The following is a 569,696-nucleotide window of genomic DNA, read 5'->3' as shown; positions in this document are numbered from 1 at the left end:
CATCCATGCCCGAGGCAGGATTCGAGCCTGCGACCGTAGCGGTCGCCCGGTTCCAAACTGTAGCGCCTAGAACCGCTTGCCCATCATGGACGGCAAACAGAAGCAGGGGTGCAATGGCTGGTTTCACGGCTTCACACTTTTGTGGCCGGTGTTCGAAACACGATTATTATTTTTATTTTTGTTTTTGATTTATATGCCCATGTCCACAGAAGATTATTACAAGAATATTTTCCATTGTATGCTGAAATTACTTTCTCCCCATTCGTCTATTAATTGTGCCTCTTATGAATAAATTCCAGAGAACCAACAATGGGAGAACTGTTTGGAATTGATTTCAGTGAAAATCTTGTAATATATCTTGATTCATAATCAATTGTAAGCGCGTGTTACCGGGAAAATGAACACTTTTACGTGGTTTGTTAGAAATTATTATCCACGTGTGAGATCTTCAGTTGCCTTTAACGACGTTTCTTTCCCGAATGAGATTCATATGAAGAAATGTCAGTGTGGTAAATCTGCCTTTTCACCACACTCGTGGTATTCTTAATCTTTATACGATTGGTATAATCCAAGAGAATGCACCAAATTTTTTCTGAAGCATAAGTTCACTACTGGCCATTAAAATTGCTACACCACGAAGATGACATGCTACAGACGTGAAATTTAACCGACAGGAAGGCGATGCTGTGATATGCAAATGATTAGCTTTTCAGAGCATTCACACAAGGCTGGTGCCGGTGACGGCACCTACAACTTGCTGAAATTAGGAAAGTTTACAACCGATTTCTCATACACAAACAGCAGTTGACCGGCGTTGCCTAGTGAAACGTTGTTGTGATGCCTCGTGTAAGCAGAAGAAATGCGTAACATCACGTTTCCGGCTTTGATAAAGGTCGGATTGTAGCCTATCGCGATTGCGGTGTATTGTATCGCGATATTGCTGCTTGCGTTGGAAGAGATCCAATGACCGTTAGCACAATCAGTGGGTTAGGAAGGTAACACGGAACGCCGTGCTGGATCTCAACGGCCTCGTATCGCTACCAGTCGAGATGACAGGCATCTTATCCGCATGGCTGTAACGGATCGTGCAGCCACGTCTCGATCCCTGAGTCAACAAATGGGGACGTTTGCAAGACAACAACCATCTGCACGAACAGTTCGACGACGTTTGCAGCAGCATGGACTATCGGCTCGGAGACCATGGCTGCGGTTACCCTTGACGCTGCATCACAGACAGGAGCGCCTGCGATGGTGTCCTCAAAGACGAACCTGAGTGCACGAATGGCAAATCGTCATTTTTTCGGATGAATCCAGGTGCTGTTTACAGCATCATGGTGGTCGCATTCGTGTTTGGCGACGTCGCGGTGAACGCACGTTGGAAGCGTGTATTCGTCATCGCCATACTGGTGTATCACCCGGCGTAATGGTATGGGGTGCCATTGCTTACACGTCTCGGTCACCTCTTGTTCGCATTGACGGCACTTTGAAGAGTGGACGTTACATTTCAGATGTGTTACGACCCGTGGCTCTACCCGTCATTCGATCCCTGCGAAACACTACATTTCTGCAGGGTAATGCACGACCGCATGTTTCAGGTCCTGTACAGGCCTTTCTGGATACAGAATATGTTCGATTGCTGCCCTGACCAGCACATTCTCTAGATCTCTCACCAATTGAAAACGTCTGGTCAATGGTGGCCGAGCAATTGGCTCGTCACAATACGCCAGTCACTACTCTTGATGAACTGTGGTATCGTTATTACGGCCAGAGGTGATTGTTCTGGGTACTGATTTCTCAGGATCTATGCACCCAAATTGCGTGAAAATGTAATCACATGTCAGTTCTAGTATAATATATTCGGCCAATGACTACCCGTTTATCGTCTGTATTTCTTCTTGGTGTAGCAATTTTAATGGCCAGTAGTGTATAAGAATAAAATATAGTTTTTTTCCCGTCTTTGATCACAATATAAAGTCCTTCGATAATGACCGGTTTCAGTGAGTAATGACCATCTACAATATAAAAAATATACAACTACTGGGCTGTCAATCTTTAAAAACAATACAGTATTTCATATCACTATATACTCTCATACAAACTGGGAAATGTACGGATAAAATAAGGTAAAGCGTACCTGTTCTACTCCGTGCCCTAATGTGATAAAGCCATAATGGCATCATCAAAATATATAAATACACTCAGCAAAGCATCGTCACGTAGAACTAAAATATGGTATAAAATATTTTACACCATATTTTAGTTCTACGTGACAATGCTTTTCTTTTTTCATATTCGAAGGAAGTTACCTTGCAATGTCTAAGTGTGAGTAGTGTGCAGTCAAGTCCACTTAAAATACGAAGTCGTCATTCCACTCCAGTTGTTCTAATTTTTATTTCTGCACTCCTGTTTCCTTCATAAATTCAACAATAGCGAGATTTAAACCGAAAAATCGTTCAGGACTTGTAGTAATATATGACGTCCACATGCTTTTCATTCATTTCCTTTGAAAACTGTTGAAAATTAAAATGGAATAATGTGTGCAACTTCATAAATTTTACTATTCATACCGCCAATTTCCACAAGTGCTCCATGCCTGCAAATCTGGCACAACGTGGTTATTGATGTACAGAACAGTGAATCCCATCTGCCGATCGCTGGAATTCTTAGCTCTTGAATGGTATTATAACGTCATTTTGAAGTGAGTAAGCAGTACCCACCGCTTATGCCAATCGAGAATTCTCATCGGTCTCTTCTTTCTTTCCCATTTATTTTAAAGGACTGCCACGTTTGGTGCAAACAGGCACTGGACCTGTGAACGTCCTTCATATCACGAACAAACAGGCTAAACAGCGCTGATACCACGGTTCTGCCGAACTGAGAGAGTTGCGCCAACAACAAAATGCCACAACGCAGTGCTGAATCAAATGTCGCGTTGTTCCGGATAGTTCCGGGTAGGGCCGAGCAAAGCCTTGGCCCGAAAGTGGCCCGCACGCATTCCACGTGTGAAGTTCACCAAGTCGTGACCGGCCCTGGTCTTGGAGATGTGCTGCGTAAACACATCTAAACCTTTTTCAAACACAAGTTAGATTGATGGAGGAACGGAGAATCGTATCCACAGAACATCTGAACAGCCTCGTGGAGCGTCTAAAAATAGATGCACATCGCATGCTGCTGTTTGCAGTGAACATACTACTTACTGGTAAGTTAGCACGAATGTGATAATTGACATCATAAAATTAACGTTCATTCATTACCTCTTTCGGTCAAGTGATCACAATCAGGTAAAATAAAATTAATTATATCATCATGTGTAGTATCATTCTGCCTGTGGCCACCAAAAAATTAAGAATAAAAAACCAACGTGCATTAATGAAACACTAGACAAAATTGAAATGCATTACAACTAAGACTTCGGCAGAAGATGATGGTTACTAAACTCATCGAGACGTTGCGACAAGACGACGCCACCACTCGGCTGATAACCCGAGAAGAATTCATCATTGGAATACGCCGAGAACGACTGAAATCGCATGTGTAGACAATTCTATACAGGAGTACCTCCTGAATTTCAAAAGTCAACTGTTCTGAAACTACAAGTCACACAGAAAGACGACACATGTCTCCAAGTCTTGACGCACTTCACATGTTTCCAATATGCTGGAAGAGCATGTACATGGGATTCACTGAAGTCTGTACGACAGTATCCCGCTTCGAAAATCTGTTCACTGGGTTGCCTATCTGCAGGAGTGAGCTAATTCGATGTGACAGTGCGGAGCGGATGATTTATCAACATTTTGAGATTGGCTTGCCCTCTAGCGGAGCGCTCAGCAAATACGCCACGGCCCATATACGAGTCGTAAATTGGAAAAATTGCCTATCCACTGACGTGTGTCAATTTTCGGTATGTGTTGCAGTTTTCATATAGTCGCCTTTTGAAAGTTTAGTAGTACTTATGAATAAACCTGTATTTAGGTTCCACGTTACTGATATACAGATACCAGAGAGAAAAATGCTCTTATTACAACACAAAAAAGTCGAAAGTTCCTGGCCACAATTAGGGATGTAATAGAAGGGAAATAGCTCTTCGACTTATCTGGCAGCTTCAAAGATATTTAAATAAAAACATCTTCATATGTTCGCTCTTTTTTACTTGTTAGTACACAATTCATGTAATGTAACGGATCGTGTCAAGTAAAGTAATATGATACATCATCCCATGTTACCCAACATCGCATTTGTCACGTTGTGCAATATGACACAATGTGTCATTAAAGTTCCTTGTGATTTTATATATTGTGTACTATGGTTGGTGGATCTTCTGGATTTTGGGCACAGGATCAGGAATCGTAGCTTATAAATTGCGATATGCCGGAGTGACAATACCTCGCAGATAAGAGAGGTCACTCCGCTGAGGAAGTAGGGTTAACACGTTAAAAAGCGCGAGAATATTAAGATGGTTTGATTCAAATGTCTTTGAAGCTGACAGATAAGTCGAAAAGCTAGTTCACATCTTGTATATCCCTAATTGTATCCAGGACATATTCGCCTTTAATTGAGCTATGATAGAACCATTTTTCCTTCTGGTTCCCAACTTTTACTCTGCCGTAATTTTGACAATATACCGCCATAGCTTGGCGACCGATCTAGATTTTCGTTGACTCGTACAACGATATAGTTATAATTTCGACAGAATTAAAGTATTTTGCAAAATGAATTAATCGATTGGCACAATTTGCCTGGACACCAGCTCCGGTTCGTCGTTCAAGCCTTGCTTAATATACTGCAACATAGCTAAAATAAAACAGATGTTCCAATGGCTATACAAATGGCTGCTGTTCTGGACTAGACCAAAAATTTTCACCCCGTGTTGATAGCTCAAACAGGAACCGAGCATTAAGACCCCAGCCCCAAACCCCGACTCTGCGCGCTGCCATTTCATGCGAAAGCGTTAAGGAATAGTTGTTTACCTCAGCCGCAGCTCTTATTGCTTCCTAAACATAACCTTTCAAATCAAACATTACAGTACTCGCTGTGCAACCCTCAATTTTTTAAGTTGCTTTCGCACTGCATCCAAGAGAGCTGGGAAAGTGTGACGCTGTAGATCATGTGTGTAAACTATGGTTGGAGGTTACCTTACAGTTAATACCAAAAGCAGTCCTACATTCACAGTGCTCTTTACTGGTTCACACATGAGCGTGGCACTCTTTACTGGGGCCATGTTTACAGTTTATGAGCATGGTCTTCCTCTGCGCTGCTGCGACCCACATCACACGAGATAGCGTGATGTCCTATCTGGGGAAACGCGTCGTTTTTCAACCAGTAAAGACCATTGCGCTACATAGAACCTTTTCTTTAATATTAATTGCAATACAAAGCTGCTGTATTGCCGCGCCATAATGGAGTGGAATAAATGTTATCTTTCAGACCGGCTAAGGTCAATGCTGTTGTCTGTGAACAGGGTACTCTACTGGGCACTAGAGGTTCCATACAATTACGGAATGATTCCATTGATATGTTATCGTTGCACTAATGCTCCCAAAGAATATCCGGTGACTGTCATGGCAGGCAGTTTGAAGACCACATTCAAGTTTCTGCCACTACAAAACATTGTAATCTCAACAGCTTAATGAGGTGACTAGCGATGTACGAAAATAACACGGACTTAACATTCACCTGACAGAAATGCAGTTCGAATTACCTACCCGGGATATCTCTAACTTCAAGACATTCGGTTTCGTAGTGCAAGGTCGGCGACGGAAAGGAGATGGCGAAGTATTTATAATTTAGTGTTTTACGTAGTGTATATGAAATTTCATCAGAATGCATAGGCTTCGAACATTACTCGAATCTTAGTTTAGGAGTCTGGTCTTCTCAAAAAAGTTTTCCATAATCTGTACGAGACGAAGATTGTTACACCTGCCAGTACGGATAATTTTAACCAGATCATAACGAAGACCAATCATGGGGTAAGTAAATTAAAATCTGATAGTATCTCTGTCATTTGTCAGGTGCGTTGGTAGCGTCTTTTGCTTCATGTCAGGGGTGCAGAGACTGCGCGACCCACGACACACCACAGAAGATGCTGCTCCCCCCCACCATTCACGTTTCTTTCTTTGTTTACAGATGTTGCATTCAATCCCAGAAAAGTGAAGGCGGCCCGTTCTAGAAGTAATTTCTTATGATAAGACGCTATTTTTTTTAAAATAAAGTGAATAATGGTGAAGCAAATGATACACAGTAATTATGTAACTCTCTTCTTTTCCTTTTTGCAGCCCTTTCGTATTCACAGCGAGGCGTCTGCGGCCAGCGGTGCTATCATGTTAGAACTCTGCTACTCTATATGATACGCTTCTCGAAATAGAGACCATGTGAACGGTCTCCTCGTTTTGTTTGTGATATTTGTTTCAAGAGGAAATGGGATTTTGCATTGTATACTCGTACACGGGAATGGAAATACACTTGTATCTGCACCCAGCATTTATCAGATCACGATGGTTAATCCATGGCGCGAGTTTAGTTTGTTTCTCGTTAACAATTGTTTTGTCTTTTAGATAAAATTATATTAACAGGAACCACTATTAAAACGCCACATTGGCCTCCATACATAAAAATCCAAACCGGCATAGCAAATATTTTTGGTAGACATTACAGTATTTTGCACTCTAGTGACCTATTTGGAGACTTCTAATAAATTTAAGACATCCATATATCGCCGCTGGCACAGTTGCAAGAGGCAATCAATAATTGAAAGATAAAAAGAGACCTCCCATAAACCGATAAATCAGATCTAAAAATTGTAGAAACCAGATTAAGCAGATAAATTCAACAAAGGTTAGAAGCATGAATAACATAAATCTGTGTGTGATTAAAAGTAATAACTACTGATAAATCTACAATGTATAAAATAAAGGTTTTTCAGCCCATAACATCACTAGGCTTGCATCACCTAACTAAAAGTCACATTTCCAAGATGAACTTTGAAATATTGTCTTTTTACTGTTTGCTTCTCCCTACCGAAAATGAATTTTGTGTGTTGAACTCAGTATAAAAAGCCTTCTGAGGCCGTTCTGTGGCTTAATCGTCTACAAACCTTCTAATCGTGGCTCAGACGTCAACTTTTGCAGGACGATTTTATACTAATGCTACCCCAAAACTTGCTTACGATTATATTCTGTGACGTGTTCAACTTTCGGAACGTTTACTACAAACTGGCATCAGCGGTACGACGCGACAGAGGTCGTCAGCCACCACGAGAAATGATATTTATAGTTGATACGACTTTAGACACACTATGTATGGCTACGGCAGGTGAAAATATATTTCGCACAAGTAGTAATTTCTGGTCATATTACAGGAAAACCCGTCATTCGCGTCCAAATGGTAATCTTTACCAAGGACGAATGGATGACATAACGTCCTCAAGCGACTCAATGCACTATATACGAAATAGTTAAATTAGCTAAGGTAATTGGTAAAAATTATAGGGTGAAAATTATAGTTATTCCAACAATCTACTCTTAGAATCCCGTTTTTTTTTTTTCAAAAGCCAAATCACTTTTATAGCGAGGTAAATTTTCTTGAAATTTTTCTTTACGATTCCCTATCTTTTATCAGTTATTTCTTGTGAAGTCGGTACAGGAGACTCACGTAATATTCTAAAGTAATTATTTTTTATTTTCCACTATAACTAGAAAGATGAAACTCCTTGCACCCTACATAGTGCAACTCACAGCAATTTGAGCAATTTAAATCGACTTCGCCCTCTGTGATCTGTGATGAAGAGTTAACCGATCTCTCGCATCTCCATCTCACGGCCACCTTACTTGGACTGCCCTTTCTTTGTTGGCGAATGTAAGACAACTTTTACACTGGCGGTTTTTTTTTTTTTTAATCAACCAAATGCTGATGAGAAATTTGTATCCGCATTTTGCACAAAACTTGTTTGCTGCACTTTTGCTTCTGATATGCCAATGAAGCCTTTTCAATAACCCTTTCATCTCCCATGAGACAGTGCTTCACGGTGACTACCATCAAGAGCAATTTCGCTTTTTTAATTATATTGTCCATTTCGCTCCATGCTGAGCTGAAATGAGCAAATTGATTATAAACCTCTGATGGTTATACGGTCGTAACAAACCATTCCAAAGGCAAGAATTTTGTGACATAATGGCATTCAAGTTCAATCTCTTGTAGACACAGAACAGACATAATACAAAACGCAATTATGCCGTACATAGGGTTGGTACTCGAATTATATAACTGTCCTATGTACGGTAATACAACCATACACCATTTCAGTTACATCGGGGTATTCTCTGTCACAGGTTAAATCGGCCCTTCTGTCCTCGCACGTAGTTTTGGAAGTCATGTCAGAGTCCAATTAAATTGTGGCTGAAAGTCATGAGAATGGATGACCTTTTCGGAGAAGTGGCGTGTACAATATCTGAATTTCGCGTCCAGATGTGACGCTTGGCGCGAGTGTAACAACGTTATTTGAGCAGTCTGTTACAGGTATGCGTGTGGTGAACAAGGCAGCGCATCGCTGATTAATCGACTGTGAACATGGGTTGACAATCACTGCTAGGAGCTTGGGTGTTACATACCGGGGATTAGTCAAGAGGCCGGTCGGTGTGGCCGTGCGGCTAAAGGCGCTTCAGTCTGGAACCGCGTGACCACTACGGTCGCAGGTTCGAATCCTGCCTCGGGCATGGATGTGTGTGATGTCCTTAGGTTAGTTAGGTTTAAGTAGTTCTAAGTTCTAGGGGACTGATGATCACAGATGTTAAGTCCCATAGTGCTCAGAGCCATTTGAACCATTTTGAACGACAAGGTTCCCGCTTCATCAGGTCCAAAACGTGTTCAATTAGCGAAAGATCTAGAAGGGGAAAAACATGTGTCAGAAGAAAAAAAAAGTGTGAAAATTGATCAATAGATGGCGCTGTATGTGTCAGAAGAAGGTAAATGAAAACACCTGTCATGCGCACGACCCATTGAAGTTGGTATAAACACGCCGGGTGCATGGCTTTTCCTCCTTTCGCTTCTGCGAAGTTCACTATGACTGTCTCAATGCAGGATCGCGCTCTGCTTGTTATGCTGTACTACATGAATGATGACTGCACACGTCGCTCTGCAGAAGCTCCGGGAACTGTAGGGTCTGAAAAAAGGCGTTGGTCCGATGACTGCCGTGATTAGGAAATTCGAAAAGACGGGTTCTTTTGGTGTGCAACCTGGTAGAGGGAGGGAACGAATTGATTCGACATCAGTGGAAGCAATGGCCACAGCAGTGCAGGAGTAGACGAATGGTGGTGTGCAAAGGCGTAGTGCACCGAGAAGTGCCCGAACATTTCACATACTCGTGAGAACCATGCGTAAAATCCTACGAAATATCGTTCTTTGGTATCCATTCAAAATTTGCCGTGTGAACGAGTTGCTTCCTGTTGACCTGCCAGCAAGAGAGACCTTTGCTTTAGAATTTCTTGCTCACATGGAAGTGGACAATGACTGGCCGCGGAAGGTTTTGTGGACCGATGTAGGTCACTTCCATCTGACAGGATACATCAATACAGAGAATTGTCGAATACGGGCAACGGAAAATCCTTACTCAAATCAACGACTACCACTTCATCCTAAAAATGTCATGTGTGGTGCGGATTTCCGGTATCATTTACCAGAGGACTATATTTTTTAGAAGAGACAGGTGATTCCAGTCCTGCTACGTGTACCGTCACTGGTAAGCGCAACGAGTATTTTTTGCGCAACCACGTCATTCCAGCACTCCAACAGCGTGGATGTGTGGATGGGATCACTTTTATGCATTATTGCGCAACTCCGCACAAAGCAAATCCACTTAAGCAGCCGCTGAAGCGGCATTTCGGAAATGCTAGAGTAATCGGCCGTCATTTCCCTACAGCCTGGCCGTCCCGATCACCTGATCTTAATCCGTGTGGTTTCTGGCTGTGGGGCTATCTGAAAGATGTTGCGTTCAGTGTTCCGACTGCGAACGTAGCTACACGGAAGGCACGCATTGCGCAACACATTCTGAACGTGACGCCGGAACGCTTTGATCAGTTATGAAACATGCTGTTTCTCGATTTCAACTTATTGCAGAAAATAGTGGACAGCAAACTGAACAAATTTTGCGTCAGTCACACGGAAATTAATAATCCGATTTGATTTTGATTGATAGTTTTTATGCGGCTTTTGCCTCAGGACAATTAAAAACCGAGGTTTCCCATCCAATATGATACGACCTTGCCGTGTTGGATGGGCTTACGTAAATATCAGTATCACACCTGTACAACCATGCACACTGAGTAGTACAGTTTGTTTAACGTCAGACGTATACCTTAGGCATTGTTGTATGACTCACTTGTCATTTGTAGTCGACCACTAAATTATGATGCTTACAGCTCCATCTATTGCTACATTTTGTAACTAATTATTTTTTTCTGCCATACGTTTTTCCCTTCTCCGGTAATATTCCGTTGCAATTGGACTTCATTCTGACCAGTGCTGATATTTCTACAGGGGTTTGAAACTTTAATCTTATTTATAAGCACCCTATACATTGTTGCCACATATGCAAACCGCCGCATAGGTCAACACCGAGAGAGGTGGAGCAATGGTTTGCACTCTGCACTCGCATTCGGGAGGACGACCGTTAAAATCCGCACCCGGCCCTCCAGATTTAAGTTTTCCTTACTTTCCCAAAATCGCTCCAGGCAAGCCCGGGAAAGTTCATATGAAAGGGCGCGGCCGATTTCCTTCCCCATGCATGAAACAATTCCAGCTTGTACTATGTCTCCAATGACCTCGATATCGACGGTGCGTTAAACTCTAATGCTCCTTCGTTCCTACTTTCAAACGACAAGTGTAGTGTAAGTCAGGGTGATATGGTGAATCGGGTGAAATGGTGAATTGCTTTAATTCTTTACTGGTTAAATAGATGTCTCTGTATGTCTGCATGCCAACAGTCTCTGATCAGCTGTGTAGTGTGCACGTGTTGAAAACCAAAAAATGGTTCAAATGGCTCTGAGCACTATGGGACTTAACTGCTGAGGTCATCAGTACCCTAGAACTTAGAACTACTTAAACCTAACTAACCTAAGGACATCACACACATCCATGCCCGAGGCAGGATTCGAACCTGCAACCGTAGCGGTCGCGCGGTTCCAGACTGTAGCGCCTAGAACCGCTCGGCCACTTCGACCGGCGTTGAAAACCAGCTCCGTTTTAAAAACCTTAAGAACTTTGTACAAAGTTGTTTTCAAGCTAAATAATTTTTATATGCTGCATGCATTTGTAGATGTAACTTCAGGTAGCGTAGTCTGCGGGGTACATTTTTGACATATTCTGCCTTCCTATACTGCTTATGTACTATATAACCTAGAAATCGTAGCGTCTAGTGTTTTGAACTTCTTGTCGTGCTATTCACCGTTTCACCTATAGCAAATGGCAGAAATGGTGAACTCGAGCAGGGGTGATACGGTGAAGGACTTTTCTTATGTGTAAAGTGTAAAGCTTTTATTTAGGTACATCCCAACCAGGGTTTTTGACAAGTCATGAAATGCGAGAGTTATATGCTGTTTTATCCGACGTCTCAATACAATCGTTAATTTAAAAATTTGCGAGTACAGTTTGGTTTGTCAGGGATTAAAAAAGTAAATGTTCTAACTACCGCCATTGTTCTAGGCAAAGATGCCTACATTTTACAAAATAAAAAAAGGATTCAGCTGTGCTGCTGTGCTGATTGGACAGAGAAGCAACTTAACGATGCCGTAAAAGCGGTGCAAAATGGAATGAGCCTGAATAAAGCCTCAAAGGAGTTTCACGTTCCATGGTCAACGCTGAAGAAACGATTAGCAAACAGATGCTTTACGAAAAACCATTGCGTGTGCCGCCTGTACTAGCACATGAATGTGAGAAAAAGTTGGCAAAACATATCATAAAATTACAAAACTTCGGATTTGCATATACAAGGACAGAAGTACGTACCATGGCATATAAGCTAGCTGAGAAATATAACCAACGTCACAAATTTAACCGAGAAAAGGAAATTGCTGTAATGGACTGGCTACATTTATGCTTAAAAAGAAATCCGGAACTCACAATCCGCAAAGCGGAAGGAGTTCACAAGCACGGTCAAGGGGTTTAGGTACGAAAAACGTTTCAGGCTATTTTTCAGTGCTGCAGAACATCTTGGTAGAGCATAACCTCCTTGATATGACCGGAAATATATTCAACGTAGATGAAGCTGAATAACAGACCAAGTTACGTGTTGGCAGCAAAGGGGTCTAAGAGCGTTCCAGCGATAACATCCGGTGAAAAGGGTGAAACCATATCTTTAATCGCTTGCTGCAATGGAGAGGGCATGTTTTTGCCCCCAGCTTGTGTTCTGAATGGAAAAAATGAAAAGGCCGAGTACAAGAACGGTATGCCGCCGGGTTCCACGATTTCCATGTCACAAAAGTCACCGTAGGTAACAACTGATATTTTTCTTCTGCGGCTAAGGAACCACTTTGCACCGAGGAAGCCTGAAGGAACAGTCGTGCTTATTTTGGATGGACATAGCTCTCATTGCAGCAGCGTGGATACATTAGAGTTTGCAGAAGAGAAAAAACATAATTTTGCTCTGTCTACCCAGCTACACCACATACTTATCTGCAGCCGCTAGACAGAGCATTTTTTAAAGCTCTGTAATCCTATTATTAAAATACTTGCAATTCGTACATTAAAATGAATCCAAATAGAAAAATTTCCAGACGAGTGTTCGGAGGACTGCTTACAAATGCATGGGTACAAGCAGCTACGACAGAGAATGAAATATCGAGGTTCAGAAGCACAGGAATCATCCCGCTTAATCCTGATGTCATCCCCGAATACGCGTTTTTAATATCAGCTTCAGCGCAACATCAGGAAAACAACGAACGACATGAAAACAGACCTACTTCATCTCGACCAAGTTGTTCGCACTGGCAGGAGATACCTAATCCATCGGAAAAAGCAACAGCAGACGTAGATAACGATCAGGGACTTTAACACATACAAGCGTTACCACAACTGGGCTGTTCGCAACAGGCGTATAATCCACAGGAAAACATGCAGTCTTCATCAGAAGCAACAGATATGACCTCGACAGTGCCAACAGAAGAATCTCAAATAACCCCTGGCAAACTCTTGGACCCTATTTCGCCAATACCTAACCTAGATAAAGTTGCATCTGCAAGGAAGAAGTCCAGAGCTTTAGCTGAGGTTTTGACTTCTCCAGAAAACATCGACAACCTGCGAAACAGAAAACGACAAAATGAGTCAATGAAGAGTAGAGCAAATGCTAAAGAGAGGACGAAAGGAAAAACCGTAACCAAAGGAAAAACCATAACCAAAGAGACTACCAAAGGAGTTATCAAAAAGAAGCAGCCTAAGAAACGAAAAGCGTCTACCACTGACATCACATCCCACTCGTCGCTGGATATCCAATTGCAAGACGATGATAACGACGCGGATGATGAAGAGTGTTGTTGTGTAGGATGCTGTGAACTGTAGAGTTTCACTAAAAAGGATGTGGATTGGATCAAATGTATTTGCTGCCAATGTTGGCTGCATGAAGACTGTTCTAAATATGAATCTATGTGTGACGTATGCGGCAAAAAGCAATGGGAAATAAGTTCACCATTTCACTCAAAGGGCATTCGCCATTCCACCCACATACATGGATAAAAATAAGTATCGTTTTCTTTCTAATTTTGTAGTGCCTTAAAGACGATGTGTTACTTATGTATTTTGTGAAAGGAGAGTGTTTTTATTTTGTTTAAATAAACAGTTTCTTGTCTTCTACGAGGCCCAAAATTTTTGTTCAGCATTTCACCCAGATTTACCCTATCAGTCCACGTTGCCCCTGCAGACCCACGACGGACGATTTATGGTCTCTGTGAAACAGACGTCGGTGTGAATGTGGGGCGTTAGGGGACCACTTCTGCCGGGACTGTACGAAGACAAACATAGACGCCACATCCGGTGCTTTCTCTAGCCTTTTATGCAGTCTTTATACCAAGCCATATTGACTGAGGAAGCTGGAACAGGTCACATTATACAAAGGCTGAACGTTAATAAAACCGACAAACTGCAGGGATGGATTACTGACTGTAGATGGAGGAAAGGAGTCCTATGGTCATGTGTCCGAAGTGCATAGCTACCACGGTAGATGGCGCTGAAGAATGAACATGTGTCCGCAGTGCATCGCTACCACGGTAGATGGCGGTGAAGAATGACAGTTCCTCTGACCACTTGCCGTGTGCTCCTTGTATGTTACAGGCTGTGTGATTGAAGTGGCGTGCTGTAAGCAGCAGAATGGTCCGGTACTCGCGTCGGCAACCAAACAAATGTTCAAATGTGTGTGAAATCTTATGGGACTTAACTGCTAAGGTCATCAGTCCCTAAGCTTACACACTACTTAACCTAAATTATCCTAAGGACAAACATACACACCCGTGCCCGAGGGAGGACTCCAACCTCCGCCGCGACCAGCCGCACAGTCCATGACTGCAGCGCCCCAGACCACTCGGCTAATCCCGCGCGGCGTCGGCAGCCGAGATGCTGTTTTGTACGACCAGGCAGATGGAAACCGTCGAGAGGCAGTAAAGGCATAAGGCTACACCAAAACACCTACCCACACAGACACCAACCACAGTACACTACGATTCAAGCCATTTTTGAGCGTTTGTATGATCATGGGTCATTTCAGACAATTGAACGTGCAGGGAGGAGCCGGACTATGCGTACACAAGATCTGGTGACTAGGTGCTACAGGATATTGAGAAGAACCCTGGTACTAGCTCGAGACAAGTGGTGCGCCAAGATGGTGTGAGCCAAATTACGATTATGTGCATCCCGCATGACAACTACTACTATCCCTCTCACCAGCAGTACCCATTGACCTGTCATTCGTCAGGGCCTCTTAACGTGGCAACGATGCATTTCCAGGTACATATTCCAGACACATGTTCCTCCATTTCCAGTCTTGAATACGTCCCTGCCTTTTGTCGGTTTTTTAGCGTCCATCCAGACCTTACAGGGTGGTGGTAAGCAATCTGAAATTCATGTAATGGTCATTCAGGGGAAGCCGTTGAAAAAATTCGATACTTTGACCCGTTTCCGAGTTATCCAGCACTGAAGTAAGCCAATTACTTCTTTGCGAGTGTAAATTCAAACATTTGCACGGGCTAAATTCCGGTAATGCACAGACATGTTTGGGCCCGTTAGTTACCAATTGTTGAAATGATCGTTACCAGTGAAAATGTGGTTTTTTCGGAAATGAGAAATTAAAGCTATGTGAGCAAAAGCTATGTTAGTTCGAAGTGCCAAAGAAACTGGTATAGGCATGCGTATTCAATACAGTGATACGCAAACAGGCAGAATATGAAGCTACGGTCGGCAACGCCTATGTAAGACAACAAGTGTCTGGCGCTGTTGGGAGACAGGTTACTGCTGCTACAATGGTAGCTTATCAATACTTAAGTGAGTTTGAACGTGGTGCTACAGTCGGCGCACGAGCGATGGGACACGGCATCTCCGAGGTAGCGACGAGGTGGGGATTCTCCGGTACGACCATTTCACGAGTGTGACGTGAATATCTGGAATCCGGTAAAACATCAAATCTCCGACATCGCTGCGGCTGATGAGAATCGTTCAACGTGGCTGAAGTGCGGCCCTTCTGCAATTTGCTGCAGATTTCAATGCTGATCCATCAACAAGCGTCAGTGTGCGAACCATTGTAGGAAACATCATGGACATGGACCTTCGGAGCCGAAGGCCAACTCGTGTTCCGTCGATGACTGCACAACACAAAGCTTTACTCTTCGCCTGGGCCCGTCAACACCGACAATTGACCGTTGATGAGTGGAAACATGTTGCTTTGTCGGACGGGTCTCGTTTTAAATTGTATCCAGGTAGAATGTACAATGTACAATGTACGGGTATAGAGATACCCTCACAAATCCATGGAACACGCATTTCAGCATGGGACTGTTCTAGCTGGTGGAGGCTCTGCAATGGTGTGGGGCGTGCGCAGTGGGAGTGACATGATACCCCTGATACGTCTAGGAACGGCTCTGACGTGTGAAACGTACGTAAGCGTACGTAAGCATCCATTATGTCCATTGTGCATTCCGACGGACTTGGCTACTCCAGCAGGATAATGCGACACCCTACACGTCCAGAATTGCTACAGAGTGGCTCCAGGTACAGTCTTCTAGGCTTAAACGCTTCCGCTGGCCACCAATCTCCCCAGATATGAACATAATTTATCATATTTGGCATGCCTTGTAACGTACTGTTCAGAAGAGGCCTCCGCACCCCTGTACTCTTACAGATTTATGGACAGCCCTGCAGTATTCACGCTGTCAAATGCCTCCAGCAGTATTTCATACATTAATCAAGCCCATGCCACGCCGTGTTACGGCACTTCTGCGTGCTCGCAGGAGCCCTACACGATATTAGGCAGGGGTACCAGGCGTGCATATTCCCTGATGTTTCAGCAGATATTCAGATACTTGCAGTTTCGCTTTTGCCTAACTGGCATTAACTTAAACAGATGCTGCTCTTCATGTCCGACAACCAATGCCGACAGAAACCGTCTGTTTGTTTCCCGTAAGGAGCAAAATGATTATTAAAGCGGAATTTTACGTCACCCTTCGATTGAGCGTGGGCTGACTCCAGCTACACATAACAAGAACGAGATTGCAAATAAATGTCGCCAACTCCAGAGATAATCCCCCGATGACTCTTAAGAGACACGCCCTGTACACATCGAGACACCATTTTCGTTAAGCTTTAGCAGAAAATGTAGTAACTTATCTAACGTACCGGAACAATTTTAAAGTTCACGGCGCCGAATTAGACACTTTAATTTTTTACAACGAACTTATTTCTGTGGCAGTGGAAAAGCCATCAGAAGACGGCTTCAGCGACATGAATTGTGAGGGACTTGATCAAATAAGAGCAACATAACAGCTCTGCGCTTCTCACTGCAACAGATACGTAGCTCAGACACTTTTCGTATATTTATTATTGTAATAACTGTCACGTCAAATTCTCAATTTGCTGATCGTGAGCACTGACCCATGCTGAAAAGGGATTTCGGACAGACGATATGGCACATTGACTTTCATCAGGACTTAACGCAGCACAGGCTTGTGTTATATTTGTATCTTCATGATTACTCTGTGTTTCTTTGTAGACCTCTTCTCTTCATGTTCCTCACGGATAAATGTCCGGAATTGCTAGGTCTGGGGAGTGTATCCTAAACGACCTATCAACTGAACACCAAGTGTTGTGTTCAAAAGGTCTGTAATTATCTGTGCAGAGTAGGCGAAACACTTGTGATACTGATACCATTACATACCATTTCGATAGCTGTGGCTGCATCTGTGATAGGAACTGCAGATTTCTGTAGCTATAGTCCCATCGTAAGCCAGGGACCAATAGAAAGTTGGCACTTAATTCACCTTTCATAAACCTCGTGGTTCTAAACAAGATCTGCTGTGACTTTTTGCTGTCTGTGTTTTCTCAGGGAGAAATATCGTGCTGGGAATGCAAACTGAGAGTGCTCAATTCTTTATTATTTATTAGATTTGATATTCAAGACAGCATGTCTTAAACCACACTTTTAGACATGGGTGATCACTAGATTGAATAAAAGTTGTTGGAATTGCCAGAAAATGCAACGTGGTGAACTCTGGTGGACTTTGTTGGTTCAGCTTTGCAGCAGAGGCCTGAGAACGGCAGCTGAGTTAATTTTCGAAGCTGCCTTGAGGCGCCACTCAGGCGGGACGTTATCTGCGACGGTTTTCTTAAGCGGCTTCGCGATTGCTTCCTTCAGACCCAAGCACAAGGGATGCCTCGTTTTCAGATTTCAGACGTTCACCTGATCTATAATTTTGAGCAAGTCGAAAGAGTTGTCTCTCCTGTCTTCTCACTGCAGTAGTCGCAGTCTTGCTGATGGGTTAGTTTACCCCGTCCTCTTTTTTCGGTCTCTGGGCATGGAGGCGAGGAGGATAGGATTTTGTAAAGTGTTAGTGGCAGAGTAGTGTCTGAGCCATTTATTATGAGCATGATGCGCTGCTTCTGTGTGGACATAGACAGTAATTATGGGTGGGAGCTACTTCAGGCTTCTCGGATTAGAAACCTGTTATTTGAAAGTAATTTATTAGAAGCATTATGGGGCATACTTTTATTAATATGTAACTACATTCAGATCGGATAGGGAATAATTTTTTTCTCATCCGATCATGATTCACAACATGCACTGTGATCCCGAGTGAGTTTCGTATTTCTTTCAGCTGTGAGTCTCAAGGCAGTTTTGACGATTCAGCTTTCACTAGAAAATGGTAAATATAATCCTTGGTTATTCTGTGGATGTTTGAGTCTTTGTGTGTGAACAAATAAGCATTCATGTAGCGTCCCTGAGCCAATCTACACATACATGAATAATGACACAGTGGTAGTATTCTACAAATGTCAGTACAGTTCAGGAACAGTCACCAATTTAGTTCGTTAAACTTTTCGTCAGTGTGCATACCATCACGCCTTTCCTTATCTGTTAATCTCGTGTATCCTGTAAGAAAAAATTAATAGAAGTCATTTTGTGAAGTTCGATCCCTAATTGGTCCATCTGAAGTCCGGTAGCTAAGTTTCCGTTGCACCTTTTCCTTGTGATTCAAAAATGGTTCAAAAGGCTCTGAGCACTATGGGACTTAACATCTTAGGTCATCAGTCCCCTAGAACTTAGAACTACTTAAACCTAACCAACCTAAGGACATCACACACATTCATGCCCGAGGCCGGATTCGAACCTGCAACCGTAGCAGTCCCGCGGTTCCGGACAGCAGCGCCTAGAACCGCACGGCCACCGCGGCCGGCCCTTGTGATTGACCCTAAGGCTAATCTAGTACTTCTCGGACTTCAGACAGCTTGGCATCCAGGGAATCTGGAGGATGTTAAGCACTGTATTCTTCTATAAGAAGTTCGTGGCTACAAAAACTCCGTCTTATACTGTGAAGACCATCCCACTGAAAAACCAGTTATCAACATTCAAACGTTGTGGATAGTCGATAAACAGTGGACGTATTTACAGTGATGTGATATTTGAAAAGCCCGCACATACGTTACCAGTCCAAGGTCATTGTTTATCCAATTCTCCACTAATAACAACAACAATAATAATAATACTAATAGTAGTAATAATAATAATAATAAGAAGAAATCATACAAGATGCTCCGTATCGTCACTTCTAGGTATATAAAAGGTGTGACTCCAGCGATAGATCAGTAATATTGCACTAAAAAATTACCAGATACTGCTTCTGTCGATGCATATTATCTTGCACTGATCCATTTTAGGTAGGCAGTTGTCTATAACATAAAGCATGGGACTTTTGTCCGTCATTCTAAATGCTTCTATATATATTCGAAGCGGATATTTATTCCACACACTCGTCGTGGCCTAGACTGTATGAATGTATACATCAGGAAATTTCAAATCAGTTTCTATTTACAGTATTTTAATTTACTCAAAGAAATATTTGTCAATGATAGATTAATAACGGAGGGTTTTAAATAAGATAGGCTGTAACTTGTTGCCGGCCGCGGTGGTCTAGCGGTTCTAGGCGCTCAGTCCGGAACCGCGCGACTGCTACGGTCGCAGGTTCGAATCCTGCCTCTGGCATGGATGTGTGTGATGTCCTTAGGTTAGTTAGGTGTAAGTAGTTCTAAGTTCTAGGGGACTGATGACCACAGATGTTAAGTCCCATAGTGCTCAGAGACATTTGTAATTTGTTGGATCAGAAGGAATTTTAAAGATAATAGGTAAGGTTAAAGACGAGAATGGAAGCACCCAGGGCGATCGTTCGAGACATGTCGTAAATAACTTGTGACTAGCGATAAGGAACCAAGAAAACTATTAATAAACTAAGAAGGTGGGAGATTCATGTTGAGTATGACTTTATACCAGTGTCGAGAGAGAACTTTGTGGCCGGAGAAACGCGAAAACGATTCGTATCTAATCCATACTGGTCGACAAATAGCTTGCTCGCGTGTGCTACCGCCTCCCTAATTCCCCAACATTAGGGAACACATTTGTAAATTGGCTCTTCGTATGAGAAGTCAAGGAAAATAGAATAATTGGAAGGGAAGAGGAAATACATCTGGGTGAAAGGAGAAATATTATACTACTAGAAAAATTCGGCAGAGCACAGACAGACCTAGGTCATAACAAGGCAGACGAGATTCTCTCATAAATATTGACATCCCTGCGCGAACATAAAGGGACAAAGCCACCCCACAGGCGAAATAACCTCAGTTCTCAAGAAAAATTAAATAGCTCCAATCCCAACGAACGTAGGTACCGTCAGGTGTGAAAGTTGTAGAAATATCTGTTTAATAAGTCATAGTTGCAAAATACGGACACCAGTTACATCCATAAGAGTGGAAAGACTGGTAGAAGCGAACCTCGGGAACGATTACTTTGCATTTCCTAGTTATACAGGGAGTTACAAAAAGGTACGGCCAAACTTTCAGGAAACATTCCTCACACAGAAAGAAAGAAAATATGTTATGTGGACATGGGACCGGAAACGCTTACTTTCCATGTTAGAGCTCATTTTATTACTTCTCTTCAAATCACATTAATCATGGAATGGATACACACAGAAACAGAACGTACCAGCGTAACTTCAAACACTTTGTCACAGGAAATGATCAAAATGTCCTCCGTTAGCGAGGACACATGCATCCACAATCCGTCGCATGGAATCCCTGATGCGCTGATGCAGCCCTGGAGAATGTGCGTATTGTATCACAGCCGTCCACAATACGAGCACGAAGAGTCTCTACATTTCGTACCGGGGTTGCGTAGACAAGAGCTTTCAAATTACCCCATAAATGAAAGTCAAGAGGGTTGAGGTCAGGAGAGCGTGGAGGCCATGGAATTGGTCCGCCTCTAGCAATCCATCGGTCACCGAATCTGTTGTTGAGAAGCGTACGAACACTTCGACCGAAATGTGCAGGAGCTCCATCGTGCATGAACCACATGTTGTGTCGTACCTGTAAAGGCACATGTTCTACCAGCACAGGTAGAGTATCCCGTATGAAATCATGATAATGTGCTCCATTGAGCGTAGGTGGAAGAACATGGGGCCCAATCAAGACATCACCAACAATGCCTGCCCAAACGTTCACAGAAAATCTGTGTTGATGACGTGATGGCCCAATTGTGTGCGGATTCTCGTCAGCCCACACATGTTGGTTGTGAAAATTTACAATTTGATCACGTTGGAATGAAGCCTCATCCGTAAAGAGAACATTTGCACTGAAATGAGGATTGACACATTGTCGGATGAACCATTCGCAGGAGTGTACCCGTGGAGGCCAATCAGCTGCTAATGGTGCCTGCACACGCTGTACATGGTACGGAAACAACTGGTTCTCCCGTAGCACTCTCCATACAGTGACGTGGCCAACGTTACCTTGTACAGCAGCAACTTCTTTGACGCTGACATTAGGGTTATCGTCAACTGCACGAAGAATTGCCTCGTCCATTGCAGGTGTCCTCGTCGTTCTAGGTCTTCCCCAGTTGCGAGTCATAGGCTGGAATGTTCCGTGCTCCTAAGCCGCCGATCAATTGCTTCGAACGTCTTCCTGTCGGGACACCTCCGTTCTGGAAATCTGTCTCGATACAAACGTACCGCGCCACGGCTATTGCCCCGTGCTGATCCATACATCAAATGGGCATCTGCCAACTACGCATTTGTAAACATTGCACTGACTGCAAAACCACGTTCGTGATGAACACTAACCTGTTGATGCTACGTAATGATGTGCTTGATGCTAGTACTGTAGAGCAATGAGTCGCATGTCAACACAAGCACCGAACTCAACATTACCTTCCCTCTATTGGTCCAACTGGCGGTGAATCGAGGAAGTACAGTACATACTGACGAAACTAAAATGAGCTCTAGCTTGGAAATTAAGCGTGTCCGGGCACGTGTCCACATAACATCTTTTCTTTATTTGTGTGTGAGGAATGTTTCCTGAAAGTTTGGCCGTACCTTTTTGTAACACCCTGTATAGCACCACAGAAGGCAATACTGACTTTGAGACTTATCTTGGGAGATAAACTGATGAAGTTTAGAAAATTTGTAGAGTTATAGAATGCCTTTCCCAACGTTGGGTTTAATAAACTCTATGAAATTCTTTGGGTCGCAAGGGAAAAAAGAGATACCTACAAACTTCACAGAAATCATAATGCTGTAATGAGAGCCAAGGATATGAAAGGGAAGCAGTAGCTGAGAATCGTGTGGGAGAGGGCTGTAGCTTATTCCTCACGTTATTGGATTAGTAGACGGAGCAAGCAGTAAAGGGAACTCGGAGAGAAATTTTAAATTAACATTCATTATGAAGATTTATAATATTCAAGGTTTGCTGATGACATTCTAACTCTTAGAAAGTCTATAAAATAGAATAGATAACTCATTAAAAATATCAACATAAGGAAGACAAGGCTATGGAATGCAGTCCATTAAATTAGGTAGTGGTAAGAAAAACCGAATAGGAAATGAGATGCTTAGTGTCTAAAGTGAACTTTGCTATTTCGTTAGCAATGTAACTGATAATAGCGTAAGTAGAGAAGATCTAGAATGCTTACTGGTAACACCAAGATAACCGTTTCTGAATAAGAGAACCTTGTTAACACTGACTTCAGATTTCTGTTAGGAGAACTTTTCTGATGGTATAAACGTATGTTCATGTAACATACCCTTGTACAAATTACTCTTGACGATAACGGTTCAGACAAGAAGTGAAAGGAAGATTTTGATATTTAATATTACCGGAAACAGATAAAGATTAGCTGCTTGATGAAGCAGGAATGAATGCAATAGGGGAGAAATCTATAGTACAACCTCACTACAAGAAGGGATCAACTGATAATTTACATGCTGAAAATACACGGACTGTAGGGAAGTACAGAGTTCAAATTCTAGAAGGAGATCGAAGCTTAACTGCACTAGATGAATAGCTCCGTACAGAACACATGAACGGGGAGAGTAACGTCAAAACAATGCTCGGACTAAAGACCACAACAATTAAATAAAGATGTAAACTGTTGCAAGTGCTCCATGAAAACTGTTTCGAGCCGTGTGTTTACAAATGCCTCTGGTCAACCATCTCCGTCCGTCCAATGGAAGTCCTTTAACATGTACTGTTTATCTCAATGCACTCAAAATACAAATTACACGGTACTGTTAATAAATCTTGACAATGAATTACTCGAAGCTCTATTCAGTTTTCCCTTGCAGTGAAAATGTCTTTCGATAATAATTATAAGATAATAACAAACAGGAAAATCAGGAAAAGAATTTCTAAGAGATGTGCAATATGCCTTCACAAGTTCTTACTGTGGATTTACTGTGGAACAAGACCTGCGCTTCATGCTTCATCGACAGAAAGGAAACCGTTTGCAATTTAATGTTATACATTCATATTGTTCCGTAGTTAGATACTAAAATTTTAACTTACTTTTCATTTGAAAATAAGATCATCTTTTCAGGTGGCAGTCTTGATATAACTATTGTGTAATTATTCTCTTCTCCTCAGACAGGTCTAACAAGTGACAGTAACACTGTGTGAAGGTCCAAAACCGCTACATAATTCTAAAGAGCGCAATTCCAGTTCGTGAAATAATGCCGCCAATAATGATGAAGGTACTGTTAATCTATGCAGCTGACTCGACAAAGATACCCAAAATATTTGTGAGCGCAACTAAATATTCACAGTCAGCTGGGAAGGATTGGTGAAGATGTAATTAGTCAACTCGGAACTCAAAGCGTATTGTACAGGAGGCTATAAAAATATTCGTGGTCTAGACTGAACTTCACTAAAAAAGGATCAAACAATACTGCTGCCGCTTCAAACACGGCTCGCCAGGGTAACATCTAACAAGGTACAAATGGGATTTTTGTAAGTTATCTTACGGCGTTGTATTCATAGCTGAAGATTATTAACTAACGACCTATTTAAAAACTACAACGGTGCCGCGAGTAATAAATAAAGATTTTTGTGGGGGCTACGAGGTTTTTCTCGTATTTTACCAGATTTGTATACGGCCAAGAACGTAGACACCACGAATATGTTTACGTGCCTATATAAATTACTACTTCTACTTAACGTTCAGGCCATTATAGCCACAGAAGTATTTGTGAAAGGGCACGGGAGGAATTCACAATCCAAGGATTCGCCAGAAATGATTTAGCCGTAAACCAAGGACGCCTAGATGAATGTTCGAAATTCCGTTTCTCTCTTATAAAGGCCAACTGCTTTAAAATTAGACCCCCTTGACTGGCAAAATTTGCTTTTTTCCTTATTTTACGAATATTGTACAACTGTCCGATTTATATGACACTATCTTAGTGTCCGCTGCTTCTCTCACGAAGACTATATGGCCTGCAGAAATTATTCTCTTAAAACAAATTTTTATGGTGTCCATAAATTGCAACACTTTCTAAACGTTTCAGGCTGATTCAAGCCACAGAAGCATTGTCTTTTTCGAATGAACTTCCGACCAAAAAGCGAATCTGGTATTTCAGTTCTCGGTCAGATATAATGAAATATGTGTTAGGGGATAAAAGTTTATATGAACTCGAAAGGCATGATTAACAAATATTTGTTAATCATGCCTTTCGAGTTCATTTTGTTAATCATGCCTTTCAGTTCATATAAACTTTCATCCACTAACACATATTTCATTATATCTGACCGAGAACTGAAATACCAGTGTTCTTAAATTCGGCTTTAAATGTTTTTTTAACCCAACGAAAAATTTTCATCCCCTCTTTCACCCCATTAGGATTGAATTTCCTAAAATAGTGATACACGTAATTTTTTTTATTTCCAACAGAGCCGGCAAATTCCAGTTTTCATAGCTGTAGCTTTAAAAATGCATCATTAGCTCTTTAATAATGATTTATTTTCAAAACAACTTCACTTCTATACGCCGTTAGTGTTTCAGTTTGCAATAATGCCCAGGAACTGTTTTCTTACATCTGACTGAGAAACAAAACATCAATTTTTGTAGATCGAGCTTCAATATTTTCTTGATAACGACATACTTTCAAAAAGCTTTTCATGCCACATTCTCCCCAAATTTGAAATTATTATTCTTATTGGTTATGGCTGAGCTATAATGAATCAGTGTATCAGAATGGTCCCATTTCATCCCCTTATGTGTTGAATTTCCAAAAATAATGAAACACGTATTTTCATTTCTAACCAAGGAGCCATACACCAGTTTTCAAGGATATAGCTCCAAAAAAGCTTCTGAAATGGAATATTTACATGGAACAGTGCACACTTTATTTCACCCCATCAGGAGTTGAATTTAGAAAAACGCTACATTCGTATTTTTAGTTCTGACAGGGAAGCTAAATACAAAAGTTCATAGATTTAGTTTTAAAAATGATTTCATAATAAATATTTTCATAAAATGTTTCATCGCCTATTTGACCCAAATTTACAAATATGCTATTTAAACTTACTTCTTTACTTCTGACCTGGAAACCAAGCACCATAAGAAATACGGTAGTACCTAAAATGCCTTAATAGTGGCGTGTTTTCAGAAAAATATGTCGTCCCCTAGTTACCCCCTTAAGGAGGGAATATTTAAAAATACCCTCTTAAACCACATCAACACTATAAGGCCGACACTCACGGCAAATTTAAAGTTTCTGCCAATAGTGGTTTCAGATGGGCGACGATGAATCGGTGAGTAGGTCAGTCGGGGCATAGCCTTTTATATACAAGGTGATTCACGAAAATATGCAAATTTTAATACGTTATTCTACAAGTAAATCTAAAGAAAAATGTTCATAAGAAACATAGGTCCACAAATGTTTGGTTACTGAGTTACGGCTAGTAAAACATTATGCCAGAAATTCATCAACTTTGCTAATATGCTGCCATCGCAAAACTGTACGATGTTAAAGTACAGCACGATTTCCATTTATTTTGATGTTATTGGTGTGGTGAATTTAATAAAACGTGTCCCAGACGTATATATGCAGTAGCTTTTCCATAACAGAGAAGCAAAGATTATTATACAAGTAAATTTGTTAACTTTCCATGAAGAATGTAGAAACGTTTACGTGATTGTTGGCAACCGTTAGTGAAGTATTTGAGTTGTTTTCTAATTTTGAATCAAATTAGTTTTCTGTATTGTTCAGGGAAATAACATAAAAAACAGTGTGTTTAAGTGAAACCACAAAGTAACTGTTGTAGTTTTTTAGATTATTTATGAAAAAGGGATGCCTTTAAAATTTACGGCAGAGGAATACGCCGATTCTCTCCAACCTCTGTTGATAACTTTGTGCAATTGTCTGGAACTTAAAAAAACAAGTTTGGCCAAGTAGTTAATAAATTAAATTTTTTATCAAATAATAATCTTTGCTTCTCTGGATGTTCTAGAGATCTTCTGCAGATACATTTCTGGGGAATGTTTTATTAGATTCTGTTTTATTAGATTCACCAGACCAATAACAGCAAAATCGTGCCTTACATTAACCACGTACAGTTTTGCGATGGCTTCATATTAGCGAAGTTGCTAGATTTCAGGCATAATCTTTTATTAGCCTTTATTAGCCGTAACTCCGTAACTAAACATTTGCGGGCCCATGTTTATGAACTTTTGTCTTTAGTTTTATTTGTGGATAAACATAATAAAATATTTGCATATCTTCGTGAATAACCAAGTATAGAGATTCTGCCCGGAGGAAAGAACTTTCAGTGCTGCTTTGCTGGTATTCACTCTATGAATAAACCGGAAAAGGCAAATTTGAACGACGACAACCTCTGGGAACAAGGGAAGAAAATAAAGAACAATTTGGATGATCGAGATCGGCAAATGTGATAGCAGTGGTATCCAGGTACTAAAATATTTAACAACGCGGCGAGTAGAAGTGCTTCATATATTTGAGGAAATGTTTGCTTTTAATTGGAGAGCGTCCTCACGGCACGTATTGGCGCTGACCCTGGTCTGTTATTTGCCAGCACCCCGTGCCCGTTTATTGCTCATACTTTTATCATTCGTTCTGTCCCAGATAGGTCGTGGAAGCGCCGGACAAGTACTGAACTCGCTTTGTTTATAGCCACCGCGACAGCGGGCGGAGTCGGGTGTCACTTAAACAAGAGTCTTAAAAGCTGCACGGTGGCTAGGGGGCCATTAGCTAGCAGGGCAGGGCACCTATCAAAATAAATAGCGGGCCGCCGCTAACTGCGTGCCGGGACAAACCCATTAGAGAAATTTTACTGCAGTTGCAGCAGCTACGGACCCCTTGCCGGTCGTCGAGCAGGGTTCAGCCAATTCCTGGCTACCAGAGGTCTTTGTATCTCCATTACATCAGTCTGCTAAACCCAACACGCCTGACTACAGACGCGACAAAGCCTGCAGGCGGCAGACTTCGGGACTGAAAGAGGATTGCGGACATCGTCAGCGTGTGTCAAACAGTAACGCAGAAGAAATAAAATTGTCTGGAAAAGCCCATAAGCCTTATTTTGTAACAACAGTGGAAACATACTAATAATGAATATAACAATAACAATAATAATAATAATAATAATATAATAAGCACTCCGTCGTCAGGCCACGAGTGGCCTACCGGGACCATCCGACCGCCGTGTCATCCTCAGTCGAGGATGCGGATAGGAGGGGCGTGGGGTCAGCACACCGCTCTCCCGGTCGTTATGATGGTATTCTTGAACGAAGCCGCTACTATTAGGTCGAGTAGCTCCTCAAGTGGCATCAAGAAAAATGGCAACAGCGCATGGCGGCCGGAATGGTCACCCATCGAAGTGCCGACAACGCCCGACAGCGCAACTTCGGCGATCTCATGGGAACCAGTGTATCCACTGCGGCAAGGCCGTTGCCCAATAATAATAATATGCGTCTTCACAAAAAACCAAAACACCCTTTGTTGGAATCAAGAATACGAGACCGCACAAGAAGAAAGAAGAAAGACATTTCAAAATTACAATTGCAACAAATCAGAAGATACACACGAGAAATTTTTCGAACTGCGCAAACAGGCTTCCAAGATTTTAGGACAAATTAAACTAAAATACGTCCGTGAGCAACTGCAGTCAATCTAAGGAAACTTCAAAAACTACAATACACACGATTTCTATAAGAGTTTCGCAAATCGGATTAAAGGGTACTCATCATAAAACCTTTGCTTTCGAAAACAAGATGGTAAATTGGTCCTGACAAATAAAGAAAATTGCCAAGTAGTAGCCACACATTTTTCACAGCTTCTAAAATGGGCAGAACCCAAAGAGAGATTCCCAAAAGTGCAACCAGAAATCTCACCACAGAACTCGTCACCACCAACACAAGAAAAAATTTATGCGCACACCAAGAAACTTAAAAGCAATAAATTATCAAGGGAGAACGGAACTGTATCAAAATACTTGAAAAATTTAGGCCCAAATTCACTCAAAGAAATTCTCAAATAATCCAAAATATCAGGCAAACCGAAAAAATCACGGATGACTTGATGATTGCTCTGATTCATCCACTACATAAAAAAGGTAATAAATCAGATGTAAACAATATAGGGGGATCTCTCTATTACCAGGCACCTACAAAATTCTGTCAGCTTGTCTACTGAACAGAACATACTAGCAATTAGAACCCAAAGTATCAGAATATCAAGCAGGATTCAGACAGAACAGATCATGTCCGGAGGAAACTTTCAACCTCAAAACCATACTCAAAATGCGACCTCTGAGACAAAAACCTGTAGTATGCACATTTGTAGATTTCAAAAAAGCATACTATTCAATAGACAGGCCCTCACCATTCCAAATTTTAGAAGAGAGGGGAGTAGATCCCAAAATACAAGAAATCAAAAAACAAACAGAAACTGGCACGAAATCTAAAGTAAAATTTATGGGAGAGGTCTCTGAACCCTTGAACATTCAAATAGGTTTGAGACAATGTGATTGACGCTTTCCTATTCTGTTCAACGTAGTTCTAGACAAGGTTATGGAAGAATGGGAAGAATAACTCAAGAAATGTGACGTTTGGAAGCCAATATGACTAGGCGTTGCCAAAAACAACCTCTAAATACCACATCTTGCATTTACGGACGACCTAGCGATACTAACAAGGGTGAGCAGACTGCAGTCAAACAGCTGGAAATACTCAAGGAATGTGCAGAAAAGTAGGTTTACAAATTTCAGTTGAAAAAACTGGATTCCCTTCTCAAAACTAGAAACAGCTGGCTTGAATGGTAAAATTAACAGGGTCCCATATTTTAAATATCTTGTAGAAGTAATCGAACCGACAGGAATTGAAAAAAATCTCACAACAACATCGCCTCCAGAAAACTAAAAAAGATTAAGGTTAACGCAAAATCTCGACAACAAAAAATCACTGTCAAAAGGGGCATAAATTCAACACTAAAATACTGTCATACCACCAGTAATCCTCTACGTAAGTGAAACAGTAACACTTAACATAAAGCATCGCGGAGTAGCCGCGCTGTCTATGGCGCCTTATCACGGCCGGCGCCGCTGCCCCCCGTCGGAGGTTCGAGTCCTCCCTCGGGCATGGGTGTGTGTGTTGTCCTTGCGTAAATTACTTTAAGTTAGATTAAGCAGTGCGTAAGCTTAGGGACCGATGACCTCAGCAGTTTGGTCAATTTGGTCCCATAATACCTTACCTAAAATTTATTTTCCTTAACACAAAACAACAACTTGAAGACATCAATAAAGAAGAAAGATAATCAAGAAAATTCTAGGAGGAAGACGTACTCAAGACGATTATAGGCTACAATCAATTAAAACAAGAGAAAAGTTTTCAAACATCGAAATTCTTTGGTCATCTCAGCCGACTACCTGAAAATCTTTTGACGAAGAGAATAATAGATTACGTTACCTCACTTAAGAATTCCACAACTTGACTGAATGAAATTCAGAAGGACCTAAATAATGCAAACAAAAGATTAGCGGACATTCTAGTAAGAGACACCTTCAGACACAAAGTAGACAAATGAGAAGTTATATCAGAGCAACCAAAAGATGAACAACAGTCCAGAAGTGTTTGGATGAGCGTAAACAAGCATTTTCGGAAAGAATTAAAGCATATTGGAAGAACAAGAAGTACTCAAAGAAAAATTTATTATTTGCTTAACGTCTTCTATTTCTGGGGTGAATTCGCCAGTAATAACAATAATAATGATAATAATAATAAAACGGAGCAAGTCTTTGTAATGGACACAATTTCCTCGACTATGTATATGTGGTGTCTGTTATAATTGAGGCGAGACACTCACCAATATCTTCAGTGCAGATGAGCACCACATTCGAACTACACTCCTGGAAATGGAAAAAAGAACACATTGACACCGGTGTGTCAGACCCACCATACTTGCTCCGGACACTGCGAGAGGGCTGTACAAGCAATGATCACACGCACGGCACAGCGGACACACCAGGAACCGCGAATGGCGCTAGATGCGCAGCATTTGTGCACCGCCGCCGTCAGTGTCAGCCAGTTTGCCGTGGCATACGGAGCTCCATCGCAGTCTTTAACACTGGTAGCATGCCGCGACAGCGTGGACGTGAACCGTATGTGCAGTTGACGGACTTTGAGCGAGGGCGTATAGTGGGCATGCGGGAGGCCGGGTGGACGTACCGCCGAATTGCTCGACACGTGGGGCGTGAAGTCTCCACAGTACATCGATGTTGTCGCCAGTGGTCGGCGGAAGGTGCACGTGCCCGTCGACCTGGGACCGGACCGCAGCGACGCACGGATGCACGCCAAGACCGTAGGATCCTACGCAGTGCCGTAGGGGACCGCACCGCCACTTCCCAGCAAATTAGGGACACTGTTGCTCCGGGGTATCGGCGAGGACCATTCGCAACCGTCTCCATGAAGCTGGGCTACGGTCCCGCACACCGTTAGGCCGTCTTCCGCTCACGCCCCAACATCGTGCAGCCCGCCTCCAGTGGTGTCGCGACAGGCGTGAATGGAGGGACGAATGGAGACGTGTCGTCTTCAGCGATGAGAGTCGCTTCTGCCTTGGTGCCAATGATGGTCGTATGCGTGTTTGGCGCCGTGCAGGTGAGCGCCACAATCAGGACTGCGTACGACCGAGGCACACAGGGCCAACACCCGGCATCATGGTGTGAGGAGCGATCTCCTACACTGGCCGTACAACACTGGTGATCGTCGAGGGGACACTGAATAGTGCACGGTACATCCAAACCGTCATCGAACCCATCGTTCTACCATTCCTAGACCGGCAAGGGAACTTGCTGTTCCAACAGGACAATGCACGTCCGCATGTATCCCGTGCCACCCAACGTGCTCTAGAAGGTGTAAGTCAACTACCCTGGCCAGCAAGATCTCTGAATCTGTCCCCCATTGAGCATGTTTGGGACTGGATGAAGCGTCGTCTCACGCGGTCTGCACGTCCAGCACGAACGCTGGTCCAACTGAGGCGCCAGGTGGAAATGGCATGGCAAGCCGTTCCACAGGACTACATCCAGCATCTCTACGATCGTCTCCATGGGAGAATAGCAGCCTGCATTGCTGCGAAAGGTGGATATACACTGTACTAGTGCCGACATTGTGCATGCTCTGTTGCCTGTGTCTATGTGCCTGTGGTTCTGTCAGTGTGATCATGTGATGTATCTGACCCCAGGAATGTGTCAATAAAGTTTCCCCTTCCTGGGACAATGAATTCACGGTGTTCTTATTTCAATTTCCAGGAGTGTATTACGGGGATCGGTGAAGTGGCGCGAGCAATGTGGATAATGGGCAGGTGTTATTACTTTAATAATGCGTGGATAAGTTGAGAATTTGGGAGTGATGGGAGGCCTGATAGGGTATCCTGTGCTGTTGCAATGACCACTGTGCCTGGTTGTCTTAGTGGTCAGAGCATTTGCCTCGTAAGCAGGAGACCCGGGTACGAATCCCGGTCTGGCACAGAATTTTAACTTTCCCCACTGGTTTCAATCAGTGCCCACTTCCTGCCCGTATCTGTAGTTCGTTTGTGTCTTAGCAGTAATCCTAGTCGGGAAAGGGGACCTATAGCTTAAAGTGGGATCCCAAATACATGCAGTTAATGGCTAATCTTAACAACATTGAGAAGTGAAGTCTAGATTAGATGAAGACTGAAAATTTCGGTTTCCGACCGATATTCCACCCAGCAACGCCTAGTTTTCAAATCCCTACAATTGAGGACTTAAAAATATCGTATCCATCATAAGAAAAACGTAATTTTCAAGTAATCATAAAGATCTCTTGTGTGACACGAGTGTCATCAAGACAGTACAGTACCTCTGTTCTGGCCAAGTATTCTTGTGTTATTCATGTAAGATTTGCACGATGGCCACGATAGTGGACCTCCTCAGTTTTGACAGCCTCGTTCGAAGTAAGTGGGTATTTAACTTTGTACTAGTATTAAGTGGATGGTATAGTTTACTAAGGGATGTCAGCCCACAGCGGATCGTGCAAATTACAGAAAACTTACATCGTACCGACGATATACGCGGGAAATTCATAGTGACACTGTACTGATGACATTGCATCTATTATGTAAGCAAAAAAAACTGTAACTAATATATAAGTCGTGAATCCTAATCCTAGACTGTACGATTCAATTGAACTTCGTCTATTCAGTGAGCAAATATTATCTGTAAATAAAATAAACTATGAAATGAAAAGTTAAAAACTTTATTATTTACGTTTATTATTTACGTTATTTGTTAATATACAGGAATGGACTAATCTGTTTTGTAACGTCAAAACATATCAACAGAACTTTTATATTAAATATACTGCAATTCAAAATGTTTGTGAGTCATTACAATTACGATATTCAACAAAACTAAATCTATAAAAACCGAACGATGAATTTACGTCGTAAAAGAAAAGATAATAATTAATTAAGAAATGCTTTCTTAAAACTACTTAGCAAACTGTGGTGAAAATTTATGTATTTTGCAGGTATATATACTGTACGATATTGAACTGCCGTCGTCTCCAATCGGCTCTCAAAACAGTTTTGTACCGGCCGCCGTAGCTGAGTGGCTCTAGGCGCTGCTGCTACGGTCGACGGTTAGATTCCTGCCTCGGGCACATTATTTCGTGCACCACTACACAAAAAAACAACGAGAATAAACGGAAGATAAACGAAACTTGAATTTTGATTTACAAGAATGTTACAAAAACATCCTAACACAATATTTGAGGGATTTGGATTAAAATTTCCCCATCAGAAGTAGTCGTTAATTTACTATTTTTTGGTTTAAGAGACTTCACACTACGAAGGAATTATCCGAATGGGATTGAAATCAGCAGATGTGATGACAAACAAATGATTACAATTCCGGAAAAATTGGATAATTCATTCAAGAGAAAGAGCTTCACAAACTGAGCAAGTCAGTAACGCGTTGGTTCACCTCTGGCCCTTATAAAGCAGTTATTCGCCTTAGCATTGATAGATACTGTTGGATGTCGTGCCGGATTCTGTCCAACTGATGCGTTAGATGGTCAAATTCCCGACTTGTTTGTAGGTCCCTGCCCATAATGCTCTAAAGTTATCAGTTGTATCAGTTGTTCGGAGACCCGACGATCTTGTTGGCTAAGTTAGGTTTAGGCAAGCATGAAGACAAAGCTGTAGACACTCTTACCGTGTGCAGGCGGGCATTATCTTGCTGAAATGTAAGTCCAGAATGGCTTGCCATGAAGGGCAACAAACGGGGCGTACAGTATCGTCGACGGATCGCTGCTCTGTAAGGGTCTACGAATGACAAACAAAGAGGCCATGCTATGAAACTAAATGGCATCCCAGGCCACCACTCCTGGCTGTATGGGCGACAGTCAGATAGGTATCCGACCGCTGTCTATGGCGCTTCCAGACACGTCTTTAGTCTGGAATCTGACGTGTCTTTTGCTTGTAATCTCACTGACTGAACTAGAATAGTCTTCAGTGATTGTGATCGCTTCGAAATTAGCCCAGATGACGAGCGAAGACGTGTCTGGAATCGACCTAGAAAGCGATGGCATATAAACCTGCATGTCACTGGCTATACGGCCTCAACATAGAAGAAACTGTCTGAGGTGTGACCTCTTTTCTTTGAAATGACTTTATCACTTTGTGAAGCTGTTTAACTTGAATAAATCATCCATTTTTTTTTTCGAGACTGAACTTATTTTTTTATCTTTACACGTGTGTACATCTGCTACTTCACATATACCGATTTCATTCCCATTTGGATAACTCCTTCGTGGAGCGTCGTTTTTTATGTCACAAATGTACTTCTCAGTATCTTTAGATAAATTTGGAAACATACGTTTAGCGCGTAAGCAGCTGTAGAAAGATCGTGTTGGAAAGTTGTAACTTCAACGTTGAAGGATGTCTTGATTTCTAAGAATTCTGCTGCGTGACTGACTGGTCGCACTTTCTCGCGTTTGCAGTAGACTTGTTGAATTGCTTATTGCGCTAAACACTTGCATCGATTACCCAGTCACCTTCGTAGGTGCAGCGAGTTTTGGTAATCGTGTGAGGTAGCAGTATAGACTCCAACTAGACTGAGCACACACGTTGTAGTGGACGAACGAAATATTCAAGACAAACTACGGAATTACAGGTTGTCACAGTCGGGATATATTTTGTCTCCCCTCCGAATAGCTGAGCAGATAACGATACCTTATAAATGATCAGACCTATTGGCACTCAATACAGTATTTCCGTTTGGAGAAGAAGATTATTAGGTATCGATATTCTGTTATCGACGGAATCATTACTAAAGGATATCAGGGAAGCTTTGTCACGAGATCCCAGATCATCTGTCTGATACCACATCATCTGGTGTCTCGCCTGAGGCACTCAGTATCAAAGTGTTAGATGTAGTGGGCATCTTTGCAAGTTGCGAGTAAATAGTACGGGTAACTTTGTTGTTCCGACAGTCAACTGACACTTGAAAGAAATTTTAGGCCGCAAGTTTTATTATGAATTATCTTAGATTGTGACAGCAGGCAGATGGGTCACAGTGGTTCAACCACTTGCTCATATAGTGCTGGACAACAAACGTATTATGTGGAACCATCTCTTTATTCTCAACATAAACCCTCGTCCTACCTCCTATTGCTCTCCACAACTCACGACCTTTCAGAATAAAGGAGCGCACTCCAACTGAATTTCAGGTATGTAAGAAAAACTGAATGTTTCTGAAAAATTAGGCGGTATCGGGACTTGAACTCGAAACCTTGTCTTACACGATCAGTGCTCTTATCCACTGAGCTATGTGACCACGAATCCCACTGCCCCTACTCTTCTCTCCCTCTTTCTCGTACAGGTGCACTTTCACCATTCTTTCTCCCACATATCTTAAGAGAGCAGCGCTCCTTGAAGATAGGATACTTCGAACAAATGGTTTAGCCACAACTTAGGGGAATGTTTTCAGAATGGACTTCTCAGTTTTAATTTGGCACGTGGTTTCGAAACAGAGCACACTTCGCTGCAGAGTAATGGACTTGTTTTGAGTGATAGGTAGCAGCACATGTTGCTAGGCACCGACGAAAGCGAGTCCATCGGTGATGAACGGTTCTTGGATAAAGGGTACATCAAAGGTTATTGTTAATACTGCTGTAAGGTGAGTGGTTGAACCACCGTGACGCATCTGCATGCTGCCACGGCCAAAAAGTTCTTTCAAATGTCAATTGACTGTCGGAACAACAACAAAGTTACGCCGGCAGCTGTGGCCGAGCGGTTCTAGGCGATTCAGTCCGGAAACGCTCTGTTTGCTACGGTCGCAGGTTCGAATTCTGCCTCGGGCATGGATGTGTGTGATGTCCTTAGGTAAGTTAGGTTTAAGTAGTTCTAAGTCTAGGGGACTGATGACCTAAGATGTTAAGTCCCATAGTGCTTAGAGACATTTGAACCATTTTTTGAACAAAGTTAACCGTACTATTTACTCAAGTTGCTTACATGGCACAAGTTGCAAAGATGCCCAGTACATCCAACACTTTGGTACTGAGCGCCTCAGGCGAGAAACCAGATGATGCCTCATCACACAGAAGATCTGGGATCTCGTGACATAGCTGCCCTGAAATCCTTTAGTAATCCTTTCGTCGATATCAGGATATCAATCCCTAATAATCTTCTTTTCCGAACGGAAATATCGCCTTGAGTGCCAGTAGGTCTGATAATTTGTAAGGTATCGTTCGTTATCTGCTCATCTGTTTGGAGGGGCGAAAAAATATATCCCGATTGTGACAACCTGTAAGTCCGTAGCTTGTCTTGAACATATCGTTAATCCATTACAACTTTTGTGCTCTGTCAGAAGCGTGAAGTCGTCTAGTTGGAGTGTATACTGCAACCTCACACGATTACCAAAACTCGCGGCACCTACGAAGGTGACAGGGTAATCGATGCAAGTGTTTAGCGCAACAATTAATTCAACAAGTCTGCTGCAAACGTCAGAAAATGCGATCACTCAATCACGCAACAGAGTTCTCAGAAATCAAGACATCCTTCACCGGTGAAGTTATAACTTTCCACCATAATCTTTCTACATCTGCTTACGTGCTAAACAAATGTCTGCAAATTTATCAAAAAATATTGAGAGGTATACTTCTGACACTACAAAACGAAGCCCCCCGAAGGAATTACCCAAATAGGAATGAAATCAGTATATGTGAAGTAGTAGATGTGAAACACGTGATAAAAAAAATGATTTCAGTCTCGAGAAAAATTGGATGATTTATTTAAGGTTAAAAAGCTTCACAAAGTGAGCAAGTCATTTCTAAGAAAGGAAGCGATACCTCAGTTTTTTCTCTTTTGGGACGTATAGGCAGCGACAGTCAGGTTTGTATGGTACCGCTTTCCAGGGCGACTCCCGGCCCGTATTCGCACGATCTTGATCACACCCCGAAGGCCCACCTGAACGTGGAGAGCCACTGACATGAAAACGATCCTCCTCAAAACGAGAAAACCAGTATGTTGCCATGTTCTGTCAGATGGCCTTATCCCATACACGGCGCAAATGTTTCTAGCTACCTCCACTGCTGTCACCCCTCTACTGAATTCAAACACAGGAACACGTCGGAAATGTTGCGATTTCTCCACGTGACACTCCGTATTCTAGCGTCCACAGCTCACTTCACTATCTCCAAATGACAAAATGACAATACGTAATCTGAAATTAGAAATGAAAAATAAAAGTTGATAAATAAAACCATTGCAAACGGAATACCAACATGCAAAACAAAAACATTACGAACTAATGCACGGACCTAATACATTGATGGCAGTTTGCTATCACCCACAGGTACATGACGATCGTCCTGGACAGTGACGAGCATTGCCTTACAAAGGATGCTAATTATTCTATCTGGAGGTGGCTATGTGATACGTACCGCTGGTCGGAGTGGCCGAGCGGTTCTAGGCGCTATAATCTGGAAGCGCGCGACCGCTACGGTCGCATGTTCGAATCCTGCCTCGGGCATGGATGTGTGTGATGTCCTTATGTTAGTTAGGTTTAAGTAGTTCTAAGTTCTAGGGGACTTATGACCTCAGCAGTTGAGTCCCATAGTGCTCAGAGCCATCTGAACCATTTGATACGTGCCCACGTAAAAACTCGTCGGATCCTTACTGGCTTTTACTTTTCTGGTCGAGAGCATTTGGATAGAGAAGGCTGCTTCTAATTCCACCGCTAAAGTACTTCACTAAGGTGTATTGCTGCGAGATCATTTTGGGGGTTATCATACAAAGGAAGTTATTGTTGAACTACCGTCTACCAGGCTACATCTTCTTATTGGGGAACAAAGTGAGTGAACTTAATTTTGCTATGAATCAACGTTGATAGTGCTCGCAGGAATTCGGCTGCCTTAGCATTTAAGTGTTCCTTTGTTTAAAATTTGTAAACGGAGGGCCCGTAGTTGCTTGTGCGTACTGTGGGTGTTTCTTGTAATTGTAGTTACGCACCGTCTTGGCGGCACCTTTCATTATGTTGCTTTGGTGCTTAACGCCTGAGGCTGCACACTGTTAAGTGTGGGCAACTCAGCGTGTAATAGCTGATGGTCCATTTGGTGAATTCATTCGCGTTCTTTAAAAGTAAAACGGAATGGGGTCAGACCTGAAACGATATCTAAAGTTATATGTATTTAAGATGCTATTGTGTGACATTAACGTTGTTGCTTTCTTCTTTGTTTTGTTTCGGAGCTCTAAACTCTAACGGTATTCTGCCTAGGTAAAATCAGTGGGACGGTATCTAGCCGAATGTAAATAGCGGCTACTGAACATATTTTCTAGCCCAAGTCCTTGTCTTTATTCGCCAGTCAACTAATGGTTATAATTTAAACTATTTTGCATTACTCTTGCAGTTAAAACAATTTTTGATAAGTAGTCTAATAGGCGTTTAGCACTCATTTAAACAATTCTCGATGGTGTTTCTTATTGGCGCCACTGAGCTGTAAGGTGCAGTCAAATGGAAACCGAATACCCATCACAACAGGATGGGCATGGATGTGTGTGCTGTCCTTAGGTTAGTTAGGTTTAAGTAGTTCTAAGTTCTAGGGGACTGATGACCTCAGATGTTAAGTCCCATAGTGCTCAGAGCCATTTGAACCATTTGTTCCATTCAAAAGTAATCACCTTAGGCGATTAGACATATATCCCACAGGGAGACGAGACGATCAATTCCTGTTTTATAGAAGAAGCAACAACAGAAATAGGTGACAGCTTCAAGAGTCGAATGAAAAATTCACCGTCAAAGGATACCAATGATAGGTTTAGCTGATGTCATTGCTATCCTCACTAAGAGTGATGAAGAATTAGAGGATCTGCTAAATGGAATGAACAGTCTAATCAGTGCAGAATATGGACTGAGAGTAAATCGAAGAGAGACAAAAGTAATGAGAATTAGCAGAAACGAGAACAGAGAAAACATACCGTCAGCATTGGTGATAACTAAGTGAAAGTAGTTAAGGACTTCTAATACCGGCCGGAGAAAGGAGGACATAAAAATGAGACTATGCCTAAAAGGCCTTCCAGGCCACGAGAAATCTACTACTATCAAACATAGAGCTTAATTTCAGGAAGAAATTTTTGAAGTTGTACGTTTGGAGCACATCATTGTATGGCAATGAACATGGACTGTGGGAAAACGGGAAGAGATGAGAATCGAAGCATTTGAGGTATGGTGCTACAGGTAAATGTTGAAAATCATGTCGACTGATGAGGTAAACAATGTGGACATTCTCTGCAGGATCGGCGAAGAAAGGAATACACGGAAAACACTGACAGGAAAGGGGACAGCATGGTAGGACATCTGTTAAGATATCACAGAATAACTTCAGTGATACTAGAGGGAGTTGTAGAGGGTAAAATCTGTAGAGGAAGACAGAGACTCGGTTACATCCATCAAGTAAGTGAGGACGTAGGTTGTAAGTGCTACAGGAGAGGAATTCGTGGCCGCCGCATCAAACCAGTTGGAAGACAGATGGCTCAAAAATTATCAGCCCTCTTCTTCGATTGCGTGGGCCCTCTGATCATCGAGTTCTTCGGACGTGGAACCACAATCAATGCGCAGCGCTGTGAAGACACCTTGCAGAATCTCCAACGTGCCATAAAGCCCATACGTCCTGAAATGCTGAAGTATGATACTGTTGCACGATAACGCTGCTCCCAAACTGCCAATCGCAAGCAGGCTACGCTTCAGCGAATTGGTTGGGAAACACTGTAACACCGTCCGTACCACCCGGATCTATCACGGTGTAATATTTATATGTGTGGCGACCTGAAGAGAGACAGGCGTGGACGTCGGACCAGCAAATGCAAGAGGGGTGCGGCTGTGGATCCGTCAGCTGCCGACCGCGTTCTACGAAACAGGAATTAATCGTTTTGTCTCCCAGTGGGGTAAATGTCTTAATGTGTGTGGCGATTAATTTCGAATGGAACGATTGGATTTCATTACAGGTTCTTTTAAAATAATTTTTATAGTGGTCTCATCTGATTTTGGGTGCATTTAAATAATTCTTGATATTGGTTTTCATTGGAGCCTCTCAAGAATTTTGCATTACTGGGGTTTTTAAAATTATCTTCGGTATATGGTCTAATCTGCTTTTGGGCGGATTTAAACAATTCCTTGATTCTGTTTCTTGTTGTCACCTATGTAATATTTTGATTTTTGATGCGTTGCAGTGTAACGCGTTACAGTGTAGTAATCGTATTACGAGTGCACGCTGAAAATTTTTGATGCAAAACCTCTTAAGGATTTTTAAATAAAACAAACGTTAACGACACTCTTCATCTTGTAATTAACGTAAGGTTTTCTGAATAACTTTGCCGGTTGTTTGAAAAGAGGTTTAGGTCCATCTAAATTATAGGGAACATCCCCTTCACAGATTACGTTTATAAAGGTCGCGACGGATAAATCAGTGAATAAATATGGAGCAGTCAGAGAAAACTACGTCCCGTTGGCTACACTTGTGCCAAGAACTCCGTATTTTAGTAGCATAATCATCAATGAAACAAATGTGACTCTATTTCCAGACGTATAGAAAAGTGATAAAATAACGAGCACAGAAATAGCATTAAATGATGAGGTATTTATTTTGGCTAAGACTTCGCATGATAACAGTAGTCTTTTGTATTTAATAGATAGTCAAAACATTCTTGATACATTTATACAAACGAATCTATGGCCTCACGTTCACCTTAATCTGGCGATTCCTGTGGGGTGGGGGAGATCTGGAGAGCACGTGGTCACTGCTCAGTTTCGCAACACAAATGCTCACGTGTACTAAATCCACATGCCGAACAAACTGTTGATAGCATTTTCGTAAGAAGTGTTGTATGTAACTCGTGGTTTCCATCGAGCATGATTTTGGGTGGCTGCATAACTTTGCGTGAAGCGCTTCGAATCAAATCGATTCATTCTTTACCAAATGTACGCTCGATACACTTTTACTGATAATTTAAAAATCCACCACTAATAAAATAATATGGCAAGCCGAAACTGTTAAGGCTTGGGCTACGATTTGAATCTAGGGACCGCGTGGCCGCTACTAACGCAAATCATCTTATTACGCAACTTATTAACTCAAACAAAATTGTAACCAGAACCTAAATGGTAATTCAAAATAGCTAGGAGAAGCCACTGTTGAGATTAAAAATGATTAACACATTCAAATACCTTTTTTTCCTCCGTTCGACGCAAACGTTCTGAAGGAACGTCTGGTGCTTTCCTGTCTTCCGAACAACTCTCTGTAACCGTCGTGCGGAGCCCTATCCGAACCGCCCAAGGTGGTGGGGGAGGCCCATTACCAACTTCTGCTACGAAAAACGTTTTTGCTTTACTCATCTTTGGCCAAGCCCTTCTGTTCCTGCTCTCTGCCTTCCACCTACACCGTTTAAGTAGTTGGTAGAAGATTAGGAAACCCACCACTTCTCTGATCCGTCTGCTACTTCAGTTAATTCATTCACACTTGACTACACACTTTCAGGAAGGGTGAGAAATGGAAATCAGGACACAGGACGTGCTCATAAGACTGAAAAGAAATGTGTCGACCCATATTGTTTTAACATGCATGCAGTTGTCGGAGCAGAGATTAATTAGTTGCATAAAGATTGATTTACTTTTACAATATTATATGTCAGGTAGCAGATTTGTTTTTTGCACTCATTTTTAGTCATGTAAAGACACCTATTGTGGTGTTACAAACTTTATTCTTTATGTATATACATTTGCAGCTCTCTGCCGCTAGAGGGCTACAAATTTTAGTGAGTAACATGACCGTGTGTAACGCAGCTATGTCGGTGTGTGAGAAATAGGGCGCTGTAATCAAGTTTCGAATCCGAAGAGTTTGGCCAAACAAGGAGCACCCTCTCCTGCAGCATAACAGTGCCAGCCTAAACATGAGCGCTACGACATCTGCAGCAAGCCGATGGATGCACTGGGTCCACTGTCATCGATCACACTCCACCCAGTCCTGAATTGGCACCATTTGCTTTCCTTCTGTTTCCAAAAGTTAAAGACCTCCTTCGGGGACTTCACTTTCGTAGTGATGAAGCGGTGAAAGGAAATGTGACGTTGTGGCTCCATGAACAATGGCAAACATACTACAGTTACGTCATCAATAAACTGGTCTCTCGCTCGTCGCCAGGGTGTTGAGGAAAAAATATGTCGTCATGAAGGGTAAAGATGTAGAATATTAATAACATTTGTTTTGTTTAGGAAGCTTTACGAGTTTTTATGCAGAGAATTCGGAAGCATTACTTTTCAGCACAGTTCCGTACTTTAATAAAGATGGTCAGGTTACCAGTGAGTGCTTGAAGTGAACTGATGGTATTATAAGGATATTGCTTAATTTTTGTGCTGAGCCTGGGCTCAGTCATTTACCATGACCCGATCTCCGCAGTCTTTACCGTTTCCGTACAGCGGAAAATTTACGTTTTACTTTTTAATAGCAGAAATCGTGTGTTAATATTCGTATAGTTTGAATGGTCGAACCCTAAGACCATATATTATAGATTGCGTCCTGGACCACTTCCGCCACCAGTACATCAATAAGAGCCTGTCATTAGCGGCAGCCATTGGGTTTCCACTTACACTCTCCAAAGCATTCTACCTGTCACTTTTTAGTGAACCACTGCAGTAGGAGATCCGTATAACGTTTAGTTTCGTACATATACGTTGTGCTATGAAATCGAAAGAAGGGCCTAAGTGTATACTTGAATTCCTAAAGTTTATTGTGACTTTCGACGGAAATACAGACTTTAAACGTCCTACGGAAGTATTGATAAAATTACGGGAAAAAGCACTCTTTGGAAGGTTATATATATCAAATATTTTGCAATACGCCACTTTGGATGGATCTAGTGTCGACCTCGTTATTTTGGTAATCACGGATAAAAAAAGGCCCGCATCTCGTGGTCGTGCGGTAGCGTTCTCGCTTCCCACGGCTGGGTTCCCGGGTTCGATTCCCGGCGGGGTCAGGGATTTTCTCTGCCTCGTGATGGCTGGGTGTTGTGTGCTGTCCTTGGGTTAGTTAGGTTTAAGTAGTTCTAAGTTCTAGGGGACTGATGACCATAGATGTTAAGTCCCATAGTGCTCAGAGCCATTTGAACCATTTTTGATAAAAAAAGGATTATATTGAGTTCAACAGTTTTCAATTTATGACTTGGTGAGTTTGAAGCTGTAATTCACACTGGGAAATTTCAATTTCAGAGTAGTTGACATGAGTCCTTTTCAATTTAAAATTAAGAACAGGTTTTTGACCCGCTTAGAGACATAAGTTTTTGACACACTTAGTGACCTATACCTAAAGAGAATTTCAGCTTGTTTTGCTTGATGTATGTGAGCGCTACTAACTTGAAAGTGATTTTTTTTATCGCTGTAGACAGCCGAGGGCAATAGCAGCTGCATGCAGACAGTACCTACAGTACAAGGTGCCAACTTTTCGTTAGTGTCTTTAGAGAATACGTGACTGTCTAGGCTGAACAAATATGAACTGAAGCCGTGTCTTTTTGATGCAGCGGGAACAAACGTGGTACAGCGTTAAAAGAAATAGAGTGTGAAACAGGTGTAAGTACACATATTTTTATTGGTTGTTGAGAACAGTGCACCGAACAGCGTTACATCAGATTTACGTTACCTGTAGACTAATAATTATAGCTACTAGGAGGAGTTGTTTGGTGGGCGTATGAGTACATGAGGGAAGAGAAAGCCATCAACGTTTATTTTTCCACTGGATAGCTGGTCAGGTATTGCAGTGTGGACACATGGATACAAAATGGTTAGCATATGTTGACAGGGTAGTCCATGTAATGGTATAGTTACGACAAAGAATAAATCATCGTGTAGTAAATTATTTGATGTTAGGGTGGAGTGGTCTCCTGACCTTCATTTCTTACATATTCTGTCCTCACAATCGTATTCTGCACATCAAGACGCTTCATTCGAAACCAAACACGATAAGGTATAGTCAATTATGTATGAATTCATGTAAGCAATATGCAAATCTAATAAGTAAATCGCAAGTGCGCACCGAGGTTGGAAAAGTCGAGGCTGGCGTACACAACATGATGGCCACAGGGATTTTCGTTCTAATGAGGCACCCAGCCCACATCACAGTGGACTGGTTATCTGACCGGTGTACCACGCCAATAGTTAGACTAGGGGCGTAGGGAGAGTTTGATTGGCGAAGGTCAATCCAGGCAGAAAGAGATAGTTGTGTTATTCGTCAGCTGTGAGCGACGCAGGCAGTAGTCGTTGCAGCTCACGGTATTGTGCACTACAGCGTATGCAAACCTTAACAGTAAATTCCATTGCATTTCTCATGCAACAGCATTGACCGTACCTATAAATGTTATTCAAGTTGTGTAGGCGTGGCTCTCAGCCGAGTAAATAACATTCTTAAAGAAAAGGGAGAAAATAACCTTTCCGTACCTTGTAAAATAATAGCATTCCTACCCATAATAGGCAACCTACTGTTCCGAAAACAACCCGGAAATTTATTATTTTATAGGAAAATGTTTCACTCGATTTCTAAGAATTTTTTGCAATAAATAACACTTTTCGTTCGTTAAATGTTTTTCTTATACTAACTAGCAATACTCCAGTACCCAAGTATTCCACTAGCCACGTAAGAATATAGAATATTTTTGTGTCTTTTCCCTACAGCGGACGACTCCAGAAGATATATGTTGCTGAATGTTTTCCAAGCATTTCTTGTTGGTACATTAGGAGCGTCTGTCTGACTTCTGTAGTAGTGTGAGGTGGAAATTGTTTCTTGCAGGAGCCAAAGGGTACTTGTTGGATCAATCGATTGCGCATTTTGACAAATTAAAACCCACACACTCACAAGGTGTTTGTTGGAAGACTGTTTGAAACACAGAAAAAACAGCCAACACAATTATGTCGGATATATTAAGACACCACGCATAAAAATATCTGCACTTATACCTGTTGCATCGGCCTCAGAAAATAATGCAGGAATCCAAGATAAAGCAGGAATTGCCGATTTTCTTTTAGCACTCGACACCACGATACCGTGCTCTCTATGTGCGCAGTAGTTATGTGCGTTTTGTTGGCCACCTTTTACAGTTCACAGTTGGCTTCAGCGGACGCTTTTATGCACCTCTTAACCTGTAAATGACTACTGGGGCAGCTGCTAATATAGGAGTGGTTACGGAGTCTGGACGGCAGGCAGCGCGTGTGAGTACCTCGCTCAGCCGCTGCGCCATGGAGCGCCCCCCGGCGTCATCTGGCGGCAGGCGTCGCGGCGCCGCTCATGTCGCTGTCTCAGGGGCGAAGACGACCTGCAACCCGCCCCCTGCCGCCCTCGGTCGAGCTGCAACAAGGAACAAAGGAGGCGTGCTGCATTAATCACAGCGCGGAGGGGACATTCAGGGATGTGGATAATGCACAGTAAACATTGGTACTAAGAAAGAGTTAGTACACACGGACTTCCACGTGCATGTGTTGGCGAAAAGCAGCATAGTTTTCTTATTCGTTAGTCAATATGTTTTACGAAAATTTCCTCCCGAATCTGATAATATTTTTGTTAACCACTAGCCACTAGGATTACAACACCGTTGAGAGGCGTCGACATCGGCTTGGCCTTTTGCTCACATTTTTAATCAACGTAGAATTGTAACATGTGTAAACAATCAAATCCTGTTGTTATTGTTGTGGTATTCACTCGAGAGACTGGTTTGATGCACCTCTCCATGCTACTCTATCCTGTGCAAGCTTTTTCATCTCCCAGTACCTACTGCAACCTACATCCTTCTGAATCTGTTTAGTGTATTCATCTCTTGCTCTCCCTCTACGATTTTTACTCTCCACACTGCCCTCCAATATTAAATTGGTGATCCCATGATGCCTCAGAGTCTGTCCTACCAAACGATCCCTTCGTCTAGCCAAGTTGTGCCACAAATTTCTCTTCTCCCCAATTCCATTCAATACCTCCTCACTAGTTATGTGATCTACCCATCTAATCTTCAGCATTCTTCTGTAGCAACACATTTCGAAAGCTTCTATTCTCTTCTTGTCTAAACTACTTATCGTCCACGTTTCCCTTCCGTACATAGCTACACTCAATACAAACACTTTCAGAAACGAGTTCCTGACACTTAAATGTATACTCGTTGTTAAGAAATTTCTCTTCTTCAGAAACGCTTTCCTTGCCATTGCCAGTCTACATTTTATATCCTCTCTACTTCGACCATCATCAGTTATTTTGCTCCCCATATAGCAAAACTCCTTTACTACTTTAAGCGTCTCATTTCTTAATCTAATACCCCCACCGTCACCCGATTTAATCCTGTATGCTTAATTAATGAGAACACGAAAAACGAGTGGTTACAAGATTCGGTAAATGCTCTAGCTAATTTCATCCTGTTTACAACCATCTTTAACCTATGAGAAGTTGAAAATACCGCTTCAGTTGTAAATTAATTGACAGGACTCTCTGTTCTGCGCTCATAGGCAGCACACCGCGTCTGGTACACGCGGCGCTCGGGGACCACACAATTGCAGCGATACCTGAAGACGGACTTATAACAGTCCGAAACCGGGCGTGCGAAAATAAAGTAAATTACAACTGAAGCGGTATATTCAACCTGTGCTATAATGCTCAGCTGCGGATGTTCTACCAACAGGATTGTTTGCATCTTTAACCTGTTTTCAGTACTAATTTTTCTGTCTAATACATCTGCATGTGAGAGCTGTTCCTGGAACTACCTATAGAGTCCTCTGAACTTGCGACTCTCACGGATCTGACACCAGTGGGCCATCATAACTTCCTTTCAGCAGGCGACCATGCGGCGTGACCAGAAGAATCTGGCACTCACCGGACCGTGGCTAAGCCGCTTACAGCGGGAACAAAAGTGGACCTGTGGCCGCAGTTTCGACGAAACGTGCTCCGCTCAATAGTGTACGCATGCATGACATCAGGGCGAAGCGAGCTGTCTCCATTAGCCATAGCGAAAGCAGTGTCGGTGGCTACTATCCTAAAGAGCAGACATTCCGCTGGAAGGCAGCGGGATACCTAAGTCAAATAATGTTTCGAGAATACTAAATGTTCAAAAGTGTGTGAATATCTAAGGGAGCTCAGATAGAAACCCAGTTCTAAGCAAAGAAGGATAGCAGAAAGGTGCAAGGAGTATATAGAGGGTCCATACAAGGGCGATGTTCTTGAGGACTGTATTATGGAAATGAAAGAGGATAAAGATGAAGTTGAAATAGGAGATATAATACTGCGTGAAGAGTTTTATAGAGCACTGAAAGACCTAAGTCGAAACAAGGCCTCGGGAGTAGACAACATCCCATTTCGACTACTGACAGCCTTGGGAGAGCCAGGCCTAACAAAACTCAACCATCTAGTGAGCAAGATGTATGAGACAGGCGAAATACCCTCAGACTTCAAGAAGAATATAATAATTCCTCTCCCAAAGAAAGCAGGTGTTGACAGCTGTGAAAATTATGGAATTATCAGTTTAATAAGCCACGGCTGCAAATTACTAAAACGAATTATTTACAGACGAAAGGAAAAACTGGTAGAAGCTGACCTCGGGGAAGATCAGTTTCCATTCCATAGAAATGTTGGAACACGTGCGGCAATACTGACCATAAGAAGTATCTTAGAAAATACACTCCTGGAAATTGAAATAAGAACACCGTGAATTCATTGTCCCAGGAAGGGGAAACTTTATTGACACATTCCTGGGGTCAGATACATCACATGATCACACTGACAGAACCACAGGCACATAGACACAGGCAACAGAGCATGCACAATGTCGGCACTAGTACAGTGTATATCCACCTTTCGCAGCAATGCAGGCTGCTATTCTCCCATGGAGACGATCGTAGAGATGCTGGATGTAGTCCTGTGGAACGGCTTGCCATGCCATTTCCACCTGGCGCCTCAGTTGGACCAGCGTTCGTGCTGGACGTGCAGACCGCGTGAGACGACGCTTCATCCAGTCCCAAACATGCTCAATGGGGGACAGATCCGGAGATCTTGCTGGCCAGGGTAGTTGACTTACACCTTCTAGAGCACGTTGGGTGGCACGGGATACATGCGGACGTGCATTGTCCTGTTGGAACAGCAAGTTCCCTTGCCGGTCTAGGAATGGTAGAACGATGGGTTCGATGACGGTTTGGATGTACCGTGCACTATTCAGTGTCCCCTCGACGATCACCAGTGGTGTACGGCCAGTGTAGGAGATCGCTCCCCACACCATGATGCCGGGTGTTGGCCCTGTGTGCCTCGGTCGTATGCAGTCCTGATTGTGGCGCTCACCTGCACGGCGCCAAACACGCATACGACCATCATTGGCACCAAGGCAGAAGCGACTCTCATCGCTGTAGACGACACGTCTCCATTTGTCCCTCCATTCACGCCTGTCGCGACACCACTGGAGGCGGGCTGCACGATGTTGGGGCGTGAGCGGAAGACGGCCTAACGGTGTGCGGGACCGTAGCCCAGCTTCATGGAGACGGTTGCGAATGGTCCTCGCCGATACCTCAGGAGCAACGGTGTCCCTAATTTGCTGGGAAGTGGCGGTGCGGTCCTCCACGGCACTGCGTAGGATCCTACGGTCTTGGCGTGCATCCGTGCGTCGCTGCGGTCCGGTCCCAGGTCGACGGGCACGTGCACCTTCCGCCGACCACTGGCGACAACATCGATGTACTGTGGAGACCTCACGCCCCACGTGTTGAGCAATTCGGCGGTACGTCTACCCGGCCTCCCGCATGCCCACTATACGCCCTCGCTCAAAGTCCGTCAACTGCACATACGGTTCACGTCCACGCTGTCGCGGCATGCTACCAGTGTTAAAGACTGCGATGGAGCTCCGTATGCCACGGCAAACTGGCTGACACTGACGGCGGCGGTGCACAAATGCTGCGCAGCTAGCGCCATTCGACGGCCAACACCGCGGTTCCTGGTGTGTCCGCTGTGCCGTGCGTGTGATCATTGCTTGTACAGCCCTCTCGCAGTGTCCGGAGCAAGTATGGTGGGTCTGACACACCGGTGTCAATGTGTTCTTTTTTCCATTTCCAGGAGTGTATATTAAGGAAAGCCAAACGTACGTTTGTAGCATTTGTAGACTTAGAGAAAGCTTTTGACAATGTTGGCTGGAATACTCTCTTTCAAATTCTGAAGGTGGCGGGGGAAAATACAGGTAGCGAAAGGCTGTTTACAATTTGTACAGAGACTAGATGGCATTTGTAAAAGCCGAGGGGCATGAATGGGAAGCAGTTATTGGGAAGCGAGTGAGACAGGATTATAGCCTATTTCCGATTTTCTTTAATCTGTATATTGAACAACCAGTAAAGTAAGCAAAAAAAATTCAGAGTGGGAATTAGAATCCATGGAGATGAATAAAACTTTGAGGTTCGCCAATGACATTGTAATTCGGTCAGAGACAGCAAAGGACCTGAAAGAGCAGGTGAACGGAATCAACAGTGTCTTGAAAGGAGGATATAAGATGAACATCAACAAAAGCAAAACGATGATACTGGAATGTAGCCTAATTAAATCGGGTGATGCTGCGGGTAGTAGATTAGGAAATGAGGCGCTTAAAGTAGTACATGAGTTTTGCTGTTTTTGCTATTTGGGGAGAAAAGTAACTGATGATGGTCGAACTAGAGAGGATATAAAATGTAGACTGGCACTGGAAAGGAAAGCGTTTGTGAAGAAGAGAAATTTGTTGACATCGAGTACAGATTTAAGTGTCAGGAAGTCGAAATGGTTCAAATGGCTCTGAGCACTATGGGACTTAATATCTGAGGTCATCAGTCCACCAGAACTACTTAAACCTAACTAATCTAAGGACATCACACACATCCATGACCGAGGCAGGATTAGAACCTGCGATCTTAGCGGTCGCCTGGTTCCAGACTGAAGCGTCTAGAACCGCTCGTCCACAGCGGTCGGCTGTCAGGAGGTCGTTTCTGAAAGTATTTGTATGGAGTGTAGCCACATATGGAAGTGAAACGTGGACGGTAAATAGTTTATACAAGAAGAGAATTGAAGCTTTCGAAATGTGGTGCTACAGAAGAATGCTGAAGATTACATGGGTAGATCACATAACTAATGACGAGGTATTGAAAAGAATCGGGGAGAAGAGGAGTTTGTGGCACAACTTGACTAGATGAAGTGATCGGTTGGTAGGACATGTTCTGAGGCATCAATGGACGCCAATTTAGTGTTGGAGGGCAGCGTGGTGTGTAAAAATCGTAGAAGGAGACCAAGAATACACAAAGCACATTCAGAAGGATGTAGGTTGCAGTAGGTACTGGGAGATGAAGAAGCTTGCACAGGATATAGTAGCATGGAGTGCTGCATCAAACCAGTCTCTGGACTGAAGACCACCACAACAACAATCTAAGGGGCCCAACTGCTGAGGTCATTGGTCTCTAGACTTACACACTACTTAAACCAACTTATGCTAAGAACAGCACACACACACACGCCCTAGGGACGACTCGAACCCCTGGCAGGAGGGGCTGTCGAGAATACTCCGCGGAGTACGACCTCGGAGTTCTTCTGTTTCCAGAGATCCTACGAGCAGGACTCGAACCCCCGGTGGGAGGGACCGTCGAGAATACTGCGCGGAGTACGACCTCGGAGTTCTTCTGTTTCCAGAGATATTACGAGCAGGACGAATTACCGCCACACCGAGGGAATCGGGCCAGCCGGCCGCCGCTTCGTGCAGAAGCTGCTGATTGGTTGGTCCACAGTTAACTCTCCAGCCGTTGAAAGGACGTTTTGGCGGTGCCCTGATACTGGCCGGAGAGACGTGAACGCTGCTCCAAGTCTAGATAGGAAGCCAGAGAGGCAACAGCTCCCCAGTCTTATTCCGGGACGACAAGTGACTTGGCCATTCGTCTTTTCAGTCCTTAAGTTTTGCTTTCAGAACGGCATCCGCTACAATGGAGCGCGGATCTTAAAGCACAGCCGCTGTGTGGGCAATTCTTCCCACGCGTAATGCGATCCCCGACGGAACTCAGAGCCGCAACGTCGGCCGTCACGCACGCTAAACCAACGGTGATAAGACGGCACTGTAATGCGAGAGACTGTCACAGAAGCGTGAAATTGTTTGAAGAGGGCTAAATTCACGTGGATTCCCAGTACCTGTGCAGTGTGCAAGCATGCTTGTCTCATTTCTATTCCTGTGAGCGTCATGGGTCGAACAATCACTCATGTTATTAATGGCGGAGATAGCCACAAAGTTACTGACGCTAAACGTACGTGATCTTCTTTTCCATAACATACCGATTATGGGTTTTGTCCTCCACTGATTTTGTTTTTTTACCCAACTGTCAGTTTATGAACTTTAAGTTAGTACCATTTTGTAGGTGACTGACATTTGGATATTAATAATCCAGCGACTTGCGCTGGTGGATGAATCTGTATTATTCTGCATTAATTCACTTTTGCTTCACTGTCAAATCATCAATTTAACTTTTTGTCTTACTGAATAAGTAGCAGTGCTTGAAGAGTTTCTCAACAGAATAAATCTCAATCGTTCTGATAGGAGCTAAGCAGACGTTTAGTAACCGTTGATTCTAAAGATACCACTTACATGTCAGCGAGAATAAGCCTATGAAAAGAAACGGTCTAAAATTATTCACTCACACATGACAGGAAAACGTTGATTATTGATTTTATTAAAACTAATTTTGCCTGTAATATTTGTAAGCATGAACTAGTATTGGAAATCAGCTACCTATAATATATTTGAAGTATTCCATTTTCATGTGCTGCGTGTTTGAAGAAAGTACTCTGCCATTGTGAAAAACAGATGGTAGCAGAAAGTTCGACCTTGAATCCTGTGTAAAACAGTCTACCCTCAAAAAGTGGTTGATATTGCAGAGAGACGGTGAACATTTAAGCCAGGCAACACCCTCTCTTACGGACAACTAAAGTTAGTGTCACGCCAGGCTCACCCTGTGTGGAGCGAACGAAATGCAAGCATGAAAGCAAATGCAAGTGTCTATTATGGACGTCTGATGCAGGAGGGTCAGCGTATAAGTGAGTTTCAACTTGTCAGAATAATCTATTTCCGGGAAATTGGCTTGTGTAGTAGGCCATTTAGGCTTGCACATGCTGTTTTGCTACACTCAAAGTGTGTGTGTGTGTGTGTGTGTGTGTGTGTGTGTGTGTGTGTGTGTGTGCGTGCGTGTGTCTGTGTGTGTGTAACAAATCGATGGCAGAGATTCCTACATACAACGGTACCACACAATGTGGTAACACCGTGAGAAATGACAACAGGTGTTTCTCTACGATTCAAAATGAATTTATTGAAACTGACATTAGCCATTAAACCCTATGAACTTGCACACGGTAATTGATTACCGGTGTCGTTCCATACAACGCGTAATCGTTTATCAGGACTTGAAGAACAAACTATGCACCAACTATGAGTCCTTCAGAGAAAATGAATGGGGCCTTATTGTAGGAAATTTAATGTAGCTAAATTTTGTACTCGAATGAGGTTTCGCTAAAACCAGGTGTATTCGGGTTACTGTATATAAGATCAAGATTTCGGGATAATGGCATTCCCTCTTTCCACAAAAATTTTAGACTCCACGAGTTATTTTCTACATTCGACAATTTTTGGTATTCATTGACTGGCCTTATTGCACCACTGGCTGAGCCAAGCACTTAAAAACTGTAAAACTAACGTTTGCGTAAATCTTACCTACAATTTTCTGAATTTTAAAAGCATTAAATAACTAATTAGATCGCTGTATTCGTCAGGCCTTCTGCCTACGAAATTACTGACGTTGTAAGGATTAAGTTTGGATCGAAGTGTCAGCATATTAGTTTTAGCCTAACGTGTACAAAAATTCTTTTTTCTTCCAGTTCTGTCACGGCCCCGCGTAAATTAATAATGTTAATGAAATAGCCGACTACGTTGGTGGCGTAACAGCCTAATTAATAGAGACTGAAAATGATCGTAAACTGGGAATTGTTGGCGTAGTCGCAAATTTTTGTACAGTGGTAAGAGGACTGCCAAGATCAACTTGCTAGAAAACGTGACTGTTGAAGGATGAGTGGTGGGGGCTGGGGTGGGGTGAAGACTAGTTTGAAGGTCACTTTTGTACTACTTTCTTGAATAACTCGAACACCGCGGCCACGTATGTAAACGGTTTATACAAAATTTAGCTCCATTAAATCCTACAAATGCTTACTGTTCATTTTTGTCTGTAGGATTGCGTGTAGTAAGCAAGGGGAAATCAAAATGCTGTTGTGGTTTTTGAAAGCCAGATACAGAATTGCATAAAATTATATCGGTAGGAGTAGCTGAATCGCCCTGTAGAGAGGTGGACCTGTTTAAGTCGAATGATCAACGGCGACTCCTGTGGGCTGGTTTGACCACTTTCGCGCTGTTGTTAAGAAACACAAAACGTCTGAGACTGCAGTCATCACATAAAAATTTTCGTTTCATGTTAAGTGAGAAAATGTAATGTTTCAGACGTGTCCAACTTAACAATTTGACTGCGGACGTCTGCTGAGTTTCGTCCGTGGACACCGACTATGGTTTTAGCTGGTCAAGATGTTAGAGCATTTGCTTGTTCGTAGCTGGATAACTTGATGAAAGCTGTTCAGGAACACTTTAGTTTATAATTCCGGCCAAAGTGCCGTCTTCCAACCTAGACCTTCTCTCTCTTTCCTACGGTTTAACTCGTAAGGCGTCCGCTGTATTCATGATTTCGCAAATTAATTTTTTTTTAATTTTGTTGCCGGATGCTCTTCCCGTCGCCACAGTTGTCAGTTAGCCTGAGAAGCGAATTCTTGTCCGCAACCTGTCTGTGAATAGTGTAAATTTTGTTCTGCACGTTACTTATTTTAACTGTATTTATATCGTTTTTTCTCTGACAAATTGGGGAAAAGGTATCATTTGCTTAAAAGAGCGCGGAAAACTACCAGACAACCACACTGGAATCTGGTCGGTGAATCAGACGAACGTTCGTCAATCCGCCGCGTGAGTTGGATGCGCATCTAGTTCAACTCTCTGTTTCGCAAGCTGATGGCAGAATAGACAGACAGCTGGAAATTGATCACCATTTATGGGGTCCGCAAACTCATATATTCCTAGAAACCGAGGAAAGAAATTGTTATTACTGCCTCTTATATATCCATAAGCTAAGCGCCGTAGTACATAAGCTGCGTTGGCGTAGCGACCAAGGTATCTGACTGGGTAGCATTGAAACAGTATTACATTCCCCATTGCACCCTACAGTTTTTTTTCCATTTTTATTCTTTCTGTTCGGAAATTTGTAGTAATTGGAGGCCTAGTAAGATAAGTAAATCAATAACAGCAAGAGAGGCAAATACATTTCTCAAACGATTTGGATTGGTAAAGAATTATAATTTAATCCTGGGTACTTCACAACCGCTGTTTCACTTATTACGTTACATGTCCTCAGTTTCCTTCGAACAATTATTTCGATGATACTCGGCACACAAACATTCGAAGCAAATACATTCGCAGCACGAAGAACATCAGACGAATGATGTCTTCCCGCACCTACATCGCTCCTTCCAAATATTCGGCGGAAAACAGACTTTATATACAATTAAATATATTTCTTTTTCGAGAATTAATTTTGATGCAGACCACACTTACAATTAGATTGTCTGAAAAATCGGTATTGAAAGCTGATCATGAATTATGCTGTGAATCGTTATTGCATCGGTGCGGCTGTTCATTTCGCGTTGGGTTTCCGGCAGATAGCAATTTTGAAGCCTGGAAATAAAGTTTTAAATTGATGATAAAAATAAACGTCAAGTGGCTGGCACACATGTGCGCAGTTTTGCGATATTACTTCTACCGAGCAATTCGTTCAACCCTCATCATCTATAAACATTCTATTATACATGATTATATTCGTTTGTCCACTTCAGGAAGCCAATATCAGAGAAAAAATGTTATCAGTAACGAATGGTTTTGCAACGTTCAAAAGATATGTTTTGTAAATAGACTTTGTCAATTTTCCAGATGTAGGCCAAGTGATGAGTACATATTTAACGAGTAGGGTATACAAATGACCACTTCTACACGCCCTGGACCAAAATAATTAGTTTCTTGTAACCACAGGAAACGTTTAGGCAGTTATTTTCCTATCCGCTTTGATGAAATATTGCGCCTTTTAAGAATGTGTTATTTTATTTACAATACCAACTGCTACAAGGGTTCGTTTCTCTTCCTTATGTGATAATTGTAATTCTGTAGTAGCTCCTATTCGCAGCAGTTCTTCGTTGGAACCGTTTTCACACAACGAGGCTTATAATTTTAGTTCTTTACTAATTCAAATCATTTGAGAACATTATTTGTCTTCTTTGTTATCATTGCATATTGATATATGCACTTTATTGAACCTCCTACTGCTATCAGTTTCGATGTGGAAAACACAAATGGAAAAAAATGCTGAATACATCTGGGAATCTCTATCCAGCTGCCTTGGTCGCTAGGCTAACGGCGCTGTCGTTGAATAGTGACAGTTGTGATATTCTCTTTTCTCGATTTCAAGAAAAGTATCCGTTTTTGAATCTCTTATATGATGCGAAATACTCAGTTTTTGGTTATCTGTTGACTCCGTCAGGTTTGAGTCCATTACACGTCATGAACTTTAGGTTGCTTTTCTACAAACGGGGGTGGGTTGGAGAGATGTTGATCGAAAACATCTTAGCGTCTATCATTACACAATTGTACACAAGCGACCTGCCTACAGAATACGAGCCGTATTGGTTGGACGTGGCTGAGGCCCTCCCGTTGTCATCACGTTTTTAATTACATGACATCTCTCAGTCTCTCTGGATCACCTTCAGATCAAAGTGGTTGCTTCAGACGTCCGCCATATCTGTATCAGAACTTCCACACTGGTAACCAGTATTGTTGGAGATGTTGCCAAGCCTTCGAAGGCTATACTCGAACACATATTCACGGTATTCAGACACTGATGGCCCAATATGCAAGTTATCGATGTATCTGATTGTCTTTACTTGAAGTGGGTGTGGAATCTGATCTACATCTACATCTACATCCATACTCCGCAAGCCACCTGACGGTGTGTGGCGGAGGGTACCTTGAGTACCTCTATCGGTTCTCCCTTCTATTCCAGTCTCGTATTGTTCGTGGAAAGAAGGATTGTCGGTATGCCTCTGTGTGGGATCTAATCTCTCTGATTTTATCCTCATGGTCTCTTCGCGAGATATACGTAGGAGGGAGCAATATACTGCTTGACTCTTCGGTGAAGGTATGTTCTCGAAACTTTGACAAAAGCCCGTACCGAGCTACTGAGCGTCTCTCCTGCAGAGTCTTCCACTGGAGTTTATCTATCATCTCCATAACGCTTTCGCGATTACTAAATGATCCTGTAACGAAGCGCGCTGCTCTCCGTTGGATCTTCTCTATATCTTCTATCAACCCTATCTGGTACGGATCCCACACTGCTGAGCAGTATTCAAGCAGTGGGCGAACAAGCGTACTGTAACCTACTTCCTTTGTTTTCGGATTGCATTTCCTTAGGATTCTTCCAACGAATCTCAGTCTGGCATCTGCTTTACCGACAATCAACATTATCTGATTATTCCATTTTAAATCATTCCTAATGCGTACTCCCAGATAATTTATGGTATTAACTGCTTCCAGTTGCTGACCTGCTATTTTGTAGCTAAATGATAAAGGATCTATCTTTCTGTGTATTCGCAGCACATTACACTTGTCTACATTGAGATTCAATTGCCATTCCCTTCACCATGCGTCAATTCGCTGCAGATCCTCCTGCATTTCAGTACAATTTTCCATTGTTACAACCTCTCGATACACCACAGCATCATCTGCAAAAAGCCTCAGTGAATTCCGATGTCATCCACCAGGTCATTTATGTATATTGTGAATAGCAACGGTCCTATGACACTCCCCTGCGGCACACCTGAAATCACTCTCACTTCGGAAGACTTCTCTCCATTATTGACATGCTGCGTCCTGTTATCTAGTAACTCCTCAATCCAATCACACAATTGGTCTGATAGTCCATATGCTCTTACTTTGTTCATTAAACGACTGTGGGGAACTGTATCGAACGCCATGCGGAAGTCAAGAAACCCGGCATTTACCTGTGAACCCGTGTCAATGGCCCTCTGAGTCTCGTGGACGAATAGCGCGAGCTGGGTTTCACATGACCGTCTTTTTCGAAACCCACGCTGATTCCTACAGAGTAGATTTCTAGTCTCCAGAAAAGTCATTATACTCGAACACAATACGGGTTCCAAAATTCTACAACTGATCGACGTTAGAGATATTGGTCTATAGTTCTGCACATCTGTTCGACGTCCCTTCTTGAGAACGGGGATGACCTGTGCCCTTTTCCATTCCTTTGGAACGCTACGCTCTTCTAGCGACCTACGGTACACCGCTGCAAGAAGGGGGGCAAGTTCCTTCGCGTACTCTGTGTAAAATGGAACTGGTAACCTATCGGGTCCAGCGGCCTTTCCTCTTTTGAGCGATTTTAATTGTTTCTCTATCCCTCTGTCGTCTATTTCGATATCTACCATTTTGTCATCTGTGCGACAATCTAGAGAAGGAACTACAGTGCAGTCTTCCTCTGTGAAACAGCTTTGGAAAAAGACATTTATTATTTCGGCCTTTAGTCTGTCATCCTCTGTTTCAGTACCATTTTGGTCACAGAGTGTCTGGACATTTTGTTTTGATCCACCTACCGCTTTGACGTAAGACCAAAATTTCTTAGGATTTTCTGCCAAGTCAGTACATAGAACTTTACTTTCGAATTCATTGAACGCCTCTCGCCTCCGTCTCTCTGGCGGAGATGCCGAAACTGGCTGTCTATATAAAGTAACTTTCAAAAATGCACGGCTGTTTGGAGATTTTCGTTGGCAAGTATTTGACGAGGCGCTGTCCCGCATCCACAGTTCATCAGCAGAGTACCCTATGTAGTTCTGAAACAGACGAGATGTTGCTGACGCAACTACCGAGATCAGAAGGTGCCGCAGAATATCGAATTTTATCATGTAGTTAAAAATGTGCAACTGAACTGAAGAATAAATTAGAATTGTTTTAAGTATGTCTTTTATTTACTCTTGAACGCTCACCGCCACTGTCTACATTTACTGTCGGCCGTTGTGACCGAGTGGTTCTAGGCGCTTCAGTCCGGAACCGCGCTGCTGCTACGGTTGTCTCTCAACAGTGCTGACGAGCAACAGCCATCAATCAAAGCCGACCTAGTCTCACAATTCAAAGAGTGCCTCAATACGCCACCGTGTTTGTGGACGCACTCCGGTCTCAATTGTCGGCAGTCATCTTGTTAAACTAGTCCTGAGTAGTGACGGCATGTCAGTTAACCGCTGCAATAGTGATCGCAATCTGGCATCCTACATTGGTGAGCAGAGTTCAAAATAAACGCCGTATGCGATGGGTTGTGGGCCACTGGATACAACATACCAAGTTACAACTATCCTGCAGTAATAGCTAGCTAATCATTCTTTATGAGCATACGAATAACGTAGAGAAAGATTCCAACGGACGTATCACATCTTTCCTTGATTTCATATAACGCCTCAGTATTTAACAGCAGCTCGTGGGTGCTCCACTCTACATTGAATTCTCATAGTAAAGTACCTTTAAATATTTGTGATCATTGTCATTTTTGAACTAACGTCATTTCTCATGTGTCAGTTTTCACAGACGTTACTTACACTTCAGCATATGCACTGGTCGCCAATACGACTAATTACTACTACTATGATGCCACCAGACTCGAGTTACCATTTCATATCTTGTCGGGGAGTATGTTTACAAAACTGACTTGCTCGATGCTCTCCGTCACTAATTCCTCTCCTGCGCCAACCTTTTTATCTGAAAGTAGCACTTGCTACCGCAATATATCTCTTCCGCTACATTTTTTACCCTCTGCAACTCCCTTTGGTACCACGGACGTTAGTTCCTGATGTCTTAACGTATGTCCTGGCATCCTGATGCTTCTTCGTGTCAGTTTTTTCTTAGACCCTTAACATAAGATCTCTGTTAAAGGTCTAAGAACTTTTAGCACTGTACTTGAAAAGGACGTAAAAGCCGAAATCTAGATAGTACAGAAGATTAATACATTAATACACTGTCAAATGGTGGTTTATTCTTTCAAAAAATATTGCACGCCTGTCACTAAACACCATCGAAAACTTTTTATACAAAGTGTTAGGAATATATATTTAGATGCGAAACGCGAGAAATGTTATTCTTCCTGCGGGGTTACGAATGTACTTTATTTAGTTATCTTTCAGAGAGCCACAGCAAAGAGTTATATTTCCTTTAAATAGAGCTTTGTTTCCTTGTACCAAATAGCAGTTGTGAAGGCAGTAAAGGACCGAATAAATAAAAGCGCAAGGCCTAGTAGAAATCCTTGTATAATATAGGAGATATTGAACTTAATTTATGCACGGAAAAACTATAAAAATGCTGAAAATGAAGCAGGCCAGAGGGAATACAAATGTCTAAAAGATCAGACTGACATGATGCAGAAAATGGCTAAGCAACAAAGGACAGACGGCAAATGTACTGATCTACAAGCATAGTTCACTAGGGGAAAGAAGGATACCGCCTGCGGGAAAATTAAAGAGGTTTTCGGAGATAAAGGAAGCACCCGTGTGAATATGAAGAGTTCAGATGAGAAACAAGTCCTAAGCAGAGAACGTAAAGCTGAAAGATGCAAGAGCTTTGTAGAGGGTGTATACCAGGGAGGTAATTTTTAAGGCAATATTATAGAAATGGAAGAGGACGGAGATGAGGTGGGTGATATAATACCTCGAGAAGAATTTGACAGAGCAGTGAAAGACCTAAGGTGAAACAAGACCCCGAGATAGACAATATTCCGTCAGAGCTTATGATAGCCTTTGGAGGCAGGTCATGACAAGACACTTCGACCTGGTGTGCAAGATGTATGAGACGAACTAAATGCCCTCTGACTTCAAGAAGAAAGTAAATACTGCAATTTCTTCGAAAGCAGTTCGTAACAGGTATGAACATTACCGAAATGTCAGCTTAACAAGTCATGGTTGCAAAATACAAACATGAACTCTTTATGGAAGAATGGAAAGCCTGGTAGAAGCCGACCTCTTGGAAAATCGGTTTGGATTCCAAAGAAATGTAGGAACACGCGAGGCAATAATGACCCTAAGATTTGTCTTAGAAGACAAGTTAAAGGAAGGCAAGCCTACGTTTATAACATTTATAGACTTAGATAAGGCTTTTGAATATCTTGACTGTAAAACCCTCTTTGAAATTATGAAAGTAGCAGTGGCAAAACTACAGGGAGAGAAAGGCTATTTACAACTTGTATACAAACCAGCCGGACGTTACCTGAGTCGAGTGGTGTCACAGGGAAGCAGCGGCTGACAAGGAAGTGAGGTACGTTTGTAGCTTACTCCCGACGTCATTCAACCTGTACATCGAGCAAGCAGTAAAGGGAAAACAAAGAAATAACTGCAGTACAAATTAAAGTTCAGGAAGAAGAAATGAATGGAATGTAGTCGAATTAAATCAAGATATTCTGAGAGAAGTGGATTAGGGAACAGAGCATTTAAAGTAGTAGATGAGTTTTGCTATTTGCGAAGCTACATAAATGATGATGACCGAAGTAGAGAAAATATAAAATGTAGACTGGCAATGACAAGAAAAGCGTTTCTGAAGAAGAGAAATTTGTTAACGTCGAAAATAGATTAAGTGTTAAGAAGTCTTTCCTAAAAGTATTTGTATAAAGCGTAGCCGTGCATGGAAGTGAACCGTAGATGATACAAAATTTAAACAGGAAGAGAAAAAACCTTTTGATATGCGGTGACACAGAAAAATGGTGAATATGTGACTAGTAGGAGGTTGTTTTTGTTGTTGTTGTTGTGGTCTTCAGTCCTCAGACTGCTTTGATGCAGCTCTCCATGCTACCCTATCCTGTGAAAGTTTCTTCATCTCCCAGTACCTACTGCAACCTACATCCTTCTGAATCTGCTTAGTGTATTCATCTCTTGGTCTCCCTCTACGATTTTTACCCTTCACGCTGCCCTCCAATGCTAAGTTTGTGATCCCTTGATGCCTCAGAACTTGTCCTACCAACCGGTCCCTTCTTCTCGTCAAGTTGTGCCACAAACTCCTCTTCTCCCCAATTCTATTCAATACCTCCTCATTAGTTACGTGATCTACCCATCTAATCTTCAGCATTCTTCTGTAGCAACACATTTCGAAAGCTTCTATTCTCTTCCTGTCCAAACTATTTATTGTCCATGTTTCACTTCCATACATGACTACACTCCATACAAATACAGGGTTATTACAAATGACTGAAGCGATTTCACAGCTCTCCAATAAATTTATTATTTGAGATATTTTCACAATGCTTTGCACTCACATACAAAAACTCAAAAAGTTTTTTTAGGCATTCACAAATGTTCGATATGTGCCCCTTTAGTGATTCGGCAGACATCAAGCCAATAATCAAGTTCCTCTCACACTCGGTGCAGCATGTCCCCATGAATAAGTTCGAAAGCATTGTTGATGCGAGCTCGCAGTTCTGGCACGTTTCTTGGTAGAGGAGGTTTAAACACTGAATCTTTCACATCACTATGCGTGAAACTTGCCCGCACGCCTTCAACCGTTTCTTCGCTCACTGTTGGCCGACCCGTTGATTTCCCCTTACAGAGGCATCCAGAAGCTTTAACCTGCGCATACCATCGCCGAATGGAGTTAGCAGTTGGTGGATCTTTGTTGAACTTCGTCCTGAAGTGTCGTTGCACTGTTATGACTGACTGATGTGAGTGCATTACAAGCACGACATACGCTTTCTCGGCTCCTGTCGCCATTTTGTCTCACTGTGCTCTCGAGCGCTCTGGCGGCAGAAACCTGAATTGCGGCTTCAGTCGAACAAAACTTTATGAGTTTTTCTACGTATCTGTAGTGTGCCGTGACCATACGTCAATGAATGGAGCTACAGTGAATTTATGAAATCGCTTCAATCATTTGTAATAGCCCTGTACTTTCAGAAACGACTTCCTGACACTTAAATCTATACTCGATGTTAGCAAATTCCTCTTCTTCAGAAACTCTTTCCTTGCCATTGCCAGTCTACATTTTATATCTTCTCTACTTCGACGATCATCAGTTATTATGCTCCCCAAATAGCAAAACTCCTTTACTACTTTAAGTGTCTCATTTCCTAATCTAATTCCCTCGGCATCACCCGATTTAATTCAACTACATTCCATTATCCTCGTTTTGGTTTTGTTGATGTTCATCTCATATCCTCCTTTCAAGACACTGTCCATTCCGTTCAACTGCTCTTCCAAGTCCTTTGCTGTCCCAGACAGAATCACAATGTCATCGGCGAACCTAAAAGTTTTTATTTATTCTCCATGGATTTTAATACCTACTCCAAATTTTTCTTTTGTTTCCTTCACTGCTTGCTCAATATACAGATTGAATAACATCGGGGATAGGCTACAAGCCTGTCTCACTCCCTTCCCAACCATTGCTTCCCTTTCGTGCCCCTAGACTCTTATAACTGAAATCTGGTTTCTGTACAAATTGTAAATAGCCCTTCGCTCCCTGTATTTTACCCCTGCCACCTTTATAATTTGAAAGATAGTATTCCATCAACATTGTCAAAAGCTTTCTCTAAGTCTACAAATGCTAGAAATCTTAATCTTTCTTCTAAGATAAGTCGTAGGGTCAGTATTGCCTCACGTGTTCCAATATTTCTACGGAATCCAAACTGATCTTCCTCGAGGTCAGCTTCTACCAGTTTTTCCATTCGTCTGTAAAGAATTTGCGTTAGTATTTTGCAGCTGTGACTTATTAAACTGATAGTTCAATAATTTTCACATCTGTCAACACCTGCTTTCTTTGGAATTGGAATTATTATATTCTTCTTGAAGTCTGAGGGTACATCGCCTGTATCATACATCTTGCTGACCAGATGGTAGAGTTTTGTCAGGACTGGCTCTCTCAAGGCCGTCAGTAGTTCTAATGGAATGTTGTCTACTCCTGGGGCCTTGTTTCGACTCAGGTCTTTCAGAGCTGTGTCAAACTCTTAACGCAGTAACGTATCTTCCATTTCATCTTCATCTACATTCTCTTCCATTTCTATAATATTGTCCTCAAGAGCATCACCCTTGTATAGACCCTGTATATACTCCTTCCACCTTTCTGCTTTCCCTTCTTTGGTTAGGACTGCGTTTCCATCTGTGCTCTAGATATTCATACAAGTGGTTCTCTATTCTCCAAAGGTCTCTTTAATTTTCCTGTAGGTAGTATCTATCTCACCCCTAGAGAAATAAGCCTCTACAGTACAGGAGGTAGTGAACAGAATTGGAGAGACAAAAAAAATGTGGCATGTCCTGACTAGAAGGGATTGGTTCGTAGAACACATTCTGAGACATGAAGCGATCACCAATTTGGTATTAGAGGAAAGCGTGAGGCAGTAAAAATTGTAGAGGGAGATCAAGAGATAAATAGAGTGAGCAGATTCAGAAGAATGTAATTTTCAGTACTCAGTCGGACATGGAGAGACTCGCAGAGGATAGAACAGCATAGAGAGCTCCATCAAAGCAGTCTTCGGATTGAACACCACAACAACAAAAATAACAACAAGCTAAACCAACTCTTGGCAAATCAATAAGTCGTAGCACATAGCTGTGCACAGATGGATGTTAAGGCGGTGGAATGTTCGTTCAAATGAAGTGTTTAAACTAGTTCCCATTTTCCTGAATGCTCAACTCAAAGCGCCTTCTACGTGACCGTGGACGAGATTTTAAGTTGCTGGCAAAAAAAGGGGAAGGGAGATAGTGTTAAATGTCCCGGCGACATCGAAGTCATTAGAGACGGCGCACAAGCTCGAACTGTATCAAGGGTGGAAATCGGCTGGCCTTTTCGAAGGAAGCATGTCGGCACTGGTCTGGAGCAATTTAGGCAAAGTACTGAAAAATCTGGATGTCTGTATAACACTAACGTACCGTGGAACACGCTAGTGTTACCCTGTGAAAGGATTGGAAAGCGGTATCGGACTATAATTTCGAATTTTGTGAAGTTAAGAGTAAAACCAAACGGGCCTTAACTTTGAGTGGTAAAATAATAAGTGAATGAAAAAAGATGAACGGTGGCCAGCCTAATTAGGCACATTAATTTACAAATATCTATTTGAGAACATTGGATATTAGTTATTCAAGTTCCTTTTGTTGAGATTTCCATTTGAATAGCAAACAGGATACAAACTGACCCTGAGCATTCTGTACTGTGTGTAGCAGCAGTTACCAATAACACACGCACCAATATATTATGGGGAGCTAAATTTTACTAATGAAGGCCACAGCCATTAGCACTACTTAATCAAAATACTTGAACATCGCTCCATGAAGAACAGAACTAGTTTTGGACATGAGGGGCTTCTATCTTGATTGACTTGAATAACAAGAATAAAGATAAATATCATCTTAAATACACTGTTTAAGCTCCTCTGCATGCAGCAGTTTTCCTTAGTAATAGTTATAGTTCATTTTTTTCCTCTTAGGAGGACAGTATGATGGGGACCCATAAAGTGGTATAGTTTCACTAGCCAAGGTTCTCTGATTATTGTGAAACAAAGCATCCAAATTTTATTCTTACTTTAACTTTTGGTACTCCTTTTTCTTTAGACAAAAAGTCACTTTTAAACACATGAATGCCAGAGTTATTCATTTACATCGGGACACCCAGTTTTTGTAGCACTTAGGTGAGGACCCTGCGTAGGTTCCTGATCAGGATTGAAGTTATAGTTTCGAACACGAATTGACGTTTTATGTGATTATTATTGAAACAACAAACAAATTAACTGCTCCATACCAATATACATTACATAACTGAATATATGAAGTCTGTGAAGCAGTGGCGAAGATTCGAGGCAGGCGAAATGGCGGCTAGCTGTACTCACGTCTCTTGATGTGCGAATGCTCTATAAAATCTCTTCTTGCAGCAGGATTTTCAACATATTAGAATTATTCCATTATTCCGTGAATACAAAATAATAGCCAGATCCACATCGGAGGCAAATCCCTTCTAATGCAGGTTTATATTGCCTCTCTTAGCACCGTCGAGGTGAATCGTGCTAAGACTAGCCACACAGTGCGTGCCGTTCACACAAAGAGCCGCTCAGTTCGACCGCCAAACCCACCTTTTACATTACGCCATGCCATTTTCGTTGCTGAGGGACTCCCCTATAGCGTTTACATGTTACAAACACAAGTGCCCTAAATATGAACCATCTTTTATCAACTTCTTTCATTAACATATGCATATTATAATAATTTAAAATTTCAACATATTCTTTTGCTTCTTCAATATATACGTTACAAAACTCTAATTTTCTTGCCATATATCAAGGAGTTCACACAACACAGAATGCACACTTCATAGATTTCAGATACACAGTTACTTACAATAAACCTACTCCTAATCGATAGAGGTGTTACACCTGGACACGGCTTTGAACCGTCGTCCTGCCGAATGAGAGTTCAGTGTGTTGACCACTGTGCCAACTCTCTGGGTAAAACTTGCTGGTGTCATATAGCGAAAATTATCTTCAATGTATTTTTTTAAGTTATCTGGGATTGCGGTTTCGATGAAATAAACATGAGTCATTGGATGTACCCATCAAAAGAAATCAGATCATTGTAAGTCGGGGCATTTTTGTGGACTACGCTGTTCCAACCTTTTTTTAGGACATATACTGTTGAGTTCTTGAGCAACATCACGCGCAGTCTGAGTTGCGTGACCATCGCGCTGCATTCACATACACCCTGTAGTTCCTAGGCTGGCATATTCACGGAGATGACCTAAACTATTGATGATGATAACCTCTATACTGTTACATCTCAATCTACGAAAAAGTGTGAACCGATGACCTTATCTGGAAGGATTCCATTTATTAATCGGCCACCTTGATTTGATATACCTTGAATTGATATACCTACCTAGATTTACTGTAACCCAGCAATGCATATTATAACTGTTAATTGCACCATAATATCTGAACGGGTTTTCATCACAGAACATCTTCATAAGGCGTCCCAAGTGAAGCGTTTCACGCCACATTCACAGAAAGTAGTCCTCAGATTGAAACTGATCTCATGTAGCTTCTGTGTTGGTGAGAAAGAGAAGGGACGGAACTTGTGATCGTGTACTGTTGGCCTCACAGATGTAAGGTTGATGCCCAAGAGTGACTTTCTGTTCCCCATTCGTGACATTCTTAAGGGGACCACACCGTGGTTCAGGTCAAAAAAAGAAACGATTTTCGTTTTTCATCATTTTTCGATACATTAAGGTTTTATTTAAGTACTCTGAAAGGGATTTTTCTGAAAAACATTTTCGAGCATTTAAAGAGCATTTTCCTACCACGTGTGCTTATGTGCCACGCCTACTTTTCTGTCACCCACTTTTCTGCATATATTTTAGATCTTTATATACCTTACATTCCACGATAGAGATTTTTTTTTTTTTACTCCAGAGTGTGTTGGCCATCCTTGGAACACAACGATCGGTATTCTTTTGTTTCTGCTGTTTCTAAACAACAAGCTTTCAAACACGCGATTAGTTTTGTTCAAATGTGATTGCGAGTAATTATTATACTTACGTTTTCAGTGCTTGTTTACGTGTGTTTTGTTGTGTTTATTGAAGATGACGAAACGTAAAGGCATTTTCAAGAAACGATAATTTAGATGAAAGAAGTTTAGAAAGCTTTCTGTACAAGAGGTAATGTCGTCTGGCAACAATGTTTCTAATTGTAATTCTTCAACAAGTGCATCATCAAAGAAGCTCGCACCATTTCAAGAGAGTTACAACGAATTTACTGTAAGTGACAAGGGGTGCAGTAACATTATTATAAATTTGAGAATATTATCAGATTTAATTTCTAAAGTTGTACAAGGTAGACAGTGTGATGAGTCACAGAGTGTGAAAATTTGTGAGAGTGCCAGTGGGAGAAAAGGCCTAGCAATTGCTTTGGATTTAATTTGCACTAAATGTTCAGCTGTGATTTCATTTATGAGTTCTTCAAAACCAGATGCAAATGGGTCTTATGAAGTCAATACTAGATTACTTTATGCCTTACGATCGATTGGCATGGCTGCAGGAAGAACATTTTGTTGAGTGATGAACTTACATCAACCACCAAATAAATTTGAAAAACTGACTGCAGTATTAGAGAAAGCTGTATATGAGGCCAGTGAGGAAAGCATGAAACTGGCTGCTAGGGAATCAGTGGAAGAAAATGATGGATGTTCGGGTATTGCAGTTGCACTTGATGGAAGATTGCAGAAAATAGGACATACTTCTCTGAATGGAGTAGTGACTGCCACGAGTGTAGACACCGGCAAAGTATTAGATGTGGAGATAATGTCTTAATATTGCAAATTTTGTAAAGTCAATGAACATAAAGAACACAACTGTGTGGCTAATTTTACAGGAACAAATGGTGGTATGGAAGTTCATGAAGTACAACAAATATTTCATCGCCACATAGAAACAAGAGACACATGGACACGAAATATTTTGGCGATGGTGAACACTAAGCCATATGGAGATACCATTATTAGAAAAATAGAATGTGTGGGCCATGTTCAAAAACGTTTGCGAACAAGGCTGAGAAAACTAATTGTTGATATGAGATGAAAAAAGTCAGAAATGGATAGTTGTTGACCGGATAGGTTTGGTTAACTAAAACTGAAATAGAAAACTTGCAGGTATGCTATGGGTAGGCAATTAGGACAGATAAAGAAAACCTGGAGGCAATGAAGAGAGATGTTTGGGCCATATTCTTCCATAGATCCTCTACTGATGATAAGCCATGTCATGGATTGTGACCACGAGGAGAAAATTCGTGGTGCAAATACATTAGGGCTCAGGCAACTGGAGAATCTTATTCTCACCGGCATTCTCTTCGTCTCTGCTGTTATTACTGCAATTAACCCTATTTTCAGAGACTTGGCTCATCCTGACCTTCTTAGAAAATGTCTGCATGGGCAGATACAGGACCCAAATAAATGTTTGAACAGCGTACTTTGGAACCGCCTTTCTAAAACTGCATTTGTAGGCATGCATACAATGAAACTAGGAGTTCATGATGCTGTTATTACATTCAGTTGTGATAATATTGGAAAGTGTTGAGTACTGAAAAAGCTGTGAATTAATCCTGGTAAAAATATCATCACTGGGCTGCAACATTGCGATAGAATGAGGATAGCCGAAGAAGACAGGTCTGCATCTAATATGGCCAAGAAAGCAAGACAAACATCCAGGAATGTGAAACAGAAGCAGGAAGACCTGCTAAAGGCCAAAGGAGGGCCACCATATGCAGCAGGACAGTTTTAATTAACTGTAAGTAACAAATTTCAAAAGTTTTTTCTTTAAAGTCAATTTCCCACAAACTAAAATTTTCAGTACATATGCCCCATTATATCAGAAACTATGATAGATAAATGAATAAAATTTTCAGACACTCTGCATAACATAAAAAGCCACCTCTGGTACTACATTTATTAATATTCTCCATTTAGAAAGTTCACAAGAAATATTTTCTGCAGAAAAACTTAATATTTTTTGTTAATAAATTTAAAAAAAGTATTTCTTAAAAACTATAAAATGGATAAAGTAGATTCAAGTACAGTTTACTCTATTAGCATCATGTAACATACAGTAACAATATTAAGGTCCTGCATCAAATAGTTTTTTCAGAAATGGATCAAATACTTGCCTACATTAATATGCGTTAGGTAGGCAGGGTGTGGTCCCCTTCACAAAGACGCTCAAAACTAAAACTTTTGGTTTAATAGAATTATATCATCTCATAATCTCTCATAATTTTGTTCAGTCTATTGTGTTAATTGAAATGTGTTACTCTGACTTCGTTTAACGTCGCAGTCCGTAATACAGATAGTATCTACAGAATATGATCCAAGCTTGAACCATAAAATAAGCTAGAACGCTTGGTGAAGGTCTGAAGCAGCATCGTTGACGTGACGAACGGTACGGCTTAGAAACTGCCGGAAGATGCTGGAAGGCTGCACTTGAGTGCAGAGAGGAAGGGCCACAACTGACAGAGCGATAATGCTCGTACCATCGCGCGGCGGATTGCTTTCAAAAGTTCTGGAAACTGCGAAGCTGCGAGACTTTGTAGTGCAATGAATATAAATATTTCTGCTGCTGAGCTGCGATATATAGTGTGTGTGTGTTGCTTGCGCTTCGATGCCTCAGTTTCTAGTCCCTTGCAGTTCGTCACGGTCGCAACTTTATGTACGTTTTATTACCAAGTGGTAATTTTTAAACCAGAGTGTTTAATTAATCGAGACGTCATAATCCACACCTGATTTCCACCCTCCAACCAAACTGTGCTTTGTTAATAACAGGCGTTTTTGAAACACTGCGTTTAATTAATTAACGCAGGCGTCATAATCCGTGCATGATTTTCGACCTCCTACAAACGTTACGGATTACGAGGGAGAGGGAGCCCCCACCTCTCTCTCGCTCTTTCTCTCTCATACATCCACACACAAACTTACCGGCATATCAGTTCACACGGAAAATGTAATAAGTCTGTATTTTTTACTTCTTGCGGTGTAATGAATAATCCATTAAATTTCCGACATACAGCAGCACAAATGTTATTTCTTCAGCTGATACTTCGGCCGCCTACCGTACAGCCATCCTCAGAGTGAGTCATAAGAAGAAGTAATATTTGCGTGGCTGAATTCCCGAAATATAATGGAGAGGTCATCGTCTATTCCAGGGGCGGGCAAACGCTGCACGCGGCTCATGAGCACACAGCGCTGCACGTGTGCTGCTCGCGTGCAATCGTCGAACGGGACAGTGCCGACAGCCTGCAGGTTGCGGCAGTGTAGTACCAGGCTAAGCTGCGAACGCTGAAGCGAAGCGACCACTACGTAGTGAACGTTGTATTTCAATAACCGGAAAATGCAGAGTGAATCAAGGAAACGGAGAATTGGTGATTTGCTATCTTTTAAAAAGGAATGGGAGAATCATTTGTTCTCTGTGGAAAAACGTGAAAATTGGAAATGTATAATATGTGACAGTATGGTCGCTGGTGAGCGAAAGTTTAATATTGAACGCCATTATAATAAATTTCAGTATGTTGTCGTTTTTACTGCAATAAAAGAGGAATTTCTCAAGCGATTTGGGGATATATCTTACTTATCCCAAGGTTTTCAATAGTTCTCGGGAGAATCTGGTTTCTGTAGATGATATTCATCTCAGTTTGCAAATGGAATTAATAGATCTACAGTGTAATTCTCGTCTGAGAGACAAGTTCCTTTTGGCAAGACGTGTAATAGTTTTTTATCACGACTTTCCACAGCAAGAGTTTCCTCGTCCCCATCGTGAAGCCATGAAGATAGTCAATGTTGGGCTTGACACACTTTTGTGAGAGATTTTTTTCTGCTACGAAAATTAATAAGTCTCGGTTAAGATCAAACATCAGTAATGAAAATTTACGTAACTGTTTGCGTTTGTCTGTATGTAGAAATTTTGTTCCAGACATAAAACGTATTGTAAACTCCACCTGTGATAATAAAATAAAACGTATCGTAGGTAATAGGTACTCTTTCAAACCATGATTTCTGTCAAGTACTCCTACTAAACTTATTCCTTCATTTACTAAAGCAGGCCAGGAAACAAAACGCATTACAGAGGAAGAAGCGGAGAGACGGTATGGTGGGGAGGGGTGAGAAGCGGGTGGCCAGCTTGCCCCTGTGTGCACACAGAACACATGTTAACTGCACACGTGCATGTGCACCGCACACGTGCAGAATTCCTGCCCGCCCCTGGTCTATTCTATCGTAATACTCTAGGAAATTCAAATCGTCATGATGCATTTACAATGTTTTACACTCGGATTTAAATAATATCAATCAACGTTTTGTTTATATCTGTTGATACCCAGTGATGCTTTTCAAACATATAGCAGCTACTTTTAGGGCTTCCAAGGGGTGACAACAACAATAACGGATCTTCGTCGGGATTTCTTCGTCCCTGCTGTTTTATGGCGTTCAGACCTCGTAGTCACTCCTCCGGTTCATCTCCGTATTTTTTTTTTAGTATTCAATCTCGATTTGTTGTCTTCCTGACACGATACACGGAGTGCAACTCTTATGGGTTTCTAGAAAGCTAAGGCAGTCTATCAGTATGCATATAATTTTGAAGTCCCGCTACTTTCAACGAAGGAGAATCATAGAGCATCCATACCTTAATTCTCAAATACCTATCTTTGTATCTCTCTATGATGGTCACGACGCATCATTAATCAACATTTACCAATACTGTGTGTTTCACTGCGTTGTTTTGATGCGTCATTAATCGTCATTTATCAATACTTGTTTATTTTTATTTATCTTTTTTTATCCAACGATCAGCTCACAATGATATACGATTTGTCAAGGTAATACAATGTCAATCAACAGCCCGAGATACGACGCGCAGCATACATAACATACCTTAAGAGGATAGGACTGGTCGGCTAAGGGCATAGCACAGGTGTTCGGCCGTGGCCAAGATTAAGGATCCATTCCAGAACTTTCCCTAGCAATCCAGGAAAACTACGGAAAACATGGTGGCCGGACAGAGCAGCTCCACCCTCCCGAATATTAGGTCACCGTGCTAACATACGCACTGCCTCTTTCGGTAGTTCTCCACTGTATGACGTTCCTTCATTTACGCACAATTTGCATCAGGTAGCCTCATAAATAAAACACAGTTTCCTTCTTCACTGCCCACGCACTGAGGATACCCGCATGACTCCAGGACTCCTTCCGATCACTTGATTTGGAAAACGTAGTTCCACTCTTCACTGCAGCCCACCGATGACTCCTGAACTGGGAAGATACTGCTTTGCCTCTTGTCTCATTTCAATGTTTCGCTAGTCTCAAATATACTTTCTTCTGAAATTGGCAATTATTCCACTGTGGTCAATGTTCACTATGTGAATGTAATTCGGTAACATAAGTGCTGCCATCCGGCGAGTGTTCCACTAACGATTAGGGCTCAAAAGATGGCTCGTGGCTATCGTCGTTACTTTCAGTTACTAAGTTTTCTTGCTTTCTTGAAGTGTGTTTAGAAATTAATAAAAATTTTGATCTCTCTTCCTGAGCTGCATATTAACGGTTTCTGCAACGTGTTCATTAGATAGAAATGCCAAAACACGTGTTTTGAGACATAAGTGGACGGGAAGAAAACTGATAGAAATCTACAACTTTATCTTGGCACTCTTCCATTTGGTCCGTGTTTGCGTAAAGAGACAACAATACGGGATTTGTGAGTCCGCCTTGATGCAAAACACTTTCTTGTTTGTTTACTTATTTTGGCCGAGCGGTTCTAGGCACTACAGTCGTGAACCGCGCGACCGCTACGGTAGCAGTTTCGAATCCTGCCTCGGGCATAGATGTGTGTGATGTCCTTAGGTTAGTTAGGTTTAAGTAGCTCTAAGTTCTAGGGGACTGATGACCTCAGACGTTAAGTCCCATAGTGCTCAGAGCCATTTGAACGATTTTGTTTACTTATTTATTCCTCAAACTAGTTTCGGCGACTATTGTCGCCATCATCAGTGCGTTCTTTAAATCCAATTTACTGTAAGTTATGGCATATTTTAAAGAATTGTTGTAGCTTTTTGCAGAATTTTTCTGTGTTTTTTCTGTCAACGTTTTTCTCAGGGTACACCATGTTATCTGCAGGTTCGTAAGACGGTATGTAGCCAATTCAATACAAAGAAAAGAGAATTAGAGTCATGCCGTGCAAGGAACTTGCAGATGACTTGATGTACGCTGAGGAAAACAGCAACAGAAAAAGCACAGATAATATGCCGCAAAAAGTGACAACCATTTTTTAAAACGTGCCGTAATATAAAATAAATAAGATATAAAGAACGCACTGATGATGCAATATTTGTTGCCGAAACTAGTTTGGGGGATAAATAAGTAAACAAATGGGAAAGTCTTTGCATCAGTTTTCATCGTTGACAGAAAACCGCCACATTCGAGAAATTGGCCGCGCTGTTAACACGTTAGCTGCATTCCCGCAAATAGTCTTGTTTACGATCAACAGCTTTTGGAAAGTAATGTCTTACTTGTAGAGAATTTTTCGAATTAAAAACCCTATAACGGAGCAATTAAGGATCATTATCGTAGCTCAATGGTCAGCCTGTTAGGCGCCAAGGGAGTCGATCCGGGTTTGATTCCCGGCAACACTAGGGATTTTTCGCTTGTGGGAGAAATGGAAGGGAGTGCACTCAGCCACGTTATGCCAGCTGAGGAGCAACCTGAACGAGAAGTCAAGGCAAGAAAGCCAACAACGGCAGGGCGAGTGGTGTGTTGACTCCGGGACCCTCCATACTGCATCCAGTTATGCCATTAGCAGAGGATGACAAGGCGGTCGATCAGTACCGATTGGCCAGAACGCGGAGTTTTGATTTTTTTCTAATTTTCTAAAATCATTCAACGGAAAGCATCACAAAAATAGTTCCTTATTAAAAAAAAAAAAAAAAAAAAAAAGACGGGCTCGACAGACATTCCTGTCTTCTTCAGGTCTGGTAATATACGAGCGTTGAAACTTTAATAGTGACAACTATTTATTTAAAGCTCGTACAAAATATATATTTGTTTCAAAGTTTTACTGACCTTCAACGTAGTCACCAGCATTGTGTGTAACCCATTGCCAGCAATGTGGAAGTCGTAGGATACTCTTAGCAGTGCCAGTAGTGTTGACAGTTCGAGTGGCGCGGTCTATTGCCCGACGAATTTCTAGCTGTTCTGAAGCGAATGCCGTGATGTGTTTCCTTCAGTTTAGGAATATAGTTGAACTTACGAGGGCGTAAGTCAGGGGGGGGGGGGGGGGGTGCAGTAGGTGGTATAGCACTTAGCAGCCCATCAGCCAAACAAATCAATGACATCTTGCACAGTACGTGCTTGAGCATTGTCCTGAAATATGATGGTCAGGTCCTGCAGAGAGTGTCATCACTTCTGTCTCTATGCTGGTCGTAGATTGTGTTAAAAAAGTGAACAGCATAGAGATAGAAGTGATGACACTCTCTGCAGGACCTGACCATCATTTTACAGGACAATGCTCAATCACATACAGTGCAAGCTGTTACTGATTTGTTTGACTGATGGGGCTGCTAAGTGCTATACCACCTGCTGCACTCCCCTGACCTAAGGCTTCGTAAGCTCAAATCGATTTCTAAACTGAAGGAAACACTCCAGAACTTCAGAACTGCTACAGATTTGTCGGGCAATAGATCGCGTCGCTAGAGCTGTCAACACAATCGGCACTGCTAAGAGTATCCTACGACTTCCACATCGCTGACAATGGGTTATACACAATGCTGGTGTCTACTTTGCAGGTCAATAAAACTTTGAAACACGTATCTATTTTGTACGAGTTGTAAATATAGCCACTATTAATGTTCCAGTTTGCACAAATTGTTTAATTTTTTAAATATTTTAGTTTTGACAAACCTTTTATAATGTGCTCATTTTTATCCGCGTGACAAACTGGCGTGAGGTCTAGCGTAAAACGATCACTTTTCACAACAAAAAACTTTTTCAAGACTTGAAGATGACAGCAAAATTTGTAGAAACAGGTAATTTTATATAAAGCAATATTTATGCAGTCTTGGCCGTTGAATGATTTTAGCAAGTAAAACATATCTCTCCTTCGATCTTCACAAAATGAGAAAATTTAAGCTTTTCTTTCAATTTTTAAAATGGCATGTTGCATCCTGAAAGGAGAACGTGTTTGTTGAGATAACGGCAGATAACAAAAGGAATGTACCAAAAAAAAAGAAAGGGTATCGTTTCATACACGACAGTGCACTGTACCAGTACGTTCCAGTAAGCCTCCCAAGAAAAACGTAATTTTTCAGGAGCTCATATCTCGGGATCTAGTGATCAGAAAGGTAAGGGGGTCAAGTGTTTTGGGTAGCGCTTGACCTGGTGACCATTTGTATACCTTTAAGAATAACGGGCATATTGTAGCTATAACACAGTTCAGGGTCAGAATATAACATTAAACACACCCTTTAGCCCAGAAAAATTGAGTAAATCGGTTGACTAGGTGTGGTCTAGGTTGAAATGGCTCTGAGCAGAATGGGACTTAACATCTGAGGTCATCAATCCCCTTGAACGTAGAACTACTTAAACCTAACTAACCTAAGGACATGACACACATCCATGCCCGATGCAAGATTCGAACCTGCGACCATAACGGTTGCGCGATTCCAGACTGAAGCGCCTAGAACCGCTCGGCCACACCGGCCGGTGTGGTCTAGAGTAGGCCCCAGGCAGCTTATAAAAGCATTATTTGTTCATTGATGGTTTCTGAGAAAAACCCGAAAACTTATGATTTTTCTATAGGGAAAGTGCCAAATGTGAGCAAATAGACGAAATTTAAATTGATATTCTCGCAGAACTTCTAAGGTGTTTTCGGTATCATTTTGCGTTAGCGAGATTCTGAGGTTCAGAGATACTGCACCTACGCAATAAAATATGCACTTAACATCCGGTCTGAGGCGTAAATGTATACATCTACATCTACTTCTACAAACCGCAAGCCACCTTATGGTGTGTGGTGGAGGTTTCACTTCACCCTTTTCCTGTTCTGGTCGTGAATTTTTCGCGGGAAGAATTAAGGTAAGTCTCTGAGCTCGAATCAGGTTTTACCTTCTTCGTCTTTTCTCGAAGTATATGTAGGAGCAAATGATATAGTGGTTGACTCTTCTGCAAACGTACGTTCTCGTAACTTTAAACCAAATCGCAGTGCACAACCACTGAGTATCTCTGTCGCGCTTTCGGCGCTCACTATATAAACTAGAACGAAACGTGCTGCTCTTCTTTGCGTCTTGTTTATTTGCTCTGTCAGTCCCATCTTCTTCTTATCCCAGACTGGCGACGAATATTCAAGTACTGGTCGATCGAAAATTTGTGGGTTCCCTTCTTTCTAGGTAGACAATATTTCTGAGAATTCAAGCACCTTAGTGTGGCATCTGTCTTAACAACTGTGATTTGTTTTACATGGTCGTTCCACTTTCATTGGCACTAATGTTTACCTCTACTGCTTCGTAACACCAGAAACAAAGCAGCAGTTCATAAGTCTCGCAATAGGGAACTCGTGTTTTTGATCTACAGATAATATGTTAAAAAAATGGTTCAAATGGCTCTGAACACTATGGGACTCAACTTATGAGGTCATCAGTCCCCTAGAACTTAGAACTACTTAAACCTCAATAACCTAAGGACATCATACCGTATGCGACCGTATGGGTCGCGCGGTTCCAGACTGTAGCGCCTAGAACCGCTCGGCCACTCTGGCCGGCAGATGATATGTTCTTAGGACGTTTCTGCTTAATATCTCGTAGACAACTGCACGGAGGGAGGGCATAAAGCAAAGCAACTGCGCGAAAGATGTGAGAGAGAGATGCTAGTCCAGTGAAATTTGAAAGGTAAAGGAGTGTATTACGATTTCTGCAGACTACTGGAGATGAAATAACGCCATTATTTATACGCTTAACACCTGAACAGTGTAAGGGGCCATATAGCAGGATGGGTAGGCAGAATTTCGCCGCTGCGGCAGTTTTACTTCTCGCGATGACCCCAGGCGCCCGGCGCGGCCGTCCTGAGCTGGCAGCTCTCCCCAGTGCTTCCTTCTGCAGGCGCCTAATAACATGCGTGAAACCACGACCCCGGGTCGTGGCTCCACCCCAACCCAAATTGCGGCCTAACAGCGGCCCAGACGAGACGAGACGAGAAGAAGAAGTCAGCCGGGCGGACGTGGTTTTATTACTGCAGAGCCGCGCCTTCTCCCTTCACGGCCCTTCTTAAGTCGGTGGGTGGCCGCGAGACTGAAAGAACCCGCTGCTCCGGCTGGCTCCTTCAGTGCAACACCTCGCAGCACGAAGTGCATGGTACAGAACACATTTATTTAAGCGTTCATTTCACGTGGAAAGATTGGGGTCTTCATGCCCTCTTCTACGTCTAACCCAGTAGTTCCCACCCTGGAAGTAACTCCCTCTATTAGCTGTAAAATGAAATTTTCTGAGGCGTAAAATAATCAAACGGCGTTCAAACATGTTTCGGTCACTTAACTAAGTTATTTTTAAACACTCATTACTGTTATCACAGTTACGCAAGAGCTATTTTTTTCCAAAGAGAAGCATTAACGCGCGACACAATATAGTGAAGGCTGATTTCACTCAATATGGTGGAGGCTACACTTACTTTGTACCTCGTATCATGCATCTATCACAGTGAAATTGAGACAGAGACAGGGTGAATCACCTGAAACCTGCACAGCACATATTTCGGAAATAAAAATTGCTGTTGATACGGTTTTCACAGAACAGAGTGGTAGTCAGGGACCCGAATTGTTAGCCAATACACAGTTAGTAATAATACCTAGAGAGTGTACTAATTGTGCAAACATATTCTTTTTTAATTGGAAGAAACTAAAAGTAGGGTAAATCAGACTGACCGTGGTGCTTGTTGCAGGACTGTAGGGCGAGACATGAAGAGTTCCCACACCAACTCTTGTTTGTGTCTTTCAACATGCGTAGTTGCTAGGTAAAATATTGTTATCTTTACTCACAGTATGCTTGTGTGTCCCTTGAATGAACTGCGACATGATAGTCATTTGGTGCGTGAGAGTCTAAGCAGCAAATCGTGAGTGGACGATGGGATTTACCAGTGCAAGAAAAATCCGACATTCTCATGGTGCAGAGACAATGCAAGAAGAATGCAGTTCGTTCTTCTACAGTTTATGCGGCAAGATATTCCAACAGATGTCAACCATCCCGGCAATTATTTATCAACTTATTCACCCAGTTACGTGAAAGTCGTAGTGTAATAACTAGGCAACGTAAGGAGAAGGAAACAAGTGGCGACAGAGAAGAGGGAAACTAATGCTCTTGTTGTTGCCACAGTTGATTCACACATTAGTTCTCGTGCATTCCTCCGAGGAAGTGGCGTGAGTCAGGCAAGTGTCCTATGATTTATCCGTCGACATGGGTTCATTCCCATCGCATCTCTATCCATCAAAGGCTGCATGGAAACAATTACGAGAATCATGTTAACTCCTGTGCACGAGTTCAAGACGTATTATGTACCTTGTTTAATGATGAAACAACATTTACCAATAATGGCCAGGTAAACCTCCGAAAGCCGGCCAGTGCGGCCGAGTGGTTCTAGGCGCTTCAGTTGGAACCACGCGACCACTACGGTCGCAGGTTTGACTCCTGCCTCGGGCATGGATGTGTGTGATGTCCTTAGGTTAGTTGGGTTGAGGTAGTTCTAAGTTCTAGGAGACTGATGACCTAAGATGTTACGTCCCATAGTGCTCAGAGCCATTTGAACGATTTTGAAACCTCCGAAAAGTACAATATTGGTTTGTTAATAATCCCCGTTGACTTCGTCAGTGGAACGTCAGCGTCTGTGAAGTGTAAACGTGTGATATGTGATGGTTGACCATCAACCCATTTGCTGTTACTCCTAGATGGAACACTGAAGGCTCACAGATATCACAGCCTCCTAATAGATCATCTTCCACGGATCCTAGAAGACATTCCTCAGTAGACTACAAGGAGCCTATGGTACCAACACAGTTGCTGTCCAACCCATAGTGCATGTTATCGCGAATTTTTTCCAAATCATTCGTTAGACGCACAGGATGTTTACCTTGGCCATCCCGTTCACCGGATTTCTCACCTGTATACGTTTCTCTGTGGGGAAGGTGAAACGCGCTGTCTACAAGGACATACCAACTAAACGCCATGATATGGAACGACGTATTACTGTATACTGCTCGGTCATCTCTGCTGAAATGCTAGCACGTGTGCAGCATACGTTCCATACCAGACTGGAAGCGTGTGTTGCTGCTGCCAGTGGACATTTTGAACACAACCTGTGATTGTCAGTTGTCTCGTTACTAGCCAGAATCGACGAAACTAATGTATGAACGTTTGTTGTTCTTTAGTGTGTGCTATCACAGGTTTGTAGAAGTGTCGGTGTGGGAACTTTCCAAAATAAGATATCGCGTAAACGACTCGCACTAGAATCCAGCGATAAACACAGCTGGTACTCTGATTTACCCTACTTTTAGTTTGTTAATATCAATAGGCACTTTTCCGTTTAAAAGTGTACGTTTGCTTAAGAAACACTCTTTTTGAGTATTATTACAATCTGTTGATTTACTAACAATACGAGCCCCTGATTACCAATGCATTCTGTGAAAACTACATATCAACAGCACTGTCCATTTCCGCAACAGTTACGCTGCTAGTTTTAGGTGATTCACCGTGTATTCGTCAGAAGAAAACCATCGATAATGCTTTGTCACTGAAAAAATTCATAACATGAATGTCGTTGTGAATAAGCCTGTCTTATGATGTTCAAATGCTCCACATAAATAAGGTACGAGAAGCTCTTTTCAACGTTGCGGCAGTGAACAGCTCACCGAGTGGAAATAACTGGCGGTGTAGGTACATCTACATCTACATCTACATCCATACTCCGCAAGCCACCTGACGGTGTGTGGCGGAGGGTACCTTCAGTACCTCTATCGGTTTTCCCTTCTATTCCAGTCTCGTATTGTTCGTGGAAAGAAGGATTGTCGGTATGCCTCTGTGTGGGCTCTAATCTCTCTGATTTTATCCTCATGGTCTCTTCGCGAGATATACGTAGGAGGGAGCAATATACTGCTTGACTCTTCGGTGAAGGTATGTTCTCGAAACTTTGACAAAAGCCCGTACCGAGCTACTGAGCGTCTCTCCTGCAGAGTCTTCCACTGGAGTTTATCTATCATCTCCGTAACGCTTTCGCGATTACTAAATGATCCTGTAACGAAGCGCGCTGCTCTCCGTTGGATCTTCTTTATGTCTTATATCAACCCTATCTGGTACGGATCCCACACTGCTGAGCAGTATTCAAGCAGTGGGCGAACAAGCGTACTGTAACCTACTTCCTTTGTTTTCGGATTGCATTTCCTTAGGATTCTTCTAATGAATCTCAGTCTGGCATCTGCTTTACCGACAATCAACATTATATGATCATTCCATTTTAAATCACTCCTAATGCGTACTCCCAGATAATTTATGGTATTAACTGCTTCCAGTTGCTGACCTGCTATTTTGTAGCTAAATGATAAATGATCTATCTTTCTGTGTATTCGCAGCACATTACACTTGTCTACATTGAGATTCAGTTGCCATTCCCTGCACCATGCGTCAATTCGCTGCAGATCCTCCTGCATTTCAGTACAATTTTCCATTGTTACAACCTCTCGATACACCACAGCGTCATCCGCAAAAAGCCTCAGTGAACTTCCGATGTCATCCACCAGGTCATTTATGTATATTGTGAATAGCAACGGTCCTATGACACTCCCCTGCGGCACACCTGAAATTACTCTTACTTCGGAAGACTTCTCTCCATTGAGAATAACATGCTGTGTCCTGTTATCTAGGAACTCCTCAATCCAATCACACAATTGGTCTGATAGTCCATATGCTCTTACTTTGTTCATTAAACGACTGTGGGGAACTGTATCGAACGCCTTGCGGAAGTCAAGAAACACGGCATCTACCTGTGAACCCGTGTCTATGGCCCTCTGAGTCTCGTGGACGAATAGCGCGAGCTGGGTTTCACATGACCGTCTTTTTCGAAACCCATGCTGATTCCTACAGAGTAGATTTCTAGTCTCCAGAAAAGTCATTATACTCGAACACAATACGTGTTCCAAAATTCTACAACTGATCGACGTTAGAGATATAGGTCTATAGTTCTGCACATCTGTTCGACGTCCCTTCTTGAAAACGGGGATGACCTGTGCCCTTTTCCAATCCTTTGGAACGCTACGCTCTTCTAGAGACCTACGGTACACCGCTGCAAGAAGGGGGGCAAGTTCCTTCGCGTACTCTGTGTAAAATTGAACTGGTATCCCATCAGGTACAGAGGCCTTTCCTCTTTTGAGCGATTTTAATTGTTTCTCTATCCCTCTGTCGTCTATTTCGATATCTACCATTTTGTCATCTGTGCGACAATCTAGAGAAGGAACTACAGTGCAATCTTCCTCTGTGAAACAACTTTGGAAAAAGACATTTAGTATTTCGGCCTTTAGTCTGTCATCCTCTTTTTCAGTACCATTTTGGTCACAGAGTGTCTGGACATTTTGTTTTGATCCACCTACCGTTTTGACATAAGACCAAAATTTCTTAGGATTTTCTGCCAAGTCAGTACATAAAACTTTACATGTACACGAAATAGGAACTTACAGATATCTGTGGGCGTGACGAACTTTCCAGAATGGTCCATCCAGAAAATAAAGAGACTGTTACTGACTGTAAAGGAACTTCGTTACTGAATAAAAGTGCTTGTAGAAACGACATTCGAACCCAGACCTTCGTCTGCAGCATGTAAGCTCTCTCATAATGAGTTATTCAGTCTAATTTTAGCTCCTTTTAATTTGCAAATCGCGCAGACATTCTCGCACACATCTTGCTAGAGCCATGAGAGAAACGATACAGTGGCACTTCATTATAGCTTTCATCTATCAGAAACTTTCACCAAGACGTGTAGTACGTTGATAAGTAGGCGATATTTTGGAATCTGGCGGAAACGCCTCTACACAGAACACGTGAACTCAAACATATAGTCATATCCCCATATCCCATCCCAAAGATAACTACAGACACAGTAAAGTAACATATAGTTAGTTAGTGCATGGGTTCTTAACGGGATAGTGTAAGTTATGCAAAATGCTGAAGTGAACACTTGTCATCGATAGAAAAAAAAAGACTTATATGACAGACTGTAAACCGTGTACACGCATTCAGCTCAACCGCCTCCGGTTTTGCAAAGGAATGGAAACTTGATCGAACTGCCACAGTACAAATACAGAAAAATATCGACTGTTAATGAAAAAATTGTAGATAGAGGCCATGGGATGAATACAGCGAGCAGGTTCAAATTGATGTAGGGTGCAGTCGTTATTAAGAGGCACACCGTAGACTGTGTTGGAGAGCTGTATCAAACCAGTCTTTGGACTGAAGACCAAAACACTAACAAAAGCATTAATAAAATTTCACTCTGATGAATCACCATAGCTTCATTTATCATACAGTATCAAACAATATCATTACCTACATCTGGAATTACAATTTACAGCAATATATATAAACCACTAGCTACCCTAAAATATAAGGTAGATTGTACGTAGTATATATTATTATCGGAATGCCCAGTTTTTCTATTCGTGGAATGGAATGGAAAGAACAAATATCGGCAAATCTCTGCGGAAGTCTAAATTTTTCAAGCTTTGCCACATGGTCAATACGCGATTCTTCGAACATATCATCGAAATTTTAAGAGTAATCCTTTCAATTTGACTCAACTCCTGTATCACATCGGTGCACTTTACACTGTGTTGAATATTCTGTGAAGTTTTCACGCTGTCCATATCGGTGATCGCCTAAAATCTGATTCCATCAATCCTGGGGTATTCGAGACATACACTACCGTTAAAATTTGCAGCACGACATTATGACGGTAAATTAGAAAACAAATAATCTGTATTTAATGTAGACCTAACGGCTTTCTCAAGTCAATCGGTTATTATGTTTAACACAAACGTAGATTGCGCTAATTAGTCACTCTTAAAATTAATTCGAAATTCCAAAAGGGAACTCGAACTTCCAATTTCAGATGAAAGTAAAGTATATAGAACAACGCAAAGTGGAAAAATATACAAAATTCGATAGTCACATAACAAGCCTAGTGAAAGAGACCAGTGTTAAAGATAGAGGACTTGCATTTGGCAGGAGAAGCATTCTAATCTACTCGTAATCACAGCTTAGCTTCCAGGTCGTATGTTCAAGATAGCAATAGCAATTTACGCTGCATATGTGTGCCCTTTCAGTACACATGTCTGATGCAGCAGAAATTCGAACTGTCCATTATGTATTCACGGCGGAGTTACTCCCACAGCGTCGTATGTAGCTTAGTGCAGAGATAAACTGTGACGTGGTGACACAGCACAATTCATAGTGCACTCCACGCGAGAGAGAATAACTCAGTTCGAATCTCAACCGCACACACCACTTGAACGTACCACATATTTTCGTTTTGAAGGAAGATTGACCACCTCGGAACTACATCTGGTAACACCACATAACTTGAGGTATCTTACCCACTGATTAGACAAAACATAATGAAAAATAGCCATTTTAGATCGAAGCTCCACTAAAGTGAGGAGTGATGGGACATACCGTTACTTGTGGAAACAGCACTGTGCTAAAAAAAATTTGTATAATAATAATCACATAGCATGTGAAATGTTGTCCAGAAAAAGTGTTAAAAACTAAGTGGACCGATAAAATACAAAAGAAAGCGATACTACAAAGAAAAGAAAATGACAAATCTACGTGAAAAATGCGAACAAATTATGAAGTGGCAATGTACGAAACTAAAAACATTGTTCAAATGGCTCTGAGCACTATGGGACTTAGCTTATGAGGTAATTAGTCCCCTAGAACTTTGAACTACTTAAACCTAACTAACCTAAGGACATCACACACATCCATGCCCGAGGCAGGATTCGAAACTGCGACCGTAGCGGCCGCGCGGTTACAGACTGTAGCGCCTAGAACCGAACGGCCACTCCGGCCGGCACGAAACTAAAGGATACTACAATGCGTAGGAGTGGACAGATGTTCATGGAACACGCTCACTATAGGAAGGTGCAGGTGACCTTTCCGATGGCAGAGACGATACGCGAGAATTTAGTTATAGATCGTCACTGAGAGCAGGAAGACATTTTTGTAATCATGTCCGCCATTATCTGGTATTCGCGGTCACGTTCGGCATATTTTATAGGCAAGATGTCTAATGAATTTAACGAACTGTATACTCGCATCGGCTTAAAGGATAATAAATGAGCTATAAACTAACATTAAAAGTAGTTGTGTGTCTCTGTACGTTATTAATGAACAAAGGGTCTTAAATTCTCACAAACCCATCCAAAAAGTCTCTAAGTATTAATATTATATTTATAGTATTCCTTGTCCGGAATAGCATGCTGCACGATGTTTCTTTTTTCTTTATTGTTATTTTAAAACGTGTACAACAGGCAGGCTGTCAGCAGCACTCTACGCTGCTCTTCAGCCATAGAATACACAATGAGAAAAAACAGTGAGAAGACACATAAGTTACAGAACGGTGGGCAATAAAACAGTAGACATATAAAGACAAACACGGAGCCATTCACACTCGACGATAATCCACACTGCAAACTGTTGACACGACGCACAAACACTGAAGATGGCGATGGCACAGGTGAACGATGGAGTGCGACGGTGAACTCTAAACACTAAACACGACGACACACACGAGACACTGATGGCGATGATCTCCAGCGCGCGAAAATCCACGGAGCGTGTGCGAGTCCATTCTGCACGATGCGTGATTGCGTAACTTTATATGGGACAAAAGCAAGTATAAAAAGAGGAAAGAAATCGGTAAAACAGAATTTAACTTATTTTAATGAGAACTCTATAAACCACTAAGGTGTCAGATGACTACTGCATGAAAAATACAATATACAGGGTGGTCCATTGATAGTGACCGGGCCAAATATCTCACGAAATAATCATGTAAAGAATAAACTACAAAGAACTAAACTCGTCTAGCTTCAAGGGGGAAACCAGATGGCGCTATGGTTGGCCCGCTACATGGCGCTGCCTAATGTCAAACGGATGTTAACTGCGTTTTTTTAAATAGGAACCCCCATTTTTATTACATATTCGTGTATACGTAAAGAAATATGGATGTTCTAGTTGGACCACTTTTTTCGCTAGTCACAAACATATGGCTCACAATTTTAGACGAACAGTTGGTAACAGGTAGGTTTTTTAAATTAAAATACAGAACATAGGTACATTTCAACTTTATTTCGGTTCTTCCAATGTTAAACATGTACCTTTGAGAACTTATCATTTCTGAGAACGCATGCTGTTACAACGTGATTACCTGTAAATACCACATTAATGCAATAACTGCTCAAAATGATGTCCGTCAACCTCAATGCATTTGGCAATACGCGTAACGACATTACCTTCAACAGCGAGTAATTTGCCTTCCCTAATGTTCGCCATTGCATTGAAAATGCGCTGACGTATGTTGGCAGACGTTGTCGGTGGATCACGACAGCAATTATCCTTCAACTTTCCCCACAGAAAGAAATCGGGGACGTCAGATCCGGTGAACGTGCGGGCAAGGGTATGGTGCTTCGACGACCAATCCAACTGTCATGAAATATGTTATTCAGTACAACTTCAATCGCACGCGAGCTGTGTGCCGGACATCCATCATGTTAGAAGTACATCGCCATTCTGTCATGCAGTGAAACATCTTATATTAACATCGGTACAACATTACGTAGAAAATCAGCATACATTGCAACATTTAGATTGTCATCGATAAAATGGGGGCCAATTATCCTTCCTCCCATAATGCTGCACTATACATTAACCCGCCAAGGTCGCTGATGTTCCACTTGACGCAGCCATCGTGAATTTTCCGTCGCTCAATAGTGCATATTATGCCAGTTTACGCTAGCGTTGTTGGTGAAAGACGCTTCGTCGCTGAACAGAAAGTGTGCAAAAAATCTGTCATCGTCCCGTAATTTCTCTTGTGCCCAGTAGCAGAACCGTACACGACTTTCAAAGCCATCGCCATGCAATTCCTGGTGCAAAGAAATATGGTACGGGTGCAATCGATGTTGATGTAGCATTCTCAACACCGACGTTTTTGAGATTCCCGATTCTCGCGCAATTTGGCTGCTACTGCTGTGCGGATTAGCCGCGACAGCAGCTGAAAAACCTCCTTGGGCGTCATCATTTGTTGCAGGTCGTGGTTGACGTTTCACATGTGGCTGAACACTTCCTATTTCCTTACATAACGTAACTATCCGGCGAACGTTCCGGACACTTGGATGATGTCGTCCAGGATACCGAGCGGCATGGCTCTGAGCAGGATGCGACTTAACTTCTGAGGTCATCAGTCGCCTAGAACTTAGAACTAATTAAACCTAACTAACCTAAGGACATCACACACATTCATGCCCGAGGCAGGATTCGAACCTGCGACCGTAGCGGTCGCTCGGTTCCAGACTGTAGCGCCTAGAACCGCATGGCCACTCCGGCCGGCTACCGAGCGGCATACATAGTACACGCCCATTGGGCATTTTGATCACAATAACCATACATCAACACGATATCGACCTTTTCCGCAATTGGTGAACGGTTCATTTTAACACGGGTAATGTATCACGAAGCAAATACCGTCCACACTGGCGGAATGTTACGTAATACCACGAACTTACACGTTTGTGACTATTACAGCGCCATCTATCACAAAGCGAAAAAAGTGGTCCAACTTAAACATTCATATTTCTTTACGTACTACACGAATATGTAATAAAAATTTGAGTTCCTATTTAAAAAAAACGCAGTTGATATCCGTTTTACCGATGGCAACGCCATCTAGCGGGCAACGATAGCGCCATCTGGTTTCCGTCCTGCAAGCTAGACGAGTTTCGTTCTTTGTAGTTTTTCGTTTGATGCTTATTTCGTGAGATATTTGGTCCGGTCACTGTCAATGGACCACCCTGTATATATACACAAAACAGACAGATATATCAAAAAGAGGAACTCTCCAAGTTAGTTAGTCACTCGGTCATGTGAACTAGCAAAAGCCAGTACATGCATGCAATTCACTGAGATCGTTCATATGAATTTCCCGGGGAGACGTGACGGGTGCCCATTTGCGAAATTTCTTCATACGATTGAGAAAGTATGTAGAGGATGGTTTTTCTACATGTTCTGATACGAATCGAAACGTGGAGAAATACTCTGTCCACTGTTATGTGCCACTTGTCTGTACGGCTTGCAGTTTTCCTGCAATTGCCTTCTGAATCCCTGGAGACAGTTACGAATTCAACCGCCTCTGCCTTTAGGATTTATGCAACCTGCTACGCCTTCAAATACCACAAGTAAGTTTTTCGTATTCTCTCACTCCCTGTGAGGAGACTGTTAGTAATACGGAAAAAAACGAACACGACCTTTTGGAGGTCATTAATATAGTTAAATTTTGTATCGGTGTGCGTTTTTCGCTAGAGGCCGTAGTTCTGGAATTATTCAAGTAGAACGTACGAAACTGACCTTCAAAAGCGTTTTTCGTTAATATCTCGAAAATTGTGACCTCTAGCAAAAACGTATCCCCATGGAAAAGTTTGCTACATGAAAATTTCTTACAAAAAGGACCTGTTCATTTTCTCTGTAGGACCAATACATTGCGTGTAGTGAGCGAGAAAAAGTGGGAATCTCGCGTGTGGTTTTCGATGGGTTGCGGGTTGCATAAAATCAGTAGTCAGAGGCAGCTGAATCACCCTTCATGTTGTAAATGTGTTACTAGCTACGGTGTAGCTTTGCCTTTAACCATCTGTAACTACACAGTTACACGTGACGAGATATTGCAGTAAGAGGTTAGTATCGGTAACAGCCAATATAGCGCCAGGGGAGAGCGGTGTGTGTATGCACAATCACGGGCGGGGAGTTGCGGTTGCAATATACTTGCCGCGCGGCGCTCGCAAGTTGGCGCTGTCTCCCTGTGCCGCGGTTAGCGAGTTACGCGCCAGAATTCACGCCGGCCTTTTGTGCGCCTGCGGCCGGAGTTGGTGAAACTGAACTGGGAGCGAGGCAGCGACGGCCGTACACCACCCTGGCGCTGGGTAGTCCTCAGGATTAAGCCACACATTGTTCCAGCGGCCGGGACCGCGGGTGGCTGAGCCCACTGTCGTCACACGTGGGCAGGCGCGGCCGAGGTCGCCTGTAATATCTGTCCCCTGACCGTAGTGTCTGCGCTTTCATTGCACTTCGGCGCATCAAGTAAATGAACTAAATCACCGCCGTTTCACGAACCAGGTGTCTCTGGGTCCTAGCCTAACGGAGATCTCCACACGCTCCAGATTTTCCCATTTTCTGTAAACTATAAATAGTGTAATACCAAATGTGATAGTTGCATATTATGGTATCACAAACACACTAAGCTAAAATAAATAAACAAATCACGATAGAGGATGACAGCCAAAACAGATGCAGGATAAATTTTTTTTATTAAAATTCTTAATTGGGAAAACGTACATAAGTCCACGTTTGCCGAACATCTATGGCTCTTACAGCATACGCCACGTGCACTGGATGACTTAGAATTGCTTCAGGAAGCGAATAAGGGTTACAAACTGGACTTGCTCGAAGAATTAGAGATTTTCGATTATCTGTCTCTAAAAGATGGTTTCGTTCTTAAATAACAGGTCCAGCTAAGAAACAAATTTTTTTTAGACAGTTACAAACCCCTCCTTGCCTTAATGTAATATAGTTTGGTTGACTTGAAGGTAGTTTTCTTGTTTGTTGATGACGGTGAAATGCGCTTTTCCTGTCTTGTTGGGATTTTACGTATTTTTTGATGTTTGCTGTTTGTGATTTTAGATGTGCATGTGTGGTTAATTGACTAGTATGTTTTTATTCACAACGACAGATGGTTTCGTTTTACTGTAACATTTTGGTTGTTTTCGCTAGTATGTATTTCATCGCCTATGTTACGCGAGATTCTCGCGCATTACACTAGTGCCCTCTCTCGTTAGATGTGTTCCATAGTGCAAGCTTCATCTGTTTGACACTAGGACACAGGTAAATTATTTCCATATTTTCTATTTTACATAAATGTTTTTAAATGGTCAGATATATTTTATTTAATAAGACAGAAGATTTTAATTAGCACAACTTTTAATAATTTTGATGCGCTTATGTATGTATCCATTGATTTTAATGTGCACGAGTGTCTGGCACACACCATAAGTGCCCTCTCTCGGCGAAACCATCTGGCCTAGTGCTTTCACACTCTTGTCTTGACAGTTCATAGGCGAAGTACCGGTGCTAAACTGTTGGCACTGACCCTGTGCCTACAGTCATGTTGCACAAATGGTGATGTCTTCATTATTGACGACGCCTTTGGCACAATTGTTTTATTAATCTCCATTGCATGATGTAATTTTAGTAAGTAACTAAAAGATTTCGTGCCTGTATTACTTTGATAATTTCACTGTTACTTAAGCTCTAGTGTCTCCCATTTACGATATCCCTCCAAAACCCAGGCGATCATTGTAGGCCCAACCACCCCTTCCCTCCGCCTCCTTGATTTCTATCTCACCGTCTATGGCCGTCCTATCGCCCTCACTCCCACCCTTAAGTACCTTGGCGTCACCCTCGACCGTCGCCTCTCCTGGACTCCCCATCTCCAGACGATCCAAGCCAAGGCACGTTCCCGACTCCGTCTCCTCAAGCTCCTTTCCGGCCGCACGTGGGGTCTGGACCCCTCCACAATCCTCCACACCAATAAATCCCTCATCCGCCCTATCCTTTGTTACGCCCATCCAGCCTGGATCTCCGCCCCCCCTACCTTCTATAAATCCCTCCAAATCCTTGAACGCCATGCTCTCCTCCTTGCCTATCGCATCCGTCTCCCCTCCCCCACGCGGATCCTGTATGATCTCATCCCCTTCCCCCACCTCCTCCTTTTCCTTGAAAGGATACAGATCCTGTACACCTCCCATAAACTTGATCCTCCTCACCCGCTCGTGTCCCCGATCCTCTCCCACCCCCGCCCGCTGCCGCGCCCGTATTCCCACGTCACACCCGGTCTCCATCTCTCCACCCTCCTTACCCTCTCCCAAGGTGGCTTCCGCCAGCTCCCCCTCCCTGATGATGTCCTCCTCCCCTGCATCTACCCCTCCTATCAACTTTGATCCTCCCCCCCCACCTCCTGTGTCCTTTCCTTTAGGCACCCTCCCTCCCCCCCTTTCCCTTCCCTTCTCTTTCCTTTCCCCCCTCCTTCCTACCCTCTCCTCCGGGCTTCCCCTCCCCCTTCCTCCCTCCCCCTCTCTCCTTTGCCAATGGCATCTCTGCTCTCCCCTCTCCCATCTCCCCTTCCTCCTCCTCCACCTCCTCTCTTGGCAGGTCCCCGGACTCGTACATGCTGAGTGAACATTCGCGCGCCGGAGATCATCGCCATCAGTGTATCGTGTGTGCCGTCATGTTTAGTGTTCAGTTTCGCCGTTACACTCCATTGTTCACCAGTGCCATTGTCTTCTTCAGTGTTTGTGCGTCGTGTCAACACTTCGTAGTGTGGATTGTCATCGAGTGTGAACGGCTTCTTGTGTTTTTATGCTCATGAGTCTACTGTTTTTTCCCGCCGTTTTTCTAAGTGATGTCTCTTCTCTGTTTATTTCCTTGTACTCTCTTCGGCTGAAGAGCGGCGTATTGTGCTGCTGCCAGACTACCTGCTTGCTCAGGTGTCAAAATAACAATAAAGTAAAAAAAAAAAAACCATTTACGATGCTAAGGTTTTGCTAATGAAAGTGTTTTCCTGTTCAGGATTTTTTACTTCGGTGAAGGTATATTTATATATACTGAAACCTCGGTCAAGAATTTTAATAAAAAAAATTTTATCCTGCAACTTTTTTGGCTGTCATCCTGTAGCGTGAAGAATTTCAGCAGTTGCTGTTCTAGCCATGTTTAAAATCTTGAAATAAATAAAAACACTACGAGTTATGCTAATTGGTCCAAAGTGATACTTATGAAGGTACTGACGGAAAATGAAAAATTGTAATATGATAATTGTAATCTTTGGCGGCTGGTGGATCAATGTGTGACGTTGCAGCCCAATTTCACAGCCGAGCTCGCAATAGCAAACAGGGGTCGTGTCGATACCAGGGCACAAAATCTTAGCCAATTTGATGCCGTCTACTCAGTTGGTCGGTAATATGCTTCACAGTCAGGCGTGTGAATAATTTACGCAGATGTCTCGTAGAATCCGGTTGGAGTAATCGGCGAATTGCTCGAAATTCGAATAGGAGCGATAACACTATTCGACGACGTTGGCAGGAGTTGTTGAACCACAGCGGAACACTGCGTTCAAAAGGATATGGTCGACCTGGAGACATTACATAACGTGAGGACGGAGCATTCGTCAGAGGGGCACCCAGAGCCCCGGAGTCATCGTTACTGTCTGTTTGACGTGCAGCTATTTCTTCAGTGACCACAAGAGCCATTAACAGGCCGCTCATGGAAAAGGGGTTGAGGTCACGGTACCCCTTGCGCTGACTGCCTCTGTACACTAACTAGCAATGTTGTCGTGGATATTTGTCCTGGAATCTCATTGACTGGAGCTGGATTGTCTTCACTGATGAGTCGCGCTTCGCACTGATCCCCGATAACCAGCGAAGAAGTGTCTGGAGATGCTACGGACTGTGGTGGGTTACCAGAATGACTGTCGCCAGCGATAAAGGCCTACAACTAGGATGGCTCTGAGCACTATGGGACTTAACATCTGAGGTCGACAGTCCCCTATAACTTACAACTACTTAAACCTAACTAACGTAAGGACATCACACACATGCATGCCTGAAGCAGGATTCGAACCTTGGACCGTGCGCGGTTCCGAACTGAAGCGCCTAGAATCGCTCGGCCACCGCGGCTGGCCTCCAACCAGGAATGATGGTCTGCGGTGTCATTTCACATCAGTACTCCTTTTGTTGTTACCCGCGGTACCCTTACAACACAGCGGTACATCGACCACATTCTACGCCCCGTTCTGTGTCCTTTCATTCAAGCCACCCTGGAATTACATTTCAGAAAGATAATGCCTACCCGCACACGGACGAAAGTATCTACTGCTTTATCTTCGTGCTTACCAACCCTAACTTTGGCTCACAAGGTCGTCGGGTGTCTCCAAAACTGAAATCTTTAGAGCATTATGGGTAGCGTATTCCAACCTACTCGGCATTTTGACCATTTAATGCATCAGTTGGATCGCCCTTAGGAAGATTTCCAACAACTTTATCAATGAATGTCGAGCCTAAAAACTGGTTGCCTAAAGGCCAGAGGTGGACCAGTGCATTATTGACTTACTCGACATGTGAAGGTTCAAATGGTTCAAATGGCTCTGAGCCCTATGGAACTGAACTTCTGAGATCATCAGTCCCTTAGAACTTAGAATTACTTAAACCTAACTAACCTAATGACATCACACACATCCATGCCCGAGGAAGGATTCGAACCTGCCACCGCAGCGGTCGCGCGGTTCCAGACTGTGGCGCCTAGAACCGCTCGGCCACCCAGGCCGGCACTTGTGAAGGTCTTTGTCTTCAATAAATAATGCAGTTTTCTCTGAAACTGTACTCTCTCTCCCTCTCTCTTTTGCCTTAGAGTGCATGTTACTAGCAAGAAGTTTTCATCGTATATACCTAAAAGAATGCAGAGTGTCGCACGAAGAAATCTAGAAAGTGGATAAAGAGAAACAGTATCTTCTCAGTGGATAACAATAACTTCAGGTGTATATCAGTGGTCGATATTGTGTCGATCCTAATTCTTCTTGTATGTGAATTATTTGCCATCACAAAATGTGGAGAGAGAGAAACTGATAATGAAGTCGTCACTGGATTATTGTCATACGTCTGAAGCTTCGCAACGATCATTTCCTACAAATGGTTATTTGGAAAATTTAGCTCGACTCGACGTCCACTACCTGCTGTAGCCCTGTAAATAGGTTTCTTTCCGTCACAGATATCCAAATACTGCAAACGGTTCCCTTTGCTGAAGATTATTGTAATCAAGCCTAATAGACAGACTTCAACACTTGAAAACGAAATTTTTTAAATTAATAACTGGTTCTCTTTCAATCATAGTAGATGAAACACAGAGATACAGTTCTCCACAGCAAAAAAGCCTGTATAACATCATTTGAAATAATATACGAATATAAATTAATAAATAAAACAGAATGTTCTAAACTCTTATTGTTTTATATTGGTAACAACCTCAACTGGAAGTAATTATTATACATCGTCTTAGACGTCCAAGCTCTGCACCATTTAAGTTGTGGATAAGATCAATTTTTCTGACGAAAATCAAAAATTTTTCGTACTTTTCCTGTTCTGAGTTGCTAATGTCATAGTGCATCTTCGTCAGGGGAACTTTAAGAGAAAAGTGTTTACGTTCAGATGTAATAAACACAGAATGTGATGCCGGCTCTAGGATCTCTTGTAAACATCTCTTTACACACTTGGGCATGCTGACAACAGCCTCACCGTAGATTTACTTGCTCATGAAGTTTGTTGTCGACAGTCAATCACAATTTCAAAGTGTTGTCATAAACATAACAGTGGGAGGAGAAATAACTTGTAATGTGCTTCACTCAGGATTAGCGTGGAATGATAATGAGTAAGGTACTCAGTTATAAATAAAAGTTTTTCACTACCCAATAAGTGTTGTTAAAAATTTAATAGAGAATAAAATTGATTTCAAACAAAAACTGAAATCACATCTGCTTGATAATGCCTTCTACTCAGTATAAGCATTTCTGAATATGTAATTAAAAGGCGTGTGTGTGTGTGTGCGAGTGTGTGTGTGTGTGTGTGTGTGTGTGTGTGTGTGTGTGTGTGTGTGTGTGTGTGTGTGTGTGTTTCATAGATAGTGACTGAGCACAGTATAAACCACTGTATGCAAAAAATAGTGGGTTAGGACTATTATGTAAGTGGTCAGGATGGTGATATATTTTTAACTGACAGAGAGTATTGTAACTTTAAATCTGACTGGCTTCACATCATAGTGGAAGGTCGCAAGTACGTTCCATTGTATTTACAAATAAGGAAACTAAATGTATGGGTGTTGTAAGTTACTATCTCTCCAGCTGAAACACCCACGATAACAGAAAGCGTATTCCCACTGTAGTTTTAATTGAGATGGCACTATGACCGTTAGTATTATCTGCAGCACGTCGCAAAAAAGCATCAACAACGCTTAGTACGTTGTTTGGGAAGGCAAACTGATCGGTTTTCAACAAGGAACCCATTTCCAGGAACGTACGCCTTGGCCGCTGTAGAGTGTCGAATCTGAGAAAGACAGTTTTGACGATTTGTTCCGATTCGTTTTGGTGTATGAATACGGAAGGTATGCAATCCTTTAATCATCTGTATACTGCGGGTGGACGAACTAAGCCTACTAACATTCCACCACGCTGCGCTGCACTGCTCCACACAGCACTTGCGGGCATCCTACAGCGGACCTTGTGTGGACTGCTAGTGCAGTAACGTTGTTGACAGCTGTGCGATATGTAGCAGTACACATCTGCAAAATTGATCGATATGGTAGGAGAGCTGCTGCAAAATTGTATGCTGGATGTCATTCCACGTTCGTGGCTCTCGAGAAGCCGAGAAGCCGAGAAATTGCGTCCAGGTATTTCCTGTCTGAGGCTCGTTCGCAGAGCAGTAAAGTAGTAACACAGTGCTTCATTCTTACAAATACTACACCAGTCTGCTCTTCGTCCACTGGTAGGTGTCGTAACGCGATGCGGGTCCACAATCGGCTCGAATACTGGAGTTGTAGGAGGACATGATGACAATGTTCTAAGAGGACACAGCCACCAGCACTGGCAGGTGCAACAGGCACTGCACACAGGTAAAACCGCCATTTGGCATTTAGTCCATACGATCAGCACCATCCGTACCATCTACTGAAAGTCCAGTCTTTGCGGGAGTGGGACTACCCACGACTGATACATTTGTGCAACGGTATTACAACAATGCATATTCCTGTCACAAGTCACGAACTTAGTGCTATTCACCAAACTTGTGGAACATGCATCTCTGGGCGGACGCAAATACGTCTGCGCATGTAAGTCAAAATTACCAACACAGGGCTGTTGTTAATATCTGGACCAGGGTAACTGGTGACCATATCATTGGTTGTATTTATTAGAGGTCTTTTCCGTATCATATTGTATGTAGAGCCAGTAATTGTTCGGATGAACAAATGGCTGCAATACGACAAAGTTTCAGCACACTTTGATATCGATGTGCAGAATCACCTTAATGTCGCATATCCCATTCGATGGATTGGTAGGTGTTGACCAGTTCCACGGGCAACACAGTCGCTATATCTGAAATCTATCGAATCTATCGACTATTTTCTGTGGGATATCATGAGGGGTACGGTGTATGGTATATTTTTCAAATCAGCGGAGGATGTTATTGCTAAAGTCCACGGAGCGACTGAAATACGTATAGATAATCGCACGTGCGTCAGGCGCAACACCGCCGACGTAGACTCTGCATTGACGTAGGAGTTACAGGTTGAAGCCTTTCTGTAATGCAGACGGCGCTATGTGCTACTCATGTTAGGCTGATTGACGTAATGTGAAACGCTCGCCCATTTCACACTTCGACATTCCCCAACACTCAGTCCGTGCCTTTCCGGATATTGTTTCCTGTTTGAAAAGCGATCGGTGTGCCTTTTCGCGCAACATACTAAGCATTGTCGGTGTTTTTGGGACACCCTACTTGCCTAATAAGGCGGCACTAGAACAGAACTATGGTAACAGAATAAGAAATAACCAATAATATTTATGATACGCCCCACTAATCCCGCAGGACAGGACAGATATTATAAATTGTGGAAAGAGGCTAAAATAAGGGGCTGTCAGTTACACTCGAACATACAACTTTATTATTTGATCAAACATTACAAGAGCCCAAAACATTTTTTTTAAACACACAGCTTTAATCTTTGGGACTTAATCACCGGCTGAAGGCCACTTTAATTTAAAAACTGCTGAAGGCCAATAACTTAGCATAATCAGAAATTTAAAAGACAAGACTTATCTTAAAACAGTTCTTTAGTTAAGCTGAAGTAAAGAAGTTAAATTCAAATCGCCTGAAGGCGTAACACTCCATAACATTAATTTTTTAATACCAAAGACCTTACGTGAAACAGTTTAGGGTGAAGGCCTTAAGAGCAACAACTCAAACTCAAAACTGGCTAAAGGCCCAAGACTTAAAAATTTAACAACATAAAAAATTGTAAAATGCCAAAGCGCTTAAGTGAAACAGTACTTCAAGCTAGGCTGAAGGACTTAAGAGCAAAACAACTCTAATTTTAAAAAATCGACTAGAAGCAAAACAAGCACAAACAAAAAGAATATTTTTTTAAAGATATAGGGCAGTACACCCATGGGCGCTCAGATGTTCGAGGGTCGGCCTGGCATTCAAACACTAACGCTCGCTTAGGTGAGACAGGCAGTCGGGCAAACCATTCACGACCCGACGCCAACCCAACCGACCGACAGTCAACGGACCCACCAACAAGATAACTTCCACTTCACCCGACCAGGACACAGCAGTAAGTTCAACAGAAGAACGTAGAAGGTATTGGTGCCCACAACCAATCATACATGAAGCTGTCAAACTACACACCTCGCTGGACAGCAACAACATGATGAGGAAACTACACTACCTGAAATTTAGGTCAACGGCCAGGGCAGGTACGTTAACGGCCACATGGAGAAGATTCCGCTGGTGCACTTCAGTTCAAATAACCGAATACCGTGAAACTCCACCGGAGGGTGGCTAGAATTTTCCAGCTTGAAAACCACGTTGTTTTTCGCGGGAATATCCCAACAGCCGACAACAAACTCCAAAGGACACAATAGCAACAGTCTTCACTTGCTGGTAGGTTAAATCAGAACTCAACTTTCGTGTCCAGGGTCGGTGAGCCACGGACATCGTAGCAATGGGAACAGCGCCACACACTCCGACACCACGTAGAGACAGCCAGCGGGCCCAGACAAACTATGTCCTGCGGAGAATTCCTCGCTGCTCCACGCCAACCGACCGAATGCCCAGGCCGGGCAAGGGTGAAACGACCAAGTATACGTCGACAGATGAGACGACCAACCGAACGACCAACCAACGGTCGTCCCGCTGGAATCTCCCTTCGTCGGACAGTTCATGTGTGTTAGAGTGCTGCAACGCTCAGTGTTTGACCGGTCACGGCTCGCCTGTTGACGGGAGGACCGAGCCGCTCGTGTCCGGCCCCACACGACTCGGCTCGGCCACGTACTCGCCCCATGTCTGATGTCCGGATTCCGGACTCGCGGATAACCGAGCTTGACCGGTCACCGCTGACGTCTCACCTCGCCTCGCCCCGGCTCGCTGCACTGTACTTTACTGTACAAATCCAACGCCTCTCTCTCTCTCTATCTCTCTCTCTCTCTTTTAATACAAAAGTAACATTTCCAAGAACGGGACGTGACACAGCTAAATTCATAAAGCACTTGGAAAGTAAAATGATATTTCAATACAATCGCCGATAGAAGACGAGTCTCATTTCCAAACAAAAGAGATATTTTTCCTTTCATTTATAGGAAACATTAAATAAGTGCTGTCCCTGTAATCTAGAAGACAACCATCTCCATAAAGAAAGCATACAAAGAACATTAAACATTTGCAGACGTAACTTGTCATACGTTTCAATTGTTTGCAACATAAACGAAATTATAGTTATTGTTGATCAGCAGGAAATCACTAACGTGTTCCGGATTTAATTGGCTGTGGCAATTTGTTAGTAACATGCCAGCTTTACTAAAGCACGTTTCACTAGGTGCGCTTGTTGCTGGGATACATAAAATACGTCTTGCAACTGCAGCCAAACCTGGCAGATCTGCTTCAGTCTGCTCCACCACTTTAAGATGTCATCATCTCCGGGGTGCATTAAAATGTACAGATCTACTTCATCTGCTGCGGATGATCTGTTGTTCCTCCATTCCTTGAAACGAGCTCTCGTTCTGGGAGGTGATGACACAGTACTTAAAGGATCTATGATAATAAACAAAAGAGACAAGTAATACAGAACTGATATGGAAATCTCGAAACATTCCCGTAAGAGACCGATGACCTCGCTATTTGGTCTCTCCCCCCAAACAACCCGACCCCCGTTCCCATAAAAACGAGATGTTTTACGTTAATGAAATATTATACGAGTCACAACATTCCCGTTTCTCTATAATACACTTTCCACTAACTATGCAAAAACGATTATGTTAATGATTGAATGTTGCACCTGTGTACGTAGCACACATTTGTCGCACATTGTTAAGAATTTCCTGTTTTTCACTTATTTCAAGCATATTAAGATAACGGAAGGACGGCCCAAGAAACGATCTTTGTGAGGTTTCTTGCAACCGTGTTTCTTTAAATGAGTGGTTCCCGACTGGAAAAACAATAAAGTGCAGCAGTTTGTGCACGATACGTACCCAGTAGACGCAATGTTTTCATCTACAACCAACAGAAATATACTCCATACTTGGCTTTTTAGACCTTCCCGTTTCTTTAATGTGTAAACATTGGTTTCAATCTTACGTCTTACTACGCTGGCTTCCTCGCGCTAAATGATTACAGAAAGAGACACACCACAAATAAGAAGCCCGTACCGGCTGCAGTGTCACACGGATAATAACACGTGTAATGTGTTTGAAGTTATGTGCTACGTATTCGGTCACGGATTCTATGCTCGGTCACAAGAACTAGTGCGGGTAGCCTATCCAGTTAGGGTGTGCTCGCCCCACCTCGTATTTTGTGCTCGCTTACTCGGTCATGCAGGACTCTATTGTGTGTCGCCAGAGGTCGGCGAATACTGGCTGTCGACGTCTCACCGGCGCTCCGTCCCCCGACTTCACTGCTGACCTAATGGGATGTCTCGAACTGGCTAATCAGACACACGACGACCCGGAAATACTATCGGTCGCTCCAGAGATGGTACGACAGTGCACTTATCGATACGCGCTGCTCCGACCACTCATGGGCAAGTAAGGCAGGAAGTTTGTGACGCCAGTAAATGGAATAAGAAAACGAGGCGGCAGTACAGTAATAGAAGGTGACAAAAAGTAAATGTCATGAACACGAGCCGTGCACGGCTCAATTAATTGATAGTGATGATACAATATTTTACTTAACTTTGGCGACAGTTTGATGTGTCTCATTTGAGGTCCGGTATCTATTACCATGAAATCTTAAATAACTTTGCCGACTCTTGGCAGTCTATGATTTAGTCATGACTGAAAGTATTACTCAGACACTTGTAGTAACTGATAAGAATGCTCCGTAAATAGTGGCGACTATGACGGAGATTTACTTTGCTGAACGATTCCTGGAACTAGCGGAACTTGGTAAATGCAGGAACTGTAGAAATTGAGCGAGAATTGGTGGTGCGTCTTCTTTTGTGCCCGCTGGTGGAAGGATCACTATCCATGAATACTAGGTGGAAGCAAAGTAGTACCCGGTTGACAGCGCTCTCTCTGGCCACCGGTATCACTGTCGGTGGATGAATTTCCCGCGCCAGCGGATGTGGAACGTAAGCAGAAGGAAGTCTCGATCAGCGAACGTCTGAATGCGGGTGCTCGGAACTGAGAAGACACAGGCAAGTGGCTGCACCTGCATCCCGTAGGGAGCTCGTGGTATTGCAGTGTACCTCAGAGCTCCGTAGCAGCATTAAAAAATTTAATGTTGACTGATTCTTCCGTCGTTCTGTTAACATGAGAAAATGTGTCATAATAGCCGTATGTCCCATCTTTTACAGTGTTTTACAAAAATTAAAGTAAACGCAACACTTTTGACATAACAAACAGTGTCAGACCACACCCTTCAGTAAAGAGGAACATCTGCTGCTGCAAATAAACCAGTTGAGGTCGCAACATGTTCGTTGATAAGTGAAGACAAGAAGAGGTGATATAATGTTCATGACAAAGTGATTATTCATCTAAATTTGTTACACCTGACCATCACATCAAAGTTACCCCACTGTGAGTGTGTGGTTCACGATGGTGAAGTTTGTCGCTGTATAATTGTTCTTATTCACCATGTTTTCCTTCGATAATGAGGCCGTACATTTAGTACGCTGCATTTAAATCATTTGCATACCATTGACTTCAGAGTGTCACTAGTCTGACTGTCGTGGTACTCTGTGACATAAGAAAACTTTGATATTTATCTACTCATGAAATATGGCCTGTGGATATGAGAATGAAACCACAGATGTTTCATTTTAATGGGTAACACTTCCCATTTCCAGTCTGTGCCCTTCCACAAGTGCGTGATTGCATTAAGTTTGAATGCGATGGGATATAGAAATGGGACGAACTAGCCAAAGTTAGAGAACAGTGGGCTCTATCATACAATAACCTGTGGGAAAGCTAAGCAGAGAGATTTCCTGTAGGCTTCCGAAAAGATGGAAAAACTCGAGAACGGAGGGTTACAGGTGACTATAGCCAGTAGGAGAGGTTCACCTCCACGCAGTTCAAATAGGGAGACATCGACCCCGGAAGTCAGAGAGCTGGCCTAAGGTGCGGACGCTGCTATGAAGCTCTTGCTCATATAGTGAATAACAGGTATAAACATTTGTTATATAATCGTGGTACCATTCGACATATGTCGTTTAGTGTCAGTTTAGTCGGGGAGGTGAAAATCTAATTATCGTAATTCTCTTGGGGTAAGGAAATTCGTTAACAGTGTTCGTCAGTAATGACTATGAATATTGACTATGAGCTCAGCACGTTGTATGATGGGGAATGACTGAGTAAAATCTGTTGTTGAATGATCACTAAAATTCTGTGGATTAATGATGAATGTTATAAAAGTTTGTTTGTAATATGGTCCTGATCACAGGTTCACGCTAATTCTGTCAGTGTGGATTACCGTTTATAAATCTGAAGTTTAGTGGGTGGTTAATTACCTTAAATGTTTCCTAAAGGAAATGGAAGCCGGGCCCGGGTATTTCCATTCAACTGTTTTATAAATTTTTGGGCACTTCCTTTGTGACTTGTACTGGAGCCACAGTTCTCGCTATAAGGATCCATAGAATCTGTTCTGAGTCCACGTAAGATATCAGACTGTGCTACAGCGTTTTCATGTTTTCTGATAGTGATTCTGTGAAATTTGATATCCCTTTTGTGAGAGTTTTTGTCCAGTTTTATCTCGTACCTTGGCAAGTGATGTCTGGCGACATGTGCCGCAGTAGTTCAAGTGGTACCTAAAGCGAGAGAGATTCAGGCGATGTTTAATTTCTTCAGTGCGATATAATGATCTTAATGGCCCTCATCCAAGTCTTAAGCAATAACTTAACAGTTTTCGGTGAGACGCTTTGTGAATACCAGCGGACTCCATGTGTTACAGGTATTGCGTGTGAGTTACCGATGTTCAACTCAGCTGTTTATTTCAACCCCTTAGTGTGGAATAAGTTCAACAGTTTTCATCACATCACAACGCGTAGGCTTCCACAGATGGTTCAAATGGCTCTAAGCACTATGGGACTTAACATCTGAGGTCACCAGTCCCCTAGACTAAACCTAACTAACCTAAGGTCATCATATACATCCATGTCCGAGGCAAGATTACAACCTGCGACAGTAGCAGCAGCACGGTTCCAGACTGAAGCGCCTAGAACCGCTCGGCCACAGCTTCAGGCTTACCCTTTCACAGAAGGCGTCTCCATCAGATAAAACTTCCGGGCTGAGAGGCCGTGGTCGATCCATAAAACTTCTTCTTCCTGACGATTCGTCGCCAACTGCGGGCAACATCTTCCGAGATGTGTCAACGGCTGGCTCCCAGGCCATAGAGGTCCCATTTATATAGGCCGCATAGAGGGCGCCACCATACGTCACGTGGCGCCGACTCTATATCTGACTAACGTCGTTACTCTCGATTGAAGCTAATCGATTGTCTCATCGTTGGTACAAATTCGACCGCCATACCTTGTCTAGCTTTAAGCCTTCCTCTTTCCATTAAAATTATTGTGATGTTTCTGAATCTCTATAGCTTCCCAATTCATACTTGCATAATAATGCGATGTTCTGACTAGCATGCTCGTCTCATTAAATTTTATGTCGTGATCACCGTCTTTAAAAACATGTTCCGCTACAGCTGATTTATCGGTATGTCCTAGTCGACAGTTTCTTTTGTGTTCGGTTAAGCGCTTATTGACACTTCTTTTCGTTTTTGCAATATAAACCTTCCCAACACTACACGGAATTTTATTCACCCCAGGAATTGCTAAGGGGTGTCGTGTGTCTTTCACCGATCTTAAACACTCACTAACCTTCTTGGTGGGTCTAATGATCGTTTCAACTTGAAACTTGACCAGAACCTTACCAGCACTGTCCGTAATATTGGGAATAATTCGAAGAAAAACTTTTCCAGCTGACAGTTGTTGTCGCTGAATGTTGTCAGACACTTTTCTTCTGGGATGAAATGCTCAATCTATTTCGTTGTCAGAGTATCCATTTTTCTTAAAAGCCGTTCGTAGATGATTTAGTTCATCTTGCAAATAAACTGGCTCACAGATCTTATTAGCTCTATCAAGGTTTTAATAGCACCTCTCTCCTGCCTGGGATGGTGGTTCGAATCCTTATGGCGGCAACGTTCGGTTTGTGTATCTTTCCTATACACTTTGTGCCCTAGACTCCTATCTGCCCGTTTAGTTACTGATACATCCAAAAAATTTAGTTGTCCATTGCTCTCTTTCTCCATAGTAAATAGTATCTTTGGATTAATACTATTTAGGTAAACCAAGAAACCACACAATTCCTATACCACGAAAGTTTCGTCCACATGCCGATAACACTTTCAACGGGCTTTTAGTGGCAGACTGCAGCGCCTGCTGTTCAAGAAATTCCATGAATAGTTTAGCAACAGCTGGACCCAGAGGGTTGACAGCCGGCGCCCCGTGACGTTCGGTGGCGTCCTCTATGCGCTCTATTTAAACGGGACCTCAACGGCTTGGCAGCCAGTAGTTGACTCACCTCGGAAGATGTTGCCTGCAGTTGGCAACGAATCGTCAGGAAGAAGAAGTATTGCAGATCGACCACAGCCTCTCAGCTCGGAAGTTTTAAGTAATGAATGTATATCACACTTTTTAACTTCGCGATTTTATTTTTTGAATTAATTCATAATCGCTTGGATAGCTGAACGATATCAAATACGGTAGCCATCTTGATAGCGTACAAAATAATTTCTTTACTCGTCAGTGTTCAGTTACGCAAAACCCCTTAGAAATCTCGGTTCTGCTTCGCTTTGCTACAGTGCATGCTGGCGTATTTAGCTGAAATACTTACTGTGCAACACCTCCCCCCCCCCTCCCCATTCCCATGTCCTGTAGTTTTTACGTGCACATGTACGAAGTTACAGGCTGCTACGTGGAACAACACTGAATTAAGTTCATAGCCCTACTCAAGTGTAAGAGATCTACTGTCAACATCGTGGAATTGCATGACCTGAAACAGGTCACTAAGCCACGCTTAGAACAAAGTTAGTCCAGTTGAAAGGAACTCTGTACAACCAGATGGCCTAACTATGCGGTCATATCTTAGGCCATTTCTGATTAAAATAATCCTGGGCAATTTTGAACTACATTTCTTGAATAAAGAACCATTACATGCGTATATTAATTACTGACTCAGATGTGTGGATGATATACTGTGTACGTAAACAGGCACTACAAGAGAGCACAGTACATTTTTTCGCAGCTTAAACTGTCTACATAAGAACATTCAGTTCACAAGGGAAATTGTAAAGAATTTCATAATCTTCCTAGATCCAGCTGTTGACATCACTACAAAAATACATTTTCTATTTGTAGTATTACTAAAACAGTTATAGTAATGTATTATAGCTCACAGCACGCAGTAACAGATAAAAATGAAACTTTACACTCAGTAGTGCACCCTCTCTATTCGTTCCCGTGTACAAAGAAGATTTCAAAGCACAGTTAAACAAATTGAAATTTATTGCCCCAACAAGTGGCTATAAACCTTTCCTGACTGACCATAATCTGAATACGAAATAAACACTGAAAATTGCACCTATCTACTGCGCTCCCAGAGATGTAGCTTTCAATGTTTAATGAAGTTGTGTACAATCCAAAACCAAGGACAGGTATCACAGAGTGCAGCTAAAACACTGAAATCCGACAACTAATGAATTCCCTTCATCACAGCCCAGCGTATTTTCAACATTGTAGATTTTCTTTTTTTTTTTCTTTTTTGGTCATCAGTCTACCAGTCTACTGCCTGGTTTGATGCGGCCCGCCACGAATTCCTTTCCTGTGCTAACCTCTTTAACCTCTTCATCTCAGAGTAGCACTTGCAACCTACGTCCTCAATTATTTGCTTGACGTATTCCAATCTCTGCCTTCCTCTACAGTTTTTGCCCTCCACAGCTCCCTCTAGTACCATGGAAGTCATTCCCTCATGCCTTAGCAGATGTCCTATCATCCTGTCCCTTCTCCTTATCAGTGTTTTCCACATATTCCATTCTTCTCCGATTCTCGTAGAACCTTCTCATTCCTTACCTTATCAGTCCACCTAATTTTCAACATTCGTCTATAGCACCACATCTCAAATGCTTCGATTCTCTTCTGTTCCGGTCTTCCCACAGTCCATGTTTCACTACCATACAATGCTGTACTCCAGACGTACATCCTCAGAAATTTCTTCCTCAAATTAAGGTCGGTATTTGATATTAGTAGACTTCTCTTGGCCAGAAATGCCTTTCTTGCCATAGCGAGTCTGCATTTGATGCCCTCCTTGCTCCGTCCGTCATTGGTTATTTTACTGCCTAGGTAGCAGAATTCCTTAACTTCATTGACTTCTTGACCATCAATCCTGATGTTAAGTTTCTCGCTGTTCTCATTTCTACTACTTCTCATTACCTTCGTCTTTCTCCGATTTACTGTGTATTCATTAGACTGTTCATTCCGTTCAGCAGATCATTTAATTCTTCTTCACTTTCAGCAAGGATAGCAATGTCATCAGCGAATCGTATCATTGACATCCTTTCACCTGGTATTTTAATCCACTCCTGAACCTTTCTTTTATTTCCATCATCGCTTCCTCGATGTACAGATCGAAGAGTAGGGGCGAAAGGCTACAGCCTTGTCTTACACCCTTCTTAATACGAGCACTAAGTTCTTGATCGTCCACTCTTATTATTCCCTCTTTGTTGTTGTACATATTGTATACGACCCGTCTCTCCCTATAGCTTACCCCCGACTTTTTGCAGAATCTCAAACAGCTTGCTCCATTTTATATTGTCGAACGCTTTTTCCAGGTCGACAAATCCTATGAAAGTGTCTTGATTTTTCTTTAGCCTTGCTTCCATTATTAGCCGTAACGTCAGAATTGCCTGTCTCGTCCCTGTACTTTTCCTAAAGCCAAACTGATCGTCACCTAGCGCATTCTGTTTTCTTTTCCATTCTTCTGTATATTATTCTTGTAAGCAGCTTCGATGCATGAGCTGTTAAGCTGATTGTGCGATAATTCTCGCACTTGTCAGCTCTTGCCTACTTCGGAATTGTGTGGATGATGCTTTTCCGAAAGTCAGATGGTATATAGCCAGACTCATATATTCTACACACCAACATGAATAGTCGTTTTGTTGCCACTTCCCCCAATGATTTTAGAAATTCTGATGGAATGTTATCTATCCCTTCTGCCTTATTTGACAGTAAGTCCTCCAAAGCTCTTTTAAATTCCGATTCTAATACTGGATCCCCCATCTCTTCTAAATCGACTCCTGTTTCTTCTTATATCACATCAGACAAATCTTCACCCTCATAGAGGCTTTCAATGTATTCTTTCCACCTATCTGCTCTCTCCTCTGCATTTAACAGTGGAATTCCCGTTGCACTCTTAATGTTACCACCTTTGCTTTTAATGTCACCAAAGGTTGTTTTGGCTTTCCTGTATGTTGAGTCTGTCCTTCCGACAATCATATCTTTTTCGATGTCTTCACATTTTTCCTGGAGCCATTTCGTCTTAGCTTCCCTGCACTTCCTATTTGTTTCATTCCTCAGCGACTTGTATTTCTGTATTCCTGATTTTCCCGGAACATGTTAGTGCTTCCTCCTTTCATCAATCAACTGAAATATTTCTTCTGTTACCCATGGTTTCTTCGCAGCTACCTTCTTTGTACCTATGTTTTCCTTCCCAACTTCTGTGCTGGCCCTTTTTAGAGATGTCCATTCCTCTTCAACTGTACTGCCTACTGCGCTATTCCTTTTTGCTGTATCTATAGCGTTAGAGAACTTCAAACGTATCTCGACATTCCTTAGTACTTCCGTATCCAACTTCTTTGCGTATTGATTCTTCCTGACTAATGTCTTGAACCTCAGCCTACTCTTCATCACTACTATATTGTGATCTGAGTCTATATCTGCTCCTGGGTACGCCTTACAATCCAGTATCTGATTTCGGAATCTCTGTCTGACCATGATGTAATCTAATTGAAATCTTCCCGTATCTCCCGGCCTTTTCCAAGTATACCTCCCCCTCTTGTGATTGTTGAACAGGGTATTCGCTATTACTAGCTGAAACTTGTTACAGAACTCAATTAGTCTTTCTCCTCTTTCATTCCTTGTCCCAAGCCCATATTCTCCTGTAATCTTTTCTTCTACTCCTTCTCCTACAACTGACAAGAGAGTGCCCTGAACCTCTATCCGTTCCTCCGCCGTCTTTGACAAGGCCGTTGGCAGAATGAGGGTGACTTCTTATGCCAGAAGTCTTCGGCCGCCAATGCTGATTATTTATCAAAATGTAGGCAGTGGCGGCGATCGAACCCGGGACCGAAGACGTTTTGATTATGAATCAAAGACGCTACCCCTAGACCACATTGTAGTTAAGAATCAACAATTATCCAATAGTGTGGCACACAAAATTAATTGTTCTGATTGTGATAATTTTTATAGTGGTCAGTCAGAGATAGAAAAAGCAACTGGTCTGGATGATCATGAAATCAGCTTGAGGTTGCAAAATACTATGAAACAACATTTGCTGAGCATGGTCTTAGTGAGGAGAACAAAAAAAAATGGCTCTGACCACTATGCGACTTAATTTCTGAGGTCATCAGTCGCCTTGAACTTAGAACTAATTAAACCTAACTAACCTAAGGACATCACACACATCCATGCCCGAGGCAGGATTCGAACCTGCGACCGTAGCGGTCGCTCGGTTCCAGACTGTAGCGCCTAGAACCGCACGGCCACTCCGGCCGGCTGAGGAGAACAGCTAGCAGCCATAGTCCCGTGTCCTCCACATAGTAAACAAAGCCCGAAACCTTGGAATCCCTGGCAGTCAACAAACCTGTGGGTCACAAACGCAATTTAATATCAAATGAACGATTGGAGCTCCATATTTGCCCGCTTCTAAACTTCACTAAATCCTCAGCGTTTCCCAATCCTTCCCAAACTGTTTTTTCCACGGTTTTCTTCCATTTTTCCGGTATTTGGAATTTTATGGTGACTATCTTTTCCTTAAATTCTGTTGTTTTGAATGTTTGCATCCTCTCTACTGTACTCTGATATATAAATTAGCTTATTTACTTTCTGTTGCCGTTGCCAGTTTTGTATTTTGTACTGTTTCTCTATCACCTTCCACACATAAAACTTCTTCAAGGTATTCTTCAGTCCTCTAGTCCTGTATGTACTTGACCGCTTCGGTCGCAGGTTTGAATCCTGCCTCGGGCATGGATGTGTGTGATGTCCTTAGGTTAGTTAGGGATAAGTAGTTTTAATTTCTAGGGGACTGATGGCCTCAGAAGTTAAGTCCCATAGTGCTCAGAACCATTTGAACTATTTTTTGGTATTTACTCTCTTGTGACTGCAAATATAATCTAAATATTTTTCGAGATATAGAGTCAATGTTTCTCTTGTTTCGTCCCTTTATATTTATTTACTGTTTAACTTTAACGTTTTAGTAGCTTTACCAGTGCAGTGTCCAAACTGAAATTTACTCTTTGTTCGTACTGCAGTCTCGCATTATAACGTCTCTCAAATTTTGTACATGAATACTGTACCTATTTGACACCGATAGTCAGTTGAAATCTGAATATTGTCTTGTAATCTGAAAACCGATCAACAAAATAAATTAATATTGTAGAACATACAAGATATTGTAGTCCATGAAATTAATCAGCCCACTGTTGTAGCCGAGAATTATAGCACTCAAACATGGAACAAGCATCATCGAATACTAGTGATCGCACAAATACAGGGCGTCCCAAAATAATGTATACACTTTTTGAAATTGAATATCTCTTTAATTAATGGAGATAGAAATGCAGTTTTTGTGGGTAATGATTCAGAAGGCAATGAAAAACGTAACAACACTTACTTTTGTTCCAGGATTTTAAGCATAGTGTTTTTACTGGGTCAACGGAAATGCGTGCTGAAGTGTTACTGGAAAACTAAGAATGTTAGTGACGTATGGTGATGTTGGAGGGCTGAACAATTGCAAGAATATGAGATAAGTTTGACATCAGAGGAACAGTACAAGATTTGAAGAAGGGACATTGTGGAAGAAAGAGATGTTCAGCAAACAATGAAAGGGTTGATGCTGTGACCGAGGCATACACACAAACCCGAATAAATTTGCAAGGCAGTGCTCTCGTGAGATTGTGACCTGCAAATGCAGTTTTCATAGATTTCAGTGAGTTCAGAAATTGAAGCCTTACATACCAAGACTTTTCCATGCCCTTAATGAGAATGATCCCAATAGGTAAAGTGAATTTTGTGAGTGACTTGTAAACAGGTGCGAAGAAGAGCAACATTTCCACGATTTAATTCTTCGGTCAGATGACGTGACCTATAAACATAATGGAACAGTTAACTACCATAATTGCGTGTACTGGGCCAGTGAGAACCCATACATAACAGAGGAAAGACCTGTTAATATATCAGGAGCATGAGTCTAGTGTGATCTGTCTTCTGGAAGGTTAACTGGGATATACTACCTTGAAAACACTGTCACAGGTGAGTCTTACCTAGAAATGCTACATATGATAACTCCTCGTCTTAATGACTTTTTTGAAAATGACGATTATGGCTTTCAGCAGGGTGGTGCGCCACATACTTTCACATTGATGTGGGGGTATTCGTCAGTTTTACATTCCTTGCAAGGTGGATAGGACAAAGAGGGAATGTGGAATTTCCAGGTTGTTCCCTTAACTCATCTAGACTTCTGCCAGTGGGGTGCTCTCAAGAACACAGTTTACACTGCAAGACCTCAAACACTGTATGATCTTAGAAAGCAAATTAAGGAGGCCCGTGATGCTACTCCATTAGGAACATCAGAGTTGGCATGTCACTCTGTTTTATGTCGTTTTCGATGTTGTGTTGCGGCTGAAGGCGGCCATTTTGAATATTTACCACCTTTAGTTGGACCTTCAAGTACGTCACAAGCGTTGTACTGAATTTCTATTTCCTTTAATTAAAGACATTCAGTTTCAAAAAGTGTATACATTATTTTGGGGCACCCTGTATTATTCGCCAGCGTTTATTGGCCTCGGATAGCCTAGAAAGGAAATTCGGTGTCATTTATTGCCTAAACAGTCATTTTTATCTTATCACGTTCCAATATCTGGGGCTAAAACCCTGTCCGTCCGTGGTGTTTCATTGGGTGACAGCATGTGACACTTTGGATGATGATTTTTGCACCACATGGTACGTTAAGGCCGGCAGCACCTCCTGTTATTCGAGAGGAACAGTCTGTCCGCGTGTACTGGGCTTCACCTTCATCTATTCCTCTCTAACCATCATAAAAGCCTCTAACATAGCTACTATTTACACACTCAACACAACCACCTCCACTAAACAGTCTTATGTGTTAGCACTCACTACTGATGAAGGGCATGTTACACTATAAGAGAAAAAACTTAAGTTTTCGTGTAGGCGGCTTAACATACTCCACCCGCTGCCACATCTAATAAAATACTGTCTCCTTCGTAGGCTCAAATCTCTTCATGGTTATTTTAAGAAACTAACGGTTTCGACTGCCAAAAAGTTTCAACCAGCAAATCATGAACAGTTTTTTCACAGGTCTCTTGCTTGTTGCAACTGTTCTTATTTCAGTTTGCCTGTGTCATTAACTAAATGTCCATCCAACGTCAGTATGAAGCGTACTAACACTGATTAACGTTAAAATTCTTTAGGTAACGCAGGGTAACGAGAAGTTACGTTTGTCCAGTTTTTATGTACACAAATTCATTCTAAATTTTTGATAAATTTTGTCTTGACATTTTCACGTATAGCTCTCACCACCAAGCGTCTATGAAATTTATTTTTCATCAGATATTTTTTACTACTTCAGCATCATCTCGTAGACTTTGGAGGCAGGATGGTGTCGTGACATGTAGCAGCCCAACTTGTTTCCATATGCATATATATTATGAAAACGGATGTATGCATGTATATATCTACGTGTATATGCGTGTATGTACCATGTCTCCTCCTAAACCAGTGGACCGATTTCAACCATGCTAGGTGAACATAGCTCTTACTGTCTGCAAACAATTGCTGTGGGGATAAGAAGTGCGGTAAGTAGTGTGGGGAGGGGATGGATAAGGAATACACAAACTTTATGCATCCAGTATTTGAGAATGAGAGTACTTAGTGACTTTCAACAAACTTTACACATAAATTACAAGTCTTAACGTAACTTTTTCTTTCTGATATTCCGCTCAAAATGCTAAAAGAAAAAAACTTCGTCCTTATTATATTTTGGCTGCTGATGCTGAGATGCATGTCTGACGTTTAACTTTATTACGTCCTTGCTACCAACTCTACTCGCAAGGGATATATATATATATATATATATATATATATATATATATATATATATATATATATATATATATAAAGTATGTGTGAAATAGAAAATGTTAAATCTATATGAAATACAATGTGACATCCACATGAAAACCTGACGTGAGATCCAACGTAAAATGAACAAGTTTCATAAAAAAAAGATTTTAAAGACCTGAAGACGACAAGAAGGTACCTCGAAACCGGTTGTCTCAAGCAAGGAAATATTTCCTGCGATGTAGGCTGCTGAATGTTTTTGGAAGTAAAAAAGATTGCTCCCCTAGTATTCTAAAAACGAGAAAATTTAATCATATGTGTAACATATGTGACACGCGTATGTATGGGCAAAGCCACAGGTAAAAGACCTCTTCTTAAACCCCAGAGGTAAGAAGAACTAGCAACCTTGTTGTAGGGGAGGAGCGATAACTTCCAGTGATAAGAGTAAGTAATGGACAGAGGCGGAAGGAGGACCACACAACAGCAGACTGCATGGTTTAGGCAATCAACAGAGGGGGGGGGGGGGGCGAGAAGGAGTTGTACAGAGGAAGAAAAGAGAAGGAGACAGTGAGGGGAGCGTAGACAAAAATGAGGAGAAGATGTACTGAGGGGAAGGAGGACATGTACAGAGGAGGGGGAGAAGGAGATGAAAGAAGTGTGGAGGACATTGACTAAGAGTGGGAGCCGAGGGGGAAGAGCAGATGGGCAATGAGAATGGGGAGTAGCAGATGGAAAGAGGAGGGCAGCAGGAGATAGCCAGACACTGGGGAGTGGAAGACGTGGACAGACGGCGGCCGGGGGGGGGGGGGAGAAGGAGATAGAAATAAGGGCGGAGATAGACAGAGAGGATGAAGGAGGAGACTGATGAACAGAATTGGAATAAATTCTTACCTAGGCAATGCCAGGTGCTCATCTACTTTAACATAACTTGCTCTAGCGTAAATACCTGAAAATGTCTGTTGTCGATACTGTGGAGCATAACTTACAATATAATATAGCTGATAATTATTTTCTCTAGCCTGTCCTGCTCTAGAGCTCTCTGTTAGCTGAATGTAACTTTGATGTTAGACTTCTTTGAGGTGCCAATGCAAAAAAAAAGAGGGAAAAATATTAAATGCTTCATGTCTGGCCTACTTGCGCAGTAGAATATTCACTGCTAGTCATGTCTATGGCTGCAACTCGCCAGAAGAAGTCGATGATATGCAAGACTGAAGGCGTTCCACCGTTTGTCGCAGAGCAGAACTTCAGACCGGATGAGCGCCTACAACTCCCATCGAATTGCTCTTTGACGACGCTAATAGTGAGCATCAAAGTCAACCATCTCAGTAGCTAAACAAGTTATTACAGTTCCACATCTCGTGAAAACAGAAATTCCGGAATTGTTTCCTCTGTACAAAAAGTAAAATACATATGAAATCAAAGGGTAGCTGAAACTTCTCTGTTTTCTATTGATATAAATACTTCTTAAAATAACAGTATACCGTTCTATATTTAAACAAATTATATTTCATGCTTTCTGAAAAAAACTTGAAAACAGACAATTCTGAAGAAAAACGGTCAAATTTCTTGTGAATCTATTTGTCCGAAAACAAGAAAGAAACATATTATGAGAACACATGTAGTGCCTTTGAGTGATGTTCGAAACAATGAGGTGCTGATTGAGAATTTAAAGTTCAATGTGTACCTTCGAATTTTAAAGACAAGTAGATAAATTTATGTCAAGGCCACACAGCAGCAGACTGCATGCTTTATGCAATCAACCACAGAAATGTCCTTTAGTACTCATTAACATTCTTAATTCTAAGTTATACACTGAACTTTAAATTCTCAATCGGCATCTATTTCTTATATTTAGATAAATCATTTCACAAAACATTTGACCATGTTGTTTTTCAAAAGTTGCTTATGTTCAAAACTTTTTTTAGGACGTCCACAGGTGTTGGTCCCACTTTTACAGAATGGCAACGCTAATTCTACCAAAAACACAGGATAATGACCTAACGGCCGGAATTATGCAAAGTCACCATTCAATAAAACCTTAACAGCACTTCCCTGAAACTATGATTATGAGAATACGCATAGCCTCAACAAGTACACTGGTTACTAAATCAAAGAAAACATCCATTTTCTGAAGTATGGCATATTTATGAGATGGATAGAAGGACAACTACTAAGCTACCGTTTCGATTTTGCGTTGTACTACCCTTTTACGTATCCGTCCGCGAAACTGTGACGTTGTATAGATACTTTCTGGGAAAGGAAGGGCCAACTGAAGGGCCCTATCAGTAGTTCAAGCACACGGAAGTTTGCCATCGTGCTAAGTGTATAGGAAACGGGGACTGAACGTCACGAAGTCACGCGATGCTCGTGCCAGGACGAGAACAGCAAAGAGTAACGCTGAAGGAGAATCAACGCTCAGTTATCTGATTCGCTGAAATTTAAGCGCCATTCTATGAAGAACGTTGAAACTGTTACGCTAAAAACACAATCAAGCTTCACGTAACGTGCTGCTACTTTCATATTCTATTCTACAGCTATGAAAACTTCAAGTAAAAAAATAAAGAAGCAATCAGGGGAAGTGGAATTCAAGCTATGTATTCTGGAAACGTAAGGCGAGAAAATATTCATCCGGATCGTATTTTGGAGAGACCTTTACCACGAGTGTTCATGGCGGTCACTGATCACAGCTCATATTGGAGGAGAAATAAATCAATACAAACTGAGTGTAGAAACTGTAAATAATTTCTACAGTACATTATGATTGGGAAAAATGACGTTTGACGAAGACCTATGCAGAGAAATTTGTCTTGAAAATAAGGCATCAGTTAATGGTTTCGCAACACTGACATTATTTTCACAGCCTAGCGTAACGGACGCTCATGTTCGTTGGAGGGACATCTGCTGTAAAACACGCCTCTTGAAACATATTTCCGACGACTCTTGGCAGCAGCTCGTGGTTAGCGTCCCTGCTTGTTTCGGTTTCCGGCCAGGTCGCGAGAGGCCTTGATGTTTGTGTTATCCTAATCATTTTGTCTTACCTGGGAAGTGGTATCAGATAGAAAGACTTCCATAAGGCGTCAGAACAACTCCCATGGAGTCTCCCAGCCATAAACGCCATGATACCATTTCACTTAGCAGTCGTTCCATACCAGACTGGAAGCGTGTATTGCTGCTGCCGTTATTCCGAATACATCCTGTGGTGGTCATTTGTCTCGTTACTGGTCAGAATCCAAGTAACTAATGTATGCACTTTTGTTGTTCTTCAGTGTGTGCAGCCACAGGTATCGTACCAGAGTCGCTGTGCGAACTTACCAAAATACGAATCCTGCAATAACCACCAATAATATTCTAATTTACCCAATTTATAGTTTGTTAATGTCAATAGGGATTGATACATTTGAAAAAGTGTGTGTTTGCACATAAAACACACTTTATACACTCCTGGAAATGGAAAAAAGAACACATTGACACCGGTGTGTCAGACCCACCATACTTGCTCCGGACACTGCGAGAGGGCTGTACAAGCAATGATCACACGCACGGCACAGCGGACACACCAGGAACCGCGGTGTTGGCCGTCGAATGGCGCTAGCTGCGCAGCATTTGTGCACCGCCGCCGTCGGTGTCAGCCAGTTTGCCGTGGCATACGGAGCTCCATCGCAGTCTTTAACACTGGTAGCATGCCGCGACAGCGTGGACGTGAACCGTATGTGCAGTTGACGGACTTTGAGCGAGGGCGTATAGTGGGCATGCGGGAGGCCGGGTGGACGTACCGCCGAATTGCTCAACACGCGGGGCGTGAGGTCTCCACAGTACATCGGTGTTTTCGCCAGTGGTCGCCGGAAGGTGCACGTGCCCGTCGACCTGGGACCGGACCGCAGCGACGCACGGATGCACGCCAAGACCGTAGGATCCTACGCAGTGCCGTAGGGGACCGCACCGCCACTTCCCAGCAAATTAGGGACACTGTTGCTCCTGGGGTATCGGCGAGGACCATTCGCAACCGTCTCCATGAAGCTGGGCTACGGTCCCGCACACCGTTAGGCCGTCTTCCGCTCACGCCCCAACATCGTGCAGCCCGCCTCCAGTGGTGTCGCGACAGGCGTGAATGGAGGGACGAATGGAGACGTGTCGTCTTCAGCGATGAGAGTCGCTTCTGCCTTGGTGCCAATGATGGTCGTATGCGTGTTTGCCGCCGTGCAGGTGAGCGCCACAATCAGGACTGCATACGACCGAGGCACACAGGGCCAACACCCGGCATCATGGTGTGGGGAGCGATCTCCTACACTGGCCGTACACCACTGGTGATCGTCGAGGGGACACTGAATAGTGCACGGTACATCCAAACCGTCATCGAACCCATCGTTCTACCATTCCTAGACCGGCAAGGGAACTTGCTGTTCCAACAGGACAATGCACGTCCGCATGTATCCCGTGCCACCCAACGTGCTCGAGAAGGTGTAAGTCAACTACCCTGGCCAGCAAGATCTCCGGATCTGTCCCCCGTCCCCCATTGAGCATGTTTGGGACTGGATGAAGCGTCGTCTCACGCGGTCTGCACGTCCAGCACGAACGCTGGTCCAACTGAGGCGCCAGGTGGAAATGGCATGGCAAGCCGTTCCACAGGACTACATCCAGCATCTCTACGATCGTCTCCATGGGAGAATATCAGCCTGCATTGCTGCGAATGGTGGATATACACTGTACTAGTGCCGACATTGTGCATGCTCTGTTGCCTGTGTCTATGTGCCTGTGGTTCTGTCAGTGTGATCATGTGATGTATCTGACCCCAGGAATGTGTCAATAAAGTTTCCCCTTCCTGGGACAATGAATTCACGGTGTTCTTATTTCAATTTCCAGGAGTGTAAGTATTATTACAATTTGTCGGTTGGCTAACAATACGAGACGCTGACTGCACACCAATTCTGTGAAAACCGCACATCAATAGCACTTTCTATTTCCGCAATATTTACGGTGCAAGTTTCGGGTGATTCGCGCTGTATGTATTGTTGTCCGTTCCATAATTAACTGACGTTTGGAGTGACATCTAGTGGCAATGATGGGAGCTACGACCTGGTCAGTTACATAGCTGGTGATATCTAGTGGCAAAATCGGTAAACGTCTACCGTAAATTTCAGAGAGCAGCGAAGCCTGACCAGAATTTATGCTTATTGTATACTAAAGTCCCTCGCTGTATGTAAAGGCGAATCTCAGGAATTCCTGCAGGTAATTTCAGCAACCCTTCAGTGGAATTTGATATGTAATTTCACTAACAGAGGGACTGACGGTCGAGCAAGGTTTGTGTATATAATTTATTACTACTGCGCTTGGCAAGCCGTCCTGCCGTAGCGACTCAGGGCAGCCCTTGCGAAGCTAGGGCAGGTCAGGTAGCAAACATTTATCTCGTGTCCTGGCTCAGCGAATTTAGAGTCCACAAGGGGGGCATGGAACTCGATGACAGCCACAAGACGGCACAGCTACATCTGCAAGCGCTGGGGTCGCCACTGCAGCTCACATATCGTCGGCATACCAGTGATTGCAGTCGCCCAGTACAGCTAGCTGTGCAGCGGCTCTGTCTTTCATCGTGATCTCCATGAGCTCTTATACTGTTATCACAAAGCATCAGTGTTTCTGTCACATGGTTCACTACGCCTGAGGTTTTCGTTAGTGGATTACTTGTTAGACATGTTATTCTGCCCTGCCGCCTCTGTTGTCGGTCCTTCTCTTGTTGTTGTCCACTTGTTTACTATCGGAGACTGCCTGTGGACAATCTTGTCCTGTTGCCCAGCTTCTACTAGTTCTCGAGCTGTCCCCGGTCTTGTCAGAGTCTGGTCACTATAATTTAGGGAAACGATAACTTTTGGAATGGTATTCCAACCCGCAACTTTGCCATATGCGGGCAATATCCATACAGACTGAGCTATCCATGCATGAATCATGACCCTCTTCTCTCCTATATTCCAACAGTCACAGAAGCTCTCCTCCATACCATACTGGGTGAGTACTCCTGAAAGAAAGGACAGCGCGGAGAAAACTCTTCGCTCCAGCGCAGGTGATTTTTTCCAGAGTGGATCTAACACATTGTCTGCGGCGAAGTGTGCACTGTTTCGAAATTTACTGGTTGATTAAAACTGAAGTACTGGATCCGGAATCGAACATGGGACGTTGACTTTTGTAAGGAATGATGTCAACCGTTATATGCACAGCTTTACTTCGCAAGTACCTCAACCCTACCACCCAAATTAAAAGACTGTTAGGGCGGGTCGTGAGTAGGCTGTGGATTGGTCAGTCAGTGAGAGCACCGCCTGTAAAAGCCAAGGTTCAATGGTCGAGTCCGAATCCAGTACCCACGTTTTAATTTAGCAAAAAGTTTCCGAACGCTGCCTACTCAAAAATTCTTTCAACAGTTTACCTAAATCTTAATGAGTATTTATCATCTTAACAGTTTTCAATACACCGTATTTCTAAAATTAGAAAAACAATTAATCTAAATTTTAGTATTCACTATTCACCTCGATACAAGTTTTTTGCACGTTGTACATTCAGAATCCGAAGATGATGAATTTTTCTCAGCTATTTGACCAAACATTTTTGTAAATTCACTACTGTTTGTTTCAGAGACGTCAGAAAAGTAAATAAAAGCCGGAGGAGTCTCATTTTTCAGCTTTTACAGTTTTTGTTATCATTGAAAATCAAATCTAATAATAAACATAATAGAGGCATTGCCAGTACTTGAAATTTCTCACCTCAAACCACTTTTCCAAATTTAACAGTAAAGCATTTCGGATAGAACGCAACATTCCGCAATTTTTATTTCCCCAAGAAAACACGCCAAGCAGGAAAACACACGACGACAGAAACCAGTAACACTAAAAAGGGAGGAATCTAATGACGAACTAATGCTCGTAAGAACCACCACTGCTGCGATTAAAGTGCGTTTGTTATGTCACAACCTTTTCGTTCCACTGAAATTTTGTAAACACTGTTCTTGGGTAATTTTCACAGAACTCAGTTGACATTAAAAATCAAGAAGACTGCTGTCACAGTCCTGTGGAAACACTCACGAAGACTGCTGGCGAATTTTCAATGCCACCTGCCGATAATTATTTGCAGGAAACCGGTTCTGACGTAACAAATGTATCTCAAATACAGTTGTGGTGGTTCTCATAAACATTAAATGAAAGAGTTGGAGCCGTGCGTGGCTCATGTTCCCGCCATCATGTATTTTACACCCTGTTTTTAACGTACTTCCACCTCACTACGTTAATTTAAATTATTGGTGTCACTGAGTTGCTGCTTTCCCCATACCGTAAGCGTCGCTAGCAGCGCGTATAAATATATCCCCTTTCGTAGTATCTTTGCTTGACTGCTATTACTTCCCGGTCGTTGTTTGACGTAAGCCAGTTCGGGTCACGAGTTCGGACTGCCAGTCAGTCGGAACGTGTCCGGAGCGCAGTGCGGACTTGCCAGTCGAGGAGTTGCAGTGTTGTAATAGTGCAGTCGGATTGGAGCAGTGAGGTCTGCGTGGACATGGCTCGCCCAACCATTGCCGATACGCATCACTTGAGCCGAGCCACGGTATTGGTGGATCATCCTACCGGACGATGCGTTTTGGCTCGCCGATCGTACATGAGTCGGCTGTGTGTGTGTGCATCGACTCCGTAATTGTCTTCGTGCGTGCTTAGTTACTGTTGGGTATCGTTCAGGTCTACGTGCAAGAGTTTGTCAGCTTGTGTGTGTAGTTGGCGTTATTTCCACTGACGACTATTTTAGCTGTTGCCGGCATTCTGAGGGCAGTCGGTCTGTTGGTGCGGACCAGGGAGGATATCTCCGTGCGTTGCAGGCGGCTGGGTCCGCTGCCGGCCCCTGCGCAGTGTCGGAGCGTGTGTGGCGCTGTCAAATCGCTACGAGCTTCGTGGCTCACCCACCCAGGACGTCAAAGTTGAGTGATGTGTTAAGTACCCAAGACACGTCCGTTCATGTTGTGTCGTTCGTTTGCTGTTGGGGAGCTTTTCCCCTGAGCAACAACGAGTGTTTGTAGTGGTTAAATAGAGTCGCCGTTCGGTGGAATTAACTATATTAGTTCACTACAATGCAAGTACACCAGCATAATGTTCTGCCTTGTCTCCGTTAGTGTTCTGGTTACCTCCCCTGGCCACTAACGTAATTTCAGGCAGTGCCCTTTCCTGACCTGTTCTCGCTGAGTAGTTTTGACAGCTTAATATATAAACATATTTGATTGTGGAAATTACGTCCGTAACATTTTGTGTTTGAGTTCTCATGTACCGATTGGTGGCAAGCAAATAGTTTTGTCGGTCGGTCCGTCGCTGTCCCTTGGTGGATTACCGACGGATCAAGTGTAGTTCGGCTCACTACCTGTCTCACCTAAGTGAACGAGGGCAGACCGACCCCCTGGATGCTTCTGAGTGCCGTTGTCTTTACTGTCTTTCTCACTGGTGTTTGTCTGTTTATAATGTATCATAGCCAATGATTTAAGCAATTCTGGGTTTTTACTGTGTTTTATGTAAATTAAAGGCCTTCAGCGGAGTATGAGGATGTTTGAATTCAGGCAAGTGGATATTTGCTGAAAGGTTATTGTCGTTGTGTTGTATTTTCTTTTAGTGCGCTTTTAGCCACTAAAGGTTATTTTTTTTTTCTAAATTTTGGAAAATTAATTGCTGTCCTTCAGTCGCTTGCAACCTTATTCTCAAAACTACCTTTCAAGCTTAAACATTGCGGCCTTCTGCCCTTAAAGGCTGATGATATTTTTAAATTTTGGAAAATAAATTGTGGGCCTTCAGCTGATTAAAACCTTACTCTTAAAATTACCCCTTAAGCCAAACATTCTGGCTTGCTGCCTGAAAAGATTATGATAATGAGGCTTTCCACCTAGCTGTGATATATATACAATTAAAATGTGTTTCTATTTTAACTGCATTTTTATCTTGTTGATCTTTATTATTTCTTGTTCGGAGGCATTCAGCCTTGAAAGAATTGCATTTTTAAACTCGTAGTTGTAAAGGTTAGGTTCTGTGCCATTTTGGTTTAAAGGTGTTATTAAATTACAATTTTGAGTGAAACTGACCGACACCTGACTTGGCCCTTTCCACAGTCCTAATCACCTTTTCTGCACAGCGGGTTTAGCGGGTGTATCAGAGTTGTGGAGCATAATTTCATGAAGATTATTTCCAATAAGTAATAAAAGTCCCACTGACAATCTTCAAAAGTCCTGTTTTATAGAAAATTAGAAAGGTTGTATTTTGGGTGGGGGGATTAACAAAATGAGGAAGGTTGTGTGAAATATTCTGATGTTTGAGTATTAATACCATACAGAAAATTAATCTGTAACCTCCACAACCTCATTAGTTAGAATTCTCCGAAAACCGAACGTCAGCGAACATGTCATGGAAAAATTGCCATTCTCAAAGAAATTAGCAAACAGCCGTGTAACTTAAGATGTTATTTCATTTTGAAAGCTACCAATTTCAGAATTTCATTATGCCATATTCAGGCACCATAAGCACCTCTGGTAGCCTTCAAAATAAAATAAAATAACATTTTAAATTACGCGGCTGTTGGTGAATTTCATTGACATCGACAATCACTTAATCAGCCAATGTCCCCTGTCCATAATGGACCAAAGGTCCTGTGGAAATGGAAACAACTTTATGATAGAGTATTTCTTATTGTTCAGTTACTGAAGTGTATATAGCCATAGAAGCTATTATTAGGCAACACAGAACACTTCTTGTTTTCTGTATAACGTGTAAAACGTCGTTGGAGATCACATGCTTGAGAATTAGTTGCCTTAACGTAAAGGGAGTTGCACATTCCTCTGGACATTAACATTTGAGTATATACACGATAAGAGAAAAATGCGTGATTGGGCAGAACGTATGTCACAAAATAAAAAGATACACTAATGCAGAAGCCCAATAAGGACGGAAGACAATTAGGACTCTATTAACATACACCCGTATTCACAAATATGGAATAAAATAAATTTAAAAAATGCCACTGCATACTAATTATCTAATTCTTACTTCGGAATGAAAATTAGATCTCTAATTTTTCAGTTAATTGAAACTCTAATTATCTCATTATTAGTACAGTGTCTGTTACAAGATAGCAGAGAAAATGGTCCAACACCGTAATATATTTAAAAAAATTCCAATTTTATAAATGTTTAAATTTGCCTTCATTAATTATTTATGAGCTTAGTAAACGTAAGTATTACGACTTAGAGAAACTATCTCATCTAAAAATTTTTTTTTCATATGTGCCAGGTGGATTACGATGGATAAAAAGCGCATGTAATCAGTGTAGTCTTTGATAGAAACTGTATAAAAAAATTACTATCTTTGTTATTTGATGCTCGCTAATTTACATAGCCGTAATTATATTTATTGGTAGGGATACATTATACGTAATCATATGTCATTTTTCTGAGTTAACCGCGAAGTCTTCACTTTATTTTCAGTCGGGGACAGTACTCATCATGCAGAGAATATTGATAATATTGATAAGAACACAATCGCTTGAATGAACTCAAAACAATATAATCATTTTTAAAGACTTAAAAGTGAGAAAGCTTATGTCTCAGAAGGGTAGCTTAAATTCAAATGCAAATGTAATGGTAACGTAAATGTTGGAAAAAGTTCTCTTACTTATGGGAAATGCCATTACCGACGTGTAACGGGATTTTAGGAGATAAAAAGGACAAGAGTGTCACTTTATTACGGGAATTCAGAAAACAAAAGCGAAAGAGGCAAGAGTCCTTTATTTACTGACAGCTTATTCTAATGTTCATCGCGTGAGCATTGTGCGCCAAAAGAAGTTTCATGGCCGACTCCGGTGAACTCTGAGAGGAGCTTATTCCCACAGAAGAAAGAGTTCTCTGTGGATGTGTCGGTGCAGGGTAACGCTGAGGTCGTCGTTATTTCTTACGATCCACCGAAAGCCCGTTAAACTAGCACGGCCACGGCCACGGCGAGGTGCTGACGGCTGGAACTTCTTTGCCTCCATTAAGCGGACGGCTCTTCAGTTTCTGTAATCTGCATAACTACGTTTCGCAAACTCCGGGAAGAGGTGTTTTAAAGTACAAACTTCTCTGAGGCTTCTGAAAGCCTTGAGGGCACTAATAGCACTCATGCACCTTCCCGGAATGTCTTAATGAAGACATAGTACGTGGCAAATGACAATTCTTCAAGTCCTTGCGGTTCACAGGTGCTACATTAAAAGTAACAGCTCCACTGAAAGCATTCGAAGGGATAGTAAAAGTGGCAACTGTTGTCTGATTTTTGTGGAAACAACATTTCGATTCTATATGTCTTCAGCTCTCAATTATCCAGTAAACGTGACTAACACAGGGATAGTAACCTCTGACAAACTATTATAATTTGTCACTCTAGTTTATGCGTGAAGTAAATTTAAAGTTGCGTTGTTTCAAATTACAATTTCAGAAAGGTAATTTCTCTAAAATTTTTCATATGCGATAGAATGCAGACGTCTTTATGCAACCTGTCAATTATTTATTTTGCATTGCAACAGGTATTGTAAAGCGCAACGTCACTGAACAGTGGACGACTGGAAACGGGTAATTTGGAGTAACGTTATCTGCAGTTATATGTAGTGCTAACAATGACAAACGGTGGAGCTGGTATTACGGCATTGGGGGCGTTTTTCTTTGTTGTTGTATGGTCATCTTACTGAGCTTCAGAAAACACAAAATGTGGACACATTTTGTGGCATTCTGCTCTGCGTGAGTAGAGGAATAGATCGGAGACAATGACTGCATCAGCAAGGCAATACACTCTGTCATGAAACAACAAACAGCGTCCGTGAGGTAATGGTTTGTGGATAACAATATTTCTCATATGGACTATCCTGCCCAGAGTCTCAACCTGAACCCAATGGACCATCCTTGCCGTTAGGTAGAATGTCGACGTCGCTCCGGGCCCAAGCATCCAACATCATTACCTTCTCTATTTTTTGAGTCTAGAGGAAGAACGTCTGCCATTCTCCGACAGATATCCAGACACTTCTTTGAAGCGTCACCAGCAGAGTTCAAGCTGCAATAAAGACTAAGTCTTGACAATATCGCATTTTAATGTCTGCTATTAGGTGTCCAGATGCTATTGAACAGTGTTTATTTTCACCTAGAGGACATCACAGGGCACCTGTAGCGTGAGTGTGACAACGTATCACTCCATCACTGTCGACAGAGTCAACGGTTTTTCGGCGAACAACGGGGGTGCATCGGTGGACCCACGTCCCTCATCTCGTACAGGGTGTTTCAAAAATGACCGGTATATTTGAAACGGGAATAAAAACTAAACGAGCAGCGATAGAAATACACCGTTTGTTGCAATATGCTTGGGACAACAGTACATTTTCAGGCAGACAAAGTTTCGAAATTACGGTAGTTACAATTTTCAACAACAGATGGCGCTGCGGTCTGGGAAACTCTATAGTACGATATTTTCCACATATCCACCATGCGTAGCAATAATATGGCGTAGTCTCTGAATGAAATTACCCGAAACCTTTGACAACGTGTCTGGCGGAATGGCTTCACATGCAGATGAGATGTACTGCTTCAGCTGTTCAATTGTTTCTGGATTCTGGCGGTACACCTGGTCTTTCAAGTGTCCCCACAGAAAGAAGTCACAGGGGTTCATGTCTGGCGAATAGGGAGGCCAATCCACGCCGCCTCCTGTATGTTTCGGATAGCCCAAAGCAATCACACGATCATCGAAATATTCATTCAGGAAATTAAAGACGTCGGCCGTACGATGTGGCCGGGCACCATCTTGCATAAACCACGAGGTGTTCGCAGTGTCGTCTAAGGCAGTTTGTACCGCCACAAATTCACGAAGAATGTCCAGATAGCGTGATGCAGTAATCGTTTCGGATCTGAAAAATGGGCCAATGATTCCTTTGGAAGAAATGGCGGCCCAGACCAGTACTTTTTGAGGATGCAGGGACGATGGGACTGCAACATGGGGCTTTTCGGTTCCCCATATGCGCCAGTTCTGTTTATTGACGAAGCCGTCCAGGTAAAAATAAGCTTCGTCAGTAAACCAAATGCTGCCCACATGCATATCGCCGTAATCAATCCTGTGCACTATATCGCTAGAGAATGTCTCTCGTGCAGCAATGGTAGCGGCGCTGAGGGGTTGCCGCGTTTGAATTTTGTATGGATAGAGGTGTAAACTCTGGCGCATGAGACGATACGTGGACGTTGGCGTCATTTGGACCGCAGCTGCAACACGGCGAACGGAAACCCGAGGCCGCTGTTGGATCACCTGCTGCACTAGCTGCGTGTTGCCCTCTGTGGTTGCCGTACGCGGTCGCCCTACCTTTCCAGCACGTTCATCCGTCACGTTCCCAGTCCGTTGAAATTTTTCAAACAGATCCTTTATTGTATCGCTTTTCGGTCCTTTGGTTACATTAAACCTCCGTTGAAAACTTCGTCTTGTTGCAACAACACTGTGTTATAGGCGGTGGAATTCCAACACCAGAAAAATCCTCTGTTCTAAGGAATAAACCATGTTGTCTACAGCACACTTGCACGTTGTGAACAGCACACGCTTACAGCAGAAAGACGACGTACAGAATGGCGCACCCACAGACTGCGTTGTCTTCTATATCTTTCACATCACTTGCAGCGCCATCTGTTGTTGAAAATTGTAACTACTGTAATTTCGAACGTTTGTCCGCCTGAAAATGTACTGTTGTCCCAAGCATATTGCAACAAACGGTGTATTTCTATCGCTCCTCGTTTAGTTTTTATTGCCGTTTCAAATATACCGGTCATTTTTGAAACGCCCTGTATGAACATTAGTGGGGCGCAGTCAGGCAAAATGCGACACACTTTGATCCACCCCAGATCAGTCACCGTGGCTGGTGACCCCTGTTTCTCGGTAATGTATCAGAATTGTCTCTCAATGTCTTCCGTGTCTCGAGGAGACCCAACACGCCATAGGGCTACACGCTACCTGCTAAGCGTGTATTATGTGTACAATAACTTGATAGTTTTTGGTCGGAGGGCAAGTGTAGGGCTTGAAAACAGGAAGAGCCCAACTGTAATAACTCTTTTCCTGACTGAAAAATCACAAAAAATGGCCAAAATATGACGGGGTAGTTTCTTTTACAAAACAATGGTTTACAATTATCTTTGACGTCACCAATAAATTTCCAACAAACTGGGAAACTAAAATTAATAACAGTCTAAAAATTGCATTCGTTGCTTTGGAACTCAATTAATGTAGATTTGTTATAAAATATCATGAAGTTAAACTATTCTGAGGTATGAAAATCATTAGGGCTTTCTCTATCTAGAAAAATAACCATTAATCATTAGATTATAGACCCTTTATAAATGGAATAACTACAATAAAAATTCATCCTCCGAGAGAGCTTTCTTTTTTACTTGGCGTTTTGCCACTACTAGGAAACTTAAGAACCCACTGACGCCATAAACCTTACGTAACATGCTCGCCTTTTTTCTTCTGCGTGAAATGTTTAATGTGTTATCTCTATTGTACGTCCTTAGTAGCTTCTCTTAAGACTCTTGTAATAGGTTGACCAAATTCAGGTTGACCTCAGTTGCCAGAGATGATGCAAAATAAGTTTAAAAGTAATGTCTAAACATTATCGTAGAAGCACCAAAGTAGAGGAAGGAGTCTTAGCTATGGAAGACTGCGGCACAAATCAGAATCTGTTCTATCCATATAGGAAATGAGTATGTTTTTCTTGGAACAGGTATGTTATTCAAAGAATCGCAATGTCTCAGTGATGTTCAAACTTTCTTCATCACCACGGCATGGTGTCATAAGAGATTCTCCTAACATATTATGTTATGATCTGTCCGTTCGTTCATTGACGTCTCTGTTCACTGTAATAAGTTTAGTGTCTGTGTTTTGCGACCGCACCGCAAAACCGTGCGATTAGTAGACGAAAGGACGTGCCTCTCCAATGGGAACCGAAAACATTTGGTCGCAAGGTCATAGGTCAACCGATTCCTCCACAGGAAAACACGACTGATATATTCTATACGACACTGGTGACGGCATGTGCTTCAGATGAAAGGAATATATTGTCGACCCACCTAACTTCTACACTTGGCGAATGTGTAAAAAGATTCTTCTACCTTGCCCGATTTAGGTTTTCTTGTGGATGTGATAATCACTCCCAAAAAAGTGATGAAAACATAAGAGTTTGTCACATAAACTGTAACAAATGAATGCAACAGTTTCACAGTCGCACAGTTTTCCCTGTGCTCTGTCAAAACATATTTTTTAACGTTTTCAAATATTTCCTTGTGTAGACCGTCAAATCCTGCATATGTCCAAGCAAATCTGAACATGTCCTGGAATTTTGGAGAGCGAAGTTGATTATGTGTGAGTGCCTGAACTCTGATAATTGTCTGAAAACAAAAAATTAAACTTTTCACTCGAGGATAGACTTGGACCAAAGACCTCTCATTCCGCAGGTGCTCACGCTAACCACGGGACCACGGCGCTTCTGAGCTCACATTATCCTTGATGTTGCCTATCGTGTGCATGGACTACTCAGTTTGTACATTTTGCTTATTTTTTTCATAGTTCCACACAACGTCTTCCAGTTTTCTCGATTGATCTGAGTTCAGTTTTTCAAGGCATATCCACTGTGCCAACTTATAACTAAATCTGAGGGGGGTGCGATGGGAGGTTCCCTTGTAAGCACTATGGGTCTTAACATCTGAGGTCATCAGTCCCCTGGACGTAGAACTACTTTAACCTAAATAACCTAAGGATATCACACAAATCCATGCCCGAGGCAGGATTCGAACCTGCGACCGTAGCAACCGCGCAGTTCCGGACTGAAACGCCTAGTACCGATCGATCACAGCGGCCGGCTGCATGTAAAAAAAGTATAATATTCTATTAAATGGGGCCTGCTGGCATAATTAAACGTGCAGCTGCCTAACTTCTTAGAGACAGAAGAGAGTCAGACCCGAATGGAATCAATCTCGTGCATTAACGACCGTCGGTCTGGAACCAATCAACTGGAGTGTGTCTTTTATGCAGTTTTCCGCACTCGTTTAATGAAATGCTGACATCTTCACCAATTGAAACCTCAGAAATTACGATACACATACATTTAAAGTACGATCACACACAACACAAAGTTTCACCACTCACTAACATACGTCAGGCACACGTCCCTCCCTTACGCTGACAAGTGTAGCGATAGGAAGGGCGTCTCCTAGCAAAGTCAAATAAAAGTAATTTGTCTAATCATGAAAGCAGCAGACCCCGTGAGAGATAAACTCTAATGAAGAAATTACAATGTACAATATGTAAAGGCTATAAGAGCAGTTTTTTTATGTGCGGTGCCTTAATAAATATACACATCAATGTGATGGTTTCTTTTCCCTGCATGGAACAGTCTTCAAACAAACACGTCACAAACTTTCTGAGCTCCTGTTTTCTGCGTTGTCGTAACTGCACCACTTAGTAGAATACACCTGGCAATACAGGCTAACCATTTTGCGTCCACTTGTCCACACTTCAACACCTAACTTGCCGCCCAGCGGAAAGTAAGCATTAATGGCTTGCTCTTGATGCACATACTTATTCTGCGTGATCAGCCATGTATCCTTTGTGGGACAAAGAAAGAAACGTTATTCGCATGAGAGATGACATGAAAAAGTTTTTGTGACCCCTTCCGCAAATTTTCGTCCGCGTCCGCAGGGCGGGCTGTACTAATGGAACGGGCTTTCGGCAATGCCGGGGCTGCCACCTCGGCCCGCCGCTGCTTAGCGTGGCCTCATTATGTACAGGAAGCTGGTGCGAAGTCCCCTTTCACCGATTCAAACGGTCGTTCCGCGTGGAAATTTACAATTACCGGAGGGAAATTGTCGCTCCGAGAAAGCGCGGTCCCCTTCTGCAGCTGAAACGCCGCCGCTACAATAACTCAGGAAGCGTCAGATGATTAAGCTTGCTTTCGGAAAAGTTGTGCCTATAGGTCAAAGCTTTAGGAACAGCTACATCTTCCCTTAAGGCTTTCAGTTGTCACAAAAAAGAGAGACTCGGAAGAGTTTTTTTTTTTTCCATACTCCGCAAGCCACCTGACGGTGTGTGGCGGAGTGTACCTTGAGTACCTCTATCGGTTCTCCCTTCTATTCCAGTCTCGTATTGTTCGTGGAAAGAATGATTGTCGGTATGCCTCTGTGTGGGTTCTAATCTCTCTGATTTTATCCTCATGGTCTCTTCGCGAGATATACGTAGGAGGGAGCAATATACTGCTTGACTCTTCGGTGAAGGTATGTTCTCGAAACTTTGACAAAAGTCCGTACCGAGCTACTGAGCGTCTCTCCTGCAGAGTCTTCCACTGGAGTGTATCTATCATCTCCGTAACGCTTTCGCGATTACTAAATGACCCTGTAACGAAGCGCGCTGCTCTCCGTTGGATCTTCTCTATATCTTCTATCAACCCTATCTGGTACGGATCCCACACTGCTGAGCAGTATTCAAGCAGTGGGTGAACAAGCGTACTGTAACCTCCTTCCTTTGTTTTTGGATTGCATTTCCTTAGGATTCTTCCAATGAATCTCAGTCTGGCATCTGCTTTACCGACGATCAACGTTATATGATCATTCCATTTTAAATCATTCCTAATGCGTACTCCCAGATAATTTATGGTATTAACTGCTTCCAGTTGCCCACCTGCTATTTTGTAGCTAATTGATAAGGGATCTATCTTTCTATGTATTCGCAGCACATTACACTTGTCTACATTGAGATTCAATTGCCATTCCCTGCACCATGCGTCAATTCGCTGCAGATCCTCCTGCATTTCAGTACAATTTTCCATTGTTACAACCTCTCGATACACCACAGCATCATCTGCAAAAAGCCTCAGTGAACTTCCGATGTCATCCACCAGGTCATTTATGTATATTGTGAATAGCAACGGTCCTATGACACTCCCCTACGGCACACCTGAAATCACTCTTACTTCGGAGGACTTCTCTTCATTAAGAATGACACGCTGCGTCCTGTTATCTAGGAACTCCTCAATCCAATCACACAATTGGTCTGATAGTCCATATGCTCTTACTTTGTTCATTAAACAACTGTGGGGAACTGTATCGAACGCCCTGCGGAAGTCAAGAAACACGGCATCTACCTGTGAACCCGTGTCTATGGCCCTCTGACTCTCGTGGACGAATAGCGCGAGCTGGGTTTCACATGACCGTCTTTTTCGAAACCCATGCTGATTCCTACAGAGTAGATTTCTAGTCTCCAGAAAAGTCATTATACTCGAACACAATACGTGTTCCAAAATTCTACAACTGATCGACGTTAGAGGTATAGGTCTATAGTTCTGCACATCTGTTCGACGTCCCTTCTTGAAAACGGGGATGACCTGTGCCCTTTTCCAATCCTTTGGAACGCTACGCTCTTCTAGAGACCTACGGTACACCGCTGCGAGAAGGGGGGCAAGTTCCTTCGCGTACTCTGTGTAAAATTGAACTGGTATCCCATCAGGTCCAGAGGCCTTTCCTCTTTTGAGCGAGTTTAATTGTTTCTCTATCCCTCTGTCGTCTATTTCGATATCTACCATTTTGTCATCTGTGCGACAATCTAGAGAAGGAACTACCGTGCAGTCTTCCTTTGTGAAATAACTTTGGAAAAAGACATTTAGTATTTCGGCCTTTAGTCTGTCATCCTCTGTTTCAGTACCATTTTGGTCACAGAGTGTCTGGACATTTTGTTTTGACCCACCTACCGCTTTGACATAAGACCAAAATTTCTTAGGATTTTCTGCCAAGTCAGTACATAGAACTTTACTTTCGAATTCATTGAACGCCTCTCGCATAGCCCTCGTCACAGTACATTTCGCTTCGCGTAAATTTTGTTTGTCTGCAAGGCCTTGGCTATGTTTATGTTTGCTGTGAAGTTCCCTTTGCTTCCGCAGCAGTTTTCTAACTCGGTTGTTATACCATGGTGGCTCTTTTCCATCTCTTACGATCATGCTTGGCACATACTCATCTAACGCATTCTGTTCGACGGTTTTGAACTTTGTCCACTGATCCTCGACACTATCTGTACTTGAGACAAAACTTTTGTGTTGAGCCAACAGGTACTCTGAAATCTGCTTTTTGTCACTTTTTCTAAACAGAAAAATCTTCCTACCCTTTTTAATATTCCTATTTACGGCTGAAATCATCGATCGCTGATTCCCTGTTCTGCGTTAACTTTTTCAAATAGTTCGGGTCTGTTTGTCACCAGAAGGTCTAATATGTTATCGCCACGAGTCGGTTCTCTGTTTGACTGCTCAAGATAGTTTTCAGATAAAGCACTTAAAAAAATTTCACTGGATTCTTTGTCCCTGCCACCCGTTATGAACGTCTGAGTCTCCCAGTCTATATCCGGCAAATTAAAATCTCCACCCAGAACTATAACGTGATGGGGAAATCTACTCGAAATATTTTCCAAATTATCCTTCAGGTGCTCAGCCACAACAGCTGCTGAGCCAGGGGGCCTATAGAGACATCCAATTACCATGTCTGAGCCTGCTTTAACCGTGACCTTCACCCAAATCATTTCACATTTCGGATCTCCGTCAATTTCCTTCGATACTATTGCACTTCTTATCGCTATAAACACGCCTCCTCCTTCACTGTTCAGCCTGTCTCTGCGGTATACATTCCAATCTGAGTTTAGGATTTCATTACTGTTTACGTCTGGTTTCAGCCAACTTTCTGTCCCTAGTACTATATGGGCGTTGTGACCGTTTATTAATGAGAGCAGTTCTGTAGACGCTCCTGCAGTTTACTATTAGCACATTAATATTGTTATTCCCTGTTGCATTTTGCCTACTCCCACCTTGCCGCGTCTCAGGAGGCGTCTTGTCGGGCCTAGGGAGGGGATTCTCTAACCTAAAAAGCCCCCATGTGCACTCCACACGTTATCCGCTACCCTTGTAGCCGGTTCCGGCGTGTAGTGCACGCCTGACCTATTCAGGGGGACCCTACATTTCTCCACCCGATAGCGGAGGTCGAGAAATTTGCACCCCAGATCTCCGCAGAATCGTCTGAGCCTCTGGTTTAAGCCTTCCACTCGGCTCCAAACCAGAGGACCGCGATCGGTTCTGGGAACGATACCACAAATAGTTAGCTCTGATTTCATCCCGCGAGCGAGGCTTTCCGCCTTCACCGATTCCGCCAACCGCCTGTATGAACTGAGGATGACCTCTGAAACCAGATGGCAGGAGTCATTGGTGCCGACATGAGCAACAATTTGCAGTCGGGTGCACCCAGTGCTCTCTATCGCCGCCGGTAGGGCCTCCTCCACATCTCGGATGAGACCCCCCGGCAAGCAGACAGAGTGAACACTGGCCTTCTTCCCCGACCTTCCCGCTATTTCCCTAAGGGGCTCCATCACCCGTCTAACGTTGGAGCTCCCAATAACTAATAAACCCCTCCCCCCGTGTGCCTGCTCGGACCTTGCTGAAGGAACAGCCACATGTCCACTCACAGGCAGAGCGGGCAATGCCACACGGCCAGCGTCCACATTGACCCTCCGCTCGTGCGCCGCGAACGCCGCTGAACCCGCCACTCCCCTTGGGGAGAGGGTGGCCCAACCGCGCCCAGTACCCGCGAAGACGTCTCGACAGCAGGGACAGTGGGTGAAGCATGTAACACCTGGGGTGTACCTTGCGACGCACCAGACTCCTCACTGCCGCTACACTCCGAGGCAGCAGCCTGAGGACAGCTGACCGCGGCCATCAACACGTTCAGCTGTTCGCGAACAGTGGCCAGCTCCTCCTGCGTCCGTACACAGATGTCACACATCCTATCCATCCTAAGGAATCAATTTACTCAAGAGAGTTAATCAACCTTTAACTAGACTGCTAATTCACTAAAGGGGGCTGTTTATTCACTAAACTGTGGTTGCTAGCCACTTCTTGTAGAAAACAATGAAAATAGCACTACCTGTCTCTGGACTGTATTGAAAACAAACACTAGCACTACTGGCACTGTGGCTGACTAAAGGGACTCTCTCTGACTGTATTCAAAACAAACATGAAATCTATGGAATTATTAATAGCACTCGACAATTAAAGCTTCCTAAAAGCAAAAACACACGGAAGAATAAGTGACAAGTAAAAAAAAATACAGTTAATACTTAAATTAAGGTAGCTCGCTGCACAGCAGACGTGAAGCAGACTGCAGTTACGACGACATTGCTTGATGGATGGGAAACTGCAAATAAGAACCCATCATATTGCCTTGTTCATAGTACCTTTGTTTAGAGAGACCATGACGTTAGTACTTGTATAACAATACTGGCATTAAAATTGCTACACCAAGAAGAAATGCAGATGATAAACGGGTATTCATTGGACAAACATATTATACTAGAACTGACATGTGATTACATTTTCACGCAATTTGGGTGCATAGATCCTGAGAAATCAGTACCCAGAACAACCACCTCTGGCCGTAATAACGGCCTTGATACGCCTGGCCACTGAGTCAAACAGAACTTGGATGGCGTGAACAGGTACAGTTGCCCATGCAACTTCAACACGATACCACAGTTCATCAAGAGTAGTGACTGGCGTATTGTGACGAGCTAGTTGCTCGGCCACCATTGATCAGACGTTTTCAGTTGGTGAGAGATCTGGAGAATGTGCTGGCCAGGGCAGCAGTCGAACATTTCCTGTATCCAGATAGGCCCGTACAGGACCTGTAACATGCGGTCGTGCATTATCCTGCTGAAATGTATGGTTTCGCAGGGATCGAATGAAGGGTAGAGCCATGGGTCGTAACACATCTGAAATGTACCGTTCACTGTTCAAAGTGTCGTCAATGCGAACAAGAGGTGGCCGAGACGTGTAACCGATGGCACCCCATACCATCATGCCGTGTGATACCCCAGTATGGTGACGACGAATACACGCTTCCAATGTGCGTTCACCGCTATGTCGCCAAACACGGATGCGACCATCATGATGCTGTAAACAGAACTTGAATTTATCCGAAAAAATGACGTCGTGGCATTCGTGCACCCAGGTTCGTCGTTGAGTACACGAACGCAGGTTCTCCTGTCTGTGATGCGGCGTCAAGGGTAACCGCAGCCACGGTCTCCAAGCTGATACTCCATGCTGCTGCTAACGTCGTCGAACTGTTCGTGCAGATGGTTGTTGTCTTGCAAACGTCCCCATCTGCTGACTCAGGGATCGAGACGTGGCTGCACAATCCGTTACAGCCACGCGGATAAGATGCCTGTCATCTCGTCTGCTAGTGATACGAGGTCGTTGGGATCCAGCACGGCGTTCCGTATTACCCTCCTGAACCCACCGATTCCATATTCTGCTAACAGTCATTGGATCTCGACCAACGCGAGCAGCAATGTCGCGATACGATAAACCGCAATCGCGTTAGGCTACAATCCGACCTTTATCGAAGTAGGAAACATGATGGTACGCATTTCTCCTGCTTGCACGAGGCATCACAAAAACGTTTCACCAGGCAACGCCGGTCAACTGCTGTTTGTGTATGAGAAATCGGTTGGACACTTTTCTCATGTCAGCACATTGTAGGTGTCACCACCGGCGCCAACCTTGTGTGAATGCTCTGAAAAGCTAATCATTTGCATATCACAGCATCTTCTTCCTGCCGGTTAAATTTCGTGCTTGTAGCACGTAATCTTGTGGTGTAGCAATTTTAATGGCAGGCAGTGTAGAAAAAAACTCCAGAATGTGTTATGGGTGAGCACAAGAGACTTGAAAGCTTTCAAGAATGACAGAACTGGTACCAGGATGTTAGTTTAAGTGATTATCTTATTATGTTCTGCCAGCAACTTTCTAGAGCGAGTGCTAATCTAAGATGAATATTGACACATCATCGTCCCAAGTAGATAATAAAAACCATGTGCCACGCACATTTGCAAATGTTTTGATCATCAACAGATAAGAACTGATATCCACAAATCACACGTAAACAAGTGTTTCCTTTCCACTTATACCTGATGAAGCTGAGAATTAAGTGTGTGGTTCATGGATACTTATTCCGAGGTTGTGTCCAGGCGCACCGTTATTGGAATGTGTGACAAAACTGGTGGATTCATTCCAACTGTTATGTTTCCCTGATCCAAAAAGTGTGGAGTGTATGCGATTTTTGTTATATAATTATGAGGATGTTTCCACTTCCCTCCGCCACACTCCGTAAGATGGCTTATCGGTATAGATGTAAATGCAAACGTAGATGTAGATAGATACAGTCAGCCTTGAGATGTTCTGGGACACAGCAACCACGCCCTCTCAGTATTTTTCTTACATCTGTAACATCTTGTTCCTCCCACTCAGCATTCAATTCTTTAATACTCATCATCATTACAGGCCTTCCACGCCACAACACCCTTTGTGCAGTTTAAGTGTTATGAAGTTCGAAACATTCTGCGTATTAGCTTGTAATTTTGTGGATCGCCGTGACACAGATATTTCTCAAATTCTCATTCTGTTTTTAAGCTGGTTTACGGGCTTTTCCTGCTACACTCTGCAACGCTTTTTAAATATTCCCTTCTCAAAGGTACCGTTTTTGATGAGTGACTAAATTTTTCGCCTTATTTTCAGTACATTTACCTGGTGCCATACACCTAAAAATCTTCGAAACGTATCTAGAGTTTATTTTCCTTAAATTTATTATTCATGGCTCAAATGGCTCTGAGCACTATGGTCATCAGTCCCCTAGAACTTAGAACTACTGAAACCTAACTAACCTAAGGACATCACACAACACCCAGTCATCACGAGGCAGAGAAAATCCCTGACTCCGCCGGGAATTGAACCCGGGAACCCGGGCGCGGGAAGCGAGAACGCTACCGCACGACCACGAGCTGCGGACTTTATTATTCTTATTCTAATTTCATGTGATTTGATTACGTTTGGTGGTTAGTATCTTTTAGGGTAGAGTAACAGTTAAGTCAAGTTATCATTACTGTTCATTTCATGCAAAAACCTTTGAATTAATCAGTATAATTCCATACAGTTACATACATCATTCGAAAATTGAGCATTCCGACTTTACTGAGAAGTATTTTATATTACCGAAGACTGTTCATTTTGCGCAGTAATTAACATCAAAGTGTCTGTCTATTGCCAAGTTCCATCGTAAATTTCATCACAATCACTGTCAGATTCCTGACTTCGAATACTTACTTTTGTTACCTTAATTTTTCCGTATCATGTGCCGTACAGGTACTGCATTAACTAACTGTTTCACTGATTAACAATTTCATGGAATTCACTACGTCCTGCAATATGGCGCACATTCATATAAACAAGGAGATCCACATTGGTGGAAGTACAAAAGCTCTGCGTGTTTTCCAAAATTTATGACAAACAATATTTTCTATAAATAAAAATCATACTAGTTTGTATTGTAAAAAAAAAAAACAGTAAATTCCAATCTAACCAATTTTAAAAATGTTATGCACTTTTGAAAACAACATTTTGTCTTGTGCATTTCTATATAAGACCATATCAGTCATGAAACAGTCAGTCCATGATTTGAGAGGTAACTATGGTGTGCTCTCAGTGTCTTAGATACATTTCTGTTTTGAATGTTCTGTACGCGACAATGCGCACTCCAGTCATCGCGACGGCAATGCGCACTCCAATCACCGCAAAAATCACGAATCTTAATTACTCTTCAGTGACTTTAGTATGTAAAAATATTTAATATTCTGTCTCACTGTGTTGCGACTGTCAAACATACATAACATTATTAGCACTTTAACAAATTACGGAAGGGCTGTACTAAATGTAAACTGTGTCGATGTCTAAGAAACGTGAAATGTTTAGTCTATGTCACGATGGAAAAAAATCTGTGATTGCTTGCGTTGTCCTGAAAACTTGCGCTAAAAATTTTTCGTCGTGTAAAAACTGATGACCGTAATTGATAACTGGATTTCGCATGAATAAATTGTGCGTGTAACCATCACAAAAGTATGGCGTCGTGTATATCAACGAAAGGTCACGAGAGTGATACCAGCGAGAAGAGACTTAGAAATTAATGTCAGTTCAGTGGCAAATGCGACTCACCAACACATTTTATTGGTTGGTTGGTTGTTATGGCTCCCTGATGATTTACCAGTATCAACAGGAGTCTTTTTGACTAATGATTTAGGAATTACTCAGAGCCCACGAGTCTGTAGCGATATGCAGAATCCCACATACCAGTGCCTGCTTAATACTGTACTAATGAGGTGCGCAAGTCCACAAAGCTTACGTGCTATTCACTGTTTCACCTCAACAGACATCCATCCTACCGTCACATCGTGCACCTTAACGTTGTAAATATTTTTCTTTCTTTTTTTATAACAAAATCTGTTGCCATACTTGGGTTCGAGACATTAAGCAAAGACTCCCACTCACTATGACTAGCACTCTACCGCTGCCGCCGAACAATTTTAACTCGGTAAAGCACGTTCAGAACCGATAGGATCGTTATGAGGGAATGGCGATACAAACTAGGCCACAGATCATGATACCGTTTTTGCCAAACCTATATCCAGCGAAGACTGGGAACATTCTTGAACAGCTGCCCTCTTGGCACGGCCAGGGTGTAGCATGTGATCTTTTGAACGTTGTGTCAGCGTCGACGTAGCCCGTCTCCTGCATGTTTAAAGTTTTACTTTAGCAGCTTCTCACAACAGCGAATATTACATCGATAATTGACATCCTTTCACAATAAAGAAGTTTTCATTACTTACAGAAAGTAGGGACAATAGGTCACGAGTGACCAGTTTGTAGAAATATTATCCTTAACAAACCTAATCTTAGTGCTGTTTTGAGTTTTCCCGGCGGATCAAATTTGTTTGCCAGACCTGGGCCTCGAACCTGGAACCATGCGTGAGATGCCATTGCCAACGAAGCTACCTTTATTCTCATTGTGTAGAATGAATACCAATTTTTAGAAAATGAAGGAAATTAATTATGCATATGTGATTTGTCTGTAAACAAGTTCAAAATGGCACTGAACACTATGGGATTTAACTTCTGAGGTCATCAGTCCCCTAGAACTTAGAACTACTTAAACCTAACAAACCCAAGGACATCAAACACATCCATGCGACCATAGCGGTCACATTTTGGACACGTAGGCCATACTGTGGTTCGATGTGTGAGCGGTAGCTCTATCTTTCTGGAATGCTTCATACAGCTTCTCTGCATCTGTCAATTGTGAATGAAAAGAGTCAAAGATCCTAATACATCCGGCACTATTTAAGCAGTAATTGAAAAATATCGGGCTAATAACGCGTACGCCGGGTAACGCACACATAACACCTGTCTTCTCTGAGTGGAGAGGTTCTTCATCCAGAACGTGTGGGTTGCCCTGCCACCATCATCTGCAGTTTTGGGAGTTTAAATAATCTGACAAATGAAATCATGATTCATCTGGCGTGAAGGAAAGCAAAGGGTCCTAGTGACAGTTCGAAATTGATGTTAACAGCCAATTACAATAACGAACTCCATTTATCCTGACCCTCAAATTTCAATTCTTGCACGAAACTCACACGATAGGCTTTTAATGCCATTGCTTTTAATACTATGTGAGAGATACATCAACCTGCTGCAATAACCTTCTTATCGACTTGCGGGGACTTCTCGTAACGTCCATGCGAATTCTAGCTACAGTTAGAGGGGTCCTCACTGTCGACTGACTTTTCCTCGGCACATTCTGAACGGATCCTACAGCCCTCCATTTGCTGTATAAATCTTGAGTAGTACTGATCGTGGGGAGTTTCCTGCCAGGATACTTCGCTTGAAACGTTTTTTTACGGGTTGGATCAAATGAACAGTGTAAAATAACACTCTGTAACTATCTATAACAGAAGAGAAACCGTTCCAGTAAACATAGGTCCGCAAACGTTTCCCAGGTAACTGCGAATGTATGATCACGAGTCGCCACTGACTTCATTACGAAGTACAGTCCTATCTATTACAAATGCATTTGAGATGTAAGGTTTTCAGTTAAATCCCCATCTAATTGGCCTCAAATTTGGTCCAAGGGCTTCCTTAACATGCGCAACGTTTTCGAATGTGGTAATTTGATGAAGGGGCACGGGCTTATTTTGCTGCTGATGTAAGACAGAACGCGGCAATGTGGTCCAAGATGGATAGGTCCACCTGGACCTGTAGCCTGGCCTCTACGAGCAATCCTCTGGATATACGAAGCAAAAGACTGATCCTGTTGAAGAACTGGAGCAGCTAGTTGTACAGTCTTCTCATATTCAGGACTTTTTTCATAGAATTTCTATTTTAGTACGGGCACGAGTGGACTATTGCGTAGAAATCCTCGGACAAGGTATGGAAAGGCACATGTACAGTAAACTGTAACATGTAACTTGTTGTCGCAGTGTTGTAGGCTACTGGCGAAATTAGAGTCCAATTAGGTGGAGACTTTATCCGAATGTATACTTATGAAACATACTTGTACTACCCAGGACAGTTTCCCACAATGACTTCAGTAGGAGCTAGTAACCTCACATTCGCAAATATCTCTGAAACAGCTAGTTTGCGGCCCCATCTTTACCGGAACTTTGTTGGTCTACGAGTATTATCATACACTTTCACCCACGCCAGATTCCGCTACTCTGTCGAAGATGTCACTGCGCGTGGAAGGCAGGAGTGCAGGTTAGAGTCGAGTTCGGGCAACAAGTTTTACTCTGCTAGGATCTTTCAAAAGAGCCCCCACTCTGTTGCATAGTGAAACATTCGTTCACGAAACAGTTTCCTACCCTGTAGATAACCCATTTCTCTGGTATACGCTTCCTTCCAAGGGTGCAGGAGCCAAAAAGTACGCAAGAAAATATCTGTTAAATTTTGAAGGATAGGGAGAGGTACCAGTGAAAGTAAAGCAATGATTGTTGCTTGAATAGCACAGTTGGTAAGAGAACTGTTCGTGAGAGAGAAGCGTCCATGCTAGAGATCCTGTCCAGTACACAATATAGCATGCCAAGAGGTTTGATAACTCTTCTTAATCCATTGTTCATGCATTAAGAGAAACCTGCAGTGACCCGAGAATTAGTAACGACAGCACAGTGCAATGAAGAGATGTTCAACTAAATTTGCAACGGATGTTCAAAAAAGGCACCTTGTGTTTGAGTACACGATTGTTAGCTTCACAGCTTTCCAAGTACGCCGAGTATGACTGGATTCTGTTTCATGTCGTGCAGCAACGTACACCTCACTCGTGAAGTACCCTCAAAGGGAAAAGTCAATGAACGTTAAATAAGACAAACAGGATGGCCTCGTAACTCGTCCAGGTCGACCTATCAAATAATCATTAGTCGTCGGCTGACTATGCTCGTTCAACAACTCTGAAATGTGTTCAGCATTTATCAAAATGGAACGCGACCTTGCTTCGTATAAGTAGCGATACTTTTTCCAGCAGTTCCGTAAGTATTGGTGGCAAGTTTATGGTGAACTGCTCCATTAAAAATATAGGTCTTAGAAAAAACAATCCGCATCTTGTGGTCGTGCGGTAGCGTTCTCGCTTCCCACGCCCGGGTTCCCGGGTTCGATTCCCGGCGGGGTCAGGGATTTTCTCTGCCTCGTGATGGCTGGGTGTTGTGTACTGTCCTTAGGTTAGTTAGGTTTAAGTAGTTCTAAGTTCTAGGGGACTGATGACCATAGATGTTAAGTCCCATAGTGCTCAGAGCCATTTGAAACATTTTAGAAAAAACAACCAGCAAATCCTACCTAAATGTTCATGGGAACTCTTTAAACTTAAATTCAAACACAGATTCACGTGTGAGTTCTGACAATCACAAATGCCACCAAACGGTGAAGTAGGGTGGACAGGTCACCATAAATATGAGGGCAGCAAATAATGTAGAGGCAAAATTGATACAACGCAGTATTTAATGAACTAACGAGTAGAGCTGTATTACATTCCTTCAGTGTAGTCGATTACATTTTGTCAATCATAGGGAAGCCGTTCTCTGTTGACGGAAGCGACGGAGCGACCTACTGTGCGGAGAACACATCTCACGTCAGGCAATCGGCAATCTCGAAAATAGATCGAAGTCCGGAGGTCTCATGTCTGGTGATTAAGGAGGGGTTCCAGAACTTTCCAATGACATTTGCAGTAGGAGATTTACACTGTGTCCGACAAGACAACGTGCGCTGCCATGCAGTCACATAGGGCGATCTTGTCGCAATAAACGTATTCGTTTGCGCCGCATAGCCGGACTCAGACGTCGCTGGAGAGGCCGGCAATAGCAGTCATTGTCCCTCAGGTACAGTACGCGTACGAATAACACACTCGTAGTCCTATGCCACAATCAGCAGAAACGTCACCCGACTGGGTTCCTGTCAAGATTTCTGCGGTCTTGGCGAACGTGGGTGACACCTTTCATTCGATTGACGCTTTAATTCAGGCTCACTGGCTCGTGTAAACATCTTATAACTGACGACAATACGCACTAGAAATGAGTCTCCGCCTTTGCGGTATGTGTCAAGGTGGTTGTCAGCCGGTGCATATCGGTGCCACTACTATAAGTCCGTGAGTCGATGTGGAGTTCAACGGGGCGCAGTTTTACTCGTGTTAAGACATTTCGTCAGTATGTGCCACACCGTTTGATGATGGAGACCAAAGTTTACGGATAATTGTCACACACTTCATCGATGGTCTAAGAATTCGAGGCTATTCACGATGCCAGTGAGATCTTGAGGAATGAACGACCTACTGTGTGGTCTTCATCACAGTCTCATTTCGGATCGTACAGAATGCCTTGACCCATCATGCAGTGGACCTACAAAGTAATGCAATCTCGCCACAGGCTTCACGTAATCCCAGATAACATACTGATTCATTTTTGCAACGGGCTACCTCAATTTTAGTCCATGAAGGCTGATCACCTTTTGGAAACATGCTTTAGAACGGTGAAATCGACACTCTTTACTTCGATGCCACACTGCAACAACACTCGAAACTGTATTGTCCTCAAATACACATTACACAACAACCTCCTATTTGAGCATCCCCGATGTCTGTGAATATCTGCCACTATTGTTTTACGGCTCTAGAATACATAAAACAAGTAAATAATTTAATGTGTGGTTTTCGCTGAGTTGCAGCGCACAGTGTTCTGACTATTCTGATGTACGCAAATAATGATAGAGTTTATGGGTGCAGGACTACGACTCCGATATTTTTAAGGCACTATTTGCCTTTTATCAGTAGCATTGGAAAGGTCTTTCGGTGGAGGCTTCTGACATTTGTGGAACCTAACCGAATAATAACAAGCTAGTAGTGCTGCAAACCACAGTCCCCCGACAGAGGAACACAGAAAGCGCACTGCAGAACTCTGCCGTAGTGAATCGAATGTGAGGCAACAACTCACCCTTCTTTTGGTTACCTTACTGTGCTGTTGTACCGATCCGACAATTTTTTCTTGAAGCAATTCAGAGTCATAATGTGTACAACATTAGAAAATTGTTACGATTTTTGTTTGTGGTGAACCTCGCCAAACTGTAGGTGCAGCATTGCGATTGAGTGCTGGAAGGTATCCAGAATGTGGCAAGTTCTCACAATCTGCCTATGCAAACATCTCAAACAATTTCTCAAGAACGATAGTTTGCAGAACAAAGCGCGCTAACAAAATAGAAAAGCAACTGTTGCATGAAATGCAACAAATATTGAAGCAGCCGCAAGACACAACTCACGTCTGATGCTCCTATAGCGGTAGCGTCAATGAAGTATTTACGCTGCGCGGAGTGGCCGCACGATTTGAGGCGCCATGTCACGGATTGCGCGGCCCCTCACGCCGGAGGTTCGAGTCCTCTCTAGGGCAGGGTGTGTGTGTGTTGTTGTTAGCATAAGTTAGTTTAAGCAGTGTGTAAGTCTAGGGACCGATGATCTCAGCAGTTTGGTCCCTTAGGAATTCAAACACACACGATGAAGTATTTACTGTAAAAACTAGTAGTAAGGCAATATATATTTCTGGGACGATTTTAGACCCATTGTACTTGCATTGCATTACATTTAGTCGTTAGTTGTTAATGTTATTTGTGTCAGTTTCAAGATAACTGTGAAATACTGGACGACCAGGATGAGATGCTGTAATTTCGGAGCCGGCCGAAGTGGCCGCGCGGTTCTGGCCCTGCAGGCTGGAACCGCAAGACCGCTACGGTCGCAGGTTCGAATCCTGCCTCGGGCATGGATGTGTGCGATGTCCTTAGGTTAGTTAGGTTTAACTAGTTCTAAGTTCTGGGGGACTAATGACCTCAGCAGTTGAGTCCCATAGTGCTCAGAGCCATTTTTTTGTAATTTCGGCAAAGAAAGCCGCAATAGTCTCAATAATTTTTAAGTAATCCAGCAACAGGCAACATTCAAGGTACTACGAATACCCTTGAAGCTCAAAACTGCGTTGAAAGAGCACCTCAGGCACTTCATTAACGGTAGGAAATAATGTCCACTGTAAAGAACCCTCCAGCCATAGACAATTTTGGTCTTTTATCGCTAATTATTCTGCTTACATAAGCATAATATAGCTTCCATTTAATGAGAGAGACAAGAGTAGTATAACTGGTAAAACAGGCTGTTCGTTTACAGTAGTGGTTTTTCTTCTCATTATGGAGGAGTATAAGTTCCAGCCGTAAAATATGAATACAGTACAGCAAGTTTCTTTAGAGACGTAAAGTACACTCCACATCATTAACCATAGTTGATTCATAATCAAGTCTGCAAAATCTGTGCGCGATAACGTGTTTGTCCAGTAACATGTAGCGTAAATATTTCTCCCTTCTGAGGACTCTCAATCACAATGCGATTTGAAGAACACAAGGTATAAGTGTGTTTGTGTGTGTGTGTGTGGGGGGGGGGGGGGGGAGGAAATTACACATGCCTTATGTTCGTTGTTTTTGTTGTGGAGTATAATTTTCTTGGCTTGATTTTTTTTTAGGTTAGGCAATAAATTTGTAATGATAATACTTGTGGTGGTTCACAGGTTCTGCAGTAATTGAAATGGAATATCTCTTTCTTTCTACATTCGACTCCAAGGAACCCGTAGTTTATTCCACTGTTCGGAACGGAAAACGTTCATTTTTTATCTAGAGCGTGCATTTTTCTATTTTTTATATTTGTAACGCTTTGATATCTGGCAAAAGGAGGAGTAAAGTACCTCGGACAAACCCTGTTGTACGATGAGATACGTAGTATAGTTCGGAAAAATTATGTTTACAAGAATCTTACAATTGCCAATTTAGAAAGTTTTGAGGAAAGTAGTACCTCAATATGATTACCGAAGAATTACGCAGTAAATTATTAATGGATTCCATTTGACATTTTAATGGCAACCATAAACTGGCAACATGAGTCTTAGCGTCGATATAGTTTCAACACGAAGCAAACAAGGGCTGGCTGATTTCGTTATGGCTTAGCGGCCGGGGCTTCGACAGATATCAGTTACCGCGCACGCTATTAGCTGACATGCAACCATAAAACTCATACAGTTCGTGTGACTCGTAACTAGGTAGATCCTACGGCAACAAGGACTGCCCTGAATTATTAGTGACGAAAATAGATAACCAAGTGGCGGTTGTCGACGAGCAAACTCGGCACTTGCCGTTAGTGCACGACATGCCCTCCATCAACGCAAACATTGTTTTATTGCACGTTGCTTTTTCTCTCCAAATTTTTATTTTTTATCTCATTCGATTGAGAGAGGGTGGAGTCACCGATTTTATCAGTATACTAAGTGCTGAAATTTAATGCATGGGTCCAACCATGTTGCTGTTTTCATTATACAAAGAATTTGAGAATCAGCACTTCGTTCGTCTTAGGACTAGTAATCCCAGTAGAAACTGATTACGTATTTTATAACTTCCGTCACAGTTTTAATTGTATTCTTCTAATAACATCAGCCCATAATCATAAATTTAATTGTTGCCATCAGCCTACGAAAAAGAAATCCCACTCTAAAAGGGGACAATAGTTATCTATGCTACTGTAATTCCAATTAATTCTCCATTAACAGCGAATAATTTTATATATGTTGAGTCTACTCTTTCGAACACTTCAGAAAGCACAGACAGCGCATATATAAATAAGGCGAGGACGGTGAATGATGACTTCAGTGCGCAGTCACACCAAGCTCGAACTCTTATGGGAATCGGCGAAATGCCGTGAGTAATGAGGATAATGGGCAGAGGGCACTACAGCAGTAGTGTGTGGAGAAGGTGAGAATATGTGTCTGACGTGAGGAGTGCTGGGGTAGACCGTGCAGATGCGATGACGACTGTGTCCGTATGGCGCAATGGTTCAAATGGCTCTGAGCTTTATGGGATTTAACATCTGAGGTCATCAGTCCTCTAGAACTTAGAACTACTTAAACCTAACTAACCTAAAGACATGAAACACATCCATGCCCGAGGCAGGATACGAACCTGCGACCGCAGCGGTCGCGCGGTTCCAGACTGAATCGCCTAGAACCGCTCGGTCACAACGGCCTGCGATGGCGCTGTGGTCAGCGTCTCTGCCCACTAAGCAGGAGACCCAGATCTGAATCCCAATCCGTTATAAATTTTCAGTTTTCCCCAGTGATTGAAATCAGTGCCCACTGGCATCTAATATCATTAATTCTTTCGTATCTTGAATAATTTTATGTAAATCGATTATTCTGCTTACTAGAACAATTTCATATTTATCAATGAAAACAACAAATCGTGAATTTCCTTTTTAGAGATGTCGAAACGCGATTTCATCGGAAAGTACTTAAATATCTTCCCCTTTGTCCCCGGCCACTTCGACGCGCCACTTCGAAACGTCAAGCGAGCTGTCTCTTCCACTGTTGGCATGTTTTACCTGGCTGAGTACTGACCCTGTATTACGAGTACATACAGGGTATTCCAGCAGAGTCATTAAATATTTTCAAAGGCGATCGAGCGCATCTACACTGATGGGAAAAAAATCCAAACACCAGAAAATAATTAATGTAGAGTAATTAAATTCGTGAACATATTTGTCTAGATAACTTATTTAAGAGATTACCAAATGTGCATGCATTTTCGGCTGGAAGAAAATGGTTGAAATGGCTCTAAGCACTATGAGACTTAACATCTGAGGTCATCAGTCCCCTAGATTTAGAGCTACTTAAACGTAACCAAGCTAAGGACATTACATACATACATGCCCAAGGCAGGACTCGAACCTGCAACCGCAGCAGGAGCGCGGTTCCGGAATGATGCGCCTAGAACCGCTCAGCCACAGCGGCCGCCCTGTCAGTTTGAGTTCCATAGCTGTTGCACTTGGTCGCTCAATCCGGGGACGGTTAATGCTGTTTGGGGATGATGCTGGAATTATCGTCTGACGATGTCCTATGTGTGCTCAATTAGAGACAGATCTGGTGATCGAGCAGGCTAAGGCAACATGTCGACACACTGCGGAGCATGCTAGGCTACAATTGCTGTATGTGAGCAAGCGTTATCCTACTGGAAAACACCCCTTGGAATGCTGCTTATCAATGGCAGCTCAGTAGGTCGTATCACCAGATTGACGCACAGTCTCGCATTTAGGGCGGTTGCAATACGCACTAGAGTGCTGCCGCTGTCATACAAAATCACACACTTGATTATAACTCCAGGTGAAGATCCAGTGTGTCTAGCACGCAGACTCGTTGATTGCAGGCTCTCATCTGCCGTCTTTCTAACCAAGGCACAGCCATCACTGACACTGAGACAGAAACAGCTTTCATCAGCAAACACAACAGACCCTCACCCTGACCTCTAGTGGGCTCTCGCTTGACACTACTGAAGTCGCAAATAGCGGCGGTTTGCGGTCGATTGAATGCACACAACAGGGCGTCTGGCTCAGAGCTGCCCTTAAGTACCCGATTTGTAACAGTTTGATGTGCCACTGTAGTGCCAACTGGTGCTGAAATTGCTGCTGCAGATGCACGGTGCCCCAGAGCCATACGCCAAACACGATTGTCTTCCATCTCAGTAGTGCCACCTGGCTGCCCAAAACTCTGTCTTCATGAGACGGTACATTGTCGTGAAAAGCGCTGCCAGTTGTCATACACAGTGCCTCCATTCCTGCCACGTCTTTCTGCAATATCGCAGAGGGAACAACCAGCTCGCCGTAGCCCTGTTACACGACTTCGTTCACTCTCAGTGAGATATTGATAATGTCATCTTTGTCTTCTTAAAGGCATTCTTGACTTACAGCAACTCACCTAGTCCAATCTCAAAGGTAACTAACGCTCACGACAGTTACAGAGCGTATTTAAATCAAACCTCATTTGCGGCATCGTAGTGGCGCTATTAGCGCCGCCCTTATGAGACTGGCGCGAAATTTGTGTTGACAGCTGCTGCACTGGAAATACGCCTACCAATTTTCGTTTATGTCGCACAACTCTTTCTTGTTGTTGCGATTTTTCTCCTGTGGTATAGACGATGGAATATCACATAGCAATGCATTGTCAAAAACGCTTTTCGGGCTCGGTAGTGACGGTACAAAACACAAGAAAGGTATAACAAAACAGGTTGGGGAAACATGTTTATTATGGTTAGTACAGAAGAAACCCTGAAATAAGAACAAATTTTGACGTCGACCACAGTCAAAAAGTGTTAGAGTTTCGACCCCGAGCCGTGATGCAGGCCTCACATTCCGGCGCACTGGTCACCGAGATCGTCAGATATCACTTGCTTCACTATTTCTGCAGGGATTACATCAAGACGCTGGTGTACGAAACCCCTGTTAGCAGTGCTGAGGAACTTATACACATCGTTACAGCTCCTGGGGAATCCCGGGACACGCCTGGTATTTTCCAGAGCATCATATCTGTCATGCGCTGGAGATGTAAGGCCTACCACATTATCCGGAGTCGTAATTTCGAACACCTTCTCTTATGATGATCGGTAGCTGTTATCGTTCCTATTTCTTAGTTTTTGCTGTTCTAAGCATAATAAACATGCTTTTCCAACTTGCTTGCGTCCTTCCTCTCGTATGTTCTGTTTCGTCACTACCGTGCCAGAAAAGCATTTCCGACCATTGCATTGATGTGATTTTCCATCATCTAGATATATGCGGTCTCTCCTGAAAGTTTGTAACCACTGTGTTGAAACACCCTGAATATGGCTGAAATTTCACTTCATATAGTCTCGCTTATAAAGGCTGTCTGCATTAGTAGGTAAGTGGTCTAATTGCTTTTTATTTCACGAGCCGTTTTCACAGCCAGAAATCGTACTCATAGGACCCAAAGTCGAAAAATTTCCTATACCTACCACCGTGGCATATATATTTCTCTTATTACTACTTCCATATGTGAGATGAGATGGAAGCCTATTGTAATATACACGATTTCCCACCGAGAATGTTCGACTACTTGCATATCTAAGATGAGAGGGAAGTGTATTGTAACATACACATTTTCCCACCGAGAATGTTCGACATCCATTTTACCGTCTCCGCATGGTGCAGATGTCCGCGTAATGCAGTTTTGAATTCATCTGTTTTAAGAAGTGTCTTTAGGAATTCATGATCACCAGCATTTCGAAGGGCCTGTCAAACAGCTTACAACAGAAACACCAACCAACAGCACTTCATATGTTAGACTGAGGTCATGGAAGATCTACAAGACGACGTGTAACATGGAAATTTCACAAACGTTACATCAGCTGCAATACATATGACAGAAACGAACTTAAGACGACGGATTAGCATTATTTCGTATATACTATATATGGATTTTCGACGAGCTGTGGGGGATATGTAGATTTAAGAATGTCATGCTGCTTGGGGCCCCTAGGCGACGCAATAAGAGCTTCTATTGCTGTTAGGACGTCGTTGTATGTGTACATGGAGAATTCCCACGTCTCGTTTTCCATATCCATCAGCATTCTGCCTGGTTTTATAAGACCGACCGCATGTTCCTCTGCATGTCAAACTCACGTGCATCCTATGTTCTAAATTACTAGTTTGGTGTATTCCAGTCTCTGTCTTCCCCTACAATTTTTATCTTCTCTCAAGCACCGCGGACATCATTCCCTAGTGTCCAAACTAAAGTCTTAACACCATGTCTCTTCTTATTGTCCGTGTTTTCCACATGTTCCTTTTATTCGCGATTCCACGGAGGACGTCCTCATTCTTTCTCATGCCCAGATGATTTTCAACATTCTTGTATAACACCACATCTTAAACATTTCTCCTTTTCTGCTCCGGTTTTTCCACAGTTCATGATTTACTACCATACAATGCTTCTGAGCATTCTCAGAAATGTTTTCCTCTAATTAAAGCTTATATTTGATACTAGTTGACATTTCTGGCTTTGAATGGCCTCTTCTTCTCTGCTCGTTCTCTTTTTACGTCCTCCTTCCTTCATTTGTCTCGGGTTATTTTTCTACCAAAGTAGCATAATTCAACTTCGTGATCACCATCACTGACGTTACCTTCTCGCTATTCTCTTTGCTGCTACTTCTTAATACTTCCGTGTTTCTTCAATTTACTTTCAATCGATATTCTGTATTCATCAGACTGTTCATTCCATTCGAGAGGTCCCCAGTTCTTCACTTTTACTGAGAATAGCAATGTCATCAGCGAATCTTATCACTGACGTCCTTTGACCCTGAATTCTAATCTCACTCTTGGACCCCTCTTAAGCTGGTATGACCAAGAAGTACTAGCAATGCTTACTGAAGATACTTGACGGACAGTTAGGTAATTAGCCTTCATGTTCGATTGTAGTTGAAGATCAGGACAAGAAAGCAATTGTGTAAAAAAGAAGCTGATACATCAGACGTAGCAGATCGTAATTTTTAAAATGCATAACATGAAATAAAGTCTCATAAAGGGCACATCCATTGTACATGAATTAACTGGAGCAGGATTTGACGGAACTATCATCAGAAGTTACTGCGCGAAGATTACAAATAGTCTCGGCTAGTTTCCATCGATTGATGGTTGCAACAAGATTAAAGTTAAATAGTATGGGACAAAGACTGGATCCCTGCAATTGATCTTAGCTACCAGAACGAGCCCCACTACCATAGACTTAACTGTCATTTCTGCGGCCAGTAAGGTACATTTCCGCTGGTGTCAAACTCTGGTCGAATACTTTGTACATGCCTCGTTTCGCTCACTGCTTGATAGACATAGCCACTGAGGGCACTTTGGACTGTCATACTTACCTTCACCAGTAACTTGGAACTAAAATGCGGCATATAGTTCACTAAATTATCCCAAACATTATTAATTATGTCTCTTGATTTGATTTAATGGGAAATGCCATGTGATTTCAATTCGGATCAACTACGTCTCTGGAGTGCCTCTGTCCTTTGTTAGACAAAATAAAATACTTTAATCCTGAATAGGTTGTTTAGTTTTTCAATATCAGGACTTTTGTTTTAAGAATTATAGTAATTTCAGTTCGTTCATGCCATGGTGTACCAACGGTGGCTCGCGCTAGATCCTCCCATCGCACGGCGTGTGCTACCGGTGGATCGGGCTCGACTCTACAAGTTATTATACCAGCAGAACACCAACGTATGATGTATTACCCATCAGCCAGGCGTAACGAACAGCTTTGAATAAAATCTTCTTTGAGCAGAGAGTGAACATTCTGAACAAATATGATACCATATATTCTGTGATTACTGTAGTGTAAAATATTTAATGTGACCGCTCGTTTTTTGTAACCCATTCCCAGGCGATTTTTGACACCACATTTGTCACAGGAATAAGATAATTTTTGCTGCATAATTTTGTTTTAACATGTTCATGGTTATTTAGGAACCATAAAGAAATTTACTTGCTTTAAGGATTTGTAACACCACAGGCGTTCATGAATAGTTCCATTGTTCCATTGGGAATCATTTTTCATAAATACTCACACACATTAACATATTAACAGAATCTTCCGTCGGTTCTTGGTAGAACAACATTATAATAAATGAAAAACATTGCAGAACAAAAGCAAACTGGTGCGTTTCATTTATTATTCACACACAGTTAAGTTCTGTGAGGTATACTCTGAAATATTTCTGCATATGAAGAGCAACTACACATAATGTTACATTCAAAACAGATTTTCCCACGACATACTGGATTATAAGAAACTTAACACCTAATATGAGTTGGCATTATTTTCGCTGGATAATGTCCCTTGCTTCTGGACTGAAGCATTAGTGGCTTTTCTGCTTGGTTTCGCCATCCCTTAGAAGTGTACATTGGGAAATCAACACTGTTCAAGAGCTGCGCTGCCGCGTTTAGCTGTAGCATTGTTGACATCACGCTTTTGAATGCTGGGCTCAGTATTTTTTAAATTATGCTCGCATTTAGAACTGATTTTGAAACTTCCTGGCACAGTAAAACTGTGTGCCGGACCGAGACTCGAACTCGGGACCTTCGCCTTTCGCGGGCAAGTGCTCTACCAACTGAGCTACCCAATCACGACTCACGTCCCGTCCTCACAGCTTTAGTACCTCGTCTCCTACTTTCCAAACTTCACAGAAGCTCTCCTGCGAACCTTGCAGATGGCTCTGAGCACTATGGGACTTAACATCTGTGGTCATCAGTCCCCTAGAACTTAGAACTACATAAACCTAACTAACCTAAGGACATCACACACATCCATGCCCGAGGCAGGATTCGAACCTGCAACCGTAGCGGTCGTGCGGCTCCGGACTGAGCGCCTAGAACCGCTAGACCACCGCGGCCGGCGAACTTTGCAGAACTAGCACTCCTGTGAGAAAGGATATTCCGGAGACATGGCTTAGCCACAGCCTGGGGGATGTTTCCAGAATGAGATTTTCACTCTGAAGCGGAGTGTTCGCTGATATGAAACTTCCTGGCAGAGTTAAACTGTGTTCCGGCACACAGTTCTACTGTGCCAGGAAGTTTCATATCAGCGAACACTCCACTGCAGAGTGAAAGTCTGATTCTGAGAATTGATTTTATTTACAGTTTCCTTGTTTCCCTTGACAAATGTCCGCAGCACGCTTCATTTCATCGGAAGACATTTTTTGTGTCACCACGCTCTGTTGCATGCTTCTAGTTTCCCTACGTTCAAAGCTCTACCGTTTCCATCACTTGTTAATTTATCGCTTCCAGTGTCATAAGCTTAATCATTGCTCAAATTTCTACAATCACTTTCTTTCAAAAAGCGCCGATTTCCTCATTGCTCCTGGTTCGTAGGAGTGAGGCATATCACTCACTCGGCTCGCAGATCAAATACATGCATATATGCTTGTATTAATTCCTAAACCACATCTAACGGTGTGGCTGCTAAGCTTTAACAGACAGCAACGAGCTATAGGAAAGTTGCGGGTTGCTTCTAACGGACTGTGACGAGTGTAACCGTCATTGTGGTCGAATGGGTTAAAGATTGGACTAACGCCGTTTGCAGAATAAACGGTCAATAGTTTAAAGTAATAGCGCAGGGATTCTGAAAACTACTGCCGCCCCAGAGCAAGAAACAGTGAAATCAACGCCGTCAGGCGAAGGGAAGCATGAGCATACGCGCGCGCCGCCCCACATCGCGATGCACAGTTCTCAGCGCTGGCGCGAATCTGTTAACGAATGATCGTCCATTATGTTTAGGAGAGAGCAAAAAATGATTCTGTTTTCAGGAACCCACAAATTCTCTTTGAAAATAGTATCAGGACAGTAGCACTTGCTGTTTTCCGGGACAAATTCATTACAGGCTAGAGAAAACAATGCTAATTTCCTGACTGTTAATCAAGGGGCCGAGTCCTTGGCGCGACATCAGCCACAACTTATAATTTGAATAAAGACGGCAGACAACGGCGAACGAAGGGTTGCAGTGTAAGTATTAACGCTCATTATAACTTGCAAAAGAGCACAGACGAGCGAATAGTGATTGAGCTAATAGCACTACATCAACAAAGCATATTTCAGCCTACAACGGACAATACGTTCTTTCATTAAAGACTTAGACGCTGTGGATCCCCACAGAAGCAGAATCTACAGGAAAATGGTTCCGTAATGCAACAGAAACTGTGTGAGATGGGTGACACGATTTAGTTTTGCTAACAAATTTGGCAATACTCCATTTCCATTGACTCGCTGGGCAGAGACGGTGTTAGCTCAGTCTGGCGAAAATGGTGATACCCCGATGCTCGAGGCGGTTTAGCAGGACATCGGTGTGAGCCGTGCAGTCTTCTGTTGACTGCAGACTGGGACCACCAACGGCTGAGTCCTATCGTTCGGAGAATGGACAGGGCGTTTCCGAATGTGTTGCTCGCTCCTGTTGTGCGGGCAGCCCTGGCTGTGTATCCCGACTTGTTTGGCAAGCATACTCATTGCTACTGTATATCCGTAAGAACATGTGTTAAGCAGCGCCTGAAGAGTAGTCCTTCGATCAGGTAGTTTAAGCTAATTGGTTGCAAATTCTGTCCTCGCTTAAGCGCAGTAACTCGATATTTTAGTTTCATGGAAGGAGGCGTAACTGGTGTTTTGATGTAAGCCTTGCATCCTAATTGATGCAACATTTCACACTCAGTCATCATTTAAATCTTGTTTCAACTTATATTCCAACATGTTATGGTGTCTTATTGCTAATACTGATTTCAAATTTGTGGACTAAAATCTTAGCTCAAGCTCGCTAAAATTCATGTATTGATTATTAGTTTTAGTTCGTTGAGAGCCATCTTAAGATCAATAAGAATTATTACTTAATTCAGTGTGTATGAGCCATCAGGCATTACCCCAGGTCATAACCTATTGTGCTGTATCGCTCATCGCTCTTGTTGTCATGTACACACAAAAGTAGGTAGTCATGGTTACATAATTTACAGCGTTAAGCCAAATACATCTCCAGTGCCCATGTTATCATATTTGTGTTTAAATGCAGGGCGGCTGACTGTCTCAGTGGCTAAAAGAGAAGTTCAGCGGAATCGTGAGAATTCACTTCTATATGTGAATCAGTAAAACATATGTATTCCGTATTCCAAAAATGGTTAAAATGGCTCTGAGCACTGTGGGACTACGTCTGAGGTCATCAGTTCCCTAGAACTTAGAACTACTTAAACTTAACTAACCTAAGGACATCACACACATCCATGCCCGAGGCAGGATTCGAACCTGCGACCGTACCGACCGTATCGTTCTAGCTATAAATATTTAAAAGTTTCCACATAGAAGGTGTTGGTAACCTACCTACATCGTAGGAGATGGGCTTATTCGTCGTACGTGTACACCTACCGCTCATTAATTTCAATACACCCTGGTATTTCAGATTTACAACACAACACAAACGTTATTCGTCACATTATATTAACTTCCACATGTATAAGACAATCACAATCATTATATATTACATAAAAGTATCCTCCTTTGGATTTAATGACTACCTCACAAATCGAGGCATGCGGCCAATCAGTAGATCGTGGATCTATATGATTCCACACATCCTTAACAATATTCCAGAGGTGTTCCTTGCTGGATATATTAACTTACCTGATACGTCTGTCCACTTCTTCCCAGACCATTTCAATGGGATTACAATCGGGGCTCCTGGACGGCCATACCATATCATTCAGTACTTTCCGTTTTTCCTTTGATGCAATGTAGTTCGTACAGTATACCGACCGATGTTTTGGGTCATTACCCTGTTTTACGGTGATCCCTTTCCCTATTAAGCACAATCCACTTCCTATTGCATGATATTGAAGTATGCGGTAGTACTGCTTCTGATCCATACATCCTTCTATTTTCACAATGTCGGGAACTCTATCTCCAGCAAAACATCCCCAAACCATAAGAGAACCTCCGCCGTTTCTGACTGTAGGTACAACACACTGCTGGGCTACCCTTTCCCATATAAATCGGCGAACATATAGTCTCCTTCTGGTTTCAAAAATCTCGAACTTCGTCCACTCTTCCGATGTCCATTGCGATGTTTTCTAGCTCATTCGCGTCTCCTCTGTTTATTTATGGGGCTTAGAAGGGTTTTTCTTGATGTGACACATCCTTTCAAGCCTGCTTCGGTCAGTTTCCTTTTTTACTTTTGCAACATATATTGTTGTCGTGTTCATTTCTATCAACTCTGCACGAATTTGGGGCGCTGTTCTCAATCTATTTATTTATGCATTTATTTTACCTGGCAAGGTTAGGGCCTTCAGGCCCTCTCTTACACCTAACCAGGCATACTCAGATCGAGCGAATTACAGTTTCTACAGAACATTAAGGACATATAACGTGTTATACAGTATTAATGTTAAAGAAAAAAATAGAAATTATAACAGTAGTACAATGATAATTATAACAATCAAAAAATAATTATAACAATCAATAATAATAATAATAATAATAATAATGACTAAGTATATGAAAGTAAACAAATTTTTCTTTTATGAATGTCAGTCCTATTGCTAGTTGGGAATTTTCTCGTTATGTTCTTGCAGCTTGTGAGTTATTCTCATCGAGCAAAGACATAAGACGATAGAATGGGGTGAAAGAGATGTAGAAGAGGTAGATTAGGTTAGAGGAAAATTCGAAGCTATGATGGAGAGGAGAAAGAAAGAGATGAGAGGGGCACAACAATGGTGGCTATACCGTCCCTAATATCTAAGTTTTGAGTTCCCTCTTGAATGTTGAGTGGTTCTGGATAAGACGCAGATCACAGGGGAGCGCGTTCCATAGTCGTATGGCTCAGATGGAGAATGACACGGAGAGAGATTTTCTATGTAAAGGTACAGCCAAGATGCTAGACGTATCCGATCTCGTATTGCGTTTGTGGAATGATGATAGGTGTTTAATGTGAGAAGATAAGTATTGGGGGCTACAGTGGCTAAGAAATCGATGAAGTAAGCACATCGTGTGGAGATCGCGTGCCTTATGTCGGCGTATCCAACGTAGCTGGGAGTATGAAGGACTGATATGATCATACAACCGTATGTTGCACGCGTATCTAACGCAATCATTCGTCACTAGCTCGAGGCATCTCGAATTTTCACTATTTGTGCCGTGTTGATCTACATCACAGTAGTAAAGATTAGGCAAGACGAGTGTTTGGACTAATTTTTGTTTAACATGAGTTGGAAATATTTTTCTAAATTTTTGAATTGCATGTAGGGAGGAGAGCGATTTCCGGCAAGCTGTGACTGTTCCCTTACTGGTAATTCTGATATATTTATTATCAATTTCAGTTGTTTTACGAGGTCGTCTGCTCGAGGTATGTCCTTATTGCTACCCCTTGTCTTTTGGTGGTGAAGAGCGTATTGCACCCCCCCTACAGACACACTTCACTGTTTCGCAATTTGGCGAATAGATAAATCTGATTGGCTAAGTGCTTCAATTGCAGCACGTTTTTCTATGGATACCTCCACTCGTGGAGCCATACTAGCGATGTGCACACTTCAATGTTACGAAGGAACTGACTTGCAGGAACCACATGTTATGTGTCGTAGCAATTCATACCGTTTGCAGCGGGCATTACATCACCACAGGTGCACCAAATGCGGCGTCCATCGGCAAATAGGTAAACAAACATATCAGGCAGGTGCATAACGTTCATGTACACAACGTTTTTTGTTGGATACTATTGTATCTCGATGACCACAAACAAAAATCATGACATGAGTACAACTCTTGTACTATTCCTTAACTTCGTCAACCGTACTCACAGTATTAGACCTTATCTACAGAGAACTAGATAGGACTTATTCGGTGTATTGAAATTAATGAGCGGTATCGTAGATTTAATGGAACCCGCCGCGTTAGCCGAGAGCGCTAATGCGCTGCTTCCTGGACTCGGGTAGGCGCGCCGGCCCCGGATCGAATCCTCCCGGCGGATTACCGACGGCGGCCGGTGTGTCGGCCAGCCTGGATGTGGATTTTAGGCGGTTTTCCACATCCCGATAGGTGAATACCGGGCTGGTACCCACGTTCCGCCTCAGATGACTCGCAGACATCGGAGCGCGTTCGCACTATTCCATGGATTACATTAGACAGCTGGGTTACACTAATTCCGTCCTGGAGGGGAAGGGGGGGGGGTACGGGGTGGCGGCAGGAAGGGCATCCGGCCACCCCTTCCAACTAACCTTGCCAAATCCGTTCCTAACCTTGCCGACCCTGCGAAACCGCGGGACAAGGCACCACCAAAAGAAACAAAAGAAAGAAAGTGTAAATTTAATAGAGGGTGCAATTGTGTTTTAAAACGGCAAGAGTAAATGAAATGAAACTTCACAGGTGGGAAGGATATGTGGCGTTATTTCTGAGCTTACAAACTCAGGAAGAACTCGTCAGCATAAGTCCACTCACCAGTACGACGTTGGAAGCCGTCTAGTACGGATGTATGCACTGAATCGATTGCGAGGGGTGTAATGAAGCCTTTCTGCTCAGGCACGCCGGCCCACAACTGTTTCAACTGCTCTTGATATGCTGGACACTGGAGCTAGAACATAGTCGACGTCCGATCTAACCCCAAACATGTCCTCTCCCAGACAGATCCGAGGATCTTTCCGGCCTCAGAAGTACCTCAGCATCAAGCAGATAATTTATAGCGACACTAAAGTTGAACTAAATAAGCTCTTGGTCACAATTTTGTCTTTTTGACCAGGTTTCAACACTTCAAAGAGTGTCTCCACCAGAATTTAAATATTTAAAGTGGCCTTTAACGTAATTACAAATTTATGGGAAAGGAAAATTTTTGTATAAAAGTATGAGTACTGACTAACAGTACAAGAAAGAGACAGTACTTAAATGTCACGTATAAAATAAATAACAAGAAAGGGAGGACTTTAGTCACAAAAATTTTAAAAAGTGTACATGAAAGGCGTGCCACTGTGGGCTGCTCATACCTATAAAGCCACAGGTAGCAACTGACAGCGGCGCCCGCGTTAGCAAGTGCGGGATGATGAACATTGCACCTAGAGTGCTATCTAGTAGCCGTAAATATAAGTAGGCTACTTAACATTTAAAATACAGACAGCAAAATGTTAGGATGAAGAGTATTTAGTACATGAACTCACACGCAAAGTTTTATATGACAACAGCAGACATGGTAACTTTTTGCTTGTCTAAAAGCACAGAAATATAGTTTGAAAACTGAAAACTGATTAACAGTACTAAAACAAGCTGTACTTACATGTCATGCATAAAATAAATATCAAGCGAAAAAACTTTAGTTTCAATTTTAAAATAAAATGCGTGGAAAGCGAGCCACTACGGCCCGCTCGCAAATGTCGAGCTACAGGTAGTAGCAGACTGAGGCGCCCGCGATAGCAACTGCGGGCAGGTGAACATTGCACCTAGAGTACCATCTTGTAGCCACAACTACAACTCGGCTACTTAACATTCAAGTATAGATAGACGAATATTATGAAGAACATTATTCAGTATATGATGCAAAAGACAATATTTTGTTTAACAGCAGCAGATAAAGTAACATTTTGTCTACATCAGAGCTTTGAAGTACAGTTTAAAGTATGAAAACATCATTATACAAAATACAAAAAGAGCTGAATGACACAACCTGTAGAAAAGGATATAACTTGAAATACAGCCAATAAACAATTTAATAACAGAAAAATTATGAGTTGACGTAGAGGGAAAAACATTTCGGTAACTGCATGAGGCGACCCGAAATTAAATGTCGAATAATGGGTTTATACAGTTGAAGAAATTTTTATTACGCAACTGCAGCTGCTCACTGAGAATGAAGCTATCATTTCGAGAAAGATGTTTAAACATTTCTACTTCTTCAAGAATATCTAGTCTACGCCCTTTCTTCTCGGTGTGCAAAATGTTGATATCGTGAATAACTTTAGGCGCGTGACCTGTAATCAGAAGGTGGTCGGCAAAAGACGAATTTTGGGTACTAGTGCCATTTTTTCTTAAGTGATGTTCTTCATATGTGGTTGTAAAGGCACGCCCAGTTTGTCGTATGTAGTAAGAAGAGCAGGTGTGGCAAAAAATCTTATAGACGCTAGAACTTTCTAAAGGGGAATGAGTAGATTTTAAATTATGAATTTTTTAAAATTATTATTGGTAGAATGAAACTCTGAAAATACCATTCTTTTTCGAGATCAATTTGTGTGTCACACTACTTACTGTCTGCCATCCATGTGGAGCACATGTTTGTCTCACCGCGGAATTCTAGACTGAGCCACACACAAGTGATTTCATCAAAGTGTACAGGCCTGAAGATGGCGTTGACGCAACGTCGAAACTAGTAGCGAAGTAAATAAAAAGACTGAAGATGGCATCGATGCAACGTTGAAACTAGTAGAGAAGTAAATAAAAAATCTTAAGTTCAAATGGAGGAATTTCATTTTTACTAAAAATTATACCAGCTGTATCTCACCTTCACCCAGTTTAAATATGGATGTACGAAGACTTTTTAGCTGTGTTTTGATGCAGGGGGAGACAGTTTTGAATAAAAACAGTGGTTTTATGAACGTAATGCGTGACTTCCATTTTTCATAGCCATAGTCCTAAGGAAACTTCGACTCACTGTGTACTCGCCTATCGTACTAAGAGTTCACAGCTACATTCATGTACAACAACATATTCGGCGTGCTTCCCTTTTTCTGTCAGACAGTTAGTAATGGAGTTATAGTTGCGTCACTTGTCGCTGATTACTTTTCTATCAGTCATCATTAAGCTCTATGACATAGCGAATGGTTGTCGATTCAGATATCTATCTATGAGATTTAAATCTTTCCTACCCATACCAGTATGTGAAAACTACCCTTCTTTATAACCATGACCTGCCTTACACATCCCACATGAAGTCTCGAGTCCACACATGCCGTACCCAGTTGCTATTTCCTATCGATTACATCCAACCTACAGGTTCCTTCCCATACAGACATTGCTCATATTTCCTTTGCAACACTTCTTACAGCTAACAGGGACCTCCATACATCAACCAAATGGTAAAGATAATGTACATTATCTTCATAACGTTGTCTCTATCAGTTATTGTATCTCCCTCAATATCTGTTTTTTATATTCAAAATGTAATTTACACAATCCAATGGCCAAAGAGCGTCAGTTTCGTCACTGTCAGCCTAATCCCAGTAAGGTAATTGTAAATATCAGGTAAATAAAACAAAGTTTCAATGCTAAATATATTTATCCAGTCTTCAAGAGTGGAGTTCAGTTCTCCATCCAGCGATGTTGCTTTTAACGTTGTATGCTGCCCTAAATAATCTCGCAAACGTGGGCGACAAACTTCTTCGAAAGCAACCCGTTTACAATCTTCAGCCTCCCTTGTTGATGTGAGCTAATGCTGTGTCGCTAATGAGTTTTTTACGGAGTGTTAAACCGAAAACAACGAAAGCTGTGAAATTTTCTTCTGACAGTAACGCGTAAATAAATGGTCCTCAAAAGCCAACCAGTTCCCTCTATTATTCGAGTAAGTTAAGAGCGTAAATATCGAGGACGAAGACCAAGATGAACAGCCTCAGATGCCAATGGAACATTACACCATACCCTACAAAACATTAATTTAACCGAAGCAAGTTTTTGTCGCTCTGTTTCTCACGATGTGCGCGTGTTGCATAAATCTCTTACCTACACAATGGACTCACGGTTCATTCATTGGATTTTAGCGTTATCAGTCTATAGAGTATATCAGTTTTATCGAATATCACAATCTGAAACTCGCAATTATTCTCTGGGTGTATTGAGTACATCAATATCGATTACAAACACAGACATTGCTCGAAAACTGCACAGCAGTTTGTAATGATATCGTGCGTTATCTTCTGCTTCGATTTAGTGGATGATTTATCCACGTGCTTATTCTCAGGTTTCGCGTATATCGTTATTTACCTGATAACCGTCGTACAGGAGGCGTTCATTTAAATTGTTTTCATAATCTCAGGCTGACATTCTGTAACCTCATACAACGAAATAAATTACGTTGTTATCGCTGCTGTACTGGACACTCCTCTGGTATTGTGACGTAATATGTAGGGAGGTGCACCGTATCTCAGCTTCTGTACCCAACAAATGGAAATTTTCTTTTTAGAGCATGCGTCACGTTGGACTCCCCGCTTTAAATAATTACCACTTATCGTACGGGAACGCGCTGAAAAGTAATGTCTCCGAATTTTTATGTGACAATGCTTAAATATTTTTAAATATAGTGCACGTTTCCAGAATGAGATTTTCACTCTGCAGCGGAGTGTGCGCTGATATGAAAATTCCTGGCAGATTAAAACTGTGTGCCGGATCGAGACTCGAACTCGGGACCTTTGCCTTTCGCAGGCAATTGCTCTACCAACTGAGCTACCGAAGCACAACTCACGACCCCTCCTCACAGCCCCACTTCTGCCAGTACAATGTCTCGTACCTTCCAAACTTTACAGAAGCTTTCCTGCGAACCTTGCAGAACTAGCAGTCCTGAAAGAAAGGATATAGAATACACATGACTTAGCCACAGCCTAGGAGGTGTTTCCAGAAAGAGATTTTCACTCTGCAGCGGAGTGTGCACTGATATGAAAATTCCTGGCAGATAAAAACTGTGAGCCGGACCGAGACTCGAACTCGGGACGTTTGCCTTTCGCGGGCAAGTGCTCTACCAACTGAGCTACCCAAGCACAACTCACTCCCCTTCCTCACAGCTTTACTTCTGGTCCTTTCTACTTTCTACTTTCAAAGGCCCCGAGTTGGAGTCTCGATCCGGCACACAGTTTTAATCTGCCAGAAAGTTTCATAACAGCGCACACTCCGCTGTAGGGTGAAAATCTCATTCAGGTACCACAGAGCTCACAAATTGCGAGGATTTTGACAGTTATGGTTCAGACATAAAACATTCGGAGGCATCACTTTTCAGCGTGCTATCGTACTTCTACATAGACGTTAAAATATTTAATACTCCGTCAGTTACTGTAAAGTGACTGGACGAAGGTACTTCGTATTAATATTTGTGATCCCTGAAGCAAAGGAAAAACCCACGATATGAGGTGGACGCAGTAGACTTGCGGCACACTCTCTCTCGATTACTGGCTGTCTAATTAATCCAGGAGCGATAAAACAATTACCTCAAATTTCTTTCAAATGTTCCTGTTTATAACATCTTCAGCAGCACTGAAACACGTTCGTATGAATTCTAGCGATTTGTCACGATCCTGGTGGCATGTTTCATTCATTACATCAAATGATAAGGCCAATTAACGCTACATCATTAATAAGTTGTAAGCGGCTTCTGTTGGATAAGCTCTGAACTTTCTATGAGCTTTTCCAAGCAGTCTAAATCTTCAGTTCACCTGCCTTGATAATGATTTCACGTGTCCATTACGACTCATATTAGATCGCAGTATTATTACTAGATACTCAAATGTTGTAACGGAATCAAGAAAGGAACAAATAGTATTTTAATTTGCTGCTTTAGGGTTCTTTATCTCTGATATGGGTATCATCTTGCACTTGCCCATGTACAAAATGTCTTACTACATTCTATTAAATTCAACGTGTAACCTTCCTGTAGACTAAAACGTCCCCTGCGAATGCAGTTGACGTTATCTGATAAATTGTTTATTTCTATTGGGAATGTTACCGGTGTTAGACATGACTCATTTGTGCATTATTCATTTGTTTTGAGAATTTTACCAGTGTTAAGTACGCCTAATTGGAGTATGTTAGTTTCTTCTAGTTTAAACATATCCCTTTCAGTTTAACCCAGAAAGTTTTATTATTCAAAAAGAGTTCAAATCAAATCCTGTCTGCTAAGAATCGTGAAATCGTATCCGAGTAAAGTTTTTCTTTATAGATAATTTGTTTTCACAAACGGTTTCCATGCATTTCCATTCTGCAACAGACCTGGACTAATTCCTGCTTAAACACTGGAGGCAGTTGGAAGATACACAGCTCTATATGGTATACTAGCCGGATGTCGTCGTACAGTCGAGCAGTACATAGTATGCTTTCATGCCCAGCTACTAAACTCGCTTCAAAAATATGATTGTACTGCAAAATCATTAATTTATCCTACCATTAGCAAGTAAAGCGAGTTCAAATTAGTACAGGTTTTAAAACAAGAAAATATAAGTAAATGATCAAACGGGTTATATTCTTCTGAATAAATTATGTAGCCAAAACCAAAACGGTTATAATGCAATGAACGTATGATGTATCCCTTCAGTTAATGAAGTCAGAAATTAAAGTTGTGGTCCTACAAATGTTGTTTAACCACGAAATAAAATTACAAAAATTACCAAATACAGTATAGATTGCATATTTAAAGTGGTTGCAAATTCCCAAAGCACGACTTAAACAGCACTTGGTCTGCGAAAAACAGAGCCCTGTTTCTTTAAACTAAACACCAAATATTCGCCAGCTCATAAATATACTAACTTCACTATGACAATCAACATATCAAAAATTGCCTGATCGTGAGAAAATTCCAAAAAATCGCTCTTACGTTATTCTGTGATTTTGCAATGTTTATCATTTTATTTATGTATGATAATATTAAACTTTCTGTATTGAGGGATGCTCTCATTGCCTTTCATGGGTTTTTTTAACCTGCTTGCAAAATTATTTTTCTTCTTAGGCAGGAGAATTGCTTCCCCTCGTCTTCCAGGTGGTCCGAAATTTTGGTCTTGACATTTCGTCTGCTTCTCAATAGTTTCGTATCTCTTGGGTTTACTCTCAGTCCTTACTCTGTACTCGCATACTCAGTTTCGGAGAAACCATAAGGAAATTCTGTGAAGTTCGTCGTCGTCTTCCGTTATTCGCAGTGACCTAGTTAGCACAAAGGTAGCGAAGCAGCTTTTTTTCTGAACTCAAAAGTGCAGCTCGCTATGCTGTGGAAGATATGAAGAAGAGAAGCACCTCAAAAATCTTGTCATACTACATACCTTTTCCAGTACCATTTTCGAGCAGCTGTGTCACTGTGATGTGGGGATGATAAAACTGTATCCACGAAGTCCCTACGAGGCATCGAAAGTTTCAACGCGCTGTGTATTGGGCAGCCAGTGAGGTGAAGCAGTGATTCTTGGCTCTGCGATTCCATCTCAATAGCTTTCGATTTCTCTGCTACTCTTTCGCTACAGTGCTTTGGGCCGCTAGTGTCTACTTCGCAGTCTGCAAAATCGGAATATATACGGCAAAGCGAACGAATACTCTGCTGCGTAAGAAACAAAACAGGATTTAATAAATTAGTTATCTACCAAGAATGTTGGTCGAAACATTTGTGGCATCAAAACAGAAATTGAGTATTTAGGTGGTGCCGCACTCGGGACAATGAGGGTTCAAACCCACATCCGGTCATCCTGTTTTACGTTTTCCATGATTTCCCTAAATTGCATCAGGCAAATACCGGGATGGTTCCTTTGGAAGGGAATGGCCAGTTCCCTTCCTCAGGCTTCCCTAATCCGATGGGACTGATGACCTCGGCCGGCCTGGGTAGCCGAACGGTTCTAAGCGCTACAGGCTGGAACCGCGCGACCGCTACGGTTGCAGGTTCACACCCTGCCTCGGGCATGGATGTGTGTGATGTCCTTAGGTTAGTTAGGTTTTAGGTCATCAGTATCCTAGAAGTCCCATAGTGCTCAGAACCAATTGAACCATTTTGATGACCTCGCAGTTTGGTCCCCTCTCCCAAATCAACCACCTAACCAATTCCGGTGGTGCTCACCTCTGATTACTCGTTAAAATGAAAATGTGTGTTGAAGCTCTTAATTCGACTTATATTATTTACCATACTCAGATTTACACACTGTATATTCACATCAATATTCCTCTAGCAACCTTACGGCGACTGGTGGAGATTCGTTCTCGTACCACGACAATTTATCTCCTTCCACGTTTCGTTTGCGGTTCGCCTTCGTAGCTCAGTGTCTCGTTCATATGCGGTGGTCCCGGGTTCCATTCCCGGTTCCACCAGGCGTATTTCATTGCTGGGGGAGCTGGACCAGGATGCACTCAGCCTCGTGATGCCAACTAAGGAGTTACCTGAGTAAAAAGTAGCGGCTCGAAGGTAAAAAAAACCTGATAGCGCCCGGCATTGCATTGTGCTGACCATATGCCCCTCCCTACCATTTCAGGATCATGTCTAGGGCAAGGGTTGGTCGATCCCGATGAACCACTAGAGTCAGAACGAGGAGCTGTGCTTTGCTTATATTTCATTTGCAAACGGCGCATGGGTGAGAATTACAATCAGTAAGCATCCGCTCGATTTTCCAATTTCTCAGATTTTTTCGTCGTGGGCTTTACTTAAAACGTATGTGCCCTACTTTTATTGGAACGTCAGCAGCCCTGCATCTTAACACTAAATAGCATTTTTATGCACGTCTGTATTGTAGCGTCTTGCTGTTCTATAAGCTACTTTAATTTCTAATGGTTTCTCCCCACTAAGAGCTACGTGTTATCATCTACCAAATCATTCATCTGTCAAAGAGTTGGGTCCGTATTCCGTAGTCTCGTATATTGTTCATTAACGTACATTGCAGATCTGTATCGAATGTTTTCCAGCAGACACGGATCATGGCCTTCTGGATGTCATGAACGACTCGAGCCAGTTGAACATCGTAAGACGCCTATTTGCTGACGCCACCAGAGATTATTTTGGTGTTATTTATTTATATGGCTATACACTGACCCACCATCTAGAGAACAAAACTGATCGTATGTGTCACAACTCGACAGGAGTACTTTTACGTACCCTGTACGATACTGTTGGAAAATACAACCAACATTACTACTAACTAAATCCTAACATGATTGTAATTCTACTAACTATCAAACATAGCCTGAAACTATCTTATAATACAGACATGTCAGCCCATTGTCAATGATAACGAGAAATGTTTCCAGGTAACCAGCGTACCATCCCACCCTGAAGTGACCACCACTGGTATTTCTGTTCCCGTCTGTCACATCAAATGACAGAGTACTGACCAATCAGTACAGGCTAAATTGTACGCTGGGAGTTAAAAGTGTCTTTATAGACTGTGAATGACGCAATGTTACGATTTGTTATGAGCACCATCCGAGACGGTGAGTGATGCAAAACGAAGCACACAGTATTTTCTTGAAGCAAAAAATGACGTACTGTCGTTGGGGAACTAATCCATAATCAGTGGTTTTCAAAAAGTTTATCATCCGTTTTGACGGCAATAACTTTTTTAATGACCGGTTTCGGTTCAATAAGAACCATCCTCACATCTGAATAAACCGTTTGCAAGAGTCACCTTGCTATCGGCAGATTTACAAGCAAAGCCACATAATAAAAGTATTAAAAGTTAGAGCTATCACGACGAATAAAATATCAGTTTTCTTGACAGTTTACACACTTTCAGACTGGCCATGGAAGCGAGCTATTTTGCCAGATTAAACAGCAAAACATACTGAAGATGCGTGTGGCATGGAAGGAAAATCACTTCATGCAGTTTTCGAGTGCAGTTACAGGAATATAGTAAGAGAAGATGAAACAAGTATGTTAGGTACCAATGACTACTACAATTTCTACACTATATTAGGTTAACAAATCATTTCTCCTAAAGCGAACTATAGATATTGCTACAACGGAAACTTGAATCTAAGCCTCAGAGACATTGTAGCACGCGAATTTGGAAGTTGACGAATAAGTAGCAAGACGTAGAAAATGAACAATGTAGGGGTTACCAACTGCATTCGAGAGCTGTTACATGAAGTCATCAGATCAAGTAATGATAAATGTGTGGTAATTTCCATATTTTTTCATAGTCTTATCTACGATTTTATATGCAAATTATAACATTATGTGATTGATTTTCACTATATGTAAAGGGTTATCCCCACCACCTCATGCCACTTGTAATTGGAATTCAGTGACAAATTATAATTTTTATGTCCAATAGATCGTCATATGTAAGGTTAATTTTCGTTACACAATTCTACAACAAATTGACATCTGTGATGTCGGACCATACGTATGTACATCATTCTGGCGAGCCTTCTACAAATCGAAAAATACCTGCATATATTTCTCCTATCGATGGGTACCCTTCTTTGGAGCATCAAACGACGGTAAACAGCAGTTTGAAATGGAGAGAAGTATCTCGCATAATACTGAAACACGCCTTCGATATTCTCCCCTCTTCAGCCAGCATAATAATAATAATTCCTCGGGTGAGATACTAAAGGTGCGTTTACACCTGGGCGCCTTGCGGCTATAACTTGCCCCACAAGGAAGATGAGGCGGCGAGTGTGAACACAGGTGTGAATGGAATCGCTCACACGCACAGGAAGAGGCATGCACCTACACGCGTGCCTCCACTTGCGCGTGGGGCTAGCTACAGCCGAAGGTTATAGCCGCAATGCGCACAGGTGTAAACGCACGTTAAGTGATCCGGTAATATTCTAACTTTCTTAGGGTGACCAGTGGAACGGTAAAAGAGACAGAAATTAAGAAAATTGTGAAGAAGGGTTCTTTATTGTCACCACTGTTATTTTATTTGTGTACTGAAGAGACATTGAGAGAAATGGTGGGCTGTATCGGTTTGAGAGTTGTTTGGCATACATAGAATATCGACTTCAGAAAATCAGATGTGAAAAATGAAGTAAAATATGGGAAAAGCATCCTAGCAGTTCAGGGACAATGCCACAAGAGCTGAGTTCCACGTTATGAAACAGTCATGTGATTCCCTACAGAAACTCGAAGTTCTAAGCAAATGTGACATGAGATTATCATTTGGTCAAGACCCCTGGATGAAACTTGGTAGTTAGGATGCAGGTAAGTACTAAGATAGATAATAGATATTCAGCGATCACAGGCCCTGCAGACCACGCGCTGCTCCCACAAACTGCCTCCATTCCTTCCTGTATTGTGCTCGGTTCCTCCAGGTGTCTTCAATTCCCACGGCTGCTAGGTCGTCCATCCAGCGCTGCCTTGATCGTCCAATGGGGCGTTTGGTGTTTGGTTTCCCTGCTAGTGCCATCTTCGCCTGTCTTCCATCTGGCATACGGGCTACATGGCCCACCCATTGTATTCTTTTGCTCTTTATCTTCTGTAGAATAGTTGATTGTCGCATCAGGAGGTAGATTTCCTCGTTTTTCCTCCCCCTCCATTCTCCGTTATCTAAAACTGGTCCCCATGTCTTCCTCATCACTCTTCTTTCAAATATTAATAGTTTTTCCCTTTCTCGCGTAGTCACGTTGCATGTTTCTGAACCGTACATTACTGCTGGGCATATCACTGTGTTGGAGATTTTCATCTTAGTGTTCACTGAGATTGATTTAGAGCCAAGCGTATCTCTGAGGGAATGAATGCATTTCATTCCCCACTGCTATTGTTTTTTTTTGTACATTTTTATGTTGTTGTCCGTGGTAAACCAAGATTCCAAGTATTTGAACTGGTCTATTCTCTTGAACCTCTTGCCATCCACCTCAAGAAATTCTACAAGCTCTTGCCTTCTTCCAAATTTCATGAACTCTATTTTGTCTCGATTCACTTTGAGCCCTACCTTCTGTGCATAATTGTCCATTATCTGGTACATTTCTTTCAACTCGTGCTTTGATTCACTTTAATAGTACTATGTCATCTCCATATGCGAGACAAGTAGTTAGATGCCACGTATAGCTTTGACCACGGTATTAGCACAGGGTTTAATTCTACTTCTCTATCTACATACATACTCCGCAGTCCACCGTACGGTGAGTAGCCGACGGTACGCTGTAGCATTAGAAGTCATTTCCTATCCTTCTCCACTCGCATATAGATCCTCCGTACGGGCCCAATCTCTCTAGTCTTTTCTTCATTATCCTTACGCGAAATTTGCATACGTGGGAGAAGAAAGGCTCTGCAGTCAGCCTCAAACGCCAGTTCTCTAAATTTTCTCAATAATGCTCCCCGTAAAGAACGTCGTCTTCCCCCCAATGATTCCCGTTTGAGTTCTCGAAGCATCTCTTAACATCTGCGTATTGTTCGAACGTGCCGGTAACAAATCTAGCAGCGTGTCTCTGAATTGCTTTGATGTCTTTCTTTAATCCAACCTGATGCGGATCCGAAACGCTCGAACAGTACTGAACAATGGGTTCAACTTCTGTCGTATAAGCAATCTCCTTCACAGGTGAATCACGCTCTGCTAAAATTCTCCCTAAGTCGACCATTCACTTTCCATACTATAATCCGTACATGTCCATTCCGTTTAAGATTTCTTTGCAACATTATGCCTACATATTTAATAGAAGCGACTGTGTCAAGCAGCAGCTTAGTCTTCGACCTAAGACAACAAACAAGTTCTTGAAAAACATATATCCACATTTAATCATAAAAAAATCCTAATTTTATTCAAATTATACTCTATGTGTAAGATTAATAAACGATAAATGGTTTTTACAAAATTGCATAATTGAAACCACTTTTAATTCAAGAAGTTAAAGAATTACTTATCATTCACTAGTATGGATGAAACCAGTCCACTGAAGCCTTGAAATAGTAATAACAATTAGGATAACAGATAATGTAGAACAGTGAGAAAGAAACACGATTAAAAAATAAGGTTTTGGAAGGTTAAAATACCAATTTCATCAAGTATGAAAATCCGTCTGCCAAACCAGGGGAGGTGCCAATTACATACTTTGAAGTAAAACTGTTACTTGGATTGTTCACGATGACTAAAATCAGCCGCGGTAGTAATTTCGTAGTCCCTTGATTTTGAGAAAGGTGCTGTTTAATTGTATGTGACAAAACCGTACAAGTCACGTTTGAACCATTTGTTAGTGTTCCCACGTGACTCATACAATTACTGTTTCCCCGTTTTCCCGTACTGACGAACGCAATCAGGGTAGCACCTGAAGATCGGAGACAGGTGTTTGGCTGTAAAATACTGAGCTGTACAGGGAGAGCTAAATATGTATGCTCTGGCGTAGAAAATCTCTGGCCTGAGAAGCATCTGAAACACGTTGGTAGTGAAACACTGAGCTGTTATTGTGAGAATTAAATGTGCGTGTATTTGCTTGGATCCTCTCTGACTGGCCTTTCTACAAGATAGGAAAATGGCTTAGGACAGGAGAAGAAATGGGAGGGGAGGGGAATGGACATGACTTATGCATGGGGGAGAGATTGGGAGGGGAAGGGTAGGGGAGGGTAACTGGGTAGGATGGAGGAGTGTCCTCTCTGAGGCTAGTCGTTTAGATTTGGTCCTAAGACTAGTTTGATCTCCTACTTACTCCATCACCAGAGATAGTGGGGATGAATTACAGGACCCTTTCCAAAGCTTCTTCCGAGCCTCAGACCCTGTTTTATGGAATCTGAGTCTGGCTACACTAACAACGTGGAAACGGAAAACATGGTTTTGTGTCTCACGCACGCCGACGGTACTGTAACCTCTGACAAGCCGGGTACTGCGAGATAGCGTGCTCTGCGGATGCTAAAACGTTGGCCACTTGTATGGAATGAAAGTTCCTGGCAGATTAAAACTATGTGCCGGACCGAGACTCGAACTCGGGATCTTTGCCTTTCACGGGCAACTGCTCTACCAACTGAGCTACCCAAGCACGACTCATGCCCCATCCTCACAGCTTAACTTCTGCCAGTACCTCGTCTCCTACCTTCCAAACTGAACTGAAGCTCTCCTGTGAACCTTGCAGAACTAGCACTCCTGAAAGAAAGGATATTGCGGTTTAGCCACAGCGTGGGGGATGTTTCCAGAGGTACTGGCAGAAGTAAAGCTGTGAGGACGGGGCGTGAGTCCTGCTTGGGTAGCTCAGTTGCTAGAGCAGTTGCCCGCGAAGGGCAAAGGTCCCGAGTTCGAGTCTCGGTCCGGCACAAAGTTTTAATCTGCCAGGAAGTTTCATATCAGCGCACACGCCGCTGCAGAGTGAAAATCTCATTCTGGACTTGTATGGAATGTCTTGCTGACAAGTTTCTGAAACATCCGCACCTGTGCAGCTGATTGTGGTTGGGCTCTTACTTCCCTGAACATTTTTTCTTTTACTCATTCTTCTTAGAATGCTACTTTTGGTACTAGATTTTCCATTTCCGTTGATTATAAGTTACGTCTTACCTAAATACTGCTAAGGTAGCCTGCGAAAGCGATCGGTCCAAAATGGTTCAAATGGCTCTGAGCACTATGGGACTTAACATCTATGGTCATCAGTCCCCTAGAACTTAGAATTACTTAAACCTAACTAACCTAAGGACAGCACACAACACCCAGTCATCACGAGGCAGAGAAAATCCCTGACCCCGCCGGAAATCAAACCCGGGAACCCGGGCGCGGGAAGCGAGAACGCTACCGCACGACCACGAGCTGCGGACGCGATCGGTCCGTTTTAAAACCGGCGAGGCACGCGAATCGGGGCGCCTGGTGAAAACTACTTGTGTAGGCTGACCAGGTGCAATGGCTAAGAGATCGAGCTGCGCGAACAATCATCCATACCGCTTAAGGTGATGGGTTTACGCTCGAGTTGAGAGACTTAAAAATATAGTAAACTGAGCATCAAATACAAATTAATCCACTTTCCACGTAGTTTTGTCATATTGACACCGGCAAAGTTTTCAGGCAACCTGTAACACTTAACAGCGATCACTGGAGGTCATCGACAAGCAGCTTGTAGATAGATTTCTGTCGTATCACCACAGGGTATAGGAACGAATACATGTACCTTGTTCGCTTCAGGCTCCGCAGTTGTGAAAACAAAGGTTACACCACATTACTAAAGTGTAGAACGTAGCAATAGCTCTCTCAGCTTTTTCCAAAATTTAAAATTTCTCTTAAGCAGAGTAGTCTACCCGGTTTTAGTTCAATCTTACAGTAAAGTGTTGCTCTTCATACATTGATCTTTTTCTGTAGGGTACGACCACCCCAAGGAACTTCCAGAACAATGAAGAACAGTCATCAACACCTGTACCAAATACGACAAATGTAATTTTAAACGTGAACATCCGACTGACAATGCACATCGCGCCTCGAAACCGATAATGGCACTATGTGCTTGTAATAAATAGCATTGTTAAGAATTACCTATGTTTATTGAGGAGTTTAATGTACTTTAACGAAGCAAAAATGTCTCCTACTTTATATCGTCCTTACGCCTTATAAAAATCTTTAAAAACAATTTTCCGACAGAAATGATTCAGGGTAATCTGTCTAAATTTGGTTACGCCACCTCGGCAGCATTTAAAATTCTTTGAAAAGAGCTCTGTGAAGTTGTGTTTGACGGTATCTCATGTTATTATTGCTTACATTTGTAAAAATTACTCCAGCACACTATTTTGCGGAGTAATCTACTCATAGGTAGTGTAAAGCGGAAACTTACTTGTTTAAATAGAAATCCTGGATCGCTCAGTCGTGGACTTGAGATTGGCGATAGTCGACCTACGGACAAAAATGGATTAATTGTAATGCATTACAGTAATACAGTAATTTAACTTAATTATCGAGTGCTCTATTTTACGTATTATAAACAGACATAGACAGATATTTGTGAAGTAATCTTTCTATTCTTACATCTATTGAAAGGAATAAGATGATTGGTCGCTGGTTTAAATTGGGGTGATTATTCATTTTAATAACATTATTAACAGGAATGATGTATAGTGTTACCTTTATACACCAAATGCGCTGCCATTTTAACAACTTAAGCATAAATAATCGACGCATTTTCTGTAATAGACTTTCTTGATCACGCAACACCGGTGGAATATCACGACTCAGTCACCCTTACAGACTGCGACCAGAACTACATTACTTCCGAACGACTCTGGCAATGGCATCTTTCACAGGTGCCCCACTACCAAGTAACTCATACGTGTTGTGCGACGGGTTGGGCAGCGTCTGGCGAGGGATAAACTGCTACTGAGGTTCCAAGTATCAATAACAGTCCATATTCTTTCGGACGACGGCCCCTTTCATCACTCACAACACATTACGCAAGAACACTTAAAACTCAGCATTTCTACAAACGTGGACCCATTGTTTGCTTCTACAACTCTCCACAATCGACAGGTCTTTAGGAAAACAAGTTTTATTTGTGCATTTTCCAAATGAAAAGATACAAAACAGACATTCTAGGTGGCTTTCAGTCTGTGTCTCTTTTCAAAGATGTATAACATAAATGAAGACACTGGTTGTCATACCTGTGAGAGTGGCAAAGCTATCGACAGTACACAACATTACATGCTTAACAAATGTGTGACTGACGATAATATCAAACCACATCTTAAGTATCACCGCTTTGGAGCCAATTTTGCCCGAAGCGTAGTACTCTTATCGACTACAAGTGATTTTAGTTTCTGCATCCCAAATAAATTTTTCTTGGACGTAACTTCTAAGACGTTTTGATATAAAATGTTTGCTGTCACTTATCGCTCAGGCTGTAATTTTGTATGACCATGGAATACGGAAAATAAGCTGAATGAGAAGCAAATCAGCAGAAAAATAGTAAAAGTTGCTGATTACAACCTTAAATAATGATCATTTTCATCCCGGCCGCGGTGGTCTAGCGGTTCTAGGCGCTCAGTCCGGAACCGTGGGACTGCTACGGTCGCAGGTTCGAATCCTGCCTCGGGCATGGATGTGTGTGATGTCCTTAGGTTAGTTAGGTTTAAGTAGTTCTAAGTTCTAGGGGACTGATGACCACAGATGTTAAGTCCCATAGTGCTCAGAGCCATTTTTTTTCGATCATTTTCATACACAGGTGGGTCGGAAATTTCCGTTAAAAACTTCTGGGACATGTAGAGGGTAGTGAGTACAGAACATTTTTAATACGAACCCATATCCGGAACCGTATCGTTCCCGTTCTACGAAAGTTTCAATTCAGATGTGTACCTCGTCAACGTCTGCTTAGGGCAAGAGAAACGTCTCAGAGTTCCCTGTCCTGGTATGTGACAGGGTAGACACGATAACGTGTACTACGTCAAACGATCCCCAGATGTCACTTATTGTCCGCACTGTTGTGAGACCGAGTCAATACCTCTGCATCACTGACAGAGGAAACAGTGCAGTACACGTTTTCGGAGTGTACAGACATGCTCTTTGTGTATGGCGAAGCTGGAGGTAACGGAAGAGCTGCTAGTCGGCTGCATCACGAACGTTTTCCACACTGTCACACTCCATCGCACAAACTGTTTACCCAAGTTACACAACGGCTACGAGAAACGGGTACCTTTACCTTGAGGAGGCAGGACTGTGGTGCTCCACGGCGACGCCGCACTCCCGAATTTGAAGAAGGTGTACTGCGTCGCATTGAAGATAGCCCGTCAACGAGTTTGCGAACAATTGCTCGTGCAATGGTTGTTAGTCACAGTACCGTCTTGGACGCCCTGCATGAGCAACAATTACATCCGTACCACTTACAAAGGGTACACGCAATGGGTCCAGCAGACTTTCCACAACGCGTCGCCTTCTGCACATGGTTCCTGCATCGTTGAATCGACACGCCCCTGTTTCCAGGTCGAGTTCTCTTCACAGATGAATGTAGGTTCACAAGGGATTGTGTTCTGAATGCTGGAATTAGTCCTGTCTGGGCGGCTGAAAACCCTCATGCCACACATGTTCAGGGTTTTCAAGTCAGTTTTGGAACTAACGTGTGGGCAGGTATTCTGGACGGTCATGTGATTGGACCATACCTCCAAGCCCACGGGTCCCACTTACTTAGTCTTCCTACCAGGCGTAATGGACCCGTTCTTGGAAGCTGTGCCATTGAATGTCCGTCAGGAAATGTGGTTTCAGCATGATGGAGCACCACCTCACTTTTCACTGGCTGTCCGGAGACATCTCAACAGCCGGCCGGAGTGGCCGAGCGGTTCTAGGCGCTTCAGTCTGGAACCGCGCGACCGCTACGGTCGCAGGTTCTAATCCTGCCTCGGGCATGGATGTGTGTGACGTCCGTAGGTTAGTTAGGTTTAAGTAGTTCTCAGTTCTAGGGGACTGATGAACTCAGAAGTTAAGTCCCATAGTTCAAAATGGTTCAAATCGCTCTGAGCACTATGGGACTCAACTGCTGTGGTCATAAGTCCCCTATAACTTAGAACTACTTAAACCTAACTAACCTAAGGACAGCACACAACACCCAGTCATCACGAGGCAGAGAAAATCCCAGACCCCGCCGGGAATCGAACCTGGGAACCCGGGCGTGGGAAGCGAGAACGCTACCGCACGACCACGAGATGTGGGCTAAGTCCCATAGTGCTCAGAGCCATTTGAACCATTTTTCAACATCTCAACAGACGGTATGGTCAAAGATGGATATGTCGTGGTGGTTCAACCTAGTGGCCGTCACGATCGCCGGATTTAACCCCTATGGACTACCTCTTATGGGGTCGTATGAAGAGCCTAATTTATGAGACACCTGTAGAGGCAGAGGAAAATCTACTGGCACGAGTTCTGGCCGCTGCACAAGACATTGAAGAAACACCAGGTGGGATGGAGAGAGAGTGTACCAGAACATGCTTCAGAGGTACAATGTGTGTAACAACGTTGGTGGTCGCCACATCCAGCCGCTGTTGTAATGCATGGGTACGTTGCGGCTGGTGCCGTAGATGCTGGGCTCTTGTTGTTGTCGACTAATGTCAACCATAAGGTGTACATTGTACTGCAAATGTGTAATAATAACGAACGAGTCAGTATTCTTTTCAAATGGATTCCAACAATTGTACTGGGTCACGTCTAAGTACATTGCTCATTTGGCTGTGGATGAGATAATCATCTGCATTGAAACTGTCGTAGAGCGGAAACGATGTTTCCGGACATGGGTTCCTATTCAAAATGTTATGTACTCACTACCCTCTACATGTCCTACAAGTTTGTAACGGGAATTTCCGAACACCCTGTATATTAACGCTCCTTCTTAATCGCATTGGGACATAAACTCTGTATCGTTTGCTGTTGTGTCTGCAGTGCTCAAGTTGCAAGTACCAAACTGCCTGAGAATGACTGTCAGTTAGTACCAGTATTCTCAAGAAAGCTGAAATATTAATATAAATGTTAAGGTTATAGCTAGTAACTGTAAGGCGTCCAGAGTTTATGGAAATTACATGAGCTTGATCCATAACAACAGAACGATACAGTATGAGCTACTCAGAAAATAACAATTATATCAACAAAAGGCAACTGCAGTTAATCTCATGTGCCGAAAAATAATAAAACAATCTCTACCAGTATATGGACTGGCATGAACAAACAAGGTAAAGTGATACGCATTTTGGAGACGAAACGAGCAGGTGATTAATGATATCGTAAAACTCCCATTTAGCAAGAAAACGGCGAGCTTCCTCGTAGAAAGGGATAAGGCCAGAACAATACATTATTCCTTTTAACGTAAACAAGGTGGGGACAGAGGGTAAGTGGCTGCACGTCATTAACAGGGCTAGGCTGCGAACCAGCAAGAAAAACATAAATTTTTATTCACCTATAGGTTATCGGTGAGTGGCTGAAGCCATACTTGCCGATGCAGACATGACACGGTGGGGAGATCCCCATTATATAAAAGCCTTTTGAGACCTGAAGGCTCTACCACACTCTCTCTCTCTCTCTCTCTCTCTCTCTCTCTCGTCTCGTGGCGGACCGCACAAGTGTGGGGAAATAAGCGAGGGCCTCGAGAGCTGTGCTTAATGGGAAGTGAGGATGATGCGCTGCATGTACCGTGGCGGTAGATAGCAAAGCGGTAGTTAATCATTCCTGTGGGAATTTTTACGGACAAAGAAATTGTGCACGTCGCTCCAACCCATAACGAGTGTGCAACAACCATTATTTCGACTAGGGAAAGATTAACGTTCTCCAGAACGCAGGAAAGGTGCAACTGAGTGAATTCAGTCAAGGTCAGATTAGGGAATTAGCGTTTCAGATCCAGCATGGGCACAACGCCGTTGCAGATGCTGCTTGGTAAAGTACCATCACGCATTAGGCCACAGATTTTGCTCACTCCAACTTGCGTACACTTTGACCACTGAATATCAAAAGCTAGGATACTAACCTACCCTCACATTGAGTACATGAGAGTTTTTTCACTGGTTCAAAATGTAAATTAATTCTCCACCAACACAGTGCATTGCCCAGCTGCGACAACGTAAATTTAAATGAACTGTTGAGGATTTTTCCTAATCATTATTGCCTGCGAAAAAAAATTTCATATGTAGAGATAACGATTTTAATAATCGTCATTTCAATATGTCCAAGAATTAAATATTTTGTCACTGAGCATCAAAAGTAATTGAACATAATTGTTGTTTACCACTTGACCCATGAAAGCAACAATTGATAAATTATATGTAGAAGAACAGGGAACAGATGTATTGTCTTTCTAGAATAGATCCCAAACTTTCACTGTTATTAATTCATGCTTTGTAGGTACGTGACAGCAGCATTTCCAATGATTTTTGTTACGATCCGCACCTGATATTAGCTGCCTCAAACGACCAAGGTCATGTTTATTTAAAATGTCTGTCTGACACCCTGGGCTTGAGAAAACAGTTCAGACGTTTTGTCCATTTTCGCTCTAATTGATAAGCTAAGTTTGCACATATTAGTACACTCACTGTGCAGATACAAAGATCGGAAACATGACGTAACTTCAACCATAGCAGAGGGATTGTTGACACAGCAGTAAATAACTGAATACTTAATAAAATTAGAGATTCTTAAATGCAGTCATTGCTAAAACTTATCTGAACTTAACCAATGTCTCTGGTGAAAGAATTCACCGATTAGTTTAACTTTCTAATTCTGACTTAATACGGCTAAAAGTGATCTCTGGCTACGACATGGGGTGAATAGTCAGTCACGTTGATTTGTGTTCAAAAATGGTTCAAATGGCTCTGAGCACTAAGGGACTTAACTTCTGAGGTCATCAGTCCCCTAGAACTTAGAACTACTTTAACCTAACTAACCTAAGGACATCACACACACCAATGCCCGAGGCAGGATTCGAACTTGCGACCATAGCGGTCTCGTGGTTCCAGACTGCAGCGCCTAGAACCGCACGGCCACTCATGCCGGCACTTAAAGTGTTAGTAATAGCTTTGGATGACAGCGATTTAAGAGTATGATCTAACTACTGTAAACTACTGTAAAATGACACAAAAACAAGAGATAATATCTTGTTGCAGATTACGTTGTGCTAGTAAGCAGTGTATCAAAAAAACCGATCTAACGAGTCGTCACAATAACCCGAAAGTAAAATAATGGTCTTACTGAATCGTAACTTTTCGCTACAGCTATTGAAACAATTCGGGATATCAAATCATGTTTTCCGTGCTGTAGTATTCATTTAATGGACCAATCGATTTAGGTAAAATTAAATTTATCTTTCATCATAACAACTCTTTCTGATTTTGTCCATTGTGAATGGTTTTGTGAACTCTTTCGTCTTGTGCTGGAGTTCAGAATGTGGGCCTGAAGCAGCTATTTTATGTAATAAAGGAAAAATTTTCCTTTTCAAAACAAACTGTTTCAGTATCTTCACGTGCGACAATTTTAAGCAATAAATGTAATAATTTTTTTTTGGTAAGGCACAATTTACCACATGCACTGATCACGTATGTTCCGGATTATGATAAAGAAATTGTGGTGAACTATTGTACATTTGAGGATCCTAGTACCGAAGACTCCAAAGTCAATTTTTTTTCCATTTTCTGATATCGATGCTTTCCTATTGTACCTTCCGTGCTGAATTGTATGGTACTAACTGAGTGTCAGAAACGTACGAATGCTTTGAAACGTCGCTTAAAAGTGTGGGTTTGCTTTAATACCGACCAGTTTCTAACAGGTGTTGTTCCAAAAGAGGCCAACTCCATCGGCAGCCCATCTTAATGTAGGACTCGGTACGCGCGACCCATCTCCTTATGTTTACTGGCATGCTATGTGTGTTTGTTATCTATTGTTGTGTATTCATTCAGTTTACCATAATTTTATTTCTTGTGAAAATTGAAATGAATGTGGCAGACTCCAAACATGGCATGCAAATGAAAATTCGTTTCAGTGCTATTTTTAGGATAACTTATTTAATAATGGTTTCGATGTGATCGTTCTGTAGTTTTTTAATTTTTGTCAATCCCTTCCACCCTTTCTGTGTTGTACGTGTTGTGTATGAGGCAAGGACTGTTGACTATAATTTTTTAAGTTATAGTGAATACTAATCTACAAAGTACGTGGATACACTTCGGTTTCGTTTCAAAAACCTACAAATCCAGTAGTTCGTATCAAAGCCTCCCAAGTCCAGCTTTTAACCAATTTTTTTAACTTAAATATCGAATCTGTCATATTTTCGTTGCTCAAAATCATTTTTACATAAAAGACAATAGATAAAAAATTTCTGAAGCATGGGTATTCTTCTAACAAGGTCATCAGTTTTCTGTTTCTCCTCTAGAAAAGACTAAATCGCACTTTGCTGTCTTTGATATTGGCTCCTCATTTGCATTATTCATGTGATGCCTTAGGAAAGAACGTTGAAATACTGAACTATTATCATTGTGAGTTGCATTTCATCATCTTTCACCAGCTGCAATTTAAGATCCTGTTGTACTGGTATCGCAAAAGACTGACGAATTTAATTCATTTTCTGTTTCTTTCGGAATCGTTTTGTCATTATACTAGCCAATGTAGGCTGTATTGTCCTTGGGCAGCGACTTTACTCGATTACAGAAGAACAATTCTAAAAGTAAACCACAATGGGTTCTGTTTTTCTATTTTCTACTAGAGCTAGTGATGAACCTGACTAATTCTTCTTTTTTCCATTTTTCATGGGGTTTTATACTTTTGGCGTTTATGTAATGTCGGCTACAATACTCAAGTGCTGTAGTGATGTAGACAGTTGTTTTGCATTGATAGCCAACTTTTACTAAAGGACAAAACTTCCTATTCATCCCACTTCGAACAAAATTAGCGTTTGATGTGTTTGTGCTGTATGCACTGAAACTTTAATTTTAATTATCTTTTGTGTCGCCTGCGTTACTTAGATTTCGATTAACTTTAATTGACATAATGATATAAGATAAACGATTGGCCTTTAGTAGCCAAATACCATGTTAATTTGCAATATTTTCTGCGAGGCTTCTTTTCAGATTGGTCGTCCCAAGTGTTCCATATCTTCAAATGTAAAGGAGAACAGCAGTCAGTCACAGAGATCGGTCATTTCTTACAGATCTAGATTTCGGGTGTAATATAGTCATCATCGGTGCTAAAACACAAAAACAGAAGGAATCAAGAACCGGTACAAAATATGCATATAACGTAGTTATACAAGAGCACATCGATGACATACCATTACCAGAAGTCTTATAGGCATAACAATGTCAGAGCGTAAACGTGTGACAATTGACGCTAGCATTTAAATGCAGAAAAATAACTGAACCCCAGCACAAACAGCGAGAATATGCCTCATCGAGGAATTGTGGAACCCTCTGTTCGAATATACATCCGAGAATCTATCGCTCGATTTTACTGAAGACCGTAAGTGTTCAGTGAATCTTAAGATACAGTATATCTAGGGCACGCAAATTGCATACAGAATATAAATGCATAAAAAGCAAACAATACAATTTAAATGCTAACAAAGAGACAGGAGGCGTCACCTAAGGTATTACGCTGGAAAAAGAACCATGTCGAATTTTATTCTATGTCTGAGGGATTAAAAATAAATTTGTATAACAGATTTTATTTCATATATAGTACCCCTTCAGCAGCATACTTCCACATATTTGCCTTGTTAGCGACCAGCAGACCCAGAAGACTACAGCAAAGAACCCAGCTATCGTAATAGACAAAAAATTAATCTTTTGTTACGTATTCAAGGTGTCTTGAAGGTTTCGCATAGTTGATGAAAGACATTTTTATTTCTACGATAGGCCAGTTTTGTTTTAATTTACCGAAAAATTTAAAAACTGAGTAATTTTGTCGTTGTGTATACAAATAAAAATATTTTTAATTTTTTGTACGGTCATACTTTTGTATATGCCTAATTACTGTAACCCAGTACCGTGCGCCTTTCTTAAAGAGTGAATCACTTACAACACACGTTGTCAGTCTCATCGCAGAAACTTAAGGGGGGTAGGACGTCAAACCGACCGACTAGGAGCAGGAGAGGCACCACAGGACATTTTCATTTCCACTATCTATATTTTTACAAAAAAATTCATAAAACTTTCTTAGAATGAGCAGGAAGGATTCAGAATTCACAAAGTGGAAGTTCGAAAACATAACGAAATAATTTTTTTTACATATTAAATTTCATCATATCTTTCACTTACTAATGGCAGTATTTGTTGCTATAGGTACACTTTTCTTCATTAGTAAGAGAGATTCTTTGATGAATTGTGCATAGCATACAAACCATACTTAAAGGTGTGTGAAACTCTAGAATTTTCCAAATCTATTAAAAACTGTGGTAAAAATTTAGGTAATTAACTACAAAATTTGTGTTTTTCCTAAACATGAAGTTTAAAATATAACAGTTCATTCGTTATTTTCATAAATTAAATAAATCCTAGAGTTTCATACACCTGTGAGTATGGTATGTATGATGTGCAAAATTCACCGAAGAATCACTCTAACTTATGAAGAAAAGTGTAACTATAGCAACAAATGCAGCCATTAGTAAGTGAAAAAATGATGAAATTTCACACGTAAAAAAAATTAATTTTTTTCTGTTTTCGATCTTCCACTGCAATGAGTGTGAATTCTGAGTCCTTCCTGGTGATGCTGACAAAGTTTGATGGGTTTATTTGTAAAAGTATGGACCCTGGAAATTAAAATGTCCTGTGATGCCTCTCCTGCTCCAAGTCGGCCCGTTTGACGTCCTACCCCCCTTAAAGGTTCATAACTTTTTTATCGGTTACAGCTCTCCTTATGATCTTATGTTCGGTATATAGTGGTTTCCTGGAGAATCGTGTGAAGCTACATGAGTGCTGAATTAATGAACTCATGTCGTGGGGCAGTTCATACTTCATCCGTAGACACAGCATAGCACAGAATTCTTTCAGTAACCAATCAAGAAGCTTGGGAAGACGCCATCTGACTGCCTCCCACTTCTGCCTGCATGTAGACTCTTGTGAACCTCGCTCTCTTGTAATTTGGCTTTGCCTTAGGGCATAAGCCTGTCTCTCTCTTCGTAATTTTCCTCTCATAAAGAGCAGGTGTCTTAGGGAACTTGTCTCTGCCTCTAGCAATCTACATTCGTCCCTGAGATATCACTGTCTCTTTTGTACACTTTTTCTTTTATTATTGCCGCCCATCCTTGTTGCCTACGAGGCTCGTACTCAGTTCAAATCCATCTTTCCTGGAGAGACCCCCAGTATACTGTATTGCTGCAATTAACACAGACTAGATTGTACAAAATAAACTTATTTACTGCCTGTCGATCGGTGTTATTACAAAATCAGCGGTTTCGGGCAACGTCATCCATCTTCAGATTATATCTCGTAGCTACAACCTGTCCTAATCGAACTATTAGTTCACTGTTACAAGCTGAGTATGTGACAGAGAACCGATTGTCCTTAAAGTGTAGATTATTCTGTAAATTAGAGATAATCTGAAGATGGGCGATATTGCCAGAAACCGATTATTTTGAATGAAAATATTGATCGAGAAACAGAAAATAAGCCTATTTTTAACAAATGGGGATCGGGGATATCTCCAGGTGACGAACATATCCAGTTTTGATAAAGCATTTGATTATATTTATGCCTCTCAAAGTCCCTTAACGATTCAAATGCCACATCCTACCCATACCCCACTCGGCTCAAAAAATGGTTCAAATGGCTCTGAGCACTATGGGATTTAACATCTGAGGTCATCACTCCCGTAGAACTTAGAACTACTTAAACCTAACTAAACTAAGGACATCACACAAATCCATGCCCTATGCAGGATTCGAACCTGCGACCGTAGCGGTTGCGCAGTTCCAGACTGAAGTTCCTAGAACCACTCGGTCACACCGGCCGGCTCCCCACTCGGCATTCTAGCACAATGCGTGAATAAAGTCGACATGTGCATATCTCCCCACCAGAAGACAATGCAGTGATTTATACAGACAGCAGACTTGCACATTAAACAGTTACCTATGATCACGCCGAGACTCGAACAATGGATCGCGCTGTTATCGAGAGATCGCTTTACGAAGCATGACTGACTAGCCTTATCGAGCTGAAAAATAATTCAAAATCTGCCCATTTGCTCGTGATTCATGACATAGGCTCATATCAAGATATTGCAGTCACATATTCTACCAGGCACAGTACGCCGCGTTATTAATCCCTTCCGTTCCTCCTCCATCTGGAAAGAGACAAAGCAGATGATGTTCAAATAACTTAACGGGTTTGCTGCCGGGTGACGGCGTCGACCACCGCTGATATTTCGACAGAAGCATGCCCTGCCATTCCCAAGGAGGAAGATGTGTGCAAGGGAATTTAATACCTCGGTTCACAGAGGAGAAACAAGGAAGATACCACACAAAGAACAAGTAACCACAGAGTCAACACACAACCAAAGATAACCAACATCAGAAATATCAATAGTGACTATTAATCAACAGGTGAGGTAGAACTAATTCTGTCCCTCTATTTCCTTCCGAGGCTGCGGAAGAGGTTAGGAGGGAAGCTTGTGGTGTGCTGACTGTGGCCCGCCCACCCAAGTGTAACATTACAGCAGCTGAGGCTGCTGCTTTAGGTTCACTCAGAATGGATCCTGATACTGTATTTTACCTGCGGACAATGGAAATGCCACGGTTTTGTTGAACATGCACGATTACATTCAAAAGATGCAGTGTCTACTTTCCGTTTCGGCGGATCGAAAAATCGGTGCTGACCCTACTAAGAGTATCGAGAGAAAGACTAACAACCTCCTGAAGAAAATTTCTTTGTCACAGGAGACTATTAAGAGTCTTAATTCTTACTGTGCTGTACGACCTAGATTATATGGCCTCCCTAAGGTCCTTAAAGAGGCTGTCCCGTTGAGGCCTATTGTTTCTAATATTGGTTGTCCGACATATCGTGTAGCTGAACATCTTGCCAGTTTGTTGAGCCCACTAGTAGGTAGGTGTCAACACCACATTAAGAACATTCAATTCGCTGGAAAAAGTCAAGGTCTCACAAAGCAGAAGATGGTTGCTAAAACATGTGGGTACACGTTCGTATCTCCGTTAATTTGTGCTTTCGTAGAAAACCTGCCAGTTAACCGGAGCAGTGCCTCTTTGTCTCCATAAATATGTTACCGAAATGTCATTACTATTAACTTGTGTAAATATCTTCTTCTGTGCGGAGTTGGACCAGCACACGACCGTGCACTAGATCTCCCTGCCTTGCACCACGCCACATTCACTCAGTACATCTGCTCCATTCGAGTGGAAGCCCCACTTCTGCTTGTTGGTGTCGCTACGGGACACTCCCACCCTCCTCCTGTCCAGGGGAAGGAGTCCACTCCCAAAGGCAGGCTCCTCTCTTGAATAAACAGGTTTTACAGCTGTGTTCTCCGTCCTCTCAGCCGGTGCTTCTGATGGGTACGTAGGAGGACCTGTGTGCTTCGCATGAAGCTTTCTCCGGTTCGCAGGCACCTCCCAGAGAGCTGCACATCGTGGCTGTGTTTCTGAAGTCTGTTTCCATCTTCGTCAGCTCCACATCCGACACAACGACCCTGCTTGAGAGGCTGAATGCCAAAGAACTAGTAGAGTTTCTGCACTAGTGCAGGCGTTCGCGCTCTTTCGCTGAGGCACACACTTTCTTCACATGTGCAATGTGTGCTCCAGACTGGAGCGGCGTACTCGGCAGCAGGCACTCACTGTGCCACAACCGACATCCGCAACTCTAGGACCGCACCCCATATCCTACTCGTCGTCGTTGCTAGCCAAGGCCTTGGCTATGGTGTAGATTCGATACGGCTTAAACGTAAAGGTTCGATCCAAGGTTCGCTCAACACTCCTGTGGATAAGGCCATCGAGCTGAAACTTCAGTCACACCCTAGAGACATCACGCAATTGCCATACCTAGAGCCCTGATGATGAACGCAATTCCTGAAGAAAAAGAGTCCCGTTCTTTAGGTGCGTATCACATGTCCAACTGAGGCCACTTATTGTGGATTAGATGGTCCGGCAACAGATGGACACCGAAGATGCTGTAAAGAAACACTCTGATTCGTGTCTCCACTAACATGATTGCTTTTGTCGTAGTCACAATTCGAAAAAGACCCCGAAAAACATCACAAATGTTCGTGGCAGATTAAAACTACGTGCTGAACTGAGACTCGATCTCGCGACCTTCACCTTAGGCGGGTGAGTGGTCTTTTAACGAAGCTACGCAAACATGACTCAGGCCCAGTGGCAGTACCTAACACGTACCTCCGCAGTATACTTTACCCCAGGGGTACTAATCCCGCATGTTCCGCAGAAGAACTTCTGTGAAGTTTGGAAGTTAGGAGGTGAGCTACATGGCGGAAGTCAGGATGTGATAATGTAGTGTGAGCAGTGCTTGTGTAGGTCAGCTCGCAAAGCGCATACCCGTGAAAGACGGAGGTACCGAATTCGAGTCTCGGTCCAACACACTGTTTTAATCTGTGAAGGAATTTCGTATCAGCGCACACCTCGCTGGCGAGTGAAAATTTCATTTTCAAATCACAGTTTGAACCACAACATGCACACGCTGCCAATTAAACGCAGTAGCAGTATTCGCCGCCTTGCATCATGTGAAAAGATATAAAACTGCGACTCATCGGACTACACAACATCTCTTGTTTCCCTGCGACCTCGCCCACTAAACACATCCAACGTTTTATGGAAGTGATGCCCATATCTCGTTTTTTTTTTTAAAAAAAAAAGAAAGTCACGGTTTACCGCCGTAAGCTACTGATAAAATTTGTTTAATGATCGACCATTTTTGGTCCACAGACAGTCATTAGGTTCACAAAAACATTTAACATCATAACGGGCGATAACATCAATAGAATGAAATACGTAATAAAATCAGTGAGTTCCTCACTGTTGATAAACAGTAAAAAAATTACAGGGTGTTTCAAAAATGACCGGTATATTTGAAACGGCAATACAAACTAAACGAGCAGCGATAGAAATACACCGTTCGTTGCAATATGCTTGGGACAACAGTACATTTACAGGCAGACAAACTTTCGAAATTACAGTAGTTACAATTGTCAACAACAGATGGCGCTGCGGTCTGGGAAACTCTGTAGTACGATATTTTCCACATATCCACCATGCGTAGCAATAATATGGCGTAGTCTCTGAATGAAATTACCCGAAACCTTTGACAACGTGTCTGGCGGAATGGCTTCACATGCAGATGAGATGTACTGCTTCAGCTGTTCAATTGTTTCTGGATTCTGGCGGTACACCTGGTCTTTCACGTGTCCCCACAGAAAGAAGTCACAGGGGTTCATGTCTGGCGAATAGGGAGGCCAATCCACGCCGCCTCCTGTATGTTTCGGATAGCCCAAAGCAATCACACGATCATCGAAATATTCATTCAGGAAATTAAAGACGTCGGCCGTGCGATGTGGCCGGGCACCATCTTGCATAAACCACGAGGTGTTCGCAGTGTCGTCTAAGGCAGTTTGTACCGCCACAAATTCACGAAGAATGTCCAGATAGCGAGATGCAGTAATCGTTTCGGATCTGAAAAATGGGCCAATGATTCCTTTGGAAGAACTGGCGGCCCAGACCAGTACTTTTTGAGGATGCAGGGACGATGGGACTGCAACATGGGGCTTTTCGGTTCCCCATATGCGCCAGTTCTGTTTATTGACGAAGCCGTCCAGGTAAAAATAAGCTTCGTCAGTAAACCAAATGCTGCCCACATGCATATCGCCGTCATCAATCCTGTGCACTATATCGTTAGCGAATGTCTCTCGTGCAGCAATGGTAGCGGCGCTGAGGGGTTGCCGCGTTTGAATTTTGTATGCAACACGGCGAACGGAAACCCGAGGCCGCTGTTGGATCACCTGCTGCACTAGCTGCGCGTTGCCCTCTGTGGTTGCCATACGCGGTCGCCCTACCTTTCCAGCACGTTCATCCGTCACGTTCCCAGTCCGTTGAAATTTTTCAAACAGATCCTTTATTGTATTGCTTTTCGGTCCTTTGGTTACATTAAACCTCCGTTGAAAACTTCGTCTCGTTGCAACAACACTGTGTTCTAGGCGGTGGAATTCCAACACCAGAAAAATCCTCTGTTTAAGGAATAAACCATGTTGTCTACAGCACACTTGCACGTTGTGAACAGCACACGCTTACAGCAGAAAGACGACGTACAGAATGGCGCACCCACAGACTGCGTTGTCTTCTATATCTTTCACATCACTTGCACCGCCATCTGTTGTTGAAAATTGTAACTACTGTAATGTCGAAAGTTTGTCCGCCTGAAAATGTACTGTTGTCCCAAGCATATTGCAACAAACGGTGTATTTCTATCGCTGCTCGTTTAGTTTTTATTGCCGTTTCAAATATACCGGTCATTTTTGAAACACCCTGTACATCATCAGTCATAAAAATGTGTTAAACAGTGCATTCATTCATTTATAATATGGCAGTAGCGTTCACATCATGGATTTTATTATTTGCTGCCACTGATTTTACCACCTAGTATGATGTAAAAGTTTTTATGAACCTGATGATGGCCTGAGAAACGGAACTGGTTCTACAATTCAGAAACTTTTTTAGAACCTCTCGGTGATAAATCATGATGTTCTTCACATGGAACAATGTGCCACTATCAGCAATGGGCTTTTGCGAGATACTTGCCACCGTACACCCATTGAATTTAATTCCTTTCTCATTGTTGACTGTTTGAGATGGACCTGCATTCACTGACGACAAGTTTCGTGTCGCCTTTGAAACCGATTTTCACTGTCAAGGCGTGGCACTCGCCTCAGGTCCTTGACGATAAGAGCCTTACGTTCACAGTTCCTCCATCGTCATGCATAGGTATTTCAGCTGTGAGCACTGTGCACTAGTTCGCCTCGCCTCAGCACCTCCAGTGTCGCGTTAAACATGTCGCTGGCAACGTAATAAGAAACCTAGAGACGGATGTTGCACTCTCAGACCCCGTATAAATCCCTGAAGGCGCTACAAATAGAAGGCCCAACAACTGAAATAGATGTTTCGTAGATTTTGCAACGGTACAGATATCACTGCGCTTTCTTGTCCTTATACGTCTCTGGTCCACAGGTAGTGTAGGGATGCTGTATCATCCCAGTGCCAGGAGCGGTGTTGGGACTGCCGATTTTGCGAGCGCCAGTTGTCCTGAGGAAGTCTGCAGAATGAGAGACAGCCGAGTACGGTATGCACAGTCACCAAATGGTGAGCGGGAAGTAGACACGAACATTATTAACTATTCATTTACATTCGTTTTGTACGAAATGATACAACATGTAACATTTTATGGCGACCATACCGAATCAAAAAAGGAATGGAGTTGTGGAATCGTGCGAATGCTATTGTACTATGAACGATTTCTAGACATACCAGGGACGTTCTGCATAAACTGGAAGTGACCCGTGTGATGTTTTGATATGAAACCGAAGGCGCAACGTAACTTCTTTGCCCGTAGCTGATCAACCGCCTGCTTAGCGTCCGGTCAGGGGGCAGGCATGCTCTCTGCCATGCTGACTTACCGGCAATCAACAAGACGTTAGGAAGAAATCCGCTAACAGCTGGTAAAATTGTTTCTCATTGGACTCAAAATGTTCGTGGCCTAAAGTCGCATCTCTACGTCCGGCAACGTTAAAAGGTCGATAGGCATGCGCAACACAACTAGTCAAAATTTACTATGCAATGAATACTGTCAACACCATTCACTAAACGGTAAATTTTGACTAGGGACGATGGCCAAGGCTACGACCTTTTGACGTCATTACACCTGATGATGCGGCCCCAGGCCACGAAACCGGTTGTGTCTCAATAAGTAACAATTTTACCAGCTGTCAGAGGTTTTCCTCCTGACATCATGCCTTCCGACAGCTGCGGATGCGTAGAATAAAAAATAGTTTGTGAGGCAACATGAAGTTGCTCTCAGCCGTGGACCACTGATAACTGTAGGATGTCAGTACAAGGAAGAGTGCCAGCAGTAATGTGTAACGTGATCGTACGAGAAACTGCCGAAACTCAATATTGTTTCAAACGAGCTGGTGTTGCTAATCTATTAACTTCAACGCCCGAACAATAGGTCACTCGAATTTGGTGGAAGGTGGCCCAGGAATTTAGTGTATTATTACGTGTCTACAGAAATCAATGGTAAACTGGAATTGCTGGGGCATTTGGAGTTGTTTGGTGAGTTCCTTTATGTGTAGACTGTCAGAGCTGCTCTTCAGATCCCTCCGCTGTGCCTCAGGCTTCTTTATACTATGTGCTTAACGCCTGAATTGATCCTGGTCTTATTTAAAATTGTTACCGATTAGACTAACTTACATTAGTTAAATTCATAATGTCACCGCTTTTTCTGCTTATTACGTTTGAATCTGATTCTTTTTTTATGCATATGATTTGTCCTGCCTTTATATAACTGATTTTGGTACACAACACTTATCTGACTGTTTGCTGTTTTAAGATAGGCCTTGAGGGCGTTCCTGTTTTTAAGTTTTATTTACACATTCGCAGCTTAACAATCAAATTAAATTATTTATGAGCGGAATATTTCTCTGGTGTACATTTCACATTGTTTTATAGCCGTTCCTTGCCTGTTTTGATTTCCTGTCTTTACAGATGAGAGAGTTCAAGCTTCGCACTATCTCATCACTTCTAACTGCAACTGAAAATTCAAATATTAAGTAATTATTTGTCACTGTTTGCAATTATCTGAGCTCGATAACGTCACATGCTAAAAGATATTTCTAACAACAGTATGGAGAAACTTATATTTAATGAATTAGTCTTCTTTTTTTTTGGATAAAGTATTATGTTTTTGTGGCATACCTCCTTGTCACACCCAGCTCCTCACTTGCTAAAGTACGTCATGAAGTACAATAAATACAGTGTCTAGTACAAACGGTTCTGATTTTGAGAGCCTCTCTCTTATCATTTTTGTATACTGTTGACTTAGTTTTTGGAGTAGTGAGGGTAGAGGTCTGATGGGGCATGTATCACTTAGACATAGGGTTAGGAGCATGATTACCGAGATACATTTACCGTGGCAGTAAACTACCCACCAATGCTGTCAAATTCATGAGTCCGACGCCAATTACTGAACATGGTATTCAATATCCACTATTTATCTGCTGTAATACCAGCGTGTGGCTTTACGCTTCCCGCAGAAGGCAAAAAAGGCTTCCAAGTGGAGGGACCTAACTGTCAGATAGGTATGGCGGTTACTGCTGTAACAACCGATTTTCTGTTATTTCGTTTTTTTTTTCACGCTACTTTAGCTTGACTGTTTAAATCGATCAGAATCACCGGGTACTGAAATAATTGTTTTTCGGTTTTTATCCTGTTGTTACCTGCGGAAATCGAAAAAACAATGAAACCTTTTATTCTCTCTCTTCCAAGATACAAAGAATCAAAATATGAAATTAAATAGACAATCAAAGAAAACTAAGTCCGTCCACCCTTCGCTGCTTTTCTCGAAAAGTGACAAGTGGTTAACACCACAAAAAATTACCGGTATTGTCTTATTGACAGTAATTTTTAGAAACGCTGCTCAAAAATCGTGTTGTAATGGGGGATCAGGCCACTGTCCGGGCAATAAGAATAGTCAGTGGCTGGAGGGTAAAAACTGAGGTTGAAGAACCGTTTATTTTGTCGTAATTTTTCGTTCATGCAGGATACAATCATATTATGGTATCTTATGTATACACAGGCAGCAGATCAGCTACTTTATATTTTTAAAGTATAGTCTGAATGAATGGTTGATAAGTTTCTAATTTATTATTGTTTCCATAATTTTCTTCCTATTATATTATAGGAATGACAGAGTTTGCTGCCCGTTTCTGTCGGCATTGTTATCACTCTTCTAATTTCTATAAAACGCAATACTTCGAACCAATGCAAGTTTTACGAATAAAAATTACTCCTTCTTTTTAAATGAAGGAAAAATTTTAGCACTGCCGTTATTGAAAGCATGTGACACGGTGCCCCATTGTAGGCTCATAACAAAGGTACGAGCATACGAAATGAGTTCACAGATGTGTCAGTGACTCGAAGACTTCTTAAACAGTGGAACGCAGTATGTTGTCCTCGACGGCGAGTATTCATCTGAGACAAGGGTTTCATCAGGAGTGCCCCAGGCGAGAGTGACAGGACCGCTATTGTTCTCTGTATACATTTATGATTCGGCACACATGGTGGGCAGCAATCTGTGGGTGTTTGTTGATGTTGTGGTGTACGGTAAGGTATCGAAGTTGAGTGCATGTAGGAAAATACAAGACGACTTAGACAAAATTTCCGGTTGGTGTGATGACTGCCAACTAGCCCTAAATGTGGAAAAATCTAAGTTAAGGCGGATGAGTAGGAAGATAAAACCCGTAATCTTCGGTTGCAGTATTAACAGTGTCCGGCTTGACACAGTCAAGTCGTTTAAATATATGGGCGTAATGTTGCAAAGCGGTAAGAGGTGGAACGCGCTTGTGAGAACCGTCTGGAAGGCGAATGGTAGACATCGATTTACTGGGAGAATCTTAGGAAAGAGTAGTTCGCCTTTAAAGGACGCTGCATATAGCAAGATGGTGCGACCCATTCATGAGTATCGCTCGAATGTTTGGGAACCTTACCGGGTCGGACTGAAGGAAAAAATCGAAGCAATTAAGATGTGGGTTGCTAGTTTTGTTAACGGTAGGTTCGAACAACACGCAAGTGTTACAGAGATGATTCGGGAACTCAAATGGGAATTGTTGGAGAGAAGGCGACGTTCTTTTAGAGAAACACTATTGAGAACGTTTAGAGAACCGGCATTTCAAGATCACTGCTGAATGGTTCTACTGCCTCCAACATTCACTGAGCGTAAGGCCACGAAGATAAGATACGAGAAATTAGGGCTCATACGGAGGCTTGCAGACAGTCGTTTTTCCCTCGCTCTTTTTCCGATTGAAACAGGAAAGGAGGTGATATGTAGTGGTGCAGGGCACACTCCCCCATGCAACGTCCGGTGGCTTGGGGAATATTTGTGTGGACGTAAATGTACGCTACTTGCCATTAACATTGCTACACCTCAAAGATGACGTGCTACAGACGCGAAATTTAACCGAGTTAGCAGAGTATGGAATCGGTGGTTCAGGAAGGTAATACGGAACTCCATGCTGGATCCCGACGGCCTCGTATCACTAGCAGTCGAGATGACAGGTTCCTTATCCGCATGGCTGTAACGGATCGTGCAGCCACGTCTCGGTCCCTGAGTCAACAGATGGGGACGTTTGCAAGACAAGAACCATCTGCACGAACAGTTCGACGACGTTTGCAGCAGCATGGACTATCAGCTCGGAGACTAGGGCTGTGGTTACCCTTATCGCTGCATCACAGACAGGAGCGCTTGCGATGGTGTACTCAACGACGAACCTGGGTGCACGAATGACAAAACGTCACATTTTCGGATGAATCCAGGTTCTGTTTACAGCTTCATGATGTTCGCATCCGTGTTTAGCGACATCGCGGTGAACGCACATTGGAAGCGTGTATTCGTCATCGCCATACTGGCGTATCACCTGGGTTGATGGCATGAGATGCCATTGGTTAAACGTCTCGGTCACCTCTTGTTCGCATTGACGGCACTTTCAACAGTGGACGTTACATTTCAGATGTGTTACGACCTGTGGCTCTTCCCTTCTTTCGATCCCTGCGAAACCCTACATTTCAGCAGGATAATGCACGACCGCATGTTGTAGGTCCTGTACGGGCCTTCCTGGATACAGAATATGTTAGACTGCTGCCCTGGCCGGCCAATTCTCCAGATCTCTCACCAACTCAAAACGTTTGGTCAATGGTGGCCGAGCAACTGACTCGTCACAATACGCCAGTCATTGCTCTTGTTGAGCTGTGGTACCAAGTTGAAGCTACATGGACAGCTGTACATGTACACGCCATCCAAGCTCTGTTTGACTCAATGCCCCGACGTATGAAGGCCGTTATTACGGCCAGAGGTGGATGTTCTGGGTACTGATTTCTGGATCTATGCAACCAAACTGCGAGAAAATGTAATCACATGTTGGTTCTATGATAATATATTTGTCTAATGAATACCCGGTTATCATCTGCATTTCTTCTTGGTGTAGCAGTTTTAATGGCCAGTAGTGTAATTGATATTTCGGTCTTTTTACTCGGTGATTATTAAAAATAATAAACACCTGTTATAACCAAGACCAAATAAACACTGAAAAATTGCGGTTACTCAATAGTAAAACACTGGTATCTGTTTTAACAGGTCGGTATCTCCCATCCCTACTGTCAGATCGTGTTTCTAGCAAAGGGAACAGCAGAAACTGAATAACATGAGAGGTCTGGGAAACAGAGATAAATTCGCTAAGAGTGTAAAAAGAGGATTATAGTAAAAAAGGCTACACGTGTGGAAACGTAGAGTGTCAGCGGCAGCGTTGTGGACGCCGTTAAGCCGTGCAGCGACAGCTGCAAACACGGCAGCTGTCAGAGTGCCGGCCGGGGCCGCGCGGCGCCACCAGCGGGCAGACAGCTAACTATAAATCTCTGGCGGGCCGCGGCGGGGAAACGGGTCTCCTGTGTGAAGGCCGCAGCTGGCCAAGTCGCCGGCTTAAGGGTTTTGTAGAACGGCGTAATCAATACAGGTGGCCGCCCGCGATGACAAAAGCTTTCACCGCCGCGCGCCGCAGGCGCCTACAGAAGTGGCGCCCGGCCGATCCTGCGCTGTCCTTAGTGCCGTTAAAAAGTTACCCTGTTTATTTTGGCCGGGAATGACGAATGATGAAACTGTGCGCTAAATCGCGAGGCCTGAAAGGTGCTCAAAAACGAAAAAAACTAGAGAAATGAAAAATACCAGAGCGAAACAGCACGTCGGCTACAAAGGCGAAGTATTCGGCGCACTTTCGGCCATTGTGTTGCGAAAAGTGCATAGTTCGATCTTTTCGCGCTTCAAAGACCGCGATTGATGAGTCGCAATGGCTGTGCGACGCTATATTTCAAATTTTTTGTTACCTGTCAACGTGAATAAATCATCAGTCAAACGCGTTACGTTTTAATAGCCTTTTCACCTTTTGCTACAGAACTGTTGGTGTAGGTGGGCGTTCTCCTCGTTTCCCACAAGATAAAACCTCCAATGAGCTATTATACCTGTCTTCAGTTTATCAATTTAGTCTCTGACGTAATCAACCAGCGTTGCACCCAAATGGAGTTTTCTTACATTTCCCCGTTTTTTTTTATGGCCCTGAGCACTATGTGACTTAACTTCTCAGGTCATTAGTCCCTATAACTCAGAACTACTTAAAACTAACTAACCTAAGGGCATCACACACACCCATGCCCAAGCCAGGATTCGAACCTGCGACCGTAACGGTCGCGCGGTTCCAGACTGTAGTGCCTAGAACCGCTCGGCCACACCAGCCGGCTTCCCCGTCTTTATTTTCTACGCACAAAATGTGGCCCTTCGACATCTCTCAGGCTACAAATTGCTCCTTTCTGCCCTGGCCTGGTGCAGCAACAGTGGTTCCTTGTTCCAGATGAAAGACAGTCTCCGTTATTGATTAATCCATAAAAACTGCAACAGAGACTGTCTTTTATAAGGGATATTTCAGACTAGTTTTTGCCCCCCCCCTGAGTTAACAAAAATTTAAACATCGTTTCTCCTTGACAGTTCAAGTCAGTTGGGAGGACCGTGACAAGTGGGGAAGCGAAGTAAGATGACTAACCGTCGTGCGGGTACTACTAACGCTTCGCAAGGCGAGACATTAAAAACGAGCACAGTCAAGCCTCTGCCGCCAGTTCAGTGTGTGTTATACGGCCCAGTCATGTAAATGTGACCGCCTCATAGGTGCGACGTCAACGTGAAATAATGGTTCACAGACAGCATGTGAAGAGTGTATAATGCGTCGGAGGTGAAGTGGAGTCTACAGCTACATCTACATCCATACTCCGCAAACCACCTGACGGTCAGTGGCGGAGGGTACCTTGAGTGCCGCTATCGGACCTCCCTTCTATTCCAGTCTCGTATTGTTCGTGGAAAGAAAGATTGTCTGTATGCCTCTGTGTGGGCTCTAATTTTCTGATTTCATGCTCATGGTCTCTCCGCGAAATATACGTAAGAGGGAGTAATACATTGCTTGACTCCTCGGTGAAGGTGTCTTCTCGAAACTTCAACGAAAGCCCGTACCGAGCTACCGAGCGTCTCTCTTGGAGAGTCTTCCACTGGAGTTTATCTATCATCTCCGTAACGCTTTCGCGATTACTAAATGATCCTGTAACGAAGCGCGCTGCTCTCCGTTGGATCTTCTCTATCTCTTGTATCAACCCTATCTCGTACGGATCCCACACCGGTGAGCAGTATTCAAGCAGTAGGCGAACAAGTGTACTGTAACCTACTTCCTTTGTTTTCGGATTGCATTTCTTTAGGATTCTTCCAGTGAATCTCTGTCTGGCATCTGCTTTACCGACGATTAATTTTATATGTTCATTCCATTTTAAATCACTCCTAATGCCTACTCCCAGATAATTTATGGAATTAACTTCTTCCAGTTGCTGACCTGCTATATTGTAGCTAAATGATACAGTAGCTTTCTTTCTATGTATTTGCAGCACATTACACTTGTCCACATTGAGATTCAATTGCCATTCCCAGCACCATGCGTCAATTCACTGCAGACCCTCCTGCATTTCAGTACAATTTTCCATTGTTACAATCTCTCGATATACTGAAGCATCATCCGCAAAAAGTCTTAGTGAACTTCCGATGTTATCCACAAGGTCATTTATATACAGGGTGTTACAAAAAGGTACGGCCAAACTTTCAGGAAACATTCCTTACACACAAATAAAGAAAAGATGTTATGTGGACATGTGTCCGGAAACACTTAATTTTCATGTTAGAGCTCATTTTAGTTTCGTCCACCTACGGTCAGTGGAGCACGTTATCATGATTTCATACGGGATACTCTACCTGTACTGCTAGAACATGTGCCTTTAAAAGTACGACACAACATGTGGTTCACGCGCCAAGGAGCTCCTGCACATTTCAGTCAAAATGTTCGTACGCTTCTCAACAACAGATTCGGTGACCGATGGATTGGTAGAGGCGGACCAATTCAATGGTCTCCACGCTCTCCTGACCTCAACCCTCTTCACTCTCATTTTTGGGGGCATTTGAAAGCTCTTGTCTACGCAACCCCGGTACCAAATGTAGAAACTCTTCGTGCTCGTATTGTGGACGGCTGTGATACAATACGCCGTTCTCCAGGGCTGCATCAGCGCATCAGGGATTCCATGCGACGAAGGGTGGATGCATGTATCCTCGCTAACGGAGGACATTTTGAACATTTCCTGTAACAAAGTGTTTGAAGTTACGCTGGTACGTTCTGTCGCTGTGTGTTTCCATTCCATGATTAATGTGATTTGAAGAGAAGTAATAAAATGAGCTCCAACATGGAAAGTAAGCGTTTCCGGGCACATGTCTACATAACATCTTCTATTTCTTTGTGTGTGAGGAATGTTTCCTGAAAGTTTGGCCGTACCTTTTTGTAACACCCTGTATTCTGAAGACACGTTTTCGGTCACGCCCCGACGTCATCCTGCGTCGGAGCCTGGTGCATCTCGCAGCGCTGCACTTGTGGCGCCGTGCTCCGATTCGGGCTCCGCGCGACGCTGGTGACAGCACGGTGAGTTGGGAGCTCATGAATAATGCATCGGATCCGTCGCCAATAGCGCCATTGTCCTGTGGGGTTGTGCGCGTAATAAGGTCATTAGGCGCGCAGACGGCGCCCGGCTCCGCGGAGCTGCGGAGCGGCGGCGCATGCGCGCGCGCGGCGGCGGCCGTTTCTGATTTATCGCTCGTCACCGGACGCTGTAATTGCCGCGCCGGCTGAATAGGCTGCCCGCGCGACACGCCGGGAAACGCGCGGAATTTGTGCCACGCCGTAATCGCAGCTGGCCCCGCCCAACTCTCCCCACCCACCCCCATCGGTCGTCAGCACCAGCTGCAAACCTCCACTGCTTCTGAGCGGCCACATAGCTGTCGTAGCCATCACAAACTGTGAAATACACCGACGAGACAAAAGTCACGGGATAGCGATGTGCACATGTATAGACAGCGGTAGTAACGCGTACGCAAAGTACGAGGGTGAGTCAAATGAAAAGTTTAAATATTTTTTAAAATATTATTTATTGTGCAGAAGTGGTACAAAGCTGTATCACCTTTCAACATAATCTCCTCCACGGCAATGCAAGTCCTCCAGCGCTCACAAAGTGTATAAATTCCTTCAGACAAAAATTCGTTTGGTAGTCCATGCGTCCACTAAAGCACCGCATGGCGTACCTCTTCGTCAGAACGAAACTTTCCTCTCTCTTCGTCTTTGAGTGGTCCAAACGTATGGAAATCACTTGAGTCAAGGTCTGGTGAGTATGGTGGATGAGGAAGACACTCAAAATGCAGGTCTGTGATTGTTGCAGCTGTTGTACGGGCAGTGTGGGCTTGCATTGTCATGTTGCAAAGGGACACCTGCCGACAGCAATCGACGTGACTTTGATTTCATTGCTGGCCGCACATGATTTTTCTGGAGATCTGAGTATGATGCACTGGTGACAGTGGTCCCTCTAGGCATGTATTGCTCCAAAATGACACCTCTTTCGTCCCAAAAGAGAATCAACATAACCTTCCCTGCTGATGGTTCTGTTCTAAACTTCTTTGGTTTTGGTGATGAGGATTGGCGCCATTCCTTGCTCGCTCTCTTTGTTTCCGGTTGATGGAAGTGAACCCAGGTTTCGTCCCCAGTAACGATTCTTGCAAGGAAGCCATCACCTTCTCGTTCAAAGCGCCGAAATTCGTCACGAGCATCAACACGTCGTTCTCTCATTTCAGGAGTCAGCTGCCGTGGCACCCATCTTGCAGATGCTTTGTAAAACTGGAGCACATCATGCACAATGTGGTGTGCTGACCCATGACTAATCTGTAAATATGCAGCAATGTCATTCAGTGTCACTCGGCGGTTTTCCATCACTATAGCTTCAACTGCTGCAATGTTCTGTGGAGTCACAACTCGTTGTGCCTGACCTGGACGGGAAGCAGCTGCCACTGGAGTCACACCATTTGCGAACATCCTACTCCATTTGTAGACTTGCTGCTGTGACAAACATCCATCACCGTAGAGAGCCTCCATTTGTCGATGAATTTCAATAGGTTTCACACCTTCGCTACGCAAAAACCGATTAATAGAACGCTGTTCTTCCCTGGTGAAAGTCGCAAGTGGGGCGACCTTGTTTATAGTGATACTACGACGGTGTGTGTGCATCTGCACTATGCTGCCACCTACAGGCCATTCTGCACGTCTGTTTGTAGCAAGCTTGTCAACGTAGAGGATAACGGCGCGAAATTTTGATTTGTTATTACAAATTTAAGGTTTTCATTTGACTCACCCTCGTATAAAAGGACAGTGTGTTGGAGGAGACGACAGTTGTATTCATATAACTAATGTGAAAAGCTATCGAGGTGATTATTGCCGCAAGGCGGGAATTAACAGACTATGGACGCGAAATAGTAGTTCCAGCTAAACGCATGGGACATTCCATTTCGGAAATATTTAAGAAATAAAATATTCCGAGATCCGGAGTGAGCCGAGAGTTCCACATTTCAGGTGACAAGCTACATTCAACGACCGAGAGCAGCGGCGTTTCCGTAGAGTTGTCAGTACTGACAGGCAAACAACACTGTGTGAAATAAACAGAGAATTCAATGTGGAACATACGACGCAATCTTCCGTCAGGGCAGTGCGGCGAAACTTGACGTTAATGGGCTATGGCAGCAGGCGACCGACGCCAATGCCTTTACTAAGAATACGATATCGCCTGCCGCGCCTCCCATGGGTTCGTCGACGTATCTGGACGACTGGAAAACTGTGGCCTGGTCAGCTGAGTACCGATTTCAGTCGGTAATAGCTGATCGAAGGTTTCCAGGGTGGTGCAGTGCTCACGAAGCCTTGGACACACGTTGTCAATAATGCACTGTGCAAGCTGGTAGTGACTCCATACTGACCTGGCCTGTATTTACATCCTCTGTTCAAAGTGAACCGACCACAGTGGAAATTGTTACGTTTCGCTACAGGGAGACCACCTGCAACTGTTCGTGGATTTCATGTTGCCAAGCGACGATGTCACATCGCCGGGCCACAGTTGCTCACGATTGGTTTGTAGATCGTTCTGGACAGCTCGAGGGAATGATCTAGTCACCCTGATCACACAAAATCAGATCCATCTAACATTTACGGGACGTAATCAAGAAGTCAGTTCGTGCACAACTTGCTGCACCGGCAACACTTTCGCAGTTACGTGAGGCTGTAGAGGCATGTTGCCTCAGTATTTCTGCAGCGGACTTTCAACGACTTGTTGAGTCCATTCCACGTCCAACTGCTGCACCACGCCGCGCACAAGGAGGTCCGACACGATATTAGGAGGTATCCCATGAACTTTTGTCGCCTCAGTATAAGCACGTTTGAACTCTTTCTGAGGAATATATTCCGATATAATTGACGACTGGAACAGCTGTGACAATAATCAGCAAAGATTTACTTGTTTCATTCTATAGTCTTAAATCTACACTCATGGAAATTGAAATAAGAACACCGTGAATTCATTGTCCCAGGAAGGGGAAACTTTATTGACACATTCCTGGGCTCAGATACATCACATGATCACACTGACAGAACCACAGGCACATAGACACAGGCAACAGAGCATGCACAATGTCGGCACTAGTACAATGTATATCCACCTTTCGCAGCAATGCAGGCCGCTATTCTCCCATGGAGACGATCGTAGAGATGCTGGATGTAGTCCTGTGGAACGGCTAGCCATGCCATTTCCACCTGGCGCCTCAGTTGGACCAGCGTTCGTGCTGGACGTGCAGACCGCGTGAGACGACGCTTCATCCAGTCCCAAACATGCTCAATGGGGGACAGATCCGGAGATCTTGCTGGCCAGGGTAGTTGACTTACACCTTCTAGAGCACGTTGGGTGGCACGGGATACATGCGGACGTGCATTGTCCTGTTGGAACAGCAAGTTCCCTTGCCGGTCTAGGAATGGTAGAACGATGGGTTCGATGACGGTTTGGATGTACCGTGCACTATTCAGTGTCCCCTCGACGATCACCAGTGGTGTACGGCCAGTGTAGGAGATCGCTCCCCACACCATGATGCCGGGTGTTGGCCCTGTGTGCCTCGGTCGTATGCAGTCCTGATTGTGGCGCTCACCTGCACGGCGCCAAACACGCATACGACCATCATTGGCACCAAGGCAGAAGCGACTCTCATCGCTGAAGACGACACGTCTCCATTCGTCCCTCCATTCACGCCTGTCGCGACACCACTGGAGGCGGGCTGCACGATGTTGGGGCGTGAGCGGAAGACGGCCTAACGGTGTGCGGGACCGTAGCCCAGCTTCATGGAGACGGTTGCGAATGGTCCTCGCCGATACCCCAGGAGCAACAGTGTCCCTAATTTGCTGGGAAGTGGCGGTGCGGTCCCCTACGGCACTGCGTAGGATCCTACGGTCTTGGCGTGCATCCGTGCGTCGCTGCGGTCCGGTCCCAGGTCGACGGGCACGTGCAACTTCCGCCGACCACTGGCGACAACATCGATGTACTGTGGAGACCTCACGCCCCACGTGTTGAGCAATTCGGCGGTACGTCCACCCGGCCTCCCGCATGCCCACTATACGCCCTCGCTCAAAGTCCGTCAACTGCACATACGGTTCACGTCCACGCTGTCGCGGCATGCTACCAGTGTTAAAGACTGCGATGGAGCTGCGTATGCCACGGCAAACTGGCTGACACTGACGGCGGCGGTGCACAAATTCTGCGCAGCTAGCGCCATTCGACGGCCAACACCGCGGTTCCTGGTGTGTGCGCTGTGCCGTGCGTGTGATCATTGCTTGTACAGCCCTCTCGCAGTGTCCGGAGCAAGTATGGTGGGTCTGACACACCGGTGTCAATGTGTTCTTTTTTCCATTTCCAGGAGTGTATTTTGTCAAATGACTACAGGTACCGGTTTTGGCACCAAGTACTGTCATCAAGTCATCCCATTCCACACGGTGATCAACCTCGCTCATCCTAGCTGGTGCGTCACTTTGAGTATATGAACGTCTATTTCGGTAATTGAATTCGACGGCTGTGGCCCGATCATGGTGCTTGGTATCAATGACCAAATTAAGATGCGGCTGCAGATTAAAATGTATAATTTTGTTATTGTCTAAACACTGCATCGAAAATTTTGGAACTGTTGACCGGAGAAACTGTTAGGACCACTGAAGCTGACAGGGAGAAAAAACCCAAAGCGAAAGATTATCTCCGACATATGCAAAAAGGAAACAGCGCTTTAAACAATTGAAACACGTAACATCTAGTAGTCAACTAAGGAGTGGGATATGTTTGTTCCCTATCCCCATTTCATTCAGTTTGTACATTGAGAAAGTAATAAAGGAAACCAAAGACAATTGAAGACAGTTGAGAAAAGCGGACTGAAATCGAGGGAGACGAAATAAAAACATTAAGGTTTTGCAGAAGACCATCGACTCATCAGACACAGCTAAATAACAAGATTAGTTGAATGGAATGCACAGCGTTATGTGAAAATGTTATAAGATATACAAGAAAAGTGATGGAAGTGAAATGAGTAAGTTATATTACGAAGTGGAATACTAAAAGTACTAGATAAGTGCTAGTTTCAAGTATGAGCTAAATATATAACATTTACGGGAGTAAAGAGGCTATAAAACACACACATAACAGCTTTTAAAGAAAAGAAAAAATAATTTATTATCTTATACAATTTTAAGTGGTACAAAACCGTTTTTGAAAGTATGTTACATGCGTAGTCTTGCACAGAAGTGGAATAGGCCAATACATTTTTTCAAAAAAGATATGAATATTGGCTTTTGAAATGAGGCACTGTAGAAAATTGCTGAAGGTTAAACATATAAGTCGGACAACTAGTAAGGAGATACTAAAAGAAACAGAGGAGAAAAGCAAATTGTGGCACAACGCACCAAATAAGTGATAGGTTGATACAAGATATCCTGAACCATATAGTCGTTTTGACAACAAAATGCGGTTGTGTGTAGGGTAGCGAGGTAGAATGGGGAGAGGGGTGGGAGAAGGTGCACGAAACTGAAGGTATACGCCAACGCTCGACTACAGCAAGATGTTTTAAATGGACATAGATTGTAATAGTTATGCACAGACGGACGCACATGAACAAGATAGTTTACCATGTGTATTGTGATGAGTTTCTGGAACATTTCGAATTGCTATTTATTATACATTATTCTTATTGTACAGTTTAAAAATTTGGTGCTGTCATACTTGGTATTCGGTAAATTTTATATTTTAAAGGGAGCTTCTACAAGTATGTTGATGATACCATAATTTCTATAAATGACACAAAAGATGGTGTCAATTAATTAAGCTACCGGATTAACAATTCTGATGAAAATATAGCATTCACAGTTGAGCACGTAGTAGATGACTGCACAAACTTTGTGGACCTGACCCTTAGACTAATGAATAACAGCCACCAATCTGACATTTAACAGAAACCTACTACAACACATACCAGCACCCATAGCTCCTCTTGTCACTCACCGTTAACAAAATGCAATCATTCCGATATAAGGTCAACACAACAACCCCACTACCACTCTCTGAAGATGAATATAAACAAGAAATTAAAATAGTAAAACAAATCGCCATTGCAACTGGATATAACAGCTCGATGGCAGACTCCGTAAAACACCCAATAAAGGCAAAACAACCACAACACAAAAACAAACAGAAAATTAAGGTTTCGATACAATCCCATTTCTGGCTAGTAGTTCATGTCAGACTGCCAATGTCTTCAAACGAAAAGACATAAACCTATCTTTCACCACCTATGACAAGATTGGAACGAAGTTACCTCATAACAGCAACACGACTAATCTGCTGCACCACAAGGGTGTGGGCAAAATTGAATGTTTGGACTGTGACACTTCCTACATAGGTCGAACAGGAAGAACATTTGACGTTAGACTCAAAGAACATATGGCAGTATTAAAAACAATGAATTCCACACATTATGGTAGACACTCACTTGCATTAAACAAAACACCGTACTAAGTCAAGTATCAGCATCCTACGTATCTAACCTAGGCAAATGAATAGACATCTTTGAAACTTTACAAATATACAAGCACCGAAGAAAACATTTACAATTGCATACCTCTAATTTTAACAGTAGCCTACATTATTCAATTTGCAATGGTACTCCGAAATGAACAATGGAATAGTCTTAATTCGCAAGTATACAAATGCATCCTGTGTCAGCTTGAGACTGTATATCAGTTTATATTATGAATAATATATCTACGTGCATATTACAGTCATGGAAAAAATATCGAAACACAAAAAAAAAAATTATTGCAGAGTAAAGAAATTTCGGGAGTAAGTAATTAACATTGAAAAATCACAGGTTAAAATAATCGCGTGATAAGCCACTGCAAATGTGAAATGCTCGTACAATAATAACTACACCAGAATGTTGAAAGCAAGCATCCAAACAGTTCGTTGTAGAGGTGCTGGATGTCGGTTTGTGGGATGAAGTGCCATGCCTGTAGCACTTGGTCGGTCAATGCAAGGATGATGCTGGAGTTGTTGATCGATGATGAGCCGTATGTGCTGAATTGGAGACAGATCTGGTGATCGAGCAGGGCAAAACATGTCGACACTCTGTAGAGCATGTTGGGTTACAAAATCAGTATGCAGGTGAACGCTATCTTGTTGGAAAACACCTACTGGAATGCTGCTCGTGAATGGCAGTGCAACAGGTCGAATCAACAGACTGATGTACAAATTTGCGGTCAGAGTGTGTGCGATAACTACGGATGTGTTCCTCCTGTCATACGAAATTGCACTATAGCCCATAACCCCAGGTGTGTCCAGAGCGTCTAGGGCGCAGACAGCTTGATTGGAGGCCCTCGACTGCCCTCTCCTAACCAACACAAGGCCATCACAGGCGCCGAGCAGAACCAGTTTTCATCAGAAAGCACAACAGACTTCCACCCTTCCCTCCAACGTGCTCTCGCTTGATACCATAGACTTTGCATATGGTGAGGGTTTACGGTCAATAGAATGCGCCCCACATAGCGTTTGGCTTGAAGCTATCGTTGAAGTAACCAATTTTTAGCAGTTCGTTGTGTCACTATGGTGCCAAATGCTGCTCAAACTGCTGCTGCGGATGCAGTACGATGCGACAGAGCCACACGTGGTATACAATGGTCTTCCCACACGGTAGTGACATGTAGCCTTCCGGAGCCCGGTCTTCTTACAACAGTAGATTCTCACGACCATCGCTGCCAGCAGTCATGTACAGTGGTCACATTCCGGCCAATGCTTTCTGCAATGTCGCAGAAGAAACATTCAACTTCTAGGAGCCCTTTTAAATGACCTCATTCAAACTTGGTGATGTTTTGATAATGACATTTTTGTCCCCTTAAAGGTACTCTTGACTAACATCAACTCACGCTGTACAATCTCAAATGTAACCACCGCTCACGACTGTTACATACAACCCACAGCTCTGGTACTGTCAATAGTTTGCTCTCGTTCCCTGACTCCTTTCATCATTTATATCTGAATGCCAGACTATATTGTTATCTATGTGTAGTTTACACTGTTTCTAACATAATTATTGCATTTAATGTCTTTAAAACATCATCTCATTTCATAAATGAGAAAGAAATTTAAGGTATACAGACTTGACAGAAAAGGATTTCTGCACTTCTTAAAATATTTACTCTAACATATGCATTCACCAACTCAAACATATATTTCCGCAAACCAAAGGCTTATTCTGAAATAGTAATTTTGTTTTGTTGTGGGTCCTTTGTGCTTTGAAATAGTGCTTCCTTTCTTCGCTACACGTTCTTTGCATATAATAGTTTCTCGACAACGTCTCTGTTACAAAATGTAACAGTTTATATGTGACGTACTACGAAAATGAAAGGTGCCGGCGATTACTGGAGGTATTCTCTATTAAGTTGTTTCATTTTCACACTTACGTTCAGTTTTTACTCAAAGAGTACACAAAGCCATGTTCTGAAATGGTATTTTGTTTCTCCACTAGACAGTGCCACAGGTTACGGGCGAAGTCGTAACACAACACACACATCTAATTCTAACACATATAAGAGGTTTAAGGATTTGTGGATACGAATAAAGCATAACTGGCAGCGGTAAACCTGTTATTTTCTTCGACAGTTTAATGTATTGTACACTGACATTCTTTTATAAAAATGTGTACAAAAATTCAGTTTTAATAGTAATTTTGGTAAAATAATCTGTTATATATTTTACTTACGCATTTACGTGTGAAGGTTAATCACTTACACACAACTGACCGGATGGCAATATCATTAAGATTTTGAAATATCTTATGCTACTGTACAAATAACACCATTTAAAACAAGTAGTACTACTGAATTTTGGGTGAACTGTTATAAATAAACAAAATTACGAAGAGTATTCGGCTTCAGAAAACGAAGGTTCTAGGTTCGAGTCCCCGTCCAGCATACAGTTTTGATCTGCCAGGAAGATTCAAATCAGGGCACACTCCGCTGCAGAGTGAAGATTTCCTTCGGCTCTTTTAGTTGGTTGACTAATATTCTGTCTCGTGTGCTTAGGTACTTGCGACATTACACATTAACTGTAATTACAATAAGCTATAATTGACACATTACGCAGTATAAGTGTTATTTGGCTGTGTATATACACTTGGTGTGGTGACACCTCTTAGAAATAAGTCGTGCTAACCGTTGCGAACAGCAGATAATTAATGAACCATGAGCGTCGATTCGATGAGTTTCCTTCTCGTTACGCAGAACGCGCACTCACATTTCTTGTGGTAATGATTACTCAAGCAGATCGATATTGTCTGCGGGAAGCACGCCTCACAGATAAAAAGTGAACGTCGCCTCGCTGTTACTAATGGAGCTGAGGAAGACATTCACTTACCCGATTAGGTCAGGTAGTGACGAAGTTACTGTTTGTAGTTCAGATGTAACGCTAAGCAAGCGGTAAGGCAACAGCTTAGGACTCAAGAGCACACTCTGTCACTTTAAATCTGTCCCAAGCTCCCAGTAGTTTTGCGGAATCGAAATCAACAGTACGAAACAACATTATGAAATCACAGAAGTGTAGTCTGTGAAGTCAGTTAAGGCGGACAACCCCCTGTCGTTGGTTCCCAAGGACAATCGCGTCCACTCGGCAGTTGTTGTTTGAAGTTATTAACTGGATACTCTGAGAGCGCTCTGCAGGAGACGTAAGCAGACCTCTTGATGAATGAAGACTCTCTGCAGCCGGCGGTCATTTGGCAGTCCTCTCAGAAGAAGAGGGAGTAAGTGCCCGGCATGGGACATCTGTGACTCCGACAGTAAGGGGTCTCCCACGGCCTTTAGTCCAACCAGATTGTCGAGTTATCTCCGCAGGCGCAATGAGATCTCATTACAGAGAGGAAATTAAGGAGAAGAGTATTCGTCATGGCAGATGAGAGAACGAAATAGTTACTGTAGTGTTACGTAGCTACAAGAACGTTCTAAAACTTCGCTTATAAACAGTTACAATGCCCGCATAGTAATACGTACAGAAAACTCGCTTAACTAAATGTTAATAGTTATTAAACACTTAATCCCGATGGAAATGTATATCACGAAGATTGGTTCAACGCTGGTGGTAGAGGTGTCTTTATAAGGGCAAAAAATTGGATAATATTTTGAGGGATATATACAGCTTCCGAAAGCAAAATAATTTTTTTAGTGCTAGATATGGAGCAAACATGGAAAATAGATGCTTTTATGGATCGCCCCCCCCCCCCCCCCCCCCCTGCCTCTGAAGCAGTAGTAGTGGAACATTTGACGAGGAACTTGAAGAAAAGTTTGTGTAAATATCCTTGTCGTGTTACAGCATCAGGTGTAGATCTCATCTGACCAGTAACAGTCTGGGAACCTCGAGCGATTAATGCGGTTAACAGAGACAGGGAATCACGTGAAATTGTTCTAAGTGCCTCATTCGAAAACTATCTTGTGCAGCCAGTCAGAGAAACGTCTTGAGAAGATAAAATAGCGGATCTGGTCTTCAACAGGCCGGAAATTTTCGGCTCAGCATATAACACGGAATACGCAGTATTGTACAAAACGCATTAGATAGATATGGGCCACCGAAGTTGCGCGATATGGGAAAGAACCGTCACGCTTCGACAGTCTTGATCTAAAGCTGCTACGAAAGCAAAGCGTAGCCAGAACCTCATAGACAAACTAAAACTGAATGACATTGAAATTAGTGTAAGGAGAGTTTTGTGGGAAGCATTCAACCAATTCGAAAGTAAAATTGTATCTGTCAACCTGACAGAAAATTGAAAGAAGTTTTGGTCTTATATTAAATCAGTAAACTGATAGAACCCATCTGTCCTAATGACACTGAAATGGAGGATAACAGACAGAAGACAGAAATAATGAACGTCTTTTTCCGAAACTTTGTCACTGGGGACGATCACATTATAGTTCCTCCTTTACAACCACGCACGTATGTCAGAGCGATAGGCACTAAAATAAGTGACCATCGCATAGAAAAGCTCAATAAAGGAAATAGAAGAAAACTGCACAGAGAAAAGGCTACTGGACCTGATGGATACCATTTAGATTCTAAACAGAGACTGCGACTTGCTCCCTCTCTAACAGCAGTATATGGTACATCGTTGGATGAGCGAAGAGTGTAGATCATTCCCCTTTTCAAAAAGGATCGTCGAACTGAAAGAAGGTTCGTTGTGGAGTTGGAACATGTTTCTCGCACACGTAATATATTTCTGGAGACAGAAAATTTCCTCTGTGGGATTCACTATCGTATATTACATTTCTGGAGACAGACAATTTCCTCTGTGGATATCCCTATGGATTCCGAAAACAACGATCGTTTGTACCCCAGCTCGCTCTGTCCGTCCATGAGACCCAGAAATCAGTAGCTATCGGCCATAAGGTTGACGCCGTGTTCCTTGACTTCCGGAAGGAGTTCAATACAGTTCGGCGTTGCTGGCTACTGATCAAGATATGAGCGTACGGAGTATCAGATCAGATGAGTGACTGGACTGAAGAATTTCTGATAAACACAACACAGCATGTCACACTCAATGGAGAGAGATGTTCAGACGAAAAAATAACTTTGGGCTTAACCCAAGGAAGTGTTATTGGATGATTACTTTTCACTATATAACATGTAAATGAATCCAGCTGCTAACGCCGGAACTTCCACGCGGTTCTTTAGCAGACGATGCTGCTGTATGCAGAAATGTCGCAAGTCTATAAAATCGTAGAGAAACGCTGCAAGACCTGCAGAGGATCTACCCTTGGTGCAGGGATTGTCATTTGACTCTCCAGATGAACAATGTAAGTTACTGCGTGTAAATAGACAGAAAGGCATGTTAATATATGAATAAACGATTGCAAACCAATCATGGGAAGCAGTCACATCCATAAAGTATCTAGGAGAGATTTGACGTGAAATGGCCACATAAAATTAATGGCAAGTAAGGCAGACGCCATACTGAGATTCATCGGAAGAAGCGTCAAGAAATTTACTGTATCACCAAATGAAGTAGCTTACAGAACACTCTTTCGACCAATACTTGTATATTTCTCGTCAGTATAGGATCCGTGCAAGAGGAAATTAGATCCAGAGAAGAGCACCACGTTTCGTTACAAGTTCATTTACTAAGCACGGTAACGTCACAGCGACGCTGAACATACTGCGATGGCAGACGCTGCAGGAGAGGCGTGTTGCAGTAAGATGTGCTTTACTGTTTAAGTTGCGACACTGTAAGTACCCAGAAAAGTAAACGAGTGTATTGCTTCTCTTACGTTTAACTCGCGAAATGACCGTGGAGGTAAAATTAGAGACATTCGAGCTCACACGGAGGGTTACCAAATACCAATAAAACTTTTCACCGCGAAACATTTGCGACTGGAGTAAGGAGTGACACTGGAACACAAAGTACCTTCGTCACACTCAGTTAGGTGGCTTGCGGAGTATAGATGTGGTATGTAAGTAAATAATGGATCAAGAACCAAAGAGTGAAACTTTTTGTGGCTTGCGGATTATAGATGTGGTATGTAAGTAAATAACGGATCAAGACCCAAAGAGTGAAACTTTTTGTGTCAATGGCGAGGTCAGTAACGTACGGTATATTCTGACACAAGTGCCGTAACAGCGGGAAACAGTGCTGTTACAACATGGCAATCGTGTCCAAGTCTATGTTCAAACAATGAGTCATGCGCCAACTCTCTGTTAGTGTCTACACTTGTGTGAATTGCTGACAATTGAAGTAGTTTTGTGGTTTGTTTGCGACAATAGGCCATTGCTTAAGAAAATTATTACAGATAAATGGCACACAATATTGCAAAACGCAAAAGAAAGAGCCACCAAAATGGTGAAAGAGAGGTGAAAGTAATGCTCCCGTCGAGAAACGAAAGAGGCTAACTGTCTGTGAAGTTCCGAAAGATTTAGTTCACCACGTAACTGAAGCAACGGACATTACACGATTTACAGGAATTATTATACAAGAAACAGATTTTTACGGCTTTGAGTCAGGTGCTGGAACATATATCAAATTCACCGATGTGCTTATTTCAAAAGCACGGTGGACCAGACTGACTGATGAACAGTTAGGGGTACTGCAAGTTCGGTCAACTGTCAATGAAACTGAAGAGTTCAAAGAACATTAGATCTTGAAGAGGAACTTGAAGCCTTCTGACCTTCAACAGGTGCAGCTGAAGACACTAGACGGTGAACCTAGGCTGTGGTAGGAAAAGAGAACGGATTTAACTGAGATGACTATTTGTAAAAGATAAGAATCAGTGGTTTTACGAGAAACTCGTGAAATGAATTAAAATGGGCATGATAGCACTTGTGTCATTTATGTTAAATTCGTTGCATACAGTAATTTCATTTTCTTCAAATTTTGTATCATTTTGTTATTAGATCTATTAACATAGAATAAAGACGTATATATGACAAGAAATCTGTGTAGTTTTTGTATTTGTGTCACGATTCTTAATTTTTATGCCGCATTTGTATAACCGCTATGCAGATTCTGTCGATTATCTCTAAATCAGATTTTTGGCGCTTGACACAGTATTTACTTACCTTGAGCAAAAGCGTAAAATCAAGAAAAATAATTATGTCATATTGCACCTGAATATCGCTAAACATTGTCACCATTTATTATGTGGACAAAGTCTCAAGAAGAATAGCCAGAGGCTGTTAATCCACATAGCACACGATAAGGGGGTCACTCCAAAAGAAATGCATACTATTTTTTGTAAAAATACTGTTTTCGTTCTGCATGTTTGAAAGTTTTACAGTGTGTAGATATATCCTTCCCGCTTGTTTTCAAATTCAGTTCAACCTGTTCCCGTGAGTGGCGCCGTCACAGCATGTCTGCAAGATGGCTACCACACATGACGTTCGTCAGAAGCAACGTGCTGCCATAGTATTCCTGTGCTGTGAAAACGAGACGTGGGAAATATCAACAAGAGGTTGAAAAAGGTGTATGGAGATGTGCTGTCGATCGCAGTACATTTAGTTGGTGGGCAAGCAGGTTAAGTGACGAAAGCTGGCACGGCAATATTGAGGATTATCCTCGCAGCGGCAGGCCTCGTACTGCACACACTTCAGACAATGTGCAGAGAGTTAACGAATTGGTGACTGCTGACAGACGCATATGTGACGACAATGAAGAAACTTCAAGCTCGACTGAGTCGTGGTCGACCACATTGGCAAAAGCAGGATGATTTGCTGTTGCACGACAATGCACGGCCACATGTCAGTCAAAAAACCATGGAAGCGATCACAAAACTCGTTTGGACAACACTGAAAAACCCGCCTTACAGTCCTGACCTGGCTCCATGTGACTATCATCACTTTCGGAAACTCAAAGACTCTCTCCGTGGAACAAGGTTTGAAGATGATGACTCCCTTGTGCACACTGCCAAACAGTGGCTCCAAAACGTTGGTCCATAATTCTGCCGTGCTGGTATACAGGCGCTGCTTCCAAGATGGCGTAAGGCAGTTGAGAGGGATGGAAATTATATGGAGAACTGAAAATATTGTTCCTAAAGGATGTATCTACACACTGTAAAACGTTCAAGCATGTAGAATAAAAGATGGATTTAAAAAAAATAGTGTGCATTTCTTTTGGAGAGACCCTCGTATATGCATACCGCTCTCAGGCGCCCCACAACCACACTACCCTGTTTTTCGTAGCAAAATTAACGTTAGCAGTTACAAATCGAAAGTAACAGTACGGATTAGAATTATGTGCCGAAGCTTGTGCACTATTTTCAAAGCATCGTAGACAGTAGATTGTTCAGATACCTTTTTTGTGTGTGCTTTTGAAGGTCTTAAGAATATATTCATCGTAATTCTACTTTGTTAAACCACATTTTCACCTTTTACAAATTTCAATAGATTTTTATTTGCATGTTATGCTTTCATCAAAATATTATTCGTAGAGATATTTTGCTTCAATGGTTCACAGAGCTCGCAAAAAATCGCTTGTTAATATATAATCGCATCCAAGACCAAGAGTCTCGCTCCAGATGATGTAGGTCGAAAAGTGAAATGGTCGAACAGCGATAATAGTCCCAATGTCTGAGAGTTACGCGTTCTGATTAAAGTTAGTGATAAACGAGCTCCCTTGGTGCGGTGTTTGTAATTTTATTTTGTGTTTCTATCAATAATTGGTAAGTCCAGGCATATTGTACCTTTATGATATGTACGAGTATGTCTACGATGTTTCAAGGTATTACTGCGAAGTTTTCGTCTTCTTCTTCTTCTACGGTTCATGGATTAGGCATTCTTGCACGTTCAAGCTCTACACTTGTTTATAGCGTGTCCTGGGTCGCCTTCAATCTCTGTTTCTCTTCGGTTTGTGATCCAACACTGCCTTGGCAAGTGTGTTGTTTTTCATTCCGTGTAAGTGATCGGCCGAATTCTGTCTATTACTTAATATTTCATTGAGTACTGATCCTATATTTAATTTTCTGCTAATATCTACATTTCCTATCCTATCCATCCCCGTACATCCTTTAAACCTCACAAGTACCTCGTTTCTGTCGACTGTATTTTTCTCATTTGTTTTTCAATCGGCACCCAGACTTCATTGCCGTAAAACAATGTTAGTAAATCCACAACTTGTAAAGTTTCATTTTCGTTTCTTTCCCAACTCCATTTAAAAGTTATCTGCATAGTCCCACAGGCACGCCGAAATTTGCTTTTTCCTCTAAGTCCTCGTCGTTTTAAAGATCGAGGTGGCTTAGTGATTAGCACCCTGGACTAGCATTGGGGAGGACGCCGTTCAAACCCCTCTACAGCCGTCCTGACTTGAGTTCCCTATATAGGTTCAGGTAAATAGCGGGATGGTTCCTTTGAAAGGGCACGGCTGATCTCCTTCCCCATCCTTCCTTAATCCATCTCTAATGACCTCATTATTGACGGGACGTTAAACACTAATCTCCACCTCCATCCTCCTCTTCCTCTCCTACGTCATTATAAAAACTTATATCGTACGCAAGATATTTAAAATTCTATGCCTTTACTAAAGTCGTTTGATAGCAGTATCTTTGATCTGACTGTAGCCACAATTCTCATTTTGTTAACTGAGATTTTAAATTTACGAGATTTTTAAAGATTATTTAAAAGATACATGAATTTCTGTAACTATGTCTCCTTACTTGAATCATTATTTGACTGTCTGTAAATAGATGATTCGTTGAACAGAAACTGTTTCATAATTTAATTCCTGCATCTAGTGGCAATTTCCCTTTCCTTAAAACGTTGTCATTATATACATACACACACACACACACACACACACACACACAAACACAGCACCTTTCCATTTCTGATTTCTAGAAGTCATAGATGCTTCAAGCTGAGATAACTGTTTAACATGAATAACATGACAAAAAATTGCTCCAGTAATAGTACTATCATACTATATTCAACTAAGAACGTTTATTTGAACAATTATTTTTTTAAGATCTATTTTCTATGATTGCTGCCTTTAATCCCCTTGCTTGTGATAAAAGCCGGCCGTGGTGGCCGAGCGGTTCTAGGCGCTTCAGTCTGGAACCGAGCGACCGCTACTGTCGCAGGTTCGAATCCTGCCTCGGGCATGGATGTCTGTGATGTCCTTAGGTCAGTTAGGTTTAAGTAGTTCTAAGTTCTAGGGGACTGATAACCTTAGATGCTAAGGTTCAGAGCCATTTGAACCATTTGTGATAAAATGATTATTTCCATATAGACTGCTTATTAGCAAAATTAGGTGTGGTGGATTTTTCGCATGATGAAGCGATTTGCACCAAAGAACATGTGATGCATGTACAAATTACATTTTTTTGTATTCTCCGTACTGCGCCATCCTACAGACACGACCACCCTCTTAGAAATAAGAAAACGATTAGATACTACGTAGTGACACGTAAGGGGAGAGTAACGTCTCACATCAGAAACCAACACCTTAGTTTCGCTCAGTTGTGCTTTCCACGGACCCACTACTATTGACATGATTTAAAACATAGCACTCGAAGGACAGGAGAGACAATCAATGTGTCCTCAATTACACTACTGGCCATTAAAATTGCTACACCACATTTGCAAGACAACAACCATCTGCACGAAGAGTTCGACGACATTTTCAGCAGCATGGACTATCAGCTCGGAGAACTGGCTGCGGATACCCTTGACGCTGCATCACAGACAGGAGCGTCTGCGATGGTGTACTCAACGACGAACCCTGGGTCCACAATTGGCAAAACGTCATTTTTTCGGATGAATCCAGGTTCTGTTTACAGCATGATGATGGTCGCATCCGTGTGTGCCGACATCACGGTGAACGTACATTGGAAGCGTGTATTCGTCACCGCCATACTGGCGTATCATTCGGCGTGATGGTATGGGGTGCCATTGGTTACACGTCTCGATCTCCTCTTGTTCCCATTGACGGTACTTTGAACAATGGACGTTACATTTCAGATGTGTTACGACCTGTGGCTCTACCCTTCATTCGATCCCTGGGAAACCCTACATTTCAGCAGGATAATGCACGACCGCATGTTGCAGGTCCTGTGCGTGCCTCTCTGGATACAGAAAATGTTCGACTGGTGCCCTGACCAGCACATTCTCCAGATCTCTCACCAACTGAAAACGTCTGGTCAATGGTGGCCGAGCAACTGGCTCGTCACAATACGCCAGTCACTACTCTTGATGAAATGAAATGTCGTGTGGCTAGGGCCTCCCGTCGGGTAGACCGTTCGCCTGGTGCAGGTCTTTCGAGTTGACGCCACTTCGGCGACCTGTGCATCGATGGGGATGAAATGATGATGATTAGTACAACACAACACCCAGTCCCTGAGCGAAGAAAATCTCCGACCCAGCCGGGAATCGAACCCGGGGCCTTAGGATTGACATTCTGTCACACTGACCACTCAGCTACCGGGGCCGGACACTACTCTTGATGAACTGTGGTATCGTGCTGAAGCTGCATGGGCAGCTGTACCTGTACACGCCATCCAAGCTCTGTTTGACTCAATGCCCAGGCGTATCAAGGCCGTGTTGTTGTGGTTGTTCTTTGTACTGATTTTTCAGGATCTATGCACCCAAACTGCGTGAAAATGTGATCACGTGTCAGTTCTAGTATAATATATTGCTCCAATGAGTACCCGTTTATCATTTGCATTTCTTCTTGGTGTTGCAATTTTAATGGCCAGTAGTGTACAATGGTTCTCGTCGTTTAAGGTTTTATATGAAAATCTACTAAATTAGAGACCGAGCGTGCAGATCTGCTACCAATTTAAATTGGTTCTCACTAAGTCACATACACTGATAACCGAAAACATTATTACCACAGCCCACCGCGACGATAGATGCCGACTAGTGCTGTTGCGTCCACGTGACACGTTAACCAAAGTATGTAAGCGGAGCAGACGTAGAGCGGGGGATCACCCTGGCGAAGATATGAGTTGCAAATGGGAGCATGCATTGAGGTAAGCTACTTTGACAAAGGGCCGAGTATTATTACATAGAGACTGTGAACGAGTACCTTGAAAACGGCAAAGCTGTTATAGCGTTCAGGTGCTATAGTCGTGAGTACCTACGGAAAGTGGTAGAAGGATAGTGAAACTACCACTAGGCGCTAAATGCTTGGATGTCAACGACTCTTCGCAAAACTTCGGGTTCTGAGGCTTGTCTGTTTTGTATAGATGGTGATCTGTGACACATCTGACGAAAGAGCACAATACTGGTGTACGAACAAGTGTTTCGGAGCACTCCGCTCATCGAATCTTGTCGAACATGAAGCTCCGCAGCTACATGGTCACATGTTGACGAAACAACGTCGTAAATTACGACTGTAGTGGGCACGGAACCGTGGGACTCGTCCGTCGATGAACGGAAACGTGTCGGTTCTCCGAGTGAATCAAATTTTTGTTACAACAGGTAGATGGTCGTCTCCACAAACGTCGTCATCGAGGTGAACGGCAGGCTGGAGGGAGTAGTATTACGCTATGGTAGACATTCTACTGCGCTTGCACGGGACCTGTGGTAGTACTCGAAGACACGATGACAGCTGCGTCCCACCTGCATCCCTTTATGCTTGATGTCTCATCCGACACCGATGTCATCTTTCAGCAGTATAACTGTGCGTGTCTCGGAGCCAGAGCCGTGCTACAGTGGTTTTTATTAGCTTCATAATGAATTCACGTTGATGTCTCGGCGACCAAATTCGCATAATGTAAATCGTATGGAACCCTCCTGGGTCGCTATCGGGAGCCATCACCGGGTACGCAAATCAGCGGCCCTTCATTTAGGCGAATAACGTGACCTAATTTCACATACCTCCACATACTACCAACGAACTGTCGAATCCCCGATAGGCAGAATCAGTGATTTATTTCGTTACAAAGACGGAAAAACAAGCTATTAAGCAGTTAATCACATCAGTATAGGACAGTAGGATGTCCGTTCTTCTAATTATAAAGAAAAGGGAGGCCGTGTATCTATATAGAGATTTCCAAACGTTAACAAAAACACATCCAGGCTCAAGCTGAAGTTGCAAGATAAGCTCTAACACAATATCTCAAAGTCAGTATTTCCGGAGTGCTTGCTTTCACCTTCATATCCACTAATACAACAACGCAGAGGCACTATTTCCTTATTTTGGCGTACTTTCTCCACATTCAATTCAAATAAAGGCTTGACTTGATAAAGCCACTTATTTCCCACATCAAAGTAAAAAATCTCCAATCTAACCGAGATACGTATCGCCTACACACGAGTGGCTTTCAAGCTACACTTGTTCAGCAACTGTTTTGGTATAAAATAACCAGTCCTAAACTACATTATACCGCAGCCATCACTGCTATCGAGCGAGGTGGCGCAGTGGTTAGCGCACTGGCCTCGCATTCTGGAGGAAGACGGTTCAAACACGCGTCCGGCCGTCCTGATTTAGATTTTCCATGATTTCACTAAATCACTTCCGGCAGAAGCCAGGTGATTCCTTAGAAAGGGCACGGTCGACTTCCTTCTCCGTTCTTCCGTAACCCGAATGGAGCAATGACCTCGCTGCTTGGTCCCTTCCCCCAAATCGACCAACCAACCATTACTTCTTTCACAAACTTCTCCGTTCCCACACAAATCAATCATTTGACGCTCTTAGCCCCACAAAGTGCGATCATATTTATCACAGATCTCTTTCAAACAAGATGACAACAATCTCACGGAATTTTCCTAAACGACTCTAGCATTTTACTCAAAAACTGCCGTGTCAGTCTGGTTACCAAATAACAACGACCAACTAGTTTCTCATGGGACAATCAAGAATCATCATGAACAGACCTAGCAAGCTAATTCTCCCTTTCAACAATGGTTGGTTTTTCTTTGCGACTGTCGTTGGGTTCTTATGGTAGCCAGCTGTGGCGTAGATGTTATCTTTACAGCAAGCCGAAACTATGCAGTCGTCCGTCCGTTGTAAACTCTGCTGCCTTTTACCGGATTCTGCTGCTCAGATATTTTCAGACGACTTTCTCCACAACATTTCACAAAAATACATGTAAGAACACTTTTCAAACAACTAATTAAGCCATCGTTTCTTTTAATAATAGCAAATTTCGATAATAAGACGCGGTGACACCTACTAGTAATGCAGATTTAACACAATGTAAATTTTGACGCATTTCATCGTCTGAAGTCTTCTTACTGATATGATGCTAAACGATATGATTTCCTATCTTTGGAATCTCTTTATGTCTTAACACTTTCAATAAAGCTTCTCTGTTATGTGATGGTTTTATTCTACCTGTAATGCGTACTCGCTCATACTCTCTTTAATAGCAAGATACAGTGGATACTACTCCCTCATGACACTAGTCATTTTATCCTGTATTTTCTTCTCTTCAGTGCTACCCACTTCATATTTCATCATTTCATTGGAGACCTCATGTCTAGGTACCTGGTTCTCCGACACTCGACGATTCACTTATATTCGATACAATACTTCACATGTTTGTTCTCAGGAATTCTTTCCTCAAATTTAGGGCCATTTTTGATACTAGTACACCTAATTCAGCGTGAAATTCCGTCTTCACCTATCCTAGTCTGCTCCTTACATATATATTGCTTTTTTCTTCATGAGTCACTTTCCTTCCAAAATAGCAAGATACCCTCAATTCGTCTACTTCATTGTCCCAAATTTTTATTTTACATTTATCACTAAATCCATTTCTGATTCACCTCATTACATTCTTCATCTTTGGTTTATTCTCCATCCTCAGTCTGCACACTTTACCTGTTCATCCCGCTTAACAGGTCACACAATTCTTTCTCATTTTCGCAGAGTGCTTTCAGCAAATTTTTATGCAAACTTTCTTCGATATCCTTCATTAGTTTTCCGATGATAGTTTAAACAATAATGTAAAAATGGTGTACCATTATCCTATTACTTATTTAGTTAAAGCTTTTCTCTTCTACTGTCATTGTTCCCTTTTGTTTCTTGCACCTAAATATATTACTCGTCGTTCCCTGTAACTTACACCTATTTTTTTCAAGCATGATCCAAAGTCTTGCCTCAGTTTTTAAGTGTAATTTCAGAACTCCCTCCCCGCTGCGTCCACTTCCACTATAGTGATACTGGTCACCTTCTAAGACTTATTCAGTTTTCTTTTCCTTTTTTCTGTAGATTATTATTGCCAGCAACTTGGAAGCATGAGCTGACAAGCAGACTGTGCGATAGTTCTCTCATTTATTTTCGGGCCTGTATTGATGATTTTCATTCGTAATCGTATACCTAATGTGTCATACGCTCTACACATTAACCTGAATAATAATTTGTCACTTCCCCCATATTTTAGGACAACCGAAGGACTGAATGTAGCCTCTTACTCTCCTAGTTCGTTCGTTCGGTGGCTCTGACAAACAATTTAGGACAGTGTTTCAAGATAACTTAGCAACTAGTTTATTTGCAACTTTCTACATATTAAAACATCGACGGTGCCCCTGATACCGTTTGCTCCCACCCTTTTTCTCCGTGGCGTCTACTTGACGTGGGTAGCCAATTAGTGCACGAGACTAAATTATACTGCTTGGTTTAGCTAGCAAGAAAGCAAGCAATGAATCTCTTAGAGTTCCACCAGCTGTGGGAACCAGATGGGCAGAAGTGCTAGAAATAGCGGCACTTGGCTCCCGTCGACAGGAAGTGCTCAGCGGAGCAGCAACGTAAGACTCGTATGAGAAGCAGCTGGGAGCATCTGCTGCCTGTTGGCTTGGGATAGCCGCCAATGGACCCTCTGCCTGCCAAAGCAGCGTCAGAAGAGGCATGGTTCCTGTCGTGACGTGACCGCAGCCCACTTAGGAGCAGCTGAATGGCTCACTCAGTCACAGAGTTCTTTACCGTGTGGCGGCGTCATCTACACCACTTACCTTATGTTTCTCACTGACCATAATTTACTACTATTATGGAGCATTACTATTCAGGTTGAAAAACTTTTGTGTGATGGAGAAAGGCATACAACCTACGTACCATGCTATTAAAACAATTGAAACTTCCTGGCAGATTAAAACTGTGTGCCGGACCGAGACTCGAACTCGGGACCTTTGCCTTTCGCAGGCAAGTGCTCTGGTAGATCACTTGCCCACCAAAGGCAAAGGTCCCGAGTTCGAGTCTCGATCCAGCACACAGTTTTAATCTGCCAGGAAGTTTCATATGAGCGCACACACCGCTGCAGAGTTGAAATCTCATTCTGGAAACATTCCCCAGGCTGTGGCTAAGCCATGTCTCCGCAATATCCTTTCTTTCAGGGGTTCTAGTTCTGCAAGGTTTGCAGGAGAGCTTCTGTAAAGTTTGGAAGGTAGGAGACGAGGTACCGGCAGAAGTAAAGCTGTGAGGACGGGACGTGATTCGTTGTTGGGTAGCTCAGCTGGTAGAGCACTTGCCCGCGAATGGCAAAGGTCCCGAGTTCGAGTCTCGGTCTGGCACACAGTTTTAAACTGCTAGGAAGTTTCATATCAGCGCACACTCCGCCGCAGAGTGAAAATCTCATTCTATAAAACAGTTAATTCATAAAGAATGCACTCTTATAGCTTTTTATTACAAACTAGTGTGTATACACTTGAGGTCACGAAAGTCAAAAGATAGCGGTAGGATCTCGTACACAAGGTGTAAAATGGCAGCACATTGGCGGATCTGTCATTTGTACTCCGATGACTTATGTGAAAATGTTTCCGACATGATTGGAGCTTAAGGACGAAAATTAATAGACTTTGAACGTGGAATGTGGTGGGAGCAAGATGCGCCGGCATTTCATTTCGTAAATCCTCAGGAAATTCAGTATTCCGAGATCCATAGTGTCAAGAGTGTGCCAAGAAATCAAATTTCAGGCGTTACCTCTCTCCACGCACAACGCAGTGGCCAACGGTCTTCACTTAACGAACGAGAGCAGAGGAGTTTGCGTAGAGTTGTCAGTGCTAACAAACATTGTGGGACGTGAGACAAACGTATCCGTCAGGACAGTGCGGCACAATTTTCTTAATGGTCTAAGGCAACAGATGATGAATGCGAGTGCTTCTGCTAACAGCAGTACACCGCCTGCAGCGCCTCTCCTGGGCTAATGACCATATCGGCTGGACCCTAGACGGCTGGAAAACCGTGCTGTGGTCAGACGAGTCACGATTTGGGTTGGTAAGAGGTGACGGTACGTTTCGAGAGTGGCGTGGACCAAACGAAGCCATGGACCATCGTTGTCACCAAGGCAGTGTGAAAGCCGGTGGTGGCTCGATAATGGTGTACGCCGTGTCTATACGGAAAAGGCTGTATCCTCTGGTCCTACTGAACCGATCATTGATTGAAAATGACCGTTTACAGCCGTTCATGGACGTCATGTTGCCAAACAGCGATAGAATTTGCATGGTTGGAATTGCGCCACGTCACCGGACCACAATTGTTCACGATCGCTTTGACGAACAATCTGGACAATTCGAGCAAATGATATGCCCACCCACATCACCCGAAATGTACCCCATCCAAAATTTACGAAACGTAATCGGGAAGTCAACTCGTGCACAACATTCTGCACTGGCAAGACTGTTGCAGTTATGGACGGCTATAGAGGCAGCATGGCTCAGTATTTCTGCAGAGGACTTCCAACGACCTGTTGAGTCCATCCCACTTCGCTACAACGGGAAAAAAGAGGTCCGACATGATATTAGGAGCCATCCCATGACTTTTGACACCGCATTGTATACGGTCCTACGATACACTCTATATTACACGGTGCTGTGATTAGTCGCCCCCAACAGTTGCAAATAATCTTTGAATGTGACAGGCATGTGGATGTGGCCCCAGATTGATGAGGATCAGTTTGATAATACACCAACCTCGTGTGATACGCATAAATTACAAATACTTACATTCAGCTTCTGCAGCGATGTTGTTACGCCGTTACCACCCAAAAAAAGGAGATAATGGTAAAGGCGGATTTATATCTGTACTTAATTTGTGTGCTCACTTGCATGTACACAAAGACAGAAATTTAAGTACAATATTCCAGTCATACGATAACAGAGCACAAAAACAAGTGCCTAATCATGTACCTTAACCAAAGAAAATTGAACTAAACAGTGTGTAATATGTTTCCGACAATACCACCCTTTACGAACAGTTGGCTGCTAATGTGATAAATTTGCTGAACAAAAGTGAAACTCGTGCGTTGCAGAACTCATTTATAACAAGTTCACAACCGCGAAATCTCCTTTTATATTGATAAAATAAGCCCTCTACCGTGAGCCAGGTTTTTTTATTTAATGCAAAGTAATTTGTTAACTTACTGTATTTTCAACAATCAGTATTTGCATTGCTTTTCCAATTTAACTGTGAAACCACACTTCATGGTTATTTACATTCATTTCCGCTTACCTAACTATTGCTGCTTGAAAAGTAGGTCTTTTTAAATTCTGTCTGTAAACGCACTAAATCCGAAAAATAAAGTCGGCAACGCTTAATATGAAAAGCAAACACAATGCAATATATTTATCAAATCAGAAGTAAAAATAAAATATCAGATGTATTTGCTACCACGATGTATCTTTAAATTGGATATTGGAAAATGGTACACTGCAAAACCTATACGCTCACTTACTTTCAGGCAATAAATCAGTTAACTGTTTATTTTTTTAACAAAACGTTGTTCATTAGGACACTATATAACATTCAGGAAAAACGAGTGAAATTATTAACATTGCGTACAAATACACAACACTACAAGTACACAGTACTCGGAAATCAGTAGAAACAGATTTACGACCCCGACGAGGTATTAACAACTTGGGTTAATGACAAGTTCGAATTACAGGTGAAGTTACACAAAATTAACCTTCTAAAATCGGAACTGTTGGTATGAACGTTCTGTAGCTGAATCTACCTATCATATTTTGTCTTATAATATATGACGCCACTGGTATGATGGCAGAGGTATCTAATCCTAGAATAGTTGAGTGTTAAGAATATTATAAAATGTTAGTATAACCGACAGAATGCTGAACTGACACTGTGCAAGAAATTATTAAATGATATTTCTAATGCATGTAGCTACAAGTATGCAAAAATATAAACATATCTGTTTGCAGAGGGACATTGTGTTATACAAAATACTGCCAAATCTTTCTGCCCGTGAACATTGCTGTCTGATGTACATGAAAAATGTTTTCTCCACAGGATACCATCCGTGATGCAGGTTATGGTTCAAATGGCTCTGAGCACTATGGGACTTAACATCTGAGGTCATCAGTCCCCTAGAACTTAGAACTACTTAAACCTAACTAACCTAAGGACATCACACATATCCATGCCCGAGACAGGATTCGAACCTGCGACCGTATCGGACGCGCGGTTCCAGACTAAAGCGCCTAGAACCGCTCGGCTACACAGGCCGGCTGATGCAGGTCACATGTAATCGTATGACTTATTATTCATTCATTCTTTAGGCATTCCTAATGGCAGATATTACATGTTCGTGAATAAGACTGATCACTGAGCCTGGGATGCGTTTATTTTGAGTAGGCTTTTGACATTGTTTGAACAACATCGTTACTGACACCTCGAGAAACAAAGTATTGTTTGAACGTACACGGTAACACAGCTATACTTCAAAGCTATGTCTTTCATTAGACTTCACTGGGATGTGTAAATTTCATAATTTGAAAAGAAGTCATGTTCAAAGATTCATTATCACGTAAGTTATTCTTAACGGTCCCAGGCCAAGTTTTCTGGTCCTTAAACTGAGAAAATAATAAGTAATATGTGTTTGTTCCCCTTAGGGCAGCGTTGAACACGAACTGCATATTCTTGTAGTGTAAGATTGCATGCAACCTTGAAATTCAATTACACGGAAGCAAGATACTATGTAAATTATTAATATCAGAAACAGAAAACCGCTACGATGGACGTAGCTCAAACAGTTACAGATTTTGCTTTACAACTTACAATACGCTTTAAAAAATACAGAATGAAAAATTCTTATAATAATTAAATATTTTTAGCGAGTTACATGAAAACATAATAAACCTAACAGTGCTGAATTGTTATGTCTCTGTTTTCACTGTTGCTTTCGAGTAGTGCTCAATGTCAAGCAATACCTATACAGAATCAATGATTCGGAAACATATAACTAGTACTAAGATAAACTTGTTTAGCTATGTACTCGGCCCAGTTTACTTACTTTAACGTTACAACAGTAATGTGTGTATCAGTGATCTCCTTATACTAACTTGATGTAGATCTCTGATCCCAGAAAATGGTATTTCAGTGTGCCTGCAGATTCTTATCTGCATAGTCCGCAATGTTGTAGCTGGACAGAAATACTTCCACCGGTCTGTACGTGATAAATAACTCTTTACTCATTTTTGACTTTGAGCTTTACATCAACTCGCGATGTAACAGGCTGATGTGGGAGGAGAATCCAAAAGTATTTTCATTTTGTGTACTCGTGAGGTTTCGTGGCAGTCAAGCCGTAATTAGATAAGAATCAAAATACGAGCGGCTTTCGCCGACGCGTTCAGACATCTGGAGTTTGACAATTAGACAGTATAGAGATTCTCCGTCGTGATGTTGAATAGTTACATTCGCCGAAGGTGTAATTAGTGACTTTGTCAGTAATATCATGAAATCAATATCAGGTGAGTATTGATCTCTTCGGCTTTTGCGGCGAATAACGTTTTCTCTTTGTTTTCTTACTTAGTTAAGCATACAAAATTGACATCTACATTTACGTGATTACTCTGCTGTTCACAATAAAGTGCCTGACAGAGGGTTCAAAGAACCACCTTCAAGCTGTCTCTCTACCATTCCTCTCTCGAACGGACGCGGGAGAAACGAGCACTTAAATTTTTTTGTGTGGAAGCAACGAAAATCGTCTTTGTTTTAATGATAGCCACTCCAATTCACTTATAATGTCTGTGGCACTATCGGCCCTATTTCGCGGTAATACAAAACGAGCCGTCCTTGGTTGAACTTTTTCGATGTCATCCGTCAGTCCCACCTGATGCGGATCTCACAGCAATACTCAAGTATAGGGCGGACAATCATGGTTTAAGCAATCTCTTTAGTTGATCTGTTGCACCTTCTAAGTGTTCTGCCAATGAATCGCAGTTTTTGGTTTGCTCTACCCACAACATTATCTATGTGACCGTGCCAATTTAGGCTATTTGTAATTGTAATCCCTAAGTATTTAGTTGAATTTACAGCCTTAATACTTGTGTGACGTATTGCGTAATCGAAATTTAGCGAATTTCTTTTAGTAATCATGTGAAAAACTTCACACTTTTCTTTAGTCAAGGTTAATTGTCGCAATTCGCACCATACAGATACCTTATTTAAATCATTTTGTATTTCATTTTGGTCATCTGATGATTTTACAAGAGGGTAAATGACAGCATCACCTGCTAACAATCTAATACTGCCACTCAGATTGCCTCCTATGTCGGCAATATAGATCAGGACCAATAGAGCGCCTATAACACTTCCTTGGGGAACGCCGGACATTACTTCTGTTTTACCCGATGACTTTCTGTCTATTACTACGAACTGCGACCTTTCTGACAGGAAATCGAGAATCCAGTCGCACAGTTGAGGCGACATTCCATAGCCACGCAGTTTGGTTAGTGAGTAACGGGGTCGAAAGCCTTCTGGAAATCTTAAAATATGGAATCAGTTTGACATCCCCTGGCTATAGCACTCATTACTCACGAGTATAAGGAGCTAGTTGTCTTTCACAAGAACGATGTTTTCAAAAAATGGTTCAAATGGCTCTGAGCACTATGGGACTTAACTTCTAAGGTCATCAGTCCCCTAGAACTTAGAACTACTTAAACCTAACTTAACCTAAGGATATCACATCACACATATCCGTGCCCGAGACAGGACTCGAACCTGCGACAGTAGCGGTCGCGCGGTTCCAGACTGTAGCGCCTAGAACCGTTCGGCCACCCCGGCCGGCCGATGTTTTCAGAATCAGTGCTGACTATGTGTCAATCAATCGTTTTCTTCGAGGTAATTCATAACATTCGAATACAATATATGTTCCAAGACCCTACTGCAAATCGACGTTAGTGATATGGGCCTGTAATTCAGCGGTTTACTCCTATTTGCCTTTTTGGGTATTGGTGTGACTTGAGCAATTTTCCAGTCTTTAGGTACAGAACTTTCTGTGAGTGATCGGTTGTATATAACTGCTAAATGTGGAGGTAATGTATCAGCATACTCTGAAAGGCACCTGACTGATATACAATCTTGATCGGAGGATTTGCCTTTATTAAGGGATTTAAGCTGCTTTGCTTCACTGAGATTTTCTACTTCTATGTTTCTCATCTTGGCAGTTGTTCTTAATTCGTCTTCTTTGGTGATGGAGTTTCGGAAAAACGAGTTTAATAGCTTTGCTTTAGAGGCACTGTCATCAGTGACTTCACCGTTGTTATCGCGCAGTGAAGGCATTGATTGCGTCTTGCCACTAGCGTGCTTTATGTGTGACCACAATCTCTTTGGGTTTTCTGCCAGATTCGAGACAGAGGTTCGTTGTCGAAATTATTGAAAGCATCTCGATTGAAGTACGTGCTATATTTCGAACTGCAGCAAAACTTTGCCAATCTTGGGGATTTTGCGTTCTTCTAAAGTAGGCATGCTTTTTTCGTTGCTTCTGCAACCAAGATCTGACCCGTTTTGTGTTCCATGAGGGACCAGTACCATCACTTATTAATTTATGTGGTATATATCTCTCAATTGCTGTCGATACTATCTCTTTGAAATAATTCCACGTCTTTTCTACGCTTATGTGATCAGATCGGAAGGAGTGGAGACTGTCTCTTAAAAAGGCGTTAAGAGCATTTTTATCAGTCTTTTTAGATAGATATACTTTTCTTTTCTTTTTGATGATTGTAGTTGTCATGGTATTCAGTCTAGCAGCAACTGCCTTATATTCGCTAATCCCTGTATTCACAATGATACTCCCTACTTGTCCAGGATTATTTGCTGCTAAGAGGTCAAGTATGCCTTTGAAATCATTTACGCTTCGAGTGGCCTCATGGAGTAATTGCTGAAAATAATTTCCTGAGAAAACATTTATTACGATTTCGGATGACGTTTTATTCCTGGCGCCGGCTTTAAACGCATAATTTTTCCAGCATGTCGAGGGTAGATTGAAGTCACCACCGACTACAAATGTACGTGTGGGGTACCTATTTGAAATGAGACCCAAGTTTTCTTTGAACTGTTCAGCAACTATAGCTTCTGAGTCGTGGGTCGGTAAAGCGATCCAATGAATCGTTTAGTCCGATTGTCAAGTATAACCTCTACCCATACCATTTCACAGTTTCACTACAAGGTAAACTACGTCTGGCAGCAATAAATACTCCACGAGCAACTGTGTTTAATCTATCCTTTTTGAACACTGTTAGGTCATTTGAACAAAATCGGGAGAACTTATTTGCGGCTTTAGCCAGCTTTCCGTACCTATAACTATTTGAGCTTCGGTGTTTTTATCAGGGCTTGGAGCTCTCTTTCTTTCCCAACACAGCTACAACAACTTACAACTACAATACCGATCACTTCTACAAGTACCTTACTCTGTTTTACCTGCCCCCTTTTAGACGGACGCCGTTTCTGTGTTTTCCTGAGACTCTCTAACCTAAATCAACCGCCCAGTCCCTTCCACACAGCCCCCGCTTCCCGTGTAGCCGCTTCCTGTGTGTGGTGGACTCCTGACGTGTCAAGCGGAAACCGGAACCACACCACCCGATGACGCAAGGCAAGGAATCTACAGCATACACGGTCACAGAACCTCCTGAGCCTCTGATTCAGACCCTTCCACTCAGCTCTGCACCATAGGACCACAGTAGGTTCTGTCGACGATGCTGCACATGGCGAGCTCCGCCTTAATTTTGCAAGCAAGACTGGCAGTATTTATCATTTCCGCTAACCGCTCGAACTAGAGAGACTCTTCTCCGATCCAAAGCGACACATGCCATTGGTACCAACATGGGCCACCACCTGCAGTTGGCTGCACCCTGTGCTCTTCATGGCATCCAGAAGTACCCTTTCCACATCTGTAATGACTCCCCCCGGTATGCACACAGAGTGCATGCTGGCTTCCTTCCCCTTCTAGGCAGCCATGTTCCTAAGGGGCCCCATTACGCGCCTAACATTGGAGCTCCCAACTACCAGCATACCAATCTCTGTTAATGCCCAGACATTGTGGTGGGCCGAGAAACTACCTCTGGAACATGGTGGACCACTACATATGGCTCAGAGACTGCGTCAGCCACAGATAACGCCCGTAACATGTTCGTCCAACGAACTGGTGGGGAGGGGGTGGGAGGGGGGGCTATGATCGGCCCCTCTGAATGTCTTTCGCTTCCTGCCAGACTTTGGAAGCCAGAATGGCAGTCTTTACCATGGGTGAGGGACCAACTTCAGTGCAGGCAGTATTCGGGGCGGTTACAGCAGTGGACCGATTGGGGGACACGTGGGATGTGCCCGACGTCCCTCACATACCTGCGTCCGGCCCCCCCACAGTGATGCCCTTGGCAGCACCCTCAAGCTGTGTGAGGATGCCAACTCAACCTTGAGCTGTGAGCATAAGGTCAACAACTCAGCTCGCATCTGTACACAGCTATCACATTTCCTATCCATTACTGAAGTCGCTACTGCTTGACGCTCGTAAAAATGAGTAATAAACGGTGCGCTCTCACTGACTGTCTAACTGACTTTGCAGGTTATGTTTACTATGTTTTTGTAATGATGATTTATGTGGGATTTTGTGTATTTCAGTGTGTCTAGCAGAACCCTGTCGAACTTCCCGATGCATCGTTTGTTTCATAGTTTTTTTTTAGGTTGTTGTCTCGTTGTTTAGGCAGATGTGTGTATATCTTTCCTATACCTAAAATGTTCTAATATTCTCCTTTTTCCGCCATGTGAAGAAACTAATAGCGACAGTGAAGTTGTAGTTTCGATAAATTTACTGTCTCTTTCACACAACTTCTTTTGATGTTCCAAGGGAAAAAAAAACCTGCCCCTTCGTGTACAAAATGTGAAACACGTCGCACAGCACCATTACCTTCTCTTACTTTTTAGTCATAAACCGTACATGTTTAATATTCCAAGTAATATCGCTTCCCAACACAGTGTTGTCATCCGTACTACGTAATGTACATTATTCTCGTAAGTAGTATACGTTCAGTTGCATCACATCGAAAGCAAATGTCTGACAGCATCTAGACTCTATGCAATCACTGTACACAACACGTCTATGAAAGAAATGTATGTCACATGAAACTGAAACTCTGTACTCTTCTCCAAACAATGATAAATACGCTGAATGAAACATGTTAACAACTCAAATGCACCCGTTGTCTATGGCTAGCGTCATAGATTAGTAATCAAAACGTCGTCGGTCCTGGGTTCGTCACCCACCACCCATTAAATTTTGATAAGTAATCGGCATCGGTGGCAGAAGACTTCCGGCATAAGAAGTCACACTCATTCAGCCAACGGCATTTTCAAAGAGGGCGGAGGAGCGGAGAGAGGTTCAGGGGGGACTCTCTTGTTCTTTGGCTGCGAAATTGGCCCTAGACGTGGAAGAATCAGCAATGATCGACTGCATGAGAATGCAGAAGACAATGGAAAAAATCAATGCATTAAGACACATAACGTTTATTCACAGGACATGTGGCCTGTAATGGAAATGGATCATGATGATCTCTTCATAGGAAAAATATTCTGGAATTCAGATCTCTGGGAGGGGACTACCAAGGGGGAGGAGACCATGAGAAAAAGTCTGAATAAACAACGAAAGGATACGTTCTATGAGCCGGTGCGTGGAATGTCAGAAACTTGAAAGTGGCAGGGAAGCTAGAAAATCTGAAAAAGGAAGTGCAAGGGCTAACTCTAGATATAGAATGGATCAGTGAAGTGAAATCGAAAGAAGACAAGGATTGCTGATCAGGTGAGTTTTAGGCAATATCAACAGCATCACAAAATGGTATAGCACGAGTAGGATTAGCTGTGAAAGGAAGGTAGGGCAAAGAGTGTGTTACTGTGAACAGTTCAGTGATAGGGATGTTCTTATCAGAGTCGACAGCAAAACATCACCGACAACGATCAGGTATACATGACGACGTCGTCGCAAGTTGAAGGTAAGATAGAGAAAGTGTGTGAGGATATTGAAAGGGTAATACAGTACGTACAGGGAGATGAATATCTAGTAGTCATTGGGGACTGGAAAGAAGTTGTAGGGGAAGGATTAGAAGAATGGTTACGGGAGAATATAGGGTTGAGACAAGGAATGAGAGAGGAGAAACTCTAATTCAGTTCTGAAATAAATTTCAGGTAGTAATAACGAATACTCAGTTCAAGAATCACAGGAGGAGGTATACGAGTATCGAAAATGGAATGAACAGTCTACTGAGTAGAGATTATGAATAGATAGTAAATAGAAAAAAAGACGAAAGTAATGGGAAGTAGTAGAAATGAGGACAGCGAGAAACTTAACATCAGAACTGATGACCACGAAGTACATGAAGTTAAGGAACTCTACGACCTAGGTGGCGAAATAACTAATGACGGACAGAGCAAAGAAAAATTCAAAAGCACACTAGCACTGGCGAAAAGGGCATTCCTGGCCGAGAGAAGTCTACTAGCATCAAACATAGGCCTTAATTTGAGGAAGAAATTTCTGAGATCGATTGGAACACAGCATTGTGTGGTAGTGAAACATGGACTGTGGGAAAGCGGGAACAGAAGAGAATCTAAGGATGTGAGACGTCGTGTTACTGACGAATATAGAAAATTAGGTAGACTGATAACATAAGGAATGAGGAGGTTCTGTGTAGAGTTGGAGAAGAAAGGAATATGTGGAAAACACTGTCAAGGATAAGCGACAGGATGATAGGACATCTGTTAAGACATCAGGGAATGACTTCCATGGTACTAGAGGTAGTTGTAGAGGGCAAAAACTGTAGAAGAAGACGGAGATTAGAATACATCCAGAAAATAACTGAGGGCGTACGTTGCAAGTGCTAGTGTGCTATGAAGAGGTTGGCACAGGAGAGAATTTCGTGGTGGGTTGCATCAAACCAGTCACAAGACTGATGACTCAAAAAGAGAAAAAGTATATTATAAACGTAAGAACGCACAATTCACTAGCAACAGACATGTTTCTAGGAACAAACGAGTGGCCTACAACGACACGGGTTTAATACTTGTCAGACCACTTGCTAGTAGTAATAGTCGGTGTGAGAATTTTAGAGAACAAATCTTCTTTTTCATCCCGAAATAGTTTACAGACTTTCCACGTAACCTTTAGATGGTTTCCATCTGACAAGAGCGCCATATACTCGTAGACGGTGTCCCATTGTGGAAGTTTAATATTCAGTGTTATGACAGGAACGATCATTCGAGGCAAATGTGTCCAGTGAACATACTGTCTGAAACGTATACCTTACCAGCTGTGAGCACTTCTTCGCCTTCGATACTGCAAACAAATGTCTGTTTCTGCAACCTCTTTGCTATGGACCAAATTAAGAAAAAGTTGTCCAGTAAACATGAGCTCCAAACTGCATACATTAAGAGTAATGAGTACTTGTGTAGTAGAAGAGATGCTTCACAGCAGCAAAAATGAACAATACTCAAAGCTCTTAAGGTATGCACTCAAGAGCCCACGTTTACTGGACATATTTTTCTTGTTTTGGTCTATACTACCTCATTATGAAACATGGAAAACCAAGAGTATACAATAGAAGAGATTAGTTTCACAGTAACGAAAATGGAGAAGTGCTCCTATCTCTCAAGGTATGAATTTTAGAGCCCATGTTTCCTAAAATTTTTGCTTCCAATGATCGTTGCTGTCAATCCGCGAATAGTGTCCATTCGTCCTGCCACACCCTTTATTTATGTTTCTGACGGACAACATAATTAATTAACGGAATTTGTATTCAAAACATTCAGACTACGGCTGAAGTAATCGACTTCACAGCGTTTCTTACTCTCTCTTGCTTCACTAACGAAAAAATTATTTTCATTTATTCACTTTGGAATTTAGAGTCTTTATTCGTTTCAGAAATACTTTCATTTATATTAATGGATCATGGTACTCTTTTGCTCCACGTTTCTTTCTCTTGTTCTCCAGGACCTGTAGTCCACCACTGCTTTGTTTTTAAATCTGACATCTGAAAACTGAAACGCTGACCGCCATGCGGCAATGCCGCAACGCTCGTTTTCTAGCATCTTTCATTGTTTTTTCTGGGCTTTGCTTTTCCTCAGTTTTTTGTGTGTGGTGATGCATATTGGTTGTTATTTCTTACGTTGTCATCTACATAATACCGTAACTAATTAATCATCCTAAGTAGGTGAAAGTTGGTAGTTGTTCCTAGACTATGTTTTTAACTATGGTAATCGTGGTCATCTTCTCCTAACCTACGTTGATCTGTATTCGATTGACCTGAGTTCCGTATAACTTCACGCATTTCACTTACACATCTACTCCTGAAGCAAATCTAATTTCCTTTTATATTTTTCAAAACTGTAGCCATGCCATGAGAAATTGGTTTAGAGACGAATTTTATTCATCCCCGCCCATTTCAGTAGGACGTCGATAAGGTCATATTCCAAAGTTAGGGAATATAGAGCATCACTGTCTCAATACTTTATTACTTGAGATGTGTTTTGGTCGTGTCCTTTATAGTTGTAGAAGAAATGGTGTTCAGTTCATTTGCAAATATCACGACTTTCTTCCGTTTCAGGGTACAAGATTTTGCACGACTGACAAAGTATGGCATAACTGTTAGCATGTTATGTACCTCGTTTTAAAAATATACGTAATTTTACTCACCATGAAACTCTGTAACTGAAGAATTAACTGTATATTTTCATATATTATACAGCAGTTAAATATGTAGAACTCGTAATATTTCTAAACGCTGCACCAAACACAACCTCATATCTCACAACAATAGAACAGTACAAAATACAGGAAATCGCTCATGTGATTCTAAATCGGTCACTCGCTTGAAACACTGGCCAGAAACATCACGAGTACATAGGGACATCTTGTGTCCCTAGGTACACTATCTTTCAAGTGAAACCCTCTCAGCAGGTAATATGGCCCCACGCCGAACTATCTGGTTTGAATTCTTATTGTGAGAGAACTTTTCCGCAGTGAAGGGAGATTGGCTACTGCAGTTATAGGACCTTCGTATAGGAATGTTCAGCTGGGCAGCCTGCTTCATGAGAGAGAACGTTTTATGTCGGCAATACAATTTAGCAACTGTCATCCTGTGATTACACTCTCAAAACAGCAGTAAGTGAATCCACTCATGACGGTGATCTACGCGGTATAGATAAGCACCTGAAATTTCATGATATGGCAGGTTAAGGGAACAGTAAACCACATCCACTACAACATGGTGCAGGAAGATAATGTGTTATTCTTACAATGGAACAAACACATTAGCTTTCCAACCTTAACACGGAAATAAGATATCCCATATTTAATGTATAGGAACATTTAACCCTGTTTTATGCAACAAAAATTCGTAGCTTTGTAATCCTTGAGATAATAACCCCGGTAGAAAAAGGTTCGGCAATGAATAGTGTAAGGAGAATGACAGCGTGTACATAATGGGATATGCTATTATCTGATGGCACTGAGAGGCACACAGTACAGTTATCTGTTGTCCACTCCTGTGATCAGAACTACCGACAAGGCACGTTATTTTCCGAAGGCCTGCTGTTACGCTGTGAACCGTATCGAGTGGCATCAATACGGCCTGTTTGTTGAAACAGCTGTCCTATTTTGGCGGGTCGATTGCCTTCCGAGAACCGCGCGTGGCTTTCCAGTTTATCCTACCAGTGACTGGGTCGATCGCGTGGACGCTATTTAAACCGCGACACAACTCTGCCTCAGTACGTAACGGTGGCTTCTGGGCTAACACAGTGGGAGCGTGACACTGACAAAGTCAGTATGTCACCGTTTGCTGAATGGCTTATAAATGATTAGCAGCATAACAGTCGCTGTAATGCAAGGAATTGTATAATATGATAAATAGTATCCTAATGCAGCAGGAAAAGTGAAAATCAATAGACAACAGCGTGTTGGGTTACTACCACATGAAAGTAATTGATACCAAATGGCTCTGAGCACTATAGGACTTAACAGCTGTGGTCATCAGTCCCCTAGAACTTAGAACTACTTAAACCTAACTAACCTAAGGACAGCACACACATCCATGCCCGAGGCAGGATTCGAACCTGCGACCGTAGTAGTCGCGCGGAATTGATACCAATTCGAGGTTTCCATTGATCTGGTATTGTCAGTATAGGTTGTAAAACGGGGCATTTTGTACTTATTTTTTATGTGATACACAGTTAGAAATCTTATAACCGTAATTATCTAATGCACAAGCTACAATCTCTGGCTTCCTTTGAATAAAATATGGAGTAGTAAAAATTACGATGGTTTAGCAACAATAGAACCACCCCTCCCCCCACCTTTAGTGTTCTATGGTTAATAACAGGAATTATTTCAGAATAAAGCGTTGATCTTGCAGAGGACTGTGCACTTTTTGGAACTTCCTGACAGATCAAAACTATCTACCAAACCCTGGCACGAGTCTGGAACATTGCCTTTCGCGGTACTCGCGTTTACCGACTGAGATACTCTGCTGCGCTATTCACGAGCAGTGTAGGCACTGGTAAACAAACGGAACGGCGAATAATTGTAACTTACACCGAATTACACGAATAGATCTGTTTCTGTTCTGTTATACTGGAATCGATAATCACTGGAAATAGTAATACGCTAAGGTACTAGTGTGACGCCCCAGAAAACACTTTGTTACGTCACACGGTTGAGATACACGCTATCTTTCGTACAGAAGGTGAGTCACTTGTAACAATAATAACAAAGTTCTACACTATTTTCTGTGAAATGCCAATACATAGGTTAATGATTTGATGTAATACATCTCATGGGGCAGGCCGGTTGTGGCCGAGCGGTTCAAGGCACTACAGTCCGGAACCGCGCGACCGTTACGGTCGCAGGTTCGAATCCTGCCTCGGGCATGGATGTGTGTGATGCCCTTAGATTAGTTAGTTTTAAGTAGTTCTAAGTTCTAGGGGGCTGATGACCTCAGAAGTTCAGTCCCATAGTGCTCAGAGCCATTTGGACCATCTCTTCTGAAGAGCACGTTGCTCAATGATGTTCATGTCCGGGGCGTTTGGTGGCCAGCGGAAGTGTTTAAACTCTGAAGAGTCCTGGAGCCACACTGTAGCAATTCTGGACGTGTGGGGTGTCGCATTGTCCTGCTGCAACTTCCCAAGTCCGTCGGAATGCACAATGGATGTGAATGGATGCAGGTGATCCGACAGGGTGCTTACGTATGTGTCACCTGCAGAGGCCTAACTACACGTATCAGGGGTCCCATATCACTCCAACTGCACATGCCCCACACCATTACAGAGCGTTCACCAGCTTGAACGGTCCTCTGCCGACATGCAGGGTCCATGGATTCATGATATTGTCTCCATAACCTTACACGTCAATCCGCTCGATACAATTTGAAACGAGACTTGTCCGACCAGGCATCATGTTTCCCGTCATCAACAGTCCAATGTCGCTGTTGACGGGCCCAGGCGACGCGTAAAGGTTTGTTCTGTGCAGTCATCAAGGGTACACGAGGGCACTTCGGCTCCGAAAGGCCATATCGATGATGTTTCGTTGAATGGTTCGCACGCTGACGCTTCTTGATGGCCCAGCATTGAAATCTGCAGCAATCTGTGGAACGGTCGCACTTCTGTCATGTCGAATGATTCTCGTCAGTCGTCGTTGGTCCCGTTGTTACATGATCTATTTCCGCCCAATGTCGGAGACATGATGTTTTCCCGCATTCTTGGTATTAAAGACACACTCGTGAAATGGTCGCACGGGAAAATCCCCACTTCGCTACCTCGGAGATGCTGTTTCTCACCGCTCTTGCGCCGGCTGTAACACTGCTTTGAAACTCATATAAATCTTGATAACCTGCCATTGTAGCAGCAGTAACCGATCTAACAACTGCGGCGGACACTTGTCTTATATAGGCGTTCCCGACCGCAGTGCCGTATTCTGCTTGTTTACATTTCTCTGCATTTGAATGCACACGACTACAGGGTGGTCCATTGATAGTGACCGGGCCAAATATCTCACGAAATACGCATCAAACGAAAAAACTACAAAGGATGAAACTTGTCTAGCTTGAAGGGGGAAACCAGATGGCGCTATGGTTGGCCAGCTAGATGGCGTTGCCATAGGTCAAACGGATATCAACTGCGTTTTTTTTAATAGGAACACCCATTTTTTATTACATATTCGTGTAGTACGTAAAGAAATATGAATGTTTTAGTTGGACCTCTTTTTCGCTTTGTGATAGATGGCGCAGTAATAGTCACAAACGTATAAGTAGGTGGTATCACGTAACATTCTGCCAGTGCGGACGGTATTTGCTTCGTGATACATTACCCGTGTTAAAATGGACCGTTTACCAACTGCGGAAAAGGTCGATGTCGTGTTGATGTATGGCTATTGTGATCAAAATGCCCAACGGGCGTGTGATATATATGATGCTCGGTATACTGAACGACATCATCCAAGTGTCCGGACCGTTCGCCGGATAGTTACGTTATTTAAGGAAACAGGAGGTGTTCAGCCACATGTGAAACGTCAACCACGACCTGCAATAAATGATGAGGCCCAAGTAGGTGTTTTAGTTGCTGTCGCGGCTAATCCGCACATCAGTAGCAGACAAATTGCGCGACGATCGGGAATCTCAAAAGTGTCGGTGTTGAGAATGCCACCTTCACATCGATTGCACCCGTACCAATTTCTATGTACCAGGAATTGTATGGCAACGACTTTGAACGTCGTGTACAGTTCTCCCACTGGGCACAAGAGAAATTACGGGACGATGACAGATTTTTTGCACGAGTTCTATTTAGCGACGAAGAGTCATTCACCAACAGCGAGAACGTAAACCGGCTAATATTCACTACTGGGCAACGGAAAATCCACAATGGCTGCGACAATTGGAACATCAGCGACCTTGGCGGGTTAATGTAAGGTGTGGCATTATGGGAGGAAGGATAATTGGCCCCATTTTATCGATGTCAATCTAAATGGTGCAATGTATGCTGATTTCTTACGTAATGTTCTACCGATGTTACTACAAGATTTTTCACTGCATGACAGAATGACGATGTACTTACAACATGATGGATGTCCGGTACATAGCTCGCCTGCGGTTGAAGCGGTATTGAATAGCACATTTCATGACAGGTGGATCTGACGTTTTCGGATTTCATTCTGTGGGGAACGTTGAAGGATATTTGCTATCGTGATCCACCGACAACGCCTAAAAACATACGTCACCGCATTGTCAATGCATGTGCGAACATTACGGAAGGCGAACTACTCGCTGTTGAGAGGAATGTCGTTACACGTATTGCCAAATACAGTGAGGTTGACGGACATCATTTTGAGCATTTATTCCATTAATGTGGTATTTACAGGCAATCACGCTGTAAGAGCATGCGTTCTCAGAAATGATAAGTTCACAAAGGTACACGTAACACATTGAAAAAACCGAAATAAAGTTCAAACGTATCTACGTTCTGTATTTTAATTTAAAAAACCTACCTGTTACCAACTGTTCGTTTAAAATTATGAGCCATATGTTTGTGACTATTACGGCTCCATCTATTACAAAGCGACAAAAGTGATCCTACTAAAACATTCATATTTCTTTACGTATTACACTAATATGTAATAAAAAATGGGGGGTCCTATCTAAAAAACCGCAATTGATATCCGTTTGACCTATGGCAGCGCCATCTAGCGGGCCAACCATTGCGCCATCTAGTTTCCGCCTTCAAGCTAGGCAATTTTCGTTCTGTGTAGTTTTTTCGTTTGACGCTTATTTCGTGAGATATTTGGCCCGGTCACGATCAGTGGACCACTCTGTATTCCTGTTTCTTTGGTACTTGTGGGTAAAATGACGTGTTCTTTTGTTGTAAGGATTTGTTTGCGTATAGGTCTACCTCGGACGCCTTGCACTTGATTCACTACTAGACTTATTTCCGTCATCGCTTCTCCGGTGTACGGTTTGGAAAAATAGAATGGAAAGGCCTACGCCCATTTTTAAGCCGAGCACACGTGGTGCAAGTGCAGCGCCGACTGGCGGCGGAGTGGGAGCATAAAACGAGCCGCCGAGTCGCCCTGAGTGTGGGAGGCGCGCCGCGGCTGAGGTCAGCGGTGGGCGACCGTGAGGCGGGCGGCACCCGGACGGAGCGGGCAGCGGGTCGCGACCCGGAGCTGGGCCAGGCCCAGCATTGCCGGCGCCTGGCTGCGGCCAGCCATCCGGCACCTGAGGGCGGCCGCGGCACGTCCTCCGAGGCGCGGGTGTCTGGCCGCCACAACTGCTCACAATGAGGGTTAGTTTTGGCCCTGCATCGCTGACGTACGAACAGTACCAGGCCGTCATGCGACCGTCCATTGGTGGCGTAAACTTAGCTGTGAAGTGGTGTGCACGCGTCGGTTTGTTTGAATAGATTCTGCACAATAGTATGTGTCGATGTGGTTACGTAACAGACTATCATAATGGAGCAACCGTGTTCGGACGTGTCCCGTGACCACAGCGTGAATGAGGTGACCAGTTTGTTGGTATATCAACTGTGAATGACCAACCTGATTTCAGTGTCAACCGGAGTTGAGACATGTATATCAAATACATTGGAGTGCCAAAGAAACTGATATAGGCATGCGTATTCAAATATAGAGACACGTAAACAAGCAGAATACGACGCTGCGGTCGCCAAAGCCTATACAACATCTACATCTTCATCTACACGGTTACTCTGCAATTCACACTTAAGTGCCTGGCAGAGGGTTCATCGAAACATTTTCATACTACTTCTCTACAATTCCACTCTCGAACGGCGCGTGGGATAAAGGAACAACTACATCTATCCATTCGATCTCTGATTTCTCTTATTTTATTATGATGATCATTTCTCCCTACATAGGTCAGTGTCAACAAAATATTTTCGCTTTCGGAAGAGAAAGTTGGTGATTAAAATTTCGTAAATAGATCTCGCCGCAAAGATGAGGATGATGATGTTTGGTTTGTGGGGCGCTCAACTGCGTGGTTATCAGCGCCCGTACAATTTCCCAACCTTTGCTCAGTCCAATTTCGCCACTTTCCTGGATGATGATGAAATGATGAGGACAACACAAACACCCAGTCATCTCGAGGCAGGTCGCCGCAAAGAAAACCGCCTTTGTTTCAGTGGGTGTCACCCCAACTCGCGTATCATATGAGTGACACTCTCACGCATATTATGTGATAACACGAAATGGGCTGCCCTTATTTGCACTTCTTCGATGTCTTCCGTCAATCCTACCTGGTAAGGATCCCACACCACGCAGCAATATTCCAGCAGAGGACGGACAAGTGTAATGTAGGCTGTCTCTTTAGTGGGTTTGATGCCTCTTCTAACAAGGGATACTCCCCATCACACCCCCCTCAGATCTAGTTATAAGTTGGCAAAGTGGAGAGGCCTTGAAAAACTGAACACATATCAATCGAGGAAACAGGAAGAACTTGTGTGGAACTATGAAAAAATATATATATACAAACTGAGTAGTCCATGCGCAAGATAGGCAACATCAAGGATAGCGTAAGCTCAGGAGCGCCGTGGTCCCGTGGTTAGCGTGAGCAGCTGCGGAACGAGAGGTTCTTGGTTCAAGTCTTCCCTTGCGTGAAAAGTTCACTTTTTTATTTTCGCAAAGTTATGATCCGTCCGTTCGTTCATTGACGTCTTTGTTCGCTGTAATAAGTTCAGTGTCTGTGTTTTGCGACCCCACCGCAAAACCCTGCGATTAGTAGACGAAATGACGTGTCCCTCCAATGGGAACCGAAAACATTTGATCGCAAGGTCATAGGTCAACCGATTCCTCCAAAGGAAAACACGTCTGATATATTGTATACGACACTGATGATGGCATGTGCGTCACATGACAGGAATATGTTGCTCACCAACCTAACTTGTAAACTTAGCGAATGAGTAAAAGCCCGCATCTCGTGGTCGTGCGGTAGCGTTCTCGCTTCCCACGCCCGGGTTCCCGGGTTCGATTCCCGGCGGGGTCAGGGATTTTCTCTGCCTCGTGATGGCTGGGTGTTGTGTGCTGTCCTTAGGTTAGTTAGGTTTAATTAGTTCTAAGTTCTAGGCAACTGATGACCTCAGCAGTTGAGTCGCATAGTGCTCAGAGCCATTTGAATGAGTAAAAACATTCTTCTACCTTGCCCGATTTAGGTTTTCTTGTGGATTTAATAATCACTCCCAAAAAAGCGATGAAAACATAAGAGTTTGAAACATAAACAGCAACAAATGAATTCAACAGGTACACAGTCGCACAGTTTTCCCTGTGCTCTGTCAAAACATGTTTTTAACGTTTTCAATTTTTTCCGTTTAGGTGTAGCGTCCCCGTACTACGGCGCAGTTACCTCGCATCGGATGGACGGACGGACAGATAATAATTGCCTGAAAATAAAAAATTAAACTTTTCACTCGAGGGAAGACTTTACCAAGGACCTCTCATTCCGCAGCTGCTCACGCTAACCACGGGACCACAGCGCTCCTGATCGCACATTATCCTTGATGTTACCTATCTTGCGCATTGACTACTCTGTTTCTATATTTTGCTTGTTTTTTTTTTTTTATAGTTCCACACAACTTCTTCCTGTTTTCTCGATTGATCTGTGTTCAGTTTTACAAGGCCTATCCACTGTGCCAACTTATAACTAAATCTAAGGGGGGTGTGATGAGGAGTTTCCCTTGTAAGTGTTCTGCAGACAATTCGCAGTCTTTTGTTTGGCCTTCCCCACAATATTATCTATGTGGTCTTTCCAATTTAAGTTGCTCGTAATTGTAATTTCTAGGTATTTAGTCGAATTGACAGCCCTGAGATTTGTGCGATTTATCGTATACCCAAAATTTATCGAATTTCTTTTCGAACCCATATCGATGCCCTCGCAATTCTCTTTGTTTAGTGCCAATTGCCACTTTTCGCACCTAACAGAAAATCTCTCCAGATCATTTTGTAATTGGAATTTATCGTCTGATGATTTTACTAGACTTTAAATTATAGTATGATCTGCAAACTATCTAAGGGGGCTGCTCAGATTATCACCTAGATCACTTATGTAAATCAGGAACAGCAGAGGGCTTATGACACTACCTTGCGGAACGCCAGATATCACTTTTGTTCTACTTGGTAATTTACCGTCTATCACTACGCACTGTGACCTCTCTGAGAGGAAATCACGAATCCAGTCACAAAACTGAGACGATACTCCATATGCACGTAATTTGATTAATAGTTCCTTGTGAGGAACGGTATCAAAAGCGTTCTGGAAAACTAGGAATATGGAATCGATCTGAGATCCCTTGTCGACAGCACACATTACTTCATGGGAATAAAGAGCTAGATATGTTGCACAAGAACGATATTTTCTGAATCCGTGTTGGTTATGTATCAATAAGTCATTTTCATCAAGGTGATTCATAATAATGTTTGTGTACAGTATATCCTCCAAAATCCTACTGCAAATTGAGGTCAGTGATATGGGTCTGTAATTCAATGGGTTACTCCTATTTTCCTTCATGAACATTGGTGTGACCTGTTACTTTCCAGTCTTTAGAAACAGACCTTTCGTCAAGTGAGCGGTCGTATATGATTGCTAAGAAAGGCGCTATTGTGTCTGCATACTCCGAAAGGAACCTGATTGGTATACCATCTGGACCGGAAGACCTGCCTTTCTTAAATGATTAGAGTTGTTTCGCAACATCTAAGATATCTACTTTTATATCACTCATGCTAACAGCTGTTCTGGTTTCGAATTCTGGAATATTTACTTCGTCTCCTTTCGCGAAGGAATTACGGAAAACTGTATTTAGTAACACCCCTTCAGTGACACCATCATCGGTAACATTTCCATCGCTGTCGCGTAGTGACGGTATTGACTGTTTTTTGCCACTGGCATACTTTACACACGACCAGAATCTCTTTGGGTTTTCTACCACATTTTGAGACGATGTTTCATTGTGGAAACTATTAAAAGCATCTCGCATTGACGTCTGCACTAAATTTCGAGCTTCCGTGAAACTTAGACAGTCTTGGAGATTTTGCGTTCTTCTGAATTTGGCATGCTCTTTTCGTTGCTTCTGCGACAGTGTTCTGACCTGTTTTGTGTACCATGGTTGATCAGTCCCGTCTCTTATTAACTTATGAGGTATGAATCTATCTATTGCTGTCGATACTGTATCTTTGAATTTGAGCCATATCTGGTCTACACTTACATAATTGGCCTGGAAGGAATGACGACTCTCCCTGAGGAAGGCATCAAGCGAATTTTTATCTGCTGTTTTAGATAGATATATATTGCGTTTATTTTTAGTGGTTTTGGTTGATATGGTCTTGAGTCGCTACAATGACGTTGTGGTCGCTAATCCCTGTATCCGTCACGACGCTCTCTATTAGATCAGGATTATTTGTGGCTAAGAGGTCAAGTGTGTTTTCGCAACCACTTACAATTCGTGTGGGCTCATGAACTAAATTTTCAAAGTAATTCTCAAAGAAAGCGTTTAGTACAATTTCGGAAGAAGTTTTCTGTCTACCACCGGCTTTGAACAAGTATTTTGGCCAGCAAATCGAGGGTAGATTGAAGTCTCCACCAAGTATAACTGTATGAGTGGGGTACTTATTTGTAATGAGATTCAAGTTTTCTTTGAACCGTTCAGCTATTCTATCGTCTGAGTCAGAGGGTCGGTAGAAGGAGCCAGACAAGTGTCTGGTGCAGTTGTTAGATCAGTTACTGCTGCTGCAATGGCAGATTTTCAAGATTTAAGTGAGTTCGAACGTGATGTTATAGTAGGCACACGAGCGATGAAGAGGGGATTTTCCCGTACGACAATTTCACGAGAGTCCCGTGAATATCAAGAATCTGGTAAAACATCAAATCTGCGACAATTCTGCGGCCGGAAAAAATTCCTGTAAAAACGGGGCAACGACGACTGAAGATATTCGTTGAACATGACAGTAGTGCAACCCTTCCGCCAATTGCTGCAGATTTCAGTGCTGGGCTATCAACAAGTGCCAGCGTGCGAACCATTCAACGAACCATCATCGACATGGGCTTTTGGAGGCGAAGGACCATTGATGTACCCTTGATGATTGCACGATACAAAGCTTTACGCCTTGCCTGCGCCCGTCAACACCGACATTGGACTGTTGATGACTGGAAACAAGTTGCCTGATCGGACGAGTCTCGTTTCAAGTTCTGTCTAGCGGACGGACGTGTATGGGTATGGAGACAACCTCATGAATGCATGGGTCCTGCATGTCGGCAGGGGACTAATCTAGCTGGTGAAGGCTCTGTAATTGTGTGGGCCATGTGCAGTTCGAGTTATATGGCACCCCTGGTACGTCTAGATACGACTGACAGCTGACACGTAAGTAAGCATTCTGTCTGATCACATGCATCCATTCTGTCCATTGTGCATTCCGGCGGACTAGGGCAATTCCAGCAGGACAATGTGACTCCTCCCACGTCCGGAATTGCTACAGAGTTGCTCCAGAAACACTCTTCACAATTTAAAAACTTCCGCTGGCCACCGGACTCCTCAGACACGAACATTACTGAGTATATCTGGATGCCTTGCAACGTGCTGTTCGGTAGAGATCTCCAACCCCTCGTAATGTTACGGATTTATGGACAACCCTGCAGCTTTCATGGTGTCGGTTCCCTCCAGCACTACTCCAGACATTAGTCGAACCTATGCCACGTCGTGTTGTGGCACTTCTGAGTTCTCGGGGGGGGGGGGGGGGGGTTGAGGGGAGGGATACACGATATGAGGCAAGTGTATCAGTTTCTTTGACTCTTCAATGTAAATTTTCTACGATATGATTCCGATTCCCGTGGTACACAAAACTGGTCAGATTTGTCAAAAACCAGTCAAAAGTCAAAACAGCACAAAATATATTTTATTCAAAACAGTCGGTTTGAACAGTCTCAGCTACCATCTTCAGGTCTTAAACACTTTTTTGTAGTAAAACATGTTACCTTTACGCTGACTGTATGCACAAGATGTCAAGCGAATGAAAAACTCTGGACATTATAAACGCTTGTAATCTCAAAAATACTTAAAAACAGACAGTATCTTGTCCAAAAGGCTATGCCCCCACACATTTCTCACAGATGCTTGTTACATGATACAAATACTTACACAATAGCACATTTGTTTACATATGTTTAGTTGTCTAGCGTCCACTTGACATCTTGTGCATGAGGTCCGCGTAAAACGAACTTGTTCCACCAAAAAATGAATGTTTGACACTTGAAGATGACAGCTAAGATTGTTAAAACCGGTTGTCTTGAATAAAAAATATATATTTTGCGATCTTGACTTTTGAAAGGTTTTTAACAATTAAAACAGATCGTCCTTCAGTATTCTCGTAATGACAAAATTCAAAGGGGTCAGAATTCCTTTTGCATAAGCAACGAAAAAAGCATGCCAAATTTAAAAGAAAGCAAAACCGCCAAGATTAGCAAATTTTTACAGAAACTCGAAATTTACCGCTTACTTCGGTGCAGGATGTTGTTAACAAACCGAACCTCCGTCACGAAAACCCAAAAGAGATTCTGATCTTATATAAAGCACACCAATGGCAAGACGCAGTACATACCTGCACTGTCTGATAACAATGGTGATCTTACTGATGAGAGTGCCACTAGAGTTACTAAACAGTATTCAGAAATTCCTTCACCAAAGAAGTCGAAGTAAATGTTCCAAAATTCAAATCAAGAATAGCTGCCAACATGAGTAACACGAAGTAGATATTTTTGGTGTAGCAAACCAGCTTAAAACACTTCAGAAAGACAAGCCTTCCGGTCCAGATTGAATACCAGTATCGTTCCTTTCACAATATGCTGATACAATAGATCCATACCTAGCAATCATAGACATCCGTGCTCTCGTCGAAAGATCCGTACCTGTACAAGTCAAACCAATACCCAAGAAAGGAAATAGGAGAAACCCGCTGAATTACACACGCAATCGTTAACGTCTATTTGCAGTATAATTTAGGAACATAACCTGTATTCTAACATTATGAAATGTATCGAACTCAACGATTTATTGACAAACAGCCAACATGGATTCAGAATATATCGTTCCTGTGAAACGCAACTAGCTCTTTATTCTCACGAAGTACTGAATGCTGTCGACAGGGGATGTCAAATTGTTTACAACTTTTAGATTCCCACAAGGCTTTTGACACCGTTTACCACAAGTGACCAATCACACTGTGTGTCTATGGAGTATCGATATAGTTGTGTGAGTCGATTCGTGATTTACTGTCAGAAAGCTTACAGTTCTGACGGAAAGTCGTCGAGCGAAACAGAAGAAATATCTTGCGTTCCCCAAAGAAGTGTTATAGGCCATCTGCTGTTCATGACCTATAGAACCTATTTAGGAGACAATATGAGCAGCCCTCTTGGTTCGCAGACGATGCTGTCGTTTACCGTCCTCTCAAGTCATCAGATGATCGAAACCAGTTGCAAAATGATTTAGACAAGACATCTGTGTGGAGCGAGAAGTGGCAATTTACTTTAAATAATGAAAAGTATGAAGTCACGTATGTACTAAAAGGAATCCGCAAAATTTTTCTTACACGTTAAATCATACGTATCTAAAGCCTCTAAATTCAACAGAATACTTGAGAATTACAATTAAGATATAGCTTAAACAGGAACCAGCACATAGTTAATGTTGTGGGGAAAATAAACCAAAGACTACGGTTTATTGGCAGAACACTTGGAGAATGCAACAGGTCTACTAAAGACATTACGCTTTGTCCTCCCTGTTCTGCAGTACTGGCCGGCCGGTGTGGCCGTGCGGTTCTAAGCACTTCAGTTTGGAATCACGTGACCGCGGTCGCAGGTTCGAAGCCTGCCTCGGACATGGATGTGTGTGATGTCCTTAGGTTCTAGAGGACTGATGACCTCAGTAGTTAAGTCCCATAGTGCTCAGAGCCATTTGAACCATTTTTCTGCAGTACTGTTGTGAAATGCGTGATCCGCATCGGATAGGATTGGCGGAGGACATCGAAAAAGTCGTCGTTTTGTATTATCGCGAAATATGGGAGAGAATGCCACGGATATGATACGCAAATTGCCGTTGCATTAATTAAAACAAAGGTGTTTTTCATTTTGCCAGGATTTTCTCACGAAACTTCAGAGTATGACAATATTTTCTTAGTGCTCACCTGCATAGGCAGAAATGATCACTACAATGAAATAAGGGAAATCAGAACTCGGACAGAGAGTTTCTGGTGTTTGTTTTCCTGCGCGCTGTTCGAGAGAGGGCCGGCCGGTGTGGCCGAGCGGTTCTAAGCGCTACAATCTGGAACCGCGTGACCGCTACGGTTGCTGGTTCGAATCCTGCCTTGGGCATGGATGTGTGTGATGTCCTTAGGTTAGTTAGGTTTAAGTAGTTCTAAGTTCTAGGGGACTGATGACTTTAGAAGTTAAGTCCCATAGTGCTCAGAGCCATTTGAACCATTTACTCGAGAGTGGAAAGATAAAGAAATAGCTTGAAGGTAGTTTGATGAACCCTCTACCGGGCCTTAATTTCGAATTACAAGGTAATCATGTAGTTGTACATTTAGAATGATGTATCATTCACAACTATATGAAACATCCCCTTAGAAAAATTATACATGACTGTCCTTAAAGTGACACACAATATTTTTAGCGCAACGCAATCTAACTTTCAATAATCCCTACAAAAGAATGGCCCTGACTAACATTAACCTATACCTTTCACAAATCACTTACCTCACAAAAATCTTCGTTACTCGAACTAATGCAATGCAGCGAGCGCCACTACTGCCAGCTAAATAAAAGATTCAAACTACGGAAGGCACTAACTACTGATAGGCATAGTTAGCAAATGAAAGATTTTAATAGAGAACAAACAATGTATTTACCTTAATAGTGTTGAAAAATCATAATATACATAATAGTTCATGACATCCAGTCTTACAAATTTCAAAACTCCGCCATTTCTCTCCCCACATCCACCACTGCTGGCGGCTCACCTCCAACTGCGCAACGCTACGCGCTGTTCACATCCAGCTGCCCAACACTACAATGGCAGACAACAATGCAAACTAGCCACAGACTGCACACAGCACAGCCAGTGATTTTCATACAGAGCGCTACGTAACGTTGCCAATAGGAAAACATAAACAGCCTACTTACAACGATGTATCACGGCCTAAGAATAATAGTCTAAATACGTCCAAGCCAACGGGGAGTAGAGACAAGTGGCACTCCTGGTCAATGACGTATGTAGCAAATCCAACAGTAAGCGATGATCTCAGTGGATGCATGTCCATCTCAATCAGTTTCCGAGCCACCGCTGCGTAGGGAACTTTTTCATTCAATAGATACCTGGCAAAACGCCATGGCCCACAGAAGTGTTAAGTATCTGTCGGCGCCTCCACATTTCATACAACAGCAGTAACCTTCTTTATGATCATGATCATGTACTTTTATATATTCCATCGTTTGGTGTTGTAATAGTTTATTGCACATTTGAGTAGTGGAAGTGTCAAAAGTTCTCAGAGCATAATCTCGCGTTTGTCTGGAGAACAAAAAGAAAAATTTACTTACATTACTTGTAACAAAGAAGTTATTATGATACCAGATGATTATACCGCCCACTTCATCACTGAAAAAAAATAATGCGACAAATAATTAAGAACCTTCTTGGTAACATCCCAGAGAGATGGCTTTAGGTGCCCATCAGAAAGTTTCTGTTTCAAGTACCATTAATACTGAGAGATTGCGTTTTACTTGTAATAGCTGAAGTACAATAATTAAGCGATTATATTTTAACTAGTAGAGGCGAATCCAACAAAAACCATTTACACAGTTTTTAATTTTCTTTAACAAGAGAATAACAAAATTAAATTCACGAATAAAATATCCGCGTACTGAATTTTGTTTTTTACACAACTCCATCCTTGTGATCAGATGTTGGAAACATTTAATGTAGAACTCGTTTACTGTTTAGGAGGAAACGACAGCTTCGTCAAAAGCTCTCTCTGTTTTGCAACTGATAAACATAGCTCGTCTTTGACTGGAAGTACGGCATGGTACGCTTCATCCATGGTCTTTGCTCCGTAATTTGACGGAGGCTGCTCTCTGGGTTATCTTTATGTACCGTGTCAGCGTCGTTTGATTTCGATGATTTGCAGTAACTCTCTTAATTAAATGATTTGTTCATTTTTGCCCTTTATTCAGTGATAGTGATTTAAAGGTTCGAGCTTTCATTGAAATGTATATCATTACACTCACACAGATCAAAAAATGTTTTCCATCACCTCGGTTCCGAGAGTTCCGGAAACTGTACAGAAAATTGGAATAGAGATCAACATGAACATCCTTTCTGCCCTTTTTATTGCTCATTAAAACCAAACATGGCATTTTGTACCACTATACAGCAAGACCTTCAGAGGTGGTGGTCCCGATTGCTGTACACACCGGTACCTCTGATACTCAGTAGCACGTCCTCTTGCCTTGATACATGCCTCTATTCGTCGTGGCATACAATTCACAAGTTCATCAAGGCACTGTTGCTCCAGATTGTCACGCTCCTCAACGGCGATTCGGCGTAGATTTCTTAGAGTGGTTGGTGGTTCACGTCGTCCATAAGCAGCCCTTTTCAATCTATCTCAGGCACTTTCCATAGGGTTCACTGGAGAACATGCTGTGCCCTCTAGTCAAGTGGTACTAATGGTTCAAATGGCTCTGAGCACTATGGGACTTAAAAAATTGCTCTGAGCACAACTGGAATTAAGTCCTGTGGTCATCAGTCTCTTGGAACTTAGAACTACTTAAACCTAACTAACCTAAGAACATCACACACATACATCCTCGAGGCAGGGTTCGAACCTACGAACCTTAGCGGTCGCGTGGCTTCAGATTGAAGCGCCTAGAACCGCTCGGGCACACCGTCCGGCCTAGCCGACTGATGTCAGTATCCTGAAGGAAGTCATTCACAAGATGTGCACGATGGGGGTTCGAATTGTCATCCATGAGGACGAATGCCTCGCAATATATTGCCGATATGACTGTACAATCGGTCGTAGAGTGGCATTCACGTTTCGTACAGCCGCTACGGTGCCTTCCATGACCACCAGCAGCATACGTCGACCACACACAATACCACCCCAAAACAGCAGGGAACCTCCACCTTGCTGCACGCGCTGAATAGTGTGTCTAAGGCGTTCAGCGTGACATCGTTGCCTCCAGACTCGTCTCAGACGACTGTCTGGATGAAGGCATATGCGACACTCATCGCTGAAGAGAACGTGACGCCAATCCTGAGCGGTCATTCTGCATGTTGTTGGGCCCATCTGTACTGCACTGCATGGTGTCCTGGTTGCGAAGATGGACCTCGCCATGGACGTCGGGAGTGAAGTTGAGCATCATGCAGCCTCTTCCGCACAGTTTGAGTCGTAACACGACGTCCTGTGGCAGTACGAAAAGCATTATTCAACATGGTGGCGTTGCTGTCAGGGTTACTCCGAGTAATAATCCGTAGGTAGCGGTCATCCACTGCAGTAGTAGCCCTAGGGCGGCCTGAGTGAGGCCTGTCATCGACAATTCCTGTCTCTGTGTATCTCTTCCATGTCCGAACAAAATCGCTTTGGTGCATTCCGAGATGCCTGGACACTTCCATTGTTGAGAGCCGGTTCTGGCACAAAGTAACAACGCGGACGCGTTCGAACCGCTTTGGTTCACTCCAGGACCCCTGGACACTTCCGTTGTTGAGAGCCCTTCCTGGCACAAAGTAACAATGCGGACGCGATCGAACCGCGGTATTGACCGTCTAGGCACGGTTGAACTACAGACAACACGAGCCGTGTACCTCCTTCCTGGTAGAATGATTTGAACTGATCGGGTGTCGGACACCCCCCCCCCCCCCCGTCTAATAGGCGGTGCTTATGCATGGTTATTTACATCTTTATGCAGGTCTGAACAGTCAAAGCGACTGTGTCTGTGATACAATATTCACAGTCAACGTCTATTTTCAGGAGTTCTGGGAACTATGGTGGTGCAAAACTTCCTTTGATGTGTGTATAACTGCACTTGCAGGAAGCCTAAAACATTAATATAAACTATATTGTGGAAACTGCCCCAGATAATTCACAGTGATAAGTGAAATTAAATATTAAATGTGAGACCAAGAACGCTATTTTCAATATATTAGGCGAGTGAAGTAAATTCAGAAAGCCTATGACATACTAATTTCGTTGTTCTGTGACAGTTTTATCAGGGACTCTATCTCTTGGCTTTCTCTTTTCATAACGTTTTCCAGCGACACGTTGTTTTGTCTGTTCACTTTTCCCACTCTTTAATCTATTTTTAAAACCTACATTATCTCCTTCCATCACACAGACAGTATACTAATATAAACAGCAGATTGTTTGCATTATGCACACCACACAAACTGTGCATCAAATAAGTGCATCGCATTTCGAACTCCAGACTGAAGCACTGTTCCCCATAAAAACCAGGAGCCATTTAGTGAGAAATGTTTAAAAGATTTTCTACATGATTTGGCACTTAGAAAAAGTCTATAGATATGCAACAGAGAAGGCAATAGCACTGAAAACGCGTTTTGTGTAAAAATTGCACTTAAAAGGCTTGATTTATCCACTCTTGATTTGTCCGAACCTACTAGTAGAACGGTTCCGTCATCCGATGTATATTCATATTTCTCACACTAACTATAACTGGATAATTGATTTAAGAGGAAATGTGTGTAGCCTGTGAAGTAACTCTCAAAGAACTGAAAATCAGCTGCGCTGAATAAACAATGCAGCTCACAATTCAATTCTAAAATGGCAATAGTGTTTCACGTTAATGATAAATTAATACACACGAAGAATGGAAATTTGAGGTAACAAAGGACTATTTTGGTTATGAGACTTTGGTATGGATTCATTTCGGAATGCACAGCTTGTGCAGGGATTTGTGGCTTTCAAATCTAACATTCTCGACCATAAACTAAAATATGAAGTCAGAATGTGAGACCGAATATGAAAAACAATTTTTTTCTTAAAATTTGAGAGGTATTATTGGGTGTAGGTCCATGGCTCTGATCATTTCCTAAATGGAAAGCATTCGATATCGTGTACAGTTGCGTCGTGATGTGATAGACATGTTGGGTGCGTTCCTCTATGGAACAGATCGGGTGTTGCGTAAGGTTGTTTTTACATTGTTGATCTCGCACGCAGATGGCATAATGCGGTACCATAACATCTCGGATATCACCAAGGATGTTGTTGACCCTGACGTCCCCACCTGATAGACGGATAACCATAAACGACATATATATGCATCCACAACGTTATACGTTTTATGCTGGGCCTGTCGTAACAATCCGATTCAGTTGGTCATAAATCACCTAGTTCGTGTTCCTTATCATCATTTCTCCTCGTAGATTAAATATCGTTTTTTCTGTAAACACATCCTCCACGCCGTTCGATAAACTAAGTTACATGCGATCATATTTTCTGTTCTCCTCCGTTCCTTAGTTGCTTCAAAATTCGTGGAGGTACGTTCCGTCTATGCAACTAATTGAAGCCAATTTGTTTACTGCCATACGCGTTTCGCTTCTGTTATTTTCGAAGCATCTTCAGTCCGTTTAATACATGTCCCTTTTATATACGTAATAAATGTGTTATGTCGTAGTTACAATATGTTGCTATGTTACATTTTTTCATGTTTTTATCTCGTATTTTAGGTTAGAATCAACTTTTGTAGCACAAATTTCATGATGTGAAACATTCTTTCGGTTTTACCTACGATTTTCAGTATGTTAACCCTTGTGTGTGGTCCTGGAGATGTTTTCATTAGTCTCTACGCTCCAGTTTATCGAGTTCCGGCGTTCTACCACCCAACACACCGCATACATCACTTGCACTTTACATTTTGCGTGTACACCGAAAGCACACACATGTTGAACACAAAATGCAACAGTAACATTTAACTAACGGCTGATCATAAAAACGTCAACACACATTAAGAGCTTCTTAAGGGCGTAGTTTTCCTGCTCAGTAACAAACAATTACTGGCAGAGACAGTTAAATTTTTACATGTGTTTAATTTTGATTCACGTTGGTGAATTTGGCTGTGAACTAAGGGAAGTTGGCTGCTTACATCAGGGGCAGAGGGGTAAGTAGAGCAGCCATTGAAAGCTTAGAGGGTCTTATAGGAGGAATATTGTATTGTTTGTATTACACTGCTGAGAAATCATGAGGATGTGTGCCTCGAACAGATCGGCAGATATTGTATAAATGATGACGTGAAAGTGACATAGGTTCGGGAATGGGCATTATACCGGTGGTATTCTTCCTAAGTGGTGCATACTTGCAGAAAGTAACATAAAATTATATGAGGGCTATTGCAATATAAGTAGATGAAAAACGACAGTGACAACATTTAGTAAAGATTTACGATCGCGTCTCACATTGCATAATTGACTGAAATGTAAGTACACAGTCGACACTAAGTTTTCCGAATTGTGACTACTTCTACCGATCAGTACCGTACGTGGGGGCCGGTGGCCATCTTTTTGCACCCCTACTATAGTTAATCCATACGGCAGTCATAATGTACTAATTTGATGTAGGTTATAAGTTAATAATAAGATATGTACATATGCTGCACGAGATGTCGCCGAATAATGTCAGCATGGTCTGCTGAACAAAAAGGAAAAAAAAGAAAAAATAAATTGTTCCCTCGCTGGGAGAAATGTGTTCGTCGACAGGGGAACTATTCTAAAAAATAAATATGTAGACATCATGAATAAAGATGGAGAGTGTCAACAATGTTCGTTTTCTTTAAAAATCCTTATGAGTTATCACATAAAAAATCAGAGGCATTACGTTTTAGCGCGCCCTCGTATTCCATACTACACGGTTCTGAACTTGGAAAACCTGTTTTTTTTTCTTTCATTTTTACTTCTTGCACATTTTAGAACATTTACGTAGCAGATGAGCATTTCAGAGCTCGTGTTTAAATCTCGTCGGAACTGAATTTATCATCAAGTCGTAATCCCTCGAATTTAGGCACTGTCAAGGTTTATCTGATAGTGAATTGGTGCCACATCACCCTTCTGACTGCATACAATGATCTTTTTCAAACTTTAATGGCAATAAATTGCCTAGAAACTTTTCTATGATTACCATTAAAATTAACGTAACAGCTATTGCTATAACTATATTTTATTTACAATATTCGCATTGTTCATATAACCTGCCTACAAGATAATCTTAGGAAATGTCAGTGCTACTGGTGAAATGTTATTGTCAATTTAATGATCACCCTTTGTGGTCTTAACGTTCATAACGATAATATATATGTTTTTGGATAGTCATTCTGTTTTGGTAAACGGTTCATGTCCGTATCAGGATCTTGATAGATTAACAGATAGATTAACATCTGTGAAAAAGAGACCACCATGAGCCTGTCTTCGGTCAACGCTAAATTCGTCGTTAAGTGCTATCTGCTAAAACTACGATCTTTCATAATTATCTGTTTCTGGAAGCCTCTATTTCGTAGTATGTATGAGTAGACATTGCCTACAGATAAAGTACCAAGTAATTTGCAATACACATTTTAATAGCCATCCTTCCATTTCTCCACCTTGCCGACACTAACAGCATTTACTCAAACACAGTTTTTCTTGAAAAAATACGTCTTTTTTACTCATAGCGGTTTCTCCGGCACATTGGTTTGTTTCTTGTAGTTGGCTCTCGACATAGTTGACCTGACTTTTGCTGCTACCTACGCAATGTCAAACAGTGTGCTCCTAAATGCGTACAGCCAATGCACTATTACTGAGTCAACAATGGAAACCATTGTTAGTCGTGTTTATCTTGTACATAAGATGCATTTTTGCATTGGTTTAAATTTATTATTAACTAGCAAAACCGGCAATGCTTCGGAATTACTAGATATGTATGGGAATTGGATATGCGTCCTAATCTCCTACTCTTCCCCACTCTATCCCTCTACTACTACGCCCCTCGCTTTGTCCGGCTCCTAATGTCTGCCCAGAATCTTCCACCTGCTACCTCTACATCTCTTATCTACTCTCTCTATCCAACTCCTCCTTCTCCCACAGCTCTCTGTCCACATGCTCCTCCTTCCCCTTCTTTATATCCATTTCATCTCCCCTCTTCCTGACCTTATTTATTGTTATTACATACGGTACCTGCTTCCAAATAAAAGTCAAAATGGTTGGGTAAATCGCTTGGAATCGGTTGTGGCCTATAAGAGACACCTTTGCAGTTGCTGTATCTGTAAGAGCAGTAGCTTTATTGACAGTATTTCGCATAGTTTTAATCTACGGACAGAGAGGATTATTAAGTTAGCCGTAAACACAACTTTTCCGATTCCTGTTAAGAACGACTGCGAAAAGGAAAGAAAAACCACGCATTTTCAGAGTACAGCGTAGCATGTTCTTTCCCGTAGCCAGTTTAACAGAAAGTGACTATTGTATAACATGTCTGTCAGTCAGTCGTTTATGTGAACTGCTACAAAACAATTTCAGTAAGATCATAAATTTAGTGGAATAAAATAAAACGGAATTCATTGTTTTAGAGTCATAATGGATAGCGCTTGAGGAATGCTTAGTCGATACGCCTCCAAACGTTGTCAGCGCTCTTCATCAGTTTCATTGACTTGACGACGAAGGAGCTGGCCTGCGTTGCGCATACGCCGACTGATATTTCGACGCCTAACTAATGCCATTTCTTTAAAAGAAGTAAACCACGAACTGAAATCAATTCAGTGTTTCCAACACACTAGATTATCACGAACTGACATAAATTCAGTCTTTCCAGTACACCACCGATAACACACTGAAATGCCGCCTTCATTTGTATTCGTTTTCGCAAAATATCAGTACTCAGTGCGGAATTAGTTGTTGTTACGAAAACCTGCAACAGCAGAACTGTGAAAATGAAAGTCACAATTTTGTTTTTGTTGTGAAAACATATGACAGCAGAACTGTTAAATGGACAGTTACATCTCTTTCAGACAAAAATCTGATTTTTCCGGTGGATTTTCCAAAAATGTCTTCCATAAAAACTTTGTCCTGACAATCCCGAAGAAAAAAAAAAAAGAATGGGAACAATTCGGTAGAGCCGTTCTCAAATGGTGATGTTTCATACATCCCGTAACTTAGATTTAATTATATAGATATCTTGGTTTATAATGTCTGAAGAATGGGGGGGGGGGTACTTTATCCCACCACATTTCGCAAATCTTTTACTCGTTGCGTAGAGAACGAAAATACTTTTGGCGGTCTACCAGGTTATTCAGCTAGTTGAAACACGCCCACAAGAAGTCACCATCTTAAATGCTAGAACAAACGTGCAGCAACATGTGCAGTGTGACGCTATCCAGAATAACAGACCTGGCAAAAGCGGGTCAGCTATAAACAGGGAGCTGAAAGAGCCTTGGCAAACGTCTCTTCCCAGTCTGTTCTCTTGTTTCCGAATAACCGGGTGGCTGGGATGGACACCATTACTGATACCCTTGTAGGCAGTTCTTCAAGCCGCCTTGGTGTTCGGCTCGCCGTGTCAGACTGCGTACCGTGTCTATGTGTCACTATGCATAGTGTCAAGTGCATCATCTCCAAATACGTGTTACATAATAGTCAAGTACATTTGAATTCCTAACTTTCGACGAGTGGCTGTGTTTGTTACCCGTCAGCTGACTTTCAGCAGACATCCTACATTACTGCTTTCCTTTCCCGCTACTTATGTAGATGGACAAGATTGAGTATAAAAAAATAAATTAGTTTGCTTACATTATGAATTAAGTCCAAAAAGCAGCTGTTTTTTTTTAAGGTGTTTATTTAATCACGACAGGTCTGTTTCTGCACTATTGCCTTCATCAGGCGAATCTGAAAGAAATGGTTTTATTATACACTATTTTCTATGGCAGACGGTAGCCTACTTGTCATATATGAGATTGACAACCATACATTCATGGAATTCTTAACTTACCTAGAACATCCCTGGTTAGTCACATAAGTGTTTTTCTTACGTCTTTTAAAGCTATTTTACGACGTAGCTTTCATAGGCTATATTTGTTGGAAGTTAAGGCTGAATTTTATTTGTTGTGTGTGACAATTTTTTTGTCTGACGTTTAACCAATGATGTTATGAGTGTACATCAGAGCAGTTACTTATCGGTTTCCCTAAGCTAAACCAATCACATATTTACAGATAGAAATAAACAACATGGTAACTAAGGGAAATCGATAAGTAACTGCTCTGATGTAAACTTTTAACATCGTTGGTTAAACGTCAAACAAAAAATTGTCACAAACAACAAATAAAATTCAAGCAATAACTTCCACCAAATACAGCCTATGAAAGCTACATCATAAAATAACTTTAAAAGACGTAATAAAAACGCTTAGGTGACTAACCAGGGATGTTATAGGTAAGTTAAGAATTCCATGAATGTATGGTTGTCAATCTCATATATGACAAGTAGGCTACCGTCTGCCCTAGAAAATAGTGTATAATAAAACCATTTCTTTCAGATCGCCTGCTGAAGGCAATAATGCTAGAACAGGTCCGTCGTGATTAAATATATATCTCAAAAAAAAAAAAAAAAGAAGCAGCTTTTTGTACTTAATTCATAATGCCTTTACACGACTTATATCGAGCTGCGGGCCCATTGGAAACAAAATTAGTTTGCCTACGTTGTGAAGCAAGTACCGATACTAAAAAATTCTTTACTCAGGAGACCCCATTGCAAAGTTTATTCATAGCATCAAGTTCCACTACATTCGTTGAAATAAATATGGCAAACGACAAAAAAAATCTTCCTTTATCCGAGGTATTTGTCTGTTATGATTGATAGCGCAGGTATCTGAACACAACGTTTACATTAAAAGTAAAAAAAATTACAGTTCCTATGAAGTCTAATGTTGGTTAATGGTTATGAATGAAACAGATCCACCGTCATGATCCTGAGCACTAACAATAATCCAGACCCTCTGGAAGTTCATAGATGAACCGTGGACAATTTTAAATGGTGGAAATAGGATACGTTTAGATATTGTGTTGATGTAAACCTATTATTTCACAGAGACAAAGAAATATCATTTCTCTACGTTCTGTTTTTTACTGGATAGAATGAATCAGTAGCTGGAGAACTACATATATTAGACTATAAGATAGTGCTATATCACTGCTGCCGACAATGCATGTTAAGTTCACAATTAGTTCCACTCTATTCTCCTGATTCAGTGAGACTGCTTGACGTGAATCGTGGTTGTTAGGGCAGGATTTTCATGAAATCAGGGAATATCCTACCCTATAACTCAACATTTTGCAGAGTTTACGGTGCACAATTTTACAATGGGATGAAGAAACTGAAATATACCAGTGAGGTGTTTTGACGCGAAATGAAACTGTACCAAAAAGAGGTGTTTTCCAATTCTTCTCGCTTTTTAACTTATCTCATTAAGCTACCTCCAAATCAAGAGAGAACGGTGGTCAACTCATCGTCCGCCCATCCACGGTTAACATTTGTCGACTTCCACCAGTCTCTTTTAGCGGACGACAAATTGCTTCATCAGAAGCCACAACTGATTTCTTACCAGCGTCTTTCTCATGATGACACATTGTCACTTGCAGTCCACATAGTCGTTAGGAGGTTAAACTGAATCCACATATCCTTTCACAGAAGGAGACGTTTAAAATCGATAGGTAGCACACCTCGACAAAAGAATACAGGTTAGGGATTAATTTCCCGTTAAAGACACTGTCCTTGGCGAATGAGCGTAAACTTGGATAGAAATAGGAGGGGAAGGAGATCCTTTTTGCAGGAACAAGCTCAGCATTCAGATTCATCTTAATCGGCCTAGGGGGTCTACCGGAAACCTCAATCAGGAAGACCGGGCGGGAATTTCCGTCGTTTCACTTCCAATTACAAGTATAGTGTGTTAATCTCTCTGCACATCGATTGCTTAAACTGGGTAGTAGGAGTAATCCGTCGAACTACAGACCTATATCATTGACGTCGATTTGCAGTAGGGTTTTGGAGCATATACTGTATTCAAACATTATGAATCATCTCGAAGGGAACGATCTACTGATACGTAATCAGCATGGTTTCAGAAAACATCGTTCTTGTGCAACGCAGCTAGCTATTTATTCGCACGAAGTAATGGCCGCTGTCGACAGGGGATCTCAGGTTGATTCCGTATTTTCTAGATTTCCGGAAAGCTTTTGACACCGCTCCTCACAAGCGACTTCTAATCAAGCTGCGGGCCTACGGGTTATCGTCTCAGTTGTGCGACTGGATTCGTGATTTCCTGTCAGGAACGTCGCAGTTCGTAGTAATAGACAGCAAATCATCGAGTAAAACTCAAGTGATATCAAGTGTTCCCCAGGTCAGCGTCCTGGGACCTCTGCTGTTTCTGATCTATATAAATGACCTGGGTGACAATCTGAGCAGTTGTCTTAGGTTGTTCGCAATGATGCTGTATTTTCCGTCTAGTAAGGTCATCCGAAGACCAGTATCAGTTGCAAAGCGATTTAGAAAAGATTGCTGTATGGTGTGGCAGGTGACAGTTGACGCTAGATAACGAAAGGTGTGAGGTGATCCACATGAGTTCCAAAAGAAATCCGTTGGAATTCGATTACTCGATAAATAGTACAATTCTCAAGGCTGTTAATTCAACTAAGTACCTGGGTGTTAAAATTACGAACAACTTCAGTAGGAAAGACCACATAGACTATATTGTGGGGAAGGCGAGCCAAAGGTTGCGTTTCATTGGCAGGACACTTAGAAGATGCAACAAGTCCGCTAAAGAGACAGCTTACACTACACTCGTTCGTCCTCTGTTAGAATATTGCTGCACGGTGTGGGATCCTTACCAGGTGGGATGGACAGAGGACATCGAAAGGGTGCAAAAAAGGGCAGCTCGTTTTGTATTATCGCGTAATAGGCGAGGGAGTGTGGCAGGTATGATACGCGAGTTGGGATGGAAGTCATTAAAGCCAAGACGTTTTTCGTCGCGGCGAGATCTATTTACGAAATTTCAGTCACCAACTTTCTCTTCCGAATGTGAAAATATTTTGTTGAGCCCAACCTACATAGGTAGGAATGATCACCGAAATAAAGAGAAATCAGAGCTCGAACAGAAAGGTTTAGGTGTTCTTTATCCCGCGCGCTGTTCGGGAGTGGAATGGTAGAGAGATAGTATGATTGTGGTTCGATGAACCCTCTGCCAAGCACTTAAATGTGAATTGCAGATTATCATGCTTCAATTCCCTCAGTATCCTCAATTGACAACGCTCTGTGTGCCACGACACGGCTACTGTTGTATTTCAAGGACAAGGTAGGAGTCAGATACCTGAGTGCGCCATATTTTATGGATTACGACCTACAGAGTTGCAGGCTTGAATATTTATGCCTCCGCCGAGTTGACTGATTGCCTTGGAGAGCTTTTTGAAATGGTGTTTCATAATCATTATTTATACGTCGTAGCTCTTGCTGCTTTCCGTGGTTGTAAGAAAAACCGGAGAGAAATTCTGTCTCATGAAAAACAACGCTTGTTTATCTTTGCTTTGCCCAAACATTTACCAGTACTCTCCGAGCTACCTTCAGCGGAATTTTATAATTATTCTGTCTGAAAATTATTATGATATGATAACATATTGTGCATCCTATATCGCCCTAAAGTACATATACAGAAGAAGTGATAATCAAGAGTTAAATTTTACTCGCAGTTGGATTACAAACAGATACAAGTTACATAGTTGAGCCAGTGGAAGTTGTACCCTTGAGCTGCGCTGAAAATTAGGCCCAGAATATTGGAAAATTAGTCCCAGAATATTGATTCAGTTTTTAAAAACAGATATATAGAGGTTTCTTTTCCACATATTCGTAAAAACACTTTTTAAATTATGAAACAGTCTCACAAAGAATAACGCACAAACGTGCAAGTACAGTATCCAATTTTTTTTTAAACGTTTTAACGGCAGAGCCTCGTCACAGCTCTATAGGCGGCAATTGTTTTCGTCTACAGCCATTTGCACTTCCCAGTTGGAAGCTATCGAACACGCTTGCAGGTATTAGGGAGTCCTCTAATTTGACTCGACTGTAGTAGCTTCTTAGTAGTAAAGGATCAAATGAACTAAAACCTCTTGTATGATGCGTAATATTTTTACTCATCAAAGTGTTCATAACGTTATATCTCTTAACGTACACGTCTCACAATGATATATTTGGTTAGGTACAATGTGCGACATATATAGATTCACTCTGCGAAGCATGTTGTGAATAGAGTTAGTAGCAAAAAATAAACAAATTTAAACGTCATGCGTGATGCGGCAGGTTTTCACGCATTTCAGCATTTATAATGTCACATCTCCTGACATATGACTTACAGTGACGTAATTAAGTACGTACATTCAGCAGCATACGTGGATACTATCTGAAAAATGTGTTGTGAAAAGAGCTAGTAGTCAATAAGTAATGATTTTAAACGTCATGCACAACGCCGTAGTTTTTCACGCATGTCAGTGTTTATGACGTCATATTTCCTTAACTATGTTTGGTATCGTGATATAATTTCGTAGGAGCATTTAAGGGCATCCGTGGATACTGTCTGCGATACTCATTGCCAATAGAATTAGCAGCACAAAAAATATAAATTTAAACATCATGCAATATGCTGTAGTTTTCTGCTCATTTCGTTGTCTATGGCGACATATCTTCTTAACTATGATAGGTAGGTGGTTCTTTTCCTTATAGCAATTGTTGTCTGACAGTAGGGGGTGTGTGTGCCAAGTTTGGTTGAAATCGGTTCTGTGGATTGCGAGGAGATATGGAACATACATACATATATACATCCACTTTTGTATGTGTGGATTATTTGTAGCTCTGTTGAAATTGTGGTGATAAGCACCCTTTATGTACGGTGACTACATTCGGACATGACGTCGATTATCAAACCATTATCATCATCGTAAGTATAGACTCTCAGTATAACCAGTACCTTTGCTGATTCACACAATCAGCAATCATGAGTAACATGTACAAACTCATCTTCAGTGTATTATCAGTGCTTCTTGCCAGACAACACCAGAACAACTCAGTTTTACTGATTTTCTGGTTGCATTATGTATCAATACTTACGATGCAGGCAATGGTTTCATTACGGACATATTGTACTAACTAGTCACCGCAAGTGAAGGATTTTTCTCACCGTAACTTCGGCAGAATTGCAAACAATAGTTCTCATAAAATATTTAACTGCCCTAAACGTTTCCTTCCTTTCTTTCCTATGTCGTCTTTAACAAATTTCATTTGGCGAGTACCAAAATGGCCTCAGACCAGGAGATGAAGTAACGTGTCATCTGACATGTAGAATCCTATCTGTGACAACGGTACTACTGAAGTATTGACACTAATACCCGAGGACACCACCAGGAAATACATACTTATTGAGGTGATTAAAAACTGTAAAGAGACAAGCAGTTGTCAAAGGCCTTTTGGACGCCCCCTCTGTTTGAAGCACATGTTGCCAGACTGCAAGCTGCAGTTCAACGCAACTCCCAGAGTTTACTACGTCGTGCAACACGTGAATTGCAGGGAGCAAGAGAAACGGTCCATAAAGTATTACATGAACGGTTAAGCTTTTTTTCGTGCAAAAGCGGAAATAGTCCAAGCATTGCAGCCCAACGAGCGTCCTCTGCAGTATGCATTTACGTTTTCCATGCTTGCCACCATAGATGCTGAAGAAGTCTACTTGAAAGTGTGCCTGTTTTCAGATGAAGGATCGTTCCCACACTTCTGGACATGAGAATCAAAGCAACCTTAGTGTTTGGGACATCAAAAAATTCCACACGATACGTTTAAACACATCCGTTATAGCCCAAGGCGTTATGTTTGGTGTGACCTAATGCACGAGAGGGTGATAGGCCAATTGCTCTCTGCAAAGAAAGCCATATCGCGAAAACTTTGCCTGGACACTCTCTAAGATTTCCTGCTGCCACAGATCGAAGAGTTGCAGCTCTTCATCAGCTTCGAACTTGATTGTTCACTCCCAGATTGGGGTCTGAAAATTGTGTATGTTATGAGTGACAAGTAGTGTACACTCATAAAATTACTTTTAGTTTTCCTCTTCTCGTGCTCTTTGCCCACAATATCACATTTTGATATGCAGGTATTCTCTTTTATTAGCACCGGACCGGCGACGTGAGAAAAGAAGACGTTCTAAAGACACCTCGTGTTGGCAGAGATTGCAACTCTTGAGAGCAGGCTTGGAAGACGGAATGTTGCTGTTAGCCGACAAAAGGCAGAATGTGACTTGTAATGTTAATTAGCGATATAAGTAGTAAGACAGTGATCTCTATGCTCCAAACAAGTACCGGGATGGCTCATTTGACAAAGGAGCTTGTGTTCCGTCTCTAATTACCTCGATGTCGAAGTGACGTTGAACCCGGTCCTCCTTGCTTCTTCCAATTCCTATGCTATATGGATGTCAAACTCCAGCTGTCTGAACGTGCCGACCAAAGATGCTCGTATTTCCTTTCTTGCCTAATTACAACATGGCTATCTCAAAGTGTCGCTACAAAGAAAAATTAAAATAGTATCCAATCTGCTCCAACATCAGCCTGTTCATAGCGTGTTGATACAAAGTTCAAAACCAGACGTAAATAAAGATTTAATTTTGCACTTATAGATCGGTGGATTTTTTTTGCGTAATTACAACATGGTGGACTGCGCAGATAACAACAATATGTACGCACGTCGAAATTCCATGCTCTCTGATCAGAGATGTACATCCAGGCTGTTTAGAGATTACTGCGATAAAAGGAATAAATTGTACTCTGATAAAATGAATAATTTATGTTTGGTGGACATCAATCGGTGAAAAGAAAAGAAAGGAGATTAAATAAAATAATGGACTTCGCGGTGTTTTGTATTTGAGTCCCTCATTTAATCTTATGTAAGGAGGTACAGGTATACAATTATATTAATTACGTTTTGATGGAGACACGCATAAAAGATACAGCTCAAGAGTATAATTTCTTTTTAAATCAAATATCCTTCTGACACACGATTATTGTTATATTATTTGAGTGTAAAATGTAATACATCGAATAGAAATTACGGTTCTGAGTTGCATTTGCAGCAATGTTATCGCAAATTTTAGTTCGAGATAAAGATTAAGTCAGACAACTGTATAATATATCGTGGCGGTACACAGCTTTTTATCTTCATACATAAAAAACATCGTTTTCCACGTTGCATATTCGTTCCAAAACGACTCTTTTAATTGCAGAGAAGAATTATTGCACTGGATAAGTGTAGTTAGATAAAGCCTCTCATGAAAAAAGTAAATAGAACTGAAGTTAATTATATATTTTTACTGCGCTTATACACAAATGAGACTCTCACCTAGAGCTCAAGATTAAATCTAAAACTTCAGACTATCTTCTAGCAGAATTATTAAACATTTTGCTTCCAGTGAACACAATAGACGACAAGTCAGAACTAAATTGGCGCTGTCGTTTGTGAGTGTTCAAAGAGAGATCGGTAATATGGTCAGTCACTTATTTCGTGAGATGTGGATGAGCTGTGAAGGTCCCATTCTATGTCCCCACGCTTTCTCAGTGCCACGCCATTACACTTCATTTTACAGGTTCACGTCAAGGATCACGTGCACATATCAGTCAATGGCACTGTTACTCTTCGTATACGAATCAATGAAGCAGTCAAAACTGTTGATACTACTATGCTGACTAGTTCATGGGCAGATATCGAATATCGCGTTGGTGTGCTATGAGTGACCAGTAGGCCACACATTCAAATTCTGCCGTAACAGGAATAAAACTTCAAAAGCTGCTAAATGTTCTACAACAAACCACGATTGTTTATCTCTAAGGAATTCCAATTGTATGAAACGATTGTAGGAGGTTGTGGACACCGTATACAGTTAGATCTACCATACATTTTATAATTTATCATCTACAAATATTAAAACAGAAAAGTGGAAAACGTTTTGTTGTTTGCAGATGACAAACTGTAGAATGTACGGTACATATGAAATACCTGCTCTAAATGACAGAGTCCTTTGAGATATGTGAACAACTTATTTTCCAAATTATTACTCCAGATCTAATTTTCAGTGTTAGGTTGGTGCATAAGTTGGTAGCATATTACCACATGTTTAATAAACACAGCAGATAAACATAATAGAGACTTTATTCATTAATAATATATTCTTCTTCACTATTATATTCTCCTTCGCTATTGCCAACAGTCTGCCAACGCCGGGGTAACTACCCGAATCCGTGACTGCAGAATTCATGTGGTTTTGAGGCGAAGAACTCATCGAGGCACTTTCGGGGCGCTTTTTCATCCGGAAAGTAAGTTCATCGAAAGTTGTTCGATAGAGAGCGGAAAAAGATGAAAATTTGAGAGTGCAAGATGAGTTGAATATGGTGGATGCGTAATTGCTTATCAACCGAATTTCTGTATACTGCTTTTTGTCAGTCTAGCAGAATGCGGATGAGCGTTATCGTGGGGTAGCATCACCTCTCGCAGTCTTCCAATTCGTTGTTTTTGAAATACATCTACAAGACTTCTAATTCGTTGACAATGAATATCAGCAGCGACTGTTACTCCTCGAGAGAGTAGTTGTTAGTACACCACACCGTCGCTGTTCCATCAGAGACAAAACATTATTTTTGGTGGAGGCAGGCAGGTCTTTGTTTGGGCAGTTGCTGCTTTGTTTTGGCTCACCCATTTCTTTCCTTTCCTTTCCTGTGTTAGCGTAAAGGCATCATTTCTCGTCGCCAGTAACGAGACAGGATAAGAAAAGTCAGTGTTGTTGGCGAGCCAACTCATGACGTGCAAGTAGAGGGTTGGGTTGTTTGGGGAAGGAGACCAGACAGCGACGTCATCGGTCTCATCGGATTAGGGAAGGATGGGGAAGGAATTCGGCAGTGCCCTTTCAAAGGAACCATCCCGGCATTTGCCTGGAGCGATTTAGGGAAATCACGGAAAACATAAATCAGGATGGCCAGACGAGGGATTGAACCGTCGTCCCTCCGAATGCGAATCCAGTGTTTGCCCAGTGCGCTACCTCGCTCGGTTGCAAGTAGAGATACACAAATGGCCACCCGCTGATTTTTTATGATTCTGACTTAGAGCATTCGGTACCCACACACCCGATATTTGAAGCTTCGCCATTGCATGCAAATGTCGCACTACGGTGGAATGACAACATTTCATGACATTTCCCAGTTTTTGAATACACTGACGTGGATCATTGTGGATTAACGTGCCTTCAGCAAACCCCCAAGGGTCGTCCTGTACGTTGTTAGTCACTAACGTCACCGATTCTCCTTAAGACGACTAAGCCATTTTCCTGCCAGCTCTCTCCAATGGCACTTTCCCCATATATGGCGCCAATGTTTGTGGCTGCCCCGACTGCTGTCACCCCTCTACTGAACTCAAACACGTGAATGTGCAGGAAACATTCCTTTTCCTTCCCTTCGCACTCCATTTTCTAGCGCCTACAGCTCCACTCACAATCCCCAAATGAAAAACTGACAAAAAAATTACAATCGATAAATAAACCCATAGCAACCGGAAAACCAACATGCAAAATAAAAACGCTACAAACTCATGCATCCACCTAAAATAATGGTTCAACTGTGCAACAAGTGTCTTTGTCTGTATTTGTTAACCAGTGTAAAGTTATATGCGAGTGCAGGCTTTCTCGGCGAATTTCATATATGAAGTCATCACGGGTTGTCAGCCGAGTAGCATCGTCGTCTCGTAGCAACATTTTGATGGAATGCGTCTCCATCATCATCGCCTGAAGATGATGGAGACGCATTCCATCAAAATGTTGCTACGAGACGACGATGCTACTCGGCTGACAACCCGTGAAGACTTCATATACAGGGTAAAGTTGAACACAAAGCTGTCATTCCTGGTCTATGTAAACAGCTTTGAGCTGGAAGTCTGCACAAGACTTTATTATGTCGTACTATTAGACAAAATAATAAAAGTACGCTGGAAATAAAAGCACTGATATTCCGGTTAAGGAAAAATAAACTAGCGATGCCTTGAATAAGGCGTAATCTCTGTCCAATGGGGTTCCATTCACTGAGGACGTTGAACAGGCTCAGCACATTGCCGAGTTGAGGTAGGCTTGAGCCATTAATACACAACACATCTCGACATGTGAGAGGACACAGACCGCTGTCCATCGCAGACATGATGACGTCCGGTATCACTCACGTGTCCATCAGCACTGTAAGCCAGTGAGTAATGCCCCTCCGGATGGGTGTGGCAGCGGTGACGGGAGCATAGCTTCCTGGGGGGCCACCGTAATAGAGCACTTGGCGGCAGGCGTCCGTCAGCTCCGGAAGAATAACGCCGGCGGCCGAGGCGAGTGAGTCCTTCCGGCGGCGCTGGCTGGTTTATTTTGGCGCCGGAATCTGGAGAGCGCGGTCCCCTAAGGCGGTGGCCGCTGACAGCCGTCCCCCCCCACCCCCCACCCCCACCCCCCACCCCCCCACACACACACATGCGCACACACCGAGGGGTGGGGACACAAAGTATGCAGCGCGCTCCGTGGTCCTGGCAGGTAATAGCTCGTGACCCAGGACTCGTTGAGTCTCCTTGGAACGTGAATTCCCGCCAACAGCAATGTGTATAAACCCTCTTTATGGCCACTCTGAGATAAAATTATGTTCTCGTAATCCGCCCATACAGCGACCCTACTCTAAAATTGGTCCGCTGTTTATCGCTGCAGTTGTGAAGTAAGATCTCACGAGCGAGAAAAAGTAGGCGACTGTTTCGAGCTGTTTACCTTGAGCCAAGGTACGACTGCGACAAGATAGATGGCGAACACGACCGAATGTCAACGATTGTAGTCAACAAAACAAATCATCGAGGTCTGTTACGACAAAATGAATGCTACATCTTCAACATACCTCTACATTCGATTAGGTGTCAGAGTTATTAAAATAGCCAACTTATTCAGCTGAATGATAAACGGAAGTAAATTACTACACAATTAATAACGACTGCCATTTTTGAACGTGGGTCATCTATGCTATACAAATAAGTGGGAGGGAGAATGAGCACGTATGCAGATGAAGTAGAACGATTACATAGTTCAACTGTACGTAAATGGAGTGGACGGTATCGACTTATTGGATGGACTGCGGTGAATCTACGAAATGGGTTGGCGGTAAAATAAATACTACTTCTCAATTCGTAAGTATCTACAGGATGACTCCGAAATAACGTTGCAAACTTCGAAGGAATGGATTCTTGTACTTAAATTCATCTTTAGTTCCACGCAGTGCGCAAACTAAGAGCTCCAATTAACGAACCCTCATCAAAACTTACATAATTCACGCAGAACGCTTTCTAGTACCCTCATATAATTATCCCTGTCAATGGACTGTAAAGTATCTGGGAGTATGCGTGCGGAACGATCTGAAGTGGAATGATCATACAAAATTAATTAGTGGTAAGGCAGGTGCCAGGTTGAGATTCATTGGGAGAGTCTTTAGAAAATGTAGTCTATCAACAAAGGAGGTGGCTTACAAAACACTTGAGTATTGCTCATCAGTGTGGGATCCGTACCAGGTCGGGTTGAAAGAGGAGACAGAGAAGATCCAAAGAAGAACAGGCGCGTTTCGTCACAGAGTTATTTTGTAGGCGTGATAGCGTTACGGAGATGTTTAGCAAACTTAAGTGGCAGACTCTGCAAGAGAGGCGCTCTGCATCGCGGTGTAGCTTGCTGTCCAGGTTTCGAGAGGGTGCGTTTCTGGATGAGGTATCGAATATATTGTTTCCCCCTACTTATACCTTCCGAGGAGATCACGAATGTAAAATTAGAGAGATTCGAGGGCGTACGGAAGCTTTCCGGCAGTCGTTCTTCCCGAGAACCATACGCGACTGGAACAGGAAAGGGAGGTAATGACAGTGGCACGTAAAGTGCCCTCCGCCACACACCGTTGGGTGGCTTGCAGAGTATAAATGTAGATGTAGACTAGTGACGGCACACGCAGCTTATGTCCGAGAGACCGAAAATCTTAAGTCTACGGAATATTACTAATGAGTTCCATTTACCAGCACAAGTTCCACAAACTGCTACATTTACAACAGATGTTCAAAATGGCGCCCGTCAAAGTAAATGCAGGGATGGCGTCGTCGCACAAAGTTATGCCGTACCAATTCAATCGCCGGTGTCGCTTGAACCGTGTTGCAGGCAGCGAGAACTCTTGCCAGGAGATCCTCTTCGGCCTCGACAGGCGTCTCGTACACAAGGCTTTCCTTATGGCCGCACAAGAAGAAATCAAGTCAAGTACGGTGAGACTCGGTGAACGTTATGGCTACGAAACAGGACATCCTCTGCCTGTTCACTTATCAGGGAGTTACTGATTTTCACGGACCCTCAGTCCAAATTTACTGTATTAGTAGCAGATGTTATTCGTGTGCTAGCCCAGATCGGTTCTCATTTCGCCATAGCATTTCTGAGCATTATAAATGACACAGGCCACGTCTTGGTGGCACTGTTTTGGTGTGTGGCACAAATACCGTGAGCCTGAAAGTTTGGGTGGCATTGGAAAGCATACAACGCAGACGTACATACAAACTTGTTTTTGAGTATACTAAACTGGCGTCTTTACTACTAAGTTAACAGTAATTATACTGAAGGTGTTGCTATTAGCATCCGATGTCTGTTGATTAAATTTTCTATGCTGATGCACTTAGGACTTTATAAATTCTTCATGTAGTATGGTTGCTTAATGTGACGTAAGACGGCTTTGTTGTTATTATGGGAAATTAAATTAAGAAAGACGTTATTCTCATTAACTCTGTCTTGCGTCGTTGGTAATTCCTGAGTCTATCAGCTGTTAGTGGTGTCGCTTAGAGTAACTAATTATGGTCTTTCTCTGATTACCCGAGTGAATGTGTCTGATGTATGATATTCTTGAATAGGCATTAGATATCCAGTAAACGGAGTCAATAGAACAAAACCGACGCCACTTGCCGCTGTGTCGTGAGTGACAGCTCTTAACGTTGCCGGCTCTGCAACTGACGTAGGCATCTCGATTGCATTGGCCGAGCTTGTGGTATAGGAAACTACATTACTGTTTGTTAAGCCGTTGGCATTTTATCGAAAGCTTTTAATTATTGTATCTGTTACATGAGAGCAACATAACTTTAAATACTTGCAAACGCTTGTTTGTTGTAAATAATGTCAAATTCTTTATTTTAATTCGTATCTCTTTGGTTACAGAACTTGATGTCTGTTATACTAACTGAATTTGTGAAAAACCATTATTGTTGTTTTTAAATTCTTCTCACCCAGGAATTTTGAGACGCTCAAAACTTAAAGGTATACTCTTCAGTTTTAATTTCAAGATCTCTGTGGATTGTTTTAATTTGATGTTTCCTTAATTCGTCCGCTTGGACATAAAACTGAGGAGAGTTTCTTACATTTGACAGTTAATAATTTAATAGTCTCCTATTAACTTGCGAATGTTTAGTTTTAATAAATATCTCAAAGTGTAAGTCTGCCTTTTTAACACCTAGTCCTCGCTCCACCTAGCCATTTGGTACAGAATACAACTCTATTTGGTTAGGAATCATAGACGTTCGTACTTCAGTTTGTAAACAGACTGTAGACTCTTAGTATACTACAGTATAGGATTGTTCATATCAGTGCGCTGTTCACCATATGCACTGGATTAGTTGGGTTACCATCCCAACCTCTGCACGTAAGTGCGCGCTGGGATTGCCTACCGTGCAGTCCTAGCGCCAAAATTAACGGTACGTGTATTTCGCTGACAAAGGTATCAGAAATGTTCGGTTATAGCTTTCGACTCGATCGTTTTCTGACCAGAGACCCTTTCCCCAAATTGATGCAGTTAATCTTCAGCGTCATCCCTGAAAGTTTTTAGCACCATCAGGGAATCACCGTGTATAGTCGGTTGGACTGACAGGGAACGTTACATCACTCTGTCGTTTAGTAAGCATGAGAGCATTACAGAGAAAGTCAGACAGACACCAGTGGCTACGAGGTACCACTACATAAGATGGAGAGATTTACCGTTAAAATTCCGATTGCATACATTCGAAGAAGAGTTGGACAACATATGACTGCGTCCCAAATACGTCTCGCGAAATGACAGCGACGAGAAAATTAGAGAAATACAAGCTTTACGAAGATTCAGCGATAGTCGTCCTTCTCACGCTTAATGTGCGAATGCAATAGGTGCTAGAAAGACGACTTTTAAAAAATTGTGAGGTTTATTCTGACAAACAGAAATTATAACCGAGCCTCTTAACAATCCAATCAATTAATTTTATCAGTAGGTACTGGTTGGTGAGTAAACCAACTATGAAGACTTTAATAGTATTGACTGTAAGGACCACTTACATACCACACTTATGGACCACACTTTTAACTTGTGGTGCCGTAAACCAGAAATATAAATTCAATGACATGACCTTTATTAATAAAATTAAAACATGCTATTGTGAATAAATTGGTAGCGGAGAGCACATTGTACTATCCACAATAAAGAATCATACATCTAAGGTGTGGATAGGAAAGTAAGATGTGTTTGTCAGGTACAACTCTTAATTAACTGGAATAGTTTGAAGAAACGACAGCCGACCGGTGTGGCCGAGCGGTTGTAGGCGCTTCAATCTGGATCCGCGCGACCGCTACGGTCTCAGGTTCGAAATCTGCCTCGGGCATGGATGTGTGTGATGTCCTTAGGTTAGTTAGATTTAAGTAGTTCTAAGTTATGGGGGACTGATGACCTCAGATGTTAAGTCCCATAGTGCTCAGAGCCATTTGAACCATTTGAGAAACGACAGTTTGTTTACTGCTAAATAATATAGAATCGTGAAAAACTGAATGTGTTGCATCCACAAGAAATACGAACCCTTTACTCGAATCAAAGCATAGGCCAAATTAAACTATGTCCATAAGGTTCAATACGCAAAGAAAAAAATGGCTCTGAGCACTATGGGACTCAACTGCTGTGGTCATAAGTCCCCTAGAACTTAGAACTACTTAAACCTAACTAACCTAAGGACAGCACACAACACCCAGCCATCACGAGGCAGAGAAAATCCCTGACCCCGCCGGGAATCGAACCCGGGAACCCGGGCGTGGGAAGCGAGAACGCTACCGCACGACCACGAGATGCGGGCAATACGCAAAGAAATGTAACACGAAACTACATAATAAAATAGTAATTTCTACTTAATCAATCAGCGAAACACTTCCCTGATGTTATAAACAGTTAATGAAAGCAGTTTAGAATAATTTGCTGGCATTACAACGTGAGTAAACTGGCTTACGTCACTTGGTGCGCTGCACACAGACAGTGACATCACTTCACTTAAATAGGAATTTTTGTAGACTCAGTAAGACAAACACTTGCGCGATAATGTAAAACCTGAATGAAAGCAGGTAATAAATATTTACTGTTGCTAAAACGTGAATAAGCTAACGTAAAGCCACGTGGTTCACTGCACAAATGAGTGACATCACTTCACTTTAATCGAAAGCTTTATGGAATCAATAAGTGAAATACTTCCGTTGTGTCATTAACAGTTAATGAAAGTGGTTTGGAAACATTTACTGTTATTACAATGTGAACAACCTCACCCGTGCCAACGTGGTTCAATGCGAAAACAAAGTGATATCAATTCACTCAACTGGCTCAGCATTTAAATGAACTCGAGAACCAAGAATAGTTCCTCGATGTTATGAACAACTAAATAGCGCTCATAATCCTGTATAGAGGAGACATACGAACTCCTCACGCTGGGCCACAGTATACCTGAGCAGACCAGCTGTACATTCGCCCACCACTAGTGCTGCGTTAGAAACAATGTCTTTTGACCACTGGCGACACCGCTATTTCTGCTCTGACGGTCCTCGCCTTGCGTTATTTTACCATTATCTTATTAACGCCTACTTCGGCAGAAAAAGGACTTCTATAGTTTCGTAACCTTCTCTGGTTAAATACTTTGGTTTGCAATCACTGAATAAAAGATACCCAGAGCACTTCTGTTTGCAGTTTCGGGAGATTACTGGACGTAAGAGAGGAAACTCAAGCACTATTACGAGACTGATTGAGGAAAGATAGAAGAAATATGCCTTCAAACCTAATAAATGTTATTCAGTTCCCCATCTACAATGATCTTCTTCGCCCGAGGGAGCTTAATGTGCCTCGAGTTACGATACCTGTCGGAAGCTGGTGGCCGACAAGCCTCAAAGGGAAAGGAAAGGTGTGTATTTGAAGGGGGGAGGGGGGGGAGAGAGAAGGGGTAATAGTTGTACCGGAAGTACCCTGATCTACTGTTTATAGATGTATATTAACATTGAGTGATTGCGTGATTGGCGGAGGAGTGTAACAAAACTGTTCCAAACTCGCAATCAGTAGGATCTGTGAGGTAAAGGCCTAATCTCTAGTGAAAACCTGGATAGAAAATAACGAATACACATTTTGAGGGCACAACCTATGGACATCCATCGGGCTCCTTACATTCACTTTCTGTAGAGACTGTGAAGATAAAAGGAAGATCTGAAAAGATTGTAAACGTTCAGTTTTGCAAAGTTCCATTTGTAAACTAACGGGGAGGACTCCTTAGAATTATAATAAAATAAGATGTTCCTTCTGCTAATCAATGAACAGTGATTTGCCAGGTTTTGTTACTTGTGGACGATGCAGACTCAACAATCATTTCCAGTTACTAAATCATAACCCCTGAATCTGGATTAGGTTCATATTTCTGAACATGCTTGCACGTTAGATATGAGATTTCATGTTAAATTGAATGCAACATTTTTAAAATCTTAAGAAAGGCGATATCTGAAAACAAATCGCATTGCAAAACAGTGACATTTACTCATAGTTGACTATGTACGAACTGTATTCTTAAATGAGTAAAATAATTTTCGTTCATCTAAGCTCATTTATTCGGTCACTAACACTGGTGTATAATACCTATCATTAACAAAAGAAAACTATGTATTTCGAACATCATATTCGCCGTTGACTGTGGAAAACATTTATTTCAACTGCCTTTCCGGCCTCTGCGTCGTTTTCAAGTGGTACTGCAAAAGAGTTTGCTTCAGCACATGTCAGACTTTAAATCCTCCAATACGTATACATTTCCTACTCAAAAATGTGCAAAGCTTCGCAAGCATCTGATGTTACTGTATTTCTACAGTGAAAAGGCTTATTTTTGACGATGACACGCATACAAGTCGGAGGATTTTAAAGTCTGATCTGTGCTGAAGAAAAATATTTTGCAGTACCACTTCAAATTGGCCCAGAGACCAAAAATGCACTTGTGAAATAATAATTTTTTTCTGTAATAGACGGCGAATATAATGGCCTTCAAAAAATTCTACATAACTGTGAATCCCGACCACGAGAGTTTTCTCATCATGGCTACCAGATGAGAAGCAGATTGGATGCCGTTAGGGAGTTATATTCGAGGAAGTGAACTGAAAAGTTTGGAGGCGAAGTAAACGTATACATTTGATACCATGAGTGTTTCAAATGCAGCTGCTGTCCGGAAGAAAAGATGGTGGGCGATAGAGACGTAAGGGCAGGCCGGGTGGCCGAGCGGTCCTAGGCGCTACAGTCTGGAACCAAGCGACCGCTACGGTCGCAGGTTCGAATCCTGCCTCGGATATGGATGTGTGTGATGTCCTTAGATTAGTTAGGTTTAAGTAGTTCTAAGCTCTAGGGGACTGATGACTTCAGAAGTTAAGTCCCATAGTGCTCAGAGCCATTTGAAATATTTTGAAACGTACGGTCTCGTCGCAAATGATATCCTCGTAAACATACGTCAATTGGAAAGAAGGAATTAAGGTATGTTAAGGTTTAAACCATCAACAACGAGGTCATTTTAGAACGAAAACTAACTCAGATTAGACTAGGGTGAGGCAAGAAATCTGCCGCATCATTATGTAAAGAGTCATAGCCATATTTACTTTAAGCGAATCACGGTGATGAAGGAAAGTTTCACTCGGTTGTAGAAGAGATAAAGTGAGAGAAAATGACCGTGACCTGTCCAACGATGGTCCCTTTTATTCAAGTGAAGTGAAATTGCGGAACACTCAGCGGAGTTGGAACCTACATACTCTGGAATGAGGGTTCAGTGCCTTAGCCAGTGCACTGCCTCCCTCGGTGCCTCAGTTTTAATTGTTCAGTCTGGTAGCACTTGGTGTAAAGTAAAACAAAATGCCGCTTAAAAGAAAAGATCTACGTTTCACGTGTTACTCATGGGATAGGAGTCACAGCACCTGCATAAGTACGCTGCCATCATAGTATCGGTTCAGGTGAAATGTCACCTGGTCTGATGAGTGATGTTTCATCTCAGTAAAAGAACAACTCTGTTCAGTTTTGTTTCATCGTCTAGAAAAAGGTTTCTGTGGTATTAAACCATCGATACCACACAGGGGCAATGGCTCGAGGCTCCTAGGTTGACGCTAGAGCTTACCGTGTCGACCGACAGCTGCAGGGACAGCGACTGCCACTGCCCAACGGCTAGCGGGAAGTCAGCCACGCCCCCTGACCTGAGGCACCGTGGATCAGAAGGGTGAAGGGACCGCCCGACGGCAGCTCAGATAGTTCGTTCCCAGTCGGATTCGTTCGAGTTCTAGCCTAGTTGCGTGGCTTCAGTACAGAGTGGTCTAGTATCGTCTTAGTGCAGACGTAACTTTCTCCACGGAAGTCGTACCTTCGAACGGCCTCCAGACTGATTTTTATTGTGAACGGTTGAAGAGTTTAACTTATATCAGCATTTCCCAATGACTTTTATTTGGATTTAAACTTGGAGTAATTCTATAAAAGTTGATTATAATAATATTTTTATTCCCAGTGACTGAGTTCTTAGAATTCTTTGATTTCTGCCTCAGAACCTACGCACGAACCCGATTCTTGGCCACTTCAGTTCCAGTGGAGTAAACTGAAATATCCGGAACATCTGATGTCGCTCTCGTAAAAACGTTAATGAGCACACTACCCTACTAGAGGCTGGTACCATCGGTAAAAAAAAAATCACTGGCTCATCGTTCTCCAACGTTTTCGTGAATAGTGTACGGATATTGTACGGCGAGGCTAGTACCCGACGTCCGCAGGACTCAACAGCATTTATCACATTTGGTATGCTCTAAAACTTGCTCTAACAGACTTCAGCGCATTTTGAGTGGTTACTCAGGTTGCTCTCCAAAACTGTGAAGTCGACGTCGTGGAGAATCAGTGCTATCAATATGACGAAACAATGTCCTAATACTACGGATTTTGTTGCTAAGCAGAGAGCAGGACATTAGAATATTAGAACAAATATTTGCTCTTAAATTGGATATTTTGACATAATACCGTCCCCATGACATGGAAACTTCCTCTACACCAAGTGATCTGGTGTAACAGCTTTTAATACGCCGTTCTCGAATTAAAGAAAGACAGGTCTCAAATCCTGAACAACTGTCTCGATTTAGCTTTAACGTGATTCTCCTTTGTCAAGTAAGCTGGACTTCAAAATGATTTCTTAAGGTGACCCAGTACATTCACGCTCAGAAAAAACAACATATTGAACGAAAAGAGAGAGGACGTTTATATTTACAGGACGTGTACATTACTATGTTCTGCAGAAATGATTAACATTTCAGTCACTTCGGTTCAGTATGTATCCTGTTGCCTATTAGGCACAGAGTCTGCCTTGGGCCCTGATAAATTATTCCATGCGTGATGGCTTCGACGCTCGTAAGATGCGAATAGCGTCCTTTGGCATCGCAATCCGTACTGCATCCCATACATTTCCGAATGACAAGTCTGGTGACCTGACCGGCCATAGAGAAAGGCTGACATCCTGTGACACCAAGAAGGGACATGTTCGTGCAGCAACATCTGATCGTGCATAGTCTTCCTGAAAAACGGCGTCTGGGCTGCTGTGCAGGAAGAGTATGGCTACGGTCCCGGGACGTCATTCATGTAGGTTTCACTGGTCACAGGACACGAACTAACTGTGATTTGAGGGTGTATCCAATAGCACCCTACCCCATAAGGCCTTGCGTTGGTGCTGTATGCTGTATGTCTTATGCGAATGCAGTCACCGTGATGGCGCTTCTCCTGTCCGTGGCGAACCAAACTGCGGACATTGTTTCCAAACAAACAAAACCTAGGTTCGTCCGAAAACGCTATCTGAAGCCATTCCTATCCCCAGTGACGTCGTTCTGAGCATTACTGCCGTCTATCATGTTTCTGCACATTCGCCAAAGGTAGGCGGAGAAGTGGACGACGCGCACGTAACGCACGCCGTATTAAACGGCGACGAACTGTCACCCTGATAGTGCACGATGTTACGCCAGAGCCGAGGAGAAAGCAGATATGTCCTGCAATGCCATTGGGATGAGGTGTCGATCTTCTCGGGGATGGTCAGTGTGGTGCAACCTGACCCATCTCGTCGTGTTCTACGGTCTTCCGTGAACTATTCTACACACACCAGTTGCAATACCGACACACCGCCACACGAGCACCAATTTTCCGGATTGATGCATCACATTCTCCTATGCCAATAACACGCCCTCTTTCAAACTCATTGATTTGAGGGAACGGTTTGCACATAGGTCTGCGAGGTATCCTGCACGTTTTCTCAAGTCATACTGATCCACCACCTACGATTTACAGCTACGAGAGCCACAGGCGCATTTTACCGGTAAGTGGTATTGTGCCATGATAACGATGTTGACCTTGAACACGCGAGCGGACGTGGTTCAAATGCTAGTCTATTCTGTAGAACATGCTAATTACATGTCCTGTGAATATGACGTCCTATCTCTAGTTCAACGTGTTTTGCTTTTTTTCTGAACATGAATGTAGAATCCTTTCCCCAAGATGATACTAATTGTCTGATGCCCTTCTAATGTACACACAAACATTACATCTACATCTACATCCATACTCCGCAAGCCACCTGACGGTGTGTGGCGGAGGGTACCTTCAGTACCTCTATCGGTTCTCCCTTCTATTCCAGTCTCGTATTGTTCGTGGAAAGAAGGATTGTCGGTATGCCTCTGTGTGGGCTCTAATCTCTCTGATTTTATCCTCATGGTCTCTTCGCGAGATATACGTAGGAGGGAGCAATATACTGCTTGACTCTTCGGTGAAGGTATGTTCTCGAAACTTTGACAAAAGCCCGTACCGAGCTACTGAGCGTCTCTCCTGCAGAGTCTTCCACTGGAGTTTATCTATCATCTCCGTAACGCTTTCGCGATTACTAAATGATCCTGTAACGAAGCGCGCTGCTCTCCGTTGGATCTTCTCTATGTCTTGTATCAACCCCATCTGGCACGGATCTCACACTGCTGAGCAGTATTCAAGCAGTGGGCGAACAAGCGTACTGTAACCTACTTCCTTTGTTTTCGGATTGCATTTCCTTAGGATTCTTCCAATGAATCTCAGTCTGGCATCTGCTTTACCGACAATCAACATTATATGATCATTCCACTTTAAATCACTCCTAATGCGTACTCCCAGATAATTTATGGCATTAACTGCTTCCAGTTGCTGACCTGCTATTTTGTAGCTAAATGATAAAGGATCTATCTTTCTGTGTATCCGCAGCACATTACACTTGTCTACGTTGAGATTCAGTTGCCATTCCCTGCACCATGCGTCAATTCGTTGCAGATCCTCCTGCATTTCAGTACAATTTTCAATTGTTACAACCTCTCGATACACCACAGCATCATCTGCAAAAAGCCTCAGTGAACTTCCGATGTCATCCACCAGGTCATTTATGTATATTGTGAACAGCAACGGTCCTATGACACTCCCCTGCGGCACACCTGAAATTACTCTTACTTCGGAAGACTTCTCTCCCTTGAGAATAACATGCTGCGTCCTGTTATCTAGGAACTCCTCAATCCAATCACACAATTGGTCTGATAATCCATATGCTCTTACTTTGTTCAATAAACGACTGTGGGGAACTGTATCGAACGCCTTGCGGAAGTCAAGAAACACGGCATCTACCTGTGAACCCGTGTCTATGGCCCTCTGAGTCTCGTGGACGAATAGCGCGAGCTGGGTTTCACATGACCGTCTTTTTCGAAACCCATGCTGATTCCTACAGAGTAGATTTCTAGTCTCCAGAAAAGTCATTATACTCGAACACAATACGTGTTCCAAAATTCTACAACTGATCGACGTTAGAGATATAGGTCTATAGTTCTGCACATCTGTTCGACGTCCCTTCTTGAAAACGGGGATGACCTGTGCTCTTTTCCAATCCTTTGGAACGCTACGCTCTTCTAGAGACCTACGGTACACCGCTGCAAGAAGGGGGGCAAGTTCCTTCGCGTACTCTGTGTAAAATCGAACTGGTATCCCATCAGGTCCAGCGGCCTTTCCTCTTTTGAGCGATTTTAATTGTTTCTCTATCCCTCTGTCGTCTATTTCGATATCTACCATTTTGTCATCTGTGCGACAATCTAGAGAAGGAACTACAGTGCAATCTTCCTCTGTGAAACAACTTTGGAAAAAGACATTTAGTATCTCGGCCTTTAGTCTGTCATCGTCTGTTTCAGTATCATTTTGGTCACAGAGTGTCTGGACATTTTGTTTTGATCCATCTACCGCTTTGACATAAGACCAAAATTTCTTAGGATTTTCTGCCAAGTCAGTACATAGAACTTTACTTTCGAATTCATTGAACGCCTCTCGCATAGCTCTCTTCACACTACATTTCGCTTCGCGTAATTTTTGTTTGTCTGCAAGGCTTTGGCTATGTTTATGTTTACTGTGAAGTTCCCTTTGCTTCCGCAGCAGTTTTTTAACTCGGTTGTTGAACCACGGTGGCTCTTTTCCATCTCTTACGATCTTGCTTGGCACATACTCATCTAACGCATATTTTACGATGGTTTTGAACTTTGTCCACTGATCCTTAACACTATCAGTACTTGAGACAAAACTTTTGTGTTGAGCCAACAGGTACTCTGAAATCTGCTTTTTGTCACTTTTTCTAAACAGAAAAATCTTCCTACCCTTTTTAATATTCCTATTTACGGCTGAAATCATCGATGCCGTAACCACTTTATGATCACTGATTCCCTGTTCTGCGTTAACTTTTTCAAATAGTTCGGGTCTGTTTGTCACCAGAAGGTCTAATATGTTATCGCCACGAGTCGGTTCTCTGTTTAACTGCTCAAGGTAGTTTTCAGATAAAGCACTTAAAAAAATTTCACTGGATTCTTTGTCCCTGCCACCCGTTATGAACGTCTGAGTCTCCCAGTCTATATCCGGCAAATTAAAATCTCCACCCAGAACTATAACATGGTGGGGAAATCTACTCGAAATATTTTCCAAATTATCCTTCAGGTGCTCAGCCACAACAGCTGCTGAGCCAGGGGGCCTATAGAGACATCCAATTACCATGTCTGAGCCTGCTTTAACCGCGACCTTCACCCAAATCATTTCACATTTCGGATCTCCGTCAATTTCCTTCGATACTATTGCACTTCTTACCGCTATAAACACGCCTCCCCCTTCACTGTTCAGCCTGTCTCTGCGGTATACATTCCAATCTGAGTTTAGGATTTCGTTACTGTTTACGTCTGGTTTCAGCCAACTTTCTGTCCCTAGTACTATATGGGCGTTGTGATCGTTTATTAATGAGAGCAGTTCTGGGACCTTTCTATAGACGCTCCTGCAGTTTACTATTAGCACATTAATATTGTTATTCCCTGTTGCAGTTTGCCTACTCCTATCTTGCCGCGTCTCAGGAGGCGTCTTGTCGGGCCTAGGGAGGGGATTCTCTAACCTAAAAAACCCCCATGTGCACTCCACACGTACTCCGCTACCCTTGTAGCCGCTTCCGGCGTGTAGTGCACGCCTGACCTATTCAGGGGGACCCTACATTTCTCCACCCGATAGCGGAGGTCGAGAAATTTGCACCCCAGATCTCCGCAGAATCGTCTGAGCCTCTGGTTTAAGCCTTCCACTCGGCTCCAAACCAGAGGACCGCGATCGGTTCTGGGAACGATACTACAAATAGTTAGCTCTGATTCCACCCCGCGAGCGAGGCTTTCCGCCTTCACCAATTCCGCCAACCGCCTGTACGAACTGAGGATGACCTCTGAACCCAGACGGCAGGAGTCATTGGTGCCGACATGAGCAACAATTTGCAGTCGGGTGCACCCAGTGCTCTCTATCGCCGCCGGTAGGGCCTCCTCCACATCTCGGATGAGACCCCCCGGCAAGCAGACAGAGTGAACACTGGCCTTCTTCCCCGACCTTCTCGCTATTTCCCTAAGGGGCTCCATCACCCGCCTAACGTTGGAGCTCCCAATAACTAATAAACCCCTCCCCCCGTGTGCCTGCTCGGACCTTGCTGAAGGAGCAGCCACATGTCCCCTCACAGGCAGAGCGGGCGACGCCACACGGCCAGCCTCCACATTGACCTTCCGCCTCGTGCGCCGCGAACGCCGCTGAACCCGCCACTCCCCTTGGGACAGTCTCTCCAGCTGTGGAAGAGAGGAAAAACATCCTGCCCATAAAGCCAACCTACAACATTTCTAGCCCTGTAAGTGACAACAATATCATCTGGGGAGGCACATTCCCTAGACGGGAACAATGTGGGCCTCAATGTATGAATTTTGTTTGCTAAAAATGGTTCACACATAATATATTATGGTTCACACGTCATATCAGATACATTTACCTTCGGTGTGATCACTGGACGCACTGAATACCGGCATGTGACAGCACAAAAGCACTCCGTCTTCAGGCCACAAATGGCTCATCGGTTCCATCCGACCGCCGTAGGAGGGGCGTGTGGTCAGCACACCGCTCTCCCGGTCGTTATGATGGTTTTCTGTGACCGGAGCCGCTACTATTCGGTCGAGTAGCTCCTCAGTTGGCATCACGAGGCTGAGTGCACCACGAAAAATGGCAACAGCTCATGGCGGCTGGATGGTCACCCATCCAAGTGCCGGCCACGCCCGACAGGGCTTATCTTCGGTGATCTCACGGGAACCGGTGTAGCCAGTGTGGCAAGGCCGTTGCCCTGGCATGAGACAGCGTACACGAGCAATTTGTCTGAACTGAAAAAAAACCCTCAGTTTTGCCAATCTTGAATTGTGTCTTCACAAAAGAGTAGAAAATGTAAGGGTAGTTTAAAACAGTATCATCGAAATTCTGCAAGCTATTTTTATGACTGGTCAAAGAAATGAGGTTCTGTTTGAAACCTACTAAATCGCAGTCAGTGCTCATAATACTAAACTACGAACAACTCACGTCTGCTTTAATCCCATCTGCATGTTGTTCTAAATAATATAGATTCTCCTTTAACTTGTTCTGAGATTTTGGTTTAATACTGGACGACTTCTTAAACTGGATCGGAAATACTGACAGTTTAATGTAAAATAGCACTTCAGCTGCTGCCGGTACATTTAAAATCAGCACCAAAGCACGTGCCACCTGAAGAACGTAACTGGTAGCTGAAAGGACAGCATTTCTTGACATTCCCTGAGGGGATTTTTTTAAATATATATCGAGGTGTTAACAGATCTGTAAAGCAGGACACGGATATTTTATAGTGTGTACTGAAAGATATATCCATTACTTCGCACTGAATCATGCAACGAAAAATGTCTAGGTGGCTAGATTGTCGAGCTTCGATTATTGTGTTTTCTGTACAGTAACATATTCTGGCGCCACGACCACGCTGTAAATTCCCGGATAAGATAGTGTTGTGAATTTAGTAACTGAATACTACAATGAAATCAGCCTAAACATCCTTGGTAGCCGAAATGAATTTCCCTACTACAGTTCCTTAAAGGTAACCAGCTGTACAATGACTAATTTACACTTTTTTCACACGGCACACGAAAACAGAAATGTAGCAACACAATAAAAAAATTACAATTATTAAGAGTATGTTACAAAATGGCATTTAGCTTTGGTGCAATTTCATGCGTGGTATTTGATTTCCGAAACCTAATACAACGCAATCTAAATAATACTGTTGTCTCTTAACAGTTATATTGGCTACAGGTCGGTAAGCTGTCACAGGGGAAGTAAATTACTTAGCCATCAGATCACAGCAAATAAAACGCGAACTGACATTAAGACGACGACCAGGGCTATGGAAAGTACCAAATGTAATTGAAGCAGTCAATTGTAGAAGATAGCCATATGCACAGTAAAGGGCCTATAAAGCACAGAACAAGAAATTAATCAAGAAGTACTAAAAGCAAAAATTGATATAGCGGTAATAACTAAAGCAGTAAACCTGAAACACAAAAAAAACATAGAGAATCTGCTGCATGGAAAAATTGTGTTTTAATATACAGCGAAATGGATATGATTGAAAGAGCAAGTGCAGGTGATGGTATAATGATAAGAGTGCGATTGAAAAACGAAATACATTCAAGCACTCTGATGAGTAAGAGTTATACATCTAAAAATTAAATTAAAAAAATGTATTAATGTCATAGTCATATATATGCCCGAGGAAGGCAGAAAGGAGAATACACGTGAATTTTATCATTCCCTACATTCTGTGATAGATAATCTCTCAAATCATGAGCATAGCATAACACCTGGGCATTTTATCGCAAGAGTAGGAAACACGTTCTCAAAATGGATAGTCGCATCTAATGGAAGTCTCGTAGCACCTGAAACGGTGAACAGCTAAGAGACTTTGCAACATTTAGTAACCTGAGGATAATAAGTGGATTTTATCGATATGAAGACATCCGCAAGTTTATCTCATTTGCAAGAGGGAGCATATCAATCATTCTCCTAACAATTTGTGAAACCACAGCTTTTGTACAAGATAAAGACCACAATGAGGACCATTTTCTCATGGTAAGTAAAATAGAAACTCCACTATAGTGTCGACTTGACGTGTCATACACCAGCAGAGTAAGTCTTGAAGATAAATCTACAAGATTCCAGCTTGAGACATTCATATTAATGGAGAATAGATGAAATGTTAAAAAATTCAAAAATGAACTAAACATAAGAGGATTTGAGAGAGATTAGTGATATAATGGCAAAATCACCTGAACTTGTTGTAGGAAAGAGGAACAACTATGCGAACAAAAGAAGGTTCCCTGTGTGGAATAAAGACCTACCAAAGATGATCAGGAGAAACAAAGATGCTTATCTAAAACGTCACGACAGAAGAGGGGTAGAAGATCACATTGAATATAAAAAAAATCGCATTAGTTACAAGAGGAACGACAGTGTGTCAAGGCAGAGATGGGAGGCATTACGTGAAAATTTGGAATATCATATATATGGAAAACAAACACGAACTTATAAAATAATAAAACCTGTCAATAAGGAGGAGATAGATACCATACAGTGGAATAATACCTACGACGAAACATGGCTGTATTTACAAAACCTGTGTACAGTGAAAGAAAAATATATTGTGACGGCTCAATCACATATGAATGTAGATCAAATCTCCTTGGAAGAACTGAAAGATGTAACAGGTTCTCGAGAAGACAAAATAAATTACGAGCTCATTACGTAGTCCATCAATATATTTGATCAGGATTCTACAATTTGTACATTTATTCTGGAAGAATATCATTGTTCTGGAAGGTTGTTGGAACTCAGTAGCCTTACCTAAAAACGGCGACGATAAAAAAGACTGCAACAGCTGTATAAATATAAGCCTTTTAAACTGTAGGTATGAAATGTACGCCAAAATACTGTCTGACAGGTTAAATTATATAAGATAAAAGAACAAAATGGTTTTAGAGTGGGAGGAGCATGTATGGACTGTGTTTTCTCTATGAACCAGGTAATAGAAAAACACAGAGAATTTAATCTCCCAACGTATATAGCTTTTGTAGTACAGGAGTGAGGTGACTGATAGAAGAAGTCGGGCAAGGGTGTCTTCTATCGCCCACACTGTTTAACATTTATGTAAATAGCATTGTCAATAAACGGCAAAAGAAAAAGTAAAATTCTTACCAAACAAAACGTACAGTATTTAACTAACAGTATATTTTGAAGATGACTTGGGTATACTGGGGTATACGAAAGACAATCTACAACGAATAACTGTATTCTGGAAGAATTTGTTGCCTTTTGTGGAAAAGAACATCGTAGAGCTAAAATCAAATAAACTGACACAAGTCGATGTATTCACAACATGGGCTGTCAATCTCTTATGATTATAATATTGATCCTGAAAAGAAACTAGAACATGTAAACATAGTAGGCATAGTTACGAGAACGCTACTGAACAAAATTATAAAGAGACACTACTTAAATTCCATAATACTACTGTATATAACTGCACCTTTACTATTCGTTTGATCCGAATTACGGACTAATGATCAAATAACTATGGAGGTTAAAAGCAGCAGAAGTGAGACTCACAAGAACTCTGCCAGTATACAAATTAGATCATAAGAGATGCAGTTAGGTAACAGAGGAGCTGCATGTTCTAGGAATAATATGACAGACCCAAGGGTTGAAGAAGGATAGGATGGCGACTCTCCATCAGATAGAGGAAGAAGTCTTCGCTGTACGCTTCCCTACATGTGACACCGAAATGAACGCGACCTAGCAAAGACTAAGTGCTAAGTTCTGAGCTGATTACTGTTTGTAGACAGGCCATCATTTGCGTTCGGAGCACTAAATAGCTACTTCCCTGTGCACAACTGAACTTCTACAAGTTTGGCATTTTTAGCGACAATATGCAGTTCGTGTTGCGCAATCTCCGCTTACATTGATCGTTTCAACCCTAGCGGTAAGTGTGGTGACAATTGTTTTCCATTAGATGCATGACTACACAGTGCTGTGTTATAAAATTACTTACAACCTTGCCTGTATGCTAGATTGTCAGTATTTCGCTTGTTGTCATTTGGGTAACTGCCTTGGTGCTCAGTACCTGAATTCAATGTTATCTTACATTTTGAATTGATCTCGCTATCCTTCGTATCTAAAGACATGCATGTCATGTGATGATGCCATTCTAAAACATTTATCATCTGTGAAGATGATCTATTACAGTAACCGGTTCTGAAGATATAATTTTGTGTGACAGCTCTGTGTCAACATGCGTATTTCCAAGTATATTGATGTTGTCAATAATCGTCCGACGAAAATGTTCGCTTTCTACACTCCTGGAAATTGAAATAAGAACACCGTGAATTCATTGTCCCAGGAAGGGGAAACTTTATTGACACATTCCTGGGGTCAGATACATCACATGATCACACTGACAGAACCACAGGCACATAGACACAGGCAACAGAGCATGCACAATGTCGGCACTAGTACAGTGTATATCCACCTTTGGCAGCAATGCAGGCTGCTATTCTCCCATGGAGACGATCGTAGAGATGCTGGATGTAGTCCTGTGGAACGGCTTGCCATGCCATTTCCACCTGGCGCCTCAGTTGGACCAGCGTTCGTGCTGGACGTGCAGACCGCGTGAGACGACGCTTCATCCAGTCCCAAACATGCTCAATGGGGGACAGATCCGGAGATCTTGCTGGCCAGGGTAGTTGACTTACACCTTCTAGAGCACGTTGGGTGGCACGGGATACATGCGGACGTGCATTGTCCTGTTGGAACAGCAAGTTCCCTTGCCGGTCTAGGAATGGTAGAACGATGGGTTCGATGACGGTTTGGATGTACCGTGCACTATTCAGTGTCCCCTCGACGATCACCAGTGGTGTACGGCCAGTGTAGGAGATCGCTCCCCACACCATGGCCCTGGGTGCCTCGGTCGTATGCAGTCCTGATTGTGGCGCTCACCTGCACGGCGCCAAACACGCATACGACCATCATTGGCACCAAGGCAGAAGCGACTCTCATCGCTGAAGACGACACGTCTCCATTCGTCCCTCCATTCACGCCTGTCGCGACACCACTGGAGGCGGGCTGCACGATGTTGGGGCGTGAGCGGAAGACGGCCTAACGGTGTGCGGGACCGTAGCCCAGCTTCATGGAGACGGTTGCGAATGGTCCTCGCCGATACCCCAGGAGCAACAGTGTCCCTAATTTGCTGGGAAGTGGCGGTGCGGTCCCCTACGGCACTGCGTAGGATCCTACGGTCTTGGCGTGCATCCGTGTGTCGCTGCGGTCCGGTCCCAGGTCGACGGGCACGTGCACCTTCCGCCGACCACTGGCGACAACATCGATGTACTGTGGAGACCTCACGCCCCACGTGTTGAGCAATTCGGCGGTACGTCCACCCGGCCTCCCGCATGCCCACTATACGCCCTCGCTCAAAGTCCGTCAACTGCACATACGGTTCACGTCCACGCTGTCGCGGCATGCTACCAGTGTTAAAGACTGCGATGGAGCTCCGTATGCCACGGCAAACTGGCTGACACTGACGGCGGCGGTGCCCAACACCGCGGTTCCTGGTGTGTCCGCGCTGCCGTGCATGTGATCATTGCTTGTACAGCCCTCTCGCAGTGTCCGGAGCAAGTATGGTGGGTCTGACACATCGGTGTCAATGCGTTCTTTTTTCCATTTCCAGGAGTGTGTTAGCGGCAAAATTGTTTCTTGGCATTCTGTTTCTATCAATAAGTTCAGTTTTCCTTGTACAACAGTGCTTAGCAGGGAAAATACGAAACCAGGAACATATGTTGCTGGTTCATGTTTGCACCAGTTTTTGTAAATGCACCACCTAACGACTGTTGCCTCATCTCAAGACATGCATGCATGTCCGTAGGAATATTACATCCCACTTCTGAACAACGTAGGCACTGTATTGTGTTTATCCACCGTCACCGGGCAAGCAACTTTCAGTTAAAATGTCTCTATTGTACAACAATAGAGGCGCCATGTCACTAATCGTGATTCCCTCCAGCCGGAGGTTCGAATCCTCCCTCGGGCGTGGGTGTGAGTGTTGTCCTTAGCTCTAAGTTAGTTTAAGTATTGTGTAAGTCTAGGGACCGATGATCTCAGCAGTTTGGTCCCTAAGGAATTCACACACATTTGAACACTGGTACAGCAATATACAGAATGAATGTACGAGTGCAGGTTGCAGACACAGAGTTGGCGACATATGGAAGTTTGGGCCTGGCTGTGATCGTTCCCGGATGGACTAACGGTCAGGTGATTGCCCGTGATAAGCGGGAAATCTGGGTTCGAGTAACGGTCAGGCACAAATTTTCACTGTCGTCATTCCATCATACTGTTCATGATGGTCCGTATTCGCAACTGCGAGTACATTTCATGTTGTCATATACATCTACCACGATAAAATAACCTTGCAGAAGTCTTATAGCACAGAGTGTGATGGTGTATTATAAATGACATAAAACAAGCTCCGAACAAATGGTGATAAAGCTAGTGTTGTTGCTTCATACAACGTACGTTATATGAAAATCACCACATCGCAGTTCGTATTCCGCTGCTCAAACGTTCTTTTTTACGGAATATTTCCCTCTGGCCTCCGCTGTTTGTACTGGTGCTGCTCCAGCGCAGCTGCCGAGTAGGCAATACAGAACATGCGGAGCACCCTGGGGCTATTTATGCCGCGAAAGCCGACACGTGGCCCACAAGGACGGTATTTCTACCCTCACATGTCAGGCACATACGACACGGTGCTGGTGGTGTTCCCGCACGGCATCCCGAAATAGATGGTGAATTGGAGAAAAGTTATTCATATTCAGTTACACGGAAGTATTCTGCTGGATGGTCTTATGACTACGTCCGATGAGGAACAGGATCTGCGAGTAGCTAAACTAAAAAGGAGGATTCTCAAGGAAATTTAGAAAATTAGATGATAGCAGCCACTGGAATCAGACACCTTCTTCAAGTATCTAGGACTATCTTCCACGAACAATTTGAGTTAAAATGACTACTAAAGTCTAGCAATGGGAAAGGCAGTTACTGGTCTGATATTTATTAAGAAGATCATAAGAATGTGTAATTCATCCACTAATGAGCTCGCCTACTGAATCGGCCCAACCGTTAATAATGTTTGCCGGTAAGAGATTGTTACCGATGAAACAGATAGAGAAGATCCTTAGAAGATTTGAGCGCTCCATACAGGTTTGTTCAATCAGCTCTAGAACGTCAGTTAAAAGCTTAACAAAAATCTATGCGGCACCGTGCAAGAATGGTGCTGTGCCTCATGGAATACCTTGCTCCAAATATTCCCAGAGCTAATCTCCTAAATATGGGCTAAAATACATTGTTACCTCCTTGACATAGCTCACGAAATGACAGTTTTAGGAATTAGGGCTTTTACAGGCGGGCACCCACAATCGTACATCTAATCCACGATCCTTAAATGGAATGGGCAGATGGATAATTGTCCTGTGATACTATGGATCCCTCATCTCCATGCTTGTATAATTACTCCTCTCATAGGAGCGCATGGAAGCTAAAGAGCATCTCAAATTATTTCTGACTACAGATGGTGTTCGGAAACCCCATTACAAACCTTTAAGACCTGTGCAGGGGAGCGAGTACATAACATTTCGAATAGGAACCAATGTCTGAAACGTACCGGTTCCGTTCTACGACAGTTTCAATTCGCGTGATTAACTCATCCATTTCTACCAGAGCATTCAATTAGGTGTGACGCAGTACTATTATTGGATAACAATTCGAGAGAAAACCTAACAAAAAGTCCATTTACCATTTATGCACATATGCTTGTACGAGTATTAACGCTTAAACATTGCGTGTTTAGCCGGCCGAAGGGGCCGAGCGGTTCTAGGCGCTACAGTCTGGAACCGCGCGACCGCTACAGTCGCAGGTTCCAATCCTGCCTCGGGCATGCATGTGTGTGATTTCCTTAGGTTAGTTAGGTTTAAGTAGTTCTAAGTTGTAGGGGACTGATGACCACAGCAGTTACGTTCCAAAGTGCTCGGAGCCATTTGAACCATTGCGTGTTTACATTATTCCAAAATAAGAAAGAATCCAGCATATTGTACATATAGAACAGTAAAGATGCATTACAACAGCAACTCGATGTGGCGACCACCGACATGTCACCAACATGTCACGAAGAATGTTCTGGTACATACTCTCCATCCCAAATGCTGTCTCTTCAATTTATAGTGCAGCGGCCAGAACTCGTGCCAGCAAATCGCCCTCTGTCTCCACAGGAGTCTCGTAAATTAAACTTTGCACACGACCACCACAAGGACTAGTCCGTAGGAGTTAAATCCGGCGTTCGCGGTGGCCACGCGGTTGGACCGCCTCGACCTATCCATCTTCCACCATATCATCTGTTGAGATGTCTCCGGCACGTACGTGAAAAGTGAGGTGCCGCACCATCACGCTGAAACCACATTTCCTGGCCGAAATTCGGTGCACAGCTTCCAAAAAAGGGTCCAATACGTTCTGTACGAAGATCAAGTGTGGAGGACCAGTTAGGTTGAATGGAAGCAGAGGTGGACGTGTTACTCATGTGAACTGAAACGTTGTAGAACGGAAACAGTACTTCTCCGGACGTGGGTTCCTTTGGTCTACAAGTCGGAGAAGTTTGTTCCGGGAATTTACTTACACCCTGTAGGCGCAATTTTCGTTCTTACTAATAGATGTCTACATATTACGTAGCCCAATTTAAGAATTTTTAACACTGTGCAGCCCTGTCAGCAACTGTGATAATTGAACATGTAACACGTCAGCCTCAGTTGCAAACCTAAACCAATCTTTACCCAGGTTTCTGCCAAAATAATTTGGCCTATTGCATGCCAAAGTTTGGCTATGTCATATATAAAACTGTAGCACCGTAGTAACCAGTCATAAATCTACATTACTTGGGCTGTAGAGAAACAGCGCGGACGAGGTCGGTAGGCTGCGAGGCTTCTGAAGAAGGCCAAATTATTTTGGCTGAAACCTGGGTAAACATTGGCTTCTATTTTCAACTGAGGCTGACGTGTTACATGTTCACTTAGCCGAATCATTATATCAGCAGTTCTGAATGGAAGTCTCCACAAAATGAATACATAAAAGCCAAATAATGCATGTGAAATCTACTGTAACTATTCTGTACTATTCCGTCAGCAAGACACAAGATGACAGCAGATACAAAAAAATATATTTAATTATTAAATCCTAGAAAAAGTTAATGATACTAATAATGAATCAGAAAGCACATCTCCCAGAAATCTTCTAAACAAATATCGCTATAGACATACACATTCATACGACGATGCACCAATTTGTGGTGGAGTATACCACAAGTTGGTTAGCACACACAACTTTGCAAACAGGGGAAAGGAACGTGGATGAGGTCAATAATTTTACGGAGTAGCTATACAATGTTAACTTCACTTGCTCCAAACACGGGTAATATCAGAATTCAACTAACAAAACATATCTTGAGAACATTTTAAAACTATACGTTGCTTTTAGAACGTTTCGTCTAATATTGGATTCGTGGCGTCGACAAGCTAACACCGTCATGTATGATAGCATCTTTTGAAATGACAAATGCCAACCGATTTGAACTGTAGAAGTAATAGCGCCAAACAGCAAACGTGTGTACTGGGCACAGCGGTTATGGCTGAAACAACCTGTTTTCGGTTGTATCGACTTTTTTCCTCGCCATTTTATCCTGACGGTTAAAACCGTTCAAAATAACCAGTTTCTGAAACAACCGATTTTTGAGAGCACTTGCCCGCGAAAGGCAAAGGTCCCGAGTTCGAGTATCGGTCGGGCGCACAGTTTTAATCTGCCAGGAAGTTTCAACCGACTTTTGGTTTTTTATTCCTATTATTTCCTGTAATAAAAGGAGAAAGCAAGTGAAGATTTAAAAAATTTGACTCTCTCTTTCTTAAGAAACATATAATCAAAACATTAAATTAATTAGGCAAATTAAGGAAAACTTAGTTCGTCCACAATTTGCTGCTTTTGTCGACAAATGACAAGTGGTCCAATACTACAAAAAACTACTAGTTTCTCCTACTGCTACTAATTTTTTGAAACTCTGCTCGAGAATCATTTTGTAATGGGAGATCATACCACATTTTGGGCATTATGAATAGTCAGTGCTACACGGCGAAAACTGATGCTGAAGAACTTTTTTTTTCTTTTTGTGTCCGCTTTCAAGGGCTACAAGCAGATAAAAGCGTATTGGGTAGACAGAGGCAGCCGATCACCTACTTCATGTTTTTATTATTACTGAATTGTTGCTAATTTTTTAGGTTATTACTGTTATTGTAATTTACATCCTCTTTTATTATTTCATAGAAATGGCAGACAAATCTTTAATCTTTCATTGCTATGTCATTTCATAAAAATATTTCCAGACCAGGGTTGGTGCGATTATGCGGTATAAAGGATTTCCGACGACCACAGAGAGAAACTACCGTATAGACCAGGTGGGTAAGTCGTGAACACTGAACGTACACGCTTATCTTCAACCACGACATACCGCAATGGGAACATTGTTGTCACAGCACTGCTGTACCAATTCTTGTGCCACGTAATTGTTGCTCGCTTCAGCCAGCAATGAAACTAAAATGACACTCATCACTTTTCCCATTTTCTATAATGACGCACTATTTAAAAGCAATGGAAGTTTTATGAATGAAAATTACCTCTTTTTAGAAAAAAAGGTTTATTTAAAAGCGAAAACTTTTAACATTGCTTGTTTAAGCATGTTTCGGGCTTTTTACAATGAATAAAAAATACTGTTATAACCAATACGAAAGATATACCGAAAATTATCGGTTATTCAGAACTAAAATACCGGTATAAGATTTTAACCGGTCCATTTTTTCCATCCCTAGCGTTACCAGCCTTGTTGACTTTCATCGCCAAGTTAAAAACTTTAACTCGAGACCTGAAAACTAAACTCTGCTTCTGCAAACACAGCAAAAATTTCACAATCAAGTGGTGCAGTAATGATTGACAGTATAATTTAGGCGACTGGCAGCCTATGGCGAAAAGTAAACGTGAGTTACACACTAGAGATTTTTGCTATTATAAAACCTTATGTGAAACATGCCCATCTATCTCTTGGTTTCATGGACTGCCTCATGTCTGTATCTTGCCGGTGCACATCTTTTTCTGTGATGTAGTAGCTGTGAAAATGTCCCCTGTTCCATTCGACTGAAATTACGAAATGAATCTCGATCTTCTACATCTTCATCTACACGACTACTCTGCAATTCACATATAAGTGCTTGGCAGAGGGTTCATCGAACCACAATCATACTATCTCTCTACCATTCCACTCCCGAACAGCGCGCGGGAAAAACGAACACCTAAACCTTTCTGTTCGAGCTCTGATTTCTCTTATTTTATTTTGATGATCATTCCTACCTATGTAGGTTGGGCTCAACAAAATATTTTCGCATTCGGAAGAGAAAGTTGGTGACTGAAATTTCGTAAATAGATCTCGCCGCGACGAAAAACGTTTTTGCTTTAATGACTTCCATCCCTATTCGCGTATCATATCTGCCACACTCTCTTCCGTATTATGTGAAAACACAAAACGAGCTGCCCTTTTTTGCACCCTTTCGATGTCCTCCGTCAATCCCACCTGGTAAGGATCTCACACCGTGCAGCAATGTTCTAACAGAGGACGAACGAGTGTAGTGTAAGCTGTCTCTTTAGCGGACTTGTTGCATCTTCTAAGTGTCCTGCCAATGAAACGCAACCTTTGGCTCGCCTTCCCTACAATATTATCTATGTGGTCTTTCCAACTGAAGTTATTCCTAATTTTAAAACCCAGGTACTTAGTTGAATTGACAGCCTTGAGAATTGTACTATTTATCGAGTAATCGAATTCAACGGATTTCTTTTGGAACTCATGTGGGTCACCTCACACTTTTCGTTATTTAGCGTCAACTGCCACCTGCCACACCATACAGCAATCTTTTTTAAATCGCTTTGCAACTGATTCTGGTCTTCGGATGACCTTACTAGACGGTAAATTACAGCATCATCTCCGAACAACCTAAGAGAACTGCTCAGATTGTCACCCAGGTCATTTATATAGATCAGGAACAGCAGAGGTCCCAGGACGCTGACCTGGGGAACACCTGATATCACTTGAGTTTTACTCGATGATTTGCCGTCTATTACTACGAACTGCGACCTTCCTGACAAGAAATCACGAATCCAGTCGCACAACTGAGACGATGCCCCATAGGCCCGCATCTTGATTAGAAGTCGCTTGTGAGGAACGGTGTCAAAAGCTATCCGAAAATATAGAAATACGGAATCAACTTGAGATTCCCTGTCGATAGCGGCCATTACTTCGTGCGTTGCAAAACCCCTACTGCAAACCGACGTCAATGATATAGGTCTGTAGTTAGATGGATTACTCCTACTACCCTTCTTAAACACTGGTGCGACCTGCGCAATTTTCCAATCTGTAGGTACAGATCTATCGGTGAGCGAGCGGTTGCATATGATTACTAAGTAGGGAGCTATTGTAACAGCGTAATCGGAAAGAAGCCTAATCGGTATACTATCTGGACCTGAAGACTTGCCCGTATCAAGCGATTTGAGTTGCTTCGCAACCCCTAAGGTATCTACTTCTAAGAAACTCATGCTAGCAGCTGTTCGTGTTTCAAATTCTGGAATATTCCATTCGTCTTCCCTGGTGAAGGAATTTCGGAAAACTGCGTTCAATAACTCCGCTTTAGCGGCACAGTCGTCGGTAACAGTACCATCAGCACTGCGCAGCGAAGGTATTAACTGCGTCTTGCCGCTTGTGTAATTTACATACGACCAGAATATATTCGGATTTTCTACCAAATTTCCAGACAATGTTTCGCTGTGGAACCTATTAAAGGCATCTCGCATTGAAGTCCGTGCCAAATTTCACGCGTCTGTAAATTTTAGCCAATCTTCGGGATTTCGCGTTCTTCTGAACTTCGCAAGCTTTTTCCGTTGCCTCTGCAACAGCGTTCGGACCTGTTTTGTGTACCACGGGGGATCAGTTCCATCTCTTACCAGTTTATGAGGTATGAATCTCTCAATTGCTGTTGCTACTATATCTTTGAATTTGAGCCACATCTCGTCTACATTTGCATAGTCAGTTCGGAAGGAATGGAGATTGTCTCTTAGGAAGGCTTCTAGTGACACTTTATCCTCTTTTTTAAATTAAATTATTTTGCGTTTGTTTCTGGAGGATATGGAAGAAACGGTATTGAGCCTAGCTACAACGACCTTGTGATCACCAATCCCTGTATCAGTCATGGTGCTCTCTATCAGCTCTGGATTGTTTGTGGCTAAGAGGTCAAGTGTGTTTTCGCAACCATTTACAATTCGCGTGGGTTCGTGGACTAACTGCTCGAAATAATTTTCGGAGAAAGCATTTAGGACAATCTCGGAAGATGTTTTCTGCCTACCACCGGTTTTGAACAAGTACACTCCTGGAAATGGAAAAAAGAACACATTGACACCGGTGTGTCAGACCCACCATACTTGCTCCGGACACTTCGAGAGGGCTGTACAAGCAATGATCACACGCACGGCACAGCGGACACACCAGGAACCGCGGTGTTGGCCGTCGAATGGCGCTAGCTGCGCAGCATTTGTGCACCGCCGCCGTCAGTGTCAGCCAGTTTGCCGTGGCATACGGAGCTCCATCGGAGTCTTTAACACTGGTAGCATGCCGCGACAGCGTGGACGTGAACCGTATGTGCAGTTGACGGACTTTGAGCGAGGGCGTATAGTGGGCATGCGGGAGCCGGGTGGACGTACCGCCGAATTGCTCAACACGTGGGGCGTGAGGTCTCCACAGTACATCGATGTTGTCGCCAGTGGTCGGCGGAAGGTGCACGTGCCCGTCGACCTGGGACCGGACCGCAGCGACGCACGGATGCACGCCAAGACCGTAGGATCCTACGCAGTGCCGTAGGGGACCGCACCGCCACTTCCCAGCAAATTAGGGACACTGTTGCTCCTGGGGTATCGGCGAGGACCATTCGCAACCGTCTCCATGAAGCTGGGCTACGGTCCCGCACACCGTTAGGCCGCCTTCCGCTCACGCCCCAACATCGTGCAGCCCGCCTCGAGTGGTGTCGTGACAGGCGTGAATGGAGGGACGAATGGAGTCGTGTCGTCTTCAGCGATGAGAGTCGCTTCTGCCTTGGTGCCAATGATGGTCGTATGCGTGTTTGGCGCCGTGCAGGTGAGCGCCACAATCAGGACTGCATACGACCGAGGCACACAGGGCCAACACCCGGCATCATGGTGTGGGGAGCGATCTCCTACACTGGCCGTACACCACAGGTGATCGTCGAGGGGACACTGAATAGTGCACGGTACATCCAAACCGTCATCGAACCCATCGTTCTACCATTCCTAGACCGGCAAGGGAACTTGCTGTTCCAACAGGACAATGCACGTCCGCATGTATACCGTGCCACCCAACGTGTTCTAGAAGGTGTAAGTCAACTACCCTGGCCAGCAAGATCTCCGGATCTGTCCCCCATTGAGCATGTTTGGGACTGGATGAAGCGTCGTCTCACGCGGTCTGCACGTCCAGCACGAACGCTGGTCCAACTGAGGCGCCAGGTGGAAATGGCATGGCAAGCCGTTCCACAGGACTACATCCAGCATCTCTACGATCGTCTCCATGGGAGAATAGCAGCCTGCATTGCTGCGAAAGGTGGATATACACTGTACTAGTGCCGACATTGTGCATGCTCTGTTGCCTGTGTCTATGTGCCTGTGGTTCTGTCAGTGTGATCATGTGATGTATCTGACCCCAGGAATGTGTCAATAAAGTTTCCCCTTCCTGGGACAATGAATTCACGGTGTTCTTATTTCAATTTCCAGAAGTGTATTAACTAACCTCTACAAATGCCTAACGACTGCGCTACAATCTGCCTGAATTTATGATTACAGTAACTAAAACTCGCAATTACACCTCCTATACGAAACTCACAAGCAATTTAAGTAAGAATCTACAAAGTAAACACTAAAGCGCGATGCTGCAACTCTCAAATACTATAATACGCCCGAAATTTATGAATTAAACAATGCAAGTACCCAAAAACACGCAAAGAAATTAAGAAATATACTACGTAACAAATAAGTAAGCTAGAGGTATGCGACTTGCTGCTGCAGCTGCTTATCCAACGGCGGCAGGGAGCACACTGGCTGTGACCAAACGACACTGGCCTTTCAAAACAAAAACACAAGACCGACGACTACGCGAATTTACACTATTCAGGTACTAAAGAGCGATGCTAAAACTCTCAAATGCTATAATACGCCCGAAATTTATGAATTAAACAATGCAAGTATCCAAAAACACGCAAAGAAATTAAGAATTAAACTATGTAACAAATAAGTAAGCTAGAGGTATGCGACTTGCTGCTGCAGCTGCTTATCCAACGGCGGCAGGGAGCACACTTGCATCTTGAAGTGTATGTGGTGAAGTACTTTACTGCAGACAGATTGTTGTCAATACAACATAGAGAAACTGGGTGTTATGCTTGCTGAAACTGACATTAGACACTATGGTTTAACTTTATTCACTCGTAGTGGAATTGCATGCTTATGGAATACCGTCTCAGTTATGTGACTAGATTTGTGATTTCCTGTCGGACATGTCACAGTTCGTAGTAACTGACGGAAAGTCATCGAGTAAAACAGAAGTGATTTCCGGCGTTCCCCAAGGTAGTGTTATAGGCCCTTTGTGGTTTCTTATCTATATAAACGATTTGGGAGACAATCTGAGCAACCGTCTTCGGTTGTTTGCAGATGACGCTGTCGTTTATCGACTAATAAAGTCATCAGAAGATCAAAACAAACTGCAAAACGATACAGAAAAAATACCTGAATGATGCGAAAAGTAGCAGTTGACTCTAAATAACGAAAAGTGTAAGGTCTCATCCACATGAGTGTTAAAAAGAACTCGTTAAACTTCGGTTACACGATAAATCAGTCTAATCTGAAAGCCGTAAATTCAACTAAATACCTAGGTATTACAATTACGAACAACTTAAATTGGAAGGAACACATAGAAAATGTTGTGGGAAAGGCTAACCAAAGACGGCGTTTTATTGGCAAGACACTTACAAAACGGCACAGATCTGTTAAGGAGACTACCTACACTACGCTTGTCAGTCCTCTTTTAGAATACTGCTGCGCAGTGTGGGATCTTTACCAGATTGGACTGACGGAGTACGTCGAAAAAGTTCAAGGAAGGGCAGCACGTTTTGTACTACCGCGAAATTGGGAGATACTCTCACTGAAACGATACGGGATTTGCGCTGGACTCCATTAAAAGAAAGTCGTTTTTCGTTGCGATGTAATCTTCTCATGAAATTCCAATCACCATCTTTCTCCAATGAACCCTCTGCCACGCATTTAAATGTGATTTGCAGAGTATCCATGTGCATGTAGATGTAGATGTAAACACTGAAAAGTAGCAAATATTCATTTGAGTCAAAGACTAACCTCTACTGGTTCGTATTTTGGATCACTGTGCAGCATATATACTCGTACTGTTCCTCTACCACGAACTCGATGTAGAAGCCAAGGACGAGTCCAGAACCTTCTTCGCGATTTTTTCCGCATTTCTTCGATGATCACCGAAAGGATTAACGCATCAATTTTATGCGTGTCCATTTTCGTAAACAAACATGATTAGTGCTCCAGGAGCAGGCGACAAGTGTCGCTGGAGAGCGCTGCGTTCGCAAATCGCGATGAGGAACACGTTCCGAAAGATGTAGCAGGACGTTTCAGACCGTGCAGCAACCACGACGGATGCCACGTCGGGTGTCCTCGTGATGAGAAACACGTCTCGCGTGCGGAAGACTGTAAGCCGTCGTCACACAGGCCGTGGCATCCGCCGCGTTGCTGAATGCTCAGAAACGATTCTGCTTGTAAGTGCGGTACATGCGCCACAGTATTGTACACGATACCGCAGGGCGCTCCGGTAGCAGTTCGCGGCTACGGTTATGCGGACGAAATACTCAGTACACTTGATACGAGTTACTGAAACAGCAAGCGAAAACTAGCTGCGATAGCTTTAAACCCTCCTCACATGGAACGAGGCAGTTACGTAAGGGTGGATGCGGACGCTAACACCAACCGTGAGAGACACAGTGCACGTGTCATAATGGATACGCTGGTTAATGTGTTGTTCCAATCTGCCTTTGTGATTTGCGAGTGCGGCGCTTTCCATTATCAGTGTCGGCTGATATAGCTCACAAATCATAGAGTTTGTTTACGAAACTGATTAGCGTAAAATTCCTACTTTAGTTGTATTAAAACAGATGTTTCGTCTCTTGTCAATAAGCTAGTCCTGTTGTTCCGTCTGCAATATACGTAAATAGAAATTTAGATGTCCATGAACATATTGTAAGGCAGAAAAGAAAAATCCAGTTTCCACTCAGTAAGAACACGGGCTTATAAAAGTTCACAAACTGCCTATTGGCTTCTGTCTCGGGTTCTTCGGCCGACGTTCATCTAATGATTTTACTGACGTTTCGTCAGCATGAGTGGCTGGCGAAACGTCAGTAAAATCATTAGATGAACGTCGGCCGAAGAACCCGTGACAGAAGCCAATTGGCAGTTTCTCAACAGTTGGCCACGAAAGCCTTAACAATTTTGTTATAAAAGTTCCATTACATATAGTGCGATACAAATTTACAATAGTCCTCCACACAATATACGAGTTATTTCATCATTATCACATTTTAGCAAAACACGGGGGTCATTGTTACTTTACCAATGTTCCTATTCAGTAGCAGAAACTTAAGAAAATGTGAAATACAAGACTTAAAACAAGACAGTACAAAATATCTTATTACATGTAGTGCAATTCTCGTAGATATAGTCAACTGACATCCTCAGTATTGAGAGAGAGTGCAGTTAAATTTACATAATATCGAATATTATACTAGAGGCGTTCAATATATAACGCAATACATTTTTTTCTGAAAACAGTTTGGTTATTCTCCACTCTTTTGGCTACAAAATTTTTTCCACATAACCTCCGTTCAGTACGACAGCCTCACGCCGCCTTACTGGGAGGGTCTGTTTGCCTGCATGGTACCACTACCACTCCACTGGTCGACGTCGGAGCCAAAGTCTTTGCTGCATCAATAACCTCCCCTAACGTGTAAGAAATTCCACACAGACGGTCCTTTTTGTTCTTTATGGTCTTTCGCTAGGCGTCGGGGAACCCAGCAGGCCCACACCTTTGAGTACCCCAACACATGGAGTATGTTAGCCGTACCAACCGAAACGTACAGTTGTGCAGCGAGGTGTCTGATTGTGATACCTCGATCACCTCGAACGAAAGTGTCCGCACGTTCCAACAATACAGTGTCGCAACTGTGTGCAGCTGACCAACACATGTGATGTTGGACAGGTTTGCGCGACGCCTTGCAATGATGTCAGATGCCTCACTCAACGAGTCTTCGTGCTTTTGTTCACTGCTAGACCTCCGTAGACATTCTGCAAACGCCTGGTGTTATCTGCGATGCTCTCGTTTCCCGCCAAAAGAAACTCAGTGACAGATGTGAGCTTGCAACGCACCTCCATTATAGAGGCCATTTTGATGGCTACATACAGTGCTTCCATCGATCGGAACTTCATAAAACTGTAGGGGCTTATGCGGGAATATTCCACTACATTCTACAACAAATTCTGCATTTTTCAACCGAAACCGGCTGAAAAAAATGCGTTGCATTACTTAATGAACACCCCTCTTAGAGAATACGTCTATTACACTTAGAACTTATTTGAAAACGTGAAGCTGAGTGCAAAAATATTTGGATATAGTGTCATGGAAGTAGCTACACGTAACACACCACTCCGATCTCCATTCATTAGACTACAGCGAACTTCTCTTACACACCCCCATCTTTCCTATGTTACCATCTCTTGAACGCTTTAGTCGCAGATACGTTATTAAATTACATTGAGTTGTAACAAATTGTACCAATGGCAATGCATTTTTTATGATCTTCAATGTGTCGTTGCCTTGGAACGGCATGGTTTCATGAGACGCATTGAATTCGAAAGTTCTGTGTCACCATTATTAAGCCCCACGTCATTTTACTACAACTTAACGTACCAATAAAGGGTGGTTTTAGGTGTATCGACGATATGCTGGTACTCTGAAACGACATATATTCATAGGACGAAAGTTATAAAATAAAACCCACCAAATACGGGCACCAACTGAAAATCAGTATGGCGTCTCCCGACTGTATTGAAAAGAGGATTATCTTCATGTGAATGGTCTAGGTGGCGCACTTCGATCTCTCTGGTCTCCATTTAAAGGAGCTTGAAGAACATACTTGTTAAATAAAAAAATTTATTGTAAAAAGCTTATTGTGCCGAGACCGCAATTTTCAGTATACAGTTACAGCACGTTGGGTACAATCACCTTCAGATGTGTAAATAAATGGAAGAAAAGTAGCCTAAGAACATATTGTTCAATAAAGTAGGATATAATTTAATGTACAACAGTTGAATAAATTATACAATGAGGTGACAAAAGTCATGGAGCAGCGGTATGCACATATACAGACGGAGGTAATATCGCGTACACACGGTATGATAGTCAGTTGTTTGGCAGAGCTGTCATTTGCACTCAGATGATTCACGTGAAAAGGTTTCCGACGTAATTATGGCCTCAAGAAGGTGATTAACAGACCCTGAACTTGGAATTGTAGTTAGAGCTAAATGCCTGGGACGTTCCATTTCGGAAATCGTTACGGAATTCAATATTCCGAGATCCACAGTGTCAAGTGTGTGCCGAGAATATCAAATTTCAGGCATTACCTCTCACCACGGACTACGCAGTTCCAACTATCTCCACTCAACGACAGAAAGAGTGGCGTCTACGTAGAGTTGTCAGTTCTGACAGAGAAGCAACGTTACGTGAAATAACTGCAGAATTCAATGTGGGACGTACGACGAGGATATGCGTTAGGACAGTGCGGCAAAATCTGGCGTTATTAGGCTATGACAGCAGATGACCGACGAGAGTGCTTTGCTAAGAGCACAAGGTCGACTGCAGCGCCCCTCCTGGGATCTTGACCATACCGGTTAGAATCTAGAGGACTAGAAAACCGTGGCCTGGTCAGATCAGCCCCAAATTCCAGTTAGCAAGAGTTGATGATGGGGCGCGAAGCCCACGAATCCATGGACACACGTTGTCAGCAGGGCACTGTGCAAATTGGTGGTGGCTTCGTAATGGTATGGGCTGTGTTTACATGGATTGGACTGGGTCCTCTCGTCCAACTGAACCGATAATTGACAGGAAATGGTTACTTTCGGCTACTTGGAGACTATTTTCAGCCGTTCATGGACTTCCTGTACCCATGACAATGCGTCACGTCATCGGGTCGCAATTGTAAGTGACCGATTTGAAGAACTTGCTGGACAATTCGAATGAATCATTTGCCACCCCGATCGACCGACATGAAACCCATCGAACATGTAACAGACATAATCCAGGTGTTAGTTGGAGCACAAAATTCTGCGTCGGCAACACTTTCGCAATCATGGACGGGTATGAGGAGGAAGACTTTATGTGACAGAAGAAGGAAGATGAGTCAATTTAGAAGAGATGGGGGATCTAATATCAGAATCAAAATTTCGGAGAGCTTTGGAGAACTTAAGATCAAATAAGGCAGAAGGGATAGGTAACATTCTATCAGAATTTCTAAAATCATTGGGGGAAATGGCAAAAAAGAAAAACGACTATTCTCGTTGTTGTGTAGAATTTATGAGTCTGGCGACATACCATCTGACTTTCGGAAGAGTATCATCCACACAATTCCAAAGACTGGACGAGCTGGTAACTGTGAGAATTATCCAACAATCAGCTTAACAGCTCATCTCCAAGTTGCTGACGTGTATAATATAGAGAAGAATGGAAAAGAAAATTGAGGATGCATCAGATGATGATCAGTTTGGATTTACGTAAGGTACAGGCACCAGAGAGGCAAATCTGACGTTGAGGTTGATAATGGAAGCAAGAATAAACAAAAATCAAGACATGTTCATAGGATTTGCCGCCCTGGAAACAGCGATCGACAATGTAAAATGGTGCAAGATGTTCAAAATTCTGAGGAATGTAAGAGCAAGCTGTAGGGAGAGATGGGTAAAGTACAATATGTACAAGAGCCAAGAGGGAACAATAAGAGTGGACGACAAAGAACGAAGTGCTCGGATTAAAAATGTTGTAAGCAAGGATGTAGTCTTTCGCCCCTACTGTTCAATCTTTGCAACGAAGAAGCAATGACGGAAATAAAAAAAATGTTCTTGAATGGAATTAAAATTCAAGGTGAAAGGTTATCAATGATATGCTTCGCTGATGACATTTCTATCCTGACTGAATGGAATGAACAGTCTAATGAGTGCAGAACATGGATTGAGTGTATATCGAACAAAGACGAAAGTAATGAGAAATAGCAGTAATGAGAACAGTGAGAAACTTATCAGGATTGGTGGTCACGAACTAGGTATCAAAATAACCAATCATGGATGGAGCAAGGACGACTTCAAAAGCTGACTATCAATGACAAAAAGGGCATTTCTGGCCAAGAGAAGTCTACTAATATCAGACATAGGCCTTAATTTGAAGAACAATGGGAGTGCAACATGGACTGTGGGAAAACCGGAACAGAAGAGAATCGATGCATTTGAGATGTAGTGTTACAGACGAATGTTGAAAATTAGGTGGACTGATAAGGTAAGGAAAGAGATGGTTCTGCGCAGAATCGGAGGGGCAAGGAATATGTGGAAAACACTGACAAGGAGAAGGGATAGGATAATACGACATCTGTTATGTCATCAGAGAATTACTTCCATGGTAGTAGAGGGAGAGGGCAAAAATGAGCAGAGTAAGACAGAGGCTGGAACACATTCTGTAAATAATTGAGGTAGGCTGCAAGTGTTACTCTGAGACGAAAACGTTGGCACGGGAGAGGAATTCGTGGCGGGCCGCTTCAAAACAGTCAGAAGACTGATGACCCAAAACAAAAAGTAGAGGCAGCATGGCTCAATGTTTCTGCAGGAGAATTTGAACGATTTGTTGAGCCAAGGAAAATGATATTTGGAGGTATCCCAAGACTTTAGTCATCTCAGTGTATGTTACTGCTTTCAAAATGACATGTCAAGCTGTAATTGTAAACTGAGCATTGCCTTATAGGCATAAAAAGTTTCGTAAAGTTATTCCTTTTCATTTAATAAATTACATGAACACCGCTGTCTCCTCCCTGGCAATGTCACGCTTCACTAATATCTGACATATGCTACTGGCCATTAAAATTGCTACACCAAGAAGAAATGCAGATGATAAACGGGTAATCATTGGACAAATACACTCCTGCAAATGGAAAAAAGAACACATTGACACCGGTGTGTCAGACCCACCATACTTGCTCCGGACACTGCGAGAGGGCTGTACAAGCAATGATCATACGCACGGCACAGCGGACACACCAGGAACCGCGGTGTTGGCCGTCGAATGGCGCTAGCTGCGCAGCATTTGTGCACCGCCGCCGTCAGTGTCAGCCAGTTTGCCGTTGCATACGGAGCTCCATCGCAGTCTTTAACTCTGGTAGCATGCCGCGACAGCGTGGACGTTAACCGTATGTGCAGTTGACGGACTTTGAGCGAGGGCGTATAGTGGGCATGCGGGAGGCCGGGTGGACGTACCGCCGAATTGCTCAACACGTGGGGCGTGAGGTCTCCACAGTACATCGATGTTGTCGCCAGTGGTCGGCGGAAGGTGCACGTGCCCGTCGACCTGGGACCGGACCGCAGCAACGCACGGATGCACGCCAAGACCGTAGGATCCTACGCAGTGCCGTAGGGGACCGCACCGCCACTTCCCAGCAAATTAGGGACACTGTTGCTCCTGGGGTATCGGCGAGGACCATTCGCAACCGTATCCATGAAGCTGGGCTACGGTCCCGCACACCGTTAGGCCGTCTTCCGCTCACGCCCCAACATCGTGCAGCCCGCCTCCAGTGGTGTCGCGACAGGCGTGAATGGAGGGACGAATGGAGACGTGTCGTCTTCAGCGATGAGAGTCGCTTCTACCTTGGTGCCAATGATGGTCGTATGGGTGTTTGGCGCCGTGCAGGTGAGCGCCACAATCAGGACTGCTTACGACCGAGGCACACAGGGCCAACACCCGGCATCATGGTGTGGGGAGCGATCTCCTACACTGGCCGTACACCACTGGTGATCGTCGAGGGGAAACTGAATAGTGCACGGTACATCCAAACCGTCATCGAACCCATTGTTCTACCATTCCTAGACCGGCAAGGGAACTTGCTGTTCCAACAGGACAATGCACGTCCGCATGTATCCCGTGCCACCCAACATGCTCTAGAAGGTGTAAGTCAACTACCCTGGCCAGCAAGATTTCCGGATCTGTCCCCCATTGAGCATGTTTGGGACTGGATGAAGCGTCGTCTCACGCGGTCTGCACGTCCAGCACGAACGCTGGTCCAACTGAGGCGCCAGGTGGAAATGGCATGGCAAGCCGTTCCACAGGACTACATCCAGCATCTCTACGATCGTCTCCATGGAGAATAGCAGTCTGCATTGCTGCGAAAGGTGGGTATACACTGTACTAGTGCCGACATTGCGCATGCTCTGTTGCCTGTGTCTATGTGCCTGTGGTTCTGTCAGCGTGATCATGTGATGTATCTGACCCCAGGAATGTGTCAATAAAGTTTCCCCTTCCTGGGACAATGAATTCACGGTGTTCTTATTTCAATTTCCAGGAGTGTATATTATACTGGAACTGACATGTGATTACATTTTCACGCAATTTCGGTGCATAGATCCTGAGAAATCAGTACCCTGAACAACCACCACTGGCCGTAATAACGGCCTTGATACGCCTGGGCATTGAGTGAAACAGAGCATGGAAGGCGTGTACAGGTACAGCTGCCCATGCAGCTTCAACACGATACCACAGTTCATCAAGAGTAGTTACCGGCGGATTGTGACGAGCTAGTTGCTCGTCCACCATTGACCACACGTTTTCAGTTGGTGAGAGATCTGGAGAATGTGCTGACCAGGACAGCAGTCGAACATTTTCTGTATCCAGAAAGGGCCGTACAGGACCTGCAACATGCGGTCGTGCATGATCCTCCTGAAATCTAGGGTTTCACAGGGATCGAATGAAGGGTAGAGCCACGGCTCGTAACACATCTGACATGTAACGTCCACTGTTCAAAGTGCCGTCAATGAGAACAAGAGGTGACCTAGACGTGTAACCAATGGCACCCCATACCATCTCGCCGAGTGATACGTCAGTACGGCGATGACGAATACACGCTTCCAATGTGCGTTCACAGTGATGTCTCCAAACACGGATGCGACCATCATGATGCTGTAAACAGAACCTGGATTCATTCGAAACAAAATGTTGTCTTGCCATATGTGCACCCAGGTTCATCGTTGAGTACACCATCGCAGGCGCTTCTGTCTGTGGTGCAGCGTCAAGTGTAACCGTAGATACGGTCTCGGACCTGATTGCCCATGCTGCTGCATACGTCGTCGAACTGCTCGTGCAGACGGCGTTGTTGTCTTGCAAACGTCCCCATCTGTTGACTTAAGGATCGAGATGTGGCTGCACGATCCGTTACAGCCATGCGGATAAGATGCCTGTCATCTCGACTGTTAGTGATACGAGGCCGTTGGGATCCAGCACGGCGTTCCGTATTACCCTCCTGAACCCACCGATTCTATATTCTGCTAACAGTCATTGGATCTCGACCAATGCGAGCAGCAATCTCACAATACGATAAACCGCAATCGCGATAGGCTACAATCCGACCTCTATCAAAGTCGGAAACGTGATCGTACGCATTTCTCCTCCTTACACGGGGAATCACAACAACGTTTCACCAGGCAACGCCGGTCAACTGCTGTTTGTGCATGAGAAATCGGATGGAAACTTTCCTCATGTCAGCACGTTGTATGTGTCGCCACCGGCGCCAACCTCGGGTGAATGCTCTTAAAACCAAATTATTTGCATATCACAGCATCTTCTGCCTGTCGGTTAAATTTCGCGTCTGTAGCACGTCATTTTCGTGGTGTAGCAATTGTAATGGCCAGTAGCGTACTTGGTACTGCTCCGCAATTTCGGAGAGACTCCCCAACGTGCGTTGCCCACGCTACGTCGTCAGAAACTCGGCACGCCCACCGTCGAAGTTCAGATGCACGGCTCGTGTGAGGTCGGCTTTAGGAGCGCTGCCTGGACGCGCTAGAGCAGACAATAGGAGGAAGCGTGCCGCGGCCGGGCGGCGCCGGCTCCAGCAGCAGCAGCAGCACGTGCGCGGGCAGGAGAGGAGATGGAGAGAGAGAGAGAGAGAGAGAGAGAGAGAGAGAGAGGCCAGAAAGAGATTGTCTGGCGCCGCGGCCGGGCCGGTGGGCGCGTCGTCCTCTGGCGCGGCGCGGCGGTCAAGGCGCTGCTGCAGGAATGCGTCTGCATCCTTGGGCCTCGGCGGCGGCATTCCAGCCCGCGGCCGCGCTGGCAGCCAGCCGCCGCTGAGAGCTGCGCACTCCTCCAGCCGCCGTACACCTGCCGAGGGTGCTGCTCCGGCGCTTCAGACGGCCGTGTCCGTCCGATACCGTCACCTCGTTAACACTCAGAAGCCTATCATTTCTTCGTCCTCCTCTGTAGCTGACAAGGGACACCCCCCCCCCTCCCCCAATCGCACTCTCACAGATTCAGTGGCAACATCGTCCAGAAGATAGCCCGTCACAAACTGAACACAGATCAAGCATGAAAGCATGAACAGGGTGCACTGGAAGGTGGAAAAAGAGAATGGTCCAAGCTCAGATGATACTGTCATTTACCATCTTGTAAAGTCGTCAGATGACCAAACCGAATTGCAAAATGATGTAGATAAGATATCTGTATGGTGCGAAAAGTGGCAATTGGCCCTGAATAAAGAAAAGCGTGAAGTTATTCACATTAGTACTAAAAGAAAACCGCTAAATTTCAATTACGCGATTAGTCACACTAATCTATGGGCTGGAAATTCAACTAAATACGAGAGTGAGTCAAATGAAAACCTTAAATATTTTTTAAAATATTATTTATTGTGCGGAAGTGGTACACAGCTGTATCACTTTTCAACATAATCTCCCCCACGCTCATTGCTAGTCCTCCAGCACTTACAAAGTGCATAAATTCGTTTAGAAAAAAATTCCTTTTGTAGTCCGCGCATCCACTCAAGCACCGCGTGGTATACCTCTTCATCAGAACGGAACCTCATTCCTCCCGTTGCGTCTTTGAGTGGTCCAAACATATGGAAATCACTTGGGTCAAGGTCTGGTGAGTATGGTGGATGAGGAAGACACTCAAAATGCAGGTCTGTGTTTGTTGCAGCTGTTGCACGGGCAGTGTGGGGCCTTGCATTGTCATGTTGCAAAAGGACACCTGCTGACAGCAATCCACGTCGCTTTGATTTGATTGCAGGCCGCAGATGATTGTTTAGGATATCTATGTATGATGCACTGGAGACAGTGGTATCTCTAGGCATGTAATGTTCCAAAATGACACCTTTTTCGTCCCAAAGGAGAGTCAGCATAACCTTCCCTGCTGATGGTTCTGCTCGAAACTTCTTTCCTTGCTCGCTCGCTTCATTTCCGGTTGGTGGAAGTGAACCCAGGTTTCGTCCCTAGTAACGATTCTTGCAAGGAAGCTATCACCTTCTCGTTCAAAGCGCCGAAGAAGTTCTTCACAATCATCAACACGTCGTTCTCCCATTTCAGGAGTCAGCTGCCGTGGCACCCAACTTGCAGACCCTTTGTGAAACGAGCAAATCATGCACAATGTGATTTGCTGACCCATGACTCGGTTCTAGGCGCTGCAGTTTGGAGCCGAGCGACCGCTACGGTCGCAGGTTCGAATCCTGCCGCGGGCATGGATGTGTGTGATATCCTTAGGTTAGTTAGGTTTAAGTAGTTCTAACTTCTATGGGACTGATGACCTCAGAAGTTAAGTCCCATAGTGCTCAGAGCCATTTGAACCATTTTTTTTACCCATGACTAATCTGTAAACATGTTGTAATGTCATTCAGTGTCACTCGGCGGTTTTCCTTCACTTTCGCTTCAACTGCGGCAATGTTCTGTGGAGTCACAACTCGTTGTGTCTGATCTGGACGAGGAGCATCTTTCACTGAAGTCACACCATTTGCGAACTTCCTACTCCAATCGTAGACTTCATGCTGTGACAAACATGCATCGCCGTACTGAACCTTCATTCATCGATGCATTTTAATAGGTTTCACACGTTCACTACGCAAAAACCGAGAATCAGAACGCTGTTCTTCCCTGGTGCTAGTCGCTAATGGGGCGGCCATCTCTATAGTGATACTGCGACGGTATGTGTGCATCTGCACTATGCTGCCACCTACAGGCCATTCTGCACGCTGTTTGTGGCACGCTTACCAACTTACGGGATAACGGCGCGAAATTTCGAGTTGTTATTACAAATTTAAGGTTTTCATCTGACTCACCCTCGTACTTAGGGATAACAATTACAAACAACCTAAATTGGAACGATCACATACACTCCTGGAAATTGAAATAAGAACACCGTGAATTCATTGTCCCAGGAAGGGGAAACTTTATTGACACATTCCTGGGGTCAGATACATCACATGATCACACTGACAGAACCACAGGCACATAGACACAGGCAACACAGCATGCACAATGTCGCCACTAGTACAGTGTATATCCACCTTTCGCAGCAATGCAGACTGCTATTCTCCCATGGAGACGACCGTAGAGATGCTGGATGTAGTCCTGTGGAATGGCTTGCCATGCCATTTCCACCTGGCGCCTCAGTTGGACCAGCGTTCGTGCTGGACGTGCAGACCGCGTGAGACGACGCTTCATCCAGTCCCAAACATGCTCAATGGGGGACAGATCCGGAGATCTTGCTGGCCAGGGTAGTTGACTTACACCTTCTAGAGCACGTTGGGTGGCACGGGATACATGCGGACGTGCATTGTCCTGTTGGAACAGCAAGTTCCCTTGCCGGTCTAGGAATGGTAGAACGATGGGTTCGATGACGGTTTGGATGTACCGTGCACTATTCAGTGTCCCCTCGACGATCACCAGTGGTGTACGGCCAGTGTAGGAGATCGCTCCCCACACCATGATGCCGGGTGTTGGCCCTGTGTGCCTCGGTCGTAAGCAGTCCTGATTGTGGCGCTCACCTGCACGGCGCCAAACACGCATACGACCATCATTGGCACCAAGGCAGAAGCGACTCTCATCGCTGAAGACGACACGTCTCCATTCGTCCCTCCATTCACGCCTGTCGCGACACCACTGGAGGCGGGCTGCACGATGTTGGGGCGTGAGCGGAAGACGGCCTAACGGTGTGCGGGACCGTAGCCCAGCTTCATGGAGACGGTTGCGAATGGTCCTCGCCGATACCCCAGGAGCAACAGTGTCCCTAATTTGCTGGGAAGTGGCGGTGCGGTCCCCTACGGCACTGCGTAGGATCCTACGGTCTTGGCGTGCATCCGTGCGTCGCTGCGGTCCGGTCCCAGGTCGACGGGCACGTGCACCTTCCGCCGACCACTGGCGACAACACCGATGTACTGTGGAGACCTCACGCCCCACGTGTTGAGCAATTCGGCGGTACGTCCACCCGGCCTCCCGCATGCCCACTATACGCCCTCGCTCAAAGTCCGTCAACTGCACATACGGTTCACGTCCACGCTGTCGCGGCATGCTACCAGTGTTAAAGACTGCGATGGAGCTCCGTATGCCACGGCAAACTGGCTGACACTGACGGCGGCGGTGCACAAATGCTGCGCAGCTAGCGCCATTCGACGGCCAACACCGCGGTTCCTAGTGTGTCCGCTGTGCCGTGCGTGTGATCATTGCTTGTACAGCCCTCTCGCAGTGTCCGGAGCAAGTATGGTGGATCTGACACACCGGTGTCAATGTGTTCTTTTTTCCATTTCCAGGAGTGTAGATAATGTTGTGGATAACACTTAGAAGGTGCAAAAGGTCTACTATGGAGACTACTTACACCAAGCTGGTCCGCCCTATTCTGGAGTATTCCTGTGCGGTGTCGGACTCGCATCAGATGGGACAGACGGATGACATCGAAAAAGTTCAAAGAAGGACACCTCGTTTTGTATTATAGGGGAGATATGTCACAGACATGATCCGTGAATTGGAGTGGCACTCATTAAAACAAAGGCGTCTTTCGTTGCGATGGAATCTTCACATAAAATTTCACTCTTGTTTTCTCCTCCGATTGCGAAAAAAAATCAGGTGGTACCACCTACATAGGGAGAAATTATCAACGCGATAAAATAAGAGAAATCAGGGCTCGCACAGAAAATTTTAAGTGGTCGTTTTCTCCGTGCGCCGTTTGAGAGTGGTACCGTAGACAGACAGCTTAAAGGTGGTTCATTGAACCCTCTGCCAGGCACTTTATTGTGAATAGCAGAGTAATCACGTAGATGTAGATGAAGGTGACTTGAGAGAGCCACGGGATTGTCGTTGTGTGGTCGCGATGCTGGACTATAGAACCCGTGTTCAAATAGCCCTTTTGTCCCTTTTCCTTTTTTTTCATAAATTTATGAACTCACTGTCCGCTCACTGCCGTATCTATTCTCTATTCTATTCCTGTAGTCTTCGCAGTTGTCATGCTGCTTACAGAATATAAGTAATGTGCTATGAATAAATTACAGTCGCAAGTAAATGTGATGAATGGCGAGAACAAGCGAGATGCGGCATGAACCTCTCACAGAAATGAAAGCCGGCCGAGGTGACCGAGCGGTTCTAGGCGCTACAGTCTGGAACCGCGCGACCGCTATGTTCGCAGGTTCGAATCCTGCCTGGGGCATGGATGTGTGTGGTGTCCTTAGGGTAGTTAGGTTTAAGTAATTCTAAGTTCTAGGGGACTGATGACCTTAGAAGTTATGTCCCATAGCGCTCGGAGCCATTTGAACCATTTGAACAGAAATGAAAACAACAAATGAACAGGTGTGAACTATGTTACAACGAAGGAATTCAACACTCAGAACTTCCGAAACAGGGCGCAAGAGGCATAGCATAATGTAGCTGTGTCGACAAATAAGAGTTAAAGACGTCTGCAGGTTGAAAGGAGTCTACTGGGGCACATTTGTATATGGCACCCGAACAGGATTTTATAAACGATGTATGTCTCTGATAGGTTTTATATCGCTGACTGTGTTAACACCGCAGACCCAGAGATACTGCTTCTGGTCTGAGATTATTATAGTGTTGAAGTAAGAGGGCGCTTGGCGTACAGATGTAGGCGCTGTCTGTGAGAGAAATACGATGGAGTACTCAGTTTTGTGGTTTGCTGTGTGAAGCCACAAGGTGTTCGATTAATTCAGGTACGTCAGTATTGTTGAACATGTAAGCAGAAGTCTTCATGCAAGGAAGGTAAAAATGTAAAATAATTATGATTTTTGTTTTGCCAGCGCGTTAGTCTAGATGAGTTGTAATTGTTGAGTAGCCCCGTAATAAACGTAAGCTGATTTCATAAAAATGCTAGTTAGATATTTCGCGTTTGTAATGCTAAGATTTGTTGACAGTGCTATATGTAATTTGATGATTTGCATTTATGTTGGATTAGTGAGGTTAGATAATACTTGCTGTTTAAATCCCATTGTTTGTGAATCAATTGTGAGTAACGTAATTTCAATTGTCATATTTTTTTGAAAAGACATACTTAACTTCCAATAAATTTTTCTAAGAAAACTCTGTGTTAGTAATTCACCATAATCAGTACCGTCTCCCTGTCAAGGTCACATATTTTTTAAAGAAGTTGGATTTTCTTAAATATCCTCGTTTATCAGCCAAAAGAATTTCATGTGCAGTTCAACAAGTATTATGGCAGCATTGACCACGGCTGAGCCAGTTAGCAAGAATATTTTTGTTGCTCGTGGAGACCAAAATATATCGCGTAACTCCGTTGCTGCTTTAGAGGTAAAACAATTAAATTTCTTTGTTATGTGCACAGGGACCAAAGTTATCAGTTTCGGACAGGGCCAGATGATTCGGTGCCTAAGGGGCTGACTGTATTTTGCAGTGACTGTATTTGTTTATTGGTATTGGGAGTTGCATTGCCCAATTAATTCGTATAAAGTTTTTGCTAACAATAACACAGAGTAAGCACAGCACTTGCACTTACAACACGCCACGCGGTAATTCGAGTTCGGTACCCAGTCCACAGTTCAGACATACATTTAAATTAATCGTTAAGTTGTTTATCATTTTAAAAGAACGTAACAAGTTCCCTGTTCGCTGTTGCATACGGACTTTACACCAAGATACAGCCACAAATCTGAATACGCGAACGGACACGTCAATGACCGGACACACATCTCATAATATTGTGGTAAAAAACAAGGGGGGGGGGGGGGTATGAAAGAGACCTGAACCCGGATTTTAGCCATCGTAATCTATCACCGTGACCGAATAACTTCAACACCACCGTCTTGCGAAGTGGCTCGACGTTCACATATTAAACTCGGACCGTTATTGTTTCAATTCTGCTTCATTTTTTCCACAGTTCAGTACACATTCCTGTTTTCATGCTTGATCTCTATTCAGGTTTTGACGAGCTGTCATATGGGCCATCTTATCACTAAATTTTAGGGGGTTGCGATGGGGAGATTCCCTTGTGAGTAGGGATGGGAAAAATCGACCGGTTAAGACCGATACTGGTATTTTAGTTCTGAATAACCGATATTTTTCGGTATTTGCTTGGTCTCGATTACAATAGATGTTCTTAATTTTTTCCTAATTAATAACTACAGAAGCAATGCTAAAATGTTTCGCTTTTAAATATTTTTTTTTAAAAAAGAGTAATTTTTATTCGTAAACATTCGACTGGTTTGAAATACTGGATATAGAAAATGGGAGAAGCCATCAGTGCTATTTGGATAGGAATATCGACAGAAACGGGCAACAAATATACGGCATGAGAATTGGTAAGGTATTGCAGAGACAAAAATGTCCTTGTTGCCGTGCGTCGTGGCTTATGGTAGGCGTGTACGTGCGGTCTGCAAGACTTACATCCACCTGGTCTATACCGTAGTTTTACGCTCTCGTCGCAGGACATCCGTTGTATTGCAGAATGACACCGATCCTAGTCTGGAAATATTTTTACGAAGTAACGTACCAACGCAGTACATTGCCTCGGTTGCTTTAAAAGACTGAAGATGTGTCGGACATTTATATGAAATAATAAGAGGATTGAAATTTGGTAACAGTAAAAAAATTGAAACTTAACAACACTTCATTCCTAATGTTGTTTTGTTGTGGTCTTCAGTCCTGAGACTGGTTTGATGCAGCTCTCCATGCTACTCTATCCTGTGCAAGCCTCTTCATCTCCCAGTACCTACTGCAGTATACATCCTTCTGAATCTGCTTAGTGTATTCATCTCTTGGTCTCCCTCTACGATTTTTACCCTCCATGCTGCCCTCCAGTACTAAATTGGTGATCCCTTGATGCCTCAGAACATGTCGTACCAACCGATCCCTTCTTCTAGTCAAGTTGTGCCACAAGCTCCTCTTCTCCCCAATTCTATTCAATACCTCCTCATTAGTTATGTGATCTACCCATCTAATCTTCAGCATTCTTCTGTAGTACCACATTTCGATAGGTTCTATTCTCTTCTTGTCCAAACTATTTATCGTCCATGTTTCACTTCCATACATGGCTACACTCCATACAAATACTTTCAGAAACGACTTCCTGACACTTAAATCAGTACTTGATGTTAACAAATTCCTCTGCTTCAGAATGGCTTTCCTTGCCATTGGCAGTCTACATTTTATATCCTCTCTAATTCGACCATCATCAATTATTTTGCTCCCCAAATAGCATAACTCCTTTACTACTTTAAGTGTCTCATTTACTAATGTAATTCCCTCAGCATCACCCGACTTAATTCGACTACATTCCATTATCCTCGTTTTGATTTTGTTGATGTTCATCTTATACCCTCCTTTCAAGACACTGTCCATTCCGTTCAACTACTCTTCCAAATCCTTTGCTGTCTCTGACAGAATTACAATTTCATCGGCGAACCTCAAAGTTTTTATTTCTTCTCCATGGATTTTAATAACTACACCGAACTTTTCTTTCGTTTCCTTTACTGCTTGCTCAATATACAGATTGAATAGCATCGGGGAGAGGCTACAACCCTGTCTCACTCCCTTCCCAACCCCTGCTTCCCTTTCATGTCCGTCGACTCTTATAACTGCCATCTGCTTTCTGTACAAATTGTAAATAGCCTTTCGCTATCTTTATTATACCCCTGTCACCTTCAGAATTTGAAAGAGAGTATTCCAGTCAACATTGCCAAAAGCTTTCTCTAAGTCTACAAATGCTAGAAACGTAGGTTTGCCTTTCCTTATTCTTTCCTCTAAGATAAGTCGTATGGTCAGTATTGCCTCACGGGTTCCAACATTTCTACGGAATCCAAACTGATCTTCCCCGAGGTCGCCTTCTACCAGTTTTTCCATTCATCTGTAAAGAATTCGCGTTAGTATTTTGCAGTTGTGACTTATTAAACTGATAGTTCGATAATTTTCACATCTGTTAACACCTGATTTCTTTGGGATTGGAATTATTATATTCTTCTTGAAGTCTGAGGGAATCTCGCCTGTCTCATACATCTTGCTCACCAGATGGTAGAGTTTTGTCAGGACTGGCTCTCCCAATAATTCATTCATAATGTACAATAATTCATTCATAATATACAATAAAATTAGATAGTAATAATCTGCTGCCTGTGTCTACATAATACGCTTGTAACCATTAGAAACGGGCAATTTAACGTAAAAAAAAAAAAAAAAACATTCTTCAACCTTAGTTTTCACCCCTTTGAGCTGACTGCCAAAATAGTGGTATGATCCTCGATTACCACATGGTTTTTAAACAGAGATTAAAAAAATTTGAATCAATACAAGAATACTGTCTATTTTTTGCAGTATTGAAGCCTTTATCACTTTTCATGAACAGCAGCGAACGGTGGAGAGACCATGTTTTCTTTTATTTGGATATTTAATTCAGTATTTTCATTCTCTACATCTCGAAATTTGGAGGGTCAAAATTTTTCAGTCTTTTTTCGTTTTCTGCGTTTATTACAGGAATTAACAGGAATAAAAAAATCTAAAATTGCTCTTTAAGGACCCAGTTACTTTGTGCGGTGTTAACTGTCAAATTAAACTGGCGTTAATAAAAACCGATATAACCGACAACAGGTTGTTAAGCGATAACTGCCATCCCTATTAAACTGCGTGGTCAGAGCGGCTGACTGCCATGCAGAGGGCCCATGTTCGATTCCCGGTACTGCTAGGGATTTTTCCCTGGTGGGAGGACTGGAAGCGAGAGCACTCACTCTCGTGAGACCAAGTGAGGACCTACTTAACTGAGAAGTGCCGCCTCCGGCTCACGAAAATTGGCAACATCCGAGAGAGCGCTGCGCAGTCGACCAACTACGTAGTATCAAAACCTGGACAGGATAAAATCCAACAAAAGTGCGTTCGTTTCAGATTACTGGGGGCACTGATTGCGAATCCGATGTCGAAGTCACAAAATTCAAAATGGCGGATTATAAAGTTAGCAGAATCCTGTAATGCTCGGGACGTAAATTGTTGTAAGGTATAATGAATTATGAAAGGGACCGACTTTTTGCAAGTACACAAAATTATTGTCGTTTCATTTTAGCATCCGAACATATTTCACCACAGCTGTGGCATCTTAAATAGATTTTCTTTGTTTAATTTTTCTGAAATACGCACATACTGATCATGGTTAGATTAGGAACTATCTACACAGGATTTTGTTGCTGTTTAAATTTCATATGCGCTTTACCTTTTACTTTACATTGCTTGTGTGTGTGTGTGTGTGTCCTGCCATCCGGAATCTGCGATAAGTCTAAATTAATACACCAGGTCCTCTGCGAACATGAGGGATGATAGGATATCGTCTGCATAAAATTTTTATTTATAATCCAGTCTTTAGAATGTATTTTCAGATGAAAATCGCGGTCTCCGCCCGTTTTCGAACTTACTTTTGTAGTGTTTGGCTAGTTTGGAGCTGTGATAAGTTTTTCTTCTTTTATTGTGCGTGCCAATCGCGTTTTTGCAAAGATGGGCTGACTTCAGGGCATCGGTAAAAATTTTGTGAAGCTTAGGTATGGAGAACTAATTCGCGGAGTTCGTTATTCATGGGGTATGTTTCGTATTTTGATAGATTTTACTCACGTTTTCTCCTGCTCGTTAGTCAGCACTGCGCCTTGTTATGTTGCGTTGGCTTAAGCACACGTTTCACTGCACAAATTTACGTTTCTGATGCGATTCCGACTGTCGTTTGTTTACTGTTTTGTTTTGGTATGATGTACGCGAGAACTGAATCTGTTCCGTTTGTTTTCATTGTGTGTGTGTGTGTGTGTGTGTGTGTGTGCGTGTTTTATTTTGTTCTGTCCGATAGTTAATTTAGAGTGCTGAATAATGTTTTGTTACATAGTACTGTTCGCTCATTGATAAATTTTTTGCCCTGTATCAGAGCTTTTTGCATGTGATAATTTTCTCATATTGTTAAAAGTTCGTACAGATGATTACCCTGTTGTAGGATTTGGAGGTCCGTTTCTATACCACTGGGATGGTAGTGGTATTTCATAAGCTGGTCTGCAAAGATGGAATGTGTGTTCACGTTTTTCAGTGCTCTTAAATGTTCTGAGAATCTTACCCGGAAATTTTTACATGTCTGTGCGACATATACTGAATCTCAATCATTGGAGTTTACTTGGTATACACCTGCTTTGTTGAATTTATCTCAGCTGGTTAGGGACAGTTTTAATCTTTTCTGAAAAGTGTTTGTTTTACATACCATATGCATACCTGGTTTCAGCCGGTCGGAGTGGCCGAGCGGTTCTAGGCGCTTCAGTCTGGAACCGCGCGACCGCTACGGTCGCAGGTTCGAATCCTGCCTCGGGCATGGATGTGTGTGAAGTCCTTAGGTTAGTTAGGTTTAAGTAGTTCTAAGTTCTAGGGGACTGATGACCTCAGAAGTTAAGTCCCATAGTGCTCAGAGCCATTTGAACCATTTGAACCATACCTGGTTTCCTCACGATGCTTCCTATTCTGTGCGTGATTTTGCTGTCAAATGTCAGGGTATGCCACATTTTCTTGTTATTTGTGTTGCTTCATTTTGTTTGCATTGTATGTTCTCTATTGCATGGCGGTTGCTGATGGTTTGCGCTCTGATACTGCTACGTGTGTTATGGTTCATTTGTGTTTTTATTTTATAATTTAGCTTGCCAACAATATTTATTTTGTAACCATCTTCTATAGCAATTTTAAGGTTGCTGATAACAAACTCGATGTCTAATTTGCCGTATTTAATTCTTTTATTCCATATTTCACATTTTTAAATTTAAACTGTAGTCACGTTCATCACTTGCGTCATGATGGCCTTCAGAAGGGTCGCTGTCTGGCTGTCCACGGGGAGAAGGTGCGAAGAGCACATCTCTTATCTCAGGTGACATCTCTTTATCTTTCTTGATTGTCATTTTCTGGAATCTACAGATGTGGTGATTCGAAGATGGCAGAAGCGAATGGAAAAATTCATGAATCGTTTTCTCATGGAAATACATGCTCATAAGATATCGGATATTTTTATTCACAGCGATAACAAGTCAAATTTTGCCCCCTTCGTGCTCCTAGTTATTTCCCTCAAAGACCTGCACAAAGAGTTAAAAGGAATACATTTCGAAGTAAACGCTCAAACTAAAAACCAACACTTTAAACTTCCACGAAAATGAAAGAAATCTGTTTGTTTCAGTAATTGTTCCTCAGGTCTGTCTATTTCATAAAATGTGGCCAACAATTAACTAACAATTTGACGGCCTGGTGCTGGCCTCTTCCAACCAAACACGTACACAGTACATCTGAGACGCTGAATGGCCACATAAATTCTGGTACGCTAAACATCACTTCAGGCATCTAATACTTGAAATCGTACTTACGTTTATGTTGCGAAGTATGAGCCATTGCTCATTTTTGGCTGATTTAATACAAAATTTACTTATTTCTGTTGAAACATGTACGTTTTTAATAGGAATGTAACTGACGTAGCTTGTAAAACATCTGTTAGAATGGGAATGGCATGCGAACGTGTATTTTATCTCGTTCCTAATACGCTTTGCCCTGTACTGAACGTTTCTGACTGCGAGAATGTAAACTGTCAACAAATATAAAACAAACCAAAACTGCATGAATTTAAGTTACACAAAAGCTAAATCAGATGCAACATTATTGATGTGAAATTGACCCTGACAATAATACAAAACTTGATCAATTTGAAAATAATGGTCCCTGTGCTTAACGATTGCTATCCATGAAATAATAAAATTTCTTACTTTTAGCTGGCAATGGTAACGCTATTGTTACTGCTCTCTGTTAGTACTTAAAATCGTTAAGTTAGCATACAGCTATTGTGCAAGGCTGTTAAAAATGACATGGATCGGGAACTGGTATAGACCTGTGGGTAACAATATGACACTAACTTTAAAACGTGTATTTTGACTCTTTGTAAATTAATAATGCTCACATTTAACACACAATAAACTGATTATATATGAACAATTACCTTTACAAGACCATTGGATGTGAGTGCTACACATTGTCTCAATCATCACTTATGATTACGCGCACTGCATTAGTAACAAAAAAATATTCTTTACCTTAATTATTTCCAGTATGGTACCTTGCAAATAAAAACCATTACTGCCCGTAGCGAATGCGTATATATCCAGCACACATCACATATAACACGTCTTTACACTTGAGAGTCTTCCATAGATCTCTTCATCTAAAGTTACTATCTACGCTTTTCTAACTCAAGTTACTCAACACGTTACCCATAACACCTTGAACCAGCGATCGCTGTTGAGCAGCGACGCTACCACACAATCGATACTACATTTGACCATCTCTGGTTCAGTATAAAATTTTCTTACAAAATTTTACCCTCTGTATACTGTTCTCTTTCTAGAAGGTAATCGTTTTCGCACGACAGTAGAATGAACGAGTGAAGTGTAAGTGAATACAAAATATAATCTAGTTTCTGAATAGCCTCTCAGTGTCCATATCACATTCATGTTTTAAAATGATATAGATGATCTGGCACCTATCCTTTTATGAAAGTGCTTCAGTCTTTCAAATACAGAAAGAAATATGAATCACACGAATACGTCAAAATATTTCAGTAGTTCTTGGAAAGAGTACCTTAAGAGACTCGTAGTGTAGGGTAGTATACTTCTTGACATCATGCTCAGAGCTGGTGACGGAGTTACAATATTGATGCGTATGACGATCATCAGTTATATCTTTCGACTATGTGGTTTTCGCAGTGTCTTCCAGATTGAACCAATGTTTCCTTTTATGATCTGAAGATGAGGGATGAAGGCTGCTGTACCATCGGTTAGATATGAACGGGGTAGGAAACTATAAAGCACAAAAAAATAATTTATGTATAAATATGTACAAAATTTACTGTCAAAATAATTTTTTTAGTCAATTAAAAGTTTCGATTAACAAGAATGTCCCCTGTCCTTAACTCCCTCTTTCTGAGTTTGGCCTGGGATTAATTCGTATTAAACTTGTGGCCCTCTTAAATAATACTGTACTGACAAAAAGTAAGTCGTCGAGTTATAGCAAGAAAAAGTAAACAACTCGCAAATAAATCTGACAGCTTTCGAATACAGCACAGTGCCATGGTACTCAAGCATTTATTGAATTCAGGACCTATATTCTGCCAAGCTGCGGTATCATAATATCCAAAACGGTAGTGAAAGCAACTGCTGCTGACTGATTTAGGCTCCCGCACCGTCGGTAGACGCTCGCTACAGTTCTGAAACTTGTCTGCCCACTTAGATTAACATTGAAGCTTCCTGGAAGATTAAAACTGTGTGCTGGGCCGAGACTCAAACTTGGGACCTTTGCCTTTGGCGGACAAGTGCTCTAGTGGCTGAGCTACCGAAATACGACTCACGACTCTCTCTCACAGCCTGAACTCCACCAGTACCTCGTCTTCTACTTTTCAAGCTTCACAGTTTTAATCTGCCACAAGGTTTCATATCAGCGCACGCTCCGCTGCAGGGCGAAAATTTCATTCTGGTGGACTAACAATTCCGTAATACTCCTCTTTGTGAACTGCTCTGGTCTCGTACCGCGTGCGGATGACAGCTGCTTGCCCAGCGGCCAGATAAGGGCAGAGTCTCACTACAAGTACGCGAGAATAAAAATAGTGCACTTCTGATGTCCAACTGCTCTTAGAGCTTCTTCGTTTCCTCACACTACTCACAGAGTGACAAATATACAGCTCGCAGAGACGCGCTGGTATATCTACTCGATAATCAATCGAAGTTAAAAATGGTTCAAATGGCTCTGAGCACTATGGGACTCAACATCTTAGGTCATAAGTCCCCTAGAACTTAGAACTACTTAAACCTAACTAACGTAAGGACAGCACACACACCCATGCCCGAGGCAGGATTCGAACCTGCGACCGTAGCAGTCCCGCGGTTCCGGACTGCAGCACCAGAACCGCACGGCCACCGCGGCCGGCAATCAATCGAAGTGCCTCTATCGTGCTCAAGATGGAGCACACAGATACACGTCCTCTCCGCTCACGGGTAAGGCTCAGACCCGACTGTCCTTTACACAAAATTCACAATGCCGCTACTGCGAAAGAACAGAAGAGGGACTGCACTTTCCTGTCCAGTCACAGGGCTCGTCTCTATACTTGTACCTCTTACTACTTCTAGACATACAGCCTTCCGCCAGTCCGTGCTAGTTCGCGTAGCAGTTGAATCGAAATTTTCAGCAAAACTCCCACACCTGCCTAGTTTTTCGGAAGAGCCAATATATGTTTTTTTCTTTTTTTATTATTTAAACTGTGTCAGTTGAACTGTTCCACTCAATCTTCCGTAAACTCTGACGGCCAGAGCCAGTATGAATGTGTACTGCTAAGAGATGGCTTCCAGCCCGGAGGCCTGCGACCCCAGCTGTGTCATTTGACACCGGAACTCAGCCGCCCCCCAACGACACCGCACTGAGCAAGCCCGTGGTGAAACGCTGTTCCGTCCCTGCCACGCACCACAGAGCAGCCCACCAGTTCACAGTGCCTGTCCTCGTTTCCCGTGGTTTCTCGGCAAAAACACTGTATCGAATTCCGACAGCCCATTATCCCCTGAGCAAGCAATACAGGCGATTATTAATCTCACCCTAATTACCCATATATGTCAACTTCTTAAATAACTTTTAATCAATCTCCTACCACAATTAAAATACAAGTGCTGTTCTAATAAGATAAGACGTCTACAAAGTCAGAAGCCTTACAAGATAAATCTTTCGCACCTGAAATCGTTAAAGACACATAGTATTGGTATTTATCCCCTTCCGCAATTTTCGTTCACCTTTTTGTTGCTTCAAAAACGAGTAAATGAGCAGTAGTGATGGAAAGCAGCATCGGTACCTTACACCCTTCTTAACACAAAATTATCTTCCCTAAACATCCAACTTTATAACTCTCAATTGGTTTTTGTAGACGTTCATTATAAGTCTGCCACGGTGCTTCAACATCTGTCATCATAACCGTGAACCGTGAACATTATGTTCCATCCGACATAGTCGTAGGCTCTCGTACGTTCACAGAAACTGATTTTTATTTACTTTTCTTTCCATTCATAAACGAAAATTTAAAATTGCTGCTCTGATACATTTTCCTCTCCTAGTAACGAAATGGTCCTTTTCCAGAACCTCTCAAATTTTTATTTCCATTCTGTAGCATATTAATCGATCTATAGCTTAGAACAGTGACTTGGCAGACTGATAAACAGTTTTCATTTACCCATTTGTACCTTCTCCAGTACGGTACAGACACGACTTTTGGAACAATGCGGCTGTAAATTGCCCGTTACCTACATTTCTCTTTGCAGCACAAACAACCATCTCGTTCCTACATCTCATACAGAAGCACTCAGGTACCGTACATCATCGACTCCAGTTGTCTCGTTTGTACTTATATCATTTAGTTTTCTGTTAAACTCTGACTCACATTGTCGCCTCTTTCTGCCTCATGAACAGTCCATATACCTATCACATTTTGCAGGCAGCTCTTCTCCACATTACAGTCCCTTAGAACCTCTGTTGCCAGCTGTCTACCTTTTCTTCTACACGTAGCGCAAATTTTCCATCGGCACTAATCAGAGAATTTTCGTTTTGTTCCCCGAAATTTTCTTTATTCGCCTGTACTTCTGCATCCGCTATTACTACTTGTGTTTGCAAGTGAATAGCTTACACCTTACACACATACAAACTAACTCGATAAAAGACAATAGTTGTGTACAAAATAAACCAGCACATGGCCCAAGCCTGTAGAGTATTACCTTCTTCAGCGCACAGATATTAAAATCAGTTAAATAGTTAGCAAATATAAAATTGTCGTATGCAAAAATTTTAAGAGACATTTTGTAGAGATTGTGGAATTTTGCAGAAAACTGTAAAGGAGAATAAATATAACTTCTTATTTAATTTGAGCTAAAACTAGCTATGTTGACCACAGAATTTAAAATGTACAAACATTTTACACTCAGTTGTTTGTATTGGGTAGCAGGTGTACTGAAACTTTGTACGTATGATCTTAGTAGAACCGGACTCGCTGTCGTTCGTCAAATTAACGATTATTTTGCTGGTACCAAGGTCAACATCATTCTTTTACTATTCTTACGGTAGCTGAAGTAAGTGATCGTTCGACACGAAAATTTGCCTACTTCGCTTGTTTTCGTTCACTTATGTCGTATGGAATTATTTTGGGGTGGCTCTTCCCATTCTAAAAGATATTTTTGGCTCAGAAACGGACAGTTCGGGCAATAAGTGGTGTGAGTTCGCCAATCTCTTGTCGACCCCTCTTCACTAGCCTTGGTATTTTGACAGTGACCTCTCAATTTATATATTCCTTACTGTCGTTTCTTGTAAACAGTAGCAGCTTATTCGGAAAAAGTAACAGCTTTCACTCAGGTTTTTTTTTTTTTTTTTGTCATCAGTCTACTGACTGGTTTGATGCGGCCCGCCACGAATTCCTTTCCTGTGCTAACCTCTTCATCTCAGAGTAGCACTTGCAACCTACGTCCTCAATTATTTGCTTGACGTATTCCAATCTCTGTCTTCCTCCACAGATTTTGCCCTCTACAGCTCCCTCTAGTACCATGGAAGCCATTCCCTCATGTCTTAGCAGATGTCCTATCATCCTGTCCCTTCTCCTTATCAGTGTTTTCCACATATTCCTTTCCTCTCCGATTCTGCGTAGAACTTCCTCATTCCTTACCTTATCAGTCCACCTAATTTTCAAAATTCGTCTATAGCACCACATCTCAAATTCTTCGATTCTCTTTTGTTCCGGTTTTCCCACAGTCTATGTTTAACTACCACACAATGCTGTACTCCAGACGTACATCCTCAGAAATTTCTTCCTCAAATTAAGGCCGGTATTTGATAATAGTAGACTTCTCTTGGCCAGAAATGCCTTTTTGATGTCCTCCTTGCTCCGTCCGTCATTGGTTATTTTACTGCCTAGGTAGCAGAATTCCTTAATTTCATTGACTTCGTGACCATCAATCCTGATGTTAAGTTTCTCGCTGTTCTCATCTCTACTACTTCTCATTACCTTCGTCTTTTTCCGATTTACTCTCAAACCATACTGTGTACTCATTAGACTGTTCATTCCATTCAGCAGATCATTTAATTCTTCTTCACTTGCACTCAGTATAGCAATGTCATCAGCGAATCGTATCATTGACATCCTTTCACCTTGTATTTTAATTCCACTCCTGAACCTTTCCTTTATTTCCATCATTGCTTCCTCGATGTACAGATTGAAGAGTAGGGGCGAAAGGCTACAGCCTTGTCTTACACCCTTCTTAATACAAGCACTTCGTTCTTGATCGTCCACTCTTATTATTCCCTCTTGGTTGTTGTACATATTGTATATGACCCGTCTCTCCCTATAGCTTACCCCTACTTTTTTCAGAATCTCGAACAGCTTGCACCATTTTATATTGTCGAACGCTTTTTCCAGGTCGACAGATCCTATGAAAGTGTCTTGATTTTTCTTTAGCCTTGCTTCCATTATTAGCCGTAACGTCAGAATTGCCTCTTTCGTCCCTTTGCTTTTGCTAGAGCCAAACTGATCGTCACCTAGCGCATTCTCAATTTTCGTTTCCATTTTTCTGTATATTATTCTTGTAAGCAGCTTCGATGCATGAGCTGTTAAGCTGATTGTGCGATAATTCTCACACCTGTCAGCCCTTGCCGTCTTCGGAACTGTGTGGATGATGTTTTTCCGAAAGTCAGATGGTATATAGCTAGACTCATATATTCTACACACCAGTGTGAATAGTCGTTTTGTTGCCACTTCCCCCAATGATTTTAGAAATTCTGATGGAATGTTATCTATCCCTTCTGCCTTATTTGACAGTAAGTCCTCCAAAGCTCTTTTAAATTCCGATTCTAATACTGGATCCCCTATCTCTTCTAAATCGACTCCTGTTTCTTCTTCTATCACATCAGACAAATCTTCACCCTCATAGAGGCTTTCAATGTATTCTTTCCACCTATCTGCTCTCTCCTCTGCATTTAACAGTGGAATTCCCGTTGCACTCTTAATGTTACCACCGTTGCTTTTAATGTCACCAAAGGTTGTTTTGACTTTCCTGTATGCTGAGTCTGTCATTCCGACAATCATATCTTTTTCGATGTCTTCACATTTTTCCTGCAGCCATTCCGTCTTAGCTTCCCTGCACTTCCAATTTATTTCATTCCTCAGCGACTTGTATTTCTGTATTCCTGATTTTCCCGGAACATCTCAGTTAATATTCCACAGAAATCCAATCTGCGTTTGGATCGCACTTCCTTGTGCCCAAAGGTGTGCAGTATACTGCTGCATCCATTCTCACTAACCTATCACAAGAATTCAAATGTGTTAGCAGCAATCCATGCGCTTTCAGAACGAAACTGAAGAGCTTCCTCATGGGTCACTTCTTCTGTTCTGTTCCTTGAAAAATCAAGCTCATTCTTATGTTATATTTATGACTGCGTTTACTTAAACTCATGGCCTGATTTTTTTGGGTTCATATACATTTTATTTTGTATCGGTTATTACTTTTATGTTGCAATGTCATGTACTGACACGTTCCATGACCATGAAGATTTGTTCCTCAATGAGGTCCGACTGAACTAGTCGTGTAAATAAATAAATAATACTATCTACAATTGGAGACGACATTTTCGTGAGATACTTGAGCATACGTGACAGCAACACGTACAAAGCTAGGGTGCTAAACCGATGTCGAAGCGCCTCGGCAATAGTGACAATTTAAGAAAGGGAAAATGGTATGCAGGTGAATTGAAGTTTGTGTGACGGAGAGTAGTCTGTGTAGCCGTCATAGCCACAGTGCCATGGTTAGCACACCTGCCCAGTAAGCAGGAGACCCGGGTTCAAGTCCCTACTGCGGTACAAAATTTAATTCAAGAAGAAAAAGTTGAGACCTTTCGAAGAGCAAGCGGTTGTATATGATTACTAAGTATGGAGCCATTATATCAGCACACTTTGAAAGGAACTTGACTGGCATACAATCTGGTCTGGAGGCTATACCTTCATTAAGAGACTTTAAGCTGCTTCGCTTCACCGAGGATATCTACTTCTAAGTTGATGTTGGCAGTTGTTCTAGATTACAGTTGTGGAATATTTATACGAGGGTAATCCCAAAAGTAAGGTCTCTTTTTTTTTGTAAGTACATAGGCCTGTTTATTTCTTCAATGGTTTACATCAGTTTACAACTTGAACATTTAGCTTTTTTTCGACATAATCACCATTTCTGTCGATGCGTTTCTGTAGACGCTGTGGCAGTTTTTGTGTGTTCATGTCATACCAGCTCGCCGCCATGCTGCGAAGAAGGATGCCATCACTGGCGTGGTCTCAGGTGTAAAGTGGTATGCCCAGGTTTCGTCGCCCGTGACAATTGAGTCCATAAAGTGGTCTTGTTCTACTGCAAGCTAGAGAAGAAATGCGCGGGAAGTATCAACTCATTGCCGAATGTGGTCCTCAGGCAGCATGCGTGGCACCCATCTTGCGCACACCTTCCTTTCCGTTAAAATTCTGTGAGCAGTGCTTCGGGAAACCTCAGGAACCAATGTGCAGAGATCATCCAGGGTGATCTCCCGTTCTTCACGCATGCTTTGCTCAACCTTAAACACAGTCCCCTCAGACATAGACGGTCTCTCGCTCCTTTGTTCGTCGTGAATTTCGGTCCGACCAGCTATATACTCTTTACGCCACTTATGAACATTTTTGACATCCATACACGACACACCGTACACTTCCATTAATTGGCGATGAATTTCAATTGGCACAGTGCCCTTTGCGTTCAAAAACCGAATAACTGCGCGCAATTCGCACTTGGCGGTTAATCCAACGGGCGCTCCATTCTCAACGGCTGCCAAGCTAAGACTGAACGCCTCAGCGCGGCGTGCCCATGTTTACACACAGCGAGTGAAGCAGTCTTCATAACAGTGTGACCAACTGCCACACGAAGAGTTCTGTACTTAACAAAAAAATTGGAGACCTTACTTTTGGGATTACCTCGTATTGCGTATTCTTTGGTTCATGCATTCATTTCACACGCTGTAATATCCACCACATAATGTCAATCGCTATGCTAGTACTTGAAACACATGTAATTATTTGTAACTTCGAAATCAGTGTTACAGTACTATGAAACTGTCGTAAAAGTACAAATCTTTTAAAAATAGATTTTGTTTCGTAACGGAAACAATCGAACCATTGTATTATTGCCACTCGGAAAATTTAATTGTACCCCTCAGAGGTTAATCATCCCCAGGTTGGAAATCACTGGAGTCCGCAGCTCGTGGTCGTGCGGTAGCGTTCTCGCTTCCCACGCCCGGGTTCGATTCCCGGCGGGGTCAGGGATTTTCTCTGCCTCGTGATGACTGGGTGTTGTGTGATGTCCTTAGGTTAGTTAGGTTTAAGTAGTTCTAGGGGACTGATGACCATAGATGTTAAGTCCCATAGTGCTCAGAGCCATTTTGAAATCACTGGACTAGATGAATGTTGTTGTTGTTATTTTGTTCAGTCCAAAGACTGGTTTGATAGAGCTCTCTACACTACTCCATCATGTGCAAGCTACATCCATTTGATTCACACTGCCTTACTCACCTCTTGACCTACTCCTGCAGTTTTTAGCGTCCAGACTTCCCTCTAGTAATAGACTAACGATCTCCTGACGTTTCAGAATGTGTCCTATCAACCGATTCCTTCTTTTAGTCAAGCTATGCCACAACTACCTTTTCGCCCCAGCTCTGTCCTCTACCTCATTAATTACTAGTTAAATACCGAGATCATATCCGCGCCCCGCCTCAGTTACATAGTCGTAAACATTTCGATAAACGCTCTTACACTTTCACATGGATAGAAGACGACGCAGACAGAGTAGGTACATAATTTCCGTTCCAGGGGGAGGGGTGGCGACAGGAAGAACATCCTCCATATCCAGATTAACATTCCTACCCCGTGAAGTTACGGGATAAAGACCAGGAAAAAGAATAACATGCCACTCGGCACTGTTCATATTAACACACATTGCTGGAGATGAACGAAGTGAAAAATGATACCAACAGCCTAGGATTGGCTAGGGATCGAATCCGAGACATTTGACATTGTACCATCGAGCCACGTCTATAACTTAAAAAACATTTGTTTATTTTTTTGGACTAATTACGTCAGCAGCTGCTGAAATATCCTAGTTCGATAGTATGTTTGCATTCGTATGTGTGGTGTCACCACCAGACACCAAACTTGCTAGGTGGTAGCCTTTAAATCGGCCGCGGTCCGTTAGTATATGTCGGACCCGCGTGTCGCCACTATCAGTTATTGCAGACCGAGCGCCGCCATACGGCAGGTCTAGAAAGACTTCCTAGCACTCGCCCCAGTTGTACAACCGACTTTGCTAGCGATGGTTCACTGACAAAATACGCTCTCATTTGCCGAGACGATAGTTAGCATAGCCTTCAGCTACGTCAATTGCTACGACCTAGCAAGGCGCCATGTTCAGTTACTATTGATATTGTGAATAATGTACAGTCAAGAGCGACATTCACCAGTTATGGATTAAAGTTAAGTATTCCACCAGCTACGTCCGTTTTTCTAAAGTCTAATTCCCTTGTCCTGTTCCAGACCTCACGCAAGCCTGCGTGAGCTAAAACGCGTGCCTTTCGGCCTCCTCTAGTAACCCGGTGTTGGCTCTCCTGCCAACCCACAACAGTATCGAATAATATTTCCCAGATCTATAATGATTTTTGCAAGAAGCAAGTGATGGATAATATAACTTTAAGAAAAATCAGTATTGCTTGCTCGTCTCAATTAGGTTTTCCTTCCTTTGTATCGTTGAGTTCCATCAAAAGCCTTGTAATCGAATAAAATTCCTAGCCGCCATTCTGTATTAATTAAAGCCACAAACTGCTGTCCATTTCTGTACCTCATATAAACAGTTGCTTCAGCAGCAGGTGTCGGCCATAGAACATGGACTAAATAATTTTATAACCGTCCGTGGAAACGTAGAACTTCTGCTCCTCGCCGGACGCGTTACAAGTGTGTACACGTCTTCGAGTAACAGGCTACAGTCCTTTATGCGACGTGCGCGGAATGCAACCTAAATATTAAAACAGCCCTTTTACGGGGGGACGAAGAGAAAACGTCGGCGGGGGACCGCAGCGACCCGCTTTTGAGCACTTTTTGTTCTCAGCGACTAATTTGCGCCGCAGTAAGCGGTCCCAACTACGAGGTGGCTAATTGCTAACATCCGGGACAGACGCTAATGAGATATTCGTAAGTAAGAACAGAGGGCGGACAGAGTTGCGGGGACAGTGAAGGAGGGAGAAGGCATGAGTTAAAGGGATGGAGAGGGGTGTGAGAGACGGAGACTTGGGTGCGTAGAAGGGAAGGAGGGAGGGGAGTTGTAGTAGTGGGGGGGAGTAGGGGGGAGAAAGTCGCGAGAGCGCGGCAGTGCGCGCGGGATGAACACAAAAGCAAACAAAAGAGAGTCGGCACGAGGCAGCGGCGCCCCTGGTGGCGCAGGCCGGAACTACGCGGCGCGGACAAACACGGCCGACTTTGTTCGGCGACACAAGGTAAATATTAAGCGCCCGCCCCCGGCGCCCGGCATGTCGTAATTGAACGCAAACTTCAGGACCCCGCCCGCCACCTCGCGACCGCCTCCATATTCCCTCAGAGCGCGGCGCGAAATGCAGCGTGTTATCACAGCTGGCGGGAAGCGGCTCCGCCCTCCCACGGTCCGCGCTTTTGATTCTGTCCGCAGTCGCGCTCCCACCAACAGGAAAAAAAATACTGGCAGCGGTAGACGGGCGCTGTTTGCTATGTACTTCTGTACCGCAAATACCTACCGCCTGCTCGCGGAGGCTCCCTTTTAACGCTCGAGTCCAGAGTTACTTCGATCCTGTGTTACGTTGCACTCAACACCGCAGTACAGAAGTTCGTCAGCGGTCTCCATGTTCTTCCACTACACATCCAACGACTTGATAGCACTTCAACATTCCAGGACTGTGTACTCATTCGCAAGAGGAAATTCGCATGCAGCATGTGTGAACTGTTCCCTCAGGTTTCTTTGAAGGACTAGGTTGCAGCATTATGACATGCACAGATAATTATTCCCCGTTTCTTACATGACGGAATGAAAGCAGACAGGTTACTGGTGCAGTCTCACTTTTTAATGAAGAACGCGACACAATGCATTAGTATACAACACTATCCAATAAAACTTTTTATGCAACAATGTTCTTTACATTTAATTTATATCTTACATGATATTAACGTTATATTCCCACATGTATTAGTAGAAAATGGATGTAAAAATTGTGCTTAGCCTCAATCTACAGCAATTAAAAATTACTGTGCACATATTTTTTCGTAAATAATTTTTTATATTTTCCTTCTTAAAACCGCTTTCAAACAATTACTGATATAGTTTAGTTAAATATTTGGGAACTGTATTAGCTCAGAATTACTGTGCACATATCTTTTTCATAATCATCATTTTTACTAAATTTTCGCTATTAAAATGCAGTTTAACTAATTGTTAGTACATTGTTGAAACATTTCAGAATGGTAAATCAGCTAGGTCTTATAAACAGAAATCTTTTCTTTTAAATTGTCAACGTTGAGACAAATTAGAATAGTGTTGATCTTGTTAGTCTGAAGTTGATCATGTGGAGTTAACGTAGTGGAATGACGCACCTCGTGCAGTTTGGATGTGCTTAGCAGAGAAAATTCATGATAAAGTGTGTAAACCTGAAGTAAAATCCAGTAACATTTCATTTATTGATATGCAAAAAATCTCGAATCAGTTTCTCAAGCAGAAACGTCAGCCTTTCGACTTTTTATCTTCTCGAGTTACTGAGAAAACTTAACGCTTCAAGGGCACAGCACTAGTGAGTGATGTTTGCTAAGCATTACTATAAACACAATTACTTCAGTATTGCGAAAATGAGAGGTTAGAAGATGCGCAAAAATAAAGAGCAAGCTCCCGATTATCAAGACATGGATCATCCGTGAATAGTTTGATGATTTTTGAAACAATAAAAAATTAAGTGTAAGTTATTGTAATTAGAATATATTCCTTTAGAATGTTCTCTTGTGCCTGTGATACATGTTTCACGGCCAGAACACGAAGCGGGCCTCAATCGGACTTTCGGACGTTCACCGTTTCTGAAACCTTGAACGGGATTCGATGCTCGTGCGGACAACGCGAACAATAATTACTCCAACGTGGCTTGGAACACCGTACGCAGAAAGTGGCGTTGAAGGGGGTAAAATGGTGGGAATTTTTGGTACTGCTACATGTCTCACCGATCTTCCGAAACAAATTTCTACACTTGAAGACGCAGACGACGTAAACATCCGCGGTTGATTAGCGATGCCTATGATACGGGATGGGAGCAGCCAAGTGACAAAGATGTGGTCATCACTGTGCTTTCAGTAAAGGAAGAGCTGGTCGAGGAACTTATTACCACGCACAGCGAGTCAATGTAACGCGTTGTTCTGTAATCAGGAGATAATGCTTTGGACTATATCGGTCCCGGGTTCGATTCCCAGCCGGGTTGGGGATTTTCTCTGCCTGGGGTCTGGGTGATTGTGTTGTCTTCGTCATCATCATTCATGACAGTGGCTAGATTGGATTGTGTGCAAATTGGACTGTGGAGAAATTAGGACCTTGTACAGGTGCTGATGACCGCGGAGTTGAACGCTCCATAAACCAATCACCGTCATCACTAAACCGATATTTCAATCTCCCAACAATGAGACACATCCTCATGAGAGAAAGTGAGTGACGAAGAAAAACGGAATAAGGTCGACGATTACTTGTCGCCAGCGAACTGAAAGCAACTGATACGAAATATGTTTTACGTGTATTTTTGCAAATAACTTGTCAGTTTCAGAGAGTGGCGCGGAGGTAACGCAGTGGTCTTTCATATGTGGTATGTCCCATGTTTTGTTATTACAGTGAAGACACTTCGGTAAAAACTTTGTAATCTGAATTATATGTGTTTTTCGGTTATCCTCGCAGTCCCGGGTCCATGTGGTGCCAGCTATACAAAATTTTCTGTAACGACGTAGCGGGTGGTACAGGGGTTAAGACAATGCAGGCGCTTCTAGGTACAGCTGGACTCTTCACCGATTTCGTTTTCATGGCTTCCATAAATCGCATATGACAAACATTGGGATGGCTCCTTAGAAGAGGAATGATTTGATTTCCTAGCCCTCCTAAATCGGTCAGTTCTTGCATACCGCACCTATTGCCATTTCATCCGTCTGAAGTCAGATATTAATCGTCAATGCTATTGATTGGTCAACTTCATATGTTCGTCTTTCACAGGCGGTGGATACGTAAACAGGAAACTAAAAGTAGTAGGAGTCTCAAGGTTTGAGTCACACTTGCTTGCAAACTAGATTCACTGCAGCACATATCGAACGTTCATCCACTCCACTGTCTTATAGTTGTGGCATTATAGTCTACATTCTGAAGACCGTTATGATGCAATTCTCTATGTTAAACCCCTGTGTGCAAGTCCCTTTATCCTAATGTGGCTGCGCCAACCTGCATTCGTTTGAACCAACCAACTAGTCAAGACCTGGCCTCCATCTGCAGTTTCAACCCACTACACTGCTCTCCGTTACCTTCAACCCACTACAATGAGCTCTATTACCGAAGTGATGATTCTTTGATGCCACATGTGTCGTATCAACAGACCCCTTCTTTCAATTTGGTTATATCGTACATTTTCTTCTCCCCTATTCGATTCAATAAGCTTTCATTGCTCATCCGATCTACCTATCTAATCTGCAGTATTTTTCAGAAGCTCCTATTCACTTCCTGTATGAACAACTTACTACCCACGTTTCACTTTCCTTGCTGAACTGTTCAAATAATACTAGAGATAAGTATCCCACTCATACAGTTAGAACTGTTGACTTCAGTCTACCCTCGACATGTCTTAGCAAATTACAGGTCTAAATCCGGCGGTAGAGTAAAACGTCGTCCAAAACTGCACTGAATACTTTGTCAGAAAATTATTTCGAACAGTTAGTTCAGGAGCCCACTCGAAGTGTAAATGGTTGCTAAAACACACTTGACTTCAGGAGCGCACTCGAAGTGTAAATGGTTGCTAAAAAGCGCGTGGCCTCTTAGCAACAAATAATCCTGAGCAAATAGGGAGCATCATGATGGATACAGGGATTAGTGACCACAAGACAGTTGTAGCGAGACTTAATATCTTAACATCCAAACCAACCAAAAATAAACGCATAGTACACCTATTTAAAAAAGCAGATACTTTCAACAGCAAAACTCAATCTCAAAATCTGGCAGAAAGCCCAAAGAGATTCGGTCATACGTAAAGCACACCAGGGGCAAGACGCAAACAATACCTTCACTGGGAGATAACAAAGGTGATGTCATTGATGACACTGCCATTGAAACAGAGCTGCTAAACACGGTTTTCCGAAACTCCTTCACTAGAGACGACGAAGTAAATATTCCAGAACTGTAATCTAATATGGGTAACTTAGAAGTAGATATCCTCGGTGTAGCGAAGCAGCTTAAAGACAATTAAAAATGAAGCCTTCGGTTTAGATTGTATACCACTCAGGTTCCTTTCAGACTATGCTGATACAATACCTCCACACTTAGCAACCGTACACAGCCACTTGCTCTTCGAAAGGTACGTACCTAAAGATTGGAAAGTTCCACAAGTCACACCAATACCCAAGTAAGGCAATAGGAGTAATCCGCTGAATTACAGACGTTACCAGTAGCGTCATTAGCAGTAGGATTTTGGAACATATACTGTGTTCGAACGTTATGAATTAGCACGAAGAAAATGATTAATTGACAATTAGTAAGCATTCACAAAATATCGTTATTGTGAAACACAACTGACTCTTTATTTTCATGAATTAAAGTGTGTTATCGACAGAGGATGTCAAATTGAATCGACATTTTTGGATTTCCTTACAGTCTTCTAATCAAATTGTGCGTCTCAGTTATGTGATTGGATTCGTGATTTCCTGTCAGAAAGGTCACATTTCGTAAATAACTGACGGGAGGTCATCGAGTAAAACAGAAGTAATATCTAGCGTTCCCCAAGGAAGTGTTACTGTCCCTCTGCTGTTCATGATCTTCGTAAACAACATAGGAGACAATCTGAGCCGTCCTCTCAGAATATTTGCAGGTGATGCAGGCATTTACCATCTTTTAAATGCAACATAATTTGAACTAGATATCTGTAAGGTGCGAAAAATGGCAATTGATAGTTCAAATGGCTCTGAGTACAATGGGACTTAACATCTGAGGTCATCAGTTCCCTAGAACTTAGAACTACTTAAACCTAACTAACCTAAGGACATCACACACATCCATGCCCGAGGCAGGAATGAACCTGCGACCGTAGCGGTCGCGTTGTTCCAGACTGTAGCGCCTAGAACCGCTCGGCCACAAAGGCCGGAAAATGGCCATTGACTCTAAATAATAAAAAGTGCGAAGTCATCCACATGAGTACTAAGAGAAATCCGCCAAATTTAGGTTACATGATAAATAACACAAATCATAAGGCTGTAAATTCAACTAAATACTTAGGGATAGAAATTACGAATAATTTAAACTGGAAACGTCACATAGATACGTTTGAGGGGAAAACAAACTCAAGACTGCTATTTGTTAGCATTACACTTAAAATGCGGAACCGGACTATTGCTGCGCGGTGTGAGAATGATATGACGGAGGATGTGGAAAAGTTCGAAAGAGATCAGCTCGGTTCGTATCATCGTGAATCAGGGGAGAGAGTGCCACGGATATGGTATGTGAATTGATACGGCAAACATTAAAGCAAAGGTATGGTGCAACGCCATTCCACCAACTCAGGAGGATCAACATACAGCGCAGATTCCATTCTGCAGTGCGGCAACTAGCAGTGTAGGTATAGTCGTTATCAGGTAAGGAGTCAGACCAGTCTTACGGCCAGCCAGGGAGTATAATGGATTCCCGTCCCATGTGGGTGATTGGCTACAAGCGAAGCTGGATAGAGTGTGCAAACATATTATGTATGGAGCTAGAGGGGGTCACCTCAACACAATCCATTTCCGTGATACCATCATGGCGTACTCCAGACAGTCAGATGCTCTGGCCATAAAAGTGGGAACGTTGCCACTTCGAGACAGTCAGTCTTGCCCCTGACGACGATGACAGAGGCAGTTATCAAAAGCCTGGGAGTTTATCCGAATTTTATGCGGCAAGTAAACCAAGAACTTTTTATCCCAGAACTTTTTCGTGAAAGACATTGTAGCCATGTTGATTGTTTGTTTCTTGTAAAGGGGCTTCTGCCGTGGCTCGTACAATAATGAGTCCGATGTTCCACTTCAGTAACGGTTGCATTAATTATGCCTTTATTCTGAAGTTAAATTTTTCAATTTTGTCCCGGACTCTTTCATGGCAGTACGCTGACTGTGCAACAAAAAATGGCTCTAAGCACTATGGGACTTAACTTTTGAGGTCATCAGTCCCCTAGAACTTAGAACTACTTAAACCTAACTAACCTAAGGACATCACACACATCCATGCCCGAGACAGGAATGACCCTGCGACCGTAGCGGTCGCGCGGTTCCAGACTGTAGCGCCTAGAACCGCTCGGCCACTCTGGCCGGCACTGTGCAACATTCCACTTTCTTCTCGTCAGATGTGAAGTATTATCTACATGATGGACATCGTAAGTATTTCGTTTTTTGGTTCTCACATCATGAAATACTGTAAGAAAGCAATAAATTTGATGTTGAAAGCGGATGAACCTTAATATAGTTATCCCTCCGAAACTACTAGTTCTTACAGGGTTTTGGAGAAAGACACATCCTTGAATTCGTCTTTTTCATATCAGGTGTATTAAAAGCAGACAAACTGAAGTTTCGTTTGACTGGATAAAATCTTGTACCTGTATCTCTGTAATTAATACTGAAAAGAGACTATGTCGTTTAGAGAGGAATTTCTGACAATTCATCTGTCGTGAACAAGATTACGCTAGCTTAAACCAATCTGAGAAAACTGTATTAGACGTTCACAGCACCTGTGTGTCACCCTGCTGTGGAGCCAAGGAGACAGTGGCTTTTTTTGGTGGACAGTCGGTAAGGCTGTTGCTATGGAGGCCTGCTGTTAAAACTTTCCACCTAAGCGCTCTACCACAAAACAGATCGTTTCTTTGTTTTTATTGATTTTTACGGAATTTTCGTAAGCATGCCAAGGAGCCGACTTGGAATTATCTTTCGGAAACTTCACATCTGGCAGTCAAAGCAACTTCTAGGTCGGGCATCGTAACTGTTAAAAAATGTAGGAAAATATTAGGCATTATATCCTGGTGTTGAGTAAATATGACTGTAGTGCTTCTCTATCAAATACTGATTAGTTATACTGCGCAGTGTAATACACAGCAAGTAAATCTCAGTTTCAGTATGCTACTGACGTAAAGTAAGTTCAATGCACAAAATATTCGTCAGACTGTTAGAAGGTGTACAGGTTGCTTTGGTGCGGCGTAGAACTGCATCCAGGCTGTTAAGTGGCTCTGCAGCGCTGACGTATGCCATGCTAGTGAAAAGTGCTGAAAATACCGCGCCGAGATTCATGGCTTGTGGAGGGAGGGAGGGGGGGGCTGTGCTTGGTGCTCTGTTCGTATTTGAGCTCGGAATATGGGATTAATTATTTTTAATTTAGCCCCGACCAGCAGCCATATGTATAGCAATTGGAACATCTGTCTTATTGCGGCTATATGTAGCTGTGTTACATTATATTGAACAAGATCTGAATGACGAACAGGAGTGGCGCCAAGGCAAAATGTGCGCATCGAATGCTTTCTTATGAAAAAGATTTTAATAAATGCTCAGCTGCGGACACAATTTGTACGTGCATCGTTCGGATTCTAGGTGCAAAAACAGCCATGCTCGTTCGGATTTAAGGACACAAAGTCACCCTTAAATAGCTCCGGAATAGAGCGAGATGTTCACATTTGGTACACTGGGGTACCGGACCTTGCTGTAAGGTAAATTTTCAGTGCTTCAAAAAGGTCGTAATTCTGTGCGATGTTACATGCAAAAGACATGTTTTTCTAGGAGCTTCCTGAAGAGCGCCACTTCTAAACTTGTGCATATCAGTTGAAACTGATTTAGAATATAGTAGACGCAGTAGTGCGAAACAGTTCGCTTCCTTAGCAAGAAAAATGTTTCTTTAAAACCTGACCAATGAAAACGATTGTTATTTCCGTTTATGTGTTCGAAAAACGTAACTGCAATAGTTTTGTAGAAGACCCGGTGTAATCGCTGTACGACGATTAAGACGCCAGACTACTTTTAGCGAATAAAAATAAATAATCCCCGAGAAGAAATCGAACCCACTACCTCCTGCATAGGAACCCAAATTACTATCCACTGCACTACTGCTCCATCCTGACGAAGGTAGTTACCGTGCACGTGATTCCAGTGTTGCCAGATTGCCAATCTTTAACGTCCGCTTACTGCCCAAAATATGCGCAGGAAGAAATTTTGTTGGAAAAAAAAACGTGTGTGAAACCTTATGGGACTTAACTGCTAAGGTCATCAGTCCCTAAGCTTACACATTACTTGACCTAAATTATCATAAGGACAAACACACACACCCATGCCCGACGGAGGACTCGAACCTCCGCCGGGATCAGCAGCACAGTCCATGACTGCAGCACCCGAGACCGCTCGGCTAATCCCGCGCGGCAAATTTTGTGGAGACATTTTTGTATTAACAGAATGTGATGAATCGCGCTGCAAAATCCGAGTGCGCGAATTCTTCTTTACCCTGTATATTCTTACGGTAATTATAAGAAGCGATTGCGAAATTTTTCCATCCAGTTTTACGTGCTAAAAATCACGCATTTGCACATGAAACTGTATTTCGTAGAAACGCGTTGCATTTGAAGCGCTGCAGTCGAATATAATTAAAAAACTCATTATTACAATCGATTCCCGTTTCGTTGTTTATACGTCAAATATTTTATTCACCAATGGTTTCAGACCATCGAAAAATATCTGAACGTGGAAAACAATGAATGTACCAATCCAGAATTAAGTTCAGCCCTATACAAATTGATATGCTCTTTGATCGAAGATTTAAAATTTTATCGGTGACCACGTAGAAAATTAAAGCAACCAAGAAATTGGTACAAAAGTTATTGTCAAAAGAAAGATCAACTTAGTTCTAACCAATAGGAAATTATTTACTAAGTCTTCTTCGAAAACCACTATGCCGCCATGCAGAAAATTTACGTTCGGACAGAAAAAGCTTAGGTTCGTCAATTTCCGTACAGGACGTAAAAGTTGACAGTATTTTTTTCGATCCGTCATTTGATTGCTCAACGGGTTAAATCCTCAGATAGTTAAATGGTCGAATGAGTTATCACTTAGTGAAATTAATTACATTGTCAGTCTGTTCTTTTTGTGTCTTCGGATGCTTCTTCCTGCTGGTCATAATATCACTAGATGAAGAGTCGGCCTATCCTAGCGCTATGTTGCCCGCACTTCGAGATTCACTACAAAGATGCTTTCAAATTTTATAATGGCCGATAGTAACTTCGTCTGTGCATTATATCCTACTATTTCATCGCGTGATTGATTACATGGTACTTGCGTGTTACTTTTCAATTACTTTTAAAAAGCTCAATAATGTGCAGTCATCTGATGCTGTTCAATTAGGTGAAGGCCTTTTGTCGTCCAGTCGCCATCTGACAAGCAACATTTCTTAACAGCAATATGGAGATACACATGAACCCCTTGTCCACGCCTATCGTTTGTACAACCAGTTTACAGTTTTGTTCGCATCGAAGTTATCTATGCAATATGATCGAATCGTGAGTTTATCTGCGTACTCTAAACTATTTAAATACATTATCATCATAGATTTCGGCCAGTATTTAATATTTAGTTCGGTATCGTACTCATGTTTGCTGTTATTTTGTGCATTGTATTAATTACTATGGTTATTTTTAATACGTTTGCGTATACGGTGTCATGCGTATATGAATAAAAGTGTAACTATAAAACAAAAATATTAAAATACGAAAAATTAAACCAAATTAAAAAATTAAAAATATGAAACAAAATCACATAGTAAGATTGTTAAAACATATGAAAAAATTACACAAAACCCTCCAACTAGCATGTGACCTTGTGGTGGTGAGGTTTGTGTGCTCCAAAGACACTGAAACGTCCCCTTAGGAAAATTTTATACATGACTATGCTTAAACTAACACACAATATTTTTTAGCGCAACGCAATCTGACTTTCAAAAATCCCTACAAAAGAATGGCCCTGACTAACATTAACCTATACCTTTCACAAATCACTTACCTCACAAAAATCTTCGTTACTCGAACTACAGCAAAACAGCGAGCGCCACTACTGCCAGCTAAATAAAAGATTCAAACTACTGAAGGCACTAACTACTGATAGGCATAGTTAGCAAATGAAAGATTTTAATAGAGAACAAACAATGTATTTACCTTAATATTCATAATTGACATCCAGTCTTACAAATTTCAAAACTCCGCCATTTCTCTCCCCACATCCACCACGGCTGGCGGCTCACTGCGCAACGCTACGCGCTGTCACATCCAGACCGAGCGAGGTGGCGCAGTGGTTAGCACACTGGACTCGCATTCGGGAGGACGACGGTTCAATCCCGTCTCCGGCCATCCTGATTTAGGTTTTCCGTGATTTCCCTAAATCGCTTCAGGCAAATGCCGGGATGGTTCCTTTGAAAGGGCACGGCCGATTTCCTTCCCCATCCTTCCCTCACCCGAGCTTGCGCTCCGTCTCTAATGACCTCGTTGTCGACGGGACGTTAAACACTAATCTCCTCCTCCTGTTCACATCCAGCTGCCGCTGCCAAACACTACAATGGCAGACAACAATGCAAACTAGCCACAGACTGCACACGGCACAGACAGTGATTTTCATACAGAGCGCTATGTGGCGTTGCCAATAAGAAAACATAAACAGCCTACTTACATAGAGAAAACATAAACAGCCTACTTACATAGCCCCCATGCTCCCCACAAAAAAAAAAAAAAAATTACAAATTGTTTTGGGCAGTGGCCAATAATGATTTGAAAATTTTTTTCATAATTACAATAACAAAGATATCAAATGCACACACTTATTTATACAATGTTGGTCAAAAGCTAAAATTTTCTCACAGTCCATAAAGACAGTCCAGATTGCTGACTTTTGACATGCTGACAGGTAATGGGCCACAACAGAGCAAACCCACAGCAGAGTCATTCGACGTTTTAAAGAATATTGGTAAGTAGGTCATCGCAGAGCAGACCCACTGTAGTCCTGGTAGAGATTACGGTATTGGTGGGCCACCAGAGGCGCAGACCCACTGCAGTCCTTGTAGAAATAATGGTACTGGTGAGTGAGCAAAGGTGTAGACCCACTGTAGTCCTTGTAGAAGTAATGGAATAGGTTATATGGACAGGTTCAAACATACCAAGCAGGTAATCGTATGGGAGCCAGACTGACGATGCTCATAACACATGGCGAAAATACATGTTTAATTCGGGAGGTACGCATAAAATATCATCCGAAATTGTGCTAAACGCATTCTCTGAAAATTATTTCGAGTAGTTAGTTCATGAGCCCACGCGAACAGTAAACGGTTTTGAAAACACACTTGACCTCTTAGCAGCATATGATCCGGAGTTAATAATGAGCATCAAAACCGATACAGGGATTAGTGAACACAGGTTTGTCGTAGCGAGATTGAATATTCGTAATCCCATAATCCTCCAAAAGTAAACGAAAAAGATACCTATTCAAAATAGCAGATAAAAATTTCACTTGACGCTTTCCTGAGAGACAATGTCCACTCATTCCAAAATTAATAATATAAGTGTACATCAGATGTGGCTTGAATTCAAAGCAATAGTATCGGCAGGCAATTGAGAGTTTTAAACCAAATAAAATAAACGACGGAGCTGATCCTCCTTGGAACAAAAAACGGGTTAGAACACTGTTGCAGAAACAACGAAAGAGACGTGCCAAATTTAAACAGACGCAAAATCTCCAAGATTGGCGATCTTTAACAGAAGCTCGAAATTTAATGCGAGGTGCTTATAACAGTTTCAACAACGAAACTTTGTCTAGAAACCTGGCAGAAAATCCAAAGAGATTGTGGTCGTATGTGAAGTATGTTAGCGGCAAAGTACAATGAATGCCTTCTCTGCGAGATAGCTATGGAGATACTATCGAAGACAGTAGCTACCAGCCGGCCGCGGTGGCCGTGCGGTTCTGGCGCTGCAGTCCGGAACCGCGGGACTGCTACGGTCGCAGGTTCGAATCCTGCCTCGGGCATGGGTGTGTGTGATGTCCTTAGGTTAGTTAGGTTTAAGTAGTTCTAAGTTCTAGGGGACTTATGACCTAAGATGTTGAGTCCCATAGTGCTCAGAGCCATTTGAACCAGTAGCTACCAAAGAAGAGTTCCTTAACAGAGCATTCCGAAATGCTTTCACAAAGGAAGACGAAGTAAATATTCTAGAATTCGAATCGAGAACAGCTGCCAATATGAGTAACGTAAAAGTAAATATCCTCTGAGTAGTGAAGCAACTTAAACCACGTAATAAAATCAAGTCTTCTGGTTCAGACTGTATACCAATTAAGTGCCTTTCGGAGTATGCTAATGCATTAGCTCCATACTTAACAATCATATGCAACCGTTCGCTCAGCGAAAGGTCCGTACCCAAAGACTGGAAAGTTGCACAGGTCATACCAATATTCGAGAAAGGTAGTAGGAGTAATCCACTAAATTACAGGCCCATATCGTTAACGTCGATATGCAGCAGGATTCTGGAACATATGTTGTGTTCAAACATTATGAATTACCACGAAGAAAATTGTCTAATAAACACAGTCTACATGGGTTCAGAAAACATCGTTCCTGTGAAACACAACTAGCTCTTTATTCACATGAAGTGTTGAGTGCTGTTGATAAGGGATTTCAGACCGATACCGTTTTCTGGATTTCCGGATGGGTACACTGTACCAAAGAAGCGGCTTGCAGTTAAATTGCCTGTTTATGGAATATCGTCTCAGTTATGTGACTGGATTTGTGATTTCCTGTCAGAGAGGTCACAGTTGCAGTAATTGGCGGAAAGTCATCAAGTAAAGCAGAAGTTATTTCTGGCGTTCTCCAAGGTAGTGTTACAGGTCCTTTGCTGTTCCTTATCTATATAAATGATTTGGAAGACAATCTGAGCAGTTTTCGGTTGTCTCGTAGATGACACTGTCGTTTATCGACTAATAAAGTCATCAGGAACTTCAAAACAAATTGCAAAACGATTTAGAAAGGACATATGAATGGTGCGATAATTGTCAGTTGGCCCTAAATAACGAAAAGTGTGAGGTCATCCACATGAGTGCTAAAAGGAATACGTTAAACTTCGGTTACACGATAAATCAGTCTAATATAAAAGCCGTAAATTCAACTAAATACCTAGGTATTACAATTATGAGCAAGTTAAAATGGAAGGAACACATAGAAAATGTTATGGGGAAGGCTAGCCCAAGACTGCGTTTTATTGGCAGCACACTTAGAAAATGTAACAGATATACTAAGGAGACTGCCTACACTATGCTTGTCCGTCCTCTTTTAGAATACTGCTGCGCGGTGTGGGATTCGTACCAGATAGGACTGACGGAGTACATCGAAAAAGTTCAAAGAAGGGCAGCACGTTTTGTATTATCACGAAATATCGGAGAGAGTGTCACAGAAATGATAAAGGATTTGGGTTGGACATCATTAAAAGGAAGGCGTTTTTCGTTGCGACGGAATTTTCTCACGAAATTCCAATCACCAACTTTCTCCTCCGAAAGCGAAAATATTTTGTTGACACCGACGTACATAGGAAGGAACAATCAGCACGATAAAATAAGGGAAGATATAGGTGTTCGTTCTTTCCGCGCGCTATACGAGATTGGAATAATAGAGAACTGTGAAGGTGGTTCGATGAACCAGGCATTTAAATGTGATTAGCAGAGTATCCATGTAGATGAATAAAACACATAGTTCGAAAGATAATAAAAATTCCTAAACCGGCTCAGTCGTCTCCCACATCAAACTATAGCAAAACCCTGTATTTTTAATGTAGTCAGCATATCGGCTAATAAACGTAATATACAAGAAAAGGTATTAAGGTAAAACTAACGAAGAGGGACTACGTGCCCCTTGAAATAAAAATGCAAATCAAACATATACCAATTATTTGTAATGTTAACCAATTACAAAGTATTGGCATCAACGTTCTACGACAGCTAACAAGACAGGCAAGCGGAGGAATGGCTACTGTATCCTAACTACACATCAAATCGTTGATTCAGTAAAACCCAACGATTAAGTTGGAAACTGCAGCTGTAGATTTAACACGAGGTCAAACGGTACTAAGGCCTGAATCGGGTTTAGCAGAGCTGTGGCCATGGCACACTTCCTACCTAAAAGTTCACCACTATCCAATTAGCTGTGCTACTGTGTAGTCTCACCAATCTGCTGCGGAGGTAAGTCGGAATACTTCGATCGTAGTGGAGAATCAGAACCTCGCTCGTCAGGACTCGGATACCTCCAACCGCCATGACGCCACCTTCAAGTCAAGAGTTTCCCTTTCTCTTACACCAGCTCCCGACTCTGCAGTTTGCGCCAATCAGTCCGCAAACACCAATCAGGAAATAAGCTACTCTTGTCAGCCAGTAGCGTGTCAATGCCACGTTTAATACGACTACATCACCACCGAAGAATGTCGTCAGTCATGCGTCAAAATGGTTCAATTGGCTCTGAGCACCATGGGACTTAACTCCTGAGGTCATCAGTCCCCTACAACTGAGTACTACTTAAACTTAACTAACTTAATGACATCACCCACATCCATCCACGTCAATAGCGGTCGCGCGGTTCCAGACTGAGGCACCTAGAACCACTCGGTCACACCGGCCGGTGTTATGCGTCAAGCAGAGCACATCTTCCTCTCTCTAGTTTGTCCTAGAAAGTCCCGTCTGACATTAGCCGGTGATGGCAGAGTCAGGGCATAGTTTCACACTTCTGAATTTCCCGAGGCCAAACCACATTCCCAAACGAGTACTTTTCCGCCATCAATTGTAGCGTCCCGGCAAGCACTTTAAACTGTTGCCCTCGTACAAGGACCGGGCGGATTCAGTGAGCTTGAAACCTGCCAGTCATTATAAAGCTGAGTGCCCATGACACACCTGCCCCATTCAGAGCAGTGTGCGGGCCGTTGGAACTGTTAGCCCCTTTGCTGACGACCGCTGGAATTTTGTAAAATACTTTTCCCCGTAATAAAACATCGTAATGAAACTTTATGTAGATGCAGCTGAGGTGCCCTACCTATCACCAGTCGTGACAAGGAGCAGATAAATGGAAAAGGCAAACCAGACGACTTGTAATCTTCCACAACAGCCAACTCAGTTAAATGTAGCGTGGGGCCTACTTCCATATGGGACTGCATATCCCAATACAAGTCCGCGGAAGACGGGTAAATAACACTTCACACTGAGAAAAGTGCTCTTTCGCTGACATAAATTCCAGATATTACATTGCCAACACATCTGTTGCTACATATGTATCCATGCGCGTTGGTCGATCTTGACTGAAGTCTGCGACAATCGTTAGACCACACTTCCGCGCCCGTCCGTAAACCAAATATCGAGAGGAGCACAGCCAGCTGCTCGATGTCCCAATCGTAACATTCGCTGGCCCGTCCAAAACTGTCCTTTCTTCAGATGGTCAGTGGTTCGTCCCTTCATACTTCAGGCGCTTCATGGCCGCCGTCTAGAGGCGTATGATACATTAAGCGAGCGGAATCGAAACAACTCGTAATAGATTGCAGACTGTCTCACTCATAGGGACACACAAGCAGCTTGACTTAAGGGAGATAAACAACACAGAAAATGGACAGTAGCTAACTGTAGTCATTTAGTGTTGCTTGATCAGTCGAGATTTTGTCCTTTTTTAAAAGGTATTAGCCGCAGGGTGCACCGTTTGTCCAATGAAGCGTTTAACTCAGAGTGTGCGAAGAATGTATATGACACCGAAGTGATGTTCTAGGGGTGATTTTTGTACCACGATTTACCTTTAAACATTCGCGGAACCGTCAATATGAGCCTGGATGTTTATTTGAACTTTCTGGCGACCAAGTGTTCTTGCTCCTAATCAATATGCTGTAGAACATTCCCGCTGCGCTCACAATGAAGAGCCCATACGTTCCTACTTTGACGAATAAGCAGGCACTCCATCACGTGTCGACTGCCCCACTAAATCACCTCATGTTAGTCTCACAGTACATGCCTGGAACTATTTCAAATAGCGGGTGGAACTTAGCTATCAACGTCTCCATACTCAAAAATCTCTACAGGACCCTAAGGTCATGGGTGTCTTCAGCTGGATACAGCATACTGGACGTAACATGGGAATACATTTGCTCTCCGAATCAATGCCATTATATCAATTCCAGAGCCGGCCTAAGCGGCATCACCATGATGTATCTTGGACGTGACAATTTTTTTCTCTGGCTTGCTTAGATACTTAATCATCCATAAAGCCTCATTTTCGAATTTTTTTTTATCCATACTAATATTATAAGCGCGAAAGTAGCTCTGTTACACTTTCACGACTGAACCACTGAACCGATTTTGATGAAATTTGGTATGAAGATAGCTTGAATGCTGAGGAAGAACATAAGCTAATGTAGAAAGTGTAAAATAAAATACATTTATTTATTTGATGAACATAACGTGAAATATCAAACAATAGTTACTTTTAAATTTATCATATTTGTAAAATACTCTTATTGTTTGATATGCTCCAAAAATACTATTAAACGTAATGAGTTCAATGCTTTTGCGATTCCCAACGTACTTTCATTGTAATATGAAAGTTCAGCCACTGGTAGCTGACAGACAAGCCAGGGCAGCTGATAATATTGTACGCAGGAATATTATAAAATATGCGCAGCACCGAACTACAGATTACTTAATTTCTTTCTTCATCAGTTTAACGCTGTTTAATAACATTCGAAAGACCACGTTTTATTTTACTACCTTTATCACTACTCATCACAACAAAACTACTGCTAAGTGGCAGTAGGTCGTAGTCTTATAGTCAGTGTGATTAGCTCTTGATCACGCGGCCGTACACTATGTGATTAAAAGTATCCGGACACCCTAAAAACACACGTTTTTCATATTAGGTGCATTTTGCTGCCACCTACAGCCAGGTACTCCATATGAGTGAATAGATGTGATAGTGAAGTGGAAACGTACAGCATAAAAGCGTACATGCCGACCTTGTCTGTTGACTGACAGAGACCGCCGACAGTTGAAGAGGGCCGTAATGTGTAACAGGCAGACATCTATGCAGACTATCACACAGGACTTCCAATTGACATCAGGATCCACTACAAGTACCATGATATTTAGGCGGGAGGTGAGAAAACGTGGATTTCGTGGTCGAGCGGCTGCTCATAAACCACACATCACGCCGGTAAATGCCAAACGACGCCTCGCTTGGTGTAAGGAGCGTAAACATTGGACGATAGAACAGTGTAAAAAAGTTGTGTGAAGTGACGAATCACGGTACAAAATGTGGCGGTTCGATGTCACGGTGTGGGTATGGCGAATGCCCGGTGAACGTCATCTGCCAGCATGTGTAGTGCCAACAGCAAAATTCGGAGGCGGTGGTGTTACGGTGTCTTCATCTTTTTCATGGAGGGGCCTTGCACTCCTTGTTGTTTTGCGTAAAACTATCACAGTGCAGGCTCACAGTGATGCTTTAAGCACCTTCTTGCTTCCCACTGTTGAAGAGCAAGTCGGGGATGGCGAATGAATCTTTCAACAATATCGAGCACCTGCTCATAATGCACAGTCTGAGGCGGAGTGGTTACATGACAATAACATCCCTGTAATGGACTGGCCTGCGCAGAGTCCTGACCTGAATCCTATAGAACACGTTTGGGACGTTTTGGAACGCAGACTTCGTGTCAGGCCTCATCGACCGACATCGATCTACATCATTCCGTGGGTAATGGGCTGTCATTCCCCAAGAAACCTTCCAGCACCTGATTGAACGTGTGCCCGCAAGAGTTGAGGCTGTCATAAATGCCAAGAGTGGGCCAACAAAATACTGAATTGCAGCATTTGCGATGGAGGGCGCCACGAACTTATAAGTCATTTTCAGCCAGATGTCCGGATACATTTGATCACATAGTGTAGGTAAGTTTCCTAGATGCGTCGCATTTTCTCCGCCCTAGAATTTATTTGCGTGTGCTTGTGGGTTTGTTTCGTCGTCGTCGTCGTCGTCGTCGTCGTCGATTCGCAAGTGGTCGAAGTGACGTCAAATAAGAAGACATCCACCAAGCAGCCGAAAATATAACACGGAGTCTTTCAGTGAAAGAAGCCACAAGCACATTCTGATTTTACTGATGCGCGTTCGCTGCCGCGGCTAACGGCTAACAGCTAGTATAACAAAAAACTACCAATGATTTGCCTTTAAGTCGTCTCTTTCACTCCGTTGGATATTTCAGCATATTACACCAATATTGGCAATGGGAAGAGAACGTCAACTATGATGCTCTTATTAGGTGATTTCCCACGCTCGTTTAAGGAAATGTTGTGCTGATCTCAATCTCTATCTCAGTAAATACGGTGCTCAGACAGTTAAAATATAACACACGGAACAAAGCTTACATGATTCATAGAGAGACGGCACAGACGACTTCGCTCCTTTAGTTTAACTGACAACTGAGGCGGACGGAAGGGCACCTGACCACAAAGTTAACACCAAATAAATTGGCGAAAACACTCTACACCGCACTACAGAATAAACGGGAGAAAAAAAGAGAGATATGATTGCGAAAGTCATTGCTTTAAAAGTTGGACCGTAGATTTCTACAAGGTTTGGAAGTTAGTTTGTTATCTCGAACCGAAAGAAGGGCAACATGTCTCACGAAGTTTTCACGCTAAACTTTTCTATCAGTTCAAGTTCTCTGTCAAAGTACTTTGCTCTGAGAAGTACGTCAGGAACAAATAACACACTCTTCGACGTATATCGAACCTCGTAACACATTAACTCTAATTGTGTTAATGGTAAAGGTCAACTAATATTCACAACATCTAAGTATATTTCCTTGTTATGTGTTATGTTTCACTTGGGCGTCTTTCCACCACAGAATACTACTTATCTTATTCGTACACGTAGAGGAATGGGGTGACTGTCACCAATATTCCCGTTTTCAGCATTAAAGAAAAATTTTGCTACATCTGAAATCCCCGAGAGAAACATTAACACTTTTCTGAGCATAGTCTACAAGGTCACAAAAATACAGTGTTAATGAAAATAAGCTATGGTAAATCCACACACAATAATAATAAATAAAATTTATGAATAATGACAAGCTGTTTGATATCCTAATGTGGAAAGTAAAGAATATTGGCATTTTGTACTCGTAAATAGTAATACAGGACGTTTTCTATTGCCGCATGGTATGTGATGTTAGCCGTGGTTATGATTTCTGACCAGCTCGCGATATGGTTGGCACCGATTCCTCCGGTCATTCACAATTAAAGTTTTGCAAATTTTGAAAAGTTGAATGACTAATTTATTGGATACTGTGTATCACAAGGACGTTCCATGTAAGTGTAGGAAGGAATAAACTGACGAGGCAGGTAGTTAAACTCCACCTGTACTCTCGTGTGTGTTTAGTTCATGTGTGTGAAGTATTGGTTCTTATTAATAACAACGCTAACGCAGATGTTACTTGACTTGGGTAATACGTAATAGTATACACTAGCTACAGTTCATAATTATGGAGCCCCACAGGGGTCAAAGAAGGAAAGACTCAGGCAATACAAACGCATGGTGAACGAAAATATTCTCAGAACGAGTAACCCAGCAATTTTCGTATCAAACGATTGACTGTTTAAAGATGAATCATATTTGTCTACATAACAATTTTTCGTCGAATAACAATAATCAAAAGCGGATGGAAGGTACTACTTGACAATACAGATCGAAAGTGTCGGAAATATATGAGCAAATTATATATGCAGCCCAATTTCAGTCAGATCGTAAGTATTCCTAATTCATAGCACACAACAGACTCGATGTAGGATTCTCTACTGTGGAAATATCTAAAGAAATCTAAGATTTCATGACGTGACGCGTTTCTTAATTAACGTATTTGAATATGGAAAAACAGATGGTAAACTGAAAGAATAATTCAATATTAAGTGTGCAAACAACGACAGTCTATTCGTTTTTTCATTATAGTCTTGCGTAAAGTAACATTATAAAAGCACTCATCAATAGTACCTGTACTGAAGAGTAACACATTCCACCGAGAAGTACACACTGAACGTAAAACAGTTGCTGAAAATGACTTTTATAGTGCTGTAATTAACTTTCTCATAATACTGCTCGTTCAGTTACTTTCAGAAGTTAGATACCGTACTGTACATTTCGGTGTCACTACTGCTTCCCCGACGTGCTAAATATCCCAGAGACCGCGGTTGCGAGCAGGTGCGCGAAATGTGTCGCAGGCACATTCAGGGCGTCTGTCAACAAATCGATGTTTACTCTCTCTTGAAGCGAGAGCTTCGCGTCGCCCGTTTACGCTGAATCAAATATTACTGGAAAAGTATTTCCTTCCATTGAGTCCCCATTTAATAATGGCGTATGTCAACCTGATGTACACTGTTCTGGCATCAGTAAACATAAATAAAAAAAATGATTCGTGATAGGAATAACGAAACAGACCGGCTCTGATTTTTTCTGTCGCTATACAAACATGATGAGTACTGCACGAATAAAAGAAAAACATATAGAAGGGGCACAGTCATATTAACAATGTGGCACAGTCCGAGCAACTATCCCCATCCGCCAAAGTAGAGAAAAGGCTCTTTTCCTAAGATATAATGTGTAGGATCCGAAGGAGAAGCTTTCATATTTTGATGTATACATTAATTTTTCGGTGACGTTGGGCAATGCCCCTTACAACAGTATTAAAATGAGGTAGCTTTGTATACAGCACACATAAAACGTAGAATTTTTTTTTTTTCAAACTAGAAGTTATTCATTTCCTTATCGCAAATATACAACGTAAGTCGAATGTTTACGCTAAACAATCGAATGTGAAAATGCATCTAACTCTACACAGCATTCATTATGTAAATTAAAATTACACCAAACGAAGTCAATGAAGTGACCAATAAATTCGTTATAATTGAAAATCACAAATACCTGGGAGTAAGCTTCACTTTCATAGACTCGCATTTTATTATGTTAAAAAGCACGATAGAATGCAATGATCACTGGGATGCTAGATGTTAAAGAGGACAGTCGATTTGTTAGTGAGGGGCTCTCTGTTAGTGCAAAGCATTGTTGCAAGCTACCATTGCAGGAACTTTGATGATACGAAAGTTTAATTTATTCATATTCAAGAAGTAATACTGACTTTATTCAGAATTTATTTGGGGAAAGTTTTGTCTGGAAATTATGAGCTGATTCATATACGAAAGGCACGTGTTTATGATTCATTTTGGTGAATCCCGGACTCAGTAATAAGAAGTAGTACGGCGACCTGTGGCTCTCTGGAATTAAGGCAAACTGGACTGATAGCACGAACCTGAAAAAACGGTCTAGCTTTTTGGGAAGAAGATTACCATTACTGTTCTTAACAAAAGTATTTAACGAATCCTACTTACGGACCTACCGCCCAATTGTCATTAAATATGCTGTCACGGCACATCGACTAAATCCAGCACATCTATAGTGTCAGAGTAACCAAACGCAGTAAGATCTCAAATTTTGCCGAGAATTGGCAGCTTCATTGAGGTGCAGCCGATATTCTCCGATGAGGGCATTATTCAGAGGGTGAAAGATAAATTTTCGGCGTTTAATATACCAATCTCAAAACAAAAATAATTTACTACGCTAGCTACGTATGTTTGAGCTCTTTTCAAGATTCTTACGTCCATCAATCTGATTGAATTTTTGTAAGGAACTCTAAGGAAGATCCGTCAGCCTGAAGTCAATCAATACCAATTCAATTGCAGTTAGCGTTACTCCAGACAGTACAGTGTGGGGCAGAGGAAAAGCACGATTTTTAAACCGCTAGTAATCGACGACGAGTTGCGGTACTGAGCTCGAGCGACCGTTGGCAGACAGCTCAGACAATGCAGTTTCATTTACTATGGAGCGTTGGACAGTAGAGCATTGTATGTTCGCGGTCGAGCAGTTCTTCAGAGACAATGATTCTGTTGTCACGGTTCAACAACACTTCCGTCGAAAGCGCAATGTCGAACGTCGCAATGCAGTTCCAGGTAGAAATGCCGTACTGCGAAGCTTTACAGCGTTTAGAGGCACGGGATCTACGATGAAAGTGACCCTACCTTGTCTTCCCCTTTCAGTCTGAACTCCGGAAAACGCAGACAGAGTGAGAACGGCGGTTCTTGCTAGTCCGAAACGATTTGCTAGGCGACAGACTGCATCGTATTTCACGTCGTGTGCTTCACCTCTACATAATGTTCTCAGATTTCATCCGTACAAAATAAATTTTGTCCAGCGGGTAACAAACGGATTTTGTGCAGCGCAGAGAATTTTGTGTCATTTACTGTGACTACAGTACACTATGTGGAAACGTTAAACAAGTTTCTCCGTCCCGAACTTGTATGGTGTCGAGTGAAGACGAGAGAAATGTGATTCCACCAGCGTGGTGCCACAGCTCACAGGGCGAGAGCTTCCATGGAAGTGGTTAGACAGATGTTCCCATGACATGTCATTTTACTGTATGATGATGTTCCTTGGGCCCCACGCTTACCCAGTCTATCGATCTGTGACTTCGTTTGGTGGGGCTACTTGAAATCAATACTGTTGAAGGTAATGCAATAAAAATTAAGATAATGCTGTTTGTATGGTTCCGATTTTGTGTCCTTGAAGTTAATTTACTATCATTTGATGCAAGAACGTAGGCTTCCACGGCCGGTGTCATAGTGATTAAAATTCTTCTGGGTATTATGCCGCGTCATTGCTAAAAACTAACAACAATAATAACCTAAAACCGACGTTTCGTCCGAATTGCAACGGCCTTCCTCAGGCCTTCCTCGCTTTTAGTTTATTATTGTCGCTCGTTTTTAGCAATGACGCGGCATAATACCCTGAAGAATTTTAATCACTACTATCATTTGGTTTAAGAAACGGTTACTTATTTTCAGTCATCTGATGTTTCACGTGAACGAGCCCCACACTACCGATGACCTCAAAATTCCCATTCGTGATGAAATTGATGCTCTGCCGAATGAAATGTCGCAGACACCGGTGTGTAACTTTAAGGAGAGGATCAAAATTTGTATCCAGCAAGAAGGACGTCACTCAACGACATCACTTTCTGAATGACTAACGTATGTAGATTTCAAAAATACGGTAGAAATATTATTACTGAATGCTAGATGTTTAATGAAACCAGCTTTCAGTTGTTCAGTAGCGGAAATCATGCATTTCCACTGATCCACCACGTACAAGTAGATCAGCATGGTGTTTCAGAAGTGATGGCCAATATTCATGGATGTGACAGGAATGACATTTCGAATCAAAAATGGGCTTAAGAGCTATTAGCAATTCTTGATCTTCGATACTGTGAAACAAATCTGTTCTATTGGAAACTCTTTGCTTTCCATATTTTGGAGAGTGGTAGTATGGGGCAAACAAAAAAAATTCCGATGATGAACATGTGCTCTAAAACGCATACTTTAAGAGGTATGAGCACTTGTTCATCTTTGCTACTTTGAAACACAACTCTTTTAATGAGCAAGTGCTCATAACGTTTGAGATATTCATTTTGGAGCACATGTTTACTGAACGTTTTTTTTCTTGTTTTGGTCCATACTAACACTTCCCCAAATATGGAAAATAAAAAGCTTGCATCAGAAGAGACTTGTTTCACAGTATCGAAGATCAATAACAGCTCATAGCTCTTGAAGAATGCGTTTGGAACCCACGTTTACGAGACACTTTTGTTTCGAATGATCATTCCTGTCACATCCCTGAATACTGGCCTCCACGTCTGAAACACAATGCGTATACGAAAAGTAGGTTTTCGTGACAATTTTTTGTGAAGCTGGATTCAGTAACATGAAGTACTATAGCGTCTTTAAGATCGCTCGAATTAATAAAAAATGAAATTGTAGCACGAAACTGCACAAACAGCTAAGCTTATTTAGAAGAAGATTCTAATTCTTTCGAAAGGTATTAATGAATCCTACTTACGGATCTACCATCCAATTTCCATTAAATATCCTGTCATAGCACATCGACGGATTCTGGTCGCTCTTCGGCGAGAGAGAGATCAAATGCAGCGAGATTTCTTATTTTGCCGAGAATGTGCAGTTTCGTTGACGGGCATCCAACGAAATTCTTCAGAAAGCTGTACCACAACGGTATTAACTGTAAAGAACTCCAGGTAAGATCCGGCAGTCTCAAGTCAGTCATTACTAATTTAATTGCACTTAGCGTAACTTGAGATCGTATAAGTCTGAAAAATGAAAAATGTTCCGAGATAAAACCCTCTCCCCTGCGCTACAGCTGGAATATTATTGGAAAACGCCTGGCTGGTTACTGGGGCAGCATACCGCGGCCGGACCACGCGCGATTTGCGGCGCACAAAAGCGGCGTTTGCCATTGATAGCGCTGGCGGCCATTAATTTCGGCATTTCCCGAGTGACGCTGGAGCGAATAAAGTTGGCCGATCTCTCTGGCCGTCCGGCAGGGCGGCGCTGGCGCTGAGCCCTCGAGTGTCGACCTCGCCTCACCGCTACGCGGGCGGCCCGTCGTCCTCGCGGCGGGACACGGCGGCGCCTTTGAGCCGCGGAGGGGGCGTGGCCGCTTCCGCTACATACGTCACAATGCACGGCTGCGGCGCGGCGGCGCGCCGTTACTCAGCGCAGCGTGACGAACGGCCGGCACTCTCGTCGTGCCTGCCGGAGCGCCAGGGCGCGCGCCGCCTTGTACACGCCTGTGGTAGCGTACTGTAAGCAGCGCAGAACACCTGCCAGCGGGCTGATAAGGGAAAGTTTTTTTTCTTTATTGTGATTTCATTTCCCTGCCCCATATGGGCAGGGGAGGGCTGTCAGCGGCACAATCCGCCGCTCTTCAGCCGAGAGACACGGCAAATAAAACAAGAATAAAATGATACATACATAAGGAGATAAAAAGGGGAACATAAAACAGAGTAAGGGGAGAAAATGGAGGTAAAAAGACATGGACATGTAGACGTTCATGGGGGACAGTTAAAAAAGTCACCAGAAGGTTAAAAAACACAGTTGGCGATTCTTAAAACACCGAGAAGACACTGGATGCGCATGCACAGGTTAAAAGTTGGCCACAGTATTAAAAACACTCCGAAACAACACACTTAAAACCCACTTGGAACACAACGACGAAGAGTAAAACTACCAGGTGGGACCTGCCGAGGGAAAGGTCAGAGAGGATGGAAAAGGAGGGGAGAGCATGGGGCAGCTGAGGAAGTGGCGGGATGAAGAGTGGAGGGGCAACCGGGGGTTCATGTTTGCCCATCATTAGGCGCACTACGAATGTAGTGGTGTGGACATGTTGGGAATGTGGATCTCACAGGGAGCGTGCAAGGGATAAGTCCCTGCAGACACACTATCCTCTGTGCCTGCGGTGGCTCAGATGGATAGAGCATCTGCCACGTAAGCAGGAGATCCCCGGTTCGAGTCCCGGTCGGGGTACACATTTTCAACATGTGCCCAATGTAGTGCATCAACGCCTGTTTGCAGCTAGGGTGTCCATTTAATTATCATTTCATTTCTAGCAAAGCTGCATGGTCATCCACGGTAACTGTTCTTTCAGGAACAGATACTACCGTCATATATAGTTAAAACGGTGTGTTTGCGAATAGCACTGTCATTTTCGTCACACAATCTCTTTTGACTGAAATACGAGTATCTTACAAATGTGTTAAGCGTTTATACGAAGTACAGCACTGTCACAAAACAAAAAGTTGAAGTTCGGACAATGTGTTTTGTTGGCAACTGGACATTGAAGTAATTGTAAGTAGAAAAAAATTTGGAGTGTATTTTGAGGAACTAAATAATCTTAGAAATGCAGGTAGATAGAGATAATAAAGTTTACAGTCAATGTGTGTCACCCTTTTTGTTTTACTGTGGTAAGAAGTAAGATTTCAGTCTGAAAACCAGTAAATATGGATGATTACATAGCGAGTAAGGAACAGATGTATGACAAAAATTACTAGGAGGTAGAGGAAAGCTACCAAATGAATCAAGAATTAGGAGGAAAACGTGATTAACGACGATATGCACATTAATAGTAGGTGGGTGGGGCACATTGGCAGGCCACTTGGTAGTAGAAAGTTCTTTGTTGGATATCAAGAGCAGAGACAGAGATGGTGATACAGATGTAGGTGAGTAGACGGCACTAGCAAATGAACAAGAGCGACGGGGATAAGTAATGATGAACGTAAAATATGCACTTTTTAATTTATATCACACTTTTTAATGTATCACATGCATTAGCATGATGACTTATACGCATTTAATATAGTTTAAATTTTCGACCTGTGTTAAAGCATTTTATTATATCTCATTGAACTCAACCCGAATACGTCTGAGCAGCTGAAACTGTAACAGCGGATTTTATGAACAAGCATTTAACAGGCATTAGGCAGAAAGCTTTACGCAGTTTTCTTTTCGTTCATCAGTCTGCTGACTCGTTTGGTGTGGCCTGCCACGAACTCTTCTCCTGTGCCAACCTCTTCACCTCAAGTAACACTTGCTCCCAACATTCTCAATTATTTTTGTTTTTATTACAATCTTCATCTTCCCCTGCAGTTTTTACTCTCTGCACCTACCACTAGTACAATCGGAGTTTTTGACAGATTGCTTAACACATTTACTGTAATCCTGTCCCTCTTCTTGGCAGTGTTTACCACATGTTCCTCTTCTCGTCGATTCTGCATGGAATCTCCTAATTTTCCAAATCTTTCTATGTATATTACCACATCTCAAACGTTCTTTTCCGTTTTTCCCACAGTCCATGATTCATATCCACCCACAGTCCATGATTCATATCCATAGAATTCTATGCTCCAAATATGCTGAGAAATATATTACTCAAATTAAGACCGATGGAAATGGAAATGAGCGTTTGGCGTCTTTGGCCGGGAGGTACCTTGCGGGGCAGGTCTGGCCGCCTTGGTGCAGGTCTTACTACATTCAAAGCCAAATTGGGCGACGTGCGCGCCGGATGGGGATGAAATGATGATGAAGTCGACACAACATCCCGTCCCAGACTGGGAATCGAACCCGGGCCCGTAAGACGGTAATCCGTCACGCTAACCACTCAGCTATCCGGGTGGGCAAGGCCGACGATGGATGCCACTAGGTTTCTTTTGGGCAGGAATGTCTTCTTTGCATGTGCTAGTCGCTGTTTATGTCCTCCTCTCTTCATTCATCATGCCGTATTTAGGTTGCACAGTAGCAGAATTCACGTTGTCTACCTCGTGGCCCCCAGTTTTGATTGTAAGTTTCTCCTAATCTCATTTCTGCAACTTTCGCTTTCTTCAGTTTACCCTTTCTTCATATTCAGTGCTCAGCCAACTGTCCATTCCTTACAGTATGTTCTGTAAACTTGTTCACGCTTTCACTGAGGGTAACAATATAATCAGCGAGTCTTATTATTGTAACCTCTGACCCTGAATTTTATTCCCATTTCTGACCCTTTCATTTTCCTGGTTTCTTCGATGTAGAATCTGAGCCGTAGGAGGAAAATAATGCATGCCTCTCTTACATCCTTTGAATCCAAGCACTTCGTTCTCGTTCTTCCATTCTCATTATTTTCTCTTGGTTCTAATGCACATTGTTTATTATCTCACACCTTACACCCATTTTTCTTATAATTTCATACAACTTGCGCAGTTTTACATTGTCGAACACTTTTTCTGTATCGACAGATCCTATGAATATGTCTTAATTTTCCTTAGGTCTTGATTCCATTTTCAAGCTCAACATCATAACTGTCTCTCTGTGCCTTTACCTTTCCTAAACCCAAACTGATTGTCAAGAAATAGATCCTCAGTTTTCTTTTCCATTCCTCCGTCTATATTACTCCTGTCAGTAGCATGACTGGATCACCAGTTAAGCTTATCTGCCCTTGATATCTTCAGAGTGGTGCTGATGATATTTTTCCAAAAGATTCTAGGAACCAAGATGTGTAGTTGCTGGGCTTCCACTTCCTCCAATGATTTTAGTAATTCAGAAGGAATGATATTACTCTTTCTGCCAAATTTGATGGCAAGTCTTTCAAAATTCTGTTAAACTCAAATATTGGAACCCCTATGTCGATCCATATCGACTCCTTCTTCTGTCAAGTCACCAGGCTGTGGATCCCCATCATAGAGTCCTTCAATTTCCTCTTCCCATCACAACGGCGATGGAAAGGAGAGGAGAGGAGGCGGTAGGTGAGAAAAGTGTAGGTGAGGAGAGAGTAGGTAAAGGAGAGGATAGTTAGGTAGGGGAGAGAATAGTGTTCTGTGCCAATAAAGAACAATTGTAAAGCCTCGTGAATAAAATGTTTGTGCTGAACCTTCCAGAACATAGCATTCATTCACCACACTGGTTAAACCGATCACATAAGTGGAGGGACAGATGCCACTCGTATAAAGGTTTGTACCTTAAGTCCTGTTGACGATGGGATCATTATAGATGGGTCACAATCTAGGATTGGGGAATGACAGGGAAAGAAACTCATCGTGTATTTTCAAAAGAACCAAAGAACCATCAAAGGATTTGCTTAAGAAATTTAGGGAAGCCACGGAAAACTCATTGGTCTGATGGGGATGTGAACGACCCCATCCCCAAATACTAATCTAGTGTGCGAAACAATGCTTGCCCCGCTCATACAGACACAGTTGCAATGTCGCACTAAAAATAGTTACCTTACCTAAGCCTGGTAACACGAGTAAACGTTAGTTCTAATTCTCTATCGTGAAGTATTCGCGCCTACAAAACAACCGCATGTCTAAATAGTGATTTGATGGGGTACATGACAGACTAAAAGTAGTCACGTAATTTCTTAAACAGTTGCTGCAAACACCCAAAAAAACTTCGACTCTAATAGCGCTATTTGGAAAGGAAGGTCCGACCGGTCGCGAAAGGGAACCACAGCGAAAATGAAAGAATTTTTGTTTGCAATAGTGTACTACACCTTTGTGCTACTTTTTTACATAGTCCTACTCCGACTTCGACATCTGTCGTAGAGTTGTACCAAGTTTGAATACGTCGTAATTCGAGGGTTACGCCAAAAGAATTGCACACTATTTTTTTAAAAATGCATCTTTTACTCTACATGTTTGAAAGTTTTACAGTGTGTAGATACATGCTTTAGGTACAATATTTTCATTTCTCCATGTAATTTCCATCCCTCTCGACTGCCGTACGCCATCTTGGAACCAGCGCCTGTATACCCGCACGGTAAAATTCTGGACCAACCTGTTGGAGCCACTGTTTGGCAGCGTGCACACGGGAGTCATCATCTTCAAACCTTGTCCCACGAAGAGAGTCTTTCAGTTTCCCAAACAGATGATAGCCACATGGAGCCAGTTCAGGACTGTAAGGCGGGAGTTCCAGTGTTGTCCATCCGAGTTTTATGATCGCTTCCATGGTTTTTTGACCCACCTGGCAGAAACCTTTTTTAACGCCAAGACTTTCAGTATTCTGCAAACACTTCCTTCCCCTATCCCCACGTACCGTGACAATTCGTTCACTGTGATGCATCTGTCAGCAGTCACCAATGAGTTAACTCTTAGCGCATTGCCTGGAGTGTGTGCAGTACGAGGCCTGCCGCTGCCAGGACAATCCTCAATATTTTCGTACCCGCTTTCATCACGTAACCTGCTTGCCCACCGGCTAACTGCACTGCGATCGACTGCAGCATCTCCATACACCTTGCTCAACCTCTTGTGGTTGTTTCCCACTGTCTCGTTTTCACAGCACAGGAATTCTATGACAGTACGTTGCTTCTGACGAACGTGAAGTGTAGCAGCCATCTTGAAGACATGCTGTGATGGTGCCACTCACGGGAACAGGTTGAACTAAGTTTGAAAACAAGCGAGAAGGACGTATCTACACACTGCAAAACTTGCACACATGCAGAATGAAAACTGCATTTTTACAAAAATAGTGTGCATTTCTTTTGGAGTGACCCTCGTAGAAGCCATCCCCATGTGCTTCCCGCCACTTCTCTACTCAGGTATGCAGCCCTTTGTCTGTGCCAAAATGTTGTCTTGACACCTAGTGGTTCTTGTGAGCAGAGATGAACATCAGAGGTAGCCAAGTCCGGGGGGCACGGTGGATGAATAACACATGCTTTCCATTGAAAAGACTACAGAGCGTCCTCATTGCCCCCCCCCCCCTTCCCAGTATGCGTCCGAAAATTGTCATGAATAAGGTCATGCGGAAGGAAAAGCATGACAAGCACGTTATGTGGGGTTGCATAGAGTCAGCCGAAACCTGGCTGGGAGGCACTATTATTATAAGCAACTTTAAGTCCTCACTGTAAGCTCAAAACTGAAAAGTGCGACGTGACGCGGTCTATAGGCACACTAGACACACTGACCTACACATCTGTGCAAAGCTTCATCGGATTTTCACTGTCGTTATCGTTTCGCGACCTATGGAACATTACTTTCCGAGTAGCCGTCGCCTATTGTAGTGAGATTTGCGTCCTGATTTGCGCCTTGTCGAGCTGGGGACGGCTTCCTTTGGCAGTGTTCTGTCCCGCTACGTGGGTGGCAGGCCATCGCCTAATCGAGCGCCCCGGCCTGGACGTTAGCGGGTGAGGGCGGCGACCGCGGCACGGCGACTGTGGCGGCCGCAGATAGCAGCGCCCCCTCTGGGGGACACACGGGGGGCGGGCCGCTATCAGATCTGCCCGCACCTGCTCTGTCGCCAGCAAATTGCTCCGGACGTGTGCCGCATTGACTGACTGTCCGGGGTCCTCCGCAGCGACACAGGCCGGCACCGCCGTCACACAGCGGCAACCCGTCCCTGCCTGATCACAGCAGATTGGACTACTGCCGTCCGACACGGCGTGCCCGCCACTCCGAGCAGATTGCATCCAAACACCGACTGAAACGTGCAGACTGCACGCGGCTTCCTCGAAGCTTGATTTATGGTTTCCCAAGTGGTTCGCCTGTCCTATCTGTGGTCAAAAGAAATGTATTATACACAACTTTAGATTAACCAGTTTCTTTGGTGTAGTCTTTGTTTTCAAGTTTCGTGTTTCATATCCATGATAACTCGCCATGAGATGTCTCGTTCCGGCAGGTTTACAATCTCTGTACGTAAAGTAGAAAAACCACTGAGGATAGAGATTCAAAAAATTGTTCAAATGGCTGTAAGCACTAAGGGACTTAACATCTGAGATCATAAGTCCCCTAGACTTAGAACTACTTTAACTTAACTAACCTAAAGACATCACACACATCCATACTCGAGGCAGGATTCGACCCTGCGACCGTAGCAGCAGCACGTTCCGGACTGAAGCGCCGAGAACCTCTCAGCCAAACTTCAGATTCAGAGAGGGTATACTGTAGGCATCGTTTCAGAAAAGAGTTTTCGAAGTTCCACCCTTAAGAGAGTGAAATAGGGGATGAAACGTTTTTTTAAGAAATGTCACTATTATTGCAATTCTGAATTAGAACGAAGAAAATTGATTTCACTGTCACAAAAGAAAGAAACATGTTTTTCAAAAATTTCGGAAATTTAACTCCTGTGGGGGTGAAACAGTTGGTGAAAATTTGTTCTGAAAACAAATCAGTGTTAAAGTGCTATAAAAAATTTTTAAACCTACATCTATGAAAATTTATATTTGACTTCTCCGTTAAAATCGAATAAAATACGTGTTTCAGTGGTTTGGAAATTCAAGCCCCTGAGGGGGGAACATATGGGATTGAACTTTTTATGGAAATATTTTATTACGAAAGAATTTTTGAAATTCGATCTCTGAAAATTTGTATTTAGCTTCTCGGTTGGAAATAAAAAGAATGTGTTTCAGTGTTTTTTCGAAATGCAATCCCTTAGGGGGTGGAGCACAGAATGGAAATTTTTATGAAAATATTTCATTGTATTAAGCCATTTTTAAACCTATATCTATGAAAATTTGTATTTGACTTCTATAGAAGTACATCTTGGGGGATGAAAGTTTCATGGAAATATCACCACGAGAGCACAGAATGCCGACTCTGGCTGTGAAAATCTCTTTTTGGTCAGAAGTACATTTGGACAAGGCCATGCTTCTATGGCTCCTAGCGTGCAAAGTTCAGGAGCTGTTGTAATTTGTGAACAACATAAAAATTCGTTTAAAGGAAAACAAAATAAATTCCGTCCAGACTAGAGAACCAACGCAGACGAAGCAGGAAGCGGAAGATATGTGTTCTACGTGCACGTGCACGTCATTTACAAAACTGTTTATTATTGCCTGACACTCCAGCGTAATTTGATAAATGCCACCCTAGCACATACATACTACCTAAGCCTACACTTGACAACCCACCTTATGGTGTGTGGCGGAGGGCACATCTGGTAGCATTATCAATTCCCCCTCTTACCTGTTCGTCTCGAGTAGGGTGTGTGAGCACAACGATTGCCTATAACCATCCTTACGAGCTCTCATTTCTCTGATTTTACCGTCGTGGTCTTTTAGCGAGACATTTTTGGGAGAAAGTAATGTTTTGGCCAACTATCGTTTCGAAATGTCCTCTCAGAATTTAAGCAGTAAAACTCTCCCCCATACACAACGCCACTTTAGTAGCATCTAACACACGAGTTTTGTAAACATCCCATCACGAAACGTGCCGCTCTTCGTTGCATCTTCTCTCTCTCTTCTGTTGTCGACTAAAGCTAATTTAAACTTTTTTAAAACTTTCATTATATACTTAATTTACGAAAAAGATGATCAAAAATCGTTTCTGTGAATGATTAACTTATGAAGAGTCGATACACAGCTGAAAACTATCCACATAACCTGTGGCTGTGGAATGATTACTTTGCGTTTATTATGGAACTTATCAAGGAAAATACAATGAATGTCGTGAGTGACCGGAAGTAGGCAAAGTAAATTTATTTTCTGCTCTCATCACCAAAAGCAATAAATAAACGGTGAACTTAAGCCATTCAGAAGATCTACAATACGTGATTTCCAATTCAAGTTTTGATCGACATATGCGCCCATGAGTATTGAAGAAATAGTTTGACGTATTCCTTCCCCCCATCCTCCGTGTTGTAATGGTTTTGAGGACTATACTTGTTGCTTCTTATAGGAATGAATGAACTTCGTTATAATTTAAGGAGAACCAATCAATACTTATGAATGCTTCATTTGTTGCTTCTTGTGCTGCTGTAGCTCTGTTCGCCTCCATTATGAGTTCTTCGTCATTAGCAAAGAGCAGTAATTCTAGATTTATTATCCACCTTGATTGAGTTCATTTTTTAAATGGCCATTTGCGGTTCAACATGCACCATCCTTAGATCTGTAAAAAACATTAAAATTACTAATTAGCAGGTACTGTACGAAATACAAAATGTTACCATACCAAGCCAGCACAAACATCGAATGCACTCTGAGAACGTACCTGAATATATCGGTTACAAGAGTAAACCGCCCACCTGTCAACAATAGTTGTACGTGTTCTCTTGTAGCCGGTGCATTCAGGTACATTCTGGTGCATTTGATGTTTGATGTTGACATGATATTGTAATATTTTTTTATTTCGTAGAATATTTGCTAATCAGTAATTTTAATGCTGTCTACAGATCTGACGATAGTTCATGCTAACCTGAAACTGGTAATTAAAAAAATGTAATCAAAACGGTTAATAGGATAATAAATGTATTTGAAAACCGGTGAGTACTTATTTGTTTTCCAAGGATGTTATGTCATTTTTTTCAGTGGAGTGTTTGTGGTAGTTAGCTTAGAGAGGAATTCGTGGCGGGATGCATCAAACTAGTCAGAATACTGAGACAGCCTCCTCCCCTACCAAAAAAAAAAAAAAAAAAAAAGCAAAAACAGGACAGACGGTGAAGTATGGCGGAAGTAACATCAGACTTTAATGCTGGGCAGAATGCAAGTGCGTTTGAGCACACAGTGCACCGAACACTCCTAACCACGGGCCACCGCAGCCGACGAAACATGCATGTGCCAATGTTAACATCACTACATCGGTAGCTACGACTAAAATGGGCACGTAACCATCGGCACTGGACGTTAAGCAGTGGCAGAGCGTTGCAAGGTATGATGAAGCCCGATACCATGTTCATCATACCTAAGGGAGGGCGCGAATCCTTCGTTTTGCAGGGGAACACCTCCTTGACACCTGTACTGCGGGACGGAGTCAAGCAGGCGACGGCTCCACTAAGCTGTAAGGAACATTTACGTGGGCATCCATGGGATGGGGCAGCTCATTCAAGGCACCGTGACACCAAGGAATATTGTAAACTGGTTAAAAACCACGCACACCTTGCATGACGATAATGTTTCCTAAATGCAGTAGCATTTTTCAACTTGATAATGCGCCATGTTGCAAGGCCAGGAGTGGTTCGAGAAACACAATGGCAGTTCCAGTTGATGTGCTGGCTCCCCATATCGCTAGATCTGAACCAGATCGGACCTGAAATGTGACTGAACGTGGGCGTCATGTAGCGCCGCACCCTTCCAGCAATTTACGGAAATTACGTGACTTGTGTGTGCAGATGTGGTGCTAATTATCTCCAGCGACCTACCAAGGCATGACTGCAGTCATGACACACGTGTAGCCGCTGTTATTCGCCGAAAGTGGATATACCGGCTGTTAGTTGGGCAGTCATGATGTTCTGGCTGATCAGTGACGGCGCCGCAGCGATCGCTAGCTGACCGCTGATCGCACGGAGATCCAAGGTAGTCTCTCGGATTGCACATGCGATTCGTGCATGCAGTGTGTCTGCCTGACTGCATAGTAGAAATATATGGCAATATGCCTGCCTAGAAGCCATATTGACTCGCATCACTTTGCCCTCGTTGGGTACCAACATTAAGTTAGAATTTCGTGTTAATCAGAGCGGTGAGCAGAGGCCAATGTTGCAACAACTGTCGGAGTATTACCCTATTGCCAGTACCGAGTAAGATACTTTCGAGGATCATTTTAAACCGCATTCAGGATTCTGTGAAAGTACAATTGAAGAGAGAGCAGGCGTGTTTTAGAAAACATCGAAGCTGTGTGGACCTTATCAATACTCTCAGAATTATTTTGGAACAAAGTGCAGAGTGGCAACACACCCTCGAACTTACCTTCATTGACTTTGAAAAGGCTTTCGACTCTGTCAATCGAAGAGTCATGTGGGATACTCTTGCAAAATATGGCATTCCAACGAAGATTATTAACATCATCAAGGAAATGTATGAAGACTATGAATGACAAGTACTACGTAATGGAGAACTAACAGAGCCTTTCCAAGTTAATTCGGGAGTACGATAAGGGTGTACTCTTTCTTTTTGTATTGGACCATGTGATGAAGAGAGTGATGGGGGAACGGAAGAGAGGTGTACAATGGGGGACGCGGGATAGGATCGAAGATCTAGATTTCGCAGACCACATCTGCTTAATGGCACAACGATATCGAGACATCGAAGAGAAACTGGCCAGGTTACAGAGTGATGCGGAAGTTGCAGGCCTCAAGATAAATGTTCGCAAAAATCCAAAGAAATGCGGATAAGTTCGACCATCACGAATAGGCTGGCCATTAATGCAGAGGACGCAGAACAGGTCCTGTCCTTCCTCTATCTCGGAAGTATAGTCACGACTACAGGAGGCGCTGAGGAAGACGTCCGTAGTCACATCCGCAGAGCGAATTGTGCATTTGTACAACTGTACCCTGTCTGGAGAAATAGTAACATCTCAAAGAAGGCCAAACTCCGGCTTTTCAGTAGCAATGTCAAGGCTGTTCTGTTGTACGGCTGCGAAACTCGTAAGGTGACTAACCACATCAAAAACCAGCTCCAAGTTTTTGTGAAGCGCTGCCTCATGTGTATTTTAAAAGTGAGATGGCCAGATATTATGACAAATGAAGATCTTTGGAGGGAGACAAATCAGCAACCAATCAATATACAAATCAAGGAATGAAAATGGAACTGGATTGGGCATACATTGAGGAAACCAGATGGAACTGTTGAAAGGGTGGCATTGGATTGGAACCCACAAGGAGTTAGAAAACGTGGTCGTCCCAAAGAGACGTGGAAAAGGACGATCGAGAGAGAAGCTGCAGAGGATGGGAAAACCTGGAGTGAAGAGACATGCTACATATCGTACCAGGTGGAGAAATTTCGTCACGGCCCTATGTTCGAGAGGGAACGTCAGGAACTAAGTTAGTAAGTCAGGGACCACGTATCACTCTGAGAAGTGAGCAGAGGCCAGTGTTGCCATTTGTGTTAAGAAGTGCTACAGAATACACCCTCCGATTTTACAGTGATTGCATTTACAAGCTTGTGCAGTAGAAGTAGAATTGATGTGAAGTTGACGGTAACGTTCTCGATACATTGTATTTCTTATGATGATTTTGCGTTATTTATGAAACAATTACAGGCATCTTGAAGTTTGTAATATCTAAACAGAATGACGCACCGTCATAGTACGCGAAATTTTTCAATCTAAATTTTCACACAAATGTGTTCCCGTGTAAATGGAAGCGCCGGCACGACGACGAAGAATGGAAGAGCAGAGAGGGCTGTGGGACGACGTCAACCAACAATGCGCAGACCTGGACGGCGCCAAGACAGGAGCGGCATCTGCACGAAGAGAATATAAGAGCCGCGGCCGCAGTGGAGGACAGCCGTCATAATAACGCAACAGCAGTGCCTTACGAGCTATCTTGTTTTGCTTAAATTGAAATTATATATACTGAAGGACATTGATTATTTGCATGTCGCCATTTGCTTGCGACTCACCTTTGGGAATACGCAAAGTTACTTTCTGTAATACTTCTGTAATAAACTTCCTTAAGTTAATCTGCTTGTTGTCTAGCGATCCGACAAAACAGCTTCCTATTCGAGTGGGCAGGATACTACAACAGCTATACTCGAGTCCCTTGTCAATTCTTGTTATCTAACTCGCCCTCACACGTTTTGTAAACAGAGTTACGGTAATCGTCAGCGGTGCTATTGAAAACATTTCTGTAGATTTATCGACATTGCAAAACATATTGTGTAAACGCTTGCAGTTAAGCTGTAAGCAAGGTGAATTAAAAATGATTTTAGGATGGATAAACTGACTTGTTTTGGAATACTGGGAAGATGTACACAAACCACTTGGCGTCAGTGAAAAAAGTAATACATAGTGTAAACTAGCCCGCAGTTCTGAAAAAAAAGCGTATCTAAACAAGTTTAATAAATTGAAATACCTGTTTTTCAATTTTTTTTCGAATATGCGTATGGATACGAAGATCAGCTGCAGCTCTTGCTAAGCACAGCAATTCATTTTCTATAGCAGTACTTCGCGATACAGTGCCCTTCCTGCTACTAGATGCAACTGCTCGATAACTCGCTGCTGTGTGACGGGGTCGAAACGAAAGATCAATCGTAGCGATATCGTTTACGACAAATCGCTGCTATCCGTCACTCGTGTGTGGGGCGCTTTATTGGAATTGCGTTCCTGGATATCTTGGAGATATGCCACAATTGTGAGAACATGCCGAAAATTTCACCTTTCAGCTGCACAGAACACGAACACACTGTCACCTGAATATAAGAACATTTCACAGCAGTGAGCCGCCGTAGCGATGGATCGGTGGTAGGGGATGTACGTATCAACCACTGCATCACTGGCCGTTAAGGGAACCTGATCTCGCAATAATTACATGACTTTTTGTGGGGAGTTGTGAAACACTTCATACGCCTCCCTTTCCAATACTTTTGGGTGACATGTGATGCCGAACAGCAACAGTTAAATAAATGCCACGCTTATGGTGAACGGTACTTAAATCTTTTGTGGGGTGTAAATGGAAACTATGATTTTAAATGTAATTGTAAGAAGTACCCCAAGATTGAACATGTATCCACGAAAAGGATATAGTTCTGTAAATTCGGATAATTCCTTTAAAAATTTGAAATTTCTAGTTCTATGTAAAAGCATACACCAACACGAAATTCCTCTCTTCAGTTATGTGGAAGATGTAATCTTATGAAATCGGATGAATCTTTTTGAAACACCCTGCACTTCAGCAGGAAATTCTGTTTAGAGAGAGGCATAATGGGTGTAATGAGATACAGAAACATTTGAACATCTAGTGAAACATTTATAACAGCCACAGTTCCGATCCGAAGTCTGTGATTACACACTCAGACGGCAAAAGCAATTTGTGTCCAGACAAAAATAAACGTCACTAAATCGTCGACGAAGAATCAAGGCAACAATTTCTTGAGCAGAAAGGGAACACTTATCATCGACTATCGTTATTAGCGCACATCATTCATGATTTAACTATTGCAACATGTTATACATGGTGTGAGGAGGCATAAGTTCCATTGCAAAATAGGCTCATTCCTTTGCGTGCGTTTTATAACACCCGACACCCTTGGTCATTAGAAGCATTAGCGTTAATTGATGCAGATACAAATAGCTTTGGGTCTTCCTCGGAAGGAATGTTAACATGTGCTGTTTCAAAGTGAAGCATAACTAGATGACATATATGAAGACGTTACTGAATGATTCAGAGACCGCTGTGCATCACGGGGCTTAGTTGTCGGTTCGCAGCACAAAGCGACACATGTTTCATATCGGTCACGGTTTTCACCATGAGTCAGAAATTGTTTAAACAGGCGGACTCCATCGTATGCAGACCGGTAGCATCATACGTCATCTAGTCTGGGAGACTCCTCCAATTAGTGGCATTCATCGGTGAGGGTATTAGGGACGCGCTTCAACTGCAAAACGCAAGGAAGGTTGGATTTTAATGCTTCAGTAGCAGTCTGAACTAGTTTTGTTTCTATAAACGCAATAGTCAGTGAATCATGCGACAGTGAGAGCCATGTAAGACATTTGATATTCCTAACATAACGTACAAAGATAGCACATCATGCGGGAAACAAAAATTCATTCATGGTGTGAAATATAGTTTGTGTGATTAATTTTTTTTAAATATCGCTGTAATTACAGATAAGGGACTGAACAACATAATATCTATTTAATTAACAAAAAATTAATTGTTATCTAAGGACGCATGAAGATAAAAACAGATTTACTGAAACGGTATAAACAGCATGTAACCATTGTCAGAGAAACAACAACAGGTCTCGCTTGGATTTTTACTGGATTTGTTCATCTCCTAAATGCGATTTGGGCGTGTGTGTCATTTTGAAGAGTATCAACAGATACATTTCGTTGTTAAGAAACCTTGTTGTTCAGAGTAAAACATAGCATAATGTGCATGGATGGTAGGCTCTATATAACGTTGGGTGTCTAAACGCTACCCATCAACGGTCATAAGGACAAAGTCCTCTGACGATGGCACCGTTTCGCTGTCACATGACACATGGATGGAGTCTTCTGAGTCTTGGTACGCGGCCTGACCATAGCTCCTTCAAGGTGACAGCGAGAGAGGGAAGTGAGGTGCGCCTTGCCACGATTCTCCATCGCCAGGAGAATACGGGATCATAGTACATTCACGGAGAATGGTGAAAGGGAATTCCGTGGCGATGTCCCTCGAATAACCATTTAACACCTTGAGGAGGGCAGATTTTGCGCTGAGCACCGACCATGACAGGGCAGACTGATATTCATCACGGCACTGACGACAAGCTGTCCATTGTGGTATCGATGAAGTGCCGCCATTTGGGTAAAGTAAGGTGGATTGTCTTCAGTACCCATGGCCCCCGACGGCACCACACCCTGTAGCGGCAGATTGATGGCACAGATACATGCAAAATGTTCAGAGAACGCAACGGGCCAGACTACAGCAGCCTGAACCTCACGGCCGATATCGGGGGAGATGTAAACATTATAGAGGAGGCTGTAAGAATATCTTGTGAAATGTGGAAATCGCGGACGATCACCAGGAACGTGCTCTGAAGAACCCACAAGGCTGAGGTGCTGGAGAACTGTCGCTAGCGCCGCGCACGGAGAGTGACGTGGTAGTTGATCTTTGGATACCTGTGTGCGCCGGCCGCAGTGGCCGAGCGGACCTACGCTACAGTCTGGAACCGCGCGACGGCAGGTTCAAATCCTGCTTCGGGCATGGATGTGTGTGAAGTACTTAGGTTAGTTAGGTTTAAGTAGTTCTAAGACGTCAGAAGGTACGTCCCACAGTGCTCAGAGCCATTTGAGCCATTTGATACCTGGGTGCAGTAGAAATCACCTCCCTGTGACCCACGAAAAGAGGTATGCCTGTCTCTGAGTAGAAGGTGGAACGTTCTTGGCGGCGACTCGAACCAGGTGGCTCTTGGACGATAACGATCCTGATGCCTCAAAACGTGAGAGATACCTCTGGCATCAGGTAGATAGGCAATTGTATCAGCGAGGATATTGCCGCCCCACTACCAGGAGGGGAAGCATGGGAGACATGTGCTGTAAAATCACGGGGAGCACAGAAAGTTGCAAAGTGCACCTCCTGAACGAGGGCGCTAACAATGTCCGCAGCATACAGCATGTCATGGAGTAAAGCCATTTTGTAGTGTACACGAATGATATTGATATTGACCGTGGCTATGCGGTAGGTCTGAAGAGCTGCTAGCGCCAGGAGGACGGACGATTCAGACGCGGAGGAAGCACACGGAGCCCCCCTGATAGGTCTCCGTGGAAGGGCACCTCTCTGTGACGGGGAGGGAGCCGAACCAACGAACCAACCAAGGGGGAGGGGGTGGGGGTCCATCGCTCTGTACAACTTCGGCACGTCCATCCTCAGCATCGACGTCATGCGCCCAGGAGACACGTCTCACCAGGCTGGTTCACTGGTACACTATCACAGGTGCGCCCACAGGTAGCGTCAGATACAAAAAGGAAGGCAACCGCATCAGCCGCAGACAGGGATGGTCGGTGTCCGGAGGTGGGCGTTGTCTGGAGCCGGACGTTGCGAAAGACATCGCATCGTCAGGCTGCCAGGGCGCCAGGTCAGTTATCCTGTGCACATCCGATGGAAGCAGTCATGAGAAGGGATACGGCGTTGTCTCTTCCGTTCCCTCGGTGACCGTTGCATCTTAATAAGATGTTTCGTGTCGGATGGCAGGCGACTATCGTCCGACACGTGGCTCGACGGCAGAAAAGTGAAGATCGTTACAGCTCCATGATCAACAACCGTGGAGTTGGGACGGCCATCGTCCTTAGGTACAGCCTCCGGCGGCAGTGTAGGAGAGACAGGCAAATCGTCCGTCGAGTTGTCGAGACGAGTCGACGCCCGTGCCAGCCTCACCACGAACTCATAAGATAGATGTAACACAGTGGGCGCCGCAGGAAGAACAAAGTCTCCGATCGGCTTCTGAACCAGTCTACGTCGGAGATTAGAACGGACATGGACTTCCTGGCCACGAACTGTACAAGTGTACGGCTGGCCGTCGTGCATAACGACAATTCGGCAGCTGGCAATTACCAAGTAGGAAGGCAAGTGCGTCACCAGTTCAGTTTTTCTCTGCGGACCCCACTGAGGACATAATATGTTTCGAACGTCTTCCTCGTTTCAGCAACGTGACTGACGACGTCCGATGGCACCTCACTAGAGAGTACGAAAACTCGCAACGTTCGGAGGCAAAAACGAGCGTGATCAAGCATCCTATATGGCCGTCAGAGTACTGGAACCTGAGATCGTTAGTAACATGGCGTTACACAACGTTTTTAGGACGTCGCCAACTGCAGTCGCTATAAAGCTCACAATGAGTAAAGTCTAGGTAATTATAACACCATTCTAAGATTAACTAATTTTTCACGCATCTCTATATTTACGACGTGCTGAAATATACACTAGTGGCCATTAAAATTGCTACACCACGAAGATGGGGTGCTAGTGATGCGAACTTTAACCGACAGGAAGAAGATGCTGTGATATGCAAATGATTAGCTTTTCAGAGGATTCACACAAGGTTGGCACCGGTGGCGACACCTACAACGTGCTGACATGAGGAAAGTTTCCAACCGATTTCTCAAACAGCAGTTGACCGGCGTTGCCTGGTGAAACGTTGTTGTGATGCCTCGTTTAAGGAGGAGAAATGCGTACCATCACGTTTCCGACTTTGATAAAGGTCGGATTGTAGCCTATCGCGATTGCGGTTTATCGTGTCGCGACATTGCTGCTCGCGTTGGTCGAGATCCAGTGACTGGTCGAGATTCAGCAGAATATGAAATCGGTGGGCTCAGGAGAGTAATACGGAGCGCCGTGCTGGATCCCAACGGCCTCGTATCACTAGCAGTCGAGGTGACAGGCATCTTATCCGCATGGCTGTAACGGATCGCGCAGCCACGTCTCGATCCCTGAGTCAACAGATGGGGACATTTGGAAGACAACAACCGTCTGCACGAGCAGTTCGACGACGTTTGCAGCAGCATGGACTATCAGCACGGAGACCATGGCTGCGGTTACCCTTGACGCTACATCACAGACAGGAGAAACTGCGTTGGTGTACTCAACGACGAACCTGGGTGCACGAATCGCAAAACGTCATTTTTTCGGATCAATTCAGGTTCTGTTTACAGCATCATGATGGTCGCAACCGTGTTTGGCGACATCGCGGTGAACGCACATTGGAAGCGTGTATTCGTCATCACCATACTGGCGTATCATCCGGCGTGATGGTATGGGGTGCCATTGGTTACACGTCTCGGTCGCCTCTTGTTCGCATTGACGGCACTTTGAACAGTGGACGTTACATTTCAGATGTGTTACGACCCATGTCTCTACCCTTCATTCGATCCCTGCGAAACCCTACATTTCAGTAGGATAATACACGACCGTCTGTTGTAGGTCATGAACGGGCCTTTCTGGATACAGAAAATGTTCGACTGCTGCCCTGGCCAGCACGTACTCCAGATCTCTCACCAATTGAAAACGTCTGGTCAATGGTGGCCGAGCAACTGGCTCGTCACAATACGCCAATCACACCTCTTGATGAACTGTGGTATCGTGTTGAAGCTGCATGAGCAGCTATACCTGTACACGCCATCCAAGCTCTGTTTGACTCAATGCCCAGGCGTATCAAGGCCGTTATTACGGCCAGAGGTGGTTGTTCTGGGTACTGATTTCTCAGTATATATGCACCCAAATTGCGTGAAAATGTAATCACATGTCAGTTCTAGTATAATATATTTGTCCAATGAAAACCCGTTTATCATCTGCATTTCTTCTTGGTGTAGCAATTTTAATGGCCGGTAGTGTATGTCGTACAATGTCATAATTTAGCTGTGGCATTCAGTGGTGTACGTGGGAGCTATCTGTGAAATAAGTTGCGATAGAGATAGTAGTAAAAAAGTGGATGGTAGAAAAGTATGTATGACGCTAACGTGTTTATGACGTGATATATACTGAACTGTGTGACGTACAATAATATTATTTTGTACGCATATTTAGTGTTGAGAATAGAGTTAGTGCCACAGAAGCAATAAATTGAAACCACGTGAATTATGCGGGAGTTTTACTGCACGAACAGTGAAAATGTAATAGGTGATAAACTTTTTTTCTTTCATCATTTTGTGGGAGATGAAGGCAAGAAAATGTATCGTAAAGGTTTGAAATTATGTGCAAAGTTTCTTGTAAGTCTCTTAAAGTCCTCTAATTCATAGTGTATGAATATAGTGAGGCTCTACACTACTCTGGATTACCATCCGCTGTGGGTATGGCGCAATCTGATATAGGTTACCCGCTCTTACAATTTTTTAGAAGGGCACAGCAGTGTTAGTCCTGACATAGTTGTGAAGGGAGCCGCAGGGTACGACATCAGGTCATGGCTGACGGAACTCTGATGACACAACAATACCTCGCAGCTATCTTGCATTCTCATATGATACGTCTCTTGTGACATTATTGTGGTGCCATTTCTCTGCAGGAAAGCGCTATTTCACACATTGCGTGATATTGACGTACTGCTATGGCCAGCAAAATATCCACAACTGTACCCGATAGAACATGTGTTGCTACCAGGAGAAACTACAGTCCCGTAGCCACAACTTAGGGATCTCTGACTGCTTTGGGAGATAGTCCATAAAAACTACCACATATGAAATACTAGTTCACGTTATTACATGAGTGTAGAGAGAGATTTCTATACCACACGACAACGTAAGACATTTACAACTGTCACTGACTGTGAAGGCACCACTTGATGCAAACAATCACCAACTGTTCCCTTGAAGCACAACGTTCAACATTAACAACAGTACATGTTCTACTGAGACCTGGCTAAACTCTGCCCCACTAGATGATGTTGACTGCTGAAGCTGAGGTCAGAAACTTGGTTGAGCTCTTGCATGCTCGAACCTATATTGACCTCAGGGTGAGCGCGCTGCTATGTTGAGAGGGGAGACGTCGTCTTCAGGACAGCCTCCGATCTGTCGTTGCAGTTTGCAGCCAAACGTCGCTAACATCTATGGTATTATCGATATGCGTTGCCAACTCTGGTGTGACACATGAACTCTGGACGATACCACAAGTGTTTAGGACCAGCTCGAACGTCAAATCGATCCTAGTGCCAGTATCCATAATATCAACGACTAATTACAACAGTAGCGGGTCTGCTTCCCTCAGTAGAGGATGTAGCGTCTTCATGACACTATTCTCAAGCGAATCGCGATGTGCTTCCAGGCCAGAAAGTGTGCAACATCATACTGATACGTGTGTTCTTTTTAAATTTGAATCGATTCTGTAGCAACTAAAATGACGTCACATACTCTCTCAACCCGTTAAATTTGATTTCATTAACTCCCCTCCCCTTCTGGATGCTCCCAATTTTCTTTCAGCCAGTATATTTGCACATACAAGCAAATGGTACATTTTTTACGAGTGGTGAAATTTTAATGGTCAAAAGTGCAGTAATTTGGAGATGGAAACTTGTAGCAAAAGATGGATGACAGTATGAAACCAGTTGAAAAACAATCCACTTTTAAAGAACTTCTGCTTCGGACATGACGGTACGGCGTTACATGGATCCGTTGAGGTGAAATACCCACAAAGCAGGTGATGGCGGCTGTCGGGATGGGTGTAGCGTCGGAGGGCGCGGCTGCCTCGTTGCAGGTAATGGCCGCAGTGGGGCAGTCACGGCGCGGCCTTAGCGAGGCCTGCGAGGGCTGTCGGTGGCCTCTTCAGCGCGCAACTTGCCGACCTCTGTGTGTAGCTCGCTCTCCTGGGATTTTGCCCAGGGCTTCCAGCACGTCTCCATTATTAGAGGCTACGACCCTCTCACCAACGGGGTGCTACCAATGTGAGGAAATATTTTGCGCTCTTCAGCCCCATTACATCCTCTCTCAAAGGCTGTTCATGTATCTCGCAGGACTGGACTGCAATTCACACGAAATGCCACTCACAAATTTTCATCTTTTCTTATTCTTACAAGTTTTAGGCTGAAACCATGTTCCTAGTCTCCATCCACCGCCCCCCTCCCCCCGCCCCCTGACCTATTCTCAAAGGTTTAATTTGCTTCAGAATTCCGATAGCTTCAATGAATGAAGCAAGGAGCCTAATTTTTTTAGTGGAATCCTCTTGTATCCCTTTGTACACTTCAAGGAGAGACATGTACTTTCTAGATACTAACTATCCACTTAGTGCAAAAATACCGGTGAAATCCTACACCGTTAGAAATGTCTCGTGCATTTTTATCTTTCCTCTTTTTTTGATTGTTTTAAAAACTATACACATTTACTCCGCGCACCACAGCCACTCCTATACCTATATTTGAATATTAGAAACATATTTAGCTGTCTCACCTCAACGGCTTCTATACTGTGGCTTCATTTCATAATCTATGGCTCTGGAACCACAATATATACATGGTGTTTAAAAAAGTGTCACAATTTCTAAAAGAGAAGGTAGAATTTGCTACAAAATTTCTGGAAATCTATTCCTGTACGTATACAGAAGTGAGCCATTTTACTGTGACGAGTAGTGTGCGGTGATGTAGTCCGCGTTATTGTACTAAATTCCTACAATATGCACATGTGGACAGACGCAAAAGTTTGGAGAAATCATGGAAATGAGGCATCAGGATGTTTTCAGTATCAGGGAATGGGCAGGAACTGTCGATGACAAGCTCATAGGGCTGTACGTTTTACAAAACAGATATTCTTTGTGTAAACACCTCTGATTTCTGTAAAACATAGTTGTATACGTGTCGTTGTCTAATGTTGTTTTCGTTGTGGAATTCTCACGAATACAAATGATACGAACGATCCTGCCATTGACAACCGACACCCACGAATTCCTAGAAAACGAGGTAATGTGTTGTGGTTTAGGAAATAAAACCAGTTATTCCTGTCGGGATGCTGCTAGAATGAATAACGAATGCCGTAAATAATTTATTCTCAAAAAAACATGTAGACCGCAAAAATTGTGTAAACATAAAGCACACAATGTGCTGTCCTAAATGTAATTTCGAGGTTACCAGAACATGCGCTTGACTTTCTTTAGACCCCCCCCCTCCCATCCCTTCATTTTATTATCTTGACACAAAGTTTTGCTGATATCTATTAGGTGTCAGAAACAGAAGACCTATCCATGACTGGCACTTTCTGAAAATCTCTGTGGACAAGCAAATGGAACTGAACACATTTGCTACCTGCCGAACCAAGTGTGCGCATCACCTTCTGAAGCACGGACGGCACATACACTGCACCGATTAATTGTTCGTTGAGGCTCAAATGGCTCTGAGCACTATGACACTTAACTTCTGAGGTCATCAGTCCCCTAGAATTTAGAACTACTTAAACCTAAAGACATCACACACATCCATGCCCGAGGCAGGATTAGAACCTGCGACCGTAGCGGTCACGCAGTTCCAGATTGTAGCGCCTAGAACCGCTCAGCCACCCAGGCCGGCGTTCGTTGAGGTGCTGGCCGCTGAGCAAGTGAAATACGTGAGGTAGCTGTCATTCTCTGTCTACATAGTGGACGTCATATGCCGTCTGCAAACTCCTGGGGCTGAAAGACGTAACACAGAACACTAGTCAGGATTTCTGTTTGCTCACTAGCCAGGATCAGAAATTCGACTCAAGCATTCTTCCGTAAAGAAGCACTTCAGCTTCAGTTTCTACAGAGGTAAGGAATCGTCACTCGAGTAAACAGAATACCAATTCCATTCACAGAGAAACGACTTCACACCCTTCTAGTCGCAAAATCAACACTTCTCTAAATCTGACGACCAGATTCTCCACTATGGCTCTGGCCAGCAAAGTTTTTAAGTCAATCCGTTAAGGAAGTGTCTTCGATCGATCCCCACCGAAAAGTGTATCTCCATGCCATACATGTGCTCCGTCCTAGACAAGCGGCATCTATGTTTGAAATCAGGCGACGAATTCCGACAGATGTTACAGAAACATTGCTTCCCACCGTAAGGGGTCATGGTGTGTCAGACAATCGACTGAACTCATATTCTTTCCTGAAGATTAGCACTCCACCAATCCAACACGCTTTCCAGCTTTTCCGTAGGAAGCGTCCTCTGGCGCTTCCCATGAGAAGATCCCTCGGAGGTCAACTCGCTACTATTTTTTGTTCCCTCACACATTCCTTTACGATAAAAAAGAATGTCTTTTCGGCTTGTTCCGTCACCGCCACTGACGCTATTCTGCCAGGCATACTATCCAGAAATATTGTTTCAGTCCACCAGAGAGGATCCTTCCGCTCACCCTGACCTCACTGTCGCCTTCAGTATTGTAAACCACCGCCTCCTTGCAGTACTCTGTCTCAGGGCAGTAAATATCCGCTCCTCCAGAACACAACTTTCTTCCCAGCCCCTCTTTAGCTTCCCAGGGAAGCGTTGCCCACATCGACCCGTCTGTCAGGGCTCAGCTGTAACTTACTCCCCGACATGCAGTACTACAGAACTGTTAGTAACGTGGTGCTAGCCATTACCAGCCAAAGAAATGTCTCATTATCTAATTGTGGATTGTAAAAGGTAATCTAATAGTAACATAAATTGAAAAGAATTTACAGAATACTACGCGTACGGTAGCAACATCTTGGCGCCTTGTGTATCACCAGTATATGCGCAATGAATTGTTGGCGCTATTGGAGAACATTATCCTTGCAGAAAAGCAACGACTGTGACCAACCGCATTTTATACAAATTGTGCGAATGTACTCATCAGGACGTCTCACGGCGATGGAATAGTCGAGGAGGTCCGGTAGCATGGCTCCTCATTCACTGGACCTGAATCCGTTGGATTTCTGGCTATAATGTCACTGTATTGCCCCAACCCATCGAAAATCTGCAGACGTTACAGGGGCATGTTATGAATCTGGATGGAATCCGCTGTATTTGAGCAGAGTGCATGATTTGCCACGAAGATTGGACTGAAGGCTGTGTCAAGATGCATGGTGATCACATGCAGATATCCCTGTAGTGCCCACTTCCATGTAACAGAGAGATAGAACAGATTGTCCCCATAATCAGCAGGTATTGATTATTTGATGCACCATTATAGGATCTTTTCTTCTTGTTTTGATCTACTACCACTTACAGAAATATGTGATAATTCCTTTAACCACCATATATAGATGATAATTTATGTATATGTGTATGCGTGTATGAAAAAGAATGGTTTTCCAGCCCATAACCGAAATCTTGTATTTCAGTTTCTTATAAAGAATTCTGAAGGGTTGTTGCATTTCTAAAGGTATCCTAAATTTTCTTCAGCGGGCCATAGAGTGAGCTTTGAGCCTATTATCAGTTGGTCTCGCGAGTGCGAATGCAGTGAATCCGATGACATTGATATCGGACGCTTTTGATATATGTATGTGCCACCCCACCCATAAGTGTCTCATGCAGACAGTATTTTTGTCCAGATACGAAGTAGTATGCGTATCAAGCATGGCTGAAATTGGTCCAAGTATTCCAAAGTTTTGTAAAAATATACACATATATGTTAGCTTGAATCTGCCCGTCAATGCAGAACTACGTATCACATATTATGCTTTACTTCCATCAGAATTTGTCTTTACGTATGAACAACAAATCAAACTAGAATCCTTTTACATGAAATGTGAGATTATTTTACTAAAATAAATAGAGGAAAAGGGTTTCCTACAATGTCAGCGGGCTATATGTGCTCGCTCAGAGTTTTCCTTTACCCATAATTACCAAACTGTTGCATGGTGAATATTCCGTGCCTTTAAAATTTGAATCGTCACCTTTTAAGACTCCATTCTAACAAATAGTGGTACCATGGATTCGTATATTCATATAATTGATAAGCAACCGTGTGTACAAAACATTGTAAGCCCATGCAAGCTTGGCCGGCTGCGGTGGTCTAGCGGTTCTGGCGCTGCAGTCCGGAACCGCGGGACTGCTACGGTCGCAGGTTCGAATCCTGCCCCGGGCATGGGAGTGTGTGATGTCCATAGGTTAGTTAGGTTTAAGTACTTCTAAGTTCTAGGGGACATATGACCTAAGATGTTGAGTCCCATAGTGCTCAGAGCCATTTGAACCATGGAAGCTTGCCTACAAAAGGTATTACAAATGTATCGAATACTTTCAACACAGTAACCCCAAGTTGTTTTCCTCTCTAGACAGCCGAAATGTTAGCCAGTGAGATAAGCAATACCCCTTCCAGGAGAACCTACACCTCTAACAGCACTCAAGATATTCCGCGAAATATTGCTCTGGGTACGAACCAATTTACCGCAAATTAAGCGATAACGTCTTTTCCGCCGTCATAAATTATGCTTCGTCTGCTGTGAAATTAGTAGGGAGAACATCGATTTTATCAATGTTTGCTTCAGCTGGAGGGCTACTCGAGAGGAAGTTATGAATTTTGAAGCACTCATACTATGCCTTAGCGAAAATTTTCCTGATATCATGCGCACTGCGATGGTTAAACTAACGATAATGATGGTGAAGAAAAGTAGTATCTTGTACGAATCATTAGTACTTCACTGACTATTGCCTCGGTTTCCACTTCGTTCAGCATGGCAGCCACATTATATTTGTGGCAAGATTACGTTGTGTCAGCCAACTGTCTGCCTCAGACAGCCGCCTGGAAAATATTCTCTTTTCGTAAGCAAATCTTCTTCGTCCCTTTCTTCTTTGTGGGAGCAATATTCGAAGGGCGGTGAAAAATGAACCTAAATATTGTAATTTCGTGTGATGTTTGGTCTGATTCACGCAATTTCTTCTTAACTGTGTTGGTAAACATGTGTGAAAAGTATCAGCCGTATCTGATGTTTAGTCTGATGTTAGCTGTCAAAAGCACTGAAAATGTTTTGGTAGTAGCAACGATTAATTAGTTTCTATAAAAACAGTCTAGGGAATATGTATAAAATTTTACTATGATAACAGCGCGAAGTGCATTGAAGTTTTGTTGTTGTTGTTGCTGTTGTAGTCTTCAGTCCTGAGAATGGTTTGATGCAGCTCTCCATGCTACTCTATCCCGTGCAAGCTTCTTCATCTCCCAGTACCTACTGCAACCTACATCCTTCCGAATCTGTTTAGTGTATTCATCTCTGTGATTTTTACCCTCCACGCTGCCCTCCAATACTAAATTGGTAATCCCTTGATGCCTCAGGACATGGTCTACCAACGGATCCCTTCTTCTAGTCAAGTTGTGCCACAAACTCCTCTTCTCCCCAATTCTGTTCAGTACCTCCTCATTAGTTATGTGATCTACCCATCTAATCTTCAGCATTATTCTGTATCACCACATCTCGAAAGCTTCTATTCTCTTCTGGTCCGGACTATTTATCAATGTTAAATATTGCTGTAAGCGTGTCGAAGAAGGCCGTGAAGACGTTGAAAATAGCGATCGCCTTGGAGCATCGTCAGTAGATGAATCTTGGAAGAAGCGAAAGATATGATTACGAACAATGGCCTAATCACTATCGGAGAAGATCAATATCAGAGAAGACGCCGATATTATTAGCATACCAAATTCGTCATAGAATGAATTTTCTGTGATGTTTTGGGTATGAGACGTACCCGTAAACATTGTGCCAAAATTATTCGAGTAGAATCTGCAGCGAACGCAAAACGCAAGTTGCTTAGAACATGACGTCAAACCCAAGGTTCGATGGTTGCAAAGGATACATTCTGGATCTCCAAGACCAAACAGATCTGATAAGTGCAATCATATTAGAAGATAATGCTCAAAATATTCTTAGAATTTAAAGGCATAGTGCGCCAAAAGCTCTTGCCACAGGGCTGAACGATCATTAAGTAGTAATTTAAGTTAAACGCCGTTTGCACAGGCAATCCGAAAAAGTAACGACAAGATTAGTAACGAAACAATGAATGATTTTTCCACCACGATAATAAAACCGCTCACGCTGTGTTGCTTGTTAGTGATATCTTCACCAAGAACAATACTTTGATGATGGCGAAGCTTACATATTCGCCAGACGTGGCCACATTTTTCTGCCTACCCAAAAAATAAGGAAAAATTTTAAGGACCGTCGTTCTACCAGCATAGTTTAAAAATGCATCGGTGAGAGATCTAAAGGCTACCTGAAAGATGGAGTTCCGAAGTGTTGTCGGGATTGGAAAAGGCTGTGGCTTGATTGTGTATTGCCTAACAGGGAGTGTTTTGAAGGGGGTGACATTGATGTAGACGAATAAATGAAACTGTTTCCAAAAAAATTTACATTACCGCTGTTTCTTAAACACACCTCGGGTGGATGTGATGCTTAGTAAGCCACACTTCAGACAGTGTGCTGCGGCACTGCCCCTCTGATACAGGTGTATTTTAAATGACAGATATTCCCCGAGGTATCAAAAGTCATGGGATACCTTGTAATATCGTGTATGACCTCCTATCCCGGAGTAGCGCAACAGCCCGACATGACATGGAGCCGCTCGGCATTAGCCGAGCGGTCTCAGCGCTGCAGTTGTGGACTGTTCGGCTGGTCACAGCGGAGGTTCGAGTCCTCCCTCGGGCATGGGTGTGTGAGTTTGTCCTTAGGATAATTTAGGTTAAGTAGTGTGTAAGCTTAGGGACTGATGACCATAGCAGTTAACTCCCATAAGATTGCACACACAGTTGAACTTTGACCTGGCATGGACTCACCAAGTGCCGGGAGGTCCGGAGCCTTGCTGCGTCTATAGCCGTCCATAATGGCGAAAATGCTCCCGTTACAGGATTTTGTACAAGAACTAATGTCTCGATTATGTCCCATTAATGTTCAATAGAGTTCGTGTCGGGTAATGTCGGTGAGCCATGAGTCGCTCGCACTGTCCAGAAAGTTCTTCAAACCAGTCGCGAACAATTGTGGCCCGGTGACAAGGTGCATTGTCATACATAAAACTTTCACAGTTATTTGGGAATTTAAAGTCCATGAATGTCTGCAAATGGTTATGTCCTCAATGATCGGTTGGGATAGACCAGAAGACCCAGTCAATTCCACATAAACATAGCCCACACCACTATGGACCCACTGCCAGTCTGCACACTCCCTTGCTGACTATTTTGTGTCCATCGCTTCGTGGAGTCTGTGATACACTCGAACCCTACATCAGCTCTCACTAACAGAATAGAGACTCGTCTGAACAAGTCACGGTTTTCAAGTAGCCTTAGGATCCAACCGATATGGGCGATACGGGATGCAGGCGATGTCGTGCTGTTAGCAAAGGCACTCTGTTCGGTTGTCTGCTGCCATAGCCCATTAAGGCCCAATTTCGCCGCACTGTACACACGAATACGTTCGTCACACGTCCCACATTGATTTCTGCGCTCATTTCATGCAGTGTTGCCTTGATTTTGTCATGGTTTAGTGTATATCTATTTAAACTGACAAATCTAAGCCAATGGAGCTGCTCTCGGTCGCAAATTGAAGGCTGTAGGCCACTGCGTTGTCTGTGGTGAGAGGTAATGCCTGAAATGTGGTATTCTCGGCACACTCTTGACGCTGCGGATCAAAGAGTATTGAAATCTCTAGCGATTTCCGAAATAGAACGCCCAATAGGTCAAGCTCCAGCTACCACTCCACGTTCAAAGTCAGTTAATTCCGGTCGTGCGGCCATAATCACGTCGGCAATCTTTTCACATAAATCGCCTGAGCAAATGACAGCCCCATCAATGCACTGCCATTGTATATATTGTGTACGCGATACCACCGCCATCTGTATATACACACATCGATACCCCATGGCTTTCGCTACCTCGGTGTAAAACAATGTTAAATAATATACAGTAGTTTGATAAGCGATGGTTTCACAGCGACTACTCGATTGTTGAACATGTTGATTATATCATATATATTTATTGTATTTATTTCTATTGCAATTTCGAGCACTGCTCCTAATTTTTCAGCGAACTTCAGAAATGAAATGTGGACACAAGCGTAAATATAGGCACTACTATAAATTTCAACAAGCCAGGCGATCATTGTAGGCAAAACCACCCCTTCCTTCCGCCTCCTCGACTTCTATGTCACCATCTATGGCCGTCCTATCGCTCTCACCCGCACCTTGGCGTCACCCTTGACCGTCGCCTCTCTTGGACCCCCATCTCTGGACAATCCATGCCAAAGCATGCTCCCGACTCTATCTCCTCAAGCTCCTTTCTGGCAGAACATGGGGTCTGGACCCCTCCACCGTCCTCCACACCTATAAGTCCCTCATCCGCCCTATCCTCTGCTACACCCGCCCTGCCTGGATCTCCGTCCCTCCTACATTTTACAAATCCCTTCAAGTCCTCGAACGCCATGATCTTTGCCTCGCCTATCGCATCTGTCTCCCTCCCCCATGTGTATCCTGTACGACCTTATTTAGTACCCCCACCTCTTCCTTTTCCTCCAACGGATACGGATCCTCTACACCTCCTGTAAACTAGATCCCCCTCACCAGCTTGTCTCTCACATCCTCTCCTACCCCTATCTGCTGCCGCGCCTGTATTTCCACGCCCCACCTTCTCTCCATCTCTCCACTCTCCTTACCCTCTCCCAAGGTGGCTTCCGCCAGCTCCCCCTCCCTCATGATGCCCTCCTCCCCTCCATCTACCCCTCCTATCAACTTTGATCCTCCCCTCCCACTTCCTGTGTTTTTTCCTCAGGGCACCCTGTCTCCTCTCTCTCTCCCTTCCCTCCCTCCTCCCTTCCTACCCCCTCCTCCCCGGGCTTCTCCTACCCCCCCATACCTTCATTCCTCCCCCCATCTCCCCTGCCATTGGCATCCCTGCTCTCCCCTCTCCCTCCCCCACCACCTTCTTCCCCTCTTGGCAGGTCCCCAGACTCGCACACGTTAAGTGGACATTCGCGCGCCGGAGATCATCGCCATCGGTTTAGTGTATGTGCCGTCGTGTTTGTGATTCAGTGTTTTTTGCCACCCACGCTCTTTCGTTCGAATGTGTCGTCTAAATCATCAGTGTTTGAGCACAGTGCCGACAGTTTTCTTGTTTTTCGTCGAGTGTGAAAGGCTTCATGTTTTTTAATTATTGTATCTACTGTTTTTTAATCACCATTATGTTACTTTTCTGTCTTCATTGGTTTTGTCCTTTATTGTGCTGCTTGTGGCTGAAGAGCGGAGTAAAATTTTTCCGCTGCTAGCCCACCTTGTATGAGGTGCAAAATGACAATAAAGAAAAACAAATTTCAACAAGCGTAAGCGATGTACAACGAGCGCACTAAGCAGATGTACACGAAACTGCGTTAAACTCACGAAGATTTTGTCATGGTTTTGTCTATATCTGTTTAAATCGAGACTGAAGTCTCACATTATTAAGTCTACATAACTTTGCGTGCTCCTATAAATGTCCTAAAACTATAAATGATCTGCAGCAACTACAAGAGCGTTTTAATTTTGAATAGATATCTGAAAATGGATTTAACAATGTGGAATAAGGCGAGGTTGGTGAGTTTAATCGCTGCCTCAGAGGTAAAGGAGCCACGGAAATAGGATTTTGAGATTGTTGGGATACTTTTAGCGAGCCGCCCTCCCGGTTTGCAGTAGCAAAAGCCAAACAGCAGCCGGCGGGAGGCAGGGGGCGAGGGAGGTATAATTCAGTGGAATTGCCAGGCGCCCTCCACGGGGGCACATCTGCTAAGTCGGAACAAACTTGTCGGCGAGGCGGCCAAGGCGGCCTCGCGTCGTCTTAGCGCCGAGTTGCTCCAAGTAAGCGCTCTCGTAACTCGCGCTATAAATTCCGAGGGGCGGACGCACAAAAGGAGGTCCCTTCTTCTGGCGCGCCGCCTTGACACGCAAACTGTCTCCAGGCTCGCTGGAGACGCCTCGCCGAGCCGCGCCGGCAACAGACGGCCCGGTTTCCGGCAGGACGCGCCCGCGACTGCTGCGCCGGCGGCGCCGTGCTCTGGTACGGAGATTGCGACCAGCTGCCAATCCGGCGGCACACTGCGACTCCACCCAGTGCCAAGACAGACAATCTTAAAATTGGGGCAACCACAGCTACAATAGTTGTACAGAACTGATAGACTATTCATACAGTACAACATGTGTCTAAAGTTGTTAAAACTATTAGAATATGAAACTGAATGCAAAGTGCTGTGTCGTCCGAACAAGATGAGGGTAAAGATATCGACTTCGCCTCAGCCAGTTGCCGGCCGAGTACAATCCACCGATGACGGGACGACAACGGACGGAAGCCTACTCGGAAGATAGAAGAGCAGCTCTCACCGACTTGGTTACAAACATCGTCCAGGGTGATTTAGACTGGGAACGTCGTATAGTGAACTCTTAGAAGTGAACAGACAGTTGTTAGAAATTGCATTTGCTATAAACTGCGAAGTTTACCTACGACAATTTGAACTTAGCCATTGTGGGCCTTTTTTGTTTTATATTACATGTGATGCAGACTTCTTTATTCTACAAATCAGAAAGACAAGTACACCTTTCAACTCATTTGTGTGACTTTGTTACTAATCTGTTGGGGTGTTGTAGAACCTTCATTCCACTATCTTGTTACTTGACTGTAGGACATAGCTGTGTAATAGTGGCAGGGAGAAATTGTCTTACCGGTGGACTGCAGCAGAAGCCGTTTCACTATCCCTCGAACTCGGTGTGCCGTAAGAACAGTGGCAGATCGGCCTCCACAGCGGTGGCGACGAGGCCTTTAGAAAACTAGCGACGAGGGCTTACAAAAATAATCCCATAGTCCGCTCTACCTGTATTTACTGAAGTCGATCCGCAAAACTGGTGTCGCAACATTTAAGTTGTATCTTGCGCTCTACAAGGCGTGTTTTTTTTTCTTTTTTTTTTTCGTAAGGTCCGTTTGAATATAAGTACACAACGAAAGGTTATTTCAAAAAAGTAAATTTATTTTCAGAAAGTACATACTTCAGTCTATTTTTTGACATTGATGTCAAGTTTTTTGAAACAGGTGTCATAGCTCTCAAACAATTTTAAAATACCCTCTTCATAAAAACTTCCGCATGCTCCGATAACCAAGAGTTCACTGTCGTTTTCACGTCGTCGTCATCATTGTATCGGTAGCCACTGAGGTGTTGTTTGAGGTAGAGGAACAGATGGTAATCGCTCGGTGCAGGATCAGGACTGTAGGGTGGGTGGTCTAAAACTTCCCAGCCAAAACTGTCCAAATAATCGCGGGTCTGACCTGCAGTGTAAGGTCTTGCATTGTCATGGAGAAGGACAATTCCCTTTGTCAGTATGCCGCGTCTTTTGGTTTGAATCGCACTGTGTAGCTTTCTGAGGGTTTGGCAGTATGCTTCTGCATTGATGGTGGTTCCTCGTTGCATGAAGTCGAGCAACAAAACACCATGCCTATCCCAAAACACCGACGCCATGATTTTGCGCTGGGACATAGTCTGTTTGGCCTTCACCTTTACAGGCGCGTGTGTGTGTGTGTGTGTGTGTATGTGTGTGTGTGTGTCTATTCCATACTCCGTTGATTATATTCGGACGTGATATGCGAAACCCATGTTTCGTCTCCAAATACGATCTGACTCAAGAAGCTGTCACCTGCTACGTGAGAACGAGTCAAAAACTTCATCGCACATTGAGTGTTTTGGTTTTTCTGGTCCTGTTTTAGGCGTTTCGGGACCCAACGGGAGCACATTTTCCTAAACTGTAGGTGTTCAGAAACAATGTTGTAAAGCACTGGTCACGACGCGTCAGGATATTCGTTTGAGAGACCTGTTATTGAGAAGCGCCTGTTCTCACGAATCCCCGCTTCAACCGAAGCCACCAGATCGTCTGTAATCAAAGAAGGGCGACCGGAGCGGTCTTCATCATGGACGTTGTCACGGCCATCTTCGAATTCTCGCACCCACTTACGCACTTTGCTTCCACTCATAACAGAATCACCACACTTTGTAAATCTGTACATGAATTTCTGCAACAGACAGGTTCCTTGCTGACAAAAACCGTATCACTGAGCGAAGCTCACACGCGGCGGGCGAGTTGATAGACTTTTTCATTTTGAAAGCACGGAACAGAACCATACAGGTTAGCTACGTAGCTGAAATTGAGCACAGTTGTTCCCGAGGCATTCCGGTACACGACGTACGCGCTCGTTGGGGTATGCGCGCGAACTAGTAGTGTCTACAACAAAACGGACCTTACTTGAAAAAACACGCCTCGTATGTAAAAGTTATTTCATATCGTATAAGGCGTTGTCACAGAATGCTGCAGAGTAACAGTTGGAGTGGCTAGGTAAAATTATGTCCTCCTTAACTGATTAAAAACAGTCATCAGTGATAAATGTCCAGTATGTGTTGAAATCGCGAACTGTCATCGCTTTGTCGTTTAAAATATGTTCATGTCGGACTGTGTCAAGCAACAGGGGTCCTCTACCACTTGTGTAATTTGGACATCAAAGTTTTTCAGTATCTTCTAGCAATACCTGCTAGATCGTTGGATATAATAAAGTGATTGGCCAAAACATTATGACCACCTGATAAACAGCGTGTTGGTCCATCTTTAAGACAATACAGCAACGATTCTGAATGGCTCTGATTGGACAAGCCCTTGCTACGGTTTCAGACGTACGCGGCACCAAATGACTAAACACGTATTACGAAATGCCCCTAAATTACCGACTGGTGATTTGTTGGTGCAGAGATAGCGCCCGTTAGCGTGTAAACGTGCGATATCGCGTTCAGATCAGCCGAACTGGGTGGCCAGGGCATCAGTGTGAGTTCATGATCATGCTGCTCAGAGCATTGAGACGTGGAGAGTTCTTGTGCTGAAGACGCTGTTGCCATTGGGGAAGACATCAAGCATAAAGGGATGCAGCTATCATAAATACCCGTGGAAGCCGAAGCAAATGTACCCCTCGGCATAATACTGTCCCCACTGGTCTGTATCAAATGGCGCAGTGCATGTTCTGAGCATCTATTTTCCAGGATGATGCAAAATTCGAAAATGAGCATCTGCCTGATGTTCCAGCGAACATGGTTCATCAGAGGAAGTGAAGGTTTCCTCTGATGCACGGTCCAGTCTAAAACATCCGGCGCCCACTGAAATCGTAACTGATGTCGTTCGTCAACATAAGAAGCCCAGTGGGCTGTATCAGGACGCTTAGTCCACCAACATAACAGCCATTTTCAGTGGGTTGCAGAAGTTCCAGCGTGCAGGCAACGCATCTTCGCCGTGCTAAGAGGCCGCGTGGTTAGAGGCGCCACGTCACGGTCTGCGTGGCCCCTCCCGGCGGAGGTTCGAGTCCTCTCTCGGGCATGGGTGTGTGTGTTGTTTTTAACACAAGTTAGTTCAAGTAGTGTGTGAGTCTAGGGTCTGATGACCTCAGCAGTTTGCCCCCTTAGGAATTCACACACATCTGAACATTTGCAACGCTTCTTCAGCAGCCACATACAAACGTTCCCAGATGACAGCAAAACAAAATGGTTCAAATGGCTCTGAGCACTATGGGACTTAACATCTATGGTCATCAGTCCCCTAGAACTTAGAACTACTTAAACCTAACTAACCTAAGGACAGCACACAACACCCAGCCATCACGAGGCAGAGAAAATCCCTGACCCCGCCGGGAATCGAACCCGGGAACCCGAGCCTGGGAAGCGAGAACGCTACCGCACGACCACGAGATGAGGGCGACAGCAAAACACTTGGTGGTTTTCATGAACAGCTCCAGCGGACGCTGCTGCGACGAACGGTGCCCGATCCGTCCACAGGTGGCGCCTGTAGCCTTAAGAAATCTTTTCGGTTACGATCAATTAAATTGATGCGGAAATTCTGGAATTCTCTTTCCATTTTCAAAGCAAATTTCACTAAACTTTCAGTTGGATTCATTACAGATGATCTTGAAACCGTTTGGAGCCATTTAATTCCTGAAACATTTAGGTCATCAGTTAGTTCAGGTTATGGATGTGCTAATTCGGGGTGAAATATCTCCCCATCATTTCTAACAGCTCAAAATTTTCCTTCAGACCTGCAACATTTCCCCCTTCCTATTGGGTGTAATACTCACAAATTTCTCTCACCACTGAAACGAGCTCTTCTACTTCCTTGTCGTCGCATCCACTTTCTTGCAAACAATGTTTCTTGGTTCTCCGAAACTGACGGTTTTACAGTCGTATTTCGAACTTCTGCCAATATAATAGTACTTAAATTTTAAAATTCTGTATCATTCCTGCACGTACTACCTGACAGGGTTTCGATTCCAATAACAGCTCAAAATCAAAAACTTAATTCTTTAGGAGATGGTGGAATGCAAAGCGTGGTCAAAGAATCTTCCGAGTCCTCTTACTTAGGAAAAGTAGCTCTGAAGATTATCTTGACTGCTTGTTGGAGACATGAGTACTTGTCAACTGTGGTTAGTAAAACAGACAATTGTGTAACAAACCGCTGTTTTTCAATTAAAAACCCACTCTAGAAAACCCATCATCACACTCTTAACTACGGCATGACTCTGTACTCAATCGGCAGTCACTAATAAAAATTCCCACTGCCGTTAGCAGCCTTATTTTCGCTAGTAAATGCAATTACAACACAATAATTTATGACAACTGCTGGCTGTTGAGCGCTGGTTGGGTTCACTCTGACGTCAGCAGCGTGTCTTGCTACTGCGCATACACCTCGTGATCCCAGTGATTCCAGTATCTGTGAGAACATCCTCTGGCTTAAGTTGTTAATCATTTCCTTTATGCTTCTTGAAACGAATTGTCTGGTTTTGTATCTACAGGAGAATATCTTCTTGCGTTGTGAGCCTGCGTAAGGTCAGGACACAGCGTTCAACAATGTGCGCTGAACGCTGTGCCCGAATCATAGCGCCTGCACCAACATTGCAATCTGTCGCCAGACCTGCCACTAATGGCAACTACCCTGCTTAACCCTAGATTGATAAACCCTCCTACAGTACGGTATAAAACAGGACATTTTTTACTTAATTTGATACATAACATACCATTGCAGATCTCATAATTGTAATCAATTAATTCATAATCTATAAATTATGACTTCCTTTGAATAAAATGTGGAGCAACAAACTTGACGATGGGTTAGTGGGAGCCGGCCGTTGTGGCCGAGCGGTTCTAGGCGCTTCAGTGTGGAACTGCGCGACCGCTACGGTCGGAGGTTCGAATCCAGCCTCGGCCATGGATGTGTGTGACGTCCTTAGGTTGGTTACGTTTAAGTAGTTCTAAGTTCTAGGGGACTGATGACCTCAGATGTTAAGTCCCATAATGCTCAGAGCCATTTTTTTTGTTAGTGGGATTTTAACATTTTCGCACCTTTAGCGTTCTAGGTTTAAGAGAGTGGACAACCTCCGACCTCCTGTGATGAGTCATGAAAGCCCAACCTATCGTCGCCTACGCTTGGTTTTACCGTCATTCAACCACTTTCCTCCCATAATCAAGACAAATCTCTCCATTTCCGAGAAGCTCGGTCTCTGGTGGCGATCCGTAACAGTCTGCCCACTGACAGAGTCCCTCATGTCAATGGCTTTCGTCATTTGCCACCGGTTTGAGCACTGTGTACTTATCTCACAGCGTGACGTGTCAACGCCAGCGTGCCGAACTCACAAGGGTAGCCACGACGTTTGGAACGCGGATTTAGTGTAAACTTCGTACACTCGTAGTACTCCGCGAGGACAACAAAATGTGTAAGCAGTAGCGCGTACTTCTCAAGCGTTACTGAGAAAATAGCAAGATAATTTCGGTCGTCGAATATACACTCCTGGAAATTGAAATAAGAACACCGTGAATTTATTGTCCCAGGAAGGGGAAACTTTATTGACATATTCCTGGGGTCAGATACATCACACGATCACACTGACAGAACCACAGGCACATAGACACAGGCAACAGAGCATGCACAATGTCGGCACTAGTACAGTGTATATCCACCTTTCGCAGCAATGCAGGCTGCTATTCTCCCATGGAGACGATCGTAGAGATGCTGGATGTAGTCCTGTGGAACGGCTTGCCATGCCATTTCCACCTGACGCCTCAGTTGGACCAGCGTTCGTGCTGGACGTGCAGACCGCGTGAGACGACGCTTCATCCAGTCCCAAACATGCTCAATGGGGGACAGATCCGGAGATCTTGCTGGCCAGGGTAGTTGACTTACACCTTCTAGAGCACGTTGGGTGACACGGGATACATGCGGACGTGCATAGTCCTGTTGGAACAGCAAGTTCCCTTGCCGGTCTAGGAATGGTAGAACGATGGGTTCGATGACGGTTTGGATGTACCGTGCACTATTCAGTGTCCCCTCGACGATCACCAGTGGTGTACGGCCAGTGTAGGAGATCGCTCCCCACACCATGATGCCGGATGTTGGCCCTGTGTGCCTCGGTCGTATGCAGTCCTGATTGTGGCGCTCACCTGCACGGCGCCAAACACGCATACGACCATCATTGGCACCAAGGCAAAAGCGACTCTCATCGCTGAAGACGACACGTCTCCATTCGTCCCTCCATTCACGCCTGTCGCGACACCACTGGAGGCGGGCTGCACGAAGTTGAGGCGTGAGCGGAAGACGGCCTAACGGTGTGCGGGACCGTAGCCCAGCTTCATGGAGACGGTTGCGAATGGTCCTCGCCGATACCCCAGGAGCAACAGTGTCCCTAATTTGCTGGGAAGTGGCGGTGTGGTCCCTTACGGCACTGCGTAGGATCCTACGGTCTTGGCGTGCATCCGTGCGTCGCTGCGGTCCGGTCCCAGGTCGACGGGCACGTGCACCTTCCGCCGACCACTGGCGACAACATCGATGTACTGTGGAGACCTCACGCCCCACGTGTTGAGCAATTCGGCGGTACGTCCACCCGGCCTCCCGCATGCCCACTATACGCCCTCGCTCAAAGTCCGTCAACTGCACATACGGTTCACGTCCACGCTGTCGCGGCATGCTACCAGTGTTAAAGACTGCGATGGAGCTCCGTATGCCACGGCAAACTGGCTGACACTGACGGCGGCGGTGCACAAATGCTGCGCAGCTAACGCCATTCGACGGCCAACACCGCGGTTCCTGGTGTGTCCGCTGTGCCGTGCGTGTGATCATTGCTTGTACAGCCCTCTCGCAGTGTCCGGAGCAAGTATGGTGGGTCTGACACACCGGTGTCAATGTGTTCTTTTTTCCATTTCCAGGAGTGTATATGTGTGCGTGGACATATTAACCATGAAGCGGCTGCAGCCGAGTGGTGACGGTACGGTAGCTCAGCGTGTTCGGTCAGCGAGTTAGCTTCCCTTCCTAATAAAAAGAAACTGAGCGACCGACTCCGCCCTGAACAAATTCGGCGAACAATATAGCACAACTTTTTTTTCTTTTCAAGCCGCTAGATGGCTGGACCGCTGGATCGAGTTCCATTCGTCAGTTTTTTTTACTTTAAACACAGTCATTTTCTTTACTATTTATATTACAATTGATATAATGGGAAAAGTACGTGTAACTTTTATTAAATTTACAATGTAATTTGGCAGTCTACTAATTTTTATTATCACAAATAACATAATATTCATAACTATCGACCAGTAAACGACCAAACGCATAAAGTGATACCGAACACGTATGCTTGTCCGTGTCTTCAAAACTGTTCGTATTTAATCGAAAGAGAACGAGAAATTGCTTCTCGAAAGACCCTATTAAAATACACTCGATACTGCATAACCAATTATCAGCGCCGATTTTTAAGGAAATACTGCGTTATGCATGGTCTGCTTCCAAACTATCGCCTGAAAGAGGGGTTTTTGAAAATGTTAACAAGGTTTGTTTTTCCACAGAAAACATCAAAAGACCTTGCATATTCGGTGCCGTTTAACTTTATGTTTTCCATGTTTTTACAAAAAATACCATCATGCTACTTGTACTCGTAATGTCGAAAGCGACAGTTAATTGTACATCTTTCGAAAGCCGCCTGTGCCGGTCAGAACTTGGAGGTAACAAGTCGTTTCGGGCTCCTTCCAGGTATAAGGGATTTCTCAAATCACGGACGAGCATACATTTTCAGTATGAATTTATATATTTTGTCGTTTACTAGTCGATAGTTATGATTATTACATTATTTGTGATAATAAACATTAGTAGACTGCCAAATAACATTGTAACTTTAATAAAATTTCATCCGATTACACGCATTTTCCTCATCATATCTGTTGTAATATAAATAATAAAGAAAATAACTGTGTTGATAATAAAAATAAAAGGTGACGAATGGAACTCGATCCAGCGATCCAGTGGCTTGAACGCTAAACACTTAAAAAAATTGTTTTATACTGTTCGTTGAATTTGTTCAGGGCGGACGTCCGATGACACTCGTTCAGTCTCTTCGACAATCCGTTCGCTCAGTTCTTTTCTTATAAAGAGTAACTAACGCTCTGCCGAAACACGGTGAACTACCGTGCCGGCACCACTCGGCTGCAGTTCCTCAATAACGCTTGAGAAATACGCGCTACTGCTTATACATTTTGTTGTTCTCATGGAGTACTACGATTGTACGAAATTTGCAGTAAATCCACGTTCCAAACGTCGTGGCCTCCTCCTCTTGTCAGTCTCGAAGAGGTCTGTGGTCGTAGAGCCACGGCCCATCAGTCTATAACAGTCGGGAGTGTCGTAATGAAACGCCCTTCTGCTGGTATCATCGCCGGCACTGCAGTGCGCTCCGTTCGCCGGCTGTGTCATTGTGTTTACAGGCGCCAACGCGGCTGGGCAGATGCTGGCGTGCCGTGATTGTTCTCGGCAGAGTAGAGTAGTGGCGGCGTCTCTATAATTAGCGGACAGCGGGCCTCCCCGCTTTTGGAGCGCTTCCAAATGACTCACTGATGAAGTTCAAACCGAGCTCCCGTGGGGCAGCGCCCGCATAGCACTCGACAAATTGGTAACCGTATTTCGTTCGGCGTGCCGCCGCGCATTTTGTTTCATTTAGAATGCCTACTCACAGGTGACTGCGTCGCTCGAGTGACGATATGGCGGCTTCTCCGTCCGCCGTCGGTAACGAATTTCAGCGCACCAAAATGAGGTCAACATGCAGATTAATGTGCATTGTTACTTCCCAGCGAAAGTAGACGCGGCCATGCGTCCAAATATAACGGCATGTAAATTGGCTGTAAGTGACTTAATAAGGATTTCAATATTAATGCATCAAAGTTTCTAGTAATAATCTGATGTGAAACTTCCTGGCAGATTAAAACTGTGTGCCCGACCGAGACTCGAACTTGGGACCTTTGCCTTTCGCGGGCAAGTGGTCTAGTGGTAGAGCAATTCACATTTAAGTGCTTGGCAGAGGGTTCATCGAACCACAATCATACTATCTCTCTACCATTCCACTCCCGAACAGCGCGCGGGAAAAACGAACACCTAAACCTTTCTGTTCGAGCTCTGATTTCTCTTATTTTATTTTGATGATCATTCCTACCTATGTAGGTTGGGCTCAACAAAATATTTTCGCATTCGGAAGAGAAAGAAATTTCGTAAATAGATCTCGCCACGACGAAAAACGTCTTTGCTTTAATGACTTCCATCCCAACTCGAGTATCATACCGGCCACACTCTCTCCCCCATTACGTGATAATACAAAACGAGCTGCCCTTTTTTGCACCCATTCTGATTGACATAGTAGAGAGAGCCGTAGTCGGTGAATTCTCGCCAGTACGTAACCAGTAGCCTCTCTTGGTCCCTGGGTACAGAGCGCTGTGTGGCCTGTTGCCCCGACGGCGTCGCGGGTACACCGAGGAATGCCTCTCAGCACAAAGCAGAGGCCGGTGTCTCTGGGACGCGTTCCACGGACACTTACCTTGCCTTCGGAAGCCGCAAACTCTGTCCACGCCCGACACACAATTCCTCTCTCTTAGGGCCCTAAATCCTGCCTGTCTCCAGATAGGAAAATGAAAGTTAGCAGGTAGCCGCGATTGTCATTGGTTAGACTGCCTGATACTCGTTTCGTAAGTGAGATTTGTAAGTAGGCTGTTTAGGTATTTATATTGGTAACGCCACGTAGCGCTCTGTATGAAAATCACTGGCTGTGCTGTGTGCAGTCTGTGGCCGGGTGGCATTGTTGGAACAGCCGCTATTGTAGTGTTGGGCCGCTAGATGTGAACAGCGCGTAGCGTCGCGCAGTTGAAGGTGAGCCGCCAGTAGTGGTGGATGTGGAGAGAGAAATGGCGCAGTTTTGAGAGCGGATGATCTGGACGTGTGTCCATCAGAGACAGTAAATTTGTAAGACTGGATGTCATGAACTGCTATATATATTATGACTTTTCAACACTATTAAGGTAAATACATCGTTTGTTCTTTATCAAAATCTTTCATTTGCTATCTATGCCTATCAGTAGTTAGTGCCTTCAGTAGTTTGAATCTTTTATTTAGCTGGCAGTAGTGGCGCTCGCTGTATTGGAGTAGTTCGAGTAACGATGATTTTTGTGAGGTTAAGTGATTTGTGAAAGGTATAGGTTAATGTTAGTCAGGGCCATTCTTTTGTAGGGATTTTTGAAAGTCAGATTGTTGTAGGCTGTTTAGGTTTTTATATTGGTAACGCCACGTAGCGCTCTGTATGAAAATCACTGGCTGTGCTGTGTGCAGTCTGTGGCTGTGTGGCATTGTTGGCACAGTCGCAATTGTAGTGTTGGGCCGTTAGATGTGAACAGCGCGTAGCGTCGCGCAGTAGGAGGTGACCCGCCAGCAGTGGCGGATGTGGGGAGAGAAATGGCGGAGTTTTGAGAGCGGATGATCTGGACGTGTGTCCATCAGAGACAGTAAATTTGTAAGACTGGATGTCATGAACTGCTATATATATTATGACTTTTCAACACTATTAAGGTAAATACATTGTTTGTTCTTTATCAAAATCTTTCATTTGCTATCTATGCCTATCAGTAGTTAGTGCCTTCAGTAGTTTGAATCTTTTATTTAGGTGGCAGTAGTGGCGCTCGCTGTATTGCAGTAGTTCGAGTAACGAAGATTTTTGTGACGTAAGTGATTTGTGAAAGGTATAGGTTAATGTTAGTCAGGGCCATTCTTTTGTAGGGATTTTTGAAAGTCAGATTGCTGTAGGCTGTTTAGGTTTTTATATTGGTAACGCCACATAGCGCTCTGTATGAAAATCACTGGCTGTGCTGTGTGCAGTCTGTGGCCAGGTGGCATTGTTGGAACAGTCGCTATTGTAGTGTTGGGCAGTTAGATGTGAACAGCGCTCAGCGTTGCGCAGTTGGAGCTGAGCCGCCAGCAGTGGTGGATGTGGGGAGAGAAATGGCGGAGTTTTGATTGCGGATGATTTGGACGTGTGTCCACCAGAGACAGTAAACGCTAACTGTGTTATCACACTTCCTTGGGGGAGTTCTAGCTGCAAGGAAGTCTTGAATACCGACTTATCGTCAATGTTTTCTCCGTGTTCTTCTCATCGCCATTTCTTCTCGTTTCCTATGTTACCAGTCCACTCAATTTTCAGCTAAACCTCGTTTCTGTAACACCATATCTTAAATTTTCATGTACTGATAGAAAAGAGGCCAGTCAACTCCATTAATATAATATCAAATAGGCAGTGGTTGTTTCCTGCGTTGTCCTAGACGATCTCTAGTGGATAATTAATTTTTGGGAGAGTATAAAAGATTGTTTCACAATGCCTTTACGCACCTGGACTAACATTGAGAAAACTGTACTAGTTTCAACAACATACACTTCTTGAGAGCCGGCCGGTGTGGCCGTGCGGTTAAAGGCGCTTCAGTCTGGAACCGCGTGACCGCTACGGTCGCAGGTTCGAATCCTGCCTTGGGCATGGATATGTGTGATGTCCTTAGGTTAGTTAGGTTTAATTAGTTCTAAGTTCTAGGCGACTGATGACCTCAGACGCTAAGTCGCATAGTGCTCAGAGCCATTTGAACCATTTTTGAACTTCTTGAGAGTCGATGAGGAGTTCCTACAAATAATTGTTATTATTATTATTTTTCAGAATCATTCTTCTGACGGGTTTGATGTGGTCCGCCACGAATTCCTTTCTTCTGCCATCCTCTTCATCTCAGCACTTACATCTCGGATCTAGTCCAATCACTGTCTTCCTCTACACTCTGTCCTCTCTACAGCTCCCACTAGCACTATAAAAGTTTTTCCCTGATGTTTTAACGCATATACTATCATCCTGTCCCTTTCTCCTCTCAGTGTGCTCCACATATTTCGTTCTTCGACGATTCTGCAGGGAACTACTTCATTTCTGATCTCATCAGTCCATCAGAATTTCAACATCTTAGACTCTTCGATTCATTATCACACAACGCTTTGCTACAAATGAACTTTCTCAGAAATTTCTTATTCAAATTGTCACTTATATTTGATACAAGTACACTTATTTTGGCCTAATGTTCTCTTCGCCTTTGCCGGTTACTCGCTTCATCCGTCAAGTGTTATTTTTCTTCCAAGGTAGCAGAGTTCTTTAACCACAACTTTTGATGTAAATTTTATCGTTACTCTCATATCTGCTACTCCTCACTCATCTTTCGTCTGTTTATTCTCAATCCGGTTACAAAAGTGAGATAGAAAGAGAACACGTACACTGTATGATATTATTCCTATTTGTTTTCCCAGCTCAGTGATCAAAGTGATGATGGTGATTAGTGTTTTAGGTCGCTAAACTGCGACTTCAATACCATCCTAGAACCATAATAGTAACAAGTAACTACACTACTTCACTGACGTTGAGAGTAACGAAAAATTGGGTTAAACTGTCAAAACATTTGCAGGCCTAGTCAAGATATTTTTGTGCACTAAAGCAAACCCAAGGTAGGAGCCAACCGGTCCTAACCGACCGCCGTGTCACTCTTCGTTAATGGCGACTTTCGGATGTGGTATTGAGGGATGTAGGATCAGCACACCACTCTCGTTGTCACTGTCGGCTTCCGTGGCCTCGGAGCCACTACTTCACAAACAAGTAGCTTCTCAGCTGGCATCACGATCTTGAATGCGCCCCAGTCTAGTTCCCCCATCAAGAAATAATCCTGAAAGTACTGGGATTCGAACTCGAGACCTCACTTAGCAGCCAAAAGCAATGGTCACTGAGTTAGGAGGACGGTCTTTGCACATCAGATATAGGTCGTAATTCGTTTCTATATTAGTGAGCCCAAGTAATTGGAAATAAGTTGTTTCTTTGTCAGTAATAGCAGCCAAATACGAAACTAATAAGCAGTTCACTACTCACTCAATATACTTCAAGCATAGATATTGACAACTACGATAGTAGTACGGGTGAATCTATCGCGCACTATCGTGATTTTGTGGAATCAGTGGGATGGTGAGGCACTCTTAGAACAGAAGGAGGTGTGTCCCAGGGTGAAGTAGCAAACGGAGGCGGAGTTCATAAAAGGGTGACCTAACGACCACCTGCTCGTTTTCTGGCAGGGCTGGGACCTAGAAATAGAGCAAGGAAAGCCTTCTATAAGCAGCTACATCAGCAAACTTGGAAACGGTAACACGGAGCCCCAGTACCTCTCGGCCTGCCTAACATCATCATTAAGATCGATTGGTCTATCTACTCGTTTTCTCGGCTGTTTAAGGACCTAGGAAAATATGAAGAAAAGTCATCCACGAACAGCTACCTCAGCAAACTTGCAAACAATAACTTAGCGCACGATATCACTCGGCCTGCCTGTCATCTTTTTTGATATGGACTGTATTTTGTTTACGTAGGCCCTCGCTGTATGTTCCGGTAAGAACTACACATTGTAATGATGGACGAAAGTTTCTGGCGAAAATCCGTTCTGAATTCAACCGAAACGATTCTTTGAGAGCTAGCGGTTTTTTTTATCGTTGCCTACAGGGAGGTAACTTGGAGGACGAGATCGTTCGAATAAACAGTTTAATCTCATTCGGTTCACGTTACGGAAATTCGGGGCCGTTTCATCAGTTCGTAGTAACTTCTCGCAATATTAGGGAATGTTATTGCGGCTATGTTCCCCTTTTGTAAGCTTCTAGTATGGCGACTTTTTCACTCATTCCTGTGTATAGATAAGAATCAGTGGACTTAACTACCGTGTGTTCTAGTATACTATATACTATGTGAATTTATATCCTCTTATGCATAAGTATGGATTCAAGTATATATTTATGTTAAACGATGGACTTATGTAGATATTACCTGAATCCTGGATGAAGGCCAAATTTCAAAATCCCGCTAGTTCCTAAAGTTTTCTAGCAACACTCCTTCTCCCTTTCCTAAAACAAGTCCTCATCGCACACTGATGAACTAAATACCACAGAAATAAGTGCTCCACCTTTTTTCCCTAGTAGCAGAAACAGCAAAACCAGTTTTATTTTGATTTTCTCTTACGACACTCTGGACGTTTTTGCCTTGTTTGAACATCCATAGGTTCTTTTCAAGCTAATCCCACAGTGTGGACGAGAGATTCAGATGGGGCCTCTGCAGAAGTGTAGAAGTACTGCACAGTAACCTGAGAAAGGTTTGCATGGAAATGAGAGAACGGTGTGGATGCGACGCTGGCTAACACCGAAACCAATATTCGCGGGCGGCATTAGATCAGCTGGAGAAACGATGGGAGGTATCGCAGCGCCCGAGATCCAAGCATTTGCGGGCCTCTTTTCTCCTGCAGTCTGTTCCCTATCTCATATACCGTATCTCACATTCCATCGTATTCGATCTCTGTACCGTCTTTTCTTATATTACGTATCACAAATTCGTCTTTATGTTATCGTTTCCATTGTTTGCACAAACTTTTCTTTATCCGCTTCGTTTCAGGTTTTCTTCTCCACTTGCATTGCTTCTCATTGCAAACTAAAATACATCTCCTGTGCCATTGCGGACGCCCTTAGGAAAGTTTTTCAAACATCTCTTTTAGCTTTGCAAATAAAATTCCTCTTCCTCAGACAATCCAAGATTATTTTTCAATTCAATAAACGTTACCAACAGCCGTACGCTTCAAGATATTTTATTTTATTGTGAAAGCAACCAGTTCCGGCAATTAATTTTGACATCTTCAGCCCCATAGGCTTTTTTCAAATCAACGAACTTATCTTATCGCACCATAAAACTGGATATCGTGAATTCCAATCATTGTGCCGCTTTCGTATGAACCAGCTGCACAGCGATTGGAATTCACCATATCCAGTTTTATGGCGCGACGCGATAAGTTTTTTGGTTTGAGAAAAAGCGTATGAGGCCTGAAGATGGCAATATGAATTTTCGAAACTGGTAGCATTCAGAATAAAATAAAATATCTTGAAGCGTACGGCTGTTGGTAAAGTTCATTGAATTGAAAAATACGTGCCAGGCATGTCCCCTGGCCGTAATGGACCAACAGAGAATCCAGGATTAGGCTTTTTCGCCTGCGACGACCTCACCATCTCGTCCTTGGCCTTTCCAAAGTCCTTCTTCCAATAGGATTGTATTCCATAGCTTGTCGATGTGTTTTCCGAAGTGACATACCCTTTCCAAAGACGCTTTCGTTGGACTGCCTTTTCAGTTAAAATCTGTACCGCCAATTCTTTCCTGTTCCTTCATTCGTTACATTTTTTTAATCTTGTGCATCCTTTCAGTGATCTAAGGAACTTCATTTCTGATGTTTTAGGCTGTCTTATGTCTTTGGATCTTAATCTCCAACTTTCTGCGCTATGTAGTACGGCACGTACTGCCATGACTTTACAAAATATTTTGTATGTCCATCCTTTTAGCAGGAGGTCTCCGGGACGATGGCCGTTTACTATCGTGACAAAAAATAAAAACACCTACAGCCGACTTTATTATATTATTTTATTTTGTCGCTACCAGTTTCAACGCTTCATTGCATCATCTTCAGGCTGTTTTTGATGCGGTACAGTTTGATGGTTGGAGTGCTGACACATTATCTGCGTATCTAGTAATGCTGGCAACTGGTGGGTTATGCATGGAGATCATATCAACCTGTACAGCATCAAAAATAGCCTGAAAATGATGCACTGAAGCGTTGAAACTGGTAGCGACAAAATAACATAAAATCATAAGGACGGCTGTAGGTGTTTCTATTTTTGTCACGTTTACAAAATATGGTTTTGGTTTCTCTTCTAGTTTAACCCTTTAATGTTATGGCGCCACATATATGTTGATATACATTAATTTTCTTTTTTATGTCTTCCTCTTCTACAAAAATTGTGTCAAATCCTGGGTACAGGAAATAGGACAGCTGTTCTATAGTTATGTTACTGATGCTTGTCTTATGCTTTATGCGGTATTTTCCTTAAAAGGTCTTCTGTTGTCGTCTTTGTTGTTGTTGTTTAGTCATCAAGTTTTATTTTAGGATTACATTGTTTATGGACCGCTATTTGTAATTCTCTTCGTTTCCCTGTATGTTTACCAGATCGTAAAAAGTATATTTAGGAATTTATCTGCCCCAGTTTTTTAGTAACTCCATCCTTCATCCACTGCCTGATGAGGTCGTCGACGTAAATGTTGAGCAGTGTTGGTGACGTAATACCGCCTTGCCTTACTCCCTGGTTTATATCTATTCCCGGTCGCAGCTCTTTGCCAGTATCTATTCTTATTTTGGTGTTTTTATATAAACCTTGGCTCTTTTTTATTAGGTGTCAGCGGTAACCTCTGTTCTTCGTTACTGATGAGAGCTCTTTTCTGTGGATGCATCTAAATGATTTTTCATTGTCAGTAAACGCTTGACGTGTTTTGAAACTGAATTCTAGTCTTTTTTGTACATCGTTGGCACAGGGTTTTCCTTTACGAAAGCCTGTTCTCGTAAAATTGGACCAGAAATATTTCGAAGCCTCTTATTAGTTTTCCGTCGATTTGGTAAGAAGCATTCAGAATACTGACTCCTCTGTAGTTTTGAACTTCTAACTCCCTTTTTAAACACAAATAAGTTTAGTTCATCTCCATCCTTCTGGTATATAGTATGTACGCCAACTCAGTTACAGAGATAAAGCACTCTGAATTCTAGAAATGTTCCACCACATAATATCAGTTCTGAATTGATCCATCTCATCCAGGTACTATTCCGTTGCTCATATTCATCAATGGTTGTTTTAACTCTATCAGATTTATTAGATCTGTCCGTTCCTCTGCTTCTTCTTTTGTTGACCCCTCCGCACCTGGATTATACCATAATTTATCGTAATTATTTATTTAATCTCCTGACGGAATTTTATTTATATTTGCTGTGTCTCTGTTATTTTTAGGTCTCTGAGCAGCTTAGATGCTACTTCCTGTCTGTTGTAATGCCCTGCTCTACTCTGTTTGTAAATGTGACTCGTGAGGATCTGTATGCCTGTCTTACTACTTTCTTGCTTTCATTTCTAACTTTGTTATATTTTTCTTAGCTCCCTCAGAACGTTCTTTCAAGAACTCCCTGTATGCTTTATTTTTATTTCTAATACTCCTTCTGTCTCTTCGTTCCAAATTGGTCGGTGTTGTTTATTTTATTCAGGTGTTCCTGTAGTTCTTCGTAGTAGAGATCTGTTTCTTTAGTTTTTCCTTCCCAGGTGCATAGGTTCTACATCTACATCTACATTTATACTCCGCAAGCCACCCAACGGTGTGTGGCGGAGGGCACTTTACGTGCCACTGTCATTACCTCCCTTTCCTGTTCCTATAACTGTTATAGATCCCCAATCAAATTTAAGTCTCACGTGATTCTTTCGTTTACTAGTGCATACTACCGTATGTTATCTCCGTATTTTCCGTCTACCAACACGGCCACTTCACCATATATTCTTTGCTCAGGTGATACTCCACTGTATAAACGAGATTAATCTTCTAGAAAATTAGTACCATTCAACTCCTGTTTGGTTTCCGTAATCACTCCTGCATTGATTTTACAATCTTTGAATATGTTGTTCATCTCTGTGTCAGACTTAGCTGATGGCCAATGTGGTTGCTGCCCATATACTGTCCTAGGTGCATTACTCATTGTCTAGTCTCTCACCTACTCACCAATCTGGGTTGGGTGACTCTACCAGGAACACAGTTCCCGCCAGTATAATTCTGGGGATCTCACTACATTAAGGTGGTCTACGAGGAGGAGAAATAAATTTCTGTAGCATTAAATATATCAACTGCACCTCCGACAGGACTCAAATACTTTTTTCCTGTGTGTCTCTGAAAAATTACGCGCATTTATCGTCGCACATTGAATGGATTTTTTCCTCCCTTGAAAACAATGCCCTTTCAGCTGCGCCCATTCTTGTGGAATCGAGATGATGTTGCAAAGTAACATACGGACTTTGCTTACCCAGTTACCAATTATCTGTCGGTGGGGAGTATTTCCTCATGTTCCCTCTTTAAAACAGTACTAATGTAAATAGATGTTTAGAAATAAGACCATCAGCTACACTAATGTTTTAAGTACGGTAGAATCTGGTGAGCGACTTCATGGTTCGGTACGATACAAAATTAAAAAAGCATCGTTTTTCGTTAATCTATATTCTTCTTCATAGGAACTCAAACCTGTTGTCACTTTCTATCTCAGGAACGTCAGCGCTAAAATTTATTTGTAACGACGACCGTGATGTTTTTCACCCCAAGTTTGGGATATGATGGTTCAGTACCTTCTTTAGCATATTTGATCAATCGACAACGGGGCACTACGAAATGAATATTTTATCGCGTTAAAGGATGTCTTCAGGGATAGAACGTACTCAGCACTGTCTCCAAAATATTCTCGAAATTACTCGTGCTGAAACGCACCAAAATTTTGAGGGAAAGGAGATGGTAACAGCGATGCTTAATCGTTCTAAACCCCGAGGTCTACCGAAGGCAATTTTTTTGACTCCATCTATGAAGAAGACTAACTACCCTAAAACTAATATAGGCCTATTTGTTGAAAATTCTGAGCCAGTGAATGTTTACGAAGAATGTTATCTAAACGTCAAATTCATGATATCGGACATGCAGGAGAAAATCGTGGATAACGGGGCACAGCGAAATAAATGTCTTATCGCATTGAAGGTTATTGAAGTAACAGAACGTACTCAGAAACCTCTTCAGAGTATTTCCAAAATTTATCATACAGAAACGCGTGACAGACATTTACGCAGTTCCCATCGCTTATTCCTAGACATATCAGCTGACGTCTGTGGGGATTTCGTCAATGATGCAGTCGTCGTTGCTCGAGGTCACTCATTGAACAGAGCAATATTCACGCAGTCGTACGCAGAATACATTGTGATGTATGAAAACGTCTTGTATATTGACATGAGTCAAAGACTGACATTCGTAGGGTTAAGTAAATACTTACAGGCAAGTATTGTTATTGACCAATAGACCCTGCTATTGGTCTGCCGGAGTGGCAGAGCGCTTCTAGGCGCTTCTAGGCGCTTCAGTGCGGAACCGCGCGACCGCTACGGTCGCAGTTTCGGATCGTGCCACGGGCATGGATGTGTGTGATGTACTTAGGTTAGTTAGGTTTAAGTAGTTCTAAGTCTAGGGGACTGATGACCTCCGATGTTAAGTCCCATAGTGGTCAGAGCATTTTTGACCCGACTATTAGGTTTCAGACTGTGGCCTATGAATATTCTGTACAAATCATGAACAATGACTGATTTCTGTCCAAATAAGCTAAAACAACACGTTGAACAAGTTATTTGTTCCTTGTTTCAAATGGGGCAACCTATTACAAGACATTGTGAACTGAACCTGCTTTACATGGAGGAGGAAAGATAAAGGCGTTCAAAAACGAAAATACCAAACAGTGATTGAGAGTGAAAGGTATCTACACAGGGTAAGAAAACATTAATTTGATCCAGAGATGGTCAAGAGCAGTATCGATTGTGTAGCAGCGTTGCAGCTCGACAGCAATCGCTGATTGAAGGTGATATGGGTAATGTGTTAGAGAAACTTTAGACCGAGGGATGTATGGGGGTCTCTCAAGTATAAAAACGTGTTGTATCTGATGTGTGCTGGATATATACTTACTCGCTAAGGGCAGTAATTATTTCTTTATTTGCAGGATACTATGATGCTTGCTAATTGTAAAAGGAATCTCAACAGAAGTGGGAAATAATTAGGTGAAGAAAGTTGTTTTGTTACATTGATAAGCGATGATTGAGACAGTGTAGCACTCACATACAATGATTTTGTAAAGTTCATTTTTATTGTATAATCAGTTTATTGAGTGTTTTAATTGTGAGCATCATTAATTTTCAAAGAGTCAAAATACAAGTTTTAAAGTTAGTACCATATTGTTACTTACCACAAGTCAATACCAGTCCACAGAGCCATGTCATTTTTGATTAACTATATTTCTCAAGAAGTTATTGTCTCAGTCATATTCGATTTAATTAAAATGTATGCTAAGCAACAGCCTTGCATAGTAGCTGTTTGCTAACTGAGCATTGCTAACAGTGAGCAGTGCGAAGAGTGTTACCATTGCGTAGATAAATGAAGGAAATTTTATTATTTCAGAGATAGCATTCATTAAGCACAGGGACCATTATTTTTCAGTGTTTGTGTTACGCAAATTCATGCAGTTTTGGTATGGTTGAAAGATATTGACAGTTTACGTGCTCGCAGCTAAATTACATTTACCTTCTCTCAGAGAGAAAAATTCAGTACAGGGCAAAGCACGTAAGCGACGATAAAAAGTACACATTCTCGTAGCATTCCCATTCTAACAGTTGTGTTTCAGACTACTGTCCTCAATCATACACTCCTAGAAATTGAAATAAGAACACCGTGAATTCATTTCCCAGGAAGGGGAAACTTTATTGACACATTCCTGGGGTCAGATACATCACATGATCACACTGACAGAACCACAGGCACATAGACACAGGCAACAGAGCATGCACAATGTCGGCACTAGTACAGTGTATATCCATCTTTAGCAGCAATGCAGGCTGCTATTCTCCCATGGAGACGATCGTAGAGATGCTGGATGTAGTCCTGTGGAACGGCTTGCCATGCCATTTCCACCTGGCGCCTCAGTTGGACCAGCGTTCGTGCTGGACGTGCAGACCGCGTGAGACGACGCTTCATCCAGTCCCCACACCATGATGCCGGGTGTTGGCCCTGTGTGCCTCGGTCGTATGCAGTCCAGATTGTGGCGCTCACCTGCACGGCGCCAAACACGCATACGACCATCATTGGCACCAAGGCAGAAGCGACTCTCATCGCTGAAGACGACACGTCTCCATTCGTCCCTCCATTCACGCCTGTCGCGACACCACTGGAGGCGGGCTGCACGATGTTGGGGCGTGAGCGGAAGACGGCCTAACGGTGTGCGGGACCGTAGCCCAGCTTCATGGAGACGGTTGCGAATGATCCTCGCCGATACCCCAGGAGCAACAGTGTCCCTAATTTGCTGGGAAGTGGCGGTGCGGTCCCCTACGGCACTGCGTAGGATCCTACGGTCTTGGCGTGCATCCGTGCGTCGCTGCGGTCCGGTCCCAGGTCGACGGGCACGTGCACCTTCCGCCGACCACTGGCGACAAGATCGATGTACTGTGGAGACCTCACGCCCCACGTGTTGAGCAATTCGGCGGTACGTCCACCCGGCCTCCCGCATGCCCACTATACGCCCTCGCTCAAAGTCCGTCAACTGCACATACGGTTCACGTCCACGCTGTCGCGGCATGCTACCAGTGTTAAAGACTGCGATGGAGCTCCGTATGCCACGGCAAACTGGCTGACACTGACGGCGGCGATGCACAAATGCTGCGCAGCTAGCGCCATTCGACGGCCAACACCGCGGTTCCTGGTGTGTCCACTGTGCCGTGCGTGTGATCATTGCTTGTACAGCCCTCTCGCAGTGTCCGGAGCAAGTATGGTGGGTCTGACACACCGGTGTCAATGTGTTCCTTTTTCCATTTCCAGGAGTGTATTTCAAACGTACATGTTTCAAGACTAATGTCTAAACAGTGACATTTGATCCACACAGTTACATTTGAAACACATTACCTATAGATAATTTAACCTAGTACATTGACTGTGACATACCCCATGATTCAAAACGCGTTTTTAAAGGAAGTTTGGAATAGAAATTTTGTAGTCCTCTAGTAGACTTTGCGGCAATAGCTCACAGAAGCCGTCGGATACAAAACATATTACGTCACTGCGGAAAAAGCGTGGTTCTCTCTTCCTATAAATGTTAGTAATAATGGAGGTAATTTCTAAAAGAGAAAACAATGGAAAAAATACTTGAATTACTTGAAGAAAGCTTATAAAGTCAATTCACGTAAAAAGACTGATATGAAACGAAACGGACAATTTCAAGTAACGTGACGTTGTCGGCGAAAATTTCTGAGTGTCACGAACTTTTGTCACGGGAAAATTTATGCAATGGCTATCAAAGAACCTGTTGTTCAAATGTTTCAAATGGCTCTGAGCACTATGGGACTTAACTGCTGAGGTCATCAGTCCCCTAGAACTTAGAACTACTTAAACCTAACTAACCTAAGGACATCACACTCATCCATGCCCGAGGCAGGATTCGAACCTGTGACCGTAGCGGTCGCGCGCTTCCAGACTGTAGCGCCTAGAACCGCTCGGCCACTCCGGGCGGTGAACCTGTCGTCTCACGCAGTGGATTAATTACAGTTATAGCGCTTGGAATCGGTCTTTGATTTACAAGCAGAGAAGTCAACCATACTTCACTCGATAACAGAATCACTGTACGCACACAATGTGATTTCGGATTTTTCGCATGAGCTGTGCGTCGCTGTACCATCAAAGAAAGGCATTCAGAGGAGACTATTCCGACGCGCTCGAGGTGGTGTCCAGACGCGCTGCCACATTCCCAGGATTGCAGAAGGAGAGCTTCTCCGAGTCGACACAGTGGTTGGCGGACGTCGGCAGTGGCCGTTAAGCGAGGCGCGGCACGTGGTGTTCTTTTCTGGTGGGAGGGGCGGGCATTCCTCGCGGCAAACGGCCTGTCCAGCGGGCGGGCGGCTCCCCGTCTCTCTCTCTCTCTCTGTCTCTCTGTCTCTCTCTCTCTCCCTCTTTCTCTCTCCACCAGGACTCCTGCGGCCTGGCCGTGTCGCAATGTCCCACGTCTCGTCGCCCGTGTTTTCGGCTGCCGGCTCTTGCCACCAAGATTTTGCAGGACCTTCGTTCTAAAATGTTCCTCTGCAAAGTGAAACCCGGGGGTATCAATACTCGTACCACTGAAAAGATGATTGAAATAGATATTATTGTCAGTAGCATTAAGAAATAGTTGAACTCAGTGAAACCGTTCATAGCCTCCGGGCCAGATAGATTCCCTATCAGATTCTATACCCTATTGTCGGTTGAGTTAGACGCTCTGTTGACTGTAATATGTCCCAGATCCCTCGAATAAAAAGCTGTGCTCGGTAGCTGGAAGGAAGCACATGTCGCACCTGTCTACAAGAAGGTGGCAAATGTGATCCACAAAATTACCGTCCGGTACCCTTTACATCCATTTGCTGTAGAATCTTAACATTTTGTACAGACACGATGAACCACCTGACTATGGCATTTAGCCGTGGTAAAAATTGCTGTTTTGAAGAGCGCGCCGCAGCGCGTAGTGTGAAGCAGTCGCCCTCCGTTTCTGGCGGTGGCGCCGCTGTGGCAATCGCAGCTTTGGTGTCTCCCTCTGGTGGGAAACGGGAAAGGTTGCATGTTCACGTGCATTTAAGGGCGCTATGAGCTCGCCAGTCAGCCAGTCTGGGACAGTCTCTCGTCCGCATTTGTTAGGCAGTTAGTGTCTGCTTGTCGTTCGGAGTGCTAGTATGTCTGTGGTTCGGATCAACCTTTAAAGCCGGCAAAATGAGAGTCTTTCCACTCCGCCAGTAAGAGAACTCAGCGAGTGGTCGCCCGGCCGGAGCTTAGTTCCTGCATCTGAGTCTGCGCGTAAGCGCGCCAGCCTGCTCGAGTTTGCTCAGGCAACGGTCATTGGCAGTTGGATCGATCGGTTGGTCGGTCGCGCACTGAGACACCAGATGACTTGTCCGTCTTGAGCGTCGGCGCATGTGAGGTCGCCACGTGAGTCCAGTAGGCCGCGGCGCATAGCGAGGGGAAGTGACTTCGCGGTCGACACGAGAGCAACAGGAGTCAACCCACGAAATCAGTCTGGCCGGTGCGAGCTGCGACTCCCTGAGACGGGAGATCGGCGCGCCTTCCTGCGTCCGTTGAAGCGGCTGGCAGCGGGCGGTTCGGGAGAGCGATTTGGCTGTGCTGCGCCAGGTCTTCTCAAGAAATCGCAGTTTATTAGAAGTTGATTGGTGATATGTTGTTGATTTACTATTGTTAAATTCTACTTGTTTTCTTGGTGAGGTCACCAGCCGTTTGCTTTGGCGTCGTCCCACCATTCTACTCCGTTTGCCCACGCGCGGGAAGGTGGTTGTTTATAAATTGGGTGGTCCGTTTTTCCCTTGTGGTGTAGCGGCGGGTTAGAGCAACCTGCGGTTCGGGTTGTTCGGTAATCTCCCTATCAATCTACCGTGCGTTAGTAGCTGCCTCTGTCATGTTTGTCGGATTTGATGTGTTAACGAATTTATTGCTTGCAGTGTAAGGCCTAATACCTGAAATATGTTTTGATCTTTGGAGACTTTGATATTATTGCCTACGATCTTGAGAGCCGATATCTGTGCACTTCACTATTGTTTGGCCAACCATGTAGAGTTTTATACAACATTGCATTTCATGGGCTTTTATTGAAATGATTATCTTAGTATATAAAGTTGCCACCCTTTCACCGTAAGACTTTTCTTAGAACTTAAAATTAAGTTGCACCTTCGGTGGCAAGGTTAATAATACACTCCTGGAAATTGAAATAAGAACACCGTGAATTCATTGTCCCAGGAAGGGGAAACTATATTGACACATTCCTGGGGTCAGATACATCACATGATCACACTGACAGAACCACAGGCACGTAGACACAGGCAACAGAGCATGCACAATGTCGGCACTAGTACAGTGTATATCCACCTTTCGCAGCAATGCAGGCTGCTATTCTCCCATGGAGACGATCGTAGAGATGCTGGATGTAGTCCTGTGGAACGGCTTGCCATGCCATTTCCACCTGGCGCCTCAGTTGGACCAGCGTTCGTGCTGGACGTGCAGACCGCGTGAGACGACGCTTCATCCAGTCCCAAACATGCTCAATGGGGGACAGATCCGGAGATCTTGCTGGCCAGGGTAGTTGACTTACACCTTCTAGAGCACGTTGGGTGGCACGGGATACATGCGGACGTGCATTGTCCTGTTGGAACAGCAAGTTCCCTTGCCGGTCTAGGAATGGTAGAACGATGGGTTCGATGACGGTTTGGATGTACCGTGCACTATTCAGTGTCCCCTCGACGATCACCAGTGGTGTACGGCCAGTGTAGGAGATCGTTCCCCACACCATGATGCCGGGTGTTGGCCCTGTGTGCCTCGGTCGTATGCAGTCCTGATTGTGGCGCTCACCTGCACGGCGCCAAACACGCATACGACCATCATTGGCACCAAGGCAGAAGCGACTCTCATCGCTGAAGACGACACGTCTCCATTCGTCTCTCCATTCACGCCTGTCGCGACACCACTGGAGGCGGGCTGCACGATGTTGGGGCGTGAGCGGAAGACGGCCTAACGGTATGCGGGACCGTAGCCCAGCTTCATGGAGACGGTTGCGAATGGTCCTCGCCGATACCCCAGGAGCAACAGTGTCCCTAACTTGCTGGGAAGTGGCGGTGCGGTCCCCTACGGCACTGCGTAGGATCTTACGGTCTTGGCGTTCATCCGTGCGTCGCTGCGGTCCGGTCCCAGGTCGACGGGCACGTGCACCTTCCGCCGACCACTGGCGACAACATCAATGTACTGTGGAGACCTCACGCCCCACGTGTTAAGCAATTCGGCGGTACGTCCACCCGGCCTCCCGCATGCCCACTATACGCCCTCGCTCAAAGTCCGTCAACTGCACATACGGTTCACGTCCACGCTGTCGCGGCATGCTACCAGTGTTAAAGACTGCGATGGAGCTCCGTATGCCACGGCAAACTGGCTGACACTGACGGCGGCGGTGCACAAATGCTGCGCAGCTAGCGCCATTCGACGGCCAACACCGCGGTTCCTGGTGTGTCCGCTGTGCCGTGCGTGTGATCATTGCTTGTACAGCCCTCTCGCAGTGTCCGGAGCAAGTATGGTGGGTCTGACACACCGGTGTCAATGTGTTCTTTTTTCCATTTCCAGGAGTGTATTTTAATTGTTAGTGTTTTGTACCATTTCCATCCCTCCTACGGGAGGGGGGGGGGGGGGTGCATAGTTTGTGTGCTTGTGTAAATTGTTAAAACTCTTAGTTTTAAGTTACCTAGTGTGTTGCAGATTTGCACCAGTGTGGTCTTTCAGAGGCTGTTGTGAGCGGTCGTAACTACGGCCGTGTCAAAAGCGAGCGGCAAGGTCCTCTGCCCGAAATCTCATACAGTCAAAACTTGTTTCTTTCTTACTCTGAATAAATTGTAACTTTGATATTTAGAGGGTGCTTTCTGATTATAATTTTAAATCTGTTTCTTAAAAAAATGCTTTTAGGCACTATTAAAATGAATAAAATTCCCATTTGTTAAAAGGAATTTTGTTATGTTTTCATCAGTTACTCCCTGGCAACTGTTTCCATGCTTACATAGTGTGATTAAATGTGTTAATGTTCTTGATGAATCGATAGTAAAAAACACAAATTATTAAGAATATTCTTTGAAAATAAATCGCGGTTCAAGCATTTCGCTGTATACGTCTTCTATTCACTCTTGCAAATAATGCGACAGGTATAATCTCCTGAAGAAGGGCCATAGGTATTCGAAACCGGTAAAGAAATTAAATTTCTTTGTTGCTGGTTGCCTGTAATTTCGTTATATACGACTACAGTTGCTGAGGGTGGATAAAATACTAAATATTAAAACATATTCTGAGCTCAAACATAATGAGGTACGTAGAACAGTACTCAACACTGCTGTCGTCCGGCCCCAATACCACAGCCACACGAAATCACTTTGAGTCCAGAGCACACCTCTAGCCAGACCAGACTTCTGCACGTGACGTGGTAATACAGACCCGATGATCGGTCACGTGGCATTCTCCTTCATGGCATGATGGATGTTTACTCTGCCGTTCCGCACATGTCTCTAACACACCTCTGTTGGTGCTTTACTTTCAACTGAAATGCTGCAATTCATTCTAGTACGACGTTCTACCCGTAAGTGGCGCTTATGGTAACTGTTTGAATCTTTAGAAACTACGCCAGGGATGTCCTTCCGATAGACACAGAAAAAGTCGCAATAGCAGCGCACCTGCACGACATTTCGGGTTGATGCAACACTGTTGTTAATGTGTGTAACATGGATAAAAATAACATGAGCCTCCTGTGACTTGGGTTACACTTTGTCGCATACACCATCGGTGTGTGATGTATGGGATAAAATTTCGTGAACCTAATGAGACACACAACGGTGGGGTGTGTGACAAAGAGCCCCAGAGGCTCACCCTAATTTTATTGCTTTTATTAATGTCGGCCAATGGCATTACCGCAGTGGTTACACCGGTTCCCGTCAGATAACCGAAGTTAAGCTCTGTCGGGCTGGGCTAGCACTTGGATGGATGACCATCTCCTGTCTGCCAAGTGCTGTTGGCAAGGGGCGTGCGGTCAGCCCTCGGTCTGGTAAACTGACATAAGGCCGGGAGAGCGGTGTGCTGACCACACGTCCGCCGAGCGGTTCTAGGCGCTTCAGTCTGGATCCGCGCGACCGCTACGGTCGCAGGTTAGAATCCTGCCTCGGGCATGGATGTGTGTGATGTCCTTAGGTTAGTTAGGTTTAAGTAGTTCTAAGTTCTAGGGGACTGATGACCTCAGATGTTAAGTCCCATAGTGCTCAGAGCCATTTGAACCATTTTTTGACCACACGCCCCTCCATATCCGCATCCAGTGACGACTGTAGTCTGAGAATGACACGGCGGTCAGTGGGTACCGTTGGGATCTCCTGGCCTGTTACTGCAAAGTTAAGGTTTTTCTTTTAATGAATGTCTCCTACTGGCGTGTTTTCAGCACGTGTAACCACTTGAAAATGACCTACGGTCGAAACTGCAATGGAGGGTATTGCGATAAATAGTACAGTCGACGCCAAATCTGATGGCTTTAAAAAAATTTTCGACAGGATGGAGGATGCCCTCACTGGCACTTCCATGCATCATCATTTCTTGGCAATGATTTGTCTCGACAATGAATGGGTTATAAGTGGCGTACGCATATCGCGTCTGCTCCGTTGGGCTCTAAAGTCACCTGATCTCATAATATGTGACTACATTTCCCTCTAGTTGTTTGTGGAAACCTCCGCTACCTCAAAGAAAATCATCGAGTGCAAGAACTCCAGACTGGTTGGAAAAGGAGTAGTTGAAACTTCACTGTAGTCTGGATGTTGGTCGCGGTTCTGGTGATAGGAATATTGGACATTCGTGAATGAAAACTGAAAACTATTTGGTCGTAAACATAATTGTAAAATACAGATGAAATTGATGTGTGGGTGCAGATGAATTAATGGTTCAAATTGATAAACAGTCTGTGTTGCACAGTTATTTAATTTCAATAATGTGTTTCACCCTTTTGGGGCGTCATCACATTGTCTACAAAACAAGAAAACAATCCATTAAAAGCAAAGAGAGGCAGGTGCATAGTCCTACCCTGTACAACTATGTGAGTAAATAACTAAAACGTGTTCGAAAACTTATGTAGAAGTAAGTACATATAAAACCCTTCCGTCATCGAGTCATACAGTGTGAGAAGTGGACCCAATTAAAGGGCATAAATTACAATCTGTCACTCCGTGTGTGAAGGAGATGACAAAATTTCAAAAAAGTTTCAGAAAGCCGTACGTTACCCTAAGCAAACCAGCAGACACCACCACAGCGGCACAGCGTAGGACCTCACCTGCAAAAATATAAACGCGCTATCAGCTGTGTACTGCACAGCACGTGCGTTTAGTGCTCACACAAGTACGACTATGACAAACTGGAAAGCACACAGTGCCCTATTGTGGCAGTAGAGGCCAGATGGGACGCTAATGATAAGGAGCGTAAATTAATATGAAGTTATGTAAAACAAATAGATTAAAATGGATGTGCGCAAAACATAATGAGTAAAACAAATTATGTAAAACAAAATACATACTAAGATGCCCATATAACCTTGTAAAATTATTTTTAACTAAAACTTTCTAATCATAAGCGAAAGTTTATGTCCTCGTTCATACAGAAGTCGATTGAATCCTTAAGCTGTCGGCACACGGACCGTGCATCCGAACGTTGAGCGTGCCGAGTTTCTGATGTCATAGCGTGGAACAGCACGTTCGGGAGTCTCCGAACGTGCAGAGCAATATCTAGCATGTCAGATATTCTCAGCGTGCGTCTGAGCGTGGACCAATCAGATAGCACAACGCCACCTACGTCACACGCACGCCATCTTCCTCCAACACAGAGCTGTGAGGCGCCATATTGGCATTCAGTTCAAGCCTATACGTATATATGCCGTTTCTGAGCACCAGCAAATTGAGAATCACTAGAAAACCCGCCGTTAACTGTATGATTCGTTGCAATAAAATAATGAGAAGTCATATTCGTGGCAAAAGAATTATTGTAACTTGCGTATTATGAGAGTATGTCATTTGAAGTCCGCAGCTCGTGGTCGTGCGGTAGCATTCTCGCTTCCCATGCCCGGGTTCCCGGGTTCGATCCCCGGCGGGGTCAGGGATTTTCTCTGCCTCGTGATGACTGGGTGTTGTGTGATGTCCTTAGGTTAGTTAGGTTTAAGTAGTTCTAAGTTCTGGGGGACTGATGACCATAGATGTTAAGTCCCATAGTGCTCAGAGCCATTTGTCATTTGAAGGTAGCGACACACTAAGGATCCATCAAAAGTCCATTGTTCTCGGTACAATTTTGTTATAATTAAATTTCAGATAGTAGCATAGCTACGATTATAGGGTTTAGCATGTGATAACGGGTTAGATTTGGTGTGATCCACCACCAGCTGGGTGGTAAAGCTACGGTTCTTGTCTCGCGAAGTCGCAAAATACTTTTTTTTCCTCAACATTCGCGTATTTAATAGGTTCTGATGCTTTATCATTAGTTTAATGTAAGTATATACTACATACTTGATGTTACATAAATATAAGTTCTACTTTTTATGAGGAGTGAGTTTGTTCGATTGGTTTGATCTACAGGACAGCTTGCGCTATTTGTATAAAGGTACTTTGTTCCTTTTTCCTTTGAGTTTCGTAATTCACGTCTTTTAAAGATTCTGCTACTGGGTAGGAACAGTGATCAAGTAAGAATGACGTTAGGGTTTTACCAAAGTGTGGGAAAGATAGAATAGCTGGCCGAAGTGGCCGTGCGGTTAAAGGCGCTGCAGTCTGGAACCGCAAGACCGCTACGGTCGCAGGTTCGAATCCTGCCTCGGGTATGGATGTTTGTGATGTCCTTAGGTTAGTTAGGTTTAATTAGTTCTAAGTTCTAGGGGACTAATGACCTCAGCAGTTGAGTCCCATAGTGCTCAGAGCCATTTGAACCATTTTTGAAAGCTAGAATAACGTTTATCTTATGTGGAGAACTACTGTAGATTTGTGCCACACTGTTTGTAATGTAACTTTTATAAGCCTGTGTCCTTGTTGATTGTACATGGTACTTTCCTTTTTGTGTTAAAACACGTACATCGATATTGAAGTTTTTGTGTATATTACATATAGAACAATGTGCCCAGGATATGGAAAAACGAGGAAACGTGCGTTTTAATAGGGCTAACATGGGAATTTTACGCGCGGCTGTTGAGTAAACAGTGTGATTTACGAACAGTTACATCCCACAACTGCCGCTGGAGTGCATCGCGATCGCGTGTACCTCGTTGGGGCCCACGTACCGTATGCACAAGTCGCATCGTTCCTGAGCGTTCAGCAGCACTTTGAACTCGGCACGCTCAACGCTGATGTTCGACAGCACAGTTCGTGTGCCGACGGATTTATTCCTAAGCCTGTGCGCGTCAGGTCGTATTTATCCAATGCGGCTTTAGTGAAGCAAGGAAGAATGCGACAGCCTGTGCGCGAGCCTACACACACACATACCGATAAAAAGAGATCTGGAGACTTCGGACAAGTGTGCACTGTTGCGTGAGCCAAAGCCAGATTTCTCTCCATTTTAGGACCCTGTCGACCTCCCGCTGCTGACTGCCGAGTTACCAGACGTAAATCGTCCGAACGTGGGTAATTTCGCTGTGTCAGAAACGAAGTGGTTGCCAGAATGTATATTTTTCACAGCTGCACGCAAGGCCGGTAGTGGGAGGGCAGTACAAAGAGGCGGAAAAAGAACACAACGGCTCGACATGGCGGGTCACACAGCGGGTGCTGGAGGTGGCCTTGACCCACAGCCCTGCTGCGCGGCGCTCAGGTCCTTCGACCGGCCACTGTGCGGTCCCCGGCAGAGCAGCGACCTGCTCAAGCGACCACTTGCCGGTTACGAAGCGGCTGTTCCGGTCTCGCCACCGAGCACCTCTGCTCTCGACTAATTCACAAGGCAGCGTTGGAAACTACGGCTGCCAGCAATATTTTGCAGAGTGCACACTTGAATGTTTGCATCACTGACAGAAGTAAAGTTACCTACATATGCGTCTAGACAGTGTGCAACTACATTACCATTACAGAGTTTTAGGACAGGTTCCTTATACCAAAACAAGAAAAACTATCCGATAAGCATGGGCTCTAAAATTCATACCTTAAGAGCTGTGAGCACTTGTTCATGTCTGATATCTGATGTCAACAACTACCGCCCAATCTCTCTTCTGACTGCCTTCCAAAATTATTGAAAAAGTAATTTATTGTAGAGTAGCTTCACACCTTTGTAAAAATAAAGTTTTAACAAAATGTCAGTTTGGTTTCCAGAAGGTTTTTTCAACGGGAAATGCTATATATACTTTCAATAATGAAATATTAAATGCTCTGAGTAACCGGAAGTCACCCGTTGGGATTTTTTGTGATCTATCAAAGGCTTTTGATTGTGTAAATCATGGAATATTTCTAGATAAGCTCAAGTACTGTGGTATGATTGGGACAGTGCTCAAATGGTTTAAATAATACGTAACTGGAAGAGTGCAGAAAGTTGAAACAAACAGTTCACATAATATGCAAAAAACTAGTGATTTCTCGAACTGGGGAACAATCAAGAATGGGGTGCCGCAAGGTTCGGTCGTGGGTCCTCTGCTGTTCTTAATATATATTGATGACTTGCCATTCTGTATTCACGAAGATGCAAAGCTGGTACTTTTTGCCGATGATACAAGTCACCCAACAGACAAGAATTAACTGGTGAAATGTTAAACGATGTTTTTCAGAAAATCATTAAGTGGTTCTCTGCAAATGGGCTCTCATTAAACTTCGACAAATCACAGTATATACAGTTTCACACAGTAAATGGAATGACACCATTAATAAATATTGGCTTCGATCAGAAATCGGTAGCTAAGGTAGAATATTCAAAATTTCTAGGTGTATGCATTGATTAGGGGTTGAAATGGAAAAAACACACTGAGGATCTGCTGAAACGTTTGAGTTCAGCTGCTTATGCTATTAGGGTCATTGCAAATTTTGGAGATATACATCTGAGTAAATTAGCTTACCGCGCCTATTTTCATTCTCTGCTTTCGTATGGCATCATATTCTGGGGTAGCTCATCATTGAGTAAAAGAGTATTCATTGCACAAAAGCGTGTAATCAGAATAATTGCTGGAGCTCATCCAAGATCATCCTGCAGACACTTATTTAAAGAGCTAGAGATCTACACTGTAGCCGCAAAATATATATATATTCAGTTATGAAATTTGTTATTAACAATCCGAACGAATTAAGAAGTAATATCAGTGTACGTGGCTACAACACTAGGAGAAAGGATTATCTTCACTACTCAAGGTTATATCTAACTTTGACTCAGAATGGGGTAAATTATGCTGCCACAAAAGTCTTTGGTCATTTACCTAATAGCATCAAAAGTCTGACAGATAGCCATATAGCATTTAAAAGGAAATTAAAAGAATTTCTTAATGGCAACTCCTTCTACTCATTAGATGAATTTTTGGATATAGTAAGTGGGTAATGTCCCCAACACCCACAAAAAAAAAATATATTACAAATACTGAGTGTCATGTAATATTTTGTGTAATGTAATTTGTTGTATGGACACCTTTTATTAACCTGACACGTTCCACATCATTACGAAGAGTCGTATTCATGATCAATGGAATAAGTACAGATCTAATCTAATCTTCATTGAAATGTAATTCACAGCGGCAAAGATGTGCAAGGGCTCGTATCTCTTTAAGGAAACATACTAGAGCTCTTTTTCACTGGACTTTTCTTCTTTTCTTGGTTCAGACTACCTGCTCCCAAAATAGGATCTTGCAGTAGAAGAGATGTGTTTCACAGTAATGAAAATGAAAAGTACTTGTAAATTGTAGAAAGGAGCTATCAGTCACCCTTTTTAAATTTTATTTTGCAGGTCTAGATTTCGGCTAGAAGCTAGCCATTCTCAATAGTAAGAATGCAAGAAGTACATAGATAGATGATGTCACAAAAAGTTACAAGTGATGGCTTAACATATAGGGTTTGTATATTACATACCACTGTTATTTTCGCTCAATGCATGTAATTCCCTGTTGGTCGGGCTTCATCCAGTTCTACTTCTACATCTACATTTAAACTCCGCAAGCCACCCAACGGTGTGTGGCGGAGGGTACATTACGTGCCACTGTCATTACCTCCCTTTCCTGTTCCAGTCGCGTATGGTTCGCGGGAAGAACGACTGTCTGAAAGCCTCCATGCGCGCTCGAATCTCTCTAATTTTACATTTGTGATCTCCTCTGGAGGTATAAGTAGGGGGAAGCAATATATTCGATACCTCATCCAGAAACACACCCTCTCGAAACCTGGCGAGCAAGCTACACCGCGATGCAGAGCGCCTCTCTTGCAGAGTCTGCCACCTGAGTTTGCTAAACATCTCCGTAACGCTCTCACGGTTACCAAATAACCCTGTGACGAAACGCGCCGCTCTTCTTTGTATCTTCTCTATCTCCTCCGTCAACCCGATCTGGTACGGATCCCACACTGATGAACAATACTCAAGTATAAGTCGAACGAGTGTTTTGTAAGCCACCTCCTTTGTTGATGGACTATGTTTTCTAAGGACTCTCCCAATGAATCTCAACTTGGTACCCGCCGTACCAACAATTAATTTTATATGATCATTCCACTTCAAATCGTTCCGCACGCATACTCCCAGATATTTTACAGAAGTAACTGCTACCAGTGTTTGTTCCGCTATCATATGATCATACAATAAAGGATCCTTCTTTCTACGTATTCGCATTACATTACATTTGTCTGTGTTGAGGGTCAGTTGCTACTCCCTGCACCAAGTGCGTATCCGCTGCAGATCTTCCTGCATTTCGCTACAATTTTCTAATGCTGCAACTTCTCTGTATACTACAGCATCATCCGCGAAAAGCCGCATGGAACTTCCGACACTATCTACTAGGTCATTTATATATATTGTGAAAAGCAATGGTCCCATAACACTCCCCTGTGGCACGCCAGAGGTTACTTTAACGTCTGTAGATGTCTCTCCATTGATAACAACATGCTGTGTTCTGTTTGCTAAAAACTCTTCAATCCAGCCATACAGCTGGTCTGATATTCCGTAGGCTCTTACTTTGTTTATCAGGTGACAGTGCGAAACTCTATTGAACGTCTTCCGGAAGTCAAGGAAAATAGCAATTACCTGGGAGCCTGTATCTAATATTTTCTGGGTCTCATGAACAAATAAAGCGAGTTGGGTCTCACACGATCGCTGTTTCCGGAATCCATGTTGATTCCTACAGAGTAGATTCTGGGTTTCCAACAACGACATGATACTCGAGCAAAAAACATGTTCTAAAATTCTACATCAGATCGACGTCAGAGATATAGGTCTATAGTTTTGCGCATCTGCTCGACGACCCTTCTTGAAGACTGGGACTACCTGTGCTCTTTTCCAATCATTTGTAACCTTCCGTTCCTCTGGAGACTTGCGGTACACGGCTGTTAGAAGGGGGGCAAGTTCTTTCGCGTACTCTGTGTAGAATCGAACTGCTATCTCGTCAGGTCCAGTGGACTTACCTCTGTTGAGTGATTCCAATTACTTTTCTATTCCTTGGACACTTATTTCGATGTCAGCCATTTTTTCGTTTGTGCGAGGATTTAGAGAAGGAACTGCAGTGCGGTCTTCCTCTGTGAAACTGCTTTGGAAAAAGGTGTTTAGTATATCAGCTTTACGCGTGTCATCCTATGTTTCAATGCCATCATCATCCCGGAGTGTCTGGATATGCTGTTTCGAGCCACTTACTAATTCAACGTAAGACCAGAACTTCCTAGGATTTTCTGTTAAGTCGGTACATAGAATTTTACTTTCGAATTCACTGAACGCTTCACGCATAGCCCTCCTTACGCTAACTTTGACATCGTTTAGCTTCTGTTTGTCTGAGAGGTTTTGGCTGCGTTTAAACTTGGAGTGGACCTCTCTTTGCTTTCGCAGCAGTTTCCTAACTTTGTTGTTGAACCACGGTGGGTTTTTCCCGTCCCTCACAGTTTTACTCGGCACGTACCTGTCTAAAACGCATTTTACGATTGCCTTGAACTTTTTCCATAAACACTCAACATTGTCAGTGTCGGAACAGAAATTTTCATTTTGACCTGTTAGGTAGTCTGAAATCTGTATTCTATTACTCTTGCTAAACAGATAAACCTTCCTCCCTTTTTTATACTCCTATTAACTTCCATATTCAGGGATGCTGCAACGGCCTTACGATCACTGATTCCCTGTTCTACACTTACAGAGTCGAAAAGTTCGGGTCTGTTTGTTATCAGTAGGTCCAAGATGTTATCTCCACGTGTCGGTTCTATGTTTAATTACTCGAGGTAATTTTCGTATAGTGCACTCAATATAACGTCACTCGATGCTCTGTCCCTACCACCCGTCCTAAACATCTGAGTGTCCCAGTCTATATCTTGTAAATTGAAATCTCCACCTAAGACTATAACATGCTGAGAAAATTTGTGTGGAATGTATTCTAAATTTTCTCTCAGTTGTTCTGCCACTAATGCTGCTGAGTCGGGAGGTCGGTAAAAGGAGCCAATTATTAACCTAGCTCGGTTGTTGAGTGTAACCTCCACCCATAATAATTCACAGGAACTATCCACTTCTACTTCACTACAGGATAAACTACTACTGACAGCGATGAACACTCCACCACCGGTTGCATGCAATCTATCCTTTCTAAACACCGTCTGTACCTTTGTAAAAATTTCGACAGAATTTATCTCTGGCTTCAGCCAGCTTTCTGTACCTATAACGATTTCAGCTTCGGTGCTTTCTATCAGCGCTTGAAGTTCCGGTACTTTACCAATGCAGCTTCGACAGTATACAATTACAATAGCCATTGCTGCTTGGTTCCCGCATGTCCTAACTTTACCCCGCACCCTTTGAGGCTGTTGCCCTTTCTGTACTTGCCCGAGGCCATCTAACCTAAAAAACCGCCCAGTCCACGCCACACAACCCCTGCTACCCATGTAGCCGCTTGCTGTGTGTAGTGGACTCCTGACCTATCCAGCGGAACCCGAAACCCCACCACCCTACGGCGCAAGTCGAGGAATCTGCAGCCCACACGGTCGCAGAACCGTCTCAGCCTCTGATTCAGACCCTCCACTCGGCTCTGTACCAAAGGTCCGCAGTCAGTCCTGTCGACGGTACTGCAGATGGTGAGCTCTGCTTTCATCCCGCTAGCGAGACTGGCAGTCTTCACCAAATCAGATAGCGGGCGGAAGCCAGAGAGGATTTCCTCCGTTCCATAGCGACACACATCATTGGTGCCGACATGAGCGACCACCTGCAGATGGGTGCACCCTGTACCCTTCATGGCATCCGGAAGGACCCTTTCCACATCTGGAATGACTCCTGCCGGTATGCACACGGAGTGCATATTGGTTTTCTTCCTCTCTCTTGTTGCCATATCCCTAATGGGCCCCATTACGCGCCTGACGTTGGAGCTCCCAACTACCAGTAAGCCCACCCTCTGCGACCGCCCGGATTTTGCAGACTGAGGGGCAACCTCTGGAACAGGGCAAGCAGCCATGCCCGGCCGAAGATCAGTATCAGCCTGAGACAGAGCCTGAAACCGTTTCGTCAGACAAACTGGAGAGGCCTTCCGTTCAGCCCTCCGGAATGTCTTTTGCCCCCTGCCACACCTCGAGACGACCTCCCACTCTACCACAGGTGAGGGATCAGCCTCAATGTGGGCAGTATTCCGGGCAGCCACAGTCGTAGTCCGATCGGGGGATGCGTGGGACGAGCTGGCCGTCCCCGACAAACCCCCATCTGGACCCCCACAGTGATGCCCATTGGCAACAGCCTCAAGCTGTGTGACCGAAGCCAACACTGCCTGAAGCTGGGAGCGAAGGGATGCCAACTCAGCCTGCATCCGAACACAGCAGTTGCAGTCCCTATCCATGCTAAAAACTGTTGTGCAAAGAACGTCGGAACTAATCTACAGAGAGCACAAACAAATCGACACAAAATTTAAACGGTTATTAAAATACAAGATTGCCTAGTAAATGCAGTAATGCTGCTACTTCCGCACTGCTGACACACTGCTCGGCGGCGGAAGGAGACTACGCGATTTTACACTATTCAGGTACTAAAACGCGATGCTACAACTCTCAAATACTATAATACGCCCAAAATTTATTATTTAAACACTGCAAGTACCAAAAACACGCAAAGAAATTAAGAATTAAACTATGTAACAGATAAGTGAGCTAGGAGTATACGACTTTCTGCTGGCAGCTGCTTATCCAACGGCGGCATGGAGCACACTGGTTGTGACCAACCGAGACTGGCCGTTCAAAACAAAAACAGAAGACAGACGACTATGCGAATTTACACTATTCAGGTACTAAAACGCGATGCTACAACTCAAATACTATAGTACGCCCGAGATTTATGAATTAAACAATGCAAGTACCAAAAACACGCAAAGTAATTAAGAATTAAACTATGTTGCTGGCAAATATGAAATAAGTCGGACGACAATGTAAGAATTTTACAGCCGGCCAGTGTGGCCGTGCGGTTCTAGGCGCTTCAGTCTGGAACCGCGTGACCGCTACGGTCGCAGGTTCGAATCCTGCCTCGGGCATGGATGTGTGTGATGTCCTTAGGTTAGTTAGGTTTAAGTAGTTCTAAGTTCTAGGGGACTGATGACCACAGATGTTAAGTCCCATAGTGCTCAGAGCCATTTGAACCATTTTAAGAATTTTACTTATGTTTCATTTTATTTAATTCTCATGCAAATTTGAAGTGGTTTACTTCCCTTGAAGTTTATATACGTAGATGGCCATGTAACCAACGGACGTGTTCTCCATCCAGCCTGCCTTCCGCAAACAGTAGTATTCAATGAACTGTGGATGAAACCCGACCAACAGGAAATTACATGCATTGAGCGAAAATAATAGTGGTATGTACGTAATATACAAATTAGATGAGTTAAGCCATTACTTGTAACTTCTTATGACATCATTTAACTATGTACTTCTTGTATTCTTAGCATTGAGAATCGCTAGCTTCTAGCCGAAATCTAGATATGCACAATAAAATTTAAAAAGGATGACTGATCGTTGCGATCTATAATTTACAAATCAATATAAAAGTCAAGTTTTCCCTCATAGCTCTTAAGGTACATATTTTGGAGCCTACGTTTACTACGAGGGTTGCCCAGAAAGCAATGCACCGCATTTTTTTTCTCAGCTGAAAACAATGCTACAAATGCGAAACGTTACGTACGTAGTATTTGAAGTCTCCTGAGTGAGCGCGCCAAGTTTCCGTCACTTCCTGCAGAGAAAGAAATTTGGGGAATATTCACTAATGCTTGTGCAAAGTGTATGAAGCACCTGCTGTCGACAGGACAGCTAGTCGCTGGTCACGGAGGGTGAGGTCTGCAGAGCCCAAGGATTTGCAGCGGTCAGCTGTCACATCTGATATGTTACAGCGAGCTGATCTTTTCATTCGCGAGGACAGTCAGAGCTGCATATGTTAATCGGCAAAGAAAGTGTGGATGCAGTTATCCGCACTCTTGGATATTCAAAAGTGTGTGCATCGGTTAATCAGAAAGGACGTGTGGAACCAATTATCACCACTCTTGGATATTCAAAAGTTTGTGCAAGATAAGTCCCGCGGCGTCTAACGGTGAATCACAAATCGCACAGAAAAAGCATTTGTCTTGATTGTTGCAACGTTTTGAAACTGAGGAGGAGGCTTCCTTGTCCCGGATTGTGCCTGGAGATGAAACCTGGGTTCAGCGTTTTGAGCCCGAAACAAAACGACAGCCAATGGAATGGCGCCATTCCTACTACCCACAGAAGAAAAAATTGAAACCAACTGCTTGCGCCGATAAGGTCATGATCACCGTGTTCTGGGACTGTGAAGGTGTGATTCTCGTTGATGTGATGCCAAGAGGAGGTACCATTAATTCAGAAGCATATCTCAAGACATAAACAAAGTTCAAGACGCGCTTCCAGCGGCTTCGGCGTCACAGAAACCCAGGAGAAGTTATGCTGCAACATGATAACGCTCGGCCCTACACAAGTCTGAGGGCTGCTCAACATATCGCAAAACAGTCAAAACAGTGTTGGACAGTGTTACCTCGTCCACCCTACAGCACTGAGCTAGCCCCCTTGGACTGCCACTTTCTTGGGCTATTAAAGGAGGCCATTCGTGGAAGACATTTTGAGGACGACGAGGAGGTGATTCACACAGTGAAACACTGACTCCGCCACGAGGACAAGGATTGGTACCGACAGGGCATACACGCCCTTGTTTCGCGCTGGAGGAAGGCCATAGAACGGGATGGAGATTACGTGGAAAAATATGGTGTGTAGGTAAAGCACCATTCCTTCGTGTGTGTTCAATAAAGAGTTGTTGAAGAAAAAAAAGCGGTGCATTACTTTCTGGGCAACCCTCTTACACATTTTCTTCCTGTTTTCGTGTAAGAAGCCTGTCCTGAAAGTCTGTAAAGCGAATTTAGTTACACCCTGCACTCAGCGAACCACCTTATGGTGTGTGGCGGACAGTACTTTGTGTGCGACTCTCACTTTGTAGCCTTTCCTTTCCAACACAGATGAGGGAAGCTGCTGCTTTAAAAACATAAAGCCTGAATATTTATGTAATTGAAGTCTGTCATTAGGAGAAATGAATGAATGGCGTATAGCGAGTCTCCTCAAGAATTCATTAAAAATAACGTACCTTTCGAGTACCAAGTTTTAACTGGTAAATTGGCAGAACAGCTAGTCATCTAACTAAACGCCCACTTTTACTTTCGTCCCTCAAGTGTGACAGCGATGGCTTATTCATTTAAGTAGTCAGCTAATGTTGCAAATAAGTGTGGGAAAGCTGCTTCTGATGTACTAGAGTGGTAGAAAGGGCGCCGGTTTTGCTGTGAGATTGAGGAATGTATGGATTCCCGACAGGCCAGCGTCTAGGGTAGAGCAAAGAAGGCGTGATGGCTGCCTTTCGCCACTGTGTGTCGGCGCCTTGCCATCAGTGGGACGTGCTTGCTGTTGGCTTGTGCAAGTGACAGTCCCGGGTGGCTCCTATACGTCACCTTCACTTGATTTAGTAGTCGGAGACCGGAGATGGGAGGATGGGAGAGCCGCTCAGTAGACAAATTTGAGTGGGGAAACCATAAAGCCACCAGAGAGTCGGTGCCAAAAAAGCAGTTGCTCTGTTCCTCTGAGACCGTCTTGATCCTGTCTGCCAGTGGAAGTTCATGAGCAGCCCCGTCAGAGAATGAGGTGGTTTTCCACATGAAGTGACGGTACCTAGACACTGCTTACCTCTCAGTGTGTTCCACTCTCAGTTACAATTAGGACCTTGTTAAATTACTTATGTTTACTAGCTGTTGTAGAGCAATGTCGTTCTTTCTGTGTTTCTACTAAAATATGAGTCTCTGTGTGTGTGTGTGTGTGTGTGTGTGTGTGTGTGTGTGTGTGTATTGTTCCTGTGCATTTTTGTCTAAAGTTGTGGGGACTGTTTCCCGAGATGTAGGAGCTATCTTTAAGATAAGGCACACAGTTCTGGTACGCCAATTTCCTACGTGTCTTCACTACTAAGGGCGTTAATAAACTTTTATTTTCTATTTGACTATTTTGTGTTTATTAACTGCAAAGGAAGGAGTTAACGGCGTATTACGCTGAGTAGAAATGCTTTGGTAATTTAAATTACAGGAGACATACCTCTCCTGTAGGTTGGTAAGAAGAACCCTGTAACTTCTCCAGCTCCCTCCACCATCTCTCCTGTCTCCAGGGTTACCGCAAAAACAGATAAAAAATAAAATAAAAATAAAAAATCCGTCCATTACCATTCCAGTCGCGAATGAAACGTGAAAAGATCTAAAGGTGGTAAACCTCCATGGAAGCTCTAACAGCTCTGAAATTACCGTATAGGCTTTTCGCTAGATTTACGTGTAAGGCCTACTAGTTGACTCTCAAAGGTACCTACGTTCTCGCGTTTTTATCAGTAAACCACTCCTCGATCCAATCTGCCACTAGAGTCGTATGAGCACTTCCCATACGTTTTCACGATTACTATACGAAACTGTCACGAACAGGCTGCCCGTCTTTAGGTCTTGTCTATTTTCTCTGTCAACACTACGAGTATTTCGTAATGGTGCCAGACTCTTGAGCAATACTCAAGTGATGGTTGAATGTGTGTCTTGCAAGCTACTTCTCTCGTCTACTACACTTTCAATGCATTCTTCTACTGCATCTCAGCTTGGTATCTGCCTTTCCTATGATTATTTTTATGTGAGCCTTCCACTTCAAAAAATGGCTCTGAGCACTATGGGACTCAACATCTTAGGTCATAGCCGGCCGCGGTGGTCTTGCGGCTCTGTCCGCAGCTCGTGGTCGTGCGGTAGCGTTCTCGCTTCCCACGCCCGGGTTCCCGGGTTCGATTCCCGGCGGGGTCAGGGATTTTCTCTGCCTCGTGATGACTGGGTGTTGTGTGCTGTCCTTAGGTTAGTTAGGTTTAAGTAGTTCTAAGTTCTAGGGGACTGATGACCATAGCTGTTAAGTCCCATAGTGCTCAGAGCCATTTGAACCATTTTCTTGCGGCTCTAGGCGCTCAGTCCGGAACCGCGCGACTGCTACGGTCGCAGGTTCGAATCCTGCCTCGGGCATGGATGTGAGTGATGTCCTTAGGTTAGTTAGGTTTAAGTAGTTCTAAGTTCTAGGGGACTGATGACCACAGCTGTTAAGTCCCATAGTGCTCAGAGTCATTTGAACCATTTGAATCTTAGGTCATAAGTCCCCTAAAACTTAGAACTACTTGAACCTAACTAACCTAAGGACATCAAACACACCTATGCCCGAGGCAGGATTCGAACCTGCGACCGTAGCAGTCCCGCGGTTCTGGACTGCAGCGCCAGAACCGCACGGCCACCGCGGACAGCCTTCCACTTCAATTGGATCCATGTTCATACCCCCAGATTCTTTTCCTGGTCGTGAGTGCTTCTAGTGAGTCATTGATTTCCAAAGAAGATGGGAACTGAAATAATCAAGTACTTCTCACGATAGGAAGAGCTTCCGGAACTGGTAATAATTTCTACAGGTACACAGCAAGGACTCCAGGAGAGTTCATTAATACTGTAATGTTTGGGTAGTTGTTTAAATAAAGGATACGCCATCCAGGATCGTATGAACATTTGAAATCAACAATTTACGTTTGACGCCACTGACCAAAGGAAGAAAAGTGACGGTGTTCCTTTGGGAGGTACTGCTGTTAGAAATCTTCAGACAGAGGAGGTAGTTGATTTCACCATGGTAACCGAACTTAAAGCTGTTCGCAACACGGAAGTTGGTTTGAACACTGCAGTGCTTTACTACGTGTGGTCCAGTTTCCAGTAAACTTATGACACCGTTCCTCACAAGTGACTTCAGACCGCTTGTCTATAGTGCCGTTTCACTTCAGCAAAGGTATCGATATTTTCTACCAGAAAGGACACAGTTCGTAGTAACAGATGGGAAGTCATCGAGGAGAACAGAATTGATATCTGGCGTACCCCAAAAAAGTGTTATGGGCCTTCTGCTATTTCTAGCCCACATAAAAGATTTAGGAGACAATCTGTGCCTCCGTCTTACAATATCTGCAGATAACGCTGCCATTTAGCGTGTAGTAAAGTCGTCAGAAGATCATTACGGACTGAAAATAATTTACACGGCATATCTCCAGAATGCGAAAAGTGGCAATCGACCCTGAGCAATGAAAAGTGTTACGTCCTCCACATGAGAACTAAATAAATTCCTTTAAATTTCGGTTACACAGTAAATCATACAAATTTGAATGTTATCGATTCAACTAAATACCTAGGGAATAAAATTACGAACAATTTGAATTGGAACCATTATCGAGAAAATGAGCGGAGGGGAAACGAAAGTCTGCGTTTTATTTTCAGAACACTTAGAAGATGCAACAAATGTACTAAAAGTGACTGCCAGCACTGCTCTTGTGGTGTACTGATGCTCTGTGTTGGATCATAACCCGACCGGATTGAGAGAGAGGACATCGAACAAGTTCAAAGAATGGCGCCTCGTGTTGTGTTCTCGCGAATTAGGGCAGAGAGTGTCACGGGTATAATACGCGTTTCGGCTGACAATCATTAAAAGTAAGATTTTTTCGTTGCAGCGAGATATTGTCACGAAATTTCAAACTTTCGCCTGCGAATCTGAAAATATCTCCTTGGATCCCGCCTACGCAAGGAGAAATGAGGACTGAAATGAAAGAGGAGACAACAGAGCTTGCACAAAAAAATTTAGGTGTTCATTTTTCCGACGTGCTGTTCGAAAGTGTAACGGTCGAGAAATAACACGCAAGTTGTTCTGGTTGTTCTGTGAATCCTCTGACAAGCACTTAAGTTTGAATTCCAGAGTAGCTACACGTAGAATTTGATTAATTGCCGCCTTTGGAAAGGACATGACAAGTTTCCTTCTTCGATCCACGATCGTTGTGAACGTGTGCTCCGGTTCTAGCCACATCGACCACATCGTCGTCGTCAGAACTTTAACCTCGGGACATCCATTCTTCATTCATTTCAATACTGATTTGACACTCAGTTCTTACTTTTCATAAATAACTGACACAGCACGAGTAATACTCCCCAGGGAGGAACGAAATTTAGTTTTCACTCAGTTAGAGACAATTGGGTACACATGCTACTAACGGAATTCTGAAAATAAATATCATTACTTGGTTTTTAGTCATCAGTGCTTTAGTTTGATGTAGCCCCCCCTCCCCCGCCCCCCGCCACCCGCTTCTCACTCTCCTCTGCAAAATTCATCTGAGAGGAGCACTTCCACTTTACGTGCACAACTGTTTGCCAATATATAGCCATGTCCATCCCTGTCATTTCCTGACGTTTTTTGCAGTAATAAGTAATCTCATGAAAACAGTAGCCGCGCATGTAATATATTTCCAGGAAAAATTGTAGTGCTTACTGGTTTCCTCGCCGACTCATTAGAAGACAGCCTCATTTGTTATCTCGTCAGTCCACAAAATTTTCACCAACCTTTTGTAGGACAACAGCTCAGATACTTCGTATCTCTTCTTTTCTAGATTTCCCACAGTAAAAAATTTATCTCCATGCAACGCTGTGCTCCACATGTCCATTAGCAGAGATAGCTTTCACACATTAAGGCCTTTTCTTGATTCTCTTAGACTACTTCTAGCAACGCGTACGCTCTCTGTATGCTTCTTATATCATTCTTGCTTCGTCTCTCTCATGTTATTTTGCACTCAGTGTACAAGACTATCTTATTTTTGTAAAGGAACAGAACTAATTTACTTCGTCAGTGTTATCAGTATCATAAATAACTTATTGATGGTTGTTTCATGGTAGCTGATACCTAGAGAGAAAGAGAGAGAGAGTGATGTCATAAGATAATAGCTTAAATACTTTGCAATTATCAGTTGATCGCTTTATTACGCTGTTATGCTGTGGTTCGCGTCCTCACTCGGGCGTGGGTGTGTGTGTTTGTCCTTAGGATAATTCAGGTTAAGTAGTGTGTAACTTAGCAGTTAAGTCCCATAAGATTTCACACACATTTGAACATTTTTTTGTTATACTGATATATAATTGTGAACGTCTGTTCTCTTCAAGAGAAATGAAAAATGTATTAAAAGAAAGGAGCGGAATCCATCTACGGATATAGGGGAGCCACTACGCCTGTTAACTGCCATGCTTTTTCCGTTCCGTTGTCGTTTCCGTTTCTGGAACGCCTTTTGTACTGGAAAAATACGCAGTAAGCCGGCCCAGCGACTGAGCCACTTTAGGCTTAAAAGGCGGCCTTGACTTTTCCGTTTACTAGTGCCCCTTTTCTTTCGAAAGAGCAGTGCTGCAGAGAGAAGTAGAGGGACTAGCCATCAAGCAGTGGCTGAGTACGGTTCGTGTAATAGTGCACCCAACAAGATTTTGATATTTTGTGCTAATAATGGTGTGATAATGGAGGAGTGTGATAATTGGCATTTTTGCAGTAATAAGTAAACTCCTGTAAAAAGTAACCGCGGATGCAAGATATTATCAGGTAAAACTATAGTCCTGCAAGAACTGCGCCATAATTTGTTTAAAAATGGTTCAAAAAGGTAGACCATACGTATGTCGTTTTTGTTCTTTCTAAATAATATGAGACGTGAAGATACTGATAAAGCGTTATGGCACAATATTCTCAACTCCACTGCGTCTGAAAAGGTAAGCTACCAACAATTTGTTTCGCAATTAGACTGTTAACAGGAGAGACAGATTTTTTAACAGAAACTGTGGTGACTTAGTGTTGGGAATAATACAGTAATATTTGCCAGTCAAATGCCTTACGTTGTTTTCTCGTGTGCCTTGTATTTACTTTGCTCAAAACCTATCTAAGAATATTGTTTGTTAATTGGAAATGAAATTGCAGTTAACGTCAAAATTATGCGGTTCAGTTACGTAATAAACTGAAGATATACAATAATATAGTGAAGATATACAGTAATAAAGTGAAGATATACAAAAGTCGAGCCATGCGTGCCATCACCACTTTTCCTGGGTGTATCTTCTTTGCGGAGCATCGTATTCAATTGGCCCGTGCTCCCAATCCACCAAATAACACAGAGCTATTAAATTGCGAGGTTAAAGGCACTAGGCTTGACATCCTTCAGGAGTTGCAAGCCTTTAAACACCTGTTGCTTGATAAAGAAAACCTACTTAATGACCGGCTACAGCTGAGAAATAAGAACTTCTTCGAAGGTTTTCCACCTTTGATTCACCAGCCCTGGTGTTACGTTGCTTTTGCAGTCGCTGACGCCTGACTCCACTTTCTTTAGTCGAATAATAATGTATTCAAAATTGAGGAATGATTTTGCCGAGTAATAGCTAGTCTTTCTCAAGGGCTCCTAATCCGTTTATAGGGTTCTCGTTCTCTTCAGAAGGAAGTTTGGTTACATATTACGCCATTAACAGTTTTAATGCTTACATTAATCCAATTCCTAACGCAAAGGTAGCAAATGTTAAGCATCTATATTTCCACGCCAATGCGCATGACCATCAGTGGTGCTCGGTACACAGCTGCTCGCTGCGATTAGCTCCGGCGCAGCTCTCGCGGCCCACCGACCTCGTCCGCGCAGTGGGGCCTGCTGTTTCTCTTCATACCAAGTAATGTGGATTTATGACTGGTTACTACGGTGCTAAAGTTTTATACTTGACATGGCCAAATTTTTGCATGCAGTAATTTAGAGTCAATAGCTTCTGAAGAAGGCCGAATTATTTTTGCTGAAACCTAGATAAAGATTGGTTTCTATTTGCAACCGAGGCTAACGTGTTATATGTCTGATTATCACAGTTGCTGACGGGGCTGCACGGTGTTAAAAATTCTAAAATAATATTTTGGATCCCACAAATTATAAAAAAAACTTCAGAAGGATCCGACTACGAAGTTTTTAAAAACCACCAGTGGGTTGGTGAAATCGCCTTCACTCTCCTCTTACGATAAGAAGCTACTGTGCAAAACGGAAGCGTACTCGCCTAGGCTGTATGGATTCCCCAAGGTGCACAAACTACAGATTCCTTTGAGGTCTACAAGAGCGCTGTAGCGTCTCCCACCCCTGACTTACCTACGCACCTTGCCTGGTTGCTGTAACCTTATGTTGGTGGAAATGACAGTCATATTAGAAAATTTATGTCACTTCATCGATAAATTAGAAGAAATGCTGTGAGCCAAGGTGATATTATTTTTAATTTTTATGTTGTGTCGTTATTTACCTTTATTCCAGTGAACGAAGCTATCTCATGTGCATCGCAGATATTTTTCCAGCAGATATTGCGGAATCATTCAGGCACTGCCTCACCATGACCTACTTCCAATACCATAACGATTTTTGTGAACAGATAGGGCAGTCTTGGTCTGGGGCAGTCTTGGTCCGGCTGTGGCTCATTTGTTTGCAGACTAGCAGTAAAACAGGAGCAAGGTGGTACCGCTATGTCTATGATACTTTCGTAGTATGACCACACGGTGCAGAGCAATTAGACGGCTTCCTGATAAATCTCAACCGTATCAGTCCGAAAATACTACACTACTGGCCATTAAAATTTGTTACACCAAGAACAAATGCAGATGATATACGGGTATACAATGGACAAATATATTATACTAGAACTGACATGTGATTACATTATCACGCAATTTGGGTGCATAGATCCTGAGAAATCAGTACCCAGAACAACCAACTCTGGCCATAATAACGGCCTTGATACGCCTGGGCATTGAGTCAAACAGAGCTTGGATGGCGTGTACAGGTACAACTGCCCATGCAGCTTCAACACGATACCACAGTTCATCAAGAGTAGTGACTGGCGTATTGTGACGAGCCAGTTGTTCGGCCACCATCGACCAGACGTTTTCAATTGGTGAGAGATCTGGAGAATGTGCTGGCCAGGGCAGCAGTCGAACATTTTCTGTATCCAGAAAGGCCTGTACAGGACCTGCAATATACAGTCGAGCATTATCCTGCTGAAATGTAGAGTTTCGCAAGGATCGAATGAAGGGTAGAGCCACGGGTCCTAACAGATCTGAAATATAACGTCCACTGTTCAAAGTGCCGTCAATGCGAACAAGAGGTGACGTGTAACCAATGGCACCCCATATCATCGCGCCGGGTGGTACGCCAGTATGGCGATGACGAATAAACGCTTCCAATGTGCGTTCACCGCGATGTCGCCAAACACGAAAGCGACCATCACGATGCTGCAAATAGAACTTTCATTCATCCGAAAAAATGACGTTTCGCCATTTGTGCAACCATGTTCGTCGTTGAGTACACCATCGCAGGCGCTCCTGTCTGTGATGCAGCATCAAGGGTAATCGCAGCCATGGTCTCCGAGCTGATTGTCCATGCTGCTGCAAACGTCATCGAACTGTTCCTGCAGATGGTTGTTGTCTTGCAAACGTCCCCATCTGTTGACTCAGGGATCGAGACATGGCTGCACGATCCGTTACAGCGATGCGGTTAAGATGCCTGTCATCTCGACTGCTAGTGATACGAGGCCGTTGGGATCCAGCACGTCGTTCCTTATTACCCTCCTGAACCCACCGATTCCATATTCTGCTAACAAACATTGGATCTCGACCAACGCGAGCAGTAATGTCGCGATACGATAAACCGCAATCGCGATAGGCTACAATCCGACCTTTATTAAAGTCGGAAACGTGATTGTACGCATTTCTCCTTCTTACACTAGGTATCACAACAACGTTTCACGAGACAAAGCCGGTCAACTGCTGCTGTATGTGTGTGAGAAATCGGTTGGAATCTTTCCTCATGTCAGCACGTTTTAGGTGTCGCCACCGGCGCCAACCTCGTGTGAATGCTCCGAAAAGCTACTCACTTGCATATCACAGCAGCTTCTTCCTGTTGGTTAAATTTCGCGTCTGTAGCACGTCATTTTCGTGGTGTAGCAATTTTAATGGCCAGTAGTGTATCTACTATGGACACGGAGAAGAACGGCCCACTGAATTTCTGGGATGGGCATGTTATCAAGTCAGGGAACGGGACTTTGGCCCATAGGATATGCAGAAAGCCACGCATACTGACCGTTACCGGCAAAAGATTGTAACCACCACTCCAGACAAGAAAGAGATGTGATTAAAACCTTGGTAGACAGGGCGAAAAAAATTTGTGAACCAATTTATTTAATAGATGAGTTTCAACGTCTACGGTCGATATTCAAGGAGAATTGTTATTCTAGCAAGGAGATAGATGGAGCACATCGCCCAAGGAGAGAATCAGGATCGACGAGGAAAGTTATCCACCCAAAAGGAAAGTTTTCCTTCCTTTCATACGTACAACCATAGATGGCATAGGGAAAGTGTTGAGCAAGTTTGAAGAGAAAAATGCCTTCAAATCACCAAGAAGACAGAAGAATGTTTAAGATCGGTAAAAGGAATACATCCTCTTGTCATACGAGGTGTATATAAAATTCTTTGTAGTTATGGAGTGGTTGACATTGGTACCACAGAAAAAGTGTTAACAACCGTCTGGTTGAACGTAAGATAAATTGCCCCTGGGGCATACTATAAATCGGCAGTACCGGAACATCTTCACCAAGAAGGTGATCATGAAATTTCACTGAGACGAGTGTCATATCGAAAACGTCGCATTATTATGCGCGTTGTATTGAAAGAATGTGAGATTTATAAACAGCTAATAATTTTAACAGAAAAGAGGAAGGTGTTAAATTAAATAAAACTTGCATGTTAACATTTCGTCCGGAACCGCGCGACTGCTACGTTCGCACCTTCGAATCCTGCCTCGAGTATGGATGTATGTGACGTCCTTAGGTTAGTTAGGTTTAAGTAGTTCTAAGTTCTAGGGGACTGATGACCTCAGATGTAAGTCCCATAGTGCTCAGAGCCATTTGAACCATTTGTTAACATTTCAACGTAAGTATGACGATCGACTACTTTCAGTCGAGGATGTTGGCGTTACCCGAGATAATCTCATAGACGACGTCACGGGTACGACTGTCCACATATTCGGTGCTCCCTCTAGTTCTGGTTGCAGTTAGACTCTTTAGCTTTGCAGACGTCTCCCGCAATCGGAGAGGAAACGTTAGGTGAAAGTTTTATGCATCGATCACGGCCTGTTAGCCCGGAAGTTTTAAGTAATGGTCTATCTAGTTTACACGCGCTTAACGTTTATAAAAGGATCAGTCCAAGTAAAGTTAATTTTTATTATTCCTCGCGAGTAAGTAGTTTGAAATTACGACAACCACGCAAGGTTTCAGCAAGATTACGCAGTGTATTATTTGCAAATTGCACTCGCAATAAGAAACGATAAAAGTACACGATATTTAAGATTAGAGTAGAGCTAAATAGGGTGGTTGTAACTACCTTTACTGGTTGGTACCCAACACTAACGTTAAATTTATCGTTTATCTAGTCTCTATTAACCCTCATTATTTTCGTCAGTCTTTAACTTACTCTTCCACTGAAAAAGTGTCTTCATGAAACCTCTTCATCAGTACCAGATTTTAGATAAATTGCGGAAAGTGAAAGTGATAAAAAAAGGTGTGCCATTACGTGAGAGAAATATGTTTCAGGCCGACTCCATAAAATAATAACTAATCGATTTTATTAAAAGGACAGCAGATAGTGGCTGCAATATGTAATATTACCCTCGTACTCTGGACCTCAGCAACATATTACCAGCTATAAAATTCCCTTATAGATATGGACCTCGTGACTAGTCGGCACTCGAACCCAGGCCTTGTCCTTCGTGGGTAATCTGTGAGAAAGTTACGCTGCAGCGCTATCTTCGTTGAAGATCGGAAGTTTCGTTATGAAATGGTAGCTCTATCACTCAACGTGCTAAGAGAAGGGAAAATTCAGTTTAACAGAACCTTGGTGGCGAGAAAAAGAGATCATACTGGACATTGATAGGATGGTATTAAGGTCGTAATATTTTCAAAAGAAGCAGTATGGGGTTTAGATTAAGATCTGAAAATCTAATCTGGATGCCTGCACGGGAAAATTACTCAGTATGCTACCAAATGCGAGTGGATTGCCTTAATTAATGTACTATCTCGCCTGCTACATATTTTGATGGTAGAAATTTTCAGATTCTACGCTGGTGATTGATTCAAAGCGAAATTTTCATGCTGAACTGTATCATCACCAAATTTCAAGAATAAGTACTTCATATTCATGACCTTCTCATAGGCAGTGCGCTATCGGAAGAGGTGTATAACAATCGTGTGACGCTGTCTCAAACAGCCCAGTACATAAAAAAAATACCTCTTCATTACTCTCAGATCCTCTCTAGTATCTCGCCGAGCTGTATACTTGTCAGTGTAGATCTATAATCTGTTATGTCATCTCATTCCAAATGTTTCTTCTTTCATTTTCCCGTTGTCCAAGTTTCATATCTACAGTATAAAATGTTGTGCCTCACGAACAGTTTCATGGAGTTCTTCCTCGAATCCATGTCAATATTTGAGCTGTAGAGCTCTTTCTTTGAAGAAATTTGTCTTCTACATCGCAAACCAACTTCAGATGTGTTACGTGGTTTGGACATATAACGTAATCTTTTCTCCTTCGATAGAACAACTACTTCACTTTCTCTATCAATTTGTCCACACACATTATGACAATTATTTGGAAACTGCTCTTCTTGTTCCTGTTGCTGGTAACAAAAAGTAAAAGCTCTGTTCATATGAAAGTAGTGGTAAAATGTAAATGCATAATCTCAAGTGAATTTAGTTGAGTTTAATGACGTAGTGACAACAAATGCACTACTATGCAGTAGGTTCAAAGATCCGATTGATTATATTTACTTTCTTTTTCAAAATTGAGCAACCATTCTCTCAGGAATTGTTTCCACTTTATCCTTATATTTTCTCTGCTTTTATGTTCATTGCATTTCAGGACAACTTCATCATAAAATATTCTTGAAATTTGCTTCATCTACATCTACATCTACATCTACATTTATACTCCGCAAGCCACCCAACGGTGTGTGGCGGAGGGCACTTTACGTGCCACTGTCATTATCTCCCTTTCCTGTTCCAGTCGCGTATGGTTCGCGGGAAGAACGACTGTCTGAAAGCCTCTGTGCGCGCTCTAATCTCTCTAATTTTACATTCGTGATCTCCTCGGGAGGTATAAGTAGGGGGAAGCAATATATTCGATACCTCATCCAGAAACGCACCCTCTCGAAACCTGGCGAGCAAGCTACACCGCGATGCAGAGCGCCTCTCTTGCAGGGTCTGCCACTTGAGTTTGTTAAACATCTCCGTAACGCTATCACGGTTACCAAATAACCCTGTGACGAAACGCGCCGCTCTTCTTTGGATCTTCTCTATCTCCTCCGTCAACCCGATCTGGTACGGATCCCACACTGATGAGCAATACTCAAGTATAAGTCGAACGAGTGTTTTGTAAGCCACCTCCTTTGTTGATGGACTACATTTTCTAAGGACTCTCCCAATGAATCTCAACCTGGTACCCGCCTTACCAACAATTAATTTTATATGATCATTCCACTTCAAATCGTTCCGCACGCATACTCCCAGATATTTTACAGAAGTAACTGCTACCAGCGTTTGTTCCGCTATCATATAATCATACAATAAAGGATCCTTCTTTCTATGTATTCGCAATACATTACATTTGTCTATGTTAAGGGTCAGTTGCCACTCCCTGCACCAAGTGCGTATCCGCTGCAGATCTTCCTGCATTTCGCTACAATTTTCTAATGCTGCAACTTCTCTGTATACTACAGCATCATCCGCGAAAAGCCGCATGGAACTTCCGACACTATCTACTAGGTCATTTATATATATTGTGAAAAGCAATGGTCCCATAACACTCCCCTGTGGCACGCCAGAGGTTACTTTAACGTCTGTAGTTGTCTCTCCATTGAGAACAACATGCTGTGTTCTGTTTGCTAAAAACTCTTCAATCCAGCCACACAGCTGGTCTGATATTCCGTAGGCTCTTACTTTGTTTATCAGGCGACAGTGCGGAACTGTATCGAACGCCTTCCGGAAGTCAAGGAAAATGGCATCTACCTGGGAGCCTGTATCTAATATTTTCTGGGTCTCATGAACAAATAAAGCGAGTTGGGTTTCACACGATCGCTGTTTCCGGAATCCATGTTGATTCCTACATAGTAGATTCTGAGTTTCCAAAAACGACATGATACTCGAGCAAAAGACATGTTCTAAAATTCTACAACAGATCGACGTCAGAGAGATAGGTCTATAGTTTTGCGCATCTGCTCGACGACCCTTCTTGAAGATTGGGACTACCTGTGCTCTTTTCCAATCATTTGGAACCTTCTGTTCCTCTAGAGACTTGCGGTACACGGCTGTTAGAAGGGGGGCAAGTTCTTTCGCGTACTCTGTGTAGAATCGAATTGGTATCCCGTCAGGTCCAGTGGACTTTCCTCTGTTGAGTGATTCCAGTTGCTTTTCTATTCCTTGGACACTTATTTCAATGTCAGCGATTTTTTCGTTGGTGCGAGGATTTAGAGAAGGAACTGCAGTGCGGTCTTCCTCTGTGAAACAGCTTTGGAAAAAGGTGTTTAGTATTTCAGTTTTACGCTTGTCATCCTCTGTTTCAATGCCATCATCATCCCGGAGTGTCTGGACATGATGTTTCGAGCCACTTACTGATTTAACGTAAGACCAGAACTTCCTAGGATTTTCTGTCAAGTCGGTACCTAGTATTTTACTTTCGAATTCACTGAACGCTTCACGCATAGCCCTCCTTACGCTAACTTTGACATCGTTTAGCTTCTGTTTGTCTGAGAGGTTTTGGCTGCGTTTAAACTTGGAGTGAAGCTCTCTTTGCTTTCGCAGTAGTTTCCTAACTTTGATGTTGTACCACGGTGGGTTTTTCCCGTCCCTCACAGTTTTGCTCGGCACGTACCTGTCTAAAACGCATTTTACGATTGCCTTGAACTTTTTCCATAAACACTCAACATTGTCAGTGTCGGAACAGAAATTTTCGTTTTGATCTGTTAGGTAGTCTGAAATCTGCCTTCTATTACTCTTGCTAAACAGATAAACCTTCCTCCCTTTTTTTATATTCCTATTAACTTCCATATTCAGGGATGCTGCAACGGCCTTATGATCACTGATTCCCTGTTCTGCACTTACAGAGTCGAAAAGTTCAGATCTGTTTGTTATCAGTAGGTCCAAGATGTTATCTCCACGAGTCGGTTCTCTGTTTAATTGCTCGAGGTAATTTTCGGATAGTGCACTCAGTATAATGTCACTCGATGCTCTGTCCCTACCACCCGTCCTAAACATCTGAGTGTCCCAGTCTATATCTGGTAAATTGAAATCTCCACCTAAGACCATAACATGCTGAGAAAATTTATGTGAAATGTATTCCAAATTTTCTCTCAGTTGTTCTGCCACTAATGCTACTGAGTCGGGGGGTCGGTAAAAGGAGCCAATTATTAACCTAGCTCGGTTGTTGAGTGTAACCTCCACCCATAATAATTCACAGGAACTATCCACTTCTACTTCACTACAGGATAAACTACTACTAACAGCGACGAACACTCCACCACCGGTTGCATGCAATCTATCCTTTCTAAACACCGTCTGTGCCTTTGTAAAAATTTCGGCAGAATTTATCTCTGGCTTCAGCCAGCTTTCTGTAGCTATAACGATTTCAGCTTCGGTGCTTTCTATCAGCGCTTGAAGTTCCGGTACTTTACCAACGCAGCTTCGACAGTTTACAATTACAATACCGATTGCTGCTTGGTCCCCGCATGTCCTGACTTTGCCCCGCACCCGTTGAGGCTGTTGCCCTTTCTGCACTTGCCCGAGGCCATCTAACCTAAAAAACCGCCCAGCCCACGCCACACAACCCCTGCTACCCGTGTAGCCGCTTGTTGCGTGTAGTGGACTCCTGACCTATCCAGCGGAACCCGAAACCCCACCACCCTATGGCGCAAGTCGAGGAATCTGCAGCCCACATGGTCGCAGAACCGTCTCAACCTCTGATTCAGACCCTCCACTCGGCTCTGTACCAAAGGTCCGCAGTCAGTCCTGTCGACGATGCTGCAGATGGTGAGCTCTGCTTTCATCCCGCTAGCGAGACTGGCAGTCTTCACCAAATCAGATAGCCGCCGGAAGCCAGAGAGGATTTCCTCCGATCCATAGCGACACACATCATTGGTGCCGACATGAGCGACCACCTGCAGATGGGTGCACCCTGTACCCTTCATGGCATCCGGAAGGACCCTTTCCACATCTGGAATGACTCCCCCCGGTATGCACACGGAGTGCACTTTGGTTTTCTTCCCCTCCCTTGCTGCCATATCCCTAAGGGGCCCCATTACGCGCCTGACGTTGGAGCTCCCAACTACCAGTAAGCCCACCCTCTGCGACTGCCCGGATCTTGCAGACTGAGGGGCAACCTCTGGAACAGGACAAGCAGCCATGTCAGGCTGAAGATCAGTATCAGTCTGAGACAGAGCCCGAAACCGGTTTGTCAGACAAACTGGAGAGGCCTTCCGTTCAGCCCTCCGGAATGTCTTTCGCCCCCTGCCACACCTTGAGACGACCTCCCACTCTACCACAGGTGAGGGAGCAGCCTCAATGCGGGCAGTATCCCGGGCAACCACAGTCGTAGTCCGATCGGGGGATGCGTGGGACGAGCTGGCCGTCCCCGACAAACCCCCATCCGGACCCCCACAGTGATGCCCATTGGCAACAGCCTCAAGCTGTGTGACCGAAGCCAACACTGCCTGAAGCTGGGAGCGAAGGGATGCCAACTCAGCCTGCATCCGAACACAGCAGTTGCAGTCCCTATCCATGCTAAAAACTTGTGCAAAGAACGTCTGAACTAATCTACAGAGAGCGCAAACAAAACGACACAAAATTGAAGCGGTTATTAAAATACAAGATTGCCTAGTAAATGCAGTAATGCTGCCACTTGTGCACTGCTGACACACTGCTCGGCGGCGGAAGGAGACTACGCGATTTAACACTATTCGAGTACTAAAACGCGATGCTACAACTCTCAAATACTATAATACGCCCGAAATTTATGAATTAAACAATGCAAGTACCAAAAACACGCAAAGAAATTAAGAATTAAACTATGTAACAAATGAGTGAGCTAGGAGTATACGACTTGCTGCTGCAGCTGCTTATCCAACGGCGGCAGGGAGCACACTGACTGTGACCAACCGACACTGGCCGTTCAAAACAAAAACAGATGACAGACGACTACGCGAATTTACACTATTCAGGTACTAAAACGCGATGCTACAACTCTCAAATACTATAATACGCCCGAAATTTATGAATTAAACAATGCAAGTACCAAAAACACGCAAAGAAATTAAGAATTAAACTATGTAACAAATGAGTGAGCTAGGAGTATACGACTTGCTGCTGCAGCTGCTTATCCAACGGCGGCATTTCCCATTATTTCGTCTCTAAGCATGTCGAAGAACGAAGGAAAAAGTTATAATTAAAAATTACGTTGCAGTATTACTGGAGAAAAGTTGCAGCTTCTCAAACGTTTGTTCATTTTTCATCATAACACTTGCTTTTAGTGAAGGGGGCGACTACTTTTGTTTATGAAGTGCTTCGTGAACGGAGAAAGTTTAATTTCGAAATAGTTGCAACATGTTACTGAGGTATAGAACAGACTGGCAAGTGGTAGACGTAGGGGGTCGAGTGGAGCAATGTTACCAAAAATGAATGGGACAAAGTTATCAAAAATCACTGAACATCGCTAAGAAATGTGTGATAACCTATTTTCCAGAACTTACGGGGGAAAGTCGTACAGTTTGAATTCTCATTTCTAAAAAGTAAAGTAACGTAATTTTTTGTTCCTATTTAGGTGTGTGTCTACAGCTCTTGTACACACTGAAAACCCGGTACACAGTACTGTAGTACCTTAGTACACGGCTAGCGGAACCAAAACAGAAAGGCGCATTCCATTGCTGAAGTAAAATACGGCGAAGTAACTCGTTTTCTCCAACTGAAGAGGAAAACCATTGAAACAGTCAGTAATGCATTCGTGAAATGTTACGACAACGATTTCCAGTAATATGAAACAACGATATCTAGCGCAGACATTTAAAATATGGACGAACATTGAATGACGAAGAACGAAACGGCGCGCCATCTCTCTATGAAGAACCAAGAATCGCATTAGAACTGGACATAGTGCTCCAAGTCCGGTGTATCACAATCGAGAGGACAATAGAAAAAGTGTCACGGATCAGTTTTTAACAATCATTTTGAACATGCCCTCTGGATTCCGCGACTGCTCAAACCAGTACAAGAAGCCCGGCCGCTCGAGTCAGCTTCGATAACCTTTCAGTGGTGACAGGCCAAACCAGATGACTTCCTTAGCTGCCCAGTAACCATGGTTGCGTCCTTGGTCTATCATCTTGGCCACGAGATAACGGAGCAAAGCAGTCAGTGGAAGGAAGATATTTCTTAACAACAGAAATGACGAAGACCCAACCATCGATGGGAAATGCTATTCTCTGTGTTTGTTAGGACTACTGTGGTCTGGTGTAAGTTATGCTCATAAAGTGCAAATCAGTGAAAGCTCAAACCTTTGAAATCTCCTGACAAGGCTGTCAAGACGAAGCAACGCTGGATGCCATCCAGTGCGGTCGTTTTGCTCCAAGATAATGCCCAACTCACTCTACTTGTAACACTCAAACAAGCTGCTTATATGAATTATGAAATTTTTTCTCATCCACCGTATTATCCTGACATGGCACCCACTGACCCTGAGAAAACTACTATGTGCCTGTCATTTCCAGAACGTCGATGAGATGCTTTTCGAGATGGAACGTTTAGTTTAGAGGTGGGTCAGCATGTCACCCATCACTTAGAAAAAGGGTGGATATCTAGAAAAGGACTAAGGCGATCCCCAGTTTTTATGATTGCAGCTTGATTTTTCTGAGGAGACAGAATGTTAAGACCACTCCTACATACGAATGAGCATCGACTGTGTGATACTCTCACCCTCCAGACTGAGCTGTGAATGAAATCTCCAGGCTGCAGATTCTACACTTGAAGGCTACGCAAACGTACTGTCGTGATAGATCGACAGCAAAGATGACGATAAAATATTCTAGCTCCGTGATGCAACCACTTAAGCGGGCGGCCATGCGAGAGTAGACTGCTAGTTAGTACTGTTGGTCACGAAGGTAGGATGTCGGACTAAGGGCGACCACTTCAGTTTGGCATTACAGTTCATATCCACTTTCTGCAGTCAGGGAAAGTACACTACTGGCCATTAAAATTCTACTCGACGAAGATGAGGTGCTACAGATGCGAACTTTAACCGACAGGAAGAAGATGCTGTGATATGCAAATGATTAGCTTTTCAGAGGATTCACGCAAGGCTGGCACCGGTGGCGACACCTACAACGTGCTGACACGAGGAAAGTTTCCAACCGATTTCTCACACATCAGTTGATCGGCGTTGCCTGGTGAAACGTTGTTGTGATGCCTCGTGTAAGGAGGAGAAATGCGTACGATCACGTTTCCGACTTTGATAAAGGTCGGATTGTAGCCTATCGCGATTGTGGTTTATCGTATCGCGACATTGCTGCTCGCGTTGGTCGAGATCCAGTGACTGTTAGCAGAATATGGAATCGGTGGGCTCAGGAGAGTAATACGGAGCGCCGTGTTGGATCCCAACGGCCTCGTATCACTAGCAGTCGAGGTGACAGGCATCTTATCCGCATGGCTGTAACGGATCGTGCAGCCACGTCTCAATCCCTGAGTCAACAGATGGGGACGTTTGCAAGACAACAACCATCTGCACGAACAGTTCGACGACGTTTGCAGCAGCATGGACAATCAGCTCGGAGACCATGGCTGCGGTTACCCTTGACGCTGCATCACAGACAGGAGCCCCTGCGATGGTGTACGCAACGACGAACCTGGGTGCACGAATGGCAAAACGTCATTTTTTGGATGAATGCAGGTTCTGTTTACAGCATCATGATGGTCGCTTTCGTGTTTGGCGACATCGCGGAGAACGCACATTGGAAGCGTGTATTCGTCATCGCCATGCTGGCGTATCACCCGGCGTGATGGTATGGGGTGCCATTGGTTACATGTCTCGGTCACCTCTTGTTCGCATTGACGCACTTTGAACTGTGGACGTTATATTTAAGATGTGTTACGATCCGTGGCTCTACCCTTCATTCGATCCTTGTGAAACCCTACATTTCAGCAGGATAATGCACGACTGCATGTTGCAGGTCCTGTACGGGCCTTTCTGGATACAGAAAATGTTCGACTGCTGCCCTGGCAGCACATTTTCCAGACCTCTCACCAACTGACAACGTCTGATCTGTGGTGGCCGAGCAACTGGCCCGTCACAATACGGCAGTCACTACTCCTGATGAACTGTGGTATCGTGTTGAAGCTGCATGGGCAGCTGTACCTGTACACGCAATCCGAGCTCTTTTTGACTCAATGCGCAAGCGTATCAAGACCGTTATTACGGCAAGATGTTGTTGTGGGTACTGATTTCTCAGGATCTATGCACCCAAACTGCGTGAGAATGTAATCACATGTCAGTTCTAGTATAATATATTTGTCCAATGAATACCCGTTTATCATCTGCATTTCTTCGTGGTGTAGCAATTTTAATGGCCAGTAGTGTACGTCTGTGTTAACGCTAAAGAAGTCCAAAGCTCACCCCATAACACGCAATTTTATTGGCCAGTAGTGTACTTCTGTGTTAACGCTAAAGAAGTCCAAAGTTTCCCCCATAACACATTCTCGGATCTACACGCCAGAGAAAACCATTAACATTCTGTGGGTAAGATATTCTATGTTACAGTTTCCATGGTCATTCGTAATATGTACATGATTTTTTCGTCGATGTTTTTGATGCACCTTTGGCGAACTTAAGTTTAAATCATGATGTCATCAAGTATTTGGTAATGAGAATCAAATCATTCATATTTTATTTCTTCATATACCTGATCATACTAGGGGTATCAGGCCTACTGCTACATCGATATAATTATTACAGTATGTGGTGGCTTTTTTATCATACAGTTAAGTCGCTTTTCAGCGAATGCTGCTAACTTGCTGTAGAGAAAAGACAGAACATATTATTTTGCTCATAGACAGAAAATGTTGTTTTCTAGCTGATAAGTAGTATTTTAAATACTATACTTATTTGATTATTTAAGCTGACGTGACCTCACTCTACATAAAACAAATTTGCATTACATTTTAATTAAAAATAATATCTAGAAATTCGAAATATAATAATAATGATGAAATTAGCGTTGGTGGCTGATGATATGAACTAGTTGGCATACACTCTAAGACAAGAATAAAGAACTACACATCATTGAGGAATCATCTGAATGGAACGGAAATCGGTAGATGTGATGTTCATTTGTAAGCAAACAGGAAGTTGGACTGCTTGGCAACACAAGGGCAGTCTTACGCTTCATTTCGGTTCCGGTTCACCACGACGCCACCACAAGAGAAGATCGCCGTTTCGTGCATCAAGTAAATCTTATCCTCTTCATATCTGCCCTTTTCACCCGAGAACAAGTAATGGACTCACTGGTACATACTGTGTTATCCCGCGCCATTGGTCGGAGACTAGCAGTCGAAATAGCGAATTAATCTAACCTAACGTAACCTAACCTATTTCTCCTGTATAGGCTTCCATGAATGCACAACACAAACGGCAGCGTTTGGAGTGGTCCGTCACCAGGAAGCATGGAATGCTGGTAAATTGCATCGCCCTGTACTCAGCGATGAATCGTGGGTTTGCATTATCCCTGAAGACCGTCCTCGGCCAGTATGTCCGCAACTTGTGAAGAGCTCCCATTCTTCCAGTGTTTTGGAGAGGGGCAGCGGTGTTACTCCTGACTTCATTGTGTGCAACATGCGACAGTGCGGTGGTGCTCGTCGACCAAAGCACTTATTTCTCTAAAATATCTCTGAGATGGTGAGGTACGTCCGTGGAAGGCAAGATTCCGGCACCAGCTCGGATGTGAACTCCGTGCCAAGCTACCAAGGTTCAAATGGCTCTGAGCACTATGGGCCTAACTTCTGAGGTCATCAGTCCCCTACAACTTAGAACTACTTAAACCTACCTAACCTAAGGACATCACACACATCCATGCCTGAGGCAGGATCCGAACCTGCGACCGTAGCGGTCGCGCGGTTCCAGACTGTGGCGCCTAGAACCGCTCGCCCAATGACGCCGGCAGGTACCAAGTAACGGGTTTCAAGAGTTGTTGGCCAGCTGACGTCAGTAGAGAATACAAGGGCTTTATCAAAGCCCTACCAACCGAATAAGTGCATGCGTCCGGGCCAGAAGGGGTGCTACGTCATACTGATAAGTAGGATCATGCTGCCAAGTTCTTCGCATATTTGACTGCATTTCGTAATCATTGAAGTAACATCACACACCCTCTCAGTATGCGAAGTTTCATTCAGTTACCTCTTCCTCTTATGAGTGCTTCACTTTTTTTTATCAGGTAGTGTATAAACAAGTTCACAGTTTGACAAACGTAATCGAACTAAAATTGGTAGTTGTGAGAGACTAAGCGATTCAGCTCGTTATTTACTTTGAGAACAAACTACTGTCTCACAATTCACACCCAAAATATACAGGTGTTGCCACAGATAGGTCAGTGACTCTCAAGAACCGTATGTCAAACGCAGCTGCCAAATTTGTATCTCGTTATAATATCTTGCAGAAACTTACCGCCACTTCATGGAAGTCTACAGGCGACACGCTATGGGCTTCAGCTTCACGTCTAGTCTGTCCGGTAGCGGAATATTCTGCACCGATTTAGCTCAACAATTATCACATTATTCGCTTCGATATCCAACTAAATCAAACTATTCGCTTTATAATAAGCACAGTAAATGCGATCCCAACCTATTGGCTACCCGCACTAAGCAACATACTCCTCCCCATTTGCGACAAGAGAAAACACTGTTTAGAAAACTCAGTAGTCTCGGGAGCAACCCTCTTATTAATCCAGCAAGACATTCCCGACAGTGACAACCAAACTGCGCCCTATACATCAGCCATGTAAAGAGTGCAACAATTCTGGATGAAAATGGTTTCAGCTTAGTTCAGCGGTAGAAAAATCGATGGACATATTGCTGTAGCCATGTTACCATATATTTTATGTATTTTTATATCTATTATTTTTACTTTTTGTGTGATCTGTATGTCCTGCTTGAAAACTAAATGTCTGTGTTGTAGACAATTCATACATAATTTATTGATGTGTTGTACTACCACATCTGCTAAATAAATAAAATCTACCATATTAAGAGTGCAGGTGCTTTCCAGTAGTGCTGAACTAAAGTGCTAATTTAAACTAAATGACTTGTGGAGATAGTGTCGCTCACTGAATATTTCAAGGCTGTTATGCCCAAACAGAATAAAGTAATTAAACTAAATATCGTCTTAATTTTATGCACATTTGGCAGCTTAAAACGTTACTGTACTCAATACACTCGAGGTATGAATTAAAAGACGCCTTCAGTCACAATTTTTCGTCTTTTATTCAGTACACGATGCATTTCGGACCCCCTGGGTCCATATTCAGGTGTACTTCGTTATAATACATGCTTTATTTGTTCTCTCGAATGAGATGAAATGCATATTCCTGTCACGAAAAGTTTGATATTAGGTTACGAATTTTCTAAGTCAGACGCGGAAAATATTTCGCACATATTTTCTGCGTCACGAAATTCGTAACTTAACATCAAACCTTTTCGTGACAGGAATATGAACTTCATCTCATTCGAGAGAAGAAATGAAGCATGTATTAAAACGAATTACACCCGAAGATCGACCCACAGGGTCCGAAATGCATCGTGTACTGAATAAAAGCCGAAAAATTGCGACTGAAGGCGTTTTTTAATTCATACCTCGAGTGTAAATACCGTAACTGGTAAGCCTGTTTAAGGTTATTTTCGGTTAGATATTTGACACCTAACGATAATGAACTGTTGATGCGACACACACTGAACGAAAATTACAGTTCTTGGTATTACAAGAGGAAAGGTACATCCAGCAGAATGTAAACTGCATTGCAGAGGAGCTCATCATAGAACCGGCTGCTCATAAGACCCGCAGAGCGGACGAAATAAGAGACGCAACGCCACAACTTGGCAGCCCGCGTCACACCGCGTCGCTGTTCCCGCACCTCGAGGTTTTACGACCGCCGGCGCTGACGGCATCTGTGCGGCAGCTTGCAGCACCTCCAGGCGCGTCCCACGAAAAAAATTCCATAACCTCGCTCCATACGTATGCACGAATCGCTGATGACTTAACTAATTCTAGACTGGAATCTGCTTGATGATTATTATACGTCACTGTTTGCTAGAATGACCATACTGGCTACGATTAATGACTATGCCACAAAAGCCGTCAGGAATGATCGACAGACATTGAACGTCAGGAACGGACCTGAATGAACCTTCAAAATATTTTACAGCGCATATCGAACGGTGTCATTTGCACAGAACGTCGATGCAACGGAACGGACATAGTTTCAAGGATCCTTTGGAAGAAAGTTTCCACATTGTTATCTCTAAGCTCACATATCTACCAGTTGCGGGTTCTCCTTAATCTGTAATTTATTCTATAAATTATTTTCGTGGCACCAGTCGCAGGTTCTCCTTAATCCGTAATTTACTCTTCACTTTGTTTTCGTGGCACTTTCCGAGGGTTACACGAGGACGTGGATGCTTTTGCAGTGAATGTTCTCACACAAAGGAGCCAAACATGTCAAAGCGTAAAATGGTTTAGATAAACGAAATTTAAAAACTTCGGTGAAACACATTTGATTAACGAACTTTCTAAAACTATGTGAAAGTCAGCTCTGTCACAGGAAAAAAATGTGTTTTTACGTTATTTTGTGCTTAGAAAGAGAAAGGACAATGAATAAGGTAAAAAGATCTTCCAAACGTTGTTTGATGTGTTTCATTGGTACACTTTCTTGGGCGAATCAATGTCCACATTTAGGAATGTTCGGTGGTGATTTTTCCAATGCTTACTTTACTCAGCAGTGTGGAAAGTTAACAATACAACCTTTGTCGTGGATATCTGTTGCTAGTTCTCCTAGGACCAGTAACACACTCAAATTCACTTATTTTGATGTTGTTGTTGTGGTCTTCAGTCCTGAGACTGGTTTGATGCAGCTCTCCATGCTACCCTATCCTGTGCAAGCTTCTTCATCTCCCAGTACATACTGCAACCTACATCCTTCTGAATCTGCTTAGTGTATTCATCTCTTGGTCTCCCTCTACGATTTTTACCCTCCGCGCTGCCCTCCAATGCTAAATTTGTGATCCCTTGATGCATCAGAACATGTCCTCCCAACCGGTCTCTTCTTCTCGTCAAGTTGTGCCACAACCTCCTCTTCTCCCCAATTCTATTCAATACCTCCTCATTAGTTATGTGATCTACCCATCTAATCTTCAGGATTCTTCTGTAGCACCACATTTCGAAAGCTTCTATTCTCTTCCTGTTCAAACTGTTTATCGTCCATGTTTCACTTCCATACATGGCTACACTCCATAGAAACACTTTCAGAAAAGACTTCCTAACACTTAAATCTATACTCGATGTCAACAAATTTCTCTTCTTCAGAAACGCTATCCTTGCCATTGCCAGTCTACATTTTATATCCTCTCTACTTCGACCATCATCAGTTATTTTGCTCCCCAAATAGCAAAACTCCTTTACTACTTTAAGTGTCTCATTTCCTAATCTAATTCCCTCAGCATCACCCGATTTAATTCGACTACATTCCATTATCCTCGTTTTGCTTTTGTTGATGTTCATCTTATATCCTCCTTTCAAGACACTGTCCATTCCGTTCAACTGCTCTTCCAAGTCCTTTGCTGTCTCTGACAGAATTACAATGTCATCGGCGAACCTCAAACTTTTTATTTCTTCTCCATGGATATTAATACCTACTCCGAATTTTTCTTTTGTTTCCTTTACTGCTTGCTCAGTATACAGATTGAATAACATCGGGAGAGGCTACAACCCTGTCTCACTCCCTTCCCAACCACTGCTTCCCTTTCATACCCCTCGACTCATAACTGCCATCTGGTTTCTGTACAAATTGTAAATCGCCTTTCGCTCCCTGTATTTTACCCCTGCCACCTTTAGAATTTGAAAGAGAGTATTCCAGTCAACATTGTCAAACGCTTTCTCTAAGTCTACAAATGTTAGAAACGTAGGTTTGCCTTTCCTTAATCTTTCTTCTAAGATAAGTCGTAAGGTCAGTATTGCCTCACGTGTTCCAACATTTCTACGGAATCCAAACTGATCTTCCCCGATGTCGGCTTCTACCTGTTTTTCCATTCGTCTGTAAAGATTTCGTGTTAGTATTTTGCCGCTGTGACTTATTAAACTGATAGTTCGGTAATTTTCACATCTGTCAACACCTGCTTTCTTTGGGATTGGAATTACTATATTCTTCTTGAAGTCTGAGGGTACTTCGCCTGTGTGATACATCTTGCTCACCAGATGGTAGAGTTTTGTCAGGACTGGCTCTCCCAAGGCCGTCAGTAGTTCTAATGGAATGTTGTCTACTCGCGGGGCCTTGTCTCGACTCAGGTCTTTCAGTGCTCTGTCAAACTCTTCACGCAGTATCGTATCCCCCATTTCCTCTTCATCTACATTCTCTTCCATTTCTATAATATTGTCCTCAAGTACATCGCCCTTGTACAGACCCTCTATATACTCTATATACTCCTCTTGATATTCATACAAGTGGTTCTCTTTTCTCCAGAGGTCTCTTTAATTTTCCTGTAGGCAGTATCTATCTTACCCCCAGTGAGATACACCTCTACATCCTTACAGTTGTCCTCTATCCATCCCTGCTTAGCCATTTTGCACGTCCTTCGATCTCATTTTTGAGACGTTTGTATTCGTTTTTGCCTGCTTCATTTACTGCATTTTTATATTTTCTCCTTTCATCAATTAAATTCAATATTTCTTCTGTTACCCAAGGATTTCTACTGGCCCTCGTCTTTTTACCTACTTGATCCTCTGCTGCCATCACTACTTCATCCCTCAAAGCTACCCATTCTTCTTCTACTGTACTTCTTTCCCCCACTGCTGTCAATTGTTCCCTTATGCTCTCCCTGAAACTCTGTACAACCTCTGGTTCTTTCAGTTTATCCAGGTCCCATCTCCTTAAATTCACACCTTTTTGCAGTTTCTTCAATTTTATTCTGCAGTTCATAACCAATAGATTGTGGTCAGAGCCCACATCTGCCCCTGGAAATGTCTTACAATTTAAAACCTGGTTCCTAAATCTCTGTCTTACCATTATATAATCTATCTGATACCTTTTAGTATCTCTGGGATTCTTCCATGTATACAACCTTCTTTTATGATTCTTGAACCAAGTGTTAGCTATGATTAAGTTGTGCTCTGTGCAAAATTCTACTAGGCGGCTTCCTCTTTCATTTCTTACCCCCAATCAATATTCACCTACTATGTATCCTTCTCTCCCTTTTCCTACATTCGAATTCCAGTCATCCATGACTATTAAATTTTCGTTTCCCTTCACTATCTGAATAATTTCTTTTATCTCATCATACATTTCATCAATTTCTTCTTCATCTGCAGAGATAGTTGTCATGGCATGGGGTGGCTTATTTTTATACCATATTGAAACCTGTTGTAGCACAGTTCGTATCTAGATTTCTTACTGGGTGTAATATCTACGCCTACATTTTATTCAAAATAACATTCAAGACAGCATTGAATGTGGAATGTGACTGAAATTTTGATACTATTCTCGTAATACTAATAAAAAGGACTTTATCGTTAGTAAAATAATAATTATTGTCAACGACATAATTCAGTAGTTTGTAAAAAGTTATATCGCAGACAGTACCCATGTAAAACGATAATGAAAATCTCAATCTTTCGTTATTTATGATTTTTGTAGAAAAATCCTCCTTCTTGTTCGAAATGTTGTTCTCATAGGATGTGATTTATGTCTTGTAACACACAGGTCTGTAAAAAACTGTATTATGTTACTAATCGATATTTGGAAATAGAGTTTGTATGTTATTGAAATGAATCTTCTTTGTTTGGAATTTTATTTCATTGTAATTCTCCTCCTATATAAATATTAATTTTTCTGCTCAGGTACCATTAGCGCTATTGATCTACAGCGCAGTTTATTGATAAATGATGAATATTAATGTGCCCTGTAACACTGAGAAGTATTTTCAAATGTTAATGCGTATAGTACAGCTGACAAAATATTTAATATATATTATTTATTACTAGTATAAAACAGCCTGAAGCAGAATCGATAAGTGATTGTCTTATGTTAGCCGCTATCTTAGTGAAATATTGCAGCGGAAGTTTTGATCCGATTTTCTATGCAGACAGAAACGTTGTTGGTTGTAATTGTGATAATTATTGTGTATTGGTGTCCAGGGCGCACTCTCAGGTACTAAAATTCCAGTTAGACTGTGAATATATTGAACGTCTATGAATGCAGACAGCATCTTAGGTATAGATTCTTATCTGCTGATGTATGAAACCTGGTAATTTCGTAACAACTTTTATGAAATATTTTGAGAGGAAAATACAGTAGCGTTCAGTACGTGTGGTACTGTGTGACAAGACTGTTCATTGTGCTTAAAGAAAAGTGTTGCCACCTCGAATAACAGTAGCGTTAAATTTCTACGATCTACAGCTAGCACAGAGTCTTTTAAACAACAGCACTGAAATTACTAAAAATCATTAATCTTGTTTAGTTCAGATGGTACTTATGTTCATTTAGCTTGTTTGCTGGATATAAATGATTACTTTTGTGAATGAACTTAGTGACATTTACACTGTTTGACAGACATCATTGCTACACGTTGCCAGGTGGATATTTCTTTAACAAAATAACTTTCATTAGCTGGAAAGCCGGCCGGTGTGGCCGAGTGGTTCTAGGCGCTTCAGTCTGGAACCACGCGACCGCTACGGTCGCGGGTTCGAATCCTGCCTTGTGCATGGATGTGTGTGATGTCCTTAGGTTAGTTAGGTTTAAGTAGTTCTAAGTTCTAGGGGACTGATGACCTCAGATGTCAAGTCCCATAGTGCTTAGAGGCATTTGAACCACTTAGTTGGGAAACGCAGTGATTAAATAAAACCCCATGTTACATTAAATAAAACCTCATGAACTTGTACAACACAACACATGCACAACTACACCACACTTCACATGGGCTAAGGAAATTGGCTTTGTGCTGACATTCTGTCTAAGGGCAACACACCTCCATTTGACGGCGACCTTGTCTTCGTTCCGGTGACGTCCAGAGTGAATCGAAGTATGCAGCCGGGAAGACGTTTAGCTGGCGGTGAGGCCCAAATCTGCAGTGGTATCATGATTAAAGAAGTTTATGAGCGTATATACTCCGATGAGACTAACGTTACAACCATGTACTTAATAGCGTTTTTTTACACCTTCAGAATGCAAGACAGCATTTTAGGTAGGGTTCCGTAGATCAGTGGCACCAAATGATACCCACATTCCGCTCAATCTCCATAGATTATGTACGAGTCGGTCACTTGTGGTCATTTATCTGCTTCCCGATAATGTCCCATATGTATTCCATCGGGTTCATATCAGGTCAGAATGGTAGAAATACATCAACTTCAGTTCACTATCCTACTACTGAAACCACTGCAACACTATCCTGGCCTTGAGACACGGGCAGAAATCATGCTGGAACATGCCATTACCGTCGGGGAAGACATCAAGCATGAAGCGAAGCAAGTTGTTCGGGATGGTGTTCACGTAGTGCACAGTTGTAACTATACCTTCGCTTACTACCGTAAGCCCCATACAAGCCCAGGTGAATGTCACAAATAACAAATATATTATCTGCACAGGCCTGTGTCCAAGCTGCGGTTCGTGTTTCCAGCTGCTGTTTGCTTGGATGATGGCATATCCGAAAAAGATTATCAATGTAGTGTAACAAGAAAATGATTCATACGACAAGTCAACACGTGTCAATTGATCTACAGTCCTATCCCGATAATTCCGTGCCAAATGTAGTCGTCACTGATATTGTCTTTGGGTCAACATGAAAATATGGAGCGCTCGTCCGCTGCGGAGACCCACATTCTGCAACGTTCGCTGAACGGCGTGCCGCGGAACTACTGTACCTGTACCGTTACTGTACTGTGTCGTCAGATCTGCCACAGATCGCCACCGTCAGAGCGCAGGAGTCTCCGACCTCCACGTTCTGTGATGAGTCGTCGACGTCCAACACCTTGTCGCCACCCGTGACTGATTTTATCGTTCTTCTACCACTTTCCATAGATTCTCACAACAGTAGCACACGAACAGGCGGCCATCTTCGCCGTATCCGAGGTGATCTTTCTCAGGCGCCCAGTCATAACAATCTGGCAGTTATGAAAGTCGCCCTCATTTGCGGCCCGTATCGTCTCTTATCCGCTCATGAAGTTTCCTTTCCGAGTAATGTGCCCGGAACGGCACCATACCAAGCGGCATAGAATTCGCTGTTGGCAACGGTCATCATGTTTTCGCTCAGCGCTGGATGTAATTTGAATGCGTTAACAATGTATACATCAGTTTGTACTGCTAAGGAATTTTTCAGTGGAGTACAAGCAGCTGACACTTAGGAAATACTTGGATGCTTTGCTCTAATAGCTCCCGGCGGCATTGCTGTGGCTTGCGCAGTTGGTGTAACAGCAAGCCGCTCTAGCAAGTACTGGGCGTGGCGCCTGCAATACACGATCGCAATGGCCAGCCGGCAAGAGAGCGTAATAACGTCCCAGTGCTTCTCTTATTTTGGCTTTTACAAAAGTTTCTACAGATTAAGTAAAATAAAATAAAAATTACGCTTCGGCACAACAGCACAGAGGAAAATTCCGCCAGCAGTGTACCGTTCGTGTTTAGCTTTTTGCGGCGGTAGGTCGAAGCGGGAAGCGCCATACATTTACACGACATGTTTTCACGACAGCGCATTGTGAGCCGTTCATAACAGCAACAGAGTGTACAACATCTAGGCGAATTTATGTTATTAATAGTAGTACACTCTCATACGTGTTGCAGCTATGGAAGACTGAAAAATATTATCTGACCTAAACTGTTGCAAAAATAACTACAGACTTGTTTCGGCATCGGTTACAACAAATCACACTTCATGTTCAACCACGTATCCACCCTAGTTTTACTAATCCACATCAACATCTTACTCTGTCAGTGTGGGAGGACGAAACTTTTTCTGTTCTGATTTATAGAAATTCCTACAATCTGCTCACGTTACTGCCATTAAGGCCATTTGCTAATGTCATCTTAAAAAAGATTACAGCTCCTGCGGTTACTCAATGACATTCCCACCCGGTTACTCAATGACATTCCCACCCAGCCTCTAACACCAAGTCTCTACCAATTCGATCCTTTCCTCATACAGAAAATAAATATCATAGACCCGAAGATTCGTTTCAAGACAGCATTGCCTTATTACGACTGGACCTAATGGACGTAGTAAGAACTTATCTTCTGTCAACCATCGAACCGCCTTATCCAGCCGGGTACCTGATGACCCACAATTTAACACGTTAACCGATGTGTGGCAGAAAATACCTGAGAACCTACAAAGAATTCAATACCGAGTCTTTGTATTTGCGGTCTTTGAATAACGGGATTAACCACTGCTCCATACATTACACAAACCCATTCATATTTTACACAAAACATATGCTTCAGCCCTACCGCCATAAAAACGTCAATTTCACAGTTATCAGAAGCCCTAGTGACATCATATCTGGTCACCACAATACAACGCAGTCATAATCCTCCGATGAATGTGAGATGTCGAGGAGGTTAGGAAACAGCTTCATTGAAAGGCGTGGTTTATGGCTTCACTCATTGTATCAACTGAAGCTTCTTGAGCCACAGCTGGTTTCTTCCTTCATCTGGCGTAGCACTCCGGCTGTAAACAGGCACTCGTCGTAAAGCTTAGGACATAACCATCTTTCTGCAGTGAACACGGTCTTCAAAATCTGTGAAGAGGCAATCGCGCCGAAATGAGGAACTTCATTAGGTCGGCTAAAAGTAAATATAGAATTACGTTCAGAATTTCATTCCGAAGACGAAAGATACTGCTGGTGTGAGGCGACATCTAATGCGCCAATGTGGCGAAAGAGGTGTAGGTCGATCAGGGCCTCCACCATGCCATCCAAGACCACCTGACGTGAATCCTGTAGATCCTTCTGACAGGGGTCTTTTGAGCAGTGTCGTGTACTGCACTCTCGATGTTAACAGAACGAGAGCATCGTATTGCCAGCTTTCCGAGACGATTGTTAGTTTACGAATTAATTGGATAATGACTTGAGAGAAGCCCAACAACCAGAAAACTTTAACCTGCTTAGAAGCAGACTTAATCGAAGCGTTTACGTTTCAAATATACGTATATGTACATACAAGAGAACATTCCCAAGTGATAAAGTTGATGAAACTTGGCGGGTGTCTGGGGGGGGGGGGATACAATAATGGCGTACGCATTTCTTTGTTGTGTCCGATATTACTTTTGAGGGGTAAAACACACACTGAAAGATGATTTGGCACTTTATATTTAGTGGGAATATCTTCGAAACGATGACATATTAAAAATATTGTTCGCATAAAAGTTGAAATGTAATTAATGTACTTGAAAACTGTATAATCAACTTTTGCAATAATTAGAAACTTATTTTTGAAAATGAAAACTTTTCATAGAACAAAAATTAAAGTTGGCAGTTGATGGTTGGAGTGCTGAGACATTATCTGCGTATCCAGTAACGCTGGCAACTGGTGTGTTATGTACGGGAACGTATCAACCTGTACTGCATCAAAAACAGCCTGAAGATGAAGCACTGAAGCGTTGAAACTTGTAGCAACGAAATAAAATAACAAATTAGAGAAGCCTGCAAGCCACATTCACCCCGCTGTATGAAAACTGGTTCCTGAAATACATTTTCTGTACAATAAGGTGTACACAATATGCTGTCGGAGTATTTTCAGCGTAACTAATATCTAACCATGAATTATTATTTTTATTATTAACTTTTCTTACATTTATTTTATGTTTTAAATTGTTGTTTCGTGTTTCACATTCATGATTTCTTTTTGTTTGCTAGTTTACTGTTTCAGATACGTGTATTTTGTTAATCGAAAATACGTAACTCATTTTTGTAATATAAAAGAATTACACTAATGGTAATCTATAAGCAAATGCCTAAAACAAAACTCTTTTTTACACCATGCACATAAAATAAGGGAATTTTCTTCATGTAGTATACAGAGAGGGAAATACAACGAAAAACAAATTTCAGAAGTATTTCAAACTGCCACGGAGAATCGTCTAAATATCTTGACTTGCTTCAGGCATATTTCACTACATTGGTAAGCTTTACGAATAGAACTATGTACTAATAACTACAGTTTGATTATATTGTTTCTCAAGTGAAGACTGACATCATAATCACTCAACAGAACTACATCTGAAACTATTCTCACACAGTTTTTCACCGGCCGCCGTAGCCGCAGTCTGGAACCGCGCTGCTGCTATGGTCGCAGGTTCGAATCCTGCCTCGGGCATGGGTGTAAGTGATGTCCTTAGGTTAGTTAGGTTTAAGTAGTTCTAAGTCAAGGGGTCTGATGGTTCAAATGGTTCAAATGGCTCTGAGCACTATGGGACTCAACTGCAGAGGTCATTAGTCCCCTAGAACTTAGAACTAGTTAAACCTAACTAACCTAAGGACATCACAAACATCCATGCCCGAGGCAGGATTCGAACCTGCGACCGTAGCGGTCTTGCGGTTCCAGACTGCAGCGCCTTTAACCGCACGGCCACTTCGGCCGGCGGGGTCTGATGACCTCAGATGTTAAGTCCCATAGTGCTTAGAGCCATTTGAACCATTTGAACAAATTTGTTCCTACATCGAAAGCTATATACGTCCCACGGCTGCACCTGTGCTATCGAACTATGGAGGACATCAAACAGAATAACAGCTTCAGAGTCCCAGAAGAGTGTCGCCATGACATTTCCTGCTCAGGGCGCGGCTTTGAACCTTTTCTTCGGAGGAGAGGTGATGTGGCGCTACTCCATTGATCGCCGTTTTGTTTCCAGTTCGAAGAGATGAACCCACGTTCGGGCGGGAAGTAGCACCGATCCCCGGCACGAATCCGCCTGGCGGATTTGTGTCGAGGTCCGGTGAGCCGACCAGTCTGTGGATGGTTTTTAGGCGGTTTTCCATCTGCCTCGGCGAATGCGGGTAGGTTCCCCTTAGTCCGCCTCAGCTACACTATGTCGGCGATTGCTGCGCAAACAAGTTCTCCACGTACGCGTACACCACCATTACTCTACCACGCAAACATATGGGTTACACTCGTCTGGTGTGAGACGTTCCCTGGGGGGAGGGTCCACCGGGGGCCGAACCGCATAATAACCCTGGGTTCGGTGTGGGGCGGCGGAGGGGTGAAGTGGACTGCGGTAGTCGTCGTGGGGTTGTGGACCACTGCGGCTGCGGCAGGGACAGTGCCTCCTCGTCGTTTCTAGGTCCCCGGTTAACATAACATAACATAACCCACGTTTCATCACCTGTGACGATGTTCGAAAGAAAGTTTTCACGATCAGCCTCATAAATCGCAAACAATTTCACACAGATGGCCCTTCGTTTTTCTTTACGGTCATCTGTTAGGCAGCGAGGAACACAGTGGACACACAGATTTGAGTACTCCAACTGGAAGACGAATGTGTCGGCACTACCAACAGAGACGACCTCCTGAGTGAAGAGGTGTTTGATTATGATGCTACGTTCACGACGAATGAGAGTGTTGGCACGATCCAACACTGCAGGAGTCACAGCTGTATGCGGCCAGCCGACGCGCCGGAGATCGGACTAGTTGGCGCGACCCTCTTGTGATGGTGACAGAATCCGCGCACTACGACTCACTGTGCTTTTGTTCAGTGCCAAGTATCCGTAGAGTTTCTGCAGGCGCCTATGGATATCTGCGATCGTATGGTTTACCGCTAAAAAACTCAATAAGCTCTCCCCTTGGTACGAACTTCCGTCACAGACGCCGTTTTGAAGGCTACGTATTGCATCATCAGCTAACGTATCTTCACGAAACTGTAGAAGCTGAAGCGGGAATATTCCACGACATCCCACAACAAATCATTCGTTTTCTCGACCGAAAATGACTGAGAAAGAAAATATACACTACTGACCATTAAAATTGCTACACCACGAAGATGAAGTAATACAGACGCGAAATATAACCGACAGGAAGAAGATGCTGTGATATACAAATGATTAGCTTTTCAGGGCATTCACACAAAGTTGGCGCCGGTGGCGACACCTACAACGTGCTAACACGAAGAAAGCTTCCAACCGATTTCTCATTCACAAACAGCAGTTGACTGGCGTTGCCTGGTGAAACGTTGTTGTGATGCCTCGTTTAAGGGGGAGAAATGCGTACCATCACGTTTCCGATTTTGATAAAGGTCGGATTGCAGCCTATCGCGATTGCGGTATATCGTATCGCTACATTGCTGCTCGCCTCGGTCGGGTTTCCAATGACTGTTAGCAGAATATGGAATCGGTGCGTTCGGGAGGGTAATACGGAACGCCGTGCTGGATTCCAACGCCCTCGTACCACTAGCAGCCGAGATGACAGGCATATTATTCGTATAGTTGTAACGGATCGTGCACCCTCGTCTCGATCCCTGAGTCAACAGATGGGGACGTTTGCAAGACAACAACCTTCTGCACGAACAGTTCCACGACGTTTGCTGCAGCATGGACTATCAGCTCGGAGACCATGGCTGCGGTAACCCGTGACGCAAAATCACAGACAGGAGCGCCTGCGATGGTGTACTCAAAGACGAACATGGCTGCACGAATGGCAATGTCATTTTTTCGGATGAATCTAGGTTCTTTTTACAGCATCGTGATGGTCGCATCCGTGTTTGGCGACATCGCGGTGAACGCACATTGGAAGAGTGTATTCGTCATCGCCATACTGGCGTATCACTCGGCGAGATTGGTTACACGTCTCGGTCACCTCTTGTTCGCATTGACGGCACTTTTAACAGTGGGCGTTACATTTCAGATGTATTACGATCCGTGGCTTTACCCTTATTCGATCCCTGCGAAACCCTACATTTCAGCAGGATACTGCACGACCGCATTGACGGCACTTTTAACAGTGGGCGTTACATTTCAGATGTATTGCGATCCGTGGCTCTACCCTTCATTCGATCCCTGCGAAACCCTACATTTCAGCAGGATACTGCACGACCGCATGTTGCAGGTCCTGTAGGGGCCTTTCTCGATACAGAAAATGTTCGAGTGTTGCGCTGGCCAGCACATTCTACAGATCTCTCACCAACTGAAAATGTCTGGTCAAGGGTGGCCGAGCAACTGGCTCGTCACAATACGCCATGCACTACTCTTGATTAGCTTTGGTATCGTGTCGAAGCTGCATGGCCAGCTGTACCTGTACGTGCCATCCAAGCTCTGTTTGACTCAATGCCCAGGCGTATCAAGGCCGTTATTACGGCCAGAGGTGGTTGTGCTGGGTACTGAATTCTCAGGTTCTATGCACCCAAATTGCGTGAAAATGTGATCACATGTGAGTTCTAGTATAATATATTTGTCCAATGAGTACCCGTTTATCGCCTGCATTTCTTCTTGGTGCAGCAATTTTAATGACCAGTAGTGTATTTCAAAGCTTATTGTAGGCCCTTCGTAGATGCCCGTGAGCGCTAGTATCGCGTGACTGATGTTGGGTTGATACCTTCATATAACCGTTACGACTGGATAATGGAATTCCAAGTAGTTCCCGCAAGCACCGCTGTGGAATTGCGCGCTAGCAGGCTGTGCGAGAACAACTGTGTGACGTCACAGGGCTCGCACCGCCCGCTCCCGCGCTCCGCCGCACGGCCTTGCGGCGTCTCAATCGCAGCGCTCTGTGAGTGAAAGGGGAGTGGCGCCAGCCGCTAGTTGCCAGCAGCTGGCCGCGCCGCGCAGTGCGCGCCGAGCAATCGCTCTTTAGCGTGAATGGGCGGCCGCCGTTGGCGCTGACAGGCCGCTCAATAGCGCCGCCCAACACGGCCCAACAACGAGGCAGCGCTGGCGCCCGCTCGCCGCCGCTTTCATTGCGCGACGCGGGGGCAACGCTGCGGTCGCACTGGCGTCCAAGATGCTAGCCTCAACGGCGAACAATGGCAGTAAACACTGTAGACAGGACTCTTCATCACGTGTCCCTGGGGTGTTAACGTCAAGTATTCCCAGAACCATCTAAGATATCCATGTAGTTTTAGACAAGTGACGGTAAGCCAAAAGTCGAATCTCTTGCTGGATGAAACTTCCTGGCAGATTAAAACTGTGTGCCTGACCGAGATTCGAAATCGGGACTTTTGCCTTTCGCGGGCAAGTGCTCTAGCATCTGACCTACCCAAGCACGACACACGCCACGTCCTCACAGCTTTACCTCTGCCTGTATCTCGTCTCCTACTTCCCAAACTTTACAGAAAGCAAAGGTCCCGAGTTCAAGTCTCGATCCGGCACACAGTTTCAATCTGCCAGGAAGTTTCATATCAGTCCACACTCCGCTGCAGAGTGAAAATCTCATTCTGGAAACATTCCCCAGGCTGTGGATAAGCCATGTCTCCGCAATATCCTTTCTTTCAAGAGTGCTAGTTCTCCAAGGGTCGCAGGAGACTTTCCGTAAAGTTTGGAAGGTAGGAGACGAGATACTGGCAGAAGTAAAGCTGTGAGTAAGGGGCGTGAGTCGTGCTTGGGTTGCTCAGAAGGTAGAGCACTTGCCCGCGAAAGGCATAGGTATCGAGCTCGAGTCTCGGTCCGGCACACAGTCTTAACCTGCCAGGAAGTTTGATATTCACCTTGTTAACACATTCCCGAGTTCCAGGAAGTTTACATACACCTTGTTAACACATTCCCGAGTTCCAGGAAGTTTCATATGAGAGACACCCCGCTGCAGAGTGTACTGAAATGCAGGAGGATCTGCAACGAATTGACGCATGGTGCAGGGAATGGCAATTGAATCTCACCGTAGACAAGTGTAATGTGCTGTGAATACACAGAAAGGAAGATCCTTTATCATTTAGCTACAATATAGAAGGTTAGCAACTGGAAGCAGTTAATTCCATAAATTATTTAGGAGGAGGCATTAGGAGTAATTTAAAATGGAATGATCATATAAAGTTGATCATCGGTAAAGCAGATGCCAGACTGAGATTCATTGGAAGAATCCTAAGAAAATGCAACCCGAAAGCAAAGGAAGTAGGTTACAGTACACTTGTTCGCCCACTGCTTGAATATTGCTCACCAGTGTGGGATCCGTACCACATAGGGTTGATAGAAGAGATAGAGAAGATCCAATGGAGAGCAGCGCGCTTCGTTACAGGATCACTTAGTAATCGCGAAAGCGTTGCGCAGATGATAGATAAATTCCAGTGGAAGACTCTGCAGGAGAGACGCTCAGTAGCTCGGTACGGGCTTTTGTTGAAGTTTCGAGAACATACCTTCACCGAGGAGTCAAGCGGTATATTGCTCCCTCCTACGTTTATCTCGCGAAGAGACTATGAGGACAAAATCAGCGAGATTAGAGCCCACACAGAGGCTTACCGACAATCTTTCTTTCCACGAACAATACGGGGGAATAGGAGGGATAACCGATAGAGGTACTCAAAGTACCCTCCGCCACACACCGTCGTGCGGCTTGCGGAGTATGGATGAAGATGTAGATGTAGATGTAGAGTGAAAATCTCATTCTTGCTGAATGGTCTGTTCTTGTAGTCATAAAAATTCTGAAGTGACAATGATTCCTTTAAACGTGTCTCTGCACTTGACATCAGCATTCCGAAGTCTCTGTAACGGTTAACGCAGTTACGTGATAATTGATATGGATTGACTTGAAACTTTTTGCAGGAATTGTCAGGATAATGTACTAAGTGTGAGTACTGTTCGCACTGTTCAGTTTCAGCAACCCTACGCTCCGTTTACTGGCAAAGGAGATCAAGCTATCATTTGTGTTTTGTTCCTCCGAAGCTTAGCGTAACACCTTCCTTTTACATAACGTTACCTGACTACAAATCATACTGAGAGTCATTTGATTATTCCATTATTTTCGAGAATGAGGGGATAACATTAAAAATATGCTTATACTGACTCGAAGAATACGTACTTGTTCATTAACTTAAAACGTGAAAAGGATTGACTATACAGTAAAATACTCACTCACAGGAAACCTTGTTCTTAAACACGTACTGATTCCTATTTTGTTGCGATTATCAGGTCAGCTTACTAATTCTAGATGCAGACATAGCAAGGAAACGACAAAGCGGAAGTGCAAACTTCGATTGCTCACTTGTCGAGTAACTACGTTGCAGTATTCAGAAATAACAGAATAACGTCACAGATATTTGGTCGGAATACAAAAACATCAGTAAGCTTCAAAAATTTAAGTAATAAGAAGCACGTCCCATAACTACTGTGAATTGTGTTCCATCGCAGAAATTCGTAGAGACCGCGGACAGCGACTTATATGTGACCCATGCGAATGAAAACATACAGTCGCACTAGATATTGTTCATGTTTTAAAAGAAATTTTAGTAAGGCTTCTGTAAAGTAAGAGCCAATCAAATGAAAAACTTTCCACGTTGTATGCTTCACCCTCGTGGTCAATCGGCATATTACATGTTGACAGAAGTAATGTGCATCGTGGCTTCTATTGGTATGTGAGTTATGGGACACCAGCTTTCTTATGCTGTCTCCATTTAGACGAAGTGCGCTAGTCTTCTTTGAATATTCCCCGCCTCGATTAATCGATTTTGATCAGGCTTCCACCGACGAGTTATTCAGAAATAGGTCCAAACAACGGTTTGTTTCAAACAATCTCTCTCTTGGATGATGGGCGCCTCCTTGGGAATCATATGGTGAACCTGAGCCTGGCACCTGACTATCCCACGAGTAGACAGACTTACGTGGTCATTTCATCGAACATCTTCCTCTACATCTACCTCTATATGAGTACTCCGGAAACCACTGCACAGTGCATGGTGGAGGGCCCTCGTATCGTTATTACGTTTTCGCAAGTAAATCAGCTCAGGAAGACGGTCACGATGTGCTTTGCACAAGTAACTCCTATCATTGTGCTACTGGCACTTTTAGGACCTAACAGTTACACCAATTTCATATTTCGTACTAGATACTATCAATCGAAAAAAAGGTAAGCACGCAGGTTTCACAAAAAGTAAAAAGGGCATGAAACTGCCGGCATTCATTCGGGAAGTTTGGCAAAAGAACTGTTTGTATGCGAGACGTTAATGTTGATGCACATTGAGTTAAAGAATCAGCAGCACGGCGTGTTAACACACAACTTTCCGCAGGTACCTGTGGGCCCAACGGTACCGGCAAACCGCTGTGATGATGATGATGTTTGGTTTGTGGGGCGCTCAACTGCGTGGTTATCAGCGCCCGTACAATTTCCCAACCTTTGCTCAGTCCAATTTCGCCACTTTCCTGGATGATGATGAAATGATGAGGACAACACAAACACCCAGTCATCTCGAGGCAGGTGAAAATCCCTGACCCCGCCGGGAATCGAACCCGGGACCCCGTGCTCGGGAAGCGAGAACGCTATCGCGAGACCACGAGCGGCGGACATGGCAAACCGCTGTGTCACACTCTGCCAACGACGACAGCAGATGCGGTATGAATGGTACGGCTCTTCCGGCCGTTATCGGTTTTAGTGATCTGGAGCTATTGCTTCTCGATCAAGTAGCTCCTCATCTCGGCGATACCGGGAATCGAACGGGACCTTTGCAACATTACTCATCTGCGGAGGCGGACCGTGTTAATACACAGGCTGTGTTCATTTATCCGTGTCAGTGGACTGTGGAGGAATTATTGAGGAAACAGAGCAGCAAGTCAAATTTCATTTGGTTTATTTATGCAAAGACAAGTTTCGGGTTTTCCTCTACACCAATTAGCGTAAAACATTTATGTATTCGTCAACACAACTCCTTACTGCATTATGATCACTGCAGCTTCCTACAAGCTATAGAACAAAGGACAGTTGCAGCTGTAAAAATGCAGTCGACAAAAACGTTGTACCGAAGAGACCTGGAAATGGTTGAAGCCTGAAACACATCTTGGCATTAATAGAGCACATAAAAGTGTCACTCTTTCTTCACTTAACACAGTGTGTATTATCAACAATAAGGAGAAGTGACGCAGGTGAACTAAATACGATAATAACATCAAGAAAATCTCAGTAAACCTAGATCAGTAAACAATAAGTTAGGCAGATAATGGCAGCTGTGCGATTAGGAGCCCACACTGATTTTAGTATGAAGTATCGTCCAAAGAGAAATTTATATCAGACGTTTGCGATTAAGTCTACGTCTAACTGCACTCAACTTTCAGTCATTGCTATTGGTTCCGGACAGTGGTATATGACAGGCGAGACTTGGTCGTATTTTGCTGCTGATTCAGGACGTCAGTCTCGTCCGAGATGGATATGGCAAGAGGAGAATGTTATCCCCGATTATAAGATTGCCTGACTTCAATCGACTGGATTTTTCCGTCAGAGGTCATCTCAAGAGTGACGTGTATTGCACTCTCGACGGAATGGTTGAAGAATTGAGGCAGCCGCAATGGCCGAGCGGTTCTAGGCGCTTCAGTTCGGAACCGCGCGACTGCTATGGTCGCAGGTTCGAATCCTGCCTCGGGCATGGATGTGTATGATGTTCTTAGGTTAGTTATGTTTAAATAGTTCTAAGTTCTAGGTGACTGATGACCGCACATGTTAAGTCCCAAAGTGCTCAGAGCCATTTGAACCATTTTGAAGAATTGAAGCAGTGAATTGTACAGTCTTCTCAAGCTTTGCAAGATGGTGAAAGGATGTTGAAAGAATTCGTAGCTCATTTCAGAACTATGAGTGTACATAAGAGGTGGCTCATACAAAATTTTGCCAGAGTGCTACAATATTAGAAAGAGAAACAGACTTTCACTATGTCGTCATGATAGACGTGACTTTATACAATTGCGAAATTAGTTTTATCTAATGCACCAAAATCAGGTATGTTGTTCGTATGTTTATGATTTCCACTATGTTTGAGTATTAATGCAGTAATATGTCCTAGATCTTCCACTACCCTGTACCTCACGCATCACTGTTCCTGAATGAGAAGCCTGGTAAGCAATATAGAGCATTGCTAACGTCTCACCCACAGCTCCACCTCTTTTCATACACTTTTCATGCTAAATTTCCTGGTATACTCGTATTTTTACTACCATATATGAACTTCTGACTTACAAGAATAGTAATGGTAACTGGATTGAATACATTAAATGACTGAATAAAAATTGAACTGTTTAAATATATTTAAACTTTATAATTAATAGTTTAACATTGTAAAGAATTTAAAAAAAATATGGTAGCAGCAGGAATCAAACCAGGCTATTCAGTGACCACTGTGCCATGGCACTCCTCAAGAGTTCCTCATTTTCTACTCGTAAATCTTTATAGAGGGTTTTATGTTTTACCAAGGCCGACTCAGGTGAAATATTCTAGGAATTTCAAAGGGGCATCTATCTGCTTCCACTCACATAATGTGACCCAAATCGGTGACCCGCTCCCATCCCACGCTCTCCCCCTGTTAGCTTTAAATTTGAAGCAGTTATACCTAAATCTTTAACTGCCACTTTCTCCTCCAATGATCTCCTGGGAAAGGACCCCTTTAGCGATCAGCTATAGAATTCGCCATGTTGCTTACCAGTACTTTACACGCAGTTTCAAAGAAAATTATTAGCCTGTACTGTGAGCAGCATTCTACCCATGGTGCCAGTAGGGATAAAGCCACATTAGAGCACGTGAATCGAAAACAGACAGCTGCGTTCCTTCCCTAAGTCGACTGTAGCGCGTCTGGCCATCATTTCACCACCCGATACAGGTTTGTAGCTACTGCGAATAGAGCGCTATGCAACTCGTTTCTGTACGTTTTATTTGCATACCAGCACGTATTACAAGAGGAAAGGCGCAGTTTCATTGAGACTTTTCACCTCGCATTAGAAAAGAAATGGGATAATTTACGTGCGGTATTTACGGTGTGATGCAGCACATTAGCTCATGATCAACGGTCAACACTGGTGTACGGTGAATTGTAATATGGAAAGTTATTTAGCAGTAATGTACTCCTTTTCAAGGTAGGCCTTGGGTGAAACGTGAACCACGAAGTATGCAGTTGAAATAGATTTGCACCATTTAGCACTATATATCGTACTGAAGTCAATAGTGACGGAACCATGCAGTGACAATTATCTAGCAAATGGCTGGTTTGCAGACTCATGATCGCTGGAAAGTGATTGTTTCTATCATCAACGAAACGAAGAAAAGAAACGTATTACCCAGCTAATACAATATTAACGACTCACTATTGGAATCACTGCCTCTTAGAAATAATTGGATAGCTATATTGCCGGCCGGGGTGGCCGAGTGTTTCTAGGCGCTGCAGTCTGGAACCGCGCGACCGCTACGGTCGCAGGTTCGAATCCTGCATCGGGCATGGATGTGTGTGATGTCCTTAGGTTAGTTAGGTTTAGGTAGTTCTAAATTCTAGGGGACTGATGACCTTAGAAATTAAGTCCCATAGTGCTCAGAGTCATTTGAACCATTTTTGATAGCTCTATTTTTACGGATTTGAAGTGAATGATCACATAGATTCAGTCACAGGAAAGGTCGGTGGATGACTTCGGTTAAATAGTAACATACTGAGTGAATGTAATCAGCCTACAGAGGCGATTGCGTGCAAAATGCTCGTGCTAATCTTTTCTGAATATTGCTCAAGTGTATCAGACCACCACCAAATAAGGTAATCCGGATACTGAACGCATATAAAGAAGAACAGCATGTGTGGTCATACGTTCGCTCAGCGCACCGGAGATAGTCACGAAGATGTTGGCAGACGCTTGAAGACAAATGCCACAAATTACTCGAAATCCTGCTCCTAAACTTACAAGAACCTGCATTCTAATAATCCCATTGTCGAGACCATGTTAATTTTCTGGTCGCGTGGAGACGATTTTTAATAAAGAGAAAGCTGATAGTGCAGCCATCGTCTATAATCGTTACTCGTACAAGAAATGTTTCAGAAAGCATGATGTGTATCAGTGGACGCGGCTTCTGGCAGTACCACAATCTAACGCATACAGTCGCGATGTACCTGTTCATTTTTGTTATACTCCGCAACTGCAGCGCTGCAAGTGACGAGCAAACAACACTTCTGAACACAATATAGAACGAGTGCGAACAGTATCGTTTATACTGATTTGTAAGATACCTTTTACAACGGAGAGCGCAAGTACTCCTAATAAAGTCGACGATAACTAAAAAATGATACATTTTTCTTTCTTTTGTTTCCTAAGGACACTGGGAGGTATGAAAGGGCACATTACGATACAGTTTATTTTAATTCTCTTGTGATCCACAGATATTTGTTGAAGAATATTGTTTTTTAAGAGCGGAAAAATAGTTATTTAACATCGGAAGGTCTGACCTTTTGCAGAAAGACGTTGTGTAACTATTCATCAACGTGAAGTTCTGTTCGTCAGACTTCACAACTGTTGCTGAGGGAAAAACCACAAAGACGTGATAATAAAACGGCAGAAGTAATTAAACTGTTAGCTGACAAAGATGAAACCAATTCCACTATTGTTGGTATATCTGAACCGCAAACGGTAAGAATCTTCAACGCTTACTCTTTTGAAGCAAAAATAGTCACTTTCACAAAAATATTCGTGCGTTGGAAAGTCGAATGAAGTTTAGTAAAGTGTGAATCATTAGACTTCACACAAAACTGTTAGGTGTCAAGGAAAGTGCCTATCATAATAAGAACGGGAAACTACAAAAATTTATATTTCTCATGGATGAAATATAACTTTATACTCGCCTGATTTCAGCAGTATAAGTTGCAATTATTGACATATTCGAAACTTTTTCTTCATGAATAAATTGTAGCTTATTGCACTGAATCAGTAAGATTCGGCTGTGTTTACATTTATGTCACAATAATTCACGTCTCTCAGTAATTTACTAATGCTTCGAACGCTAAAATATAATAACTATTTCGTTAACTAAGAAGAAAAATAATTAAAACCACATTAATCTTACGGCTGACGTCTCGCCGCTAGGGGCTGCTATTGTTGTTCCAGCTGTCAGAGGGTAACAATTTTCACAGGAATGAGCATCGTGACTGTGTATGTTACACTGCGGTTTGATCTTATATAAAATAATTAAAATAAAAACCAGTGCTACGTTGGATTTGGTCATTGACTAATCTATGCAGCGCCAAACCAGAATTGCGAATTTGTTTTTCAGTCTTGTATTGAAATTGAGATCTAACTAGGTTTTTTTAAATGGCGAGTAGATGTATTCGTTACCCGGAAATATAGGGATGTTGATTTTGAATTCTGCTAGGAATTTGGTCTTGGATGACTTCTGTTCGAGGGTTACGAAATACGCTGTCAGTATTTGAACTAAAGGTTAATTAGAGGCAGTACTGAAAGCAATTGACGCTAGTGAAAGTTTTCGTATGGTGGCACTGAGATTACGCTTTGACTTTGGTCGGTTTTTGGCGTACTGTCATAGTTACGAATTACTTCCTCTCGACTTCTCCTAATTAGTGAGATTTCAATGAGACCACTCAGGGTTTCTCAGTGGTTAGTAAAATCGTAACCGTTAGGGTATTTCTACAAAACCTCGTTTTATGTGGCTTCTTCCTCTGTCTAAGCCAGTCAGTCCTCTGTCAGGCCAGTCGGTAGGTCGAGCACCTGATCGCGAGGAACGTAAGAGCCTGTAGAGTAGAAGAACAGCCGCAGCATTAAGTAAGAAATCTAAGAATATCCCCCCCCCTCCCATTGCCCCATACACATCGTTCCCGTAGGAAGGATTAAGAATTATTATAGCTCGCACAGAAGCATTTGTGCGATTATTCTTCGAATGATCCATGCTCGAATACAATGGTAAGAAGCCCTAATAACTAGTACAACTGGAAGTAATCTCTGCCAGGCACTTAACACTGTTTTTCAAAGTATGAAGTTTTTGCTATTAATTGTGATACACTCTGTGGTGTCTTTGTCGCTCTGATGGTTCGTAAAAAGCGCTCCAGGATTGCGACAATATTAAACAGTGACTGATGCACCGCTAGGTGACGGGAACGGGAAAAACCTACCGGTTAAAACCGATACCCGTATTTTAGTACTGAGTAACAGTTATTTCAGTTATTTGCTTGTTCTCGTTTATAAAAGGCGTTTTTTTTATTTTTTGCTAATAACCGAGTAAAAAACCGAACTATCAACTAGCCATAGCAGCAGTGCTAAAATTTTTCGTTTTTCAATAAACTCTTTTTTTAAAAAAAAGGATTTATTCTTACTGATAAAATTTGCATTGATTCGAAATATTTCGTTATTATAAAAAAACGGGAAAACCACTCAGTGTTCTTTTAATGAGAAAGTAAACAAATGAGCAGCCAACACCTGGCATAAGAACTGCTACAGCACTACTGAGACAATAATGTGCCTGGTACCAAGGCGCGTGGCCTACCGGATGGCAGGCGTGTACATGAAGTGTGCGTGTCTTGTCCCTTCTGGTCTAGGTTTCTTTACTCTCGTCGAACTTGAGTTGCCTTGCAGAGTGGTGTCATCGCTAGTGTGGAAGTATTTAACGAAGTGCGGCATCCCTGAAGAACAATGCCCCACATGCATTGAAAGATTTAAGAACTGGGTGAGCGATGACAAACCTGCGACATTATATACGAAGAAAAGTTACGAATTTATTCATAGCTTACAACATTAATAGAAAGTAGCTGATTGTTGTCAGTGTGTACTACATAACATACCTCTATCTGCTTGTAAGTTTTGAAAACCAACAAATACACATGAAAAATGTACTTCTCCAAACCCAGTCATCACTCTTTATAACACTGACTAATCTTAATGCCCAAACAGTGGTATTATCCTCGATTTTACATCATAATTTTGAGCAGTGTTTCAAAATTAGAATCAACAGAAGAATACTTGTGATTTGTCGTAGAGTTTTCGAGAAAATTAGCGAAAATTTCCTTTTTTCCACCAACTGCGACATTGTCCCGCATACAAACAGTGATCTGCTACTGCCAAATGTTTTTTATACTGGTGATTTGTCGTAGAGTTTTCGAGAAAATTAGCGAAAATTTCCTTTTTTCCACCAACTGCGACATAGTCCCGCATACAAACAGTGATCTGCTACTGCCAAATGTTTTTTATTCCAGTCTTTGATCACAATATCAATTCTTTAGACGATGACCGGTTTCAGTCCGTAATGACCATCCTCAGATCTATTTTTAGACATGGTGTAAAAAAAGATCTGGGATGATCATTACGGACTGAAACCGGTCATCGTCTAAAGAATTGATATTGTGATCTAATACTGGAATAAAAAACATTTGGTTTTTTTGCTATTTAGTTTAATAGTTCAACTCTATGTATCTTGAAGACGAGGAAGTCAATCTTTGTTCGATTTCCACAATTATTAGAGGAAATAATGGGACTAGAAAATCGATTTTCAGATTTTTTCAGAAATCGGTTAAATGGTTCAAATGGCTCTGAGCACTATGGGACTTAACTTCTTAGGTCATCAGTCCCCTAGAACTTAGAACTACTTTAACCTAACTAACCTAAGGACATCACACACATCCATGTCCGAGTCAGGATTCGAAGCTGCGACCGTAGCGGTCGCGCGGATCAAGACTGTAGCGCCTAGAACCGCTCGGCCACTCCGGCCGGCCAGAAATCGGTTATTTTGAACGTTTTAAGACTTGGGTTAAACTAGTGTTGAAAAGAAAACCGACATTATTGAAAACCGATTGTTTCAGCGATAACCGTACCCCCAGTAAGAGGCGCCAAAAACTGGTACAACGACAAGTACCCCCTGCCATGCACTCAACACTGTTTTTGAAAGTATGGAGCTTTTGCTATTAATTGTGGTATACTCTGTATAGTGAGAGGTGTCTTTGTCGCTGTGACAGTTCGCAAAGACGGCTCCTGGTACGCTACGGCGTTCACAGTGATGGATGCAGGGCTAGGAGAGCGGTCAGGTGCCCACAGGCCATTGTCGCCTTCACCTGCAGTCGGCTGCGGGCGCGAAGTGGCGAAAGCGCAAACAACAAACAGTGGGGAAGGCCGCCGTGGATTTACGGCACAGGTGGCGGAGGCGGGGGCGGCGGGGGTGGCGGGGGTGGCGGGGGCGGCGTTTATCGGCGCACAGTGCCGGCCCGCTGCGCTCGCATGTCCGCCCCCGGCGCTGGCGTGCCCACAAAACTCAGCGCCGGTGCTAATCTGATCGCCAATACGACGCCGACGCCGGCGGCGCGGCTCGAGTGCTCTCAGACTTGGCCCGCTGCAGCCTGAAGCGCCTCACCTGCTGACTTAGTGGCCACACGCCGCCGCGCCGGAAGCACTCAGGGTGCGCCTTCACGCGGCAGCATAAAGCTCTGCTGCCGCGCAAATCTCCACAACGCGGTAGTCGCAAGCACATTGTAGCCTTGTTTATCATTTCAAGTAGAACATCGGGTTGTTACTGTTACAGATTCTAACGAAGCGTCACCATAAATATTGGAATAAAACACGCAAATTTAGCTAAAATTCCGTACTCCAACGGATATTTTTCGGATTGAAATTGTCGGCCATACGCGAGGTTTTCGCTAGAATGTTCGTAAATGGAACGTCGAAAGTGCTTGTCAAAGTGGGACTGATAGTCGGAGACACGCCTTGCTAGGGCAGTGCATTGAATCGTATCGACAGGCGTGCACGTATGACGCAGATAGATACCGACTTCCGGTGCCACAGCCATAAATTTATCAAGTGAATGAAGCATTTTGAGCCGGCCAGGGTGGCCGAGCGGTTCTAGGCGCTACAGTCTGGAACCGTGCGACCGCTACGGTCGCAGGTTCGAATCCTGCATCGGGCATGGATGCGTGTGGTGTCCTTAGATTAGTTAGGTTTAAGTAGCTCTAAGTTCTAGGGGAATGATGACCTCAGTAGTTGTCCCATAGTGCTCAAAGCCATTTGAACCGTTTGAATGAGGCATTTTCCCATTTAGGTTGTTATTTATTTACACATATTCTCCAAAAAAATGGTTCAAATGGCTCTGAGCACTATGGGACTTCACTTCTGAAGTCATCAGTCCCTTAGAACTTAGAACGACTTAAACGTAACTAACCTAAGGACCTCACACACATCCATGCCCGATGCAGGATTCGAACCTGCGGGCGTAGCGGTCGCGCGGTTCCAGACTGTAGCGCCTAGAACCGCACGGGCCATTCCGGCCGGCAAACACTCTCCGTTTCACTACTAATTTTTGCTATTTTAACCCTCATACAGCGTTTAGTTCTATAAGGAAGCACAAGGCACTGCCGCTGCGAACAAGGTCACAATAGTGTGAACGTAAAGTAACCCAAAATTAGCAACTTTTTCTGGATACCTGTCTTTTCGTTTATTTATGTTCACACATTGGCGTTCTCGATTGGTAGCTGTAATGTGGTGTGATTCTTCATACAATTAAACTTTGAATAACGGCTGGAAGGCAGAAAAAGCTTACAAAAATAATAGCATACGCGGGAAAATGCCTTATTAAGTAATTTGATATCCGTATTCGAGTCCTGATCTGTAACACAGTTGTGTCTTGGATACATACTTGGCGGCCGCTGTGGCCGAGCGGTTCTAGGCACTTCAGTCCGGAACCGCGCAGATGCTACAGTCGCAGGCTCGAATCCTGCCTCGGGCATAGATGTGTGTGATGTCCTTAGGTAAGTTAAATTTAAGTAGTTCTAAGTTTAGGGGATTGATGACCTCAGATGGTAAGTCCCATAGTGCTTAGAGCCACTTGAACCTGTTATTTTTTTTTTTTTTATTTACATACTTCCTACGTTTTGTAGGTGGAAGGAAGATAAGCGGCAAAATTGCTCACTGATGCATACATGTGGAGCCTTTTTTTAATATTATGGATAAAAATCGAGGAACGCTTTCAGGTCTCACGCTGATAATGGTATTTCTTCCGTGATTTCCTTGCATCACTGCCTACGTACATTGGATTTTTACAAGGCCCGGACATCTGACTCACCAAGTCGGTAAAAGCTGGATCTTCTGTTGCTAACGGTTTAGTGATAGGAGTTCACATGCCAAATAATGATTGATACACAATAATTCGAACAGAATTTGGCATAAAATAATATGGAGAGCGATGATGATGTACATAATTTTTATCCAATTGTCTTCATCGCAAAGCCTTTGAAGAGAATTTTCCTGTTTCGGCTATGCAATAACCATCTGCTTAATCTCTTATTCTGCTGCTCTGCAGCATGTCCTAACACATAACACCAATGGCTTTGTGCAGTGCAGGTGAATGAGGGAATGGTTCTGAAGATAGATGTTGCGCAGCCGAAAACGGTAATTCTATTAAAAAAAATCTTAGCGATCACGGTAATTAAATAAAAATCAGGTAACGATTCAGTCAACTGCGACTCGATCCTGAATCAATTACGTAGCTGTGAGGGTGGTCGGGAGTCATTGTCGGATAGTTCAGTCTGAATTACTTGTCCGCGAAAAGCAAAGGTCCTGGATTCGAGTTCCGGTGCGGCATAGAATTTTAGTCTGTCGGGACGTTTCAAACCACCTCACGCTCAGCAGCAGAGTGAAAATTCTTCATTGATGAACGAAAGTGGTTTATTGCTGCAGTTATGGTAGTGTACTTGACTAAACGTCGTCAGAGTACATCGAATAAGTGCTGTTGAAAACGTTCGTGTGGACACTGCGGGGAGCCACTAGATTTCTAGTCCAACAGCATCTCGATGCAGTACATTCGAGCACCTAATTCTTCCCCGCCTGGATACCGGCATTTGATGCCTTCAGACATTTTATCCTGAGGCTGGATGAACTGTCGCGTTTACGAGATCCCGAGGAAGTCTTGGTTGCACGAATGTATGCCACTATAGTGATTCGACGTAGACTTATTTTTGACCCATTGTGGCCGAACATACGAACAATGCGCAGATGCAGATAGAGCAACGAATGTCGTCCGGCATCTTTTGTACCAATGTTAATGCATTACAAAATTTGGACAGTTTCCTTTCCCTTGTAATACAGAAACAGACCGTCAGCGAACAAGTGATTTTGTGTACAACGCTATGCACCACGTGCCCCCAAATGGAAAGTGTGCAACAAGATTTATGGGAGAACCATTGCTGTCAATCAAATATGATAACTCCAGATTTGTAATTTACATCGTTTAGTGCCTACTTTTATTTAAATACACGGATTAAGAGTTGTTTCCCGGTTTTAGGCTGAGCATGTGCACATACCTTTAGTTCAAGCAACTGTATTTAGTGAGCGTTAGGGAGAGACGTTGAGAATTCCATTAACTCGAATGCACCTGGATTCCTGCGAATCACGACACAGTGGCACGTGTTTTGTGCGGAGGAGAATTGCAATGCTGTATCAGAAAAGCTTCGAATGGAAAGTGTTGCAGGAGGGGTACTTAAACTAGTGTACACGAGTTTGTTGTTCTCTTAACGTGAGACATGTTCTCATTTCACTGTTAGAACCGTCGGAACATGAAAGCTCCGTTGAACAAGTCAATCTCCTAGCGGTAAAAAATAGTGTAAAATTTAAACAGACTGCATCAAAAATACCTGCAGGTATGTTTGTTAACGGTTATTTAAAAGTACTTATATATGTCAATATAGTCAGAAATTTATTTATAGATCCATTTTTATGAGGGTACAAAATAAGCCCAACTGTAGACTGTTGCGTTTGTCTATTAAGTACTCTGTTGTTTAGAAGCTTATGATAATTTACTTGTCCATCGAACGTAGTTCACAAATGGATGGCAATAGAGAAAAAAAAAAAAAAACGCACGGGGCAATATGTTATGTAAAGTTAGAAAACGTTTTGTAGTCTCTAGCACAAAAATACCGATCTTATCAAATATTCATTGATATTTCCGTCTCCATTGTGATGTATTGTATTTACAGAGAAGAGATTGAAGATTAATTAAATTTAAGAAAGAACAAAGATTACCGATAATTTTGAAGTCAAAATTATACAAAGTAATATCACAGTTGTTCTATTTGTCAGCTTTTCAAAGCTAGAAATTACTGGTGCTGCATTTGGCGATACTTACTGAAATATTTTATTTCTTCAGAAAGTTTATTCGTACCAATACAATTTCCGCTTGGAATGAAACGCATGTGTCAGGTAATTTGATATAATGAAAGGCTCTTGTTCTATATACGCCTTGCTACCATAGAAAAAAAGGAAAACCATTTCGGCGTACCATTTTAGGTAGTTTAAATCGAAGCCGGCCGGTGTGGCCGTGCGGTTATAAGCGCTTTAGTTTGGAACCGCGTGACCGCTACGTCGCAGGTTCGAATCCTGCCTCGGGCATGGATGTGTGTGATGTCCTTAGGTTAGTTAGGTTTAAGTAGTTCTAAGTTCTAGGGGACTGATGACCTCAGTAGTTAAGTCCCATAGTGCTCAGAGCCATTTGAACCATTTAGTTTAAATAGATCCCGGAACAAACAGTCGTTGGTTCCATTGAACCTAATAGTTATGGCCTCTAAGAGCAATCAAAATTGAGTGGAAATAAATTGAATTCATCGTGTTGCCAACTATTCAGACGTCTATCGCTAGCAACACGACTTTGTGATTGTGGCTTGTCCATCTATAGAAAGTCTGTAATTTTGTCTTCGGTGAAACCTTCGTGATGGAAGCGATAGCAAGAGTGCACCAAAACTAATTTGTGAAATTGTGTAGGCTGGAGAGTGATTTTATACGCTGCACCTACCATGAATACTTAAATGAGTCAGCCTATTATCTGGCTTTGTTCAATAACCTTTTACCTACCATTAATAGGTATTATCTTTGGTGTTGTGTTTGTGCCCGCTGCACTTTATGACCACCCAACGCAGAGAAGCATTCTATTCGCGAACACTTTATCGGTGTTAATACAGGCCAAATTTCAAGTTCAAGAATTCTGCTAGGAGTGAGAGTGTGTCAAGAATAGAGTGACAACATACAAACTGCGGAGTGGGCATGGTCAGTAGCCTAATAACTTTTACACATTCTACTGCATGTAGAAACGACATTCATTTTCCTCCCAGCAATAACTTCCGAAGGCATTTCATCACTCGGTCGGTAAAAGTTCGAGGGAAGACACCTACGGAAAGAATACTTCCAGTTCGATCTTCCCCACTCTTTCACCTCACTTCGCCCGCGTGACACCGTACTGTAATGTATTAATGGCCTACGTCCAGCATACTGGCAATGGGCTGCCGCCTCCCACTGGAGTTTCGTGCGGAGAGAGTAGGAATCGTGGTGATTGCGGGGTGAGAGCCGGCCAGACAGACCGCCCCCTACTCACTCTGTTGGCCGCAGCTGCGAGGCGTCGGCGCGCCGCCAGGAGACGCACGTGACGCGGGGGCCCTGCTGAGGGCGCTGCGCGGGAGGAACTGAAGTGCCGCAGCGACGCGCCGGCTGTTTGGCTCGCGCGCGCAGATTGCCTCGCCCGCGACGCCGCCGACTGCGCACGCGCGGCGCTCTTCCGCTGGCGCCGCGAGAGGCGCCACCTTCCGGAGCGAGCTGGCGCGCGTGTTGCGGTTCCCCAGCGTTCTCAACACGTAAACTGCTGCCTGACAGGGCAGCTCTTCAGTCACAGATCGCAAGTTCAATCTTGCTCATTTGAAAGGATTGTCTTAACAATTAGAAAAGCTGCTCATGACTCACCACGTGCACCTATGGGATGCATTCATAAAAATGGATATCACCGACATTCGAGGAATGAACACTGAATGAAAAGTGGCGCTCCACTGTCAAAATAAAAGTTTGTAGCATCAAAATCGAAGGCAAACTTCTTCGGAGTTACGGTCCGTGCTGTACATTCAGCTAGGTTCCACTCTCAAAGGAATAAATATAGAGTCATACTGTTGTATCCCTGTATTTTACCCCTGCCACCTTTAGCATTTGAAAGAGAGTATTCCAGTCAACATTGTCAAAAGCAAAAATACAGGGAGCGAAAGGCTATTTACAATTTGTACAGAAACCAGGTGGCAGTTATAAGAGTCGAGGGACATGAAAGGGAAGCAGTGGTTGGGAAGGGAGTAAGACAGGGTTGTAGCCTATCCCCGATGTTATTCAATCTGTATATTGAACAAGCAGTAAAGGAAACAAAAGAAAAATTCGGAGTAGGTATTAAAATCCATGGAGAAGAAATAAAAACTTTGATGTTCGCCGATGACATTGTAATTCTGTCAGAGACAGCAAAGGATTTGCAAGAGCAGTTGAACGGAATTTACAGTGTCTTGAAAGGAGGATATAAGATGAACATCAACAAAAGCAAAACGAGGATAATGGAATGTAGTACAATTAAATCGGGTGATGCTGAGGGAATTAGATTAGGAAATGAGACACTTAAAGTAGTAAAGGAGTTTTGCTATTTGGGGAGCAAAATAACTGATGATGGTCGAAGTAGAGAGGATATAAAATGTAGACTGGCAATGGCAAGGAACGCGTTTCTGAAGAAGAGAAATTTTTTAACATCGAGTATAGATTTAAGTGTCAGGAAGTCATTTCTGAAAGTATTTGTATGGAGTGTAGCCATGTATGGAAGTGAAACACGGACGGTAAATAGTTTGGACAAGAAGAGAATAGAAGCTTTCGAAATGTGGTGCTACAGAAGAATGCTGAAGATTAGATGGGTAGATCACATAACTAATGAGGAAGTATTGAATAGAATTGGGGAGAAGAGAAGTTTGTGGCACAACTTGACCAGAAGAAGGGATCGGTTGGTAGGACATGTTCTGAGGCATCAAGGGATCACCAATTTAGTATTGGAGGGCAGCGTGGAGGGTAAAAATCGTAGGGGGAGACCAAGAGATGAATACACTAAGCAGATTCAGAAGGATGTAGGTTGCAGTAGGTACTGGGAGATGAAGAAGCTTGCACAGGATAGAGTAGCATGGAGAGCTGCATCAAACCAGTCTCAGGACTGAAGACCACAACAAACTGTTGTATCGGGGCGATGAGAGCATTTAACGGCTCTTCTTCTTGATGATTTCGTTTAATTTGTACTTGGCCTCGGCTGAAACTCGGCGATAGTCGGTAGAGTGTTGAGATCGTTATCAAGTTACGAAGACGAAGGTACACAAAATAACAGTGCTGAACCGAAATATCGGCGTGCGTGAGATATTTGCTTCACCAAGAATCGTAATTAATCGTTCGTAATCGATGTTTAACTGATTAATGATGAAATATTAATGATAAAACCAATACAGTCACGTCCACAACAAATTCCCTACAAGCTGGTCGTAATTTCAAGTATCTAAGAAATCGTAACACTGGGCTTGTTATTTGAGTCAAAGATTCTACACAAGCGCCGAGCGCTACAGTCAAATATTATCGCTGCGCGTAATTATTACTCAGGTGTTTCATGTCACTAATTTGATGAAATTTTATATCACAAATGCACGACTTGGCACGAGAAGGTGTTTTATTGCACAATATCAGTCACTTCCTAACCGAGCCTTGAGAAGAAAACTTTCCCAGGTGTTGGGGGGATTTAAATTATATGCTTCGGACCTGTCACTGAAGTTCCATAAACCACTGGCTATTATGAATGAAAATTGTCTATCAGTGTTCGTTGCCTAAATCACTGTCTAAGTAATGTTTAGTTCAATCATCTAGTTAAAAGTTCACTTTATTCTAGTAGGTAAAAGTCCTCCGTTCGAATTCTAATGCCGTGATATGTAAAGTCAGTAGATCGTATTACTGCGTCACAATAGATCGCAATTATTCAATCTCAAAAACAATCTAAGCGCGTCTACATGTGCGAGCATTCAAATATATGACCTGCTTCGGCTAACTATCGTTACGTAGTGACAATGCATTGAATTATACTTAGGCATTACTCACGATTCCCAAAGAGTACTCACACGGAGTATTCTTTGGGATCGTTCGTTCTACTTTGCAAATGTTAATTTATGCTAATTTTGCAATTTATTATGATTTTGATTTTAATTTTTCTGAAATTTAATCTTCTTTCGTAGATTGCTAAATTGTCGAGTCTTAGATTCCTGATTTAATTACTTGTTATTGTCCTAATAATAGTGATAAATGGAACTTCGTTCGCTTATTCACTTTTCTGGGAATCTGGGACTTGGGGCGGGGGGAATTCTTGGGGTATTGGGAGCTATTTTTTTATTTTTATTTCTCGTCCGAGGAAGTGGCATTACAAGCTGACGGAAAGTGATGGCGCGCAACCGAAGACGAAATCGTCGGTTGTCGAGCTTTTCCTGAGACTGCCTATCCCTTAAGGCGTAGCTGCGGATACTGTGATAATACAAAACGCCATTAAAATTGCGACACAACGAAGATGACGTACTACAGACGCGAAATCGAACCGACAGGACGAAGATGCTGTGATATGCAAATTATTAGCTTTTCAGAGCATTCACACAAGGTTGGCGCCGGTGGCGACACCTTCAACGTGCTGACATTTGGAAATTTTCCAACCGATTTCTCATACACAGGCAGCAGTTGACCGGCGTTGCCTGGTGAAACGTCGTTGTGATGCCTCGTGTAAGGAGGAGAAATGCGTACCATCACGTTTCTGACTTTTCGAATTGTAGTCTGTCGCGATTGCGGGTTATCGTATCGCGACGTTGCTGCTCGCTTCGGTCGAGATCCAATGAATATTAGCAGAATATGGAATCGGAGGGTTCAGGAGAGTAATACGGAACGCCGTGCTGGATCCCAACGGCATCGTATCACTAGCAGTCGAGATGACAGGCATCTTATCCGCATGGCTGTAACGGATCGTGCAGCCACGTCTCGATCCTTGAGTCAACAGATGGGGACGTTTGCAAGACAACAACCATCTGCACGAACAGTTCGACGACATTTGCAGCAGCATGGAACATCAGGTCGGAGACCATGGCTACTGTTATCCTTGACGCTGTATTACAGACAGGAGCGCCTGCGATGTTGTACTCAACGACGAACCTGGGTGCACGAATGGCAAAACGTCATTTCTTCGGATGAATCCAGGTTCTGTTTACAGCATAATGACGGTCGCATCTGTGTTTGGCAACATCGCGGTGAACGCACATTGGAAGCGTGTATTCGTCATCGCCATACTGGCGTATCACCCGACGTGATGGTATGGGGTGGCATTGGTTACACGTCTCGGTTACCTCTTGTTCGCATTGACGGCACTTTGAACAGTGGACGTAAGATTTTAGATGTGTTACGACCAGTGGCTCTACCCTTCATTCGATCCCTGTGAAACCCTACATTTCAGCAGGATAATGCACGACCGCATGTTGCAGGTCCTGTACGGGCCTTTCCGCATACAGAAAATGTTAGACTGCTGCCCTGGCCAGCATATTCTCCACATCTCTCACCAATCGAAAACGTCTGGTCATTGGTGGCCGAGTAACTGGCTCGTCACAATACGCCAGTCACTGCTCTTGATGAACTGTGGTATCGTGTTGAAGCTGCATGGCCAGCTGTACCTGTACGTGCCATACAAGCTCTGTTTGACTCAATGCCCGGGTGTATCAAGGCCGTTATTACAGCCAGAGGTGGTTGTTCTGGGTACTGATTTCTCAGGATCTATGCACCCAAATTGCGTGATAATGTAATCACATGTCAGTTGTAGTATAATATATTTGTCCTATGTATACCCGTATTTCATCTGCATTTGTTCTTGGTGTAGCAATTTTAATGGCCAGTAGTGTATGTTTCATAGGCACGGAAGAAACAACCATCCAGAGGCCGAATACGTCGGGAGGTTCCAGGTGGTATGACTGCAATGGCACACACTTTGCAGGCGGTATAGTTTGGTCTAAAGGAACATAAGTTTTATACGAAGACCAAAAATCACGAAAAAGCACATTATTTTGATCAGATACTAGCAAAAGCGCGCTAATACCATAGCTGCAGTTCTGTTACACCCATTTTCTAACTCTTGCTTGCAGTGCCGGGAATATTCCGTACTGCCCATGCAAGATCACGCACACGAGAAAGAATCATAGGAGGCAGACCATCCAGTTTACTATCCAGATTAACAGTCGACAAAATTGTATACGAATCCATTAAGGCATTGATGTTAGTTGATTTTGATGCAACTCTCTCCGTCTCTCCTTCTCAGGGACCCTTTCATTTGTATTTCCTCTACAAATCCTGATTGGTTAGAGTTGGAAACAAATTCCTTACTGAACGGTGGGATAAATGCTTTAGCTCATCTACAAGTTTTCGGGCCGATTCCGCAGTTTGCTGTGCAACGTCAAATTGATGACTTGTTTCAAATTTTGCTATCTTACTTCTTCCAGTCCTGTAGCACTGTTTGAAGCTCCACAATCACCCACTGTTTCCCTCGAAATCATTGTAATATACGTCGTGCTCATTTTCATGTGGATAAAGTAAATGGCTACCATCATTCCCATTCTGAAAATTGTATCGAGCGTCATTGAAATGCGCAAAGATCAGTTTTTGTAAAAAGTGCACCTTGTCCTCCCTTGAATATCGTTTTTCTTAAGCACTACATGGTCATGTTGCTATGGACTTATCTGTTCATAACGGTTTTTTACAATGCTACGGATGATCCTCCGTGTAGGTGATTTCGTTTAGTAAGCTCTCGATTGTCCTTTACTGCATTTCACTGGAAACGGGACTTGTTGCTCCCTGTCCGACAAGGATGATGAACTGCATGGCTCGACACCTTTCACTTTTTAAGCACGTACTGTCATAAATGCAGTCCTCAAGTACATTGTCTTAGCAATCGAGCATATATGACATCACACATTCCACTGACTCATCTTGCAGAAACGCTAATATTCCTTATGCCACTTGTTTCTCACTTTGCGAAATTGCTTGGTTTCCTTTCTGAGAAAATGTCAGCTTCGGCAACTGTTGTTGTAGATACAGTGCAATATTTATTTTGTTTATCGTTACCATTGCTCAGCTTTGTATCAACACCACTAGCACTGTAGCACTGTTGTTACTCGTCGACTAAGCAGTTCAACTACGCTCTGGAGCCTCATACTGTGCCCACCATTGGATACTTCAGTCCCGCGCCTGTTGCCATTAGGAGCCAATATTGTGGTTACTTGGTATACAATATGTGTGGCGCCGAATGCCGTACATATTATTGACCTGTTGCGACCTCGCACTTAACGGGTTCCTTGTGGGTCAAGGGCGGGTAAAAGTCTGGCGGGAAGGGGCAGTTAAGAGTCGTTACGTCTCCCGCGTCAAAGAACGTTTTTTTCATTTTACCACACATCGATTTCAAAGTTTCATCGTTAACTTAGCATTATGTAGCATTAAAACTGTCAAACAGTGGAAAGGAATTTTACAAAGTAACAAAGTATGTTTAACACAAGACACTTCTCAGTTGCTTAATGGTTAGCCCACATTGACGCGCTTGTGGACAGACTGGCTGCAAAGGAACTTCCTACACCTAGTTCACAGGCTGCCCATAACTTCTGTCAGCCAGTGGCGACTCGCGTAAAATTTTACCATTGTGCAACAAGAATGCAAAAATAAATAGCAAACCTATTCCAAAAGATATTTGTATCAAAATAAAACTAGTACTCTTCCACTGACGAAAAAGGAAGTCCATTCGTCTATGTTTTCTGCTGCAGAATGTATCTATGACTGTGGAGTTAAAATGCTCTATATTGCTTACCCTAATCTACTCAGTTCTTTTCTCTAACCACACCCTTGGAATTCACAACTTATTCAGATAAATCAGTCAAGTATTTATGACAAGGAGGAATACAAATATCATTGCTGATCCCAAAATCTGTTACAAACGTGAAGAAGAAAGTATGAATATTACGATACAACCGGATGCTAATCTCTTTACTTCACTTCCATAACTCGACACCTCTAACTGTACAGGCACACTGAAGGGACACAACATGTAACGAAGTTGCATTGTATGTTACCATATCCTGAAAACTTCTTCTTTAATTGACGTTTAATTATAAGAAATCGTACGAAGTATGATGCGTTTGTGATAAATCTTAAGTGCACCAGAAATAGGATTTCTAATATATACTTCCACGCAGGGCAAACAAAGCACTTTTTGACTGGTGAAGACCAGCCCAAAAGTGCTATGTTTCCCCTGCGTGGATGTACGACCATACGGAGGATCTTCGTAAATATGTTATTTCCTCGATAAATATTTGATAAACGGAATCCAGTTCTTTAGGACTGCGAATGTTCAACACAAGCGAAAGCGTAATAGGACCTCTAATTTTTTCGCTATACATAAGATGTTTATCACACAGGATCAGTAGCACTGCAAGATTGTTCACAGAAGATGCGGTTGTGTACACATAAGAATCATCGTTGCAAGACCGTAAGGAATTGTAGAACGACTTGATATAAATTTACACTTATGAATGTCATTTCAATAAAAAAAAGGGCATCACAGTCAATTGTGTAGCCTCTGCAGCTAACGTAACCCTACCAACCGAGACGTGTGAGAAGCCAAAAAAAAAAAAAAAAAAGTCGAACGAGAGAGACAAAAATAGATCTTAAAACGTTCTTCGATAAGACCAAAATAATGACAAATATAAAAAACGCTCGAAAATACTTTAAAGAGGGAGAACAAAAAGTAGAAATCATGAAAGAATTCAGATATCTTGTAAAATAGATCAATTGGAATGCCGTCGAGAAAAAGGCAATGGAAACTAGAAGAAAATAAGTTGAACCCGTCTTCCAGTTCAGCAAAAACACACATAACAAAATGTTTCTCTCATGGAATGTAAAAATAAGACATTACAGCCCATTAATCAAATCGGAAGACCTCAATGGAACCAAAACACTGTTCGTCACCAACCATGTCCCAGTTGAAAGACTGGATGTCAAAGAAAGGAAGAGAAAAAGCCTTGGCCCCATATTCCACAACAAAATAATCTATCTCATAAATGAAACCTTATACCAAATTACCTAAAATCTCCCATACACAGTCAGTAAAAGCAGAACCAAATTTTAAGAATACATCTTCTCCATGACCCCTAATAGATTAACCAAAATAACCTTTGACCACTTCCGCAAAATAAAATAAATAAAATAAAATGTTCTAGGGAAGCTGGAAAAAATAATAATAATCAAAGACATGAAAGAGAGATTTGAAGTCAAAATCATAACCAAACGAACGACCCAAATCTTCTGAAGATGAAAGGAAAGCAAGAAAGAGTGGAAACATTCTGGGCTAATATAAAGGTACAGAACGTTAAAAAGTGATTGATTAGTACCTGCATGAAAGCCGAGGGGGAAGAAAGAAGATGAACAACCGCAACCCTCTTTAAACTACATACACTTTACAATAATTCCTATAACAAAGAGAAAGATCCGTTTAGCACCTAACCGGTGAATTATATGCTGAGTACGTCAAAAAACACAAATATTTGGGACTACATACCACGAAGGGAAGGGTTCTAGGAATGTACGTTGCACTTACAAAGGAAATCGCATACAACACGCTAGTGCGAATAATTCTAGGGTACTGTTTCCAGTGCCTCGAGTCTTTACCAAGTACCCACGACGACCTACATCGAACATTTTCAGAGGCGCGCCGCCAGGACACGTCGAAGTAACCAGTATGAAGGTGTAGCTGAAATGCTAGTGGACCTAAAACCACGACTCTTTCGAAGAAAAACGACTTGTTTGGCGAGAGCGCTTTTCGGTAAATTTAGAGACCCTGTATTCCAAGAACACGGTGCGACCATTATCTTCCCATGTGGAGTAGTGATCATGAGAAGAAAACAGAGAGTCGGGCGCGTACAAATGCATGTAGATAGTCATTTTTGCCTCGCTCAGTACGCAGATAAACTAGGAGAGAAAATCCATAATAATGGAACGGTGTACTTGCACAGTGCATTTGTGTGTAAAAATGTTTAAATGTTTAGTCTGCCTAAATATATCTAATTCTTTTTTTTTTTTTTTCCAAGTCAACGAAAGCTACCCCGATTTCGCCCCCTTTTGCCAGGTGCCTTTCAGCAATTGTTCGTCAGAAACCAGTTGCAGCTATGCCTGTACCACGGCATGTTCCGAAGCCGAGCTGTCCTCCATCCGTTTCTCTCAACTTTATAGTAGGCCTACTATCATTTGTGTACCAATATTTCTCAAATGAGATATCAAACTATTCTGTACACCTAAGGCAGGTATCCAACACAAAGGTAGCAGGAAGCGAATTCTGCCCCCCCCCCCCCCCCCAACAGAATACATAGCGGAATCAAAGTGACATGCTGCCTTATTATTTAAATATCCTTCGCAGGACAATAAGTATGAAACATAATAACTAATGGTAACACGTGAGTACAATAACAAACATTTATTGAAAATATGCATCATAACTAACTTTTGCTGAGGTAGACAACTTGGCACTGATGACCCTAATATAACCTAGTCTTACAAAGGGATCACATGGTAATCGTATTTTTGTTATTTTTCACATTTATAGTAGGTGACGTTTAGCACGCAGATATATTTTTGCCAAAGAAGTTCGATGCAACTCTCAGAAATACTGGAGATAATTGTCTTTTAAGTTTTCCAAGCTAAGGTACATGTAATGTCTGTTCTTTCGGAGCTGTCCAAAAGAAAAGTCACCACAGATATAATTAAGGCGATGAGTGCCAATGATTGCTTCAGTGCAGATGCACACCGAGCACGAACTCTTGCGGGAGTCGACGAGATGCTGCGAGTAATGAGGTAAATGACGTGGGATACTTCGTCATAGTGTGTGGTATGAGGATTTGAGTCTGTCAGAGGTATGCTAGGGTAATCCATGGGGTTGAGCCAACCAATATCTTTGGATGGCATAGTGGTCAGAACATCTGCCTAGCAAGCAGGGGACCTGTGTTCGAATCCTGATCTGGCACACTGATTATGCTTCGAGTGTCAGTAAAGACAACAAAGTTCGATTTAAGAAGTGGGGAAATGAGACTCCATAATGCGTAGCATCCCTGACATACGTCGTTGGCGCCGACGTGGGCGATGATTCGTTACTTACTACAACCTGTGTAATCAGTTGGTCCCGGGAAGGCCCGTTCCACGTGGGGATCAGTTCCTCCTGGGATACACAATGAGTTACATTTAGTTAGGTTCCCTTGATGCTGTTTCCTTGACAGCTGCCAGAACGCGCCTAACATTAGAACTGCCTACGACGAACTTCTTCTTCCTGCTCTGTGTGGTGCCCTGCCGCGATAGAGAAGAGACCTCACGAGCGGGACAGGAAAGGCTCTGTGTCATTATTAGCGGGAGAAAATGCTCAGAACGTTCGTTGCAGGTTCATTAATCATATACAACCTTCCTAGCTCCATACTAGCGCTAGTCTTGCTAGCCAGATGACACCACGATGCCAGAGCAGAATTCCTCGTGGACCAAGTCGGCAAAGTCAGTAGCTGCCCGTGTCGTGGTCCGTTTAAAATGCTGCTCTACAAATTCACAATTCGCAGCAAGCGTGTGTGATAGGTCATCAGTGGCCAACGCTACTGCTGTTTGCAGCCAATACCCAACTCCTTCATCACGATCTAGCAAGGGCCCCAATCCATAGCCATGTCTATGAACGTTAACACAAGATTGTGAACACATTTTACGCCCTGAAATACATCGCCAAATAACGAATACAAGCCATCGATAAGGCGACATGATTTTTCAGTAGCAATTGGATGGAAGGAAGGAAGGGAGATAGTATTTACTGACTAGTAAACGGAGATGGTCTGTAGGAGAAAGCGCAACGAAAATAATGGGGAAGTAATGCGGAAGTAATGTAATTATTCAGTATTGAAGAAGTATACGAAATGTAAAACGTATTGTATTTCCGATTTATGTTAGAAAATATGTTTTCGTCGTCTGTTCCCTACGTTACCTAATAAACTGGAAACACTGCGCTTGTGTGGTGAATGCGATGAATCACAATAGGTTGTCTCATATGTAGGATACTGAATTGCCCTCTCTGTTTATTGATTGGATAGCCACTAAATTGCTGTTTATTTATTTAATGGGATAATAATAATTATTAAAAGGTGGCAATTTTATTTAAGCACTGTTTTTACTCTTTCGATTGTTGCGAGTCAGCGATAGTGCAATGTTGCTCGCTTTGGAGCATACACATTTTATAAGAATTATTTGGTCCAGGAAACACTTTTGCGATCACGGTTGCGATTTAGACAGTATTCGCGTAATTGTAGTGATTAAAAGTTATCGTTTCCGAAAGATGCAGGTTCGATTAAAGCTGTGTGCACTTTAGCGCGTGTAATGAAAATATTCATAACACGTCGCGTAACAAAAAGAAACATGTGAATCACAACCGTGATCAAACGAAGAAAATATATGATAACATAAATGTTCTTCGCTGTTATTCAGGACAGGCTCAGATTAGGCCTTGCAATTTTTAGTTATAGGAAATCACATGACGTTACACTTTGGAGATATTTGTTTTGAATAACTTGTATTTACCTTCTCTCTCTCTCCTTTTTACAGCCTTTATACCTTCACATCGATTAAGGAACTTTTCCTTCTCTACCGACCAGTACGAGAACAAAATTCAGACTCAACAAAATGTTTTACATCGAATTATTACATGCTTAACCCTTAACAATCATATATAGTTTCGTAGTACAAACAATGCTAATTTATTCCGTGCACTAGAAAGTCTTTGATACACTGAGCACAAAAATGAAAATAATAAAATTGTAATAACATTTTTAATATCATGAACACTTCTTTAAATCATGAAAGTAAGGTTTAACATCGTCGTAATATTAATTTTCATCGTTGTAGCACTACAATACCTCGGACAACTGCATCTGCATCACGTTAAATGGATTGCTGAAAATCTCTTACACAACCATAAATACTGGTGGATCAGACATGTGAGTTGTAAAACGCTGCCCCATGAGAATACGTCTAAGGTATCCAATGTGGAGGCAAATGCACATGGCGGGCTAGTTATTGAATTCACGAAGTCGGAACATATTATAGAATCAATAGAGTTTACGACCAGGTTATGTATACTGTTTCGCCATTGTGGCTACGAATAAAACTCTAAACGGTGAGTCTAACATTCCTTCCGAAAAACATCTCAGAATGATAAGAGGCATAGCACTACAACTCGCTTAGAGACATAGCTGCGAGTGCGAAAAGCTGCTTATAAGTCACTTGAATTAACAAATGTCTAAACAAAGAGACGTAATTAGATCACTACATGTTCTGAGGCAATTGAAAGTGTAAAAAATGACCCAATCTACTACACACGAAATCCGCAAGTTAGAGATAATAGGGGACAGAGACCATTTCACTTTATTGGAATAATATGTTGGAACAAGTCGTATTAATACAACTAAATGCTCGCTGCTTGCTGTGTCTCATTAATAGACCGAAGGTTTCTGGTAGAAAGCATGTGTATTAAACGTGACACGTATGTCTGAAGTACTTTTTGCTCGCTCCGAAATGGCGCTAATATTGTGGACACCAAGTTCTGAATATAGTACGTGATGGATGTATGGAGAAAGTGGACAGACGCTGAGAAGAAATTTGAACAGTAATAAAAACATGAAGACCTGCATCCAATCAGTCTTGTAACTGAAGGCCGCCACCACAACAAATTTTCGTTCATGTGGAACATTTCTGAAGATTCCTCATTTAATATTCGTACGTATTTCTTGACTCCTACCGTGTCGTTTCCTTCGGCTTCTTCAGCAATCCTGAATGTGATGCATAATGTATAAGTTTAGATCCCACTCAGTTTCACAGTGTAAACATGCAACACTCTTGCTCTGAGTAAACGAACGCACGACGTACCTAAGTAGTCGTTCTTAGAACCTTCTCTTACCTTCACTGTTAATGCTGTTTGCTTAGTCTCCCAAAACTTCTCAGCATTCTTCCTCTGAATCTTAACTTGACATTTGCTTTGCCGAAAGCCGTATTTTCAGGGCCGGACAAATTTAAGGCGAAACAAACGTAAATATTCGCTGTCGGTTATGACTTTGACACTGGAACTCATGAGGAAATGGATTCTAATTTCCGTCCAGCCATCTAATTTAGGGGTCTCTGTCACATGGCCACGGCCATTTCTGATAGTACCTTCAGCCTATTCCAATTTGAGATGCTTTCACATGGATCTTCTCATTAAGGCAGCGTGAATACATAACCTTCGTGATTTGGAATCTTTTTTGTAATTAATACAGGTGGTATGATAATTAATACTGAACGCTGTGAAAGTTTATCCTGTCAGAGGCTAAAAGTGACATAAACGTAGGTCTGGAGATGAGTTGTTTGCGGGAGAACTGCAAATGCGTGGTTGACTTCACCTTGAAAAGTTGTACTAGTTTGAACCAATTTGTTTGAAATAAAAAGTTTTGTGTGTAGTCCCCATGTAATTGGTTGAAATTTCATCCATTGTCCATCTTTAGGTAACGAAGATACATGTTCGTACACCTGCACATTTTGATGCTGATGTAAGAAGTCATGTAGCACGCCAATATGGTTCACGGCTTCTCAGTCTTCCTAACAGATCACTGATGTCCCATCTGAAAGTGACTACCACACATTGGATGACGTAACTAATATAAAACTGTTAGCTGAACGCTTATGCCACCCTTGACGGCGATCGCTGAATTGGGCTACTTAACGCCGACAGCATATCTGCAGAGACAGTTGGATGCCGAGGTTACAAATATCTAATATATAGAACGTAACTGATGTGATAGTAATTCGTATGGGTTTATTGCAGTTGTGCAGTTTTTTGTTTTTGTGATGGCTGATGCTTTTTAATATAAATGCGGAGAGATGAAATGTGAGCGACGTGTGAGCGCAAATTGTGCTTGTGCTGATGTGCTATCAAGAGGGGCGATGAGAGGAGTCAAGACCATTATCGAAAGCGACAACTTCTCGTTGTGTGGAAGTACAGTGAAGCTCACACTAGTTCTTTATTTCTACTTCTCTTATTATCAGAGGAACAAAGCTCTTATCGGAGCACAAAAAAGGCGAATACACTCCGGTTTAAAAGACTCTGACTTAAAAGTGGAATGACATTTGCCTCATTTTACCTTCCTCATCTCTTTCAGAATTTTTCACAACAGTATTGGCAGGCGAATATTTTCGCTCTCTTTCAAACATGCAACTCACCTCTCAGTCCGACACGATCTCTTAACTGTAACTCGCTCAACCCACTTGTCCACCGCTGTAAGTCGCTCATACCTATTGTGACGGTACAAACCCCCGTTACCTAGATGAATATTTCTAGTACATAAGGATTGATTTGTGGAAAGCGGGCGCGCTACATGGTGAGCGATTCGCGGAAGAACGTGATGCGCCCTCGCGAGATTTGCAACGGTCGGTGGGACGCCTTTTGGTTTTTCGCGCATTACGCGAAAACTATGTAACTTACGGTGAAGAGCGATGCGGTAGTGGATTGTGGTCAGCAATATGCACGTTCTGAAAGATAGATCTTCATTTCAAATCACGAGACACAAAAGTTATAGTAACCTCAAAATCGGTTAATATCACTAATATTGAAAGATTCACAAAAATACTAAATAACAACTTACAGGGATGAACGACCACTCATTAAAAACGTTTCGTCATAGCGGATCGAGTGCCGTAGTCCTATGTTAAGATTCATAAATAATAAAGCCCGTAAAGAGCAATAAACAAAGTTTGAGGGAAAATTGTTTATAAAAATTAAACAGAAAATTCATGACGTAAAGAACGGCACTATATAATATTTTGGGTGGCATCACGTATTTTAAACTAGTTAAGTTACAATATACACTTAACTTGCAATAGTTTTCATTGTTTGCAAATTATTATTAACATTACTCGCCTATAAATAATTATTTATTATAGATATGAAGATTATTATTAGAGTAAAACTGTAAACAGTTTCACCAGTGCTAATTTCATTGTGTGAAAGAAAATAACAACCTCAATAAATAGTGATTGAACTATGTTGTGAAAAACTGATTTTAGTATAATAATCGCCTAATTCTTGTTCCCTAGCATAAACTGTTCTTATGTCTGAGTGAATGATTAATTCCAAAACTATAAAAAATGCTCGGGTGTGGAAGTGTGCTAATGCACCAAGTGTGGAAATCATCCCCTGAGACTTACGTGAGAGCCAAAATTTGCAATAACATTTTTAACCAACATTTGTATATGACATTCGTGTGAACACTTCAACCGCACTTCTTTAATTATTTACCGCCCCGTCGCACCATCCACTCCCACTTGTGCATTCTCACTCATTCATTCATCCAACTTATTGTCATTATCTGCTTGTCTCTCTGACAGTCAGTACTTCCTGTCTCAAAGCCACAGTTTTCTTCGTTGTCTTACTACTACTGTCTAATTTCACTATCACTGCATCCACCTTGCTTTGTCTTACTGCTACTATCTTATTCATTCATTCCCACTGCTACTGTCTCATCTCACTGTGACTACCTCTCTCTTCCTCTTTGCCATTTTCATAGACTCTGTGTCTCATTATCACTGACTCTCATGCCTATCCCCATCCCCCACTCCCTTTAACTATTTCCATCTCTTTACTCCTGTCCTGCTGGCATCATCCCCTCCACTTTTTCCTAGTACTGTTTTCTCAATGTCAACTATGTTCCACTGCCACTGTGTCCCTCTCTTTCTCTCACACTGCCATTGTCTCTTTCGCTCTCTCTGTAACATGTATACCACAACCACTGCCTGCCGTCTCGTTGCCGCTGTCTCTGTCCTCTCTCTGCTCAAAAGTAGAATGCACATGTTGGCATGCCTAGGTTTTTGGGAAAATTTTTTAAGATGCTGAGGAAGGAAGAAAGTGGCAGTTGGCGTCCCACTTTACAGTCGAAGTCTTCTAGTGGCCCCGATAGGAGCATTCTTCCGCTTCTGCAGCACGTCATGTCACTCACGTGAAAAGAACTTTTTGGGTGAGCAAAATTTTGATAGTTTGCATATCTGAAATGGAAATATTGCAAAACTATATCACTTTATATCTCAAAAATGTTGCATGTGCTTCAGTACAACAACAACATGGGGTTTCTAGAACTGGTCTGATGGTAACGGAGGCAATTTACAGCATATATTCTCCAAATTATGTCATTTTATAAACCACGTGTTTGCTGCTTTTCGTGCCTGTTTTACTTGTAGAAATAAGATAACTCTGAATCACTGTAATGAATAATAATAAAGATATGAAGAAAATTTTCGAGCTTCTTTGCGATATGGATCTTAGGAAAATATCGTAAAAACTTCAGCCGTTTGCTATGCATAGTCGTCTTGGTATCCGCGGTCTATTCGATACGAAAATATGGTAAAACAACCTTTTTGTGATTTTCTACGAAGCCGAACTAATGGTACCTCATAAGCCCCTAATGCCCCACTGTAGACCATATCAAATGCAAAATGAACCATTGCATCCATTTGCATGTTGTTGTTGTGGTCTTCTGTCCAGAGACTGGTTTGATGCGGCTCTCCATGATACTTTATCCTGTGCAAGCCTTTTCATCTCCAAGTAACTACTGCAGCTTACATCCATCTGAATCTGCTTAGCTAATTCATCTATTGGTTTCCCTCTACGATTTTTACCCTGCACGCTTCCGTCCAGTACTAAGCTGGTGATCCCTTGATGCCTCAGAACGTGTCCTACCATCCAATCCCTTCTTCGTGTCAAGTTCTGCCACAAATTCCTCCTCTCCCCAGTTCTATTCAGTACTCCTCATTAGTTACGTGTTCTATCCCATCTAATCTTAAGCATTCTTCTGTAGCATCACATTTCGAAAGCTCTTCTTGTCTAAACTATTTATGGTCCATGTTTCACTTCCATACAAGACTACAATCCATACAAATACTTTCAGAAAACACTTTAAATCTATTCTCGATGTTAACAAATTTCTCTTCGTCAGAAACGGTTTTCTTGCCATAGTTACTGTACTCATCCCTTAGCCTCCTCCTACAATTTGTACCCCACCCACTTCCCACCAACACAAAACTTAATTCCTTGATGCTTCTATCCAGTTCTATACCGCACCTTCTCATTAGTTACGCAATCTTGCCATCGAACGTTCAGCGTTATTCTGTAGCACCATATTTCAAAACTCTTATTCTCTTTTCTTCTGAACTTCCTACTGTCCACGTTTCACTTTGAATCAAAGCTACATTCCAGACACATTACTTCACAAAAGGCCACATAACAAGTCTATATTATACGTTAAAAATTTATGTGTTATATCTTTGTTATTATCAATCTGCACGTCATGTCCTCTCTGCTTAGGCCATCATCAGTTATTTGGCTGCTCGAATAGCAAACCTCATCTACTTACTTCTGATGTCTAACATGAATTCTCAGCATCACCTGATCCAATTAGACTATAATTCATCACCCTTGTTTCACTTTTGTTTTGGCAATTCTTACAACCTCTTTTGAAGACAATATCAATTTTGTTTTGCTGCTCTTCCAAGTCCTTTCCTGTCACCGACAAAACTGCAACGTCATTGGTAAACCTCAAAAGTTTTTATTCCTTTCCCTGAACTTTGATGCCAACTGCGTAGTTTTCTTGGTTTCCTTTACCACTTGCTCGATGTACAGACTAAATAACATCGGGGATAAGGTATAAGTCTTTCACACTCCCTTCTCAACCACTGCTTCCCTTTCATGTCCTTCGACTCTTATAACTAGTTTTTGTACGATATGTATAAAACATTTCACTTCCTTTATTTTATCCTTGCTACCTTCAGAATTTCCAAGAGTATATCCCAGTCAGTATTGTCAAAAGGTAAGGATACTCTATACTAAAATAAGTACATAAGTACAAAGGCAACGTTTCTTTTCTTTTACATTCGTTTGAGAGGATTGTAAAGCTAAAACAACATGGTGAAAGTACACTGTGTCTGATGATCGCATATGGTGCAACGTGATAGAGAACAGCGGTTTGATATATACAGGGTGAGTCACCTAACGTTACCGCTGGATATATTTCGTAAACCACATCAAATACTGACGAACCGATTCCACAGACCGAACGTGAGGAGAGGAGCTAGTGTAATTGTTTAATACAAACCATACAAAAATGCACGGAAGTGTGTTTTTTAACACAAACCTGCGATTTTTAAATGGAACCACGTTAGTTTTGTTAGCACATCTGAACATATAAGCAAATACGTAACCAGTGCCGTCTGTTGCATTGTAAAGTGTTAATTACATCCGGAGTTATTGTAACCTAAAGTTGACGCTTCAAACCTCCAACGTTCAGTTGCGTGTTGTAACAAACACGGGCCACGGTCAGCGAGCAGCATCTGCAGTGACATGTTTACGATGACGACCGTGTTTAGGAGTGTGGCTGTAGTGCACTGTTGTGGTTTGGTCTAGCTGTCGCAGTGTCCGCATGTAGCGCTTGCTGCTATTGTTATTCTGCATTCGTCTCTGCACGCAGACCAACTGTAGTACACCGTGTTACTAGACGTCTGTGATAGTGTACTGTTGTAGGAACTGTGACCATGGTGTATTCGAACTCTGAAAAGGCGGAGATGATACTCATTTGTGGCGAGTGTCGACGAAATGCAGCTGAAGCCTGCAAGGTGTACGCAGAACGGTACCCGGACAGAGAGCATCCAACGTGCCGCACATTGCAAAACATCTACCGCCAACTGTATGCAACAGGTATGGTCGTAGCACGCAAACGGGTCCGTAACAGGCCCGTCACAGGAGAAGCGGGTGCAGTTGGTGTGTTAGCTGCTGTTGCCATGAACCCACATCTGACTACACGGGACATTGTGAGAGCCGGTGGACTGAGTCAAAGTAGCGTCATGCGCATACTGCATCGTCACCGCTTTCTCCCGTTTCATGTGTCGCTACATCAGCAATTACATGGTGATGACTTTAATCATCAAGTGCAATTCTGTCAATGGGTATTAAAAGAGAATGCGTTGCAGTTCTACCTGTTTACCGATGAAGCGGGTTTCACAAGCCACGGGGCAGTGAATCTACGGAACATGCTTTACTGGTCCGTGGACAATCCTCGCTGGCTGAGACAGGTAGAGCGACAGCGGAATCATTTGCGATCACCTCACTGGTCCTCACTTCATTGCAGGGGCCCAAACAGCTGCAACATACATCGCGTTTCTACAGATTGATCTGCCAACGTTGCTCGAAAATGTCCCACTGGAAACGCGTCGACGTATGTGGTATCTGCATGATGGTGCACCTGCACATTCCGCAATTAACACTAGGCTGACCCTTGACAGGATGTTCGACGGGCGTTTCACAGGACGTGGAGGACGCATAAATTGGGCAGCCCGTTCTCCTGATCTTACACCTCTGGACTTCTTTCTGTGGGGTATGTTAAAGGAGAATGTGTACCGTGATGTGCCTACAACCCCAGAGGATATAAAACAACGTATTGTGGCAGCCTGCGGCGACATTACACCAGATGTGCTGCGGCGTGTACGACATTCATTACACCACAGATTGCAATTATGTGCAGCAGATGATGGCCACCATATTGAACACCTATTGGCCTGACATGTCGGGACACAGTCTATTCCACTCCGTAATTGAAAACGGAAACCACGTGTGTACGTGTACCTCAGCGCTCATGGTAATGTACATGTGCGTCAGTGAAAAAGACCAATAAAAAGGTGTTAGCGTGTGGACGTAATGTGCTGTTCCAGTCTCTTCCGTACCTAAGGTCCATCACCGTTCCCTTTGGATCCCTACGTAATTCGGTGCTCTCCGATACACACGATCGAACAGCGGAGGAGTGGTACTCAAGCGTCAACTTTAGGTTACAATATCTCCGGATGTAATTAACATTTTACAATGCAACAAACGGCACTGATTACGTATTTGTTTATATGTTCAGATGTGCTAACAAAACTAACGGTGTTCCATTAAAAAAAACGTAGGTTTGTGTTAAAAAACATTCTTCCGTGCATTTTTTTTATGGTTTGTATTAACCAATTACACTAGCCCCTCTCCTCACGTTCGGTCTGTGGAATCGATTCGTCAGTATTTGATGTGGTTTACGAAATATATCCAGCGGTAATGTTAGGTGACTCACCCTGTATATATATATATATATATATATATATATATATATATATATATATATATATATATATATATATATATATATATATATACATATATTTATATATATATATTAATATATATATATATATATATATACTGTTATTTTGGGTATCAAACGCTCGATGGTACATAAAATCGTTTGGTATGCCGTGTGTTAGTATCCATCCCATCCTATACTGTCCGACCTTGCCAATGTTATTGCGGTAATGTGTGTCAAGATTATTCGCTTATCTGTGTAATTAATTTTTTGGGTTACTTGGGTTAGCATCAACATTTCGGTTTTAATCTTGTCCTATTTTGTGTCATAATTATTGCTGCAACACTATTATTTTAATAAGAAGTTTCACATAACTTCCTCACAAAATTCAGTGAGTCTCTTGCGTATGTGTGTGCCTTTTCTTTGTCCCCTCATAATGACATGGTGGATAGTAATTTATGTCCCTGGTCTGTTATTTACAAGATGATCATCTTTTTATATCTTCTTTGTGACTGATGTATCTTGGTTATTAGTGACTGATTAAGGGCATTTCTTTTGTTAATTGCCGGCCGCGGTGGTCTAGCGGTTCTGGCGCTGCAGTCCGGAACCGCGGGACTGCTACGGTCGCAGGTTCGAATCCTGCCTCGGGCATGGGTGTGTGTGATGTCCTTAGGTTAGTTAGGTTTAAGTAGTTCTAAGTTCTAGGGGACTTATGACCTAAGATGTTGAGTCCCATAGTGCTCAGAGCCATTTGAACCATTTTTTTTGTTAATTATTTAATGGGCTTGACACGCGTTAAACAGATTTCATAACAGTATCTCCTCAAAACAGAACCCACTAACCTTGTGAGTAATGTGTAATTGTGTGATAAGGAAGATATTTCTTATGATTATGAAGTGTGTGCAATGGGCTTAGTGAGCAATATTTGGGCTTCATTAAGAATACTCTCATCGTCCTGTACCATAGGGTTAAGGGACATGCCGAGGAGAGAAGTCACATTTTGCAGCTTAGTGATCTGGATGACAGGATTCCTTGCTGTCGTGCCACTTCTCCCAAAGCCACAGAAGACGGACAGATGCGGTTCACAAGTGAAGCGGTTCACAAACGATGTTCTTCCCTCTGAAACTGAATGGTACAGGATCCGGGGATCTGGGTAGCGGTAAGCTAGTGAGCCCACTCATAAAATAATTTCATAACTTTATTTAGCTCCAACAAATTACATGAGGTACACGTCGGCAGACTGAGCTCATTTAATTATTCAGTTAAGCACGCACAGTCTGCCATACGTCAAATGCTATAAAAATGAAAAAGTGTTAGGGTAGCACACAAACCAGTATTTTAAGTGCTACTGACAAAATTTATTTAAAATCCGAAGCATTTAGGAATTTTTAATGCAAGCAAGTATCGCCAGTATCACAGCAGCTGTATATAAACTGCAATAGTTCAGAAGAAAAGCGCCTTTTGCATGTTCTCACATTAAGTTTATTTAACTTGCACACCCAGCGGCGAATCACCTTAGTTAAAAGGAATCTTCAGTGAGTGTACTGGAATACAACATGATTTTTTTCGTTTGGACATATAGCTTATTGCTTGCATATAAACGTTACAGATTTAAAATACTTCATCGAAGTTATTACGATAAACTGAAACTATGGAATTACTACAGTTTGTTACAAACAGACATCCAATGACGCAGCTTAAATTTTAACCCGGGTTTCGTTTAACTATGATCGCTGAGTTCTTGTTCAGAAATTTTGCGCAGGAGGTAGCTGTTACCCCATTCGACACCGCTTGCAACCACTCGTCCCAATAGTTTTACGCAGATAAAATAAGAACGTTTCAAAATGGCTCTGAGCACTATGGGACTTAACACCTGAGGTCATCAGTTCCCTAGAACTTAGAACTACTTAAACCTAACTAACCTAAGGACATCACACACACCCATGCCCGAGGCAGGATTCGAACCTGCGACCGTAGCAGTCTCGCGGTTCCGGACTGAAGCGCCTAGAACCGCACGGCCACCATGGCCGGCTAAGAACATTTGTTTTAGAGTTCCGAAACAGAAAAAATAACATTACCACACACAGTAATACCTTGAAGCATCTGCCCTTATGCCTTAATACACTATAAGCATTCGACTGTGTTACCATTATGACATTCACCTCGTACTTGGATGCCGCCTTTGCAGTCTAAGCGCTGCAGACAACAGCCGCTGCACTTGGATTAGGAGACAGGGAGTGGCCACTCTGTTCAGGACAAGCCAGGGAGCCATTAGGGGCGAACGGGGAAAGTGGTCGTTCAGGTGCTAGGAATATGGCTCACATAGTCGTAGGTACATGGGGATGCAGAGTTATAAACAGCTGGCGGTCAGCTGTGTATATACGAAACATCACACTGACTCACCTAAAATCGACACACTGAGCTGATATTGTGCCAGGTGCATTATCTTTGGGGATCGATGATATCATCATGTGGTGAGATAAAATTATTTAACCCTCTACATGCCCAACTACCAAGCCTTGCCAGTCTCTAGTCAAATAGGTACTGAGAATTTTGTATTTCTGATTTATCGATAATAATAAATAATTTATCCATAATAATAAACGTAAAATTTGTTACACCCTTTCCTTGCGTTATTAATATGATTCCACTGAATTTTGTTGCCCGTTGTAGAACCATTCTATTTCTATTCTATTTACTACATTTTGGCGTCTAGCGATTGGACATTCCATTTTCCTTTAGATTCCATGTGCTAAGGATGCATGCCATTTCGAGTCACATACACGTTTGAACATATGACATTTTGCGTAGCTGCTTAGCCGCACGTTGTATGACAGATTCTGCGGGTACAGAGAAAACATTCGATCGATTACAGAAGCATAGAATTGGTGCTGCTTCAGAGGACTGGACCAAGCAGCTGAGAATGGAACGTAATGGGGCATTTGTTTACGTGCTGCCGTCGTAGTAGTAATTACAAGTTATCTGGGTTTAACGTACTGAAGGCGATGGGGCCACCAGAGACGGAACACTGTCTTGTAATTACGGGCTGGACTGTGAAGAAAATAGGCATGTCGTTTCCAAATGACCTTCAACCAATTTACATCACAGGATATCCAGATATCTCAGAAAATCTGGATCTTGTCGCTCGGACGTGGATTTGAACCACTGAATATAGGTGTAATGTCTTATCAGTTAGCCTCGGCGCTTGGTACAGTGTCCGACCTGTCCCTCTAAACCTATTGTCCAGTCAACAAAGAAAAATTAGGGTAGAAGATAAGTGGGTCCGCAGCTCGTGGTCGTGCGGTAGCGTTCTCGCTTCCTACGCCCGGGTTCCCGGGTTCGATTCCCGGCGGGGTCATGGATTTTCTCTGCCTCGTGATGACTGGGTGTTGTGTGCTGTCCTTAGGTTAGTTAGGTTTAAGTAGTTCTAAGTTCTAGGGGACTGATGACCATAGCTGTTAAGTCCCATAGTGCTCAGAGCCATTTGAACCATTTTTTTTTAAGATAAGTGGGAAAATATATGTGTAGTGGCAAATTGTTTTCCTTGATGGTGGGGAAATAGAAGTGGGGGAGGGTGGAAAGGTTCAAATGGCTCTGAGCACTATGGGACTTAACTTCTGAGGTCATCAGTCCCCTAGAACTTAGAACTAATTAAACCTAACTAACCTAAGGACATCACATACATCCATGCCTGAGGCAAGATTCGACCCTGCGACCGTAGCGGTCGCGCGTTTCCAGACTGTAGAGCCTAGAACCGCTCGGCCACCCCGGCCGGCAGGAGGGTGGATAGGGAGAGGTTGGGGGGGGGGGGGGGAAGCGAATGTCATGGTCAACAACTTAAAAATCCTAACCGGTGGAATGTGAGCGTGGGGGTTGTGTGGGTGGCGTTTAATGATCACCTTTTTGTTTAAATCTCTAAAGCCACGGCTCCTAGCGAAACTGTTTCCCAATACTAAATTAAACAGCGTGAAATTCCCTATAAAAAGTTCTACTAGGACTAATACTTTGCACATTAAGCAGATGGAAAAATCACAGACTATTAAAAATAAGGTTTTAATTATATAATTTGAAGTTTATTGCTAAAGCAAGTAGGTTAAGAACAAATATTAATTATCTGTTACACATCCGAGTGCCGGAGAACCGTAATTGCGTTATGGGGATGTAATAGTGTTGAAAGTGGAACGTGGAGATTTGATGTGTGACGCACAGCAGATGTCGTCGGACTGATGTCGTGGCATTTCGTCCTTCATAGGCCTGCAGCCCGAAGAGCGACAGAGCGATCTCCCACTGTCTCTACCCCACTACGTCAGGGAAACCAACTACAAGTAGCTTCACGAACTTATACCAGTCATTCCGCAGCGAACCTTATGAATATGACTGGCGACAAAGTGCGCAGACCCTACAGGAGGGGATGAGGATGGGGATAGGGGGGAGGCTGTTTATTGCCGTTAATACTACATGGAGTATAAATATGATACGCCCACCCAACATTACACACGATAGCGCCTGGACTACCTAAACGACCATATTCGACAATATTCCTTCATGCGTCGTCTCACCTCACGCCATACGAGGTTACGTCCATTAGTGGTGGTCGTTCCGGTGGTCTGTGTTATGGCGTAGCGACGCATAACGTTGCACAAGCGGACTGACCTTCACATCTCCGAATACGCTGCACTCATGGGTCAACATTACTGCGAGTGCACTCTCTTTCGCCATATGCGTCTTTTCAGGGGTGCATTCGGAGCTGACTTTATTTTTATGTCTGATAATGGGGGATGGCATCATAAAGCGTATAAGAAGGAGCTCTTGGAAAGATAGAATATTCGGCCAATGGACTGGTCTGCCCGTTTCGCTGAATTAACTCATATCGAACACTAGTGGCATGCGTTGGGCAGACATATTGTAGCACGTTTACTAGTCAACCGCGCTGGTGGCGAGATGGAACGCCCTACCACAAGAAGCCCTCATCAACCTCGTGGCCAGCGTTGAGCATGCATTGCCGCCCATGCTAATCACACGGAATGTTATGAACCATGTACTGCGGTTTGTAATCTCCAACGCAGTTGTTGTCTTGTAATAAAAATGTCACTTCTGTTCCTCTATTGCGTATTTCTTTCAAACTCCTTCCGCACTGTGCTGTAGCAGTTCTTTCTAAGCATAGTCCAGGTTTCATCGAGCTAAGTTATTTGTAAGGGACACATCATGCGAAAGTTTTTTGATCGTAAGTGTTGCGCATCAGTGTGTTATAATAAAATACTTACAATGATGTCGGCATTTTTAGGTCCTTTTTGTGTCCCGACTTCATGACCTTGCCCCACCTATTTTTTGAGCCACCAGTAAGTCCCGATTTTCTGTAAATAGTCTGTGTCAGCACTAGTTCGGACACACGCTGCTGGTATCGTGATAAGTATACTTAATACAGAACTATAACAGGAACGCTCTCGGAACTTGAAGGCGAAACATTGAAGCATAGGCGACGTTGTTCCCCGAGAAACCTACTGCTTAAATTTAGAGAACTGATCTCTGTGATAGATTGTCAAACAATTCCGTTGTCTATTCTAATTATTCTCTGTGGTGCTAATATGAAGGCTTACAGGCAGATATTTTCCTTCAGTTGAAAAGTAGCTCTGTCACAAGTATTGTACATAAGGAAGAATTAGTTGCGTGGGGATGAAAAACTGCTGGGGATGGTGTCTGCAAAGGTTTAAAGCTTGCTGGCCTGGCCGTCAGGTGTGGCCAGGAAGAGGGTGGTTGTCTCCCTTTGTGTAAGCAGAATAGCCGAAGAGGGCAGAGGCCTTTAGCAGCGACATCCAACTTCTGTAGTTTGAAAGACTCTCAATGAACGTCTTAGGGTCCGATGGCTGTAACGCCAAGGGAAGTTACACGATTTGAAACACAATTTGAATATAGCAGAATTTATAGAGCGGAATCAAATACCTGTTCTCAAACACACGTATCGAAAGTTGTAAGTATGGTCATGCAGCTCTCCATGCTACTGTATCCTATGCAAGCTAAAAGGGGAACTAATGGGGAAATCGGACACGCATATAAAACAGAATTTCGCTGGAATAAAACACTAAAACAAAATTGCTAACCCGTAACTTCGCTGATGACACTAGAAGAGTATGGACATATTGTCGATAGAATCTGAGATATTTATATTCATAATTGACTCCCAGATTTTGCCATTATTACCGATGGATGTTACAGATTTGATGTCAGTAATTGTGAATTTTCTACTTTGATATTAAGAATGGTTTGCCGGCCGGTGTCGCCGAGCGGTTCTAGGCGCGTCAGTCTGGAACCGCGCGACCACTAAGGTCGCAGGTTCGAATCCTGCCTCGGGCATGGATGTGTGTGATGTCCTAAGGTTAGTTAGGTTTAAGTAGTTCTAAGTTCTAGGGGACTGATGACCTCAGAAGTTAAGTCCCACAGTGCTCAGAGCCATTTGAACCATTAAGAATGGTTTCCACTATTTTGGAGGTATTCTAATATAGTGTCTTAAACATTAAGGCCTATGACTTAGGATGAAACACGTGTCAATTTGGATGACTTAAGGAATCCAGTGTTTGAATCTTAAAGAATTTGGAAGAGCTGCACTCAAGAATGGGAGAGATTAGGTAACATTCCTGTGGAATTTCTAAAATCATATTCTTTGTATGACACTGGGGATAGGCCATCGGACTTTCGAAAGAATGCAAATATCAAAGGTACCAAAAGGGCGGATAAATGGGGAAACTTACGTATGTAAAAAAGAGTATAAAGATTATACGATAATCAATTTGACTTTAGGAAAATGTGTAAGAGCCAATTCTGACGTTACAGCAACTGTATGTACACGGATGTAATGTAAATCTGCTGCCCATTCTTTGGACCCGGCTGCGTCGTCGCAGGAACCCGGCTCACTCTGATGTAATCAGGTGTGATACATTTGAACCCTTCGATACCAGTAGGTATCGGTAATACCATTAACAAAGGTCCGTATAAAACTCTGTTATAAAACTCTGTTATCTAAAATTCTTAATTATTTCATCCATAAAAAATTATAATGTATGTGATACGATGATTCTGAAGTTTTAACATGGAAACATCTAATTTCGTTTTTTCTAACTTCTGCTAAACTGTTAACTGAAACAACGTTTTTGACAACTGTGTAAATCATTTAAAGCTATTAGCCTCAAATGTCATTTTTCTCCTTGTTGTTTGCACTTGACGGAAATTTTGGTGTAATAGAGTCAATTCAATTTTGTCACGCGGTGGGAAGAATAACGGTTTGGTTTGAATTTGTTGTACAAAGGAGCGAACGGATGATAAATACTGTCTACCTGATGAGTACAAAATAAAAGGAGTAAAATTTGAGACTTTTGTTCTATTTTGTAGTTTGTGATTCGCTGAACGTTCACAATCCCGAAAACAGTTTACTTTCTTCGTAGAAACAAGATTTGTGACCATACTCGTGGTGATACCCCTGATAAGAAGACAACAAGGCCAACGTCAAGACAATTAGCTAAGTAAAACGTTAGGTTTTAATACAGTGAACATGCTTCTCAGTGTCTCTTTCTTTAGGGTAACGACGAAAGTGCGTTCACTGTACACGTCATTGTATAGACGTTAGTAAAGTGGTGGGTTACCTCGGTCACGCGATGACCTCAGGACTGCCGTTCAAAAGTGGCCAAACGCGAGCAGCGACGTGTTCGACGTCTTGCGGACAGAACGGGCAGGCATGTTACGTTGCGTGGGGTGGAGCAACGCGGTGGTGACTGTTACTAAAACCTAACATTTTGATTTTACTGATGTTCTCTTTCGAATAGAGTGCCTTTGTTTTGGTATTTGTTTTGATTTTACCTAAAAGAATAGTCATTTCATACTCTCAAACGCCTTACGGTTGCAAAATGCCGGTGGTTGTGGCAGTGTGGGATCTCCCAAACATTTACTTGGCTACCGAAGTTTCCACCTGATGCCCACCCGATTGAGTTTGCATTTCGACATAAATCAATATTTATATCATGTGAAATATCCCACAAATGAAATCAGAATTGCCAAATTTAGTGATTAAAAGAGTTACTGATGTTAACATGAAAGACGTTTCATTATAATAAATAGATTTATTTATGTGCTTTTTCAATTTCTCCAGGCATATTTTATGACGAAATAAATCTCCGGTGAACAGCCTAGTATGGTTGTGCATAGGACACAATCGACCACGTTGCCATCATCAGGTGTGCTGATGTACCTGATGCAACTGATGATGGCAACGTGATCGATTGCCGAAATATTGTGTCCTATGCACAACCATATCAGGCTGGGAAATGGGATGAGAAGTTCCGCCTTATGCAATACACCTTATTTCTTTTGTTTCACCCATACATGTTTCAGCACTTTTGTGCTATCATCAGTGGGTTCTATTTATTTTTAACTGTAAATTTGTTGTTAACATATTAATATTTTCGTCGTTTACAACATTATGTAAAAGTTGCATTTATAACTTAATTGGCGAAAAGTAACATACCTTACATTATATTATTGTCCTCTTGTTTTGGTAGCTGTTATGCTACACGATATACAACATGTCATCTGCAAACAGCAAAACGTAATTTATTTTCTATTTGTTATGTATTTACGAACGGAAATAAGACTGTATCACGTTTTCTTTCTGTAACTTACAGTTTTGAAGTTGTGGTAGGTTTTCCTGTTTTGTTGGCGAAGTAAATGGGCTTACTTCTTTGCCTGTGTTCGTGTGGCAATGCAGTTTCTCGATTATTCAAAACATAGGCGGAGTTTTCGCTGCCATTACGTGTTGTTGTGGTTGTGTGGCGTTCATTTGTTTCGTAGCGTGTTCTGTTGGCTGAGGCGCGCGAGTTTGAGTTGTATTTGGTGTCAGTTGTGTGTGGTTTATGTGGGTTTGTCTGTGTGTGACGAGTACTGGGGCAGAGAGGGAGTGTGTGTGTGTGTGTGTGTGTGTGTGTGTGTGTGTGTGTGAGAGAGAGAGAGAGAGAGAGAGAGAGAGAGAGAGAGAGAAGGAGAGAGAAAGAAAGAAAGAAAGAAAAGAGAGAGGATTTATGTGTGTGTGTGTGTGTGTGTGTGTGTGTGTGTGTGTGTGTGTGTGTGTGTGTGTGTGTGTTTTACTTGTACAGTTCTTCTATTGTGGTGAAGAGAGTTTTGTTGCACAGTGATGTGTATTCATTGAGTACTTTCTTTCCTTGGGCTATTGATTTTTGGATGTGGTAGTTTTCTTCTATAGTTAATTTTTGGTATAGGCTGCTGCTGGTTTTTAGGATGTGAAGGTCAGTTTCAATGTTTGTTGGGTGGTGGTTGTGTGCTACCAGGTGGTCTGCAAATGTTGAGTGTGTGCTATTGCTTTTCAGTGCTCTGAGGTGTTCATTATATCTGGTTCTGAAGGTCCTGCATGTTTGGCCCACATTTATTTCGTCAGATTTATTTATCTAAAAACGTATGAAAAATAGTGTTTTGTCATAAAAAATGAAATTATTTCAGATCCGTGAAACATACTTACAAGAACTGAAGTGTTCAGTCCGTAATGCTGATATGAGAAGGACGCCTGTTCGAATACTCTACACTGCACCATTTACATCTTGGTAACGTTGTTGTTGTTGTTGTTGTTGTGCTCTCCAGTCCAAAGACTGGGTTCATGCAACTCTCCATGCTACTCTATCCTGTGCAAGCCTCTCCATCTCAGAGTAGTTGCTGCAATCTACACCCCTCTGAATCTGCTTACTGTACTCATCTCTTGGTAACACCTGGCAGAGAACTGCCCAAGACCGTCCCACTAGGAGAAGACTGCTGAAAGCCTACCTGAATCCACGACTCGAAGAGGCCACATCATTTAATGATTGAATTGGCTGCTGCTGCTGCTGCTGCTGCTGCTGATGATGATCCCTTGATGCCTCAGAATCTGTCCTACCAACCGATACCTTCTTTTAGTCAGGTTGGACCACAAATTTCTCTTCCCCCCAGTTCTGTTCAGTACCTCCTCATTAGTTACGCCATCTACCCATCTAATCTTCAGCATTCTTCTGTAGCACCACATTTCAAAAGCTTCTATTCTCTTTTTGTCTAAACTGTTTATCGTCCATATTTCACATCCATATATAGCTACAACCCACACAAATAATTTCGGAAAGGACTTCCTGACACTCAAATCTATACTTGGTGTTAAAAAATTTTCCTTCATCCGAAACCCTTTTCTTGCAGTTGCCAGTCTATTTTTTATATCCTTCCAACTTAGCCTAAGATCAGTTATTTTGCTTCCCAAATAGCAAAGCTCATTTACTACTTTAAGTGTCTCATTTACTAATCTAATCCCATCAGTATCACCTGATTCAGTTCCACAACATTCCATTGTCCTCATGTTGCTGTTGTTTATGTTCATCTTGCTCTTAAAAGTCCTTTGCTGTCTCTGAGTGAAGTACCATGTCGTGGGCAAAAGTCCACGTTTTTATTTCTTCTCCTTGGGGTCTAATTCCTACTCAAGATTTTAGTTTTGTTTCCTTTACTGATTGCTCAATATACAGATTGAATAACGTCAGATATAGGCTACAACCCTGTCTCACCCCTTTCTCAACCACTGCTTCCCTTTCATGCCCCTCGTCTCTTATAACTGACATCTGGCTTCTGTACAAATTGCAAATAACCTTTCGCTCCCTGTATTTTATCCCTGCAACCTTTAGAATTTGATAGGCAGTGTTGCCGTCAACATTTTCAAAAGCTTTCTCTATACAAATGCTATAAATGTTGGTTTACATTTCTTTAACCTGTCTTCTATGAGACGACGTAGGATCGGTATGGCCTCGCGTGTCCCTACAGGTTTTCCATTCTTCTGTAAAGAATTCATGTTAGTATTTTTATTGGTAACGTTAGCTGGATGAGTTTACTCCGTGAGATAGTGATCGTGAAGTTATCTGCGGCACTACATGCAACAGCTGATCGGCTGCTGCGTTAAATGGGAAACACGATTTCTTAAGTGGTGGAGCTCCGAGAATATTTGTCGCAAACTGTTGCTGTCAAATGGTTCAAATGGCTCTGAGCAATATGGGACTTAACATCTGAGGTCATCAGCGCCCTAGAACCTAGAACTACTTAAACCTAACTAACCTAAGGACATCACACACCTCCATGCCCGAGGCAGGATTCGAACCTGCGACGGTAGCGGTCGCGTGGTTCCAGACTGAAGCGCCTGGAGCCGCACTGTCGCTGTCGTGTGTGCTTGATGCTCCGGGGCTGTGATGAGCTACAGATTTGCCGCCTGTACTCTGGTCACGAAAACGACTCTGCCGTCGCCACCCACCTCCACCTCGGCTTCTCGCCGCTGACACCTCGCCTCTGCTCCCACCGACGCTTGAACCTTCGTCATCAAGCGTCTTGCGCTCCCCAGTCACCCCACATGGATTCCGTCAAAAAATTATATCGGCCAATAAACATACATCCTAGATTCCTCTCCCTCCAGCAGACGGACAGAAGTCACCCTCCCACTAGAATTATTGCTGCCAAAATGTTAGACGTACCTCGTTACGTCTTGTGACAGCACCGTCTGATTTCCATCCAAAATGCTCACTTGTTGCGCCAAGAGAAATGACCATGTTTGAGAACCAAAACTAAAACAGAAAAATGTTGCATGCGTGGTTGACACACTGTAGGCCAGACCGCTGTTTGGATCCGTGTTTTACTTGGAAACTGAACTTTGACAGTGCGGGAAAATACGGATCTCTGAAACGCCAATTTAGTCAGCAACGCCGAGAGAGTCTGGAAACAGCCCTTCTCGCGGTACAAAGCGTTTTGGTGGGCACCTTCCTGGCGTTGGGCCACACCCCTGCTCATTTCTGCGGACGCCGGCAGACCATTTAGCCAGACGGCGTCGTCAGCCGCAGCAGGCTGTTTGGTGAAGCTATTGACTCTCTCTCTCTCTCCTTGCATGAGGTCAGCTTTAAGTGAAAAAGCCGCCCAGCCCTCACCTGCTGTGCGGTAAACTGGTCCTTCTGTGAATACTTGCTCATTCGTTGTCCTCCGAAAACCCCTCAAAGTAATGCCCTTTTCTCTGCATATAGCAGCAGCGAAACAGAATAAGGAGAAAATAGTGAAATGAAGGAAGGATAAGTAACTCCCCGATTAACCAAAACAATTAAATACCGCCCCTTTAAGTGTGCAATCACTGGTAGACCAAACTTACCCCATTACAATTCTGATTAGCAGCTCCGTAATTATCATCATTGTGAAAGGACAACAGTCAAAATGGCCCTACCGTCTTTCATGCTTTCATTCACCGCTCCAATTGAATGTAAACGCAGACACATTTGCAGATATTTGGATGATTTAGTTTTTAAAAAGGCCAATCTTTGACTGCTAGATAAGCTCAGTAGCAGACTGACTGCACCAATGTATGGTAACGTTCTCTGGCAACACGCATCCAAAGTGAAAGTTAAAAGAACATTTCGATGTATAATGCTGACTGTAACAAATAATTTATATGTATTTCTGTTAATTGAATTTCCAAAAGACACTTAATTTTGTAAGGTAAAACATAATTATGAATTTTGCTATTATAAATGATTATTCAGAGTATGAAATACTATCTGTGGCGGAGGATGTGAAAACCGCCACAGAAGAAACGATATGTAATCAAGAAAGACAAAGAGTGTACAAGAATTAGTTAAGATATAAATAGGTAATATATTGTAATAGAATCGCTTGTCTTCTGAACGTCTTCTGAACGGACTGACTGGGAGAGGAACCCGTGACATTGCATTAGGCTCTTACGTAGTTTTAATTTGTTATGACTCGATGATCGACGCCATTTGTAGCTGGGATTGTAAAAGGTGTGTAAAGATTTTAATTGTTTCTGTTAAAATATATTTATCTAGTACAATCTGTTTGTCACAATTACTGCTAAGTTTGCACCGGACATTACCCATTTTATTTAAGAAATTTCAGTATTTTATTGGATATCGCTGGCGGTGCGGAGCTGCGCCGCGAGCGAGCAGTCTGCAGCAGCGGTAGATTTAAATATACCATCGCAATAACGACCACATCCTAAAAAGGGTACAGATAGAGGTGAAGGAAAATAATACAGTGTTTCTTTTCACAGCATTCCAGACGCAGAATAAAAAGAGATAGTAGATATTATCTTGTGCATTCACAGGTGGATACAAGCTGCAGCTTTTGCAAATTTTCATTCAAAATGTGATAAATTCTGAACATATCGTAAAGTGTATTTAAATCAGGAAAATTTTCATGAGAGCTTAACAATAGAAAAAAAACATTTTCATGTGGTTAAGATAGTCTTATGCTTCAAAGCTAGTCGGGATATATCCAGTTAAACAAAAATCCACTGCAACGTGAAAATGTTTGCTAAGTTCGATGGACAATAATATTTTCATTCTTGCACAAACAGCTTTAGTACTTGAGTAAAAGTAAAACTTGAATAATTATTTTGGAATATTCAAAGAAATTCATTTTTATTAATCTGCAACAGAATATTTCATAAGTAAAGTAATAATCACAGATAAAAAATTTATTGAAACCTTTCATTTCTCATGTCCATTTATGTATATGTTAAGTTCAATCTCAACGGTTTCCCATTCAAATTAAACGCAAAAAGCAAAGAGAGTTTAAAACCAGACTGTCAACTCCCGAATAATTAAAACAGACAGAATCGCGTTAAAGTAGACATATAAGTCCCTGGGTAACCCACGATCAGTGTGCTACGAAGCCCATTTAACTTTCAGTTACTTTACAGTTACGTGAAAAGCAAATTGTATGCCCTATATTTCACATAAGAACCACAAAGATAAGAGACATTGGGGCTCGTATAGAGGCATGTAGAAAGTTACTTTTCCCTTGCTCTTCTTGCAAGTGGAACATGAGACAAAACGACTACTAGCAGAACAAGGTACCCTCCGCCATGTGTCGTACGGTGGCTTGCGGAGTAGGTATGCAGATGCAGATGTAGAATGTGTACAAACATAATGTTCAGAAATCAAATTCTGCTTCTACAAAAGCGACATTAGTTATTACACTCAAAAACTCTCATCAAATCGATGACTTTGGCGAATATTTCATCCAATTAGCTATTAATACCACATGCTGCACCAGAACTGCAGCTAATTATTAACACTCGGCTACACTAAATCGCAAAAACTCTCTGCACGTAAAGAATCGATGGAAATTCTCTAACCAGAAACACAACTTTGTGATTTTCTAACGGGTCCCAAACATTGAACATCTACCATAACTCGAAATTTTTGTTTCATATTCCTAAGAACAACAAGAATCCGACTCATGCCTTCGAAGACGCTGTACTATCGAGCTGTTAGCTTCCGTGAGTGCAGCGAATCAGTGCTGTAGCTAGCGACTCAGTGGCTGTTGGCTATTACGTAACTCCTGGAGCTACTGCCCTTACTACATGTGACTGTTACTGAAATTACCTTCCTGCCTGAAGCTGTGCACCGTCATACTATTACTAAAGGTATGGAAAGTTCGCATGATGTTCTGGGAATCCTGTAACAAAGGGGCTAGTCCAGAAACTCGTGTACGAGCACGCTCTAGGCATTAGCACTCTGCCTAAAGGCAACTACGCTCAGCTTTGGGAAACCCAGTTTGTTAGTTACGTATTTCCGACGCAGTGAGCATACCAGACAGAAAAGACCAGTTCGCATTTCCCGGAAATAAGGAAGGTGTCACTCCTTGTTTCAGTAGCCCTGAATCATCTCAACCGTGTCCGTTACCTGAATAAAGATCTACATCGAGTATTTCATGCCATGAAAATTCATCTGAACAGGCCTTGCCTCTTCTTCACTTAAAGGAAACTGCAACATTCTATACACGATCACTGAATTCAAAAAGGATAAGACAGATTAGATTAAGAGTCCTGTAGACGACCAAGTAGCATCAAAATGTAAATCCACTCAAAAAAGGGTTAAAATCAATTAGTGTAAGAAAATTAGGTACATAAAATTTTACTCAGTTTTTTTGTTTCGCTTCACGTATTTTTTATAGACACACCAAAAAAAGTTTTGCATCACCTCGGTTCAGAGAGTTTTGGAACCTGTACAGAAAATTGGAATAGAGACGAACATAAACATCATGTCCGCCCTTTTTATTGCTCATGAAAACCACACATTGTATGTTGTACCACCACACAGAGTGACCTTCAGCGGTGGTGGTCCAAATTGCTGTACACACCGGTACCTCTAATACCCAGTAGCACGTCCTCTTGCATTGATGCATGCCTGTATTCGTCGTGCCATACTATCCACAAGTTAATCAAGACACTGTTGGTCGCCGGCCGTGGTGGCCAAGCGGTTAAAGGCACTACAGTCTGGAACCACGCGACCGCTACGGTCGCAGGTTCGAATCCTGCCTCGGGCATGGATGTGTGTGATGTCTTTAGGTTAGTTAGGTTTAATTAGTTCTAAGTTCTAGGCGACTGATGACCTTAGAAGTTAAGTCGCATAGTGCTCAGAGCCATTTGAACCACTGTTGGTCCACATTCTCCCACTCCTCAATAGCGATTCGGCGTAGATCCCTCAGAGTGGTTGACGGGTCACGTTGTCCATAAACAGTCCTTTTCAATCTATCCCAGGCATGTTAGATGTGGTCCATGTCTGGAGAACATGCTGGTGACTGTAGTCGAGCGATGTCGTAATCATGAAGGAAGTCATTCACAAGATGTGCACGATAGGGTCGCGAATTGTCGTCCATGAAGACCAGTGCCTCGCTAGTATGCTGCCGATATGGTTGCACTATCGGTCGGAGGATGGAGTTCACATATCATACAGCCGTTACGGAGCCGTCCATGGCTACCAGCTACCCCATAATGCTACCCCAAAACAGCAGAGAACCTCCACCTTGCTGAACTCGCTGGATAGTGTGTCAAAGGCGTTCAGCCTGACCGGATTGCCTCCAGAAACGTCTCCGACGATTGTCTGGTTGAAGGCATACACGACATTCCTCGGTGAAGAGAACGTGATGCCAGTCCTGGGCGGTCCATTCCGCATGTTGTTGGGCCCATCTGTACCACACTGCACGGTGTCGTGGTTGCAAAGATGGACCTCGCCATGGACGTCGGGAGTGAAGTTGCGCATCATGCAGTCTGTTGCGCACAGTTTGAGTCGTAACACGACGTCCTGTGGCTGCATGAAAAGCATTATTCAAAATGGTGGCCTTTCTATCATGGTTCCTCCGAGCCATAATCCGTAGGTAGCGGTCATCCACAGCAGTAGTAGCTCTCGGACGACATATGCGAGACATGTCATCGACAGTTCCTGTTTATCTGTATCTATTCCATGTCCGAACAACATCGCTTTGGTTCACGCCTGGTCACCTCTCTTGTTGAGGGCCCTTTCTAACACAAAGTAACAGTGCGGACGCGATCGAACCGCGGTATTGACCGTCTAGACATGGTTGAACTACAGGGGCCACACTGGCAGCGTACGTTCTTCCTGGTGGAATGACTGGAACTGATCGGTTGTCGGACCCTCTCCGTCAAATATGGGCTGCTCATGATTGGTTGTTTACATTTTTTGGCGGTGTTAGTGGCGTCTCTGAACAGTCAGTGGGACTGTGTCTGTGATACAATACCCCCAGTCAACGTCTATCTTCAGGAGTTCTGGGAACTGGGGTGATGCAAAACTTCTTTTTGATGTATGTATGCTAATAAGAGAAGAAACATTAGGAAATAAAACAATAGGTGATAAAACATTAGGAGTTTTACGTACTGAATAAGTTTATTGTATTATTTTTTGTTCCATTTTTACCCAAACGAACAGCGTACCCAGTGTCGCAGACTACACGTCGCAGGATGGATCCAGTTATCAGATACTTCTTCACGTCGATGGTCATGTCGGGATATACAGTGTGCACACAAGACTCCTGCCGATTACGGGTAGAGCGGGTACCCTGGGACCGGTCGTGAAATGGCTATGCGGGAGAGGACATGTGTTGCTGACGTAAGGGCGCTGTTAAAACTGGAAACCAGTGTGATTTCATGCTACCACTTACGCCTTCTCCACCAGACATAGCGTATTACAGAAGTGGTCGGCATCTACAGGGTGGATGTTAAAGAGCGTAAGAAACCTAACGATGACAACCACATTAAATCTAGGCAACATATTTGTGGAATGTAAAAGCAATCAAACATTTGTGAATGCGTTCATAGGAAATTGTTTTCATTAATTAGTTCAGGAGTCAACTCGAAGTGTAACGTTGCGAAAACGTATTTGACTTCTTAGAAAAAAATGATCATGAGCAAATAGGGAGCATCATGACAGATACAGATACTATTGAGCACGAGATTGTTGCAGCGGGACTGAATACCGTAACTTCCAAACCCACCAATAATACACGCAGAAAAACATCTAGTGAAAACAGCACACAAAAATTCGCTTGAGACGTTCCTAAGAGAGTCTACACTCCTTCCAACCTGGATATCGAAACATAGACCATAGGAAGTTTAAATTCAGAGATACAGTACAGACGGCAGTTGTAAGAAACATAAAAATTAAATTAATAAGAAATGGTACTAATCCCCCGTGGTACACTAAGCAGTTCAGAACAACGGTGCAGAAACAACGAAAAGGTACACCAGCGGAGAGATACAATCAGTAGCTTCTCTGCGCGATAACAACGGTGATGTTACTGTACGAGAGTGCCACTGCAGCAGAGTTTCCGAAATTCCTTCACCAAAGGAATTCGAACCAACTGCCAACATGAGTCACTTAGAAGCTGTAGCAAAGCAGCTTAAATCTCTTAATAAAGACAAGGCATCCATTCCTGACTGTATACCAGTGAGGTTCCTTTGAGAGTATACGGATACAGGATCACCACGTTTAGCAATAATATAAAACCGTTTGCTCCTTGAATTATCCGTACCTAAAGACGAGAAGTTGAAGTTACACAAATACCAAAGAAAGAAGAAAGGATTAATTCGCTGAATTACTGACCCATACTGCCAACATAGATTTGCAGTAGGATTTTGGAACGTATACTGTGATAGAATGTTGCAAGCTATCGCTAAGAAAACGATTTATTGACAAACAGCGATCACGGATTTAGAAAATACCGTCCTTGTGAAACGCAACTAGCTCTTTGTTTTCAGACAGTAATAAGTACTGTTGACAGGAGAAGTCAAATTGATTTCATATTTGTATACAGGGTGTCACAAAAAGGTACGGCCAAACTTTCAGGAAACATTCCTCACACTGAAAGAAAGAAAATATGTTATGTGGACATGTGTCCGGAAACGCTTACTTTCCATGTTAGATATCATTTTATTACTTCTCTTCAAATCACATTAATCATGGAATGGAAACACACTGCAACAGAACGTACCAGCATGACTTCAAAGACTTTGTTACAGGAAATGTTCAAAATGTCCGCCGTTAGCGCGGATACATGCATCCACCCTCCGTCGCATGGAATCCCTGATGCGCTGATGCAGCCCTGGAGAATGGTGTATTGTATCACAGCCGTCCACAGTACGAGCACGAAGAGTCTCTACATTTGGTACCGGAGTTGCGTAGACAAGAGCTTTCAAATGCCCCATAAATGAAAGTCAAGAGGGTTGAGGTCAGGAGAGCGTGGAGGCCATGGAATTGGTCCGCCTCTACCAATCCATGGGTCACCGAATCTGTTGTTGAGAAGCGTACGAACACTTCGACTGAAATGTGCAGGAGCTCCATCGTGCATGAACCACATGCAGTGTCGTACTTGTAAAGGCACATGTTCTAGCAGCACAGGTAGAGTATCCCGTATGAAATCATGATAACGTGCTCCATTGAGCATAGGTGGAAGAACTAAAATGAGCTCTGACATGGAAATTAAGCGTTTCCGAACACATGTCCACATAACATCTTTTCTTTATTTGTGTGTGAGTAATGAAAGTTTGGCCGTACCTTTTTGTAACACCCTGTATTCAGAAAGGGCTTCTGACACAGTACCTAACAAGCGACTTCTAATCAATTTGCCTGCCTATGACCTATTGCCTCAGTGGTGCTACTTGATTCATGATTTCCTCCCAGAAACGTCACAGTTCGTAGTAATAGAGGGAAATTCATCGAGAAGAACCGAAGTAATATGTGGCGTCCCACAAGGAAGTGTTGTAGGCCCTCTGATGTTCCGAATCTACATAAATGATTTAGGAGACTATCTGAGTAGCAGTCTTTGCAGATGATGCTCCTATTTACCATAAAGTCATCACATGATCAAAACAAATTACAGAACGACTTAGACAAGAAATTTATATGGTGGGAAGAAGTCACCCACACGAGTACTAGGGATTTCGGTTACACAAGAAGTCGCACAAATCTAAAGACTGCAAGATCAACTAAATACTTATGGCTTTTTTTTTAATCATCAGTTCTTGTGACTAGTTTGATGCCACCCGCTACGAATTCCTCTTCTATGCTAACCTCTTCATTTCAAGTAGCACGTGCAACCTATATTCTCAATTATTTGCTGGATGTATTCCGATTTCTGTCTTCCTCCAGAGTTTTTGTCCTCTACAGCTTCCTCTAGTGCCCTAGAAGCCATTCTCCCATTTCCTAACAGACGTCCTGTTACCCTCTCCCTTCTCCTTGTCAGTGTTTTCCACTTATTCCTTTCCTGTCCGATTCTGCGTAGTACCTCCTCATTCCTTACCTTATCATTCCACCTAATTTTTAAATCCGTCTGTAGCACCACATCTCAAATGCTTCGATTCTCTTCTGTTCCGGTTTTCGCACTGTCTGTGTTTCACTGCCATACAATACCATGCTCCAAATGTAGATTCTCAAAAATGAAGGCCTATGTTTGATAATAGTGGACTTCTCTTGGCAAGGAATCCCCTTTTTTCCAGTGCTAGTCTGCTTTTGTTCTCCTTGCTCCGTCCATCAATACACACATACATAGCAGAAATGAGTTCCTTGATTTCATCTACTTCGTGTCCATCAACCCTGATGTTAAGTTTCTCGTGTTCTCATTTCTACTACTTTTCGTTACTTTCGTCTTTCTTCGATTTAGTCTCAGTCCAGATTCTTTACTCATCAGACTGTTCATTCCATTCAGCACACCATGTCATCCTTCTTCATTTTCACACAGAATGGAAATGTCTTCAGCGAATCGTTGATATTCTTTCACCTTGAATTTTAATCCCATTCCTGAACCTTTCTTTTATTTCCATCATTGCTTCTTCGATGTACGGATTGAACAGTAGAGGCGAAAGACTAAAACCCTGTCTTGCATCCTTTTTAAGCCGAGCAGTTCGTTCTTGGTCGTCCACTGTTATTATGCCCTCTTGGCTCTTGTACATATTGTGTATTACTCGTCTCTCCCTGTAGCTTAGCCCTGTTTTTCTCAGAACTTCGAACATCTTGCACCATTATACACAGTGATTTTTCTTTAATCTTCCTTCCATTACCAACAGCAACGTCAGAATAGCCTGTGTGGTGCCTTTACCTTTCCTGAATCGAAATTGATCGTCATTTGACACATGCTCAGTTTTCTTTCCTATTCTTCTGTATATTATTCTTGTCAGTATCATGAATGCGTGAGCTGTTAAGCTGATTGTGCGATAATTCTCGCACTTGTCAGCTATTCCTGACTTCGGAATTGTGTGGATTAGTCAGATGGTATGTCGCCACTCACAAATTCTGCACACAACGCGAATAGTAGTTTAGTGGCCACTTCACTCAAGGACTTTAGAAATTCTGATGGAATGTTACCTATCCGTTCTGCCTTACTTGTTCTTAGGTCCTTCAAAGTTCTTGTAAGTTCTTATTCTAATACTGGACCCCTTAAGTTTTCCCTATCGACTCCTGTTTCTTCTTCTATCATATGGAACAAATCTTCTGACTCATAGAAGCCTTCAGCGTACTCTTTCCAACTATCCGTTCTCTCTTCTGCATTTAACAGCAGGATTCCCGTTGCATCCTTAACGTTACCAACCTTGCTTTTAGTTTCACCGAAGGTTGTTTTGACTTTTCTATATGCTGAGTCAGCCCTCCCGATAAACATTTCGTTTTCGATTTCTTCACATTTTTCTAGCAGCCATATCGTCTTAGCTCCCCTGCACTTCCTATTTATTTCATTCCTAAGTGACTTGTATTTCTGTATTCCCGATTTTTCCTGAAAGTTATTTTACTTCCTTTTTTCATCGATCAACTGAAATACTTCTTCTGTTACTCATAGTTTCTTCGCAGTTACCTTTTTGTACCTCTGTTTTCCTTTCCTCCTTCTGTGATTGACCTTTTTATACATGTCCATTCCTCTTCGACTGTACTGCCTACTGAACTATTCCTCATTGCCGTGTCTATAGCCGTAGAGAACTTCAAACGTATCACATCATTCCTTAATACTTCTTCATCCCACTTTTTGCATATTGATTCTTCCCGACTAATATCTTAAACTTCCCCCTACTCTTCATCACTACTACATTGGTATCTGCGTCTATATCTGCTCATGGATATACCTTACCATCCAGTATGGGATTTTGGAATCCCTGTCTAACCATGGTGTAATCTAACTTTCCAGGTTAAACAGAGCATGCGCTATTAACATCTTTCTCCTCTCTCATGCCTTGACCCAATCCCAAATTCTCCCATTACCCTTTCTTCTCCTCCTTCCCCTGCAGCTGCATTCCAGTCCCCCCCCCCCCTCCCGACTATTAGATTTTCATCTCCTTTTTCGTACTGTATTGACCTTTCAGTATTCTCATATACTTTCTCTTTCTCTTCATCTTCAGATTGCGACGTCGGTATATATACTGAACTATCGTTGTCGGTGCTGGTTTGCTGTCGGTTTTAGGCATTACAATTACGAATAAGTTTGAATGATCAAGTAGGTAATGTTGTGGGTAAAGTAAACTAAAGACGGCGATTTATATGCAGTACACTTAGAAAATGACACAGGTCTATTAAAGAGATTGCCTTATTACTCTTGTACGACCTCTCCTGGAGTATTGTTGTGCTGTGTGGGGTCGGCATAGACTGGATCAACGGAGGACATCGGGAAAGCTCAAAGAAGGGGAGATCGTTTTTTCTATCCTGAAATAGGAGATAGAGCGCTACGGATATAATACGTGAAATGAAACAAAGTTGCGTTTCGTTGCTGCAGGATCTTGTCATCAAATTTCAGTTATCACCTTCTCCTCAGGGTGTGAAAATACTATGTTGATGGCCACGTACGTAAGGAGGAATGACCATCATAAGAAAATAAGAGAAACCGGAACTCGCACCAGAAGGATTTAAGGCTTCGTTTTTCCCGCTCGCTGTTCGCGAATGGAATGGTAGAGAAATAGTTGAAGGTGGTGCGATGAACCCTCTGCCAGGCAGTTAACTGTGAATTGCACAGTAACCATGTGTATGTAGATGTAGATGGAAGAAAGCCATCAGAATTTACGAAACGACGAAATGTGAGTTTTTATTCTGGGGTCGCCGAAAGTAATGGTCTAACTTGAAATAACAAATAAAATCGTTGAGAATGTGACTGTGGCATGTTGTCATAATCTTTGTGCCAATAATTGTATGCATGTGTGCATACTCAGTAGAAGTTCAACATGTGAACTCTGCACTTACCTTAGGTTTCCAAAATTAAATTGGCACAGTTCTCTTACTACATACCCAACATTTAGGCCCCTGTACAAGGAACCACGCTGAAAGTGTTGTCTAAAAGTAAAGGAGGTAGGTGAAAAGATCAGGGTTAGTTGTCCCTTCAACGACCACAAGCTCAGATTGGAGCAAGACAAGATAGAAAATCGGCCGTGTTCTTTTGAAAGGAACGATTCTGTCATTCGCCCTAACTGGAGGAAAGCGGCAGAAAATGTCAATCTGAGTAACCCGGTGGAGATTCCAAAACTGTCATCCCTATTATGACTCGTGTTTCGACACTCTTACCTTTTCAGATATCTTAAAAATAAAAATTCCAAGAGGATTCGCGGTGTACACTCACCTGAAGGTAAGATTGATTTGTTGTCAGCCTAAATATTGTGACAATATGTAAACCTCATGGAATATACCTCACGGCGGAAAAACTTGCGAATCGCTCAAATTTGACGCTCTCTTCTCCAATAAAACATTTCATTATCACATGCAGATTCGAAATAGTTGACCACAGTTCATTACCAATAGTGACGAAAGATTTTACGATATAGGTACTCTTCTTATTTCTCTATAGATGATAGTACGTAAAGGATCGAAATCTTAGCTGTTTCCTTTAAACTCGTAACTATTTTGAGGTACTGAAGAGCTGTGGTCTCCTGTTTCTAATGAAACTGGGTATTGGGGGTCTCTTGGAAAAGAGAAGTAGCGTTGTAAGTTGAGTTTCACAGTGTAACGTGTCGCAGCAACAGTCGGCCTTCGTGCTAAAAGAAAAGAACAAGGTATCGAATACAGGGAAATTTCAGCTCATTCGATATATAAACATAGTGAAACACTTATATCCTCCTATGAAGATTACTGTGAGGGGATTACTCTCAGGCCAATGATTACTGGAACAAATTTTTCTTTTTGTGATATTCTTGAGAAGGAAAATCTACACATCGCGGAGCTTTTCTTTTTTAAATTCTCCGTTGACCTTTTTTACGGGACCCGTACATTATATGCTCTCGGTACGTCATGATTCAGTGTTATTTTATTTCTGCGGCTAGGTACTGTTCTTGTCGTCATTGAGCCCTGAATCGAAAACCATTTACATGATTTGTCTAGAAGTCTTGTATTTTTTTGTATCTATTGTTATATGTTTTGAGTTTTACTAAGCTATATTTATGAGGCTTAGGTGAGCGTCTGAAATTCTATCTAACGAACATACCAATGGCAGATGGTTTACCAGACCCCTCATGCGCAATCCACGTCTTGGTAATTTCCTGTCTCGCAAGCTATGTTTCGATGCTTTATGCTATTTGAGGAAGCGCAGTAACCTAGGTTTTTAACCATACAGTGGCATCTTGAAAATGTCGAATTTCATTCTCAAACTTTTTACTCAATCAGAGGTTTAATATTTAATCCGGTTTACTCACAATTTCATTTTACATAACACCTGGTCCTATGGCCCACAGGTACACGTATGAAAGAAGCACCACGAGAGAATTACGTGAATGGGACGGAAATCAGTGGATGTGATGCACAAGTACAGACAAAGAAATAATTACAATTTCAGAAAAACTGGATGATTTATTCAAGAGAAAGAGATTCACAAATTGAGCAAATCAGTAAAGCGTTGGTCCACCTCTGACCCTTATGCAAACTGTGGGATCCTGCCCACTCTCTCTTACACGATGACTAAAGGATGCTCCTGTCTAAGATAGCTATACAACAGTTCAAGCAAATCACATTAATAGTGTTTATTACGATAAAGAAGATTGACAATATTTGACGTTGGATATGTCGCAAGCGATGGGCGACATGCAAACATTCAGCTCTGTATACAATGTCCTTGTAAGCATTGACAGCCGCTCGTAAGTCACTGCTCTCGTGAATACCACTGCTCATCTAGGCCTCTCTGCTAGTGTCCATTTTCTACTCTGCAACTAATGTCCGGCAGAGACTGGCAGGAGGGGCGCTTATATCCTCTTCTTGTAGAGGGCGCTCCTGTCGTGCGGTCCTAGTCAGCGAAACATTGGCTGACGTCGTGTCACGACCTTCTCTTCTCTTCGGCTCTTCATCTTCGTGCGGCTCTTGTCGATACGCTGGAACATTCCTCCCCCACCCCCTCCTCCTCATGTAGGCAGTGCTACCGCGGCGGGGAAGGCAGGAGTGTGGAAGCATCACGGGACCAGAAGCTGTGGCTGCAGGGACGTCGAGCTTCCGGTCGTACCCTGCCATTAGGCCTTCGCTCTGGCGGAAACGTCCCCCAGAAAACGACCAGTAGGGTAAACATCCGCCTCCTGACGCCATGAACCAGATGAAGGCGGCGGCTGCTGCGGTGTGGGCGGGTCCAGCTCCATCGGTAGGACGGGAGGAGGCGGAGAAGGCGAAGGCTCCGTCTCCATGGGGTCGTCCCGCGTCGTGATGACACCCTCTGGCGGCTGCTGTGGCCACGCTGTCTTCGGGATCCGTGAATATGGGAGAAAAGACGCTGAAAGATCATCCTGCGCATGACAGAGGCGAAGTTGATTTTGATGTCGGCGCTGGATGCCATCTGGACTTGAAATACGCAAGCGCCAAGTCGACGGATGGTCTCGCCTGGAGCCCACCGTCTGTTGTCACTAAAAACCGTGTAAAAGAGAATATCATGCGGCGCGATGCAATACTTACGGCCTTACTTCTGCACTGGATGCTGAGGAGGTGGAACAGGTGGAGCAGTATACGATTGCGGCGGCCGTGAAGCAGTTCCGCCGGCGATGGTCCATCTCGTGGGTGTGAATGATAGGAGGCGAGAAACAGTTGCAAAGCTTGATTCCTTGTGTGTGCGGAGCGAAGTTTGGTCATCTGCTACTTGAATGTTCTGACAAAACTTTCGGCTTCGCCGTTTGACTGTAGATGTAACGGTGCACTAGTTAGATGCTGTATGCCATTGCGTTCACAGAGTGTTTCGAACTCATTTGACGTGAACTGAGGGACATTGTCTGACACTATTACTTCAGGTAAACCTTCGAGGCAAAAAATAGAGGACAACGCCTGAAGTTTGCTACGTGACGTAGAGTTCATTGACACAGCAAAAGGAAAATTGCTATAAGAGTCCACCACAATCAACCGATTGTTTCAAAAAGGACCCGCAAAGTCTACGTGCACACGTTACCACGGCGATAGCGACTTAGGCCAAGCAGAGAATTTTTTGTGGCGGAGTGGACTGATTTTACGAAGATCGTGACACTGTGACGCCATCTGTTCTATTTGTGTGTCCATACCCTGCCAAGTACAGTGTCGACGCGCTAACTGTTTTGTACGAACAATCCCCCAGTGTCCTTGGTGAAGTAGCTGCAACACTTCTTTTTGCAAAGATTTAGCGATCAACACAGGTGACTGGCCGCTGTCATTTTGAACAATAATCACACCTTTCTGTTCAGCGAGGCTATGCCGACGTGCAAAGTATCGACGAACTTCAGTTTTCATTATGCCTTGCAAGGAACAAGGCCAAGATGTGCGAATGTGCTTTAGCAAAACGTTCAAATCGGAATCAGCGTCTGTGGCCTACACAGTTTTCCTAAAGCTTCAAGCAATTCAGAATCCTGAGCATCGATGTGACAACAAGATGCAGCAGAAGCGTCAAACTCTGTGTCCGGGGCAATCGGAAGACGTGAATGTGCGTCCGCATTACCATGTTGAGCCGTCGGACGATACTCAATCTCGTACTATTATTGAGCCATCAACAAAGCCCGTCTTTGCAGTTTTTGGGCAGTTCGTACAGGAACCGGTTTCGTCGACTGAAACAAGGACTGAAAAGGCTTGTGATCCTTTACTAAGTAGAACTCTCTGCCATACGAAAGTGTTGGAATTTGGTGGCACCATAAACAATAGCCAAAGCCTCTTTTTCAGTTTGTGAATAGTTACACTGAGCTTTGGACAACACTTTTTATGGGAAAGCAATGGGCCTGTCATTATCACCAATTCTGTGTGAAAGCACTGCACCGATTCCGTAAGAGGAAGCGTCAACTTGCAATACAACTGATGTGTCAGGATCAAAGTGAACCAAGCATCGACCAATGACTAATGCATATTTAGCTTTTTGAAAATCTCATTCGCACTCATCTGTCCAAACAAAGGGGTAATTTTTGCGGCACAAACGATGCAATGGAGCTGCGATTCGCATAGCATTCGGTATGATTCGAATATAATACACTCCTGGAAATTGAAATAAGAACACCGTGAATTCATTGTCCCAGGAAGGGGAAACTTTATTGACACATTCCTGGGGTCAGATACATCACATGATCACACTGACAGAACCACAGGCACATAGACACAGGCAACAGAGCATGCACAATGTCGGCACTAGTACAGTGTATATCCACCTTTCGCAGCAATGCAGGCTGCTATTCTCCCATGGAGACGATCGTAGAGATGCTGGATGTAGTCCTGTGGAACGGCTTGCCATGCCATTTCCACCTGGCGCCTCAGTTGGACCAGCGTTCGTGCTGGACGTGCAGACCGCGTGAGACGACGCTTCATCCAGTCCCAAACATGCTCAATGGGGGACAGATCCGGAGATCTTGCTGGCCAGGGTAGTTGACTTACACCTTCTAGAGCACGTTGGGTGGCACGGGATACATGCGGACGTGCATTGTCCTGTTGGAACAGCAAGTTCCCTTGCCGGTCTAGGAATGGTAGAACGATGGGCTCGATGACGGTTTGGATGTACCGTGCACTATTCAGTGTCCCCTCGACGATCACCAGTGGTGTACGGCCAGTTTAGGAGATCGCTCCCCACACCATGATGCCGGGTGTTGGCCCTGTGTGTCTCGGTCGTATGCAGTCCTGATTGTGGCGCTCACCTGCACGGCGCCAAACACGCATACGACCATCATTGGCACCAAGGCAGAAGCGACTCTCATCGCTGAAGACGACACGTCTCCATTCGTCCCTCCATTCACGCCTGTCGCGACACCACTGGAGGCGGGCTGCACGATGTTGGGGCGTGAGCGGAAGACGGCCTAACGGTGTGCGGGACCGTAGCCCAGCTTCATGGAGACGGTTGCGAATGGTCCTCGCCGATACCCCAGGAGCAACAGTGTCCCTAATTTGCTGGGAAGTGGCGGTGCGGTCCCCTACGGCACTGCGTAGGATCCTACGGTCTTGGCGTGCATCCGTGCGTCGCTGCGGTCCGGTCCCAGGTCGACGGGCACGTGCACCTTCCGCCGACCACTGGCGACAACATCGATGTACTGTGGAGACCTCACGCCCCACGTGTTGAGCAATTCGGCGGTACGTCCACCCGGCCTCCCGCATGCCCACTATACGCCCTCGCTCAAAGTCCGTCAACTGCACATACGTTTCATGTCCACGCTGTCGCGGCATGCTAGCAGTGTTAAAGACTGCGATGGAGCTCCGTATGCCACGGCAAACTGGCTGACACTGACGGCGGCGGTGCACAAATGCTGCGCAGCTAGCGCCATTCGACGGCCAACACCGCGGTTCCTGGTGTGTCCGCTGTGCCGTGCGTGTGATCATTGCTTGTACAGCCCTCTCGCAGTGTCCGGAGCAAGTATGGTGGGTCTGACACACCGGTGTCAATGTGTTCTTTTTTCCATTTCCAGGAGTGTAGTTTATTTATCCTAAAATTGACTGCAATTCTGTGATATTACGAGGAACTGGCAAGTCACGTATGGGTAACAGATGCAACTAAAGAGGATGTACACATTGACTGTTTATGACATGACCAAGATACTGCAATCAGGTTTAAGGGGGGACATTGATGAAATTGACCAAAAATGTCAATTTTCGATTTATTTTTTATTTGTTAGTACATCTCATGGACAATAATTTCCCAAAATTTCGATGTTGAAATCGCATCCAGAGAGCCTGAAAATTAATTAAAAGTGTGACTCTGCCTCCCTGCCACGCCCACGTTTTGAAGCAGCACTTCAATATCAGCTCAGTGAACAACGATTCTGAGTATTACTTTCAACCAAACGTGTGTGGGATATATCTAGAAGGCCGTGTTACGTACTCTTTGGTAGATCATCTTTGACTCTGTTTCGTATCTTATAAGCAATAACAAACTAGCTGCATCGTTTAGGACGAAGCAATTCATTTTTGCCTTGTGATGCAAACGGAGATTTATACAAGTGTTCGATACTTGCTTCATTCAGTTATGCCACGATCACAGAGTGTATAAAAAACTGGATAAACTATATTTGAATAAGTTAGTGAATGGAAGACGTGAGAAACAACAACAAACCAGCAGTGAGGCTACGTCCGAAAGAAGAACATCTGCTGAAAAGTCAGTTGAAGACCTGGTAAAGGAAAGAAGACAAACCACAATAAACCAGAAGCGAATCCTTGAAGGGAAAGACGACCCAAAGTACAAATGTGGTGCCTTCTGAAGAAGTGACATAAGGAGAAAGTTAGGTTGACCTTTGAATTGCGTTTCCTGAAAGTTTGTTTTAAAGTTTATGTACCTTTTCCTCAAATTGTATGAATGCTAGATGTATGAACTTTTATACACATATTTCTGTAAACCTAATAAACGCTGTCTCAAGAGCAAATTTCGAAATTCTGATTGAAAGCTGAGATATGGGGCAAAGTGTACTTGTGTAATTATAATTAAAAAATTATGAAAATTGTGGGTTGACTGTAGATAAAAAGTCAACATAGAGGCGAATGTGACCTGAAGGTTTGTTGACTATCTTGTATGGGGGTTATAGCTCCACTGTCTTGCAATTCTCTAAGTTCAGCCGTGATTTTGTCCCGTAATGCAATTGGAACATTCTGGCCAAGCGAAATTTGGGCTGAGCATTGTCTTTCGGCATAATGTGTGCTACAAAATTCTTAGCTTTGCCTAAAACGTCAGAGAAGAGTTCCGGGAATTCTTTAAGCAAGCTAACTACACTGTCTTTTGCATTGAATGAAGACACTGACAACACATTTTCCTGAATGTTAAAGCGAAGCAAATCAAAAGAATCAAGACCAAATATGTTCGCACAATCGCGTGATTGTAGCACCGTAAAAGTCACTGGCCGCGTATGCGAGCGATACTTGGCAGGCAAAGTGCACTTTCCGAGAATGGGAATGTCTTGTCCATTAGACGCCGACATTTGCGTGCTAGTTTCAGACAGGCACCGGGAACTTCACAGCAAACATAAACATAGCCAAAACCTTGCGGACAAACAAAAGTTACGCGAAGCGAAATGTAGTGTGATGAGGGCTATGCGAGAGGCGTTCAATGAATTCGAAAGTAAAGTTCTGTATACTGACTTGGCAGAAAATCCTAAGAAATTTTGGTCTTATGTCAAAGCGGTAGGTGGATAAAAGCAAAATGTCCAGACACTCGATGACCAAAATGGTACTGAAATAGAGGATGACACACTAAAGGCCGAAATACTAAATGTCTTTTTACAAAGCTGTTTCACAGAGGAAGACTGCACTGTAGTTCCTTCTCTAGATTGTCGTACAGATGACAGAATGGTAGATATCGAAATAGACGACAGAGGGATAGAGAAACAATTAAAATCGCTCAAAAGAGGAACGGCCGCTGGACCTGATGGGATACCAGTTCGATTTTACACAGAGTATGCGAAGGAACTTGCCCCCCTTCTTGCAGCGGTGTACCGTAGGTCTCTAGAAGAGCGTAGCGTTCCAAAGGATTGGAAAAGGGCACAGGTCATCCCCGATTTCAAGAAGGGACGTCGAACAGATGTGCTGAACTATAGACCTATATCTCTAACGTCGATCAGTTGTAGAATTTTGGAACACGTATTATGTTCGAGTATAATGACTTTTCTGGAGACTATAAATCTACTCTGCAGGAATCAGCATGGGTTTCGAGAAAGACGGTCCTGTGAAATCCAGCTCGCGCTAATCATCCACGAGACTCAGAGGTCCATGGACACGGGTTCACAGGTAGTTGCCGTATTTCTTGACTTCTGCAAGCCGTTCGGTACAGTTCTCCACAGTCGTTTAATGAACAAAGTAAGAGCATATGGACTATTAGACCAATTGTGTGATTGGATTGCAGAGTTCCTAGATAAGAGAACGCAGCATGTCATTCTCAATGGAGAGAAGTGTTCCGAAGTAAGAGTGATTTCAGGTGTGCCACAGGGGAGTGTCATAGCACCGTTGCTATTCACAATTTCCATAAATGACCTTGTGGATGACATCGGAACTTCACTGAGGCTTTTGGCAGATGACGCTGTGGTGTATCGAGAGGTTGTAACAGTGGAAAATTTTACTGAAATGCAGGAGGATCTGCAGCAAATTGACGCATGGTGCAGGGAATGGCAATTGAATCTCAATGTAGACAAGTGTAATGTGCTGCGAATACACAGAAAGATAGATCCCTTATCATTTAGCTACAAAATAGCAGGTCAGCAACTGGAAGCAGTTAATTCCATAAATTATCTGGGAGTACGGATTAGGAGTGATTTCAAATGGAATGATCTTATAAAGTTGATCGTTGGTAAAGCAGATGCCAGACTGAGATCCATTGGAAGAATCCTAAGGAAATGCAATCCGAAAACAAAGGAAGTAGGTTACAGTACGCTTGTTCGCCCACTGCTTGAAAACTGCTCAGCAGTGTGGGATCTGAACCTGATAGGTTTGATAGAAGAGATAGAGAAGATCCAATGGAGAGCAGCGCGCTTCGTTACAGGATCATTTAGTAATCGCGAAAGCGTTACAGAGATGATAGATAAACTCCAGTGGAAGACTCTGCAGGAGAGACGCTTAGTAGCTCGGTACGGGCTTTTGTTAAAGTTTCGAGAACATACCTTCACCAAAGAGTCAAGCAGTATATTTCTCCCTCCTACGTATATCTCGCGAAGAGACCATGAAGATAAAACGAGAGAGATTAGAGCCCACACAGAAGCATACCGACAATCCTTCTTTCCACGAACAATACGAGACTGGAATAGAAGGGAGAACCGATAGAGGTACTCAGGGTACCCTCCGCCACACACCGTCAGGTGGCTTGCGGAATATGGATGTAGATGTAGATGTAGGTCATCGGTCCCTAGACTTACACATTACTTAAACTGAATTAAATTAACTTATGTTAAGAATAACGCACACACACACACACACACACACACACATGCCCGAGGGGAGGACTCGAACCTCCGGCAGGAAGGGCTACGAAGTCCGTGGCAACACAGCGGAATGTCGACGATATTCTACACCAAGTTTTATTACACTTAATGACCAGAAATGCTGGGCTTACATTTCAGCAAGGTAATGCCCAATCGCGTGTCTGCAGAGTTTTTACTGATTGTCGTCGTGCTGGCCAAATGCTATCTTGGCCAGCAAGCCACGGGATCTCCCCTCACGTGAGAACATTTGGAGCTACGCAGCTCCTACCAGCACGGGAGTCTGGCTGTGTAACGCGCTATTTGGACAGAATTTGCCACGACATCCCTCTGGAGGACATCAAATAACTCCATCAGTCAATGTCAAGCCGAATATGTGTTTGTTTAATGTCCAGAGGTGAATCAACGATTTATTTCACTTGCTTAATTTGTGATGGGTTCGTTATTTACCTTTTGGGATTATTCTGCTTAATGACGATATACTGAGAAGCATACAAGGTTTACCTCTTGTTACAATAAAATATCTACTGTCCGTCAGAATGACAAGTACAGATAATTTGGCGATTACCGATTTAGACTTATTTAACAAACAAACTTCAGATCTTCTAATGTAGTATTAATAAGTCCAGTCAGGAAATTAATACGACAAGCTACTATTTGGAACAATTAAGTGAAAAATTAAACTTCACTTGTGATTGTGGTGGACTATACATAATCAGTTACAAATGTTTCGACCTTTTTCCTTAAGTGGAAGAGTAGGCGTTTCCTGCTCACCATATGTGCTCGTGTGTTACGCGTAGTCTGTTTTCAAAAACATCCCGCATAAAACAAAGTTGACTTGATAGGCAGCACGATGAGCAATCTACGGTGAGCTGACCATCCCATCAATGCCTGCTAACTAGTTCGCTAAGGCCATAGCTCTTGAACTTTTTTGATTTTCTTGTTAGTGTTAGAGACTGATGCCATCCTGCTCCTTCTATTTAGTCCGCAGCTCGTGGTCTAGTGGCTAGCGTTGCTGCCTCTGGACCACGGGGCAGCGGGTTCGATTCCCCGCAGGGTTGGGGATTTTTCTCTACCCGGGGAGTGAGTGTTTGTGTTGTCCTCATCATTTAATCATCATCATTAATGACAATGGCTAAACTGGATTGAATAAAAAAATTGGACTATGTGAAAAATTGAGACTTTGTATGGGTGCTGACGACAACACAGTTGAGCACCCAACAGAACTAAACACCATCTCTCTATGTACTGCACACTTGATCGATATCTGTAAAGACTCACAAATTTTCGTTTGTGTTTGTAGATTTAGAGTGCTCATCAGCGTTGATTCGTACATATACCCAACTCCACGGCAGAATACATTACTTTGAAAACTTGATTTAATCTAGATGACTACCGTGCATCGATAGAAAGATTAAAGAAGCACATGGTCACATTCTCATTCTGGTGAGACGTTTTAAGTCTTCACCAACAGCTTCAAAACGATACCAATGTCTTGTATGTGGATTCATTGGTTCAAATAGTTCAAATGGCTCTGAGCACTATGGGACTAAACATCTGAGTTCATCAGTCCCCTAGTACTTAGAACTACTTAAACCTAACTAACCTAAGGACATCACACTCATCTATGCCCGAGGCAGGATTAAAACCTGCGTCCGTGGCGGTCGCGCGGTTCCAGAATGAAGCGCCTGGAATCGCTCGGCCACATCGGCCGGCGTGGATTCATTCTCCAATTTCTTTTTCTGCTGAGGCAAGACTGACGTTTATATCATTAACCGACAATGTCAGAACAGTAGGCATGTGTGTAAAGTATTACAATAAGCGCAAGCCCATACGCTATACAAGTGGATTTGGTATTATTGATGAACCACGTAACCATAGTATTCTCATAATTTCCTGTTAGAGGAAGTCAGGATTTCGATCCACTGTAGGAACAAATGATGGCAATAGATTTCTGAATAAATTCAAAAAGATTATATCGGCTACATGAATGAAGATAGGAACTTGAAGTGGATTTTAACATGCGCGTCGAAACTAAAAGTTTAGCGCGGTACCAGTTGCACGAGGGCGTGCTGAAAAATAATGCCTCAGGTTTTTTATGTCATAACTCTCAGCGTCTTTTAAGTAAAACAAACGTCATTAAAATTCTACGTACTTAGTTTTCACGTGTACATATATTTGCAGACTTCTACCACTAGAGGTGTCCGGATTTTAGCGGGCTAACATGGCGACGTGTAACACAACTCTGTCGATGCGTGAGAAAACAGCATTCTGCAATCGAGTTTCGCATTCGAAGAGACAGTTCACGCTTTGAGCACTCTCTACTTCAGAATTACACTGCCAGACTACACACGAGCACTGCGACATGTGTAACAATCTCACCGTCTTGGGTCCACTGTCATCGATCATCCTACATAGAGTCCGAACTTGGTCCCATCCGATTTTCATCTGTTTCCAATCTTAGAGAATACGTTCGAGGACTTCCTTCAATGGTGATGAAGCGGTGCAAACGGAGGTCAGATTGTTGCTCCGTCAACAAAGTCAAACATTCTACAGTGACGGTATCAACAAACTGGTCTCTCGTTGGGAGAAAAATGTTCGTCGCCAGGGTGGCTATGTTGAGAGATAAGTATGTAATAATGGAGAACACATATGTAGTACGTTAACAACGCTTGTTTTATTTAAAAAGCTCTAAGTTACGACATGGAAAATTTGAAGGTATTACTTTTCGACACGCCTTCCAAGCTTTCCGATTCATCTCGTTGCCACTCACTCGCATCGTTCGTTACTCTTTACGGGATGAGACTCTTTACGGACGATGTATATGATGATAATACTGCAACATATATAGCTGGTGCAGTTGAGGCAGATGATGATCGTTGCAGCTGCTCACATAGTGCAAGCGGTGGAAGTTCAGTTACGGTGCAGGTGATGTTTGTGAGGCTGAAAATGAGAGAGAAGTGGTGTCGTGATACTGCAGAGGGTGGAGTGGAAAGTTGCCCTAAATGCAGGCTGTGTGGAAAAGGTGGCGAAAACACACGGGGAGAGTGAATACACACATCAAATAAGTTTTGCATCACCTCGGTTCCGACAGTTCCGGAACTTGTACAGGAAATTGGAATAGGGATCAACATAAACATCATTTCCGCCATTTTTATTGCTCGTGAAAACCACACATTGCATGTTGTACCACCATACAGTGTGACCTACAGAGGTGGCGGTCCAGATTGCTGTACACACCGGTACCTCGAATACCCAGTAGCACGGCCTCTTGCGTTGACGCATGCCAGTATTCGACGCGGCATACTATCCACAAGTTCATCAAGGCACTGTTGGTCCAGATTGTCCCACTCCTCAACGGCGATTCGGCGTAGATTCGTGAGAGTGGTTGGTGGATCACGCCGTCCATAAACAGATCTTTTCAATCCATTCCAGGAATGTTCGTTAGGGTTCGTGCCTGGAGAACATGCTGGCCACCCTAGTCGAGCTATGTCGTTATCCTGAAGGAAGTCATTCACAAGATGTGCACGATGGGGGTGCGAATTGTCGTCCATGAAGACTAATGCCTCACCAATATGCAGCCGATATGTGTGCACTATCGGTCGGAGGATGGAATTCACGGATCGTACAGCCGTTACGGCACCTTCCATGACCACCAGCGGCGTACGTCGGCCTCACATAATGCCACCCCAAAACAGCAGGGAACCTCCACCTTGCTGCACTCGCTTGACCATGTGTCTAAGGCGTTCAGCCTGACCGGGTTGCCTGCAAACAAGTCTCTGACGACTGTCTGGCTGAAGGCATATGCGACACTCATCGGTGAAGAGAACGTGATGCCAATATTGAACGGTCCATTCGGCATGTTGTTGGGCCCATCTGTATCGCGGTGCATGGTGTCGTGGTTGCAAAGATGGACCTCGCCATGGACGTCAGGAGTGAACTGATTATCATGCAGCCTAGTGCGCACAGTTTTAGTCGTAACACGACGTCCTATGGCAGCGCGAGAAACGTTGTTCAACATGGCAGCGTTGCTGTCAGGTTTCCTCCGACCCATAATCCGAGGAAGCGGTCATCCACTGCAGTAGTAGCCCTTGCACGGCCTGAGCGAAGCATGTCATTGACAGTTCCTGCCTCTTTGTGTCTCCTCCATGTCCGAACAACGTCCCTTTGGTTCACTCTGAGACGCCTGGACACTTCCCTTGTTGAGTGCCCTCCCTGGCACAAAGTAACAATGCAGACGCGATCGAACCGCGGTATTGACCGTCTAGGCATGGTTGAACTACAGACAACACGAGCTGTGCATCTCAGTGCTGGTGGAATGACTGGAACCTATAGGCTGTCGGACCCCTTACGTCTAATAGGAGCGGCTCATGCATGCTTGCTTACATGTTTTGGCGGGTTTAGTGGCATCTCTGAACATTCAAAGGAACTGTGTCTGTGATACAATATCCACAGTCAATGTCTGTCTTTAGCAGTTCGCGGGCCGGAGTAGCCAAGCTGTTGTAGACGCTACAGTCTGGATCCGCGCGACCGCTACGGACGCAGGTTCGAATCCTGCCTCGGGTCATGGATGTGTGTGATGTCCTTGGGTTAGTTAGGTTTAAGTAGTTCTAAGTTCTAGGGGACTGATGACCTCAGAAGTTAAGTCCCACAGTGCTCAGAGCCTTTTGAATCATTTTTTAGCAGTTCCGGGAACCGGGGTGACGCAATACTTTTTTTGATGTATGTGTTTATTGTTCAAGTAGTAGTGGTAGGATTATTCATCGATTCCTATAGAAATACATCAACGGTAAGGCGGATATTCAACACTGGCTACGGCTGCAGTTGGACGAAGAGCAGTGCAGGATATAATACAGAAAGGGTGGCGGGCAGCAACGGCGGTGAGACCGAAAGGCAGTTGGGTAATGGCGAAGAAGGTGACGAAGGTATAAGGTGATGACAAAGAAACAGATATTGACACAAAGAGAAGGCGTAGACGACGAATAATGCGACTGCGCAGGGTGACAGCGACGACGATGAACACAGCTACGGCGTCAATTTTGTTTTTTTCGGTTGATCCTAACCTGAGGCTAACCGAGACAGTGCCATGCGATGAGGAGAAGAGTTAAAACTCTCGGATGAATGGTGACAGCAGTACCTATGGATCATAGGGGATCAGACTTGAAGTACATAAATAGGATATCCCTCCCAACGGCTTTCTATGTCATCACAGTTGGTAAGGTTTCTGCGGCCTTTGCGTTTGACCTTGCCACGTGCAGCACTGCTTCGGGAGGGGTCGTCTCCTGGAAACCAAGAAAGTTGTATCGTGGCCTGGCGAGGCGCCGACGGGCCATTTGCAGCGCAGGCACGTCGGCGCAGAGCCACTCAGGTGCTGCCAGCTACCGTGCGCTGCAGAGCGGCAACGTATGAGCTGGCGCAGGGCACGCCCCATCCTTGCCCCACCCGTAGCTGTCTGCTGGCTTCAGGTCCGAAGTCGCTTCTCGTGTCCGAGGCGAGGCGCACAGCTGTAACGAGCCGGTAGCCTTCCGTGATCTAAGTAGCCGTCAGAGACAGCTCAGAGTTGTCGGTTACTATCTATAATTTTCTTGCTAGTAACGGTTGTTTACGGCCAGTTTGCTCGCATAACATTTTTAGAGTACTCTCGGCCGAATCGGATCGGAAGCTGGATCGGGTCAGTTTTGTGGAGTGGAGAGAAAGGAATAGAAAGGAAATGAAAGTGACGATATCAGCCACAGGGGAAATTTATAAGGAATCAGTGGTGTTGACTGTACACGTCTGCCAGATCGGGACTCGAACCCAGGGTCTCCCACTCACTAGGTGGTTACAATAACCACTGCGCCACTCCAACACAATGGACTATCTCGGCATTTTCCTAGGCTGACTCACACTTCCACCTAACGCCATCATTTATCCGCAGTCTGCGTCCATGTCCTCCATGCTCAGTAATTTTAAATTCTCTCTGGACATGTGGATCCGCACTGAGGTTTGTGGATTTACATGCCAATGTGACGTACTTGTTATATGAATGTGTAGTGTATGTTGTTTAAGACATGTGTTACATGTTGTGTAAATTGAACAGGGGGTGGGGGAGGCAGGGGGGGGGGGAATGGAAAGGGAAAGAACATGATATCGTTCTTGTAACTGATGCACCCCGGTGGGCTATAAATCCAAGTTCTTCAGTGCGGATGCATATTTACGTCCGACCTCCAGCGGGGTCTAAAATTAGCAAAACATTTTCCACTTCATTCCGGGGTTGTGCCAGCAATCAGTATGTATGACGTAAAGAGACAAATAGTATTGGTTGCAGTGTTAATTTTTTTATTATTTACGCCGGCCGCGGTGGTCTAGCGGTTCTGGCGCTGCAGTCCGGAACCGCGGGACTGCTACGGTCGCAGGTTCGAATCCTGCCTCGGGCATGGGTGTGTGTGATGTCCTTAGGTTAGTTAGGTTTAAGTAGTTCTACGTTCTAGGGGACTTATGACCTAAGATGTTGAGTCCCATAGTGCTCAGAGCCATTTGAACCATTTTTATTATTTACACATGACACATTCCACCATCAAAAAAAAAAAAAATTGGTTCAAATGGCTCTGAGCACTATGCGACTTAACATCTGAGGTCATCAGTCGCCTAGAACTTAGAACTAATTAAACCTAACTAACCTAAGGACATCACACACATCCATGCCCGAGGCAGGATTCGAACCTGCGACCGTAGCGGTCACGCGGTTCCAGACTGAAGCACCTTTAACCACACGGCCACACCGGCCGGCCCCACCTTCATTTGGGTATCTTCGGGTTGGCTGATATTTGGTAGCGATGGATACATCGTGTACGACGCAGAAAATATCCCGTCAGGTAAACGCCCCTTTCAAAGCTTTTATAACACGACGCAGTGTCCTTATTACGGCATGTAGCGCAGTCCAAAGCGAACCAAATGTGATGGGGCTACAATAAATCTTTACGTTACAAACATGAACCAAATGGGATCGGGCTAGAGTAAATCTTTACATTACAAACATGCTGCATACACCACACTGGATCCTGCCTAGTAAGCAGGAGATCCCAGATTCGAGATCCAGTTCTGCACACATTTTGATTCGTCACCGCTGATTCCGGATGAAGTCCCGATGCAGCTTTTATCAGCAGTTATTTCCCTTTCTGCTACCTTCTCCAATCTTCACCTTCAGTTTACCTAGTACGTAGCACAGCTGCGAATTCTACATGGTGCATGCCCTTTGTGGCGTCTCCGAAATTATGGACACCACTCATTCATATAATCATTTTTACAAATTTCCTCCTGATTGTCGCATATGAAGTGGTACGGCAAGTGCTGCTGTATAGCAGTAACTGTTAGAACTCGGTGAATAAGTTGGAAAGTGGAAAACATTGTTCTGTTTGAAGTTTGTATAAAATCGTGCTGTTTGTGATAAGTTCTGAAAATATTCTACTTTGTAAACTAGCTTTCGATTCAGATTAATGCATCTATGAATAATGGCATACCAATTTGTTAAGTATTCTTTACACAATATGTGTATACACTGAAGAGAGGTTATCGGCGCGTAAATGTGCTTGCGTAGGAGCACTAATCTAGGAACACAGATATTCTGCATTTCTGGCGAGTCGTGCCAGTACAATACACGTGAAAACGGTGAATAATTTTATTTAAGTTTATTGCAATTATTATGTTCTTTCCGTTATTTTGTTTTCGATTTGCATCACAGATTAGAAAATATAAAATGAACACTGTTTCTTTGAGGACCGAGGATGACATGCAAAATGCAATTACAGCTAATCCGGAGGGTAGAAGTCAATGCCACGTAGCGGAATTATTTGGGGTGCCGTATTCATTTCTACAAAGACGACTGCAAGGTGGGAAAGATTCTCCAGCAAAGGTGAAAGGTGATTAAACAATATTTGGAAAGGGGTAAGAAAAGGAATTTGTTTCATGAATCCTGTAGTTATGTGAATGTGAATTCCCATTGCACTCAAATGATGTAAGAAGGTTTGCCTACGAGATCGCAGAATCCTGCAAGATGAATCATACTTTTTCAGACGCCAACATAATGGCAGGTAAAGGGTGGCTAAAGGGGTTCAGAAAACGAAATCCAAATTTGTGTTCATAAAAAAGGAGTTTATGGATGCTTGTTTGATGTTGTTGTTGTTGTGGTCTTCAGTCCTGAGACTGGTCTGATGCAGCTCTCCATGCTACTCTATCCTGTGCAAGCTTCTTCATCTCCCAGTATCTACTGCAACCTACATCCTTCTGAATCTGCTTAGTGTATTCATCTCTTGGTCTCCCTCTACGATTTTTACCCTCCACACTGCCCTCCAATGCTAAATTTGTGATCCCTTGATGCCTCAAAACATGTCCTACCAACCGATCCCTTCTTCTAGTCAAGTTGTGCCACAAACTTCTCTTCTCCCCAATCCTATTCAATACCTCCTCATTAGTTACGTGATCTACCCACCTTATCTTCAGCATTCTTCTGTAGCACCACATTTCGAAAGCTTCTATTCTCTTCTTGTCCAAACTAGTTACCGTCCATGTTTCACTTCCATACATGGCTACACTCCATACAAATACTTTCAGAAACGACTTCCTGACACTTAAATCTATACTCGATGTTAACAAATTCCTCTTCTTCAGAAACGATTTCCTTGCCATTGCCAGTCTACATTTTATATCCTCTCTACTTCGACCATCATCGGTTATTTTACTCCCTAAATAGCAAAACTCCTTTACTACTTTAAGTGTCTCATTTCCTAATCTAATTCCCTCAGCATCACCCGACTTAATTTGACTACATTCCATTATCCTCGTTTTGCTTTTGTTGATGTTCATCTTATATCCTCCTTTCAAGACACTGTCCATTCCGTTCAACTGCTCTTCCAAGTCCTTTGCTGTCTCTGACAGAATTACAATGTCATCGGCGAACCTCAAAGTTTTTACTTCTTCTCCATGAATTTTAATACCTACTCCGAATTTTTCTTTTGTTTCCTTTACTGCTTGCTCAATATACAGATTAAATAACATCGGGGAGAGGCTACAACCCTGTCTTACTCCTTTCCCAACCACTGCTTCCCTTTCAAGCCCCTCGACTCTTATAACTGCCATTTGGTTTCTGTACAAACTGTAAATAGCCTTTTGCTCCCTGTATTTTACCCCTGCCACCTTCAGAATTTGAAAGAGAGTATTCCAGTTAACATTGTCAAAAGCTTTCTCTAAGTCTACAAATGCTAGAAACGTAGGTTTGCCTTTTCTTAATCTTTCTTCTAAGATAAGTCGTAAGGTCAGTATTGCCTCACGTGTTCCAACATTTCTACGGAATCCAAACTGATCTTCCCCGAGGTCGGCTTCTACCAGTTTTTCCATTCGTCTGTAAAGAATACGCGTTAGTATTTTGCAGCTGTGACTTATTAAACTGATAGTTCGGTAATTTTCACATCTGTCAACACCTGCTTTCTTTGGGATTGGAATTATTATATTCTTCTTGAAGTCTGAGGGTATTTCGCCTGTCCCATACATCGTGCTCACCAGATTGTAGAGTTTTGTCATGACTGGCTCTCCCGAGGCCATCAGTAGTTCAATGGGAATGTTGTCTACTCCCGGGGCCTTGTTTCGACTCAGGTCCTTCAGTGCTCTGTCAAACTCTTCACGCAGTATCTTATCTCCCATTTCGTCTTCATCTACATCCTCTTCCATTTCCATAATATTGTCCTCAAGTACATCGTCCTTGTATAAACCCTCTATATACTCCTTCCACCTTTCTGCCTTCCCTTCTTTGCTTAGAACTGGGTTGCCATCTGAGCTCTTGATATTCATACAAGTGGTTCTCTTCTCTCCAAAGGTCTCTTTAATTTCCCTGTAGGCAGTATCTATCTTACCCCTAGTGAGACAAGCCTCTACATCCTTACATTTGTCCTCTAGCCATCCCTGCTTAGCCATTTTGCACTTCCTGTCGATATCATTTTTGAGACGTCTGTATTCCTTTTTGCCTGCTTCATTTACTGCATTTTTGTATTTTCTCCTTTCATCAATTAAATTCAATATTTCTTCTGTTACCCAAGGATTTCTATTAGCCCTCGTCTTTTTACCTACTTGATCCTCTGCTGCTTTCACTACTTTATCCCTCAGAGCTACCCATTCTTCTTCTACTGTATTTCTTTCCCCCATTCCTGTCAATTGTTCCCTTATGCTCTCCCTGAAACTCTCTACAACCTCTGGTTCTTTCAGTTTATCCAGGTCCCATCTCCTTAAATTCCCACTTTTTTGCAGTTTCTTCAGTTTCAATCTGCAGTTCATAACCAATAGATTGTGGTCAGAATCCACATCTGCCCCAGGAAATGTCTTACATTTTAAAACCTGGTTCCTAAATCTCTGTCTTACCATTATATAATCTATCTGATACCTACTAGTATCTCCAGGATTCTTCCAGGTATACAACCTTCTATCATGATTCTTGAACCAAGTGTTGGCTATGATTAAGTTATGCTCTGTGCAAAATTCTACCAGGCGGCTTCCTCTTTCATTCCTTCCCCCCAATCCATATTCACCTACTATGTTTCCTTCTCTCCCTTTTCCTACTGACGAATTCCAGTCACCCATGACTATTAAATTTTCGTCTCCTTTCACTACCTGAATAATTTCTTTTATCTCGTCATACATTTCATGTATTTCTTCATCATCTGCAGAGGTAGTTGGCATATAAACTTGTACTACTGTGGTAGGCATGGGCTTTGTGTCTATCTTGGCCACAATAATGCGTTCACTATGCTGTTTGTAGTAGCTAACCCGCACTCCTATTTTTTTATTCATTATTAAACCTACTCCTGCATTACCCCTATTTGATTTTGTATTTATAACCTTGTAATCACCTGACCAAAAGTCTTGTTCCTCCTGCCACCGAACTTCACTAATTCCCACTATATCTAACTTTAACCTATCCATTTCCCTTTTTAAATTTTCTAACCTACCTGCCCGATTAAGGGATCTGACATTCCACGCTCCGATCCGTAGAACGCCAGTTTTCTTTCTCCTGATAACGATGTCCTCCTGAGTAGTCCCCGCCCGGAGATCCGAATGGGGGACTATTTTACCTCCGGAATATTTTACCCAAGAGGACGCCATCATCATTTAATCATACAGTAGAGCTGCATGTCCTCGGGAAAAATTACGGCTGTAGTTTCCCCTTGCTTTCAGCCGTTCGCAGTACCAGCACAGCAAGGCCGTTTTGGTTAATGTTACAAGGCCAGATCAGTCAATCATCCAGACTGTTGCCCCTGCAACTACTGAAAAGGCTGCTGCCCCTCTTCAGGAACCACATGTTTGTCTGGCCTCTCAAAAGATACCCCTCCGTTGTGGTTGCACCTACGGTACGGCCATCTGTATCGCTGAGGCACGGAAGCCTCCCCACCAGCGGCAAGGTCCATGGTTCATGGGGGGGGGGGGGGCCCTGTTTGATATAAGAACTAAAATACGGCATTGGCAACGCAACCTAACGTTTGCATTAGGAGGGATTTACAGAACGATTTTATCCTGGCATGGTGGATATTAAGGGAAGTGATTGTCACCACAGGAAAAATAGAAGTTTAGTCATGTAATTTCTTACTGGGTGAGGCACGGAAGAACGAAAACTACAATTATTACGAGGTAATGCTTCACGAAATTGACGACGATACTGTATGTCAGCGGAAGACAAGGAGCTGCAAACAGTAATGTTGACCATATACTGGAAAGAGCTCACAATATCCCTCTGTACCAATGCCATTTACAACATGTGCAAGTGCTATCAGCGAATGATTGATTCAACAAAATGTAGCCTCTTATTTTAGCTAAGCTGTCCTGATCAGAGATGAGGCGTAATTTCAACATCAGTTGATAAATCTCCATAACTTTTCTTAGAGAATACTCCATTTGTTCTGCTAGACTGTGTATCTTTTTTGACACGATGAAACGTTTCAATCATTTCCGACAGAACTCTTATTAATTTCATCGATAACCGCAGTGGGCTTCTAAATGGGTTCTGTAATGGAATAGGCTGAAGTTTAACATACTCAGGAAGAATTAGTGCAGAAAGATGTGGGATACGGAATAATTAAGGAAGGAAAAGATATACTTGGAGTTCTCTGAGACTATAGACACAGCGATAGTGAATAGCTCAATAGGCAGTACGGTTGAAGAGGAATGGACATCTCTCAACAGGGCACTCAGAGAAGTTCAAAAGAAAACCGTAGGAACAAGGGAGGTAATTGCGAAGAAACCATGCGTAAGAGATGAAATACTTCAGCTGATCGACAACAGAAGGAAGTACAAAAGTGTTCAGGAAAATTCTAGAATACAGAAATACAGGTCAAATAGGAACAAAATAAATAGGAAGTGCAGGGAAATAAAGAGAAAAAATGGCTACAAGAAAAATGTAAAAGAATTTGAAAAAGAAATGTCCAAAGGACGGATTCAGCAAATAGAAAAGTGAAAACAACTTTCGGTGAAATAATAAGCAAGGGCGGTAACGTTAACAGTTCAATGGGAAATCCGCTGCTAAATTCAGAGGACAGAGCCAATAGATCGAAAGAGAACAATGAAGGCCTCGACGAGGGGAAGACTTGTCTGATGACGTGACAGAAGAAGAAACAGGAGTCGACAGGAAGGAGATAGGGGATCCAATATTAGAATCAGAGTTTAAAAGAGCTTTGCCAGACTTGAGATCAAATAAGGCAGAAGAGATAGATAACATTGCATTGGAGTTTCTAAAATCAATGGGGGAAGTGGCAACAGAACGACTATTCTTGTTGATGTGTAGAATGTAGAGGACTGTCGATATACCATCAACCGTTCGGGGAAACATCATCCACTCAATTCCGAACATAGCAACAGCCGACACGTGCGAGAATTACCGCGCTATCAGCTTGAAACCTCATGGATCCAAATTGCTGATAAGAATAATATACAGAAGAATGGACAAGAAAATTGACGATCTCTTAGACGACGACCATTTTGGCTTTAGGAAATGCGAAGGCACAAGAGAAGCAGTTCTGGCGTTTCAGGGATACTGGAAGCAAGACTGAAGGAAAAATAGACACTTTCATACGATTTCTTGATCTCCAGAAAGCTCTCGTCAGTGTAAAAGTGTGCAAAATGTTCGAAGTATTGAGTAAAACAGGGGAAAGCTGTAGAGAAAGGCGGATAATGCTCAATATGAACAAGAGCCTGGAGAGAAAAATAAGTGTGGAAGACCAAGAATAAAGTGTTCGAATTAGGAAGGGCGTAAGACAGACATGTAGTCTTTCGCCCATACTGTTCAATCTATACATTGAAGCAACAAAGAGGGAATAGAAGGAAGAGTCAAGAGTGCGAATAAAATTTAGAGTGAAAGCGTATCAGCGATAAGATTCGCTGGTGACATGAAAAGCTGACTATCGATGGCGTTGAAGACATTCCTGGCCAAGAGAAGGCTGCTAGTATCAAACATACGTCTTAAATTAAGCGTTGTATGGTAGTGAGACATGGTCTGTTGGAAAACCAGCACGGAAGGGAGTCGAAGCCTTTGAGATGTGGTGTCATGGAAGAATGTTGAAAATTAGGTCGACGGTTCACGTAGAGATTAGAAAGTTCTCCACAGAATCTGCGAGGAAAGCGACATGGGGAAAACGCTTACGAGAAGAAGGAACAGGATGATAGGACATCTATTAAGGCATCACGGAATAACTTCCATGGCACCTGAGGGAGCTGTTGAGGGTGAAAACAGCAGAGGAGGACAGAGAGACTGGAATACGTCCCGAAAGTGTATATATGCGTGAGAGGTAGACCAGTTCCCAGGATTCGGCCATTACTAGACATACTGTGGCGCATCTACTGAACCACAATTCCCCAATAAGCAGCAGAAACAATCCTGTGATGTCCGAATATAATATTACAGTGTTGATGGTGTGCTGCTTGACAAAGTCAAATCGATCAAATATCTAGGCGTAACGGTGCAAAGTGAGATGAAATGGAGCAAACATGTAAAGTGGGTTTTAGTGAAGGTGAATAGTCAATCTCGGTTTATTGGAAGAATTCTACTGAGCTGTAGCTCTCCTATAATGTGACCGCATACAGAATACTTGTACTACCCGTTCTTCAGCGTTGCTCGAATATCTGGAGCCCTGAAATTGTCGGATTGAGATAAGACACCGATGCTGTTCAGAGGCGAGCTGACCGATTTGTTACCGGTAGTTTCGATCATCACGGGAATATTACAGAGATGCTCCGCAGACTCATACAGGAAAGTTGGAACGTTCTTTTCGCCAAACATTACGAGGTTAGTTTAGGGAACCAACATTTACGACAGACAACAGAAAGATTCTACTCCGACCAACATACATTTCAAGTCACTACCGCGAAAATAAGACAAGAAATCAGTGTTCGTACAGAAGTATATAAGCGTAATTTTTCACTCGCTCCATTTGCTAGTGGAACAGGAAGGGAATAACTTGCAGCGTTACAAGATACCCTCCACCGGTCGCCTATTAAGTCTTGATGATGATGATGATCCCATACTTCTTTATAGAGCGTGGGGGAGCGACTCGGGAGACCCGCGCCGCCTTACTAGGCAATGTCCTAGTGGAGGTGGTTTGCCATTGCCTTCCTCCGACCGTAATGGGGATGAATGACGATGATGAGGACGACACAATAACACCCAGTCATCTCGAGGCAGGAAAAATCCCTGACCCCGCCGGGAATGAAACCCGGGACCCCGTGATCGGGAAGCGAGAACGCTACCGCGAGACCACGAGCTGCGGACCTATTGAGTCTGCTCGTGGTTTCGCGGTATATACAGGGTGAGTCACCTAACATTACCGCTGGATATATTTCGTAAACCACATCAAACACTGACGAATCGATTCTCCAGACCGAACGTGAGGAGAAGGGCTAGTGTACTTGTTTAATACAAACCATACAAAAATGCACGGAAGTATGTTTTTTAACACAAACCTACGTTTTTTTTAAATGGAACCCCGTTAGTTTTGTTAGCACATCTGAACATATAAACAAATACGTTATCAGTGCCGTTTTTTGCATTGTAAAATGTTAATTACATCCGGACATATTGTAACCTTAAGTTGACGCTTGAGTACCACTCTTCCGCTGTTCGATCGTGTGTATCGGAGAGCACCGAATTACGTAGGGATCCAAAGGGAACGGTGATGGACCTTAGGTACAGAAGAGACTGGAACAGCACATTACGTCCACTTGCTAACACCTTTTTATTGGTCTTTATCATTGACGCACATGTACATTACCATGAGGGGTGAGGTATACGTACACACGTGGTTTCCGTTTTCAATTACGGAGTGGAATAGAGTGTGTCCCGACATGTTAGGCCAATAGATGTTGAATGTGGTGGCCACCATTTGCTGCACACAATTGCAATCTCTGGTGTAATGAATGTCGTACACGCCGCAGTACATCTGGTGTAATGTCGCCGCAGGCTGCCACAATACGTTGTTCCATATCCTCTGGGGTTGTAGGCACATCACGGTACACATTCTCCTTTAACGTACCTCACAGAAAGAAGTCCAGAGGTGTAAGATCAGGAGAACGGGCTGGCCAATTTATGCGTTTCATAGGACATGGAGGACCGTGATGTGCCTACAACCCCAGAGGATATGAAACAACGTATTGTGGCAGCCTGCGGCGACATTACACCAGATGTACTGCGGCGTGTACGACATTCATTACGCCATAGATTGCAATTGTGTGCAGCAAATGATGGCCACCACATTGAACATCTATTGGCCTGAGATGTTGGGACACACTCTATTCCACTCCGTAATTGAAAACGGAAACCACGTGTGTACGTGTATCTCACCCCTCATGGTAATGTCCATGTGCGTCAGTGAAAAAGACCAATAAAAAGGTGTTAGCATGTGGACGTAATGTGCTGTTGCAGTCTCTTCTGCACCTAAGGTCCATCACCGTTCCCTTTGGATCCCTACGTAATTCGGTGCTCTCCAATACACACGATCGAACAGCGGAGAAGTGGTACTCAAGCGTCAACTTTAGGTTACAATATCTCCGGATGTAATTAACATTTTACAATGCAACAAACGGCACTGATAACGTATTTGTTTATATGTTCAGATGTGCTAACAAAACTAACGGGGTTCCATTTAAAAAAACGTAGGTTTGTGTTAGAAAACATACTTCCGTGCATTTTTGTATGGTTTGTATTAAACAAGTACACTAGCCCCTCTCCTCACGTTCGGCGACTCGGATATATATATATATATATATATATATATATATATATATATATATATATATATATATATATATATGTGTGTGTGTGTGTGTGTGTGTGTGTGTGTGTGTGTGTGTGTGTCTGTGTGTGATAACAAGATGCAGGCAGGTTTCGTTTCCGAACGGTAGAAGACTGCTAAGCAAAAGCAAAATGGAATACTCCAAGGAAATGTCTCAGATTCAGTGGCACGGCGGGATAGCTATTTATCATTGATAAGGATGGCTTTTGTACATTTTATCTACGAAGTAGATTCCTGTGATAAAATAGTTTCTTGTGGTACATTGGTAAGTTTATTCCTGTGTGTTTCCCATTATATACGTCCATGTAAGGTGTCTCATAATGCTGCGATGGAAGTTCAGTAAGTAATGCGACACATTTTTTTCTGAACGCAGACTGGTATTATTCGATTCCCAAACACAATATTGTTTCCCACACTTTTGGCTACAAAACTGTATTTCTCAACATTATATCCGTTCAATGCGACACCCTACCCTTCCTTACTGGGAGGGCCTGTATGCCCGCATGGTACCACTCTTCGGGTCGACGTCGGAGCCAATGTCTTGCTGCATCAATAACCTCCCCATCATCCACGTTCTGCTAGCCGTAGGGTGCATCCTTAATTAGACCATACAGAAGGATGTGGAAGATGGGGTCCGGGCAGTACATTCCAACAAGTGGACGAGTGTGTCAGTGAAGTTGTCTAACAAAGTATCTGTGATGTGTAGATTATCGCGAATGTGAGTGTCTGCACGTCCCAACGCTACATGAGTCACAGCTGTGTGTGGCCGGTCGGCTGAAGAAGATCGGACAGTATTGCGCGACCTCGCTGCGATGAAGTCAGACGACTCGTCCAATGAATCACTGTGGTTTTGTTCACTGCCAGGGCTCCTTAGATATTCTGCAAGCGTTTATAAATATCTGGGATGCTCTGGTCTTCAGTCGAAAGAAACTCAGAGACAGATCTCTGCCTGGAACGCACCTCCCTTACGGACGCCACTTTGAAGCCGACGTATAACGCCGCCACTTATCGCAACCTCATGAACCTAAAGGGGGTGAGTGAGAAAATTCTACGATGTCTCACAAAAAATTACACACTTTTTCAACCGACAATGGCCGAGAGAAATACGAGTTGAATGACTTGTCGAACGTCTCTCGAATGTCGGATAAAATATTCTGACGGATTTCTTGTAACGTTTTTGTACACTCCATATAATCTTTTACGCACAAGTTTGCTGAAATACTTTTGTTCAGTGCTGATAGTGTTTCCACAGAGTTTCGAAAGCCTTTTATTTTTGGACGTAGAACGAAAATCCTTTCTGATACAACTGTGCGCCGCAAGTCATTATAAATTATAAGGATGTGGCTACTTTTCACATAGTTGCGCCCAATCGATAGAGTGTGGGAAGAACTTTTGTACGTCTCAGCCCACGATGTTAACAGTATAACACTCTCTTCACAATGGCCGTAGGAGACGCGAGAATATGATTTGTGTTTCAGGAAAGACACTAAATATTTTAGAAGGTGGTAGCATAGACTAATTTGAGTGAAGCATTAGACATAAGATGTGTCCAAAATGTAATGGTAGCAAAGGTACGTAAGTTAGAGTGTAACCCAACAAGTACTATTTATTTAGTGCATGTGGTATATAAGAAATACAGTTTTAAAACTTGTGCCTCGAAATCAGTAACCATGACATTCCAGAGCAAACGCCCAATACGAGCTAATACGAGGCATATTCGAAAAGTAAGGTCCGATTAGGCGCGAAATGGGAACCACTGAGAAAATCCGTTGGAACTTTGCACAGATGTGTTGGGCAGAGCCTTTAGTGTCCATGTCGATCGCTTCACGTCGCTCTTTTCAGTTCAGACCGCAAAATGATTACGTAGATATGCCTAAAACAGCAGTGTCTCCCTCCAAGTATGTGGATCTGGTGAGAGGTTTCGCCTGAAGCTACGCAGCCCACACAACATAAATGTCATGCGTTTCTTTCTTGAAGACAGTTTTCAGCCGCATTCTGGAGGGGCAGTGAAGACGCTCCTGCAGCGTTTTCAATAGAAAGTGTTTGATTACCCACAATGCACCCCTTAATAGGCTCTCTCCGCAGTTCATCTCTGCTCACATGAAACGCTGGCCACGAAGACGACGGCGCAAACAAGGAAAGGCAGACCAGCGTAGAGAATTATCGGAAAGCAAAGGCGGCTGCTTTCCCTGACGAGGATACTGGAAACTTTGCACAACGCTACGACAAGTGTCTAAGTCGGAGCGGCGCCTATTTAGAGAGGGAGCTGGAAGGTGTGGCTAACTCTTGCGAATAAAAAATTTTTGATTTCAATGTGGTTTTCATTTCGCAACCGATCGAACCTTACGTTCTGAACAGCCCTCGTATTATCTAGGATGGCAACATTTTAGAAGTGGTTCAGCATTTTGGTTATTTAAGCTACGATTTCTCGGGTGGATCTATTCGAAGAACACTGAAAACAGCACTCACCGAAACACAGTTGAACCTGTACAAGAGTGTGGCTGTGCCGCTTATTTCATATGGCGGTGAACGTGGGCATTAAGACACAAGGACACAGCTGTACACAAGCCACAGAAATGAAATTCCTTAGGGCACTGCTGGGACACACAGGCCTTGATATAATAAGAAACCAGGCTACACGGAATCAGTTCACAACTATTTGTCATACGGGATAAAATGACCGACTGCAGAAGCGAGTGGGAGGAGCACTACAATGAATAGACGTTACAAAGACTCCGAAAGTGGCACTGTTATACAGACGTATTGCAGACGTATTGCCCGAAGAGACCCAGGAAGACCGAGGCAAAGGTGGACTGAGGCCGGAGTAGGCTGTAGGGCTTAATCCCTGAAAGGATGATGTTGACGGTGATGAACTTCATAAAGCATCGATCTTTTAACCGCTGCCATGTAGGATATGGCCGATAATGAGAGGCGAGTGATGACAGGGTGAGACGTGTGATATTACACAAAGTTTAATTTACGAGACTCCTGTAGAGACAGAGGAAGTTTTGCTGGCACGAGCTCTGGCCGCTGTACTAGATACTGAAGAGCAGCAGGTGGTGGGATGGAGAGTGTGTACCAGAACATGATCCGTAGCTGCAATGTCAGTGACAACGCTGGTGGTTGCCACATCGAGCCGCTGTTGTAATGTATCACTACAGTTCTGTACTCACAGTGTGCTGCGTTCTTTTTTGTTCTGGAATTGTGTGAAAAAGTAACGCTTAAGTGTTAATACAAACAAACGTACTTGAATGATAAATGGATGTTTCATTATGTTTCCTTTAGAATCGTTACCTAACAATTGTACCGCGTCATAGCTAACTTGATTCCTCAAGCAGAAGAGAATGAGTTAAACATCTAAATTAAAAGCGTCGTAGCACGGAAGCGATGCGTTCCTGGTCATGAGTTTCTGTTCAAAATACTGTGTACTCATTCCCTTCTACAAGTCCTTGACGTTTGTAACGGGAATTTCTGAACATACTGTATATTACCATTATATGAATGTCTCTTCTTGAAACCTAATTCTGCGTAAAAAAATATTGTCAGTGATAATTTGCAATCATTGAGTGAAAATTATATAACCTGCATTTATGTAACTTATTCCTCTATAATTTTGTGTGTCAGTTTTATTACATTTTTAAATATAGAAATAACTTTAGCTGTGCTCCAGTCTTCTGTTAGGGAACGGGTATTCCGACATATATTTTTAAAAATAAAGAAAGAAAGATTGTAAAATATTTGAGTTTTTCAGCATAATTCCAGCTAGGCCAGTAGCTTTACTATTTCTCGTTACCTTTAGGTTTGTTTTTGGTTATTGTATGTCTATTTCATATACACAGATGTGATCAGTTTCTATAGAATAACTTTCTTCGTCGTAACATTACTTTCTGTAATATTATATCCATTGATGTTCTGTTATTATATTATTCTCTTTAGTTTTAACCATTTTCAGTTAATGTGTGAGTCTACCTTGATATTAACTGCTAATGCCTTCTTCCGGTAGAAGATGAACTTCCACTTTCCAGTTTTGACCTGGAGTTTTCTTTACATTTCTTTATTTCCACCATATTTCCCATTTACTCGCTGAAGTAGCTAAGAAGTGATCAGGACTTATATCATTACCTTAAAACGCTTGAGTATCTCGAATTTGAGAGCTTATTTCTTTAATTACCTATTACATAATCAACTATTTTGTGTGAACCTCACGTATTCCAGATGTATTTACTTGTATTTCTTTCTAAGGAAGTTATCAGTAATTTTTAACATCAAAACGTCCCCTGTCCCGTGTTCGAAACCCAACACCGCTTAAATTTTGAATAAAAATCGTATTTGGTGGCCGAAGAATTCTGGCATAAGAAGTCAAGCCTCGTTCTGGCAATGGCCTTGTCAAAGAGCGCGCAGAAGCAGACAGAGTTTCAAGGCAGTCTACTGCACGCGGGGTGGGAAACAGCTCCTAAAAGCGGAAGAATCAGCAATGATCAACGGCATGAGGATGCAGAAGGCAATGGAAACCACTGCATTGTTGTTGTTGTGGTCTTCAGTCCTGAGACTGGTTTTATGCAGCTCTCCATGCTACTCTATCCTGTGCAAGCTTCTTCATCTCCCAGTATTTACTGCAACCTACATCCTTCTGAATCTGCTTAGTGTATTCATCTCTTGGTCTCCCTCTACGATTTTTACCCTCCACGCTGCCCTCCAATGCTAAATTTGTGATCCCTTGATGTCTCAAAACATGTCCTACCAACCGGTCCCTTCTTTTTGTCAAGTTGTGCCACAAACTCCTCTTCTCCCCAATTCTCTTCAATACCTCCTTATTGGTTATGTGATCTACCCATCTACTCTTCAGCATTCTTCTGTAGCACCACATTTCGAAAGCTTCTATTCTCTTCTTATCCAAACTATTTATCGTCCATGTTTCACTTCCATACATGGCTACACTCCATACAAATACTTCCAGAAACGACTTCCTGACACTTAAATCTATACTCGATGTTAACAAATTTCTCTTCTTCAGAAACGATTTCCCTGCCATTGCCAGTCTACATTTTATATCCTCTCTACTTCGACCATCATCAGTTATTTTATCCCTAAATAGCAAAACTCCTTTACTACTTTAAGTGTCTCATTTCCTAATCTAATTCCCTCAGCATCACCCGATTTAATTCGACTACATTCCATTATCCTCGTTTTGATTTTGTTGATGTTCATCTTATATCCTCCTTTCAAGACACTGTCCATTCCGTTCAACTGCTCTTCCTAGTCCTTTGCTGTCTCTGACAGAATTACAATATCATCGGCGAACCTCAAAGTTTTTATTTCTTCTCCATGAATTTTAATACCTACTCCGAATTTTTCTTTTGTTTCCTTTACTGCTTGCTCGATATACAGATTGAATAACATTGGGGAGAGGCTACAACCCTGTCTCACTCCCTTCCCAACCACTGCTTCCATTTCATGCCCCTCGACTCTTATAATTGCCATCTGATTTCTGTACAAATTGTAAATAGCCTTTCGCTCCTGTATTTTACCCCCGCCACCTTCAGGGAGTATTCCAGTTAACATTGTCGAAAGCTTTCTCTAAGTCTACAAATGCTAGAAACGTAGGTTTGCCTTTCCTTAATCTTTCTTCTAAGATAATTCGTAAGGTTAATATTGCCTCACGTGTTCCAACTGCATTAAAGACACATAATGTCTATCCATAGGACATATGGCTTGTAATTGAAAAAGAGTCATGAACATCTCTCCGTTGGCAAAAGATTCAGGAATTGTCTCCTCTTCGGATCGACAGACTGGAACTGCCAAGGGGTTGGTAACTATCGGAAGAAGATTGAATAACCAGCTGTAGAATATGTTCTACGAATTGGCGCGTGAATTGTCAGAAGCTTGAACGTAGTAGGGAAGCTAGAAAATCTGAAAATGGAGATACGAAGGCTTAATCTAAATATAGTGGGAGCTACTGAAGTGAAATGGAGAGAAGACAAGGATTTCTGATCATATGAGTAAAGGGTAATGTCAACAGAAGCAGAAAATAATATATAAGGAGTAGGATTCGTAGTGAAGTTACGGCAGAGAGTATGTTAATGTGAACAGTTAAGTGATAGGTTTGTTCTTATCAGAATCGGCAACAAACCAACACCGACAACGATTGTTCGGGTGTACATGCCGACGTCACGAGCTGAAGACGAAGGCATAGAGAAAGGGTATGAGGATACCGAACGGGAAATTCACTACGTGAGTGGGGATGAGAATCCAACAGACAGTAGGGACTGGAATGTGGTTGTAGGGGAAGGACTAAAAGAAAGAAGTTACTGGAGATTATGTGCCTGGTACTAGGAATGAGAGAGGAGAAATGCTAACTGAGTTCTGTAAATAATTTCAGCAAATAGTAGCGAATACTCAACGAATACTCTGTTCAACAATCACGAGACGAGGAGGTATACTTGGAAAAGTCTGGTAGATACGGGAAGATAGCAGTTACATTACATCATGGACAGACAGGGATTCCGAAATTAGATACTGGATTGTAATGCGTACCTAGGAGCAGATACAGACTCAGACCACAATGTACTAGTCATGAACAGTTCGCTGATTGTTAAGACTAGTTGGGAAGAACCAATACGCAAAGAAGTAGGATACGGAAGTATTAAGGAATGAAGAGATAACCTTAAAGTTCTCTAAGGCTATAGATTGTTCAATAAGGAATAATTCAGTAGTTGGTACAGTTGAAGAGGAATGGACATCTCCAAAAAAAAAATCAAAGAACATGGAAAGAAACATATAGGTACAAAGAAGGTAACTGCGAAGAAACCTGGGTTACATAAGAAATACTTCACTTCATCGATGAAAGAAGGAAGTACAACAACTTTCTGGGAAATTCAGGAATATGGAAATACGAGTCGCTGAGAAATGAAGTAAATACGAAGAGTTGGGAAGCTAAGACGAAATGGCAGCATGAAAAATGTGGAAAAATCAAAAAAAGTGTTTGTTGGAAGGACTGACTCAGCATATAGAAAAGTCAAAACACCCTTCGGTAAAATTAAAAGCAAGGGTGGTAACGTTATGAGTGCTACAGGAATTTCACTGTTAAATACAGATGAGAGGGAAAATATGTGAAAAGAGTACATTGAAGATCTCTATGAGGGGGAAGAATTGCCTGATGTGATACAAGAAGAAATAGTAGTATATTAGAAGACTTAGAGATCCAGTATTACAATCAGAATTTAAAATAGCTTTGTAAGACTTTAGATTAAATAAAGCACAAAGGACAGAAAACATACCATCAGAATTTCTAAAATCATTGTGGGAATTTGCAGCAGCACGGTTATTCATGTTTGTGTGTAGAATGTAAGTGTCTGGTACTACACCATCTGACAGTCGAAAAATATCATTCACACAATCCAGCAGACTGCAAAGCTAAAAGTTGCGAGAATTATAACATAATCAGCTTAACATCTCATACATCCAAGTTTTGGACAAGGATAATATACAAAGGAGTGCAAGAGAAAATTGAGGGTGTGTTAGAGACGATGAGTTTGGATTTAGGTAAGGCAGAGGCACCAGAGAGGCAATTCAGACGTAGCAGTTGATAATGGGAGCAAGAATAAAGAAAAATAGTCACGGTCTTAGGATTTGTCGACCTGGCAGAACCATTCCACAGAGTCAAATGATCATTGATGAAAAAAGGAAAGGTTTTGGAATGCAATTAAAATTCAGGGTGCGAGGATGTCAGTGATATGATTTGATGATGGCATTGCTATCCTCAGTGAAAAATTTGCTGAATGGAATGAACAGTCTAATGAGTACAGAATATGGACTGAAAGTAAATCAAATAAAGACGAAAGAGTATGAGAAGTAGCAGAAATGAGAACAGCGAGAAACTGTATTCGGGATTGATGGTCACGAAGTAGATGACGTTAAATAATTCTACTACCTAGGCTGCAAAATAACCAGTGACGGAGGGAAGAAAAAGGTCATCAACCACAGTGTAGCACTGGAAAAAGGGCATTCCTGTCCAAGAGAAGTCTATTATGATCAAGCATAGGCCTGACTTCGAGGAGGAAATTTCTGAGAATGTACGTTTGGAGCATACCATTGTATGGTAGTGAAACATGGACTGTGGGAAAAGCTCAAGAGAAGAGAATCAAAGCATTTGATATATTTTGCTACAGACGAATACTGAAAATTAATTGGACTGATAAGGTAAGGAATAAGGAGGTTCTGCGCATAATCGAATAGGAAAGGAATATGTCGAAAACACTGACTACAAGAACGGACAGGATAATACGGCAATAGGGACATCGGTTGCAAGGGCTACTCTGAGATAAAGAGGTAGGCTCAGGAGAGTAGTCCGTAGCGGGCCTCGTCAGAGAGCTACAAAAAAAATAATTAAAAAAGTCATTTAAATCTATTTCACCAAATATGCCTAATGTATCTACTATTGGTATTTGCTAGATTCTGGAATTTAAGGCTCCTAATATTAACACATAATCTGTTATATTCACTTACTTGTTATTGTTGTTGTTCATAAAATATTTCAGTCTTTGCCTTTTTTTTCTTCTGTTGAATGTGCTCCAATGACACTTAAATGTCTTTTGTCAATTCTAAATTCAGCGGCTACAATACTTTCATTCACAAAATCATAAAAGTCTGTATATCTTTCTTCATTTTTCATCTAGAAGAATAGTAACTCCACTCACTGCTCTTTGCATTTTTTAATGTCCACTGTAAACTAATGTGTAATTATTTAAATCTTTTGTTCCCGTCTGTTTCTTCTTTGTTTGTAGTATTACAACAATATTTATATTTCTTTATTTCAAATTTTCTGTAAGCTGTGATTCGCTTGACTTAAAACGTACCTACACAAAAGGTGTCTTTAACACCAACTCCTTTTGCTTCATCACAGCATTGTCATCTTTGAGAATTGTTCACCGTATTCCTAAGAGACTTATGAGCTGCGGATATTCTCTTAAAAATTACAACATTGTAATATTTAACTGTCAAAATAACTTCCTTCGAAGTAAGTACTGAATTCATAACATTTCGAGAACATGAGACGCTAGAAAAGTAAATGAGGTAACACAAAATTCATCTGTTGTAGGTGTAGCTATTTTGCTTACAGAAAGCAGCGTTGGGTGATATTTGGCTTAGAAAATGACTTCCTTCGATTGAAGTACTACATTTAGTACATTTCGAGTACAACAAACACTAGAAAGATAAGTGACGTTTAAAAAAATTTTTGATTTCGTTCCTTCTGAGCAATGAAAATAAAGAAAATGTAAGAAAAACAATGAAATATTTTGTGAAATTATTTGTTTACCAGTAAGTAATAAAATTAGTGATTCATTTGACGCGACATTCAATGATGCTGTTAGTCAAATATAGCCAATGAGTTGTCAATTGAGAATTTAACGTTCAATGTTTATCGTGGAGTCTTATAAATTTAAAGATTTCTAGCGGATATGTATATGTCTGGTGGATTATGTAGACCATACACTCTACCGTTGTGTTGCTTTGATGTATCTCTTTCATTGATGCCCAAAGGTGTAAGAGTTCTCAGTGAGCACCTCACTTGGTTTACATTATTTTGAGCATAATTCAAAGGCTTTTCAAATCTGTATTGCTAACCCGTGATTCAATGTGGATGGTTTATGGTTCACTATCCCAGGCCGATTGCCTATTTAATGGCTTGCAGGAGCCACGAAAATTTATTTGTAAGTATTTCATATAATTATTGACCGATTTAAAAAACAATTAAAACGTTTTCATAATCTGCTCACTAACCCTAGCAATACCAAGGCATTTTCCATAACATTACCTAGTGGGGGTACTTTATGCCCACCACAAAAAATAAAAAAAACTAATTTCGTCAATTGTTGTTGAATTGTATTAAAAATACACTTATTATAGAGATACTGATGTGTAAATAGTCCTGAACAAGAAACTCTTATTAATATCAACGCACTTTCAGTAAAGTGTACTACCGATATTATGACCATGACAAATAATTAAAAAATTCAAATTTTGTTAATTGTTGTTGGGTTTTACTATCAAGATAATTTTTAAAGAGATATTGATGCGTAAGAATGGGCGTAAACCTGGAAACAATGAATACGACATTCATTAGGAAAATCGAAATCTAATTCTTTCTTTCTTTCACTTGCGCCTTTGTCCCGCAATGGTCGCAGGGTTACAAAGGAATTGGCAAGGTTAATTGAAAGGGGTGGCCGGATGCCGTTCCTGCCGCCATCCCATACCCCCTAGGATGTAATCAGTGTACCACAGCTGTTTGTTTCTACTGTAAACCATGAAATAGTGCGGAAGTGTTACAAATGTTTGCGTGTCGTGTGACTGAGACGGGATGTGGGACCAGCCTGGTGGTCACCTATCGGGATGTGGAAAACCGCCTAAAAACCACATCCAGGCTGGCCGACACACCGGCTCACGTTGTTAATCCACCTGGCGGATTCGATCCGGGGCCGGCGCGCCTACCCGAGACCGGGAAGAAGTGCATTAGCGCTCTCTGCTAACCTGACGGGGGAAAATCGACTCTAATACTGATATACAAATTTTGACTTAAATGGTTCCAATGGCTCTGAGCACTATGGGACTTAACATCTGACGGAATCAGTCCCCGGTTACAGAATGAAGCGCCTAGAACTGCTCGGCCAAAATTTTGACTTCAGTGTAACTGAAAAACTTAAAGTGTGCGGTGCCCATTGGAAGAATTCACTAAAAACAATACATATTTTATTAAGGTTTTGAGATATAAAATTAGTGACTAGATTACCGTATTTTTAAAATATGGGCATTAAAAACCCCTCCCACCCTCTTCGGTTTTGCGAGGGTTGAGCAGTAAAGATAAGTATTAGAGTTAGAAACTGTGTATACGTCTTGAGGCATCATAGCACACATTACGCATTCATTAATTCTTTGACGATGAGAGCACTGGGCGACTTCCGACAAATTTTAAACGTAATATCAAATCCATATGAAACTTTTTCTCGCTGACATCTCCCAGAAAATGAGGATATGGAAAATGTTCTTCGCCTGCTATAATTGTGCCAGTTTTTGAATAAAACTTCAGTATCGTTCATGAAGTGGAAAATATTTTGCAGGAAAATTTCACATATACCACTGAACGCACCTGCAGAAGTGTATCATTTTACGACACATAGTTCAAGAGCTATGACGTCATAAGTATTGAGATGCGTGAAAAACTATTTTTTTGCTAAAAATAAACAGAAAATTACCCAGACTGAATTCATTTAATGCTTCATTATAAGAGCCCTTAATAACCTCTCAAAATAATTTAAACATAATTTATAACTATTTATTAAACTTTTTCGCAGCTACATGCTTGACGTCAAATATTTAACAGTTTAACTCGTTTGTAAATTAACCAAACTTTGAAGCTGTTTTACACGTGGGAGCTAGATTCTTTACAGGTTCATGGATTTACTGGCGTTCCTCTAATCTATTTCATCTCTTACGTAACAAATCTTTAAAAAAATTTACTGTCATTGATAACTATTGATTTTCATTTAGCTTTTTATAAATTTGCAAATAATAAAATTATGAACAGCCGACCAGTTGCAATGGATAAAGAAATTCTTTACCTATGTTTCGAGAAATATAAATTTGTCTTCTTCAGAAGGTAGCATAAGGACAATGAACATCATAGCTTACATTAGAAAAGTATTAAAGTTAAGCCAAGAATAAATTTTAACACAAATTAGAGAACTCTTGCATTACAGAAGTATGATAACGACGCCTGATACTTACAATTTTACACTAGTAAGGATTAATGTACCATCGCCGTTTTTACAATTGTCGGTATAGATCCATTTGGCAAAAATTAAATGTAGCCTTAGAATTAGGGTTTGTCACGTAAATATAAAATAGTTAATGGATCTTGCAGAGCTCACAACAGGCTGAGTGTAATCGGCGAGCGTAGTTACTCTGAAAACAGGGCAGGTGGCGCTCGTGCCGTGAAACATGTGCCAATTGGCGTACAAAGGCAACGTGTAAATTATCAGTATTAATAACGTCCTTAGGTAAAGTAACAATAAAAGAGGAAGGTAATTAATACTCCCGTTATAATAGTATGGTCGCATTGGTACAAATAATGTAGTTATACATCAAAAAAGCAGGTGGCGCTTACGCCGAGAAACTTACGCCCAGTGGCATATGCAGCCTAAATATAAAAATTACGTTACTATATTAGTGAAGCCCACAAACGGTATATATTTCAGAAATTTAAAATTGACAATAATGGTTCTTTTCAAGAAAGAATTACGAACACTGGTACACGATCCTGTTAATACACATTCACAGGGGAAACCAAAATATTAGAGCCAGGCAAAATCACATAAGGGCCGAAGTAGTAGCAAACATACGTCGTGAGAAGACCACCATTACATAAGGGGTAGTGAGCTTAAAGCATTAAGGTGCATCATAGCTTCCTGAGGAAATAAACCACTAAAGTTACCAGCATCAATGTTATACCATAAACAGTACAGGTTTAAAGCCTTCGAAAGATTGTCTACAAGCAAGATTTTGCTGGTCGTTTAGTGTATTACCGTCCTTGAGCTCAAGATGTTTGAAAATTTGTAACTCTTCCCACAGATCTAATCTACGCCCTTTAACTTCTCTGTGTAGGATAACAGTGTTTTCTAAATGTTTAGGCGTATGAATGGCTATCAGGTGTTCATTAAAAGTAGAACTACGTATATTCGCTCCTTTTTTACCTAATGGGTGTTTTTTATATCTTGTTTTCACAGCTCTGCCTGTTTGACCAATATAATACGAAGGACAGTTATTACAGGTTAGTTTGTAAACCCCTGAATTGGAAAACAAATCGCCGGCGATCTCTACTGAATGTACAAGATTTCTCTTTAAACTGTTATATGTAGAGAAGGAGACGTTACAGTTATATTTTTTCATTATAAGACGTTTTATCCTATACGATATATTACCCAAGAAAGGAATAGAAATAAATTTTTTAGCTTCTTTGCTGTCAGTGGGGAGGTTGTTGCTCGAAGTCGAACAGTTTTGGGAAGTTTTGTTACTGAACAGGTTTTCAATCATATTCTGATTGTACCCATTATTAACCGCAATCGCTTTTATGACATTCAATTCCTTTTGTTGATTGGCAGGTGATAAAGGAGTAGTTACCATACGGTGAATGGCATAATGAAAAAACGCCAGTTTATGAGCTTTTGGATGAGTCAGCAGAGATGACATTATCTGAATACGTTTCCTTACGTTTATAATTTTATTACGTGGAACCGTTGCTGTTGTGCAGCTATGTTTAAAATATTGAAATTTGCAATTGGTGCAGATGGTTTTCTTCAATCCACCTTCTAGGTCATAAGGTAGCTATTGCTTCTCATGATCCCAAAATTCTCCGGTAGCCAAACTGATCTTTAGCTAATTTTCAAGTAATAAATTGTTTACAGAATAATACTAAGGACTAGATTGGCGTCATCGGGAGGCCAAAATAGAAGTGGAGAACTAAGGCTGTTCACTTGCTGATACCCGGGGACTCGGTAGTGATTGAGGTACACTGCAGGAAACCAGGAATAGAGCGTGTATGTGTGTAGGAGAGGAGGCGTCGTGCCGGCGCCGGCGCCGGCGTGTCGCCAGGCGGGCCGTCAATTATTCAGCGGCCGCGTTGCGGCATATCGAATCCGTTGTCCCACGGCTATTAGCCGCCGTCTGTCCGTGGAGCGGAGGGCTCCCCCGAGGGTTCGCTTCAGCCTCGCCCGCGCACCCTTTTTTGTGGCCCGCCCGGCGGCCGCTCCACTCTCACGTCGCGTAGAACAGCTACGCCGTGATTGGTCAAATCCAGCCGGTATCGGCGTTACTCAGTTAAGCGTCTAACAACTTTTGTGCGAGACTGCACTTACATCTACATGTTTACACTGCAATACACAGTCAAGTGCCGGCCACGGTGGCCGAGCGTTTCTAGGCGCTTCAGTCCGGAACCGCGCGACAGCTCCGGTCGCAGGTTCGAATCCTGCCTCGGGCATGGATGTGTGTGATGTCCTTAGGTTGGTTAGGTTTAAGTAGTTCTAAGTTCTAGGGGACTGATGCCCTCAGATGTCAAGTCCCATAGTGCTCAGAGCCATTTGAACCATTTGAACACAGTCAAGTACAGGATGTTTCAAAAAGAATATACGAATTGCAAAGTGTTATTTCGTCCAGACTATCGATCGCTGCGCCTCGGCTCAGCTATTGGAGAAACGAATATACTGTCTACTTCAGCGGTCTCCAAACATTTTAGTCCGCGGGCCACATTGACTCTCCCACACAGTCATAAGGGCCAAGATCTACCTAGTGGGATTAAAGCTCCCTAGCACTCCACGATCACCGTAATGTAAGGCTAAAGGAATGACGAAATCGCAAAAATCTAACGTTGTGGGAATAGCTAGCACTGAAACGAACTAAGATTTTTATTTAATTACATAATTTTGATTGGAGGACGTACCTGACCGAAATTCTGGCATATTTTATTCTGGCGAATTTCACCGACAAAAAAGTATGTCACTGCACATTCGTCACGAAAGCGTCCTGCTAAGTTAACGAAATCGCAAAATCGTTGTTAGCAACACTATTACTGCAAGTCGTAACAGAGGTAGAGTATGTCAACGCATTGTTATTTCAAGCTGTGCAACAATAAGTTTAGTTATGTAGTCTTGTAGCGAGTAGCAGAGCCAAGCATATATTTGATAGTTCTGTTGCGTGACTGTGTTGAAACGTCCCCTTAGAACAACTTATACACGACTGTGCTTAAACTGACAGACTATAATTTTAGCGCAACGCAATCTGACTATCAAAAAATCCCTGCAAAAGAATGGCCCTGAGTAACATTAAACTATACCTTTCAGAAATCACTTACCTCACAAAAATCTTCGTTACTCGAACTACTGCAATACAGCGAGCGCCACTACTGCCAGCTAAATAAAAGATTCAAACTACGGAAGGTACTAACTACGGATAGAGATAGTTAGCAAATGAAAGATATTAATAGAGAACAAACAATGTATTTACCTTACTATTCATAATTGACATCCAGTCTTACAGATTATCAACTGGCCAAAAACATTTGTAAAATTTTTTGTGGGGAGCATGGGGGCTATGTAAGTAGGCTGTTTATATTTTCTTATTGGCAAAGTTACGTAGCGCTCTATATGAAAATCACTGGCTGTGCTGTGTGCAGTCTGTGGCTAGTTTGCATTGTTGTCTGCCATTGTAGAGGGGCAGCTATATGTTAACAGCGCGTAGCGTTGCTCAGTTGGAGGTGAGCCGCCAGCAGTGGTGGATGTGGGGAGAGAGATGGCGGAAGTTTGATAATCTGTAAGACTGGATGTCAATTATGAATAGTAAGGTAAATACATTGTTTGTTCTCTATTAATATCTTTCATTTGCTAACTATCTCTATCAGTAGTTAGTGCCTTCCGTAGTTTGAATCTTTTATTTAGCTGGCAGTAGTGGCGCTCGCTGTATTGCAGTAGTTCGAGTAACGAAGATTTTTGTGAGGTAAGTGATTTCTGAAAGGTATAGTTTAATGTTACTCAGGGCCATTCTTTTGCAGGGATTTTTTGATAGTCAGATTGCGTTGCGCTAAAATTATAGTCTGTCAGTTTAAGCACAGTCGTGTATAAGTTGCTCTAAGGGGACGTTTCAGTGTCTATGTTGCGAGTGTCTTACGAGATTTTTAGTGTTTTATGCGCTGTACTAGTAGGTGACACGACGAAGTGTGGGACAATTCAAATTTTGAATTCGAAGAGACAAGGAAAATCAGAAAATCGAAATGCGTATAGCACGACTTGAGTATATTTTCACTGTATTTTTTAATGAGACTACAATGTAATTGTGAGTATTTAATTTAGTAATTAAAGTACCTTAAAAATAAATCCATTGCATTCTGCTTAGGCAGACTACTCCCTAGTTTTATTACTATTAAATAGCACAATTTTATTATCAGGTTATAATCTTTTGTGAAGTTCTGTACAAATATGGAAAAGAAACGAAAGGTTGAATTTTTAAAGAGCAGTGGGGATGACAATTTTTCGTGGTGGAGTCAAGCAACAAACCAATGTGTATTATTTCCAATGAAGCAATATCGGTCTTCAAACAATACAATATAAAACATCATAATGAGACAAAGCACTCTCAGAATTACTCCACGTTTACAGGATGCGAACGATTGGAAATGTATGAGTCTCTGAAACGCCAGCTAAAAACCCAGCAGTCGCTGTTTAAGAAAGTAAATGCTGAACAACATACAACAACTCGTGCTAGTTTTCGTGTGGCTCATTTTGTAGCGAAACAGTGTAAGCCATTTACCGACGGTGAATTAATTATGAACTGCATTATTGCAACAGCAGAAGAAATGTGTCCAGAAAAAGTTAATTTATTTAAAAACATAAGTTTGTCGCAAGCACTGTGTGGCTCGAAGAATAGATGACACTGCACATCGGGGATGTCCGGCCAGCTAACGCGGGCCGGTTTGCCGGCCCTCGCGGGCCAGTTTTGGCCCGCGGGCCGTAATTTGGAGACCCCTGGTCTAGTTCATATTAATGGCCGCTAGATGTCAGTTGTCTTCTATTTTGCTTGGTAACATTCATATGTTTTAATGGCTACTCCGCAGCCCATTACTGTCCATTCTTCTTTGATGGAAACACGGTTAATGGTCACCAGTAACTCGCTGTGTTACAAAAATGGTTGTTTCCGAGGCTGCACGAAGACAACTTCATTTTTCAACTACACGTGGCACCCCCTCACTGGAGTCGCCAAGTGCGTGAATATCTGAATGAAACTCTACCGAACCGTTGGATTGGTCGTCAAGCAGCTGGCGACTTAGCATGTCTCTGCTCCACGGTCTCCGGATTTGACACCCTTTGAAATCTTCCTGTGGGGTTTCGTTAAAGACAACATTTATTATTTTATTTAATAAAATTGCAGCCAAATAGCCATATACTGTTACTTTGCTTAACATTTTACATTTACATTTACATTTTCCTTTTGTGCATATTAATTTATGGATTTCACTCTTTTACTGCACAGTTCTATGTGATATCGTTCACAGTCTTCTTTACACAGTCCACATACACATGTTGTGGTTGGGTCGTGATAAGTTTGGTTTTCGGAAATTACATGATGAAAGCCGTGAATACAAAGTCTAGTTACGACATGTCGCATCTCGAAGTTTGGTGCTGTCCATGAGCGGTTCGTCATTGCTTCGATGCCATAGAACTCCGGCCATACTTTTTCTCGTTTGTCCTCCATGATCTTCAGTTGATTTCTGGAAGCCCTGATGTGTGGCATCATATTTCGAAGTTTGATGTCTTCAATTAGGAATGTCTCTTTCGCTAGCAGGTACCCTAGTCTAGATTTTGTAGTCTTTGTGATACCTAGTCCTCTTTTTAGATAAGGCGATTTTACCTTTTCTAGTGTTTCTAGATGTTTTTCTGTAAGGTGGTCCCATATAACCTCCATCCCACAGGCCAGGATTGTCAAAATTTTTGCGTGGGATAATTTCATGGCTGTTAAAGACAACGTTTATGTACCACCACTCCCACAGATCCTGGAACAGTTGAAGAACAGGATCCATACTGCCATAACATCAGTGACGAGGACGTACTGGCCCGAGTATGGGAGGAATTTGAGTATGGATGTGATATTGTTCGTGTCGCTGATGGAGGACTCATTGAACATCTGTAATCAGAACTTGGGAGGTTCGTAAATATGTGTGTAAAGTTTCATATTCGTATGTATTAAATTTTAATAAATATATGCATTCGAAATACGTATATTCTTTTTGAAACACCCTGCATTTGTCACTGGAGCTGTCAAAACCATTTTCAGACTTCCAGATCTCCAGTAGCACACAGGAAAAACCAACACCTGAGTCTTCCTGTCCGAACTGTGATAGATTTTATTTTGTTTTGATGGTCTCTTCTCCTTACGTAGATAGGAATGAACAAAATATTTTTAGGATTCCGTACCTCAGCCTGTAATAAACGGAACCCTTACAGGATCACTTGATTGCCCGTCTGTTTGTCCGACTGTTAAATACTGTTTATGGTGCACCAAGTTGAAATCTGTGTAACGTTCTAATATCAACAGTTTTACGTCACATATCTTGCTATTCGCAAACTCACTCATCAATACCTACATGGAACTTTCCGTTGGTTTAAGATCGTGAAATATGGCAAAAAACAAGATTTTACTGTACAAGTAAAGAAAAAATGCCAGAATTATATATTTGTAATTACAATACATGAAAAAAATTGTCATTTGTTATCTGACAGAGAACGTTGTTGAGCAATCATCTTGAGTATTATTAAACCGTTTCAGCTCTATTTATTCCTTTATTTTTTAGATAACTACCGGTTTCGTGCCACTAACGAACTTCAGGTGAACGTATAACTATAACAATAGAGCTAAGAAGCTCGGAACATGGTACCCAACATTCGTTGTCCGCTACAAGGCGATTTGTCTTCGAATAAAGTAGCGGTTTCCACTATGCTGAATGAGCCCGCTTCTCCAGTCTATACGCAGTCACCAACAGGGAACGAAAGAGTCGTGCTGTGACATGTCGCCTTTTTAGCTTTGTTTTGTTCTGACGGACAAAGAATGTTGGGTACAAAGTTCCCAGCGTTTGAGCTCTAATGTTTTAGTGATATGATCAGCTGAAGAGGTGGGGTTTTAGTGCCATGAATCCGGTATTGATCTACAAATAAGGGGCTAAATACAGCTGAAGAGATTTATTAATACTCAAGATGTTATTTGACGATCAGTGTGTCCGTCCGTCTTTGACCCATCTTTTTTCTCAGGAACGGGCAGGCGTATGAAGTTGAAATTTAAATCACGTTCTAAGATCTCCAGTCACTTCGCGCCACAATAAATGTAAGCTCTTAAGCCTACACAACCAAAAGATACCGTAATTTATGTTACATATTTGATACTCGAGAACTAAGTCATCAATATCTACAGGATATTTCCCTTTGATATAGAATTAAGAAATTTGCCAAGTAGTAAGGTTTCACTGTACGAGCAATGACAAAAAAATCCGGAAATTGTTGATTTGTAACTGTATTAGCGAAAAATAAACTTTTGTCATTTGTTTTGAGACTCTGTTTCTATCCGTCTGTCTTTTAAGCCAATTTTCCTCAGCAGCGGGTAGACGTACCATGCTCAAATTTGGCACATACTTAGGTCTACAGTGCCGGCCCGTGTGGCCATGCGGTTGTAGGCGCTTCAGTCTGGAACCGCGTGATCGCTACGGTCGCAGGTTCAATCCTGCCTCGGGCATGTATGTGTGTGATGTCCTTAGGTTAGTTAGGTTTAAGTAGTTCTAAGTTCTAGGGGATTGATGACCACAGATGTTAAATCCCATAGTGCTCAGAGCCATTTGAACCATTTTTTAGGTCTACAGTCCTGTGGTGGAGTAAAAATATTAAGCTTCTAAGTCAATGCAATCAAAAGATACGGCCATTTATGTCACGTAGTTTGATACTCGCAAACTCACTAATTAAAACCTATAGGGTACGATATGTCTCCTTGACGTAGAATAATGATATTTGGCGAAAAGAAAAATTTCACAGTAAAAATACAAGAATATCAGCAAATCATTGATTTATGGGTACAGCAGATGGAAATAAAATTGTCATTTATTATCCGACTGAAAACTTGAAATTAATACTTTCTCGAATATCTTTCTAGTATCAATGTCGATAACAGGAAAAAATCGAAGAGATCCTCGAACTCTCTGTATACATAATTAAGTTTGTACGGAACTCTCAGTACGCGAGTCTACTCGCACCTGGCCTATTTTTATTCGTTTGGCAATCAGAAGAGTAAGCTGGTGACTGAAATTTCGTGAAAAGATCTCGCCGCAATGCCTTTGTTTTATGATTACCATCCCACCTCGTTTATAATACCCGTGACACTCTCTTACCTTTTTCGCGATAATACAAAACGAGCTGCCCTTCTCTAAATGTTTTCGATGTTGTCCTTCAGTCTTAGTTGGCAAGGACCCATACAGCGCAGCGACACACCGCAACAGAAGAGACAAGCCTAAAGCTTGTAGTAGTTTTATTGCATCTTCTACGTACGCTGCCAAAAGAATTCAGTCCCCGTAATATGTTACGTGTGATGGTTCCAATTTAAGATATTCATAACTGTAGTCCCTATATATTTAGGTGAATCGCCAACTTTTAAATTTGTCTGATTTATGGTGTATTCGAAGTTTAACGATACACCTCCGGTACTCATGTGTAGAACATCAGACTTTTTATTGTTTGAAGTCAATTGCCAGGTTTCTCAGGGAGCAGGTATCTTGCCTGTATCATTTTGTATTTTGTTTTGGCACTTTTGATGACGTTGATAGATAGTACCATGTGCAAAAATCTAAGATCACTGCTCAGACTGTTTGATTTTTGTAGTGCGGAACTGGATTCGTACAATGGTTTCACGCAAATTATGGGGTATTTTATCTCATATTGGACCATGAGGTAAAGTAGTTTATGTAGTTTTCTCTGGTTCTGTTTCTCGTCTTAAAGTTATTTCTTTCTTTACATTGTTGCTTTTGTACTGCAGTTTTCTAATATATATTTTGTCCGACATACCAGCATCCACAAAACAAATCCATTTACGCAATCATGAATTTATAAATTCAAATGTGAATGTGAAAAGTTTCTATGTGGAACGAACATCATCGGCTACTGTATGTCCGTATTGGTACCCATCTGCGAAGCTATAGTCATAACATCAGTGGCATCCAGGTACCTCTATAGGTAGTACATGGGTTAGAGAAAGGCAGATTAATGGACGCTATAGAACTGAGATTTACAGAGTCTTCAAAGAACAAAAACAATATATATTCAGTGAACACACGTACTTCAGAAATAATATTTTCTTAATTGTTTCAGGCATTTATTGTAATGTATTATAAACACATACTTTGGGATGTATCTGTCTGTCATGGCATACATAATTGACACAAACGTATTGTATATGAAATGGAATGTCATGATCAACAACACAGGCCAACGATGGGAAAACTTTTCTGCTGAAAATACCTTATTCTTACGTCTTTTAGGGTGGGAAATCTAAATATGATACCTGTTGCTGTTGTTGTGGTCTTCAGTCCTGAGACTGGTTTGATGCAGCTCTCTATGCTACTCTATCCTGTGCAAGCTTCTTCATCTCCCAGTACCTACTGCAACCTACATCCTTCTGAATCTGCTTAGTGTATTCATCTCTTGGTCTCCCCCTACGATTTTTACCCTCCACGCTGCCCTCCAATAATAAATTGGTGATCCCTTGATGCCTCAGAACATGTCCTACTAACCGATCCCTTCTTCTGGTCAAGTTGTGCCACAAACTTCTCTTCTCCCCAATCCTATTCAATACTTCCTCATTAGTTATGTGATCTACCCATCTAATCTTCAGCATTCTTCTGTAGCACCACATTTCGAAAGCTTCTATTCTCTTCTTGTCCAAACTATTTACCGTCCATGTTTCACTTCCATACATGGCTACACTCCATACAAATACTTTCAGAAATGACTTCCTGACACTTAAATCTATACTCGATGTTAACAAATTTCTCTTCTTCAGAAACGCTTTCCTTGCCATTGCCAGTCTACATTTTATATCCTCTCGACCATCATCAGTTATTTTGCTCCCCAAATAGCAAAATTCCTTTACTACTTTAAGTGTCTCATTTCCTAATCTAATTCCCTCAACATCACCCGACTTAATTCGACTACATTCCATTATCCTCGTTTTGCTTTTTTTGATGTTCATCTTATATCCTCCTTTCAAGACACTGTCCATTCCGTTCAACTGCACTGCCAGGTCCTTTGCTGTCTCTGACAGAATTACAATGTCATCGGCAAACCTCAAGGTTTTTATTTCTTCTCCATGGATTTTAATACCTACTCCGAATTTTTCTTTTGTTTCCTTTACTGCTTGCTCGATATACAGATTGAATAACATCGGGGAGAGGCTACAACCCTGTCTTACTCCCTTCCCAACCACTGCTTCCCTTTCATGTCCCTCGACTCTTATAACTGCCATCTGCTGCTTCAGCCATGCCTAAGATTTTTAAACGAAGGCGTCTTTGTCGTACTTGACATTAGAAAATTGATGTTTGATACCTAAATATCTCTATCACCCACCATTTCATCACTTTTTACAGTTGAATTTATTAAATTAAGTCATTTTTAAATAATTTAACTGCTTTTATTTAGTTAAAATAATATAAAAAGGAGGTGTGTTGAATGTAGATGACGTTGGTAGCACTGCTGAAAAACAACTGCTGGCAAGAAAAAGGTCGATTCTATTTTTGTGTTAACAGATGGTATTAACCTCACTTTCCCATTTCTTGTACATGTGGTCAGTACAATGTGTAATCGTGGTTGTAAAAACTCTTCTGGCTGTTTTTGTTATATGTGTGGTGAATTTGTGATTAAAAAACTCAAAAGAAACATTACAGCCCTCCTAGGCTAAACACTGATGATTTGCCGTGTTGGCATCCACCTTCTATTCACAATTATGCTGTTCAAATGGAGGTGATATTTTAACTACTGACGACGCCTTTGGCACGATTGTTTTATGTATCTCCACTGGAGTATGTGATTTCAGTGTGTTTTTGCTACTGATGAAGGTATATTTAGATATACCTTTCCGATTTGATTCAAATTATTACAGTTTATAGAAAAAAAAGTTTAGACACATACAGACTTCATACTCTTCAATATGTAAATGTATATATAAAATACACAACACTGAAACATTGTTAGCAAACAGGGAAGTGGGATTTATGGCTTATTGGTTGATGATTATAATACTACTACAGAATTTGAATTTGCATTAACAGTGAACAATGCTCAAGGTCAGATATACACTCCTGGAAATTGAAATAAGAACACCGTGAATTCATTGTCCCAGGAAGGGGAAACTTTATTGACACATTCCTGGGGTCAGGTACATCACATGATCACACTGACAGAACCACAGGCACATAGACACAGGCAACAGAGCATGCACAATGTCGGCACTAGTACAGTGTATATCCACCTTTCGCAGCAATGCAGGCTGCTATTCTCCCATGGAGACGATCGTAGAGATGCTGGATGTAGTCCTGTGGAACGGCTTGCCATGCCATTTCCACCTGGCGCCTCAGTTGGACCAGCGTTCGTGCTGGACATACAGACCGCGTGAGACGACGCTTCATCCAGTCCCAAACATGCTCAATGGGGGACAGATCCGGAGATCTTGCTGGCCAGGGTAGTTGACTTACACCTTCTAGAGCACGTTGGGTGGCACGGGATACATGCGGACGTGCATTGTCCTGTTGGAACAGCAAGTTCCCTTGCCGGTCTAGGAATGGTAGAACGATGGGTTCGATGACGGTTTGGATGTACTGTGCACTATTCAGTGTCCCCTCGACGAACACCAGTGGTGTACGGCCAGTGTAGGAGATCGCTCCCCACACCATGATGCCGGGTGTTGGCCCTGTGTGCCTCGGTCGTATGCAGTCCTGATTGTGGCGCTCACCTGCACGGCGCCAAACACGCATACGACCATCATTGGCACCAAGGCAGAAGCGACTCTCATCGCTGAAGACGACACGTCTCCATTCGTCCCTCCATTCACGCCTGTCGCGACACCACTGGAGGCGGGCTGCACGATGTTGGGGCGTGAGCGGAAGACGGTCTAACGGTGTGCGGGACCGTAGCCCAGCTTCATGGAGACGGTTGCGAATGGTCCTCGCCGATACCCCAGGGGCAACAGTGTCCCTAATTTGCTGGGAAGTGGCGGTGCGGTCCCCTACGGCACTGCGTAGGATCCTACGGTCTTGGCGTGCATCCGTGCGTCGCTGCGGTCCGGTCCCAGGTCGACGGGCACGTGCACCTTCCGCCGACCACTGGCGACAACATCGATGTACTGTGGAGACCTCACGCCCCACGTGTTGAGCAATTCGGCGGTACGTCCACCCGGCCTCCCGCATGCCCACTATACGCCCTCGCTCAAAGTCCGTCAACTGCACATACGGTTCACGTCCACGCTGTCGCGGCATGCTATCAGTGGTAAAGACTGCGATGGAGCTCCGTATGCCACGGCAAACTGGCTGACACTGACGGCGGCGGTGCACAAATGCTGCGCAGCTAGCGCCATTCGACGGCCAACACCGTGGTTCCTGGTGTGTCCGCTGTGCCGTGCGTGTGATCATTGCTTGTACAGCCCTCTCGCAGTGTCCGGAGCAAGTATGGTGGGTCTGACACACCGGTGTCAATGTGTTCTTTTTTCCATTTCCAGGAGTGTAGATGGAGAGAGGAGATGGACAGGAGGGTGGAAGGAAACGGACATAGGAAATGGGAAGGAGGAAGTGGACAGAGAGAGAGGCAGGAGAAGATGGTGGGAGAGGGTGGAGGAGAAGATGGAAAGAGAAACAGGGGAAGGTGGTGAGGGAATAAGAGAGGGAGACAGAGGGGAGAGTAGAAGATGGGTAGAGAAAACGGAGGAAGTGATGGAGAGAGAGAGGGGAAAGATGTAGGTGATGGACAAAAGGAAGGGAAGGGGCAGAGGGACAGAGACAGGAGAGAGAAAGAAACTAGGTCGTATATCAAATGGTTGAAATGGCTCTGAGCACTATGGGACTTAACATCTGAGGTTATCAGTACCCTAGACCTTAGACCTACTTAAACCTAACTAACGTAAGGACATCACACACATCCATGCCCGAGGCAGGATTCGAACCTGCGACCGCAGCGGTCGCGCCGTTCCAGACTGAAGCGTTTAGAACCGCTTGGCCACACCGGCCGGCTGGACGTATATCCGTTTCCCATGCATATTAGAAACGTGTCCTCTCTCTTCTTTCTTTTCCATTCAAGCAGGCTGAATCGCTGCAAAGCATGGCCGGGTACAGCTAGTTGTAAACAGCTAAAAGCAAAATGAAACTATTTAAAAAATTTGTAGACACTGTGGACCTATATTACGAGATAGTTATTCATTCTGTGTTACCACGTTCCTCTTTATCACCCAGTTAAACACTTTCCCTCATGTCCATAGCTGCTATTACCCCTCTGTTAAAATCGCTCTTCCTGTAATTTGTCTTTATCGTAGTGTTTCTCAGAAAAGAATATTTACTGTGTTTCCTTCTGCTCTATGGTAATTTCTAAACACAGTAACCTCTATAGTAGGAAACAGGAAAAAAAAAGAAAAACGATGCACCAACAAGGAATTATCCGAATTGGACGGAAATCTGTATATGTGATGGGCATGTGGAGGCAAACATACGATCACAATATCAGAGAAAGCTGGATGATTTATTCAAGAGAAATAGCTTCACAATTTGAGCAAGCCAGTAACAAGTTGGTCCGTCTCAGGCCAAAATGCAAGCAGTTATTCGTCTTGGCATTGATCGATAGAGTTGTTCGATGTCATCCTGAGCGATATCGTACCGAATTATGTCCAATTGGCGCGTTAGGCCATCAAAATACCGAGCTGGCTGGAGGGCCCTGCCCATAATGCTCCAACCGGTCTTATTAAGGAAGAGATCCGGTGACGTTTCTGGAGAAGAGAGGGTTTGGCAAGCTCGAAGACAAGCGGCAGAAACTCTCGACGTGTGCAGGCGGGAATATTGTAACACCATAGCTCTAATGCTGTACGGATTTATTTTTCTTTTGTTTTGGTTTAATGTTATAACATTGAGTATCTGTAAATGTTGTTGGATTGAATCGATATCATGAGAATGTTTATTCTTTTCTGTGTAAAAAACTTTGATGTCATGGTTTGATACTATGCAATGTAGTGTATCTATCATTTTAATTCTTTGTCTCATTTGGAGGGAGACAAAACTTACTGTATATAATTGTAATTTTGTTTAAATAATTTTTATAGAAATGTTAATATGTGCAAAGATTCTGTTTTATTTAAAATGTTTGTTTGTTGTTATGTAAACTGCTGACCTTCACTTAGAGTTCTTAGTTATGTCATATGTAAAAAGGTGTTGTGGTTCCCCTAGGGAACGGAAGTGAGTAGCGCGCAAATTGTGGTTGGCCTAGGTAGAAAATGTGGAACAAAGAGTCAGTCGGGGACGAGCTACCAAACTGTGAACTGCCCATGTAAAAGTTGTATATTGAGCCGGTTCCGAGAGAGGCTTTTCCTGACGCTTTCCTATGCCTGGGATGGATGGACAAAGAGCTGGAAATATTCTAAAATTGGTATCTATCATAGCCACCAAGAAATGACAGTCCATCAATTCTACCTGCAAATCCACCTATCAACATGCAATCGCCACCACATCGCGCAACCACTTTAATGGAACACTACAGTAATGTACAGTGAAGGATCAGCTTATTGGATGTGTTAGTGTGCTGAAATATAAGGTAATTTATAACGGAATGTATGTACCTACCTCGATTTATTTTCCTTATCATAACACCTCTCAGGTTCCTCCACGTTTGAACTAAAGTGATTACCAAGTGTCCTTATTGAAAGACATTAAAGCCTAGTGTTTCAACTAATTAATGCCTCTTGAACATAGTAAGAAGAAAGTTAAAGTTAATGTGGCAAGAGAGTGAACTAAAGTAATTGAGGCTTGCAGAAAATAATTTTTCTATTAAAACTGCTTATTAATATGTTGTTGCCAATTTCAAAATTAAAAGTCCTTAAGACCGAGGCTTATAAAGTTTTGCTTAGTAAATGATCACATTGGTGCTTGTTGTAAATCGCAAAAGGTGAGTCAGTATCTTAGAAATATGTTAATTTTGTGTCTCATTGCAGTAAAAGTGGAAAACTGCAATAGTGCTAAGCACTTGTTTCTTTTGGGTATTGAAAGTGCATATTAATAGTGTAATAGGATCCACAGGTTATCCTTTATGCTCATGATAAATAACAATTAATAGAAAGACCTCTATTTATGAAAACAATAATTTCATTATTCAAAAGACAGTGAGAAGTACCTGTTAGTGAATTCCAATTAACTTTCATTCTAAGTAGAATAGTATTTAGTTGAGAGAGACTTAACCTGTGATCAGTTCATAGTTTTGCAGTCAACTACATTT

The 569,696-nt window shown here is 42.9% G+C and overlaps 1 long non-coding RNA gene and 1 pseudogene across 1 annotated transcript; one reads left to right on the top strand and one right to left on the bottom strand.

The window, feature by feature from the left end:
- Nucleotides 1-170,961: 170,961 nt before the first annotated feature.
- On the bottom strand, nt 170,962-475,007 carry LOC126148929 (uncharacterized). The gene is made up of 3 exons (XR_007530672.1): nt 474,945-475,007; nt 411,146-411,195; nt 170,962-171,006 (listed from the first exon to the last, which is right to left on the bottom strand). It is a non-coding gene; the product is annotated as an uncharacterized LOC126148929 (long non-coding RNA).
- Nucleotides 409,786-409,905, top strand: LOC126163777 (5S ribosomal RNA; annotated as a pseudogene).
- Nucleotides 475,008-569,696: the final 94,689 nt, after the last annotated feature.

The sequence above is a fragment of the Schistocerca cancellata genome, chromosome 2 (genome assembly GCF_023864275.1).
Source record: "Schistocerca cancellata isolate TAMUIC-IGC-003103 chromosome 2, iqSchCanc2.1, whole genome shotgun sequence".
Taxonomy (NCBI): Eukaryota; Metazoa; Arthropoda; class Insecta; order Orthoptera; family Acrididae; genus Schistocerca; species Schistocerca cancellata.
The sequence above is the reverse complement of the archived record's forward strand: the minus strand, read 5'-3'. Positions and strand labels throughout refer to the sequence as shown.